Below are 425,050 nucleotides of genomic sequence, written 5' to 3'. Positions count from 1 at the left end.
CACAGTTAATTTATTAAAATTTGATTTTTATGATGCTATCTGGATGATGCTTATGGTGCTTACGTCTAAGAATCACCGTCCACGAAAATTCAAACCGTGTTTCGGAGCAGTGGCCGGCAATCCTCTGGACATTGGATTGCGTTGCGCCTAGCTTACGCGGTGATTTCACCCGCCCGTTAACACTATAGCGATATAGGTATAAAACACAGCGTCAGTAAGGGCGTAAGCTTCCTGTGAAAGTATTTGAATCGGATCTCTAAAAGACAGAAGATGATAATTCTCCCGCCCTCTCTGTCGCTATACCCATTGGGTGCGGGCCACGAGAGGGGAAGAACAGCTAATCAGTGGGGGTGCGCGGTATTTCGGTATACCGAATTTTTTTCGGTGTCTCCTTCCTCGAAATGTATCCATATGGAAACCTTCTGTCAATAACGACACCGAAATATCGAAATTTCCGTAAATACCGAAGTACCGAAATTTCTGATAATCTAAATACTCTTTAGATTATTGGTATTTACTACAGTTCAATACAGATTTTTCTTAGTCTTTTTCCGACGATATTTGTAGATTGAAGTCTACCGAAATTTCGGTAATTCGGTATTTACGGAAATTTCGATATTTCGGTTAACCAAAGGTACCGAATACGACACCTGTACCGAAAATTGGTATCTAATTTCCACTACCGCGCACTTCTACTAGCTAGTCGCGTGCAGCTACCCCCACTCTATGGGAAGAGCGACAGCGGGGGGGGGGGGGGGGTAATTATCTTCCGTCCTTCAGAGAACTGATTTTACTCTCTTCTGAACGCCGGGCGGCATTAGTCGATTCCGAACAATAAGAATGAAATCAAGTGTTTTCACGTTCTTGGTACCGGTTCAACGTTCAAACCGCTGTCTTAGCTAGTCGCAAGTAAACTTTCTACGTTGGGTACAGGAGCAGAATTGTTCTCGAAAAGTGTTCGTATCGAAAAAAATTCAGAGTAGCTGTAATACATCACGGATGCGCTAATTTTGATCGAGATGAAATGGATACTCCGTATATGAGACAGTATTTAACGTTGCGTAGTAATTTAAAGACCTAGAAAAGTGACAGGGAGAGAAAGAACGACGCTTCTTAACACATCGAGTGTATTTTAACACACATTTGAAAGATACGAGCGAAATTTTTCATCATCCAACTGTCGCAGAACGGCAGCGTTATTAGCCGACCCGTTCACTGAAGGATGTATCTTCAGTCAACGGCTGACCATCGAAGGGCCTGGCCGCTTGAGTCTGGATCGGCAGGAGAGATGAGGTGTGTATTTCTTGTATGAAATGTGAAAGCTAAAATCATTATACATCATATCATATCATCATACATTGGCGAGCAAAAAAGCACCTGCTGAAAAATGTCGAAAACTCAGGTTCTCGTTTTTTGGCTGTAACTTTTGATGCGTCGATCGCAGCGTATTGGGACTGCGCCCAATCGATTTCTCTCGCAAAATTACGTCGGAATAGTGCATGAAAGAATTTATTCCAGCACTTTTCGGAATCGCGAAAATTTTCGCCAAAAATGCAAAGGGGTTAGCCTTACTTTTTCTTCATTTTTCGAGCCGAAAATTTTTGGTCTCAGATTCGAATTAAACGACCCTTACCTGACTAATTGGACCCTCAGGAACTCAGAAAACGCAGCAAAAGAGCGTAGGACCAAGAGGAGAGAAATCGCGAGCAAAAAAGCACCTGCTGAAAAATGTCGAAAACTCAGGTCATCATACATCATACATCATACATCATACATCATACATCATACATCATACATCATACATCATACATCATACATCATACATCATACATCATACATCATACATCAAACATCATCATACATAGTATTAATTAAAGGTCGAAACCAAAGTTTGGATGTCGGATGTTCAGAAAGTGACGTCACCAATTCAAAATCAGCTAGCCGAATTCCTCAGTCGGGAAACAACCGCGCAGTAGAGCGGACGGGTGAGAGTCGCGCTCCGCAAATTTCGAGTACCGGGTTCTCAACCTCCCGGATACCGCGTTTCGGGTCCGCTGCGTATTTCGAGTACCGGGTTCTCAACCTCCCGGATCCCGCGCTTCGGGTCTGCTACGCGGTGAAACTCGACTTCCAGGATAAGCGCTCCGTGGCTCCTCGTTCATGTTTACAATAAATTATTTCAATTCGTTTTTCGCGCAAACCCATATTCAGTAGCTGTCAGTCCGCTAATAAAATATCTCGACTTCCAGGATAAGCGCTCCGTGGCTCCTCGTTCATGTTTACAATAAATTATTTCAATTCGTTTTTCGCGCAACCCCAAATTCGGTAGCTGTCAGTCCGCTAATAAAATTTCTCGACTTCCAGGATAAGCGCTCCGTGACTCCTGGTTCATGTTTACCATAAATTATTTCAATTCGTTTTTCGCGCAAGCCCAAATTCAGTAGCTGTCAGTACGCTAATAAAATATCTCGACTTCCAGGATAAGCGCTCCGTGGCTCCTCGTTCATGTTTACAATAAATTATTTCAATTCGTTTTTCGCGCAACCCCAAATTCGGTAGCTGTCAGTCCGCTAATAAAATTTCTCGACTTCCAGGATAAGCGCTCCGTGACTCCTGGTTCATGTTTACCATAAATTATTTCAATTCGTTTTTCGCGCAAACCCATATTCAGTAGCTGTCAGTCCGCTAATAAAATATCTCGACTTCCAGGATAAGCGCTCCGTGGCTCCTCGTTCATGTTTACAATAAATTATTTCAATTCGTTTTTCGCGCAAGCTCGAATTCAGTAGCTCAGTCCGCTAATAAAATATCTCGACTTCCAGGATAAGCGCTCCGTGGCTCCTCGTCCATGTTTACAATAAATTATTTCAATTCGTTTTTCGCGCAAGCTCGAATTCAGTAGCTCAGTCCGCTAATAAAATATCTCGACTTCCAGGATAAGCGCTCCGTGGCTCCTCGTTCATGTTTACAATAAATTATTTCAATTCGTTTTTCGCGCAAGCTCGAATTCAGTAGCTCAGTCCGCTAATAAAATATCTCGACTTCCAGGATAAGCGCTCCGTGGCTCCTCGTTCATGTTTACAATAAATTATTTCAATTCGTTTTTCGCGCAACCCCAAATTTGGTAGCTGTCAGTCCGCTAATAAAATTTCTCGACTTCGAGGATAAGCGCTCCGTGGTTCCTGGTTCATGTTTACAATAAATTATTTCAATTCGTTTTTCGCGCAACCCCGAATTCGGTAGCTGTCAGTCCGCTAATAAAATTTCTCGACTTCCAGGATAAGCGCTCCGTGGCTCCTCGTTCATGTTTACAATAAATTATTTCAATTCGTTTTTCGCGCAACCCCAAATTTGGTAGCTGTCAGTCCGCTAATAAAATTTCTCGACTTCGAGGATAAGCGCTCCGTGGTTCCTGGTTCATGTTTACAATAAATTATTTCAATTCGTTTTTCGCGCAACCCCGAATTCGGTAGCTGTCAGTCCGCTAATAAAATTTCTCGACTTCCAGGATAAGCGCTCCGTGGCTCCTCGTTCATGTTTACAATAAATTATTTCAATTCGTTTTTCGCGCAAGCTCGAATTCAGTAGCTCAGTCCGCTAATAAAATATCTCGACTTCCAGGATAAGCGCTCCGTGGCTCCTCGTCCATGTTTACAATAAATTATTTCAATTCGTTTTTCGCGTAAGCTCGAATTCAGTAGCTCAGTCCGCTAATAAAATATCTCGACTTCCAGGATAAGCGCTCCGTGGCTCCTCGTTCATGTTTACAATAAATTATTTCAATTCGTTTTTCGCGCAACCCCAAATTCGGTAGCTGTCAGTCCGCTAATAAAATATCTCGACTTCCAGGATAAGCGCTCCGTGGCTCCTCGTTCATGTTTACAATAAATTATTTCAATTCGTTTTTCGCGCAACCCCAAATTCGGTAGCTGTCAGTCCGCTAATAAAATTTCTCGACTTCCAGGATAAGCGCTCCGTGGCTCCTCGTTCATGTTTACAATAAATTATTTCAATTCGTTTTTCGCGCAAGCCCAAATTCAGTAGCTGTCAGTACGCTAATAAAATATCTCGACTTCCAGGATAAGCGCTCCGTGGCTCCTGGTTCATGTTTACAATAAATTATTTCAATTCGTTTTTCGCGCAAGCCCAAATTCAGTAGCTGTCAGTCCGCTAATAAAATTTCTATAACTTTATAATCTTCTCATAATCTTTCTGGTAGATTATATCGATAAAAAAATTATATCAAACCTTACACAATATTTTCGATGTGTTCTTATACTGAAAATATTTATTACTATTCAAGGTATAACCTGAGGTGGTTGAAGGTGGTCGGAGGTGGACGAGGAGGAGGACGAGGAGGACGAGGATTTGTGCTGGGTGAGTGAAACACTTTTATAATATTTGATGGCAATTGTATTTATATTTCATCTGAAATATTACAAACTTGTCACGTTTACAATAAATTATTTCAATTCATTCTTCGTGCAAGCACATATTCAGTAGCTATGAATAATCTTATACAATTCATCATATTATTAATTAATTAATTAATTACATTAATCCTTACACAATATTTTTGATGTGTTCCTATACTAAAAATATTCATTACTATTCCAGATATTACTCGAGGTGGTCGGCGGTGGACGAGGAGGAGGACAAGCTGGACGAGGAGGAGGACCAGGTGGACGAGGAGGAGGCGGGGTGGGTCGTGGGAGAGGACCTCTCCTCTCCTCAGAGGAGGGGAGGGGGAGGGGCAGGGAAGGGGGTGAGGTGGGCGGGGAGGGGGAAGGGAAGGGAAGGGAAGGGAAGGGAAGGGAAGGGAAGGGAAGGGAAGGGAAGGGAAGGGCCGGGGAGGGGAGGGGAGGGGTGGGGTGGCGGGCGGGCGGGTGGGCGGGAGGGTGGGAGGGAGGGAGGGCAGGCGGGCGGGCGCGGAAGAGGGGGGGGGTGTACTGCTCTATTAACTCTAACGGGCTCGCATCGACATACGTCCTCCACTCTCTCCCCCCCGCCCTCCCGCCCTCCCTCCCGACCTCCCTCCCTCCCGTCCTCCCTCCCTCCCGCCCTCCCACCCCTCCCTCGCGCCCCCCTCCCCGCGCCCCTTCCCTTCCCTTCCCCTTCCCTTCCCCTTCCCTTCCCTTCCCGTCCCTTCCCCCTCCCGGCCCACCTCTCCCCCTTCCCTGCCCCTCCCCCTCCCCTCCTCTGAGGAGAGGAGAGGTCCTCTCCCACGACCCACCCCGCCTCCTCCTCGTCCACCTGGTCCTCCTCCTCGTCCAGCTTGTCCTCCTCCTCGTCCACCTCCGACCACCTCGAGTAATATCTGGAATAGTAATGAATATTTTTAGTATAGGAACACATCAAAAATATTGTGTAAGGGTTAATGTAATTAATTAATTAATTAATAATATAATGAATTGTATAAGATTATTCATAGCTACTGAATATGTGCTTGCACGAAAACTGAATTGAAATAATTTATTGTAAACGTGACAAGTTTGTAATATTTCAGATGAAATATAATTACAATTGCCATCAAATATTATAAAAGTGTTTTACTCACCCAGCACAAATCCTCGTCCTCCTCGTCCTCCTCGTCCTCCTCCTCGTCCACCTCCGACCACCTTCAACCACCTCAGGTTATACCTTGAATAGTAATAAATATTTTCAGTATAAGAACACATCGAAAATATTGTGTAAGGTTTGATATAATTTTTTTATCGATATAATCTACCAGAAAGATTATGAGAAGATTATAAAGTTATAGAAATTTTATTAGCCGACTGACAGCTACTGATTATGGGCTTGCTCGAAAAACGAATTAAAATAATTTATTGTAAACATGAACCAGGAACCACGGAGCGCTTATCCTGGAAGTCGAGACATTTTATTAGCGGACTGACAGCTACTGAATTCGAGCTTGCGCGAAAAACGAATTGAAATAATTTATTGTAAACATGAACGAGGAGCCACGGAGCGCTTATCCTGGAAGTCGAGATATTTTATTAGCGGACTGACAGCTACCGAATTTGGGGTTGCGCGAAAAACGAATTGAAATAATTTATTGTAAACATGAACCAGGAACCACGGAGCGCTTATCCTGGAAGTCGAGAAATTTTATTAGCGGACTGACAGCTACCGAATTTGGGGTTGCGCGAAAAACGAATTTAAATAATTTATTGTAAACATAAACAAGGAGCCACGGAGCGCTTATCCTGGAAGTCGAGATATTTTATTAGCGGACTGACAGCTACCGAATTTGGGGTTGCGCGAAAAACGAATTGAAATAATTTATTGTAAACATGAACGAGGAGCCACGGAGCGCTTATCCTGGAAGTCGAGAAATTTTATTAGCGGACTGACAGCTACCGAATTTGGGGTTGCGCGAAAAACGAATTTAAATAATTTATTGTAAACATAAACGAGGAGCCACGGAGCGCTTATCCTGGAAGTCGAGATATTTTATTAGCGGACTGACAGCTACCGAATTTGGGGTTGCGCGAAAAACGAATTGAAATAATTTATTGTAAACATGAACCAGGAACCACGGAGCGCTTATCCTGGAAGTCAAGATATTTTATTAGCGGACTGACAGCTACTGAATTCGAGCTTGCGCGAAAAACGAATTGAAATAATTTATTGTAAACATGAACGAGGAGCCACGGAGCGCTTATCCTGGAAGTCGAGAAATTTTATTAGCGGACTGACAGCTACCGAATTTGGGGTTGCGCGAAAAACGAATTTAAATAATTTATTGTGAACATAAACGAGGAGCCACGGAGCGCTTATCCTGGAAGTCGAGATATTTTATTAGCGGACTGACAGCTACTGAATTCGAGCTTGCGCGAAAAACGAATTGAAATAATTTATTGTAAACATGAACGAGGAGCCACGGAGCGCTTATCCTGGAAGTCGAGAAATTTTATTAGCGGACTGACAGCTACCGAATTTGGGGTTGCGCGAAAAACGAATTTAAATAATTTATTGTAAACATAAACGAGGAGCCACGGAGCGCTTATCCTGGAAGTCGAGATATTTTATTAGCGGACTGACAGCTACCGAATTTGGGGTTGCGCGAAAAACGAATTGAAATAATTTATTGTAAACATGAACCAGGAACGACGGAGCGCTTATCCTGGAAGTCGAGATATTTTATTAGCGGACTGACAGCTACTGAATTCGAGCTTGCGCGAAAAACGAATTGAAATAATTTATTGTAAACATGAACGAGGAGCCACGGAGCGCTTATCCTGGAAGTCGAGAAATTTTATTAGCGGACTGACAGCTACCGAATTTGGGGTTGCGCGAAAAACGAATTTAAATAATTTATTGTAAACATAAACGAGGAGCCACGGAGCGCTTATCCTGGAAGTCGAGATATTTTATTAGCGGACTGACAGCTACCGAATTTGGGGTTGCGCGAAAAACGAATTTAAATAATTGATTGTAAACATGAACCAGGAACCACGGAGCGCTTATCCTGGAAGTCGAGATATTTTATTAGCGGACTGAGCTACTGAATTCGAGCTTGCGCGAAAAACGAATTGAAATAATTTATTGTAAACATGAACGAGGAACCACGGAGCGCTTATCCTGGAAGTCGAGAAATTTTATTAGCGGACTGACAGCTACCGAATTTGGGGTTGCGCGAAAAACGAATTGAAATAACTTATTGTAAACATGAACGAGGAACCACGGAGCGCTTATCCTGGAAGTCGAGAAATTTTATTAGCGGACTGACAGCCACCGAATTTGGGATTGCGCGAAAAACGAATTGAAATAATTTATTGTAAACATGAACGAGGAACCACGGAGCGCTTATCCTGGAAGTCGAGAAATTTTATTAGCGGACTGACAGCTACCGAATTTGGGGTTGCGCGAAAAACGAATTGAAATAACTTATTGTAAACATGAACGAGGAACCACGGAGCGCTTATCCTGGAAGTCGAGAAATTTTATTAGCGGACTGACAGCTACCGAATTTGGGATTGCGCGAAAAACGAATTGAAATAATTTATTGTAAACATGAACGAGGAACCACGGAGCGCTTATCCTGGAAGTCGAGTTTCACCGCGTAGCGGACCCGAAGCGCGGGATCCGGGAGGTTGAGAACCCGGTACTCGAAATTTGCGGAGCGCGACTCTCACCCGTCCGCTCTACTGCGCGGTTGTTTCCCGACTGAGGAATTCGGCTAGCTGATTTTGAATTGGTGACGTCACTTTCTGAACATCCGACATCCAAACTTTGGTTTCGACCTTTAATTAATACTATGTATGATGATGTTTGATGTATGATGTATCATGTATGATGTATGATGTATGATGTATGATGTATGATGTATGATGTATGATGTATGATGACCTGAGTTTTCGACATTTTTCAGCAGGTGCTTTTTTGCTCGCCTATTCTCTCCTCTTGGTCCTACGCTCTTTTGCTGCGTTTTCTGAGTTCCTGAGGGTCCACTTAGTCAGGTAAGGGTCGTTTAAATCGAATCTGAGATCAAAAATTTTCGGTTCGAAAAATGAAGAAAAAGTAAGGCTAACCCCTTTGCATTTCTTACGTGGGGGTGAGAATGTACTCAGCCGTGGTAGTTAATGATTAATTGAATAATCAAGCTTCCACGTAGCGACAATGAATAAAAATCAAATCCAAAAAAGACCTACCTTTCGATAAGCCGGTCATTGGTAGGATCGTGTTGCTATAGTCCTGTACAGGTCTGTGAGGTTTGTTCAAATGATTGAGGCTAATTTATAATAACCAAAGTGGGAAAAGGTTGTCGTTCAAAATAAATGGTTCGAACTGATTTAACTGGTAAAAGATAAAGTTTATTTGGTACGATATGGTAATTGAAATGTCTGGTAACAGTGATTGTTGATAATGACGTAACAATGTATAAAGTGTTTGAATTTATATAAAAATCCACGCCGACGGACGAATTTATATTCAAATGCAGGGAAGCTGCAGAGTCGCTAAATTTGACCGTTTGCGTGTTTGAGCAAATCGTGTGTTATTCTATTCTAATAATATTATTATTAGATACCAAGAACATCTATCCTGAACGATACTTATAACTAGCGGGTCCTGATTATTGTATTGTATCTCTCTTTTTAGATTATCTTAAATTAATTATATTTCCTGTTGTTATTTCTTGTTGGTTAAATCTTGGAAACAATACGTATGACTTAATTGGGGTAGTGAAGATAGCCACCAACTCACTTTCGACTAGATATTATGATAGTAAATTTTGATTAGACAGGTGAAAACATGAGAATTCGTTCAATGTTGAAGATTAGCACTCGGATTGACTTATCTTTAGATGTAATACGGCGAGATTGAGAGCCGTTGGATCGTGTCGGTCTGCGTCAGTAGAATTTCCGGATGAGGGCCTCACCTCGAGATCGGAAGGGTTGATGAGTCAGAATGTTGTTAACGTTGAGCACTTAGTCTTTGTAAATTTAGAATCATACTCTACTATCGAAAGCTATGGTTGAAAATGTCAATTCGATTCACTCGCGGTTTTGATATATATTGAAAGGTGATTCTAACGATTATTATTTCAAGATGATAATGTAACTGGTTATTATTATAAACACTTAACATTACCAGATCCGGATTGAATCTGGGCAGAATTTGGTTATTTTTGATTGAAACCGAATATCATAAAAATGTCTATTCTCGAAATAAATAGATTTAGTAAAGAACAGGAAAGATGGAACGTAGAAGATAGTGAGTCTCTTCAAATCACAGGATAATATGATTGCTCGAATTTGACGGATTAGCAAGAGGCTTTAGGCCGGTCACAACTAAGATTTTCGCGACCTAACAGACGAAAGACGCGGCTTCTTGGGCTTGAGGGTCCAAGGAGCTGCAGTTGTAATAAGTTACAACGGTAATTAGCCAATGAGGTGCGAGGGCGATCCCCTGGTTCCCGAATCCACATGGTCAGCGTTACTTCACGCTCTTCGACGGTGTTCCGACGATTCCCAATCTCGTCTGTGACATATTAAAAATATGAACAAGCGATATTTACATACAATGTTCACACATTCATTCATACATCCTGATAAGTAATCTGTTTTAATTTAGTTCACAATGGATGAATGGTTTATGCTAAATATCAATGATAACTTTGCCTTAAAAAGAGAGGTATTATTAGGCTGAGCTCCGCTGTTACTAGCTCAGAAGTCTCCTATCTCAATTCTTGGTACCAGTTATAAGAAACAATTTTGAACCTAATACTAGGGATCATTGTTGGTCTCTACGTGACTTTTGCCAGGAGGGGTGGAACTCTCCGTTATTAAAGTATGAGATTTTGATGAAATAATATTTGTGCATTGAAGAAATTAAAGAAATGAAATGAAATGGAATTTTGAAAAAGGTACGCCAAGGCGGTACCCTACCCTACCCTACCCTACTACTCCTATTCCTATTCCTATTCCTACTACTTCTATTCCTACTTCTACTCCTACTTATACTTCTTCTATTCCTATTTGTACACCTACTTCTTCTAATCTTACTTCTTCTACTCCTATTCCTACTCCAACTCCTACGGCTACTCCTATTTCTACACCTACTACTGGTCCTACTTCTATTTCAACACCTACTTCTGATTCCACTCCTGCTCCTGATTCTGCTCCTACTCCTGATCCTACACCTGATTCTACTCCTAATCCTACTTCTACTCCTACTCGTACTCTATTCAATACTTTAGAATGTTATACTCACAGTGCACAAATCCTCGTCATCCTCGTCCACCTTGTTCTCCTCGTCTTCCTCGTTCTCCTCCTCGTCCACCTCTTGCCCCTGAAGTCGAGTTTCACCAAGTAGTAGACCTTGAGCGCAGAAAGTCGAGTTGCACCAGGAAGCGGACCTGGAGCGCAGGATCCAGCAGGTAGAGAACCCGGCATTCGAAATCTGCGTGCCGCGATTTTCACACGTCCGCTCTACTACGCGGTGGTTTCCAAACTGAGGAACTCGGCTAGCTGATTACTATAGATCGATGACGTCAAGAGAGAAAAAATTCTGGGTGACGTCACTTTCTGAATATTTGAACATCCAAACATCCAAACTCTGGTTTCGAACTTTAATACTATGCATGATGCATGATGTATGATGTATGATGTATGATGTATCATGTATGATACGACAAGATGTATAATGATTCTAGTCTTTACATTACAGACGAGAAATACACAAGATGTTCGGAAATGGTAGGAGGTCGTAGGAGGTGTTCGGAGGTGGTAGGAGGTGTTTGAAGGCGGTAGAAGTTGGCGGGAGGTGTTTATCGGCGGCTGGAGGGGGTGGGAAGTCTTTGAAGGTGGTTGCTGGTGATCCGTGGTGGTCGAGGAGGACGATGATGACGAGATTTACGCGGGGCGGAAAGAGGTGGAGGACGGAGACGAAGTGGCCGCGTCTTCTCACGGGGATAATCCAGCTGATCGACATTTCTAAGTAGCAGTCGACAAGTAGTCATACGTACTCTCTTTGTACCGACTCAATCTCAAGTTTCCATACCGACACTGCTTTGGCTGCTACGAATGTCGGTGTGAGTCCGTTAGGTAGAGTCGACAGAGCAGAAACCTCCTACGCTCCCAAGCCCACCTGGGCCCACTTGCCCGCCGAAAACTGGTCACAAAAATCTGCCCAGAGTTGACCGTCTTTATATTTTATAGTCAACGCTGTAAACTAAACGCAGCTGCTGAAGTGAGAAAATGAGATGCATTATCACATAATTTGTATAGAATTGCACTCACATTTTATTTCGAACCGAAACAAGTTAGCCGGAAAACTGAGGCGTTTATACATACGTACAACCTAACCTAAATCCAACTTAATCTCATCTAACTTAACCTGAGCTATTTCAACACTTCGACGAACTGTGTTTATTACTTAGACTGTTATTTATGATAACTTGGAGGAAGGAAAAGATTGCGAATATCAAGGAATAGTGACTGGAATTGTTGTCAAATTACCCTGCTCAACTTGAAGATATCGTATGTCCAGATACCCAAAGTGAAGAGACCTCAAAAAATGAATCAATTTGAGGAACCAATGGATGTAGATACGAGCGTATCTTTGACTGAGATTGATAAATCTATTGACTCAAAATCATTTATAAGTGACTTGAGCTATACCAAACTCAGTACTGAAGATAATGTTTCAACTCAGGTAATCCGTATCATTTAGATTGGTGTGCTGTTACTTTTCACAGCACAGAGTAAACTTATATGGGTCACTCCAAGCATTACTACACTTCAAGTATTAGTGTCCTGAATTTTGTCTTAAGGTTATAACAAGTACAGTCTCTGCTGTACTGTTCCTAAAGCTTTTGTAAATTTTCATATTTTATTTGATTCAAAACCCGAACACATATAAGATAAGAACCATGCTGTTGGTACTCGACATCCTGAAGACATTCTTGCATGATCTGTATGTAACGCATGTACGGGCACTTTTATTTATCATCATAGGAATACATGTTCGGATTGACTGTTATGAGTTTACTATGTACTGCGAGCAAACGCAGCAAAACGTCTAGTTTACAATTCAGCTAATAAAAATTTATTCACGCATAGACCATGTAAACGTCACATAAACTATTGCCAGTAAATTGGAAAAAACTGTATCAAAAGTCAGCAAACCAGGCAAAATCTTTGCTGATGCTTGTACACACAAATGAAACAACCATATTACATAATAGAAATGAATCCAAGCAAATTCTAATAACAGAAGTTAAAATATGAATCATGCAAAAGGTTTTACAACCCAAAGTTCAACATGATTAAACTCAGGCATTTTGATCCAAATTGAATGGTCTCAAGCTCATTTTGCCTACTGTCCAGATGTCCACAAATTGTCTTATAAAACATTCTAAAAGTCTCGCGCAATAATATGTATGTATATATATGTATATAATAATAGTATGCTTCAATGAACATACGTAATTGTTGACGAACATCTGTTTTACTGTACTTATATAAATTAAGTTTTATTCATTCTGGAGTTGCTTATTTGTTAAATTTTTTCGCAAAAGAAACACCAGAATTTGATCATGTTGAAAATTCTAATTATCTTAGCTTGTGTTACTCGGATTTGCTCAGATTCATTTTTATAGCGCAGTAAGGACGTTTATTTCTATCCACTACCTTTGGTGCAAATAACATTGCTATAATTTTTTAATAATATATCAAGTTCTGAACCTACTGTGTTTACCTTTCTGTTTATGTTGGGCGATATCATTAACTTGAGCGATATGCAGAATTATTAATATAAGGATACTAAATTTTTATTCTAATTCGTCAGCAGAGTTTGTACGCTTTTTGGACTCTGAAATTCCTTGACTTTTCCAGGTATTCCAGCTTAAAAATAGAATTTTCCCAGTATCCTTTCAAGAAATATGCATATGAAATATAATTCAATATTACCTAGTAAATAACTTACTATCTGATTATCTATTGACAAACATCAGCCTTAGATTATCCGTAAAAAAATAAAAATGAAAGAAGGTTTGGTATTAACTAATATACATAGAATGTATGAAGTGGTGCGGTGAAAATAAATTTTAAGTGCATTTTTTTTTCTTAAAATTGATAGTATTTTGTATAAGAACAAATTTATTTCTTCGACAGACTCCAAATTCCAGCTTTATATTCAAAATTCCTTGACTTTTCCCTGCTTCAAGAAATACCCTGAGTTTTCCCAGTTTTCCAGGTTTTCCCTGTGCGTACGAACCCTGGTCGTTGACCACCGCAATGCATTTGAACACTTTGTATGCATCAACAGGAAATGCTACCATGCTGGAAAATCATAAAACAATCTCACTGTTATCAAATATAAAAAATGTTTAAAAAATGCCTATTTAGCCGTGTAATGAGTTACTTACGCCTTATAATAAATGCCGGATCCTTTTCACGAAAATTTATCTATCTTCTTCAAATAAACAAGTTGAAAAAAATCAGAAAAACATTAAATCTGCATACAAATCTCCTGCTTACTTGTTATTTCACCTAAAATATAACAAGGCTGAAGTTAGTAACGTTAACGTAAGGAAACATCAGGGAAAATATCATTATGGCTCCATTTTGCAATGACTTTCAAGGAGTTGGTTATTTTTTTAAATAAGAGTATATTTTGTTTTTCATGGTTTACTAAATTTCAGACATTCCTAATGGTGCGAAATATCGATTTTTCTTAAACCTGCAATGTCACAGTAATGTTACTAACTTCATCCTCACAAAATGTGAAATACCGACTTTGTTATTTCCACATTATTAAATTGATTGCCCTATCCATCTTACTTACAGCAAATTATTGCAATTGATTAATTGGCATGATTTTTATCGTACATCATCTTTTGGGAGTATATCATTATTAATATCTAATGTACTGGTACTGACTTTTCAAAGTGGTTACAACAATGTTCTTAAATGTACATAAATTTTATTTCAACCTAATGAAATTCAAAAAATATTTATGATCAAGTTCAGATTGAAAACGGTCATTTAATTTTGATGATCTAAACATCGATTAATAGTCAATTTTACGTTTACGGAAGAGTTGCTTGTTTTATTTTTTTTCCATACATTGCAAATAATTTTTGTTTTAGGCGGTATTGTCTTACATGAAAATTATGCATTAAACAAATCATATGATGGTACTATTGTAGGAAATACCGCCTGACGAACAAGACGGTGTGATCACAAGTGGAGATACATTCAGTACAGAGGAAAAAATAAAACTGGAGAAACGTGCTAAACGGTTTGGGCTTATTGAAGACATTAAAAACTCATCTGAATTTCAAGAACCAGAACTGTATAATAGGTAATACTTGAACCTTTGTCATGTTACTATCTGTTACTATTCTACTATCATTATTTAAGCTTCTTCAACAGTGCTGTATGTTATTTAAAAAGATATACGAGTAGACCGCTGAAAGATTGGGTAAACTTTGGTAATTTATATCTTGACAACCATTTATTTAACTCGATTTGAACTGTACTTATATTATTAGAATCAATTTACAGGAAGCATTGTTATTGATAATAACATCAGCCACTTTGCTCAGTTGAACGTCATGCATTACTCGGGATATCTTAAAAACAGCTAAACCAATTTACTACAAATTTGGAGACAATTCTTGGATAGTTCATCCTTAGTTCATATGTGCCACCTTGTGTTTTTTCTTTTCAATAATATGCCGACCGTTTTAAATTGATTGCTTTATTGTTTCAACAAAAAAAATATGATGATTTCATAAACAATGGTATTGCGGTAAAGCGAATGCACTACCCGAGACAACTCTCACCAAATTTGAAGTAAATAATCAGTTCAGCCATTTGGGAGATATCGTAGACAATGCACACCATGTAACCGAGCAAAATGGTAGCATTATTTTCACCAAGAATGCTACTTATTATTGATTGTAATAGAAAGAAGATGTAAATAAAGTTTGATATACTTACTTCTGATTAAAATATACTCCAATGGAATTGAATAACAGGTTGTTGAGTTGGAAATACCCAAATTTCACCCGCTTTTCTTAAAACCATCCATTCCATAGTCCTTGGAAATATTAATTGCTTGTAAAATGAGCGCGGTATTCAAATCAGTTGTTCAAATGGACACATTCTGAATTTCACAACATTCACTTACGTACACTGTGAGCATTTTTAACTGGCTGTACCCGGTGGTGCGCTCTGAGGTTGAAAACTAGGGAAATCGCATCCAGTGCATATGAAGTGGAGCCAGTTAAAAATGCTATCATGACATACAATTTGGTTTATGTTGTCAAGTGTATCATATTTTTGGAAAATTGGAACAAATAGTTAAAAACATGTGGGCCTAAATTCCCAGTCTTGGCTATTCCCTTTATTAAGGTCTCCATACCATGATTTCTAGCCTTGGTATAACAGAAGAAAATGATACTGTAAAAAATCTTAGACTAAATGTATTGCACATGCGGGGAACCGAAGAAATGAGCACTACAGATGTGTTCAAATACTTTGAAGATTTTGCTCCAGCGTCAATAGAATGGATCAATGATGTATCTTGTAAGTAGTATTGTTGCATTTTTCTTTTGTATTTCGCAATTATGAGAAACAAAAAAACGTTATGAGAAGTTTTGAAATGTGTTGGAGTTGATTCTCTTTCATTCGCGATTTCTATGATTTTTAGGCAATGTCGTATGGCTAGATAACTTGACTGCTGCGAGAGCGTTATTACGACTTTCGAAAAAAATCACAGGCCTGGGTGAAACGATTAAGGCTGAAAAAAATTCAGCTTCGAATACACCAAGTCGTGATGATGATACTAATGCTGCAAATGAAGAATGCGTCATAGAAATGTCTGAGGATGATATCGGTGATGGAATGGAAGGCAAAAAAACGGAAAATTCGATACACAGCAAAGATATAAATTGTCCACTACCGCCTGGACTTTGGAGAAAAGGTATCGACTGTCCGAAATCTAAATGTATTCTTTTACGTTTTGCCACACGAGCGGATAAAAAACAACCGAAAGCCGAAAAAATGAGTGACTATTACAAGAAGTATGGAAATCCTAACTTTGGAGGTAAGATTCAACATTTTTTTATTTATATGTCAATATCTACCATTCGAACACTTTTCACCATTAATTGAAATTTTTACCGTCAGATTGAATTTTTCTGTAATAAATTAAAAATCTCTAAATAAACCTTGATCCTCATAGTCTAGATGTTCACTTGTATTGTGTTATCCTGCGCCCAAATCTTTCTCATTTTCGCAGATTTGCGTTTGATTTTGCTTCGAAAACATTGATTCACATAATCTTAATCTGCGGTATCAAATCTATTGTTCGCCATTTTTAGTGTCTACTGTTTCCTGACTCTCCAGAACTATTCAATGCAATTTCTAGCATATGAGACACCACTCACCTCCATAAGTGAGCTAGAAAATTTTGTTCATTTGTGCGACCCCAACAAACTTCAACTAAAGATAGACGAATGTTTTAGCACAACATATAATAAGTTGTAATACATAGTTTTCGTCTCCATTATACCATAAATATAAGTATAAAACGGACCTATTCCACAAAGAACCTCAACATTATTTTCGACTCTTATAAAGTTGACCTACAGTGGTCACATCAATCACGTATTAAATTATTTATTTTTCGTGCTCTACATATATCTATTTATACTCTCGCGGTCAATTTTATAAAATGATTGATTATGTGTAAGACAGTGATTCAAATTGTTTCAGAAAAGATTTTAATAATTGGATGCTGAGTTTTTTTTCAGGTATTAAAGGAATTTTAACTGAATCGCGTAAACGTATGTATAAAGAACTAAAACATGGAAGAAAACTACCGAAACGGGAAAGCTCCGTCAGTAAAGAAGCAGATAAAAACAATTCGAAAAATCCTTGGGGATCTTTGTCTCAAACGTGGGGTATCAACGATTTTACCGAAGAAGATTGTATTGCTAAAAATATAACTAAAGATCAGAGCAACAACGTAAAAGAACGACTAGGGTTGAAACCAATATCGAAAGCGGTACATCATCATTCGGAAGAATCAGAAAGCAGTTCTCAGGGTGAGAGCGATGAGGAATGGTGTAAACGAAGTAAAGTAATGAGAATGCGAATGCATGCCGATGACGAAGAGGAAAAAGTTCAAAAACGTCGACTGCAGTTGAAACATCAGGTATAAATTATATTCTGCATCTCAACTATATAAAACCGTACTACTGAATAATGAGTTTGGTGCTAGTTTAACAAAGATAAGACATAGCTATATTTGGGGTTAATGTAATTATAAATTCTGTAGAATAGAGACCCTTAAATTCAACATCAGGGAAAAGTTTGCAAAAAATGCTTTATCTCGCAAACTATAAAAAATAAATGCTGAAGAGCATTCTCAACTTTCATGGCCTCTCACTACATAACATGTACATGTATTGCAGGCAGCAAGAATTTCGGCATCCAGAACTGATGACCTACGATCCAGATTGTGCAATTCTCGAAATCAACCTGATCTTTTCCGTGGTGCAATTCAGGTTGTAGTTACCAATAACCAAATTGTACCAGATTCTTTGAAGAAAAGTAGATCTGAGGTGAGGGAAGATGAATCTAGTGCAAGGTTTTAGTATTTAGTATTTAGATATTATTTAAAAGTGAATAAGTTGTGCCACATGCCGATCAGTCTGCAATGAATGCATATCTTCTATTTCCACAATCACTGATTGAAGATTGCTAAGAAGTTGTGATACAAAATATTTGTGCCAAAACCGATTCACCTTGCATTATAAATACAAATGGGAGTCGATACATGTAGGAGAATAATGTTACCTCTGCACCCTCTATAGCCTTTTATGTATTTCAAAATAATATCCTTTATCAGTGCGATAACATTACTTTAACACTTGTTGACGGAAGTGAGAATGTATGCAAGTAAAATATCCAAGACTGGTTTAAATATTTTGCAATAAGATTAATTGATTCATATTTATGGAGAGAAACATATACTTTGTTTTTCTTACGCACAAAATTGATCTATTTGAAGGATGAATGCATAGAAGAGGTACAGGAAGAGGAAGAGGAAGAAGGTGAAATTGTTGATACACCTGAGGAAGCAGTTGATGTACAAGATGAAAGTCTTAACGACACAGATGATGACCAAGAAAGTGACGAATCAGAAAGAAGCGAAAAGGAAGTCCAGGGTCCTCGTGGAAGTGTGATTAAAGTGGTTCAACACAAACCTCGTGTCGCCTCTACTGTTTGGGCAAGGCTAAATAATAAGAAAACTGAATGCGGTGACGAACCCAAGCAAAGGTTAGTTGACATCTGTAATTAATTCATAGTTAATAAGGGCGATGCATTTGAAGAAACATTTTTCTTAATTCTACAAAAGTACAACTCTGTATCTCGATTAGAAATTATATCTGTAAATACGGTTTTTCTCATTTCTATAACATTGTTTTTTGCGGCTTATCATTTTCTTTTCAAGTCTCGTAGACATTAACAAAATCTGAAAATTATATGTACCCAAGGTATGCTGTAAGTATTATTTGTAACAACTTTGAGAGGCCCTTATGCAACATTTCATAGCTGCAAAACAATGAACATCAAGGCTCTGGAAGTCGTAATTTATAGTGGACTATAACATATTTTGATGTTTTAAGAAAAATGGGACATGTCATGGTTTAATTTTGGCCTTTTAGTTGAATACCCGTGAAATAATCCAATGAAATGATTTTAGTAATGTTTATAAAAAATATGTATGCAAAACAGCAATTTATCACAGTAGTAATAAAAGTTTTTGAGCATTGTGGTATGAATTAATTTCCTCTGTTCAAGACGTCCAACAACAGGGGACTTGAGAGACACATTGCGAGGTGATTTACGCTCGCGGCTTGGAAAACAAACAAGGGGACGATCCCCTCTTAGAATAGAAGTGAAAAATGACAAATATGCCAGCGACACTGATTCTGAGTGACTGATTATCCCATGAATGGTAAAGTTGTGACTAGCTATTAGTTAGGTTTTATAAAATTGATAAAAAATTGGCGTCGTAGAGGGAATTATGATTAACATTAAGTACATGCATGCGTACAGGTTTATGGGCAAATCTATCATAGCTTTTAATTTTCACTATTTGAAACATATCGAAAAATAATGTAGGACAAAGTTTTATGCAGAGCTCAAAGTACTTCAGAAATATTCCAGTATACTGAAAACTGGCTACAAGACAACAAATATTGAAGTAGGTGTTTCAATTAGCACTGCGTGAGGTAACAAAATTTATGAAGCGGCTTGTACCTGCTAACAATCAAATTTATGAACACAGAAATGACAATCAGTTTATCAATGTTATTCTACTCATTGATCTTTATACAGATATAGAGTTCCCCTTCTTTCTCTATGTCTTTGTATGCATAAATTGACCTGTCAAGCATCGTTCCCAACTAGAAAGTGCATGCTCTTATGCGTCTTGTAGTCGAAAAGAAATTGCTCGACAATAAACATTTGTCATACTTACATAAATTCGGACTTGGATTTTGGGTGTTTGGTAAAATTTTGATCAATATAGCTCGATCAAGGACTCAATTTGTTACTAATACTGAGTTTTGATAAAAAGCTTACAGGTGTGAATGCATTTTGGCAATATCAATAGTTTTCTGGTATCCAGATTAACTATTGACTTGGTACTAGGTAATATTTTTCGGCTATGACATTGTTAATATGGCATAGTTAATATGGCATAGTAAGTAGTATTGTATCTGTAAAACTACTTGCGTACCTGTAGCCTCAGAGTTAGACAGGTTTGTAGATGATTTTCACAGTGTTATTGCTGATTCGAAATTATGAGACGCTATAAATTGAACTCCATCAATTTGAGTACCCTTGAAAGTTGAAAGTTTTGGAGATTTGCCGATATGCTGTTCGTGTAGTTAATAACTACAAAGAATAAGAAACAAACACGTTAGTATTCTGAACTGTAAAGTATATTTCCTTTATAATGGATCGTAACACTCCAGGATTTGTCAAACACTACCTGATACTCTTAGTCGACTTCCTGTATGTCATGATCATAAATAAAAAAAATAAAGTTATTCTAGAGTTAATCTTTCTACGTCGAATTTACTTTTTTCAGAACAAATGACTTGTTAAGGCGATGTTTGTTGGTTAGAGAGAGTTAACTATCGAAATAAAATGTTACTCATTTGTTTCAATTAAAAATACTTGAGCTGAAACAATTGTTCTAACTGAATATAATATACTTGGTAAATTCAACGAATCCTTTTTCTGTGTTTACTTACTTGTTGTCAACAGTTGACAATTTAATAAATATTTTCGTAAGGTTTCATTGCTATTAGTGATTAAAACAAACAGCCAGGCAGGTTCATTTATAGAAATATTTATTGAATGCTCGTCGACGGCTGTAATAGGCAAATTCATTTTATAAATCTTGTATGAAAATCACACAGTATACATAAACATCACAGTATATTATCGGGAAATTTGTAAGGAAAATAAAGATCTAACAACGTGTACACTTACAATTAATGAAGTTGAAATAATGTCACTCTACAATAACCGTGTTGCATCTAGAGCGGAATTTCGTCACTAGACTTTTACGAAACGAAACTTAAATTCGTTTTTTCAGCGGGCTGACGTACTCTATCTTGTATTGTTCGGTTAATGAATTCAGAAATAAACTTAACGCGAAACAAAGTGCCGTGAAATGAATATTTTAGTATGACAGGGGGCATTTTTGAAATTGCTATAGCATCACCAATGTAACAAACTTCGCTACATTATTTCACGAACATATTACAAATCTTATACTACAAGATAATGCGAAAAAAATAAAAAATGTTGAAAGTTACGGAGCGCGAAACTCCTTGAATTCCCCTTTTTACCGCATGCAGCAAAACTGGTGATCTTGCTGAGTGTAGATTGTGATGCATTTAGCGAATCTGACAAAGCCCCTTTAGTTATTAGGTATTATTATAATTATAGTATATAATACATTTAATTATCTCATATTTTATTAACAATTTTACATCGTAAACGAATGGATGTACATACGTTTGAAAATAATTTTCATAAAACGTATTCAAATAAATTGTAAATAATGTAACCAATTGATCACAGATTGAAAAAATAAATTAAATTTTTTCTAAGCTGAAATTAATCACGTGAATGAGATCCAACCCACGTTTCACTTGTAGAAAATTTTAAAAAATTTAAATCTCACTAAAAGCAATTGATTGATGTCTCAGCAACTAATTATAGTCGCTTTCACGATCTTCTTAATGGTTATTTCAATGCAAATTCACAAACCTTTGCACAGTTTGTGTGTTTAATTGTTTTAAGACAGCTGCTAATAAATATTGGTCTTTTGCGCTCTGATTTTCAGCATTCTATCACGTTTGTCGAACTGATTGTTGTATCACTGAGAAAAGAACGTTTACCGAGTCAAAATCATAAACTTCAACATTTCTAATTATTTCTTGCTATTTTCCGGAACGCCTAGTCATTTTTTTTTTTATTTTATACTTAACTTTATGCAGGTAATTGTTGAAAATAGATCATACAAATCGCAATGTTATAGATGTGTCATAAAGTTAATTCGATGATTTAAAATTTGATTGAAGGTTGTTTTCTGCATGGCAAAGAGTTTCGGAAACAGTGATTTAAAAAGAGGGACACACATGTTTCACTGTTACACACACATTTTCTAAAATTAATGACACAAAAAATTCAGCAAAATCAGTGTTCGTCCGCTTTTTAGAGTCTGAAATTCCCTCACTTTTTCAGGTATTTCAGGCTGAAAATAGGATTTTGCCAGTAAGCGTTCATGAAATATACCGCTGAATAATGACAATTTTGTGACACATTAATTCTAATATCTTCAATATTACCTAGTAACTAATTTACTGTCTGACTCTCAATTTATAAACAACAACCTGAGATTTCCGTAAAAAAAAAAAAAAAAGGTTTGGTATATATTATACATAGAATGTATGAAAAGTGTTGAGACGAAAAAAAATATTAACTTTAATTCTTTTTTTCTTAAAATCGACAGTACTTTGTACAAGAACGACGTTATTTCATCGACAGATTCAAAATCCCAATCTTATTTTCGAAATCGCATGACTTTTCCCTGAATTTTTCTTGCTGTAAGAATTCCCCGAGTTTTTCCTGTGTGTACAAACCGTCAAAATGCTACAAAAGGGCGAAAAGCAATTCGAATGTGACAATGCTGAAAGAGTGGCCAACTTGCACGGACAGCCTCACGCGTACAAATCTCGTTGTTGAAGTAAAATTCCTCCTTTTCCAATGATTTAAACTGGAAATATCTAAAGTAGAACAGATGTTTTGTTGATGTAGGACAGAAAAACAATTAATGACGTACGTTATTTGGAACAATTTTATTGGAAACCCTTGAAGGTAATTCCCATTAACCGCATCAAGTGAAGATTATGAAACTAATAGAGTGAATATACGAGGAACGTCTTCCGAAGACAAGACTAATTATTAATATTCAAGTAGTGAAATCTTTTCCTTTTAGATCTATTCTATTAATTTGAGGAAATATGATATGAAGAAATTATCATGTACAATCGATATTGTCAATCGTACAGATGTGCAAATTTAGATAAAAATTCAACACATAAACGTTATTCTTAAAATCTGTCTAGTTCAAATTATTCGAGAAATTAGTACCATAATCTAGACAAAGTCATGACTAATAATGTAATCTTTTCATTAGGTCATACAGTTTTTCAAATTCAGTACTTCATTAAATAATGTTAACATCAGAGTTTTCCAAGGGTTGCATATTATCAGTTTGAAATTTTGAAAAGCGACTTCAAGTAACCATAAAGAATTATTCTACAACGGTAACTGCAATTTCATACAGGGCTGTATATTATATAACTACACATCGAAAGCTTTGTTCCGAAAATATAACCATTCTGGTATTCCAAACATAATTTTCTGCCAATTTTATAAACATGGTTTTTTTTGCGGTATGATGATGAGAGTACATGATGGATGTAAGAAAATACTAAATCCCAAATAATTGGCCAATAAAGCCTGTTTATATTAGCACAATAATACTTTGAATGGTAATTCAAATACATGTATCTTACATTGATAACAATAATTTGAAAAAATGATTGTGTAATGAATCTAGAAGCCCTGTTATTGATTACAGGGAGTATGAATAATCAGACACTTAAAGCTACATTCATAGACTCGTGTTAAATTTCGTCCTCTGCAAGTTTAATACGAGTATCTGTCTGAATTTTTATTAGCCTTGATATGAGGCTTCGAAGATATGATCCATTATTTGATAAATCTTAGTGTACAGCAACATTGCCAACTCCTAGTGTTTTGCTCGTATAACCCAAGATATATTATACGGGTCATTCCGTGCGAACATTTTTAATTTTACCAATTTCATTTTATTTCACAGTAAGCGGTATTGTTTTCTATTTTTATCGTTGTCACAATATTATGTTATTACAGTCCAATTATACAGACAGAAGAAACATGAAAACCTGTATATACTGTCAGTTGCAACTGGAATATACTCTTGTTATATTTCTTTGAAATGTCACGTTTAACGTTGCATTAAACAGTCACTTCATTAGGTATCTTCAAATCTCATATGGTGATTAAAAACTTTACTGACAAATGAAATGCATTCATTTCAATAACGTACCTAATGAACAGTAACTGAGTTAATTGTAATTGATAGCACAAGTTTTTCACTTCGCTCCCACCTCCGACAATCAAATTTATTTGTATATCAGATAAATTTTCAGGTGTATTTTAAGTTCCGTGATTATACTGGATTCGAGATTTCGAGTTGCTGTTTCACTATTTTTTAAACAAACATCAGGGTTCTCACCTTACAGTTATTGCCAAATTCATAAAGCGAAATTAAGTATGAATAGAAATCTATAAAGATTCATGAATATTGTTTAAGATAGATAGGTTTTTTTAAGATAGGTGATTTGGCATGGAATATTTCATAGACTTTATACCTCATGTTTTAGCTTCAATTTCAAACTCTGGGAAGCGGTTTTCTTAACATCCAAGGGATTTATTTCAATGGATGGTCGTATGATAACAGGTTCACAAGTTTTTTTCGAGAAAATCTAACGAGTAATTCATTACTCTCCAAAACATTTTATTACAAGGTGGCCACGTATATGTTTGCAAAAAAATTTTTTGGTTTTGTCGGGATTAATTGTACCTAAAACGCTGTTGTTCTCTGACCTTTCTCCTAATAGACGAAAGCAAAAAAACTGTAATATTCTTCCATATATATTGAATTTTGTTCATGTAGTTTTTTGATTATTATACATAACTGTTCAAATAATGAATTAAATATACAGGATTGGAACTCTGAACACACAATTTTAATATTACAAAGTATTTTGATACGATGTGGAATTACTTGTATGCATTACTGATTTCCTTTGTTATATTAAAGACAACAAGCCGTTCGCGGTAAAATTTAAGAAATTAGTCTTTCATCATGTCTCTCTATAAACACTATATACATTTCCTAAATGTTCTAGGAGTTCCATGAAGTTTCCGAAATTTCTCGGCTTCAAGGTTTTCCCTGTTTTCCAGATCTGTGGCCACCATGCATTTTCGGCTTATCGCATTTGTTTCAACTATATTACCAATTGCAAATTCAGATACATGGTCACGTTAACACCGTGTTGTTTTTAAACGAATCAGGTATAATAGAAGCAATCGATCAAATGGAGAAAATATTCTTTTTACTGATTGGATGATTTCCTTAATGGGCCATTCGAAATCTAGGTGGTATAATCATGGGACAAGTCTGGCACGGCTGATGTTTTTGTACTCAACAGCAGAGTGATTCATCTAAGAATCTTAGATTGTATAGTATCTGCCTAGACTTTGATCTGATTAATAGTACTTTGTGAAAAGCATAGTACGGCTGAAGTGATGAATGATGTTATATTTTATGTAACCTCGAACTCGCATCCTTTAGTAAATTTTAGGTGAAATCAATTTACATGTAAGAATTAATCACGGAGAATGTTATGAGGCACTGGAACAATTTGATTGTGAACTGCCAAAACTTACTCTTAATAGACAGTAATCATACATACTTTAAATCTATGAATGCAGCCAAGGCGTACTACTTAATATCTTATATTAACAAACAAGATAGACGTAGAGACAATAATAGTGTTTTTGTTAGAAATTTTGATGAAATCCTACTTCAATTAAGTGATGTTCGTTAAAATCGAAAATATTTTGTAAAATACGTTGTAAAATAAATGAGATATTTTTTCAATGCACGAATGAAGTGGAGTTCAATAAAAATTGATAAAAGTTTGACAATATATTGATTACATTTTCTGTCTAAATAGAAAGCATCAATCCAAATGATGCATCTCAAAACGAAAATATCAGTGTTGTCTGTTAAAAATAATTTATCAAATTATACTATCCTATATTCATATATGTAAATCAACTAGAGTTAACTAGTTAATTGGAAGATAATTTGAAATTAGCAAGTTATCTACCAACTTGTTGTGTCATAAGATATTACAGCCTTTTCGAAATGACGTATGCATATAACATCGAAAATCCATAGAAGAAATTTTTTTTTTCAATATTGAATATAAGGAATTATGAATTAGCAACAACAACAAATACACATACATAACGTTAATAAGTATATTAGGCCTGACGATATTGATAATATATCAATGTTTATAATATTATGTATCATTGCATACATTCCACTTGCATGTATATATCAAGTTATTTCACAAGCGAGATGGTATACAAGAACACTTACTGCAGATACCTTTAACTTACGAGCAGCCTCATTGATCCTCACAAATTATACAATAAATATTTTATATAATTATATGTGTTTAAGATTTTCCAATTTCATCTAATTAAAAACTGAAAATTTTTGTAGTTTATCTTCAACGAATTATCATACTTAACGCTACAGAAGAAAATTCGATTGCATCAATTATTGAAACCTATGAAGAGAAAAAAATGATAATTGAGGAATTTCGGTGTATATAATATAACGCGAGCATGTTTTACGCGTTTTTCGATGCGTGTTTTCCATACACAAGTACCCGTTTCTACGACGATCCAGTAAGTCTGCGAATGAGCATGCACGGAGTACTGAAAAGACCACTTTTCACCCTTGGGACTTAAAAGTGATGTTTTCAGAACTCCGTTTATGCGCCGCCGCGACAAACACAGCAAACAAATCTAACATTACGTGACCCTAACCTCAATTTCCCGCTTAGTGAAAAGACGCGTAACATACTCTCGTTTTGTAAAGAATCGTGTAGAATACAGAGGTAACGGTCTTTTCGCTTAGCGTATTTGCAATATTCGTCTTCGACTCGCTCAAGCATAGTAGCATTCGGCTTGTATGCGTCCCAATTTGTGACTCATACTGCAAACTTTCGCTCGGCCTAAAAAACCGAGTTTACCTCCTTGTTGCACAATATACTATTGTACATACTATCAAACCTATGTATATGCTATAACAGGGGTGAGGAGGGGGAGGTTGTTAATATCAAAATACTTAAGTTGCTGGAAAAGCAGCAGAGTTTTATAGTTTTTTTAACAGATACTTCCATAGTCATAAGGATTCAGGAAATGAGATGCTGATACTAATGTTGGGGGCCAGACGTCTGTAATGTTAGCAGAACCGTGTTGGAAAAATCGGTCATTACAGATACTATAATTAGGTGCTCTTTAGGTGCTAACTAGGTGCCCTATTTAAAAATTAGGTGCTCGATTCCGTTACCGATAAAAAAAGAATTTTTACTCTGAGCTGCTGACGCAATGTCATGTTGGCAGCACTTAGCCTAAAAACGTACAATATTGGCCTGAAAATCTCAAACTTAGAAGCTGCTTGGATGACTGGTCTAAAACGCAATTTAATCTGTCAAAAAACGTTTCAAAAGTTGTGAAAATTGAGTTTGAGATTTTAAACTTTTTACCTAAGCTTCAAATGATACTCCAAAGAAATAAGAATATGGATATTGAGATACCTTCATTATTTCGAAATTAAATAATTCGAAACTGCCTCAAAATTGAATATTTTTCATTGCAGTTTTCTGTGTAAAAAGTCACCCCAAGAAAAAAAATCACCTGCCGGGTAATTCAAGCATGACGATACATTGCGATAGCAACCGTACGTAAAAATCAATTGCAGACGATACGAAATGGAGCACCTAATTTTTTAATATCGTACACAATCAGCACCTAATGAGCACCCAATTCCTGTATCAACGAATTTTTTTCTACCGTCATTATTTGACGGTTTTTCGAGGTGGAAATACATTTTTTAAGATAATGAATTCGAGCACTTTACTTTTAAATAAAGCGCACCTAAGAGCACCTAATTCTTGCGCAAAGTAATTTTTCCATAGCCATTATTGGACGTTTTTAGACTAAGCGCTGCCAACATGACATTGCGTCAGCAGCTCAGAGTGAAAATACTTTTTTATCGGTAACGGAATCGAGCACGTAATTATGGTATCTGCAATGATCGATTTTTCCAACATGGTTCTGCTAACATTGCAGACTTGGTGATCAGACCACAGTGATAAGGGCAACGCACTGTTAGATCGATTGTTTCAAATTGGTACAGTTTACCGAATCCTCACAGTGCATATACGTTTCATTATTGATTGATTATTGATCAAACCAATTAGCATGCTTGGATGGTGGGAAATGTGAAAAATGAAATTACAGAATCGGTCCCCAGATATACAGAGTACGCTCGCAGAAGTTTGTCTACCGACCCTTTCATTGCCAGATTGAGGAACACAATAATCTATCTCATAACTTGACGCTACCAAAACAATAACAGGTTATTATGCCGCAAAAGACCACAATGTTAGATGCCATTGATGAATTGCTTTCGATTTATCGAATTAATTTGAAAATATACTATTTATTTGGTGTCAGATTTACCAAAGTACATAATGAAAAATTTGATTCACCAAAATCTATCCTTTACCAACAATTATCGGTCACGCTGGATGAATTTCACTCCAAATATTTTTCAAACTCCTCGAAGTCTCTTATCCGTGGAAATGGGTCTCGTGGCGCTATTCTTCATGCGAAATAAAGTTCTTTTTGTTTAATATTTTTGGCACTTTAACTTTGCCCATGTTTTACAATATTTCAACCTGACAAATCAATTTTGGTTAGAAAAACTGAGAGAGCATTTTATACGATCCTTAAATAGATCATGGAAATTTATTTAAAATTTTTTAAACTCATTTTTGAAGGAAAAAAATTACTTGGGGTATATTTCACCCAGTGTGGCCGTTATGCGGTTTCACTGAGGTGTGACCGACTGGAGTTAAGAAAAAATTGAATTTTTTCAAAGGTGAAATCATATTTGAACAATTTTTTTGTCATTTGGCAATGAATAGTGTATAAAACTGGTATGTGGAATTGCAAGCGTTTCAACAGTAGCCACGTTGATTTGATACCAGCGTTTGAATTTACCTGTAAGATATTGAATAGTTTTTTTTCACTTCTTCAACTTCAGCCAAATATTTAACCGACTTACGTTATTTCACACCTAATTGTTACGTATCAAAATTATTTCTACAACCCAGAATTGAAGAACAACTTTTTCTAGCGGCAATTCTGTATACCTATGGCATCCAAAAAAAAATTGCAAAAAGAACAATTGCAAGGCGTTCAATATCTCATCACATGGACTTAACTACTTTTCACTGATCGACATTTTTGTTCTACTTGCCAAAATAACCTGACCTCTATCTTAAGGTTTCATACTTCGACCTCTCAGGATGAGTATACATTTTTTCTTTTCTTCTCTTAATTTTTTCTTACAATCACAAGTTGTTCACTCTTTAAAGATTCATTGATCTTGTACCTACTAGCACACTCTTATACATATAGTTATTATTTTCTGGTAATTAAAAAATATTTATATCCTCAAAGAAAGTGGTAAAAATGGGAAATTTTATACATAACAGGGGTCACCTTATTCTGATGAGGTTGAAGTTCGTAACGTCAATGTAACGATGTATTTTTCGGAAAACTTGTTATTTCGTGACTCTGAGATTGTCCGATTTCCAATAAACAATAACGAAGTAAAACATACTCGCATTCTGCAATATTAACTTTAAAGATATTCTACATTTCCGAAACAGTGATTTCTTCTCAATGTTTATTTTACTGACTTCAACATTGTCAAAAATTGTTAGTCCTCAATTTGAGAAAAAATATGACTGTTTTTAGGAGGTGGTTCAGTTCACATGAGTTAGGGCAAATATGTGTCAAAAGATTGTTTCAAGTTATTCTTGAGACAAATATTCATACTGAAGATGTCATGAACCGCAATCTTATTCAAGCTACAAATTATATATTGTTATATAGGGTATTTCACTATAACATGACGAGTCCAAAAAATCCATTAGGCCTAATGTTTACAAGAAACGCGTCAAGCAATTTTATCGCGTTTCCCAATTGAACCTAATTTATCTTAGAATTTTCTGAATATATCCTTTATCCCTGGAATATTTATATCACTTCAATTGTGATCTCATATACGTCCTACTTTATAAAAAAAAATTAAAGGAATTAATTTTTTACAAGTTTTTTGTTGACAATTCCTGAAGATGCATCGTGAAATGAATTTTATATTCGAACATATCAGACTTTTTTTTTATAAAAAAACAAACAAACAGGAAGTCCTTTTCTTTAGCAACGACAAAAAGTGTTAAAAATTCGAAGACAGAGGTTGAATTTTAATACGTGATAAAATTGACCGATGTGTTCTTTGTAAACGGTAAGGTCTGACGGCCAAAAGTTGGAGGAGAAAAGGTTGAATTTTAAAACGTGGTAAATTTGGTCGATATCTTCTTCGTAAACGGTAAAGTCTGAAAGCCAAAAATTGGAGGATCATCATATCTCAGTGTGCACTATAGTATATCCAAATTGCAATCAGATAATGATTGTGACCCTAAAAAAGTGGTCGAAAATTGGTTGATAAGTAAAAATAATTTCATGTTTTTATACATGTGCGATATGTAAAAATTTTTTTATAATACTTTTATAAATATATTTATATCATTAACATGTATGATATTTGTAACTTAGATAAAATTAGGGTTCATTACTTCTTCTGTAAGAATATTTGCAAAGAGAATAACTAAAAATAATACTTATTTATATTAGCATAATATAAAAAATTGAAACGTGAAATATTGAACTCACGGTTTCTCGAGGAAATTATTCTGTGCAACATATAAGTAAATTTCGAACTTCAATTTCTCTTCTTTCGCAGTCCAATTCAGTGGAATTGAATCAATTTATTTTCGGTTTTTATCTAGCTCTTTCTTCTCACCATCCTTTATCCCATCTCTTACAATGAGATTAAAAGCATTGAAAACAACGTATAACTTATGTTCAAAGATATATTATTTGGCTTCTGGTTATCTGGTGGCTAAGGTCTATAATTGTAGTTAAATTGATTTGAGTTTATAACCAAAATTGTTTAGCTTACAATATCACTAAACGTAACGGTAAGAATAACATTATTTCTGGATTTACAAATAACAGCTTCTGTCAAAATTCTCGAAATATTAAATTAACTCGACTCAATTAAAACACCAATATGCACCAAATAACTGGGTAGGAAATACTGCATAACAAGGCCAAAGAAACATCTTACAGAGAATATGCTACGGTTCTTGTGTCCGTCTTACCCATAAAAAATCTATCAACTTAAATCCCAACAACCCCCAACAACCCACAACACAATTGCTTCAATTGCAAGACTGGTTTTTTAATGAGATGATTATGTATATCATGTAAACCATATTTTTATCTTATGTTCTAAAGATACGTGACGATATTAATGGATTGAATTGTATTATATCTGAGTAAGAATTTGCAACACAAACAATGCCACATAATTAGCAATACGTAAATTTATCAGTTAAATACTGTCCTTTTGCTCCCAATGTCGATCCATCCAAGATACCCTACATATACAGATGAATGTGCCGAATTTTCAATAATTAAAGCTTCTGTTTGGCGACAAATTTTTTTTCTCGCATTATTTTTGATTTATCAAAACAAATTCATCATACACCTCTCAATCGCGCATAATATACGTTAGTACATGATGATAATTTTACCTGTTATGAGGGAAAATATCATAACATCGAAAGACAGATTGTCGCGATGGTTTCACAATGGTGATTTTCGCTTGAAGATCACCACGTCTTATTATTAATTATTTTACAGAACTTGCATCATTGAACAGAAATCTTTAGTACTTTTAATTTAACATCATTAATGATTCCAAGTCCAGAGGTAAATGTTTGTGTAATCACTGATCCAATTCCTAATTTTATTAGGTACTTATCATAGCTCGTAGCCAAAACGAGGAATCAAGTAAAGTATGGTCTGCTGGCTTTCAATTTTCCTGAAGAAATATTTGCATTACAATTTTGCACTCCATTACGTAAGAGGTACATACATACTTTGAGACCATATCGTTCCAACTAAGAAGTGAACCAAATCTTTCTTTATATGGTATCAGTGGTATCATCTTGTCTTGAAACGGACAGATTAAACCTTATGAGACGTGTCGTTTTTTGTCAGGAAATTAAAAAAATTTTTGATGGTTTATAGAATTTGATAAGTCCCCCGCAGATATTCTTGTAATTACTTTCTCGCACTGCCTGATATCATCAGGCTATCTGAATGATGGTGGATCATAGTTGGAACATCGCATAACATCGTGATAGGTTTGATTAAATTTTAATGTTTGATTATAAGTTTTTACATGAATAATTTCTTGAAAAAAGCAAACCAATATTTAACGCCAAAATGTGCGTGCCTATAGTTAGTTTTCGTTTTTCGAAAATTACGCAATTTAACAAATTTCAATTTAATTATGCACAAACACATGTCTGTCAATTTTTCGTTTTCAGTGTTGTATGTACCTAAAAGACTACAAAGTCAATTTTTCATGCCTATTGCTTGACATACACTAACGAACGAATAAAAAAGATTAATCCCGTTAAAAACTTTGGAACAAAATTCGTAATAATCTTGTAAATCTATATATATACAAAATTTGAACTGGGTTTATTATAAATAACAGAATCACCTCATTGCTCAGTAATTAAATCACAGATAGTGCACGAATGTAGTAATTACTGATTATTAATTATTAAAAAGTAGAATATGGCATATAAGCTATGATAACTCAGGATAGATAAATACGAATTAATATTATGCGTTTAGTGCGATAAAAATCACTATATTTCGGTAGAGAATGTGAATGTACAAGTGTATACGTGTGGCACCAGTGCCTTACCAACCAATGTCTTACTCGCGCCGAGTCACATAACGAACCTTAAACCCCAGTACGTATTCTCCATTCTTGATGGCACTCAACTTGTCAGGTATGCCACGTTCATTTACTTCCTGTAAGTCTGCAATTCTTGGAGTCAAGCTGAAAATATAACAAAATATTTATCAGTCGCAGATACTACTAGTTTAAAAATTACTAACACACAATCTCTTTTTCACTATTTTTTTATTTTTTATTTGCGATACAACTGTTTGTAAAAAGTACCCATAAACATTTCCAAATTTCTGACGCCAAGCACTCTGTAGACTCTACGAGACACAGTATCTGCAATGTCCACTAGTATAGTATGTACCAATCATAACGTGCTCAACATCATCCAGAGGGTTTAAACGAGAGGGCATAATTTCTACAGAATTCGTTTCAACGGATACTCATATCTACATTAGGTGAAACCTATTCCAGCTTTTGGTGTAATAGATTCCCTTTATTATTCCAACTTTTACGATGTTACAAATCACTGAAGAGGAAGCTATAGTCAGTTTTCTTCTTTGGTTAATATCCGTGGCTATGTATCGCACTGTAAAAAAGGACACACAACAGTATTCTACACGCAATTCTGAAGAAAAAAACACGAATACATTTTTGCATAAAATCAAAATTCAAAATTGCAAGTAGGATACGCGACTGTCATGTTCTCTTTTGCATTGCAATGCACAGCCTCTGATAATAGACAAAGTAGAAGACATTTAATGCAGTCGGTACGCACTGCAATGAGATTATAGCATCCACTTAGATGCAGTTTTCGGACGTATAATTATGAAATTATTTTTCTGTAGAAATTAACTCTGTAGGAAAAATTGTTGCATGCTACTGTAAAGCTGCATTCCATATTATTGCATTTTTTCGAATATTTCCAAAATTTGAAGTAATGCCGATGCTCAGGAGAAGAAAATAAAGAAAGACATGATTTTCTGACTTCGTCACTAGAACTTGAAGCCCTGACATCCCTTGAACTTACACATGAATTAAGGGAAGGTGGGGTAGCACAATCAGCACAGGCCCTCGAGGCAGAATGGGCTACCAAAAAAAAATTGGCAAACTGGCATTTCTGCGTTCAGGGGAGTGATACCAAAGGTAACATGATTTCACTGACATCGATCAACACTTACAACGGTGGGGCAAAATGGATCACTGAAAGAAAAAATGAATAAATCGCATTCCCACATTCAGGTGAGTAAGAAGAGACTGTATGCAATGTAACTTCACTAAAAATTATATAAACTGGGAGGGTGGGGCAAAACTGGCCACATAAAAAAGTTATGATCATAAAAATTAATATTTCCGCTAAGGATACAAACCACGATGTTATTATTGCATTGAACAAAGAGCTAATATATTTGTTTGGTGTTTCATCCAGAATGGTGTTTACCTATTTGTTTTCTCATCAGTGGTGGGTAGGCTTTGATATTAATGAGAATAAATGACACACCCAAACCTCGTGATGTTAAAAAGCTTCTCCCTATTTTTTGAAATTTTCTCATGCTTTTTTTCACAAATCATCGAAGAAACTCATTCTACATTTATTTTAGGCGATTTTGTTGATAAATACTGACTGGAGCATTGTCTTGAGGGGGGGGCCTTGATCGGTTTCGAATTTATTATAGAGATTTCATAGAATCCATGTTCCATCTTCATTTACGACTCAACTACGACCACATTACTGATTTGAAAAGAAAAAAAAAGAAAATCCTAGAAACGCATACAAGCAGTGCATGGATGTAAGGCGGAGGAGTGGATCCAAGGTTTGCGGCTGATGGGGGTGTAAGGGGGCAGGGCCTCCCGCTTGAAAAATAATACTTTTAGAAATTAAACGAGGTAAAAAAAATGTGTCATTGAATATTGCACATTCATCTAACATCGTCATTCCCTTTTATCAGTAAGTTTTTGTTCAATAAAATTTTAAAAAGCCTAATAAGTTTGAACGCGAAAACGTCGATTCAAAACTTCATTCATCAAAATTTTATGAATTTGTTGAGTACTTGAAAAAATTTAACAACCATCGTGGTTGTCGATCGCTATCAGCGGAGCTACGTTGCATACCATTTTGTATCACTGCCCTGGACGTGGAAATATCAGTCGGCTAATTTTTTTTAGGTAGCCTGTTTCAGTTTGAGGACCCGCGTTGCCACATCTTCCCCTGTATTCTTAAATTTGGTACCAAGGGAACGTAGTCCTACGGCATAATACCCTCTTTCACTTTCATTCTATCCGCTTTTTCTATGTCCCACACCTGTTTCGATATCCTTGTTCTCTCGCCTTCACGCTCACTAATACATACATGTGAAATGCGATTGGACATGAACTTTCTAAGATTGGATAGATTCCTTCTGTAATTTTGGTAATAGTTCGTGTATTCTGACTAATATTTTGCATAGTTCAAAATAAAAAAAGAGCTTCTGATTTGATTTATACATTTCTATTTTTCGTGATTATAGTTAATACATATTTATACGTTGTAGCTAGTAAATTTATACGTGATTATTATCTGATTTTATACTCATAAATTTTGCACAATTATCTTAAATTTTGAATACACGTAATCTTCATCAAATTTGTTTCAGTATTGTAATTACTTAGGAACCATAATTTTTTCATCAAAATATAATTGTCATTCATCTCATTTTTTTGTTCCAACAGACTTCAATAAATCACTTCAAGTGTCAATTCGTTGCATAGCGAAAAGGTTGCTCTGCCAGAAAAACAAATTTGCTCAGTCTAACTGGATGAAAACGAATTTTCACAGTTTACGAAGTGTCACGCATGAATTTTCTAAAAATCTGAAGTCCAATGACAAGGCTAGTATCCATATCGTTTTGTAAAACAAGAACAAGTAAAAAACCATCTCAGAGAGATAATATTAATTCTGTTTGGTCTCAAAGATCATAAAATAACTTCAATCTTGGCATAGCTGATATATTTGTACGTAAATGTAACCCATGCATTCAAGTACCATATTAATTTTAAATCACTATATCTAAAAATGCTGAATCACCTTGGAAAAAGTATCATTTGTACACTATACTTAGTCCGATGATGCAAGTATCCATGGGCAAATCCATTGCCGCTCAACTTTCACTACTATATGGAGTTTAAAAAATGTGGGTGATACACAAACACGAATATCTCAATGGAAACAATGAATTCAACATATCTAAAAGTCAAGTAAAGTAAAAAAAATTAGATCTCACCCCAGTGGACTATATGGTATTCTCTTGGTTATTCTGCTGAAAAAGCAAAGTTTCTTCAAATATATACTGCTTCAGAGTTTCTTTCGGGAGGTCATCTAATTCCATGGAAAATTTGAACGGTTCTTCCGCTACAGGCTATAAAAAGGAGTGAAGAAATATTCATTCGATACATTATAATTTACTAGTACTATTATAATTGAGACAGATTCAACTACTCACCTCGTCAGCTGGATCATAATACTGTTCTAAATATGGATGAGCTAAAGCATGTTCCACTATGATACGTTTGTTTGGATTGAATGTTAACATCTTATCCAAAAGATCCAAGGCTCTCGGATCAGCATTTGGAAACAAACTTGTCCATGGAACTTTGGGTTTGTACGGCAAAGATTGAAGGTAACCACGAGCCTGTTTCAACAAGTTTCAAATAACTGTAAGCAACATTTCAAACTCGAAAAATGTTTTCAGCTATATTTCTTAAACGAAGTGAGAAATAAAATAATTTTAGCTATCTCAATGGTAATTAAATTCCTGCGTGAAAACGTTCAAGTTATAGAACTTTTATTCACTAGAAAACCAGTTGTAGCTTTTCAAGAAGCATTACGATTTTTAGCGATTGCATGTTACGTTGACAGAATGTTACCACGGTTGACAAAATCCTAAAAATGATAAAGTAAATAAATATAATAAATTTTTTATACAAGATGGTTGAAAAAAAAAAAAAAAAAAAATACTAATAGTCATGCTCCTCAGTGCTATTTGTGATGGTGATAATTAATTAAGTGTTTTGAGATGATTCACAGGTATAGGCATTTGAAATGTCATACCTTGTCATTAATAATACATTCGAGATCATCAGCAGACGGAGAACCAAGTACACCCAGAATGTGGTTGAGCTGGTCCAAATAGTGTTTTCCAGGAAATATAGCTCGCCTAGACAGCATCTCTGCTAAAATACACCCAACTGACCAAATGTCGATTGATTTGGTGTAACCCTAAAAGCACATTGTAAAAATAAGTAGATTATTAGGCTCTATTATTAGATATACAAGTTCTTTCATGAGTAAGTTTTCCTACAACTATCATTCGGACGTGACTGGATTAAGTACCTTCGAGTTCAACATTATTTCCGGTGCCCGATACCATCTAGTGGCGACATATTCTGTAAGGAAGCCGGCGTGGTTATGATCAGGATCCGCAACTCGGGCGAGCCCAAAATCGCAGATTTTAAGGTCACAAGTGGTGTTCAGTAGCAGATTACTGGGCTTCAAATCTCTGTGCAATACATTTGCTGAATGAATGTATTTGAGCCCTCGCAATATTTGATACAGGAAGTAGCATATGTGATCGTTACTAATAGGCTGCAAACATAAATAAAAGTTCAATCAGTTATAGTGATTACAATTAGTAAAAGAAGTTACAGACACTCATGTGCTGGCTTGAAGTTCTGAACATTTATTATAATCAAGACCGTATATCATGCAAGTCGTTTTACGAAACTTTTCCGCTGCTTATGACAGTACGCTCCAAAATTAGCGAAAAGCGGTGAATGAATTTGTAATTTAATTTGTAATAGAAAATTTCAAATAAAGTTATATGGAAAAGTTGCTTAAATATTTGTTAAAATAAATGTTCGTAATTTCAGGCACATAAATACTCGTGTGCTTAATTCTTCAATGAAAATTTAAGACAGATAGAAGAAATATACGATGAAAAGAAAACGCTCGAATAATGAAAGTGTGATAACTTTTTGCATTTTTCTAATTTATCCAAAATGTCCAATAAATCCAAGATAGTTGAAAATCTGTACTAAGTGCAGATAAAGCTCGTAGTGAATTGTAAAATAAATTTACCTGAGTCTTGAGTAGCTTGTACAGGTCAGTTTCCATCAAACATTGTACAATGTATACATCTTTCATTTGTTCCATACTTGGTGCTCTTAGTATATCCCGTATATCTATAATCTGAAAAGGAATTATTATCAATTACTCTTGACATATACCTATGAGACAGATATGAATTCAGAATAATATTTTTTGGTATAATATTTGAAACCTGCATTACAAATACTGCTCGTTGCAAGCAAATACAGATTATGGTAAGTATTGCAAGTATTCTATTTCGGACTTCAAAATGTATCAAGGATATTGAGTTTTCGTTAATTTTATTTTTACTTTCAGTTTCTTTTTTTTCAAGTATGTGTTTTGTCAAAATTCTATGATTCATTGAGTAATATGAAATCGCATACTTGTAACTTCTTGAAAGTAATTAAGGATTTCATATGGGTGATACAAACCGCGTGTTGTCTCAATTTTTATACAGAATTATGCTGCGCTTTGAGTAAAATAAGTGATACTATACTTCTTGTCAAACTTGTTGCAAAAAACAGAGAGATATTCAAAAGTCTGTAAGGAATTGGTTATCAATTTGCTCTCACACAATAAATATTAGGTCTATATAAAAATTTCTTACATTCTCATGCTTGAACCTGGTGAGAATTTTTATTTCCCTCAAAGTCCTCTGGCTGTAAGTTTGATGCTCGAAGGGAGATATTTTCTTGATAGCTACTTTAGTTTTTGTTACATTGTCGTACGCAGATCTGCAAAAAATAAATTAAAAAAACAAATTAATACCAATATTTTTTTTTATAATTATAATAATGATCGATGTATGCATCACGCCATTCAACATTCATCTCATTGTTTGGTAAACATATGATGTTTCTGCTGTTCAAATTGAAACAGGGTGCCTAGTGTCAATGACATATCAAATTCCCTGAAATTCCCTGGTTTTTCCAGACGCATGCAAATTTCCTAATAGTTTCCGGTTTTCCAGATGTCCCTGACAGCTAGACACTTTGTGAAATCGGCATTGACTACTTAAGTGAAATGACACAAAAAATCCTCATATAATCGTTTCTATTCATTTACTACACCATATCTGGGTAGTTGATATCATTGAAAGTCTGTACACTGGAAATGTAACATAGATCATCAAGGATTGTCCATATATTACATCGTAATAGTCTTGCAGTTTCTTTATCTCAACCCACCCAACTCATTGACAACAAATAAATAAACTACCATGCCAACAAACGTACTACTCTTTGTCTAATTTTATGGACTCAACACAGAAAAGAATTCAGGCAACTTTTTGTATTAGAATACTTGAGGCCTCAAGTATTGCCATAGAACTGACAAGGTACCTTGTTCCAATTCGACCGGCTGGTATCTTATCACCGGTCGAGTTTAGGCAACAACTACGTAAGTCATTTTTTATGCAAAATTTGATGCCCAATCAGAGACCAATAAAAAAGATATACTATCCCATCTAAAAATAACTAAGTTGACCTTCATCTGACCTTGATGGTTTCAATTGCAAAAAATCTGATACCTTTCTTTTCTTACCCCTTCAAACCTTGAATATTTTCTATGAAACGATTTTTGATTTGTTGCTTAGTTTTGGGGTAATTGGCCTGAGGCAATTAAAAAGAAACACCCTTTAGTAAATTCTCCAAAGTATAAGTAAAGAAACTACAGTTAACGACCTAACAGGCTCAGCTTTTTTTTAAAATTATAATCTATCATTTAAATTTCGTACAGATATAATCTGATAAATGATACAGTAATAGAACTAATTTTCGATTATAAAACTCCCCGACTTTTACACGTTTAAAATAGTAATTATTTAGATAGCGATTGTGTAGTTTACGATTAATGCAATGAACGAAGAAATTTAATCAATCATTTTAAATTATATTTCATTTGGGTTCCATTTCTGTACTGCACTCGGATTTCAATTTTTCATCCGTTCTCGCTTACACAACTATGCCAAGCGTTAGACTACAACCGTAACGTTTGGAATAATATAAAAGTGTGATTTTGAAATTTCAGTTTTTCCATAAATCGTCAGGATTCTTTGGCTATATCTTGGTTTTTTTTAGGAAAACAAAAATCTCCGAATATTCCAGATTTTTCTGGTTTGCAGGTATAATGAAAACCCTGCATGACAATACATTGTAGTACCGCACGATAAGGGTAGTAGTCAATTTCATGTTTCGAATGTAAATGGATGAAACTTCTTTTATCTAGAACATCTCAAAATGAAGCTGAAGCTAGCAGCCAAACCTTAGTGAGTAGTTTTGGAATTAGAAAAATACAGTTCAATTTTATGCTCATAATTCTATAAAAGTACTGGGGGTTCAGGGTATTTCACAAAATTTTGATTTTCGGACTTCACCACTACCTTATTCGAATTAACATTAGCACATTTGGCTGCTAACTCTCGCTACTAGCTTCAGCCTTGTCATTTCAAATCATTGCACGCACAATGAATGTACAATCCACAGTCTTTAAAGGAAAACTGGTTGCTATTAGTCGTGTGGTTTTATGGTCACCTTATCTTCTAACATTATTTCTTAGTAATTACATAATAAATAATTCGAAGTGGATACGTCTCTTGAAATACTGAATTTCGCACACAAAATAATTCAAAATATGTTCTTGAGACACATCTGACAGGAAAAACTGGGGATTTTCCAACATTGAAATTATTAAAGATAACACAATGAACATTGAACAAAAAATTACAATTTCAAAACTTCAAAATAACTGTAACGGAGTTGAATTTGCAATATAGAAGTATAGTCTATTTTTGGATAATTCTTAAGTTGAAAATAACGACATTTTCTAAAATTACATTACGTTAATATTTTCCTCCACTTTGCAGATGAAATGTCAGGATTTCAATGAACAATACATATATAAATGCAAAATGAAACTAAAAAGAAACGTTTTCAATCTGTTTTCTACAACAGATGGAGTCTGATTAAAAACTTTCTCTCTCCATTGGAAACTGGTAAAACTGCTCACTACGATACATGACTAGTTGTTTAAATTAGTAACATTAAAGTAAAAAATTTGGAAGAACTACTATTTTATAATTTTAGAGTGAAAGAAGATTTTGGACGTTAGTAACTTTAAGCACGTTACATGACTGACAACTAACAAAATCGTTCTTTGCATACGAACAAGTGACGTATTAAAAATCGCTCTCCGTTAAAATGTGTAAAAATCCTTCATGTTTTTCACGAGTTTTCCACTTTTAAGAAAATTTCATGATACATTTACTGAATTTTACGAATAATGCAATAACGATTTCGGCCACTGCAAAAACTGTATCTGAAGTTTTGATCAGTAAAGCTTGATATTTTTTTCATATATATACGGTTATGAACAAAAATTTTTATATTAAGATTTGGTATTGAAATTCAAAAATCTATACACAAACTCGAATCGATAAACAAAATTTACAGATTGTGTCAAAATTTCCAGTCATTCAGATAAAAATTGACCGAGGAATCTACACCACCGTATTGAAAACGTGGTCGCTCGCTACTTATAGGCGCCATGCTACCATTTTGCTATTAATTTCAATGAAAAAATTCAACCATGTTCTTGAAACTACAAATAATAAAGTCCTGAAACTCAAGTTGCCCTGTTTTCATTTTCTTTAAACAGAAACTCCTAAAAATAGGTATGATTTTAGACCGTTCAAGCTGTACCACGATGTACCACCCTCTTAATGTAAGAATGTATTTTTGAAAATTGTTATTTCACAATGATAGGGTTGTCTGAAATTTAGAAAATCATGAAAACAAAACAGTATAATACTTTGAGAACCTAAACTTATTAATTTCATTAATCACATACAAAAATCTGTATGATTACTGCTTGACTGCCTAGAATGACGCAGCTTCTGCACTGTTATTGTACATCATGACCAAGTAACATAACCTCTAGTTTAATATTTAATGTCAAATATCTTTCCAAAATTTCTAACAACTCGATGTGTGTTCATTGTGTTTAGAATCATCGTCAATTGTATTATAATACCCATGTTTTTGAGGGGAAGTTCCTAAATATTTATGCATAGAAATTACCCAAAACTTCGAAGGTAAGTGTCATAACGCTCTGTGTTAAAAATTCGAATTTTCAAAACGTTTTTCATACTTATTTGCTAGACAATTGACCCCGAAATTTTGCATGTGTCAAGTTGGATCCTTCAACTTTTACATATTCAAAGATTATATATTTCTTGGAGAGCTGAATTGATAAAGGAGAGGCGGATTCGTAGTTAATATATCACTGACTACGCAAAACATCTGAAAAATGTAGACTTGGAAAAAGAAGTACGAGGCAGTCGAATCAAGGTCTCTCTAAACTTGAGCGTGGCGTAACCTGCAGAAATGAAGGAAAGGGGTGTGACAGGAATTTGAATGTGGCGCCAATTAAAGGCAATCAGCAGCTGGCGTAAAGGTGTGGTTCGTAAAACGTACATAGAATGAAAAAATTGCCGAGCATTCTCGTATGAGCTGACGTGTTATCATTATAATCGAATCGTTAACATGTCTCGGCTAGTAAGAGCTCGAATTGTTTATCTTATCGCCTGTCACAATGCTGGTCAATGCATATGATGAAATTGCCATTTTTGCCATGAAAATATTGCCTGTGAAACTTACACAACCATTCCGTAAGCTCCTTCTCCCATATACGACAAATTAGTATATCGCGGACCAACTTCGAACACTTGTCCCCGAATAATTTCTGCATTTGGATTTATGCAAGCCGAACCTTCGCCCGCCATTTTGACAACTACTTTGCGGCTCGTGAGCTCTTCAATGCTCGAGCCATAGATCAAGGCCATAGATACCCAGGCTAGAGAGAAGTGGGACAAACTTGGCATTCGAGTGAGATGCAGCGTCGTTATGAGCGTTTGCATAGGAACGCTCCAATCGGGGAATATTAAACTACATAAAAGATCATTGCTATTTTCTGTCTCTCTTGCTCTATAGCATTATTGCCAAGTTCTGTCTCGCTCCTAGGGAATTTTCAGTTTCAGCGCTGGGAGCTCCTTTTTCAACACTTCCAGGTGACTTCGGACACTTCGAGCAAAATAACCCCGAAGTTATCCAAGTGTATTTAGCGGTGCATGATTTTCTCACTTTGATACCTGGATAATATTCGTTATTAAAGAATATTTGAACTATTAACATGAACGCGCCACCGACCTTCGAATCGTTCCTCTTGTATGATGGAGAGAAAAAGTAAGCATTTTCTGAGACCATTTTCCTCAAGCTCAGGTTTTAGGTTAATATAAACAAACTATTCACCTGTCAGTGTCCTAAGTCAAGATCTAAATGTTTTACCGCACTTTAAGATAGTGTATTTTGCATTCCATTGGTTTCTTCCAGTTCACCAATGCTGTATTCGGAGGAATATCTTGCTTTAACCATTGGAATTAGACTTGGAAAAAGAGTAGCTTTATTAGAATTATGTTTGATTCATACATGAGTTTTGACAGTAAATTCAGTCTTTTTTACTGCATCGCTACAGACTTGAGCAATTTTCATATCTCGATGATGTTCAAAGAGCACAAACCATATACCCGTTGTTAATATTGCCATAAATTGCTGATACCCTCGGAAGGATGGTATAGCCATGATGTTTTGATGGTAGAGGTATACCTTATTGTCACTTGATATCTAACCCTCCGAATATTCCGAATAGCCTCAGTATTCTTTTCAGCCAAGAGAGTGAATTTTCTGGGGCGATAATGATTACTTCTAACAATTAGAATTCTTTTTGCAGAATCATCAAGGAACAAGATTCAAAAGTACCCAATGCAGCAATATTCACAGTCAATAAGGAAGATCATACCCTGGGAAACATGATTCGAAAGTATTTATCACATAGTTATGTCTTAAAAACTACACTTTGTCAGGACAACAATATGTTGTGCCAACATCACTTTGAGTGATAGCAATTGATTTTTTGAAATAGGAAACAGTTGACAGTGATATAATTAAGGAGTGTTCTCACTGTCTCTTTCAATTTAGTTGAAACTTGCGACCTTGTCATAACAAATAAGTTTATTAATGTCTATGCTTTTATTTTAGTCAATTGTTAAAGGATCCTCAAGTTTTGTTTGCTGGATACAAATTGCCGCACCCGTTGGAGCATAAATTTGTGATCCGTATTCAAACAACATCCGATTATACGCCTCATGAAGCATTTATGCATGCCATAACTGACCTCATTGCAGAGCTGTCACTGTTTGAAGAACGTTTCAAGGTAGGTTTAATTTTTTGAAGGATAACGATTAGTCACAATGAAAATATCTATCCCCTTTGTTGACAAACGCAAAAGTATGGGGTGGATAGAAAACAAAACATGAAACATATTCAGTGATGAGTAAATCCTATGCTATATACAAGAGTAGTTCAAGCAAATAAATTTTTTTTTCAGTTCTGCTTCCTCATAAAACTGTTGTTTTTGGTGAAAAACTAATTCCCTGCAAGTTTCAGCTCTATCGGATAAGATTTAGAGGTCTCGCTTGAAATAACACGTCAAAAAATTCTTACTTTAATTCACCGTCAATTTTTCGTACAAATCTAGACGAAAATGAAAAATAAAAAAATCTTATATCTTCTCTCAATTTAATAACATTATGTCGAATTTCGCAATTTTTTCGGATTCAAATCACAATAATTCGCAAAATATCTAAAATTGAATAAAATATCTGATGAATATTGAGTTTAATAAACAAATCACTGTTTACGGTAGATTGGAACTTTTTTGTGCCTTGTTTTTAGGTGGTGCAAAACCGCTAGCATTAGATAGTCTGAATCAGTCTGAAGTTGAAATCACTAACACCTAAAGCCGATTCACCTCGTATCTTTGCCACACGCTTTTAATATTTTTGTCTTCTGCAATTTGGGACTTTCATTACTGTCATCAAATTCTGGCTTATATAAAATAATCCCATTTCAAAATCACTTGCCCAAAAAACATCTGAATTACAAATTGTGTTAGAGGCAACTGTTCAAAAGTCAAATATTTAATTAGAGCACAATTGGTAGGCCTGAACCATATATTGAACATATTTGAAAAAAAATGACCAGCCTTCCCGAGACCAGGTTTACAAAATGAAAGCTTCATAAGAAAATTATTAATGCTTACTGAAGTTGAGGGTCAGTTGCATTCAACCATTTATTAAAAACACTTTGTATAATATGATATCAAATTGCCACTCGTCATTTTAATCTACTTGTATTTTTAGATTATACTAAAGAAAACTATGTTATACCGAATGAATATTCTCCATACATAACAGTACATAAATAATATTGTTTCAGGAAGCTATAAAGGAAAAGAAGGATGGCTTGGACTAAATAAATCTACAGAATTATCTTCATTCCCTTCTTTTTATAGAAATAATATGTATATTTTGTTTTGTTACTATATTTCGATAGGCGAATAATAAATGATAACAATTTTTGCTAAAAGAGTTAATGTTTCATCTCAAGCTAATATATATTGCGACTTTGTAAATGAAGTGTGCACTAAGATCTATTCGACATTACACCAAAAAGTACAATTTTTGCTATACTTTTACTAATTGATTTTATATTTTACACTGATTCTACGCTTGGGCATAGTGGCCTTACTAATTGAATTTAATATTGAACTGGCTCTCCGAGCTTGATTAAAATCCGTGTATATAGGACACCATCTCTTATGCTCCTGTACAATTTTGGTTGACAGATTTATTACATTGAGTCCACGGTTGAACTAATTAGTGTCTTGGTATTTACCTTATATGGTCTGCTTTGCGTATCCCAGCTAACAGCTAACTTGCTTCTAAAGCGTGCCTCACTAGGTTTATGATGTTTGATGTGAAATGTATTTTCGCTTGTGGCTCCATGTATGTTTAATATCATTTCTGTAATCGGAATATTTTTGTATTTAGGTAATTTTATGATTAAACAATTGAATAATGTAAAAATTTTGTGACAAAAGATGGCACAGGTGTGCAAAACTGAACACGTATTCAGGGTGTATTAAGTACAGTTATCTAAGGCAATGTTCTACGGGGCTGCTTCACCTTAGGAATTGATTCTTAAGATTCAATTATTCAAGGTAAAACAATATTAACTAATAAGCGTTTCATCTACGATCGAATATATCCCTCAAGACTTCGCAATGTCACCAGCGCTGTGCACCATTTCTGAGAACTTAGCGGCATAGCATCGTACTGATGGTGGTAAAGCACAGCTCGATCTGAATTACCCCTAGCAAAGTTTGTTATTGTATTGCATTGAATATATTCTACTTGGTTAAACAATTCTCAAGTTGTCTACCCGATTTTGAAATGAGTTATTAGATATAATAATAATAATAGTGCAATTAACAATGCTTAAAGGTATGAATATCTGAATATTAGTCGGATAGTTTGATTTGCAATGCAAGCAGATAGTAATTCAATGTAAGCAAACGGTATTCGTGTTATAAATACTTTGAGGTATTAAAATATGAGTGGACAATATCTGATTATTAAAATTCCAGCATTATAATATAGAGAAATAATATTCGTTGATACACGTGTGTGTGTGTGTGTGCGTGTGTTAGATTGGATATGAAGTAGATGTTCATAGAGATACATATAGGCTGCTAGCTTGATGCCGCTTTTCGTAATCGAAAATGGCAAGAGATATATTCATCGTCAACTGGCGATCTCTGCGTCCTGCCCTATACGCGCAACTCAATCCAGCAAGCGGTGAGTATTATAGAGGCGACACGAATTGATGTTACCATCCATCGCTCACCGCGTGAACTCAGAGAGGACACCGTATGCTTTTCAACTACGCAAATTCATTGGGGCTAAATTCAGCACTGTCAATATAATTCCATCGGATCGACAGAAATAATGTTATCTACATAGATGCATAATAAATATGAACCTGGTTTACTGTTAAAAGAGTTAGAAACCTTTTCTGAGGATGAAAATATACAGTTGTTCCTTCTGTAATTTGGGAACATATGTTTAATACTGAACTCATACCTTTAACTGAAGATGATAATATGTATCTTCAATCAGCACTGAAATCTTCGTTCCTAAAAAAGGTACAACTGACACAAAAAAATAATTTCTCAACTAATGTTAAATTTCTGTGGTTTTTTACGAATTCTCGTGATACAGAAAGTTCAAGAAAGAAATACTGAGAAAGCTGTGCCGGAAAGGCAATTGAAATTGAACTAATTTCTCCGAAAAGTCGAATTGTTCAATGAGTAGCGAATAAAACTTTTGAATTTAATTCAACGATTTTACTGTGTAGACTATGAAAGGTCAAGCGTGGGAGAATGATGTTGGAATTGACAAACTCTAAATTGCCAAAGGTATGTGCACCTTGTTGACTTTAATTAAGAAACGAAATTTATCAAACAGATAAATGTATTTGCGTGGAAATCACTGTCTAAACTAGAGAAATCTGAAGGTATTACGATTCCTCATTATCGAAGCATGAGTTTTATTGACAAGGATTTAAATTTACACAAGTATAAAATTGTCATTTGAGAAACTACAATATGTTAGTATTTGACCAGTGAAAATAAGTTTAGTTATGCTCGTTTCCACACCACCGCAAGCGGTAGAGCGCCTGGTACGTTTTCTTTTTACGTGGTATCCCCAGTAGGCCTAGTCCACGGCAAGTAGTTGCAAGATCGATCTTGCGTTCTTCGAAAAATTGCAAATGACTTTTTTCGTCATGTTAATTATGGTAAATTGTTTTTCCCAATCAATTTGAACTCGCGTACATTCGCAGTTTGTTTGAAATTTTTCAGTTCATATAACCCGCTGGCTGTTAATTATCGATGAAAGATGACTGTTTTAATTCTGGATGAAATATGGTTGTTTCCATTATGGATGAAGGGTGATGTTTTTATCTTTTACACTCCCCACGAAAGTGTAGAAAATGTAGCTAGCACGAACAAACCTACTGCCGAGTTTTTTGTTCCTGCGCGTTGAGCGCCGGTTTTCAAATGCCGCGCTTTCTCTCATAACTGAAAAGTATCAAGTCCACGCGCAAAAGGCGCAGTGGAACTTGAAAACTTTATTATTCGTCAAATAATTGACCAAATAGCTGAAAAATCAGCACATCGAGAGTGCGTAAGTCTTTTATATACTGTTTGCAAAACCGACGGGCAAAAAACCGTGTCCGACTCCTGTTATTAATTGGCGGGCATAAAGCTGCGAGCAATTCTCGTGATTAATCTACGCGCAATAAGGCGCGACAGATTGAACTGTCTAAAAATATGTATTATCTGAGATGTGTCCCAAAAGTTCTGTAGAAACCCAATCCACATCTGCATCTTTTAGATATCAGATACATTGCTATGCGGATTATTGTTCTCAGATTGCAAATTGAATTGAAATGAGGAGGGAGGTTGGAGGGCATGCATTATTGTGTGGCGTGACGGTCGGCGGTCCTCTTCGACGCGAAGTCTTCGAGCTCAGCATCTCTCCCCATGTAGCGTACCACGGAACGCGATAGATGGTCCAGAGATGCGTTTTGCCCATTCAGACGATCACAGAGATCAATTGAATGGAATAACGATCGGTGATGACTAAATAATCGAATTGCATAACGATTGAAAAATCGTTGCAAAGTGACAAGAAATGGGAAATTGAATCTCGTTAATACTCAAATGTTTACAAATGGTCGAGAGACTCGAACGTGGAGTCTTTTGGGAAAAAATGTCTGTGATCGTTTGACGCTGTGGATTATAAAAGTTAGTAACATCACGGTACATCGCGACCTTCCTACCCTCGCCTGTTTCCCAACGAAGCCACCCAACGGAAAAGAGAGATTCACACACTCATGCATAAACCCCGCGACGGATCCCAAAACGTCCACCTACCTACCCGGTTACCTATATTCGACGTAAACGATTCTCCATTCTCTCCAACACACATCATTCTTCATCATTTGCGCCGTGATCACTGACTTACATTTTCGTTGGTTAGCTGTTGGGAGCAAAATGTTTTTGTATCGTAGTCTGCCTTCTCAGAATACAGTATTGCGGTTGTATCTCGCCAACTCTAATATTGCATTTATTATTTTAGTAAATGTTGGCAGACTATCGGTACATTAACCTTTTGTAAAAGTGATTAAAACATCCGGTATGCCAATTAGCATTTTTCTAAGCGAGCTAAGCCTGCAGTTGATCAATACTTGTTGGATGTTAAAAGATTGAAAATGATATATAATGTAAGATGCAAGTTGATTACGTTACGTTATACCAGACTTTGGAATTTCATAAATTTAGCAATAACGTGAATACTTGAATATATTCAAACCTCAGGTGAACCCACCACTTAAACGGCATCATCGGTAAATTCAAACGTAGATTATTACATCAGTTACGAAACACAATTCGATCTCGCGAGTGCCGAGTAAGCCATGGTTGCCTGTCGCGATGCTCATTCCACTTTTAGCAAGGTGTAAAACGTCTGACTTTGAGTAAGGTATGGTAAATTACATTACGAAAAAAAATGGTTCGGCTGAAAGTCAAGCACGTTGCGATCGTGAATGAGCCTATCCATGCAGCTATGAAATCGAAGATTTGTGTAACAATTGTTACCGCCACGCCATGTGACAGAGGAATCCCAGGGAAATACCCATAACCTAACACATGCAAACTCACCAACGTTGCCGAGAAATGGAAAAGTTACTCGGAAGTCTCTGCTTAAATCTGTAATAAACACGACACTTGAATTAGTTTGGCAAATTGGCTTTTCAGTTTTCAAATGAATTATTACTGTTGCCTAGTTTCATATTTATACATTGCATGTTATTCAAGAACAAAAGTTCGGCTTTAAATGACCACCGTGAATTATCAATCAATAATTAAAGTATTATTACCTCAACTCTGGGCTGCTCCACACTTTTGTAGTAGTTGTAGCATCTCAGATGCATTGGTGAAGCGACGCACTTTTCACATAATTCAGATCTTTACTAATCTTTTACCCACAGATTCACAACGCAATAACACTCGATGCTACACTCACTTTTTGTGCTGTAGCTGTCTGTTGAACCGAAAGAACAAACTTGCTAACAATGCAATTGGGCATTCGCCGAAAATCAGCCAAAAAAAAGAATAAAGTTGACACTCGATGCAGAGAGACAAAAATACGTATCACTGAAATCTGAAGTTACAAAAAACAATGAAAACTCGGGACACGAAATTCACCTTCAACGTTCGCAGGATGTTTTCATTTCAGTAACTCGGTTTTTCTTCGGGTTACACGCTGTTCCCTGTGATTGTTCACAGATGAGTATGGTGTAAATACACTGATGGAAAAACGTGGCACGATCTGAATAACGCGGTTCGAACGTTGAACCGGTACCGAAAACACATAATCTCGCTCCAATTGCTCGGAAACGACTGAGTGGACTGAGGCGCTCAGAAGAGAGTAAAATCAGTTCTCCGAAGTACGGAAGATAATATCCCCCCCCTCCAGCCCCGCTCTATCACTTTTCCCATGGAGTGGGGGTAGCAGCACGCGCCTGCTTAGCAGTCCTCCCCCCCTCATGCTGTGCGTAGCGTGACTGAGAGGGCGGGAGAATTATTATCTCCTGTCCTTTAGAGAACCGATTCAAATCTGTTCACCGGACGCTTACGCCGTTGCTTACGCTCTATTGTATACATATATTGCTATGGTATCAACGGCCGGGTGAAAACCGTAAGGTACTTACGTACAACACGATCTAATGTTTACAGGATTACCGTAACGCGGCTTTGCTCATCTGAGCTCAATGGAGTTAAAATCTGTACCGTCAGGTGACTCCAGAAAATGCCTTACCCCAGCGCTGGCGCTGGCTCACGGTAGTTTCCGTGTGAGCCTTAGAAATCGGGCACCCTAACAAAAATTTTGGAATTACTCAAAATTGAAAATACAACTGCGAGATTTTTTGTTTACAAAATCTTAAATAATATTTAATTAATTGTCATTGCAGCTGAGTCATTCAACAGGTCTTGGCATGTAGTGGACCGCAAATAAGTTTCTATAAGCTTCAGTTTTGAAAATGAAAAATTGAATTTCCGATCATGTCATTGGATCGCTTGGTCGTTCATCTCATTGAGATTGATAATTGAAAACTCGTCTGGTTTATGGGGTACGTGATTTGGATAAAGTTTGCAAAATGTCCAACTGTTCAACGATGTCTTTAGCGGAATGCATCTTTCAAAACCGAATTCTCGGAAGCCTTGTAATTGAAAGAGAGCATCATCGATCATGATCATTGTGGTATGCAAATCAACTTTGGGGCATTGTAAGGTCTTACCGATTTTGTTGATCACTTGCAGTATGTCGTACCATACTACCAATCGAATGAGAAAAGACAGTGATTTAATAGCGATCCAAAGGCCTCTTGGTTCTGACGTCAACTTTGCATCTTTCACTTGCGAGGTTCTACAAATTTATCGCAGTGTCTCTCAGATTTCTAGTATTTGGAATTTCACTGCTTTCACAGCATTTATTTCCTTCCCAGCCAGTTTCAGGCAATGATTTGACACTGATATCAACGTGCTTTTTCAATATTTGCGACCGTTGAGTCGACGCAGCGAAGACAACTTTGTTGATAGAACAATAAATAGCTGAAACAATTTATTTAAAGAAGATCGTTTCCACTTTTGCAAAAACCAAGGCAAGGAAAATTAAATTTATGTGATTCTGATATATGCTTCATATATATGAAGTTTATAATCGCATATGTTTCATTTTCTCTTGGTTTATAATACCTGATTGTAAACTAAAAACTAAAACTTTTTAAAAGAGAGAATGTAAAACTGATGAAAAATTATTATTGTTCTAATATTTTTATTGTAAAAAAGTTTAAGACGTGTCTGATGTGGCCACAGATTTTTTTTAATGAATAAATAAATTTATACAGGAACTATGCTGTGATTACATATTTGAATAAAAATTAGATACTCTATTTATTTGACATTGGTGTTTTATATATAGTTGGATTATTTTTTTTTTTTAAATGGGGAACTGTCAAAGTTGCTTAGCTGTGGTATATATGTTGTAAGATCAATGCTGGTATGGGTCTGCGTCACTTTACACAGTTGGCACGAGAAAATCGCATGAGCGTCCTATGGGTGCCAGGACACAGTGGCATTCTGGCATATAACCTAGCTAGGAAGGCTACCTTACGGCAGGCAAGGAGCCGGAGACTCTCTTCTGGAAAAGAAATCGAGGAAATAGGGGTGGGCAGGTGGCTTTAATTTGCGAAGCTGGCTTGCCTCACATCGTTTCCTTTACTCTAAGTTGCCGTAACGAGCTCGGGCACAATGATCCAACAGGACTAAGCACCCAGTGGTCACCACTTTACAATAACAATAGCAATAAGATGTTAAAAAATATCTCTTTCGTCTCTTGCGCAATGTTTACGAGCTATCTCAACAGAAAAACTAAAAGCTTGAAAATATAGCTGGTACAAAACTATCAAGTGTCCAAATGAATAAAATCTTGAATGAAACTTGCATCTCAAATTTATTAGTGAGTCAATAAATATTATGATCATATAAATTAAATTATACAAATCGATACATGAATAAATATAAATATTTAACCCCTCTTAAGTATCTAGAAATATTGCTTACAATATTTAACTATAAAACGGTTTTAAACAAAATTTAAGCCAGAGGAAACAGCCAAGGAGAATCAGTAGATCAGCAGCTGTCCTCAGGATGAATAAAAATAGGTCTACATGAATAGAATGTATGTTTAGAATCTTCCAAATTTTAGATAATTACTTTGCAACACAGAAACACGACTTAGTCTTTCAGTTAGATCTACTATTCCAAATATACATTCTCTTCCATATTTTCCTAAAACAGTTTGATTAGGCCATCTAAATTTGAAAGGGTGCACCGAGATAGTTAGGAAATATGCAGGATGTATTGCCTGCTCAAAAAAGCAATTTTTTACTCTTTATTTGGGATACCCATTGTTGAATTGTTGATACGTTTTTCAATTTGATCACAAATTTCAGATTTCGAATTCCACGCTTGAAAATTACCAGATTTGATTTGCCCTATGCCATATCGGCCAGAGAGGTTGCACTGGCCTGATGGCTCAAATAAAATTCACTACAATTAGTTTGCAACTTCTTGAGAAGTTGACCATAAATGTGGCAAGTCTCCGAAAGCAAGTTATTGAAAAAACATCACATTTCAACAGACAATTAAACAACAACTACTTAAGTTATTCTTATGTATAGGATTATCGTTACAAAAATATAATCTGAAAACTCAACATATCCATCTTCTTGCAGGCAAGACAGTTGCATATCAAAAGTTGTTTTTGACCATTAAAAGGTTTCTTCGTCCTCACAGTTAGTCGTATCATGTCCAAACACTGAAAACCATAATCAAATGTTTGGTGTATTAATTAATGATTCTTTGTCTCATTATATTCTGACGTTAATTGTTTCAAAGTATTAAGCTAGTCTTAATTGAATTAAAGTATAACAGTGAAGCAATCGTCGTGCAATATGTGATTGAAGTATCAACCTTTGGATACAGTTCTATACAACATTCAATGAAAACAGTGAGGCAGATACAGTGCTTTCGTCAAAGTATCTAAGGATACTCGTAGTGAACTTTCTTTATCTATGTTATTCGAGGGGTCTCGAAAATACTGCTAGGAACTTCAGTTATCTATCTTTCATAATCAGATGATACATATTTTCATATGATGCTTGTCAATAGATATTTTATGTTTGTTCCGGATAAAACTATACTATTGTTCTCTAAATAAATTAATATCTGTTGCAAAATTTACTCCTTTCTGGTAGAGACAGAGAATATTTAAGCTAAGCTACCTAAGAGATTGACCTCGATCAAGATCAACATAAAAAGAGGACATGATAATGACTATTTTTTTCAATACAAAGTCCAGTCAACATTATATCAAAGCGATACATGAGTATTCAACCATTGACATGCCTAAGCAAATGAGATCACATCAATATTAACCCTAGAACACATGAATCTTTTTTGTACCTTCTAACTCTCGTGAGCGGGGTCGATAACGACCGCACGCGTTTCTTGTTCGTAAAAACGTTATAAAAGCAATAATGGGACTTATAATAACATAAATATTTCATTTTTTAATAAAGAAACGAATAGTAAAGAGCAAATTTAATTTCAATCAAGTTTAGTTGGTGAAAAATCCAATCAACTACCAAATCGTGCTAAAAAAAATGGCAAAAAACGTCAGTTTTCAAACAAAATCTCATATCTTTTTTTGTAATCAACAGTTTTCCAAATTTTAAACGCGATTTTGAAGAAAATATATCAGACTGTCAGGAAACAATTACTGTTCCTATACCCCATTGAAAAAGTACATTTATTACGGCATTTCAAAATGGGAAAAATACGGAAATACGAAAATATCAATACAATAGTAAAAAACGGCTTTTAGACTGGCTATGAACCAACCCTCAAACTGCCCGTTTTCACACTGCAGGATCCAAGTGTATAGAGAAAAAAAAAGGAACAATATCCAATTTGAATTTCAAACAACAAACTCAGATTCGTGATTAAGGCTTTTAAAGCCCTCGGATATATATTACATGAAAGTATGACGATTTTTTTTTATTTTGAGCCACTATAATGGATTCACTATTACAAATTTTGTAATACCACCCAACAATCCGACGAGTACCAATTTTCATCAAAATCCAAATCTTTGTAGTTTTTTTCTGCTTATTGAATATGCCAAATTTAAATTTTGCAAATCTGACATTATATTACATTATATTAGCGACGCGAGAAACCCCACGGTATTAATTTTCATTCAAATCCATTTGTCCATTCTCAAGATATCATCAGGTCTATTTGATTTTTTGGAATTTCGTCATTTAAATAATTGAAAAAGTACTGAACCGATCAAAGCGGAAGTCTAATCAGTTCTAAATTTGGAACAGCCGCGTCGATTGAGACTAAAACTATTCAAATTCGGTTACTCATTCTCGAGATATCGTCGGACAAAAAAAAAATTGATCCCATACATACACGAGTACATTCACAAGACACAAGACACAATACACGCACGCACACACGCACGCACACACGCACACGCACGTTGAGATCTGGAGAATACTCAACTCTTTATTTTCGGGGTGATTGCAATAACTTCCTTTTTTTCTCTGATAACAGAGAAACGGGAAGTTAAAAAGTGTTTGTAAGGGTTTTTCATATATTTTTAAGTTCTTTTATTTGAAAAATAGTATATAATTAATAATAATAAATTGAAGAAGGAATTGTATAACTAATTCGACTGCAGTAGCGCAAAGGCAAAAGCTAGGAGCGCAGTTTGAAAGTCGGCTGGGGTTGTTTACGAACCTGCACATGTGTTCTACGGTTAATGGCCTATCCGATAACACATCTGATTGTTGTCAAGGCTGAGTCATTGACCTACCTTACCAGTCCAAAAAGCGAATCACGTCACTTTTTTATTTGTTTTTACAAATACTTATCTGTGATGCAATTCAATTTCTTCAAAGATGAGTAAATTGCGGAGTGGATGCTACTTTGTTCTAGAACGAACATAAAACATTTACCGCGGCATTCACGAACATTCGTTATACGTAATTTTATAACGGCCAGTTATAATCTTGTGTTTTTATTGATGTTGACTGTCAAATTTACGCTCGTTATAAGTTTTATAAGATAACAACAATGAAAACAAATGATTATAACGGTCCGTTATACAATTAAGCCCGCTAAATATTTAACAGCTGTTCGTGAATACCGCGGTTACTCTTGTATGCTAAATTAAAAAAAAAAGACTTCCTGACTACTCCTTGTCATGCAGAATAGTTTGATTTTGTGCCGTATTATAGATGTGTACCAAACCTGTTCAATTATTTATTAGCGAATAGTTTGAAAGACTTAAAGACATGGAATCTTGTGCAATGCAAAAACACATGTCTGCATTTTTTCATGGTCCAACAACCTGAAGCGGCTATATTAGTTTCGGTTAGTTTAGATTAAATCATTATTGCCAAAGCATGATTTTCCACGTGGGCCAGTTAGGCACATCTGTGGTGGCCTAATAAGTATGTATTGATAAATTTTCTTGGCAAACACTAACCCTCACAAACATCGCAGTATGGTCTTTCACCCGGTTGCTTCTTTGGAGTTCTTTGTGACGTTTCTGGCTCAGGTGAGTCTTGTGCTTGACGAGGACAGTCCTCTGTGTCGTGTAAATCAAATTGATCACAGATATCACAGAACATACGAGGTGCCGCCATTCTCGAGTTGATGGAAATCCTACAAGAAAATAAAAATACTTTGCAAGCTTGGATGATTTTTAGTTAAGAAAAAAAAACATCATTTGGATTTGCGGTACAGTATAATCGGTGATTCGTACAGTACAATAGCTATAATTTAATACCATCTTAAAACAACAACAACGAAATAGTTTTCTTAAAATATAAGTCGACAAATGAAGATCAAAGTGCAATAATTTTTACCAGAAGGTTTAATCTGTATTACTAAATTTACAAAAATTCGTATCACGAAAAAAATGAACTCACAAATTGTAATCGTCTGCTTCGCTTGGAGGGATACCCATTTCTAGAACTTCCACTTTGCATGTCAGAGCATCATTTTTTTTCTTCATGTCTATGATAACTGAGTTTAGGAAATCTATTTGTCCTTGAGCCAATTCATGTTCCTCTAATAACTTGTCCATATCAACGTCATTACCTGATAGTAAAAATGAGTCATTACGGGTTTCAACTCATAGGAGATGGAATGGCGCAATGGAACCCTTGTATTCATGAAATATTTCCAGACTCTGTAAAAATTTTCTAGAAACAAACTGTGTGACAAAACAATTGGAAGTAAAGAAGGCAGCTGGGATAATAGCTGTTAGAAATTCATGAGGAGAGAATTTAGAAGCAATGTTAGTATGGAATGGGAAAATTTTTAAAATATGTCATTTCCTTGCAGCACTACACGGTTTTCCAATTTGATTTACTGAGAAGAGTAAGCTTGTCCCGGTTTGCAATTCTGCTTTTCATAATTGTGCTATTCCATCTAGCATAGGATTAATTATAGGCTGTGAATTGCTGTGCATTTGCTGAATGATTTCTATGCAAAGAGATGAAAAACATACCAATGATCTTTTTGTTCTTACTCACGTCGCCCCCTGCAGGATGAATAGACTGATTACTTGGGATGACTTCAACCTATTTAAGGAAGCAATGAGGAATTCAGTATAAATAAATGCCTGTAGTAATGGTGTCCATTGTGGGTTCAAATATGGTCATAGTTGAGTTTTGATCGGTTATAGTTATATTGCAATTCGGTTACTGCTGATCCGCAATTGAGTTGCTGTTGGATACTGATTGGGTTTGTGTTTGCTGAAATTATTGGGGTTTTGCCACTGATGTTCTATTATGCTCTGTAATATAGACTTAAGTCTTCTATGCAAACTTGGGATTAACTTTGATCAAATTCAAAAATGGAAACAGCAATGTGTGTATCCAGATCGCCAAACAAGACCCAATTGTACCCCAACAGTAACCCAACTGCACACCATAATTTTGGGAAAATAGTTTTCTGAATAAAATGAGCCATCTTAGAGTGCGATCGAATGAATTTACTACATGTTTTACCATAATTTTTAAGCGGTTTTGATTGATGCATTAATATCTAACAATAAGCTCCCGATTATAATTGTAGTATTCTTGTTTCTTATTATATATTCGTTATGCTTTATATGCGTTATATTCGATGAATACTTCATGTACAACTATTTGGTAACAAAATTGATGAAACATGTGCATTTTTGACGTAAAAACCTTCTTTATCTAGGCATTTACCAACCCATCTCAACCATACCCAAATTCAAATTACAGGGGAAAAGTGCTTAATGTACATATTTAGTGCTCCACATTTGATACTACTTACGTCTTTAAGATTTTTCTGATTTTGACCAGCTAGTTTGAGGGCTTCTTTGGCTTCAACCCATTTCTTATTGACCTCTGCTAATTCTTTTTTTCTGAAAATTACGTGAAATATGTCGGAAGAGGATACTAAAAGTTTACCAATAAAAAGAAATCTTGACCAAATTAATCCGTGCAGTGCAAATGTAGTTAAAAAATAATATTAATACAATTTTAATATATCATGTATAGTACATACAAATTAGATTCGGTTTCTTTCAACTGGTTCACCTCTGCATGTACGAGATTCAACTGGTGAGTAAGTTCTTTGGCGTTTGATTTGTCTTGGATATCTTTGTTCAAGGATTCTTTTATAGCACTTATGCTTTGCTCCTTTTCCTGCAATAGAGTTTCTAAGGACTCTTTAGTTTGTCGCAAGTTGAGATTCTGCTTGTTAGTATTATCCAGTTCCAATTGTTGAGTTGTGAGCTTCATTTGATATTCTTCAATGGTCTTTGTCTGCTCACATTCAGTTTTTTCAGCATGCTTGACTTGTGCGTTGAGCTCGTCAAGAGACTTTTTCATAATGCTGAATTCAGTATCTTTTTGAATTATTGTCGCTTTTAGAGAATTCATATTTTTTATCAACTCGGCATTTTGTAACGCCACTTTATCAAGATTACTCTTTAAATTCTTTATTTCGGTTTCCTTTGCAACTTCGATATCTTGGCAAGATTTTTCCTGTGCTTTGGTTGAATTCTCTAATTTGGCTATCAATTCTACCTCAGCAGATTTTTTAACAGATAAATCATTTTGCATAGCAAGTAACTGTTCTTGTAGTACCTTTACTGCATCTTGCAATACACGCTTCTCTTCTAACGCAGAATTCGAATTTTGTTGCTCAATTTTAAGCTCTTCATTGAGTTTGGCTAATTCCCTTACAGACTGTGCGCTTTTTTCTTCAAAGGCAATAATTTTATTATTTAATTCTGAAACAAGATCTTTTCCGGATTTCAATTGAGTTTCAGTATCGGTAACTTTGGTAGTAAGAATTTTGTTATTCTCTGTCGCATCTGCTAACTTAGTATTCAATTCACCATGGAGCTGAGTTATTTCGGCAAGAAATTTAGTTACAGTCTCATGTTCAGTTGTAATATTAGCTAATTGTTTTTCCATAGTCACCAGTTTCATTTGTGCTTCTGAAGCAGAATTATCGTTTGCAGATTTCAATAAAGCTATTTGTGTTAGACCATGGTTGTACTTGTCATTCATAGACTTCAAGTTATCGTCACGAATATCTATTTCTTCTTGCATCGCTTTCATTTTCTTTTCACTCAAGTTAAGCTGTGAAGTTGCTTCTAAAAATAGTTTATTCAAGTTTTCTTTAGAATTCACTTCAGAATTAAGTTTCTGGACTATTTCTTCAATAGACTGTTCTCTTCCATTTAGTTCATTTTCTAATTTTTGTTTCGACTGCTGCAAAGTTTTAAGTTCCTGTGAAAATTCTTCAACCCTCACTTTCAAGTCTTTTATAAGATTTTCACTAATAATTTTTTCTTTATTAGTATTTTCAATAGTTTCATCATGTAATTTTTGTAATTCTTGACATCTGTCCTTTAATTCTCCAATTTCTTGATCACGAAAACCAAGTTGAGTATTCAATTCAGTAACTTGATTTGTTTTTTTTTCTATTTCCAAACTCAGATCTTTACCTTTATCAACAGTTTCAACCAGTTCACGTTCTCGATTTTTCAAGGAACCAAGTTGCAGTGTGAGATCAGTGTTTATTTTTTTCTCCGACATAAGCAAACCTTGTACTTCATCAAGCTTCGAGTTAGATTCTTTATTCAATAGTTGTGACTTTTCTAAATCTTGCTCAGTTGACTTCAGAGTATTTTGAACAGATTCGAGAGAATTTTGAATTTGGCCGACTTTATCGCGCACTTCGTCCAACTCTTGTTCCTTTTTTCTGAGATCTTCGTTATATTTCATGAGTTGATCAGACGAGTTCGCCGTGGAACTTATTAAATTACATATGTCCAATTCCTGTAAAGAAAACGACAATCTTTGTTTTCCAAGGCGAATTTTCCAAGCTTGTCATTGAAAAAAAGTAATAATGTCATACAAACCAGTTTCTTTTTCTGTTCAACTAGTAAAGAATTTTTTTCCTCCAAAGTAATTAACTTTCTATTCAACTCAGCATTGGTAGATGTTAAAGATTGCAACTCAGTTTCAAGCAAAGTCTTACCATTCACTGATGCCGAAATTGAGTTCTCCAGTTCTGAAAAATTTGGTGAGTACATTGAACTGCCTTCTCTGTCGAAGCGGTGGGTTTCAACAGAAAGACTGTATGAATATTGGATAAATTCGAATATTGTATATTCTGACACAAGCAGTATTCCCTATATTATGTTGAAATAGTTTTTACCTGTACATTTTTTCGAAAATTGTTCAACTTCCGTTGTCTTCTGTAGAACAATAGCTTTGAGGTCTGTTATTTCCTGTTGAGCGTTTTCAATCTCTTTAGTTTTGTTTACAGTTTCTAGTTTCAATTGCTGGATAATTTCTTCCTTTGCTGATAATTTATTTTCAATATCTTTCGCCATTTGTTCAATTGTTTTTACGTTACTTTCACTAAGATTACTTATTTCTGTTTCTTTGTTACTCAACTCTTCCTTCAATTGTTTTAACTGTGCCAACGTATCAAGCGATGAGCTTTTAAAATCTGCGATGTCTATTTCCTGGATGGGATTTATTTAAATGATACTTAAATTATTGACATACAACTGAATTCAATAGTACTGCAACCAACACCGATTACTCCAATTTGACCAACCAAGAACAATGCGTGTTTTACAGACAGATTTGCGTAAAGTAAAGTAGCTATGTGAGTTTTGTTTAATTTTTCCTGTTTGTTACGAATATTTCACTTGACAGCATGAAAAGCCATGTAGTTTTTGCGTTATCTCTTTCTAAAAGTGTTTTTAAGGGTTCATTGCAATACTATAAAAATCAATTATTTTCGGTACTAACAAGTTTTTTTTTTTCATAATCAAATTTTTTATTATCATCCTCGATTTTTAACTCCAAGGTTTGAATTTGATTTTTCAGATAATTATTATTTTCATCCAATGACTTCAACTTTTGCTTCAAATCTGAAATGAATCAATACACAAAAATGAATTAAAATGATACCCACATTTTACCGATCAATATTGACATTTTTAAAATAGGTTTGGATTTCAAGATGTGGTAAAATCTGATAAAACTAGATTTGAGTATCTATATTGATATGACTTTCGATATGAATTTGATTAGATGCATAATAATTTTGTAGCAACGTAATCTTTGAATTACCTTCAATTTCTAAGAAGGCTTTTTGAAGTTCCGAATCTCTACTTTGATTACAGATTTTCATTTCAGTCATTAATTTCTCAATTTCTTTATTTTTCTCATCCAGCTGTGAGGTAATATTTACAATCTTCAACTCTTTTTCAGTCAACTGGCTTTTGAAGGTATCTGAGAGTTCTTCGAAGCGCTTTGTGTTATCACTTTTTAATTGTTCTAAATTCGTCTTTTGCATTTCTAAATTTCGTTTCACTTCCGTATCTAGCTCTTCAGTTTTTTGTTTGATTATATTATCCTTTTCAGATACGATATTCTCATACTTTGAAATCAAGCTTTCTTGTGACAATGTATTATTCCTGGTAATGTTATCCATATTAATTACAGATTGTTGTATATCTTCTTTTAACTTCGCTATGTCATTATCATATTTCTGACTCATTTGTGAAATTATCGTATTCCTACTTTCTAAACTTTGTTTAGCATGCTCCAATTCGTTTTTCAACGTTGATTCAGAATCTGTTAACGAAGCAGTACTTTTTTCGTGTTCAGTTAGCTGCGCCTGAAATGTTTTTATTTGTTCCTCATATCTTGCAATGAGGTCGCTCTTTTCGTTTTCCTTGAGCTGCAGAGTCTTTTGCATTTCTTCTAATTGCTGCCCAAGCTTTTGCAGTTCTAGAACAATGCAGTATAGAAAATATCAAAATAGTTATCAATCGGGTGGTAGATTATTAAAAGTGAAGTGCTTAAAACACATCTGTGCACAGAAAAATAAGCAAAGTGTAAAAGAAAAACCTGTTGAAAAATTTGCAGTCATTCTTCTAGTTTAATTATTAATGTCTCTCAATGAATCCACATCCCTAATATGCTTTAAAAATGAATTGGAAGAAATTCGATACGTAGACATTACCAAATCAAACCAAGAATTTGATATTCACCTTCTGAGGCACTCTGATCTTGTCCTACAGTAGAAGACAATTCACTGCGAAGTTTTGTCAATTCCTCTTCGGCTTCAAATAGTTTAATGCTGTCTTGTTCCAGTTGAACGACTCTTTCCCGTTCTTCCGAAAGTTTGAGCTCAAGTTCTTTGATTTTATTTTCGTTCAAAGAATTCGTAACCTAATGAACAATCATCTGGATTACATGAAAAATATTATGCCGATGCTAGGGTATACCTAATAGTGCAACAGATTCACAATTCAAATAAGGTAGTATTTTCTTGCTGATTTTTACGTACGTACAGATGATGGTAATTTTCAATGTAGAAGTCAAAAAATCATAGACGCTTGGTATCATTATGTGTTTGGGGTCAGTGAATCCAAATGTAAGGACAATATTTTCTAATTCTACAAGGCGGATACAATATGGCGATCGCGTATACCAAAAATTGTTTGATTTACATGAACATTGAATTCCCAAGCATTTTCTGATTTCTGTATTTGAATTTAGGGTGTATATGTTTAAATTTACATTTAAATTCAAATGCAATCATCAGTTTTGTAAAAAATAATGTAGATCTGCTAGTATTATACTAATTGGTAAAACTGCTGTGGTAATAATACGAATGTAAAACATTATAAATACTTGTAAAGAAAATGAAAAATATTCTTGGGATACTCACATTCTGTGTAGTTTTTTCTTGCTAAAAATAACAGGTAAATTATTTATAATAGTTTCATATTATGACACGAGGGTAATATAGCAACAATGTGGGGAAACAGCTGACTGTTAAACCAAAATTTTATAAACACGCGTATTGATGAGCAAAAACTATTTTGGACTTTTATTTTGTCACATTAAGTTAATAAACTATAAAATATACAAGAAAAATCGGTTTTTTAATTAAATTAAAGTTCAACTAGTCTGGTACGAAGACTAAGGAGATGGTAAATTAATAAAAAATACTGTGAAGTAATTGAGTCTCTTTATGTGTAATGTTGCTAATGATAGAAATTCTTACCTGAATAGCATCTTTGTCAACTGATTCCTCTTCAAACCGAAACAACAAATCTTCGCATTTCCTGCGCTCTTCGTCCAGTTGCGTTACTAGTATACTTTTTTCGTCTAATAATTGGGCTAGCGCTTGCTCCGCATCTTGAATTTTCTTTTCCATGTTTTCCCTATACTGAAATTTATAGAATTCCATTGAAGATATCCCGATAGATTGTTCATTCAGTTCGGTAATGTTGAATTAACTCCTTGAAGCCAACTTCAGTAGGTGTATCGTTAATTTTCAGACAATCGAGTATTAAAAAGTAACATTTGGTATCTTATGTAGGGCATATTTTTGTAATTATCACGACGATTGAATAAATTTTCAGTGATAAAAACGAACAAAACAGCTGACAAGTATGGCCAAAGATGGTGCAGTAACTACAAACTCTACCCTATGGTAGGGATCAAGTGACATGGTTCGGGATCATGTCTACGACTATTTGTCAAAGTTAATGATAAATCATCAAATTTGAGTAGCGACTGCATATTCGACAGCGAATCGCTCTACACTGCAAAAAATGAACAAACTACCCAATGCACTTGACAAAAATGTGTTGTTTTGAAATTGCGCAACATCACCAAACATACATGTAAATAACTATTTGAAAAAGCATATTGAAGCTTGAAGCATCAGTTCCAAGATGCTGTTGGCAGATTTGGCCTACAAACATTTTTTTCCAAAGTTAGACTGCTTTGAAGCGACACATGTCAAATTTGCATAGTGAACTTTGACTTGAAAGCGCTGCAATTGGCAGAGTAATTTTTTTTTTTGTCTATTTCTGACTTGCGGAATTTAAAGTTAAAGGTATTTTCAAACGTGAAAAAAAATTACTCTGACGGTTCATGCTTCGAAATACTTTTGTAAGCAGTTTTCTATGTGCATGTTTCGCGAAGTTACGCAATTTGAAAATTACGCATTTTTTACAGTGGAAATGGGTAGACTGTTAATTTTTGTAAACAATAAAATGATATACCCTTTCATATTCCTGTTTCATTAATAGAATTGTATGCTCTGCTTGGTCGGCTTGATTTGCAGCTCTGGTTACTCGTTGGCGTTCCAAATCTCTTTCCTTGTGAAGATGTTCGATCTCTATCTGTTTGTCTTTCAGCATTTCCTATAATTAGAAGTAATCGACTGTATAGAATGCTACAATTATTGCATTGGTGGCAAACAAAAATTACCAAATAGCTCTGCCTCATAGTCGTTATTACAATTCTCAGCACTAATTTTGTGTGCTTTATTTATTGAAAAATGTGTCATTATTGATGCCATAATTGAGCCGGTAGTCGCAAGTCGTGCTGCTAGTGAGACACATGGAACTCTTAATGTGCTCAATTTCACGATACCTCAGACCATCAGCACATTTTAATGTCGAATTGTAGAAAAGTACCTGGGAAATATGTGCAAATGTGCGTAGTACGAAGGCATTTCGTATTTTAAATTCCAGAAAAACTGAAAGTAAAGTTTCGGTATCTTATCGTTGATGTTTTTGAGACAGTGCACAGTGACTACAATGGGAATAAGCAATTATTTTCGTTTACTACATGTCTCAAGATCATTTTTATATTGTATTATTTTCCCGAAAAGTACAGCCTTGTACAAAAGTAATGAGCTCTGTATAGCGTTAACTGTATTCTTTTTTATTCATGTAGTTCGGGGAAACCTCTGTTTCTGAGTTTCTATTGAAGATGCGCATTTCATTGGCTCTATTACGAGTTTCATCGTATTTTTCACTACTCGTGTCGACAATTCCGTCTTTTCTCTGTGCTTTATGCATTTTGATTGCTCGTGCGTGTTGATCGAGTCTTACTAGCACCGATGTTGGATTGCACGAAGAAAAGTATCCCCAAGAATTGTTCACAAGAATATTTCTGCATATCCAGGATACAAAATATTCTCAATCATTTGATAAACGACTGATAACACGCGTTCAAACATTCCGTAACATTATGCATTCTTATGTGAATTATATCTGTGCCTTATGTGAGCACTGCCTTTACATACGGCTATTACATAAGGACTGATACTATGAATCCATCTCGGTATGTTACCTACTCGTATAGTTTGTGTCTCGAAATTTATCCGTTTATATTTCCCCATATTTCTGTGAATGGAACACGGTTCAATATCCCGAAGCGTGATCTGTATTTCATTCAGATTTTTGCCTAGATCGAAAATTACGAATCACCACCAGAATTATTTAATTTTTATCCACCGACAATACGAAAATCAGCTGGTGTTTGATGTAAATTCATTCGTTATAAGTTCGGAAAAATTAGTATCTTGCGTGTCGATTTCAGTATGACGAACAAAAGACATCTTGTGCTTCATCATGCTATTAGGCATCACTGTGTCAGACCATTTTTTGCCTTTTAGTCAAGATTCGTCACGTTAATATGTATATATTTCGATGGTTTTCTGGAGTTTCCGGAGATGTTCATTTCGTTTATCACACATGACACATGAAACTCTCGTTTGGATTTTCCGCAACATGTCGTGAATTCGCTAATCTTTGGAACTCGATGTTTGAAAATATTATTCGTTTACTCACCAGCTTTACGCTCTTTCTACATAATTCCACTTAGCTGAGCCTAATATATAATACAACGACATTTTACTACGAAGTCTCCGATGGAATTAGATTGGAACAGATTTTTATGGATCATATTTTTTTTTTCAATTTCGACACGCATGATAAAATTTGAAGGGGCTATTTTTCTTGCATTTTTTTCACAATCGCAATTCATCGACCATGTTTCATTTCCATCCGGTAACGATAGCTGTTGTACAGAAAATTCAGCAGGAGTGCACGACAAAGGCTCAACCTGTTTTCTGGCTGCACCTACCGGAAGTCAGTAAGGTAAAATAGCCTACGAAACAGCTATGTCTAATTACCACTGCAGATTTACATCGCAAAACACTATCTCAGGGATACCTAAATAAGTCGCACAACAATTCTTAACTAATCTTCTAATTACGGGACTTTAAACTTCCCCAATCTTATACATATAATTTACGAACTTCTACAATTTGAAGTCACTGTGAGACTCCTGGTTTTGGTTGCAACGCAACCATCGCAATTCCACGTGTTTATCTACTGAAGCTTCTTGTGGCTACAGACGCAACTGTGGAATCGGTAATGGCACATTTTTCTTAAAATTACGAGGGATAAGGGTTTGGTTAAGATTTTTAATATCAAGTCGAAAACATTGGTCGCATTACTCCTGATGTTGGGCCATCATTTTGGCTCCCGCTGTTTTCAGGTTGGAAAATATCAGGCTTGTGCCTAAACCTCCGCTGCATGTATCCGAGGAAACGAGTACACTCTTGAACATTAGAAAACTTTCAGAGTATCAATCATATAATAGTCCAGAAGTTACTTAAATATAAATAGCGGCCTATCAACTAATTGTAAGTAAACCATGAATCTGTGTATTTGCCGTATTACCGACAGCCGCTTATTGCACTTATCCAAACAATATAATTGTGACATTAGACTTCAAGAAGGCTATTGATGTGACTTGGAGTACGACTCTGAATGATGACGAAGACTCCTGAAGTAGAATAAAAAGCAGCAGCCAACCACGGCGAGCTCTGAAGAAATGCAAAAAATGGGTGCGGAGCTAAGGAAAAAGGATTTTTGCACAATGAAAATAAATTTACCACATATCAATCTTTTCCGTACTGATGGACTGAAAAATTTGTTTTATAAAACTAAAAGTAAAAATAGAAGAGACTGAACTCGTGAAAACCAGCTCACAAAAGAATCTTGTTTCTCTAATACACAATATAATCGTAGACGCTTGAAGAATAGAAACAGTTCAATTGATGGATAAGAAAAGGACTCGTAGTTTATCATTATTTGCACTATATGTAACAGTCTACGTGGTCTACAATTTTGAAACAGGGCATTGTCCGCAGTGTAAGACTCGTCTTCCTATGAAAGGTAAGAAATTATTGACCCTGTGTGTAATAGAATTACAACTTCGTTGAATTTACCCACATAACATGCATTTCCTAGAGAATCACAAAGAAACACACCAATAACGTTTTATTAAACATGTATAGTCAGTACATGCAAGAGTAACACGACACAATATTAATTCAGTGTACAGATGACAATAAGGCAGAGCACTAAATACTGGCAAACAAATTTAAAAAAAAGTATATCTGGCATTCGCCATTTACTTTTAAACACAGATAATTACAGTAAAAAGTGTCAAATATTTTTTACTTATATAAGTATTTCACCAAGTGCGATGCATTTCGATCAATTATATAACGGAACCTGATACATCAAAACACCAGTGACCAGGTACTTTAATTGAGATCTTGAGAGGACGGAAGACTTGTACTATTTATTGGTAATTAAGGCTGTGCGATATTTCGATACACCGAAATTTTTTCAATAACTTTGTTTCAAAATATTTTTGTATCAAGATCGGCTGTCAACTATTTGCTGTAATTAGGTGCAACAGTTTCTAATTTTCTACGCTCTCCGATTTTCAGTTTTTCGGTATTTCTGGATTCTACCGGTAATTTGTTACTTTATAGGTATTTCGATATTTATCGACAGAACAATATTTCGGTAATAGACAATATGTGCGGTATTTCGGTAAACTGGAAATACAAAATCGATACAGAAAATCCGTATCAAATTTTCGATACCGCACAGACCTACTGGCAGCTAGAAGTGCTGTTTTTCCATTTGCGAAAAATTGAGCATTACCAAAGACGAAAAAAAAATATTAATACCAATGAAGAAATAAAATAAATATGGATTGTGCTTTTTAAGAATTTAAACAGCTTCCACGAATCTCAATATTTCCCGAGAAGTTTTTTAATAGACGGTCAAAATTACGTATACCACAGAGCGTATATCTTTCTCACGTGCCTTTCTCTACGGTTGTTAGCGATTTTTGAAATGTGTCACAGATCATCAAAGTTTCTAACCGCAGAGAATATCTCAAGGCTGTGAAAAAAAAATAGAAGATATTCCTTTGAAATGGTCCCGCGAACTCAATCCTCGTTGATTTTACGTAGTAATCACCGTACCTTTTAGTGAATCGGTAAGATAGATGTTGGATTTGATTCTTATCACTACACAATTATCCGAATAAATATATTATTTGACGCTGCACTTGGAATGATGTTATAAAATTATGCCGAATCTCAATGATTCTGCCTCAAGGGCCTGATCAAGGTCTCACCTGCACTGAGCTTCTTGTAGGTGTTGAAGTACGTATGCCGGGTTTCTGTAAGTTCAGAAGTTGCAGAACAATTCATCATGCAGTATTAAATTGCCACCTTACTGCTACACATGCTACGTAACTACAGTCCCCCGAAGTAACAATAAGAATTTAAATAAAATTATTGATTCAGACGGACAAAAAACTAAGTGGTGTTCAGTTGTTAATTTATACAAAACAACCACACGAAATTTTTTCATCACCAAAAAGTTTAGCCAATACAAATATGGGACACTGCATTTTAATTTCACGAACGGCTAGCTCTCAACGTTCCTGATTTTTTCTATGATTGTTCAGTACACTAAGGTTAAATGGTATGCCCAAGTTTTTTGAGATTTTTTTCATCAACTGTCATTTTTTACTACGCTTAAGACATGAAAATTATCGTTACATAAATATTTCAAAAAAAAAAAAGTCTTGAAAATTTGCGAAAAGCAGAATTTTCATTTTTTAACCGCACGGAAAACGCAATTTATTACTTCTGCAAGACTTTTTAAGGTCCTTGGCTAAAGTTCCTCAATTTTTTTGGAATTCTTTGAAAGTGACCATCTCGAAAAGGTGTCCTAACTTAGAAAAAAAAAAAAAAACCATCCACTATGGGTCATTGCTTTAGACAATATGTAAGGAATCGTGGATTGTTGAGAATATCCTAAGAATTTTAAAAGGTAGGCGTTTTTCATGTTTTAAAAATACTAAAAAAGAAAAATCAGAGGACTGGTAGAATCATAGAAAAGATCGTAAACCCATTCCGAGTCAGGTTGAGAGGTTTGTGAATTTGGCTTGAAACGCCCGGCATAAATATATCTGTGGATACGTCAAACACTGAAATTTCGGATTGTACGGAAGGAATTAGTATACTCACGGACTGAGTAAATGAGTATATATACCTACGTAACGGATGAAGAGATATTAAAGTTACAAAAAAAGTGTAAAAAGCAAGCAGATCAACCCTTGCGTCACTCTCTATTCCGGGATCGAATTTCTTACCCTAGCTGAGGCTGCTGCACTTTTAGAAACGGTACTAGCTTGAGTACTGGAAATACTAGAGGTGGATAGCAAAGACTCTCTGGATCCCATCTTTCTCAACGCCATGTTCAATGCAGCTCCGGTTGGTTTATGCACGATGCATGTCGACGATCTCTTGCTTGACGGCGATCGACTTACTTTGTGAATTGGAGCGAAGAGGCCATGTTTCGGACGACATTCGAAATACCTATTAAAGTCATTAAAATTCATATTATCTGATTCCAAAGTAAAATGGTTTTCCCAATCTAATCTTTGAATATACTATTATTCGGTAAAAAATAATACATGTACAGGGGGTTTGAGAAATTTACCGAAGTATTTCATGTGCTCTAGCAATTGGCGATCTCAAAATCCTACGAGTAGCGTTTCAGGATCAAACGACGGTTGACCTAAGAGTACTTTGTTTGAATGATACTAGAAAAATTCTTCTTTTTTAAAAGTAATTACGTTGACAGTAAGCCATCTTATCGAATTGTAAACCGTTTCTGAGGATAATTTTAATTAGTATAAAGTCTCCGGAATGGCTTTTAATATAGCAGGCATCGCCATTTTTTTCGTCTAACCCTGTGCTTTTGTAATGACAAGTACGTTATTCAGTGCGTCACGAAAAATCCACTTCTCGCAATTTCTATCTCAGGCTAACAGGATGGTGTAATCCTTTTAATAAGACAATGAGTCCAATTGTAAGCCGTAAGAAATTGGCCACCTCTGACCCGTAAACAATTCATACACATCCAAGTCGTTAATGGATTGATCGGAAAAAGTTGAAGTTATACCATTTCAGCCAGTCCAATCATTAATTCCAGCATTTCTCTCCGCAGAACACACCAATATCGTAATATACCGTGATATTGGGTTATTTTCGGAAGACACGAGGCTGAAGATACCGGTTGAAGTCGGCAGTTGCAACTTCTTGTCAACAGAATAATCCGGTACAGTTTTACATGAATAATTTTATAAAAGTATTGCACTTCTACATTATTGACCAAAATTTAGAACGTTGGGCTTCAAAGCACTATTTTATTCAACGTTAAAATGTTTGATCAATGTAGCAACAATTCCGAATGCTGGCTTCGACTTGCTTCAAAGGATCGCGACGTCATTGATTCGCAAAATGGCTATACACTCAGGGATTTTTTAGCAGAGCATTTCTCGAATCTATGACAATTGACGAGTATGCCTGATGTGTTAAATCCAATTTGCCACAATAAGTAAAATATGATATGAAATTCCAGGAACTTTATGTCCTACGGTTACCAGTCTAGTCTAGAGTATTTTTTATACCGAAGAGTTTTTCACTTTACAAGAATACGAAATTCAAATACCAATATTGTCAACGCTCGTACATATATTAAATGTAACAATTCACGCAAGATTAGCGTGGGAGGCAAATGTGACAGCATATAATATGAGAATAATGGCCACAAACCAAAATCCGTTCCAACAGTATTGGTTTATTATTATTTATAACGTTAATGTGATTTCTTATAGTTTCAACGAATTTTATTAAATCTTGTATAATTAAAGATTATAATCTATCGTTAAGATCTTGAACGTCGACACTATTAGTCATTTCTTAATTGTTATCTTTTGTTCTAGCGTCCCTCTGTAGGACATGATAAATTTTTAGTAATGATTACATTTTTATGAATAAATGTTTGACTATTCTTAGGCTAGCTAGACATTCACAAAAACGTATCAAAACACTTTGAGATCGCCAACCAACTAATGAAAAAAGAAAACTTTCAAACGGACAGTATAATTTTGGAAGATAATAGAAAGAATATTTCAAAATGGCACCTTTTTTCACCAACTGATCCGTCATTTTTTCCAACCGGATCATCTAATTCAATACCGCACCATTCTCCGTTGGCGAATTCAGTGGTTCCCATAAATCTTAAAATACCAGCTTTGCTGCCTTGACTGGAAGACACAATTACCCGTTCTCCTAATCTTAATTCTCTATGTGACACCGACGACAGGCTTGTTGTGGAAGTGTCTGTATAATTACGTTATAACAATTATATCATAATATAATACCGCATTATACCGAACAGTAAAGAACTTAGATATAATGTTAAAAACATAGTGTATAAATAAATCTTGTGCATAAAGACTTGAAGAAAATTTACAGCTAGGCTTTCTCATTATATGTACAACTAATGTACTAAACAAATAACATTATATCAATTACAGGCAATAACTGCGTAAAAAAAATTTTCAATCATATTGTAAATATTCAGAGAGAAAGATTGTGCAATTGTTTCTATTTTTTCGAACCGAGAGTCTTACTCAATGACGGCGATATGGACTTGCTCAGGTTTCCTCTTGTACTTTCCGTAGGAGACGTTGGAGTTCTTTGTGTGGGAGATAGCGCAGAAGGCGGTAAATCCGATAAAGGTCGTCTTGTCAGCCTGGTGAGCCGAGAGAAGACACCTCTTTTGGGTTCACATTGAAAATATCGTGAACCAGCAACAGATCCATCGTTTTTTCCTAATTTCCAAATATTTGAGTAAGATAATTTGTGCAATAAAAAAAAAAAAAAAAATTTACTCTCATTCCATTAACTCTATTAATTATATTAATTGTATCATTTCGATTTCTGTTCATCCCAATTTTCTGTATTACTATTGCAAAAGAAATAGAAATTTTCTGGTCGCTTGGTGAATTCCATGAGTTGATAAATAAACGTTATTACAGTGGCAACAAAATAACTTCATCACTGATAAATGTTGAATTAAAAAATTCGTCCACCAAAATGTAGACTACTTATCGTTAGGTACATGTTAAACGGAAAATCAATTTTCTATCATGACAATACATGCGCAAGTTCTTTTCGACGTTGCTGCCTTCTAAAATTTCTCATACACGCGTTGTGAGTATAGAAAATTGATTTTTATTTTACACGCATACCGTACCTTGGGCTACATTTTCTCAGAGGTATTTCTTACACAAAATTCAACCAGTTCAAGTAATGAAATGGATATTTCACAAATTTGAGGAAAATTTCACCGACGATGAGGTATTAAAATAAGATCTAAATTAAGAATAGATTGTCCACTGATACGTAAAATTTATAGGATGATCAATTTTTTGCGGATCACTTTTCAGGAGCATAATATACATATTGTAAGAAACTCTATTTTGTTTTCCAGTTCCGTCTCCTTCCACTCCGCGGTGTTATTACTCACCAATTGGTTCATCGAGTACGATTCCAGCCCAGTCTCCCGGGGCAAATTGAGTTTCTCCAATATAAGCAATTAATCCAGGTTTCGTACCGCCGACCCAAACTCGATCGCCAATTATAAAGCTGTCCGTGTCCTCTGTCAAGACGACACTTGTATCTATTCAAATCAACGATAGCGTTACAACACCTTTACCATCGTTCGTTTCAAATTGCCGTGAATAAATTGTCAGGTGCATGGAAAGACTCATCCGATGCACCTCCTGATGGAATGAAAGATCTTTCGATCACATTCGAATCGTATTTTTATACAACGCATTATTTACTCAGTGTCGCAGCAATTTTATATTTTATGTAACGAATCCCCCCTGTTGAATTATCAAAATTTAGCCATTGCTAATCAGTGGGAAATAAACATGCGATCACTGATACGATTGTGCATGGCTATCTTCGGTGTAAAACAAGGAACCCTGACCTTAATTAAACAAGGAGTTCCAAACGTGGTAAAAACGTACAATTCCAATTGCGTTTCAAAAATCGATCGGTGCATGCATAATTCATTTGCGAAAAGGAAAATTTATGCAATATCGCACATTATACTATATGTATAACTGCAAGATTAATATGTACATTTGTGGACATTAATTCAGAGTCCACATGTGCGCAGCATAATAGTCTAAAAGATATTAAATAGAGTTTACCAACACCGACAAAAAAAAGATACCGTGCAGCTATCTACGTATACGAAGAATGAAACCCCATGTACTGTGAAATGTGATTTAAAACGATCATGCAACCTACCTGAGTCTCGACGTGATCCCGTCTCACTAAGACGGCGACCGTGCGTCTCCCATAGGTGCTCCATGGAGTTTTCTGTACCATGCAACATATACAACAGATCACACTAAAGGGCTTTCAAAAAATTAACTACAACACGTTAAAAAAACCGTGCAGAGGTATGAGGGGTTGGATTGTGTTCAAATTGGGCCGGTATTCTTTTTCGGGATCAAGATCTGAGCGTCAATATTTGCCGTTGAAAAAATCCTCCCGAGGTATTGGTGTCTGAACTGTATGGTGGCGAAAATTCGAATTCGCGTATTTAGAATAGAATTTGAAATTCTTCTAACCAGCTTCGAATTCCATCTTAAAGAGGGCTGTTTGGATTTTCAACACCATGCGGGCGCAACTATACAGTTCAACCAATGGGATTTTTATCTCAATTTCAAGAGGTGTCTTAGAGTGTGTGACCATTGCCCATTTAAGTGACGTGTAAAAAACATATTCATTCAAGTATTGCCTCTGAATTTTCGAAAATAATCGTAAGTATGTTGGCAAAATCAGAACTTGTGTACCCTTGGAGAAATGGCGAATCGGAGCCGACCTACCAAGGTCTACGAAAACAAATATGTTATTAATTTTATATTAAAACAAAGCTAGGAAAATTCCGCGAAGAAATTGATATCAATACACTTTTTTGCACACACGTTATTCAAAATCGAAGAGATAGTTACGTGGACGAGGTGCCTCTCATACACATAAGCAAAGAATCCTTCATTTCGTGAAGATTTTTAGATCGGCAAAAACTAAGATTTAGACCTCGTTCCAGAGAATAAAAACATTGCACCAATCTGAAACGGTCGAATGAGGTATATTCAGAAATTGGAAAAACTTTCAAGTTCAGGTGAATTGTTCTACGGTACAGCTAATTCGATACTACAAACATCGTGAGCTATCTCATGCGAGGCTTTTTGTACCAATCAAGCATTTTGTTTTGTTGTGTGAAATTTGATCCACACTCAAGAATCGTAGAATGAATTTTTCAATATTTATAGATCACAGATAAAGCTCTCAATAGTTTTCGTTTTAAAAATGTGTGGTCGAGAGCAAAACGTCACAAGTTCCATAAATTTATAAATATTGTTTCGCGACGTTTGTAAAATGAAATTCATTACCTTAACTCAAATTCGAGTTTTATATTCATTTTTTCAGAGTTACAATATTTGATTGGTGAAATTATTTTTTTTTGCTGAGACCGAAACTTTCATTCGATAATGATACTGTGCCTCGAATTACAGCTGCTGTGGTATTACCGTGATGCACGAACGATACGGCAATCTCATCGGTCGACGATGACGACGTTAGTTGAAAAAAGCCTCGGAAAAATATGCAACAACACCTACGCAGCCTTGAAATCTGGTTCAAGAAATGGCGTGTTCAAATAAGCGACGAAGATAATAGTAAAACCGTAACATTTACTCTAATTAGAGATTCAGCGATACCATTATATAATTATAAATAATAGCATCATACCCACAACGAATTATGTAAAATATACCTCGGTTCAGCCGTAAACAAAAAATTAAACTGTATTTCGCACTCACCATAAGAAAAAAACGACGGACGATTATGCAACACTTTAATACATTAATATATTCAGTCAATCCTGGGCAGATACTCTATTATAAGCTTCCGGATCTAACAGATAAAACTCATGTTTATAAATGAATTGGATTTCGATTTTAGGAAAACTTATCAAAACTGGAAAAAATTTTAACACACCTATACGTTATTCACGTGAATATGATGAATTTTTTCGCCGTAAATCAGCATTTTATTTTTCTTTAAGAAGATGCTATAAATAAGTATTTACCGACCGAGTAAAATATCACTCATTTCAATTATTATCTGCAGAGATTACACGCATCATTGACATGCGATAGAACACCATTTTTGTTTTGATATTGCATAAGCTTTCGTAAGAGTCAAAATAATAGATATCTTACTCGGTTGGTAAAGGCGGACTATGGCGTCCTGTTAATTTTCAAATCTACAATTATTTCGTGTTGCTGGTGGGGGGTAGTCGTGAAAAATCTTACTGATTTACGATTAGAATGGGAAATGTATTAAGGAAGGAATGAGTAGGATATAACGATTGGCGTGGGAGATATGAAATTCCTGAAATGGTATCAGCATCGAATCTACGTAATCCGCTCATCAAGATTTTATTAAATATTTATGATAATCGTAGGCGTTGGAATAGTAGGTCGACCTGTAGTTTGCTTGTTTATCTAAAGATGGCATCTACAAGACAAACGTTATATTCAACGTCATATAGTACGCATTATACGACGTAAATACTACGGATTATTGAAGCTCAAGCTGGTAGTTCAATAGAGTTACTAGTAACGAGCACTAAACTTCGTTAGAATCGAATGAATTTCTAACGCTCATACTTTTACATCAATGTAATCAGACATAATGACGGCATTGTTACTTTTCATCTTCACTGTCTTATTCTAATTTAGCAATCCTGCAACTCTATCTAAGATAATTAAAAAAGTTGTACTAACACTACGGCTACCTGAATATAAGTATAATAAAATTCGTTTATACGAAACCAAACATAAATAAGACATCGTAAAAATGTTTGTAGTTTATGTGAAAATAATTCTCAAGTTAATTTAATGGTTTTGTTAAAAACAGAAAGCGGGTAAAAAAAATTTGAGTTGGACGAATAACTTGAGATTAAACAAATTATATCTGAATATTTCAAGTCCGAAAATAGGTGACCTTTTCCGGCTAAATAGTATTTTAACAAATTGAAATTTCAAACAACATTTCAAATGAAATGTATTTTGGAAGGAGTCAAAATAATTAAATATGTCTGCAACATTCGGTAATGCGTCTATGATGTTAAGGGAACCATCGACATGAAATTCCCAGAGAAATCGCCGACTACGAATTTCGGGAACCAATGTAGAATCCATGAATGATGACGACGATAATGATAATGACGAAAGTAATATTGAATCTTTTTTCTGCTGTGATATTTGTAGGATTGTCATATATTCATTTACGATCACGAAGTTTGAATTGTTTTATAGTTTTTACACGGAGAAATGTTACATACTTTACAATGATACGATCAATGTACAAGAATGCTCGATTACAGATTGAAACGATATCAAGGGCTCAAGTAGCTGTAGAATTTCATCATTATTTGTTCCATGTTGCTACGACACATGATAAGTCGAAAATCCTTTTCGTTCGCCTGTGTAATTCAGACAAACAGACGGATACGTTATGAGCGAGTGACGTCAGAATGTAGGTCAACAAGTAAATAACCTACATTTAATAATCAGGTGTGTAAGTATGCACGAATTATGCAGACGTTAGAGTCACATCATCGCGCGCTCTAATCGAGGTTCTTTTTTCATATTTTACGTTATTACGAAACATTATTTATCGTTCATCGATAAATAATCTTTTGATTACTCATTGGCCGTGCATTGCCTCTCTCTCTCTCTCTACTAAGTTGTGAAAATCTGGTGTTGTGATTATTTGAACATTTTTTATCGACGTCATTATTATCGGATATAAATTGCATTTTTCTTCTACACATCTTAATGTACTTGTCTTAAATGTCGATATTTTCATTTCGAATACAGGTAAAAATTCCAGGTCACTGTCGTTAAAGAACTTATGTATGTTCATTGTCATTTCAACCTGTTGCACGCTTGTTTATGTTTCTATGTAATAAACGAAGTCGTTGGACATGCAATAAATTTACGATGAACGAATTACTTTTGGATAACAGCTTGGTTGTTCGTCAAATTTAAGAATCAGAGAGTAAAGGTTGTGTGTTCTTGTTATAAAATAGTTTCTAACAAAATTCGAATATCTTCAGAATTACATGAACAGAAAATTGCGCAAAGGTTTTAACATATCATTTTGAAACAGGTATTTCGCAATACACATTTAAATCAAAGGTGGTTAAGATATGTAACGAATAATATCCGTGCACAGCCCAAACGCCAGTGAGCTAAGCACTTCGCACGTATGCTTTTTACGTGTGAGAAACGAGGACTACAAGATGCAAAATATTTACAAGACAAATCGTTACTTCGGCATCAACGAAAGCCGATATTGTGTAACAATAATTAATAAGCAGATGTTAACTAACTCTGTCAAAAGGCACGAAGTCATTGCTGTGTGTAAATTGATCACGTGTAGATAAAAACAGATTAGATTAAATAAAAAACTAAAAGATGATGAGAATTCTTTAAAGCTTAAGACACATAGTATCGGTGTCGAAAGATAGTCGAGAAAACTAAGAGATCGTTATTTTTCCTGTGTGCAAGTCGTACGTTTGACTCTGAATAATAATTGAACGAAATTGAAAATGCGTCATCCGATTACAATCTGGATGACCATGGTTGTATTATTATAGCTGAAAGCATGCAGAGAGAATTATACCGTGTGCAAATAAGGCTGGAGAGGCGAGATGCGCGGATGCATCATGCATCTTGTGCTGCACCGATTCGACCAACACGAAACTAGCAAGGTAAAGCACAATTGTGACGTTTAACAAGCCAATGTCAGAACCTCGTCCATAAAGGGTACCGCCAATTATGAGTGCTTCGGTAAGAAAAAAACACTGTAGAAAATTCCGAACACAAATACAGATACGGATTTACAAAAAGTGCAGAAGAATTTTAGACTGATACAAAGTTATGAGATTGGAATTAGTAACATTTAAATTAGTTGAGAATGCGAAATAACAGCAATTGTTGTTTGTTGCTTTAGTATTTGTCTAAAAATATATCGATACACTGACGTTGCGAACTTCAACCTCATGCAATGTTAAATATTCGCGTTAATAACAGTTCACGACACGAATATATACAATATATATAAATAACACAAATATTAATATGAGGCAGCTAGAAAAAAATCTCTATTACAAATATTGTTTCGATGTAAGCCAATTTTAGAGGTATAATTGTATTAACCCGGTTTTTATATCCGTTCAAAGGAGACATTTTTTAACGTATACTGAGAATCGTTAAGACCGTAAAATTGTTAAATGACTGAAAACCCAGACGAGTGTTATTGTTATTTAAAAAAAATTCATTCCTGATATTATTTCTGTTTTTCCGTGTGTGAATGAAACGCGTAAAAGTTTTAACTTGTGTTAAGATAAGCTTAGGCCTTAAAGAAAAAGAATGTTTACCTGAGTTTCGATAACGACCCGCAGCGTTGAATCGAGAAAAGGTGACTAGTCCGTCTTAAAGCGCGAACAGCTATTAAAACCAGAGAGATTCAGGCGATTGTGGGAGAGTTCGAAGAATATCGGGACAGACTGTCTTTCTGTGTGGGAGGTGGTCGTTGCCGAGTTTAATTAATAAATAATTGACGTATGAAAAATACGTAATCGGAACCGTTAATTAGTGCGCAGCCATAAAATATCACTTCATTTTAAGGGGGTGTCTTAGTCGATTTCAACGTTGCCGAATATACCTCCGAATATCGAACTCCACGTATTTCAAACGCAACAACAGCTTAACAGCCCCGTTCTATACACAATTCTGAACAAAAACACTACAATGCATTTACATTTAATGCAGAAACAGAGAAATGACACGGATTTTACGAAATCCCAGTAGTGAAGCGATAATAGCAAACTATGAGGGTGAAAATTACGAGACTTGCGGATCAATTACGAACGGTCCAGGAGCAATTAGTAGACATCATCGATCAGATTTTCCATATCTCCATTCGTTTAGGTGACATATCAAATCGAATTCGACCATACTTCGCCTCGCGAAAAAACGCCTCTTCGGTTTTTCTTGATTCATTTGAAAACCATGCAGAAGAAATTTGCAAAAATAATAGAATAATTGGATGCAATTAAGGAGCAATATAAAGCAAATGTCATTTCGTTTGAATAATCATCGGTTTGTTCCAAACATCTGTTTCAATTTGGCGCCATTTTACTGGGACTCGAGTACCCAAAACGTTTTTTAGAATTTTCTTGAAAATCGTGTGGAAGCGACTATTAAAAGTCAGCGAGCACTAAGTACAATGAAGTTGAAATTATTTGGTACATGAATTCTTTGGAAATCCTACGACTTTTTAAAATCCGCGAAATACTTGGCGGCTTCTGGAATTGCATTTTTATTCATTTTCTCAAAAACCATGTGGGAGCAAATAATAAGAATTAGAGATCAATTAAGAGCAATTTGGGAGCAATTATTTGGCATAATATTCCCTAGAAATTCGAAGATCGCAGGCCAACTTCGCATAGGTTTAACGTACGTATGAAAGGAGGGTCGTTATCTAGGGGTATTCCATATTCATACATACCAAAAATTTGTCGGTGACTTTTTTAAAAAAATTGTAAACACAATCAATATTAATACTACTACCGAAATACAGGAATATCGAAGATAAGAAAGATTTGGGAAGATCAAAAAAAATCAAGCTTCGTATTTCTTGCATACTGCAAAATTTTTGTTTTACTTGAGCAGAATTTAATTGCTTAATGTTGTTAGCGTCGGTTTTGCCGATTTGTTAGGTTTCTGGGAATACCGGTTTTTTACCAGTATTTCGATTTGCATCGGTATCCCGAATTTCGCCGTCGTATTGATATTTCCAAAACATGAAAGCATCTACTGCATTCAATCGTAAAATTGGTGTCTACTATTTGAGGGTGTATGGGACGTACAGTTAGGTCAAACAAGTGGTCGAAACAAAATTGTAATATAATATAGATTTTACCGATCGATATGGTTTCGTTCTTCATGATTAGCCAAATTCCTCACTTTTTTCAACCATTTACCATGGAACAAAAATCGATCGGTGTAATGTACCCTGAATTGCTAAAACGCACAGTCTTACTGTAATTAAAATTTCCCATTATATATTTCGACAAAATCTTCCAGTATGTACCATAGAACTAAAAAATTCCCTGTAATGCAGAAAAAAATGTTGAAACCCTGGATTTCAAATGTGGTGACCTTATTATACGAGCAACTTCAGAAAATCGATATTATTCATTTATATGTGTTTTTATGAAGAAATTCCTTGGATTTTTGTCATCAACCGATTGGGTTAAAAAAGGAAATGAAATTTTTTTACTCAGACGATTCGTAGTATATTCATTTATCAATAGAATAAGTTTTTGTTCATCCAAATCAATAACAGGGCTTTTACAGTTGATTTCAACATTTGACTCTGTATCACAGGGAGGTTCTCAATGGCTTGGCGTCGCAATATTTATTTATACAAGTAAGTAATATTTTTGTTTACACAAAATTTTTAGAGCTGACTATACGTCTCATATCCGTAGATCCTTAAACCCGAACAAGCAAACTGTCTACAAGTGGTTTATCCTTTTAAAATAATCTACCTTTGTTTATGCAGCTCAAATCCTCTGGAATTAAGCTATGGCTCACAAACACATTCCATATGGACAAACTAGATTTTTGCAAACTATAATCACACACACTACTTTTAATTACTTCATCATATCCCAAGTGTATTTCATCGCAATGAATTGGTATTGAAGAAGTTTCTATAGATATGGTAACGGAGCAAAAAGTAATTGTGCAAGTTCAAGACTCACTGGTTGATGATCTAGAAGGAGATGGTGGAACACTTGGCTTAGGCCCGCTAGCACAACAAGGTCTACCAATCTTCGTTGGAGGGCGTAGCCCAGATAACTTTGCTTCCGTCATTTCACACGTTTGCGTCTTAATAACTGTAACAGATCATAAAGTATAATCAGAAATCATGAGATTGAAGTTCTTAAAATTAATTTTAAGATGCAATATTTGGAAATGCCATTATTTCGGCGCATAAAGATTATCTGGAATTCAGTAAACCCTAATGAAACAGAATATACTCATATTTTTTAAAAGTAGTGATTTTTTGTTCAATGCTTCGTTCTCGTTAACATCAATATCGTCAACCCCGTCAAAAATTTCATATCTATAAGAATTGACTGCAGGAATAGCTTTAGCCAGTATACTATTATTGTAATGGTTAGCTGGCTCTCACTTCTCTAGTCACCAACTCACATCACGGATACGATGATAAGCGACTAGAACTGGAGGCAACCGAAGACGCGGGAACATGATGATAAACGATTGGACCCGAGGGAAACCGAACACTATAAAAACCGATCGACCATGGACAGAGCAAAACGGACAGCATGGCCAGTGACGCACACAAATGCAACATACGACAATAAGGATTCGCGGTTCTGACAGCAGCGGTGCGATACCGGGACAGGATTAAATTTGGTATGAATAAAAGCTCGTCAAGAACATTGCGAGCAGACCCATGGCACAGCGCCCGACTTGCTCACCTCTTTGCAACAGAGCGGAGCTCACCTGGAGTCCGCGTCTTAACTTATGATTACAACGATAGGAATTCCACAAGCGCAGCACTTCGTAATTTTAAAAAAATTTGAATTCGAAGCATTATATTCGCTATAATATAATATATTCAGAGAATTATTGAATCAGTAGCGTCATTTAGTTATAAAACTTCACTTAGAAAAGATTTTCAAGAATAGAACCGCTGAATTTTATGATTTTTAGTCATCTTTGTGTGTATATCTTTGAGTTTTATGATATTTATTATGTATTATTTTTTTTTATAAATTCAGTTTTGTAAACTTTTATTTTGTATCATTTGATTGCTATTTTCTTCATTAAATATCTTTGTTAAATGCACCTGTTAGTTAGAGATCAGTATAATGATTGTTATACCATTCGACACGAGGATCAGTTACTATATTATTAAATCTGAATAATCATAAGTCTTTGCTTATATCCTGGAGTTATACTAAAATTAAGACGGAATGAGTCTCACAGTCCGATCCAAAAAGTTAGGGATATAGAAAAAACCGTTTGAAAAATCTCCAACAATGTTATGTACAGCAATAATAGCGAACACCGGTATGAATACCAATGAAACAGCTCTGATACATAATAGAAATGAATTTGAGACAATTCGAACAGAAGCAAAGATATTAATAATTCAACAATAGGTTAAAAATTGAAACATTCATAATAGTTAAACAAGTGCTTTTGATCCAGATCAACGTTTATTTGGATTCATTTTGTTCACCATAAGGATTTCCAAAGAAAACCGGAAAAAAATTACACAAACGATGTTCGACAACAATTAACTGTGTGCATTATAACAATACTATGATATAAGATTTATCTAATGTTTCAGGTAATCCATGAGGATCTATTCAGCGAGTAGAAAGAAGCAAATAGACATTGGGATTGGATTGTGAACACCAGTTTGATCATTTTTATTTATGTAACAATTTTTTGAACTGCTGTCATCTTAGCTTGTGTTATTTGAATTCCTTTACGTTCCTTGTTACATGATAGAAATGTTGTTTCATTCATGATTATTATCATTGGCATAAGAAACACTGTTGCAGATTTTTTAACGATTTTTTTTTCTTTCCCTGACTTCTGGCTCAGACAGAGGAGCTCACTCATCGTTAAGCTGAAGAGGTTAGAAAGAGTCCAACATGTATCATTGTGTAGCAGACTCCTAGAAATTCTAATTTTCTGTCACTGATAGGATAGCATTTGACTTGACAGATAGCAACTCTATCGGTATCTGTCATCCTGAATTGAAATTGTCGTAGACAATGCCACATTCAGTATTAACCTATTCTCGATAGATTCTTGTAAGACCAGTGTGAGTCAGTCTACTGTGAAAATAGACATGACACAAGTTATTACGTTTTGCAAAGGTATAAAAAAAATGTAACCTGATATCTATATGTTACTGCAACTGAAAATTAAGACAAACTGATAAAAAAGCGTAATAATAGTTAGAATAGGTAATTACACTAAAATCAGCACTCAATGTATTTAGTATAAGCAACTAATTTGTTAAAGTACTGTTGTTTAGATTATTTTTAACGTAACGGATAATGCTAGACTAAAGTAATGACCTGTAAAGACATTTGTTGAGGTTAAGTTTATGAAAACAATTTATTGTTGGTGGTCTAAGTATATTCGTAGGCAAAGATTAACGTACCTTATGAATTATATAAATGTTGCGACGTTCCTGTACTTCACTCACAAATCACAATAGGTATTGAAACGCTTGAAACATCTCGAATATGTTATTTCTTATATTACCTCATATTTTAATATAAATCCACTGCACTGCACACTCGGTAACACTGAGAATGTAAGGTAAGTTTGACTGTGATTTTGAATCAACTCTGAATAGCTCCAAGCCGTCCTGTTGCAGTTTTTAACCAATCACAATTGCTTTTTAACAAGAAAGTAACCTAAGCATTGTCTGCTGAATAGTCCAAAAGCCATATTCGAACGGGTCTATTGAGGTCGGGGCACGTAGAACGGTTTATAATGTTTGTTAACGTTTTAAAACTTACTAGATGTCACTAACATCTGTCTAGTGATCTGACGCAGCAGCATTGCAGTTCTGCTCATAAATCGTCTCGCGTTTGCTGCTCTGCTGCTCGGATGAATCTAGAGGATTTGGTGGAGCATAACTCTTGCCGTCAATCTCACGAAAATTGTGGCCATAGCGATGAGAGAGCGAGATATATATCCCCGGATTTCCCAAGATACTCCGTCTCTCTCACTCTGCATTTGATTGGCTGAGAAGAAACGCATCGGGCAGCCAGATTGTAGAGCGAGAGAGACAAGCCGTACATGGCATACGTGCTCTCTCACACTCTTCCACCTCCATGAGCATATGCTCTAATAAAGGGATGACTCTGAGGAACAATCCTAGCCTTACATGGGACGGCCCATGCAATTCAGTGGCAACGTGACAGCGGTGAGGACCACTTTCGGAACGCACCTGTGAAAAACATAGCCTAAATAAAAGCCAGGAAAAAGTTACAACAGAAATGTTTGGTGCTTTTACGTAGTCGGTGATATTTATTTATGCAATTAAGAAATGGTTGTTTCTCATACTTGTCATTGCACTCTGCATAACAAGATTTACTGTCAGTGAAATATGATGGAGCATCTCCTGAGCAACCTGTTAGGAAAACATATGGATTGGCGTAGCTGAATTTAATATAACCTACAAAATAATTATTGAATTGTCCTTTGAAATTACATGATAATAAAATATTCCATCACTCAAAATGAAACTACTATCCAAAAATGTTGACAAGAATGCTGACGGGTAAGTCGCTTTTATTACCTTGTAACTGACTTCTCTAGTGTAAGTAATGTTTTCCTGGACCAAGTATTTCTCGATTGATCTAAATGATTTTTGTCTTATTGCGTATCTTGCATTACAAACACGATTTGGATATTCACGTGGCAAAATAACTGCTTGTGCGTCGCACTAGAATCTTGCCAAAATCATGCTGTTAAGATTAGGATAATCTCGTCTTCTGCTACACTGTTACCATAGTTCTTTGAATTAATGTATTCCATTGATATCTTAAACCATAACACCCATATAAGATACGAATCAAGCTGCCAGAGTCTGTCACTTTCAAACGGTGAAGATCTGTCAAAATGTAAGTGAAATAAGATGCCGCAGAAATGGAGAGCAATTTTGTGTGAACGGTAGACGAGTTGCGTGATTCTAGTGTGGCTTGGATATAGTCTCTCTGCAGTATGAATATCTACAGCGTTACAAATATTAGAGTTCCAACATGTAATACCGCTAACCATTTCACCGTCTTTTTCTGATCCTATGATCTTGCTAGTATTTCAACTGCAATGATGTTATTTAGTGAAAACTACTTTTGTTTTGACAGCTGATTAAACTTTCACCTATTCAATGTTTATACAAATTATTTTTCCAAGTATAAAGAGTTGACTATGAAAAGTATATATGTCTAATTTTAATTGATCAAGTTTGTCTGGAAACTTAAATTTCACTTATTCTACGTTTTGATAATGAATGAATACTAATGGAAGCGCAATATTTAAGCTTGAGTTCGATTGCAATTATGCTTTAATACTAACAGAGTTTCTCAAAAGCTATTGTTTTATAAAATCCAACTCATTCATTTATTGTCAGCTTATTGAAAGAATGTTCTTAATTGATGATCGATTATTCAATCAACAGCGACATAACATTAATCCCAGAGGAGCCGGAAGACTTATGGCATGCCTATAATTTAATTAGTGAAGGGGATTCTGTGCGAGGATCTACCATTAGGTATGTATCATCAATTACCCACGAAAATTCAATACTTTTTTCCATCGATTGTAGAGTTTATAAATGTCCTTGAACTTTTGTGGAAATCTAAGTTTAATGTGTAATATGAACTCCAAGGAAAGTCCAAACCGAATCATCGACTGGAAGCTCATCGAGCAACAGAGTAAGAACTGTGTTGACGATCAAAGTGGAATCTATAGATTTTGATACCCAAGCCTGTAAACTGAGATTAAAAGGTCGAAATATTGAAGAAAATCAGTATGTCAAGGTATGACTATGATTAATTATTAGCTTGCTTTGAAAAAACTCTTTTCCTTGCAGAATTGTTTACGCAGCGATGGAACTCTACGTCAAATTTCTTATATTTTATGCACTTCCCGTAAAAAAAAATTTCTGTGTAACAAAAATAGCATATCTTATGAACAAGACACAGAAAAGTGTAATCAACTTGAACGGTACAGCCCAACTTTGATTGTAGTTAAATGAGATATGTAGTATTTCATGTTTTTTATGATGAAAACTCTATGGAATCCATTGTGGATTCCCAGAATGATTTCAGTGTGTATAATACCCAAGAAAGGTCTGAAAACGAGCAATTAATTGGAAATTTGATTTTTCTGTAAGGTTGAAAAATTCTGGAGCAAACTTTGTGTGGTTTCTAAAATTTAAAGATTTGCCTTGGTCTGCTGCAATCACTCCCAATTACTTTCTTAATTTTACATGAATCAAATGATGGAAAAAATTTTTATAATTTTCAGGTCGAAGTTTGGAACATTATTGTAATGATGAATTTTTATAAATACTTGAAATTCAGCAAAATTACGGTTGTGTAAAACCCATTAAATTATAGTACAGCATGATCATTTGCGAATTCATCAAATTCATGTTTTGAAGCTGCGAAATAGTGATTCTTATTTCAATGTTTCATTACACTAATGTTACAAAATTCAGTCTCATTGTTAAGTAGCAAAACTGACGAATGGTCCTCTTTTTCACCTTAGATTATACCTTAGTTTCATAAATGTGTACAAAAAATTATGTTTTGCGTAATATCTCTGATGCAAACATGTCATAAATCAAAGGCATGTAAATGGAGTAAAACAAATTTTTCTAACTTTTGGATGTAGATGGGTGCTTATCACACGCTGGATCTAGAGCAGAATAGAAAATTCACACTTTACAAGCCTGAGTGGGATTCCATTTCCTTGGAACGAGTAGACACGGCTTGCGACCCTACTCAGGTAACTTATGACAGAATCAATATAAAATATTGATTTTCATTAAAAGTCTGTTGATCGATATGGTATCCCCATTCTGAATATTATGAATGCATGATATTGTCATGAAATTTGTTTCAACTTGAACAGAACATAAAAATGAAATAAACTAGCTATAAATATGTTATGTTTGGAATTGTCAAAATTAGACGCACAACTGATATAGTTCATAATTAGCAACAAATTATAAAAATAAATTAAGTCAAGAAAATTACTTACCTCTGAATCTAAGAGTTCTTATTTTTTTCAAAGTAGCTTTAGTAGAGTTTCAATTCAACCCGTACAATGACGTTTAAAAATATACATTAACTTCAACAGAGGCTAAATCCTTTCTTAATACTTGAAAAAATAAAGCTTTTCTCTAAGGATGAGCTCTCAGATAAGCTGTTTGCTTTCTGAAAAATGAGTTACTGAATATTTTCAGAGTGCTGATTTAGCTGCTGTTATAATGCAAGATGGAATAGCTCATGTTTGCCTTATTACCTCTAACATGACTTTGGTTAGAGCTAAAATAGATCAAAATATACCAAGAAAAAGAAAAGGGAATGTATCACAGCATGAAAAGGTTTGTTATCACACTTTATGGACAGCAGTAGAGTACGTGTGAGTCTATGTATACAATGTATATGGGGCAGTCCATGCCATTTCGACCTGAGTCTGAACCTTGACTTCCCAGATTTGAAATGCACTCAGTTTTTTTATAGATTTTTTCGACACGGTTTGAATTTTCTACAATTTTTCAAAACCATGCCTTGATTGACACAATGTAAAAATCTGAAAAATCGTGTGTCAGATAACAAAATGTTTCAGCTCAGAGCAGATTTTTTTTTTCTTTATTTTGCTAATAACAAAATCTCAACTGGTAAAATGGTTCATAAAAACCTGCAAAATTTTTCAAAAATCTGATGTGACATATGAAAATGTTTCAGTAACCATCCATAATAAAATGATGTCTAATTTTTCCAACATTTTTTTTTCGAAAAAAGCTTGAAAACAGTAGGAAAAAAAAATCTCCCCACTAAGCTTAATTTTTAAGCTCTAAACTTAAAAATTTTGATTTCTAACACACACAAATTTTCCGAATTTTTTCAAATTTTCAAATTGTGTCGATCAATAACATGGTTTTGAAAAATTGTAGAAAATTAAAACCGTATCAAAATATCTAAAAAAAAAATATTGAGTGCATTCAAAATCTGAGAGGTCCAGGTTCAGACCTAGGTTGAAATGGTATGGACTGCCCCATATACTTTTAGTGGGAAAGGTGGTTGCGATTTTTGCCAGGCTGGTGTCTCTTATAGTTCTGATTACTATGGGTATGGTGATATCGGTAACGTAAAAGCATGGAGAAATGTATATTGAGAGAATAATATGTAAAATAAAACATGCTGACACAGGATATGGCATTTCATAGAGTAACATTACAGAACATTGTTTTCCGAAAGAGCAAAAAACAAGACCGGCAGGGATAACTATTATTTAATGAGAATACTTAAATTCGGTGATTTGCTCACAGCACAATATCCAGTGCTGATCTCTGTTGTAATCAAAGCTATAAAGATGTCCTTGACACTCTGCTTTTCGTGACGCCATCCTCATTGTATGCAAAATTTTGTATAAATAATTTAGAGTACCAAGAGTGACGGTTCATTGAAATCCAAAGTTTTAACTTTCTTTACCAAAAAAATGTCTAGTCCGCTTACAAAAAAATTGGAAAGTTATATGTTTTAAAAGATTTTTCAAAAGTGTGTCATTTTTTTGCTTGATATTACATTTAAAAAATTCTCAATTCAAAAATTGATCGACCAAAATAAATTTTTCGTCTAGCGTAAATGAGGTTGACGTTTTCATGAGTTGAAGAATCACTCATTGAAGTAGTGAGACATCAACTTTTGTTCAACAGTAGTAGCAATTATCCTTACTTTGCATTAAAATATGATATTTCGCTTAACTTTTTTCATCATTGGAATTCCAGGGTTTGGCTCGCTTTTATGAAAGCGTCATGCAGGCAATCCTACGACATATCAATTTCGATGTAGTCAAGTGTATTCTCTTGGCCAGTCCTGGTTTTGTTAAAAATCAATTCATGGAGTTTATGATTCAAGAAGCAGTGAGAACAGATAATAAAGTGATTCTAGACAATAAGGCCAAGTTCATGCTTGTCCATGCTAGTTCTGGCTTCAAGCACTCACTAAGAGGTACCACATGCCAAATCAAATTGTATTCAAGTGTATTTAACATTAAAACTGCCAAGATTGGCACACCTCCTTCAACGACTAAAACAATCTTTAGAATCGATCCCCACATAGTGGACTTCCTATTAATAGTATGCCTGGTACTGAAGATGGAATATTTCACAACCTCATTTAAATTGCTCACAGTACTCAAAAATTTTTGTTTCAAAACACGAAGAAAAAGAAAAGGAATTGTTCATTTATGATGTAAACAGTATATCTGTATTCAATTGATTATACAAAATGTAATATTCACGTATACATCGACTACAAAAGAAAGAAGTGCGTAAATATGAAACTTATGTGAAATATACAAATGGGAACTATCTTAAGAAGCGTCGTAAGTGAATACGTAAAGATGAATGTAATGATTGCTGAAAAACGCTACCACGGAACATATTATCGATGATTTTTCATTGTCATCTCCAACACAAGTTTGCAAACTTCGTATAGTAAAACGTCCTGTAGATCCTTTTCTGTATAATATTATTTTACATTTTTTTTGTGTTGTAACGTGTAACGGCAAGATTGTTTCTATTGCGCAAAAGTGATATTTCAAAAGTAAATCTAGGTGGAACTTTCAGGTTGTTCAAGAAATACTACTCACACTCTGTAACAATGAATTTACCAGAAAAATTAGTGAATCTGTTGTTATAATTAAAATAGTTGGAAGTATAAAAAAAAAATAAATACAATGAGCTAGTTTCCATAAATGTCCAGTGTTCTTGCAAAATATTTCGGACAGTTTAATATTGAAGATAAAGTCCGAAATAATTCACAGTTCAGTCAAAAAGTGTTAGCAATGAGATGTGTGACATAAAGAGGAAGTTTGGGACCTGAAAATATTAAGCATGATTGCCTTGGCAGTTTCAGTGTTAAACAAACTTTTCAGGCGGCACCCCAATGGAAATTGGCAAATTATTTTTTCGTGCAATACCCTAGTGTTTATATTAATATTAAACTGTTGACAGAGGTGCTGGCAGACCCAGCAGTCGTAAGTCGAGTAGCTGACACAAAAGCGGCTGGTGAAGTGAGAGCATTACAGGCTTTTTATACACTGTTACAAACAGAACCAGCCAGAGCATTTTATGGGAAGAGACATGTGGAAAAAGCTAACGAGGCTCAGGCTATTGAGACTTTACTAATTTCGGACAAATTGTTCAGGTAATTGCTGAAGCAGAATGAACTTTCGTTTCAAGAATAATAATTTCATCTTCTCCACAGATGTCAAGATATTGCGACGCGGAAACAATATGTCAACCTCGTGGACAGTGTCAGAGAGTTGGGTGGTGATGTCAAAATTTTTTCCAGCATGCATGTATCTGGTGAACGTGAGTATGATCCGTAAATACAATGTGTAATGAACGCCCAAATCAAATTACAGTACTACCTTGACATAAGAGTCCTTGTCATAAGAGAATTTCCCCGTCGTTACACTTGAGCAAGTCTTTGCTTCCCCCACTCTCCCTGTATACCTGACGTCTAATAACGCGGTGTGCTCCTTACAAGCGAACGAGCGATTGCGTTGAATCATATGTGTTTAGATATCAAATTCGTAAATATAACTGTGATTCACTTAGAACGAGGAGTGTGATGATCATCGACACGCTGACACATAAGTGATTCCCGAGGTCTCCTGGCAGTAATGGGGGAAAGTACCAACGCCGAATTTCGTGGAATCCCATTCCCTTAACCGCCCTAACACTCTTATAACAAGGCAGTACTGTATTTATTTCGTTAAGTTAGTATTATATTTGTTTATTAACCTATGGATACGAGAGCCACCATTTTATTTCATCAAAGACTTACATTTACATTTTATCATCACTCGTATCAGTAGTTTTATTTTTATTACACTAAGCCATTGACTATCGTTTAAGTTTTTTTCTCCCTTTTTTCAGTGAATATTTCACATTATGTTGAACTCATTCCAGAATTAGATCAACTGACAGGAGTGGCTGCTTTGTTGCGGTTTCCAATAACCGAATTAGAAGATGAAAGTGAAGACAGCGAATCAGAAAACGAAGACGAGAAATAATTATATTTAAATGTATGATTGACAAAACATATTCACATAGGTCATTAATTAAGAAATTGTAAACAATAAAAATTATTTAATAATTTTCATTCGTGAAGTACGCGAAATGACTAAATCAACGTTGTAGCGAATAAAAGATTTAATACATATTCCTTTAATTGATAAATAATTTATATAATATCGGTAACCACAATGGGAAATGTACATATCTGAAGACTTGATTGATCAAGCTCGATTAAAAGCTCAAATAGTCAATAATACCAAGGTCTTGTAAAAACGATTACAGGTCAGCGCACCCCTTGACTTTAGCTAATTTACTGAAATTAATTCACCTCTCAAGCATGGATATCGGAAATTATGTCCATGCTCTTACGATCTTATTATCAGAACTCAGTATAAGCGAGAACTTGTGTTTTCGATCATGCTCAGTCGATTAAAACTTTGGGTATTCATAATGAACATAATGATGGACCTGATCTGTTCAGATTCGGTAGTTTTTTTTTTACTTAAAAAAAAAATTACATATTCCAAGAGGATGTGGTGCAAATTGTAAGACGTGACAATAAAATTTGATAAAAATAATCCTGACAAATTCACGGGGGTAAAAACTGAACAAAATTGAGGGATGATTGAGATTGAAGAATCAGGAAAACAAACGTAAAGTGAATCAAAAATCGTGAGGTAAAATCATTGGTCGAGTTGACAATGGAAAGCTCTGTATGTATATGAATTTAAAAAAAAGTAATACAAATAGTACAGCACCTACAGCACTGATTTTCTGTCTAGAGGCTGGTAAAATGGCCTGACAGCAGGTAGGAGTTATTTAGGGATTTTTAGGGGGAACCAGAGAACGCCTAGGAGGAAGTCACACGGGCCATTTGCATGGAAAGTGTTTAGTTCCCATGTGTATGTACTTCCCACAAACGATTTTGAATGGAGGTAAGACACAAGCTTCAAGATATGAAATTTGTCCACAGAGTAACTTTACTACCCTCATGGCGTGTTCCTTGTCTATCGAATTGGTCGATTACTCTGACAGGCTTCATATCAGAAAGAGGAATTAGATTACTTTTTGTCACGTAATATCAACCAAGGTTGTTTGGAGAAATTCTTTGCTTTAGTCACAGTCATGGTTGCCACAACGTGAATCCAACTTGTTGACAATTTGTTGGCACATACAAGTCCCTCCTTGTCAGTAATTTCAATTCGCATCGTTCATTGAGTGCGAACTGTGTAGACGAAAAGGGAAGTATACTGCTCAATTTAGTCCACATGTTGGAGGATCATAGCGATAACAACCATGACGAAACGGTAGATTGCTTAGATGATGCGCTCCACCTGCCCGATGAAAGTAATATCCAACGATAGGTCCCACAGTCCATAGCGACAAAGACTGTGTGTGATTATATAGCAGGATATGTAGCATGCAGGCTTTTGAAATTTTTGCAAGTCTGTTCAGAGTGCAAATCGACCATCCTGGCAATGGAACCTTTGCCAGATTTGCATGGAGAATTAGAAAGTAAAGTGTTTGATGAAGAGATATATGTTTTGATGTACGTTAGCAACAATTGTTTAACTTCCTTCCAAAAATTTTATAAAATCATCCATAGTCTGCTTCTATCGATTAGTTTTAGAAGAAATTTGTTAAAAAACCTCAAAGCAAAAGTGGATGAAAAAAATGTCTCGAGTGGCTTGGTTGCTCTGCTCATGCCTTGAAAGTAAAGAATAATTTTAAACAATTTTCCATGTCCCTACACATCAATACATTCTGTACAGCTGTAAGTAAAATTTTAAATCACAAAGATGCAGTACTAATAAATTATTTAGACAAGCACGGATATATCGCGAAAAACACTTCAAATCAATTTTACAGTAAAGAATACGTGTCAGTTAACAAACATTGTAAAATCTTGATAAATTCACTATCCGACTTCTTTCTCTTTGTATATATTGTATATAATTTGTATTTCTGCATTATAATTTTATTTGTAATTTTGACCTAATTACCATTACCTGTATTTCGTTGATAACTATTGCGTTACTTGTATTTTACATTCACTTAACATTTTTATACTTGCACCACAAACTGACCAGAGTTTTTGCTTTCTGCTTTTAGTCCATCTTTTTAATTCAACTGTACTTTATTTGACAATAAATGAAATATTTTTAAATTCTAAGTAACTGATTAAATTTATTCAAAGCGATGATGAATACAAGTCGTTTACAAGTGGTGTCAGTTCGTCCTGAAAAAAGGATCAAACTGATCATACCACTTGTATTCTCAACCCCTATTTAAACACATTGATTCAGAGATTTGAAAACTCTGCCATTCGAAGTTTATCGTTAGTACATTGAAGCAGCGCGCAGCGTGACGCACGAATTCGGCAACAGTTTCGATACACGGGAGTCAAGCACGGGAGTAGCGAGAGATAAGAAGTTGCTCGTATTGGCACGTGTGAAGTGTGTCAATACAAGAATTGGATCTTTTTTATAAGGAAATATTAACCATTGAAAACAACAGATCGTTGAGAGAATGGTCGTAATAGGAAAGAAAAAGGTAGATATATAAATCACAAAAATTTTATCTCGAAAACGTACATCTTACCTCCTTTTCTAACGCTTAACATTTTTGAGGTTATTTCTCCATGCTTGTCTGATGCTTTTCACAGTACCAATCCGGTGAGGGTGCTCAGTTTTTATCACGGAGATCAGCTCTAAAGAAACTTCAGCTTTCATTGAAAGACTTTCGGAAACTATGCATATTGAAAGGAATTTATCCCCGGGAACCTCGTAACAGGAAGCGAGCCCAACATGGAGATACAAGTATTAAAACCTTATACCACAAAAAAGACATACAATTCCTCATGCACGAGCCTATAATATGGAAATTTCGAGAATTTAAGGTAAGTGAAATTATCACCCTATATAGCGAGTCGCTGCATTACATGGCAAATGTTTGAGTACTTTCTTATTTGTTTCATAATCTTGATTAATTCTTCTTACAGATATTCAACCGAAAAGTTGGCCGAGCTAAAGCAATGAAGGAATTCGGTGCTTTGAGACGGTATTTAAATAATCACCCGCAGCTGAAGCTAGATCACATTGTAAAAGAACGTTACCCAACATTCATAGATGCATTGAGAGATCTTGATGATTGTCTCACGCTATGTTTCTTGTTCAGCACATTTCCTTCTATAGCTCACGTGCCACGTGAGCACTCACTTTTATGCAGGAGATTAACCGTCGAGTTTTTGCATGCTGTTATAGCAGCTAAAGCACTTCGAAAGGTTTTCGTTTCGATCAAAGGCTTTTACTACCAAGCTGAAATCAAGGGGCAAACAATCACATGGATAGTGCCACACCACTTTTCTTTTGAACCACAGTCCAAAAATGAAGTCGACTTCAAAGTGATGTCAACGTTCGTTGAGTTTTACGTTGTTATGTTGGGTTTCGTCAACTTCAAGCTATATCATGATTTGAACATGTTTTATCCACCGAAATTCAACAGTCCAGGTAAGAATTGATAATGTAAACCAATATTTAAATAACACAAAGAAACGCATTATTTTTTATGACTGTCCTGTAACTAACAAGGAGAGGTTACTCATTAAGGAAAGTTTATTCCAATTAAACTTATCGTAACAGTGAATCAAAATTTAAGACATTAAAGTTAGTAACGTTAAAGTAATGGAATATTGCAAAATATTTTATTATTTTGCAGCCTTAGACTTGCTTTGAAGGTATTTATGTCTACAAAACATGAGTATGTTTTTCTTTCTTATGATTTAGTGAATCTCAGATACTCCTAAAATTGTGAAATACTGATTTATCATGGAAATGCATCGCCACATTAATGTTTCGAAGATCAAGCTTATTATAATGCTGGTTCCTGCGTGACAATTCTCATACTTCTATTGTACCAATGGCGTGTTTTGAGCAGTTAAACTTGTAGCACCTTTGGCCCTGTATAAAAACTATAACACTTTCCATTGCTGCAGTTACCTTCAAACCTTTGAAATTGTTGTAGAAAAGGCACAAGTAGATCAAAATGAAACATGAATTGTGCTATGTCCACGTGTAAAGCTTAAAATCCAAATGATGAACACCAATATAGCTTAACATTTATTGTCGTAGCACTTTCAGAATAAAAAACCATATAAACGGAATTCGAGTAAGATTCTGGGAATCGGTAAAACGAGGTAAAAGCAGTGAAAGTGGCATATTTGGTAATACAGTAAAACCTCGTTTATACGTTTTCGAAGGGATATGACAATTATGATGCTTCTATGTTTGTATTAACGCACGGACAAAAATTTACTGTAGAAAGTTTAGTAGAAATGTGATAGTTTGACTTATATTAACGTATCCGTACACCGAAAATTGTGCAAGAGTTACAATAGAAAATTGAGAAAATTTCAACAAGTATTATAACAGAAACACCAATTTTATTACACTCACTAATATGATTGCGATAGGTTTTGCTTTTATTGCTGTTTATCCTCAAACTATCGTATTTCGTTTGTAGCATCTATGTGATAAAATTTATTCCATGTTTTTTTATCGATTAGAAATTCCTATAATAGGCGCATAGAATATTAAAACGCTAGTTTGGAATGAGAGATTAGTTGTAATTAATGTTCGGGTGAAGGGAAAAGAGTGCTCTATACCGGAATAAATGATACATAGGTGTGAAAAATATCAAAATGAATTACTTATAAGTGAAATTTTACATATGGTCTGCAAGCAAAAACTACCGGGACTTAAGGAATTTAATGCACAAGTGAAATGACATACAAGTGAGAAACGTATAAACGAGGTTTCAAAGAAATGCAGGATGGGAGAATTCATAATCCTGGTGAATAAACTAACTATTATTATAAAAACAAGGTTCGTTCGGTTTCTCAGTATTTTTATGTGTCCCTTAAAAGTCATGAACAATTGCTTTTATCAAATTGTTCGGTTTCATCATCTTGAGGATACTATCCATGTTAAAAAAATTATCAATAAGCATTGCAGCCAATTTGCCTGAGGGTGCTTTTATAATGTTCTCGATCTTAAAAAGTAATGGAGAACTAATTTGAGATCTTTTGTTTGAAGTACATGATAGAAAATTATAGTTTTGCTTAGCATCATGCGCTCTTGAGCACTTCATTTGTTATGTTGACCCATAATCCTGGCATAAGTATTTGAATTCAACGATTAATGACTGATTTTTTCAAAGGAAGTACCGATACGAAATTAGTGGATGAAGAAGTATATGTGTCTGAAAGAATTGCTGCACTGAACTTGCCATTATCCAGTGTTAACAATGCGACTCCAGCACCAGAAGAAGAGCTGGATACGGATCAATTTCCGACAGTTCGTTTCTTTATTATACATCCGTGAAGTAAATGAATACGTACTTACACACGGACTGCAGTTATTAAATCATCTCCGATTCAAAACTTGTTTTAGGAAGCTGACACTTCTCAACTTGAATTATCAAGAATTGAAGTAGAAAAAGTAAAGAAACTAAAGACCCTATTCAAAGGTTTAAAATTCTTTGTGAACAGAGAAGTCCCCAGAGAACCCCTTGTATTTATATTGAGGTGTTTTGGCGGAGAAGTATCCTGGGATAAAATGCTATTCGTAGGTTCCACCTTTGATGAAAGTAATGAAAGTATTACGCATCAAATTGTGGACAGGCCAAGCATGACAAAGCAATATATCTCCAGGTAAAATTAAATAAAGTTCGTCAGAAAGATAACACGCTTATGAAAAAATAAAATCAATAAAAGTTGTATACATACATTTTACATCTCTTATTTGATTGAGTTATTTGCCATGCATTTTGTCTAGTAAATTGTAACACTCTTGATAATGATACTGAGAAAATCAATGTTTTACAAATCCACGTTGCAATTGTCAGAGCTTTCAAAAAAAAATATCCATACATGGCATCATAAATTTTTCGGTTGTTGATTATATGCTTGGGAAGATAGTTTAGAAATGTAGAAAGGTTTACATATGAATTTCAAGATATTGATAAGTTCTTTAAAAAATTAGTGAATAGGTTTGTGAATTTGAAAACTAATTTTTTTGTACTAACTGGTGTGCATCTTGACTGCTACTTACACTGTCGCACTCCGTCTGAGGTGTTAATCCGGCATTGAAAGTTTCGATATGCAGTGCAAATTACAGCTTAATAGGCGAAATTTACAGTAGAAATATATACAAAATAAAACATTTTATATACCAATGACAAAAAATTTTTAGGTACTACATTCAACCGCAATGGGTGTTTGATTCTGTAAATGCTAGAGAACTTTTACCCGTCGAGAATTATTTGATGGGTAGTGTGCTTCCTCCGCATCTTTCACCATTTACAGACATGCTGCGAGATCAAACATATATCCCGCCCGAACAACGCGCTTTACTCGACCCAGAATTTAAAGTGAAAACAGGTAAATAAAATGAAAAATCAGAATTCTTTCAAGGCTCAGCGCATATCACAGTCATATATGGTACTTACTTGTAAACTTTTATCGAAGCTAAAGATGACAGCGAAGAATCGGAAGCAGAAGAGGAAGGAGATGATCAACCAGAGATAGAACAAGCGGAAACGATTCTTGAAGGTGAAAGTGCAGAGGCCACAGAGAATGATATCTCAGAGGAGGAACCTGAAATCACAGTAACAAAAACGAATGATAGCGAATCAGAGCAAGAGAGATTGAAAAAGGTAATGTGCAAAGGAGCGTATTAAAACTATTCCCGCGAATTTCTTTTCGCATTAAAATTGCAGTGATGTTTGAATGTATATCTCAGATGATGGTACTAGAAAATTTTCTGGGAAATTTCCTACAATGATAGGAAGGTAATTCTAGTGCAATACGAATATTGATTCTTTCGCAGAAAAAGGGAATGGTGGTGCAACAGGGTCAATTGACCAGGGAAAATCCATGGGAGAAGAATCGTATTGAGAAACAGGAATACCGTCTCAGGGAGAAAATGATAAAAAAGAAACATAGGAATTTGTACAAGAGTATGATGCAAGGAAAAGAGGACAGAGCAAAAGAGATTTGGCTACTTAGGAAAAAACGACGCATCCACGATTCTACAGAAAAAGAGAAACGTAAACAGATGCGAAAAGAGGGGAAAATTAAAAATGCTGTATGAATTCGATCGGAAATATCCATACGTCTTATTGTAAAGAGAAAACGGCAATAACTACAATTATCCAAATTAGCTATTATAGTGTTACCGGAATTTAATTACATGTTCACACTTAAACTCGAACTGTATGCAGTTGTTTCATGTGTTTACATATACGTATGTGTATCGTGTGTTTAGTACATAACGATACGATATATGTATGTAATGCTTCATGATAGCTAAAATAAAGATTTTTATGAATTGCACTGTAATGATGAGAAGATTAGATCTGTCACGTGAAGCGAATCAGCCATCCCTCAAATACTTTTATGATGTTGCGTTTTGATTCTACTTGAGGAATTGGACTTTGCTGCGAAAGAATTGGTAAAATAATATGGATGTAATTCTATCGTAATAATAAAAGGTAAATTAAGAGAGTTGCAATTTATCAGGCGTTAGAAAATTGGTGCTCGATTTTTTTAAATACGTAAACGAAATAAAAACTTTGTTGCTAATATTGCTTTTGGGCGAATACTATTCTGTTTATTATACAGTAATTTTCATTAATGCCTTGGGCTTTCGGCTAACTTATTTTTCATCCGAAAAAAAAATGCAGGCTCGATTCTACACGAATTGTGTGACAATGATTCCCAATCTCTCACTTTGGCTGCATCGCCGGTCATTGTCACATAACCGAGCACGCATTTTGTTTTGGACCGAAAACAAATTAGCCGGCAGCCCAAGGCATTAATGAATATTACTGTACACAGATAATACAATAAATTTGCAAAATACGGACTGAATTCAAAATAGCGAGTTCTTCATTTGTTTGTTTAAGAATTCTTTTATAAAACATGGATTTAGACGCTTGAGAAATCTACACGTATTAGTTCGGTATTCGGAGTCTTACCAATTAATTTCAAAGACCCGTTTTGCTCCGCATTAAGAAGGGTCTATATTAATTACAGGATAACCCAAATTTCAGTGGCACCTTCGTTGCTTCTCAAATCAAACTTTCCTTTACAGGTATTGGAAAAATAGTGGGCGGATGCGGGATATTCGACTCGAGTGATCATCACACTAGTATTCGTACGATGCAACATTCGTATTCGCGTGAACGTAGCACTCGCCTTCGGCTCACGCTGCAAACTTCACACTTGTCAGAAATAGCACACTTTTCAATAAGTGTGAAGTTTGCAGCATGAGCCGTCAAGGCAGCCTGAGTAATGAATATATTCAAACAACTTTACAGTTCGCCCTTACTTATAATTCTCCAAAAATTCTATGAAATCGCATATTTTATTCCAATGAATTGCGTATTTACGATTCTCATACATTACATAAATTATGTAATTATATAGAAGCCCCGATTTTTTATATTCATTAGGAAGTTGAATATTTTCAGCGTGATTCGGAAAGAAATTCGGCTACATACTCCTGAATTGGAAAATACTGTAAGGGATATTCAGAGAAATTCGGAAACGCTAACAGTACGATTCAGCAGAATTTTATGAATTGCGAATATCGATAGCATTAGTCAATTCAAATTTCACGGGTTCACCCTTCAAGTCACACTAAGCGCAGAACTGAATCCAATTAGCATTGAAAGGTCCGAATTTGGGTCTTTACAATAAGTCGATCTTCACTGGTCTTTTCCTACTCTTACAAATTTAGAATTTTTTCATTTTATCATCTGGAAAATCATGTGATCGTTTCAATTCAATTTGATTTACAATATCCTATTTTATGATAACATTTCACTGGACATAAAAATTCCAGGACCACTATGAGAGTATTCGCTGTGAGAAGTATTAATATGTCACAAGTAAGACTTTAATTAATCCCTTGTAAATGAGTGCAATATTACTGATAACTTTTTTCCGCTCCTTTTTTGTGCGTTCAAGGATATCTTATTTTAGTTCTCCGAGAACCGTGCTTTGGAGACAAACGATATTCATCGGTTTTCACAATCCTACACAGAATATAGCATTTGATTCACATTCCAGGAATGTTGTGTAGGTATAATTGTTTCTTCCTCATAATATTTCAAACGTAATATCGCCCGAACGTTTGAGGAAAATAGTGAATGCGACATTCCTATTTGATTACTATAATTGAGTGGGCGATCAAAATGAGATAAACACACTTTTTCATTTAACCAAACGCTTTGCGTGGTTCAAATTTTTACTAGAAGTAGAGAATCTGGTCTCTATCGTATGGCCAAAGTTTCAAATTTTTCCCATTGCTGTATTTGAAATGATTTTCATAATCATATTAGATGTATCATATGAATTTATCTCTTTCTGATCATCCATTTATATTTCATTCGAAATTAAAATGCCAAACAGTAGCGGTATCAAAGAGTCGGGCATACCGAATTTTAGATCGTTCAATTAATATTCGTAATCGGCGACCTCGAAATCCCACCGGGTACCAAGTTTCGTCCAAACAAAATCACTAATTGCGAATTCTTCCGCTATGTGGATTCGCCATTTTGAACTCCGAAATTTTCAACCAGATTCGAGATCAGCGACCTTAACACCGTGATTTTTAAATTACAAAAAATGTGTTGGAACACCCTGTATTTTCTTATGTATTTAAAACTACAGTGTGAGCGGCTTTCCGCGGAGACTGCAATGATAATAACGTGCCAAAGCGGTGTACGGTCATACTTTCACGTGGGCCAGGCGCGTGGGACGTCTGACCTTCCAACTCCTTCGGGGGAAATGCTGGAAGCGTAAAAGCAAAAGCAAGATCGGGCAGAGACCCGGGGTCGTACGACTTTGGAGCGTGGGTTTCCGGTGGGAGAACTGGAAATATATCCACATCGAATATCACAAATAAGCGAAGAGCCGTTGCGCCATTTTTGCGCTGCTTCAGGATATTTGAAGTTGTAGTCATTTTTATGAAAGCTGTGGGAAAGAAAAGAGACAATTGTATGAGACGTACTAATTGAGCTACATCTTTCAAGATTTGTTGGTAGTGGCAAATGTATAAAATCTAATCCTTTGTCTCAATATTTCAAAAGTTTAAGTTGTCCCATTTTTACGATCAACGAATCGCGCAAGTTACAAGACCATTGCGTAGTTGTTTTGACATCCGATTTGATACGAACACTTTCCTTAAAAGTAATCACGAGCAAATCATACACGCAATGCGAATAGATAAGACAACTAATGTTTCAGAAATAATTAATTATTCACGCATTTACTCAAAATTGCGTATAATATTATTAAGAGGAAAAATGATAATGAAAATTATTGAATTAAATCTATAGATTATATGCATTTAGGTCATTTTCATGTACCAATGACATATCAATCACGTGTTTCTTTAATTGAGAAACCTCCTGTCTTGAGAGTATCTGACCCAGTTAAGAATGAAAAGTGGATGACGATTGCAACTGTATGTCAGAGCATCGATACTTTATTGATTTTTCATGTGAACTGTTTTTTGCTATTAGATTGAAAGCATCATTGAATGATTCATTCGAATCTCTGGCTTTATGACTCATATTCTTACGTTTGGTTATCCTGGTGAGTGGTTTAATATCTATACCTTATCAGCTATTTCAAACGCTTCTGAATGAAATATAACAGTGGATCTCTGATTCCCATTTCTTGTACATCCGTTTTGTAAACTGATACAAAAGCATTTCTATTTCAACAATAAACAAATTAATTATTTCGAATGTGAAGATTAACAAATTTATTCGAATCTATATGTTTTCTTAGATTCTTACAATGAGTTTTCAGAATATGTAAGCACACAATATTATTCTGAAAAACCTGTTTCACAATTTTTTATTACGCCTACGGGTAACATCAGACAGAAAGTACTTTCGACGAACTGTAATAAACCGGTACGACTTAGCTGTAGCTACAATTTCAGAATATTTTCTAATATTCTGGTGTTATTTTTGTTATTAAAAATAGTGTTTTTAATTAAAATCAAATAGTACAAACCGTTAGAGTTCAGCAGAAAACGAGATTATAGAACGTCTAAGATATTCAGAAAGTTCCATACACACTGCTGTTTATATCATTCAGGAAAAACTTTTCAAAAAATTTGTGACATCTTATTACATGAGACTTGAAATAATCCTTGGAGTTGATACAGTGAAAACATGGTTCGAAATTTGTTTTTCCTCAATATTTTCACAGTGATAATTTTAAGGGGTTAAATATACCTGGCTAGGTCAAACTAATCGATTTAAAAAGATGCTCAATTGAAATTACTGTCCTTTGAGTGTCTACCCTGGATATTTTACAAAGAAATTCGCAGTAGCGACGAAATTGGAGCGTTTTGTAATCGACTGGGTGAATGGCGACAAGGGTATCAAAAGAAGGAAGATTGAGGTTGACACAGCTTAGAAAAGATCTAATGAAAGTGTCGACATTTCAGGAAGATCCGTAATATGACTCAGAAATCGACGATTTCATGTAAATTTAAATTGAACCAGTTATTTGATTCTCAGTGTAAACTGTGGTCAAAAATTTAAAAGCATTTTTCTCGAAACAGTGTTTTCAAAATCGGTACCAGAAATATCTCCGCGACTACTGGACCGATCGGGATCTAGTTTTGCACAGTTTTGGGTCAAACAATAATGTAGTACTTGTCGAGCCGTTTTGTCGATACCTGGCATAATTTTTTGTTTCGTCGTAAGTACTGAACAATTTGTTTGGTTTTCTTAACCCGATTGACCACATTATGGGTGATTTGTAGTTCTTTCTTCTATGGCATCAACTCCAAATTTCTTCTTGTCTTTATCTCATTTTGCAATTTTCACATGGAATTATGAGTATGAATTTTCCTTTTATAAACGGAGCAATAGGTGACGATTTAAACAGACGGTTACATATTTTCGTAATTTTGGAGATCAAAGAAGACTTTTCATCCCCCTTGCCGGCAAACTTTTTTTAACCTGATTTATACTTTATACAGTCACTAAAAACAATTTGTAGCTCAGAATGAGTCGATTGACAAGGTCAAATGCATTACGCAGAAATACCAAGTATCCCGAACCGGTAGTCCTTCCGGTCAATCAGAGATATAGCAGGTGTACAGTCCAGCTAAATACTTGCCAAAATGGAAAAGTGGTAAACGAAAGTTTATAATCAATAAGTGAATTAAGGTCCGCCATGTTTGATCAAAAAACTATCGCCTTGGTATCGACAAAATTAAAGACTAGTCAATTTCGATCGAAATATTTCAGTAATTAACAATCTGAGTCGAGTGACATTATCGACCAGCATCTTTTGAGCAGAAATTCGTATAGTTTGTCCAATTTTGATAAATAATGGATAATTTTATTCACAAATGAAATCTACAGAAATAACCGGATATGGTTTGTGGATTATATGAAAATTAATTTGTTCTGTGAAACCTGAATTGATTGTACATAGGTAAAATGTTGTTCTGGTTAATTGAAGACCTAAATAAAAATTGACGTTCCGGTGATTTGTTAAGATAATCTGTTCGCAAATGAAATGGGCCAAGATTTATTTCAATTGCATGTAAGGTACAGTATTTCATTGAAAAAAAAGGCAGAATATAAATATGTTCCAAAGGTTGTTAATAACTGAACTGCTTCTGTAGCGATCGGTACGGTTTTCACTTGTGTTCGTACCGAGGGAATATTATTCCAACCTATTTCCATTACCTCGAATAATGTAAAGTGTAATTGTTCAGTCCTCATTTTGTAATTCTTCTGAGCCGACAGTGTTTTGGTTGGACTGTACACATGGTGCATCCCTAACATTGGCATTTGCGTTGCCTTGAGCAATCTCAAACTCATAACAAATCCTGATTAACCATGCAAGTTCGAGTTTATCTGTGTTTTCACAAAAATTGCATCTTTAACACTAATGTAAAAATGACAAGATGTTTCAAATTTTCAAATTTGGTATGAACAATTTGAGCAATTCCTTTGATTAAGAGTCGAGTAACTTTTGACTTAGAGGGTGAGGCCGATTAATCCTTTAAAGTACGAAAAAGTAGATTGCTTCGTTTTGCAAAAGACTCACTCACCTTTTACACGGTAAATTAATTGCATAAATTCTTGTTATACAAAATCGGACCCCTGCTACGATCGCATGCAGAAAAAAAAAACCCTGACTAGATCTAAAACATTCAAATTAGTAGAAAGATTCTTGAAAGAAGAGCCAAGGCAGACCTTGGGTTATGATTATTATTACCGGCGGGTACTAATTATCGAAGTAGATTCGCATATTCGCATTATTTCTGTTTTAGCGTGCAGGAATCACGAGCTCGTTCATCCTTTAGAACTCTGATATTTTGAGCAAGGATCGAGCATGGATTCTTGTTGTTGAACCGGCTATTTATAGTGATGACTAGACCAGTGGCCGCGATGCTGGTCCCAGGGAATATAATCGAAGCATGGTGGGAAGGAAGGTGATATTATACAGTCGTAGAAGTGAGAGGGAAGCGTGTGAGTTATCTGTACGTGAACACCGCGTCTTTAATGTGTCCGTACGGTACAGGTAGGTATAATACAGATGCGGGCAGTACGTACGATAAACTGCACACATGTGTACGGATGCTGCATCGTAACGGAGGTGGTCAGCTGCTTACGTCATCTTGGCTATTTCTACCAGCCCATCTCCAGAACTCATCCGTTGGCCTTAGTGGCGCCGCAACCAAGTTTCCGGTAATTGGCTGGTTGCAAACAGTAGAAAAAAGATGGCAATTTTTTATATGCCTTCATTTATTGTCTAATCGAAAAATGAAAAAACATGATCTAATTGTTTTTGGTTTCGCGGATCTATGCGCTGATAAAAGTATATTGTGTAACAAGATCGTTGGCTCCTTGTTGTACACGATTCTTTATATAACAAGAGTATGTTGAGTGTTTTTTCACGATGCCCGAAATTGAGGTTAGGGTCGCGTAATGTCGGATTTGTTCGCAACAGCGCATGCGCGGAGTATTGAGAAGACCCTAGGACTTGGAAAGTGGTCTTTTCAGAACTCCGCGCATGCGCATTCGCAGACTCACTCGAGCGTCATAGAAACAAGAAGGTACTTTGTGTAAGGAAAACACGCATGGAAAAAAGCGTAAAACATGCTCGTCTTGTATAAAATATTTTTCAAACAAATATCCAATTACAGCGTGGTCGTGGCTGCAATAGATTCGTTCAATACTTCGACGAATAAGAACAATTTAAAGACACCTCCAACTATCGTGAACTCATGATCGGGAGTCAAAATTTTGAATAGTCTGTAGTTTTGAGATTTGAACGTTTCATTCGCCCAATGTGAATCCTTAAAATATGCAATCACCGTTTATGAAAAACACCAGTATCAAATTTCTCACTCTGACCGATTGAGTATCCTTCGATTTCAATTTCTCTCGTGTTCATCGGGGTGTTTCGTTTGGACACAATATGTGTGGTTGCTCTCAACTGAAAAATTTGTGTACAGCAAAAAAAAGATCTCGTAAAAAGATATACTTCTTGAGCCGTATTTTGAGTTACGGCCTTAATCCTGCCAGCATTTGATGAAGGTTTGGTTCTTTGCGAAAGGGTCGTTTAAATTTTTGTTGTAAAGTCAATAGTTGAGCCGATTTAACCGTTTATAGATGAACTTTCATATAAAATTGTTCTTCAAGACTTACAACTTATGAAACTTTGGAACTACGGAATATCCTCTGCGAGCATTTTCATAAAAAATGGAATCACCTACAAAATTTGTTGTTTGAATTCTTGCCGTAGAGAATTTAAATCAAGATGACTTTTCAGACTTTTAACTTTTCAACCTTTTCAGGTACGGATGTCAATTGACGAACACTCATGTAGAGGATTTAATTCTTTGCAAAATCATTCGACTATCGGTATCATTGAATATGGCTTACAAGTGATGACAATTTCTTAAAAATTAAATTATTTTCACGTTATTTGAATAGGAAAACTACGAATCCTGAGGACTACCTTTTAAAATTGGATTTATATTTCTATTTTTGCTATCTATAACAGGTTTTTCATACAGATGCAAAACAAGGATGTATGAGCCTGCAAACGAAACACCCTAGTATTGATATGTCCGGATCAATAGTATGTTATGACCCTATAATATGTGTTTACGGTATTGAAAAAATGCAGTTTTTAAAAACAAACCAATTCATAGTAATCTTTTCGAAGGCTTCTAGCCGTGTGCCGTAAATCTTTTCTGCAACCTTGGTGCAATACAATAACTGCTAACGTAACAGTTATGAACGCATCGCTTAAGTCGTTCCCACAAAGTTCGTCGAAGACAAAGAAAATTAGGGAGTCCCACCGCACCCACGTTTGCAGTTCTCCGAAAATAAAATCCGTCAGTGGATCGCGATATTTTTTGCTCCTTCTCGACGATGTCTTGCTGCACATTCCAATAATATACCTATTTTTTTCAATCTTGCATTTCGATGTGTTTTGCGTAATTACTTTTTTGCGCTAAGCGGTTTTTTTGAACGATGAAAGTATTTGACATCGAGTTCTTAGCAATTGACTAAATTTACTCAAGTTATTTTTTTCACACTTTTTGTTATCTCACTAACACTGTCACAGCTACAATTTTTTTAAAACGTGGAAAAAGTCACCGATTTATAAAATAACGGAGAGTGCCATAAAAGTTCACAGGTTTTCAATTGTTTATTCACGATGATCAGCTTTTCTTGAGATTTTTAGTACATTTATCGGAACGCTTCGATATTATGAACAATATATATGCGACACATAATTCCAAAGTGTTCGGTACACTTTGTAAATCAAGTAAAAAGATGCGTAATGCCTTGTTTTTGTGAAAACCATGTTTCCAGTTTGTGGCACGTCCAAATCCGGCATTCAGGATCGGCGCAGGATGACGTCACTGCCCATAGCAGACAAGGAATTCGTTTAATTTACCAAATACGACACTGGAACAGTCTCTTGATTCACAGAAATGTCATTTGATTTGACAAAAAAGTGATGAGAACGATAACTTGTGCTATCGAGTGGAACTAACATTTATTTGATTCAGAAAATTATGTTCCCCAATTTGCATTCGCTCGTCGCGGTTTTTGAACGGTTAAAAACGATGTTTTGAAATTAAAACATGAAGATTGGCAGTTTATTAGTTCTGTGTTTAGTGATAGAATTGAAAAAAAAATTGAAAATTGCCGAATACTTATACCTATACATATATATATATATAAAAATTTGCTGATTTAGAAAAAAATCGTCATATTTACCCGGAAAAGAGCGTGCTTTTTTCATTGTTACTTGCGAACGGATTGCCGCAAAAAAGGACACTTCACAGGAAAGTTTATACTGTCGTTTCAAATATCAGTATCCAACGCAAGGTCAATAGGATAAATTATGCTGTACGCGATTTTAAAAAGATGTCATTTCGAGAATAATTCGATTAAAGTTTCTGCTTACTATTACTTGTTTACCATGACATCAAGAAAAGAGCATTATGCGTTTTACCGCCAGTTACTATTTCCGAGGCCATCAAATTGTCCAGTCGTCCACATATCGGCATAAAAAATATACGATGTGCAACCATTGTCAGTCTTTCCAATGGATATTAGTCTTAAATTATTCGTGAAAAATTAAGTTCCTGAAATATGCTGGTAAAAAGTACTTTTTGTTTTTTAAATATTTCCAGTATTCTCCATCCCCGTGTTCACTGCAATGCATAAATTCTAATCAGTGAAAAATTTCTCACTTTATTACACTGTGTCATTGCATAAAAAGCGCTTACGTGAGTTAAAGCTACAGTATCATGGCCATGAGATACTGTAAAAGGTCACTGACAAGGTTGTTTTGCAAGAAAGCAGATATTCCTGGTCGAGAACAATCCATGGCATTTGTAGGTAAGATTGGCTGAGTATTTTTTTCAGACTAACAATTAAAAATATCAGGCCTTCGGATCACTATCCACTCTTGTTATATCAGACAATGATACAGTACACCTAGTATTATATCAGTTCACACTTGAATCACATGAAATAGCCGAAATCCCATAAAATCTCTAGAAATCCGCTAAAATCCTGTGAATTCTGTACGTTCTTTTAAAATCATATGAGAAGTGTGAAATCTTGTGCAATGTTGTGCAATCTTGTGAAATAATGTGAAATCCTCGAAATCCTTTAATGGGGTGCCCTGGTCGATTTCGACGTTGACGCATGAATCTCTGAATATCGAAGTCCGCGTATCTCAAAATCGACAGGGGGCTTAATGATCCCATTCTGTACAAAATTCTGAACGAAAACACTCCAATACATTTATCATTCGACGTAGAATTAAAGAAATGGCACGGGTTCTACGAAATCGCAATAGTAAATTTATAGAATTCATGCCATATCTTTATTTCTACGTCAAATTCAGATGCGCGTAAGATCTACAACCCTTGCTATATAATTGAATAGCACGTATTACTGTCATCGAATAGCTGTAATATGTCACGAAGTTCCATATGTTTGACAAAATCTTGTATTGCGACATAATGTGCAACACCGATTTGCCTATTGCATAAAGAGCTCAAGGAAGAAGTAAGTGCCGGGTCGAAACTTTTTCGCAACTACCTTATACAGCACACATCATTATTCACATCACCTACGCAAATAAAAGGCTGACCTTTTTTTCGAACGCTTCATAGCTATACACATTATAGTCATTAATTGACAGTTAGGCAGCAGTTCAACAAGATAATAATGTACGAGCACTTCCCGAAACTTGTCATTCGAATTTCTATTTAAAAAGTACTTTTTAGAATGATGATGGATGCTAGTCATTAATTTTATGACGAGGTGAACGTATATTGAGTCACGAAGGACTATGCAGAATCGTTATGGGAATTGGCTCCCTGACGAATTAGCTGGATTTTCAGTATGTTGTAGTACAGATCCTCCCGATCAAAAGTTCTCATGGATACAAGTCCCAAAAATCAGTAATTTTCGAGATACAGGCTTAGGAAGAAAGGTGTCCAGATTTTTTCTTACGTCTATGAATTTCGTGATTATCATGAATTATAAAGCTTCAAGGGGGCTTGAAATCAAACAAATCACTCAAAAAACGGCACGGTTGATTGTCCAAGATAGGCAGGAAACTGTGATTTATTCTATCGATGAATTGATTCTATCCATGAACTCGATGGTTTCTGGAAGGAGGTGCAACGTCGGATTTCGCCTGAAGAATGAGACTCTCCGACTCTTGCAATAATTGACTTGTCCTGTTTTGCGCGCGTGTGCGAAGTCTCTGCGAATCGGCTGTGCAGTTTTTGATTGACATATTTGAAATTACACCATAACGACTTTCGGTTCAGAATTCACGAGAATTCCATTCCTCTTGGAATTTGAAGAAATACGTGAGATTAGCGCACATATTACATCATACGTACCTTATATGCTCGGGGAATTTTTCTTGAAGTGGACCACTCGACCACTCGAGATGACTTCGTGTCATGCGTTAACCGCCGTAGAATGGCTTCCTCCTTGAGTAAGAGCGCCCTGATGGATTTCGTTGTCTTTTTGGCAGTTTGTATTATACTTCAGCGGTTGCCATTGAAATTTGAGACCATACCGCAGAAGCCCTTCCGCTTGATGTTTACTAACAATTTAATCGCTACTAAACAGCGATAGGTGAGTTGAAAAGCCATTTCTTATGATGTGTATGAAAATAATCTATCCAATAAATCAGAAATGTGATCGAAAGTTTAGTTTAGAGATGAACAACAGCTTGGAAGGACAACGTGTGGCAATAATATTAGTGAATTTCATGAAACTTGACCATCTTGAACAGTACGGTTGTATCACGGAATATGGTAGAGAGCGAAATGTTATTATGAAGATTAATATTGTTTGATGAAAATAGAACGGCAAGTGTTAAATTGTATATTTAAAAATTAGTATAATAAGTTAGCTCTTTTTAACCGCGGCACAAGTTGTCCTTGTGGTACAGTTTTGGGTTTATTGTTTATATCGTTACTACAAGATAGCATGGTACTGTGATAGTTTTTGACCTTCAACAGCGTTGTTGGAAATAGACATAACGGGGGAACCGAACAGTCACAGTCATTGCATCATTGATGTGTACACATTATGAAATCTCAAGGAACGCACTCAATTCCAGTGGTAGGTTAATCATATTTTATGGCTATATATAATTGATATTTACCAGACTGATGCCCTTATATCCGTTTGTAGTTAATTTCCATCAGTTATAGTTGCGTTAGTGTATTCCCGTCGTAATAGAAACGTACCCGCAGATAAACATTACTCCACAGCCAACCTGGTAGTAAATGATGTCGACAATATTTTTTCTATGGAATAATAGGTATTTTTATGGCTATAGAATGCGAATGAGTTAGTCTTTGACGGCAGTGTTTGTTAAGCCTAAAGGATAATTGAACATCACATACCTGTATCTTCAACGGGTCTTTTTCCAATTTTTCTATGAAAATGCGTTGGACTCGAAAACTGCAGTAATAAAGACATGGCAGAAGACAAATCGTAATTTTTGAATCATTCTCCATTTACAAGCGTTGGTGTTACCGAAACCTGTAAGTGATTAAGGCCGATTGCTTATAGAAATGGGCTCCACCCTCGGTTATGGCATAAATTAATTTGTCACTTGTAATTGCTGTTGTTGAGTAGACATGAATCATAATTCGTGAGGTAAGACCGAAGTTCACTTGGTTTTGCCGGTTTCCAAATTAATCGCATACGATGATTTTACCAGTATTCAAAATATTATCTTATTCTAGATTCTTGCAATAATTATTGTGAAGCAAAAGTTTCACAAGTCTTTAACTACAATTGAGAGTAGTTTTTACGCTTCTGGAGTTTAGGACAAACTGTGGAATATTTTTGTTCATCAATTTCACATCAAGACGCAAAAATTGTACATTTAAAAATTTTCTACCGAATCACTCCACTTGGTTTCTGAATTAGAAAACATTGAAACTCGAAAGAAACGCAAGCATGAAGAATGCAATACTTGCAGGGCATGGATGCCTGGATAAATTTACAATAAATTACACAAAAACGAAAAAGAAAATGGTTATTAGTCGACAAGTCGATGGGTACATAGGTTGAGTTGAGCCGGAGTACACCGTAAGTAAAATTTAGTCAAAAGTTAAAATTACAAGTGGGTGGCCAATTAGCATTGGCTTTCACTGAGCTAGCTCATATTATGCGCTATGATTCAAAATCCTTGATATTTCGTTCCGCTAGGTATGGCCGTGGAGACGTGGGTCGTGTGGGTTGTGCGACCTATACTGCCCACACAGCAGGATGAATCTAGCGCTTTCAATAATTTTTTTCAATAATTATACACAAACCGCGCCTGACTGCAATCGCTGGGCAATGAGAGAAGCGATGTCGGTAACTCCACTATTCAAATGCATTAGAATGCATTTGACGATTCATATAATAGATTGAGATATAGCAAAATCGCAATGATTTTGTTAAAAGAGAAATGGTTGTTACCTAGTTGGCCAAACTATGTTGATTAATTATTACGAAATCTCATAAAACTTTCTAGTACGAACATGGGTGTTTCTATCGGATACTTTTCTCAGTGTACTAATCAGGTTCAAAGTATGTTTAGTTCAGACGATCCGTGATCTCGATTTGACGATGCAAAGTGAAGCTTACCGCTAGGTGTCGTAATGGTACTCGATACTCCTGTGATCAAAGTAATATGCGGGCTACAATAAAAAAAGCGACTAGGCGAACAAGGCTGCCAATGTCATTCGTGTTCGGCGCTTTCCAGGTAAGGAAATCGCCGATTGGAGGAGGAAGCAAAAAATAAAGAATTCATTCGTGATTGCATGCCATGTCGACGGAAATTCCATCTGACGTGTGGTAGGGAACAAGTCATTGCATATACGCGTACATCGATATGCGTGTACCTTCCTACATTCGTACTATACTGACAAGTACCTCGTCAGCTGTAATTCTGTACCACATGACTCAATGACTGAAACAAAGTTTTTCCTTTCACGCTCGCAAGCATCATTATAACATTTGTCTTGGCGGAAGAAATTATTGAAAATTTGCCTCGTCATGTAATTAAAATTTTAATATCATAATTGACATGCAAAGTATAAAACCCCAGTAACAAGTAACAAATACACTTTGGCTATATATAATGTTTTATCTTGTTATAGGTTATATTCTACTCGTTAATCGAGGATAGCAATTACGGATCATTAGTACCCACTATACAAATATGATATAATCGACAGTGATATACGAGAAACGAAACAATGCAGCTTTGGCTTTCTCAAGTTAAGAAAACCGAAATCTTGAGGTGCATATAATTCAGATATGCTTACTGCAAATTGAATAATTCAAGATTATTGCGTCAAATAAATGAACGCAGATAAAGCTCATTACGCTCATCATCGAAAATAGTTTCCAGTTTGTACATTTCGGTATTTCAGGCAGATAGAGAAACGTTACCGAAAAAGCGAAAAGCCTTGCTGTTCATATATTAATATGTACAAACTTACACGATCATACGCGACTATGCATAATGAAGATAATTTTTATTTCATGTGAAACTAGGATGTAGAAAGTTATTACACTATTGAAGAAAGCTGTTAACTACTGTTTGTCCACCCTGCGTTTTTCTGTAAGTTTCTCAATAATATAGGATGAACGAGAGTGACATGAATTTCAGTTCGTTACAGAATGTGCCAATTTAATGCAAAAAGGAGTGAACGCAATACGTGCACAAGTACGGAAAAAGCATGAGTTCTCGATTGATCGACAAAACCGCGATTTCGAAACTTTTTCCGCAGTTCAACATCTCAACTTTTGGGGTGCGGCAATGAATTTTCTGTACTCACTTGCGTATCCACAACTTTTCGTCACCCGCCAAAGTCGATTTTCCATTGTAAGTTTCCTAGTGTGAATGTATTGTCATGAACCTCTAGCCTCATGGGATTGCGAACAATTCTCATCCAGAAATGGCTTTGAAGTTGAATAAGAAAATCTTGAACATATTAACGCCGCGAAATATTAAATTCTTTTCGAAATGATCCGAGACTAAAAAAATTATAATCATTTCCCTCAACTTGATGATTCGATTTTTCCCTTTTCCGTCGATAAATATGAAACGAAAACTGGAATATTATACGTTAAATCACGACACGGTTCCGACATCATGCGAAAATCGCCCACGCCGTTAACTTAACGTATTTAACCGTGAGCGCGTGTGTGTGTGGTTCAACCGATTCAATGCTTTCAATTACGGAGGAGTAAAAAATATATTTATGATGATCGCAGATGATCGGCTGAGGAAATAAATAAAGAAATAACGGAGCGGATAACGGAACGGTGGAATATACTTATGACCGGGAATGGAATCGTGGACGAAACAGTGGAATGGACCACGGAATGACGGAATAAATGAGGGAACGATGGAATAACTGATTAAGTGGTAGAACCAGAGGTAGAACAATGGCATTAGGAACTAGTGAAGGAACCATTGAAATACACCGTACCTGTAGGCACACCGTTCATGACTTGCTCTAGTAGGCAAGACGTACCGAGAAAGATAGTATCCTGTAGATAATATACCAAGATTAGTACGGAAAGAGACGCAATGCCCGTTTCTATTGTCTCTCTCGGCATGGCTGGTGCGGACGGGTGCATGGAACGGAAGAATAGATGTGGGGTCGGTGGAATACGTCGGAGAACGATGGAATATGAAACGACTAATGGGAACGGTGAAACCGAAGGGTGAAACAATTGATAGAAAGGCTCCGTTTAGAATTACCTATTTTGCACGTGGGATATAGCGCTTTATTTAAAAAACTGACCATCTAAAAAATAATCGATTCAAGAATAATCAATATTCAAAACGATCACTCAATCCCGATTATTTGAAAAAATATGAAGATCAATGTTTTCCAGTTTTGCAATTTTTTTACGAATTTTATAATAGTGTGTGTACTTGAAGAAATGAAATAGTCTGAAGTTAGGCACGAACGGCTGATTTAGCGCGCTACAAGGACTGTTCGTGCCATACTTCGGACTGTTTCATTTCTTCAAGTACACACGGTATACAACAAATAATTGGGCTACTTAATATTTATGTTATCTAATGTAACAAACTTCTGCTGGTACCCCTTATACATCCTCGATCAACATTTATCTGTAGACGTATAGATCATATACTCTTTATATCCGTCGTTTTATCAAAATATCTATCAATCGATACGGTTGCTAGTCGTTAGAGGTAATTAGTTAACTAACTTGAGAAACTCAATATTCATTTACCAATCGGTATATCATCAATTGATCGAAATAAAGTATTAATTTTACTACATATGTAAAAAAAATCTGTTTATGTGAATTTCTGGTCATTAGTACTTTAAATATAATTTTCACATTTTTTGTGTGCTGAATAAATCTAGAAGCAGAACGTAAACAGTGGAGCATTTTTCCTTCGATGCAATGTTCGGTAAAATATATCGAAAATCCATTTCATCGGAATTGGAAAACATTGACTAAAAATAGTCGATAGGTACAAAAAAAAAAAAATAAAAAAATCGATCGATGCGATGGATCGAAAAGCATCGCCCATCCCTAATTTTTTGTTCATCCCAGCGCAACATAAAGCAAGATAAAAATCGCTCAAGTGTTAATTTTAAGTACAACTCGGGTGATGGAGGAAAGTTGGATAGAAAAGGAAATAACCAGTCAGTGACGCAATTCGGTGATGTAGGTAAAATTACAGAAATCTAGGTATGCCTACCTAGGATTTTTTTGAGTCTCTTGTTTTACTCAACGAGTGGAATCTTCCGCGACAGTAACTAATGTTCACCCTATTTAAATTTAGAAATTTGGGTGAAAGTCAATTTTGCCCAGCCATATATGGGGGTGATTCGTTGATCTCGGGCCGCGGAGAATCACCTGGCTAATAGGCGCCACATAATTTTTGAATACCTCACAATACATACAACGATTATAATCAAGATAAACCAATTTTTCCCTGAATGTAAAACGATATATCATCCTCTAATTGCTGAAGTGATCAACGTAATAGCTTGTATATATTTAATAACTTCTTTAATCTAATATTGATCGTAGCTGTAATTTATCAGCATCATTGGAAAATGTTGCAAATTCCGCGGCGCTAATTTTTTATTTGGTATTTTTCGGATCTGATAGAGCAATTTCTAAAGGTGGCGAAAATTTTCTACTTCCACGTATGCTCATTTATACTGTATCCGTACCTAATCATCAAAAAAGTCGACGTATCGAAATAATCACTTCAAAGTTTTAGTTTCACACTAAAAAGTACTGCAAAATGATTCCGATTAATGTCGACGTATCTATGTAACGAGGAGATTTTGAAAGTTGAATTTGAAGCGGCGCCTCTAAACACTTGTTTCCACGCATACCAGAAACGAAGATAAATTTCTAGCGTATGTCTACACGAACCTATCTAAAGTCATTATACATGCGTTTCAATGTGAACGGTAGGAACTGACGATGAGGACTCGGAATTCACCACATCGCAAGCAACGAGGCCCGCCCCGAGAAACCGTCAACGGCAACGTCTGTAGGTGTGAAAGGGAGAGAGAGAGCGTTGATCTAGAGAGGGAGAGAGAGCGAAAAAAAGACAGTGAAACTCGTCGTCCAATCGAAATCCAGGTCCGCGGTGACGTCGTCTTGTCTCTGGTGAAGGCTCTCTAAAAGTTCCTTTGAAGCAACAGTCCGTCCGCGGTCTTCCGACTGGACGAAGAGGATCGTTTTCGTGCTAGTGATACGAAACACGATCTTCAAACTTGGCTGGATAATCTTAAACAAAAACGTGCAGGAAAGAGGCTGCGCTCAGCCATGGGAACGGGTAAGTTTTTTATACTAATTCAAGGTAACGACTTTTGTGGGCACAATGCGACAATATCGAATCGTTACACGTATAACCGTGACTTGATTATCAATCTAAATGAAAACGTGCAACAAGTATTTGTCAGCACAGTCTTTTTCCTCACATCCGTCGCCTCTCGTTGACTTATATGTAGTATGGTTATAATGGAAACACCGTACGCAGGGTTTTGTAAAAAGGGGAACATAAGGTGGTCTCGCAATGCAGCGGGATTAGTGAGGGGAGAACGCAGGTGTTATTCTTTTTTTTTTCCCCCATTTCATAATCTTGTCATGTTTCGTCGAATACAAACAGCCGCCGGTAGCGGTATAGGTTCTTTTGAATATTACAAATTTTTTCCTACAATGAAAACTCTGTAATACCGAACGGTCTAGCATTGAAGTCACTTTCTTTCGGGTTCAGTCGGCTTGTGCCTACAAGTATTACTCCTTACGCAAACACGAGCAAACAAACAAAAAAAAAAAAAACATGTACACACACACACGCGCATTGTCATTTAATTTGTACATATAATTACCTCTTCGCAAAACACACACACACACACACACACATATATTTACGCAACATATATACGGATACACAGAGGACTATAAGTTACCGAAACTAAGCGAGTAAAAGTGAGTGTCAGTGCATCAGTGCGATAACATGGAGTTTAAAAATACTTACAACGTATACTATAAATTACAATCAAAAATCATCCCGGGCAGCTGATCAATTGATAAAGACGCAGTGATAAAGTTCGGTACTTTGAAACCGATGATGAATAATGAAACGCGTAGAATGGCGGTATGAGTTGAAGATGGAATGTGCGGACAATTCGTAAAGAAATGGATAATGACAACAACAACAAAAAAAAACGGAAGTAAAACAAACGAAGAAAGACAATTAAAAAAGAGGCGAAACTAACGATAAATGCTAACGAAGAAAATGGACGGATGTGTGTGGTGCAATTAGTGCGAGAGTGACCAAGTTCGATTGATGGATCTTCAAGGATATACGCGGTCTCCGGTCGCTGCAGATGAGAGCAAGATTAGCGAATTGCAATTAAATGTACAAGATAAAAGAAAAACCTACTGATTGCTTTTTCGGATAACCGCGACGCAGCACGAGGTAACGCAAGCAACTACTTTTTAACGCTCATCATTTTACCGCAGAAAAGTGTTTAGTTTTCAATTACGCTGAAGATGTAACGAGTCCGATGGATCAATTGCTTAATTAGGTGCGTAAATGAATCGCGTTCATTCGTTCAGCGTTCATGTAACAAGCGATTATTTACATGGAAACTGGATTGTTATTTATCGTGGCACATTATTAGTTATTATCAATTATAGTTTCACCTCTTGACAAGCATAAATTCACTACTCGTACAGTTATACGGTTGGATGCTTTCGAGATGATATTAGTAATGGAATTTTTACGTGAAATTGAAAACCTTAACATCACGAACCAGAACGAAATTTTACTCATTGTCAAGTATAACAAAATCCCACGGGGTTCAATTTATAGTAACATTAACGTAACGAAATATTATTAAAAAAAAAAAAAAAACTCACTGTATCGCACTGTATAATATACAATAATTCTGTTGAGTTTGTGCAGTATAAACATCTTTTGTTGCGTTGTATATACATATAGTTCGATGAATTTTGGACCCTTCTAAAGTTTTTACGTAAAAATTTTTCATGAAAACGCATCGTTGCACTTATAACGTCAGAAACTTCAAATCTCTTGGAAATTTGCGGTTCGATTCTAGCTAATATTCCTTTCCCTTTTTTTTTTCCTCAAGTCCGTGTATTTTGTCCAACGGTAATTTTACATAGAATGAAAATTCTGGAAGATAATAAAATTTATTCAAACTGAACGACTTTACGTGATGAGTTGTGTGAAGTAAATAACTCCGCGTATGTAAGATTCTTTTGTTCAGTTGCGTATAAATCAGAAGTTACGTATCGCTAGGCGTATAAAGTGTATAGGATACAGGTATAGTTGTGCGAGACTTTTGGCAAGGTTCCGATGACGTCACGCATCTCCTTTCGAATGATATGCGCGCGAAAAAACCCGTTTTGTATGCCGCGAGCTTCTCCGATCTTGCATTGCTCAACCATAGCCTGTACAATAATGCAGATAGTATGCCTGTCTGCACAAATGTGCAACGGAAGTGTCGGATCTCTGCATGGAAAACTTTATTATACTTTACACTTATGTTAGAGAAAAGATTATTATTATTAAAAGAGATTAGAGAAAAAACATCACTGTCTGTACCTAAACATCTTGAATAGCTAATGTTTTTTTTTTTTTTTTTTTACTTCAAAGCCACGATCAAATGTCAGAATGTTACCAACGATACAAGTCTATAGACGACACACGCTTATGCAAGCATTCAAGTTCTCAGCTATTGCATGAATTCCCTTTACGATTGGCGATGTTACGGAAGACGGAATTTATTCTAAAATGCAGCTTTTTCGCGTTTTTTTTTTATGTAAATACAATTATTTTTACTATATTAACGCTACGTTGGTTATACATCTTATACCGGAAGTCGGCGTTGAAAATATTCTTCTTCATTTTCGTTGTGATTTATTCGCTTGATGCCGATTTCGTCGGGCAGTTTATACGATGATTATAATATGCATCGTATACTTCTCCGAACATCCTTGATTTCTTCATTCCCATGGCATTAGTTGCATAACTTTCGATCGAACAATAATCTATAAACTTATCGTTTATCGTTTCGACTAGGATTCAGGCTTTATTGGATTGCGAAATAAAAAGTGAACACTGTCTCTGTCTTTAACAAACCGAGAACGCAATACATTTTTTTTTTTTTGTATAAAAATGATAATTCACACGTGGATTCAAGTTACCAAATTTATTTGGTAACAAATCATTTAAACCGTTCACCAGCAAAAATGTAACAACAAGCATTTTTTACTCTCCTAATTCTTAAAACTCCTTGGTTTTGTACGATTGCGATATTCCGAGCCATGCAAGCGTCTAAAAAACCAGTCGATTTTTGTAGGTTATTGAAATTTCGAAAATTCATACCTCGTTTATGGGGAATCAAAAGAATTCGATATTTCATATGGATGTGGTTTTTCCATGTATTTCTACTCGATAAAAAAATTGAGAACAAATTCGGAGGCGTTTCAGAAGTCTAAAGCCTGGAATGATCCATAAGCACGAGTAACAGGAAATCGCGGTACGAAGCGCGGGCAATGTAACCTTCATTTTTTACCATCCGGTTGATGAGCGGATCATCGAAAATAAATCTGAGGTGAAAAAAAGAGTCTTACGTAAGACCAAGACTTATACCTCACGATTAGCCATCGGTAACATCGTGAAATAATTTCTTTTTCACAGAAGCCACACGAATTGCATAACGCAGAAGCGTTAAGAACAAAATTATAAATCAAGTTACGGGGACGTCGGAATACTGTCCAAGTAATTAAATCATACATTAAACATTCTCTCCTTGAGTCGTGAAACAATTTTAAACTTTGGAAAATATGATACAGTTTGAAATTTTGCTTGCCCGGTAAAAATGATCAAACTCTGATCTTTTCTGCCGGATTTCAATGTATTCGGGCTCATTTTACTCGCCGATCAGATCCCCATAAATCGTTTGTAAAACAGTCAGGAAATCTTACTCCATAGTACAGTTATAACATCCAAATGTAATTGTACTGTACTTGCACATATCCGACTTTAACCACTCCGGAGATAATTATGTGTGAAATTTTTTTCCGCCGATCTCTCGATACCTTCAAAGTATGAAGAAAATAAGCCGCAAACCTTAGAATTATAAGTATAAAAACATTAGTTTCGTTATTTGGAACGTTTTAATCAGAAAACCTTTTATCAAACACGTGACATCTGCTCACATTAATTTCTATCACATATTAAACATCTTTTTTAATTTTTTAATTTAGGCTCGCCATCATTGGCTTAAATAACACCGGTACCGATTTTTATTGAACGGTTTTTTCTCTTCTCCTTACTTTTCATTTATCATTAGACGGTGTGACCGATTGATTCCTAATTTATACGTCACATCGGACATTGAATGAAAGAAAGTGAAAAAGAAAAAGAACCAGAGAGATCTCCTTCTCTCTGTAAAAGTCCAAAGCACTACGCCGTAAGGAAAAAACGCACAGTTTTAGCTTCGCCATACGTACCGATATACATGCTGCATGTATTCCGTTAACATTATCCCGGAAATCCACGGAGTATGCCCGTTATGGGTGCTCAGAGAGGAAGGAGCCGCGAGCTCAGAGTCGCGTGAAGCATTAAGGTGCGGTTAGTCCGGAGATCTCTTCACCTTACCCATTATAGGCATCCGCCGTGAGTTGGTCGAATGGCGTAAGGTATACGCCGTACGGTATATCTTTGATTTTGCTACAACCTAATGTGTGGTGTATTCGATACGTTGGACTTACGTACTCTATTTTTTTTCACTCCGCGGCACTTTCAACGCGAAATTTCAGACAGGATAGGTTGGATTTGAGAGATAAGTTTTTTCTTTGGACTTTTTTTATATTTTTTCTACCGTAATGAAAATCCAGTGAAACGAATTCCGATGAAGGTGAAATATTATTTTCTTCTGTTTGTTTTTCTGAATTGAATTACAAGAATGTAGCAATTGCTTTTCTTCGTTATTGATCGAATTAAATTTACGGAGAGAAACTTTTTCAGTTTAAATTACTTTCAAGGCTCGCTCAGTTTTGTTGGTTTGATTAAAGACATTCATGTAGCAATGATAAATATTAACCAATTTTACATTATCTTGAATACGCGGAATTTAATAACTTGAGGATAATTCTGTCTATGAGTTGTGATGACGTAATACATAGAGTACAAAACTTTTAGGATTATTTATGTTTTGGTAGAAACAAAAAAAGAATGCAAGGTGATACGAATTGGATGAAATTCATAGTTTTTAACGCATATAGGTGGTGTTCCATTTACTTTTTTTAACGTAAAAAGTACGGAAATATAATTAATTTCGAAATTGTACTCTTATATGGAAATATAGAGACTGTATTGTACCAGGTTTTGTTTTTTGTATATCAAAATTGTGTTTATGTTGTGTTATTTCAAACAGCTGTATTCGTGTTATGATAAAACGGGGTCGAATTTCGCAAGGTTAATGTAACGATGCGATTTTATGAAAAAAATCTTATTCTGCAGCTCTGGGATTGGGATTGAATGGATTTTGGTAGACTGGAATAAAGCACATTTTGAAAACTTGACCCCTTTAAAGTGAATTTAAACTAGAATTTCAAAAAAGTGATACATTTTGTCCAATATTTCGATCTATTAACGTTGCTTCAACTCAAACCTCGTAAAATACAAGGATCATCGGCTTATTGAGATTTCACAAAACTTTCTGTTATGCGTTACAACTACCCGAGCATATAAATTACCTTACCGCAATTGTAACGAGAGCTAATTTTCCTAACGTCGAAATATTCTGTTCCAGTAAATAAATATATCTGTTTGAACAACTTTAATTAAATCAATCATATGTTTCAACTAACATTTACTCATCATTTTTCACTCCTCTGACTAATCTTACAATTTTCTTTCTTACATTTTCATTACTCCCAGTAAGATCGATCGATCGTAGATCGATGTTCAAGAATTATTTTCTTTGCGCTGGCAATGAGTAAACGTTTTCAACTTTTCGTTCCGCGGTTCGGTTCAGTTTACCGAATATTCTGGATTGGTACGGTGTCATTAATCGATTAATTGGCAACGCCCATTAATCTAGTTTTTCGATTAACCGCTTTTCCGATTATTCGATCAATCGACGATTTTGGTTAATCGCGGTTCCGATCGATCGATTAATCGTTTCCTCACGATAATTCTGAAGGTCAATCGACGTATGAATCGAAACCGTCGATTAATCGATTGGTCGTAAAAAAAAAACGATTAATCGATCAACTGTAAAAACGATTAATAGAAAAACCGAAACCTCGCTACTCCGAATCCTATTTACTTTGAAATGATTCGTTACGCGTTTGCAAAAATTGAAATTTTTGTTAATTCGCCGTCACGATGTACCAAACTTTTTTCCGACATTATACACCCTTTTTTTTTTTCATCCATGCAGGTATAAGATCAGGATGTAAAATCATACAATACCGTGATTGTAACGTCAGCATCAACTGCCCGTAGGATAGTACACGAGCATAGTGCATGGTACATCACGTTATGCCTATACTAGAGGTAAATAAATGTCCGTGTGTCGGTGGGGTCTATTAATCTATACTCTGCGCAATCCTTGTACCACTCGACGAAGTACCGGGTTAACCTGAGGGTACTGCATTCGCGTTGCAGTGTATTCATTTACAGGTTAAGATGTGTATGGTGGAGGCATGTCCGCGTTCACGTAGATGCATGCGGGCGTTATGCGAGACGCACTATAGATATAGATGTGTATATAGATCTACGGTATATGCAGACTGTAGAGGATATCGGTACGGTTGGGTTGGCGTAGATGCCATTACTGCGCCTCCTCCTTAAACAAGTTGAACGAGTCAAGGACCGATCTCAAGGAGGTCGCTTATTTTCAGTCGTACTTATATATATATATATATACATATACATATATATATATATACTACCTGCACCTCTTCTCTCGGCCTCTTTGTTTCTGCAAAAGTTGTAAGATTCTTGCAGAGCTGAAATGAAACTGGATTTCCGGAGGTTGGCTGCAGGACAGAAATCGATACGTATACTTTTATAATTTTTTTTTTTACATATGGAATAATTTTACGTCCGGTATTTATAAAATTTATTATTTCGTTAGCTGCAAAGAACTGTTTGAAAATAAAATATTAATCGCAATGTTAGGTCTGTAGAAGCAAAAGCTTTGGTATCGATCGATTATAGTTTCAAATCGATGCAAAGTGGTTAAAAATCTAATAGATTTCTTGGATGACACTCTGCGATCGCTGATTTCATTCGAAGGACTGTTTATTGTTTACAGAATTAATCCGGACATTTTCATTTGCCATGTTGGCGTTGTTGAATATTTAATTTTGCAATATTGCATCGATATTGATGATGACTGGCTAGCGGGAATATTGAATTGAGGTCAAAACTTGGAAAGGTCAATATTTGGAGTGGCCGATGTATCGAAATTCCACACTTGCGGAAATAACATAGCGAAAGATGAATTGATCGAAATCTTGATTTTCGAAAGTGTCACTCATTAAAACGACTCATCCGATTTGTCGAAAACAGTTTATTGTATAAATTAAACGAATCATCGTAAAGTGAAATGAAAAGAATCTACTGGATTTCTCTGCTGTTTTATAGAAATTTAAAATGAAGCATTAATACATAAGGTTTTGCTTGTAATTTCGGTACCTTCTATGCTTTTTTTTTTTTAAGAGATCCTCGCAGCTGCTTACGAATATAACAATTTTATGAATATATACTAAATGTGTTACTATTTCGTAAAAAATGGATAAAAAGTATCTATTTTCTACGAACTGAACTCCTTAAAAGTACGTCGACGTTAAAAAAAAAAATTTTTCAATCGCAAAAGCTGTACGGTAAAATGTTGAAATAGATTTTCGATCACATAAAATATTATATTATCGCTCAATGCAATTGCGTTGCTTCTTGTCTTTTATTCTTGACTTCAATATTTTATCTAGATACATGAGAAAAAAAAATTTCACGTGGTCACATCTTATTTTACAGTCGCAGCTCGAGTTAAATCCGTTGGATTCAAGTCCACTTTCCCCTCCGTTCAGGTTTCCAGTTTCCCCACTTTTTCTTACCGAGATGGGCGTGACTCCACTTTGCTCCAAGATTCTCGATTCAGAGTCGAAGAAAAAATCGGTTGCAAAAAATCGATGCAAATATTTCCAATGATATTCGAGATGTTTTTCAACTTATTCGATTCCTTTCGGCGGTTTGCGTTGTGCGCGTCATGTATTGCAAAAAAATTCCATTAATCGACGTCTAAATAATTATTGCAACAAGAATCAAGCTAACAAAAGCTTTACAAGAATTAAAGTCCCTGCTATGTCTTTTCGCACTAACATTGAAACCAGAAGCAACTTGACGAGAGAATTTGCATATGTCGTTGGCAGTCCCAAAATACTGCAAAATATTTTCTCTCGAAGAAACTGTTTTTTACTAGCAGGTACCGTTAATCATCCGCCGCATTAAAAGGTATTTTATTACTTTGTTAGCTGCGGATATAACGTAGCGAGAGATGACTGTGAGTTCGGGCAAAAAATGATCTTAGACCGGTTCTCGCGTTGCTGGGTTCCGATGAACATTGACCACTTACATGCGTATGGTAATACCGGCGTGAATTATAATCTATAAATGGTAACCAACGTCGTGTGAACGTATAATCGAAAGCACATCTCTTCGGAGCTGCCAAAAATCCTGTATATAATGTTATAGATAGTCGATTTTAAAGCCAATCGCGAACCGAACACATTAATTTTTCGAGGCGATTTCAGTTTCCCACACATAACACGGTAACACGGCTCACTAATTAGCTCGGCGTCTAAGCTCGATCTCAATTATACACGATCACATTGGAATAACTCGTATCAAGCACTGATCTGTTGTATGGTAGGTATAGAGATCAGTGGTTACGAAGCGTGTGTTATAACAGAGTTGCGAGCTTCACGGTGAGTTCAATGCCTGCATTGGGCACGTTACGGACGTCTTGGACGTTCAATCCGCCTGGCCGTCTGAATCAAACGTTGGAAAAAGGGAGAAAACACTTAAGAAATTCATTTCGTTTGCGCTAATTATGGTGAATATGAATGAAATAACATCCGCGTACTGTTGTGTACTAGAAACGAATTTAAGCGAGTTTAATCATTTACACGCTATGTAATTCAAAAAACGCTTTTACAAATTGATGACGCTTGATATGCCGTACAAAAATGTAGACAAAATATTCAAAGATTTTTAGAAGTTCTCCTGGTTTTATTAATTGGCAACGGGAGGAATCTATATTTCATTTAAATAATCTGTCTTGCCAGATAACCCGGAATTCGTCGGTAAGATAGGGTAAACTTTTCAGAAATGGAAGTACAGACCTAAAATGCTAGCTTTGGTTGCCTGTTTAACGGCGTTGCGTTGGTGAGTTTCACAAAAAACTCCCACATTAACGTCTACGTTGAACCGCGTTCGATATAACAACAATACACAACCTTATGCAGCCCGTATAACTAGCGCAACTCGCTCACTATCAATATGGAAACGACGGGTGATTGGAACGACGAATGGATCGTGCACAAAAAAAAACCTCTGATATACTTTCGCTATTTTTTTCCATTTAGTTTTTTTTTCCCCCAATTTCTATCTGCAATGAAAACGGTTAAATTACAGTTGACACTGCAGCATTTCTGAGTTATCCAACTTCTATCGTAGGTTTCAAGGAGGCTGGTACAGTTTGATTCGTAATTACTTTATTCGTAGGAATAAAAGATCGTTATGAAAATTTAAGTTTTTTTTATTCACAGTCGAGTGCAAAGATTTGGATCAAAACAGAATATGAATCTGACGTTTCAGTCGATCAAATCTTGTTGAAAACTCAATCTTTCGATTAGTCTAAGCTTTGGGAAACGGACGAATGTTAATGTCAATAGAACATTCACCCTCAAGTTCGTCATATTGTGCTTTTCAATCGCTTTGTATAAAGATTCATTTACTTTTCAAAGTTTTTTATGGAGCTCGATTATTCGAAATTTTGGGTACGCGAATAAATCGATAACTTACCGGACCTGAATTTGCGATTTCTTTAACAACTAAGGCCCGGATAAATGTCTATTAAAAATAAAAAAATATTTACACATAATACAGACTTAAAAAACTGAAACATGGAACGAAATGTGGATAATAGAAACTGCATTTTCCGGTTCCAAACATCATACTTTATGTAGAAAACCAAATACGGAATGAAAATGATTTATATAAAAAAAATATGTATTTACATATTAATCCGGGCTCTATGTGTACACATTATAAGTCAAGCTGTATCGGTGATCTTGCGTGCACTGCTTGCACAGATCGAATAAGAAACACCTAGATAATTTTACGTTCACTTAACACATTTAAAGCCGCAATATCAAACGGAGAGTAATGATCGTTTGCACTGAGGCAAGCGTGTCTTGAATGTTTCGTTTTGTCCAGTATAGTTTACAGTCTAAGCATTGTGCAATTCAAGTATAAGGCTTAGTACAACCATAAATGGCAGAATGTGTGAAGAACTACGTGTATACACTGTACACGTATATATGGTGTATTCCACGTGAAGCGGACCCGTTTTGGCTAGGGTTCAGCAAGTTGAACTCTTAAAAAAAAAAAAATTTCCATACCGCTACGCGATGCGGAGAGCCCTTTACATTTGCAAAGCTGAATAACGTGTAGTTTAAAAGAAATATCGCTGTTAAAGATGTACCGAAAGATATACTTTTGTTTCACATTTAATTTGAAAAATAGATCATTTTATTTGCGTGCGGTATTCAAATTTTTTTCCCTCGTCATTATCTTCAAGGGTTTGTGAAAATTTTCGACAAATTTTCCATGAAGCCGAGGGTATGGGTTTAAAACGAGAAGAAAGCGAAGTGAAATTTTTCAACCTGCCGTTACTCATTCAAAGTATTATTTGCAATAACAGTGTAAGAGAATACGTCGAGTGTGGATATGAATTGTAATGTACATTATTTTGTTCCGGTTACATGTAGAGAATACAAAGACTGACGTCAAAAATTTCGAGGTGATGCAACATTAATCAGCATATTACGTACAGTTGGCCAGAATTTATTAGCCTCGTCTCTAATAAAGCGTATGTCTCTAATAAATGTCAGTTTAACCCAATATTTATAATAGTGCAGGTACCTATATAACTATGTACCTCCACATCACCCGGAAGCATTCGTATTTATTTATTCGCCAAGGTTATATTCTTGTAAAAATAGAGCGTGCGCGTTGATCACGAGTGTTATATTAGTTTGTTTGTAAATTAACTAATAATTCTTGAATGCAGTCACAGAGAACGGATTTGTTGAATTTATCAAACATAGCAAAAGAAATTTTTTTCCAACACAAAATGTCACCTGACACAGCAAAAAAGTGATTAGAATGATAATTTGGATTGTTGAGTGAAGTTAGATTTAGTTTAATTAACAAAACATTTATTTAGCCATATTTGACCGTCATATATATTTGGAAAATGTAATAATTTTTCTCGATCTGCCTAAGATGAGGAACCATTCATTAAAAAATAGCAAATTTAATGATTTCACTCTATAAATATAATTGAAGCAAAATAATTAACACCGTGGTATTAATTTGTAGAACCGCAGTCGTTTTGTACTTACTGGTTTTTTTACAATCTGTATCGAAGAAAACAATATACGAATATAACGCCAAGCTGAAAATATTTCTATATTTTCTAATTCGCACCTCAAAGTAGCCTGACTGAGAATTTGTAGAAAATTAATTAACCCTTTCGATACGGAATACGAAAATTTGATACTTTTACAGATGTACGTGATTGGAAATCTTGGCACAAATCGGAAAGCTGTATAAACGGAAAAAGCTCGTTTTTGTGTATCAAATTGAGTAGTCGATCTTAAGTTTTCGTTATTTTATAGACAAAATATTGTACGTATGTATGGATGTGCATTTTTCATTTGCTCGTACAATTATAGTTCCCGAACATTTATATTTTATATATTTATTTTATATATTATCTATTTTATATATTTTAAACTCTTAGTAAAATATCGATCGTGATATATCTTGAACCCAAATCACTACGTATTGCGCCGAATAACTGCAGGTGGCTCTGATCGTCAATTACATAATATCAAGCAACAAAATTGTAGTTGGGCGTCGAATTTGCTGACTCTCGGCCAAAAACCGGTCTGCACTTCGCAAGGAATACCCCTTATGATACGTGTACTAATATACCCATACATATATTCTCAACACACCGATATAGCTACGAATTGTTTTTTCGGTCACCGACCTTAGTACTGACCGTACGACTCGTTTGGGTATGACTTTACTGTGTAACATACTTCATTCGCCGTCTTGACGTTTACGTATATGAATTACCGTTGCTTCTCAAATTTATAGGAAACGACGTACGAGCATTGAATTTTGGCTGCGAGCAGGATGTCCGATTTTTTTTAACCCCTAGTTGTGAATGGAATGATGACGGAGGTGCAACTCGAGAGAAGTTTTTTTTATCGCGGTCTTTTTAACCGTCTCTATTCATTTTTTAGCCATATTCGAAAAATTTAGAGTTGGGTACGGAAAGAAAATTAGTTTTTTATCTGTAAGCAGAAAATCTAGTACCTAAGTTTTGCTGTTTTTTCCGATCGCAATCAGTCTTGCTACATTTTCTTGCGGATATCATGATAATTTTATGTCAGTGCGACAAGAAATTGATGTTGAGGTCTTGTTTAACTGAACAAAGTGTATAATTTAACCGAAGAAACAGATTTTGTATATCGTCTCTGATAAATTACTTGCCTCGCATGTTCTTGTAATTCGAACAATAATTTAAACCGCGTTAATTTTTGTACAGGCTGTAAAACATTTTGTTTTGTGGAGCTTTATTGATACTTAAAATTTCATGCAAATCGAGAGAGCTTCGAGTTCACTGTCTTGTCCCTTTAACTATCCATTTCAACCGTTCGTAGCAAAATCTCCCATTTTTTCGCCAATTTTTTCCCTTGTAGAGAGCCAGTTGAACCCACTTTGTCCAACGATAAATTATCGATTCTGCCAGGATCAAAAACAAGACGTTTTTATCAAATTTCGTTTCATGAAAGGATCGCCTCGATTAAAAGAGCATTCCTTTAATAAAGGAAAAATAACAAACACATCAATTTCAAGTTGAAAAAAAATCAATAATTAAGGATATAAGAGAGATCGTTATATCTCACAGTTTCTTAGCACCGAAAACATGTGTCATCGAATGTCTGCGATCTCAATGAATAATACCTCATTTTCTGCAGAAATGAATACTCTGCAAACCGCCGTCTTGGCTGACTTTGGATGACAATAATATTTTTTCTTGTTGAATCGTGGATTGATCCTTTTCAACTTACAACGATTCTTCGTGCCAGATTTCTTTATTATTCAGCTTTTAAGCTTGAAATAAAATCCGTTGAATTGTAAAGAATCCATTCAAAAAACAAGACAAGCAGCTATTACTCGTAAAAATCGGCACGATTGATATTCTTTTGGCTTTCAAACTGTATAAATGACAGAACAACGCGATCTCACTCAACGCGAAATGTATGATTTTAACTTTTTTCCTGCAACCAACAATAAGTGCACCGTTTCAATGGAATCGCAGCAAATGTACTTTCGGATCTTTGTTCTTGATTAGTGTTGGTCCTAGACCTCCGTGACAGCAAACCGAACGTTTCAATATATCTTTGATTTTGAATATAAAATCCATATATGAACATTGAACACCCATTCGGTTCAGGGAGTTGAGAATGGGTGTAAGATAAGAATAAAAAAAAAAAAAAAACTGCTACATCCGAGTGGCACTCCTATAGAAATGGCATTTCTTTATCGTGAGGTATTTTATGCCAACTCAATTAACGTCATTAGTTTTATACTTTTTCATATTGTAAGGATGTGTCGAGGTGGGCAGAGATCACACAGCTAATTTTTTAAAAGTTGTTTATTGAATCCAGCATGACGCACACGTTACACACCGAATGCCTGTCCACGGCCAACTGTTCCCTTTTCCTCCCTATTCTGCTTCACCGTTTTACAGAGGGCGCCAGAAATCACCTCGTCTCACAATATCACTGTACTTGCTTCGAGAACCCTAAAAATGTTCCTGATGTTGTTTAGGGATTGTCATTTTCACAGTTTTTTTTTTTCAAAGTAATTTTCAAGCCAAAAGCAAAACGCCTCAATTGAAAATTTTGAATGATTTCGATTTGATATGAAACAGAATTTTTAAGTTTTTTTTTTAGTGATCAGTACTCTTAATTTTTTGTTTCTAACGAGCACATGTAACGAGAATTTAATTATCCTCTAATCCGTCACTAGAATTTGCATACTAAAATCTACAGTTTAGTCACTAAAGGCGCTTAAAGGTGAATTTTTACACAAAATTTATTTTCAAGACTTGTAATAATTTGTGAACCTTTGAAGCTGCAGTCTTTGCTCCGCAGACATTCTTACACGGAATTCAATTGCCAACAAATTTGTCACATGGGTTTCTTTCTCAATTCAACAGGGTCTTAGAGACCCGCAGTGCGCTTCGTGATCGAAAAAATAGGTACGTGCGCCTAGGGTCAAGAGATATCCTTCCGCGTGCAGATTTCTTTTCACAACTCCGCGTAAAAATCGACGAAGATGCTATCTCTCAATGAATAATTGCTAGTTGGGATATGGCGAACCATTTTTCCACTAGTGGGCAAAAACAGTTTTCGCCACTAGTGGAAAAATGGTTCGCCATTTCCCAACTAGCACTGATTCATTGAGAAATAAGATCGTTTGTTTATTTTCAGTAAGCGGCCAATATCGCCTAATTCTAAATTTTCATTACGAAAAAGTATCGTGTGCAACGATGATTCCGAGTTCGTACGATATCCGCACTCGCCTTCGGCTCATGCGGCCAACTTCACACTCGATCAAAAATCGTCACCATTGCCCACTCGTTGCACGATATAGATACTATTTTCGCTCACGTACGTACACGCACCGCGTTTTTTAGGTGGAAGGAAAAAAAACGTAACTTAATTTCCAAACGAAGAAGGCCCAATACTTATACATTGCGTTGTTGTAGGTGTTGGAGAAAAAAGGTAGATACCGTTGTTCAGCACCGCAAATCTCGCGATCAGCCCACGCCGCCGAATTGAGACAGCTTCGACTTTCACCGAACAATAAATTGGGCTCTGGAGTAGGCGTGCATTAAGGTTGTTCGGCGCGACTCTCTTAAGCCGTTTTACTTTGTTGATTCATGCCGGATGTTGCCTCAGTCAGTCCGTAGGAATAACATCTGCGGCATACGAGTACATGGACATACGCTCTGAGGATGTACGTTTCGACGGTTTCGACGGTTTCGACGTTCCTCCTCTTTCACTCTCTTCTTATTCTTTTCCCTTCGTGTCGTGCCCGCTGCAGCGCATACGGACGGTTGTGCGTGCGTAGAAAACTGATGATGCGTACGTCCATAGATCACGAGGTGAATACAGATCCGATGAGAGTCGGACTTGCCGCACGAAACCCGCTTGAACTACGCGATGCTAATGTTGAATCGGCCGGTCGTAAATCGCTTAAAAGCGAACATTCTGCATGGATCGGTAAACGGAAGACTTGAGCCGCGGGTATAATGGAATTTCCGCAAGCACGGAAGGCGTGGAATGTTTAAAGAATAAACAAATCACGCGGGTTTCAGGGCCGCTGTTTTTTGACACAATTCACTCGTGGTCCGATAACTTTTTTACTTTCACGTCTTATGCGGCGATCTTACGAAACTCTCGTCATCGGATTGCGTTCCTGTCGCGTAGTTGAAAAAGGGTTTTAGCAAAGAGTCGAGGATGAATGGGCCGTGTATAGCGAAATTTAGGAAATGCGAAGGGACAACCGTTTAAATCGTCATCACCAATGCTGGTTCCACCAGTGACGGTGAACGCGAATGAAGCAACTTTCCTGCGATGCGATGAAAATGACCCAATAAAGTAAATTCGAACAACACAAGCTGAGATTTCAACAATTTTAGGAAAGGTTCTGTGATTAGAACGTTCAACGTGATTAAGCTGTCGAGTTTTTGATCAGATTCTATCGTTTTGTCACTCATTTTGTACATCATAGAGATCTCCAGAACAGCTTGAACAAAAATTCAATAAATATTTATCCCCGGTCTATATTCGACAAAAACAGATTAGGGTAGGTAATTATTCTGTAATTTAAGATATCTCGGTTGATTTTAGCACAATTCGTAAGGACCTGGTCACTCGGCGAAATGAGTCCGGAATCGTGAGAGAATCGGATTAAAATCATCAGAGTTTGATGATTTTGAACTTTCTAATTGTAAATCCTTTCCTCGGAGTGTTGGTATCTGTGTTTGTGTCATTGGAGTTCGTTCAGACTCATTTCCATGTCACAGTAGCGATGTTGTTTCGAACAACATCTTCCTAACTCTTGATTCAGACGGCGAAGGCGTTGTCTCTGCATCCTTGACTTATCCATACAACTTTTCTGGAAGTTGATTGGTTTATTGATTACGATGTGTTTTTTTTTCTCTCCTCGTCGATTGGGAAACATTTCATTTCAATGGCTTTGTTACGTTGGTATGAAAACGAAACAAAAGGCAGGAGCGTAATAATGTAGGACATTGTGCAGATACAGTGAGATAGCATGTCAATTGTCGAACTTCAAGTTTCACTTCTCCTTTTTGCCATTGTTGACTATTTTTGAAATCGCCGAATTGTCTGAAAGTCATTTTTATTAGCCAGAAAATAGTGAAAATCCGAAAATTCAAAAAAAAATGAGAATTATACATAGATAAGCAATATACATGGTATAGTCTTGAGTTTGTTATTTGTACGGGATCCCGTTACATGTTGCATCTTGTAATAGGCTATACGATAATTGTTCGACAAATTATTTTTACCGAAATGTTTTCGGGACATCTCCTCGGGACATGTATGACAAATATTCTGCTTCTCATCATTATCGTGCCCTAAAATAAGAACGGACGTATCATTGTAAGTGCTACGTCGGAATATGTTTGGCGAATACAATTTTGGGTAACGCTAGGCGAACATTATTTTCTCTTTTCATACATAAAATTCGGATTTAGTAAAACTACACTGATTTGAAGGTATCATCGATCACGTCGGACAAACATTACGATCACTCAAATATACTATCTGGTAATAACATTAATATTTCAACAAGCGTGGAATTATTGTTTCCAATCAATCTCTCAGCACTTTTGAACCGGTTAGTTGATTCAAGTGAAGTTGTCGTTCCGAAAGTTCTAGTTTAATTCTATGAAATAAATGTATATTTGTTTGAAATACATTTAACTTGAAAGCATGCAGCATTTAAATCAATACATCAGTATTTTTACTTCAACAAAAAAGTGGTTGGTCTGACAATGAGTGAGAAATCGTACGAATCAAATAAACTGGAAGTCAAATAACTTGGCTGTTTGGTTGAATAACTTTTTTTTCTCAGTGTGGACTCACAGCATCACCAAGCATATAACATGTTTACTGTAAATTCGGGATTCCGTAAATTCCTTTAGTTATTTCTTGAGGATTTTTTCTACACCGCATGCCATGGTTTCCCTTTCCTTTCATTATACTTTCAGATGTGTCTTGGTTTGTAAATCTGTGATAATAATAACATCTTTATACTCGTCCGAGGATAGCGCAGTTGGCCGTGAATCATGATATTTTTTTATTCATTTCATCACAAAATAGTCACGTATCGAGTATTTATCAAATTATCGTATTCGTGAACTGCGAAGATCTATTTAAAAATACTAAAATCGCAAATACTGAAATTCTAAACAAAAGCTAACAGATATCGACAGCTCATTTCACATCGCTTTAAAACGGTAAAAAATCTAGTAGTTTCGTTTAATTTCATTCAACAAGAGCTCGTTTTTAAGCGTCATCAATTTAGGGCCGTTCGATCAATCAATTAATCGTAGACTTAAATCAATTGAAATTAACCGGCCCTTTCATTAATTTTGTTCTCAATAAATCGATTAATCAGTCATTTCGATTAATCGATTATTGGCGATTTCGATTAATTTTTTTTCCACCAATCGACGAATTAAAAAAAAAAATATATACATTAATCGAAGTCTACGACGAATCGATTGATCGTACAGGCCAAATCGACATCTTAGTTTTTATTTATAATTCCAGTGTTTGCTATTTTTATACCTCAAAGTAATTTCGTTAGCTTACGAATCTAATAAATCCACAAATCCTACTCAAACGGACGACAATCGTGTGAAAAAATGAATAAAAAAGTGTCGGTTTTCGGTAAACCAATCTTCCTCACGCGGTTTTATCCAGAACGGCATTCGCCTCGCAACTGTTCCTAGATTTGATTTCCCAAATTCTATTCTGCAATGTACGAAACCCCGTCGAATTGCATAAGAGTACCTTCGTCCATTCCCTCTTTGCGGCATTGGGAAGGTTCGCTTCGAGCACCGCCCAGGGACGGATGAGCTGTTATTTGCATAAAGCTGCGGTTCCGCTAGCTCGGATCGCCACGTCAGCAACGCAACTAGCAAGGAGGTGGGATTCCGCAGCGAACGCGAAGCTGGCTGGCCGGGCGCCCTAGGCGAGAACAAGGCGAGTCGAGTCAAAGACGGGACCGAAACGATACGTATACAGTATACGTGCGTGCATGCGTACATACGCGAACACACACACACTCATGTATAAACCACACTTTCACGTAGGCTAGCCAAATACCGGTTATATTAACGCGCAACCTTCCATAAACGATGAATCGCGGTGGGCGACGTGACGTGCGATTTCGCCTTAATCGAAGACATACTCGGTCGTGCCCATTAACTTTGTTTGAAAAAAGAAGAAAAAAAAAGAAACAATTTACCCGAAAACCTTCGGAGCCGCTCCCGCGAAGAGTTCCATCCGGGTTTTGACTGCTTTACCGAGTCGTCGAAGAAGTTTCCAGAGGTTTTTTTTTTTTTTTTTCATCCATTGGGACTGCGCGATCAATCTGCTGTTCGAAAAAGCGAACAATCGAAGAGGGGCCGTTTGATCGATCGATGAATAAAAAGATAGAAAATTAAAAAAAAAACGATCAATTGCGAAGGACGAATAATCGATTAATCGAAGAAACTAACGATCGACAGGGCTGATTAACTGGTATTATTGGTTAATCGAATTTTCGATTAACCTATTAAATGAAAACCGTTTAATTGAGGCCTATTCGTGTTATACGATTAATCTAATCCCAGTTTCGAAGTTCTCAAGTTGTTTTTCTTTTCTTTTTTTTTTTTCCTCAAGTTTGTTCGTGTGTCGCATTTGGACCGACTGAACGTTTTATCTCGCGAAGAAAACACTTTTCCCATCAAAACGAAATGATTTTTCAAGAAATTTGTAAAGTGTGTCGATAGTTCGAAAACTAAAGAATCGCCTAAAAATAATGACGCAAGGCTGTCGTGTGTTCTCGTTGTATGTTAATTGCAAGCGTATTTATACGGCGTATACACATGTCATAGCCAAATAAAGATTCTGCGTACTGGGTCAGAAATTTCTCTCACCTCGTCATCCTTGAACCATAATAACTATCGGCTGGGAAGGGGGGGGGTGGGGGTGGGGGAGTATAACGTATATGTATATATTTCCGACACGGTCCCAAAATCCACATTATACGCAGATCTTCTCTATTCGTCATTCCATTCGTTTGTTTGCTCCTTTGCGCTTGTACACAGATTGAATAATTTGTACCCTACTCAAGTAGTTTACTTCAAAGAAAAGCACTCGCGAGCTTGCGGTTTATTTTAGTACGTTAAACGCGACTTTTGCTTGCCTGGATTTCATGTTTCGAACGAAACTTACGAAATCGGTGACGAGCAACAATTGCTACTCGATGGCTTGTGTGATGCCCTGTATACGCAACAATGTACAGTATAGGGAATGACCTAAGTTTGATTACATAGCTGTGCCATGACTGTACGCACGTGTTTCTGACGTCACCTCTACGGTTATTCAAGTAGTTACGTTTGTTGAAAACGTGGTAGGCGTTAACTTCGGATATCCATTAGCTTTCATTTAGTATCATGACATTCATCCCTCGATGCTGTCGTATTACACTGAAGGAAATTTCATGTCTTATAGCTACTGAAAAGTTCCTGTAAAATGCACTGAGAAAAAATTTCATTTGTTACAATAACTAGAATAATTCAGTAAAACAGGTATCGTGTTAAAAAAAAATGTTTGAATATTGTTGGAATTACGAAAAACGAGGTACGCGTAACCATTTTGCGCTATCGCCGATCCTTTTTTTGGTAATTGTAACGCAAAATCAGTTTCTGAGATTTACTCTACTTTTTTAATTAAATAAGGCTTTACCGTCAATTTATTGTTGCACAAGCATTAAATTTTCGCAACAGTTGCAAGAAAATATAGTAACAGTGATCGTAACGAGAAAGAATAGTAACGGATCCTAGACTTTCCGGTAACGGCTGCAAAACTAATTTCCATTTTGTACCTGGAAGTATATTTTTCGATTGTGGTAAAAAATGAAGATTGTTGAGGACTGAGCGGTAAACGGAACTAAAAATTTCTCTCAGTGTAGGTATCGCTACATCAACAGTCAAAATAGAATTACAAGAAAATACGTGTTACAAGTAACTACATATTCAGTCTAATTACAAGCTTATCGATACGACATTTGTCATTTAAATAGCGTCTTAACATCAATTCATTGTTGCACTAACATCAAATTATCACAATAGTTACAAGATAGCGTAGTACGCGTGACCATAAATGAAAAAGAATGGTAACACGTATTAGATTTTTTTGCGGTTACGGTTAGGGGTACGAAACTGACTTTCATTTTGTACCAGAAACTACATCTTTTGCTCACAGTAAAAAATAAAAATAGCTAAGGGCTGTATAGATAACCACAATTATGTACTTCTTTTGGTTTTACTTCGGCTCGAAATGATCGAGTTTGAGGTATACATTTTCTGCACAACTTGTGACACAGACTAGGTGACAATGGAAATGGGTACTACGACACTGCGTTTGTAGGTACGTGACATTATATCTTGTTTCTTCTCCCAATTTTTATTCCCGTTTATTTAATCAGATGCCATATCTACACGTGTGCTACTTCGTACCTATACGCACGAAATATACAAGCGTGATATTAACGTTGAGGAAAGAGTGAAAGAAAGAGGTATCTACCGGCGGAGGTAAGAAGTCGCAAATAATGCACACAAATTACTCCGTTACCGATCATTAGGAATCATAGATTGTGCAGTGTTAATTTACTTGACATAATGTCGTATTCGTATCGCGATGTCATTGTCGTGTTACTGTAGGTGGATTCTTTTTCGGTCGTATAATTCATCTTAGGTTAGTGTATACACAAATTGCATTCGGCATAGTATCATCTCTTGACGTGTAGTGATCAATGTATTTATACCCAAGGATTTATCCGGCGTAGAGTAGAGTAAAAAATCAGTAAATCATAAAAATAACAAAATCAGAGTTGAGAAAATGATAATAATATAATGAACGAAGCGTTTCTTAATGTGATAAAAAATGAAAACCCGCAAATTTAGGTCAGGAATGTTCGGTTATTGATGACTTTACGAAAAGATTACCTCAGTGCTTAATTTTTTACATGGATAATCCAGAGATAGTCTAAATTGAATTTTAAATATAAGATTGATATGTTTTTCAATCGGGTATAAATTTATTCATTATAACCGGTCAGTCTTATTTTATACAATGTTTCTGTGATGAAATGAAGATCTACGAAAAAAATTTCTCCCAGGTGCGATTTGTCGGGAATTGGTTTCTAAACGAAATCATTATATATCAATATTTCATTAGTACCGATTACATGTTACATGGATGACATGCATAAAAATAATGGACCAATGTAATCGATCTAAAATGATCCACAATTTCGCCTTTTTAGGTCAATCACAGACATCGTTTCAATGAAATTTTCACGACATCGAGTTTATTCATAACTTCAGAACCTTCTGTTTTGTTTGTGTCTATTCTTCTCTTTTTACGCTTACTTGTGCTTCATAACTGTGTATAAAAATGCTTGTGAGTTTTTATCTCTTTCTTCCTTCCGTTTTTCCGTGCTGTGCAGTTTGTGTTTCAAAGTCGAAGATCTGCTGGTTTTTGAAAAAGAATCTAGCGGTTTTTTTTTATCCTTCATCATGCTTCGGTCAAGTGGCTGCATATTATCCTGAGTCTTGTTGCACGATTAAATTTGTTACGTTTTATTTTGAACGGTTCCCAATATTCAGTAATTTGTTCCCCAAGCCGTTCGTAATTAATGCGCTCTTTTCTCTCTGGATGTCTTTTTGCACGTCATAATTTTTCAAATGTGCATTTCTCTGTCTTTATTTGCTAGTGCGTTACTGGGTACAATAATAATAAGAAAGCCTCCGATTTTTTATTCTACGTTGCATTTTATAACGATGAGCGTATTCACTATGTGTTTTTTTTTTCAACACCGAAGTACTTTGATGATATCTTCCATTAGATAGGTAATAATAAATAGGTAAATTTGGTTACGATGAAAAACACTCTGACGTGACGACCGAAAGTTAATACTTTTTATTAATTTTATTACGAGATAACGGTAAATTGTGTATCTATAAAATCTGGTAAATTCGTTCAATTTCAGTCTAGGATGACTCATTTTATTCAGAAGGCTACTTTCTCGGCAATTAATTCAATATGGACATTTGTTGATCAGCAGTGGATAAGGATTTGGATAGTCAATATCGTTACAATGGGATATAAAATAAGATATTTAACGATGTCAGCTTGATAAAAAAAAGTATTTTAGCGGCTTGTTCCTCCAGCACGCTATCTTTTCATAGGATGTAAAAATCTCATCCATTCCAGTGCTTTTACGAAAAATCCGCCCATAAGCTGATGGAAGTCTTGATTCAAATTCTTTCTTGAATCCGTTATGAATCGGTCAATCTTTTAGTATTTTTGAAATTTGATGTATTTTCTTTTTGTCCAGCGTATGATATGTTTTTGGTACATAATTTTATTTTTTACTTTTACTATAGTAGGTAGAAAAGAAAGATAAATCTTAAAAAATATGTTAAAATTTATCCTGTTACCGATACAGAAATGAGTATTTTTTGTTTTAAGTTCATTGTTGTATTCGGGAGTTGGATTTCAAAGAATTCACCTACTTGCGTATTTTACGTACCCTGTAGGTAACATTGGTTCATAAGCTCTCGTTTTATTGCACACCTTCGTTGCATAATTGTTGTTGGCAGTAAATTTAACATATATTGCTAAGGTTTCTATTCCACAATCAAATTGTCACACACTGACAATGGAAGTGGTTAGATGGTTAAAACATCAGATCGAATGTTTATTATTGAGGTTACTTATTACTTATTATTTGAGTGATCGACTCTGTTATTAACGTAATTCTTCTTGTTACTTTATCCACAAATGTAGACTTTCTTTCTTATTATTTAATTCTTAATTAGGCGAATGTTCAATGCTAGGTTCGTTAAACATCAGTGATCAGGTTCATTTTGTTTAATTCAATATTATCGTTGAGCCGGGTAGCTTGAAAATAGTTCGCGGTTGGGTTTCACCCGTATAGTCATTTTCTGCCAAGTTTTTCGATTTCGCGAGTTACGTGTGCATATGCATTCACGGAATAGCGAATACGCAGTGAAATAAATTTTTAGTGTGGTTACTGTACAGTCGTATTAAATAGTTTTCATTTTTACCAGAACTGAAAAATGTTGTTCTGGGTACAAAATGAATGTACGCTTTGCAGCTGTAATCATGATACATAACATGCGTCACTATTCTTATCGATTATTCTTGTAACTATTGTAGCTATAATAAGTTTTTTTTAATACATTAGTCAACTGAAAAATGTTCAATTAAACAAATAGGTTTTATGTTGCAATAAGCAGAAAGTTGAGCATTGGCTACTGTAATCATACTAAATCGTTACTTGTACACCATTTTCTTGTGATTCCAACCATATGTAAAACCCTTATGTAACGATATCCATATTACCAGAATTTTCTATTGTGGGTAGTACATGTGTACTTTTTTAGACATTCTCATTAAAACTAGTGAAATCTAGAATGGAATCTTATTAGTGCCAGTGCGAAAATGATGAATTATGCGCCATTGTCACGCTTACTCTTTTTCGGGATCATCTCTTCGGTATGACGAATCTACATTTTCATGGTACGCAGCGCCTCACGGCTGAGGACACAAAACGGTTCGACCATTCTCCAGAAATGGTACGGCATAGAAAAGTGCGGTCACAAGAGGACAAGGTGGATCGAATCTTAATTTTAAAGCGAATGATAATAAAAATAAGTGCTAAAAATTATAAATTTATATCCTTAAAATGCTTAGTACAGTGTTAATTAAATTTCAAACCGTAAAAGCACTCGTGTTGGATACAGTAAATATTTATTTACTAAACACGCGAAAACTCTACATTATACATTACACTCGACACCGATAATAATTGAATCACGTAATTAGTTTGATTTATTTGAATCTTTTTATTTTTACAGCAAAGATGAAACATCTTTTGCCGTTGGTGGTATGGATAATATTAAGCTCATGTCCAGTAAGTATTATGAATGGGTAACAATAAATGTAACACACCATGTCAATATGTAATATGTATACCATTTCTATTGTATGCATGCGCCAACGTTGTTTTACCAAAGTGTTCGGAAATTGAGCACTTTACGCACGATCCATACGCTTCGATAATCTATCTTTCCAAGCTTGTGTTGGAAAAAACGTTATTCCCTGACAGTAAATGGTATTCTTATTGGTTAATACTTATTTATTATTGAAAAGTATTAAATAGTCTTGACTTGGCAAAAAAAAAAAAATTTAGGAATCATCAAAAAATTAATCTTGTATCAACAAAAGTTAAAAACTAATTCCTTGTTGTACAATCAGCTAGGATACGCACAATCGACGCCGACATATCTTTGGCCTGAACTCTCTTTATAGTTGTTTACCTAAACAGTAATTGATTAATTTTCTCAAACAGGCTGAATCATTAAATAGAGGGAGACCAGGTGCTAGAAGAGAAGTATTCTTTTTAAATTTAGAGGACGGTTATTTTGGTTGCCAAGTCAACGAGTCAACAGATGTCTTACAACTATTAGAGCTGTCAAGGCTTTGCGATGGTCATACAGACTGTTATCAAGGCACTGATGAGCAGCACAGTAAACTCAAATGTACCGGTGCGTATATTGTAATACAAATAATCTCGTACAGTAACAAATGATTTCTTTGTATTATGTGCTAACTCCAAAATACACATACAGTTTTTTAGAACTTTCATCGCAACCAGTCTTATCCCTGTATAAAATGTTACCAATACTGTTGTAGATGACTGTACCAAAGAAGATGGAACAAAATGTGAAAATGGAGTCTGCCTCGACTCTGTATGTCATTGTAATGATGGCTTCGGAGGTTGTAACTGTCAGGTTTCAGGTAGGCAGTACTGTCGATATAAAATCAATGCCTTAAGACATTGAAACTTTGCTTAGCATTATTGACGTGAGTATAGAGTGGTGCTGATTTATTACCGAGAATCAGCGTTGTCAGCTTCATTGTCTATTCACGCCAATGATTATTGTAAAATTCACTCTGTGCATAATAACAGTTATCTACTTCTTAATTTCGTGATCTGTAACTATGATGTTCTAATCAGAAAGTATAAATCTGTCTTATTGCAGATGAAAATGAATGCAAATATCGGCCGTGTGATATTTTTGCTCACTGTACCAATACTCTTGGCAGTTTTCAATGCTCCTGCTTTCCTGGGTATCGGGGTGACGGATTTCAATGCGAAGGTACGTTACCTTTCACGGTTTAGTCTACTGAAAAGTATTTTGTAAAAAACAATATGCGTTTTATTATCCCATTCTTCTTTAAATTAATCCAACAATTCACGGAATTAAAATCATTTCAGACATTAATGAATGCGATGATCCAGTCCTGGCAGCACGGTGTGTAGAGAATGCTGAATGCTGTAACCTTCCTTCGAATTTCCTTTGTAAATGTAAACCTGGTTATATCGGTGATGGGGAAGAACACTGTGAGGATTTGGACGAATGTACCATTCCTGGTGCGTGTGCAGAGGATGCTATTTGTCAAAATATTCCCGGAAATTACACTTGTTCTTGCAAGCAAGGTTACACTGGAGATCCATACGACAATGTAAGTTCTAGTGCAAAAGTGTTGATGTCAATAAGAATTTCTTATTGCTGCGCAGAATTTTATCTCATCTCTTTGCTTCACCCAAATCATTGGGTTGACGAACCTTATTGTACTTTTTTAAATATGGATTCACATGTTATTTACAGTGTATCGATGTAAACGAATGTGAAGATGGAGATGCTTGCCACCAAGGAGCTTTATGCGTTAATTTACCAGGAAGTCATAAATGCGAATGTCCTGAGGGTTTCGAAGGCAATCCCGAAGATGGTTGTCAAGATATTGATGAATGTGCTCGAACCCCTTGCGGTCGCTCCGCTCTTTGTACAAACTTGGATGGAAGCTTCCGTTGCTCTTGCCCCGAAGGGATGGATGGTGATCCTTCATCAGGCTGTTACGGTAAGTGTTGCACATTTTCTTTTGTCTTCACGATTCTTTGAAACATTTATGTGACGTTAAGTAACACAGGTTATTGCAAATTTCTTTACTTTATGAGTATTCTTTCGATATATCCTGATTTTATGTCAATTCAGCAAAAGGTTTTCTTCTGTTAAGGACTATAAGTTATGGCAAAAGTGAAGTATAGAAAATTCAAGCTAGAAAACTGATCTGTTGTACACTAAAGTAATGTAAATCACTGGGCAACCGCTTTCATGTTTGCTATACCTGTGTTGCACTCTGCACCTAATTAATCATCATGATAGTATCCCCATTGAAAAATCAGTAAACAATTTCACGTCATCTTTGATAAGAAAATTTTGATCCATTGATTGAAAATCTATGAAATTTTTTTCAATAATAAACGAAAACTAGTTTTCAGAAGTTATTTAGTAAAGTTTCTCAGTTTTAAAGACTAATTTATTAATTCAAAAATAATTTTATCTAAAAAAGAGTAAATGTGCCAAAATAAATAATGTGATAATTAATTGGTTTAACTAACTGCTAACAGACATTAATGAGTGTGAGGATACCGGTCTGTGCGGACCGAATTCCAAATGCTTAAACACCGAAGGCAGTTACAAGTGCCAATGCTTAGCTGGATATCAAGAAGATTTGACTCACGGATGCGTCGACTCCAATGAATGTGCCCAGAGTAATATTTGCGCTACTAATGCCAAGTGCATTAATGTACCCGGATCGTTTAAATGCATATGTCCTCAAGGCTTTATCGGTCAAGGTCTCACATTGTGTGAAAGTTAGTTCTGCTTTTAATCAAACGTCATAAATGCTGAATTTCTAAATCGCATCTACTAACCAATTTGTATTAACTATTAACAGATGTTAATGAGTGTGAAAATAATCCGTGCGGAGAAAATACAGAATGTACCGATACAGTGGGAAGTTTTGTCTGCAGTTGCAAAGCAGATTACACTGGAGATCCATTTAAAGGCTGCAGCGGTTAGCAGAAATTCACTAACAGTTCTATACATTATTAATATATCTTCAATTATAGCTAAATAATCATTAGTCTAACAATTAACCGTTTTTTAATCCACACAGATATAAACGAGTGTACGGCATATGAAAAACCATGTGGTAGAAACGCTATTTGTAAAAATTCAAATCCGGGATACAACTGCATTTGTCCACCCGGATATAGTGCTAATCCCAGCCCAGCAATTGCTTGCGATCAGGTATGCATACATGATTTTTGTTTTTCAAATGACAAACAGAGCTAAAATTATATGTATACACTCATGTCTTTGATTTTAATAGACCGATGTGGCAATTGCGTGTAAATCGAACTTTGACTGTGTTAATAATGCTGAATGTATCGAAGAACAATGTCTCTGCAAAGATGGATTTAAGGCGGTCGGTGCCAAATGTATAGATGTGGATGAATGCACAGCAAATCCTTGCGGACCTGCTGCAGTATGCACAAATGTTAAAGGCAGTTACCATTGTGATTGTGAGACAGGCTTCGTTGGAAGTCCACCACATATTCCATGCAAAGGTGAGTTTCATTATTTCGCTAGGTATGTTCTAAAACTCATTGTCAAAAATGTAGAATGAAAAATTGATAGCGAAGATCTAAAAAAAAAAATCAAATAATTGGTGGAATTCAGATCACTTGATAGATAATTAATGGTAAAGAACGTATTTTACCAATACTGTATTTTATGTGATATTAAAATTATTTAATATGTGATCGAATCGTAAAACAATTATACAAATTGATGACGAAGTTTCGTAAGAATCATCATGAAATCCGGCTAAAACCCTTACAAATTTTTTATTCCATCGAGTAATACTGTATTAATCTAATTCATTGTGTCAACTAGCACCCTGTGATGAAGTTACATGCGGAGAGCATGCGTTCTGTAAGGCAGATAGACATGAAGCCTATTGTATTTGTGAAGAAGGCTGGACTTTTAATCCAAATGACATAGCAGCGGGATGCATCGGTGAGTGACTAGAATGTGAAATAGATTTTGGATATTATCACGATTTTGCCAATTTTCAAACAAAAATATTTTTTTACCCAATTAGATATAAACGAATGTGACGTTAGTAATGGTCCATGGGGACGATGCGGCAACAATGCAATATGTACAAATACTCCAGGAGGATTCAACTGTCAATGCGAAGCAGGGTATTCAGGGAATGCCTTTAAGCAGTGTATAGGTATATTTCGCAGCTTATTAATGTACTCCGTTATACGTGTTGATACATAAAAATTCTAATATTATTCGGAATGAAACATCAGCAATTATTATTACACAGATGTTGACGAATGCTTACGTTCTGGATCATGCGGCTACGGAGCTATCTGCAGTAACAACGAAGGCTCATACACATGTTCATGTCCGGAAGGAACCATACCAGACCCAGATCCTACTGTCAAATGTGTTGGTGTAGTTACTTGCAATACAGATGGTGATTGTCCTGGAAACGCAATCTGTGATCCTCAAAAACGGTGCTTGTGCCCAGAACCAAATATTGGAAATGATTGCAGACGTAAGTCTTAAACGCTGAATTTAAAAAAATAATTCGCCTTCTGATAGGAAGTTTCCCTCACATTTCTCTCAACGAATATATATTTACAGATCCGTGTGAAGATATGTTCTGCGGCCCTAACGCTCAATGCATGTTGCTGAGTGGTACCGCGACTTGCACATGTGGAAACGGATTCACTGGAAAACCAGGTGTAAAAGGAGGATGTAGCGACATAAACGAATGTGCGGTAAATCCTTGCCCGCCAGGAGCTATTTGCAATAATGAGCCAGGTTCATTCTCATGTCAATGTCCCAGCGGCACAACGGGAGACCCCTACAATGGAGGGTGCCAGGAATCTGAATTGCCCCATGTTTGCGGACCCAACACTCCATGCCCTGTGGGCGAACAGTGCATTCAAGACGAATTCATTGGAAGCAGTGTCTGTATTTGCCAGCGGGGATACATCCGTGATAAGGAAAGTGAAAAATGCAGAGATATTAACGAATGTTTGGAACCAAGGGATAAGACAGCATGTGGTGTTAATGCTATTTGCAAGAATTTACCGGGAAGCTACGAATGCCAGTGCCCACCGGGATTCAATGGAAATCCATTTTCCCTCTGCGAAGGTAAGACTATTTAGAATTTATTTATGGGTGCAACTGATGGAAAATATGAAATAGCAAATTAAGGCAATCATTACATGTATAAGTTAAACATTAATGGTTTTGCATTGGACATAATAGCCACACATTTAAAATTCAGCATACTGTTTTCCCCAACACGTAAAGATGTAAAATTTGTACGTGACTAAAACTCCACTACAAAGCCCATGATGTCCAGTGCTATGTGTTAATTAATGAATTCATTAGCAATATGTTATCATACGTGCTGGTTGAAGAATTTGAATCAAGTTTATCAAGTCGTTACGTGATTAGATTGAAACTCCAAACTTTCGTTCTCAACATTTTTTGTGTCATCATAGGTTTCGGAACACTTTTCAATAACATTTCAATAAAACGCCAAACCTTATATCTTGTTGAGATTGAAAGCTGATTGATTTGATTTGTACGGATAACACTTGCCTTATTTTACCACAGTGAGCACTGCCAGTCAAGAGTTTGATCTTTCAACTTCATTTGCTTATTTTCAGAATGCAACAGCATCGAATGTCAATGTCAGCCACCATACAAAATAGTGAACGGCAAGTGCATGTTGGCTGGGTGTTCAAAAGGTGAAAGCTGCCCTAGTGGAGCAGAATGTATAACCATTGCCGGAGGTGTCAGTTATTGCGCTTGCCCTAAGGGCTATCACGCAAGACCAGACGGATCATGTGAAGGTTCGTATCTTGTAATACATAAAGTTATCAGTAGTTATATTAATGTGTTTGAATTAGAAACATTTATATTTTAGTCAACAACAAAACTTGAAAAAATCCATTACTGGAAAGTATTGATATGTGAAAATTTTGAATAGAACTTGTTCAATGTCAATTTATCTAAAATTTTTGACATAAATATCTATTTCGTGCACTATATATACTTAGTGCATACTGGAAATTCAATACAATCGCCGATTATAATTATTTGTCATTCTTTCCATATCGTCATGAGGCGGAGATAATACTTTTAACTTCATTACAGATATAAATGAGTGCATCGAGGGTCAGCAGGTATGTGGATATGGAGCCGAATGCATAAATTTGCCTGGTTCACATCAATGCGTTTGCCCTCATGATTATGGCGGCGATCCATACAATGGCCTCTGTTCGCCAGCTCAAAAAAGATGTACGAATGACAATGAGTGCAAAGCAAATGAGAAGTGTGTTCAACCTGGAGAATGCGTTTGTCCACCTCCCTTTTATACTGATGTTCAAGATGGAAATCTGTGTAAAAGTAAGTTTTTGGTTAAAATCACAAATATAGCATAAATATTATATTTTGTTCCATATTCAAAGAATCCATATGTGAAACAATGTACGAATTGACGAAAACTTAATTCTGGTTAATTGTATATGAGTTTCCATCTCACAAGTTTTTCACTCACAGTGAGATGCACGACATTACATCAGTTTAGTACAATTATATGAGAGAAAACTATAGTCATATGCCAGAGTTGGAAAAACCCTCACAAGTGTATGTGTACAGCATCCTGCACAGCTTCACTGAAAAGTGCTGTAGCCTGGGGATTTCACACAAGTCCCAATTAACAATTTTACAATGATTTTGCGTATTTTTATGGGGCCAGTTGAAGCCCCATAAAATCACATGGGGATGCATATGGGTTTTTTAAGTAGACTCATTTGAATGTATATCATCAACACGTACTATTCTATAACATTCAACAGATCCATGCAACCGATTTCCATGTGGCATGCATGCAAAATGCACTCCAAGTGATCCTCCGAAATGTATGTGCGAAGCTGGATATGAAGGAGACCCTCAACACGGCTGTTCAGACATCAATGAATGTGCTAATAATCCCTGCGGTCAAGGGGCTTATTGTCTTAATACCAACGGTGCTCACATTTGTGAGTGTCCGAAAGGTACAGTTGGCGACGCTTATGGGGCCGGTTGTACAGGTGTTCCAACTGGAAAGCATGAGTGTACGTCTAATGAGGATTGCGAAAACTACTATGCATGTGATCACGGTAGATGTGTAAATCCGTGTAACTCATTACCTTGTGGACCAAATGCTTACTGTGAGCCGGACAAACACGCTGCATGGTGTCGATGTGTTGTGGGATTTACCGAAGGAAAGAATAATGAATGCGTTTCTCGTAAGTATATTGACTTACTTTTTATTTTTTTTTTAACTAAATACTAAACACTTAAAACCGTATTAATGTTCACAAAGGTATTTGTAGCAAAAATCATATTCCCTGATTAGCAACTATTGAAGCACCTATTTTTTGACATTGCTTGGAATGAAGTAACACAGATATTTATTTCAGAATGTGATGGATTTGTATGCGGAGGTGGTGCACAGTGTATAGTTAGTTACGATGGTCCGACTTGCAAGTGTATTGAAGGACTTATAGGAAATCCTTTCCCTGGTGGTCAATGTACTCCAGATGTATGTTCATCAGATGTACCGTGTGCTGAACCAAGTATTTGCATAAGCGGACGGTGCAAGCGCCGTTGTGAAGGTATAGTTTGTGGTGTTGGAGCAAGCTGTGATCCATCGACGAACAAATGTATATGTAATCCGTACTTTGTTGGGAATCCGGATCTGCTATGCATGCCACGTAAGTTTCATTTCCATCTGTTCATTCAGTGTGGTAAAAATATTTAGAATTATTTTTTAACATATTGAAAAAATGTCACCAATCACATGGATTGTTCAATCGATTTTGAGTTTCTGAATTCGCTTTTTATCAGTGAAAATCAAAACGAGGTGAAAAATATCACTAGAAACTCGAAATGCCAATGAATATTTGAATATCAATAAGTTCCAAAGTAATCAGTAAGGCACTCAAATTGTGATTTAGAAAATTGTTAAATTAAAGTGCCTATGCAAACTGTTGATTGAACAGCTTGTTTATTTTTTGGATCGAATCAGCGCAGAAAAGTTTTCTGATTTTTGTTCTGTGTATTAATATCGATATTGGACACCCAATGTCGATATTGTCAAATTTCACAAAGAAGTTACCACAAAATATCACAAAATATTGGTCTCATTTTATTTGCAGCTATACAGCCTCCAACATGTGATCCAAGTTGTGGCGACAATGCTCATTGTGAATACGGTTTAACCACTTCCAAATGCATGTGCAATCCTGGCACCAATGGAAATCCATATCATGGCTGTGGTATACAAGACAAATCTGATTGTTCTGTGGAACTATGCGGTAAGGATGCGCATTGCCGAGCTGGGCTGAATGCTGTGGAATGCTTATGCCCACCAGGCTATGCAGGAAATCCTTATATTCAATGCTATGGTGAGCATTGATAGCATTACTTTTATAATATAATACGTAATGGAGTAAACATTACTTATCTCTCATCTCTGTGGATGATACTTCAAAGAGTTTCAAATATTTGTTGTTATTGGTCAAACAAAAATTCTGTGGATTTTTTAATCTCACAGCTTTGAAAGTGAGACTCATTTAGAATGCAAATTCAATTGGTTTTATTTCATCTATTATGAAATTGCAAATGTATGTATGTAAAAAAATATCATAACTGAAAGTTTTAATGATAGAAAGACTTAAATGACAGCAGATATTAAAATCTTTGCAACATTCTTCCACAGTTATAACTTCAGTACTTAGACTCGTTAAATTTGACAAACCATAAACATTATTGTATTGGGCTTCCAGATATTAACGAATGCAATGGAAACGCCTGTGGAAATGAGGCAGTGTGCATTAATACTATCGGAAGTTATGACTGTCGTTGTAAGGAAGGATTTATAGGGAATCCATTTATTGGATGTCATAAAGTTCTTGTAAATCTGTGCGAAGACCCTACAATTTGCACGTGCAGTAATGAAGTGCCATGCCCATCAGGCTATTCTTGTATTCAAAGTAAATGCATTGATGCGTGCAGTGACATCAAATGTGGCCCAAGATCTGTCTGCGAAGAAGGAACATGTGTTTGTCCTTCAGGCTACAGTGGAAATGCAAACGATCTTAACAATGGCTGCCATCTCCAGGGTCATTGCTCTAAGGATCATGATTGCGAAGCTCAACAAATATGTTTCCAAGTTGGCAAGGGCTCTCGAAAATGCGTAGACGCCTGTAGCAAATTACAATGCGGACCGAACGCATTGTGCGTAACTCAAAACCATGTATCGTCCTGTATTTGTATTGACGGATACTTCGGAAATCCCAGCAATCTAGTAAATGGATGTCGACCCGAAAGAACCATTCCTACATCGACATGTTCCGACGACACAGAATGCACGATAGGCTCCTTTTGCACACTTTTGGATACTGGCATTCGGGAATGCGTGGATCCATGCAGCCAAATAATATGCGGTTCTCACGAAAAATGCCAACCAGATGCAACAAGACACGCCACATGCATATGTCAAGATGGATATGAATGGAATCCAGTTCTATCCTCTTGTGAAAAGCCCTCAGTGCCCGATTGCATAACAGACGACGACTGCGAAACGACTGCAGCATGTCAACCAGATGATTTGCGAGTTTTGAAGTGTACTTCTGTCTGTAAGGCATTTACGTGTCCTATAAATTCGCAGTGTACCGCGTTCAATCATCAGGGTCATTGTGAATGTCTACCCGGTTATACTGGAAATCCGAACGATCGTAGCGGCTGTCAAACTTCTCACAAAGATAAATGTAACACTGATACGCAATGTCCTGAAGACCAAACGTGCAGATCTTCAAGTGATGGCACCTTGACATGTCAACCTGTATGTAATTTCGTTACCTGTGGACCAAATGCACTCTGCATTGTAAATAATCATGTGGCAAGGTGTGAATGTCCACCAGGTCTTTACGCTGGTGATGCTAATGACCAGACTAAAGGATGTCAAACTGTTCCCTGTGTATATAATATCGATTGCCCACCAACGCAATTGTGCAATCGATTAACGCACACTTGTTACGACGCTTGTGACGAGAATTTATGTGGATTGAATGCTGTGTGCATAGCTGATGATCATAAAGCAACGTGTCAGTGCCCACCAGGCTTTAAAGCAAATCCTGTACCGGACATTGAATGTGTTAGTAGCGAAGCATGCTCGCCAAATTATTGTCATGCCACTGCAGTTTGCATTACGGGTGTTGCGAACACGCCAATATGCCAATGCCCGCCAAATCACGTTGGAGATCCTTACACAACTGGATGTCAACTGGAAGGATCGTGTTCCACGAACAATGATTGCCCTGTACAAGCAATTTGCCAAAATAATAAATGCATCAATCCATGTGAAAATGTCTGTGGCGCAAATGCAATATGTGAAATTAATAACGGAGAGCCTATCTGCAGGTGTCATGATAGATTCGTACCATCTAGCAAAGGCCCACAAGAAGGTTGTGTAAGGTCTACCAGTTCGTGCTTGACGAATGCAGATTGTGATGGAAACTTTTGTTTAGATGGCCGATGCAGAGGTAATGTTATTATTTGAAATTGATATTCTAGGATACTTAAGACAAAAATGTGTTTAAATTTAAAAAATTGTTTTTTATTCGGTATTAGCTGCATGCCGTTCCGGTTCCGATTGTTCTGAGGGTGAAAAGTGTATAAACAGCTTATGTGCTATCCCTTGCATATCCCACTCGCAATGTCAGTCAGATCAGGCCTGTATCAGAGGAACATGTACACTAGGGTGTCGTGGCAATAAAAATTGTCCATCATCGGAATCATGCATCAACAACAAATGTGAAGGTAAAGCAGAATTCAGTATTTCGGATTAGTGATTTACATTAAGAACACACGTTCTTTCTGACATTGTATCATTTTCTCTAATTTTAGATCCTTGCACAAAAGAAAATGTATGTGGCGCCAACGCGGAATGTAGCTGCCTAGACCATTCTACAGTATGCAGTTGTCCAGTTGGATTCCAAGGTAGTCCAACACCAGAAGAGGGTTGCGTGCGTGTTCCAACAACGTGTGAGACACCTCGAGATTGTCCTTCCAAACACACGTGCATTTCTGGCTTCTGCCAATGCCAATGTAATCAGCAGAATGATTGTGCTCACGGGGAACGTTGTAAAAATGGCATCTGTGTAAAGATATGTTATCGAGACAGCAATTGTTTACCTGGAGAACAGTGTATCGGTGGTCATTGTGAAATTGGGTGTACCTCGGATGCTGGTTGCAAGAGTGATGAAATATGTATTAATAACAAATGCAGGTGAGATCACTTACCAGCTGTGGTTGAGAATCATTAAGTTTTTACGTTTGATTGAAATGCTAGTGTAAAATGAAAGTCTATTGAAGTTTTATTTGAGAATGTCAATACCTTTCTTTTAGATGCGGTCACGGATTTATCGCTGGCCCTGAAAAGTGCTTAGATATTAATGAATGCGAAGAGCAGCCTTGTCATCAAAGTGCAGAGTGTAACAATCTTCATGGTTCATACCGTTGCATATGTCCTCAAGGGACAGCTGGTGATCCAGTGGGTACTGGGTGCTTGAAACCGCATCAATGTAGTCATGACACCGATTGTGCTGACTCGCAGGCTTGCCTGCAAAATAACTGCACAGATTCATGTGCGTTTGTAGATTGTGGATCCAACACAATATGTTCTGTAATTGACCATACTGCCACATGCCAGTGCCAGCCTGGTTATATAGGAGATGCGTCTGGATGTTTCAAAGTTGAATGTCTTTCCAACAGCGACTGTCCAGAAGAGAAATACTGTAATCAAGAAACGAACAAATGTGCAAGTAGGTGGTTTAAAACAATGAAATTTTGGTTTCTATAAGAGATAAATTTACTGTGATAAAGTTTATTCAAATTTCCTTAATCGGTAAAAATTGATCTATTATGGATTGTACGGTAGAACTCTTATATATTCGAAGCCACGAGGCCGAGAATTATAAGAATTATAATCTACGGGTTACCCGCTCTATCAAAATATTCATCCAATACATACTCTGTGGCTGTCTGCGCATGCTCTATGTATTGCGCAGTAAAGTAGGCGCATTGAAAAGAGGAAAGAATAGGAGAAGCAACAACAAGTGGTTCGAATTTATAGTAGTTCTACTGTATCAAACAATTATATAAACTAATTAAATATTGCAATTTAACATTATAGGCCCATGTAATCAAATGAATTGTGGATATGGAAACTGTGCTGTCATAAAACATACAGCCTCATGTAACTGTTACTCAGGCTTTGCTCTTGTTGGTGATACATGTGCTGATATCGATGAGTGTAAACAAAATCCTTGCCATTTGACAGCTACGTAAGTTCAATAATATTATGTACTACTTGCTGGTATTCACAAATGATCTGTGTAATTTTAAAAATTCTTTCGTTAAGTAATATTTGAGCATAGAACATTTTGAACTATTGTAGAACATGTTATTCCACAGCCATTTGGTTATTTTATTTCACATTTAACCATGTATAAAATATTGCAGGTGTCATAACACCGAAGGTTCTTTCGCATGCGTTTGTCCTCATGGTTTGATTGGAGACCCCATTAAACTTGGCTGCAGAGAACCTAGTGATTGCTTTACTGATTCTGATTGTCCAACATCAGCAACGTGCATAGAGAACAGTTGTCGCAATCCTTGTGAGAATCCATCTATCTGTGGCCAGAATGCTGAATGCAATGCCGTACGTCATGCACCAGTGTGCCGATGCCCTAGTCAAACTACCGGAGATCCTAAAGTGAGTAGTTATTTTAAGTGGGAGAAATATAGTCAGTGGCAATTTCTGTCAGAATAGTTCCATAATGCGGTAACGCCTTAATTATCTTTTAAACAATTTTAGACGGCATGTGTTCATTTGGAATGTAATTATCACAATGACTGTGGTTCATCCAAAGCATGCTTTGACAACAAATGCATCGATCCATGTTCTGTACCCAATGTATGTGGACAGCGAGCTGATTGTTCACCATTAAACCACAGTGCAGTTTGCACTTGTCAACCAGGATGTACAGGTGATCCAAACCTCGGTTGTGTTCCTGTGCAGTACTGCAAATCAGATACACAGTGTCCAACTAGTTCCACTTGTAATGGCGGAGTGTGCACCTGTAAGCAACATTTTATCTAATAGAAACTATTTATCAAATATTATATTAAAAATTTTAACAAGTAGAGAAAAAAGAAACAGATTTAAAAGCCATCATGGTTTTCACAGCTGTTTGTACAAGTACACGAGATTGCATTGGTGATCAATTGTGTATTAACCAAGTCTGTCAGCCGACGTGCAGAAGCAATTCTAGCTGTCCAGAGTATCAATTCTGCCAAAATAACATATGTGTCCAAGAATTACGTTGTATTTCGGATAACGACTGCGATGACAGTGAAAAGTGCATCAGAAACTCCATAGGACAAGTGAGTGCATCAAAATGTGCCAATTATTTTTATAAACGAAAGTTCCCTTTGCAAAAGTCTGAATTCCGAATTTTGCATAAATTTTGATGACAGTATTTCAGCTATTCCATTCGCTATATCCAATATCCAATATAACTTTATGTATTCTGTTGTCTAGGCTGAATGTAAAAAGTCATGTGAGCTCATTTTGTGCGGCCGCAATGCGGTTTGCAAAGGTCAAAACCATGAGGCTTCCTGCTCTTGTGATAGTGGATTCTTTGGAGATGCCTATGATGATAAAATGGGTTGTCAACCTGTGGAATGTGAATCTCATCAGGATTGTTCTGACGAAAAAATATGCGATTCTCATAAATGCAGAATTGCTTGCCTTGCAAACAATCCTTGTGGACCAAACGCTATATGTTCAACCGAAAAGCATTCACAAGTAAGATCACACTTGCTTTTTGCTGAATGTCTTTTGCTTCTACGCTACTAACCACACGTAGAAATAATTGTATGTAAGATAACATTGACCAATAAACTTCAATATTATTGAACATTTTAATAGGTTTGTACCTGTCAACCTGGGTATACAGGGGATCCAGCTCAAGGATGTGACCTTATCGATTTTTGCGCTTCAACACCTTGCGGTCCAGGTTCTTCTTGCGAAAATTCACGTGGTTCATTCAAATGTCTATGTAAACCAGGGACTGTCGGGGATCCATATAACAGTGGTTGTCATGAGCCTGGATACTGCCAGAATGATGAAGATTGTCCATTGACTGCTAAATGCATTACATTAAATGGAAAACCCAAATGCGTTGGTAAGAAGTTTAACTTTTTTTTAGCCAAGAACTGACGATAAAAATACTCGATTGTGTTAAACTTAATCTTCCTGCAGAATTTTTGTTTGTAACCGTTATAATTGTCAGTATTCGAAAATATTTAAAATTATTATTGCTATTTGAAATCATCGATTCTCAATACTCTTCAACTCATGCTGCACCAATGTAATCATTTTCATGCTTCGTCAGTTTTGTTTGAAAAATGGCAAAGATCGAATAGAATTGTCAAAGGCTGGAAAAGAGTTGCAGAGAGGAGAATCACTTCTGATATAATCTCTTGCTATCAGTTTACTGAGTAACCCAAATAGTTGAACTTTACCGAAAAATATTATCAATCCAAGAAAATTCTATTAAATAGATGAAGTCTTATTTACAAATGTAAGTAAAATAACAGTTTTGGTAAGCTTATGCAAAATCTATTGCAGATGTTTGCTCACAATTGGAATGTGGTCCAAATGCTGAATGTATCGCATCTGAACACACTGGCGTTTGTCGATGTCGCTCTGATTATGAAGGAGACCCGAGCAGCTCAAGTATCGGGTGTAGACCGAAACCCATACCGTGTTCATCAGCAGTTGATTGCTTGCCTAACACTTATTGCTATGAAAAGATCTGTCGTCGTGAGTTTTACACATCTGATTACATCACTTACGTAATAAGTTTTGCCTAAATCATTCTCATATAACATTGATTTCAATTGTGTAGCCTCTTGCCTATCTGATGAGGAGTGCAATTTATCAGACATATGTTTGAACGGCCAGTGTTTGAATCCGTGTGATATTAAAACAGCATGTGGAATAAATGCTGAGTGCGAAGTACGAGGTCATATAAAACAATGTAGCTGTCCACCCGGTTTCACAGGCAATTCCGAGGTTGAATGTGTGAGAGGTGGGTTTGCAATCTTAACGGCTAATTCCCCATATACTATGTTTGTTAATATAAATTTGTACTCATACTTGGTAATATATTTGTAGTACCTGTCTCTTGTAAGAGCAACAGCGATTGCAGTGAAGGAAACAGTTGTCGAGATAATATGTGCCTCCCAGTTTGCACAGCGGATACTAAATGTGCTTTCAATGAAAAGTGCATTCGTGAAAATTGTTTGTTAACTTGTAGACTTGACCATGATTGTTTCCTTGGGAACATTTGTTTGAACAATCTGTGCTCGTTTGGCTGTCGTGGAGACGAAGATTGTAGTGCAGATCAAGCCTGCTTCTCTAACAAGTGTATAAATCCATGCGAAGCAACACCATGTGGTCCTAATGCCAAATGCACAGTAGCCAACCAACGAGCTACATGTTCTTGTGGACCTGGTTTTATAGCTAATCCAACTGCTAAGGTAGCTTGCTTACGCTCCCCTGGACCAGGTTGTCAGGCGAACAGGGATTGTACACCTGGCACCGCCTGCATTGCAAATCTTTGCACATCTGTTTGTTCATCAAATGCAAACTGCTTAAGCAATGAGAGATGTGACAACTCCGGAGTATGTAAATCACTTTGCAGACGCGATGAGGACTGTCGTAGTGGTGAGATATGTGAAGGACTTGTTTGCTCTATTGGTTGTAGATCAGACAACGAATGCCAGGAAAGTCACGCCTGTGTAAACAACGAGTGTTCAGGTAAGACATTGTCTTAGAATATCAGTTAATATTTTTTAAATTTACAGTGAACAATTTTTAAAATAAAAAGAATAGTATAGTTTATTCTCTAATTATTTCACAATAGTTTTAATTTAGATTTTGACAAGTATGTATTCGAATATAAGTTTATATTTTAATATTTCACAGATATTTGTGCTGTTCCTGGTGCATGTGGTACAAATGCCAAATGTTTAGCTAATAATCATCAAAAACAATGCATTTGCCCATCTCCATTGGTGGGAAATCCGATAGTTGGATGTAGACAAGTATTCCTTCCTTGTACATCAAGTGCAGATTGCCCGTCAGGTCAATCATGTTATGGCAAATTGTGTTATACAACATGCAGAAGGTATTATTCATTTTACAGAAATAATCCTTGCTTCAAGAATCCGATTGGAAAATAAACGGATTAAGTTTTGATTGAATAACAATTGGATAGAAGCAATCAAAGTCATATGGGCTTTGATTGAAGATAAACAAAAGTGAAGCACCATTTTATGTTTAAATGCTTACAGACATCGGTGAGAAATTTATCATGCGAAAACACTTATTTTTTGCCAAGTCTCAAAATTAATAAGAATGATTGAAAAAATATTAATGCAAATTACTTGTCTGATTCATTTTGGTTCAGCTGGTTTTAATTGGGTTTTTGAAGCAGAGATTTGAGATGTGTAAACATTTGTATTACTGCAATTAACATCACTGAGCATTTTTGTATGTTTTAGCGATTCAAATTGTCTCAATGATGAGCGTTGTGATGGCGGACTATGCAAAACGATATGTAATAGTGATGACAAGTGTGTATCACAGCAAATTTGTAAAAATCGACTGTGTGACATTGGTTGTCGCAGTGATAATACATGTCCCAGTGATGAATCTTGTTTGAATAGTCAATGCCAAAGTACGTTTTTGATAATCTGTTGATATTCAACCTGCTTTCTTAGCGAAGTCTTATTGGATTTACAGATGGTTAAAATTGAATATTTGCATCTTTAGATCCATGTAAAGGAGGCAGCGCTTGTGGAGAATGTGCAGGTTGTCGTGTGGTAAATCATGCAGCTCAGTGTAGTTGCCCAGCAAACTACTTCGGTAATGCCCTGATCAGCTGTGCCAAATCTGCAATCCCATGTCATAGTTCCTGTGAATGTGACGAGGTTGGTTTTTGCACATCGAGCTGCACGACCCAGGATCAATGCTCTTGTGGAGAAGTTTGTAATTCTGGAAAGTGCAGAGTTAAATGTGACGTGAACGGTGGTTGCGCAAAGGTACGTAAATAATTTCTTTTCCCACACTTACGATTAACATACAACAGTGAAAATTATAAAATGGCCAATACTTCGAAGTAATACCTATCGCATTAAATTAAGAGTTTCAAACATCGGCTTCAGCTACTACTATGGAATAAATACAAATGATAATTATAATATACTAGGGGCTCTGTCCCTGCACGTTCCATACTATGCGAGGTACGGAGAAGCAATATATAAGACCTGTATTCCGAAAAGTATAAAAGATGAAATTTTTTACCACATATGCATTGAAAAATCGTGTTTTTGAACGTAAGAAAATAATGGAAGTCAGTTTCCTAACCAGGGAAATAAATAGGGAAAAAAATTCGCCACAACGTTTTTATCATATTTTTTTAAATCATTTTTTAAATAATTAGACCCATTTTGTATACCATATATCGTCTGTGTTACTTAGGCAGATCTAAGAAACAATTTGGTGCAAGTTTCATGTAACTCGGTCTACTGGCCTTGAGTTTATCGATATCAAACAAAAAAACAATATATCAGTATAGATTGGGCATATCATCATCAATTTTCAATGTTTTACGTTTTTTGAAAATTGTGGATACAAAAAATATACATTTTTGGCTGTGATCGAATTAGAATTCATCCACCCTTAGATGAGAGTCCACTAACTTTGTTTGTATAATGTTACGTAAAATTTGAAGAAATTCGAGAGTGATTGAGCTGGTGTGAAATGCTCAATATGTTCTGGAATATGATATCCATCGTTTTAGTCAAATAATACCTGCAAAGTAAATCGTAAACATTGCAGAAAAGGAAACAAAATATGGGAAGGAAATTTTCATTACTTTGTATTTACATGTAAAAGTAGTCAACTAATATAAGTCTCATGATTTAGGGTTATATGTGCGAAAAAGGCTTATGCCTTGTAGGATGTCGAGCTCACTCTGACTGTCCCTCGTCGCTTTCTTGCACAAACAATCAGTGCGTAGATCCATGTAATAGTGGAGAATCACCATGTGGAATAAATGCACTCTGTCGAGTGTCCAACCATCGAGCTGTATGCCTCTGCCCAGAAGGCTTTCAGGGGGAACCCAGTCAAGAATGTTACCAATCGGAATGTCAATTAGATGAGGATTGTGAGCCAAATAAGCATTGCAGCATAGGTCGCGTTTGTACGAATCCATGTCTGCAACAAGGCGTTTGTGGATTCAACGCGCAGTGTCGTGTGGTGAACAGACAAGCACAATGCTCTTGTCCGCCAGGACACTTTGGAAATCCGAAAGTTAATTGCAAAAAAGGTCAGTCGACTTTTTTCATATATATATTTAGAATAGGTCATCAAGAAGTGAATAACTAAAGATATCGAAATAGAAAGAAATTTTTTTATAAATCTTTATGCAAATATTGATGTTAGTTTCTATTTAATAGGAGGTGATGATTGCTTGCGGAGTCCATGCGGCGTCAATGCTAAATGCAGGGACACTACTGGGGGATTCGACTGCACATGCCATGCAGGATGTGTTGGAGATCCATACACAGGATGTGTCTGTGAAGGTGGAGATCTTTGCCAAAGTGCCCAATGTGGTGTTAATGCCGCATGTCGTATCAATAACAATGAGCCTCAGTGCTATTGTCCTCCAAACTTCTCAACTGGGGATCCGTCTTTAGAATGTAAGTTCTCGGCATTATTAATAATGCCTTGTCTGTGATAAATCTCATATAAACGAATTCTCTCAATGTCGTTAATCAGGTCGCGCAGAGCCTGCACTAGGAGACTGTCGGACAGTTGGATGTGGAAAAGGCGCAGAATGCTTACGAGATGGTACAATATTCGTGTGCCGATGCCCTCCTGGTACTAGCGGTTCTCCAGACATTGAATGCATAACAGGTAAGAGGCAACCTACTAACTATTTAACACAGTATACTAGTTAATTATATGTACAGCACTTGTGATTGAAAATAAAAATAGATTTGTGACTGACGAGAAAGGAACATGGTGTGTAGAATAACCATGTATCGTTCAGTAGGATTTGATAATATATATAGATGCATTAATCCAGTGGATCGTTAACACTGAGAGACAGATGTGATTGGGGCGAATCGATGAAGTTATTCGACGATGCATATCAATTGATTATTTTCAGAATATTGTGAATGCTCATGTAAATACACACATACATTCGTTAGGCATACTGTACATACTCTGATATACAACATGTTCACACATCTCACATTATAACCTCATATGTAGAATGTTTATCTCAGTCTCCAATCTGTCTTATCATTGTTTGACTGAAAGAACACATTTGATTTGAATACTTGCCGAGGTATACATAGTTACAGTTGACACGATATAGATTAGGCTAATACAGATTGGGAACTGCGAAAGAGACATTCTCATGTACCCATGCTTGATATTTGCCGATATTCACAGGTCATTTCCTCTTTCTTAAGTCTGTGGGGGCTTATGTGTAAATATTGCTGCTTGTCATTATTATTCTGTACGAGATGTCTAAAATTTATAAAAATTGTAAATTCTTTCCACCTTTTTACAAAGCTACCCTATTTTCATTATAAATACAAAGCATGTGGTTAATGTTATTTGTGAGAAAGTTTCTTTTCACAGTTCTTATAAATGCTTTTTTTCTTTTTTTTCCTGTCCCACCTGCAACCCACCAATGAACTTTTGCGACAATAGAAAGAGAATGCAGCAGTGACTTAGAGTGTCCGAACGAGAAATCCTGCATAAATCTACAATGTCTGGACCCATGCGCACTTCGCGGTGCCTGCGGAATAAATGCCTTATGCCGTGTCGTGTTACACAAGCCACACTGCTCGTGTCCACAATGTTACATCGGCATTCCCCAAACTGCTTGCCAACCAGATCCAAAATGTGAAAAACTCGATCCCCGACCTAACTTCCCAAGTACAGGTTGCGCTTCTAACTACGATTGCCCGGAAAGTCTTTCCTGCAATATTCAGACTGGAGAGTGCCGCGACCCATGCTTGAACTCCAAGTTTAACTGCGATGTAAATAAGAAGTGTCAGGTGCGAAATCACAGCCCAATGTGTGTCTGTAAATATGGATTCGTTGTCAACGATATTGGGGAACTAACTTGTGCTCCTGACACATTGTCGTGCTTGAGAGATTTTGATTGCCCATCAAATGCTGCTTGCATTAACGGAAAATGTCAAAACCCTTGTAATGTGCGAAACAAACCACCATGCCCGGTTGACAAAACTTGTGACGTACTGGATCATCGCCCTGTGTGCATATGCACTCGAAACTGCAATCCTTCCTTATCCATCTGCCTGCGAAACAGTGGCTGCTCCGCAGACCTGGCGTGCCGCAACTATCGCTGTGTGGATCCTTGCAGTAACTCCACCTGTCCGGCTGATGCTCCATGTTACGTGGAGGAGCACAAGCCTATCTGCAAGTTCTGTCCCTCAGGCTTTGTGCCAGATACTAAATATGGATGCATGAAAGGTAAACACCATTTCTCAGTTGCTATCTGAGTAGGTCATATCATATGCGGAGAACTTGAAATGTTCAATGTGCTTTGCCTTTTATCGAAAAGTTTCTACGAAATTTTTTCAGATTACAATCACTTTTATATGCAACATTGAACGTGTCATTTAACAGTTAATTAGTACAAGAATACATATATAATGCCCCCTTATCCTGACCTCCTGCACTTTTCTGCCAGTCCTATACTACTGGAAGGTACTTTCCGTTACATCTGTCTCAGTAAAGTCCTAATCAATATTTCTGAATTAGCTTATCTATTATGCAGCATGCTAACTTTTAATCTGTAGTACTTATTAAAACATTTTATTAGTAGTGTAGTGTAATACAAAATGCTTGATATTTATCTAATTTAACCTCAAGTATATTGTGTGTATGTATCTATTGTATCCACAGCCATTGACAACTTCAACCCAACGATTGTCTGCGAGTCCGATGATGACTGCAATCATACAAATGCCTGCGTAAAAGGGTTTTGCGTTGATCCTTGCACCACCAACTGCCTACTGGCAGCTCAATGTCGAGTTGAAGCACACAGGCCTATTTGCGATTGCGATTTAAACAACCCTCAATGTCTAAAAAGCGTATCCAATTCTACAGTTTCTGTGGGTAATTTAGATGCCACAGCTGCCTCATCATCACCAAGCACACGTTTTAAATTAGACAATAGCACTACAAAAATAATCACTTCTACGGAAACAGCTGTAAGGTCAACATTAACATCCAATACTAGAAACTCATCAGTAGAATTTACCACGTTGAGTGGAAATCAGATCACTGATACATCAAACTTGAGTGATGTGGGCGATCACCTGGCTATAGAGTCTACACCAAGCATTGATAGTGATAGCTCACTAACTACTCAGCATATTCCAACCACACAACATGTACTGAACAGCGGAACTGAAGATATATCAATGAAATTTACAACACTAACTCCAGAGCTTGCAACATATACCAATACGAAATATACACCGATTACTAAAACCACATCCAGAACGAATATTGCTTTAACTACCAATATTAAGGACGAAACAAGTATTTTAACGACTCCTAAAACCGGTACTGAAGACACAATAATTTCTTCAACCACAGTTATGGATCCAACATCATTTGTTGTTAGCAAAATTTTAGTTAATTCTATAGCACTAAATGCAGACCCTGAAGCGAGTAGTAAAAGCAGGGATACAACAAGTCAGTCGCCTAAGTACATTGAATCCCGAATACCTGAATCAACAACAGATAGTAAGCAGTATACATTGGATCAAATAAGTACTTCACCTCATCCTTACAGAGAGTCTGGCGAAACTACTTTAAGTACGAGTACAGAAGAAATTGTGACCCCGACAGTAAATTCAACGACACATTCATTTGAAAATTATGTCAAATCACTTACAACTGAAAATGCTAATAAGTGGAGCTATTCAATCATGGTACCAAGCCAAGAAACACAACATACAAGTACAGGACAAACTACAATAATAAAGAAAGCAACACAATCAACAACACTACAAATGGATAGTGTTAGCTCAACACCTTCCAATAAGGATGATGAAATTATTATTAGTAGGAGCACTGTTAACTCAAATCATATTCATACAACGCAATCGAACACAGAGAAACTGGAAAATATCTTGTCTGAAACATTGCCATCTAAAGATTACTCTTCAGTAACTGAGAGTCTTACGAATGATGATACTTCTACACTGAAATCAGGATTGACTAATAATAATCTAGGAATATCTGTTGATAATTTAACTTTGACGGAATCAATTTCAATTACAACAAATAAAATAACACAGACTGACTATGTATACATACCTACTGAAAATCCTGTAGAAGTTAATATGGGATTCAAGGACTCGACCGATAAAATACTACTGGAAAAAACTGGATCACGACCCAGTGGATTAAATGGGAATAATGAAATTTTTCAGATTATAGATCAAGTTGAACACAATATCCCAGATCTCGAAACTACCACTTCCTCAAATGCGAGCTCTCCAATTACATCACCTAATAACCTTGGAGATGTCACACAAGAATCTATCACTAGATATCAGGATCAACCAGTGTATCAATTTAGTGAAGATACGGAACTACCAGTAACTCATTCTGAGTCATTTGAATCCAGTACTACAAGTACAACACTAAACAATACAAATAATCCCACTAAAACTATTCAAGTTACCAGCATAACTGAAAAATTAGTTCCAACGAATGAATATGATACCACTATTCAAGGTTCATATACTTTTATTCATCACCCTACCGAAAAAGTCGTCAATCAATTTGAGAACGATGCAGCAGCAACAAGCACATATGAAACAAATACTGATGGTGAAAAATCGTCAATACATCAGTTCATATCTTCAAGTCCTAATATAGATGGAAATTACAAAATGACCGATAAGGTTGACCGGAAATCACAAAGCCTTCCAACATTGCTTCCGTTCCTAGAAACAAGTAACGATCTAAAAGATTCTCACGAAAAATATTCAACTTCAACAATAGTAGATTCTACAGCTGAGGCAGATTTTCTGAGCACGACATCAGCAATGAGTCAATCAGACCAAATACAATCAATATCTGATGCTTCGGAAGTACCAAGTGTGACATACCCAACAGATTCCACAACCAAAAAATATTCACATGATTATTCGGATGCGACAATTTCTACACAAAACGGTGTGAATGTACATTCATTTGATACTTTAGTCGTTCACAGTCATATTTCACCCATGAATACAGAATCAACCCAATCATTTCTGAATGAAAATCATGAAATCACGGAATCATCGACGATACTCGAACTGCCCAGTTTTGCAACTGTATATACTACTCCATTCAATAATGATGGAGTTGAAGATTCTACAAATCTACCTATTATAAATGATTATCAAACAAAAGTTGCTTCTGATCTTACAGGATCTTTTACAATGCCCGCAGCAGTTACAGAACAGATAATGATTCATGAAAATAGAGATAGTGCAACTTTAAAAACTGCTGACGGAATCTCGGAAAGTACTTCATTTTTTTTGGGTTCACATACAATACATGGTAAGGACGAAGTCCATGAATCGATAACGATAGATGAATATACCACTTTGGATTATTTTCATCCGTCGCAGAATAACAAAATTGATACACCAGCGACAGAAAAGCTGTCGCATAATGTCAATCCAATAATATCAATCAATCCATTATTACTTGATGATGTTATGGAACCAATATCATCGACAACAGAGCCAATGCCAACAAGTAAAATTCAATCAACCTACAAAAACATAAATACTGATCTAGTAACTCAACAAATTTCTCAGTCACACAATTTCATCACATCACCTAAGCCATATGAAGTGACACAAGTTTTTTCGAACCCTAATCCTGGGTTAAATTCTGATAATAGTAGTCCATCAACGAGAAATGTTTTTCAATTGATTACTGAGGCCACCGCCCACAGAGCTAACGGAGATAAATCGACAGAATCAATCAGTGAAAATTCCGAATTGGATCGTACAACGTATAATTCTATTTCCACTGCTCCATTAACTACAAGAGTAACTACAGAAGGCCTCACTGTATTAACAGAATCTCAAGCAGCACAAGAATTCACTATACTACCCCAAAGTGACCCAACACGCACCACTATTATTGTCGATGACAACCTGCCTACTGGGGTTCCTCAGTCACATGTTCACAACAATAAGTATCCAAATGATCTGGTTACAGAGCATGGAACAAAACTAGTTCATGAAAATGCAGGAATTGTCTCTACTGAGCACACCACTAAAAACATACCTAAAAGTGATAACATTATACTGAACCAGCACCAAACAAGTACAAAATGGTTCAACTTAGATGGCATCAAGACGACACCTGCAAACATTAACGATAACAATCCAACAAGTCAATATGCTTCTTCAGAGATCATTTTCAAAGATCAAAATAGCCAGCCTCCGCAACAAATAATACCAGCAAAAGAAGAAAGCTCAGGCATTGACTTTGTTACACAAAAGTCGTCATCTACTTTTCAGCCAGCTACACAAGTATCAGGGCCAGATGTTACTACAGTCAACAAACCTGAAGCAATATCTAATAACCCCATCGACGCCGATGAATTTGAAACAACACATATGAACTCATATGGCGATAACTTGTCAACTAAAATGGAATCTACCCATAAAATCAATGAAGCTGTGGAGCATACGACGATACACTTTATTCAGAAAAATTCGCCTACTGTTAGTTTAACTCCGCAATCAAAGGAAGCAACTCCTGCTGTTAGTCTGGAATCCTCAACATCACTGAAATCCGGAAACATCAATGATGATAGTCTGACGACTGAAAGTATTATACGGATGAATATTCCAGTTGCCACGGACAAGAACATCCAATTCAACACTACTGTCGGTTGGTCAACCAAGTCATCTGAAGCAGCTCTCACTGTAGTTTCGAAATATTCAACAACGCAAAAATTCATGTCTATGGATGAGATTCAAATGACAGAAGCTAGTATTGATGATGCTACTGATACAATTGAAAATGTTCGTCCGTCAAATCTTCCAAGTACTACACAAAAAACTATCGAAGTTGCAGAGCACACAACTCTACTAAATCCCGAATTTATGAACACTGATCAAACCACGCAAGAATTTGTCCCCAATTTGGATTTTACCATGCAACCACATGAAGTGGTATCCACTTTGCCTCTGAAACCGGTAACAACGCAAAAAGTCATGAATGGAAATCCAATCACACGAACAACTGTTAATATTGATAGTCATAATACTGAATATGCTTATGAGTTCAACAGTCAGCCAACTACACAACATAATATCATAGTCACAGAGCAAGTAACTACACTCATCCCGGAGGATTTAGATATTGTTTTAACTACAGAAAAATCTGTAGATTTAAATGCGTCTCAAGCAATACAAGACAATGTTAATGATAGTAGTCTAACTACGGACGATGTTTTTCAATCCACTATTTTAACCACTACAATCCCTGTTACTAGTTTAACTACTCAATCATCTAAATTAGTTACGATTGGGAGTGCGGAATTATTCACAACGCAAAGAGTTACGACTGTAGATCAGATTCAAACAACACAAGCAAATAATAATGATAAAGGTTCAATGACTGAAATTGTTTTTCCGACAGCTATTCCAAGCACAACGTTCGAAAATACCGAAGTTACAGAGAAAACCATTGAAAAAAAAGAAGAGGATTCAGAAGCCACTCTAACTACACAGACAACTGTAATTCCAGAATCCTCAACTACAACAAAACAAATGAGAAATACGATTAATATTCCTCAAGCGAACCATGCATCAACAATACTAACAGCAGTAGAACCAGACGTTGACTTCACAACCGTCGAAGTCCCTGATGATCGCCAACCTGTAATGACCGAAGAGCCACATATTCCATTGCTAACAACACCCAACTTATTACAAGAAAGTGATGTAGATACTGCAAACGCAGATGATTTTATTAAATCTATTACGACTGAAAGTCTAACTTCATCTAAGGAGTACTATTCGACGACAGCACAAGAAGTACTTTCAGCAAATAATACCAGAACCACACCTAAACTTGAAGGTCTTGAGTCAGTGACATATACGACACAACAAGCAGCTGATGGGCTGCTACAAGAAACAAGTGATCCAGTATCCGAAACAGAACTTGAACATCCTTCATCCACAGAACATGTGACTACAAAAATGATAACCATTGCACCACCAGACTTTGGTATACTCGATCAATCCACAACAAAACCTGATAAAAGTATTCAACAGGTTACATTATCAACAGTAATTGGTACTGTGAATAATGAACAGGATGTCTACACAAGTGATGAGAAAGGAGCATCTAATACACAGGATAAAAGTGGAAGTAATGTACCCAGCACGATAAAAATGACTAATTTCGATAATACCGCTCAAACAGTAAGCATTCCGAGTACAGTGGCACCAACGAACATACCTATTTCAATAGGAAATACTGCTACACCGCGTGTTATAGGAATTTTCGATACATTGTTTGAAAATAAAATAACCAATGTACCTAGCATGGAAACAGCTACCAGAAATCCAAGTACGATGGATACAAGTTACAGATTTGATACAATGGAAATAACGACTTCTTACGATACACTGAAAGCTGATACTCTAACACAATCTACTGAATTACGTAGATTCACAAATATGGTCACAACCACAGACACTTACACGTCAGCTGCGATTTCCACTAAAAGTTCTGATCATGTTATGAACGATTATATAACAACTTCCGTGGACGACCTATTATCTTTCCCGGTTTTATCAACCACCTCTAATGCTGAAGGAATAGATTGTAGCAGTGATAGTGATTGTATTGAAACTCACTCCTGTATTAATGAAGCTTGTAAAAATCCATGTGAAGTTAGTAGACCTTGTTTAGGTGACACAAAGTGTGAAGTCATCAAACATTGGCCTGTGTGCTTGTGCTCAACTGACCAGCAGAATTCGTCTAATTGTAGCATACTCTCAGGTAAAAGAATCTCTCTAGACTGGAGTTTAGTCATTTTTGTTACATCATTTTTTTCTTTGCCGCCGATGCGTCTTTGGAAGCTTCTTCAGTGCATATGCATCATATCCAGATAAAAATTGGAGGCAACCAATTCTGGATGGTTTCGATGTTGTGCTGCTTCCCAATGATTTGTCTTCTACTGTCATGGAATGGCTGTTATGAATATATTAGGTGGAATATGCTATGTATACTTCAAGAACAGGATTCAGTCAACTGATATGAATACTTTCTTTCATGATATGAATAAGAAAATGTTTATGGAATATTGTGTTATGTGGCTTCACGACCTATGCGATTTATTTACTTCCTACATTACAGCATGAGTGCATGATAAATATCACTCAATCGCACGTTTGTTTGTATTACGGTCTCTGCATGTGTACTAATGATTGGTGATTGGATGAATTACTTTATACACGAAATTATACTACAATATTAGACTACCACAATTGTTGGGTGTGGATTTAACATGTTATGTATAAATGTGATGGCGTAGGAAAATACGGGTCACTACTTTTTACCATGCATTCTCATTGCACTTGTATGTCACATACACATTTCATTTATTCATCACGATTTTAATTAAGAAGCAATGTTTTACTGTTCGTCTTGTAAATATATAATATAGATATATTGTATAAATATATATATATTGAAAGCACTATCCAAAAAAATTCATGTAGTCATAGTATACCCCAGTGTAATCTAACTGCAAATGATGTATAATGATATCAGTTTTAGTATACTGTAATATGTTCATTATTCGATGCTTTTGTGATTTAAAAAATCGTTTGGACAACCATCAACCTTTTTTTGCATAATCATCTGACCAAATTTTACACCGCATATTCTAATGACTAACGTTTTGAATAGATGTGAAATGTACGTCACATACCGATTGCACAGAGCAGTTGGCCTGCATCAATCAACAGTGCCTAAATCCATGTACACTTGGCAACCCCTGCGATTACATTGAAGATTGCCACGTCCAGGAGCACAGACCAGTCTGCTTCAAACGAGGTATATTGTAGAGATAATTTCAGTTATGTTAAAGATAAGTTGATATGAATAAGATTCGACGACAATATTATAAAGTTCTACTTACGTTTTGAGTAAACACGGTCCAATAAAACCCAAATTTGCTGGCTCTATTTGATATTAGTTGAGGAGGCATACAAGTCTATTTGGTTGTAATTTCACATACCGTAAACTATTATGTTGAAATGAAATTTCGTTTCCGATTTCAGAATCTGACCCAATTCCTGATGGCTGCCCAGAATACTGTCCTCCAGGAATGGAGTGTGATCCCTCGTCAAGGACTTGCGTGCAAGGTTTGTATCGACATAATCAGAACTCCCAAACAACGAATTAATGATTCATGTTCTTTTTGGTCAGAACAAGTGAAAATGTAAATATGTAATTAATGTATATAACGAGTATGTGTAAATAATTTTTTTTCTGAAATTTGATTAGAGTTTGCAATTCTTCTGAGTTAATAACAACATTTACATGAGGCTTGCATATTCCGATTATGCTTTTTGCACAATGCACGTATCTTATTAGAATCCCCAAATTTGAAACATATAATTATATTTCAAAAAAGATTTATCTGTTACATCAATCCGTCGATAAGAGGCACCATTTGTTGAGTCTCAGATGTAGGTACCCAACAATATCCGAGTATACCCAATATAATGTGGTTCACTTGTTATGAAGTATTGTTCAGGTGTACATAAGAATATATACTTGACACTCGTCAAAGAAAATGAGTTAACACAACACTCTTTCGAAACTAATTCACAACAATGAAGTATCGTGTAATCATATGAATGAATAGTCAATACATTAGTTGCCTCTTCGTTTTACAACTCAATATGCACCTTTCTTTGGGCTATATGGGCTTTCTCACTCTTCCATTAGCGGGTTGCACTAGCAACAGGGATTGCTTGCTGACGCAGGCGTGCATCCAAAACATATGTCAAGAGCCATGCGCTGTTCAAAATCCTTGCGTTAAAAATGCAGTTTGCATCAATACCAACCATGAAACTGACTGTAGCTGCGAAGAAGGCTATCACGGAAATGGATTCGTCTTTTGCGATACAGGTAAGATTTACTCCACTTTGTAGATAAAAAAAAGTACAGCCCTGCAAAAACGAAGATGACATATGGCAAAATCGTGATTTAATATGCTCACTTCATTGATCCTAGTTTGACCTCTAACGATTTTGGACGTAATCTTCATGATTATGGTCTTCAAAATTAGTATCACTGTTACACACACTACCTCACTAGTGTGAACTGTCTTTTCGCCGTCAAAGTGTCATTAAGATGACTTGTGTAACAGCCCCATCAAATTTAAATCATACATTCCTCGTTGGTTCAAATTATGTGCATGCTCATATTGACAAACCTTTTGATTCTTTCAGTTGAAGAAGGTAGAAATATTTGCCAATACAATGAGGATTGTCCACCGAACAAGCTTTGCGACCGGTTGAATAGGTTCTGCATTAATCCCTGTTCTAAGGATATCTGTGGGGAAAATGCTGAATGTGTGGCTGATAATCATGAAGCTCAGTGCAAATGTCAACTCGGGTATCAAGGAAATGCATTCATTCAATGTACTAAAGGTGATATTACACAAAGAATAATTTTTTAAAGATGATTTACACATGGTTATAGCGATACACCCTCCTTTCATAAAATTATCAGTACAAACACAAAATTCTACATATAGTTGCAGGATGCTCAAGGGATAACGAATGTACAAGTAATGAGGCATGCATAAATGGTAAATGTGGAAATCCATGTGTTTGTGGGAAAAATGCAGTCTGTGACGTGAGAAATCACAAAGGATCCTGCAAATGTTTACCTGGTTATTCTGGCAACCCCAATGTTGGTTGCCAACAAACATCATCAAACCCTTGTATTCCAAACCCTTGTGGACTTCTAGCAATGTGTGAAATAGATAATGGAAATCCAATTTGTTTCTGTCCGAAAGGCTTGACTGGAAATCCATTTAAACAGTGTAGTACGTATTATGCCTAATTCATGATATTATAAGTGTACAAGGATAATCTACAGGAGATGCTCAATGATCGCCATTTTTGCTTCTAGTTCCTGAAGGAGACAACTGTAAGGATAATCCATGCGGACCAAATTCTGGTTGTCGAGTAGTTGATGGACGTGTGAAATGTTTCTGCTTACCTGGCTACGAGGGTAATCCACCTTCAACCACTTGTGGTGTTCCTGAAAATGCATGTGATCCATCTCCTTGCGGTCCGAACACTCAATGCTCTGTCTTAGAAAACGGATTTTCAAAATGCTCGTGCCTTCTTGGCTATATAGAAAGTCCAAACACTGTCAGAGGTTGCATACCCAAGGCTAATCCTTGTCAACCAAACCCATGTGGAACAGGAGCTTTGTGTGATATTAACAGAGATCCACCCTGTTATTGTCCTGATTCTACAACTGGAAACCCCTACAGAAGTTGTACAAGTACGAATAATTTGACAGTATTTCAATTAAGATGTCATGATTAAATTATTTATAACCATTGTTGCGCCTTGTCGTCTATCGTAACAAAATAGATAATTGTACATGTATTTAGTATGAATGTTTGCGTTGTATGACAGAGTATTCATTGTGATCATTTGTTTAACTATTTGTAGCCGCAACAACACTAGATTTATGTCAACCTGGGCCATGCGGAGGAAATGCGGATTGCTATGTATCCAATAACCAAGAACAATGTTTCTGCAAGGCTGGCTATGTTGGTGATCCTTATTCGGCCTGTCAGATTCCAATTGCTGGACCATGTCAGCCGAGCCCATGTGGGCCAAATGCGGAGTGTAGAGTTACTTCACAAAATCAAGCTTTATGTGAATGTACAACAGGAACATCTGGGGATCCAACGAGTTCACTAGGCTGCAACAAACCTGAATGTATAAACGATGATGAATGTTCGCTGACCGAAGCTTGCATAGGGTACAAATGTCACAATCCCTGTTTGGGAGCTTGTGGAATTGGAGCCAATTGCCGCGTGGAATTACATCACCCAGTTTGCTCCTGCGATGAAGGATTATTTGGTAATCCCATGATCAAATGTTCGCCAGCATTCGAAGGACAAGCACCAAACCCTTGTCAGCCAAGTCCATGTGGCAGTAATACATTGTGTCAAGTGATTCAAGATCGAGCAGTTTGTTCGTGCGCACCAGATTTCTTAGGTGATCCCCAAACTGGTTGTCACCCTGAGTGCACCATAAGTTCGGATTGTCCACTGGACAAGGCTTGCCTAAACATGAAATGTGTCAATCCGTGTTCATTGGGAAGGATTTGTGGGTCTAACGCTGAGTGCAGCGTTTCTTATCATATGGCAACTTGTAGTTGCATTGACAATTACTTCGGCAATCCGTTCATACGCTGCATTCAACGCCGTAAGTAATAATTCTTGAGCATCAGTAGTTTCATTATTTTATTAATATTGATGCACTGTAATCTAAGATTTCTGTACTGGTTCCTGATAAACATTTATTAAAAGATAAAACATTTTTTTAGCAACCATTACGTTTGATCAACAAAGAAACACTACTCGTCCGTGCGTAGCCTCGCCTTGTGGGGCAAATAAAATATGTGATGAATACACTGATAAAGTAGCTGTGTGTGGAGGCTGTGATTCTGTGTATAATGGGAATGATGTGCTTTGTCGGCCAGAGTGCTTGAGTAATTCTGACTGCCAATTCAACCAGGCGTGTATTGGTTGGAAATGCTTGGATCCTTGCCTGGGATCTTGTGGAGCTAATGCAAATTGTCAAGTAATATTACACGAACCCATTTGTAGCTGTCCAACTGGTTTATACGGCAATCCGTATGACAGCTGTTCGCCACAAGTCCTTGGTAATTAAATCTATCTCGGAATCATTACCACGTTTCGTGAATAAATATGTCAAGTTGTAGAATGCTGATTGTTTACTAATACCTATTTGCAGCGGATCCAGATCCATGTAGCACAACACAATGCGGCGCAAATGCAGTATGTGAAGAGAGAAATGGTGCTATTACGTGCAAATGTTTGACAAATTACTTTGGAAATCCATTCATGGCTTGCCATCTTGAGTGTGTCCAAAATTCTGACTGCAGCTTAATTCAAGCCTGCTCAAACAACAAGTGTGTGAATCCTTGCAATGGAACATGCGGTAATGGAGCATCATGCGATGTTGTTAATCATTCTCCGGTATGCTTCTGTGATCGCGGGCTCAAAGGAGATCCATTTGTTTCCTGCCAACCGCAAAAAGACAGTGAGTTGAAAATTCGAACTTTTTCTGCAGTGTGAAACCTCAATTGTCAAATTGAATAATTTATCATGTATGGATGAAGCACAAGTACTAAATTATCTGAATCTGATGATTTACAATTAACAAATAACTTATTCTTTTACAGCTGAGATCACTCCAATTCCTGGACCTTCAAATCCGTGTAACCCATCACCATGTGGACCAAACAGCAGATGTATAGTTTCGCAGAATGGTTATCCGACATGTTCATGTATACCAGGTTATAGGGGAACCCCACCTTTGTGCAATCCAGAATGTGTAGTGAGCTCAGACTGTTTACAAATACAAACTTGCATCAATCAGAAATGTGTGAATCCATGCAAAGGCACCTGTGGACTTGGAGCGTTGTGTTTGGTGATTAATCACAACCCTACGTGCAGCTGTCCTGGTGGCCAAGAAGGGAACCCATTTGTTAGATGCTACGAATCAACTGGTAAGGATTCACACGTCAGGTATCATCTTAATTGTACCAGAATCATGATGACTTGACATTAAACAGTAGTTTTCAAGGAAAATATTTACGGCATGAAACAGTACGTTTTAGTTATCATCATTTACAATTTACAGATCTAAAAATACCTAGTTCGCCATGCAGCCCATCTCCATGTGGCCCTAATTCTATTTGCCAAGTGAAAATGGGAAGACCGGTATGTTCCTGTTCAAGCACCTTTGTAGGAAGTCCGCCAAACTGTCGACCAGAATGTTTGATTAGCCAAGAATGCAACGTCGATCAGGCTTGTGTGGCACACAAATGTATTAATCCATGCCCAGATAGTTGCGGGCCTAACTCTGATTGTACAGTCATTAGCCACACTCCGTATTGTTCCTGTAAATCAGGCTTTGCGGGAGATGCGTTTGTTGGATGTACTGCAATTCCTTGTGAGTAATTGGATTTCACAGTATGCTTATTTAGTACATTTAGAGTAGGTTCACATATTGACATCCATATTTCCATGTGTTATACTAATTACTTTTTTTTTAGTACATCTACCTGACGAACGTGATCCTTGTTCACCAAATCCTTGTGGAAATAATGCATTATGCACTGTTCTGGATGGAGCAGCCAGATGCAGCTGCATACCACCTTATGTCGGGGATGCTTATGTAGGTGGTTGTAAGCCTGAATGTATAATGAATCCAGACTGTCCGAGCCATTTAACTTGTTTAAATCAACATTGTCGAGATCCATGCCCAGGCGTTTGTGGCAGAAATGCACAATGTAGCGTGGCTAATCACATACCAGTTTGTTCCTGTTTGACGGGATATACTGGTGACCCATTCCAAGGTTGTAAAGTTGAAAGGCCTGGTAAGTTACAAAGTATGATTTCATTCTGAAATGCCAATTTCTTAATACGATATGTGAATTTCATTCTTTACTCAATTTCAAATTTCAGCTGTACTTATACCGTCTCAAAATCCGTGCACTCCATCACCATGCGGACCATACAGTATTTGTCGTGTGATGAATGATCGAGCAGTTTGTTCTTGTAGTCCAGGATACCAAGGCACGCCACCATCTTGTCGACCTGAGTGTCTCGTCAGTTCAGAATGTTTGCAGCATCTTGCTTGCATCGGTCAAAAGTGTACCAATCCATGCCCTGGAGTATGTGGCCTCAATGCTCATTGCCAAGTGGCTAATCATAACCCAATATGCAGTTGTCCATCTCAGTATACCGGAGATCCATTTGTACAGTGCATCAAAGAAGGTATGGATCACATACGCATTCGTCGAGACAATGCTTCTAATAATTAATTGTGTTTGATATACGATATCTCGATGCTTTCGGAAATGAATAATATGAAATTACTTTAAGCTATTCATTTCATATAAATATCAACAACTACAAGGTCATTATTGTCACATGCTACAGTTTCTAACAGAAATTTCTATATGTGCTAAAAGATGTATTTCTGATGGTAGTTTATGCAGTATGAACATACCTCCAATTTCACTTCATTTACAGTGCCAAAAAACGTAGTGCCAACAAATCCATGTTTGCCATCACCATGTGGAGCAAATGCGCAATGTCGTGTTGAAGGCAATCGTCCTGTTTGTATGTGCCTAAGCGGAATGTTTGGTGCTCCTCCAAACTGTAGACCAGAATGTCTCATTCATCAGGATTGTCCAAATCACCTTGCTTGTGTTCGAAGGAAATGTCTGGATCCTTGTATAGGATCCTGCGGATTTAATGCTGGATGTAGCGTGCAGAATCATCGTCCCATGTGCCAATGTTATGAAGGTTTTGAAGGAGATCCGTTCTCTGGATGTAATCAGAAAGGTTTGTGCTTATCCATTGTATGCGAATTAATTTTATGCTGATAAAGCTGAATCATCCAAATTTATTAATGGGGAGCACCACATGTACTACCTGGTTATAATATCACTGGTGAACATGATGAATTTTTGTATATACATGATTCCTTTTCTTACTATCTGTTTTCTCATTTTCACCAGTCGCAAACCATAATGACATGTCAGGTTAGAAAAAGTCATTTCACGCCCAAAGCGAATAAATACCTTTGTTTTCACTGAAGCGATGAAAGATAAAAAAATATGTTTAAAAACATAGGAGAGCCAACCGTTTTCATGTAAGACTCACACATAAACGCAACATTTCTACATTGGAATCCTAGTTTTCAATGTATAATCCACATTTATACAGTATAGGATTTGTCGATCACATCAATAATAAGTTAGAATTCGTTTTCATACAGACTCACTTTAAAAAAACCTTTTTCTGTAATTGTAAAAATTAAATAAATATCGTGTTATTTAGCTGTCCCAGTTGAACAACCACCTGCTGAACCTTGCAACCCATCACCGTGTGGGTCAAACGCTGTATGTAAAGAACGTAATGGAGCAGGTTCATGTACCTGTCTTCCTGATTACCAAGGAGATCCATACTTGGGATGCAGGCCGGAATGCGTGCAAAATTCCGACTGTCTTCATACCAAAGCATGCATCAACAATAAATGTCAGGATCCATGCAGTGGGGCTTGTGGGCTGAATGCTGAATGCCAAGTTTATAATCATCAACCGTCATGCACTTGTTTGTCCGGTTACACTGGAAATCCTTTGACATCTTGTCATGTTCCACAGCAAGGTATGTAATGATGAAAATCTTCTCTCAACTAATACAGTAGTAACCTTGACAGGATAGTTTTTGTTCTTCACATAACAAATACAAGGTCAGTTATTCGTTGCTGAACATGAGTGCAACTGATGCAGCTGTTCTACCTGGCACCGGCAGAAGCTGCTCTCTCTTACCCAGATCTCGCGATCGGCAATGAATAAATGACCCTGTAGACTGAATTATTAACAGAAAACTGGACAAAAACCTTAATACAATAATGTGAATTTGGTCTGGTATTTTAAACATCAGATTCAACGCTATTTCTCAAACTTAAACTCACCATCTAATAGACAGCTCCCCCGGAATGATACGTATAACAGAATATGACAAAATCATTCAATTTGGTTGAAACACAAGTTCTACAAGACTGATTCAGGGTAATCTATTTTTTTTCCCATCAAAGTTCAGTATCCGGAATAACATACAATTTGATTTGTACAAACATTGTTCATTGTAAAGTCTAATAATTTTGAAATCTTCCTCAATCTAAAAGAGTAGTTGGTACGGGATATGTACTTGCTTATCCTTATTTTACTCTGTTATCAGAGAATGAAAAAAATCTCAAATTTGTAATATAGATCAATAAAACCTCATAATTAATTATTGCAGTTAATCCACCAGCACCAATAAGACCATGCGAGCCTTCGCCCTGTGGTCCGTACAGTAACTGTCGAGCAGTCAATGGACACGCAGTATGCACTTGTCAATCTAATTACATCGGTAGTCCACCAAATTGTCATCCTGAATGTGTAGTAAGCGCAGACTGTGCGCAGGACAAAGCTTGTGTTGGTCAGACATGCAAAGATCTGTGTCCAGGAACCTGTGGGGAAAACACTAATTGCCAAGTCGTTAATCATAATCCTATCTGCAGCTGTGTTCCAGGATACTCTGGCGATCCATTCTTCCGATGCTTGAAGAACGAAAGTATGATATTTTCACAGATATTATTTATAGTATCAATACACGCACATGTGTTACATACATTTTTCACGTATTTTCATAACACTGCGTGCCCTAGTTTTAGTATTTACAACATATACCAGTACAAATTCTGGGAGCCAACTATCATATATTCGCTAAAAGACATAGTTTTAATGCAAAAATTCCTAAGCCAGTTTTAATAGTTTCAACTGAGTATCTCAGTCGGAATATTGAACGTGTAAGAATATTCTATACGCACTTCATCTCCTGCAGTAATGTCCTTAGAACCCCAAAAAATGAAATTATGAAAGCAAACAGTACGAAAACTAAAATATTGCGATTGTGGGTTGGAAACTTTGCTGACGACTCAATTTTTTCATGTTTCCCAAATGATGTACGTATAATTGGCGGAATTCAGAAATACATTTTCTTATAATTTTTCTACAGTTAGGATACCTTCGACGCCAAGTGGAAATCCATGTGTACCATCACCGTGTGGTCCCAACTCACAATGTCGAGTAATTGATGGTTTCCCTGCTTGTTCATGTTTACCAAACTATGTCGGTCGTGCGCCTACTTGTCGCCCAGAATGTGTCATCAATGAAGAGTGTCCAGGAAATCTGGCTTGCCAAGGTATACAGTGCAAAGATCCATGTCCAGGATCGTGCGGTGTAAATACTTTCTGCAACGTGGTCAAACACAATCCTGTATGTGTTTGTAGTCCAGGTTATACCGGTGATCCATTTACCGAATGCTCTCCGATAATAGAAGGTAATTCTATTGCACAGCAAAAGCACCACTAATACAAATTTTTTAATCTTGAAAGATAAAAAAAAAAAAAAAATTATCCAGAATCGCAGTAAGTGAAATATTTTCAATTCTTGCAGTTCCTATAACAACCGAAAATCCTCGCACCCCATGCAATCCATCGCCTTGTGGTGCCAATGCAAGATGCAATGAGAGAAATGGAGCAGGCTCTTGTACTTGCCTTCCTGAATATTTCGGCGATCCATACACAGGCTGTAGACCTGAATGTGTAACCAATTCCGATTGTGAACGCACCAAAGCTTGCTTGAACAACAAATGTATTGATCCTTGCACAAGTGCTTGCGGCCAAAGCGCAACTTGTCAAGTATTCAATCACGCACCTTCTTGCGTTTGCTTGCCGGGCTACATTGGCGACCCATTAGTATCCTGCGTGCAGGAACCAGGTAAAATGCAACTCAAATCTGATACCTAAAAATTTGACTTAAGTTACAATCGAAATAACCTGATGATTCTGTTTGATCAGTAATCAGCGACACACCTATTGAGCCATGCGAGCCATCTCCCTGTGGACCAAACAGCAACTGCCGCGTGTTGAACGAACATGCTGTCTGTTCTTGTCAGACAGGATTTATTGGCACTCCACCCTCCTGTCGTCCAGAATGTACAGGCAGCTCTGAATGCCAACAAAACAAAGCATGCATCAACAACAAATGTGTCGATCCTTGTCCAGGAACTTGTGGGCTAAATACGAAGTGTCTTGTTGTAAATCACAACCCCATTTGTACTTGTTCAAACGGCTACACCGGTGATCCTTTAGCAAGTTGCACAAAGATTGAAAGTAAGTACAAGCTTAACATTTGTATGAGCTCAATGCTGAATCATATAGTAAACAGGCAAATGTAATTTTCTGAATTCTCAGATCTTGGGCTTTCAAATATTGTCAATTTATAATTCCTCTATTCTGATTACTATGCATAACTCTGTTCATTGTTCAGTGTAAAATAGCGCCCAGTAATAGTGCGATACTGGAATCAGTTTTATAGCTGTTATGCGTGTAACTGAATAAACTTCATTTTCCTGACTTACGAAAATTTAATCATTTGGCCATGGTAATCACAGTTATTTCTTGAAAGATAGCGGCAGAATACGTTCAAAAATCTTGTGTCACATTAGTTAGTTTATGCAAAATTAGTATTCGACGTCTATTAATTATTCAAAACTTCATGAGTTTTGCTAAGATATATAATTCATGTTGATTTTTCACCTACTGACCTCGTTATTGTAAAAGTTATCATCAGAAAAGTTTTATCTAAAAAGATGAAGTTCAAGCTCACTTTTCTAATGATAACTTCTACAATAACGAGTTCAGGAAGCTGGAATTTAGTATGAGTGAAGTTATTTGATCAGTATAAAATTTTGGGTAAGCTACAAGTCGATTTTTGGTTGGAAATACATCAGTGTTCAATAGCAAACTGATTTTGTGTAAGCGTGTAAACTTGTGCGTCAGATATTTCACAACCAAATTTTTTTTCTCGTCCTAATCTTGTCTAAATTTTTGGCTGAACTATTCTGTTATATGCATAACAATCAAAACAAATTAGACATGTTGATTGCATTACAGGTTCAAAGAATACATGAATATTTTCGAGAATTAATACACATGAATTTAGTTGCATATACGTGTATAATTGTGTTTATCACGGTATGGGTATGATTTATTCCAAGCATAATAATCGGATTAAAAAAAAAAGAACGGTTGAGATAACAAAAGACTAAATTTTATATATTTATTCTAGTAGTCACACCGCCTAGTAGAGAAGCAGAAAATCCGTGTGAACCAAATCCATGTGGACCAAACTCCCAGTGCAGAGTTATAGGTTTCCAACCTGCATGTTCTTGCGCCCTAAACTTTATCGGACGTCCACCCAACTGCAAACCAGAGTGTGTTGATAACTCAGAATGTCCCACTACTGCAACTTGTGTAAATCAGCTCTGTAAAGATCCGTGTCCCGGAACATGTGGAAGTTTTGCAATATGCTCTGTCCAGAATCATCAACCGCTCTGTACATGCCCAGAAGGTTTCGTTGGAGATGCATCCGTGGGATGTAGCTTAGCTCTACCATCTTGTAAGTAACCTAAAAAGGATAGAAAACAATTCACTCCTATGACGAAACAAGAATATTTTCTAATGGAATACACTACACATAAATTCTCTTACTTAGCTACTGAATACACTCCAACCAATCCTTGTATCCCAACTCCATGTGGACCAAATGCACAATGCCGGGAGAGGAATGGAGCTGCTGCGTGTGCCTGCCCTTCAGATTATATTGGAGATCCCTATGATAAGCAGACTGGATGCAAACGAGAATGTGAAGCAAATAATGACTGTGCATCTCACTTGGCTTGCGTTGGATTCAAGTGTATCGATCCGTGTCCAGGTACCTGCGGTACTTTGTCCATTTGTAATGTGAAAGCACATGTTCCTGCTTGCACTTGTCCAGTTGGTTACACCGGGGATCCGTACTTTGCTTGTAACATGGAAGATATAAGGGGTAAGTTATATCGTAATCTAATATTCAGAGGATTAGCCATAATTCTATGAAGTGATCATAGAATTATAGGGATCCATGCTTTGCTTGCAACATGGAAGCTACAACCGATAAGATATCTTAATTCAATAGTCAGAGAATTAATTTTCATTTTACGAAGTAATCATAGAGTATATTGCTTATTTTGTCATTCAACAACTCACAAACAACGGAGTTCATTTTTTTGCAATAGATGAAAAACCATATTTGATTGGTGCACAATTTTCTTTATGTACTTCTTGAGACTAGTTTAAAACATAAGTATTTTTCTCGAGTAATTATCATTATTTTGAGTTCTGCTGTAACATTAAAAGCTTATATTAATGGAATGGACAACATTCAGTGAAGTATTTTTTCTCATTGTCAGACGACTCAAAATTTACATTGCGTGGCTTAAAAACATAGTTTGTCACCATTCATTAATATATAATTATATATTAAAGTAATCCACAAATATAATCAACAATCAATAATTAATCCTGCTCTTAGATATGTCTCCAACCTTTTATAATGTCTCTTTTATTTTGTTTCGAAACAAATAACATATTTTGAAATCCTCTCATAGTTGAATATAAAGATAACATTATGATTTGTATATATCGACTCTGATAGAACCAGCCCGAGATCCATGTGCACCATCTCCTTGTGGACCAAATAGTAAATGTCGCACAGTGAATGAACAGGCTGTATGCACGTGCTTACCAGAATATATCGGTACACCTCCATCGTGTCGTCCAGAATGCATTGTCAATGCAGAATGCCCAGTTCACTTGGCTTGTGTCAATAAGAAATGCTCTGATCCTTGTCCAAATACATGTGGATTAAGAGCGATATGCACAACGAAAAATCATAATCCAATTTGTACCTGTCCATCTGGATTTACAGGAGATCCTTTCACTCAATGTTCTCAAGGTAAGATTTTCGGTTTAATATATTATTCTTGAAACTCTATGTCAATGGTGTGATTTTCATTTAATTCTTTGAAAATTAGATAAATGCTTACACCTTTATTTTTAGTATTAATGGATATTCCACAAACTGAAAGACCACCGTCTTGTACACCATCGCCTTGTGGCCCGAATTCACAGTGTCAGATGATATCTGGTAGCCCTGCGTGCTCTTGTCTTCCAAATTACATCGGCTTCCCACCGGAATGCAGACCAGAATGTGTTCTTAGCTCTGAATGCAAGAGTCATCTTGCTTGTATCAATCAAAGATGCCAAGATCCATGTCTAGGATCATGCGGAGTCAGTGCTGAATGTCATGTCTTAAATCACATACCAGTATGCACGTGTACTGCAGGATTTACCGGAGATCCGTTCTCACAATGCTCTCCAATTCCGACAAGTAAATTCATCATTGCTTTTTCCCAAAAGAATTTAAAACCAGAATGCCTAGACTGCCTTATTGAGAAAGATGATCTGATCAATCATTAAATGTTTTGTAAGAATTTGTTTCTATTGAACATCTTAAGACTGTTGCAGCTGCATAATGATGGTCACTAACCCATCCCTTCCCTTGCCCCGCACAAGTCTTCTGTAGACTTATGGGAACATACTCTACCGGGTATGGCGGGAAACGGTAGCGATTATTATTATAATTATTATTGTTATAATTCAGCGTGTAATTTATACATGATTTATCTTGTAAATTCGATAAAACTTGACTCTAGAGTAATCCATTTTTCATGTACAGCAGGTTTAGAAAACTAAAATCTGTTTTCCTTTACACTTAACCGAGTTAAAATGTGATTATACCTAATCAATCACTATGGGAGGATTTTAAAACTTACAAGTCCAGGCATTCTAATGCTAATTGTAAAAAGGTACATTACTTGCATTAGTAACAGATTAGATAACGAACCGATTTCATTTTTAGGTACAGAACCTATTGTTCACGATCCTTGCAATCCATCGCCATGCGGTCCAAATGCTCTGTGCAAAGATGGAGACTGTGAATGTTTACCTGAGTTCGTTGGTAATCCATTTGAAGCTTGCAGACCTGAATGTATTCTCAATTCTGAATGTCCGAGAGATAAATCTTGTTTGCGAAATAAGTGTACAGACCCTTGTCCGGGTATTTGCGGACAGAACGCTCAATGTGATATTGTAAACCATATTCCGGTATGTTCCTGTCTAACTGGATATGTCGGGGACCCTTTTGTTAGCTGTCGTCAACAAGAACCAGGTAAAGAGTTCAAGCTATTGATTGGAAAATGTTTGGTCTCAAACTTTGACTTGTATGTTTACTCGTCTTTATAGTAAAAATAGATGGTGTTTGGTAGCAAAGTTAGTTGTAGTAAGGAGAGTGATCAAAACAATAGTTACAATGCTTTATTCGTGTATTTTCAGCATTATGACAATATATTTAATTCCCTTGTTGAGATTGAATTTCCTTGCGGAATATAGAAGCTAAACAACTAGTACAGGTTTTGAAATTTTTACTCTTATTTTCCTTTCCAGCCTTTATATTAAATTATTCATGTTTAGAGGCCAATTTTGTGCACATTAGAAACTCAAATATTTTTTTTTTTTTTGTTTAAGTATATATATATATATATATCTGCTTGAAGATTTGTTAGGCTAAATTGCAATTCCGTTTAGGATTGCATTCCAATGTCTATTATATTTTTGTCCGCTTGTACACTTTTCAACATGCCAAAATGAATTGTGAGAATTTATTGTAACGTTTTTCATTCTGCATTTATCAATATTTTGGATTGACCGATATGAAATTGAATTTTTTAAAGATGTGGCATAAAATGTAAAATTAAAGGTTCGTGTAACTGCAGTTCAGTAGGTTTCCAATATTATGAGTGCTATACAATTGATCAATCATTTTACTATCTCAGCTTCAGTCACCAACAACCCCTATAGCAGTGCTTTATTTGGAAATTTACTTGGAATTTTTGTGGAAAGAAAAAAATTTTGCCAAAATAACTCATAACTAACTTGACGAAATCTGAAGAATTTGTTAAACTGCTTTTATAATTTTGCTCACGCAAAAATCATGGCCAATAAAATATTTTTCTTCTAAAATCAATTCCTGATACTGATATAAATTGTATTTGGTCGATAATGAATTAGTGTGTGCGTATAAAGTTGAGTTCATAATTTTTTTTACATATTCTAGAACTGGATGATCAACGTGACCCTTGTGTACCGTCCCCGTGTGGACCTAACAGCCAATGCCGCAACTCGGATAACCATGCTGTATGCTCTTGTCTCCAAGGATATTTAGGCTCACCACCATCATGTCGACCGGAGTGCATTGTTAGTTCCGAATGCTCATCGACAAGAGCGTGTGTGAACAAGAAATGTACAAATCCATGCTTGGGCTCTTGTGGACTGAATGCTCGTTGCGAAGTAATAAACCACAGTCCGATATGTAGCTGTCTTCCAGGACAAACTGGAGATCCTTTCAGGAGTTGTTATGACATCCCAGGTATGTGATTCAAGAATTTCCTATCACATTTTTATTCACAAAAATTTGTCTGTTCAATTTTGAATATAAGTTATTATAATTTCTACTGAACAATTACAGTTTCCATATCATGTATCAATGTATAATATGCTTTCGCAGTGCCACCAGAGAAGCCAAAGGGACCTGAAGATCCTTGCATTCCCTCACCTTGCGGACCAAATGCACTTTGTCAAAACAATGGCGGTAATCCGTCATGCTCATGTCTTCCAAATTACGTTGGGTCTCCACCTTCATGTCGTCCAGAATGTGTTATAAATCCGGATTGCTCTAGCAATAAAGCATGTATCAATGCCAAGTGTACAGATCCCTGCCCAGGCTCTTGTGGCGACAATGCCGAGTGCAACATTGTTAATCATGCTGTTACCTGCACGTGTTTAACAGGATATACGGGAAATCCATTCGTTCAATGTGTAATAAAACAAGGTCAGTCACATGCTAAGATATCAGAAAATCATGAACGAAAATCCATTTGACCGTTATTTTATGAGTATCAGTATAATACATTAATATTTTTATGTACGTGAATTCGATATTTTGCATGTAATTACAGAAGAAGCTCTGAATCCCTGTGAGCCATCTCCATGTGGCCCTAACGCAGTTTGCCAACAACGTGATAATGCAGGCGCATGCAGTTGTATTGAAGACTATTACGGAAATCCGTATGAAGGCTGCCAACCTGAGTGCATTCTTAGTGCAGATTGTCCGACAAACAAAGCTTGCATTCGAAACAAGTGTGAAGATCCTTGCCCAGGTATTTGTGGCACCCGTGCAGAATGTTCCGTTGTGAATCACATCCCCACATGTATTTGTATGCCTGGATATATTGGTGATCCATTCATCGGTTGCACACTTCGGCCAGTTACAGGTAAATTTCACTGAATACTCAAATAACATGATAAAGAGAATGAAATATTCTGCAATCGCTATATGTTTAAAGTTGGTAAAAGTAAGATGGAAATACGGGTACATGCAATTTAATTGAATTCTAGAAAAGAAAACAAATGATTTCACAAATTTAGTGAAATTTTCTAGATCAAGAATCTAGTCAAATCTAGTCGAGTTCCAGTTTTGTTTTTCACAGCTTTTATGACCGGTTTGGGCTGTTGCATTAACGTGGATGAACGAGATGCTTGATGTTCCATGTCTTTTCTGTTTGCACAATCTGTTGGTAACATTTAATGGAAATAGTTACAACATATTGTGAAAACGTAACAGATATATGAACTGAGTCACGGTGAAATGTGAACAGAATTCAAATTTCCGAGTGAAATTTATTCTTATTTAAAAATTTTTCGACAATGAATCCAGTTTGTTTTTACCTAGATTTCTACCTATGCAATATATATCGAAAGAACTTTTCAAAAGATTAGAGATGGAAATATTTGCCCTTGAGCGTAGATTGAATCCTGAGACCAACGATGAATTTTGATAAGATTCAAATGAATTTTACCTTTTAATGTTGTAGAACCGACTGTGTCTGAACCATGTTCACCCTCCCCTTGTGGACCAAGCAGCGTATGCAGGGTGGTTAACAATCAACCTGTGTGTACTTGTGAAAAATCATACATTGGCACACCACCTAATTGTAGACCTGAATGTGTTGTCAATTCTGAGTGCCCTCAAGATCGAGCTTGTTATAAGTTCAAGTGTAATGATCCTTGTCCGGGAACCTGTGGGATCGGAGCTAAATGTCAAGTTGTGAACCATCATCCTCTATGCAGCTGTCCTCAAGGGATGACTGGTGATCCATTCTCAAGATGTTATCGAGAAATAGGTAATGTACACAATCTTTTAAAAAATAATTCAATGAATTTGACAGAAGACACTATATGAACTATACGAATATTGAGTTCACTTAATGAAGTAATTATTTATGTTTAGTTCCACCTTTGGAAGTCCCAAAACAAAGAGATCCTTGCATGCCTAGTCCATGTGGCCTCTATGCAGAATGCAGGAATATCGCTGACCAAGCAGCGTGTTCATGTCTAAAGAATTACATAGGATCTCCGCCAAACTGTCGCCCAGAGTGTGTCGTAAACACAGATTGTTCGTCTAATCATGCTTGTATCTCCGAAAAATGCAGAGATCCCTGTATGGGATCTTGTGGACAAAACGCTGACTGTCGTGTTCAAAACCATATTCCAATATGTAACTGCAAAGAAGGATATACTGGCGATCCTTTCACACTTTGTGCACCAGTCCAAGGTTTGATTTAAGACTTGCATACTTGAATGATTTCGATTTAGAGTGATATACTTACTTTGAGAAAATGTCATTACCTTAATTTTTATGATGAAAATTTTAACACAGAGCGGCCACGAGTTCCTGATGACCCATGCGATCCATCTCCATGTGGACCGAATGCTCAATGCAACGGCGGCTCTTGTACATGCCTGCCAGGTTACTTTGGAGATCCGACCTCATTTTGTCGTCCAGAGTGTACAATGAATTCTGAATGCTCACGAGTAAAATCGTGCGCTAATCAGCATTGTATCGACCCATGCCCTGGTACTTGCGGATCCAATGCTCGCTGCGATGTTGTCAATCATATTCCCATGTGCAGTTGTCCACCGGGCACAACGGGCGATCCATTCTCTCTCTGTAGGCCACCCAAAAATGATGGTAGGCTCGAATGCTTTAAACGTTTCATTTCAAAAATGAATATTGCATTTCAATAATAATGACTTCAAAAGTAGCCAACTATGCAAAAGTTTTTTCAATCAATACTCTTGTTCATTATTATAATTATTACATTTGTACCTTATTATTATTTATTATTATAATCTTTTTAGAAGTACCAGCGCAACCTTGCACACCATCACCATGTGGTCCACACAGTATATGCAAAGTCGTCAACAATCATGCAGTGTGCTCTTGCCAGTCAAACTTTATAGGTAATCCACCGTCCTGCAGACCAGAGTGTATAGTTAGCGCAGAGTGTCCACTAACACAAGCGTGCCTGAGAAGCAAGTGCTCAGATCCTTGTCCAGGCACTTGCGGACAGAATGCCAGATGCCAAGTGGTGAATCATAATCCGATATGTAGCTGCAGTGAGGGTTATACTGGTGATCCATTCACCAGATGCGACCAAATCCAAGGTAATGGAATTTCTGCCACACTTCAAAGCTTTTGGTTTACAGAGATTCCAATTAGTGATACTAGATATTTCGTTTTTATTTGTAGTTACTCCAGTGCCAATAAATCCGTGCGACCCATCACCATGTGGGCCTAACTCAGAATGTCACGTCCGTGGGGAAAGTCCTGCATGTTCATGTTCCCAGAATTACGTGGGAGTTCCGCCAAATTGCAGGCCAGAATGTACGATCAACCCAGAATGTGCGCCGCAACTTGCTTGTGTTCAACAAAAGTGTCGTGATCCGTGCATTGGTGTTTGTGGTGTGAATTCACAGTGTTCTGTAATCAACCATCAACCTGTTTGTTCCTGTCATCAAGACTACACTGGCGATCCATTCAGCAGCTGTCATCTTGTCGAGAGAGGTGAGTCTCAATTTATCAATATGTACTGCATGTTGCATGAATTTATGTATACACAAGTATTTTATTAATTATAACACACCGGAGATATTGTGTACCCAAAATTCCCAGCAATGAATTGTTGCTTTTATTTTATCAAGTAAGGCTTTAATGAAATAGCCTTCTTGAATTATTTTCTGGAGGTAATTCCTTAATAGCAAATTAACAAGCATTGATTTGCTGGCAAAATATGATTCTTGTTAACAGAAGATGCTGAAGTTAATTGTTATTGTGAGAAGGTATGTTGAAGTTGTTTCAGTCAGTGAACTGAGTTTATCAATTACCTATACACACGTTGGTTGACAACACAACTAACTGATTATGTACCAGGTGAAAACAGTTTCTCGTCAATATCGAAATGATATTGAACATTTGTCTTTACTTCTAAGTTATATCGTGTCGTTTCTGCAGAAAGTAGCAATTTTAGTGTGAAGGGCGTAAAGTGTTATACCCGTGATGCGAACATTATTTTTTTTTTTACGTAGGCATAAAACGGGATTTTGAGATCCAGGTGTGAGCGTACAACTCCGATTTTGGCCTACTATGACGAAAAAGCTAATATTATACATGAACATCGTGACTTTGTTTAGAGATTGTTCGAAATACGTTTAGAGAAAAGCTTGTTTCTCCATTATTATCATTGCTTGAAAACTCAGGTGTAAAAATTATTGTTTAAAATGTAACTTTGTGCACTTATTTTCACTGCAGAGAAACTATACCATAATTCTTTTTTGAAATAAGTAAAACATTTCCGATTACTATAATTGTACGTGAGATCATAATCACACGCAAAATCCGCGTTCTTTTTTCCAAGTTAATTTATAACTGTCGAAATAATCTTCTCCTTAGTGATTAAAACTCAATGCAACTTTTCCATTGCGATAAAGAAGACATTAATTTCGTGTCAAGTTTAAAAAATTTATTACCAGCACTGCAGTATTTGAAATCACCTTCTGAACTAGAAAAGCCTTTACGTTAATCGACCTGTGAATACTTTTATCTGTGTGAAATCTAGGTGGAAAATTTTCATCTGGTCAAGAAATTTCAATCTTTCTTTATAAAGAAACTAACTTGTTTGCATTTTTAATTAAAAATGTACCCGTTTTTTTTTTTTTGTCAGTAACTTTTTTTACATTCACAGAAATTAGGATTCCTTGTGCGATAACGAGATTTTTTCATATTTTCAACTGCATACAAATATTCATAGATAAATTTTCCAAAAGAGGTTTCTTAACTCGAAAAACTGCTGCCATTTTATTCGACTCCCTTCTCGCTTTTTCATTTTCTCCGTTTGTTCACACTTCCAATTGACAATCCTAGATGCTTTAATTCTTACTATAAAAAAGCAATTGAGAATCACTGACTCAACCACGTAGTTTTGATACTAGGTCCATGGTTTTGACGCGCGGCGTTTTGCCATTGCGTTGGAATCCATGTTCAATTTGATACCCGCGAAAATCCAGGCTAAGCATCACAGAACCCAACAATACAAAATTCAAATTAGCTTGCGGCCGGCCACTGATGGTACTGCGGGCGGACTCCATCGCCAACATGATCAACTAGAGAAAGAATTAGCGGTTTTAGAATCGGTGTCCACATGTCTACACTCATAGCAAGCCTAGCGATATTTTCAAAATTTCAAACGAAGTTATGGTTTAGTCTTTCTTCAATCAAAATGTTTCCATAGGGGGATACTTTCATACTTAGAAAATTGAGAAAATTGAATTACGAGAATGAGTTTACCAGGGACTTTTACCTACCTTTGAATGTTTTTTTTTTCACGAATTTGACAATACAAAATCCTCTGAAAATACTGTCTTCTATACCAAATTCGACATTCAGAAAAAGCTTGTAGTAGACAAGCTTATTAGTTTGCAACCACTTTTTGTATTCCTAGTCAGATTGTAACTTACTTTAGAGAAAACACGGGAATGAAAATAGCGTTAGGGTAATATTCAGTGCGTGAATAAATAATAATTAATTGACAAAATACAAATTTAGTTTACAGACTGAAACATGAACATGTCTCACAAGAGTTGTAACTTTGATTACAGTGTTACATGGCACAAACGTACAGGTGTTTGTGCTGTGTCATAAAATACGATTTCATGATTGAAAGTTATTAATAATCTGGTGAAAAGAAATTTTCAACCATATCTTTAAAGCCCCCCCCTCTCCCCCCCCCCCCCCCGACCCATATTTACCCATTTGCCCACCATTGCAGTAATCTTATTGTAATTAAGGAGTCCTATGTATAAATATATGTAGTCCGCTGAATTTTGCCCATTAAAAAACCAATTAATGAACGGGTCTATACACAAAGTGCACACATGCTTTAAACCCTAATGAACTAATAAAACGATCATTTTCATGATCTGCGATGTCCCAATACCCGAACAAACTGATGTTTCCAGATGAAGCAGTCTAGTACAGTTCCCCAATATTTTTCGTATTGATACATGTTTGTAATCCCCTACATTGGCCTTGGTCACCTTGGGTGAACAAGAAATTGATCGTTGGAATGAGCTCACGAGTTTGCTTACCCTGCACTGAAAATGAAAGCTGCCCTAACCCCGACACGTGATTAAACCCAACCCCTAGCAAACCTGCGCAAATTGACACAAAAATTGACCTTACATAGATGTAGAGCTAACTAGTACTTTACACGAAGCTTGTAAAGTAATTAATGCCTATTTGAAACGCCGTTATTAATGAACGATAACACAATTACATGCGAAGCTGGTCAGAAAAAAGTCTGTTTGGCCTAAGCAATTGAAATATATTATAAGGATAAGCAATATAGCTGAAAACTTCGAATACATTGAAAGCACTCTCAGCGTGATTCCCTGCCTATGCAGCACTTTATTAACTTGATATATTATAATAACAATATATTGATCTGACCAACTGCAATGTATCCAACGCCTCACATATGAATAAGAACATGTCCTCTGGATTTATAATAATAATAATAGCAATAGCAATAATAATAGTAATAATAATAATAATAATAATATGCGAAAAATAAAATTCGGTTCTGGTGAACTGATGATGGGCTTTTAACTGCGGCACCATTTGGTTTGCACTAAAACCTAAACATATCGGTGGTTAACCTGATTAGACATAGTTTGTTATTCAAGTTATAAATTCTTGAGTACGTTTCTTTTTCCAGTAGAACCCCAAACAGAAATTAGGAAACCATGTGACCCATCTCCCTGTGGCCCGAATGCTATTTGCCGTGAATATAATGGCGCTGGATCATGCTCGTGTCGCTCAGACTATATAGGAAACCCTTACGAAGGCTGTCACCCCGAGTGCATATCAAACTCAGATTGCATGCCAAATTTGGCTTGCATCAACCTGAAATGCAGAAACCCTTGTCCCGGAACCTGTGGCTTGAACGCACAGTGTAATGTTGTTAACCACATGCCAACTTGTAATTGCAATTCAGGTTATACAGGAGACCCCTTCAGATACTGCGTCCCGCACCAACACCTGCGTAAGACCTTTTTTGACCTATTTCCTTGCTACGATATAATGTAATGATATACACTAATCGTTTGAACATATTTTACGCTATAGATGTGGAGGTTGAAGTAGACCCATGTTTCCCTTCGCCTTGCGGACCAAATAGTAAATGCCGCAATACGAATGGCCAAGCTGTTTGCTCATGTTTACCAACTTATATTGGATCCCCGCCGAGTTGTAAGCCAGAATGTGTAGTAAATAGCGAATGTTCACCAACACTGGCATGCATCAACCAGAAATGCATCTCTCCTTGTCCGAACCCTTGTGGATTAAATACAGAATGCAAAGTGATCCACCATAGCCCCATTTGTAGTTGCATTGCTCGATATACAGGAGATCCCTTCACCAGATGTTTCCCGCTGCCACGTAAGATTATTTCCCAGAAAAAAAATTGTACAATGTATTCATTTAACACATTTATTCTACACATAGTAATCTTGAATTGCAGAGATAGTACTCCCACAACGAGATGAGATAGATCCATGCGTTCCATCTCCTTGTGGATTATATTCCGAGTGTCGAAATATTAGAGGGTCTCCATCTTGCTCCTGCTTACCATCTTATATGGGAGCACCGCCTAATTGCAGACCCGAATGTAGCGTGAATTCTGAATGTTCCATGAACTTGGCTTGTATCAATGAGAAATGTAAAAACCCATGTTTAGGATCATGTAGTAGTACAGCTCTGTGCAATGTACGTAATCATGTACCAATGTGCACTTGTCCTGATGGATATACAGGAGATCCTTTCAGCAATTGTTATCCAAAACCACCACCTCCAAGTAAGAGTTCTATACAACGGACTTGTCAATCAAAAACTCAAATATCACCAGTACCCAGAACAATTTATTCTTTCTTCTAGCTGAAGTTGCAATTCATGATTCATGCGATCCATCTCCATGCGGTCCCAATGCCCTGTGTAATGACGGAATTTGTACATGCTTACCCGACTATCGGGGTGATCCTTATTATGAATGTCGCCCAGAATGTGTTCTCAACTCGGATTGTTCCCGAGAAAAGGCATGCATTCGCAATAAGTGCATAGATCCATGTCCAGGAACTTGCGGACGAATGGCCCAATGTGTTGTATTAAACCACGTCCCTATGTGTAGCTGTCCTGCAAGAATGACAGGAAACGCCTTTGTACTTTGCTTACCATTCCAAGGTACGTCATTGGTTTTGAAAGAAATTAATAAGTGTTTCGCCGGTCAAAAAACTCATGTCAACTTTATAATATCATTGTTTTTCTCGAAGTTTTATACTTTTAAAAATTGTATTTATGAGCATCTGAATAATTTCGTATATTCACTGTGAACCGCAAGGAAACATTTTTGACTCATATCCATACGAATTCTACCTACAATAACCTAAGCCTTTGTATGCTGTGCCGTCAAAAAACTGCTAAAAACAAATAGGAAATCAGAGCACTGCATTATCTTGAAGAATTGTTCGATGCACTATCAAATCAAATGCGATGCATTATAAAGACTTCATATAAAAGCAAGAATTAGGTTGTTCTGAAACATAGAACCGTGAAATTCGTATAAAACATGTTTTCAAATATTGGGTAACCATAATTTCAAGAGGCATTCATCAACTGTCTGACTGTTTTATTTCACGAGCATGTATTTTCAAATGTAGAGCCTGTAGACAGGAACCCATGTCAGCCCAGCCCGTGTGGTCCGAACAGTGTATGTCGAAAAATTAATGAACAAGCAGTCTGTTCGTGTGTGCCGGGCTATATCGGTTCCCCACCCTCTTGTAGACCTGAGTGTACGGTGAGCTCGGACTGTTCACTAAACGAAGCATGCAGTAACCAGAAATGCAGAGATCCATGCCTTGGCTCTTGTGGCATCAATTCCAAATGTCAAGTCATTAATCACAATCCAATCTGTACTTGCCCTCAACTTCACACTGGTGATCCATTTGTGAGATGCATTCCAATACGTAAGCATATTATTTCCTGACTAATAATTCAGTGATTTGTTTCTCAAAGTGTAACTAACTATGAGTTATCTTCTCTTTCACAGTTGAAACTAGTCCTATTATTCAAGCAAATCCCTGTCAACCCTCTCCGTGTGGACCAAATGCTATTTGTAAAGTTATCAATGATTCACCGTCTTGCTCGTGTCTCCAAGAGTACATTGGCATTCCGCCAAATTGTAAACCAGAATGCATCAGTAATAGTGAATGCAGTAGTCACTTTGCATGCATTAATCAAAAATGTAAAGACCCGTGTCCAGGTTCATGTGGTAGCAATGCGGAGTGTCGAGTTGTTAGTCATACACCAATGTGTGCATGTCTTCTCGGTTTTAATGGAGATCCATTCACACAATGTTTAAAACAACGTAAGAATGCACATACCCAATATCGTATTTCTGATCTTCTAATGACAATCATTCAAACAACTTTATTCGCTCCATAGCCGCTGTGGTTGCTGAATATCTTAGCCCATGTACTCCTTCTCCGTGTGGCGCAAATGCTATTTGTAAAGAGCAAAGTAGAGCTGGATCTTGTACGTGCGTACCTGGATATATTGGAAATCCGTATGAAGGTTGCCGTCCGGAATGTGTCATCAATTCTGATTGTGCATCTACTCTTGCTTGTATTCGATCCAAGTGCCAAAACCCTTGCCCGGGTACATGTGGTCAGAATGCAGAGTGCCAAGTTGTAAATCATTTGCCGTCATGTATATGTATTCCCGGTTTCACTGGAGATCCATTCCGTTACTGTAATGTCATGAGGCAACCCGGTAATTAGATATGATGTCATTGATCACAGTTTATAGATGGCTATACCAAACTTTTTCATCTTCAAAATCTCATATTATCCTATAGTTATAGCGGCAGATCCGGGAGATCCATGTAATCCATCACCTTGTGGGCCAAACAGTCAATGTCGCGAAATCAATGGTCAAGCTGTATGTTCTTGCAAGTCAGAATATATAGGAAGTCCACCAGGGTGTCGACCAGAATGTGTAGTCAGCTCGGAATGTCCTTTGAATAGAGCATGCATCCAACAGAAATGTGTTAATCCATGTCCCGAGCCATGTGGAGTAAATACTAATTGTGAAGTCTTGAATCATAGTCCAATTTGTGCCTGCAAAGATGGTTTTACTGGCGATCCATTCACACGATGTTTCTCAATCCCGCGTAAGCAAACATTTTCATTTAAAATCCCTCGTTTTCCTATACTGCCATATGATTGAAAATAAAACTATTTCAAACTACTTTTAGAACCACTTCCGGAGAAGGCTCCAACAATAAATCCATGTGTGCCTTCACCTTGTGGCCCAAATGCTGAATGTCATAACAATAACGGGCTACCTTCATGTTCTTGCGCATTGAATTATGTTGGCAGTCCACCGAATTGTAGACCTGAATGTACAATAAATCCCGATTGTCCAAGTAATAAGGCTTGTATCAGAGAAAAATGCAAAGATCCTTGTCTTGGATCTTGTGGAATAGGAGCTCAATGCAACGTTATAAATCATACACCCATGTGCACTTGTCCCGGCGGTTATACCGGAGATCCATTTAATAACTGCTACCGTGAACCACGTAAGAAGAATTTGGGTTTTATATTCTCAGGCATTGTTTTCGTAAAAAATCCGACACTTTGTCTTTACATTACAGCCACAGAAATAATTGAAAGAAATCCTTGCAATCCGTCACCTTGTGGACCAAATGCAGAGTGTAACGATGGCAGTTGCTCATGTTTACCTGAATATCGAGGTGATCCGTACTCAGGCTGTCGCCCCGAATGTGTTCTCAATACAGATTGTCCCTTGAACAGAGCTTGTGGCAGTAATAAGTGCTTTGATCCTTGTCCTGGTACCTGTGGGCAGAATGCACAATGCAGCGTTTATAATCATGTTCCCATGTGTAGCTGTCCAATAGGAATGTCAGGAAATGCGTTTGTTCTCTGTTCACCTATAAAAGGTACGAGGAATATAAATCTGATTTTAATCGTTCCGCATGTAGCTTTTAACCACTCTTCTTCATCACAGAAATGGATTTACCGAATCCATGCAGTCCTTCGCCCTGCGGTCCCAATAGCTTGTGTCGTACTGTAAACGGACAAGGCGTCTGCTCATGTGTTCCTGGTTATATTGGAAGCCCTCCATCATGTAGACCCGAATGTGTGGTTAGCTCGGACTGTGGAAGAAACGAAGCTTGTAGCAATCAAAAATGCAACGACCCATGCCCTGGAACGTGTGGTCTCAGAGCTCAGTGTCAAGTCGTTAACCACAACCCAATATGTACTTGTCCCTCAGGTTACACTGGTGACCCGTTCCTACGATGCGAATTCATCTGTAAGATCTCGCTTTATTTTTTATCTTCACAAATTTACGATGAATTTGCTTTCACAAAACTGTCTTTCACAGTGCCCACCGAGGTTAAACCAGTGAATCCATGTCAACCATCACCTTGCGGCCCAAATGCTCAGTGTCAAATAATTAATGAAAATCCTTCATGCTCTTGCCTCTCACAATTCATTGGATCTCCGCCAAACTGCAGACCTGAATGTGTTAGTAATAGCGAATGCTCCAGTCACTTGGCATGTATAAACCAAAAATGCGCAGATCCTTGTCCAGGATCGTGTGGTTTCAATGCTGAATGTCGTGTGGTTAGTCATACGCCAATGTGCGTTTGTACTACAGGTTTTGTTGGCGATCCCTTCACTCAATGCAACATCCAACTATGTAAGAATAATTCGACGGGTATTGAAATCTGCAACCGGATTCTAATCGAATATAATAGTTCAGCTGAACAAGTAACGACTGATGTAATTTTTAACGATTTTAGCTGAACCAGTTATTGCCGAGAAACTTTCTCCGTGTACTCCATCACCTTGTGGCTCAAATGCTATTTGTAAAGAACAAAATGGCGTCGGATCGTGTACTTGTGTATCCGAGTATATCGGTAATCCTTATGAAGGCTGTCGCCCAGAGTGTACTGTCAATTCAGATTGTATATCCAGCTTAGCATGTATACGATCTAAATGCCAAAACCCATGCCCTGGAACATGTGGCCAAAACGCAGAGTGCCAAGTAATTAGCCACTTACCAACTTGCACATGCATATCTGGATATATAGGAGATCCATTCAGTTACTGTCACCTGTCACCGCCAATAAGTAAGTTTTATACCGATGTAGTTAGTGCCTACGCATGCACTACGAGGAGCTTAGCAGCGTGTAGCACCACATTTAATAAATTGGCAATAATAATTAGTTCACTTAAACATACTCACTATAGTCTATGAATAATCGCCATTAATTAAACTAAAAATTTCCTCTCATCACGAGTATCGTATTATAACATAACAAAAGCCAGCTAGACAGTTTTAGATTTTCAAACTTTCGCTGAGATACCTATAGTGTAATCAATTTTCTGGCCTTATCAAGAATAAATTTTAATATCAGATATTTACTTTTAAAGGTGATAAAGATGAGTATTGGTTTCGGTTGAAAACCACTTTTTCTAATTTCGACGAATCATTACCTTTTTAGACCTGTAGAATCCGAAAAACAAATTCTTATTGTTAAAGAAATAAAGGTCTATGTGTCGGTCTGTCCTATAAACTCCTACCAGGATCGCGGAACGTACAGGATTTTACAACCAAATAATGGGCACAAAAAATTGTCATGTCCCATTTAATTTGAACTTCCGAATTGAAATGAATCGACTTTCAATGTTTTAATGACAAACCTTTAGTTTCTCCTCTTTATTACTTTTTCATAACAAACGATTATGTTTTTCCGAGTATATCTATTTATTTGAAGAAAACAGTTACAAATCTTTTGTTTTTCATCGAAAAAATTTGTTTTACTTTTTTCATTCTCTTCACTGATAAACCTATACTATTGTCGTTTCGATGAAAAAGTATTGCTAAAAAAATAATTTTTGCCTGCTTGTTTGTTATTACTTTGATACCTTTAACACTTTCAGTCACGCAATTCAGTTTCTGTTTGCACGAAAATACAATTATACGTTTCCTATGAATTTTTTGACGCTGAATTCGAATCTAATGTCAGATATTTAACAGAACTAAAAATAATCTCGAAAATGGAGTGAAAACGGTATGAATTATCAACATTGTTTCAGACAGTGTTCTTGAATGAGATTTATATGAATATTTATTTTGAGACACTAGGCTTAGTCTTAGGCTGAGTAGAAGTGCGACCCCCAATACTATCTATATGCACCCCTAAAGAGGGTAACAATTATTCCAATGCATTGAATTTTGTATGTCCAACGACCATTCTGAGATCTCTGTTTGTCAACCAATAAATTCCTAGCGGTTTTACTATATACGTTTATTATCAAATTTCTCCGGTCACGAATTACACTCATGAAAATAGTTTTGTAGTTGCATATTTTTATCTATAACAATTATAAACAATCATGGATTCACAAAAATCCTAACCATTCTAAAGTTCAATTATTTTTTTACCAAAAAATGCCAAAAAATTTAGGACTGTGCGTGGAATATAAAACAAATGTCTAAAAAAAAATGGGCGCCATTATAGTGGCTTATGCGAATGAAAGGGTTAGGTAAAAAACGTGTATTTCCCATGCCATGGTCACATACCACGTGCTTCACACATAATTACTAAAAACCATATATTCCATTTGCGAGATACATGGATGTATTAGAAAAGGTCTGTAAATTTAAAAATCAAAAACCACGTATTATTTTGCAGAGAGAAGTATACCTAGTTTCTTGTGAGTACATTACTACTATACATATCTGTTTAACCGTTGCGTATGAGATATCTGTTTTTCCTACGAGTAACCATCGACATGCCATACAATTTCTCACATAGATGTTTCGTGTGGACAAAAATATGACATTACTCGTGAACAGAATGCTTTGGAAAGTTTCCTGAAAATTCACATTACGAATAAGTCCAGAAAAGTGGGATGCGTTTGTCTAGAAATTTGTTAAAAACTTGAGACTTTGTAGAATATCCAAGACAGAAAGCTTAAATGAAATTTCATCCAAATTCGGTTTATTAATTCCGCGTCGCTTAACTCAGATATTAGTTCAGAGTGAGACCAGAATAGGGAAATCGCCAATAGTTTAAAAATTCTGTCAGACACGGAGAATCAGGAAATGTTAGTAAAGTTTGCTCCTTCCGAAGAATAAAAACTTCTTCTTAATCAGGACATTTAACAGTATTAACTACATTTAAAAAATAGTGCCTCATATTTCCAGAACAAATAATCAAATACTATTTACGGGTAAGACAGTAATGGGAATTAACAGAATGTAACTCTGAAATTTGTTTACGAAAATCCTCTCAACATTCTTTACAGTTTGTCAAAAAGCATGTTATATCGAATTTTAACGTCATGAAAGTACAGGAATTCCATTTCTGATAATTTTTCCCCATTTCGCTTCATTTTAATCCAGCATTAAATTCACTTGAAACAGACATTAAGTATTCATTTCAGTATTGATAATTTCTGATTTTTGTGAAACTTGCAATAGTTGTAGATGACACATTGGACCCATGTAACCCTACACCCTGCGGGCCAAATAGCCAATGCCGTGTAAGTAACGGGCAAGCAGTTTGCTCGTGTCTGCCTGAGTACAAAGGATCTCCACCTGGATGCCGGCCAGAGTGTGTCGTAAGCTCAGAATGTCAAACAAACAAAGCGTGTATAAATCAAAAATGCGTCAATCCATGCCCAAGTCCGTGCGGTTTGAATACCGATTGTAAGGTTTCGATGCATAGTCCAATTTGTATTTGCAAACTTGGATACACTGGAGATCCATTCACAAGATGCTTCCCAACTCCAAGTAAGTTCACTTATTCACCCTCGTACCTACAATACACATGAAAATTCAGATAAAATAACAGCCTCATCGGAAATTCCTAATACCTTACAGAGCCTGAGCCAACGATTGTTCGGCCAACAAACCCTTGTGTACCATCCCCATGTGGGTCTTACGCTGAATGTCGTGACATTGGTGGATCTCCATCATGTTCATGTCATCCAAACTACATTGGTAGTCCACCTAATTGCAGACCTGAATGTACTATAAACGCAGACTGTGCAAGCAATAAAGCATGCATAAAAGAAAAATGCAGAGATCCATGTCCTGGTTCTTGCGGAATCAATGCTCAGTGCAATGTGATAAATCATAGTCCAGCGTGCACATGTCCCCTAGGCTATACTGGCGACCCATTCACTAATTGTTACCCCAAGTTGCCTGAACGTAAGAATCAACAATTGAATTCCTGATGCTGCTTTACCGTAGTGGCTGAATATTAACAACATATGTTTCTAGCTGTCGAGGTACTTCAAACAGATCCTTGCAACCCTTCTCCATGCGGACCAAATGCCGTATGCAATGAAGGAATTTGCACATGTTTGCCAGAATACCATGGAGACCCATATTCGGGCTGTCGCCCTGAATGTGTTCTTAACACAGATTGTCCCTTGAACAGAGCATGTGGCAGTAATAAGTGTTTTGACCCGTGCCCAGGTACTTGTGGTCAAAATGCTCTATGCAATGTGTATAATCACGTTCCGATGTGCAGTTGTCCAACAGGAATGAGTGGAAATGCATTTGTTGTGTGTTCTCCGTTTAGAGGTATGAACTTTTTCTGTGAACCGTTGATCTATCACACAATTCTATGCTCTGATTTCACTTCATGATAAACTTCATCTACAGAACCAGTAGTGGAAAATTCATGCTATCCATCACCATGTGGGCCCAATAGCCAGTGCCGAATAATAAATCAGCAAACAGTATGCTCATGTGTACCTGGATATATAGGCAGCCCACCATCTTGTAGACCAGAATGTGTCGTTAGTTCTGAATGCCTCAGAAATTTGGCCTGCAGTAATCAAAAATGTATTGACCCATGCCCCGGAACATGTGGCATTAAAGCCCAATGTCAAGTCAGCAATCACAACCCCATATGCAGCTGCCCAATCAGATATACTGGTGACCCGTTCGTTAGGTGTACACCTATTTGTAAGGATCATTCAACTAAAATTTTAATAGTTTATTTAATCGAAGTTATTCGAAGGATCTTGTCTTCAAGAAATTACGTATTTCTTTAATTACGCATTCAAGACAAAGTCCATGCCATTGTCAACAAAATTGAATACAAAATTAGTCAATTGATGTATGAACAATTTTATAATATGTACTATTTACATGATGTCAGTTTACTTTTGTGAATCAGATGGTACTATAAATTTCTTCTCTACTTAGGAATGGCCATTGTAAGCTAGCATCATAATATAAAATTTCAATTACTTTCAATATAGCGGACACTCCAGTGATAAAAGTGAACCCTTGTCAACCATCACCTTGCGGTCCTAATGCTCAATGCCAAGTGATCAATGATTTTCCATCTTGCTCCTGCCTACCAGAGTTCACAGGGTCACCACCAAACTGTCGACCCGAGTGCGTAAGCAATAGTGAATGTTCCAGTCATTTTGCATGCATAAATCAGAAGTGCAAAGATCCATGTCCTGGTTCATGTGGTGCGAATGCAGAGTGCCGTGTTGTCAGTCATACTCCTATGTGCGTCTGCGCAATTGGCTATACCGGTGATCCTTTCATACAATGCAACATTCAACAATGTAAGACCTATCACAACAAAATCAAATTCAACGCAAACGTGATTTTCATGATCATAGAAATCATTAATTTTTTTCTACAGCTGAGCCAATATATGAAACATTGTCCCCGTGCTCACCGTCTCCATGCGGTTCCAATGCTATTTGCAAAGAGCAAAATGGTGTTGGATCTTGTACATGTCTGCCAGAATATATTGGTAATCCATATGAAGGATGTCGCCCTGAATGTGTCGTCAATTCCGATTGTGTATCAAGTCTTGCTTGCATCCGATCCAAATGTCAGAATCCTTGCCCTGGAACTTGTGGTCAAAATGCACAGTGCCAGGTTGTGAATCACTTGCCTTCGTGCACATGTATATCTGAGTTTACCGGGGATCCATTCCGCTACTGTCATCCAATACCACAACCTGGTAAAATTTTCTCTATCTTAGACAATTCATAATTTAATTGAATATGAAAATATTGAGTTCCAAATATTGCCCAACTCTAGTTGACGCAGAACCAGAAGATCCGTGCAATCCTTCACCATGTGGGCCAAATAGTCAATGTCGGGTTGTTAATGGTCAAGCAGTTTGTTCATGTTTACCTGAATACATTGGAAGTCCGCCAGGCTGTCGCCCAGAATGTGTTGTGAGCTCGGAATGCCCAACTAACAGAGCTTGTATCAATCAAAAATGTGCCAACCCTTGTCCAGCCCCATGTGGGTTGAGTACCAACTGTGAGGTTTCAAACCATAGTCCGATATGCTCTTGCAAACAGGGCTACACTGGAGATCCATTCAGTAGATGCTTCCCTATTCCAAGTAAGAATAAAATGTTGAATAATGTCTATTTTATCTTTTAATTATTCGTAGGACGTAACCAGCGATTCGAGAGAGTCCTGGAGTTGTCTGATATGGCTTCAAGTTAAGATAAGTTTACTTCAAAAGTTCAATCATCAAATTTTCGGGACAACGTGGTTTTATTTTAATTTCCACCAGGTAGAAGGCGGACGCCTGCACTGTACTATCTGTCGCACTCTTACACTTTTGATTCGACATACTTGTGATTTTACTTGGGTTACAATTACTACTTATGCATTCAAATTCGAATCCTGGCTAATGAAAGTCAACTTTGTCAGTAATCGTTTTTTTTTTATCGAAAACTACTTGTTTCATTCGCCTTCATTCAGTACTTGATAGCCGACGGTTCAATAGTCTCGCAAGTAGTCGTGAATAAAAAAAAATTCAACTAACAAAATATGAATAAAAACACTTTTTCTCTTTAGAACCACTTCCAAATATAGAACCAATACGAAACCCATGTGTCCCATCTCCGTGTGGAGCTTACGCAGAATGCCGTGACGTAGGAGGCTCTCCCTCTTGTTCTTGTTTATCCAATTATATTGGTAGCCCGCCCAATTGTAGACCAGAATGTACCATAAATCCTGACTGTCCCAGCAATAAAGCATGTATGCGCGAAAAGTGTCGCGATCCATGTGCTGGTGCGTGTGGTACAGGAGCCGAATGCAGTGTAATCAATCACACCCCAATGTGTACTTGTCCGGATGAATATACAGGAGATCCATTTAACAATTGTTATCCAAAACCACCAAGTAAGGGCACCCCGATTCTTAATCAATGAATCATTTTCTTTCCAATATGTAATTGTCGATGAATATATTAGATATTAAATTACATCTTCACATTTATAGTAGCTGACGTAGTGGAAACTGATCCATGTCACCCATCCCCCTGTGGTCCAAATGCTGAATGCAATCAGGGAATATGTACCTGTTTGTCTGAATACCAAGGCGATCCTTATGCGGGTTGCAGGCCCGAATGCGTCCTCAACACAGATTGTCAAGTGAATAAAGCTTGTATACGTAACAAATGCATAGACCCCTGTTCTGGAACTTGTGCACAAAATGCACAATGTAATGTGTACAATCACGTGCCTATGTGCAGTTGCCCGTCCGGAACAAACGGAAATGCATTTGTATTGTGTTCGCCCATCAGAGGTAATTTGAACAAATTCACTTCATCGCTTCCTCCATGGAATATTCTGGATAACATTTATAATTTTATCGTAGATCCTATTGTGTCAAGTCCATGCAATCCATCGCCATGTGGACCGAATAGTCAATGTCGCGTGATAAACGGGCAAGCAGTATGTACATGCGCCCCTAGTTTCTTGGGAAGCCCGCCATCCTGCAGACCCGAATGTGTGATAAGCTCAGACTGTAGCAGGAACGAGGCATGCAGTAACCAGAAATGTATTGACCCCTGTCCTGGTACTTGTGGTCTTCGAGCCCAGTGCCAAGTTCATAACCACAATCCTATATGCAGCTGCCCTCCAAGACACACTGGTGATCCATTCGTGCGCTGCGAATTAATACGTAAGGCCAATAGTCAAATACATACTTTGATAACAACTAACATATTTTCAACCATTCGTCCTCATAAAATATGTCATTTCGTTACAATTGTATAATCCATACCGATGCTGCATACAAGTCCTTAGTTGCAACTTGGCAACTCATCGAATATATTCTGCTGCGCAGCCTTGCATTTATTGTTAGTAAATATAAATTCTGAAGTCGTTGTCACTAATATCTTATGAATCTTTTACATGTAGTTGAAACACCAGTTGTACATGTCAATCCATGTCAACCATCACCTTGTGGTCCAAATGCTCAATGTCAAGTGATTAATGATTCGCCATCATGCTCGTGTCTACCAGAGTTCACGGGTTCACCGCCAAATTGCCGACCAGAATGTGTCAGCAATAGTGAATGCTCTAGTCATTTGGCATGCATTAATCAGAAATGTAAAGATCCGTGCCCAGGTTCATGTGGTGCCTCCGCTGAATGCCGCACAGTTAGTCATACCCCAATGTGTGTTTGCACGATCGGTTATACCGGTGATCCCTTTACTCAATGTGTTCTCAAACAACGTAAGAACAATACTTTCATAACTTGATTAGTTGGTTAATTAATGAATAAAATCGTCACTAATATGTAAATGCTTCAATAGCTGATCCAATATATGAACAATCATCTCCTTGTACGCCATCACCATGTGGTTCGAATGCAATTTGCAATGAGCAAAATGGCGCTGGATCGTGTACATGCCTACCAGAACACATCGGTAACCCGTACGAAGGATGCCGTCCAGAGTGTGTTGTTAATTCAGATTGTGTATCAAATCTTGCTTGTATTCGTTCTAAATGCCAAAATCCTTGTCCTGGAACTTGTGGCACGAATGCACAATGTCAAGTTATTAATCATCTGCCTTCATGCACATGTATGCCCGGTTTCACTGGAGATCCGTTCCGTTACTGTCATCTAGCACCAGAACCAGGTGAAATATTATTTTGTTTGCCATCAGTAAACATAATTCGAACTACAGTGAAATAATCATAAAACATCATTCAACAGTAATTGAAGCAGATCCGCAAGATCCATGTAATCCGTCACCGTGTGGACCAAATAGTCAGTGCCGCAATATTAATGAACAGGCTGTATGCTCGTGTCTACCAGAATATGTCGGAAGTCCACCTGCCTGTCGACCCGAATGTGTTGTAAGCTCAGAATGTGCCGCAAACAAAGCTTGTATCAATCAGAAATGCGTTAACCCATGCCCCAATCCATGCGGCTTGAATACCAATTGCGAAGTGTTGAGTCACAGTCCTATATGTGCTTGCAAACCTGGCTATACAGGAGATCCATTCACCCGATGCTTCTCTATTCCAAGTAAGAAAAAAATACTAGTTCGATGAAATGGATGTGAAGAATCCTTATGATGTTTTTTTAATTCATTAACTCAGAGACTTGTAAAAGTAAATTGATATTTGAAGTCAAGTCCAATTCAGCTTCATTTATAACCATTTGAAAATTTATCATTTTGCCATCATTTATTTCATAGAACCATCTCCGGAAATAATACCAGTGCAGAATCCATGTGTACCCTCACCATGTGGACCTTACGCAGAATGTCGTAATATAGGAGGCTCACCCTCCTGTTCTTGTCTATCCAATTACATTGGCAGCCCACCCAATTGCAGACCAGAGTGCACCATAAATCCGGACTGCCCAAGTAATAGAGCATGCATGCGAGAAAAGTGCCGCGACCCATGTTCTGGCGCATGTGGTATAAGTGCTCAGTGTAACGTCATCAATCACACTCCAACCTGCATTTGCCCCGATGGATATACTGGAGATCCATTTAGTAATTGCTATCCTAAACCACCAAGTAAGGATAGATTAATTCACATGGTATAAAATTGTAGTTTGACCCAGAAACTAAGTATTGTAATACTTACAGTAGCGGACGTTGTGGAAATAGACCCATGTAATCCTTCCCCTTGTGGATCAAATGCTGAATGCAACCAGGGTGCGTGTACTTGTTTGCCAGAATATCAAGGTGACCCATACGTGGGTTGTAGACCGGAATGCATTCTTAATATAGAGTGTCCACTGAATAGAGCTTGCATACGGAACAAGTGTATTGATCCGTGTCCTGGAACTTGTGCACCGAATGCGGAATGTAACGTGTATAATCACGTGCCTATGTGCAGTTGTCCTCCAGGAATGGATGGAAATGCGTTCGTACTGTGTGCACCTGCTAAAGGTAACTTTATCATTCATGAGATATATATTAGTTCGAGTTCTTCGGTTAAGACCTTTATCAATTTCGTCATAGATCCTGTTGTGTCAAATCCATGCAACCCATCGCCTTGTGGACCTAATAGCCAGTGTCGTACGATAAATGGGCAAGCAGTATGTTCATGTGTTCCGGGTTTTATGGGCAGCCCGCCATCCTGTAGACCCGAATGTGTTGTAAGCTCCGACTGTGAGCGAAATGAAGCATGCAGCAATCAAAAATGCATCGACCCATGTCCTGGTACGTGCGGTCTTCGAGCCCAGTGCCAAGTTAATAACCATAATCCCATATGCAGCTGCCCTCCAAGATACACTGGTGATCCATTCGTGCGATGCGAATTAATACGTAAGGCCAATAGTTAAATACATACTTTGATAACAACTAGCATATTTTAACCATTCAGCCTCATAAAATAGAGCATGTCATTACAATTGTATATTCCATACCGATGCTGCATGGAAGTCCTTAGTTACAAATGATCAACCTCTCAGATATATTCTGCTACGCAGCTTTGCATTTATTGTTAGTAAAATGTAAATTCTGAAGACGTTGTCATTAATATCTTATGAATCTTTTACATGTAGTTGAAACACCAGTTGTACATGTCAATCCATGTCAACCATCACCTTGCGGTCCAAATGCTCAGTGTCAGGTGATTAATGAATCACCTTCCTGCTCGTGTATGCAAGAATTTACAGGGTCCCCACCAAACTGTAGGCCTGAATGCGTTAGCAATAGTGAATGCTCTAGCCATTTGGCATGTATCAACCAAAAGTGTAAAGACCCATGCCCAGGTTCTTGTGGAGCAAATGCAGAGTGTCGTGTTGTGAGCCACACACCAATGTGCGTTTGTAGCACTGGATATGTTGGTGATCCATTCACCTTGTGCAGCACTAAACAACGTAAGACTGATGATCTATTCACTCGAGAACTTTGTGCACTTATATTTCGCCTGCGTAAACAAACATATTTTCACACAGCTGACCCAGTGTATGATGACATATCTCCATGCACACCTTCTCCATGTGGATCTAATGCTGTATGTAGAGAACAGAACAATGTGGGATCATGTTCGTGTTTACCAGAATATATTGGAAACCCTTACGAAGGCTGTCGCCCAGAATGTGTAGTCAATTCAGACTGTCTCTCAAGTTTAGCGTGCATTCGGTCGAAATGTCAAAACCCTTGTCCTGGAACCTGCGGTCAGAATGCTGAGTGTCAAGTCATAAACCATTTACCTTCATGTACTTGTGTACCTCGATTTACCGGAGATCCGTTCCGTTATTGTAGTCCAACACCACAACCTGGTAAGGTTTTGTTAATTCGGTATCACAATGCGAATTTTGTTTTCATAGAATAATCACAATTCCATACTGACGTATTATAGTAGATGCAGATCCAGGCGACCCATGTCATCCATCTCCTTGTGGCCCGAATAGTCAATGTCGCACTTCCAATGGACAAGCAGTATGCTCATGTCTCCCTGAATATACAGGAAGTCCTCCAGGATGTAGACCCGAATGTGTTGTAAGCTCTGAATGCCCGACAAACAAAGCATGTATTAATCAGAAATGCCTTAACCCGTGCCCAAGCCCATGTGGTCTAAATACAAATTGTGAGGTCTTAAATCACAGTCCAATATGTGCATGTAAAGAAGGATTCAGTGGTGATCCATTTACACGATGCTCTCATATTCCACGTAAGGATCCGAAGTTTTATTTATATTATTTGCCACGCCACGCAAACCATTGAAACACAACCATTTAATTCATAAAATTTCAGCACCACCACCAAGTCCTGTTCCAATTCAAAACCCATGTGCATCCTCACCGTGTGGACCACATTCAGAATGTCGCGACATTAGAGGCTCACCTTCGTGTTCTTGCCTACCAAGTTACATTGGTAGTCCACCAAACTGTAAACCCGAATGCACTATCAACTCTGATTGCACAAGTAGTACAGCTTGTATCAGGGAAAAGTGTAGGGATCCTTGTCCAGGTTCTTGCGGCTTTGACGCTCAGTGCACAGTCATCAACCATACCCCAATGTGTACATGTCACGAGGGTTATACTGGAGATCCATTCAGTAACTGTTATCCTAAACCACCGACACGTAAGAACAAAAAATTTGAATTTATTGATATTGATTATGATCACGGATTCAAGCAGCACTTGTAGATACGTTTTAGGAAAAGCATCTGTAACATCGATTCATTTAGCAGTTTATTTTTTCAAATCAGCAAATGGTAATGACCACTTTGTTTTAAAAAAGTAAAAGGTATAAAATAATTCGGTCCAGCTTTATACTGTATGCATCAAATACAGTTAAGAAAACGATCAAAATGTAATCATAGTCACTTAATTATAAAATTGAACGTATTGAATAACTTAACGTCTTTTAATTTCTTTGAAACGTATCTTTTATAGTTTTGTTATGGATTTATAGATGTCTTCTGATGTATGCATTCGTCAAAACTATATGTTTACAGAAGCTGTAGCCGATGAATCAGACCCTTGCAATCCATCTCCGTGTGGTCCAAATGCTCAATGTAATAGAGGAGTGTGTACATGTTCACCAGAATATCAAGGAGATCCTTATGTCGGCTGTCGTCCCGAATGTGTTTTGAATACAGACTGCTCCCTAGAAAAGGCTTGCAGAAATAATAAATGCATAGATCCTTGTCCTGGTACTTGTGGCCAAAATGCCCAATGCACAGTCTTCTCCCATGTTCCCATGTGCAGCTGTCCAGTGCGAATGACAGGAAATGCATTCGTGTTATGCACGCCAGTTATAGGTATAATATCTTTCTGTTGCGTTTACGTTATCCCCTGGAAACATTGGATTTTAATTATAAACATTGAATTTCTCAATAGAACCGGTAACTGTACAGCCTTGCAATCCATCACCATGCGGGCCTAATAGTCAATGTAGAGTAGTCAATAACTTGGCTGTATGTACGTGTGTCATTGGATTTATTGGCAGCCCTCCAACATGCAGACCTGAGTGTATCGTTAGCACAGATTGTGCTCAGAATGAAGCTTGTATAAACCAAAAATGCAGAGACCCATGCCCAGGCACTTGTGGAATGGGAGCTACGTGTCAAGTCATAAACCACAATCCTATCTGCAGTTGTGCTGGACAACTAACGGGGGATCCGTTTATCAGATGTTCCCCGATACGTAAGATATCGAGCCCTTATCTTCAGTATTGGTCTTACTTAGTTTACGGTGTTTAGCAATAATTATACAATATTTTAGAGCAAACCCCCATTACCGAGACAAATCCATGCCAACCATCACCTTGCGGACTCAACGCACAATGTCAAGTCATCAATGGTTCCCCATCGTGTTCTTGCTTACCCGAATTTATTGGATCTCCTCCAAATTGCAAACCCGAGTGTATTAGTAACAGTGAATGTTCTAGTCGACTTGCGTGTATCAATAAAAAATGTCAGAATCCCTGTCTCGGATCCTGTGGTGCCAACACTGAATGTCAGGTGGTTAGTCATACACCGATGTGCGTTTGCAGTATTGGGTACACAGGCGATCCATTTACTCAGTGCAACATTCAACCAAGTGAGTAGTCACAATGAAACGTCATAGTGCATTAGATCATTCGGTTACTTAAAATCTTCAACTCTTATTTTAGTTCAAACTGTTACAACTCAGTCACCATGCACGCCATCCCCATGTGGTGCCAATGCTAAATGCGTAGAAAGAAATGGTGCAGGAGCATGTTCTTGCTTGACGGACTATATTGGAAATCCCTATGAGGGTTGCCGTCCTGAATGTGTAATCAATTCAGACTGCGCACCAAGCTTGGCGTGTATTCGTTCCAAGTGTCAAGACCCATGTCCAGGAACATGTGGTCAAAATGCACAGTGTCGTGTAATCAATCATTTACCATCTTGCACTTGTAATGACGGATTCACAGGAGATCCATTCCGTTACTGTAACAGAGAACCAGATAAAAGTACGCATGGGAAAATATATCATCATAAATAAGCGTGTGAAATCAAAATGAAATTATCTAAAAATGCCATTTTTTTTTTAATCCCAGTTGTGGAAGCCGACCGAACCGACGTATGCAATCCATCACCTTGCGGGCCGAATAGTATTTGTCGAGAAATCAATGGGCAAGCAGTTTGTTCTTGTTTACCAACATATAGCGGTTCGCCGCCAGCTTGTAGGCCCGAATGTGTCGTAAGCTCTGAATGTTCAACGAACAAAGCCTGCATTAATCAGAAATGCACCGATCCATGCCCAGATCCTTGCGGAAGAAATGCGAACTGCAAAGTTATAAACCACAGTCCTATATGCACATGTCGACCAGGCTATACTGGGGATGCGTTTTCATCATGCTTCTCAATACCACGTAAGGATGTTAATGATTCCGATGAGTGGAATTTGACGTAACTCTTCACAATTATTTCAGGTCCGCCAGTTGAAAATCAGCCACAAGTGCAAAAAGATCCATGCTTACCTTCTCCCTGTGGTCCATATTCTCAATGCCGAGATATCGGCGGAACAGGATCTTGTTCCTGTTTACCGACTTACATAGGAACACCTCCAAACTGTAGACCAGAATGTACAATAAATTCGGAATGTACTAGCAACATGGCATGTATCCGAGAAAAATGTAGAGATCCCTGTCCTGGATCTTGTGGGTTAGGAGCGAGATGTGATGTTATAAATCATACCCCAGTTTGTACATGCTTGGATGGGTACACAGGAGATCCATTTACAAACTGTGTTCCCAAAAGACCACCATGTAAGCCTAATTATGAGTCATGTTTTCTTTTATTTTTGTTCGTTTATCCAATCCTAACTGCTCACAGTAATTTCTTCAGATCTAAACCATGACTTTATTTAATGGAAATTCTTACAGATTTCTGTTCAAATTTTATTTTGTATCAATTGCGGACAAGATTAAGTTGACGCAATTTTTTAATTTAAAATAGCATCCTCTAGTTTCAACTTGTACATTTTTTAATAGTGTTTAGAAAAGTTTGAGTACATCCCTTGTGAAAATTCTGGTAGGCGCGAATAGAAACGTACAGAGAATATATCAAAAACCGTAAATAAACAGTCAGAAAACTGATTCTGTGTCTGTTTCTGTACGGTTTTTGCTGCAGTTTCTGTACGGCTCCATCTGCGTCTAACGGAGTTTTTATCATACACTTTTTTGTATTTCACATTTTATGTTGTTACCAAGGCCAAATGTAAAGCACAGAAAATTTTTTTGAATTACTTTATTTATGAATTACAAGAAAGAAACTTTGTCCATTATATCCGACCTTTCTGAAAATGAAAAATATTAAATGTTAAAAAGTATAGTTACAAAAGGTTTCTGACGTATGCCAGAAGTATTTACATACAAGTTAAAACTAGATTACAGTACTTAAAATTTGTCACTACATAACTTACCGTCAAAGGTCGAAAATAAATATCGCGCTGACGAGTAAATTTCACGTGCCAAAAAACTTGACCTAAATAGCTGTGATTTTTACAAAGTAAAATTTGCGTACGGCCTTTATCTTGTGTTCAAATATCGCAAAGAAAATACAATACTAACTTTACTCGAAAAATATCTTTCAATTCTCAGATTCTCGTATAATCTTTTTTCCATTTCATTACATTTAGTCTACTCGATTGTAGCTAATACAATAAAATGGCTTACCTCTTCTAGCCGATGAGCCTGTAGTAGTGGACTTGTGCAATCCATCACCGTGTGGGTCAAATGCTATATGTCAAGAAGGCATATGCTTTTGTATACCGGAATACCATGGCGATCCTTATAGCGGGTGCCGTCCCGAGTGTGTCATAAATGATGATTGCTCTCGTGACAAAGCTTGCCTACGTAATAAATGTATAGATCCATGTGTCGGTACTTGTGCTCTGAACGCTCAATGCATAACCACAAATCATATACCCATGTGCAGCTGTCCACAAGGAATGAATGGAAATGCTTTCATTCAATGTGTACCATTGCAAGGTATTTACTTAAAGACGATTCCGCTACTGTTCCAAAGAACACGTATCATTTTAGGAAAAAATATTTGATGGTTCACGAAAAAACTTTGTAAACAATGAGCTTTTAAATTCATGTGTCACATGGAATAAAAAGGTCATAAAAAAGCATAAAAGTATCTGCAAAGTTACATAAATAACACTACTTTGATTCTGTAGCTGACGTTATAACAAACCCATGCTTGCCATCACCATGTGGACCCAATAGTCACTGTCAGGAAGTGAACGGACTAGCAATATGCAAATGTGTGCAAGGGTACATTGGAAGCCCTCCCACCTGTCGACCTGAATGTACAATAAGTTCTGATTGTGCGCAAACTGAAGCCTGCATTAATCAGAAATGTAAAGATCCATGCCCTGGAACCTGCGGCCTTAAAGCTCAATGCTCAGTTATTAGTCATAATCCAATATGTGCTTGTCCTCAAGGTCTAACAGGAGATCCCTTCTTATCATGCACTCGAATTCGTAAGATTACATTATACTCAATAATATATCCCCACAAACTGTCGAAAGCTTGTATATATGATTTATTCCTTCTGAAACCAGCTGAAATTCAACAAGAGCCGGTAAACCTATGCCAGCCGTCACCCTGTGGACCAAATGCTCAGTGCCAAATCATAAACCAAACACCTTCTTGCTCTTGTTTGCCCGAATTCACCGGTTCTCCACCCAATTGCCGACCCGAATGTATCAGTAACAGTGAATGTCCCAGTGCCGAGGCATGTATTCATCAGAAATGCAAGGATCCATGTCCAGGGTCATGTGGAGCAAATGCCGAATGTCATGTCTTCAGTCACACGCCAATGTGTACTTGTAACTCAGGTTACACAGGAGATCCATTTACGCAGTGTTCTGTGGTTCAACGTAAGCAGTCTTATTTCATTTAAAGTATCCAGTAATGTATCTCTAACAATCTCACAATGTTTGATTTAAGTGCGTTTGATATTGCTTACGTACATACTTTGCATTTTATAATCGAAAGCCTTGTGTATTCGAAATGCACCAATATTTCGTACACAGATAACCTGGAACACATCCCTGTTAACTGTTTTCCCTAAAAACTATTGATAAATTGAGATGATTGATTTTTCTATAGTTGCTATTGAGGAGAGACCAGCGCCATGCAGGCCTACGCCCTGTGGTGCTAATGCAATATGCAAGGAACTCGGTGGGGCTGGATCATGTTCATGCCTACCTGAGTATATTGGTAACCCGTACGAAGGATGTAGGCCTGAGTGTGTCACGAATTCCGATTGCCCATCTAATCTTGCTTGCATTAGATCCAAATGTCAAGATCCTTGCCCAGGTTCTTGCGGTCAAAATGCACTTTGCCAAGTTATAAGTCACGCGCCAACTTGCACCTGTATCGAAGGTTACACTGGTGATCCGTTCCGTTATTGCAATGTTTTAACGCCGATAGGTGAGATTTCTCGTGCGATATTTCTGGAATAATGCTTGAAATTAAATAATATTAAAACAAAATTTTCACAGTATTTGAAGAAGGTATCCGAGATCCATGTAGTCCATCCCCTTGTGGACCAAACAGCGAGTGTCGTGTAAATAACGATCAAGCAGTATGTTCGTGTCTTGCAAATTATAAAGGCAGTCCTCCACTGTGTCGTCCTGAATGTGTAGTTAGCTCAGAATGTTCTTCAACACGCACTTGTGTCAACCAGCGATGCATAGATCCGTGTCCAGATCCTTGTGGCAGGAATACTCAATGCAAAGTTGTAAACCACAGTCCAATTTGCTTCTGCAAAAATGGATATTCAGGGGATCCATTTTCACAATGTTATCCTATAACCGAAGGTACGGTACGAGATCGCTGTATGCAAATTCAATTGAGGGGTCCAGAGGAAAAACCGTTTTAATCCACTCGGTTTGATTTCAAGAAAAATGTACATCAATGTTTGCTTTCTCGTAAAAGTACATTCGAAAGCAATTCTTCTGGCAGGTTTCTCCTGGGCTGATACTGATTTTCTCATTCAATAGTGGTATTTTCGGAAAGTACTCTCTAATACCACAACAATGGTATCGCTCACTCGTTTTCAATGTAAAATGGAGTACAATGGTTTTTTTTTGGACCCCACAATTTATTTGCAGACAATTAAAAGCAACGCACGCTACGCCGAAGCGAAACGAAGTGAAATGAAGCGAAGCGGACGGTACAAGATAGAAGCCGTTGAAAGATATCGGAAACGAAACGAAGCAATTGGAAGGTATCGGAAACGGAACAAAGTTACCGGCATTTGTCGCAAATGGAATGGCGGCCTTATAAATGATCGAGATTATTGAAATACTACAATTCCGATCGTTTATAAAACCTTCATTACATTTACGATAAATTCCGGTAACTTCGTTTTGCATCCGATACCTTCTGATTGCTTCGTTTCGGTTCCAGTATCTTCCGACGACTTCGTTCTTCTTCCATCCGCTTCGCTTCGCTTCGGCATAGTGCGCGTTGACCTTTACACTGTTGAACATTTACTACACGGAAATTACATCTGTAGCGGATCAGTCAAGGCAGGGATTTATATCTTTTTAAGTTTTGTTGTTCTGTTTTCGAACATTTATTTCATTAGGAGGTAGCTCTCAACTCTGGTACGAGTAAGAACTTAACGATGTGTTATTGAGACTGCAGATGAAAGAAAACTATATTTAGTTACAATTTTGATGCATTTGTGCGTGCTATTCGCTTCAAAAATATTTAGGTGTATGTGTCTTCAAAATTTCACGTCAAAAGGCCATTAAATTTCCAGATTTGTATCTGGTGGTTGGTAACATCAGGTAAATATTTTTTATCCAGTAACGTTACTCACTTTTCAAATATCTCAAGAACATGTACGGACTTGATGCTTTTTCGATTAAAAACAGTACAGTATGAACTTTCTATTCAAGTGTGTATTTCTTAAATAATATTCGGACAACGTTCTGCAAGTTACTCAATTTAAAAACCTATTATCAGGCAAAGTCAGGGCAATGTGCATTATGAAATAGCAAAATCCCTCTCCTTGCTGATCCGGTTCACATGGAATCAACTTGAAGACAGTACGACATACTTTACTGATAGTCAGTTTACATGTTAGGTCACATGTTCTATAAAACTATAACTCTTACAGTCAATCCACCCCAACCACCTGTAATGAGGGACCCTTGTATTCCATCACCATGTGGCGCAAATGCTGAGTGTCGTGCTGTTGGTGACGCTCCTGCATGTACTTGTTTGGCAAACTATGTTGGCAGTCCACCAAATTGTAGACCTGAATGTACAATAAATGCAGAATGCCCCAGTAATTTGGCTTGCATCCGAGAAAAATGTAGAGATCCATGTCCAGGATCATGCGGTTTCAATGCACAATGCATGGTTGTCAATCATACACCAATGTGCCAATGTTTAGAAGGTTTTACTGGAGATCCATTCACTCAGTGTAATTTAAAACCAGTTCAGCGTAAGTGAACTTCATACATTACAAATAAATTAAGATGGAAAAAAACTTGACCTAAAAGATTTTTTATACTTATGTCAAGACGAACATTTCTTTTCAGAAACCGAACCACAAGAATCGGATCCATGTAATCCATCTCCTTGCGGCCCCAATGCTCAATGTGACAACGGCATTTGTTCTTGCTTACCCGAATATCAAGGAGATCCATATGCGGGGTGTCGTCCAGAATGTGTTCTTAATATTGACTGCCCTCGCAATAGAGCTTGTTCTAGGAACAAATGCTACGATCCTTGTCCAGGCACCTGTGCAAATAATGCTCTGTGTAGTGTAATAAATCACATTCCTATGTGTAGCTGTCCACAAGGATTTGAAGGCAACGCTTTCGTTCTATGTACACCAATCCGAGGTAGTGTCATTAATAGCTCCAAACTTTCATGTTTCAATGAAATAGGCTGTTTATTTATACATTCATAACTTTCTGTAGCTCCTGCAGTTTCATCGCCATGTAATCCTTCACCCTGCGGTCCTAATAGTCAATGTCGAAGTAACAATGGTCAATCAGTGTGCACCTGCGTCCCTGGTTACATAGGAAGCCCGCCGTCATGCCGACCGGAATGTCTTGTTAGTTCTGACTGTCCACAAAATGAAGCCTGCAATAATCAAAAATGTAGAAACCCTTGCATTGGTACATGCGGTTATGGAGCTCTATGCGAAGTTGTCAACCATAATCCAATATGTCACTGTCCTGTGAGATATACCGGTGATCCATTTGTGCGATGTGCACCGATCCGTAAGACCCGTTGTATTACTGAAATAATATTCACGCCAAACTATAAACCTTACCAATTCTAAATGACATTATTACTTCCAGCTGAAATTCCAGCTGTATTTGTAAACCCATGCCAGCCGTCTCCTTGTGGCCCAAATGCGGTATGCCAAGTTTCGAATGATTCACCATCGTGTTCTTGTTTACCCGAATTTATTGGCTCCCCACCAAACTGTAGACCCGAATGTATTAGTAACAGCGAGTGCCCCAGTCATGAAGCATGTAATAACCAGAAATGCAAAGATCCATGCCCAGGTTCATGTGGCAATAACGCAGAATGTCGTACAGTCAGCCATACACCAATGTGCTTCTGTAGCATTGGGCATACGGGAGATCCATTTACACAATGCTTTATCAAACCAAGTAAGATATGTCAATCAATATAGAAAAAATCTTGCATTATAGAAAAAAGTTGTGAGGTGAAATGAGTTTTTGATACGTAACTAAATCGTATGAATTTAACAAAATATATCAGTTCAGTAATACACTCAATTTCAGTTATATAATAACTGGAAGACCACATTCTGACTATCTGAAACTTCCAAAATGAACTATAAACGTTGATCACATACAAAATAATTTTTACAGTCGATGACGTCGTCGATCAAAGACCAACACCTTGTTTACCGTCTCCATGTGGATCTAACGCTATTTGTACTGAACGTAACCAAGCAGGATCATGTTCCTGTTTGCCAGAATATATTGGAAATCCGTATGAAGGTTGTAGGCCGGAATGCGTTCGAAATTCAGATTGCCCGTCGAATCTGGCTTGTATCAGGTCTAAATGCATCGACCCATGTCCGGGAACTTGTGGTACAAACGCAGAGTGTCGTGTAGTTACCCATGTACCGACATGCTCTTGTTACACATCTTATACGGGAGATCCTTATCAATACTGTACATTACAACAACCAGTCAGTAAGTTGCCATCATCATATATCTCATATTGGAATTACTACAAAGGGGCTTCTTGTATACAGTCCCTCATTTTGTCCATTTTTGATTCGGCTTATTTTTTCATCTTTCACTATTCACAAGATATTTCATGATTTTAGTAAATTTTTGAACTCAATTTGTCTCGAAGATTACAATTCTCGAAAAATCTTATTAGATTTCTTTCCAGTTTTTATTTTCGATTTCATAGCAAAAATCTGACTGTCAAATCCTTTACGTTAAAAATACAGAAGAAATCATGGAGGTGTATTGCAACACGTACTGAAAGATCAAATAAAACAGCCAAGTAAAAAACGAACGCAGTCAAAAGTGTGGTGACTCGTCATGTCACGCCCTAAATGTGAAGCATAGTGATTTTAAACGGGTGAAATATCAATGGGCTTGGATTCTATTTCATTATTCACGACACTTTCGTTACAGATATTCCAGTAGACAAAATTGATCCGTGCAGTGAAGCTCGCTGTGGTCCAAATAGTCAGTGTAGGATAATAAACGATCAAGCTGTTTGTTCCTGTCTTCCGACGTACACTGGTAGCCCACCGACATGCAGACCAGAATGTGTTGTTAGTTCTGAGTGCACTTTTGACAAAGCATGTATAGAACAGAAATGCAAAAATCCATGCCCGACGCCATGTGGTGTGAATTCTGAATGCAGAGTAATAAACCATGCTCCATTATGCAGCTGTAGACAAGGATTCACCGGTGATCCATTCACCATGTGCTTCTCAGTACCATGTGAGAATCAGGCTCATTATTAACAACCAGACACGCACTATTAACCGAAGTTCATATCCAGCGGGAAAATAATGCTTTGGTTAAATTACAGTGACGTCTCCAGGTCAAGACGAAATAATTCAAAGAGATCCATGTATTCCATCACCCTGCGGCCAGTATGCAGAATGTCGAAACATAGGAGGACTCCCTTCGTGTTCTTGTGTTACTGGTTACATGGGAATCCCTCCAAACTGTAGGCCCGAATGCTCGATCAATCAGGAATGTCCCAGTAACCGAGCATGTATGCGGGAAAAATGTAGAGATCCTTGCCCTGGATCTTGCGGTGTACTTTCACAATGCCACGTAACTAATCACGTCCCGATATGCACCTGTCTTGAAGGATACACTGGCGATCCATTCAGTAACTGTTTCCTGAAACCGTCACGTAAGATTGCATATTATTTGTCCCCGATGCGACCTATATATCTTCTTCGCCGAGTTTATAATCAAACGTGATTACAGAACCTGAGCCTGATGTCTCTGATCCATGTAATCCTTCTCCGTGTGGGCCAAATGCTCAGTGTAATGATGGAATTTGTACATGTTTACCTGAATATCGAGGTGACCCATACTCAGGTTGCCGACCAGAATGTGTTCTCAACACAGACTGTCCACCGAACAGAGCATGTACTCGCAATAAATGCGTAGACCCTTGTCCAGGAACTTGTGGATACAATGCCATATGCAACGTATATAACCACGTTCCGATGTGCAGTTGTCCTTCAGGAATGACCGGAAATGCATTTATTTCATGCAATATTCAACAGGGTATGCATATAGCACGTAATAAAGGATTACGTGGCTTGTCATAAATTGACTGTGTCTATAAAAATGTTGCATTACAATATCGTAATAATTACAGCACCTGCCTTTACCGATCCATGCAATCCATCCCCGTGTGGACCAAACAGTCAGTGCCGACAGAGTAATGGACATGCAATATGCTCTTGTATCATTGGGTATATAGGTTCCCCACCAACTTGTAGGCCCGAATGCGTTGTCAACTCAGATTGTGCTCAAAGCGAGGCATGTAGCAATCAGAAATGCAGTGATCCTTGTCTAGGAACTTGCGGAATACGCGCAGGCTGCAAAGTTGTCAACCATAACCCAATTTGCAGCTGCCCAAGCACTTTGACGGGAGACCCGTTCGTTCAATGTTCACCAATACGTAAGGATACTTTCTGAACTTTTCCGAACATAAAACCATATGTTTCAATTACCGTTCATATTTTGCCACAATATGTTTTTCAAGTATTACAAAATCTACCATATATTACGAAAGGTATGGTTTCAAGTGTATGAAACATGAACCTATCGACATTACTTGTAAAAATGTTTTTACATTTTCAAGCTGTGGAACCAGTGGCGTATGTAGATCCATGTCAACCATCACCTTGCGGCCTCAATGCGCAGTGCCAAGTCCTCAATGATTCGCCATCTTGTTCGTGCTTACCAGAATTTATTGGTATACCACCTCAATGCAGACCAGAATGTATTAGTAATAGCGAATGTCCAAGTCAAAAGGCATGCATAAATCAAAAGTGCCAAGATCCATGTCCTGGTTCTTGCGGATATAATGCCGATTGTCATGTCGTCAGTCATACGCCAATGTGCGTTTGCTCCATTGGACACACCGGGGATCCATTCACACAATGTGTACAACAAAGTAAGATGTTTTCTCATACCTTGGTCAACTAATTCGTAATCGAGTTTATAAACGTCAGCTTTTATTCACATCAAGTTTACTCCTTTTTAGTTGATATACCATTTAATGAATCCCCAACTCCTTGTACACCATCCCCTTGCGGAGCAAATGCAGAATGCAGAGTAAGAGAAAATGCTGGCTCCTGCACGTGCGTGGCAGAATACATTGGAAATCCTTACGAAGGATGCAGGCCAGAATGCGTCGTAAATTCGGATTGCTCATCAAACTTAGCCTGCACTGGGCTAAAATGCAAAGATCCTTGCCCAGGAACCTGCGGCCAAAATTCTGAATGCCATGTCATAAATCATATGCCAACATGTACTTGTTTCGAAAGATATACTGGCGATCCGTTCCGTTACTGCCACCCAATTTTAGAACCAAGTAAGAAATCAGTTATGCCTGTAGAGTTGATTTTTAAACATAAATAATAAATGCAAAATTTGTTTATTAGCAGTTGTAGCCGATGCGAGCAACCCGTGCGAACCTTCACCTTGTGGTTCTAATAGTCAGTGTCGGGAAATTAACGGTCAAGCAGTGTGCACTTGTCTACCAACTTATATAGGCAGTCCACCCAATTGTAGACCGGAGTGTGTCGTAAGCTCAGACTGTTCCCCAACTCTATCGTGTATTGGCCAAAAATGCACCAACCCCTGCCCCACTCCATGTGGAGTGAACACAATCTGTAATGTTATAAATCACAGCCCCATATGCATTTGCAAACATGGATTGACTGGTGATCCATTCACACGATGTTTCGGGATTCCACGTAAGAATAACTATGTCATAATTTAAGTAACATACAATATCATGTTCAGCTATCCATCCTATCTATTACTAGATATGGGAAGATATTTGTTTAGAGCACCTGCTTGAAAAGTTCGATTTCCGAAACTTGCGGACGATATGTAAAGTGCCCGATTTCCGATTATTGCGGAAAAAGAACTCGTCTTTATGCACTGTGTCATTAAACATAAATTACCTAACCGTAATTTCACGCTTCGTCAGTGACACCTTCAGTGCTTCTAAAATTAAACTTTCCTTTACAAGTATTACAAAAAATACCGTCCGTTACACATGCGGATTGGCGTTATACTCGTCTGATTGCAGCACTTGCCTTGGCTCATGCTGCATCCCGAGTGATAAGTATGTAATTTCCAAAGAGTGCAAAGTTCTTAGCGTGAACTGTAGGCGAGTGCAATGTTCAAACGGGTACTTGTGCAATTGCTACACTCGCTTTCGGCTTGTGTCGCCGACTTTGCAGTTGTATTCGTGACAACGCGGCACTCGTCTATGGCTCATGGTGCAAACTTTATACTCGATGAAAATTGCCCACTTTCTGCACGTGTAACACAATATACTATTTTTACCGTTTAGCTTCCAGTAGTTGAGGTAATCGAAAATCTTAAAACTTGGCTTTCAGCTCCAATTCAGCCCGTTGTTGAAGATTATAAAGACCCATGCTTCCCTTCACCATGTGGACCACACTCGCAATGCCAAAATATTGGTGGAACACCATCATGCTCTTGTTTGGCTGAATATCTTGGTAGTCCCCCCAATTGTAGACCTGAATGCACAATTCACCCTGATTGCTCAAGTAACAGAGCTTGTATAAATGAGAAATGCCGTGACCCATGTGCAGGGTCATGTGGATTGAACGCCATTTGTAGTGTGTTCAATCACATACCAGTATGTACTTGTAATGAAGGTTACACCGGGGATCCATTCAGCAGTTGTCATTTCACACCAAGTATAAAAATATTTCTACCACATAGTACTGAGTACAAAACCTGTAATTCCGTATTGAATTCATATTTGAATAACGTATGTTATACAGTTACAGAAAATGTCGACATAGACCAATGTAATCCATCACCATGCGGTTCTAATGCCATATGTAACAATGGAATTTGTACTTGCGAACCTGAATTCAAAGGTGACCCATACACTGGGTGTCGACCAGAGTGTGTCCTAAATACAGACTGCCCCTTCAACAAAGCATGTGTGCGCAATAAGTGTATAGACCCGTGCCCTGGTACCTGTGGACAAAATGCCCTATGTAATGTCATCAACCATACCCCAATGTGTAGTTGTCCAGTAGGCACAAGTGGAAATGCATTAATCTTATGCCAAACAGTAAAAGGTATATAACCATCAAAAGTTAAACATACGCGAAAACCAAGAAACGTTACAACGAAAGAATAATCCTTATTATTATCTAAATATGTAGCTCCTGTTAACCCAAGACCATGCAATCCATCCCCATGTGGCCCTAACAGCATTTGTCGTGAAGTGAATGGACAAGCTGTATGTTCATGCGCGCCCGAATACATAGGCAGCCCACCATCTTGTCGACCTGAATGCATAGTTAGTTCTGACTGTACACGAAATGAAGCTTGTACAAACCAAAAATGTAGAGATCCATGTCCTGGAACTTGTGGCCTACAAGCGATATGTGCAGTAATCAATCACAACCCAATTTGCTCATGTCCCGAACGTTTCACTGGTGATCCGTTTATCAGATGCACTGTCATACGTAAGAAATTAGTATAGTAGTATTCCTGGAGTATACATAGATTGATTAAATAGTTTCAATCATATTCGTCAATATTTTCCTCAGAAATGACGGAACCTGTGCCGATAAATCCGTGCCAACCTTCGCCATGTGGCCCCTATTCACAATGCCAAGTCAACAACGAATCACCTTCATGCTCTTGTCTACCGCAGTATACAGGCGCCCCTCCAAATTGTAAACCCGAATGTGTTAGCAATAATGAATGCCCCAGTCATCAAGCATGTTTCAATCAAAAATGTAAAGACCCATGCCCTGGAATGTGCGGTGCAAATGCGGAATGTTACGTCGTTAGTCACACACCAAATTGCGTATGCTCTAATTACTACACGGGAAATCCATTTGTTCAATGTTTCCCAGCTCAAAGTAAGAGAAAATTTCAGAGAATTATTCAGTAAATCATTATATTACTAAATATTATAAAATTGTTGTTTTGTTTTCCCATGTTTTAGTTAGTCCAATTCCTGACGATGTACACTCCCCCTGTTCACCTTCACCGTGTGGCTCAAACGCGATTTGCAAAGAATCTAATGGTGCTGGATCTTGCTCCTGCTTACCCGACTACCAAGGAAACCCTTACGAAGGATGTAGACCCGAATGTGTAATCAATTCTGACTGTCCATCTTATCAAGCTTGTATTCAATCCAAATGCAAGGATCCATGTCCAGGCACTTGTGGTCAAAACGCAGAATGTTCAGCTGTTAACCACTTGCCGTCGTGCAACTGTCGCTCAGGATACACTGGCAATCCCTTTGCATTTTGTACCCTCGTCCAATTTTGTAAGTTCAGATTTTCCTCGCTTCGATTATTTTTTTAGCCGATATTACTACCATGAGTATTACCTCCATGAACATATTTCTTACTTAGCTGAAGAGCCAGAGAAACGAAACCCTTGCAACCCATCACCATGTGGACCTAACAGCCAGTGCAAAGAGCTTAATGATCAAGCAATATGCTCTTGTCTTCCTACATATGTTGGCAGCCCGCCAGGTTGTCGGCCAGAGTGTGTTTCCAGCTCAGAATGTTCCTCCCAACTAGCATGCATAAATCAGAAATGTGTAAACCCATGCCCTGCTCCGTGTGGTCTGAAAACCAACTGTGTGGTAGTAAATCACAGTCCAATTTGTAGTTGTTTGCCAGGACATAGCGGAGATCCTTTCACCAGATGCACACCAATTCCACGTAAGGGATATTTTGTACAAAAATAATTTACGTATGTACAATTCAAGCTTTCAATGCATCCACAATGTGAAAATAATGTATAAAATAATATGATTGGTATGTACCTAAAAATTAGCCAATCTAATGATGCTATCATTTATTTCACTTTTTGGAAACATCAAAAGCTGGGAATTGAATGGCAACCCGTTACCTATGTAAATTATTCACGGTCATACTATTCCACAGCTCGTGAACCGGCAACATCTATAGAGTCAGATCCGTGTGTTCCATCACCGTGTGGCGGCTTCGCTCAATGTCGGAATGTCGGGGGAACACCAGCTTGCACTTGTTTGAATGATTACATAGGACAGCCACCAAACTGTAGACCCGAATGCACTATAAATCCCGAGTGCCAGAGTAACGAAGCCTGTATAAATGAAAAATGTAGAGACCCTTGTCCTGGATCGTGTGGTTTTGGAGCTCAATGTGCCGTTATCATGCATACTCCGATGTGCACGTGCCCTGAAGGTTACACTGGAGATCCATTTACAAACTGCAACCTCCTTCCCCCAACTCGTAAGCATCCTAATCTCGCAGAATATAAATTCACCATCATGAGACATCTAATATTCTGGTCATTATACCAAAGACTATCTAATAAATCACAAGGACATAATACAACTTAGTTATTACATTTTTGCAAAATCAATTATAAAATGCAATTAGTGATTTCAGAGTAAATTATAAACATAATTTCTCTTGTAATTATTAACTTGCATGAAATGTTTTTACTGTTAAACTTGATTTAGCTGTATCCTATGACCATTACATTCACATGCATTTTATTACATAAATAATATTCAATCTATATTATACCATGAACAATTTTAGTCAAACTCATATCTAACATTACAGCTTCTGATCCAGTACCAGTAGACAAGTGTAATCCATCTCCTTGTGGTCCAAATGCTCAATGTGATGATGGTGTTTGTACATGCTCATTAGAATATCAAGGAAACCCATATTCCGGTTGTAGACCTGAATGTGTGCTTAATCCAGATTGTCCCCGTGAAAAAGCTTGTCTACGAAACAAGTGCAAAGATCCGTGCCCTGGCGCATGTGCTGCAAACGCTTTGTGCACTGTTATCAATCATGTCCCCATGTGTAGTTGCCCCGAGAACACCAGTGGCAATGCCTTCAGCTTCTGTGCTCCATTGGAAGGTGCGTAATAAATTACACCTATTGATTACGTTAATAGAACCGATTGTGGCAGTTTTATAAAGTTTATTCTGACAACATTTTTCATGAATAGAACCTATCCTGTCGAACCCATGCAACCCCACGCCATGTGGACCCAATAGCGAATGCCGTGTTGTAAATGGACAAGCTGTTTGTTCATGTGTGAGCGGATTCATTGGTAGCCCTCCCACTTGTCGACCAGAATGTATAGTCAGCACCGATTGCCTCCAAAACGAAGCATGCAGTAATCAGAAATGTAAAGACCCATGTCCAGGTACATGCGGTTTGAAAGCCAAATGCCAGGTTGTGAATCATAATCCAATCTGCAGCTGTCCTACGCGATTCACAGGCGATCCATTCATCAGATGCACACCGATGTGTAAGAATATTTCGACTCTTATTCCTAGCGTCTGTGACATGAATAAGTATCTGATTATTTAATCATATAAATTCAATTGCAGTAGATGAAGTACCACCATCCATCAACCCATGCCAACCATCTCCATGCGGCCCTAACGCCCTGTGCCAGATTACAAACGATTCTCCATCTTGCTCGTGTCTACCAGAGTTTATAGGAAACCCACCAAACTGTAGACCAGAATGTAGTAGCAATAGTGAATGCTCCAGCAACTTAGCTTGTATCAATCAAAAGTGCAAAGACCCTTGTCCTGGTTCTTGTGGATCCAATGCAGAGTGTCACGTATTCAGTCATACCCCAATGTGCGTGTGTAAGAATTCCTACACTGGGGATCCTTTCACACAATGTACTTACCGAGAACGTAAGTATGATATATACATATAATCATATGAATTGAAATCAAAATTATCGCATTGATGTTCCTGCAAAATGTTCTGAAGAAATAAACTTTTAAAAATCGCATTGAAATAGCTGAAAATGTTCGCATATCCGTCGCGCAATATATGCTGATAACTAATTGGTGTAAATATCATTTTACAGCATCACTGCCCATACAACCTCAACGACCCTGTCAGCCTTCTCCTTGCGGAGCAAATGCTGTGTGCAAAGAGCTCAATGAAGCCGGCTCATGCTCGTGTCTTCCAAATTATTTCGGAAATCCGTACGAAGGTTGCAGACCAGAGTGTGTTATTAATTCTGATTGTCCGTCGAATACTGCGTGCATTAATTTCAAATGCAAAGATCCTTGTCCCGGAACATGTGGACAGAATGCAGAATGTCAAGTTGTTAACCACTTGCCCATGTGTACTTGTTACGCAAGATATACTGGTGATCCTTTCACTTACTGCATCATGGCTGTAGAAGGTATGAAACAGTCTTAGTTAGTCGGGAAACCGAACTGACCTCGTTCACATTTTCCATGTACCAGATTATCATAATTCTAATACACTTGCAAACAGTTCAAAAGTACCTCAATTACGAAATCAACGGCTTATTTAATTAGATGCTAATATTAAAAATTCTTCTGAACCTTAGTTATCGAAAAAATTTCCTCACCTCTGATTGCATGTATATTAAAACAGTGGCCTTAAGAAAACAGTTTAGATTTACCTTGACAATGAATTAATCGGATTACTTATTTTACTACCCATTGTTTTGGCTCTTTTGTTTATTGTATAATCTAATTGCGGCAATTTTTTTTCTCTTCTACCAGATACACCTGTCAAACAAGACCCATGTAATCCATCGCAATGTGGACCAAACAGCCAATGTCGAATAATAAATGAACAAGCTGTTTGCTCATGTTTGCCCGAATATGTCGGAACTCCTCCAGCGTGTCGCCCAGAATGTGTTGTTAGTTCGGAATGCCCATCAAACCGAGCATGTATTAACAAAAAATGTATTGATCCATGCCCTGGAAGATGTGGCTCAAATTCAAGATGTGAAACCATAAACCATAGTCCAATTTGTAGTTGCCAGCAGGGTTACACAGGAGATCCATTTGTTACGTGTTTCAGAGTACCGGGTAAGTGTGAAATTAGGAACATAAAAAAATTTCAAAACTCTTTAATAAATTCAAAATACACACAATCTGATAATCGATGATATAATAATAATAATAATAATCAAAAAACCATTCGGATTCACAGTTACGCTACCAGATGAACCACAAACATATGTCAATCCTTGTCTTCCTTCGCCATGTGGACAAAACTCTGAATGTCGTGACATTAATGGACAAGCATCGTGTGCATGTCTAGCCAGTTTCATAGGAACACCGCCCAATTGTAGACCAGAGTGTACAATCAACCCCGACTGTCCCAGTAATCAGGCATGTCTACAATCAAAATGCAGAGATCCTTGTCCAGGATCTTGCGGAATAGGAGCAGAATGTACAGTGGTTGGTCATACACCTATGTGTCATTGCCTTGAAGGTTATACCGGGGATCCATTTACCAGGTGTACACCACAATTGGAATCACGTAAGCCATGTTCTGTAGTATTGAATCAAATAAGTGTCTCCTATATTCTGCACTATGTTTCGTTAATAATAATATCATTACTATGAAGTATACCATTGCATTGCCATATAACTTATATTTTAGCACAAGAACCAGAACCTACTGATCCGTGTTATTTGTGTCGTGCAAACACACAATGTCTCGATGGTACATGTACGTGTTTGCCAAACTTCCAAGGAGACCCATTCATAGGTTGTCGACCAGAATGTGTACTTAATCAAGATTGTGCAATTAATCAAGCATGTATTCAAAGTAAATGCAAGGATCCTTGCATAGGAACATGTGGAAACAATGCTGTATGCAGTGTCATAAATCATATCCCAATTTGCACTTGCCCATCCGGTACATCTGGCAACGCGTTCGTTGCTTGCTACACAGTGCAAGGTAAAGTTCACAATCCTTCGTCACAAGTCACAGTAACAACACAACAGTTAGCTGTAGTTTTAGTGGATATACATAATTGTTAATGGACTTTTCCACTGGTCATTGATGTATATACCTATGATTTTAAATAGTGCCAGTACTGTCGGATCCTTGCAATCCATCGCCGTGTGGTTCAAACAGTCAGTGTCGTCGTATCAATGAACAAGCAGTTTGTTCTTGTATTGCTGGTTACATGGGCAGTCCACCAAGCTGCAGACCAGAATGTACAATTAGCTCTGACTGTGCTCCAAACAAAGCATGCAGTAATCAAAAGTGTATAGATCCTTGCCCAGGGACATGTGGGCTCCGAGCTATTTGTAATGTTGTAAATCATAATCCCATATGTAGCTGTCCGGCAGATCTTACCGGAGATCCATTTGTTAGATGCACTCTAATTGGTGAGTTGCGAAAATTTATGCTTTCTGCAGCTGATGAGCTTGTCACTGGACCAAACTATAATATACCGTATTTGAAATCCAACAGAAAAACAACCGGATACTTCTATGCCTTGTCAACCATCACCGTGTGGTCCTAATGCTCAATGTCAAGTAGTAAATGACTCTCCTTCATGCTCTTGTCTACCTGAATTCACCGGATCACCACCACAATGTAGACCTGAATGTGTTAGTAACAGCGAATGTCCCTCCAACTTGGCCTGTATTAACCAAAAATGCAGAGATCCTTGTCCAGGCTCATGTGCAGCAAATGCTGACTGTAGAGTAATAAGTCACACTCCAATGTGTGTTTGTGCAGCTGGTTTCATCGGGGATCCATTCACCCAGTGTGTTCCAAAGCAAAGTAAGTATTTGTCGGTTTATCATTTCCGAGTATGTTTTCATTGATGTGCTTTGCAGCTGAAAAATTACCGGAAGAAAAGCCAACACCTTGTATACCATCGCCATGTGGATCTAATTCAGTGTGCCGAGAATTGAATGGAGTTGGATCTTGCACATGTTTACCAGATTATATTGGGAACCCCTATGAGGGTTGTCGCCCAGAATGTGTAATTAATTCCGACTGTACATCCGACAGAGCTTGTATCAATTCAAAGTGTCAAAATCCATGCCCAGGAACGTGTGGTCAAAACGCTGTATGTCAAGTCATTAATCATCTACCATCGTGCACATGTCAATTTGGATATACCGGTGATCCATTCCGATACTGTAATGTTGTAATTAAAGAAGGCAAGTTTTTAAAATGTAGTAATTATATTTACACATATCAGTAATAATTATTCGACAGTTATAAATACTTAAATTAAACTGTGTAGATGAAGTGCCTGCTGACCCATGTAACCCTTCACCTTGTGGGCCAAATAGTAAATGTCGTGAAGTCAATGGTCAGGGAATCTGTTCTTGCTTGCCAAATTACATGGGAAGTCCACCATCGTGTAGACCAGAATGTGTGATTAGCGCGGAATGTCCAACAAACCGTGCCTGCATCAATCAGAAGTGTGCAGATCCATGCCCAGGCATTTGCGGTCTAAATGCAAAATGTGATACTATCAATCATAGCCCTATTTGCAGTTGTATTCAAAGATTCACCGGAGATCCGTTTGTAAAATGCTTCAATATCCCTGGTAAGCATTGAAGAGATTGATTATATTTTGTGCATGGATTACTGAATTATTAATATTAAAATCGATGAATTTCAGTTGAAACCCCAGCACCTATCGAGAATGAAAATCCATGTCTACCATCTCCATGTGGACCATTTTCTATCTGTCAAGCTGTTGGTAATTTACCATCATGCACATGCACGCAGAACTCGATTGGATCGCCTCCGAATTGTAGGCCTGAATGTACAATTAACTCTGAATGCGTCAGTAACCGCGCTTGTATCAGAGAACAGTGTAGAGATCCATGCCCAGGATCCTGCGGAATTGGAGCACAATGTAACGTTGTTAATCACGTTCCATCTTGCACTTGCCCAGACGGATATACCGGAGATCCATTCACCAGTTGTTCCCCGAAACAACCGCTCTGTAAGTGAATTGTTTGTCCTCAACATTTATTGGTGCAAACTAGTGTTATCTGTATTGCGAAAATTCTTTATTTTTAATTCCGAAAATCTAAATATAGCTGAGCCAGTAGTACCAGACCCCTGCAGTCTCTCGCCGTGTGGACCAAATGCAGAATGCGTAAATGGTGCGTGCATCTGCTTACCAGAATACCATGGGGATCCGTATTTCGGATGTCGTCCTGAATGTGTACAAAATACAGAGTGTATCTTTGACAAAGCATGTATACGTAACAAGTGTGCTGACCCTTGTCCTGGAGTGTGTGGTCAAAATGCAGAATGCACGGTCATCAATCATGTCCCAATGTGTAGTTGCCCCAGTGGAACAACTGGAAATGCGTTCAGTTTCTGTTCACCAGCTAAAGGTATGTATGTTATTTAATATGAAATTTCCTATCTCTTATTGTGAACGTTTATCATTGCAGAACCAGATGTGATTAATCCTTGCAATCCATCGCCATGTGGTCCGAATAGTCGGTGTCAAGAAATCAACAACCAGGCTGTATGCACTTGCATAACAGGATTCATTGGAAATCCACCATCATGTCGACCAGAATGTGTGATCAATTCTGAATGTGCTCAGAATGAAGCCTGCATTAACCAAAAGTGTAAAGACCCTTGCCCTGGAACATGTGGAGTATCAGCTCGTTGTCAAGTCGTTTATCACAATCCGATTTGTAGTTGTCCACAGACATTTACTGGAGATCCGTTTATAAGATGCATACCAATCAGTATGTATCAAATTTTACATACCGAACCAATTCAGATCAAATGAACAGACAATTGAACCAATAATCTTCTTTTTTTGCAGCGGAAAGATTTGATGAGCCGAAAAATCCGTGTCAGCCATCTCCTTGTGGCCCTAATGCGTTATGTCAAGTCAACAATAATGCGCCATCATGCTCCTGTCTTTCGAGCTTTATAGGGACTCCTCCTAATTGTAGACCAGAATGCATTAGCAATAATGATTGTTCAAATAATTTAGCCTGCATTAACCAGAAATGTAAAGACCCATGTCCAGGATCTTGTGGTGCTAATGCTGAATGTCGTGTGGTTGGTCATACGCCAATGTGTATTTGCATTATCGGATACACAGGTGATCCGTTCACCCAATGCATCACAAAACAAAGTAAGCTAAAGTCATAATCTTTCTACCAAGGATTAGTTTACTTTTCATAATCACGTACGAACTGCTATGCTTTTTCCACATAGATGAACCTGTCGTCCCAGAAAATCCATGTATACCATCACCTTGCGGTACAAATGCAGTGTGCAAGGAACAAAACGGAGCTGGTTCTTGTGTGTGTATATCAGAATACATTGGAAATCCATACGAGGGTTGTCGACCTGAGTGTACGATCAATTCAGATTGTAGTGCTAGCCGTGCATGTATTAGATCTAAGTGTCAAGACCCATGTCCGGGAACTTGTGGTAGAAATGCACAATGCCAAGTGGTGGCGCATTTACCGTCGTGCACATGCATCCCAGGATATACTGGAAATCCATTCAGCTATTGTAACGCAATACCGCCTGAAACAGGTAAATAGTTTTTTTATCACGATAATGTTAATGTTCTACCATTATGAATCGAGTATTGTCAACTTTTTAAACCATCGGATGTAACGCACAAAACCTTAAACCTTTAATTAACATTTCATACATTTTTGCAAACAGAGCCACCGGTTGAACGCAATGCATGTAATCCGTCACCATGTGGACCGAACAGTCAATGTCAGGACAATAATGGGCAAGTTAGGTGTTCATGCTTACCATTATTTATTGGAAGTCCTCCAAATTGTCGACCTGAGTGTGTTGTTAGTTCTGAGTGTCAGACGAACCTTGCTTGTATCAATCAAAAATGCCAAGATCCATGCCCTGGTACTTGCGGAAGCAATGCAGAATGCAGGGTCTTGAATCACAGTCCCGTATGTAGTTGCAGAATTGGATCAACTGGAGATCCATTCAGCTATTGCTACTCCATTCAGGGTGAGTATTTTGATAATTCAGCGAATCGAAGGTTCTATTGGTTTTATCATTGACATATATCTTGTATTTTTGTGCTCTCAATAGAACCACTACCAAACAAGGAATATCCAAAGAATCCATGCGTTCCATCTCCATGCGGACCCAATGCTGTCTGTCAGGCTATTGGTGATAATCCGTCGTGTACTTGCATGCACAATTATATCGGAGTACCTCCCAATTGTCGACCAGAATGTTCTATCAATTCTGATTGCCTTAGCAATAGGGCTTGCATAAGAGAAAAATGCAGAGACCCGTGTCCAGGATCTTGTGGTGTCGGTGCTCGTTGTACCGTTGTTAATCATATTCCAGTTTGCACATGTCTCGAAGGTTATAGCGGTGATCCTTTCAGCAGCTGTAGCCCGAAACCACCAGCAATGGGTAAGAAGTCGATACTGCGTATTTAGTACGGAAATTAGTTATTATGTAGCTTTTAGTGTTGAGTACTTCTCAGAACCAACCTGAAGTCAGTGGTATAGCAGTCTATGCTTATACAATTAGGGATTTCATATTTCTAAGTTTGGACATTTTACACATGTTTTTTTATTAGATGAGCCAATCGATCCTTGTAATCCATCGCCATGTGGTTCAAATGCACGGTGCAGCGGAGGCGAATGTTCATGTTTGCCTGAATTCTACGGCGATCCTTATCAAGGCTGTCGCCCAGAATGTGTATTAAATTCGGATTGTTCTCGTGACAAAGCATGTATTCGCAACAAATGCAAAGATCCGTGTCTCGGTACTTGTGGCTCCAATGCCGAATGTTTTGTTGTCAATCATTTGCCCATGTGTAGCTGTCCTCGTAACATGACTGGAAATGCGTTTGTTTTATGCTCACCTAAGCAAGGTTTGTTTTCTTATATGAGTCAACATTGATTAATCATTACTGATAGTGGCAATAGTATTTTATCGATTCGGAAAAAGGATAATATGAAAATGGTCATTATTGCAGATCGAATTCCATCGAATCCCTGCCAGCCTTCACCTTGTGGGCCGAACAGTCACTGTCAAATAGTAAATGGACAGGCTGTGTGTTCTTGTATTCCTGGTGTTATAGGATCACCACCTACTTGCAAGCCAGAATGTGTAATCAGTTCCGATTGTGTTCAAAACAAAGCATGTAATAATCAGAAGTGTATAAACCCATGTCCTGGTACATGTGGTTTGTCAGCTCAATGTGTTGTTGTGAACCATAATCCTATATGCAGTTGTCCTTCGCAACTTACGGGAGATCCATTTGTACGATGCTATCCAGCAGGTGAGAGCAAATGTTATTTTTTCATTTGTTCACAATATAATTACAGACAGATATTCTCGTTATATATAATTATGAATTGTTTGCTTCCAGTAAGAGAACCTGACGTACCGAAAGATCCTTGTCAACCATCTCCATGTGGCCCCAATGCCAAATGTTTAATCGTAAATGACAGTCCATCGTGTTCTTGCCTAAGCGAATTCACCGGGGTTCCGCCCAATTGTAGACCAGAGTGTATCAGCAACACTGATTGTTCTAGTCACTTAGCATGTATTAATCAAAAATGTAAGGACCCTTGTCCTGGTTCATGTGGCATAAACACTGAATGTCGAGCAATCAGCCACACCCCTATGTGTATTTGTGCTAGCGGATTTACTGGAAATCCATTTGTACAATGTACTCCGCACCAGAGTAAGCAAAACATACTTTATCACGTCATTATGATTCCATACCTCCCTTTCTACACGGTTCCACGAAAATTCATACAGGTTCATACATGAGATCCCTAGATTTTGACAACACTTTTATCATGGTATCTTTATACCAAAGCATATATAATTATTCGAAATTTCAGGCCTGGATTAACTTGCTTGAGGTTTTATTGTACATACTCTCTATCTTGAGACCTTCATCAAAAAAAAATGTGTTGTAAATCGCCTGTGAAATAGCCATTTTTACGTAAAATCTTGTTGAATTAACTTTCAACTTGCACAGAAATGAACACCAAGTAGAACAGGTGTTAGTTTATCGATTTTTGATATCCTTTGAAATTATGCCGTAATATCGCACCTAGTTTGGCTTGTAGTATTTTTTCAATCTTCTCATCCTATGCAGTATTGCCATTGTTGTCGGAAGCCTGAAAATAGAATGTGGTGTTAAGGTCGTGAAAAGCTCATATTCCTAAGCGTAAAATTATAATTTGGCATGCTATTATGTTCAAATGTAGCGAAGCTACGAAAGAATGCCATCCAAATCGAAAAATCTCATGTGCCCTGTATGAATAGATATAATAATTAATTTTTTTGGTTTATGAAAAATTTTTTTACAGTTCAACAACCAATTGAAGTTGATGTGTGCTCACCATCACCGTGTGGTTCAAATGCTATATGCCGTGAATTGAATGGTGCAGGCTCTTGCGTATGTTTGCCAGAATATGTTGGAAACCCATATGAAGGCTGCCGACCAGAATGTGTAATTAATTCGGATTGCGCAGCAGACAAAGCTTGCATCCGGTCTAAATGTCAGAATCCCTGCCCAGGGACCTGTGGAGCAAATGCTTATTGCCAAGTAATCAATCACTACCCAACATGTACTTGCCAAACAGGCTACAGTGGTGATCCATTCCGTTATTGTAGTGTGATAAGTGAGTTATATTCCGAAAGCGCTTTTTTCAACTGTCCGAAATTGCTATTGGAGAAATCAATTGATTGAACTTTTGTTTACCCAGCATTTGACCAACCTACACTTACGGATCCTTGCAAACCGTCACCTTGTGGACCGAACAGTCAATGTCGTGCTGTGAATCAGAAAGCTGAATGTACATGTCTACCAAACTATTTCGGAAGTCCACCATTCTGTAAACCGGAATGTAGAGTAAATTCTGAATGCCCGTCTAATCGTGCCTGTATGAATTTGAAATGCGTTGATCCATGCCCAGGCATTTGTGGTACTAATGCGAGATGCGAAACTATGAACCACAGTCCAATTTGCAGTTGCAATGCTGGTCATACTGGCGATCCGTTTATAAGATGTTTCGAAATTCGTAAGTGTATATATAATATTCTTTATTAAATTCAACGCAAACCGAGCAACTTCTTTCTTCCCTGACTCTTTTAGATTTTATTGCCTTTGTGCTCAATTCTAACAGATATTAAAAGGATTATCCATAAATTATTTTATATTTTCCCAAGTTGTTTAAGATGACTCCAACACAGACATGCTCTAATTAAATTAACTGAGATTGTTACAATGCATGCATTTTCTTTATATCAAAGAAAAATAGAGCTTTTTTCAATCATTTTTTGATATTTCATTAAAACATTTTAAGCTTTGAAACAATCCCTGGTTAATACCGTCAACACTTACTTTTAATTCTCCACAAGGACAAATGAATTGAAAAGAATCAGAGAAATCCATCGTTCTATTGCACATGAAATATCCGATATATATTCATTAGCTTACAACACAACCATTTTGTAATACTGATATGAAATTTTTATATTTTAGAATTACCTGAGCCTCCACGAGTTGATCCTTGTCTACCGTCACCGTGTGGTCCATTTTCTATATGTAAAGCTATAGGGGACAGTCCATCATGCTCTTGCACACAAAACTATATTGGCTCGCCTCCTAATTGCCGCCCTGAATGTGTAATTAATGAAGATTGTCCAAGCAACAGAGCTTGTATAAGAGAAAAATGTAAAGACCCATGCCCAGGATCTTGTGGATTAGGAGCACAGTGTAACGTAGTTTATCACACCCCAATGTGTACATGTCCAGAAGGGTTCACAGGAGATCCGTTCAATAGATGCAATCTAACACCACGTAAGCCTTACCGTTTTCAGCTATCTCTTACAGGTTCATCAACAATTTTTTACAGGCTAATGTAATATGATATACTTGTATAATTACTGTAGCAATAAAACCAGTACTGACGGATCCATGCAACCCATCTCCCTGCGGATCGAATGCCAGATGCGATAATGGTTCATGCACTTGTTTGCCCGAATATCACGGAGATCCGTACTACATGTGCCGACCAGAATGCGTCTTAAACACCGATTGTCCTTACAACAAAGCTTGTATTCGTAATAAGTGTGTCGACCCTTGCCCCGGCGTTTGTGGTCAAAATGCCGAATGCAACGCTATAAATCATGTACCCATGTGCAACTGTTTACCGAACTATGAAGGAGATCCGTTCAGTTTCTGTCGGATCGTTCAAAGTAAGACTACATACCATGTCCCCATTGCATCGTCCACTGAGCACATATCTGAGCAATCGTAACTCCTTTTCCGTTAAATTTCTCGCAGAAACACCGGAAGTGAATCCTTGCAATCCATCACCCTGTGGGCCAAACAGTATTTGCCGTGAACTATCCAATCAAGCTTCATGCTTGTGCCTTCCTGAATATAATGGAGTGCCACCCAACTGCAGACCTGAGTGTTCGGTCAGTTCTGACTGTGAGCAAAACAGAGCATGTATAAATCAGAAATGTCAAAACCCGTGCATCAATACTTGTGGTCAATATGCTCTATGTACCGTGCGCAATCACAATCCCATCTGCAGTTGTCCAGAAAAGTACACTGGCGATCCGTTCGTTTATTGTACACCTATAAGTGAGTTTTATGAGGTTAAATTTGTGTATCAAGATCTATGAAATGAGAGAAACTAATTACAAGCTTCTTCGAAAACAGAGCCCTTATATACTCCTGAACCAACGGACCCTTGTAACCCGTCGCCCTGTGGACCAAATTCTCAGTGCACGCCAACTACTGCCAATACGCCCTCATGCTCCTGTGTACCGCCCTACTTGGGGCTCCCACCAAATTGTAGACCCGAGTGCGTTGTTAACGACGAGTGCCCTGCCCATGAAGCCTGTATTAATTTGAAATGTGGCGACCCTTGCATAGGCTTATGCGGAGCCAATGCATTATGCGATGTTACTTTACATCAGCCACGATGTTCATGTTCCGAAGGATATACAGGAGACCCATTTACAATATGTGCAATTGTACCATGTAAGATTTTACAAATGAATTATAATTGCCAATCACAAAGCTTAGAACAATATACGAAGCTTTTATCAGGTGCTTGGTTTTGAACATTCAAATAATATTGCCTCAGATGAAGTATAGCTTACATCCCTGCCACAAAATTACTCTATTGCGTTAATTAGGCGTCTTTCCGTAATCGGTTTACAGTACAATACTGCGTACCTACGATAAACGTTAATCCACCTCTTTGCGCTTCTATTTACCCAAATTATCGCATATATTATTACCCGCTTTTAAATCAACTATAGTGATTATTTTTTTTACTTTCTGCTGAACTAAAAATGTAATGTAAGACCGCTAGCATTGAATATTCAACTGCTTTTAAGCTTCAACTACTATTTAACAAGTTTGCAAATACACTAATTATTGCCATATCAGATGCTTTGCGTATTAATATTTACATATCATGCTAATTAGAAATGCTAATTCGTGTGTTCTTTTTCATTTCAGTTGAGCCGGAAAAACCAATAGCTCTGTTAACACCGTGTAACCCATCGCCATGTGGAGTCAATGCGTACTGTAGAGAAAGTTATAACGCAGCTATATGCGAATGCCAACCAGAGTACAGAGGCAACCCTTACGAAGCATGTAGACCAGAGTGTTCTATTAACAGTGATTGTCCAATGTCACAGGCTTGCATACGAAATAAATGCCAAGATCCTTGCCCCGGCACGTGCGGCGTTGGTGCAATCTGTAGAGTCTCGAATCATGTTCCTGTGTGTTCTTGTCCTCCAACTACTGTTGGTGATGCATTTAGAATATGTCAAGCTGTTGTTGAAGGTGAGTCTTATTGTATATAATTACATATGTATATCGGAGATTCCATTTAAAGTCGATTACTTTATTTCGTCACTTCTGTCATACATGAGGTTGAATGGTCAGACAAAATCTGAATATTGACTGTCTGAATCAAAAGTTAGGAGAAGAGAAAAAAAAACTGTTGAAAAAATCTGCAACATTTTTATTGGCGCCAATTACAATGAATATGAAAGAAAGAATATCCATACTATAATAATAGACATGAATCTGAGCAAATTCAAATAACACTAGCTAAGATATTGTTTTGCTCGCTGATCTTGCTGTATAATTATTGTGGTGGGTATTTCTGTACGCACTTGCAAGGTATTAAATTCACATATTCTGCTGGCACAAAAATATCGTAAATACTACGTAAAAGTAAGAGAGTAAATAGCATTGCTTGAGTAGGCGAAACATACTTTTTCCAACTATCAGCATAGTGGCAATTCTTTTCCATCTGACTTCGAGTCATATTAGCTGACATTCAAAACGTTCGCAACATATATTCAACACTCCTCCGTACGGAGACCGTTATTATAGAGCAATTGAAGTCTACAAAATCAAATAATTTTTAAATATCTGTTCTTTTTTTAAATTTCAATCTTATCGACAGTCACATTTGCATACACAATTCTATTCATCTTGTTTATGAAATCAGTCAATCATAGACAGGTTTGCTGAATTATTTTATGATTTATCATATTTATAGAAGGTCTCTTCCTCAACCTTCTTTCTCCGAAAGTTTGGATAATTTTTGATTTTTAGTAATACTGAACCCTGTCTTTTAAATGTATCATATGAAACTTGTCATGAATTGAGTTTTACTCACTTCTTTAAGCATCATTCATACATGTGCTGCATAAAACTTACAGATTCCAGAGAAAAAGATCCATGCAATCCTTCACCATGTGGACCAAATGCCATCTGCCAGAGGCAAGGAATCACAGTTTCGTGCGTATGCCCACCAAGTTTGTTGGGTGATCCGTTTAGTGTCAGTGGCTGTAAGCCTGAATGCGTATTGAGCTCTGATTGCCCTGGAGATAAAGCTTGTATTAGCACAAAATGTGTTAATCCTTGTTTACAAGGTATTTGCGGATTTGGAGCCGAGTGCAAGGTCATCAATCACAGTCCACTGTGCAGTTGTCCCCAACCAAAAGTTGGCAATCCATTTGTTGAATGTTACGAAATCAAAGGTGAGTTTCAAGCGAGATTAGGAATGAGACCACTAAATTGATGCATCCAAGATCTACCTTGGATCAGTGCTAAAATAATGAAAACTATTGCCTGCTTGATGACAGTTTCACTGAAATTTCAATACTCTTTTTTATCTCAGAATAAGAAAGTATGTTGTTTCTTCAATTTCCATTAGAAACCGATCCGTGTAATCCATCTCCATGCAATGCCAACGGAGAATGCCGTGTAAGAAACGGAGCTGCCGTGTGCATATATCCAGAATGTGTTATCAATCAAGATTGTCCACGAAACAGAGCTTGTTACTCTCAGAAATGTAGAGATCCATGCATAGGAAGTTGCGGTATTAATTCGTTCTGCCAGACCGTAAATCATGCAGCTATCTGTTCATGCCCAAGTGGTTATATAGGAGACCCTCAAATACAATGTAGACCTCTCATGATTACTGAAGGTAATATCGTTTTAAATATGATTACATTATTGCTTATCAATTTGGTCGGCTAATGAAACGTTTTTACCACCTTGATTATCTTGCTCAGATGTTCCAAAACCCGAATGTACCAACAACGAAGATTGTGCAAATGACAAAGCCTGCATAGAACAGCGATGTATCAATCCTTGCAGCTTGAATTCGTGTGGCCAGAATAGCGTTTGCCATGTTCAATTGCACAGAGCAATTTGTGTGTGCAATGATGGTTTCACTGGCAATCCGCAACAGAATTGTTATGAACGTGAGTAAAAAATAGCTTATTTCTCACCATCTAATTAATTGTAATAACTGAATTTTAGTATTTATGAATGTTTAAATTTTGACAAAATAATTGTTTCTCATATAGTTGGATGCCGTAACGATGACGAGTGTTCACTTAGTCAAACGTGTTACAACAAAGAATGTATCGACGCATGTCTGATCACACAGTGCGGCTCAAATGCCATGTGTCGTTCGAATGGTTATCATAAAGCTCATTGCTATTGCCCTGATGGATACATCGGTGATGCTTATCAAATATGTGAGAGACCTGAATGTACAGTGGACAGCGACTGTGCGTTATTCTTAGCTTGCCGCAATACGAAATGTGTAGATCCATGCGATTGCTCGTCGTCAGCTCAATGCTCTGTCTTCAACCATCAACCAACATGTAGATGTCCACCCGGATACATTGGTGATCCCTACAAATCCTGCACACTAGGTAATATAAATATCGATTTTATTTATGGTGACAATAGTTTACAACGATAAAGACGGAGATTGTATAAACTCTGTTTTGCAGAACCAATATTCCCAGCACCAGAATGTACCATGGATGCAAATTGTGCCAGTAGACTGGCGTGCTTCAGTGGAACGTGTAAAAATCCATGTGACCAATCGCATCACTGTGGCACCAACGCTAAGTGCACTGTCATCGACACATTACCTATGAGGACAATGGTTTGCGAATGTTTACCAAACTTCATCGGCGATGCACATGTTGCCTGTACACCAGGTATTTACTGCATCCACAAATGGAGAATTTTTTATCAGTATCATTTCATACTAAATATTGCAATTATATTGTTTCAGATTACTAACATCAGCATGCTTGTAATATATCCTGTAAATTTTGTAGTATATGTATAATACAACCAATTCTGTTTCACTTGCTTTCTTTTCGGTGCAGCATCATTTTTCATTTGCATCTGTTGTCGAATTATTTAAAATACGTGTTTATAATTTTATTTCAAATTTCAATTTTTAGTTGACAAAGCTATCGAACTTGGCTGTAAATCTGATTCGGATTGTAGTCCAAATACAGCATGTTTGAATCGTCAATGTATTGATCCATGCACTACGAGACCCTGTGCAGCCTCAGCTGAATGTCACGTGGATAATCATAGGCACACGTGCCAGTGTCCAACGGACTTTACAGGCAACCCACTATCATACTGTTACAGAGGTAAGTAATCCAAATATATTGATAATTCGTAATCATGTACTTATTATCACAAATCTTGCTAATTAAGTTTTATCACGTTTCGACACAATTTTCATCCCACAATTAATAATATCCTTGATTATAGAAAACGAAGCTTTACCAGAGTGCATATCAGACCTAGAATGTTCTATAAGCCAGGCATGTCTGAACAAGCGTTGTCAAGATCCATGCTTGGGTAATTCTTGTGGTTTGAATGCAAAATGTGTCACCATAAATCATCACCCAACATGTAATTGTGAGCAAGGATTTGCTGGAGACCCGCAAGTTCAATGCTTTAGGCGTAAGTTTTGATGCAGTGAGAAATGAATTTTGATGAGTTTGATAATATTTTGCATCCACAAATATACTTCTTGTATTCACAGCGGAGTGTAGAACGGATAATGATTGCCCAGTGGATAAGGCCTGCAGAAATGCGAATTGTGTTAATCCTTGCTCAAACGAAGAAATACTGTGCGGTCGTGGAGCACAATGCACTGTTTTCTCTCACAGAGCTCAGTGCAGCTGCCCGTCAGGAACTCAAGGAAATCCACAAGTAGCCTGTGTTACAGGAATTTGCCAGTATAATGAAGATTGTGGGGATCACGAAGCGTGCGACAGATTAAACAGAGTTTGCAGACCCGTTTGTGATTCTGAAACTTGCGCAGAAACTGCAACGTGTCTTGCAAGAGATCATCAACCAAAGTGCGTCTGTGCACCCGGAACAGTAGGAAACCCATATATAGAATGCACAGGTCAGTTGTAGGCATGTTTTGTAGAATGACGCAGATGTTATCATGAATGAATAGTGTAGCTACCGAGGCTCTTCAGATTCATTTTAACTTTGCTACAGCCAATCATTAGCATTTATAAAAAAAACTTATATTTAAAAATATGCTACAAATTTTAGGAGAACCTAAAGAGCCGAACGGAATTCGTCCACAATGTACAGAAGACGCTGAATGTCGTTCAGGGTTGGCATGTATCAATGCAAGATGTCAAGACCCATGCGCTTCTAGTAATATGTGCAGTAATGATCAACAATGCAGAGTATTAGACACATTACCACTGCGCACGATGATATGTCAATGCCCAACAGATACAGTCACTGATGATAATGGCAATTGCAAGAAGATTCGTAAGTATTCAACATATTGGTCTTTGTAAAAATAATTATAGAAGTTTGCCCATCGTCTGTGGATTATATTCGTTTGAAAAGTTTATTAACATAAGTAGAAACCAAACAAGTGAAAGATTTATTGAATTTATTTAAGTTGATTTCATGTGTGAATAATGCGGGAAAATATTATTATTCATTTAGCAGTGAACGACGTTCAATGTCGTTCCGACCGAGAATGTAGTGATCCGGAAAAATGCGACAGCGGAAGATGCGTCGAAGCTTGCCGCTTGAATCAATGTGGAATCAATGCTCTATGCAAATCGGTATCGCACAATGCACTCTGCTCATGTGCTCCAGGATACACTGGAAATGCGCACTTCGAGTGTACGAATGGTGAGTAATATTTGAATCTCGTTTCAAATTCATAACTAATTGATCATGTAAGAAATAAAAATACAATTAATTCAAATGGTCACACACAATAAACTGAAAAAAATTCAACTCCTCAGAAGGTAGAGAACCAATGCCAGGAATACAACCAGAGTGTTATGCCAATGACGAATGTGCGACTGACAAACAGTGCATTAATTATCTTTGCGTAAATCCGTGCGTTGCTGGTGACCCTTGTGGAAGAAACTCTTTGTGCCATGTAGACAAGCATAATCCAGTATGCAGATGTCCAAATAATTACATGGGCGATCCTAAAACGGAGTGTATACCACGTAAGAAAATATTTCATTTAATCATGTACAAATAATCAGATAAGCAATTTGCAAACTATTTTACTATATTTATTTATTTATTTATTTAATATTTCCACGAGTCGAGCCTTTTTACATAAAAATGACAATAAGTAAAAAAAAAAAAAATCCTGGATTGGCCAGAATACATTATTCTTTTTCGTAGTTTTTTTTTTATTTTATTTTTTTTATATATATATTACTTTCATTATTTGTATTCTGTCCTCAGCTTCACTTGTCGTTGGCTGTGTATCGAACAGCGAGTGTGCTGGTACTGAAGCATGTGTCAATGGCTTGTGCACCAGCCCTTGTAACTGTGGACCAAATGCTAAGTGTACCGTCAGCAATCATTACCCATCTTGTGTTTGTGCTCCTGGATATTCTGGAAACCCACAGCTCAGATGTACTAAAGGTAAGATATTGACCTATGCAATTATCACTCAATTTAGTATACACGACTTATATGCAAGTGACAGTTTGAAAAGTGGCCGAAGATTGATTCAAGTTATGAGAACTTTAGAAAAGTAAACTTTATAGAGTTCGATGAGCATAATAGGAACTAGACTCAAAGCTGCACAATGAAAAAATTTATTAGTGCTTGCATAAGCTTCTAAACAAAACTGTTTATCACGAAACACTGAATTTGGTCCTCAAAGATATGTGCCAGACTCCATAAAATTTTATTCTGAAAAGACATAATTTCAATTCTCCTTCATCCACTTTTTTATCTTGTAATAGATAAGTGAACACAGTTAATCAATTTTTAAAGAGAAGCAATGGTGATTTACTATACGTATAACCGATTTGTTTGTAGAGTAGGTCAATTCATAATGACAATGACATTTTTTCGTGTTTAGTGGAATGCGAAACGAACAATGACTGCAGTTATACAGACACCTGCTACAACGGTCAATGCGTGAGCCCATGTATAATTGAAAACAATTGCGCTATTAACGCTGAGTGCTACGGTCAGAATCATCAAGCGTCATGCCGATGCGGTGTTGGATTTTATGGAAATCCCGAAGTACTGTGCGAGAGACCAGAGTGCCACAGTGATTTTGACTGTCCTCATAATCTCGCTTGTCAAAATATGCGTTGCATAAATCCTTGCCTCGATCGGTCACCTTGTGCACAAAACGCCATATGCTATGTACAGAATCATGCAGCTGCATGTCGATGTCCCGAATATGCACCTAGTGGAAATCCATTCTCGTATTGTGAAAAACGGACCGTGATTGCTAACAACACTCTAGAGTGCGAGAAGGATATTGATTGTCCCAGCAAGTTAGCTTGTATCAAAAATAGCTGTCAGAATCCGTGCGCAATTATTAGACCATGCATGGAAAATGCCCGTTGTGATGTCTTGGATACCACTCCAGTAAGAACTATGACCTGCACTTGCCCTGAAGGATGGATCACAGATTCAGATGGAATATGCAGACCTGGCAAGTTCTTTTACAACTCATTTTTCAAATTCCGTGTTACTAATCAAATTCACATCACGAAATTAATAAACCTGGTTTCATATTGCAGTATTGTTGGTTTCGACTGCCAGCTGCACATCGGACGATGAGTGTCGACAAAGTGAGTCATGCATCAACAGACTATGCCGGGATCCATGTAATTGTGGCGCAAACGCAGTCTGCTACGTTAAAGACCACAAGCCTGTATGTTCCTGTGAACAGGGTTATCAAGGAAATCCAAATCTGGCTTGTCACTCAGTTGATTGCCAAGCAGATTCCGATTGCACAGATGACAAGTCTTGCGTAAACAACAATTGCGTGAATCCGTGCTTACTTTCGAATCCTTGTGCTATAAACGCTGAATGTTATGCTACCAACCATGTGACCAACTGTCGCTGTCGCAGCGGATATTATGGTAATCCGTTGGAGAGGTGCTTGGTGATTGGGTGTTACACCAACAGTGATTGCTCTGACGATCACGCGTGTATCAACATGCAATGTATTGACCCATGTCTTCGTGATAGACCTTGTTCGCCACGCGCAGAGTGCAGATCTCAAAACCATATACCAGTGTGCAGATGCCCGCCACAGTATAATGGAAACCCATACATCAATTGTCAGCCAATAGAAGAGCCCGAATGCCGACAAGACGGCGACTGTCCGACACAACTTGCATGCCTTAATCAAAAATGTCAAGATCCATGTCCCGTCATACACCCTTGTCAAGATCCATCCAAATGTGAAGTACTGTCCACTTTCCCTGTTCGCACAATGATATGCGTATGCCCAAGCGGATATGTCAGTAGTGGCAGTGGCACGTGTCAACCAACGGCACCTATCATAGCGATTGGAGAGTGTACGAGAGATACAGACTGTGCCACGGACAAGGCCTGCATTAACGCTGTATGTAGAGATCCTTGCAACTGCGGGGCATTTGCTATATGCCAAGTTGTTAATAATAAACCAATCTGCTCTTGCGAGGATGGATATGATGGGAATCCAGAAATACAGTGTGCACGAGGTAAAGAATTTTAGTACATAATTGTTCTTGCTTAATTTTTATAAATACGTTTATTTCTACATTCATCTTATGCAACGCAATATTGTCAAATTCTGAATTACTTTGTACCAAAGCTAGAAGCAACAGACCAAGTTGCTTTTTCTTCACCAAATGAAAGTTGTTATGATTTTATGTGTGGTTATGAATCACAACACACCGTTTATGATCACAATTTCGAGCAAATCAAGTATCACGTATGGCAACTCCATAAGCATAGTGTAGTAACGGAGCAGAACATGATTTTATTCATACTACGGCATATCAACTGTCATAAATAATTATCAGGAAATTTGATGACAAATAATAATCTTCTTCCAGTGCTTGGTTGTCAATCCGATGACGAGTGTATTGGAACTCACACCTGTATCCAGCATAACTGCATACCGGCATGTTCACCGGCATTGATTGATTGCGGAGAAGGAGCAGAGTGTCATGGTATAAACCATAAGGGTATTTGCGAGTGTCCGCCTGGCTTCGGTGGTAATCCAAGAGTCAGTTGTGGGCTGCTGGGCTGCAGAAGTAGTACTGACTGTCCAACCAACAAGGCGTGCATTAACAACAAGTGCGAAAATCCCTGCAACTTTGATGTGTGTAATAACCAGACTGACTGTAATGTTTACAACCATGCCATTGAATGTACCTGTCCGCCGGGTTACAGAGGAAACCCCAAATCTGGTTGCACCAAAGGTAATTTTTTTAACGAAAGTTGCAGATCATCTAATTATGTATTATAGGCTACCCCTAGATTCAAGCCTCAAGTATGTGACAAAGTAAATTAAAAGTTTGATGATTATTTTAGTTTATAATCAATATCTGAACGTTTACTTATAATGTTGAATTTTGTGACTTGCAGTCGTCGAAACATGTCTATCCGATTCCGACTGCCCATCACAGACAGCATGCTTTAGTGGAGAGTGCGTTAATCCTTGCATTAGGATCGAGCCATGTGGTATCAATGCCCAATGTACAGTACTCGATTCTAATCCAGTAAGGACAATGATTTGCGAATGCCTACCAGGATATCGGGGTAACGCTGTTGTTCACTGTGAAAAAGGTATTGTTTCCTGATTTGTAATGTTTATTGTTCATAAAGCTAAAATATTTGAGATTATGGCATACAGATTGTCTTAACAACAATGCACCGAACTCTGTGGCTTGTAATTATAGCACATCGCCAATGCTTGCAAACTAAGGATTCTTCACCGACACTTTATTTATTATACAAAGAGCATAAGAATGAATATATTTAGTGTGATCAAAATTTACAGCACCACGTGAAGTAACTGTTTCTCTTATTTCCAGAAAATATTTGTCCAATTGAACGTGGTCAAATTCGTAACAACAAAGGCGAATGCGTCTGTCAGCCAGACTTTGCCAAGAATGAAAACGAACTTTGCGTACCCTGCCGCGTCGAAGCTGGTATGAAAATCAACGAACAAGGTTATTGCGAGTGCGCTCTAGATAGAGGAATGGTGATAGATCAGTACGGGCATTGCATATGTGATACTAACCACGGATATTATCTAGATAGGAATGGAAACTGCATTGCAAGTATGTAAACTTACACCGGCATTACAATTATAGTTAATAACTATTCAGTGAGCATTTTCCCAAAGAATCTACCCATAATCCGATTGAATATATCGCTTTCAGGAGGAATATCAAAATGTATGCAGGACAATGATTGCGACGACGATAAATATTGTGAACAAATTACACATACGTGTCAAAACCCATGCAACAACAAAAACTGTGGCATCTATGCTCGTTGTAATGTGACGAAACATGAAGCTGAATGCGTCTGCATTAATGGCTACGTCAGAGACGCAAATGGGGACTGCAGTATGTTCATATTTGTTTCTTGCGTACTACCCAGAGAAAATGAGACAGGAGGCACAATTTGAACACGATTTCTGATAAAATATGCCAGCTTTTTTTTCATCACACATGTTAATACCAATTACCTCTGTAGCTTAGATCACTAAACCAATATTCAATAATTATTAGCGAACTCCATAAATAAGGTGTGCAAATTTCGGGAAGTCTTTATTGAAATTGGAAGTACTTTTGCTCTACGATCTTCGGTCTCTTTATTCTTTATATTAGCCTTGAAACGGTAAGATAGATAAATTCAGATGAGGTATATTTTTATTGTTGCATTTTTCGCAGTATATAACAGGACTACCAACTTCCGCACCGATTTCCCAGCATCAACAATAGTCAGGTGTCTCTCTGATGGAGTAGAAGTTCAAGTTCGAATGAATGATCGAGGCTTCAATGGAGTAATTTATGTCAAGGGATACAGTAAAGACGAACAGTGTCATCGTGTCATCTCTACACCACGAGATACTTTACCTCAATTAGAAGTATTCAAGGTTTCATTCGGTAATTGTGGACTGGTACACATCAACGTAAGTACATTCTGTTTGTTACTGTATAATTTGTGATTATAAAAAGAAATTTTACGCGCAATGCTCATTAAAAAATGTATTCGTTATAGGGCCAAGCTAGTTTTGTACTGGTTATTCAGAAGCATCCCAAACTTATGACTTCAATGGCACAAGCATACTATATCAAGTGCCTGTACCAAACCGGAGAACAAATTGTAACTCTTGGATTCAATGTTTCAATGCTGACCACCGCAGGCACAATTGCTAACACTGGACCTCCACCTATGTGTGTAATGAAAATCGTTTCTCAAAATGGCAATGAAATTAGCTCAGCTGAGATCGGAGATAATCTTATACTGCAAGTTGATGTAGAACCCCAAAGTAAGCACAAAAAACTGGCATACAGTTAATTTATTAAATTACAACTCTATATCACTCACAAATTAAAAACAAATTTCTTTACAAGGTATCCAGTAAACAGTTTATTAATTACGATTAATAACCCTTATCGTTTTATCAAATGATTAGCATTTCGTGTTAATTCATATTTGTGTATAAATAATTTAACAACCATATTTCTTAATCTGTATCGGACTAATTTTCAATCCTACAAAGACGAACTATACATGCACTACGTACACAAATGTATTAATTTTGCACTAATAGACAACTCTTCTGACCGAAAGATGAATTTATTTCGTGATCTGGTAGACGAAAACAAAAACGATATGCGAAACTTCACTAATCCATTGACTGGCAAAATAGGCCTTGAGTGAAATCACGTATTAGAAACAATAAATTATGCATGTATTTCAGCAATTTATGGTGGATTCGCTCGCAATTGCGTAGCTAAAACTAAGGAGGACAACATGGAAAATGAATACGTGGTAACAGATGAAAATGGTTGCGCAACCGATCCAACAATATTTGGCGAGTGGGTGCATGGCCCAGACGGTCGATCTTTATGGGCTAGTTTTAACGCCTTCAAATTCCCTAGTAGCGACAATATAAGATTCCAGTGTAATATTCGCGTATGCTTTGGAAAATGTCAACCGGTAATTTTCGAACCCTTATTTTGATTCTGTTCTTATACCCTTTTTAACAATGTATCGTTTTGTCAATTATCGCTTGTTATCGATAGGTGAATTGCCGAGGCTATAATGCATTTGGCAGACGACGCAGAGATGTGGAACCTGATCCAAACGACACTGCACTAAGTTTAGATGACGACTACGGACAACTTCGAGAAGAAATAATAATTCAATCAAATCTTATATTTACCGCTGAAAGAAAAGAAGAACGATTTACAGCAGATCCTGCCGAGGGTAAATTTACGAAGTTATAATTTATCGATTCTTCCGAAGTATTGTTCAAAATCGATTTCAGTAAGTCAATATTCACGAATTGATATATTTTTCATCATTTCCAGCTCCCTCAGCTCAGCGTGTAGAAGATATTTGCGTGTCTATGGTTGGATTCATCATTTCATTAGTGATTACTGCACTTTTGGCACTAGTCGCGGTAGCTATTGCTGTCTCCTGTTGGTTAATGGCGTATCGTCGTCAGCCAAAGACTGCAGGACCGTTGCCGCATCCCCCAGAATTTCCAAATCCGTTGTTCACTACAGATTCTGTAGCTGAACCATCTCCGGACTATCATTTGTCATAAGTCTGTAGAGATGAATAATTGTGTTAATATAGTTTAAATAGGGGTTGATAGAAAAAAATTACGACATTTCACGGAATACGTTACTGACCATTCGCGTCTTGGCCAGTGCTGCATTTCTCAATACATCTCCTCCAATGGCTAATTTTTCTTTTTTTTTTCTATGGGTTCAGTAATCAACGAAAATGTAAGATCGTAAAAAAAAAAAAAAAAAAATACAACCTAATTCTCTCATATTGTTCGAATAATGGGAGATTTAATTGGTATCTATGGTGATGGCCTATTCCATTAACTAGACTTACGTAAAACGACGTCATGTCTACCATTGAACTTTTCTACGCATTTCTTTCCTTCTTTTACCTTCAGCCATTGGAGGATTTGATTTATATAAATATCTATTTTTTAAATAAATATGAATAGTTTATTATTATAATAACTTTAATTAACTGTGAAGTCAAATGAATTAGTCTAATATAGATTTCTTACTTGTAATAGAAACGACTGTACATTTTATCTAATAAAATGCTAATAAAAATACTACTAATCTTGTAAATCATTACTTTCACAGCTTTCCATATAATTTGTGGAGTTCTGCTTATAATGTTTCGCATAAGCATATGTCTCACAAACTCAACATGTGCGCTATGGACTGGATTTTCGCAGGCGTGAAATTGACGCGATGGCAACTTTACGCACCAGCGCTTCGTCGTCGGCGGGAAAAGTCGCTCATGAAAATGGGTACCGGTGCAATGGCAAAATACCGCGCGTTGAAACCCAAGTGGTTAGATCAATGGATCTCAATTATATGTTTATTCGAAGAATTTAAAAATGTAGGATCTGTAATTGGAAGTGTGAAGAAATGGAGAAATTAAAAAAGTGAGACGAAGTCTAGCTGATGGCGTATTCGGACTGCGCGCAATCGATTCTCCTTGCAAAATTACGTCGATATCATGCATCAAAGAATTGATTTAAGTATTTTTCAAAATCGGCCAAGTTTCGACTAAAAAAATCCAAAACAGCTGATCTTGCTTTTTTGCGATTTTCAAAGCTCAGAAACTTTTCGTCTCAGAATCGTTTTGCAGGATTCTTGTTTTATTGATTGGATTTTCCGGAATGCGAAAAAGACATTAAAAAGAGCATGAGACCAACAGTAGAGGAATGACGAAGAAAATCTTTCGTTTTTCGGCAGTAACTGATACGTTGCGTGCAGCGTATTTCATAGAGCTTGTCTATGAGTTATATGAGTAGCTCTGTTCAAGATATACAGGTAAGAAAATAATCACATTCATTCTCATTATTCTAAAATCGTAATACGTGTAATGCCTTGAAATCAATCGAGTATTGAAATCTTTTTTATTATTGTTTATTGTTCAGAAGAAAGGCCTTGGCCACATCACAATATTATCAGTATGGACTATGTGGCAGTCCATTGTTGAAAATGCAACCGTCGGAAATGTATGCCCCTAAGACCGGATTACATTTATCGATGCCTTATTCCACGAGGAAATTAGCATCCTTGACGTTCTTGAAATAGATATTACAGCGATTAATACCCGAGACCTTGATGTTAGAGATGTCTTTAACCCTTTCCCGTGCTTTAACGAGTCTGACTCGGGATGAAGATTTTGACCCAAACATGAATACGACCAGCCAGGCTCGTGAACAGATAATCGGGCCAAACATAAACATCACGAGCCAGGCTCGTGGGCATAAACATGGTAATATAACGGTCGTAATGTCAGTTCCTATCGGTACGTCGCGAGAGTTAGTCACGAGTTACCATTGGGCCCGAGTTTTGTCGAATTAAATGGCACGGAAAGGGGTTAAGACCATTACTTTTGAGCGTTTTTGCGAAGCTCATTGCATGAATTTTTCCCGCGTTACCTCCCATTTTGTTACATATCTGCACCAGATATGGGGCACGATCACCTTGTTTATAACCATTGTTCCGGACCTTGTCTGACGGAACTCGGAGGGTGATTTGATCAATGCCTCTTAATTTACTCGGAGGAGAGTCGGAAGAATCCAAATTGTTTATAGTGAGGTGTGGTGTATAGTGTGTTCGTCGCGTCAGTTCGGATTGAAGAAGCGAAGACTGCTGATCTGGATCTGGCTATTGACTGGCGGCCACGTGGTCCGGTGAGATAATCGATGTTTAAAATCGTAAGTAGTATAGGCGTAGTTTTCAAATTTCATATTGTTAAGGTTTTGAATATTTTATGATTACTGTAATCACAATGGCTATGATATGAGTAAAAATGATTACAATTAAAAAAATTAGTGTTAGATTGACGACGATTTTACGGTTAGAACGTGATAACAGTGATTGCAAAATGACTACAGTAAGGGGTGACACAATTACTGCTTTAGTGACTAACCCCTTGACAAATTACGAATCTTGCGGAGACATTACGAGTGGTTCCAGATCAATTAATAGCACTTATCAGATTTTTCATATCTCCATTCGTTTGTTTAGCCGATGTATCAAATCGAATTCGGCCAGAGGTTGCATCGCGGAAAGTCCTTTATCGGGTTTTCTCGATTTATTCTAAAGCCACGCTGATGTAGTTAACAAAAATAATAGAACAATTGGGAGCAATTAAGGAGGAATCAAAGGCAAATGTCAATTCGTTTGAATAACCATCAGCTTGTTCCAAACACTTACTTGATCTTGGCACCATTTTACTGGGGCTCAAGTGCCCGAAACGCTTGTTTTTTTTGCGGGGAATTTTTTTGAAAATTATGTGAGAGCAAATAATAAAAGTTAGACTTAATAAAATAATAATAACAAAGTTAGTTAATAAAAGTTAGTAAATGAGTTTTGTTGGACACCAGATTAGATATAATTAGATTATGATTCTCAAGTTTACATTTTTTTTATGTGATAATGTATGGCATTCAGGTAAAAGGATAGGAATTCATTGGACATAATAGGTAATAAGCATTGAAAGCATCAATTTCACATCTTTTTTCAACGTGCATGGCACAAAAATTTGGGATAAAGTTCCGATCAATTTGCAATTACGTAATAAATTGGAAATTGGAATGCATCAATTATAAAACCATGTATCGCAAACTAAGTCCCCCCCCCTTTCAAACTACATATGTGGTTTATGGTAACTCCTTATTATAATACATCTGGAACTTGAATACAGCGAAAAAAGTGAAACAGAAAAGATTAACGATGATGCTGCGTGTAAAAATGCTAGAAAGGTTTTAGGCGGGAGATATAAAAATGCACTTAGCTAACGAGTACAGTATCACCCTGGTCTATACGCATGGATGAATTGGGTGCTGGTGGAAGAAGCGGGGAAATATTCGTTTAAATCCGGTCTCGATTGTATGCGTTTAGGAAGATTCTACTGTACTCAAGGACCGTTATTGGATAGTAACCACAACTAAAATTTTCTTTCGGCGTGATGTCAATATGCAATTGGTAGCATAAATTCAAGTGACATACCGTGTGCGCTCAATTACAAGAATTTTGGGATAGGCACACTTATAAATGTTATAAAAGGATTCATGATGAAATTCGTATAGGTGTACAATTTATTGAAATGGCAAAGTTATCTGCAGTACACGCATATGATATCTTTTGCGACACAGCGATATGTGATTATATCTATCGAACACAAACGCTGCGGCACGCAACAGTGGAATTATTTGCGGTGACGATCGAGTATACTTTACTCCGAGAGTTAACAAATAATAATCCCACCACATGGCTGAATTCCTTTTGGATTTAAGTCGATATTTCACGGCTAGTATACACGGAATCCCAAAGATGGTAAAGTGATCAAAACTTATCAAAAAAAAAACAGAAAAACATTTTAAAAATCAGTTCTTGTGAGTTTTGAACTTGAAAATCAAATTTTCGGGTATTTTAACTATTGTATTTGTGATCAGCAAGTCAAAATAAATGGTTATACTAAATTACAAATTGATCGGAGGTATGAGCTTTCCGGAACTTTATCAGAGTTTTCTTTGAAAATGCAAAATAAAGGAAATACTGGAATTTCAAATCAAAGTACAAATATCGATATTTCGTTCAATTCGGTTCAAAATTTTTAAAAATCTAGTAGATTCGCTCGACTGCACCGTACGATGGTTCGTTTTATTTAGAATACAATTTCCTACAAAGTTACTGAAATTGATCGTGTTTATTTTCAGTTGTCAATTCAATATTGCTACTTATTAAACACAATCAATATCGGTGCAATGTTGTGAAATGAATAATTCAACGATGGCGACACGATAAAAAAAAACCATTTCCGTAACTGTGTAGATAATAGTCTTCTGAATTAAACGAGTTATCGTAGAGTAAAATCGATATGATTTGCTAAATTTCTTCGCCGTAATGAAGCGATTTGAAACGGAGCATCAATCAACAGATTTTCGTTCGCAGTTTCAGTACTTTCAAAAACTTCTATCTCGATACAAGCGTGCTAGTATAAAAATTTAAAATATTCTCAAAATAACAACACCGACGTCTCGCCAACCGAACGAAATTTCCGTACACACCCAGTAGATACGAAGTTGATACGAAGCACATGTGCATATGCGTAGAATCATACAAGTGTTTCCGAGCGAGCTGCGAGTACCTGTTGCTTGGTGGCGTTAACCGGGAGGCAATGTGAGTAAGGTGACGCGGAGGGTACGAGGAGGCGGCAGCCAGCGACTTCGGAGAAGTCGAAGAAGACGAGGTGTTCAACCGCTACTCGTAGAGCTGGCGCGGAGTGAGGTAAGGAAGAAGCGTTGGGGCCCGTCGATCGCACGCAGATATGCATGCATGCCCGCTTCTGTAACATGTAGGAAAGGGAACTACGCAACTGGTGAATATTGTATTTATTAGTTAGGCGCGGTTGGCGCACGGCGGCGGCCTCGTCGCCTCTGCTGATTGCTACGATCGCGTCCGTCTCTTCGCCGGGACGAGGAAACGGTGCCGCAGGCGCGCTTTATAATATCATTATCTTGCTCCGGATTGCACGGGAAACGGAGGGAGAAGAACGCGACGCTCTCCTCCGTCATTCATTGTCTGCCAGTCAGTCAGTCAGTCAGTCAGTCAGTCAGTCAGTTGGACGGACGACTACCGGGTGGTTGGTTGACGGTCCGTTGGTGATTCCCATCAGGTCGACAGGTGTAGGCGGGCATACACGTGAGTGTTGGTGAGTGCTGTAACGGGCGTAATGATGTCTTTTACACCATTGAGAGCCATGACTCAAGCGATCGACGCTCCGCATCGCCGCGTATTGTGACGACGAGCCTGCTTCATTCGGCACTAGATCGACAGCGGCAATCTCGATATCGAGAAAAAATATACGATCTTTCACTTGTATGGAATATTATTGCCATGTGTTCGAATATTCGATAGTGTCGAGAGATTGGTCAAACGCAGGCTACTGCGAGACGTCGTATACGTAACACCGCGCTGATACTTCTGATAAACGAGATTGTAGTTTTTTGTTTTTTTTTCCGTTTACTCGTCGAGATAAATATATCGTCTTACACCGGAACCGACATAGATTGCTAATTTCGTGTTGAAATGAAAGACTGAGAAATGGAGTCCTCGAATTCGAACGGTAACGGGGCAACGATGATCAGCGACAACAAAGCCAGTCTTCTCAAGCAACACGCCAACAACAACCGGCTGAATGTGATCGGTAAACAAAACAACATGCGAAAGATGAGCACTATGCCGGAAGAGGACGGTTCAGACGCTGACCCAGACGCCGTGAGTCTGCAGCCGATCCACCAGCATCAGCAAGATCCGGACTCGGACTCGCCGAGCGAAGGAAGAGAAAGAGGTCGCCTCCTCAGCTCTGGAAGTCGCAAAATAATGGTCACACCGGCGAGCATGTCGAGCATAGCTTCGACGAACAACGGCATAAAGCGATCGAGCAGTGGGAACAGCTCGATTGACAGCGTTCACGACGCCAAGCAACCCGCGAGAATTCCGCAATCGCGTCTTGCCGCCTTGGAGGCTGAGCCCCGTTTGTATCGGGACGGTTCAACGCACGGCGCCGGGGGTCGAATAACCCGAGGAATCGAACTCCATGGCAGCCGGCATCGCTATCCGAGCATGCGATCCCTCAAATCCACGGCCGCCGATGACCATCATCAGCACAATCATCACCCGGCTACCAGCTGGGCCTCGATAATTTTCTCCGACGCCGCGAGTCAGTCGGGAAAACCATTCCCAGACTCCGTTTCCATACGATCCCTTGCTTCCATAGGTATGGGATCTTCCGACGGTCGTAAGCTAACTATCCGCAGGGTACCTACTTCCCCGTCTGAACTACTCAACATGGTACATCCTCCAACGTAAGTGAAAACATGTTCGCCTATGATACATTTTTTTAATTTACCTCATATTGATGTGTACCGAAAATTAGGTTTACCGGCATCCCGTGTTTGAAAAAAGCTGTTTGTCTGATCGTCTATTAATCTCGGTTTTCACCGTTTTCGCACTCGCTGAATTCTAATATGACATCAGAACTTCAACATTCAAAGTAACGGATCTGAATTGGCGGACTGAACTTCAGAAAACGTCGCCGCGGATTCTTGAGACAATTGATGTGTGATGTTTTTAAGGCCACTGAGTTCAAATATTATATCGAAATTTCTGCAACGTCCACAACTCGTAGGAGGTACCCTTTTCGATAAGAATTCTACTGTTCTTATAAATCTCCCTGAATTTATTCTCCCTGGACAAAAATTTTGATCCGATATATTGATCCATCATTTTGCATTTTGAAATTCTCATGTCATATTCGGATTCAGCGACCTCGAGAACCCAGGTGTACGAATTTCTGCGAAGATCGTTATTCGATGATTATTGCGGTTGCTAAATTCGAATGTGATCGCAGAATTTAAAAATTCTTGTATTATATTTGAATTCATCGACTTCGAAAACTGCAGGCAGGATTTTTTTTTTTAAGAATATGGCAAGAGCACAAATTGTTTTATCTAAATGCGTAGATACGCGCGGTAAATACTGGTGACACGGCTCTGTTTTTTTGCGTGCATATGCGTCACAGACGGCGAAGGGGTTAAGGAAAAAATACATCCAGGATAAGTAAAAGATAACTGGTCCACCGACTCTTAATCTTGAAATAAATATAAAAACATCGGATCAACATATTCTTGACATATGAATAAAGCTAACTTACTGGAGAAGATCGTTGTATCGTGTGTGCAAATCAAGGGCTGAAACAATTTGATTCGTTTAACCCGTTCAATTAGCATTAATAATTAAATGGAATTAACGTAAATACCTACTTATTTGTATGCACAATGCGTACCGCTGCACTGCATAACCGTACTATTATCTTAGCGGTGTTAATTGTCGAGCAAACTAGCGAAAGCCTCCGTCTAAAGTCGAAACATGCTATTTTGCGGCCTGATTCTAAAGCTGAGGGGAATCCGACATTCGACAGCTTAAGCATACGCAGCATATCAAAGTTTATCTCTGAATTCCATACGCTGTATAGTTCTACGTTACAGGTATTACGGTGAATAAAATTCAGAACAAATAAATTCCAATAGGCTTTTTAAAGAGCTGATCAATGTTGGCTCGCCCCAAACTCTTGACATCAATTGCAAAAATGCAAACGTTATTCCATAGGTACCTTATTATTCTTTGCATCATCTATGGCTTGCTAATTCTCACAATCAGAGACGTCGTCACGTGTATGACCGAGTTTTCGGGGATCCATAGACGTCGGTGTTGCCAAGTAATTTAATAGTTTGTGCAGACATAATATACGAATGCATTTAATTTCACAAAAATACCGACTGAAATTGTGCAACCAATTTTCTTATAAATTTTTCCGCTCTTCAGCCAAGCATCCATTTTTTGGGAACGTGGAAAACTCAGATCTACTACAAATTTCTACTGAGATGATGATAAAAGTTTTACATGCATTCTAAGGTCCTCAAATTTCAATTTCATATCTTTTTTCTCAGACGAACAATGTTACGATAGTCCATCTTATTGTTAGTCAACGGCATTAGCGTAAGTGGGGATTCTTATTTTGATTTTATCAAGATTTTGAGTGGGAACGTATAAAACTACATTTTCGTAAACCAATTCTCTTACTTGTATTGATTCTCGACGACGAAGATTCTTACTTACTGATTCTTTCTCGTTTTTCTTTTTGAGCATCTAATGAACTTTATTCTTACATCGGTCATGCGGTATTATACATAATGCGAGCATAAGTTCGACTATAGATCACATCAGTTGCTAACTTTTTGTCAGAATCCTTCGCTTTGTCATGGTAATTCATGCTTATTTCGTACAACTTGCTGCTGTCTTTCTGACTCGTGTCAAATTAGCAAGACTAGCTCGTGAGCTCGCACGTGAGCAATGTTTAAAACAGCCAAACATTTAATCGTCTCTCTTCAAACTGTAGATCAAAACAAATAAAAAATTTGATTCTTAATTGACATTTATTTTTGATCATCCTTTTGGAATTCCGTGAGTGAACATATTTTCAATCCAAATTAATATCTCGCAAATCGAACATCGCATTCGATTTCACAAAATAGAGCATGGTATAAAAATGTGCGGCAATTGTTCGGTACTCGGTGGAGTTTAAATAGTTGACGTATAAACTTCTTTCCCGCATTGCAAGACCAAATAATGATTGGTTAATTTTTCGAATGTTGATTATATATTGTGATACGTATTAGTGATTCGGCGTATTGCCATTACAAATTGAGTGTTCATTATATTGGAATTAAGAGTTTTAAACTTCTTTGCATGTGATAATTTTAGAATCAATACCCTCGTGTTGACTCGTGTATATAATTATACTTTGTATTTGTACAGTCTGGTGGATTATTTGAAGTAATTTTCTCTGGTTACCTTCGTACTTCTGCAATAGTTATATGAGAGAGCAAGAATAGGTTAGTTATAATAACTTTCAGTATCGGGAAAAATCATTATTTTCATTGACAAGGTATCTAGTGAAATTTAGAGTGAGTAAAGCATTTGAAAATAAGTGAAATTGAAACAAACAATAAAAATTTAATAAAAAAGAGTACGTTCGCCAATTAGACTGGCGGTAATAATAGCCATTAGTGGAGAAGAAAGCAAGTATCACAGAAGCATTACAGTTTTTGAAACTGCTGAGGCCAGTCAGAAGTACCTAAACTTAGAGTACCTTGGCACATCGTCTTCGGGATATAGTCATACGGAAGAAGAAGAATTGATCCTCTCGGTACATCGAATACGCAGTTTGCCAAAGTATTTTTATGCCAATCAAGCTATACTTCAGTAAATAGTTCAATTATGACAGCTGTATACAGATGAATCAACATCTTAGTCGTGACACTCTGTTCATCATGTGACGCGGCATTTACTTGTGTCCATGTTTTGTCAGTAACCAAATATTCTGACGATTCTATTAAAAATCCAACCAACTTTTGATTTCAGCACCGATGGTGATGAGATTATCTATTAGAACTCAAATACTTGAATAATGCTAAAACTGACTTGAGAGTATAAAATACTTGTTACCTTGTTGTAGACCCAACGGTGTAGAAAACTTCTTGAACCTGCATCTTTCTCATCTCCCGTCTGTCGGAACAGATACGGTTGAACTTACTACCTGTTTGGAACGGTAGCAAATGTACAAAATATTGTAGTTCTTCTTTGATTGAAACATTTGATATATACTTCATTAATTTTTCCATCGAACAACAGTGTTCATTTCATAATTGCTAGGCAGTTAAACAAAGTTACTGCAATCCTATCGAGGGTATTCACTCCCTGCAGAATCATGTTTGCGAACTTGAACCGACGCAAAAAGAATAAGTTTTAACTCTTGTTTTAACCTCTCTGTTCCTGAGCAAATATGATTTCACTGAGCCAAGCTGCACGATGACTATAACGGGTTTTGGTAATCAATTCAGTTGATTTGAGGTATGTGTTTCTGCTAAATAACCACACCAGCAATCGTGTACCTGAAATTCCGAACGATCGTTTAGACGAAAATTTAAACAGCCCATTCCCTCCAAAGTCTTTCAGTAAAAATTATTCACAAATTGAATTACAAAATTGTCAATCTGTGCTACTTGTAGAGAAAGTTGTACACAGTGTAAAAATATTGCAATATCATCAGTGCGGTACAAGCTGCAGGTTTAAATACTTTGGTGCAAATGAATGTTCACGAATTTCAAGCATATCAGGAATTTGTTTAACCTATGGAGTAGGTTAACGTACACCCAAGAATACTCTGTGCATTTTATGAGTTGTGAGTATACATAACTTTATTTATCTGAAATGCTTGCGTTTTCGCTAAAAGTTCTGCAAGGATTTGACATTTGCAAATCGCGCACCGATAAGTGGGATTCGTTACGATAAACTTCACTCAATGCGCGTTGATATAACTGAGTGTACAACCATGACAGTGTCAATCCCTTGTATTACAATTCGTCAAATCTAGGAGATTACACGCGTTTACTGTACTGACCAATCAGAGAAGTCGACGGCGAGTGTGTCGTCTTGTTAGCAATCGGGCTGAAGCTCAGTGATATGTTGAAAGGTTGAGTGTTTCTAATGAAATTCGAGTACTTCTGATACGCGAATGAATCAACATTAACAAATCAACAAATTTGAACGACACAAGATAAGATATCCACAATTTGGAAAAAGGTTTTACAATTAAAAAGTTCGAACTTATCGAATTCTTGTGCATTTGGTCCAAGTCTAATTTTTTTGCCTTATTTTATTGTCCATGCAGATTTTCCGAGGTCGTCTGAAAAAAAAAATCATATAGGAATCTCCATTGTAGAGCGAATAAGAACAAATTTTTTGTAAGTATGGTGAACAGATCAGCGCGTTGTAACTGTACTGTAATGTAAAACATCTCAAATAGTTTGAAAACAATTTGTGGGGATCTGGTGAGCGAGAAGAATGAATCCGGAAACACGAGAATCGGATGGAAAACACCAGACTCTTATAAAATTGTATGAAACTCTTCAAATCCCGTGAAATCCCTTGAAGTCCTGTGGCACTCCGTAAGGTACAAATGACGAATCGCATCACTCGGCCATTTACCTAAGGCACAAGTCCGTACAGAGTGAAAGATTTATTAATAAGGAGAACCCTTCTCTGCGATGTTTACTCGCGCATATTTTCTCCTGCCACATGTAAGCACTTCCGGAGCCGATGACGAGAACGTAGAGGACCATTACGGCTCCATTTCTCAAAATTTAACCTTGACAGAACCCCTAGAGGTCACGTTGACTCATAACACTGATACTCATTTGAACGTAAATTACGTTCACGACGGTTGGTCGCCCTGGCGAACGCGCGTTAAACGATAGTACCAGAGGACGGATCATCCTGTCGTCAGGAATCCACATTGTATATATATATCAAAGTACAGATTACAGATTATTTATTCCGAAATATCGATTTGCGCGGATGTTCGAAAAGTTTCGAGCGTGCTTTTCATTTGCACCTTCTTACACACACACACATGATGTGCGTGGTTAAACAAAGGGAAGGACAACAGGATACGGCCGTTATGCATTACTCGGACTTTCACCGACGCGTCGCGGCGTCGCATTGGCCGAAGGCAGAAACTCTGCCCAGGTCCTCTCTGTGGCACAACGGATTATGTTCATCCAACTCTAGTTCCTCGAAACCAGAACTTATTTCGCTTAAACCGTTGCTGCTGATTTTCCGATACAACATTTTTCCATCCTTTGAAGGAGGCGCTTGACTCTTGACACGCGGAAAACTTTGATTCGACTAACGAAAATTATATTACTTATATTTTTATTACTTATATATGTCGCGACCACGCGACTATTTGTTTATTCATACTATACCCAAAAATGTGTTTTCGGATCTTCCATTCGCAAAGAAAAAGAATTAATAATTGTGACAACTATATCTCAAGGACATATGGACTTTGCGTATATTGAGATGAAGGACTTGTAATATTTGTTAGAGAAGCTTGACTAACTAAAACACAATACAAATATCTCATGGAAAATTTTTTATGCAACACATGGAAGGCTAATGACGAAGTTTGAATCGACTGACTACGATCAAACGTTCATGAATCGTACTTTTTTTAAGTTCCGTATATTATTGATGTATGAGGAAATCAAGCATGAAAAACCTCTTGTCCTGATAACGAACTCTGATAGATTTTCGTGATAATGGCTGATTAAATAAGTTAACGCATGCAGTGTTTCGATTTACCAAAAATATCGTCAGACACTTTGTGTTACTCACAATTCTTCGACTGCGAGAAATACGTACAGCGATTATCATACGAAGAAGTTACTGTGACGAATTGCCGATAATGCATGATCGAACGGGTTCCACGATCTATTCAACTATTTTCTAATTCTTCAGATCAATCATTCATGATAGATATCTATATTATTCCGTATTTATTATTTCCAAATGGCGTGAACCACGTGTATAATATCGAATTTGCAGATATTCTGTTATTGACCTAATTTTAAAAATACTATGAAACATATTTGTCGTGATTACTAAATTTTATATCAGTAGTGAGCACTTTACGCTCCTTACTACAGTGACACACGACATTGCGGTTTGATTTACTATTTGTCGTGATTGTTAGCGAGATATTCCGAAGTTGCCTCAGCATATAAATATAATTATATATCTGCATAGTTAAGTGCGCCATAATTCTATACAGACCGTAAAATCGACTGGTAAAACTAGATCCATATTATATTTCATAGTTAAAGAAGGGACGGTGAAAAGTAGTGCCAGCGTTAACTATATGTTGAATATGAAAATATTTGTCACAATTATAAAATATACGTAAATTATCTTTTAAGACTGTTATACACATACGTTATATTCTGTAGCTAGAAAGATCAACTATCAGGAGCAGTGCAAACGTGGTTTCAATTCGGATATGAATCCAATTCAAGTCACTTGGAAAATAGTGAATTCGTTCTCGTGTAAAGTTTAAAATTGGCAGTCTAGTGTACTGTAGATCACATGAAGTCACGGCTATATATGACATGTGACTAGTTATCCAAGCTCACACAGTAAAATATTTCGTGGTTCAATTAAAGAATTATTGCTGCTCGAAAAATAAATATTTTTGCCCGAAGCACAAGCGCCATTTGGATTGAGTAAATTAAGTAATTGGTTCTACTCATACTTTTTACAGCAAATGGGTTGCGCCAACAACGTTTTATAGTCAAACGGTACCTAATCCAACTAACTACGTGATTATCTTTGGCAATGCGATACCACTAACAATAAGCATAAAAAAAAAATAGTCGCTGTAACAATATTTTATCAAGTTACTGTTATACAACGAAAATTTATTTCAGGGCCCTGAAAGAATTATCTTATACAGTCGTTTTATAGTAGACTCGACTGTAAGTTTTTTCAGCATATTGTCAATTGTTCGACGCTAATGTATTGTCTTTTTTGCTTGAACATGTATATTTACAGCTTTGACTATCCAGCCGAGCTGCAGCTCGCATGCGATTTGAAATTTTTTAGTTGATCGAATTGACAAAGAGCGATAAATATTTGCAAATCAGTGTGCGGAGCACTGGTGAGTTTATCGTACGCGTTAGGCCCGTTTCATTTCGTCATCGTTCCGTTGCGTATGCTTCGCAGCGTAATTCGAATGCTAATATTGAGTATAATATTATATCAGCACCATTTGAACAGCACGGTAAAACGGATAGACGAACTTCGACGGTGACAAATTAAATCCATGTGTCACGAAAATTATTTTGTCGCTGTCGTCTCTCAATACTACAAGGAAGAAAATTATTTCAGAAGTGATATAATTTATCTATCGTTTATAGTTGTATTATTTGGTTAATTTAGGTGATTTTGTGCTCGTAAACATTTTTAGTCAACATTTTTTATTGATCATAACAAGTTAGGCAATGTATGATTTTGGTGTTCTGTTGATTTTTATACTATTTTCGAAGACGTTAATACATTTTCGGAATAGAACGTTCAGTTTAGGATACATTGGTTGGGCCGTCTGAATGAAAGGTTAGCAGAAGAGAAAAAATAATTAAAAATATCTCTAGCGATGTTATTTGTGCCAATAATAATTCACCGTCATTGGGACGAATATCGTTGTTGGAGATTGTTCAATGATTTCTTCTTTCTTTCCAACTTTTGATCTGAATGGTCCCTGTCAGAAAATTCAGTATTCGAAGTACAGAATTGAGCCCGAAAACAGATTCAAACACCTATTGACAATTATCCATATGTATTGGAGGGTTTTCTTTAAAGTGATATAGTCGTCACAGCAGCTCTGCAGAATACAAGAGCCGGCTTTAGAATAGCTTTCGTGGGATCTATTCGGTTTAGAGACTTTTGTCACATGCAAACTTGAATGAAATATATTAAAAGACGTTGAGACGTTGAGACGTTGAAGTATTACTTGAAAACTTGAACACAATTTCGGATTTCAAAGATTACGCATTGGTTATCAGATGTACATTTTTATACAAACATTAGTTTTATGCTGTCTGGCCGCATCCGTCTAACAGTCTAATTCGTATTTCAGGCACTTTAAAGAAACTTTCATTAATTACAATTACCGAAAAATCATAGTAAATTGGATGTCGTTACAATAACGGTTTGAATATTGTTATTATTATCCAGAAATTTGCTACGAGCAACTATTTATCGTGATTATAGTTGTCAATACTATTTTCCTGGCTACTGCAACGTTAAAACTGTTTTTTATAGTTCGCTGCGTTTTTTAGTTTATTACAATAAAGCCTTAACATAAATTTATCACGGCACCGAAATCAAATTATCACAATATAGTACAGAATAGTAACATATATTAGATTTTCTGGTTACAGCTAAAAAACACATTTTCATTATTTACCCAGAACTGTATTTTTCGATTAAGGTAAAAAGCCCAAATATTTCAAGAACTGTACAGTAACCACAGTGGAAAATTGTCTTGATGTAAAGTTAAAGTTACTTCAGTTTCATAAATACTTTTTCTAAATATGATCCAGATATAATGTGTCCGCTAATTCCGGGTCTTAGCCAGCTACTCTGTGCTCTAAGACGAGACGTTTGCCAAACCAATTGAGACCATTAGCACGGCTTAGAGCAAAACAAACTTGAAACGAAGGATATTTACTTCGCTGAAAAGGGGCGGCGGATGCTAATCGAAAAAGTAAATCACACCTGACATATCCGTCTGTTCATATGTATGTACAGCAGATGGCTCATTGGTCAGCGTTCTTATATAATATCTGTGAGCTCCCGAGAGGAGAGTTCAGTTGGTGACCGATTTCGATAATCTAACGTTCGTGTGAAAAAACTGGCGAAACGTTTCCTTGAATTTAGTTACTAGCATAAAAGTTAATTTTTTGCCGTGCTTTCGTCAATTTTTTCGAAATAAGTAGTCCATTCCAATCGATTTAATTGCCATGCAGTCACTGTTTCTACCAACACAGTGCGAATCGAGCGGTATTTAAAAATGCAGCGAGGCTCTAGCTTCCGAGCGACCAAGAGAGGCCTGATCATCCAGGACTTACAATTCAAGCGTATCGTTCCAGACACGTAAGTGGGTAATTGGCATTTTAGAACGAGCCGTTTAAACCTAAAACAACCTGCTTGTCCGCACCGAAGAATCGAGTCCTCGCGTGCGTCAATCCTGAGTCGGACAATGTTTACAGCTGGACAGAGTTTTATTGAAAAAACACAACCGTGATTTTAGAATTTTTATTCGGTCTACAATTCGTACCTGCAAAAATTCTCTCCTCGTCTATAAAAGGATCAAGGTGACTATATGAAAAAATGTTTGATTTATCGACAAAAACCATTCAAATCCATTAACGTGTTGTCTAACACATTGTATAATATTTACTCGCAATTGTAAGATTCATAATCAAGGAATATATTGATACGTGTTTGAAAAATTTGATGTAAGAATTGCAAAATAAGAAAAGAAACCTCCTCTTTTACCGACTATTCAGTTAATCAGATTTTACAATTTTTATAATACAACCTTGTTGAACTGTGTAGTGCTCTGATGGTCAAACTGATTGTAAATGAGTATGACGTATAAAGTCACATACGCGTCATTTTTATGGAACAGTAAAAGCGAAATATATAACAAGGCTTTGGAGTTTACTGTGGCATTTGACCAAGCTTGTGATATAATTTGCGATAAGGTGTCCAAATTAGAAGACATTACACACTGACATCTCTTCAGTTGATTTTAGTCTGCGAATCAGGGAGGAAGACAGGTTTAAAAAAATGTGTGAGACAGTTTCAGTTAACTATCGGTCAAAAAATTTCATCCTCATATTAAGCGCGTGAGTTTGTTTTATTGTTATTAAATCTCTTCTTTTTCATCTCAGCGTTTCATAAAGCAAACACTTGTGATTTTGTACAATGTGAACCGCTGCACGGAAGAGCAAATTCAATAGCGTTTATCCTTTCGAGATTCCAGTCATTGGATTCTCGCTTAGGAAAGAAAGTGTGACAATAAAACAATGTGAGTCCATCATTCGGCGAGGCAAGTGTCCAATAAATAACCCGACAAATGAAAAATACAAGTCAAAGAATACGTGATCCACATTTCAGAGGAAATATCAAGTTACGTGAATCTTCAAACATAAATGCTGCAGAATTAAGCGGGTAACCGCAGATTTGCGAGACCCCCCCACAAGGGATCGTGTTTCATGCGGTAACGCAGGAGTAAGAAGAAATAGGAAGAATGAAAGAATAAACACCGTATATACAATTACCACGATGGAAAAGAGTAATAAAATATAATTTCCGGCAATTTTCATTATATACTTCGCTAACTAGTGCTGATGTACTGCTTTGCGCATGCACGCTTGAACGTGGATACGTGAGAGGACCTTCTGTATGTATAATACATACGTGCATACACGGAGCATTTCAACTTAACTTAACAACCTATTAACGTTCTCTCCGCCAATATGACCCAGGAAATAAGTACATCGTCGGGGTTATAGTAAAAGACAAAAGCACCGTTTTTTATTGCACATTTTTCAAAATGTCGATATTTTTATACCGAATTATTCGCCTGCACACTGAGAGAAATTTTTAGTTCCGGTTACCGCTCAGTGCTTGACTATTTTCATTTTTTACCACAATCGAAAAATATAGTCCCAGGTACAAAATGAAAATTAGACTTGTAGCTATTACCAGAAAGTCTAGTATCCGTTACTATTCTTTCTCATTACGATCACTGTTACTATATTTTTTTCCAACTGTTGCGAATATTTAATGCTTGTGCGATAATAAATTGACGTTAAAGCCATATTTAACTAAAAAAGTAGAGTAAACCGAACGAAATGATTTTGCGTTGCAATTACCAGAAAAGGATCGACGATAGCGCAAAATGATTAGGCGTACCTCGTTTTTCGTAATTCCAACAATATCCAAGCAGTTTTTTTAACGATACCTGTTTTACTGAATTATTCTAGCTACTATAAAAAATGAAATTTTTCTCAGCGTACATATCCGTTCCAAAAATTTCAATTTTTGTTTCGATAGTATCGTCGCGCTACAAACCAGGTTTGCATAGAATATCTACAATAAACATAACGGAAGACGACGTTTTCCGTCGCACGACAAATGTGCATAAATTCGCATGTGCGAATGGACAAACAAACGGTGGACATTCTACCGAGTGATACAGTTGGTTTGGAAATGAAAATAATATTAGCTATACGTTACGTGTATGATACAACGATTACATATTACGGAATGCTGCATATTATATCACGCGTCTCTGTGAATGTCACTTCAACTAACGTATATATATATATCGTATGGATGAGACAGGGAGGCCTTGGCGAAGACAAATAGTGCAACAAGCGAGAACCGCGCGTGTTGTTCTTACTTGCTCTGTACTTTGTATACCTAACACCGTACCCTATATTTTCCTACGGGCTGCTCGCAGTCTCCGTAAATGATTCTGTGGTAAAAATATCGCGCATAAGATACGACACAGTCGGTCCCAACATTGCAAATAAATTGTCAAAGTTTGACATTTTTGAGAAGATGCTGTATTACTCATTGTCAGTACTTACCGACCGAGTAAAAAGTTAATCAATCGAACGACTATATCATCAGCCCGTAATGTGAAAATGCCACACAACCGTATAAAAAAGCATCTGTCTAACGTAATAACAATGGACAGACAATGTATTTCTGTAATTGAATTACCACTATTTGTAGCAATAAGTTTACTGGCATTATTCTGGCATAAAACAAAGAAATATTTGGATATGTTTGTTTAGTATCGCTTGTAAAATTGTGCTATATCCGGTATTTTCGCCTCAGTGATAGGTTGTACTACAGCATACTCTTCACGAATCCAAAATTTTCTCTCGCCAATTCCACCTTAGATATATTACATGTGTTTCGATCAATATATCTTGTCGTTCTTTTGGGTGAAACGAACTATTGGCATTAGTACAAATGCCATCGGAAACTATCTCGAGCAAAAAAGTTGGAACGGTATTTGAATAATTCCCAGCTTTGGGATTGATAATATAGTTTATTGTTCATTCAAGGATATTCAACCTCTAATACTAATTCATATTGAAATCCTCGGATATGCTGTGCAATTACATAAATAATAACATGATTTCTTGGATGAAAAATGTCAAGGTTGTGTTCTTTCACGTTGAAATAAGAATTACGTAAAAGTTATGAACTCGTATAACCCAGCAGAAAGTTTTCCCTTGTCCTAATTCGAGACCTCAACTTGATTCTTCTGCTGACGAGTGCAAGGTACATAAATCACAAGTCACGCTCTTTTCTGTAACAAGAGGCGCGATGTAACTGTATATCTACAACTATGGTGTACGAGGATCGATTTCTGATCTATCCGTCGATCAAGTTTGGAGGAAGAACAAATGAATAAAAATTCATGATGAAGCAATTCAGGTAGTTGATTTCAAACTAAATATAATCTCAAAATATTATTTGAGACAGAACATTCAGTTTCAACGGGAATATGTTGTAGCTACTCATTTTTAACTACGGATTGGATATCCTGGTGCGAGTTTTTGAATTCTGCACAAACAGACTAGTAAAATAGATTTTTCCTGTTTGCATTGAACAATTCACAACTAGTCAAAGGTCGCGCATACTACAGAATTCATCGAAGTGTGACAAGAACTTACTTACTCTGTCGGTATGACGGTAAAACAAGAAATTGTTTTCAGATTTTACAAGTATTCAATACAATAATCGGGATCTTACAATTTTTTAATTGATGAAATGAAATTCCATTTTACTCCTCCGTTCAAGAGTAATTCCAAATATTTGCAATCATATTAATTTACTCGAGTATCTCGAGAGAAATCTGTAAACAGTCTTTACCAACAGAGTAATAGATCACTTATTTCGTTTATTACCAGTGTGCATAGTTGACTTGAAGAAATCGCGAATAAAGTAATTCTACATGCAAGTCGAGGTAAAATATCCAAAAAAATTTTAGTTTCACCCAACAATAATGATTAAAACACATATTCCTATAATTAAATTACCTGCACTTGTTGTAGGAATACATTTTCTGTGGAATCGCGCTACCTGTGGCATTTTCACGCCAGTGACGCGTAGTCTCTGATCATAGTTGAAATAAGTGACATTTTGCTTACTGTCAGTCGTCAAAGACCAAGTATAACATCGTCTTAATACAATCAACGTCAGTGTTGGTTCGCAAAAAAAAAAAAAAAAATGTAAAAGAAATCATTGAATATGGAAAATGTTGAAAAATTTGATTGTATCTATTTCCTCTTATCTTTCAGACCCATTGAAGATGACCTCTCGACGTGCAGTAGTTACGACGACGTGGATGCGGAAGATCCTGGGGATTACAGGCAACCAAAGAGGCCTCATTGGGCCAACAAGGTGCAATTTGTTCTAGCTTGCATCGGTTACTCTGTCGGCCTTGGCAACGTCTGGAGATTTCCCTATTTATGTTACAAGAGTGGCGGCGGTAAGCATTCGTTTCTCGTCCAACAATTACTAGGACAATAACAATGTTTCGTTCGTCGCTTAGCGTCTGCCTCGCGAAAAGATTCTGTGAAACTCCCCGATTTCATTTTTTTTATGGTTGCCATCAAGTTCTAGTAAAATAGCTATCGTTGCAATAACCGCTTACATATTGTTCGAACTACCAGGGAATATGGTGCAACTAACTAATCAGTGTTATTGTACCTGCCAATGCTACACTTTCTAGTTATTGCTACTATTGAATTTGTTTATTTAATTTACTGTATTTTTTAGTTAAATCAGGCCTTAACGTCAATTGAATTTTGCGCCAACATGAAATTATCGGAATAGTTTTTGGTTGCAGTTAAAAAACTCACATTCATTTCGTACCCAAATATATGTTTCTCGATTACAGTAAAAAATTAAGTAGCTAAGGACTCTACGGTAGCCATAATTAAAAATTTCTATCAGTGCACCGAATCCGCATGGAAGGCTATAAATTTGTAATATAACATGTCTAACGGAAGTCTTCGTACTGATTGTTTTTTTTTTTTGCCAAAGTTTAAAACTGTCGATGTCAATATTTTTCCCATGAATGCAAATAAATTTCTGTTCAAGAATGAATGAATATTTATGATTATTCATGAGGAAAATTGGTTGTATGATCACATGAATTAAGTTGAATGAGGATAAATATTTTTAATTCAGCACTGTAAATAGATCGTTCTTTAGTCAAAGCAATCTTTTCTTCTCATCGGAATATACATATTTAGAACGGTAAACTGTGTAAACGTTCGCACGGAACTATAATTGAGGGAAAAAAGTGAAGTAGGTTGGTATATATTCCAGTGTTAATTGTAAAGTAAAAACGTTTCTTTTGTTGATATTGTATAATCAACTAATTAATCTATTGTAATAAGGTTTAGAGCAATTTTGCTGCGTTACAGCTGAACAAAGCACGGTCTATTCCTCCTTCAAGGTCTACTTATCATTGAATGACGCATGTCTATTACCTACAAATAGCACCGGAAACCCAATATTCTTAGAGTTTGACTTGCGATTATTGATTGTACAATGTAGTAAAATGTGTGGGAATTTTTTTTCTATGTCATAGTCATCCGATAAGGTAACCACTGCATACTTTGGTCCGTGAAATGCGATTGTGTCATCCGTAATACTCACTATTAAGTTTCAAACACGACAACGCGTGATTCACGGTAAAAAATCCCCTTTCGTATCGCGATTTGCTTTTATCTTTTTCCGCACTAACAGTGCGAAATTATCGATGACTCGACTTAAGGTAACAAATGTCTGCCAAATGTGTATCGCCGTTTTTTGACTCGTTCTTAATCAGCGTTCAACATCGCGAGGGTGATACTCAACCAGTTGAGAATGAATCGGCTCACAATCAGCTGTTAAGTAAAGTAAAGAAACCGTTAAAAAAAAAAAAAAAAGAAAAAAACAATTAACCAATTGAAAAAAGTTCCACAAAGATGAATCATAATTTTTGTTTTTTGTATTACCTCAAAAATACTTTGAGCTGAGAATTGGTTATATTGCAAAATCAGCTATTTAAAAAACAAAATACGCTAATAATATTATTCCAATGATTCTGTAACAGTTTGATCAGCTTTCGGATATTCGGAAGGTATTTGGACGCGAGCCCTGTACGAGGTTAATAACACAACAGTTTTTGATTTCTATCGAACTAACCGAATTATTCCATATTAGTATTATCACGTGACAACACATTCAAAGCAGTTTATGATTGATGATGACAATTATTCGTGTCTGAATATACATGGATTATGTACGTTTGTAATCGATTAATATGACAGAAGAAGCTGGTAAAATATGGAAGATGTTATAATTTTTAAAATATCTGCGTTACGCGCACACGATATGAGCTTGCCGCGACGTTTGTCGTTACAACGTATTGCGCTATGTAAACGAACAATTCTTGCACGCTGCTTGATTGATTTACAGTACAAGGTAAGCAAACAAGACCTTTATTCGCTATCAACGTTTACTTTGTCACAAGTTCTGTTCACGAATATAGCTATTCATGGCTAATTGAACGTAACAACTATCAGCACGGTTAATATAACAACTATACAAGTAGGTTACAACTACGCGAAATGATCAGATATTACGTCGTTAAATTTGGCATTGCAAGCGTGATAATAACTGGTCATTGAATCCTAATCATGATGGATTTCACATGCTGTTTCATTTTATCTAATCAAAAATTTTCACCTGGTAGACTAAGGAGGTTATCACTTATCGCACTTGTATTACTTATATGATCTGTTATACGTCTTTATGGAATTATTACACAATTCAACAGATAGTAACGTAAAAATATTACCCTACATTTCGTCGATTGATCAGTTACTTATACGTACTAACAATAATTTGGTAGTTTTTTTCGATTTTAATATAGCTGATATATAAGTATATTTTTTTTCATTCATTTTGCGTTTTGTTCTCCGTACTTGCCTTCTGATTTTGTACTTGATCCACAGTATAATCTTAAAATCTGTAAGACATAATTTCTATATAACGTAGAATGCAGAATTTTGTACAAAATACCATTTATACGCTGAAAAATACTATTTTACCGTTACTCATAAATAAAACATTTTAGTCTTTTCATTTATTTATTTTTTTTTTTTTTTTTTTTGAGTGCGTGTTTCGAAAATTTATATTTTTTGGAATCACACTGCAAAGAATTCCTTCAAAAATATCAGCCGTTCAAAACATTTCGTTCCAAGTGTCTGGAAATTTAGAGAATTTTCCGCGTATGGATACATAATTTAAAAAAAATACTCTCCAGGGTTCAAAATTCAAAGAGAAATTCGAAAGAATTTTTTAAATTGACACTCAGAGAATTGTGTAATGAAAAATATCTGTATTTTTTCAAAAGCAATCACTGTTTGTTGAAGCTATTCTCTTACTGACCATTGCCGAACTTGACAGAAAATTTTGTACAAAGTTTTTCAACGAATTATTCATCGTTTTTCATATCAGAAACGTTCTCACCAGAGCTATTTCGAAAAGTTCTGTGTTCAGAAAAACGAATTGACAAAGCGACAAGACATCGCATGACACGAAATACAAGAGTCTTAACAATCTAGTGAAATTTGTTTAAAACTCTGAAACGCATGATAAATTTTAGGGAAGCACCTTCATTTTTATCGTAGCTACGTCATAAGATTATTTTATCACTTACCTCTTTGTTCTAAAGTTACACCGAATGAGAAATTGACACAGCGGTAAAAAAGCCCATTTCTTTTTTTTCATTCCAAAAGTTTTTCACGATGAAAATTGGGACCGTTTCGGAATTTTTTACTCCAACTGTTGTTGTTTTGGTGTACCTAACTACTTGGGGCAAAAATTTACTATCTCTCTTAATAATTTGACGTATTACAATGCATTCAATGATGACTCAGTCAACATTGTAATTAGTACCTGTTAAAGATTTCTGTATACCTAATAAGTATTTAATCATATTTGCTATCCAATTAGCCGTGAATAACTTGTACAGTTATCTATTCATGAATTATATAACCACTAATTAGTGTCATCGGTTATCATCATCTTACTTTTTATAATTTTATTACGAGATAGTCATGGATTGAGTGTGTTCATCGAATTATTAACGCTGTTCGCAAGCTACGATGATCTCTTTAAAAATACAGAAATATAAAATACTGGAATCAAAAACAAAAGCATAGATTATAATTGTACTTCACTTTCAGCCGTTTCAAAACTGTCAAAAACTCAGTAGATTCGCTTGGTTTCATTCCTACGATGTCTCATTTCATTCAAAAGACTATTTTCTACCAAGGCACTGAAACGGATTGTCCTTTTTTTCAGTAGTTAATTGAGTGTTGCCGTTTGTTGATCATAATCAATATCGGTGCGATGTGTTGTAATGTGAACCATTCAATGATGCCATTATAATAAAATGAAGTGTTTCGTTCAATTTTTTGAAAACAGTCTTCTAAGTAAGAACAGTAATTCTATAGTAAAATCGAACGAATCCCGCTAAACCTTTAACCTGCATTGTGAAACGACTTGATTTGAAGCAACGATATCGAAGCTTATGTTTATAAGTTTTGCATAAGTTTCTATTTTTGAATTTTCGCAGAGAATCCTTGTAGTTTCATACGAACATAAAAATTCGCTAAATAATCAACATCCAACGACTATTATATCTTGTAATAAGGTTAAGTAGTAGAAAGTAGGGATTTTTGATCAACCGATCTCCAGTAACGATTGTTGCACAATAAACGGAATTCGATTGCATATTAATAAGTCAATTAGCCATGCGACGGAGGCTCTGGTATAATACAATATAATTTAATAACAACTATTAATCCGTTCTTTTCTGTAAACGACGGTGAAACTGGTGACGCGAAATTATCGCCGCCTTGTTTCTGTGGGAAGAAGCAAGGTCAGTGGATGTAACTCTTTAGGACGATTTATAAATTGCAGCAGTGTCCGACAGTTTAGCGAGAGCTTCGCTGATCGTCGCAGTCGTTTAATGTAGTTCAATCACGTGCCAAGCGGGGAGAATGAGCAGCTATATTCTCAGGCTGTGCACTCGAAACATTTCCTGCAAGTCAAACTCACGTTTCTGCTCATGTTTTGCATTAAACGTTTAACCCTTTGAGTCATAGCGCTACGCGTTCTTACCACCTATTTTAATATCCAGTTTCTGTGTTTTTAGAGAACTTTCCAACATATTTTTTTTGCTATTTATGATAGTATACTAACAAATGTTGTATACTCGAGAGAAATTCTTACGATATAATGTCAATTATTATTGTTAGAAACAAATTAATTGAACAAAATTGTGAAAATTGACGGAATAATTTATTTTCGATACAGTTACTCCTCTACACTTGTACATGTTTTACATAAATCACGAGCTTTTGGGGTCGCTGATTACGAATGTGAAATCAGATTTAAGAAATTCAAGATGGTGGATCCAATATGGCGAGCAAGAATTTCAAATTCGATTGAAAGCGGAGAAAAAATCCTATCCAGGGGTTTTTGATATCGCTGATTACGAATCTAAAATCCGATTTTGAAAATTCAGTATAGCGAATCCAATCAGCGACTATGAAAATCGCTGCATCGAGTTTTTTGACCGAATTTGCAAATTCTGTCCACCATATTGGATCAACCATATTGAATTTTCAAGATCTGATTTCAGATTCGTAATCAGTGACCCTGAAAACCATCGAATACTACTTTTTTTTTACAAAAACTGACTTAGGGTTAAAGGCCATCATGCGCTATGAAATTACTTTCTATTTCTTTATCCCTTTCTTTTTAAATACACATATTTTTTCAAATTGAATCGTTTTTTCTTAAGCTGGAATCGCTTCAATTATTTACTTCATTGTTACAAACACAATTGTTCGTTTCAACTTTGCATTGTTTTTTTTTTTTTTTTGACCAATCGATTTTCTCAATTGCACCGAATAACGACTGAACAAACAGTCGAATAATATTCAAAAAAAAATTCATTTAACGCACTTCTGTCAAGTGCGTTAGTTTTGAACTAAACGTATAGCGTTCGATTCAACAAGGAATAGAGGTGACCTAAAGCAAATTGGTTTAAAGGGTATACCGATTACGGTTATAAATCACCGGGAACAGTAGTATATATTGCTCCTGAAATTACAAACCATAAATTATTTCTACCGGTGTAATTGAAATTGGTAAAGAGGGGGAATCTGCACGATGATCCGGGATGTAGAACCGTAATGTGCATCGCAGTACGGACAAGGTCATGTATCAAGTTCAGAGTTGTAAATTCCCGCCATTTCCGTTCCGACGTCACTTACTTAATACTTTCAGATTTTTTTTAATTAACTGGAATCTCGAATCCGCTCGTATTACCACTCTTGCGTATTGAGATACTGTTTCTGAAGTTATGTACAAAGGTGTATACTTATTTGAGAATCGGATGTTGTACATCAAGAGGGAGGGGGGGGAGGGACACAACTTGAGCGGTCTAAAATCATAATTGTTTTTAGGAGCTTTTTTTTTTTTAAAAGAAAATGAAAACACTTAGGAATTTGAGGTTGAATTAGTTTACTAGATGTACACAAAAAATAGTTTTTTGAGACGCTTTACACCCTTCAAAGTCCACCAAATTTTCAAAAATAGAAACACGTCCGTTGGATGGTCGCTTCAATCCTTTCCGTAGAAAAATAAATCGAACTTTTGGAGTTAATTAGTGTTCTTTATGGTCAATTAGCTGTTATATTATCGGAATAGCTTGAACTAAAGTCGACATTCCGTGATGTAATGCTTTCATTGGAAATGTATTCGAAAGATGTTTGGATAATCTCGATTTGATCTTCACTGACGGATCGCCATTCCATATTTGCATGAGGTGTGAAAAAGCGACAAAGGAGGATTACATCCTGAAACCACTCGTGCCTGACAATCGCCACTACTAACTTTGTACTTTCTCCGCGTAACCCCAATTTTAACAAGTATCTAGGTAGGTATTTCTGTGACTGCAGAGTTGTAAAATGATTGTAAGTGAAGTATTCGCTATGCTTCCAACCTCAGGCAATTACCTGCAGGTATAATTATTGAAGCGCGTTTAATATTTATTCGTGTATTTTAACCGCATATTCTGAAAATTCTTTGCATACTCGATCTAGGCCGAAGCAAATATAGTGCGCTGTTTTGCACCACTATCGCCTTTCTACCGCGTATATTGTACGAATGCCAAAAAAAAGTTTTGAAATTGTCCCGTCACGATCGAGCGAATTCTGCGGATCTCTTGCAGCAGAGCTTAAATATTGTGTAGAGAAGTGAATTCACATAAATATAATTTTAAAAAAGAAGCTGCACGGAGAGACTTTTCGTCTTTTTTGCTCTATTGCTCACCTGTAATTAGAGACTGTGAAAATGCAGCGTTAATATCTTTTTTTTTTGGCTGACTCGTAAGAATATTAGACTCTCGCCTTGAAAGAATTACAAATATTCGTATAATATTATAATTAAATGCTTATAAAATTCGCAGTTTGTTTCCTGGAATTATAGTTTAGAGAAAAAAATTTGAAACTATAAGTAAGTGTTTTAGAAAAATTGGAAAATATTGCAGGGGGGGGGGGGGTAGGGTCACCAGTTCGCGCACAAAATGAATCAGGGTGTCTAGCGTCAATAACGTATCAAATTTCCTCACATTTCCCGGTTTTGCCAGACGAAAATAGACATTCGTCCAGGACTCATGTCAACCTATTTTTACTAACAGATTCGCTTTTTTTTCATGTAAATTAGTTATAAAAATTAGACGTCAGATGTTTCCGTCGTGAGTTAAAATAGTCAAATTTTTCTTGCAATACAGTTTTGCTTAAGCTCAATTACCAAATATGTGCATATCAATAAACGCTCCAATTTGAATAAAATAACCCGTGATTAGGATTAGCCATTCTTTCGGAACGTGAAGGTAGAAACATCGACCTGAGAATATCGACTGTTTTTAGTACTTGTTCGTATTTTTCATAAATTTTACAAGGAGGTGAACATAAATTTAGCAATTCTTACAATTCCTTCAAAAACCATATTTTTCGTCACTCGTACCCCTTTTCCGCTAACCTCTTCAATCTCACGGAGAGTGATTTTCTACATTTCAAAAAATCGGACACTACTGAGGATGAAAATACAAAAATCTTCCAGTATTTCCAGACGCATGCAAATTCCATAACAATTTCCGGTTTTCCAGATTTCCTAATAAGAAGACATCCTGTGAATGAATAGTCGTTAAGAAATGAGTATATTTAAAATATGAATGGGTATAATATTACACAAGTACGCAGAGTAAAACAAACTGAACTTTGATACATAAAGAGGCTGTGTACAATAAGTACCGAGTAAAGATATTTGGAACCAGTCTTTCTTTATGACCTAATCTTCATTCTGCTCATTCTTCTGTAACCTTGCTTGGCTTAACTTTTATGCTTAAGGCAATTTAGCAACAAAATTTCGAATTATTCGACTCTTGAGGTATCCTCTGGGTATATTCGCTTTAGCTAAGTTGGTTGAAAGAAAAAACTTTTATAGAATACCACAGCGCGCGTTTTTCGATTGTTAGAGTCAAGTATCCGAAAAATTCCGTAATCTTATCATCGGATAACACGTAATAACGCGACGACAGATTTATCTTACCCAAAACTTGAAAAAAAAATAAATAAATAAAATGTAGGTATCTACGTACGAAATATATCAAATCGGTAAATCTATCAGAAAGTCAAGATTATGTCAAATTGCTTGAATTTGCGTTCACGTATGAGGTGTCGCAGAGCGTTGAAAGTATAACATCCCATGGGTTAGATAAAACTTCCTTCCGACCATATTTTTTACTCGAGCATTTGATTGGATTTATTATTATATTCGCATTTATTACAGACTCCATGGAATACACGTATTAAACAGTTACTCATTTTCTTTATTTATTCATCCATTCAAAGTTGCTTTTTTCTTTACAATGATAGATTTTACATTTTTTTCCGAAAGTACCAAGTGCACTTACCGTGAATTGATTTAGTCACACCTGGTAAGAAGCGTAACTGGAAGTTTTCAAGCAGGTTTTGGAGAAAAGTTGTTACATAAACAACCCTCTAATACTATTGTGACAAATTTTCTCCCATATTTGACTTGAAATACAGTAAGAGGAAAATACATGTACGTACCATACAATTTTAAGAGACATGTTAATTGATGGTTAAATCCATAGTGCTGCATTTAGTTTTATAAAAATCTATGATTATGTTTCGTTTTATTTGTTCCAGGAGTATTTCTCGTACCTTACTTTCTGATATTAATAGTATGCGGTGTCCCGTTGCTATACATGGAACTTGCTATCGGGCAATTCACACGTCGAGGTCCAATCGGCGCCCTGGGACAAATTTGCCCTCTATTTAAAGGTTCGTTAAAGCACACAGTTTAACCAACATACCTGCATTCCATCCCATTACGGAGTTCAAATTCACATAAAATGTAACACTGATATTGGTTGAAGGAAGACGGTTGGTGGCTGTAGGATCGAGATAAATTACCGGTGTTGAAAAAATCTTGCATGGAATATTGCCACTTTACATGCCATTGGGTACGTGACTATTAACGTACAGCAATTTTGTATTTTAAGTATTCTTTTATTGCGAAACAAACTTGACATGCGACCAACTGCTTCCGTACAGAACGGACCGTTTCGATTCCTGTGCGATGTTGCACTCTTCCTTGTATTCCATTTACCGTACATATCATTCATGCATATGATAACATTTGACGATAACGTGAATCTTAATTATTTGTTTCAATTTTTTCTGCTTACAGGGGCCGGTTTGTCGTCCGTAGTTATTTCATTTCTAATGTCCACTTACCATAATGTGATAATAGCATATGCCATTTACTATTTTTTTACTGCGTTCAAAGATGTCCAACCATGGTCGGAGTGTAACGATACATGGCATACGAATGCCTGTTGGACACCTGCTATGCTAAATACAGACAATCGCACACGACCAAACACTTCCAAAACACCGTCAGAAGATTTCTTTGAGTAAGGCAAACACAGAGAAACATTTCATTTTTGTATTACGTGCCAGCCCAGGCAGAAAATTAAACGTAGTTGAAGCTTTTATCGATCAAGCATGATTCCAAACTCAACTTGTCGCTGATACTGAGTTCTAATAATCAGTTCCCGAGGGCTAATCGAATCATGCCAAGTTGGTTATAGGCTAAATGCTTACCGCCCTATATTTGTGTTTATAGTAACTCGGTATGGTTGACTATTTGAGCTTTTGATCGAAACAAAGCGCCATTCAAATCGAGGCGCCTAGAAAGTTTAGTTTACAGTGCCCCGAATCGTGATTTTATAGTATGTGCTGCCCGAATAATCCTGAAAATCGATATAAATCCCTGAAAAATGGTGTGTTTACTGAAAACTGAATTTTGCAATCTGTGGTAGCAACCGTGCGATGATTTGTCGTCACAAATAACTGTGCTATGCGGGAATGTCTTGTACGTTGGACTAACCACTGATTCAATTTTTTCAGAAACAAGGTACTTCAGATCAGCAGTGGCATCGAAGAGCCTGGAGCGCTGCGGTGGGAATTAGTTGCTTGCTTGGTAACTGCCTGGGTAATGGTTTACTTTTCCATTTGGAAATCTATCAGGTCGTCGGCACAAGTAAGATACCTTACGGCCACACTACCGTTTCTGCTCATCATCGTATTTCTCACACGCTCTCTAACCCTCGAAGGCGCGGATAAGGGTCTTCAGTATTTTTTCAGACCGCGATGGGCTCTGCTGGCAGATGCTAAGGTAACGAAATATAATTTAAAAAAAAAAAGTTGCTTTTTATTGTTTCGGTACTGTTTATTGACGTTTTATTCAAAGTAAAGTACGTATGCGAAATTAGCTGTAATTCGTTTTATTATAAAACATTTCTTAGTTACCAGATGCTACAGTGAACGTAATTATAGTCGTAACATATTTAGCCATTATTCAGCGAACCTTTATAACATGACTCGAATTATGTAGGGATGTAGTTTACGTCATAAATAATATTGTTCTGGGTTTGCATTGGTACCTAGGAGGCGTTTCGAATCGAGTGGTACCTTTAAAACATACGACGTCTTTGAAAAGCCTCGTAACTGTCGTATCAAGTTTCCAATATTTCACAATTCGGGCGCTTTTATTACTCCATGTAATTCCAAGACGAATGCATGTTTCAAAAGTTTGAAACAAACAAAGAGTATTCGTTGATTCATTTTCTATAAAACTTTGAAGGCACGATACAGAACGCCGACGGAAACATCGGACAATAACATTTCCCAAGTATCCTGCGCTTTACCTGAGATAAATTTTGAGAAACTTTTTCAATTCATGTGCAATTTTTGTGACACTTCAGTGAGTTTGGCGCAGTAGAATATCTGTTGTCTGTTACACAAAGTCAGAAGCCTCAGTATTCGTTCGAAACATTGGTTTTTCACTGGAAAATCACATGCATAAGCAATCAATGAATAAGCATAGTTTTTTCTCTCCAATTGCTGGACGCTAACTTGTAATTGCTGCATTCAGGACAATCTAAGGGTACAATTTTCATGGAATGACATCATTCTCGAAAGAAACTTGACCGACTAAAAATTGATACCACTATATCGGCTAATCGGAATCAAGAAATAAATTTTGTTTTAAAGCACGATTAGTCTTCCGTAGTGAATACTCCTCATTTTCAATACTCCAGTGGTGGCAAAAATACTATTGCACTTTAACTTAAAGTTCAACTTCAATTGGAAAGAAATCATCTTTTGTAGCAGATCAATGTGCTACAACATGATTTCACCAATACACACAATTCCTAGAAAGTTCCAATTCTCATTGAAGTCTGCAAGTAGTCTCACTGTATGTTGGTACAGGCCTGTTTCTAAACTGGTAGTAATTCCTCGTCCTGATTCCAATGCACAATGAAAATCAGATTCTTCGGTTGCTTTCCAAAGTGATATTCAACAAAATACATGGTTCAAGTGTTATATAGAGTACGATAATTCATACTCTTGAAACCAAAAGTGTTGACTCGTTACTCTAATGGGCTCAAAAAGTGCACACCGGTGGATGACTGCCAATACTCCATATCACTGTAGAGAGTGGAGGTCAGTAGTTTATTTGTGACTGGGAGGAAATAGCCATACTTTGTAATAGACTTGTGGACGGTGGTTAATCACGAACATGGCGTAACTTTGACATTCTGGTAATTTTCAAGTAGCAAAACCAACTGGCATATCGGTAATGATTTTTCGTTTCATTCCATCTTACAAGAAAAAGGACAGAGAGCGTTATCAGCGAAGCAAGCCAAATTTTCCAAAGAGCCCTGAAAAGATGTTGTCACACTTTGACAATAAACCGACCGATAAAACTGTCTTAAAAATTCCGACTTCTCCAAATATTTACTGAATTTGTCTAAAATTTATTGAGCTTGTCAGCTTTCCAAGAACACTTTTCAGAATTATTCCGAAAAATTCTCTTCATCGTGAATTTCTTATAGGATTTCACTCGGTCCTTGATAAATAATTGCGTTTTTTTATATCTGTTGAAGGTCTGGGTGAATGCAGCTGCCCAAATCTTTAACTCAGTGGGAATCGCGTTCGGGTCGATGATCTGTTTTGCAAGCTACAACAAATTCCACAACAATATCTTGATAGATACGGTTGCTGTATCCCTAATCAATGCGTTCAGCAGTCTACTTGTTGGAATTTTTGCCTTTGCCACAATAGGCAACATCGCACGCGAGCAGAATATGTCCGTCGAAGATGTCCTCAGTGACGGTATGTGATGTTGTTCACGGGTCGTCACTGACATACTAATCGCGTTACTGAAAGAACGTGGAACTCGACTGGACATGCTTTTTGTATTCCGCGTTATATTTATTGTATATTTATTATTACAGGTCCTGGATTAGTCTTTGTCGTTTATCCCCAAGCTTTAGCAAAAATGCCAGCATCTCAACTATGGGCCGTATTATTTTTCTTCATGCTCGTCTGCCTCTCACTCAATAGTCAGGTGAGTAGCGGTTTGCCCAACCTAGTAAGATATTGCATTTTATGACTCTGAAATTTTGCTAATCTGAAATAAACCGTGAGTCACACATAATGCCAATAATCCCAAGTACGTAGGTATATGACAGCTGATAATCTGTTGTTGGAAAATTACAATAAATCTTTGAACGTTTTACTGAAATTACAGTTTGCAATCGTGGAAGTCGTCGTAACATCGATACAAGACGGATTTCCAAATTGGATAAAGCGCCTGTTACTTTGCCACGAAATCCTGGTTCTCATAATATGCGTTGTGTCATTTTTGTTCGGATTACCAAATCTAACACGGGTAAATATAACATAAAGGTCTTCAACGGTGAGGTACATGTCTTCCTTTCTTAGAGTTCACAAAATTTAAAAATGTCCTTTTATCCTCAGGGTGGTATATTCTTCTTTCAACTGATAGATCACTACGCTGCATCGATTTCGATAATGTTCTTGGCATTCTTCGAAGTTATAGCCATATCTTGGTTTTATGGTGTGCAGAGGCTGTGCAGTAATGTCAAAGAAATGACCGGACGTATGCCGTCTATTTACTTTCGGTTTTGCTGGCTCGTAGCTGCTCCTCTTTTAATAATGGTACGAGGCTTCAATGTTTATTATTTCATTGACGTTTCAGACTGTGTCAAGTTTGTCTATACAATTATTGAAATGTATCTTTTTCATCCTCTTGTTATTATACTTACAGGCTGTGTGGGTGTTTAGTTTAATTGATTACGAGCCTCCCACTTATCACAATGGCGCATACATTTACCCCTGGTGGGCGGAAGCCATTGGGTGGGGCATTGCATCGCTTTCTCTTGTATGCATTCCTGCGGTTGCCATTTATGTGTTGATTCGGGCCGAAGGCGACACTTTTCTCCAAGTGAGTTAGTCATCCTTTATGTTGAAGGTCGTTGCAGCGAGATCCCACAGAGTCTGTACAGATCATCTGACGCATCAATTATTTCATTACAGAGATTAAGAAAGTCGATAAAACCGGACTTTGAAGCATGCAGGATTTGCGGACAGGAATATTGCACCGAGCCATTGCACACGATGGACGAGGACTCAGGAAAAGAACCTCTACATGAATTGAACAGTTTGATACAGCAAAATTCCACTTATATTCCCCCGAAATCGGAAGTATAAGATCAAAATTGAATATAATATAGCTTTTCACAGACATTGGCATGTTGGAAAAAAATGTAGTGCCCTTTTCTCGACTTATCTTGTAAATCTGTTGCGATTACTCTAAACTGCTCGTCTCAAGATCTGGACTGCGGAAAACAAAGTTTAAGAGATGCGCTTTACTTTTCGATTTTGTATTAATAAAAAATAAATATCGGCAGTAGTTGAAGTGAGTATCAGAAAGTTTGAAATACTCGGGCAAAATGCATTTTCAACGATGGTTTTGACCACACGAAAATTAGGCGAGAGGAAATGGAAATTATGCTGCGCCAAATCTTGTGAAAAAAACAGAAAATCGGAAGAATAAAAGCGAGTCGTTTCACGTAGTTGAGACACAGAATAATAAGACGATTAAAATACCACGGATAAATTTTTGATATGACTTATAATTTGGGATGGTAGAATAAGAATAAGGGATACTAAGGTTTGAGAATGAAGAAAATGGTACCGATTCTTTATTTGAACAGCCTTCTTCAATGTGTCGAGTAACATTATTCTTAACGGAGATAAAAGCAATAGGAGGAAACATAGTGATTGGGTAGCGTATATTGGCACAACATAATTTATTGATAATGATATTAATATAATTTCATTCTTTTTATTGTAATTTCTATACCAGCGAAGACATAGTTTTCAAATTAGTTTCACAATATACATAATTTCTAGTAGAGTATAATCGGAGTATTATAGCAAGTTGCAAACGAACAACTGAACTTTGGGTATTTAATATCTTGTGTAATGAATTACACAGGTTTACAAAAAAGGTTTTTCAGTGTTGCCCTGATTTTTCCGATGAATTTTGGTGTATCGGAAAGTAGAATCAACGAATAAAATCATGATTATAATAGACTGACGCTAGTTTTTATGTTGTTGCAGTATTGTAAGGAGGGAGATAGTTTCTGGTATAATTGTGATTTTATTCGTAAATTTTGCGTTCTCAAATATCAAAATTTACGGAAAAAATCAGGACTACAAAAAAAAATTTTTTTTCGTTAATCTTTGAAGCATTTTTTTTTTTTTTTTTTTATTGGTAAACTTTAAATAATGAAACAAAATCGAATTTTTCACCTAAATATTGATTTTTTTCAGTCCAATATGAAAATATCGATAAAATAAATAACTAGAGCCAGTTTCGAAAAATTGCGCTTACTCCTAGGTCGTTGATATCGAATCTTACTAAGACAACTCAAATATCGAGAATAACAAAACCACTGTTGATCAGTGTTATTCTAGTGTGAAGAAGTCAAGCAATCAGCTTTCTAAATGTAGATGTAACTGTAACAGTCTGAAGTAAGTAATTCTCAGCATAGCCAAAAATGCGATTACCAAAAATATCTGATTTTTTTTGTGCACAGATATATATAAAAATTTTAAATAATATTTTCACCCATATTGGGGATTGCATATTTCGAACAAATTCAGGTTATCTAATAAAATATCTGCTATTGGTATACTAAACGTACATTAAAATGTATGTCGCGATAAAAGAACAACATAAGCTTTGATGTAGAAAATACGGAGTGCGTTATGAATTGAAACAATGTTCGACTTAATTCCATTACATGATTTCAACTATGTTGCATTCATAATGGGTAAATTAGCCTATCTAGCTGCACTAACAGCCGGAGAATTCTATTCGAGGTTTTCACTCTTATATAAATTATATTACATAATATCTGCAAATTGGTTTGTTATGCGGTAGATGATTTGAATGTGAAGTAATCGAAAGTACCTAATATCACAAGTATAACCTTACATGTTTTGTGTAATTTGAATTTATTTATAATAATTTAAAGTCAATGTATCGTAAGCTGCATCTTTTCCACATTATGACATATAGTTTTAACATAGTACAACATATGATTGTGAAATGCACAAGTAGTGTTGCCAGACATCGAATCTATGAACGTTGTATGGCAATTGTGAGACTGCCGTGCGAGATCATACGTTCCTAGAACGTACGAATTTTCATAAATTTTTATCATCAAAGTGATAATACTTCTGCACATTTTAGCTTTTCACTTTTCACTTCAAAGTACATTCCATAACGTAATAATTTCAATTACTCGATACGAAAATTTATTTCGGTAATTCTATTGTTACTAACAATGAGAGTATCAGACTTCCGGATCACGGATTCAGCTGAAACTGCTAGGAATACTTTTACACCCCAAAAGTATGGAGCGTTTGATGTGTAGTTTTATCCATTCGGCAGTTCTTTACTATGGTTAAAATTGATTATATTCGCTATTCCATACTTGTTTAATAATTTTCAAACGCGTGGAATGTTTCTGAAAACTGAAAGAATAACCTTTCAAATATATGAGATCACTTATCAAATTTTAATATTTTTATTAATTTTTTTCTCAAATACAGAATTTCAAAAATTGTTTGCAACTCAATATTTTAGTAAATTTTTTCTTCTTTTAATACGAACAAAATAAAAGCTCATAAAACTGTTCTCAACTATGGATTTCTTGACTAAGTGTCTAAGATTTCGATGGTGTTGAACGACTCGAAAAATATTGAATAAATACAAAACTTTGTGAATTGATTCGAAATAAATTTTTTTGCGTGTTAAATAAATGGAAAACAAAACTTTTTTTTGATAAGACATAGTGACTTAAAAAGCAGCACCATGAAAATAAAATTAAAAAATCAAAGTGACACATTGGATTATGGTCATCGTTCAAGCGATCCTGCACCATTGTTCATATTCAAGTCATTAGAACAAAATTTATATTTTTGAAACTGCAAATATCTGATGTGTGGAATTCCACACCTGCTAAATTTTGAGGTGTGAAGTGTTCCACACCTACCACAGTGGTTTTGCCACTCCTACTTGGAAGTTTCCTCAGCATCTATGATCCGGGGGTTTAATACTCTTCTTGTGAGGGAGAATGTGACACGGAATTTTCCAAACCAGCCTCGTGTATCTTTGTTTTTCTTAAGCCAATCCAAAATCCGAAGCCTTCGGAACTTGCGATTTAAAAGGGTAATACACTACCATAAGTTAACGTACTTTTCGATGCGTTGCCGTATTATCGTAATATGTGACGCTTCGCGGGCGTAAAATCCCGTTTTACGCCTACTACGACGAAAATCTACTTTACGTTTTCTTGTACACGTTCCGCAAATTTTGATAGTCGGGAAGGGCTCTTTCATGCCACGTATAAATTAGGTCTGCGATTGAGTTTGAACGAGGCTCATTATCCACTCAGAGCTAGTCAAGCTGAGGGAACCGGTAAAACACCAAGTAGAATATTTAAAAGTGTGTTTAGACATGGAGTGTAAACATAGCACTAGACTTCATGTTAATCCGACAACATATTCATCCAATCACAGATTTAGCTGACTGGATAAAACTTATGGAATATTAAATGCACTGTCTCAGAGTGCGCTGGAACATTCTATCAAGTAGTACGAACAAGTGCAATTTTTACCATATCGGGGGCTAAAAACCAAAATGACCTAACACATGGGATTTTCGATTTGATGGATAAGTCCGCTTTTCTTCATTTTTCTTGCATACATCTTTGTAGAATCATGGAATGCTGAAAAAGTGTTGTTATGCCCTTTTGATTCTTCGCACTGGATATGTATGGAAATAGTATATTGTGTAACGAGGATGCAAACTCGGTCTTTTCGGGTTGAACGTAAGTTTGTTATATGAGTCGCAGGTAAGCTGAAGACGAATATTGCAAATACGCGAGGCAGAAAGACCGTCTGTGAGGCATTGTATACTTTAATCAATGACATGTATGACATTAATTCTCGGGAAAATACCTGAAGACGTTGAAACATGAAAAATTATTTAAAAGTTCCGATACCACGTTCAAAATCCTTTAATCTATAATTAAACTAAGATAATATGAATAGATGCATATCTTTCATATTTCGATGAAATTTTTTGTGACAAAAAAATATTATGTAACAGTGACGCGTATTAGTTAGATCATTCCAGTCGACAACAGTCCTTATGCAAGGTACAGCAAAACAATGTTTCAGTATAACAAATTGAACGAACAATTCATGCGTTAAAAGTAAAGATAAATAAAGTTGATGACATTGCTTAAAATATAGAAAATACTCATTATATATTCGGTGTTTCATTTAATTTTCGCTCGACGCACGTTTCCTCGCTGTAGCACCACCTCACGTCAGCTATGATTAATGTATCTTATCATTAATTAACTACGGCGCCCATTTACCGCTTCTATAATTTACGTCTCACGTGTACGTCTATATAAGTTGTGATATGACGCTTCGTTGGATGAAACAAAAGAATTACGAAAACAAATTGCATATCTAATCTCATTAAAAGAGAGTTCCATTCCAGTTAGCATCAACGATAAACATCATTTTTTGTTGCTAGATTAAGATTTTTTCGTAAGTCTATGATTGTATGTACATATACTGTTGAAATTATACGTAATTTTGTTATCGAATTTTCAATGTAGATTTTCCTCGCTTCCTACTTTAAACTGAAAATTATGCTTAGTTATTTGCTAATTTTGAATATTTTTGTTCAGATTCCTGCTGCGTATAGTTTGTTTTAGTATAAATAGTGAATAACTTGTACAAATTTTGATAATATTGTCTATACGATATAGGCTCAGGGCTAGGTTATGCAGAGTGAAGAATCACAAATAAATTCCCATAGATGAAAATATTACTAGCCAAGATTATTGACTTATAACAACAAGTGTGATGCGACCAGTGTATTTAACCTGTAATATTGAAAACCTTTACAAGTACCCGTAAGCCTGGGCATTTTAATTTGACTTGACGAAGGCCGATTGGGATTCCTCAGGGATAAAAAAATCGCCTTAGAAGTCGGGAATTCAAAAATATTTCCTGGGCCATTGAATATCCTGTTCACATATCCCGGTGTATCCCCGTCTTCCATCAAGAATGTTTTCTGACACTTTTGAAATACAGATTTCGTGACCAACCAATCAATAATTTTTATTCTTAATTAGACATTAAATCAATGGTAACAGTGTACATTAGGGTGAGTTGTCATTTTAGTTTGAAGAAATTTTTGTTGTGACGCTCCCCAAATCTGTCTATAAACAGTAGGAATCATTATGCACGGAAAACAGTGTTATTGAGTTGCTGTATAAAATATTTATTACAACTATTTGAAACATAGGCTACATGATCCACAATTGGTGATGCATATTTCCTTTGATCAGAATTTCAGGAGTCAACATAAATTTTATTTCGATATCCTCTCGATGAATTTGCATGAACAGATGAATTATAAATTAATTATTGATGTTATAAAATGTTGCGAGTCGGCAAAATCATAATAAGTATGGAACAAAAGTCAGTGACCACATCGATCACATCATGAAAATGCAGATTCAGAATACCAATTACATACTATTAAATGTAAAAGATTTGAAAGCTTTTCTTTATACTTTAAGACCTTTTTCATTCGAGACATTTATATCGTTGATGTATCAAAATAATTGTACAAGAGTTTTATTCAAATTTCGTAGTAATTTTCTGGCCCAAGGTTTGATGGATATTTTGATATGAATCTCAACTTCCAGTGCTAAACTTTTGTAAAAATACTAATTGAGAAAAATTCACAACCCAGGCATCAAAATTCAATTAAAATTAAAGTTGGAGTACCTCTTTATTTCGAACGTGAGTTTTGATTTCAACTGCAGAACTTTGTCCAAATAATTCTGGCTGTTGGAGCTAAATGAAGATTGTTAGTTTAAATTCACGCGATTTTTAAACAATAAACACTTTTTGATGAATCATTTTGAAAAGGCCCAGCCATTTAAAACATATGAATGAAAATGAATAATCATGAATGAAAGTTTGACTCCTTAATCAAAACATTAGCATCTATCGTTGATATTTTAACGGGGTTTGGAGTTACAGTGTGTTTACTCGTTCAAATGGATGGATATAAATAATTCAGTAAAATATGAAAAAATTATGAACTTCAATCTTAGATGGATGGGGAAGACAAAACTTATCACCTTGCAGTACTTTAAGTGTAATTTGACATAAAGATGGCTAGAGACAAATATGTTATACAAAAGGCAACTTACATATAATTTTGAACCTGCTTCAAGTGATCAGGCTCATAACTACGCATTGCCTTCCCTTGTTTCATCAGTAATACGGACAGTAAATACCAACAATATACGTGGTGAAATATGGACAATTGAATAGGTCAAAAAATATAAGAACACTTATCATATCAGTAAAAATTAATATCATCTAAAGAAATAGTTACCAACTTTGCCTTTTTGAATTGAAATTATATAATTTATTTTCACATTATTAAATAGGTACTTGTTGAGGCTTAAGGTAATCCATAGAGCTTTAATGTTCGATCCATACTGGTAGAAGCGATATACTGTGCATGCTTCCCAAATCGAACGCCTGTAGCTGTTGCCGTATGATCGTTGAGTACCTTTAATTCTTGCCATTGCTTACACAAATAAATTCTAGAAGAATGAAACAAAATCGTAAATATTCATACATACTCAAATAAGTTTTTCAAAAATACATTTTTGATGTGTGCAGTCAAGCTTACCTGATGTCGGATCCAGCCACAGCAAGGTATGTACCACTTTGATCAAAACAAATATCTTTCACTTCATAAGAGTCATCTAATTGAAGTGTCTTGAAATTTTTAAGCTTTCGCAAATCCCATAGTTTGACACAAGAGTCTTCTGCGGCTGTTGCTAAGTAATATCCGTTTTCTGAGAAGCTAATAGCGGTAATTGGACCTGAATGACCGGGGAAATTAGCCACGTTTGACTGCTCTTTCAAATCCCAAATCTTGACTTGAGAATCAGCTGTTCCTGTACCAAAGATAAGCCCATCTGGATGGAATTGGGCTGTTGTCAAAGGCTGTCCAGATTGCCCAGCTACCTATGATGGAGAAGGGACCATAACGAAGTGATGGTAGAAGTCATTTTTCCATAAAATGGATTAATCATAAATTGTTAACTAAGAAACTAGCGAATGAATTTTCATTTATTGACCTTTGTCAGTAGTCTGCCAGTACGTATGTCCGAAAAAGCCCAGTGCTGGTCCAGAGATGAGCTCAACAAATAATCTCCTGTAGGGTGAAGTGAGAGGCCAGTTACAGGTGCATCATGAGCCCTCAATAAAAGTGTCGTTTGGCTTGTTCCCACATTCCAAACACGAATTGTCGTATCAGGTGATGCTGTCATAACCACATCTTCTTCCGGATGATAAATAACTCGTGTGACCTTAAAATTTTTCAAAATACTTGAAATCAAAAGCTTAATACCATAACTGCTGAGTGCTATTGAAATGTTATACTTTCTAAATTGATACATTTCAAGTTTCAATTAATATTGATTTTTACTACATATGTTAAACCGAAGATATAGGACAAAAACTGCTGATGTTACGTTTCAGACACTGATTTTACCTAATAAACAATATTAACAATCGTAAGAAATGTAAATCATGGAAACATGTAGGTTTTCAACAAAAAAATGTAACTGGTAAGATCTATAATTTAACTTCACAAATATAAATATACAATTAAGACGATTTTTGTAATGAAAGAATAGTGTGAAATCGGTTACTTAATAATTGTACGTTGCAAAAGGTGATAGAAAATTAGACATATTAGCAGAATTCCTAATGCAGAGATTATTAAAATGATGAGCATCATTTTTATTGTTTCTAGTTAAGAAAACTCTCTTCTCTCACTAAAAAATTACACGCTGCAGGAACATGACATTCAACAATCATGAATAGAAACTCATAAACAAATTGTTAATATAACATCTGGAATTTAATTGAATTTAATTTAATTCGATTCAATTTAATGTTTGTCGTTAGTCTATTTTCAACAAAATATTCAAACAGATAACAAACAATACATATTTTTCTTGATCGGCTTATTTTTGCCCTAGATTATATTTGTCTTGGGTTATTTTTGTCACAGGTTATTTTATTTTTGGGTTATTCTTCATCGGGTTGATTATTTTTGGCCTGGGTTGTATTTGTTGCAGATTATTTTTGACATGGGTAATTTTGTTGGGATACACGCTTTTGGTCATAAATAAGTGACGGAAGACTAAGAGTGTCACCTTTGTAAGAATTAATACTTGAGGGGCCTTTGGTGTATTGTATTGAAGTGTTGGTAAGTTTGAAATGCTTTCTCATAAAATATTAACTAGCTTCATGGTTTCAGAAATATAAGTAACTAAATTTACATTATTGACTAATAGCTTTGATACATTAACTAATTTAATTCGCAGATAGAAAAACAGGTTCAAATTCAATACCAAACTTCTCCTAAATGGCCAAGAAGTGCATGCTTTCCAATCGCCATTTGTTTTTCTTCTCAAAGTATTACATTCGTGCCAAACTTCAGCTAAATTGGTAATTTTGAGCGAACGTACTTCCTTTGCAATTGTCTCAAAAACAAAAAAATCAAAACTCAAACTAACTTCCATTTGATCTATAGAGTAAAAGTCACTTAAAGATGTCGAGTTTCTTCCCATACAAAGGGTACGAAATTGTGATCGTGAATAGTAGTAGACAAATTTTCGACCTTACATAATAATTCATATTACAGTGCGAGATTAGTTGTGAAAAACACGGCTTATTTCTGGTGTTACTTACCTTTTTGGTGTGTCCTTTAAGAATAGCAACTACTTGTTCAGTGTCCTTATTAAAAACTGTTGCATTTTTGTCTGCGCCTCCAGTTAGAATTTTGCTGGTATCTGCCCCATGTATATCAAGTGCCAGAATTCCTGGTACACTTGCGGAATGCAATCCCTGTCAGTGAAAACATTTTCCGTAATTATATTTTGTCACAAATTACATTTCTGCTCAAAATTAAAATTAATGGGACTTCTAACCGGGTGTGAAGCAAGTGTCTGGAATGCCCTAATGCTTTCTTGTGGTAAGAGATCTTCCGGTATAGAACGTCCACGTCTTTTTCGTTCTTGAGTTAAAACAGTAGCTCGTTCTTGTAATTTTTGAATAACATCCTCAGTGATGCCAGCTTGTTCAGTTGGTTGAGCTGCCGCACCACCAGCTTCCACTGCAACAGACTGTATGCGACACAGTAAGCATGATGAGTAATGAAACTTATATGTAAACTGATGGATAAGGTCGAAGTTCATAAGGTTATTGTAATGATGCAATTTTTTGTAAACTCGCTATTTTACCATATAACAATAACAACTGTCTGGCATTACGCGAATGTTACCAACTTCAGCCTTACCCTGGGTAAACCCTCTCGATACAGATATCAAGTAAAACTAGGCAGAAACAGATACACAGATATGTTATCGATGCTGAGAATTTCTGTAGGCAGAATCTCATTGGGTTAATTGCAAACCAATTTGTACAAATTTTTTTACAACTTTTATCATGAACTTTATAAATCATAATGAAATCTGAGCTATGTAGGATGAAAATATGCCAGAACTTTGTTAACGACAAATAGAAATAAGGATGAAAGCAACAGACAACAGCAAAACGTTTTACCGGTTGTGGAATAACAGTTGCTTGAGTAATGCCTGCTTGTGGCTTAAGAGTGGCCAGTGCTTCTCTGGCTGCGGTAACTTCCTTGGTCAATCTAGCAATAACTCGGCAGGCTGCATCGTGCTGGTATAAAGCATGAGACAACTCCTGTCTGGCTGTCTGAAGCTGTTGTCTCTGAGTAAACGAATGTAACATTACTGCATCCCACTCATCTTGTAGAATCTTTAGAATTGCAGGAATAGATGTTGCGCTCGGTGGTTTTGGCTTTACAAGAGGCGTAGCTGAACAGAAAATTTAGAATTAATACACCTTGCAGAATAAACATTTTTCAAAATGATGTGGACATGATTATTACTCTGCATTTTCTTTGCAGCCATGATCTTACCCTTTACATCAATCAGCTGCTCAACTGCAAGATCTTTTCCATTTATAGGATCCACTCCATTTTCTGCAACATACTTTTCGATAAGCCGTTTTTCGAAAATAGAACCGGAAACCGGAGAGATTACCGGGTGCTCTGGGACCTCGTTGGAAACTGGAAATAAATTAATGGTTTTGAGTTCGGTATCATGTTGAAGAAACGCGCGAACTTTCAGGTTAGGGTTCACGAGCCGGTATAAAACAGTTACGTTTAATTTGAAAGAATGGAGGGTGAAATAAATTCAAGAAATAAGGCTGAAGCCGGGCCATTGCTACAGATTGTCTATTGGACGGAAATAATTTATAATCGTCGAGAAATAAACAAATACGTACTTGCACAAGACAGTGCCATATTTACGACATATAAATACAACGATCAGCAGTGAACAGAGTCCCCCAAGTCCTCTTCAGTTTTGTTCTTATTGTTAGCTGTACTGAATCTTTATAAAGTGAAAATATACGTGAACACCTGCACGTAAGTCCCAGAAACCAAAATCACAAACGAAATCAAATCTGTATAGAGTCTAGTGCCCACGACCCTCAACCATTGAATGTGTTTCACCGAGGTGTAACCACTCGAATATAATTTTATGTTACTAAAGTCCCTGTCGAAATGCTAGTCGGTCGCTTTCCTTCATGCTCCCAACAAACCCAACTTTAAGTGTAAGAATTTTGTAAGCAGATCATTCAAAGAACCGCCTAACTATTGAAAATATCCTTAGATGTGAGATAACAACGAGAATCATTAATCCGAGTCTAAAGCCATATTATGGCATCCTCACGCTACCCAGAACTACAATATTATTATTTAAGTGCTGTAAATAACTATGACTATTATAACCTATAATTATATAATACTTCATAAGCTGAAACGTTAACACTATAAAAAAGTGTTTTGAGTTGTGACCTTCATATCCAAGAATAACATTAATCAACAAGTCATCAAGGTGAAGATAAATCGTCTTCAATACTTCATAAGGTTATCAGCATATAGAACATAACTTGCCTATTCTAATTATATTCTCTAGTAATTTAACAGAAGTTACGCCATTCCTATAGAATCGCCATGCATAGGGGCGTATTTGATTGAATTACGCGTAATACGTAACTGATACAACAAATTGCAGATCAGACGTTCTACTGTACTTTCAAACTATAATGCTGAACAGATTTGCAATTGGTTTCTGTAATCTACGCCTCTTGGTATTCTACATACGAGTACGTGTAATGCGTAATATATTGAGACCATAGAGGCGTATACACTGATCTCTATGATGTATGAAATAGAGCGTAAGCAACGGCGTAAGCGTCTTGTGAACGGATTTGAATCGCTTCTCTAAAGGACAGAAGATAATAATTCTCCAGCTATCTCTGTCGCTGCACCCATAATACGAGGGGCGGGAGGAGGGGGGGGGGGGGGGGGGGCAGGCAGGCCGGTGCGTGCAGCTACCCCCACTCCACGGGAAGAGGGTAGAGAGGGCACGAGCGCCGTGCGACATCAGTCGTTTCCGAGAAATCAGAGTGAAATTATTGGTTTTCGGCATCGGTTCCACGCTCAGACCACGTTCTTCGGATTGTGTCACGTTGTTCGATAAGCGTATTTCCACCATACTCATCTGTTAATAATACAGACGAGCCGCGTGTAGCCTGAAGAAAAACCGAGTTACTGACGTAAAAACATTCTGCGGACGTTGAAGGTGAATTTCGTGTTTCGCGGTTTCATTGTTTTGTGTACCTTCAGATTTCAGTAAAGTGTATTTTTGCCTCTGTACATCCAGTGTCAATTTTATTATTTTTTTTAGCTGATTTTCGGCGAATGCACAGTTGCATTGTCAGCCAGTTTATTCAGTCGGTTCAAATAGATAGCTACAGCACAAAAAGTGAATGTAGAATCGAGTGCTAGTGTTATTGCGGTGCGGATTTTTGGAATATAAGAGATTAGCGAAGATGTGAATTATGTGAAAAGTGCGTCGCTTCACCAATGAACCTGAGATGCTACAAGAACTACTACGTTAAATTGCGGAGCAACCCAGATAAGAGGTAACAATACTTATTTTAATTATTGATTGATAATTCAAGGTGGCACACTTAATACTCAAATTTTGTTCTTGCCTAACATGCAATGCATGGATATAAATCTCGACAACAGTAATAATTGATTTGAAAACTGAAAAGCCAATTTACCAAATTAATTCAAGTGTCTTGCTTTGTTTTTCACAGATTTGAGCAGAGACTTCCGAGTAACTTCTCCATTTCTCGGCAACGCTGGTGAGTTTGCATGTGTTAGGTTATGGGTATTTCCCTGGGATTCCTCTGTCACGTGGCGTGGCGGTAACAATTGTTACACAAATCTTCGATTTCTTAGCTGCATGGTTAGGCTCATTCACGATCGCAACGTGCTTAACTTTCGGTTGAATATTTTTTTTCGCAATGCAATTTAGCGTAGCTTACTTCCAGTTCGAGATTTTACACGTTGCTAAAAGTGGAATGAGCATCGCGACAGGTAATCATCGCTTACTCGGCACTCGCGAGATCGAATTGTGTTTCGTAACTGATGTAATAATCTACGTTTGAATTTACCGATGATGCCGTTTAAGTGGTGGGTTCACCTGAGGTTTGAACATATTCAATTAATTACGTTATTGTTAAATTTATGAAATTCCAAAGTCTGGTATAACGTAACGTAATCAACTTGCATCTTATATATCATTTTCAATCTTTTAACAACCAACAAGTATTGATCAGCTGCAGGCTTAGCTCGCTTAGAAAAATGCTAATTGGCATACAGGATGTTTTTAAGCACTTTTACAAAAGGTTAATGTACCGATAGTCTGCCAACATTCACTAAAATAACAAATGCAATATTAGAGTTGGCGGGATACTACCGCTATACTGTATTCTGAGAAGGCAGACTACGATACAAAAACATTTTGCTCCCAACAGGTGAGCAACGAAAATGTAAGTCAGTGACCACGGCGCAAATGATGAAGAATGATGTGTGTTGGAGAGAATGGAGAATCGTTTAGGTCGAATATAGGTAACCGGGTAGGTAGGTGGACGTTTTGGGATCCGTCGCGGGGTTTATGCATGAGTGTGTGAATCTCTCTTTTCCGTTGGGTGGCTTCGTTGGGAAACAGACGAGGGTAGGAAGGTCGCGACGTACCGTGATGTTACTAACTTTTGTAATCCACAGCGTCAAACGATCACAGACATTTTTTCCGAACAGATTCCGTATTCGAGTCTCTCGACCATTTGTAAACATTTGAGTATTAACGAGATTCAATTTCCCATTTCTTGTCACTTTGCAACGATTTTTCAATCGTTATGCAATTCGATTATTTAGTCATTACCGATCATTATTCCATTCAATTGATCTCTGTGATCGTCTGAATGGGCAAAACGCATCTCTGGACCATCTATCGCGTTCCGTGGTACGCTAGATGGGGAGAGATGCTGAGCTCGAAGACTTCGCTTCGAAGAGGATCGCCGACCGTCACGCCACACAATAATGCATGCCCTCCAACCTCCCCCCCCGATTTCGATTCGATTTGTAATTTGAGAACAACAATCCTCATAGCAATGTATCTAATTCAGAAAGATGCAGATGCGGATTGGGTTTCTACAGAATTTTTGGGACACGTCCCAGATAATACAAATTTTTTGACAGTTGTCGCGCCATATTGCGCGTAGAATAATCACGAAAATTGGACGCAGCTTCATGCGCGTAAATTAATAACGGGAAACGGACACGCTTTTTACGCGTCGATTTTACAAACAGTATATAAAAGAGTTACGCACTCTCGATGTGCTGATCTTTCAGCTTTTCGGTCAATTTTTTGTCAAACAATGAGGTTTTCAAGTTCCACGCCGCCTTTTGCGCGTGGACTTCATACCTTTCATTTATGAGAGAAAGCGCGGCATTTGAAAACCGGTGCTCAACGCGCAAAAACAAAAATCTCGGTAGTGTATAGTGATAGTGGAGAATCTTGGCGTAAGTATTTATGGAATATACCTGAAATGCACAGAAATACTCGTTTAACTGATCATATTATTTTCAGTTTCAGGAAAATAACACCAATTGTTTAACAAATGCACTGAGGACTGTAGAATTTTCAGTCGAGAGATATTCACTTTAATGGTTCATGGCAAAAAAAGATGTCGATTTTTATTCATCAATACAATTAATAATCAAAGCTACGAATAGTAAAGTAAATATCATGTTCGAGTCGACCCATTTTTCGTCAGTGTAAGAACTTATGTGTGCTAACCATACCTTCGTCTGTTTCAGCTAATAAAATTTTTGTTGGTTTCAGCTAATCAAATCTTCTGTCTGGTTCAACTAATTACTATGTTTCTTTTTTCGATAATTATATTTTTTACCTATCTAAGCTAAGTATATCTTTGTCTGTACCGACATATTTCACTAATAATATTTTCATCTGTTCCACGTAACTGAATTTTATTGACCACACTTAAAAATTAATGTTTAATTTTTGGGGATTAGGTCTGGTTTAGGTCTGGTTCAGAGTTAGTTATCTTGTTTTCACCGATACATAGATTTAGCGATGTAGTTCAGAATCACCATGATCAAATAGTGCAGTAAAATTTATTCAGCTATAGTTTTTTTTTAAATGATTTCAGTCTGTTATAGCGATCGTTTCAGTGTCACAGCTTTTTTTTCTCGAGTTGCTCATAGGTCATGTTCGATTTTGATTTCACTGTAGAATTATACAGCTCTGTCGTATTTTGGTGGTTGTGCTTATTCGATTTTACTTGTGTCCATTTCTTCCAAGATTTCTGCATCGTCATCGATAGGTAAATGCCAACGTCTTACAGTGATACATGTTTTCGATTTTGGTTTAGTTGTGATTGTTCTGCGTATTCACCAGGTTCTCCATTTTACTGATTATCTCATACCTCATAAGATGAAAAACAACCACCCTTCATCCATAATTAAAACAATCCTCTTTTATCAATAATTAAAACATTCATCTTTCGTCGATAATAAATAGTCCACGGGTTATCTGAATTGAAAAATTCCGACAAGCTACCAACATACGCGAGTATAAATTAATTGGGAAAAGTAATTTATCATAATTTACATGTGAACAAAGTCATTAGCAATTTTTCGAACAACGTAAGATTGATCTTGCAAGTATTCTCCGTGGAGTAGGCCTACTGGGGATAGGATGTAAAAAAAAACCGCGCCGGATGCTCTATCGTTTGCGGTGGTGTGGAAACGAGTATAAGTGAACTTATTTTCACATGTCAGATACTAACATATTGTAGTTTTTCGAATGACAATTTTAATCTTGCGTAAATTTAACTCGTTGCCAATAAAATTCATGCTCCGATAATGTTTAACGCATGTAGAGTCGTAATACCTTCGGATTGCTGTAGTTTAGTCAGAGTGAATACACGCGTAAATACATTCTGTTTGTTAAATTTCGTTTCTCAATTAAAGTCAACAAGGTGCTCATCCATTCGGCAATTCAGAGTTTGGCGATTCCACTTTCACAGTCAACGCAGTAAAATCTGTGAATTGTAAAATTCGAAAGTTTTACTCGCTACTAATTGAATAACTCGTCTTTTCGGAAAAATTAGTTCAATTGCAAATGCCTATCCGGCAAAACATTCCTAGTAACTCTATTTTCAATATTTTGTATTACAAGAATTTGTAAAATGTATAGAAATTACATAAGGTACATGAGTCAATCCACGTCAAACTGGACACCTTTTTTTCATCGATCTTTTCGATTGTTGTGAATTTTTTTCAACGGATTTCATGGGTGTAATAAATTTATCAAACAATTTTTTTTTCATCTTGAATATTTCAAAAGTTATTGCAGGTTGAAAATTGCACAAAATCCCGAAAACCGTCACACACGCCTTCCTTCAAATCTTCATATCTCAGGTTCTATTTGTCTGATCAATCTATCCATGGACTTATTCAAAAGAGCTGGAATTGGGCTTTCATTTCATGCTGCTACAAATTTTATAATATCAATAATTAAAGATTATTATAAACAATTAATTTTCAAACACGATTTTCATCATCGAAACCGCGCTCTCAAATTCCAAAAAAAAAAAAAAATACAAGCGTATTCCTTGATCAATTTCCTATGAGATAGGTGAGTTTCAAATTGGAAAATTAATGGAGAGTATTTTTTAAATATCAATAATCGAGCGGAGCAGAGCAGTTCGTGCGCCGACAATCCAGCTATCCGGCAAGCGGCGTGGATCAATCTTATATTAAGCACACAAAATGGGAAGAATGTTTATTGAAAACCAACATATTTCATCACCTAACAGATTCCGTTGAATGAAATTGTTTATTGTACTCTTTGTATACATAATAATTGCTTATAATACTCTTCAACTGTTGCTATTATAAAATTTGTAGCAGCATGACATGAAAGTCCAATTGCAGTTCTTTCGAATGAGCTCATGGACAAATTGATTAGACAAGTAGAACCTAAAATATGAAGATTTGAAGGAGGGCGTGTGTGGTGGTTTTTTGGCATTTCGGGCAATTTTCAACCGGGAATAACTTTTGAAATATTGAATGTAAAAATAAAATAAAAAAATGTATGGTAAATTTATTTCACCCATAAAACTGTTAAAAAAATTCACACAATCGAAAAGATCGATGAAAAATTTTGATTGATTTTGTTCGGTTTCACGTGGATTGACTCTCATATAGGAACAACTATATCTCCATCCTTTGATTAATTTCTTCGACTATTTCTCCCGTCCTTTGCATTAAGAAAAGGTTTCTAACTCTGTTAACAGTAATCCAGGTGCATGTTTATTGTGCATCTATTTAGATAATATTAGTTTTGTCGATCCGATGGAGTTAGATCGACATTGCTGAAGTTGGCCCAAATGAATTTGCGTAGTTGAAAAGTATACGGCGTCCATACGGGGTTATATAAAAATTTCAGTCTATTCCCGTTCGTCATTCCATAGGCATAACAATATTCGACTGCATTATCTAGGTACACGCGGCTAGCGATCGTAACGTCAGTTCGTGTCGCCTCTACTGATCAACCGCTTGGAGGATTAAGTTGCGAGTGTAGGGGAGGACGTATAGAGCGCTGCTTGACGATGAATTTATGTCGGCTATTTTCGATTACAAAAAGCCCCATAAAGCTAGCATTCTTTATGTATCTCTAGTCAACGCCCGGTATAATGCGCTATTTACACGCATTTTTGAATCTAGATTTACTACTTCGGCCATAGTAAAATCGAAATAGCCATCGCCGCGTAAATGTACTAACATATATGAAGACGCAGTTTGGAGCTGCTTCACAGACAACCTATGCTACATCATATAGCTTTGGAGATAGATAACGGTGACGTCCCATGTACATACGGAACACGGATCGCGGAAAAAAGGAACGGTAAACTGCGCTCGAGAATGGTAAATTTCCTTTTAATTGCGCTCCGTGTGTTCCGGTCCGTCAACCTAAGGTTGGGATTTCATGGTCAGCAAAAAGTAGCAGCAGTAGCAATTCACTGAAAGTTACTAACACTTCCGGTGCAAATTTTTGCTGTTTAAAGTTCATTCATCTGAATAGCAGAGCAGCAAACGCAAAACATTTACAAATCACTAGACAGATGTTATAAGTAACATTTAGTAAGTTACTAAACTGCCGCTGCTCTTTGCTGCCCATGAAATTCTACCTTAACACGGCTGGCATAGGGGAGTTACCAGTCCTCAATTACCATGGGAATGTGAAGTGAAGGGCACCTGGCAACACTGTAATGCTCGAAGCACTGACAGAAGTTAGGGAATATCAATTTTGGCCATAAAAAACTAAAAGATGACACTTACCGGTACCACAGCTGCGTTCTTCGCTCTGATTGTTTTACTCACTTTATCGTTTGGATATGCTTCAACGAATGAATATACCGCAGCACGAGTTGAGGTACCATTCAGTTGTCTTCCGCTACACTTTTGATATGGAATTCACCGGTCTCGAATCACTGACTTCTTGTCTGTTGTCATTTTACAGAGTTGCAGAGGCTGCAGTCTTAACCGGCTACCCGAGGTGAAAAAATTCATCTTCGAAGATCTTCCTCTCTAGTATCCTTTCCAATAATTATATAATCAAAGGTCAGCTAACATATTCACCGTTTGTAGGGCTCCAACCAGTTAAATACCTATGATTACATGGCGCGCTTATTCAGGTGTCACTCTGAACGATGTATGCAAAGCGGGTGCTAAAGAGCGTACTGTTTTAACTTATTGGCCTACAGGTTTAGAAAAAATATGCTGGAATAAAAATACGTCTTAAGGGTAGAGGTATTCAACTAATTCTAAAAATTATGATCCTATGGAATAAAGCAGCATGTTATGTTGATATAGAATGTGCAGATTTGACTGTAGCGAAATCAGTTTAAAACAGCGTTATACAGTGAATTAAATTATTATACACCTTCGTCAACATAATCTATCTGTGCACTATGTAGTTGATTATTCCCAGACATGTAAACAAACACAAGTAATTCGGTTTACGTGCATCAGCTGTAGTAAAACTGAAATAAGAGCGCTGTCTAAACATGGTCAATGTTTTATGAGTTATTTGTGTAAAAACGAGCACATCCACATACACTCGATTTTGATACTTGTGGGCTCAGCATGTCAAAAGTAAAGTTTCCAGCGACTAACCCGAATGGGTATTTACTCATAGATCAGGTGATACATAATTTCAGGCAATTTCAAATTGACTGCCTTCCAAAGTGGTCTCTAATTTCAATCAGTGAATACCTCCTCGCTTTAAGCATCACTAACATCTCATTGCAAAGAAAAATATCTATAAACTGTAGCGTGTAATATACCTAACTACAAGCCTGGTAGTGAGTTGTACATCAAGTTTGTCAATTTTTGGATAATCTAGGAAACATGAATGAATAGCTGCAGCAAAATCAAATTTTAGCGAAATATTCTTTTGTCCTTTCACAATAGCAAATAGTTTTAACAATGTGCATACCCTATGTGCCGAAACCTAAGATTGATCCATTAATCTAGATCTCAAAGTCCAGGTTTTACTAAATTGTATTCCGATAAAAATAGATGTAGGTCGTAGCAATATTCAGCAAGTCACTTTAACAAGATTCATTTAGCTTCAAAAACTTTTTATCAGAACTCAGTATTAGTCGTGACTTGAGTTTATCGATTGAACTTGATCGATCAAAACGTCAGGTATATCATGCCGTGAGTAATTGTCAGGTTTTCATTTTACAGATCTTAATTTTACAACATTTTTCTTTCTTTTTGGCACTTGTCAGGTTTTGAACAAAACTTAAAAATTTTGCGGACTTGGTATTTCCTTAACTCAATCGGCTTTCAGTGAGAATGTTGAATTCAAGCCAATACCTGGGGCTGTACCAGAACTTGTTCTGCTGAATAAGAATGATGAGGTAAAAGCATAGTATATATGATTTTTATTATTATGCAGGATATTTCATTTTTACGCAGCCATTTTAGTCCAGGATCATTAGATATAAATTGGTAAACATGAAGCAATGGATAGTATTAGGCGATAATCATGTTACATCATATTGAAATCAAAAAGTCACGAGAATTTCAAAAGAAAAATGCTGGCCCTCTACAGGTTAACGTAATGAAATATCTCATGATCACATTACTATTTCGCAACTTTGATGTATGCATTTTTATGAATTCAAAATTTGCAATGAATAAACACTCTGGATAGAGGACACGAGAACAATTACATGGTTGGGATAAGCAGAATATGTATCTATAAATCCTATTTATGGACCAAGAGAACTGAAGCCATACTTGAATTTCCAACTAGGTATACACAGGATTAAAAATCCATTAAGACGGGATGAATCTGTTTTAACGTGAAAAATACTCAGTATAGTTCGTTTCTGATATATACGTGTGTTAATTGAATCTATTTAATCAAATAATTAAGTTCATGCAATATAGAACTGGAATTTCATAACTGCAAGTGACTTACATTGTCACCCAAGTTTAATTAATTATTTCAACTTGACGATCACCCATAAAATAAGAATCAAGTACTGCATTTTTTAACAGTGTGAGGCATATGTATACATGTATACGTTTGATCAATGAAATAAAATTTTGCAGGAAGTGGAGAGGCTGCAACTTTCTCGATTAAATCGTGAGGAATGCAACGAATTGTTAGTTAATAAGGGTTTTAAAATATCAAGACCCATTAAAGATGAAATATAACTGTCTGAAGTAATCGATGTATCATACATTCTGTAATTATTCATACGTCTGAAGAAAAATACAGTATGATTTTTAATTTCGAAAAATTCCACCTTACAACTATTTTTCCTAGAGTTTTGTACATTATAGATAGTACCAACTTCTAATGAACATGTTTTTGTGTTCCACCTGTGATATGATCACGATTTTCCATTACAAACCAATTACTCTCTTATAGAAAAAAAAAGCTTCGAAAATTGGCGATGAACTATTTCAGGTAAATCAGTTTTCTCGTTCCAGTAAATTTGAAAAAAAAATTTTGTCAAGAGGGAATTCTACATATAGTCTAACCTCAATTATCTGAACACCGACTCAAAAAATACATTTATCGTGCAAAATATACATTGTTGCTTCCAAAATAATGTGAAGCAGCTGTTCGTCCATTGACAATAGATGACTCTGTAAAACCAAAGTAATGAAATAATCGTTCGGTGTTTGAAACAGGTTCAATATGTATTTGGATATTTAATATGGGCTGTTGGTCGATTTAAATTTGTGTAGTATATATTATTATACCTTATAAAAATTGCGTCTCGGTTTTCCGAACTTGTGATCATCCAAACCACGCTCGGTCCCAACTAGTTCGCATAATCTAGGTTCAACTGTACTTTGATATCATGGATCAATTAAACTAAACTTTATGGCTAACTGGAAAATGCCAAAATTTGATATTGCCATTATCCTTTGTATAGCAAAAAATTTTCATGTGATACTTGACAAAATTTCAGACCAGTTTTCTAAATTTATTGAATGGAATTATCTTCTCGATTGAAGTCAAGGAATTTCACAACTTTTCTAAAAAAAAATACATTTTCCAATATTCTGCTTACGTTTGCATCAACGTTGCGTCAGTATTTCTAATAAGATTTTATGTCCACTAAAGTTTTGAAAGTTTAGTAATATGTAAAAGTATGGAATACGTGAAACAGTACACATAAATTTATGTCTTTTTTTTTAGATATTGCCTTATTAATACGAGCGTTGCACTAATTGGGACGCTTCATTTAATAAAAAAAAAAATGCCACTTTCCATGTGTGTACAACACAAGAAACCAAAAAAGGTTGAATCATATTTTCTTTTTCTTAAATAAAAATATTTAAAAAGAACTGCACATGTTACACGCAATTGAATTTCATTGATTTTCTAAAATAATGTTTCAAAAATTTCAACTCCCTACATCAATAGGAACCTGTGCACAACCAAGATCAGATTATTTCCATTCAAAGTTGATTCTCAGATTGAAAAAAACTTTTTCATGAGAAACTTAAGTTTTTCTCATTACGAAATTCAAATTATTCATTTTGAAGTATGAACAATCTGCATGGGTTTTGGTGGATATTAAGATGAATACAATGAATGAACTAATCGAGGGGTACCCACTCCTGAAATAATTGTAACAGTTGACTTCGATATAGTATAAAATACTTGTGGAATGCTTTTGATGAAATAGCATGAAATGTATATGAAATACCTAGTATGAAAAGGTATAAAATGGTTGTGAAATCAATCAGAAATAGTTTATATCTTTCAATAGATTGAATTTTGCGATAATAATTTTTGTTAGCATGTCGGACGTCATCGGATCGTTATAGTTCCCAATCAACTGTATAAGCGACGATTTTTTTATAATTGAAAAAAGAAAAAATACGACACAATTATTTCAGATTTCTTTACTTTATATGCGAATCAAATTGACTCCATTGAAAGAACTCAATTACATTGCCTACATTTTCTGGTATGCTGTTGTATTAAAGAAATAAACTTGTGGTACTCCCGCTTGTTACTATTCAAGTTTATTATATATTAGTCAAAATTATATATCATGCTGTATGGTGTAATTTTCATGTGAACGTAAATCCTACGACTGGTGTACCCGAAAAAGTCGGGGAATTTTGTGTTGAAAAAATAGCAGCAACTCCGCATCTTTCTGAGAGTTTCTACAATCGATATTCTTCATTAAATTGATATAACATGCATGCATGTCTTTTTTACTCTAAAAATGACGAGATCATCGTTTTCTTCATCATCTTAGGAATATCTTCGGGGACGTGAGCAGCCATGACAATGGTTATTGTTGTACGATTTTTTTTTCCATTATAGTAATATGCAATATGAGCGTCATATGTATCTATGTAGTATATATATTATATCATATTATATTACAGTGTTACATTAACGTTAGTCCGCATATATACATTTACTTATCCGAACGTCTTTTATTTTCAATACCTTTGCTTTTTTTTAAATCTAACTTAAAAATTAAATTATATACAAACTTGAAACGTACGTTACACTTATACAGCATTAAACGGAAACACAATTTCAATTTCTCTGTTACAGTTACATATTCTGAATTTGTGTAAGATAGATATTTCTTAACAAATCTACCTATTATATATACATTTAATTGGTAAAATTTCCAAAACCAAATAAAATTATCTCCTGCTTGGATACATATTCGCTATTGTAGCTCATTTTTTCAAGATGAAATAATGATGTTTCACCTTGATGCTGATATTATTATGATACAAGCTACTTCTATTATATGACATTTTAAATTTCTATTCCAATTTCTTATATTCGGTTTATAATCATTATCCAGTGTATTAAAATATATTACATATACGTATGTATCATATTTTCTTTTGGTTTGATATTTTGATTTGTCAATTTCACTTAACTTACCGAGTACCAATTAAATCATGAAAGTGGATGTATGTATTAATAACTTTGAAATTTCTAGTATCATTAGCTTTTCGTTTCATCCAGACACAAGAATTTCTTTAAACAGTTTGTCTCTCTGACATAAGAAAAAAAAGAAAAAAATCAACTACCACCATCATATTCACACAGGCTTTAGTACAATAAGACTGACAGAAATCAGTTTTTAAAAAGAGATGGCAGAGGCCGATATATTGATACAAAAAAACTCGTTAATTAGGTATTAAGAGTTCAGTTTCAAATCGGGTACCAAGATTCACGAATAATGTTATGCCATGACTAACCAACAGATGAACACCAGTGCCACCCACAGAAAAACTTTGGATAAGAACTGCTCTTCTAGGAATTGAGGGCTGCCACGAGGAGCTGCAGAGTACAAAAACGTTTTCAAAAATTATATAACCAGTACCAAAGACCCTAAATTATTGAGTTTTACCCTTTTTTATTAATTAATATTGCACGAGTATTGATCCTCAACTCTGCAGCACTGTTCTGAACCAGTCGCTCCAATCACACATTTACAGTCACATATTTCTACAAAACTCTTTACGACTTTTAAAGAATTTCCGAATGTAATAGTCGTTTTTGAATTAACTTTTTCCAAAAATTTCGGGGTCCTACTTATTCAGTTGTAAAATGGCTTGCTTTTTCACGATCAGTTTTCTTAAATCAATCATTGAAATGGATATCATTTTTTGTGGAAAAAGTACTTGACTAGTCTTCAATAAGTTCTTCTTGTAAGACAGACGCAACATCTAACATTCGTTCAAGAATAAAATTTCATATTTTTTTTATAACAAGATTTATGTCTTGTACTTTACAAGAAATTCGTCCTCCCGTGAAGAAGTTTTAAAAAAAGGCGATTTAAAAAATTGGCTCTGCCGTCCTTATTTTTCATTAAAATGATGATAAAAATACATTTTTTTTTCATACTTCAATATGTGTTAAATAAATCCTCTGAAAAAATCCTATTTCTTTCTCCATACTCCCAAAATAAGTCGTCAAAGTTAGGCTTTTATTTTATTCCCCTTAAACCCTTAGAATGACCGAACCTAATCAGCCTCAGAATCATAAAATCAAAATAAAAACAAGTACCTGCACTCATCGAATTTATGAATACTGTGTAACAAATTACCTGCACCAGGTCTTGTCTCTCCAAAATTGAAGGTAGATGTGAAGAAACCAAATGGAAATGCCCCGATGCCAAAAGACATGTGAAAGCCGCCTTCACCAAATCCAAATCCTGAGAATCCTGCATTAGCTTCAGGTTCTGATCTTTGCCCAGCTGGTCGAGGTGGAACGTTATTTCTGTAATGAGAAAGATTATAGATATAAATACATAAAACAGTTGGAATAATATACCGTCGAATAAACTAATTCATTAGTGGAATTATTATTTTTACTATTATTATTATTATTAGATTGGACGGCAACTATGACTTACTCTCAGAAACTATGTGTTAACTATACATGGAGATTGTATCACTGAAAGAAATGCTTTTTTTCAAATTTAAATTGTAGTAAAAAGAATAGTAGCTAATGCCATGTGATAAACAAGTAATCACTGAAACAGTTTTTGCTAACCAGTGGAAACAAATTTATTAAAATTCACAAAACAGATGGTACACCAGATTTGATCGTCATATGTGGAGAATTGGAAAAAAATTTGTATATCTTTTATTGTACAATATAAGAAATTTGCAACTATGAAATTCAACTATAGAAGCCGGATTTGTGATAATTTAAAAGAAATTCTTCCGTTGCAAAGCTTTAGCTTATGGCATAAATAGTAAACTACTTCAATAGGTTGTGTCATTCTTAAAAAGTCGTATTCAAATTGTAAAAATCAAGCAATCTTAATCGGCACCCATTCATGTTACATCTGGCGTAGGACAAGGTACTCATCTTGGTTGACTGTTTTTTACTATTTTTATAAACAACATTCACTATGTTATGTAACTTTGTTAGCTTCCTATGTTAGCTGAAGATGCCAAAATGTTTTGAGGTAATAAGGAATCCTAATGACAAAACACTATTCCAGAATGATTTAGACGCTATCCATGGATGATTTATGAATAATGGCTTAATATCCAACATAAATAAATGTTTCTGTATTACTTTCGACAGTCGTGTTTTGCTATCAAAGCTTAGTCCATATGAATTGGGAAATTTCAATCTCAAAAAAGTTTCCAAAGCTAAGGATCTCGGCATCTACTTTGATTGTAAATTAAACTTTAACAAAAATGTTAAATATAAAAAGCTACAAAACAAATCAACTTCATTAAGCGCTATTCAAAAAACTCTAGTAATGTACAAACTTTCAGAACATTTTATAATTCATTCACTTATCCAAAAATTACCTTGTGTTTTGTTATTTGGAAATTTCACATAAATACAAATATGTACAAATTTGAAAAAGTAAATCACCTATTCTTATGCTTTGCAACTTCTAAGACTGGTAATCTGATGTACTTTACTGACCACAATTACTCTAACATTTCTCAAATTCTTCAAATACCGTTAGTTTGGCAATGTGTACACTCGATCTAATTTTTTGCTTATAAAATTCTTAATAACATGATCGATTGTCCTAAAATACTGTCCTGGTTTCAATTCTCTGCTCCAGGCAGAACCTTGCAGCACAATAATTATTATTTTTACGTTAACATGAAAAATATTATATAACAAGACGTCTATTAGCTCTGGGAAATGAGAATGTAGGTTGGTTCTATCCGTACAACACCAGCTTATATACTATTAGTAGCCTTTCCAGATCTTTATTCATGTATGAATAGTTATTATCGAGAGTCATCATACTATGACCAACGGACCACCTAATGCCAACTATATCTGTGTTATTGTTTCTCTCTTTATGTACAAGGGTAGAGGTACACCATTGATTATTCAACAGATAAATAAATAAAGAATTACATTGCTGAATCTGTAAAGGCCTTGATTTGAATGACAACATTCACTTAATACACAATAAAGGTAGTTTAAATCAGACCAAAAAATCGGTCATAATTTAACAATGCAAATTCACTTACCTTGGGTCTTCTTGTTTGGTAATTCCGCGTCCATATAATGGAATAACTTTTTCTTTACTAATCGCAGCCTTACAGACAGGACAAAGTTGCCTTGCGGGTCGAGTTTCTAGCCATTGATAAAGGCATGGCCAGCTGGAATTTGTTTTTCTTACTTCAGATTATATTCTATTTGAGCAGTAAATGAAAATTATTAATAACCATTGTGTCTTTCCAACGAAATCTAACCATAGGTTTAGAGCCGACCTTTGTTTTCAATGTTTATTTTATAACACCATTTAAACTCACGATTTCAACATCAAAATAGTAATACTTACAATAAGATTTTGTTTTTAGGATTTGAACCGTGGATGAAGAAGTGATAAAAGCAGCAATTTTCATTAATATTGTCGAAAAAAAAAAAATGATTCCGTATGTGCCTACTACAAAGATGTGATTTGAAAGAAATTGGTTTTATCAAATATTTGGCACGAATTTTCAAAATATCATAGCACAAAAGAGCTATATTGTGGTATTTGGTAAGACCATAGGATTGCCTTTATTTTTTTAATCACAAATTTTAGCCGTAGGATTTCAATTTTTCCGTTACATGCATACTATTTTTTTCAGAAGATTCTAACGAAGGAAGTCATTACCAAGAACGTGATTCTACATGTCATGTCATCTTAATACCGGTGAGTTTTGCACTGTATCATGTGCATTTGTTGAGTTTCGACTTCTTAGTATCATGTTGACTATCCTCTGTTCAAAGCCCAACAACAGATTTTGTTATCATGAATCTTCATGTTTACCAAAATAAATGTCCGCACATGCTGACCACAGCATCTTTAGCTGTATCCAGACATATATTGCACTCGAACATGCGTTCATCCCTTTCTTTTTCCTCCTGCGCTGAACCCGAAGGCTTCGACGGCCCGGGCTGTTCTTTCGCGGTGCTCATCTCAGCTAGCTCCTTTTCGAAAAAGCGAATAACGAATTATATTAGTAAACTGCTTCACAAAGAAATCTAAAAACATACTTTGGCATAAACTCTGCTTTTACTTGTTTCATTGAATAGTATCAACTGTATTTTTGTGAAGTTAATATATTGAACAACAAAATTAATTCAAATTTTCACCATCACTTAGTAATATGACAGTAATTTTCAAAAGTATTTGCAATTCATAAGAAATTCTTTTCAAAAGTAAAAGACATCTGGTGAGAAACGAAGAACATAAAATTCGATGATAATATCAAACGATAATATTGTTCAATTTTATTACGTCGATCGCATGTATATCATGTTACACTGTGCAGCTTGACATGACTGCTGGAGCGGCATATAGGCCAGAATGATATTTATCGTTAAAAATATGGGAACGGTAAGGTTCACGGCATCTAGCACATTGAGTTTAGAAAGTATAAATAATTGAGTATGTTGATGTTCTATCACGATTTCCTGAATTCGGAAAATTCTAAAGCCTGAAATATGATAAGTTTTTCAAAAAATACATTGTTACACCGATATTAACTTTCACCTCATCAACTGCACTGCAAGCTGATTGAAATTGGCGTTCAAAATACAAATTCATCATGAGACTGCAGTTTTAACCGTGTGGGCAACTACGTGACAATGTTGCATCCTGACCATTTTACAACCATTTCATAGCATACAGGTATAGCATTGAGTTTCCATAGGATTTCACACCATTTGACAGTATTTCATATATTTCACGACCATTATACAATATTTCACGAATATTTCATGGTAGCTCTTAGCCACACTATAGTATTTCATGTTACTTTATACTGTTTTATCATGATATGCCTTTTACGTCAAATAAATTTTTTTGGTATGATGTTAATTTCAATGCAAACCACAATTATTGATATAAATCTTTTTCGGAAATTGCAAACGAAATGTTGTGGTTATTCAATCAAAAATGTATTATGTTAACTTTTCCAGAATAAATTATAACAAAAGTATTCCAGACTTTTCCATACCTAAGAAGCAATATTTATGTCCCAAAATAATTCCAGGATTTAGGTAGGTAAATTTAAGAAGCAGAAGATACCCTGAGAATTATAATTGCTTTTTTACTGTTCATCACCTCTAATGATATGAGAGAAATATTGGTTTTGATCGAGAACGACCTATCTTAATTTCAATGAATCTATGTTTTCAGACCTCTAGTGTCCAAAAAATACATTTTTTAAGAAATTCCGGTCTTTCTGTTTGTCCTGACAAACGTCCGCGATGATCTCGAAAAGAGATCGATTGAAAAGTTTGAAATTTAAACAATTTCACATTCAAATGATGTGCATTGCAAATGATTTTAACGTATTTACTAAGCGCTTTACACAATGACTTGGATTTTAAGTAAGAAATTATTTTTCAAAGAAAATGTTAATAATTCCCAAGCTTTTACCGCTTTTCCTGATATTCCCATGTATTTAACATTTTGAGATATATACACAAAGCGAGGTGAGTTTTGATCTGTTCAAGGCCACCAATGTTGTCTGCCACCAACTATTCAACATAAATAGCAGACGACACCGGCAGCCTTGAATTGGTCAGAATCCACCTCGATTTGTGTGCACCATGTACTTCGTTGAAGAACTTTGAAATTTTATAGTCTATCTTCCAAAATATTTGATAAATAATTTATTTACCATCTTGGGTAGAACTGATGATAAATAATAATTTGCAAATATGTGTATAAAAAACAATGTTGACAATATACTTATTGCAAATATCAAATGACCTGTAAAAAAAATATCGGTATTATCATAAATTTATCGACTATAACTATCAATTTTGATCAGTTGTACATACAATGAGATTATTTTCAAACTTGGTAGAAGTTGGTAATGTCATTGTGATAAAAAGAGCTTGCAGTTACATGCATGCACTTTCAGAATAAACTTGTACTATCAAAACTAAATTCAAGGCAGCAATCGTAATAATTTGTGCAACTAGACTGCTATTCTTTTTAATTTTGGTTTGCCTTGATAAAAAAGCCTTACTTTATTACTCTGACTATGTTTCTTATTCAATCTGATATTCTTTATTAAAATAGATAAGGATCAGCAGTTATTCAATCTACAACGGTGCTCTAAATTATCTCTTGATTTGGTAAATATTATAGGTGACGAATGGATGTTACATATTTATGCATCAAAATAATGATTAGAAAAGTGGTTTCAAAGGTGGGAATGTTACACTACTGCAATGATTACTGAGTGAGTGTAGAGTTAATTATATTTACAGTATAATAGCTAAAATGAAAGAGAAGAGACTCTACATATGACAGATATTACAATGAATTCGCAACGTTGGGATTAGTAAAACGTCGAAATCTGATAAGATTTACTGAAAACGAGTAGGTGATGATCTTGAAAATAAGACTGACAGAATTTAATTAAATCTATAAATTACCCATATAAAAAGCGACGAAAAATTATCTATCAGCAGAGGTTATGTTTTAGCGAATTAGGTTTAGTAAATATTCAATGATACGAAGAGTTAAAAATTACGACAAGTAGTAACCTTACGGACAGTGAATGGAAATCCAACTGTTTAAAAACACTGATATTTACACCGCAGACACTTCAAAGTTCTTGGCAGACTGCCTGATACGAAATCTTGAATTGCGCAAGTTCTGTAATCTGGCAGATAATTTTCGTTATTTAACGAGAAACGGATGTTCGGAATAACACGTAAACGATGTGCTTGTTCGTCAAATCCTGTAAACACTGGTTAGACCGGTCCTAATTTATTCGGTAATAGTGATGACACATAATTGGATGTTGAATATTAACACGTACGCATTTTGACATTTCGAAAAGTGAATTTCACTGTAAGTGATCGATCCAATTAGCAGTAGGTTTTTTGACTAGCACAGTAAAGTACCGAGCATGGAGTAGAAGGAGAAGAAACTAGAATGAAAGTTGATCCTAGTATAGGTGGCATCGCGGTCTTGTATCAGGTCTAAAAACAAAACCTCATTTCAATGTCGCAAAGTGACTCCGTTACGACGAAGGTTCCTAGATTAGATCTAGGGACCTTGTTACGAGCATCTCTATTCTCCTCGTTCGCCCCCAGATGCCTCGCTGCGGTCTAGTAGTATCTCCATTCTCCGACTCTAGTATCTTCCTAGTTGTTTTATGATGACGAAAAAACCACCAGAATTGATGAGCAATCAGAGCATTCTTGCTGCGGTTGCATTCAGCTGTTTGCAGCACGGGAAAAATCAGCCTTAAGGCCGAAGCACACAAAACTTACTGCATTCTGCTTATGGCTTCTGGAATTTTATGTGCTTCCACGCTTACAGTTCGGTGGTTTATTCGCTCTGTCCGCCTCACTCGGCTCATGTAAAAGTTCTCCATGTGTTGATGATGGCGCTGGCGGTGCTGTAGCGTGTAGCTCACAATAAGGGGAGGCCGCCAATTGTGAAATTCAGATTCGATTCATACTGCGCGTAATAAAAGCTCAAGGCCAGAGGTGTAATGTGGCAAAGCATTAACATGCGCTTCTTTGTCGTTGTCGAGAAAATCGACACTGAAATATTCCATTACGTTCAAATACTTTACTACGATAATCATACTTCAATGGCCGCGTGGCGCAGTGGTGGTCGCGGGATCGAATCTCGCTGCTCGCAACTTTTTTTTTTCCATTTCATTTTTTTTGTAATCCAATTGTGTGTATATACGTAATCCCCGGCAATCAGTTTCAATAATCATGTATATAATAATTTTTTTAAATGCCCTTTGTCGCGGAAAAACCGACGACTTCGAACATCATTATGTTGTTCGCAAACAAAGTTATATTTCAAAAATATTATCAATTGTTTTCATAATGTTTACCAAGTATAGTTAACGGAAGAAGTATGAACGATGTTTCAAAACGAATACGTGTAGTGGGAATCAAACGCTCAAAACATAACAGTGACTCCTCGAACAAACATTTGCTTCCTGAAATAGAATATAATATGGATTCGTGTTGTTTCATGCAAATAACACTAGAATGTTTGTTCGAGGAGTCACTGTTATGCTTCGAGCGTTAATTCTATTGACTGAGAACCAAAGTGAAAAAAAATCAAACAATTGGTCAAAAATCGTATAAAAATTATTCAGTTCGCTATATGATTTTTGATTTATTATATCTGACGATTCGTGCTTTCGTAATTTATTATGAGATTTTTTATTTATTTTAACGAATTTACAAAACAAATCATGTATCAAATTACACGTGAATTTCAGTCATTATGTTTTATAATTTAATACTTGACCATTTTCAGTAGGGAAAACGTTTCTTGAATAATCGTTGACTAAAGCTAGTATGTAACGTGCTTCGTTCCAGGAAGGTGTTTCAATTAGTCTGCAAATAGCAATATGCAGCAGTTTTAATTTTTCCTTGGCTGACGTCCCTGATAATTTCAATTACTTGCTCGTCGTCTAGTTTTTTTCTGACTCTTGTGCTTGATCCCTTGTGTACTTAGCAATTCATCGGTATTTGAATTTGCACCGCTTTTTTTTTTTTTTTTATCTCTTTGGCACTGCCGAGTTCGTGAATACCTCTACTTCTGTCCAAGAAAGATTTTATGGCGAATAACTTCTAATATTTGACCGTGCAGCTATCCCTGAAAATATTACAATGAAATGTGGACTGTCCCCCATCCATAATACATACATCAATTAAGGGGGTATTCTAGTCTAAAGGTCTAGTTTTCGGGCATTTTATTGGGCTTGGTGTAAAAAAGAATGAAAATTATTTTAGCACCCATTTTTTTCCCGCTCTTTTTATTGGTGATTGAAGAACTTACAGTTGAGTGTTTGTGAAAAAAAAATTCAAAAAGTTATGGGCCTCTAAATAGAGCCGTGACAAAAAAAATAGATGGGCCGGTTGACACTATTCCATAGTCGTAATTCACATAAAACAGTAAAACCACTTGATCAGTAAGAATGTCGCTATAGCCTCTACCGAAAGGAAAAAAAAACAGAAAATACAAAAATGGCATCTATTTAAAGGTAAAATTAATTTTTTCTTGCCCCAGAACTAAAAACAACACCACAACAAGGAAATTTAATTTAGGATGTTGGCAATACCGATAGTTGTTGACGATGATCGATATCACCCCTCGTTACAGCCGGTGAATACGAATACAATACATTTTAATTCAACAAAAATGCATCACAAGCTGCAGTGTTACGTAATGCGTGGATTTATTTTGACATCTCAGCAAAAAAATAATCGCAGTAATTAATAACAATTCAGATAATAAAAGTGTTGGGACTAGTTTGTTATTTAAAGGTTCGAATAATAACGGGCAAACGAGTGTTGTCAAATTACTGTACTTTTAAAGTGGAGTCTGCATTTTTTTATTTAAGAAATATTTTTGATTCAAGTACATCATTTCAAAGTTTCATCGTACGAAAAGAACCATGCCGAATAAAATGCGCAGTAGAAGCATATCGCTAAGGAAACTGGTCAGTTCTGATGGGGGTGGTAACAAAAACCAGAGTATCACGTCAGCGAAAACATCAATGCCACCGAAAAACCGTCGACTTGCACAGAAAACGTTAACCTCGATACTAAATCGGAGACGAAATTTCCGCGTGATACATGACGATGTCGACTTAACGCCGAAAAATTTAACTCACGCCGTTTATCACGAGATCGAAGAAAATCACCTAACAGCCTTTGACACAATCGGTTTGGGCCAGGGCTCAAGTAACACCCAACTCTTTTCTCAATCTTCGGGATCTCAGTATGGAAATTTGAAAGCCACTTCCTCCCTCATGATCAAGTCCAGCTCGATTCATATGCAGCAGACTCAACTGATGGATGATTTTACTATAGATGGCAGTCTCATGTCCGGTACTCTGTTGTCTATCACGGATGAGGACAGGGCTCCATCCCAGTTTTACCTGCCCAGGTGAATATTCGTGATGGTTACGTATGAATTGGCTTAATCAAAAGTTAGAGAAAGAGAAAAAACCATTAAAAAATGTCCGATTTATACTCAATAAAATTTTGAAACGCCCGTAATATCAATTTTGTCTTCAGGTACGATTTGGGTCTTATTCGTGTCCACCCAGAAAAAGTGAATATAATTCTGCAAGAGACAGATATATTTTTCTTATTCGAGCTACCACAGTTAACTGTTAACGTATCGTCAGAGGAGGGCTTGGCCGTAAAGCAGATGAACGAACAGTATGAGTACATCACAGTAGGTCCGGGGTCGAATAGAAAATTGGCTAATGCTGAAGCCCAAACGCCGTGTGTCTACCGTAAGAATAGATCGACATATCTAGCTAGAACAAAGCGAAGGAATCAAGGCAATATGGTCAATAATTGGATCATGTATGACACCTTCGAAAAATTGAAAACCTCGAAATCTCAGGGTCCAATCTTCGTACAGTTGGAAGAGGCAAGACAAAAGGCTTTAGAAAAAAAGGTACGTCTTCAAAATCTGTCCATGTGAAATTATTGGAAGTGATACGTATTAACGAATTACGTAAAGATATTATTTAAATCGAAAAAAATCATGTAACATCCACTGCTTTTGCAAATGTATAGAAATGCAAGTGACAAGGAAATACTTTTAATTCGTACTGCCTTTGTACCATTTTTGAATCTCATGACAAACTTTAAAAAAAAAATTCAAAATCTAAACGCACATTGAAAACGGTGAAAAAATGTTTCGAAAATTAATAATTTTTTGAATTCTCAGCTACCTCGTTGTATCAAGCATTGTTAATTTAAAATTTCTCTTCCTACCTTCGATGGTCGTTCGACAACAAATCAAGTTAAGGGCTTTTGAATTCTAACAAATTCATACAGTGTTTTCAAAGTTTATAAGGCTTGACGTGCATATGCTTATTAAATCGGTAGACTCAATGTCAAATTAGCGTAGCATAAAAACGTATATACAAAGCAATTTATTTTAAACGTAGCATTGGAAATATGTTGTCCTGAAATTTCTAACAAATTAGGGCATGGGCGCCTGTCGCAATTACTTTTTACGACTGACGCATGATCCCGATCAACAGTCAATTTTCGATTTCGTAGCTAATCAAGCAGCCGTTACCGAATAGTCTTGATAGATAAACTATACTAGTCGGAAAAATTGAGGAGCCAAACATTTTTACTTGATAAACCAGCAGTTTGAAAGTTGCATAACTCTGTGAAAAAATTCATTTAAAAAAACTCGTGAAAAAACCATTTCGAAGCTCGAAACATAAGCTTCAAGACACTTTTTTCAGATTAGGTGTAACTCCGTTATTTTTTTTCAAGTTATTCCACTTTGAAGCTACATGTGTCAAATTTTCAAATGAGACTTCGAGTTCAGAGTGACGCACGGAGCACAGAATTTGTTTAATCGATTTCTGAGATTACTGTTTTGAAGTGAGAAGTATCCAGTTGAGAAGAAACGATGACTAGGGAAAACAGGGAACCTTAGCAGATTGAGCGTCCGATTTCGCATTTGTGAGTTTTATCGGATTTTTATGCAAGTTGGTTAACTTGAGCTTCAGCGAACAAACCCGGCTTATAGAAGTTGTGTAAATGGTGCATTTTAGTTTAAGTAGATCTCAAATAGTTGATTTAATGATTTGGAAGCCAGACAGCACAAAACTTAAAGTCGTCAAAATGACGTCGACAGGATGTCTTATGCGCCATTTCCTCACGACTGTAAGGCCCCAAGGATACCTTTCAGACACGAAGATGTTTTATGTACATGAAGAAATCTTTTAGGCGTCAAAAAATCACGCGTAAGACATCCTCTGGATGTTTTTTTGACGACTTTCAATTCTGTGCTGTTTGAGAAAGGCTTGACTAACTTCTGATGTTAACTAACTGATGATTAACGATTCCTACAAATCGTCATAACCACGTAATTTGCATCTACTATTTTACCTGACGCGGGAGAGTTTAACGTATATTATCTCATGCCGTGTTTCCAAAAGTTGGCGTCTCTGCCTTGCTGGTAAAAATATCATGGAGCTTGTGAAATGAATATTACGATATTACGACTTTGTCGACGAACAGGGTTTTTAAGTCTTACGCATACGGAGCATGCCACTCAGCCTGCTAAGTTTTACCTCTTGTTTCCAATACTGTAATGAAACTGTACAACCGTTTTACAGATTAGTCCAACGAAATTACCTCAGATCGAGGAAAGCAGTGAACAATGGACGCTAGAGATGCAATTGGCGCAGCTGGCCGAACAGACTGACTTTTTAGATTCTGCAACAATCGTGGAGCGTATGGTAGCCAGCAGCCTCTACATAGTAGCTCAAAAACGATTCAAAGGAATAATAAAACAAGACCCGTACAGTCCTAGACTGCAATTCACGTACAGTCTAGATTTCCTGTGGTCCTTTGTATCGGAACACAGCGCAGGATACAACGTGGCTTGTTTTTGTTGGAACTATGTTAACAAAGATGTTCTGGCTGTAGGCTACGGGCCAATTGAAAACCAGGAAAACCGTCAAGGACTTGTGATGATATGGACAGCGAAGAACCCGCATAGGGCTGGCCGATGGCATTATTTCAATAGTCCGGTTTCCGCTCTTGACTGGAGTCGAAACCGGCCAAATCTCTTGGCGATTGGATTTTACGACGGTGTGGTGCAGGTCATCGATGTCAGCAATAAGAATTTGGTCATAATGCGATGCAGCAGCAGAACGAGTTCGCCTTCGTACGCACCGCACTGGCAAGTGCAATGGTGGCCGGGTGAAGACGAAGTTATGTTTGAGGAGCAGCTCTACACATGCAATCAGGACGGGCGTATTCTTTCTTATAGAGCAGACACAGACTTCAGCTGCAATCAGATAATGCGGATCAGTAGGAACGAGAGGAAAATCAAGGGTGTAGAACAGCAGCCCGAACAGTGCGTCGTTCACGATATTTCCATCACCAGAAACCCAGGAGCACTCGTATTGTGCAAGCATCCGGGACTTCCAATGATCTACTTCGTCGGATCTGACGAGGGTTGTATTCATCGATGTTCGACTACTTATTTGCAGCAACACATCGACAGTTTTCGTGCACACAACGGACCGATTTATGCTATAGAATTTTCGCCATTTTGTTCAAAGATTTTTCTGACTTGTGGGGCAGATTGGTGCACGAGAATATGGGCTGATGGGATAAACGAGCCTTTGATTACCTTATCGACGCAAATGGCTTGCGTTCAGAAGGCCGCTTGGAGTCCGAAAATTTCTACGGTCGTAGCGACCATCGTTAATAATCAAATAGACGTCTGGGATATCAGAAGGAAATCTTATACCGCAGCCTCGAGCACAACTTGCGATACTCAAGGAAGACTCTTGCTTCTAGAGTTCACTGCCAACGGAAATCAGCTCGTTGCCGGTGATAGTCTAGGTACCATATTCATCTATAACCTCGAAGGAATGCCCTTTCCACCATATAATCAAACCGGTGTTCTTGTCACGTTTATACTTAAAGCACTTGAAACGAAGCCCAACTTAATCAGAAAACTCAAAAAACTGGGAAAACCGTTCTAGCACGATGGATCGGATTTGTATACATTAGTACATTATTGTCCGATTGGAACAATTACACTGATTCAATGAGATTACATGGCACTGTATACGTTGTAATCTTAGGAGCTATATACATAGTTTATTGTTCTAACGAACGGTAGTAAAGGGATTGTTGAGGTCGTTGAAGTAAATTGTTGAAACTTTACGTATAAGTTATAACTTCTTTGATGTTATTGTAACTTTTCTTCAATAAATATTTAAGCTCTAAGGTGGCCCTGCCCCTATTGTTTGGCCTATTGTTTTATTTGTTTTCTAGCAATTTATATGTATAGTTTTCTATGAACGTCGTATGGACTGTGTCGCATGAATTTTTTTTTGATAGAAGCATACTGTGAACAAAAAAAAAAAAAAAAAAAAAAAAAAACGGCAATTTTTCAAGCTCATCATTTAAATGTGAAGTCATGTGAATTTCAGATTTTTCCATCTAGCCGTTTCCGAGATCGTTGCAGGAGTTCATAGAAAATGGTGCTTTTCAATTTTTTTTAGATAGAAGCATGTATTAGAAAAAAAATAGGACGTGGTGATTTTTCAGGGTGTCTTATAACACTAAAAAAAAAAGTTATCGGAATAGCATTATCAATTATGCTACAAAGCTTGTCACAAAAAAAAGCTTCGGAGTATTCTCAAAATAAACCAAAACAAATCTTGGCTTTCAAACAATGTTGAAATATTGAAGGTTGGATGCTTTTTAACGATATTTTCTCGCTTTAAAGCAAAGCCTCGCGGTTCTGACAAGCAGAGCAAGAGGAAGCATTATTTCGAATGAAACGATTTGTGGTCATTGTTATATTTATCGTAACGACGTTCAGTCTTTTGAACCTAACCGTTCCACACGTCCCCCTACATATAGTGTATACTTATTTTATCTTTGCCTTTCGTTGAGAATTCTCACTTCTCTTCCTATATTCTGTGCTGCATACCGATCCATTTCCATCATCACTTAGCTACCAAATGTGATTACTTTTATGTTCTTGGCACACCTAAGTCTCATCACCAGTCTACAGAGGTTTGTTGTGGAAACAAAACACTTGTGGGATGTTTATCCAATTTTTTATACGTTGATAGCCATCGGGACCTAGATTTTTGTGCCGACTGATTTTTTAAATACTGCGTAAAAACGTCAAGATTATATTTATAAATCGAAAATTCGTCCCAACGTCAAATAACTCTGAGTCACCGTGAAACAAGAATAATACTTCAGAACCTTGTATATCTACTATATATAGAGAGAAGAAAGAGGTGATTGTAATACAAATATCGTATCCTGTAAATCTGTGAATCGTTATAGAATTTGGAATATGTAACTGGGACTTGCTGTAAATTTTACGTTATGTCGTTGCTCATACGAGAAATAACTACACCCATGATAGTTCGCGTAACGCCCTAAATACTTTCCGGAAAAGTTGGCCGTAAAGCGAAAAGCCGTATATCGAATCAATTATTTCGATACAAATCCATACAAATTCAATCAGATCTGTTCCACTTTTTTTTATAAAATAATATAGTTTTTAGTTCATAAAGCATTTAGTTCTTTTTATTTCCTTTAAGAATACTTACATAAAAATAATTTTTCGGGCCGTATAACGAAACATTGTGGGCCGTAAATCGAGAAAGTGCCGTAGGTAATTAAAAAAAGCCATTATAGCGAAATGCCGTAAAAAGAGTGACCATATAGCGAGTTATAGGTGTATCTACCTGATTTTATACTGTGGTGGAAAAAAAATATGGGCACTTTCCTCAAAAGCATGCCATTCTCATCTCTGCTGAAGCATTGCGAATTACGTTTGTGGATTCAAATTGTACCTATTTGGATAATTATTAATTAATTAGCCGCTAATAACCAGACGTGATTTTCATTAAGTTGGAGCTCAAATATTCGAAAAAAACTTGATATTCTAACTGTTGATCATATAGAATTGTAATCGATCAACCGTTAGTAGTTATTAATTGTGCGGCCATGTTATCTAAATGTGAAGTGGGCATAATCCTCAAGTTTCGAAAATTTGGGGTCCAACAGAATGAAAACCACAACTGATCATTAGCAGCAAATTGCAGTCTCATTTAAAATTTCCAATCATCAATCCTTTGCAGTTATTTCACTATAGCGGTTGTGATGTTTTAATGTGAAATTTCCCGACCATTGATAATTTTGAAAATTTAAGGTGCGTGAATGTATGTGAGTTTGTACCCTAGGTGGGATATTTGGCTCGCACCAAGTATCGAAGGAGTAGAGAAAAAGACGAACTGAAATATTCCGCATCTGTTATATGTTTGCGGGGTTTTGATGTTGTAGTATTTTTTTCACCATGCCCCCCTCAATGCAATTGAAATGTTCTATATTCGACAGATTTGCTCCGACATCTTCCTTGGATATTCGGACGTTTCTGAAACACTTGAATATTTGAACTGATTAGTTTTTGCGACATCGAAAAGTTTAAACGTATTCGGCCATTGCAGCAGGCAGCGCAAACTTGACGCACAACAGGGTAAACTTTGCAAAGTGGAATAGTTATCATGTAGTTTTCGGACATTTATGGTAAATGAACTTTAGGAACGCCAACAACTTGAACCCGTGGCGCAAAATGATCAGGTATCAAGTTAGACTTGAAATTGACTACTTAACCTGATCGTCTCAATTGCCGTTCATTAAAATGTGACGTTACAAACTCACAATGGTTAACGCGTGCTATAAGACCTGTTATACTGTGCTACTGTCGACTAATTCGAAATGTGAGCTACTTACGGACAATTGTTTGATATCGCCTTGAATTTAAAGTTGACGGACTTTGCTATTCCAAAGAGAGAGAGAGAGAGAGAGAGAGAAAAAAAAAAATCTGCGTGACAAATATTCGCTGTTGCTTTTAAATATTTTTACTACTACTACGTGATTAACAAGAATTATTTTCCGGAAATGGTCGATCTGTATAGGAGAAATTAACTTCAATTCGAAAAGAATTTCAGTAATTGTTCCCAGAAAACCATTCTTTTTTTTCTGATTTTTTCCCTGCAAAGTTTTTTTTATTTCCGATATTTTCTAAGCCATTCCGCGATTGAAAAATAACTCTTATTTCCTATTACTCTGAATATTTTTTTGCGATTTTGTAAGAGGCCCGAGAGGAATACGCGCTATTATTTTTCTTTACTTCTTTGGCTATCCGCATGCGATCAACTTATTCAAGTTTGCCACTCGCAACAAGTGTATAGTCTCTTTTCTATTATTCGCGGGTCTGCCACAGCTAGCCGATGGGGCGTTCGATGGGATTCGGAAGTTGTCGGCAAGGTTCGTAGCCTTTCGCAGCGTTGCTCGCTTCTCGTTCGTCACTTGTTTTGAGTACGGCAAGCACCGCGGAATTACCAACAAATGTGTTGTGTCGGGTAATGGTGGCGTAGGCTAAAATACGCACTGTGATTAACACCGTGATTACACAAACAATTGACCTTAATTGTGCGTATCAAGTTATGACTTGAAGGTACGGTGGACACTCTTCTCTGACAATGGTAATATTATTTCATTTGCGTTTCAACCGTAGCTGACAAACTAACTTACAATTAACGCATCTTATTTTCCCAATGCATATACGTATTGTTCTTTTATTACCAGAAATAATTTCGCTTATATCTATAATTACGATCAGCTGCTCCACTTTATTCAACATTCACGCGATATTCTTAGCCATATTTACACTATAGCATAATCTTTTCGCACTACAACCTTGTTCATTTTTTTTTTTTATTTTGTTCTACTTATGTTAACACAGTCCGGAGTTGTGAGTGCAGCTAATATAATAATAAATACGTCATAAAAAATAACTGCAGATAACCCTTCTGTTACTCAAGTGAAAAAAATATTTGATAATCCACAATCTCTGTGCTACAGTCTTAATTCATGATTCCCAGATTCTTGTCTGACTTTGGAAACATATAGTAATTCATTCTTATTGTATGACCCGTTTATAGTGTTTTCAAAATTTTCTCACAATACGGTACTGAATACACCTATTACACGTATAATTAGAGACGTCATTAAATTAACGCAAATGTTATTCATAAGCAAACTACTCACTGCTCTCATATATTTGTATGATAAATATTTTTCATTCTTGTATTGCATTGAATTATTTTATACTTTACGTTATAACAACGTTCCAAACTTCAAGCTCATGGAAGTTTAACCACATAATCTTGATTACTAACCCGTATACACATTTAGACTAAGGATATGTTGCAATTTATTCCACATATTACAAGCATGAATATTTACACTCAACTAATATTTGTAGAGGTAATATTTCTTTATCCCATACAGTTTTAACTTTAATTCCATTGTCTTAAGGTTAATATTCACAAGTAAACATTATATTTGATAAGCACTCAGTTTATTTACTCAGCTCAGTGATTCATAAATCGTCAAGCCTAAAAGGCTGGAAATGCAGGTTTTGAAGCTGAGGTTCCACTGATTCGAAAATAAACTCAAATCAAATAAGGAGTACTTATGGGTTCAGTCTATAGTCATAATACAATTTGGATCCGGTAAATTTTGAGGTCCCATTAAAAACTGTCAATTCCTAATAATTCTCTATCGACAATCCAAACCTTTGCATTATTTTTTCATTAGCTTTATTACAACTGTTTCAATTTTGATTAGGTTTTTTCCCAGTTGGGCAATTGAAAATTTATTGTTTCGTAAATGAAGTTCGTGATTTTGAATTTATATGTCACTATATTTAAGTGTGAAACACGTTTTTGAAATGTTGTAAAGAAGTCTAAGGTTATCCAGTTCGAACACTCTAGATTAATTACACGACGGATCCAAAATTAGAGAACTGAAAATTTAGAGATATTATCAATGTCACCCAACAACAAAACGCTAACTTACATTTAGTTGATACACCAAGAAGGCACATAATTGACGAAAATAATGGTAACCCCGCGAATACATATCAGTTTTCTAATAATATATCAGACAATAAATATCTGAATAGGTAATAAGTATAATTACTGGCAAACTTATCCAATCGTTTTGATAAATTCGAGCACGAATATTTTCTTAAAAAATTGTTGTACATCTTGTAGTTCAAAAAAGTTTGTGTAGAAAAAAAAAAAAGTATTATTCATTGCCATTGATTTCCGAAGAACTGGATTTTTATGTTCAATTTTTAAGATCCTACCATTGCACTTTACGATTGTAGATAGTAATGTTACATTACACATTGTCACCCTGACCTATAAACATAGTAGCAATCAGTGTCGCCGGTTCCGTTACTTTCTCTTTGATACATTATTTGTTACTTGTTTGAGAGATTGGCTAAATTGTTTACATGTGTCATAACATTCGGCTAGTCACCCATGAATGTAGATTGGTAATTCCTTTGAAAAACGTTGCCATCCGAAAGAAATATAAAAATTAAATTGAAAATGGAAAGTTTAGGCCAATAGCCTAAGAATTTTAAATATGTCGTGTCATTTTGAAAATATTTAACACATTAAATAAATATGTGTATTATTCAGGTAATTTATGCTAGACCTTTTTCAAATTGTAGGTGAAGTTGTGATGAAATGAGAATCATGGGAATCTGAGAAACCAAACATTTTAATTAGAACGTTTTGATCCAGAAAATTACACTCATTAAAATAACATAAAAACTTTTAAAAATTAAATTTGGTAAGTTTTGACCTTAAAAATCAAATTTGCGGGAATTTTCACTATAATATTCGTAATGAGTCAAAATATATGAGTATACAAAGTTTCAAATTGATTGGAGGTATGGGCTTTTGGAAACTTTGTCCTAAGGCTTATTCGAAAATGAGTCAAGAAAACTATCCAGAATTAGGTGTTTTTTTACACCTAGTACCACTTCAATTTAAAATAGTGTACAAAATATATTTTATACCAGTTCTACTGTGACTACAAAAATAGTTTAACAATCGTGTCTTACCTAGAGACAAGAATCTACTTAGAAAACTGTTGAGAGTCGTAACATCCTTTACATTTTTATAACATACTTTTCTTCTTACAGCTTTATCGATCAAGCTGTTTTCAGTGAAAAATTAATTTGCCCACATTTTTTTTTTGTTCAAAACTCTAAATTCCTTTATTTGAATGAGGTTGAAGTTAATAAAGTTAATGCAAGGAAATGTTTATCAGGAAATCGCGGTTTTCCAACTTTAGAATGATTTTAAAACGAGCTGAAGTTGCGAAATATAAATATAAGCTGCTTTATTATGGTTTAGCATATTCCAAATAATCCTAAAGTTGCGAAATAACGCTGATTTCTCACAGTGCATGGATAAATTAATGTCAGGAACTCCATCCTGATTAATATTGGAAATTCAAGATATTTCATAAAAATTAGATTCTCGAACTTCACTACCTTATTCGAGTGAACATTAGAACGTTTGGCTGCCAATTCCGACTGCTAACTTCAGCCTCGTACTGATATACGAATATAAGTTTCCAAGATTTGAACTCATACCAATGCAAATCTAATTTCTCTCAATGCCACTAACAAAAATATTCCTTTTCGCTAATTTATTGGATTACTTGTGTCTAAACTCGGAAGATCATGGTTAAATTTGATTTATTAACAATGAATTTTATTTCAGTTTTGGTCGTGATTGCTCAACATCATTTTGGCCTAATGTCTGTATGGTCAACAAGCACTGGGCGCAACTCAGTGTTTGCTGCAGAGGGTGCACCATCTCTCCTCTCTCACATACCTGTTCACGCACATGCACATACTGAACAGCGCAATAATAACGGCCATTGCTTTCATAGTCGTTCCCACAGTTGCCAGGTATGTTATGAATTGTAGTTAAGTGTGTGAATCATTTAACTAGCCATCTTTGGTTGGTATCTGCACTTACCAAAATTCCTACAGATAACAAAGTTATAATTAATTTAGGCATATTAATCTTAGCTTTTGCTTATTTCGCCTATATCAAAGATCAAAACACTGTCCATGATATTTATGTAAAGTTTATCCCGAGTATCGAATCAAAATTTTTAGAAATGTATTAAAGCTGAATGTATCCGGTGGTCTAATATAAGTCATTTTGTGCCATGATCAGCACCTTGAATATAAAAGGCACCGTGGACTTGCCGTAGAATTACTACTGCCAACAGTCACGATTCTTGGTTCCACGAGTTGTCACGATAAAGTCCTTCCCTTTTTATGCTATAGTCCAATACTTTATGGAATCGTTGCATGAAATGAATGATAAGTTTGATATTTTAATTTGCTGCCAGATTTGTTGCTTATTCAGTTTTTAGTTGCCAAACTTCATATTATCTATATATCCCCTCTCAAAAAGTAATCCGTTATCACGACTTGTCTTACATTTCGGTCATCGCTTTTTTGAGATGTAATTCGAGTTTAGCTTGCCCGAGCCATGGCTTTTTGCGGTCCAATCCACAATACGGTCTCCATATGTTTGCTGGATGTCTTGCGGTGTTGAAAAATCTCAGTAGAATCCGATTAACAGCTTTTGCAAAACTAAGAATGGATAACTCTGTCTATATTAATTAAATTTCAACTCTTGATACTTTGCAGTATTACAATTCACGTTAATTTCTTCAAAGTTCTGATCTTTTTTTGAATCTCCATAAACAATTTGGAGGTTGGCGCACATGTTGCAATGCATTGTGTCTTGGCACTTTAAGAAGCTACACAGGATTGTGGTCCTAGATTCTGTAACTAGTTTTAATTTTTATTCGTCCAGTCCAGCAGCCTAGGTTACTTGGAAAATATTTTTCAAATTTGAATTAAAAATAAATATATTTCAGTAAAAAATAGTAAAATTAAAATAATTCTGAAACATTCAATGCAAAATGAATTATTTTTCTACTTCAGAATAAATTGAAGCAGATGAGCTTGCAAAATATAAATATATTAACACTGTATCAAGGTTCACCGAATTTCAAACAATCCTAGAGTTGCGAATTAACGATTTGAAAAAAAGAGCCTCGTTATACAAACATAATGAATTTCAATCCCGTCAGCCCTAAGCTATTTGCAGAATAAGTTTCTTTTGTTATGACGGAAAATATATATATTACTTTAAATGTGACCCGCTGTAATTCAGGTAATTAACGATCTTTTGACTTCACATTTTGGAAAAATACTTGTGAATTGTGTTCAGAAATAGTCTGTGTGTCAAAAAATTATAAACTTTGATACTCAATGGTAACTTATTTCACTCGTATACCTATAAATTGTTGTCTCAATCACACTTCGATGCACTATAATACTCTGGAAGATTAGCAATATGTAATTAGGCTGAAACTTTTAATGAACAAAATGTTTGCAAGGTATCGAGAGATTTGGTTTTGAAACTTTCGTTTTCATTGATCCCGCCTTTAAAAAAAATCCATATAATCCATTCCACACAAATTGAACTGCTTAACATTTTGAAAACTGTTGTATTTGGATTTGCTTCATGCAATGATAATTTCATATATAATATGCAAGATATCTTAGAGGCTATTTTACTTTAAATCAGTAACGATGTATTCGATAAAATCTATATCGCACAGCTGAAACTAGTTTATTAACTTTGATGCCTAATTTTAAATTCGACGCTCTCAAGTTACTAACAAACTTATTTAGATTTTTTGTGGTATTATATGCACAATTAACACTGTTCAATTAACCACAATAGCTATGTAATACTAACAGTGCTGAAAACAAAACTGGATGAGACTGCCGAGTCTTGTCTCGGTTACAAAAAAACTTCAATTTTTACCTGGTCTCGGGCTTAATGGAAAAAACTCAATTCTCATTTCTAGTCTTTCTCCTGCCTTGGTATGGTCTTGGTCATGCTTGGTGATTCCTCGGCATTCAACTATATAAATTTCGAATTTTTTATATAAGTGCATCGGTTGGTTCTATGAAAATTTTGGTTTTGATGGATGAGAAAAAACCTGGTATATTTATATAAAATTAAAAGTATTTTAATAGAAAATATCTGTAACTTGGAGAAATTTATGCAATTTTAGGAATATGGAGTGATATTATGCATTACAGTTTTCCTTTGAACACTGACTAATATTGACGAGACTTCAGGACAATCTTGACAATCTTGGTATCGTCCCGAATTTTTCCACTGTGATCTTATTTTGGTCTCGTTCTGAAAGTCAAGACAAAACTGAGACGAGACCAAGTTTAAGGTTGTTCTTGTGTCCAACACTAAATATTAATAATATCATTTGAATTTTTGCATGTATTATATTATTTGCTGTTTCAGTACTCGATAATTCAGTCACACACTTATGTAACAGTCATTTTATAACACTGTTCTTCTCAAAACAGTGAATTAGGGATTTTGTTTTATTTTACCGGACAACGAGATCTTGTATTATTTCCTAGGTAATGAAATTTGAGTTCACGGTGGCTACATTGTTCGAAAAATTACTGCATCACAAAGTAGACATGTTAACTTCGTGAAGTACAAAATGTACTAGAATTTACAAGGAATGTAATTTGTAAAATCCTTTGACACTTGTGAGTAATTTTTACTTACGTAATGGTACTCGACCCACTCTGGAGTATAAATGTAGAAACATTTTTAGTTTTCTTATTAATCTTGGTTCGTATTTTCTTTGGTTCAGCACCCATTGGTTATTTTACCTTCCGTGGGACTTGCTACACACACTTCTATTGGCAACATCATATGGTACGTTTTCACTGACGTTTTCACAACCATCCTTTCAAAAAATTTATACAATAACAATTTATCAGTGACTGATTGTTGCTTTTTCTTTCGTGATGGTGTCGTTTTTTTAATCCATCTTCTCCACTTTTATGAAAAACTGTATCTTCTATTAACATTGTTTATTGTTACTTGAATGCATGCACTTAACCGAATTTATTGGCAAAGAGAAATTTTGATGCTGAAATTTATTCTTCTCTAAAATAATCATTATATCATAGTAATTAGTTTTAAACCTCAGTTCTCTGCATTGTTTAGGAAAAATAGTTAATCTTTTGTAATTATAGACGCAGTTAACCACCTTATTATGTAAATCTAGTCGTAGATGCGGGCCCAATTTCTTTGTCCCTTCTATTTTCGATTGATTGCTTTACAGTATCGCAAATTTCTTTTTTAAGACAATATTTTGTAATACAGACTAGGAAAAGTAATCACACTTGACTGTGTGAACAGCAAGAACTGCTAGTTATTTTTGGGTAGGATATGAATTAAAGTTTTACCTTCGGTTTAGCTCTCAGTTTTTTTGAATCTGTATCCACAAAAATCAGTAATTGTTTTTTGTCGTTAGTCAAAGATGTCACAATCAGGAGATGGGCTACATACTCCGGGCTATTTGTCTTGGAGGAAATTGCAACTAAGCAGAGCCAAACTCAAAGCTTCCAGTAAGACTTCAGCTTTGCTTTCTGGTTTTGCCATGGTAAGATTTAATTAATCATCGTTGAACTGATGTAGCGAAACTGATAATGAGACATTCGATGCATAATTTTGAAAAAATCTCAGGTTATGTAGTTATAGCTTATATACTTTTCTGAAAAAATGAACAGTTCATGCTATACAACTTCACTCGATCATAAAGAAAATGCACGATGTGGATAATTTCTCGATTCTTCGTTTTTTTTTTTTTTTTTTTCTCAAGTCAAATTTTTTACTGATAGGACTTTAAAGATATTTTTGTACTTGTAAAATTCTATCAATGACTGTGCCGATATATAATAAGGAGATGAAAATGAAAAAATGCATCTTCAATTGTAGCATTACATAACAGGCTTATTAATAATTTATGACTGACACACGTCATTAATTGGGATAACAGGTTCTGATGATTAACATGTACATTTTGAATTCAATGTATCCATATAATTACAGGAAATCAGTAATGTAGATAAATCATATTATACATATAGTACATTCTTATTGGATGTAAGCCATTGAAGAGAATTCATGATTGAAATGTGTTTACACAAACTGAAAATATGTACCTTCCATTTGTGTACCGATCTTGCAGTTTCAAATAGGTAGTTTCAAAGGTACATGTAATAATGTCAACAATTCTATTGGCGTGTATAAATATAATGGAGAATTGAAAGTAAAATAGGCAAACACACCACGTAAATAGAAAATTTGATGGACAGGTGGCCATGGTTGAAGTACAGCTGGATAAGGATACAACAGTGCCGAAATCAATGCTGATTGGATTCGCAATTTGCACAACATTACTGGTGTCTGTTCACATGCTGGCACTCATGATATCCACTTGCATCCTTCCAAACATCGAAGCAATATGCAATCTTCACAGTATTAGTCTCGTCCACGAATCGCCACACGAACGACTTCACTGGTACATTGAAATTGCCTGGGCATTTTCAACACTGCTAGGATTATTGTTATTTTTGTTAGAGATTGCAATTTTGTGTTGGGTCAAATTCTACGAAGTTGAGAAGGCTGCGTCGTGGGCAGCGTGTGTAGTTTTAATCCCGGTGTTGATTGTATTTCTGGCATTTGCAATACACTTTTACAGAAGCTTAGTGGCACACAAATACGAAGTCACTGCAAGTGGCATTAGAGAACTGGAATTGCTCAAAGAACAAATAGAATCCGCAGACCTTGAAGGCCGAAATGGAATGAACCCATTGCAAAGTACCATTCATATTGTATGAGGCATTCTTTGAGGTTACTTTCTGAGATTTTATGGCGTTGTTGTACTGTCCTCAGAAACATAGAATAAAATGAAAAAAAAACTTAAAAGACGGAAGGGGAAGATATAATTTTCTCAAACTAAATATTGGGCAACACAGAAGTTGAGTTACATTTCTGAAACTGTAATTGTGTGTTGAATACATTTTGCTGCGTAAGGTGGCGTTATCAATTTAAGACACTTGGGTATTTGCATTCGAAGCAAAAAATTATTTTTATATACGTATAGTCCAGAAAAACACGAAATCATTGGATCGCATTATTTCTTTTTTTTTAAGAAAGATTATTGCGGGTATTACAAGCAATTTAAGTTCACCGGTTTTGTAATAATTATAGATATACCTAACCTGATCTACTTCAGCGTGGATGACGTCATATTATTATAGTTTTAAGACTGCTGTATTTTCGACAATTTTTATTTAATGAGACCAAAAAAAAAAGAACGAATACGACCTAGCTATTTTTAGTTTCTTTGCTAAATACGTACGTACAATTTTTCCATGCAAAGACCTTATTCTACGATTCATATAGTTTATTTCTGATAGTTAAAGATTATTCTAAATAGGTAAGAAAAGTCATAAAAGTACGCAAACCCCGGCCTATTACAGTAAAAATAATGATAATATATTGTAACAGTGTAGGAAATATTTTTTTCACTCATACAAAAACGTCGCGATTGACATTTCAAGCTTTCTTTGAATAATATAAAGTGCACGGAATTCTTCAATTGATTAAGAAGTGAAACTGGTTATAACGACAGTAAAAATGTATCCAGAATTGTGAAACATTTGAACATAATGAATAATTCGTCAGTGACACTTCCATAGTGATTGTTTGTAGAATTAATTGGCTAACTTCGTTTCAGTTTCTTCTTTGTAGGGAGCAATTTGAGGCACATGTGTTCCCTTTGTTGGTGAATTTTGCAAGTTCCGCAGTGAAGAATAACTAGAATTAAACCTGAAGAGCATTAAAATCTATTCTTAATTAACGTCAGAATCATGAAAAACTATTAGAAAAATTCCAAATGTCATTATTATCGCCATTTTCTCATGTGCGTTTCGTTGGGCCACCGAATTCTTGGATTATTGCCACATCAGCCTGTAGTCCTCATGTTGGGGCTTGAATATTACCAGAGTTGTTTTGAAATGCTTCTTTCAACGGTCGAACGGTCTTTATTTACTGTTACCGTGGACTGTAATTTCTCATAAACTTCAAAAACAAAAGATCCAGTAACACAAAAGCTATAAAAAAACATCAACTTAATTTTTCTTACCGTGGCTAAAAATCTGGCTTCTTTCTTCGCTTTTCATTGAGCATGAATCAACTGCGTAGATCTGTGTAAAGGTTTCTTAAAATAGGCTCTGAGATGTGATATTATTATATATATATTTTTTTTTCCTTGTAAATTACCTTGAATGGCCGTTTGTAGATCAACTTTTTTTTAGGAAATTTAAGATCAGAAGTGCAATTCTATAATTCCAGTAGTTGGCTGAAGTCATAAGTGAACGTCGTGCCACTTGTTACCTGGCTGCGACTCGCTAGTGTAAAGTTAAAGACTATTAATAACTTATACGGAATTACACGGCAGGGGGATATATTAAACAGGTTTCGAATTACCGTCAAATACGTCTGCTTAAAATGGTCAAATTGTTTCTAGTATTAGTTGGAATATGTTAGTCTAAAAACATGTTTACTTTTGCACAGTATTGGTTGCCAGTCTATTACAACGTAATTTGTTATATATTTTGACTCTAAAATATACATTTCATTGAATCTCAAACCAATTACAAAATACACTTGTAAATTGTAATGGAAACAAAAGCAATACACGTGCAAACTATTGATCATCAAAATGTTACAAATTTAAAATCAACTAACTAATAATATTTAAGTGCGGATATTTTACATGATAATTAACTTTATATCGTTATTGACACTTTATAAAATATTTACATTAATGATAGTCGTCATATAGTTAATATTTTCCGTTACATAGTTAATATTTTTAACGCTAAGAAATTAATTGGACAGAAAAGAGGAATTCCGATGATCTTAGCAGTATGTTTTGTTAAGGATGTTGAGGTTTTACAGTCCTGTAAAAAAATAAGTCGAAAAAAAGTTTAGCAGTAGGTACGAGATTGAACTCAAGTTAATTAAGCTGAATTTATACAGGAAATGTCTTCCCAGTAGTAATATAAAATAAATAAATAAAACCGCAAATTCGGATAAAGAAAGTGTAGTTATTAATAATTCAAAATAAGTCACGTTTTTTATTTCGTTTTCGCAGTAGTAAAATCGTATCATTTGTCCAACATCAATGGATCAGAGCTTATTTTGTTCGTGTTTGGATATTTTGCAAATCACCTGAAATAATGTTCGAGTAGTGTTACCATTATTTGAATCAAGCATAAGTTTAGTAATTATCACCTTTAATGATATGGTGCACAACATTTTGGTGATAAACTGAGATCCAACCCTAGAAATACATCTCAGGCAATATGTGAGGTATTCATTCGCGGAAATAATCGGCCGTGATTCATCGAAATTTGATAAATAATACGGTTTTAATACAAACAAACGAAACGACAATATGATCTTTTCAAAATTATTAATAACCAAACTTTGTTAATTTGAGTTTACAGACTCTGGCATGCATATATACGGATCATTTTTACGGTTTTACATACGTAAGTCTGTGTACGAATAATTTTCTTATGTAACACGAGCAGAGATTATGCGTTTTTTTTTTGCTTGTGTTCTGTACATAAAGTAATCGTTTCTACAGCAGTAGAAAAAAAGAGCATTGGAGTAGAGAAAATTTTACTTTTACATTACAGTACTAAACAGTGCTCTTTTTTCTACTCCGCTATGACAAAAAATTAGTGAACCACACTTTTGTTACATAAAGTATGGTGCGCACCATGGGAGGCAAAGTCTTTTTTATCACATGTGCTCGTATTGCCTTTGGATCGCGCATTCCATAAAATACAAATGAAGTAACTTTGCTTGAATTGTTAAACGCTCAATTTTATTTTACTAATTTTTATACTACAGGCCTGTACTTTCTAAACATCCTTAAGCACCGTTTCATAAGTTTACGGGCCATAGAGTATTTGATGGCAATAGTTTATAATCCTTTTGGTATATAATACATTTCCCCATTGGACTGAAAAAGTCTTCCACTTTTAATATTTGTTTTTACGCAAGGGAGAGTCTCTGCCGTAATAAGCTTTACGAAAGACTTCACACGTAGTGTAGTGGAAGCTCTGATTCGGCGATTTTCAATATCTTATTTGCTCAGTTGCATCTTATGAAAAAAACATCGTGATATATGGATAGTTGACAATCTTAATTTCGCTTGCGTAGTGATTCAACAAGCGATTTAATTATTGAAATGCATTTGAATCACTGTAAAATATTAATGTTATTAAAACATTCCCATTTGTGCATAGTGACTTATCTTTAAGACGAGAAAAATATTGGCCAACACAGAACCCATTGAACGTATGCCTCACATGTTATAATTGAATCTTAAATTCATTATGTATAAACTATTTTGCATAGTTTGTGAGAAAAATTGCTTCTCTTTTGGTATGGAATTAAAATGTAAAAATACTTTTGCAACAATGACATTGTCGATGAATGATTTGCTCTGAAAGCAAGTTATCTCTAAAACTTGTTGTTAATCATTTTTTATACTGACAAATTAGTCCGTCACACGAAATGCCTATCTTCGTGATTATAGAAGAAATCACTAATTTTAATGCATGTACATTTGTCTTTTGAAGACTTTGAAATTACAGAAAAATTATAAGCAAGATATAAAGTTACATTCACAATTCATCTTAGACGCAGTAAACCTATTTAAATTTAATTATGTTTATTGAAAGATCATGCCACATTATTGCGCTACTTACCCAAACACAATTAATTCTTACGTGCTGTTTAGTATATTTTATGTTCGTGGTTTAGCCATTTTTACTAGTGACTTATCAAACATGTACACTCTATTTGAAGAAATATCAGAATCAAAAACTTGATAAAACAGAATGTGCGTCTGTAAACGAATTTGAATTAAATTTGATAAGAGTAAATTCATTCAAAACCGTATCTTTGAACAAAGTAAAATATGTTAAAACCTGCGAACGTCTACTAAAAAGTCAATGAGTTACTAACATTACCTTTGGAATATTTATATTAGTGTAACGTGGTTGGATACCGAACGCATATTATCTATATTATTGTAATGAATCATAATATTACTCGCCCTAAAATAAATTCCTTGCATTTCATCTGCAATGATTCCTTTTACTTTCCTTATGCAAAGTCTCACCAGATCTTTGTGTCGTTGCCGAGTGTTTTCAACATCATATAGTATGTACATTGTTTTTGGTTGCTTGAAAAGAAATTCGGTTTGTCAGAAAGCTTATAGAATCCTGAGCGAATTTGTTTTATTTATTCTCTACCTCAGTGATTGTAGCGCCTTGCGATTTCGGTACAGAATTCACAAAATATCAACGGGATTACAAAAGGAGATACATTTTTAATGAATTCTCAGGCTTGCAAGTTTTAATGTTTGTAACTTGAAGCGTTCCAAAGTAAGTGTAGATTGAAAAAAATAATTTTACACAGTGTTCAATTCTCTCTGAAAAATATACCGTGAGATCCTCGTGTCGGAGAATAAGTTTGAAGACAAAGCAAATTGCGTTAAACGAAGCGATTTTGGCATCATTTGCGATAAAATGACCGTTGATGTGTCTTCCCAATTCGCGTCATAGCGTCATAGAAGTAGCATTCAATTAAATAGTTATTTTCGCGATTTTGAACAGTCATTATGGACAGTCAAAGTGTAAACAGTGATGCCTTTATCACTCCAAAATTACTTACGGGAGCGAATAAAAATTTGAATTTTATCCAATAAAACTTTACACCCAAGGTACGAAAACTACCGCAGTAGAACTCCTGTATATTCGAACCACCTAAATTCGACTTCCCCTACTTTGGAAGCGTTAATACGTAAAACTGCTTGCTTCCGCTTGCTTCCATGCATGAAGTGACGCGTTTCAAACGGGGCTCGCTTTCCTCGTGCCGCTAACTTTACATTGGGCAAAATCGCCACCTTTCCGCCCTTGATACACAATGTAATATTTTAGGTCGAAGACAAAAAAATTGCCTTGTCGAAATTAGTATAACGTTATTTCTCTCTTAAATGGCCCATTTTGCCCGCCTCTTTCCTATTTTTGTTCGGATTTCATGCCGAAATGCATTTTGGTGTGAAATATAACAGATGATATTATAAAACTGAAATTTAAAAAATTTTTTTGCGATGTTTCTGTATCAGCATTTCTCTGGAATGCGCTTTAGACGGTCTTTTTAGGCCATTATGTATTTTTTTTTTGTACAACATAAAAGAGATAATACGCGTTAATTGAAGGGGTGCTAATATACATTTGTCACTTTTTTTTTTTTTTTTTTTTTCAGAAAAGTGGCTTTTGCATATCCTAAAACTGGTGGTACAGTAATCGGTTTTTGAGGCTTCTTTTTAGATCACAAGTAAGCATTTTTGCGTGGTCTAATGGTCCGAATGAACGAGTCCGTAAGTGCAGGGCACTGCCATTAACCTCACGCCTTTCGTGCACTTTTGATTGCTTTCGAAGAATATCGATACACACTGTCTTTAGCACTCTTCAGTCGACGCTCAATGGCAAAAGTGACAAAATCGGCAATTCGCTACGTCGTGCCTGCTTTACATGCTTGAAATGACGAGTCAAAGGGGTCGCAGAAAAATACATTTCAAGCGTTATTGACATTTTTTGAAATTCCATTTAAATGTACAGGGAGCCTATTATACCTACCTCTCCTCTATATAAAAAAAAACGTGTTTAATTAAATGCCCTATCTTCGAATTTAATGCTCGACGAAAAAAAAAAGTGGAGCATCAAATTCGAAGATAAGGCATTTAATTCACTCTGAATTATTACATGGAAACATTTCAACTATATTCAAGTCCGGTTCGAATTATAACTATTTCATACGTGATAATGCCACGATCTTCAAGTAAAAACCAAAAAGAACTCCTTATATCGGAGTGCTTTGTTTTTTCATAATGTTATTCGTGCGTGAGAAAGCCACATCTTTTTTGTACGTTAATTATCGTGTTTGAGGTGTTGTTTTCTCTTCATTAACGATGAGAAAACATTACAAACGGAGTAGTCATGGTCGGATCGACGATTTATGTAAAGTGGTTGAGAAATTGAAACATTGCCGTCGCAGTTCTATTAGTTCTTTCAGTTTATCTTCTTAACGAAGCGTGGCCGTTGTTAGAGGTAGAAGCCGTCGTTTCTATTACCACGACGGAAGCTTCGATATGCTTGAGTAAATTGAAATTATTTTGTCCTCTGAATATTTTGTGTTGTAAGCACAAGTTTGTTGGTGATAAGGTGTGTGACCTTAAAAAAAAAATTTTCCCGTGTTATTTAAATGGAAAAATAATTAAGAGCTCATATTGGCGCCAAAATTTTTGTTCTTAGGTATACTATCAATTTTTGGACACCATAAGAAAGAAAAATTCGTCTTTTTTTTGAAACACCCTAGTATGTATGGGTATATAAATTTATGTCTTGATAACCTTTGTGATAATTGTTTATGCATAAGACTGTCAAGATTGTTTCGGTATTGAGGGTTTACTTAAACTTATCAATTTGTTTCGACAACATCAGAGGAAGTGAAAGCTACGCGTGGGTTAACCTTGTTTTGACAAATACTTGAGGTTTCGAAATTCGTGTCTGGAAGCAAATATGCTAATTATCCAAGGGCCGATTCGAGAGAAAGATTTATATAAATGTGAATTCTACGCCGCCGGTTCCAAATCAAATGTCTGCTTCCTACCAGGATTGCCTAGACTTCGATTAGGAAGTGTTACCGATTAATCGATTGATCGATAGAGTGAAAAAAGAATCGACCCAAATCTAATATGAAAAATATAATATATCAGGAATAGATTATAAGTTCCTACTCACAGTGCTTCCACCGTTTTCATCTATTATTAATTAACTGAAGACAAACAATGTATTCAACTTTTAATAATCAATACATTTTTTTAGACGCTATAAGAAAGAAATCGCGCTTGATTGAATTAATTGCCCTCTCCGACAAATCAAGTTTACAATATGGAGCAGTAGATATAATCATTTCGTCAAATCGCGTGTAGTTTTTAATCGTGCCAAATAGATTTAATAGAAACGGATTCAATTATAATTAATAAATTTGTTCCCCTAATGATGGTTTCTTACTTCATAATTTCAATGTATTTGTATTTACTCATATCTCATATCGTCGTACCGTCGACACGATATATTATTAGCATGAAGTTAGGAACGTCACTGTCACGATTCATGTTTAGGAAAAACCGTCACTTCGCACCTTTAGGAATGTGTGAAAATTAGTAGACCACGATAAACAAGATATAATTTTATTTTGAAATAACCAACTCTTTGAAAGTCATTCTAATATTGCGCATTTGTGATTTTTTTACCTGATGCTTCGTTACGTTAACGTAACTAACTTCAGCCTCGCGAGATGTTAGCTTTGTAATAGAAATGTTATACGTGTATATACCTATAATTTGAAATAACGTAACATCGGAAAAATCCAGCTCCAAGTGCTCAGTTTCGAATTAGTAATCTAATCAATTATTGCGGTATGACAAATCCATAACGACGATGAAGATTTTCTCAACCGAACCTCAATATGTCGAATGTACGGAACCTGTTACTCGAATGATCTCCCGCGTTTAGAAACTCATCGCGTTAGTTTTATGTTGTGAATAAAATTATCCGCGGATGTACGAAGAATAAAGAAAAATAAAAAACTTTGCCGAACGTTGATCCTTTCACATATTATTTTCATCCGCACTCATCGGCGACAAGCGATGCCGAGTTATACTATACGGCTGGTGCAGTGGGGCTCTCGATTCCAAACGAAACGGCAACGCGTTCGGTTCTCCTCGATAGTTGCGGATGAAAAGTAGTCTAAGATTGACCGTCAACGATACCAATCGTTGAGTGGAGCGGTAGTAAATCGGTGCTCGGAACTCCGGGTAAACGTTGGTGTATAAATACGGCGAAATTGTATTTTTATTTTTTTTTTTCATTTTTTTTTTTTTTTTTTTTTATCGAATACCTACATACTGCTAGGAACGGTATATTATAATGCCCAGTTAATTACTATTCGCGGTAGAGAATTTTAGGGAATATAAATCAATTTTAAACAGTGAATGATTATTGCATAGTACAAATCTGTGAGGATGGCGTCGAAGCTTGGATTACCCGACGATCAAGTCTTCGCTCTGATGAAGGTGAGTCGGTAATTTTTGTACACACAACGTTTCGCATCGATGATAAATAATGTCTCTTCGTTTTATTTTAACACCATGCAGCTACGCGTTTGTGGGACGCAGACATGCGAGGTGTTGTACGCGTGTTACGAATCGATGTAATAATAATACGTATAGTTGTGTTATAAGTGATAGTATGAGTAGTAATTGTGGTAGTAGTGTGAAAGGTAACGCAAAACGGACTTGGTTTGCATACTTTCAACTCTACTTATCCATCCGTCGGCCTCCTTTAGCGAATTTTAACGTACCTTCTGCTCGTTTCTTTTATATCTCGCTTGTTTTATATCTGGACATTATCTGCTTTTGTAAGTTCCTTTACCTATACTTCGATAACTATTTTTTGACACGTTGCCTTCTCTTTCCGCAATATCAGCGCTGAAATAATGAACAACAGATATTATCTCGTATCAAATTCGAAGTTGATACGATAGCTGTATATTTTATGCCTGGATAATTGGTCTCTTCTTGTTTTTTTTACTTTGATTATTTCGAAAAATGATCACCGACACTGAGATACAAGTGTCTATAGCTAAACACTCAACTTCTAATTTACTCACGCTCAAGTGCCGATAGTACAAGCTTCAATTTTTACACGTCTTATGGATGATTTTTGTGCAATTTTACGTTTGTTTAACCTACATCTGATGAAATTGTAGAATACCGCAAGTATAATATTGACAACACTGTTGGATGGGCCTGCACAAGTTGCGTAACGTAATTTTTTTCTTTCTACAGCAATAGGAAAACCCGATTCTTTTTAATCGATATAGATGTGTTATAGATGGATATATATATACATATACATACACGTGTATCGAACCTGAAGGACGAAGCAAATTATAAATTCAAGAAAAAGTAAAAGAGACGCGTGGAAAAATGTGCCATAAAAAAATTCCATCAAGGATTTACACAACATGTTTCTATGTAATATATAAACACGTCGAGAGTGTCTACATATATTATACATAGGTATATAAATCTATTGCGGCTTTGACCGACAGTCTTATTATACTAATTGCCCAGACCCATGAATACACAAAGGTATGCAAACAACGGTGTACGCACGCAAATACATACTTTACATGGAATTGTAGGGTATTTAAATAAACTAAGTAAGGTGACGGTACAATTAATTGTTCGTTGCAACCGAATACAACTTTACATACAGATTTGCGTTAATGATAAATAGATGGGATTAACACAGTAATCAAGGTCACAAAACTTGTTTATTATATCCTATTACTGCGGTTTGAATTTTTTCTGTTCGTTATTCGCGTTTTTCGTGAACCTTGATTTCAAGTAATTCTCTTGTAATTGCTGATGGGAATTAACGGAAAAAAGTATTAGGTACGTAACCAGCGCTGTGCAGTTATTCGATTAAACGTAGACTTCGGTTGATCGATTTGGCGAAAAAAGGGTCGATTAAAAAGGCTGATTAATCGGATGAATAACTAATCTGTTAATCGAAGAGGCCGATTAATCGAATAAACGAACAAGACGATTAGTTGAAAGGTCCAGTTAATCAATTAATTAATAAGGCTGTTTATTTTTCAATTAATCACGTAATCGCAATATTCTGCATTATTATAGTGACGACGAATATCTGGAACTTAAAACTCTGTCAATGATCGTGGCAGAGCCTATCTCTTACGTTACTTAAACGCGATAGAAAGATTAGCAAAATTTTTGGATGTCAAGAACGAAGTGCATAATTTTTGGCTGTACGACTCGAGTCGAATGGCCGATAAATTTAATCAAAAAGTTCCAAGATTTATTGAGAAACTTTCAAATAAATTTTACAGAGTATATAATTTGTGAGAAAAAAAAAATTTGTAAGAAATGAATTTACACCGGCAAACCTAGACCTTGTGAAAATGTCCAGTCGCTGTACCAACTGTACGATGAGTGATATTAAAAAAAATGTGAAACAATTCTCATTTTGCAAGGACGATAGAAAAATATAGCCATGGGAAAAAAATCTAAAATAAAAATTAAATAAATTTTGCGAGATTTTTCATGTCTTGCATTTTAATTGCGAAACACATACGTTGCCGAAATATTTCACAAAGTATATTTAATGCCACGGGATATGACTCAATTGCGACACGACTTGTGGTTAGCCGAGCGTGTATAGGGAGTCTCCCGTATTCACGTATCTGCAACATTTATGTTGTAATATTATGTAATCCTTTCGACTACGCGACGTCTATTCGAACGAATATTTGCTGTGTAATTCTTATACGCAGACTACGAATATGGATATGGATGTTGCGTACACCTCAGTATCTTTGTTCTTATTTACGTTTATGGAGGTTACTCGGCGCAAGATTAACAAATTGATTTTATTACATTACGAGGTAGTTGTGTACTTGTCCGCAGTGATTTTGAGACGGCTAATTTTTTGGACAAATTGATTACGTTCGTAACGCAGAATCAATCCTCAGCTCTAGCTCCACCGCCACAGCATAACGCAACTGGCATTTGTTCGTATTTTTAGGTTAGATTCGACGATTATGAGATACGTTATGTTTGACTGATTCTGCAATGCCAACGTAACCGTCTCGTCGAAAAAATTAGCCATCTTAGAATCGATGCAGCCAAGTGTACGTTAAGTATTCATCAGATTATTGCATTCATAAACTCCGGAGATCTCATCAAAAATAAAAAGACAGAAAATACTAAAATTGTAAACAAATGCTTTATGTAACGGGAACATGTTTTACACATTTTTTCACACGTGTTTCCCGTACATAAAGTACCCGTTTCTATGAAAGTTCAGCGAGTCTGTGAATGCGCATGCGCGGAGTACTGAAAATACCACTTTTAAGCCCTAGGAGTTAAAAGTGGTCCTTTCAGTACTGCGCTCATGCGCAGTCGCCAACAAATCTGACATTGCGCGATCCTAACCTCAATTTTATGCTCCGCGAAAGAACGCATATCATACTCTTGTACAAAGAATCATGTGCAATAAGGAGGCAACGGTCTTTTCGCCTCGTGTATATGTAATATTCGTCTTCGGCTTGCACAAGCATATAATATTCGCCTTCGACTCGTATGCGTGCTCACCCGCGACTCATATTGCAATCTTACGCTCGGCCCGGAAAGACCGAGTTTGCCACCTTGTTACAACACAATATACTATCGAATCTTAGTAGCTTGCAATCTTGCAAGAAATAGTCTGAATAAAACGAGCTATCGTAGAGCAAAATTAAACGAATTAAACGAAGTTGGAGTTTTAATCGCTTCGAAGCGATCTAAAATGAAGCATCGATGTCTAAGTTTTTGTTTAAAATTTCAGCATTTTATATACATTTGTCGTATTCTTGAAGAGGTCTTCGTACCTTACGAATATAATAAGATACCCAATCTTCGACTATATCGTAATGAAATTAATAAAGAGCATCAATTTTTGGTCAACAATCTCTATAATCGAGAGAATATCGCAGATAAACACGTTGTACGAACATATTCATTAGGATTTTTTAGTTACATGTACAAACTTGGAGTTCCCGAGATTTTGTCGGCAGATTCAACTTCTTCCTTTCGAATCTATGTATAATAGCACTAAAAGAACATACTGCAATAATTGCCCCAAAGCGTAAAAGTTCCGCTTATCTTTTTTCAATTACCGTTACTTTCAAGCGTTCTCGCAAATTTGCATAATAACGCTGCGATGAATTTACACTTGCAAACCTTGATTCGCGGTAAATACTCGGAGGATTTTACGAGTGCAATGCTATCAGCGTCTGGCCGTTACTCTTATTGCTAGTATCAAATCGAACGACTTATCTTTACAGGCTTGTCGTTCATCAGTTACACCGCGATATCTATAGCGATAAGAAAGTTTACGAAATATTTAAATTCGCGAATAATTAATATTTAGATCTCATTATTACTGAACGTATGATTTCAATTCTGTATACCATCGATCTTTAGTAATATACACACGTTTTGGTGTGATATTGAGGCAATATCCCGCTAGTATAAAGTAATTGCAGTAACCATGCAGACTTTCACTTGGCTTTCTGTTTGAGAGTTCTTACACACCTGTCAAGGTGCAACCGGGACAGATTCTTCGGGCAATTATTCGCTGTGTACCGCGAACCTTACAGTTTACAGACTCAGATATATGTACCTCGGGTGAATTGGAAAAAAAAAAAAAATCGCGGCGACGGCGGATTCCACCGTTCATCGTCGACCTCGATGGTTCTTTCTACACGCGTTACGAGGCTTTTACGTAATCTAGGTATAGGTCAGTTCAACTCGTCCACCGATTCAAATGTCAAGAGTCAACAATAATGTAGACAGGTTTTGATGAAAATGATTTCTTGATCTCGGTAATTGTTACGTAAATATTATTCTTGGATATGAAGGTGAGAACAAAAACAGTTTTTTCAGGTTTGACGGGTTTTTCCTTGGATTGGTACACTAGTGACAAACCATAGATACAAAAATCAGTTTTAAGTAAATGCCGTAAAAATGGTGATGACAGTATGTTGATCAATTCAAATTTCATGTACGGCAAAAAAACTAATAATTACAGCCCATGATTTATTTACGTATACTAAAGTGGCGAATTTATCTTTACCGATGAAACGTAATATCGGGAGATGGTTTCCAACGGATTCCATTTCCATTAATTAAACATTTGACTTGATGTACTATCTCAAAAACAAACACGAAAAGCGGCATATCTCAACTTCAATCATGAACGACTTGACGGTTTATAATTCTCTTTTGGATTATTTTCCGTCAAATCCTGCATGATATTCGTACGCTATGACTAGAAGAATGTCATCGGCCAAAGCCCGGAGTCGATTCCATTAATGTATTAATTACGATGATGAAAAATTTACAATTGTTAAATTTTGTTCTCACAATCAGCCAACTTACGCGACACTTGATCATTTTTACTTTGAAAGCTGCAAAACATAAAAATCTATAATTGTAACTTCGTATGTTCTGATAAAAACTTGACGACTTAAGACGGGTCTCATCAAATAATGTACAAAGAGTGTAAGAAGTGTTGGTTCATAGACACGTTATAGTTCGATGACTAGCAATAATCTTTAAGGGGGCCTCGTGTACCTGACGACTCGAAGAGACAGTCAAACTTTGTAAGTTTTTTTTCTCATGATATATGTAATATATCTAAAGTTGATTTGCGCAGTTGCTCTTAAATTTTAAACCGTTAAATTTAGCTTGGTCATTCGGAGTTCGTTAAAGTTTACCTATAAAAATTATAAAAATGTATTGTAATCATATGATTATTAGCAGGTAGTCATATTTGAAAGGCAACTGGTAATATGATATCACCATAATAACTTTATGGAATCAATTCATTGACCGACAATTCCAATCGTATCTGTACAAGCTGCTGTAGCTCAACCGTCAACTTGAACTTCACTTGTAAATTGTATTATTCAATGAGTAACTTGATTCGTATCTAAAATCGGCATAATGACAATCGATCAGCCGAACTTGACGCAAAATTAATTAATATACGCTTCGGTTAAATTGTTAGCCATGTTTTGTCATGGGCAATTAGTTGTTTTACCGTACACTTGTTATACCATTTTTAATTTTTATTTTTCCAAATAAATCATTTTAATTTAAGTATGCTTATTCTTTATACGCTATTTATTTTCAAGATCTTTCAATTATCGTCAAACTCATAGCCCGTTGCGGCTCCGCCCGCAAATATTTTCAAATGCTTCTTGTGTCAAAATTATTCCATAAAACCATATGCTTATGAAAACTTTATATAGAACTTATCGGGACCTTGGAAACTCTTGCACATAACTTTCTATATCTGTAAGATTTCAGTCAGCGTTCGCATTATAAGTGTGTGATCCCGTTCCGACTTGGCTTACAAATATCGTTATACCCCCTATAATATAGCCAATTACTATAAATATTAATATAGCTTATAACTTTGCCAGACGATCCAACTATCTACAGAGACAAAAATTTTTTCCTGCACAAGCATTAAATTTTCGCAACAGTTACAAGAAAACATAGTAACGGTGATCATAATGGGAAAGAATAATAACGGATACTAGACTTTCCGGTAACGCTTACAAAATTAATTCTCATTTTTTACCTAGAACTATATTTTTCGATTGTGATAAAAAAAGAAAATAGTTAAGAACTGAGCGGTAACCGGAACTAAAAATTCCTTCAGTGTACAATTTCCTGTCGGTGCGCCGTTCAGGAGTTGACAGCAAAAAAATGTTTTGTTCTTTTCTGTCATTTTTTCCATGCCATATCTTCTCCCGGAGAGAAAATTCCGGAGTGAAAATTCGTTATGGTATATTTTCTAAATCACTATTTTGTTCCGAGAGTTTCATTTGTAGTATTGTGGGTAAAATCTGATCTCCTAGAATAAACTGCATTCTTTACTGCAGTGCTTAGTACTCAGACATGTTGCAGGATACGATTTAGAAAGAACTGCTGTATAATTTGTTTTGACCGCGAGGCACGTTTTGCGAGGGATATTATCGGAAGTAATTCTGGTACAGCTCTGCTTTCTCAGCACCGAGAAATGAATTACACTGCAAAGATCAGTAGCGGAAAGGTATGCCACTGCAGGAGAGAGTCGAATGCGTTGGTTTTTGCAAAGTGTAGCTTGAAGAAACAGAGGTGTTAAAAGTCTCCGCTGAACAATTAAATATCTCGACACTCATTGTTAAATAAAACACGATTTGAATACAATGAGACAACTCCACAAGTTCACAGTAGTGTACGAAGAGATTTATTATTTACGACCCTATTCGTTCCATGCTTCTAAAACTTCTTCAATGTAATGTACAACCATTTGCGAAAACCGATCCAGAAGTTCAAAGTTTTTAAAATTCCTAAAAAATTCGTAGGCATAAAGAAAAATCAATGAATGCATTTTATATGATGTGAAACAAATTTCACTGGAGATTTGTTACACAAATTTTTGTTTCAACAATTCTTATAAAAAATTTTTGGCATTATTATTATTCAAAACTAATTATCTTATCAACTTGGTTATGATTTTTTTCATACTTTCATCTCATCGCGAAGTGTTCAATATTCTCATCGAGACTCAATTTTGGTTGGGAATATACGTCCCATAAAACCTTACCACGATCACTTCACGATTTAGAGTAAAGTGAAAGCGGAGCATTTTCGAAATAAAGAAGTTTGAAAAAAAAAAAAAAAACTCATTGATTGAGAAGAGGATCGCAAAGTCATTTTGTTTAACTAGTTAAAGATTGTACGAAAAAGTAGCGTTGAAAGGCTATGTACACTAATCAGATGGTAGGCATACAAATAAAGTGACTGTACAGCAGGATGCGTCAGATGAAAGGGAAAAAGTCTGGGTAAAAGTATATCTGAGCAGAAAGTATGTGGGTACCTGATATAGAAAGGGAAGCTATAGATAAGAGAAAGAGTCGTCTTGGGGAGAAAGTCCGAAGGGAAAAGAAAAAGAAGCACTTGAAAGTATGTATTTCAAACAACAAAATTGAACCATTTTCTTTTATTTTACCCAAGCCGAACAAGAAGGGTTGCGAAAGTCTAAGTGAGAATAGTTCAGAAAAAAAATGGACAAAGAAGTTTCAGAGCTATAGAAATATCTACAGGTATTAATAGTGTACAGAAAAACGTACGTGTCAGATTTAACTTTAATAGTAATAATAAGAGTTCAAACAAAAAAAAAAAAAAAAAAAAAATGATCTGTAATCGAAAAGTTTGTCAAGAAGATGAAGGTTATAAGAGTCTAATTAGATTTACAAAGAAAGGATCCATACATTCGGTTTCTGCTCCATTTGCAGTAGGGATTGTTTACGGAAGATTATTGACAATATTTTTCTGTTCTATTCAGACTATTTATTTTGAAAAATGTACCAGGTGTTCCGCATACAATTAAAATCAAGAAATCTATAAGAAATGTCTAGTACCGGATTTTTGAATAAACTATGATTTTCGATAATTGAAAGTTTTCAGAACTCAAATTTATGTTGATAATTGAACCTTCCATAGTTAGTAAATATAATCATGGGAATTCGACATTTCGATCAATTCTTTGCCCGCTCTTTCAAAAGGCTTCGAAATATTCAATTCTGTCTAGGATCTTTGTCTAATTTCTTGATTTTTTGTTTTTATTTTACAGTTCAGGCGAAACGTTCGCGATGTTCTGCAACCGCATCATGACGACCATTTTCTGTTACGATGGCTCAGAGGTATGTTCACGCAGAATGATGAAAAAATTTCCGAATCTACTGATCCGTACAAGTTCGTTTTTTCTTATCTCCCCGTAACTGTACACAGAATTTGCCAGGAAAGACATAAATTATCGGTTGCTACAATCTCGCGAAAAATTTCACACAGTTTTATTCACATTTTTTTACACCATTGAATTAATTAAAATATTTATGAGTCATTTCATGATACCTCGATCAAAATTCTACGTCGATGTCTCATATTGGATTTATAATTTTTTGTATGAAAGTACATGACCAAAAACGCAATAGCATTTTTTTCAGAATTTTTCAACCCAGCGTATCTAAAGTCTTTATAAGATGTCATGAAATTCCGAAGAATCTTATAAAATATGACAACATTTTTGACACCCATTAGAAGATGGAGATTTCGTAACGTCAAAAGATGAATAAGAAAAAAGAAAAATGAATTATTATTATTGGATTGCCTTTTTTACACAAGACTGAAAGAATGAAAAAATTGATGAAGAAACGTCCTTCAAAATATCCGCGCATCCAATTTTCTTTAATAGTTGACGCGGTTATACTATAATATTAAACTTACAGTTAGGGTTTTATTGGTTTAGTTGTAGGAGTCGCCACAAGCAAATTTTGTCAAATTTTGCTATTATTGAGATAACAGTGCCATTTCTTTACAATTTCCAAAGTTCGGCCATACAATTTAAAACTTTGCCGATTTTCCACCTTAATTTTTCCTCCGTTTCGAGAGATCGTAACTTTGGTCTTGTCAGTATTAACAGTGAGCCGGTTCAGGTTGCAGTAGTGATTTCTCTTTGTAGGTCGACTTTTGAGTGATTAAGTATAATTAAGTCATCCGCGTGTAAAAGCATAATGATGTCCGTGTACCCGTCTGTATTTACTCCCGTTAGTTCTCCGTTTCGCATAAACTCTTGAATATTGGAAAAGCATAAACGGTAAGGGGCTTAGGCTTTTCCCCTGGAGCACTTCTTCGGTACCTCGATCTTCCGAGAAAGCTTTCCTTCCACTTTCACCTGGACAATCGCACTGTCATACACGTTTTTCATCATCCCAATCAATTTCGAGCTCACTCCTAAGTGAAAAAGTTTGTTCCACGGAGGACTGTGCGGTACTGAGTGAAAAGGCTCGTTCGAAATCTACAAAAATCTCGTGTACCGAACGTCCACCAAGTCACGGTTGGATTTGAACAGCACCAATGAGTGCAAAAATCTTATCCACGCAACTTTGCCCCGCCCTAAACCCTGTCTGACATTCTGGAATGAATCTCAGCTCCGTTTGCTGAATTTTTTAGAGTCTATCTTTCAACATTTGCGTAAATAATTTTGTAATATTGTTAACGAGCGTGGTGCCTCGGTAGTTTAACGCGTCTCTTTTGTCCCCTTTTTTGTGTATCGTAGTTAGTCCGACTTCCCTCCAGGACGGTGAGGTCCTTTCCCATGTATGGTAAAACTTTGTTGAAATGCATCAGCACTCAAGACAGACCTGCGGGGGGATTCTTTACGAAATTTGTTGCCTAACATGTCGAAACCAGGAGCTTTTGCGTTCTTTAACTTCGCGGTGTTTCTCGCTTGCTCATTGCTTGTGAAAGGCGCAACGAGGAAAGGTTGACACGCGTCAAAAAATGACGAGTCGTCGCACAATTTTTCCGGAGAGATACGTTCGTAAAAATTGTTTAACTCGGCAGCCGTTAAAAGTACGCTGGCAAGTTTAGGACTCTTGGACTTATTTACATTCTGCCACAAGGTCTGAAAATTTATCCATAATATTTTTATCTCAGGCCACTCCCTTTGCTTTTCTTAAATTTCTATAATATTTCTTCCTCGCTTTGTCATACGCCCATTTTTCTACATCATTGAAACGCGAGTCAGGATATACGTTCAAAAGTTCTTGCATTTCTTTTTATACTCGCAAATAGTCACCGTCAAATCGTGTATTTTGCTTTCGCATTTGGCTATTTATGATTTTTTAATTATTTCATAAGCCCTGCAGCGATGCCCGCCTTCCGTATAATATCGTGACACTTGAGATTTCGATTAGATTTGTGACATTTTTTTCTTATCAGTTTACTTCGCGATTGAAAGCGATTGAAAGCTCTCTTTAAAAATGTTTCCATTACTATCAGTGACCAAACCGTTTGGTAATAATTTTAGTCCAGTTCTGGTGACTGTCAAGGTTCTCCGTTATCTTGTTTGCCAAGTCAAGCATGACCGCAAATCGATGCGAGCCAGTTTTCGTCAAATTCACGGCAAGAACTTCGATGTAACTTGGTCCGTTTATTTTGGTCCAAATCAAATCGATCACGCTTTTACCAACCTCGCACGAAAATGTGTGCTTAGCTGATCTGTCGCTAATTGTTTTCCCGTTTAGACAGATGTACCCGTTTGACGTCATAAAATTAAAGAACCGTTCCTCTTTCAGTCATTATATTTTTATCCAAGGTTTCTCCATTTGTATATAAACTTGTCTTTTATGTTAACTCTACGGGCACCTCGGCACCAATTCGAGCATCGAAATCACCTCCAATAATCATATTTGAATTGTCAAGCGTGATTTGAAATGATTCTAGGATTACCTCTAACTCAAGTTTAGGTTTAAACTAAACAATCCCGATGATGATCTTGATTACTTCACGAAACATGCATAAAAAATGTCACTAGATTATTTTTAAGGTTTATTCGTAAGTTTTTTTTTCAATAGATTCTCTCTTATTTTTACAAAATAAAAAAACCAGTGAGCCATATTGGGCCAGGGAACAATTGTGCCCACTCTGATTCAGATAGTAAATACATTCATGTTTTGAATGCAATTGAACCTCCTCTGGTTTTGCAACCGATAAACTAATCAGGAAATCTCGGCAGCATCCTTTTGTTTTTATATAATGGGTCATCTCAATCTGTAAATTTGTGCAAGGAAGAAATTTCACCAAGCCATAAGCTAAGTAATTGAATACGTAGGTCTAAAATTTAAATGTACCGACATTTCTTCCTGGTTATAAATTTTCTGCAAATTTGCGGTTTTACCGAGGAATGTTAATAGAGATTTGAATATTTATTACTCAGGATTTTACTTCCTAGATATTGATAATCATCCCACATTGTCTAGAGAAAATAAACGAGTGGGGTTTAATCTTCTCTGGGAAATTTATCGTGCATTTTAATATAAGCGGTTTACCACCTTTCTCTTAATGTATAAAATGGTTTGCATTTCCGCGGTCTGTTTGATACGTGTGCATAAAACAATTCCGTCTTATTATATACAGTATAGCATTTACGTTTCAGCACGAAAATGGGACGCTACAGCCGCTGAAAAGATGCTACGAGACGTGAGTTTAAGAATATTTATTAAAACATTTGTGGATAAACTGGGAAAAATTATCCTATATACCTATAAGTGCAAGTGAAAATGTCAAGAATCTGATACGGTATTTTGAAAAGAAGCTCAGCTTCATTCCATCAGTCACTATAAATGATCAACGCCCGCTTCCCTTTACCAATTTCTCCTTAAGGAAAATTATTGGACATACTAGAAGGATGCTTCGGCAAAAAACTTAAAATTGAAAATGAAAATTCACTACCTTCAAGATCATCTATGCGTCTGTCAAGACTCGATATCTGCCGTAAATTAATCTTCTAATGTGAGACTACTTCGGGCCAATTCTTAACTGACATGAATTCAAATCGAAGGCCAATCTATCTTACATAAATTGCATGTACGTTCTGCTTGCCATTGTATTGTAAAAAAAAAAAAATAATTGAATTGAAAATAATTGAGAATGATTTCCTGATTTCCAGTCACTGGAGTGGAGAAAAATATGGCAGGTGGATAAAATACACGAATGGGTGGCTCCTCCGATATTTGACGATTATTTACCCCGGGGATTGAGCGGGTTCGACAAAGATGGCGCGCCGAGTAAGTAACAAGTATATTAATAAGTGTAGTTTCACTATTTGTAAATTCTGTAATGAGTACAAAAGGTGGGTTTGCCTCTAGAGCTCATTGTCAGCTGTTTCTCGAATCTCTGACAGGATTCTCAATGTCTCAACAGAGATTTGAATGAAATATTCTTCGACTATTCGCTTGTCAATTCGAATTTTACAAAGTTATGAAAGAGCCCAATGAATCCAAACATAATTATCAATTTTCTAATTCGCAAAGGGAAAGAATTGCAAATATTGCTAATCATCCGATAGCATGTTTAATTATTAAAAGTCTTCGTGAAAATCGTTTTAACGTGTTTTTGATGAAAAAAAACTAAACAAGATTTTTTTTTTTTTTATCTACATCAAAAAAAAAGAAGATATTTTATACTGCACAAGTTTGCGTTGAAATGATACTTTTTTTATTTTACAGAAGTTTAAATTTTTGGTTCTGGAAAAACAAGATAAAAATTTTTATATTTGAATGTGTCATGGAAGAATTGGGCAAGGAAATCCAAATGATGATTGTATAGGCTGAATGAGGGGAAAATTGACAACCGATTGAGCCGAAAGTTTTATGGCAAAATTCTGTTAACTTTCTTTGGACCGTCCTTTGTATAAATTTCTCATGCCAATACATATATAATTAAGTACATAATAGCGTTATTTACAGCTGTGATAGCACCTTTCGCTGGGCTGGATATGTACGGACTTTTACACGTGATATCAAAGAACGACATGATCAAAGTAACGATAAAGTATTTAGAGCAGTACCTAAAAATCGCTCAAGAGCAAAGCAAAAAGCACGGACAAATCGCCAACCAGATAACAGTGATTTTTGACATGGAAGACTTCAATTTGAGGCAATACGCATGGAGGCCAGGTTTGTCTTAGCAGCTTCCACAATTCCGTACACTGTGCAGAATTGAAAGATATCGAATATATTCCGCATCTAAATTCCGCACCATAATCAAAATATGTTTACAGCCGGAGAACTCGTTATTGCGTTAATCCAAATGTACGAGGCAAACTACCCGGAAATTCTAAAGATGTGTTACATCATAAATGGTACGTAAATCATATATGCAGAAACAAAAACTTCTATTTTCAATTTCAATTTTATTTTCAATTTTTACGGTCCAGGTTTCGGTTCGAAAACATTATTTAATTAAACATTATAGTTAGTTACAGTTACAGTTATATGTAAACATTCCAAATTGAAAAAAACACACATTTGTTTTTCAATCTCGAAATATCCCCGTGGAAATGTCGTGTGGGCAATTTACTATAGATGTCCGCCTACGTTTAGGCAACTGAAAATATACTTGCACTTCGAATTATGTAAATGCAGGTTTACCCTGTGTCAAATTACCCCATGCACGCCAATAACGAACACCATTGTTTGCAAAACGGGAAATCTTTCAATATTACGATGATGACGCTAACTGTAATTTTATACCGATTTTTACAGCGCCGAAAGTTTTTGCTCTCGCTTTTTCGATAGTTAAGAATTTTCTCAACGAGTACACCCTGTCAAAAATACAAATTTACAAAGCGGATCCGGCAAAATGGAAACCTGCGGTGCTGCGCACCATTTCAGCCGATCAATTGCCCAAACACTTTGGGGGAACTCTGACTGACCCGGATGGCAATCCAAGACTGACTACCAAGGCAAATCTTTTTTATTACTTCTTTTCATAACTGGGGAGGTGTTATACTGGAAAGTTGTCGAAAAAATATTAGCATGTTTATTACACAAAAAACCAAGGTAGTGTTCGATTGTTGAAGTCGCAAATCACCTTGGAAAGCAGACGCTTTAAAATTGCTTGAAATCGGTTGAAACTGTTGCAAATCGCTTGTCACCTGGTCTATGAGTGCATATCTCCTAGCAAAAAACTGTTCCGGTCCAAGATATGCATCGTGAAATTCTAGTATACGACACAAAAAATGAATAACAATCCAGACATCATCCTTTTTAAAGAATTATTTTAGCTCCAAGGACAATCGATATCTGCACATTTTTTTGTTATAAATTTCGAATAAACGGTATATCGAAAATAGTATTCGTATAAACGTTGCGTAGGATTTTTTCCACGAAAATTCAACACCCAGTGAGATTTCGTTAGGATAATTAAAGCCAAATTAAATTAAATATGGCTAAACTATTATTAATGTCACAGTAGAGCTTACCATACTTTGAACAGGTGTACTTATCAGAAGAAACTGTAATAGGTAAGGTCGGCGTGACAGTCACGAGCAATCGAAAAATAGATAAATTATTTATTATGGTCATTAGGTACTATCCTAAACCCAATTAGCAGTTCTTACGTAAATTTTTTCGGATTTTGAATAATCATATTTTTTATACTTCTGTTAGGTATATCATTTGAATTTGTTTATGTACGAACTATAATTTTGCGATTCTACATCACACTGAATATGAAAATTAAAAGAACAAAACTTTTAATTTGTAACCAAGCAGAGTTCTTGAATTTTATTACTGCATGAAGTTTACAAATTTCTTCATGAAAATTTTTTGTTCTTCACAGGTAATACTCTCTTTTTTTTATAAAAATGGTTTCTTCATTTATCATAAAATAGTTTACTATTGCATTATTTCATCCATTTTCTGGTCGAATCAGAAAAAATCACTGGTCCATGGAAAAAAATGAAATTCTGATGTATGAAGTATGAGAAGATGTGTGAGAATGTAACATCGTATATCACTACAGCTAATAATAAGTTGGAATTGTAACAGATCTGTCAAGGTGGTAAAATTCCTAAGCACATGTACAGTAGCAAAGCAGATAAGGAAAAACTCAACGCAGATCTGGAAACGGCAACAATTAAAAAAGGAGACAAACTTACTTTAAACTTTTTAACAGCGGAAGAAGGAAGCTTTTTACGGTATGAAACATGAAATACTATCAGAAATACTTGTATACAATAACACTGAAAAACGTTATACCACATATTTGACGGCTTTTACAACAGAAAGATCAACACTAATACCTATTTCTGTGTTTAATATACGAGTTATTTGAAATTGACATGATAATTTCAAACTGATATTTTCCTAGGATTTATTTTCAATTTGTTTTTAGATTTTTAAACTGTAAATTCAAATCTGCTAGCTACAAACTTGTTCTGAAATTCTTTTCTCGAATTATCGCATTTCGAAAACTGCAACATACACGATAATTAATAACAACGTTTGTTTGTCAGATGGGAGTTTAGATCCGAAAGTCACGATATAAAATTTGGAATTATTGAGAAAAATGAAGAGGGAGCACAGTCTGAAGTTATTCCGCTCCATCGAGTTCCTGCTCATGAAATGGATGAAGTTGGTGTAATTACTTGCAAAGCCCCAGCCACTTGTGAGTTATAAATTGAGTAAAACTTAAAAATTTATAATTGCGATTCTGTATAATTATGCTAAAGGAACTGACATTTTGTTTTTTCTCTTTTTTGCCATTCCAGATTCAGTTATATTTGACAACAGTTACAGCATATTGAGAAACAAAAAGATCCACTATCTGGTGCAAGTTACACCTCCATTGCCAACGGTTACCGAGGCACTGACTTTGTCCGACAATTGAACCATGTATTATAAGTTGACGATGTTAGTGAATGTCATATAGCTGTCATGTAACGCAACATGAATTCGTGACTGTAGGAGTAACTGACAAACGTTGTAAATAATAATTTTTATATACCTATATATATATATATTCTCATTTATTAGTGTTAAAAATCTTACGATTGTTATCAATTTTCGGAAACCTTTATAAATATTTTTACTTATTTCGGTGAATTGTGATTAAGTTTGAATTTTACACTGTAAGAACGTTTGTGTTATCAATAAATGATTATATTAAGTTACTCAAATTAAAAAGGCAGAATCAGTACGGCAAGTGGCTGACGAGTGAAGTATGCCCAGTTCAAATTTGGGTCTAGAATCAGCTGTTTACGTTCATTTCTAATGGCTAAGGTACCGTTTACATCATAAAAATATTATTCTCATACTACAAAGGCAATGCAAAAGCCAATAATATCAATTGCTTAAGTTTTCCTCAGATAAGAATCATTCATGACCACTTTGCCTTGAGCTGATAAGTGTTCGATGAATAATATCGGTTTTCACGTATATGAGGAAAATGATGAGCTGACGAATCAAGATCACATATAACACTGTTCAGTATACTTTAGAGTATGTTACTTAATTATCTAGTCATCTTCGTCCGTAATCAACATCTCCACAAGGCCAACATCCAAACACTGATCACCTTCTAACCGTTTCTGAGTTCCCCATCTTGCCAAAGTGGGTAAAACTTTCAAGTTGGTTTTATTATCCGTTCGGAACGGACATTTTAGATCCTTCCAACTATAAGGAGAAATGCATTAGAAATTCAAGTTAATTGGATAATAGTAATTACAAATATCTTGCTATTCAAGTAGTTTTTCTGAAAACAGTTTTCAGAATAAAAATTTGAAACAATCGCTTTTCCATCACTCAAAAATTTTATCTACATTTCATCGATAGTAGTAACTATCCAATGACAGTGCGATGCACTGTTTCTATCAAGATTTGAAATAGAATGGTTTTTTCTCTTAGGCTATAGCCGTGTGGCCTGTCCCTTCTAAAAAAAAGATACTATTACAATTTGATGATTCAATTGCGATAATCCGCAATAGTCTGGATCAGTCAATTCATATCATCGATAATATTTAGGATACCGAGAGAACAAAAAAAAAACAGAGCTTCAAACAAAAAAGATAAGGGTGAAATGTTGGTCAAGTTGACACGAAATACTTCGTATACTTAATAAGTATTGAGTAAAAAAGAATTAAACAACTTACAAGGATCTATCTCCAACCTCGACGTAAATGAAATGAGATTCTGCTGGTGCTACTTGTAAGCCTTTTTGAATAAATGGTTCAGCTGAAATGAGAATATTAATTCCATATGAAGATTCTTGGATTATGAAAAATGTGCCGTACTGTTCCGAATATAAGCTAAGGTTTTTTGTCGCTGACAGTGCCCGTCAAATTCATCCTCGTCTTACATGTGGACCTGTCGTATGTGCAGGTAACTAAGCAAAAACATCCTGAAACACTGTCTCAGAATTAGGGGTCGTCTTATACTTGGAACAATACAGTACTTCGAATATACCATGAAAATTGTGTGTGGGGAAACCATGGATGCTTGCTTTAATAAAAATGAAAAGAAACTTCAAAGCAGCATTTTAATAGCGTAGCAATAATAGAACAGAACTTTAGGAATTTGATATGCTGATGTTATGAACATTAAGTATCGGAGAGGCAATCGATGAAAAATGTTTTTAGATACCACATTCAAAAACCAATAAAAGCTTCTACTGTAGAAATAGTTTTCTGATTACAGGCGTTCGAAAATTTCTTGTAAAGGACATTGCGGAATTCAGAATACTGAAATTTTAGGAGTCGGTTTACCTTCAACGCAGTCAGGACACCAGCTGCTACCATTGGGTAATTTACTACCACTGAATAAGATGTAAGCGACTTCATCTTTGGGAAAGGTTTCAGTAAATTTTTGAAAATTTTCGTAACCTTCAATGTGATGGCGAACGACCATTATTACCGGTTTTCGTAACGTTGATGAATCTCTCGTGATAGTTGTTATTGTAGCGGATAACGTATGAGATTGGACGATCTTCGACCTATTGAGCTGTAACAAAAAGATAATTAATTGCCTTATCACGATAATAACCGAAGATAACGTCCTAGTTATACATTTAAACACAAACAACGTCGTAAGATATACCTGTAGGTAACTCCCGCTGAAATATACGGTGCATTTCCAAATTAGCTCGTAGTGCAGTCATTTTTATCTCTCTTGCACAGCTGATTTGGTGACTAGCTCTGCCTCTGTCCTAGGTAGTTTTTTGCGCTTTTTAGATAGTTAGAACGCCCCCAAAATATTCAGTCGCGAGGTCGCTGAAAACAAGCAGTAGTGGAACGCTCGCTGCAAAGGTGTGATTTCATAGGCAGAAAAAAACAGCAGCAGTTTAATAACCTACTAGATGTTACTAATATCTTAGAGCATATGCCAACTAATATCTGTCTTTATAGTTTGACGCAGCACCAGCGCTGCTCATGGAATGTCTTTCATATGTTGCTCCGCGGTTCGGATGAATGAACTGGACAGAAAAAACTTGCGTCGGAAGTGCTAGTAACTTTCAGTGAATTGCTGCTGCTGCTGCTGCTAGTTTTTGCTGACCACGAAATCTCAGCCTAAGGCTAGGTTCACACCACTGAAATAACATCTCTATTTCAGTGGTTCACACAAGCGCGGAGCGTGGTCGAACGGTGACCAATCAAAATGTAATGTATAACCTCTTCTTTCGTATTTGTATTTGCTACTCCTGCATACATCGTAAAAAAAAATATTATAATATGCGGATACCGGACGGATCTACTCCATTCCATAAAAAGCGTACGCGTCCTGTCAACAGATTTAAATTGGTTTTCTAAAGAACAGAAGATGATAATTCTTCCGCCTTCCTTGTCGCTCAAACCGTGGAGTGGGGGCCGCGAGAGGGGAAGAACAGACGCGTTCACCTACCCCCACTCCATTAGAAAATGGACCGGGGGGGGGGAGTGTTATATTCCGGGCTGTAGAGATTTAATCGCTTCTGAGCGCTGAGCGGGTTCAATCGTTTCCAAGCAATCGGAGCAAAATCACGTGTTCGCGGTGTCGGTTCAACATTCAGACCACATTGTCAAGGTTACGTGAAGTTGTTCGATCAGTGTATTTCCACATACTCATCTTTGATGATTATACGAGGACCAGCGTATAGCCTGTGGGAAAAACCGAGTTATTGAAATAAAAACATCCTGCGAACATTGAAGGTGAATTTCATGTTTATTTCATGTCTCAAGTTTTCATTGTTTTGTGTAACTTCAGATTTCAGTGATGTGTGATTTTGTCTCTGTGCGTCAAGTGTCAATTTTATTATATTTTTTGACTAATTTTCGGCGAATGTGCGCAGTTGCATTGTCAGCCAGTTTATTCAGTCGGTTCAAATAGATAGCTACAGCACAAAAGTGAATGTAGAATCGAGTGCTAGTGTTATTGCGGTGCGGATTTTTGGATTATAAGAGATTAGCGAAGATGTGAATTATGTGAAAAGTGCGTCGCTTCACCAATAAACCTGAGATGCTACAAGAACTACTACGTTGAATTGCGGAGCAACCCAGATAAGAGGTAACAATACTTATTTTAATTATTGATTGATAATTCACGGTTTGGTACATTTGGAGCCGAACTTTTGTTTTTGCATAACATGCAATGCATAAATATGAAATTAGACAACAGTAATAATTAATCTGAAAACTGAAAAGCCAATTTGCCAAATTAATTCAAGTGTCTTGCTTTGTTTTTCACAGATTTAAGCAGAGACTTCCGAGTGACTTTTCCAGTTCTCGGCAACGTTGGTGAGTTTGCATGTGTTAGGTTATGGGTATTTCCCTGGGATTCCTCTGTCACGTGGCGTGGCGGTAACAATTGTTACACAAATCTTCGATTTCTTAGCTGCATGGATAGGCTCATTCACGATCGCAACGTGCTTGACTTTCACTCGAATCATTTTTTTTTTTCGCAATGCAATTTAACGTAGCGTACTTAATGTTAGACGTTTTACACGTTGCTAAAAGTGGAATGAACATCGCGACAGGTAACCATCGCTTACTCGGCACTCGCGAGATGGAATTATGTTTCGTAACTGATGTAATAATCTACGTTTGAATTTACCGATGATGCCGTTTAAGTGGTGGGTTCACCTGAGGTTTGAACATATTCAATTATTCACGTTATTGTTAAATTTATGAAATTCCAAAGTCTGGTATAACGTAACGTAATCAATTTGGATCTTATACATCATTTTCAATCTTTCAACAGCCCACAAGTATTGATCAACTGCAGGCTTAGCTCGCTTAGAAAAATGCTAATTGGCATTCAGGATGTTTTAATCACTTTTACAAAAGGTTAATGTACCGATAGTCTGCCAACATTCACTAAAATAACGAATGCAATATTAGAGTTGGCGGGATACAACCGCGATACTGTATTCTGAGAAGGCAGACTACGATACAAAAACATTTTGCTCCCAACAGGTAACCAACGAAAATGTAAGTCAGTGGCCACGGCGCAAATGATGAAGAATGATGTGTGTTGGAGAGAATGGAGAATCGTTTAGGTCGAATATAGGTAACCGGGTAGGTAGGTGGACGTTTTGGGATCCGTCGCGGGGTTTATGAATGAATGTGTGAATCTCTCTTTTCCGTTGGATGGCTTCGTTGGGAAACAGACGAGGGTAGGAAGGTCGCGATGGACCGTGATGTTACTAACTTTTGTAATCCACAGCGTCAAACGATCACAGACATTTTTTCCGAACAGATTCCGTATTCGAGTCTCTCGACCGTTTGTAAACATTTGAGTATTAACGAGATTCGATTTCCCATTTCTTGTCACTTTGCAACGATTTTTCAATCGTTATGCAATTCGATTATTTCGTCATTACCGATCGTTATTCCATTCAATTGATCTCTGTGATCGTCTGAATGGGCAAAACGCATCTCTGGACCATCTATCGCGTTCCGTGGTACGCTAGATGGGGAGAGATGCTGAGCTCGAAGACTTCGCGTCGAAGAGGACCGCCGACCGTCACGCCACACAATAATGCATGCCCTCCAACCTCCCTCCTCATTTCGATTCGATTTGTAATTTGAGAACAACAATCCGCATAGTAATGTATCTAATTCAGAAAGATGCAGATGCGGATTGGGTTTCTATAGAATTTTTGGGACACATCCCAGATAATACAAATTTTTTGACAGTTTAAGTTGTCGCGCCATATTGCGCGTAGAATAATCACGAAAATTGGACGCAGCTTCACGCACGTAAATTAATAACGGGAAACGGACACGCTTTTTACGCGTTGATTTTACAAACAGTATATAAAAGAGTTACGCACTCTCGATGTGCTGATCTTTCAGCTCTTCGGTCAATTTTTTGTCAAACAATGAAGTTTTCAAGTTCCACTCCGCCTTTTGCGCGTGGACTTCATACCTTTCATTTAAGAGAGAAAGCGCGGCATTTCAAAACCGGTGCTCAACGCGCAAGAACAAAAATTTCGGTAGTGTATAGTGATATTGAAGAATCTAGGTGTCAGTATTTATGGAATATACCTGAAATGCACAGAAATACTCGCTTAACTGATCATATTATTTTTAGTTTCAGGATAATAAAACCAATTTTTTAACAAATGCACTGAGGACTGTAAAATATTCAGTCGAGAGATATTCACTTTAATGATTCATGGCAAAAAAAGATGTCTATTTTTATTCATCAATACAATTAATAATCAAAGCTACGAATAGTAAAGTAAATATCATGTTCGAGTCGACCCATTTTTCGTCAGTGTAAGAACTTACGTGTGTTAACCATACCTTCGTCTGTTTCAGCTAATAAAATTTTTGTTGGTTTCAGCTAATCAAATCTTCTGTCTGGTTCAACTAATTACTATGTTTCTTTTTTCGATAATTATATTTTTTTACCTACCTAAGCTAAGTATATCTTTGTCTGTACCGACATATGTCACTAATAATATTTTCATCTGTTCTGCGTAACTGAATTTTATTGACCATACTTAAAAATTAATGCTTAATTTTTGGGGATTAGGTCTGGTTTAGGTCTGGTTCAGAGTTAGTTATCTTGTTTTCACCGATACATAGATTTAGCGATGTAGTTCAGAATCACCATGATCAAATAGTGCAGTAAAATTTATTCAGCTGTAGTTTTTTTTTAAATGGTTTTAGTCTGTTATAGCGATCGTTTCAGTGTCACAGCTTTTTTTTCTCGAGTTGCTCATAGGTCATGTTCGATTTTTATTTCACTGTAGAATTATACAGCTCTGTCGTATTTTGATGGTTGTGCTTATTCGACTCTACTTGTGTCCATTTCTTCCAAGATTTCTGCATCGTCATCGATAGGTAAATGCCAACGTCTTACAGTGATACATGCTTTCGATTTTGGTTTAGTTGTGATTGTTCTGCATATTCACCAGGTTCTCCATTTTATTGATTATCTCATACCTCATAAGATGAAAAACAACCACCCTTCATCCATAATTAAAACAACCATCTTTCATCAATACTTAAAACATTGGACTTTCGTCGATAATAAATAGTCCGCGGGTTATATGAACTGAAAAATTTCGACAAGCTGTCAATGTACGCGAGTACAAATTAATTGGGAAAACAATTTATCATAATTAACATGTGAACAAAGTTATAAGCAATTTTTCAAAAAGCGTAAGATCGACCCTGCAACTATTCTCGGTGGAGTAGGCCTACTGGGGATACCACGTAAAAAAAAAACGCGCCGGGTTCTCTACCCCTTGCGGTGGTGTGGAAACGAGCATAAGTGGACTTATTTTCACTGGTCAAATACTACCATATTGTAGTTTATCGAATGAAAATTTTATTCTCGCGTAAATTCAACTTATAGTTAATAAAACTCATGCTTCGATAATGTGTAACTCATGCGGAATCGTAATACCTTCGGATTTCTCTAGTCAGAGTTAATTCCACGTAAATACATTTTTCTTTTGGATAAATTTCGTTTCTTAATAGAAGTTAACAAAGTGCACATACATACCTCTGGCAATTTGGAGATCAGCAATATCAACATTTTTTTCCCCCGCTCAACCTTTTGCAGTCGACACAGTAAAATCGTTGGATTGTAAAATTCGAAAGTTTTACTCGCTAATCATTTAATAACTCGACTTTTCGGAGAAATTAGTTGAAGTTCAATTGCCTATCCGGCACAGCGTTCCCATTATTTCACTCGTGAACTTTTTGTATTACGAGAATTAATAACAAACCACGGAAATCTAACGTCAGTTAAAAAATTATTTTTATAAAATCAGTTGCACCTTCTTTCGTAATGAAGATTTGAGCGTCGAATGAAGATACATATTGTTATCTCCAATTAACGATACGAGTTGAGTAATCAACATAAGTACTGAAATGACAGAACAACTATACATCTCCATTATTTAATTAACTTCTTCGACTATCTCTTCGATCCCTTGCATCAAGCAAATGTTTCTGAGTCTGTTAACAGTAATCCAGGTGCATGTTTATTGTGCATCTATTTAGATAATATTAGTTTCGTCGATCCGATGGAGTTAGATTGACATTACTGAAGTTGGCCCAAATGAATTTGCGTAGTTGAAAAGTATACGGCGTCCATACGGGGTTGTATGAAAATTTCAGTCTGTTCCCGTTCGTCATTCCATAAGCATAATAATATTTGACTCTGCATTATCTGGGCACACGCGGCGAGCGATGGTAACGTCAGTTCCTGTCGTCTGTACGTACCGACGGCTTGCTGGATTGAGTTACGCGTGCGGGGTAGGACGCAGACGGCGCTGCTTGAGTATAGTGTTCACCAAGGTCCCTAGAATAATCTAGGGATCTTGGTGTTCACTACATTTCATGCATTTTGATTGGCCACTGCGCCTACGTGAATTAGCAAAGGTGAAAACCTGGAGAAAACGTACACAGTGCGTCATCTAAGAGTGGCCATTTTTTATTATTGCACGTCTACCGATTAATCATGGCGGCGTCGGGCCAGAAGGGTAGGTATTGAGATTCGACCTGCTAGGAATGAACGATATTTACTATTGCTTTACTATACTGTCGTCTTTAGACCATTTTTTTTCCACTTCTACAGTGAGCCTGCTTCTGAGGGGTTGGAATGAAATTCCCGAAATTGTTGCATCGTCGTTTATTGCAGTACTTGGACTAGGTTTCGGGTTTGCAGGACTGTATGCCTACAATAAGAACGATGGTAGCAAACGAAAATACAAGTTTCACTACACTGGTAATGGCTCCAAGTTATTCAACATATACTTCGGAAGTTTTAATTACAGTTTCTTAACTCACTTGCTTTAGTATCATTCATCGAAATGAGGCTGGACTTACATAACATAACCTCTTATTGATTACGTTTGTTTCTCGTTTATTTGGAAATGTTAGTGATCAGATATGTCAATGGTTAACGTCGTTGAGCATTTATTAGCATTTATGATCATATCGGGAACAGAAATGTTTTCTATTAATCTTGAGATCAACAGCTTTTAATTTATGGATTGTGACTTGTTTGACTTTTTTACTTATTGTGGCGTAGCTGTTGGTTTAGTAGCTGGACAAATATCTTCTGACTTCTTCATCCTGTGATTCAATGTTACTCTTTTTGTTACATAGCTGGTTAGGGGCAAAAAAGAAATTTAAACTGTAATTACGGTTCATAGTCATGTACGCAATGTGACAGTCAAGGCTAAAACTATTAATTTTTATGCAGAGGCTTATTGCAAGTCTCGATCTTTGACGATGAATGCCTTGAAAGACATTTATAATGAACATTGTAAAATTTGCTCATGCTATCTTTGAGAATTTAAACTTTTAAACCTTGCCGTTGAAACTAGCTGTTATAACCGTACCTAACCTGTCATCAACAGAACGTGGTTTGATGTTCCGTGTTGTCATTTTTTGCAGCACCAGTAAAGTGCGATATTTAGATCAAATTTTGGCAGATTTAATACCACTTATCTCTTGAAAGACATGGGCTACCTATAATTTTTTCTATCCATTCGAAATCTACATAAAGTAAATGCATTTATCGATTTTTGGTCAACATACGCTCTATTTAAGTAATAAAATTTCGGCATCGTACAACCACACGCAACTGTGTCATAAGCCCACATGCCAAAAAGTCATATTTTAAAATCAATATTTGTTTATATTCCATTGACAAGTGACCCCTAAATTTGGTGAATCGGTTTTTGAAAGTATTCTTACTTTATTGATGCTTCTAAAAAGAATTTACATAACTGTCTTTTCTCTCTCCAAATCAAACCAAAAATATCTCAACCGCTGACAATAATCCAAAGTTAACGATTACAAAAATCATTCATTGTGTTGTGACTGATATCTCATGTGTTTTGTTTCAGTCTACAGACCCGATGATCCACGAGTTGCGAATATAAAAACACATTGTGGATTGGATGATTGAAATGTGAAGTATCCGATAACTGGTATTGCTTTAGCAACTCAGTAACTGTATAATATCTTGTAGCAATTCACTTGAAATATATGTAATTTACTTGTACCTCAAATTCGATTTTTTTTTTAAATCAATTTTACCGTCATCAAATGTGTATATCCGTTATTGATAACCCCATAACTTAACCAGGGGCCTGTTGTTCGCATGTGATGAAGCAATGAAGCTGAAACTAGCGTCCATGTTCAGCACGTGACTGAGCAGAGCTGATGCTCGTACCGCCGGACGCAAGAAGAACCAAGATGTGTGTGTGTAGAGATGCACTATGAGTGCTTTGGGAAATCGGTGCATGCGAATTTTGACTTGTAGATTTGGGAATGCATTCAGACCTGAACCCCGAAAAACAGCCATCTCCGGAATTTTTGGAAATAATTCACTAATTCGGGGAATGGCTGTTGCGAAATTGTTAAAAATTGGTTATCGCTATCAATTCGTGTTTCAAGACTTACCTGATATTTGGAAAAGTTATTTGCATACGAATTTGGTCTTGTAAATCTAGAAACATATTCAGTACTGACTGCGAATTACGAGCGATTTTTTAGCGCTTTAGCAATTAACAATTATTAACTTAACAAGGTTTCTCAAGTCGAAAGGTTTCCAAATCGTCGAGCTTGCCTTGCGGGGGGATCTGAACTCACTCTTTTGGGTATTAACATTCATTCTTTTAAATAAAATCAGAGTGTAATACCGGCAACAGGGAAGTCAGGTTTAAGTTACGAGAGGATATCTCGTGAGTCACAGTTTAGAATGAACACATAATAGGGGGAGGGCTTAGGTAATTATATGTAAAGAAAAAAAGAAAAACATTCCTTTTTTTTCTTCGCCAATCATAATGCCAGAAGATGTATTCCTATAATTTCGTCAATATGTTTGTTCGGTATTAATTAAATGCATGTCATGGACTTGCGTAATTTGCTGTATTGCCGTAGAAGATTTTGCCGTCAGTATCGGCAATTTAGCGAAGACCGGCGAAGTATTCACGTTATCAGCATTGTGCGCTAGTGTGGCCTAATAGAAATATAAACAGAGATCAAATATTTGGAGATAATATTCCGCGCACAGTGTGCGCATTGAATATTGCGATAGGAAGCTGCGATTTCGTTGAGTTGCAAATTTCGATTTCCGAATTATTATTTACATAAATGTAAGCTTTGAATACTTAATCCCGATAATAATTCGAGAGCATTTTCCAGAGATTTGGATCGGACACTCTGTGCCACAATATTTTGTTTTGAAGTAAAAATATATTCAAAACCACGCAGAATTCTTGTGCCGATTTTTGAGGCTCCTGGCCGTGGCCTTGCAAATTGTTTTGGTTTGGCTTTAACATTGTGTTGCGTTGTAACTGTTGATTAAAGCGATCAGTTTCGCGTAGAAACATTGCAGTGAAATTTCGTTTTTGTCGTATTCTCTAACGATTAGAGTAGTTTCGTTGATTGACATTATAGCGTCTACGTAGACTCACTGCAGGCATCGATTTATTATACTCGCGGCTATTCATTACTTGTGCAATCAGAGGTTTCGGGGATATTCGGGAGGAAATTTCACGGGTACGCGAAGGCTTCATAAATAAATTACAAAGTCCAAGGAGCAATTTTGTATCAAAGATCTAGAGAAATTTGCTTGATCCAGTTGCTTTGGCGAATACACATACGATTATAAATGCTGAATATTTTATATTACAAATTCTTAAACCATGATGACATCCAATATTGCGGATTTAGAATTTCAAAGCCAGCGGCTTTCTCGTGGTTTTTTATATTGGCTAAAAAATGTTCGTACACGTTTTAATATCTAGATGGGAATCAGTGCACTGCAAAATATATTAACCTAATTCGTGATAAATCATTCCATACAATTCTGCTTTCTGTAAACGACATTCAAAATTCCAAGTGCCATACTGCACGGGACATCATTCTACATACCGTCATTAGCTGTGATTCCTTGTCTGAATGATTTTCAGTTGCACTAGGAACATGACAGTCGAAAATAATACACAAGTAGCGAAAAATAGGTAGTCCAACTATTTCGTTTAATGCAAAGTAAAAATTCTACTATCTCGCTGAAATAGTTTTGGAAAGGATAACTTAGGACAAAAGTATGTTGATTCCATTTATTTATTTATTTATTTGTTTGTTTTTTCATTCTGACCAGATAAGTTTATTTCGTGGAGAAAAACGGCGCTCTGTTCAATAAGTGGTGCAAAAGTCAATATATATTATACATGGGAACTAAATATTTATAAAATTTGACAGTTTTCAAAATATATAAACCGCTTGTAGTTTACACGCACAGTGAACTCATCGATTTCGAGAAAAATTCGATTGCACGGCTTGTAACGCAATGTTATCCGTGAGTTGTCCTGTCCAACTGTACTTAGAAATTTGTAGGATTGATACATCGGTTTAAATACTTATATTTGATCTGATTCCCAGTTAATTTCTATTACTATAAGGATTATTATCATTATTATAATTTTTGTTGTTGTTGTTATTGTTATTGTTATTATTATTATTATTATTATTATTGCTACTTTTGCGAATACCTAACTAAAGTAAGGTAAATACACAGTCCAATTTGCTGTTTCACTGAGTGTTGATTTCAATGGATGTATTTTGAAACTCTATTTTTGGTATCAACCAGAAATTAGTTGAGGTATAACCGACGACTACACTTCTTTGACAGGATAGCGACTATGACCACAGCCGGTATTTTGTACTCGTGATTTGAAACCCTCAAATTATTGGTGAACGTAGCGAGTTTGTTGAAATATTTCTCAGTCCACTATGCAAACTTATTTCAAATCACTGTACTTCACAGACGAAGAACGTCTCAAAGCTGCACGGGCTGTCGTTCCACTTAAGTCCCTTTCCATCTCTATTCCAAAGTTCCAGGCAATGTTCTTCCTCTCCGTTCTCGTACCTGTTTGAAAATAAGAATGAGGTGCGTTTTAAAAAAATGTAACGATGAGCAGAACATAGTTTTGGAATCGTACGAAGATTCACGATTCTGAAAATGAGGTAGAATTATTCGGAATTTGTTCTGGATATCTAGTTTTATTAATTCTTATTATTTGTTTCTAATTTTAATCTTTCAAAAAAAAAAAAAAAAAGAAAAAAATCCGAGTAACGCTTTGTTTACCGAAAAAATATTTCGGTGTAAATAGTGAAATCATAATCAATTGGAATTTTCTTCGTCAAACATTCACCGACCATAGACAAAAATTTCTTCATCAGGGAAATTGATCGTGAAAAATGATTGACCTAAGGTGTCTAACTAGTCTATCGTTACAGCATTTCTGTTGAAAGAAAAACTAGTTTTGTTATTTGAATTTTCTTTTACTTGGCGATAAATTGTATTTTGTGGTTCTCGGAGGATTGCGAAACAGTACTGACGTTTTCATTGCTAATCTTTTAAAACAAGTGTTGTTAAAACACAGCAATTTGCGGAAGCTTCTAGTTAAAACTCTGAAAAATTTCGGTGACCAAACGGTTGAATGGCTGAAAGTACTGGAAGAAAATGTTCAATGAGAACTTACAGGATTTAATCGTTTAGAATCATTCTTTATCAAATTATTTCTTGTCATTTACTAGCCCGTGAAGCAAGACACAAACTTGAGAGGAATAGCTGTAGAATGTTTAAAGGGAATAAAAAAAGTTCCAAAAAATAAATCAACAAATAGCGTGTTTAATTATTGGTGGAACTTTTAGAATCACGAGTTGGCAAAAATCTGTGAACGGCAAAACCATTCACCTACTATTTCACGGCTCGGCCTTAATATAGTCGTAAAGATTGACTATAGCATCCTCTAATTGGGAAGACAAAAAGTTCTTCAGATATTTATATTCGACCTTTCAAATAGAATGGCACAATCTGCAGCGTAATGATGTCATGCGGTGATGCATGCGTGGCTTTTGGTAATGGCAAAAATAAGTGAAACGACCACACTTTACGATGCACAAGATGTAAATTTTTCTGGCTCTCCGTGAATTTTACATGCCATTTCGATTTTGTTAATGGTCAAAATAAATGAGACGTCAACAATTAAAATTTTTGTTACTTCCAGTAAATTTCGCATTCCATCTCGAACCTTATATTCTTCTAACGTATTTTAATTTTATATCACGATTTTATGGCGATTCCCAAAATGACATAACAGCAGTTGAATACATCAGTCACCTTTACTTATATCAGAGCTACCGCTTTTTCAGGTATCCGGACTGTTTTTCAAATTTCTTAAACTTGTCGTGTGACCATTATTTATTTACAAATTTTGTACAAATTGTTCTGTATATACTAACTTATTTGGATACTCAAACTATGCGGGTTTGAAGTTTTTTAACTGAGTAATTTGGATATCCGAATATCCGAATAGCTCGGCTCCACGTGTAAGCACTAATTCAAATATGACAATTTAGTAAAGCTGTTTGCCCATAGAGTCGTATAAAAGTATTGCTTACCCCTAATTCTAAGGTTTGATAAAATCTCGTTGTTAGAATTGGCTGCCTTATTCCAATCAACTAATAGTTTATAGATTTAAAATTAGTGCGTTTCGTGAGTTCAAGCCGTGAATTTCAACAATGGCAAAGTTGAGTCAGATACAAAAGCAATGGTACTTGCATTTCAACGCATCATAAATTCCATAAATTAATGTTAATTGACCTGTTTGAACTTTCATCACTCGGCTAGATATGTTCACGTGCACTTTTATGTTGCTAAATACAAGACGAGGTGATGACATTTTTCTGATTTTCCCTTCCTGTATTCGATCTAGGTAAATGTGATTGAATTATACTCTCTAAATTTCCTTGGAGTGAAAACAACGCAACTCGCACGATGGAGTTGAATATTCACTCGATATGGAGTTTCGCAGTTTTCATTCTTGCTTAGTGATTTCTTACTCCATTGGTATTAATTCTCACTCCAAGATATTAAGAGAGTACGATAAAACGAAAATTATTTTCATCGATATTAATTCCGACCCCGTTTTACTTCGAACAAAAACTTTTTCTATTATTGCATCATGAATTAAGCGACGAATGTTAAGATATCCTGAAAATGGAGGAATTTTTACCGGAAATTATTTGGCTCCCCGATGTTCCAGTTTTCGAAAGTAACCGGGCGGCCGTTCGCCATCCAGAAAAAGACTCCTTCCTCAGCCTGGTCGGTGCCGGAAGTCCAAAAGTGTTCGTGGCCCAGACCATAGTCCTTTATGTGTTTTTCCAATCGGTCATTTTCTTCCTGCGACGAGATGCTCGAGAGGTGCATTCCGTGATATCGACAGTATTGCGACGCCCTGTACCAATTTGCCTTGAAGATAAAAAAAAAAAAAAATTGAAGTTATTCGTGCTCGTTGTTCAAATAAAATCAAACAGTTCAGTTGAGTCGTTGTAGTCCAATTTCGTCAGTGTTACGACAAAAGTGGCACTGTTTATAAGACCGAAGTATATTGGCTGATCCAAGAACTTTCGACCAAGTTTTTAAGTCCCAAAGTTTTTTTTCTCGTTAATAGAGCTTGATTTATAAACTATCTAAGTACAGATATTTGTAGGAAATTTCACGCTCTATAAAAGAGTAGGTACTGAGAAAAAAATGTCCTAACTCTAATTGATCAAGAGATATACGCCTATGACTCAATGTTTATATGTCAAAAATATTAACTATTCTTTTCAAAACTAAAGTCCCGATTATTGTTCCAAACGACGTAAAAACGATGCTGTCCAAATTTCGGCTCTTAATATTAATATTTAGAGGTGCCTTATTGCGATCTTCTATTTTCCATTTAAATAATGTGGGAAAAATGTTTCTCAACTTTAGAATTTTATAACTCGTCAACACGTTAGTGTACTGATAAGACCGGAACGTATTTTTGCAGGAAATTTAATGCTCTAGAAAAAAGGCCCGTTATCATTTTACGACAAATCCACTTTTTGAAAAGTTATTTAAGGTCCTTTGTTATATATATGTTATACATATATATTACCTTGAAGAAAATACCCAAGTAGTACCTCTTTTCTCCAAGCTTCAGAAGAGGCATGGTCCATTTGGATGCTGCCGCGCTTGCGTTGTGCTCGTCAACGCAATTCGGGCAATCATCTGGAAAATTTTAATTTTTCAAAATCATTCTATACTAGCTGTCATATGATCTAAGCATACACTTGCACAAAGTATGTTTTCAAATCATCTCAGTACAAAAGCTTTTGTCTGTTCGTGAAGTCGCGTTTTCATGATTTCAGTAAAGGAGACTTGTAGAAACCGTAGAAACCGTAGAAACAGTAGAAACAGTGCGTCGATTTCACCTCTTCCATCATCTAGTAATAATGGAAAAATATCTTAGATATTGACACGGTTTTTTTTTTATTTCGAATTCGAATGGTACAGTTTTTTTTAGGTTGTTGCGAAACAGTACCTCATTGTCCGTATATCTAAAATTTGCATTTTCTTTTTTTTTTTGTTTGTCAAGAAAATTATTCCTCCTTATTCTCGTGATAACAGAGACTTCAAGTTCTTAAAACACTGTTATTGCAAAAAGAAATTCGAAACGAACTGTATCAGTGGTTCTTCAACCGTCGTGGGAGCTTGACAATGTTTGTATTTGCAGATGCAAACATTTCACAAGTGAATAATGAGTTTTTAATTTTTTTAGTAAGAATTTCAGTAACAATAATATTATGAAAGAACTTTGAAGAAACTCAAGCATACGGTTTTTATTTGTCGAACTATGGCGAGAATCGAAGTTCAGAGATATTGCTGGGAGAACTTCGTCAAAGTTATTCGCTAGCTGTGGCTGGAGAAACGAGATTTCAATATCGAGCTACAAAGTGATAATATGCAAATTGATTTCCGCAGAAGAAATTGGCACACACAGAGGCATCGAACTTACATGCTTCGCGCGTAGTGTAGCGTATATTGGACACATCCTACTAGAGACACGCGTATCAAGCAGGATTAGGTCCACTTCTTTCGTTACACGGCTATTCCTTGTGCCAAATTGAATTAGCATTGCTAACTTATGTAGATAAAAATTGTCGAATCGTAGCATGTCTGATACAAATATTATTAGAAACTCATCATTAACAACCTGCCGCCACACCGGTTTGTTCGGTACATGAATTCCCCTTGTTAAAATACGCGAGAGAAAGTCTGCAGAGCTACTCTGAGTCGGTATGTGACGTTGGCCGAAATAATCTTGAATAAATAAAAATTCCTCGATCAGACCTTCGCATAAGATAGTTGAAAAAATTGAAACTCAATAATAATTTCGTAACCTTATAGCGTGACCAATCACAATTTCATAGGTGAAGATGAAAAGGATACAACAAATTGACTCTGCAAGTTGTAATCAACTATGAATTAGTGCTACATAATAGCTGATCAATTACGAAACGGCCATGAAAATGAAAGTTTAAACAGGATCAAAAGTCTTGTGAAAACACATTGATCGGTACTGCGGACTGTTGGCTTGATTACATACCGATGCAAAAGACAAATAGTTGATACGGCAATTCTTGCCTCACTACATGTCGTTATTTCTATAGATGCGTAATTATTTTAGCTGAAAGAAATTCCTTCGCGATGATATCAGATATTTGGGAATCGATCGCAGGTTGAGAATTCGAAGGATTTATCGAAATGATGATATGGAATTGTCCCAGAAAATAGATTTCATATGTTGAATGGCACGGAGCTAAATAAAAAAAGCGCGAGCTTTAAGGGTGTGCAATTTGTGTAGATCGCCTGGTATGATAATGTAAATTTTTTATCACATAGTAGCACCAATGCCTACTAAAATCTCACAGTGAGAGATTTTTTTGAAAATTATTAAAATTACAACAAAATTTATAGTGAGATTATGGCCGAAACACATGTATTTTAAGTGGAGAAATTCACCCTCTTACAGGGTTAGAGTTTGAGATAAAACTCGGAAAAAAATAAGAACCTGTTTTTGAATAATTTGTAACTAATTTGGGGGGGTTGACATATTCGTTCGAGCTCTAAATACGAACCACTCTAACAAACATGTTAAAAATTGTTTATCAAATACTTTCATTCGAAGCAATTAACGTTAATAAAAGTTTTATCCAAAATATCGTATCCATACTTTGAATGTCCTCATTTCATGTGGTATTTCGAATATCTACACGAATAAAAGAGAATTGTCACGGAAATTCAAAGTCTGATAATTGCTATTTCTACGATATTACATGATGTGGTAAATTACGAAGTACCTTATAAAAGTTATTATACTTTCACCAATTATGTCTATGTGAATTGAGTGGTGTAGAGCCGACGCCGTTTTGGTTGTAATTTTACAATGAACTGATGTAACAGCAACATAAAAAGAACTTGCTGCTTCGCGACATTTTGAAGTGAATTATATCCGGTTGAATATGCTGTTTATTGTTTATACTGTAATTTCAGTAATATTAGAGTATTTTCAGTACAAACATCGGTATCATCGATATAACGTTAGCATGACTGTAATAGTTTTCGTAACTGCTTGTACAAAAAAAAAAATTTATGCAATACCGACGAAACTTCAGCAATATTTTTTTCCGTATGACATTTCACAGATGTGCAAGGTTTTGTTGCAAATTTTGTATAAAGAATTTTTCACACTAATAATCCCACATTCTGGAATTGTAACGATTTTTTTCATATAACTTACAATTAGCTGCGAGGTACCAGTTGTACGTACTACAATCAAACTTGTCGTTTAATTTAATTTACTTCGTCTTATATAATCGAAAGCAACTTTCTTTTCAATGAAATGATTATCCTGGAAACAACTGTTGCGTGACACAATGCTCTCGGATGACATACATGAGTTAACATGACAATTAGTAGAGGCAATTCAAGGTAATTTACCAACGAGATGTGATTTCTCACCTGAAAACGGTCTCAAAGTTTGTGAAACTGTCGAGAACCAAGAGCTACTTCTTTTATCGTTCATAGTTTTCTGAAATTCTAAGAATCTCCATCACTGGATAAGTGACCTCTGATAAAATTTACATTTGAAAAAAAGTTGGTAAGAAACCGTGACAAAAAAATTTGCCGAAAAATTTATGTCTAAAATGTCTTTTATCAGAAATTTTTGATATCTTGTTACTTTTTAAAATATTCTCCCGACGGCGGCAAGTAAATATATACGTTTTGAGATTCCTCGAACAAAGTTTTTTATTTTACGTTCTAATTCTACGAAGAAAATATCTCCGTAACGTTTTCACGCCTTGCTCTGTAACTCTGAGATACTTGTTTCAGTTGCCCAAGAATCAAACCGTATTTATTAAAAAAGTATCAGTTAATAAACACAATTTAAAAATACCGTCAAGCCTATAAACTGGACAGAATTCTCGTAATACGATGCAGATGCGTTGACACTTTCCTTTCCCATAAAATTTCACGAAAAATAAGTCAACCGCTTGCTGTCCATTGATGATACTTTCAACCGCGTCTCATAAACCGTATAATACTGTCAACTTTACAAATGTTACGAGCCAAAAGAACTTGACCTTGTCTGCAATTCTTGATATTATACACGAGGGCACACTAGTTGACTTTGGTGTACGAAAATGTTAAGTGTTTTTTTTTTTTTTTCTCGTGGTCGAGCTACCTGAACCATTCAACGACACGTAAGACTCAGTGGAATGGCCACAAGCGCCCATTGACTCTCGCTCTCTCTCTCTTTTTCTCATTTTCTAGTACTAGAACGGATTAAATATCTGAGCGTTCATTCTTCTCCCGTGATTCTCAAGGCAGACTTGTCTCCTCGGTCACCAAGGTCTGTGTCCCTCCAGGACTCACCTTATTCGTGATTTTTATCGCGATAAGAGCCTCCGTTTCCGTGATACATATTTTTTCGATTATACCTGGATGGAAGTTGTCTCTCACTTCCGCTTGCAATCGCAAGGCCACGATCAACTTTCTCTAAAGAGCAGTTATGACGGCGCTCCCGGCATTATTTCTCTATACGATCTCTCGTAAATGCGGACAGACGCGCAAACATTTGGGTGCCTGTTATTCCGGAGCGAATTGGCAAGGTCAGATGAGCTTTGTAATCAATGAACAAGGGTCGGATGGCTGCTCACTATTTGTTACTTTTCAAAAAATTTTGACCACCGTGCCTTGAATCAGCCGAGTTTGACTGCCGTAATCAGTAAACGTGTATGGGGAATTTCACGCAGTTTTACCCAGCATCAGATCTCAGTTACGTTTGTAAACGAGTAACGGTTACTTGGTTTTTGGGAAAATTTCAGATGTTGGTTTTTGAAGACGCGATTACATACCGCTCGAGGGATTCATTTTTTGTTGAAGTTTTTGAAATTATTGAATAATTAATTGAGAATGGCAACCGTGCGATGCCAGGTGAAACCACATCCATAGATTACTGAATTCGGGGGACACCGGTTTTTGGAAAAGCAATAGTTCACACTGCTTGGCAGATAACACTCATCGTCAGATATTGATCGACAACCGACACGACGGCTCGCAATACTTATTGATTTCAGTTGGGCAATGAGGCTTTTGACGTGGTCAGTTATAAATTATTACTCATCAAAGTTTGTTCTTTTGCCTACAGATGTGTGCCTTTTATTCTAGTCAAAGATTGATGATCCATTAACTTATGCGGATCCTTGAAATGTGAGTTTTAAATAAGTATAAAGTCGAAACTCACAGAAGAGATTTCAAACTATAATCCTGAATTTTTTTCAATTTTTCGAGCAGTGAATATAACGAAATATGCATCGGACTTGAACGACTCCGGCATAATGCAGTTTGTGTTGTGGAAAACATATTATGCAGGTTTCGGGTAAAGTCGCTCTACGTCAAACTTAAGTTGTTGACGTAAGGGATGAATCCGCAATAAATGACCGATAAAACGTAATTGCGGTTCTTTTGGTAACGAGAGAATTCTGACATGTTTGAAGCGATGATTGCATGCAGTGACATATTCAGTATTGTTATTAATATTCATGATATTTCAAGTACTGCATGAGCACAGCTGACTCGGCTTTCATCCGTCATATTTTGCACTCGCCAAATTTTAATGCATAATGTTGATTGATTCTTTTTTCACAACGTGATGCACTCGTCCTTTCACGGCAGTAAAGAGAGGAGGAGAAATCTTGCACGCGATCATTCCGCACGATGTATTCCGTAGTCGGTGTTTACCGAGCGAACAAAACGTCACTTGTTCTATTATTCGAGCCTACACATCACTGACGTGAAAATGCCGCGGATAGCGCAGCCATGCCGAACAAAAATATTATTTTATAATAATAAAAATAATATAAATATAAAATAATAGCGACAGAAAATTTCTGCAATTGTTATTGCATAGAATACAATATTTTGGTCGATATTTTTCGGATCTAAGATATCTTGGCTTTGCCAATAGCCAAAGCAAGTGAAATTGTAACTGAAAGCTTCGATGTGAGTTTAAAAATTATACCTGAACGGAGTTACGAAGTAAATTTCTTTTCCGGCATTCAATAATTCGTAATTTATGAAGCATGGCATTAATTCCTATGGAATGTGCATCAAAATTTGAAAAAAAAAAAAAAAATTTGCTTGCTCCAGCAGTAAAATGGTAAAAGAAGCAACTATTTGCAGACTACAATCAATATATTACTTGTAAACAGCAATTAGCGAAATTTCACATGTAATTGTGGAACGAGAAAAAGAAACTATATTCCATTGCCCGCATCGAGAGTAGTCTGGAAACCTGCGATCATGGTAATTTGTTTAAGCATAGCATCGCCTCATCTGGATTCGTTCTCCAAGTATCACGTTTCACATACGAATAAAGTGGATACTCTGGACTTTGCGAGGACTTTCTCAACCACGTGCAGCGCTTGAGGAACGCATGTTTGGGCACGTGAGTGAGAGAGGTTATAGTTTACGGCGCGTTTTTCCCCTCCAACTCAAGAGTGGCGAAGCATATCCTCAGTCAACGAAGGAAATTCCACTCTACCATTACTGCATGTCGTTGAATGTCAGCTTCTTTAAGAGTAAACCACACCTTTTTCTTTCTGCAATACGTGTATAGACGAACAAATTATTTTTGGGGGCTGAATTCTTGGAATTGATTAAATATTTGCAGTACTACCTCGTTACGAGAGACTGTCGGGGCGGTTAGAGGAATAGGTTTCTAAAAAATTCGTCGCCGAAGCGTTGCTCCACTACTGTCTGTGTCAATGATCATTACCGCAGATACCTCGGCAGATACACTGATTTCCGTTAATCATTATGGATCATGTGATTCGTGGACGACTATTAAAATAAACGCGGTTTTTAAAATAAATGCGGTGTCACTCCATAATCCAAATTAATTGTCTAATCGTTTTTTTTTTTTTTTGTTGAATCGACAGAGCATTACTCTCGTTTATTTGATCGCCATATTTCGCAAATTCAAGAAATCCTTCCTCTGTGTGCATAGAATATGAAAATATCGGATGTAGAATATGATGTAAGAAGTCAACAGTACTTTCAGTCGAGTAAAATAAATAAGGAAGCTCTCGTCGTGTGTTTGGGAGTTAGAAAGTTCTGTTGAACTCAAATTAAAGTTTTCTTTTTAAACGCAGAAAATATTATTATACAGAACTTCCTTGAACTTGTTACGAAATGTAACATTAATAATGTCTCAAAAGCATGAAGAAAATAGCGACAGAAACCTAAATCATGAGATATGTTATAATATTGTTAGATGTACCAATACCGTGAACCGAAGGCTTGACAATAACAATTTGAGTGAAATATTATACATTTAGTATTCGTGACTAAACAACAAAGTATATATTGAGCTCTTGCGAGTAACGTAATTTACAAAATCGTACAAATCCATAAAATTATATCTCGATCCTGTAGTTGCGATATTGCACCGAAATCTGCCTGCGCGTGGATTAATTAACGCGTTTCCCTTTTTGGCGGGAAGTTTGATTTGAAATGAATTGAACTGTTCTGTTGATATCTCTACAAATATTCTATGAAACGCCTCCCAAGAATCCGAATAAATGTCAAACGACATTCTAAGTTGGAACCAAGAAATAATCGTGCCGGTAAATTTAGGCCTAAATTTATCATTCAAATTCATATTCGCAGGAGATCCAGGCCATTAAATAGTATGATTATCTACAGTAACCACTTCCGAGATTCGTGGAAACCGATACGTGTTTCATTTCATTATTATAGATCTGTACTCAAAGCGCGTTGATGCCTTATTTGTTCGCAAATAAACTTTCTCGTACACTGCGCTCGTAGACAAATAAGACCTCATTATGGACAGGTGTCTCATATTCTGCTTTGACATCATTTTGGACAATATTTCCTGAGGTAAACCAGAAGTAACTTTGGAAACAATGTTGTCCTAGAAACGCTGTATTGAATCTTTTGTTTCCATTGAAGCAGTGTTTTTTTTTTTTTTTTTTGGAAAAAAAAATAAAATAAAATCTGTGACAGGTGGTTGACTGTATTTCGTTCAATATAATGCTGAATTTTTTGACCGTGTCGTAAGTAGGAAAAATTAGCCGTTCTCGAATCACTGTCCCCATGTGTTTGTTACTGCATGTAAATGGTATCCAAGTTTTGTAAATGGCTTACGTTATGTGGCCAATAAAGTAAGCTTGGTCGAATTTTAACTGGACCATACTCTAGATCGTAACTAAGTCATTTTTTTTTCTAAATGTCATCGTTGAATCACAGGTGCAGTGAGAGATGAACTATGTTGTAATAGAAAAAATACGCTGGAATTTCCTGAGAGCTATCTAGCATAGGTGAATTAACTAAAGTTGACTCTATCGTAATAATGCCTCTCGCAATGGATTCGCTTTCCCTCAACAGCGCAGAACATACTATGGAAAACAGTTAACTTGACGAATAATTAAGTGAATACTATGTGAATACAGTCAAACGAACTATTTTTGAATTAAAAATTTCTGCTTTATTTGAATCGTGGAATTTCTGACATATAGTTATTACGGCTCGCGGACATTTATAATTAGAGAAAATTTCATTTCTCTTTGTTACCTGTTAGAAATTTCTCCTGGTATTGTTGGAATTATAAAAAAATGTGGAAATACTCACTTACTCTAACTATAGTTGCCAATACTAGATTTTCTCGTTATTGCGACGTTAAATCTGTTCGTTTAGTCCGCTATATTTATCAGTTAAATAAGACCTTAACATCAATTTATTGTTTCACCAAATCAAATTATCGCAAATGTTAGCAGAAAACATAATAGAAAACACCATAATAGAAAAGAATGGTAACACATACTAGATTTTCTGGTTACAGTTACAAAACTCGCGTTCATTTTGCATCCAGAGGTGTATTTTTCGATTACAGTAAAAGATTAAAACAGTTGAGAACTGCATAATAACCACAACTAGATAACAACGTGCGAAAACGTATTTCACGTCTAGAAATCACGATATGAGCAAAATCGTTGTACTTGTGGAAGTAAAATTTTTAAGTCTGATAAGTCTTGCTGAGACATTAATTCATTATTTGCACAATTTTGATAATTTTACGCAAATGCGTCGCTATGATACCGTGCCGCGAAAATCTGATGTATAATTTTTATGTTTTTGTTTTGTATTTATAATTTCTTGGCGATGAGAAAACTAATCGGAATTTTTCAGCGTCAAAAAAGTCCAATGCGTTTTCAAAACTTGTCAGTTAATGATACTGGGAAGAACGTTTACTGCCTGAAATATTGATAACGTTAAATTTCAAGGTGAATATTTCTGCACATTGGAAATTTTACGTTGTTTTAGAATAAAGTTAATTCATTTCCGCCAGAGGAAATTGATCTGATTGAAGTTTACTACTTATTGACATTGAAATTTTTCAAATATAAGAATATTTGTAATGGACATTTTGTAGGCAAGTAAGGAAATTGTCAATTCACTTGGATATCTCTATTTCATTCATGCACATATCCGCACGTCTTAACTGGAGCATATCTAATAATAATTGTAACAGACTGTCTACATATCCGCGATATAAATACTGCAATTCACGAGTTATTCCATTAATGACACAATTTAATTATTTATATATGTACTAGAATTTCTTTATTACGTACACTCGGGCAGTGTATGGATAGTTTTTATTACATAAAGTAGAATTCGTCACGAGGTTAGAAAATGCTAATAGAAAGTTCGTAAAACAATATTTCACAAATCTTTGACGAATTGGAATAAACGTTTGGGATATTTCCTCCTCTTGGATTAATATTTTTTTACCATTAATATGTGGCATTTTCTTCATCTCATTACTTACACCTGTATAAATATTGTAAAATAACGGTGAAACTGTGACATCGTTGGAAGTGAAATTAAGTATTAACCGCACGTTGAATAAAAACATTCTTTTCAAGGTATACCACAAAAGAATGTCTAAAAAAAAAATGTTCACGATGACTCAGGCATGTATACATGTTTTACATTTTCGCAATGGGTTGAACACGACATTGGTGATTATAGAAGCAAATACATCTTCTTGCATTTCGTTCGGTTCAAATGTACGTAACTGGTAAAATTAACGCGTGTCCAATAACTGAGGTGAGGTGCAAAGATTATTATAGAAAGTTCCGCGGTCGGTTCGGCGAAGGTTACCGAGGACCGGTCACCAATTTACCGGTACTTCGAAACAAATTGTAGGTCAGGGACACTCAAAATACCTAGCATGATATATTCGAGATGTAGAATATGCGATTAATTACCGATAGTTGATTTCAAGCTGGTTCTCTCGTTTTCATTTCTGGTTTTTTTTTTTTTTTTTTTTTTTTTTTTTCATCCGAAAGTTTGGTGACCACTGACATGCCATCAAAAGCATGTAGAAAAAAAAAGATCATGATATCGGAGGATTTTTTTTTCAATGAAAAACTGTCGAAAAGATGAAATTCCAACGTATTACACAATTAGGAATATACTGAAATTCTTTAAACTTGTGTAATTGGATCAGTTTAGTGATCGTGCATATAATACAAAATGTAGGTCTTTTCGTTGGTAATCACTGGTAGTTTTTTTTTTCTTCTTTTTTTTTTTAACATTTAAATGAAAACCCGATTGATATACCGCTTCACGATCTTTGGTTAACGAAGTATAAAGTGATCTGATATATTTCATGTTGAGACGAGGATTCATGAATTCGTATTACAGAAGAACGGAGGTAAACAAACTTTACATAATCTCAATTTAAACAAAGAAGAAATTATATAAGTGAGAAATAAATTACATTAATACAAACTCATATAGTATCTCATATCAGACAAAAAACGTTCAAACCTAAACAGTATGATGAATTTTCCTCGCCAATTTTCTGGATCATTGAGAGAATCCTGGACTTGGATTATTCGTGACACTAATTTTCGGATTATGCAATGTACTTGAATCGAATGAAAGTGTTTTAGTCGTACAAGAATTTCGATAGTAGTGTTATAAATTAAAGCACAGCTACATTGAAAATTGTAAGAAGCGACATGCGATAAATTTTATTGTTTTTAACCGTAAATTCATCTAGTCGATAAATCTGTGTACATTTTGGTTCAAATCAAATGGGGATGAAGATTTTCGTTTCAAGTTTGCCTATCTTTAACACTAGTAAACTTCTAAGCTTACGAAAAAAGTATGTATAATCGCGAGTTATTTTTTCAAAACGACTGTATTATAAGTTGAGGATGGCAAAAAGTTCGGTCGAACAAAACGTATTGATATCGGGATCTGAGAGTGAAACTCGAGATGACTGAATTGAATTTTATCTAGACAATCTCAACTTGAGACAAAAGAAATCGAAAACCGCAAATTCAAATAAAGAAAGTTCCGCTAATGTTGACCTACAAGACGTCACATATTATTAACTTCATTGATTTTGGTCATAGCTTTTGAACTTTAGTTGTCCAATTTTTCTTAGTTCGATGAGAAATTTTTTTTACTTTTCGGTAAAGAAATCAGCTCATCGATTGTACTGAAACAGTGAGACCTTATCTAAGTTCCGTATACTAGGATAATGAATTCTGAACTTAATACTATTCATTGGGATCTGCCATTCATTCTTATTATTGACCCACATAACCAGTCGGCTGTTTAACGGGTGCTTGCAAATAATCAACTACAACTTTTCACTTCACCTCATCGAAAAAGAAAGTTACCCTTCAACTTAACTGATATTTAAAACGCCCTCTTGTCTACGGATTTTTAAGAACGTTCGCTGGTCGATAATCGATACTTTTTGTTAATTTTATTCGGAGATAGTCGTACATCGAGTATTTATAAAATTATTGTATTTGTAACCTACGAAAGTCGTTTTCGATCATAGAGTAAAATCGAACAGTTTTGCTACATTCTTAACAACTCTCAGGCGATTCTTGTATTTTTAAAGAGCTCTTCGTACCTTTCGAATATAAATATTTGATAGATCCTCACTCTACGACTATCTCGTAATAAAATTGATAAATGTTATCTATTGTTGACCAACCAACTTTCTTGGGAGAATGTTTTTTTTTTTTTTTTTTTCAAACTAGTGCCGAGACGAAGTCAATACCAAACCTGAAATTTGCACATCGAAAGTATAAAGCAGCTCCTGCACTGAATGCGCGAGATACGATCGTGAACCTGTTATCAGGATTGAAATTTCGTTTAATTAACGCAACCTTTCTCTAAGCACAATTTAATTACGAACGCTCTGTGTTTCTAATGTTGCACATCTTACGTACAAACACACATGTACATATTGTATAATACATCTTTCGTTGGTTCCATGCACCATTACCGTTGTACCTCTGAAACGTTCGAGAGTGGAATCACTGAGACGTGACTCAGTACAAGTCGCGAGAAGGAAAAGCGCGACTGTGAGTATAATTAGTAGACAAGAGTGGGGTAAAAAAAAAAGAAAAAAACGAGCAAAAAATTGCATAGAATCTGCAAACAAGAAAGTCCCACGTCTTTGTACCACTTGTAATTTCATCCCGAGGTTCCTTTACCCAGCTTCAGCTTGCGTGACACAATTATGCACCGACTCTTGGAAAAAAATTACAATCCCGCGTTTCACTACCGTAAACGACGTGTTTCTTGTACGCAACGCGATGATTTTATTCGCATAACATTTATCACTAAAAATTTTTCACATGCGCATGGATAAATACAAGTAATCAACGTACCGTCGAGTCGTCCGGCTATTGCTTCAAGTACGCCCATGAAAGCAGCAACGAAAACAATCACCGTCATACATATCCGTGCCATGATTGCCTCGTATGTAATATCCTCCTAAGTTACGTGCCGATTAATTTATGTAGTTATTCGTCCATTGATTTATTCACTCGTTTATCGATAATTCTTTCCGAACAAACCTCGGACACATGAGTATTAATCAAGAAAACTTTCCTTTACTCGGGTATGTCCGGTTACTTAAAAATTTCAAACAAAGACTCGCTCGCGACGCCGACTTGTACATTTACGATAAAAAGAATAAGGTAAAAAATAAAAATCGAGAATGCTGCGGCAACTTTTCACGCGCGACGCGATCCGAATCGGGGAACGTCGACTTGCGATTAACCCGTTTTACGTGGAGGAGCCTCCCGATGTTGGGCCTCGGACGGACGGCAGGAGAATGTCTTCTCTCAAGGTGTAACCTGCACCCAAGACTGTCTCTCGACCGACTAGCGATAGGTATGTACGTAACTACTTTCCGCAAGCTGAGATAATGGTACGAGTAGGATTCGCGTAGAACGATCAGAAACTAGTATCTGCGCATGGATGCCAGAGATATTTCACCAGACTTTCGCATGCTGGATGTCGACGCGATTCCCCTCGATATCTCGCACAACTACCCGACGGAGATGCCGAGAATTCTTCCATAACTCCAGAGACATCTCCTTCGGAATCGGTCACGCGCGGTCGACCTTGAACGTTTTACTCCTTCAAGGATACCGTGAAAGTACGGCTGGGCCGATATTTTTAACACGTACTCGTACGCGTGTATTTTATGTGTGTATGTTACTTGGCCGGCAGAGTGATCAGATCAGGAATAGATGAACGGATATGAAGTAATAACGCTAGTGGAACAGACGCATATTTTTCCCTTTCGCTGTGCATAATGTCTACGGTCTGGTAGCCCCTTTTCGCATTTTAAATTTTCAATCGCGTGTCTAACAACTTTACTTTACAACCTCCTTTTTACGGACTGTAACAGGAATTACATCATTCTGCAGGATACCTTTTCTTCTATACTTTTATCGGACAGCATCTCATGCTCGGAACATTTCGGTTGAAAGCCAAATTTCCCCGTTAACTCGCATCCCTGGTGAAGAAAATTCCTGTGGTTTTGTAACAAAAGTTTTTAAGATTTTAGAAGAGTTTGCGAAACTCGATGGTATGTTTTTAATATAACTTTTCCTAGTTTTTCATGAATAATGGGAATAAGAATGGCTTTATGGATATCGTTGTTTTTTGAAAATCAATCGTCTAAATGAATAACATTTTTTTTTAAATACCGTAAACTTCCGGATTTAGGTGATCAACTAATGTTTGGTTGTTTTCACAAGACTCACCTGTTCAGGCATGCCGAATTCGAAAATGTACCACAGATTCTCTAAATCCGCCGTGAACATGTAAGAAAGATATAAAGAGTTTTTGAACGCGGACCAATTGCCATCTGCTACAGATTTTAAACCAGTTTTCACTGAGATGTCCTTGTTAAAGAGATGACACATCGAGGAATAGTTCAAGAATCTCGGACTCTCCCCGTAAATGTTCATCCATCTTATTATAGATTCTTAAAAAATGATATTTTTTGTACGGAATTCGATGGAAAATGATGTTTTTGTTTTCAAGTGGTAGCTTTCATCAATACTTGTAGACTCGGAGTCTTCTACAATTATTTAAATGAATTTCCAAATGCTTCTGTTCGATTGTAGATTTTCGTAAAAAGTCTTGCGAGTTTTCGAAACGTCACGGAATTTCAATTTAATTATTACCATCGCTAGATTCTGTATTCTAGTCGTAGAAAAACTGGCATTTTTAATGATATTTCGTCGAAATTCGCATTCTTTTGACGAAAATTCACAGAATTAATTTCATATTTTCAGCGTAGTTGATGTTTTGTTGTGTTAAGCTATTAGGCTGTGTTTTTGTAGAACAACGTAGAATCTGTTTTCGTCAGAAATAGCCGACCTCGCAACTATCTCGTTCTCAATTGCAGTTGAAATATTTCGTAGTATCGTGACATAATTTGACAGGTTTTATAACCGGAAGAAATTGCTTAATAATTTTACATTTACAAATACGGGCATATTAATTAATGATGTTTAGCCACTGTGCGATCATTTACATCACATACATGATAATATATATTTAATCACGTATTCTTGTATACAACCATTATGTATATACACCTATAATACAAAGTCGAAGTTAGTAACGTTACTGAAACGATGCATGTTTAGGAAAAATCATTACTTACCACCTTTAGGATTGTCTAAAATTTAGTAAACCATGATAAAAAAAATCATACTCATACTTTGAAAAGCAAAATCCTTAAAAATTATTGCAATAATTCTACAATAATCATTGTCTTCTTGATGTTGCGTTACGTTAACGTTACTTCTCAGCAATCGTTTCGTAATTTCGTTGGTTCTATTCTCGAATACTCAATTACAGTAAAAACCAACTCAATTGGAAGAGTGGTTGATAATGGAAAGATACATTTGGGAATGTTAAATAACCAGTTTTTGGCACGGTTGAGCTATTCGACAGTATAATTAACTTTCCTGCCGAGGTCGATCCTTGTGTATCGTCAACGTACCTTTGAATGAAAATGTCAGAGATCATTTGACACGAAGCTCAGAATTACCGCTCGGCAACTTTTTCAATTTTACTTTTCGACAATTCCTGAGGAGTGAGATTTTACAATTGTAGCCAAATGATTTTTCTCGTTCTATCAAAATCGACGACAGCTAGAATACGAAAATTTGATTTTCACTGTAAGGAAGGTTGCAGATTTTCCACAATTTCTACTTTTATTTCACATAAAAAAAAAAAATGTATCGTGCTTTCACTAGAAAATGGGGTTTTATGTTGTGAAATGAAATTTTTCCGACATTTCACAAATATACAGATACGCAACTCACAACTTACTGATTATTAATATTATTATTGAATTTCTCAACAAGCACTTAAAATTATCTTCCTTTCAAATTATGGGAAGAAAGGTGCACGTGCCGCACGTTTAATAGCTGATGCTATGGCATCGATCACTGTGTTAATATACAGCAAAATCTATTACATCGTTGAAGTTGACTGATTTCATGAAACGATCCAAGATGTTTTGTCAGTTTCAGATCAAGCGAAGAAACGTAAAAATGTAATTACTGTTATTTGACGCGGTGAATTCAAGTTTTATAATTCGAGGATGCGATAAAAATTCAAAGTAGAGTTCCGAGAAAGGTGAAAATTTGTCAAGTTAGCACAGCGCGCGATTTGACGTCAGCGGAAAATAAAACACGTCCGTTTTCAAAAACGATAGTCTACTGTAAGAAGCTCACCTGTCAAATTTGGTGCAGTTCATGATCAGTTGTCAATTTTTCGAAAGAAATGTTTCAAATTAATAATGATTCGTGATTTAAACTCGTGAAAGGTTGTTCCTCGTTGTTAACGCTTTACCGAGATGGACAGCTTGAGAAACACGTATTACCTGTTCCGGCATATCATTGAGAAATTTTTTCTTTACCTTCACGTAATGCATACCTCACTTAACCTTGAATTTATTATTTTTTTATTTTTTTTTATTTTTCCTACACTTGCATCAGCTGCGCGCAAACTGCAATACTGATTCAAGAAATAACGGCAGCACTCGCAGTGGAATTTTGATTCACTCTGTTGGTATAGAAATCTGTGGAAAAGATCGAAGTCTTGTTGTAGTTGACGTCAAAGTTCGGGTTATTCGTCTTAGTCGAAGTCTTATGGAACGTCTAGCAATGTACGCACAATTTTTTTGAGAGTTTCCCTCCAGCCACTGTCAAAAATAACGAAAAAAGTAAAGAAAACCGACCAAGAACGTACACAAAACGAAGACATGATTTTCATTGTCTCTTTTTATTCTCATTCGATCATTGCATAGAATTATAGAGCTGTTTTTGTAATCCTTGCGAGTGCTGTAATAGGTGATTAATTGTCGGTAATACCTAACAAATCGGTTTAGTCGATGGTTTGGATCTCTTAACTCAGTGCTCGCAATAACTAACAATCTTATACTCGTGGATTTCCATTTTTCAGGACACAATACTCCACGAAATCGAGTGGATCAGCAGCGGTTTTGAAAATTCTGAAAGCCAAGGAACCAGGAGCCAGCAGACGATCTTCACACATCCGGTGGCAGATTTCGCGGCTTCCTTTGTGATATGTATTTTTCTCGGAATCTGCGTTCTACTTTTCAGCAAGCCCACCAAGGATGAGGATGAACTTTTACTTGTCGATGCGTCGTAAGTCCTTGATGATATTATTGTAGGAATCAGATCAAAAAATACGGATATAAGGTACTTGAGAAATTTTCAACGCATCGAAAACTTTCGCACCCTCCGATTTTCAAATATCTTTTGATCCGATAAACTGCATGTGCGATGTCTGATCAATCTCATTTCAACCATCACCGAAGCTACTTCATCTGTAGGAAATTAAAAATCGTCTATTAGATTCTAAAAATGACGTATTTATACATTGTCGTACATATCTCCAGACATAAACGCGAAAAAGGGCTTTACAGCCCCATTCGAAATCGACCAGCGCATCCCTTTAAAAGCCAAGCGTCATTTGTACCAAAGAAGAAGTTAGCAAATCCTTTTCCTAACCGGTTCTCAGAATGTTGCAGATTGCAGACAAAATTATGGTGGCGAAAGTGTGACCTATGATGTAATAAATATTGCCTTAAAATTCCACTCGAACTTCCAAGGATAATTGGTCTCTTTTCTTTTTTTTATTAATTTGTGAAGTGATGGACTATTCGGTGTGAATGCTTCTCTTTTTTTTTTTTGTTTTTTTTTATTAGTTTGTAAAATGATAGACTATTCGGTGTGAATGCTCATCGAAAATAGCAACAAACCTATGTTACGTTAGAAATGTGTCAGGTGACTTATTAATTGCTAGTTTTTCCTAATTGCAAAAAAATATTACGATATCCACTTTTAAGCAGTCACTTGATACTTGCGAAATATACAAGAACGAGTGCCTCACGAAATTGCCAACGGCAAAACATTTCTTCTCACGTTTTGATGCGTGGTAAAAGAACCTCTAAAGTGAATTTCTTGAACACTTTCACCGAAGACTCCCGATAGCTTAGGGCACAGATCCTGAACTTTTGCACTCTGGGTTGAGAGTCACATTTCAGTCGAAAAATCACCGTATCGTTTATCTCGCCTTCTGCGAAAAAACTTATCAAACTCTAATCCATTCCTATAGTTTCCAATGAGATTCCATTATTCAGTTATGAGAACTAACAAGCGATAAAAATTACAACAATTTCAACCATTGCCTTTCAAAATGTGAGAACGGAAGTCTAATAACACGTCGATTATCTGTGGACACATTTCGCTAATCCTTAAAAATTGGTGCCTGCGCCACCTCGTTACAATATATGATCAATTACATTTTGATGAAAATTATGCATTTGATTTAAGGGGACTAGAGCGTCGATACAGCCGAAAATGCACTCTCTTCCAGGAATTAATTAGGAACAAATGGATGGCAGTAAAAAAATAATATATTTCGTCATAGTAGGTGTAAAGTACGCTCTAATATGCAACATTTGAGGGCGTACAATTAAGAGTTGTCAAAATGCGTGATTTAACGCGAAACAAATGATTTTAAATTCAAATGAACACAACGCCATCGGCTGGAAATAAAAATCCGAATTATATCCAATAAATCTTACTCTCGTTGAATAATACATAGTTTTTTCTCTCTGTACTTTTTTTTCAATCTTTCAGAGAGTATTTTTGCCCAAGTGGTTCCCTCCCTTGCCCTCACCTCGTAGCTTTGCTTCTTTTATTAGTTTGAATTTACCTTCCACCAAATGCTCCTTCCTCCGACCTTGGTTGTTGCTGTTAGCACAATGTTTGTCAATGGTTTGAATAGTACGAAACAAATTATTTCAATCACATAAAGTTAACGTTATTGACGAAATGTGGGTAATATTTTTACATTTTGCAGCCATATCTCGAGTTCTATCGAACCAATTTCAGTCAAGTTTCACTGGAATGATACTAGGATTTGTAGTTTTCGGGCCATGCTCGGAGAGAAAAAAAAAGAAAGAAAAGTTGATAAAATTCGACAATTATCGTAAAAATATCGATTTTTCATCAGAGTTCGAAACTTTGTCAATTAATGATTAAGAAACTAAAGTTTTCCTGCCAACTTCCGAGCACTGACCGAAAATAAGGCACGCAATGAAGATGCTGTTAAGATTTCGAGTCGATCGGAAGTTCTGTTTTTGAGAAATCGTGCAAAAAAGCTACAATAAAATGAAATGGGAGAAAAAAATAATTGAAAAGTTCGACCCTGGATTTATTCATATCGATGTCTGTGTCACGTACCAGACGCGGAATGGCACGCGGATTCCGCGGAAGTCAAGTTAGCGGAACGCACAATGATTCGCGTTTTCGGCTACCAAATCCGTAGTTTGACGAATTTTTTAAAACTCGAAACGTCAAAATACTCTGAAAGGATATCACTTTGAAACAAACAAACTATTTTTCGATGATCCAGTCCCCTTAAAAAAAAATTGAAAATTACATACGTCTTTTGTAATTGAACAAAATTAAATACCATTTACATTATCATCTTGTAATTACGATGAAAGAAAATTCGTATCACTCTTTTATCTTGCGATTCGTGGAAAATAAAATAAAAATGATCCGTGTACTCTGTAATGACAGCGAAATCAAATACAAGTGGCATTTTTAATTGGTAATTAATATTGCTTCGATTACAATTCTCAAATTAAATTAATACTCAACAACAAATCTCTGTATTAAATCTAAAATTTCATACACACACAGGTATAATTTACATTTCACTATCGTTTCAGTTAAAAATTATACTTGTAATTTTTAATTTTTATTACAATTTTCCCCGACACTGATCCTTAGCCTTGATCGTCGTATACATCTACTGTCTAGAAACCGTGTGAATATGCCGGAAGATCAAACGTATAAACTCCCACCGACGTTAAATGCCATCGGTCTTCGCGCAGCCAGCGGTGATGCCAGCAGCGATCTTAATTGCCCGTTTATTCCAAATCAAACCGACGAACCTGAGTATCTATCGCGCAGTTCCAGCCCCAGTGGGTCGCAATATTGCGAATTGCATATCGCGCACTCTCACGGTACGCAAACGACGAATCGCGGATTCCGAAGAGCAGCGGGATTGCATCAATGGTTGATTCGACGCACGCGGAGCGGCCAAGTTTACGGAAAGTATCCAATGTAACTCGATCTTGCAACAGTCAGTAATATCGGTGATGTATCGGTTAAAAATCGCACATATATAGGTATAACGTCGTGCGAGTGCGAGCGCTCTGAAGTGAATCGTCGGAGACGGTATTTAACGACTTCTTTTTCGAGAACACAATTTACGAGACAGCTTTTGCAGTGATTTACATAAATCGAGAATCACGCGAAATTGCAAAGTTTTTTTTTTTTCTTTCAAGATATAATTGGCTACTTTGTAATTTTCAAACATTCGATGCTGATCGTTAGTTTTCATGTGAAATTCTTGAATATCGGGTACAAATGGTTGGTGGGAAAAAGGATGAGCTCAGAATTTAAGTTTCATTCCTGAAGTATTCGTGACTTTTCGGAATTTCTTTTAGTTTCGTCTGTTGAGTCAAGGAATTTCGAAGACATGCAAGCTTCAACGTTGATTCTGATTCCATGTATAAGAAATACTAGTTGAAAACAATAGTTTTGGGATTACTTTCTGAAACAATCAGTAATCATAAAAATTACGAGTTAACGAATAAAAGGCTAATGTTCCAATAATTCGATCATCCGGAACTCATTCTGTGAATTAAGAATATTGTCAATCAATTGCCAGAAGTTTTCGGAGTGAAAGTTTCGGAGAGTATTGGAAAAGTTGTCCCGCAGAATTTGGATGAAATGCATATTGAAGAAAAAGGTTGTTGTAATTCGTCTCGAGGCGATTAAGAGCGCTGGCATTCCCTTTAATGGTGGACTGCACGTAACTGAAATTCCAATTTTTTGAGTGACTTCTTCTCTTTCAAGTGTAAAGAAAGTTAGATACGATTGAAAAGATTCTGCAATACTGGATGTGATTTTTAAAATGGAACTTTCACCTATTTTACATGTTTGATTTACATTCATGATTTTTATACCTAGATTTACGAAGATGTAAAAATATGGAATACCGAATTCAATGTCATGGCATGTCTGACGGGTCCAATCGAAATATGATTTTTACGTTTGATAATCTGCAGTAGTGTAGCTAGTCCATCAGACAACTAATGTTCTTTGCTAACGAAAGTTGCAGAACGTTCTGCTTTTTTCATTGTGTTTTGTTGAAATACTCAATCTATGATTTCATGACACACCTTGTATTATATTTTAGATAATCGGGTTTATATGCGTACGTTTGGTACGGTTTCGATATTTACGTACACGTATTTTATACATAGTGTCTTTTTAGTAGGTGAACATGTACTAATTTTGTAGTAAAGTTTTTTAGAATTAAAATATACTTAACCATCTTCCGTTAAACTAATCTTACCATTGGCAAAGCGGCATTAATCTAATCGATAAGTAATCGTAAACCGTTGAGTTATTCTCTCATTTATTTTCTATGAATGATTTGTCATCACCCTTACTTAACACTTTGGCGATGCATAGTGAAAAAAAATCACTACAAAATGGTTTTTATCACGGGTAATTAAGCAAAAGAAAAAATAACAAAAATCGCTCTGAGGGTTCCGCACAAATTTAGTTTTTATTTTTTTTTATATAATATAACTACAAATTAAATATTTTTGGACTTTTTCCTTTACTTATGCTGTCAGACCTTGCTTCTCTCCAAATTTCATGATTCTAGGTCAATGGGAAGTATCCTATAGATTTTGATGAGTGAATTTGCGAGTATCAAATTATGTGACATAAATGCCCGTATCTTTTGATTGCATTGATTTAGAAGCTTGAATTTCTTACACCTCAAAGTATTTGGGTATTAATTTCAACTTGATACCTCTATCCGTCCCTGTGACAAAGGATCTTGACAGACGGACGGACGACGAAGTGATCCTGTAAGGGTTCCGTTTTTTCCATTTGAGGTACGAAATCCTAAAAAGGACTAACAAAAACTACTTTTGAAATTCACATACCAATATTTGTGTTATTATAACAAAATGTACTGTAACGATATGTAGACAAAACTCAATTAAATGTTGGTCCTGTTGTTAGATTTAATGAATATTATGAAAATAGGAATATAACGAAAAAAATGTATGAAATTATGCTAATTCATAAACGCTACAATAAATCAGAACAGCAAATTGTCTCTGAAATTTGTTTTGAATCTTATAAACGAAACGTACGTACGTACAAGATAAAAAAAAATTACAGCAACAATTTTTTAAACGAAGCCAAGACGACCTATTACGCAATTTAGCATAAAGCAACTCCACGGCGCGCGGGTCTTTGATCACTATATTTCTAATGACCAGAGCAATCACTGACGCTACTTGGAGCGTACTCTGAGGTTACAAGGGTTTGTTTAAGGTCGACTACTACTACAATGCGGCGCTCTGACTTCAGTGGCCAATTTGTAAAACTTTGAGCCTCGAGAACCAATATAGCCCTGGAGCAGTAAAATATAATGAAAATGGGGATATCAGGGAAGCGAAGGAAAATAGACTAATTTGTGTAATTTTTTTTTCCTGAAATTATTGCATCAAATGTGGATTAGGCCTACTGGGGATACCACGAAGAAAAATACACGCCATTTACTCTACCTCACGGTGGTGTGAAAATGAGATTGTCAGCCAGTACACGTGTTGGAGTGGACTTTGCTTCGCTTGTACGCTGAAACTATTGATTTTCCAAAAAAAAAAAAAAGGTTAGTACATAAAATGTAGGAAATTTTCTCGAATTTAATTCATTAAACGACTATTTTCATCGTAGAGTGAGTCGGAAAGCAGATATTGTCAAAAAACTGGCTTTGTGCGCCATCTTTCCAATACGGCAGCGCAAGCGGCAAAGATACGAAGTGGCAAAGTAAAAACTCGGTAAGAGCACGTCGAAATCTGTAAGAATACTAATTTGCAACAGACCCGAAAAACTTTCCAGCTAACCCCCTTCTTCAGTCCCAAATGACTGTACTACATGAAATTTCAGCCTTATACTCCCGCCACTGTCTTCGATGCATACGAAACACCAATGCCATCTTATTTCAAGCAGTTAGTTATTTGCACGGTCTCACATACAGGTCTGGAAACTGTTGGTGGGGTTATGTCCTCTTATTGAAGCACCGGCCGTTTCGCCTAGTGACCACGAGTGTCGCTGCTATCGAGGGATTCGGGCTGTGCGAGAGAGATGAAAAGAGGTTGTCGACTGTCCGTAGTTTTTAAATCTGTTTCATTCCAATTCTTGTGTAGAACGCTCTGGCTTACCCGCCCGTTTTATACGCGGCACGCAAAAGGAAATAACGTCTTCCACGCAGGCGTAGAAAAAGTTTATCCTCACGTGTTCAAGAAATTAGTCCCGCTGTTGGCCGAATGCGTAATATCTCGGTTGCGTCATCAGCCAACTATCCGTTTCACTTAGAAATTGCTTGCTTACTTTTATTTGTAACTGACAATTTGTATCGTCGGTTACACGATGATGATATTCCTTGACATCATTATACGGTACGTTATCCTCTACCTGTCTCAAATTTACTACGAACAGTCTGAATCTGTTCAGAAAGTCTGTTGTCGAACTTGTTAATTCAAATGGCTTGATGCTGCTATAATATACCAAGTTATTTCGGGGAAATGTTACGTGGGCAGTTCGACGTAGGATAAAACATCCGCCTGCATTTATGCAATTCAGGGTACATTTTACCGATCTGTATCGTCTCACGGGCCATGATTAGAGAAAGTCGGCTAATCGTGAAAGATGAGACAAATCTCGATCGGTAAAATTTATTATCATCGTTAGTTATCAAAATTCAGGGGAACTTCGCTGAATCTGTGACTTTCCTCCAGTATTTCATACGAAATATTTCGTCGTAGGACATTCCAAAAAAACATCCGGTTATGCAGGAATTACCTCCCTGAAATTTTACTAATCCGTTTGTCAATATGTGATAATGACGCTGTCGGGAATAAAATGAGATATCTATGATTGATTTTTAAAATGTAGCGAAATATCACGGAAATTACCTTACTCAAAAAAAGGGCGTGCGGAAAACTTGCAGCTATTAGAATTGAAATCAGCCAAAGCTGGCGTAAATTGCGAATGACACGATGTAAAACTTGGCGCAGGCAGTACAACATTTTAATTCACAAGTTATTTGTGAAATTATCTTATTTTGTCGCGCAATCTTAATTGGTTTGGCAGAGAACGTCTATACGACTCATATCTTAAGACCTTTACGCGATATGTTTTGCAAATACTGCTCAAATGCATGCAAGCGACGTCATATGTTCGGATAACAGATTTCAGTAACATTTTCTGACCTCTTAAAATTCTCTTTCTCCGTTTCTAGGACTTGGTAAATTTCGGTAGAGCACCAAATTTATTAAATCTTAACTTCAAGCTGTAACTCTATGCGTAACGCTTAAAACAATCGAATAGGAACAGTACCTGAAAATACTGCAATATTTTATGTTGGTTTTGTAATAGTTTATTTTGCATCATTTTTATTTATTTTTTTTGTGTTTATATCGAGTTGTTTCAATTCAGTTTTTATATGTTCGTTTCTGACTTGCTTTATTAATTAAAACCTTAATTCGAACGAATTTTATTCCTTGACCGAGAGTGTCATCGTTATCCTGAACTCCTCGATTAGAATAGCTACAGATAATTGAGATTCATTTGGCGTAAACGGCTCTGGCTTTAAACCCCTGAGTCTGCGAAACGCACAGCTTATATTAGCGTAGGGTGTTTTCAGGTCGGCGAGATCGGTCCTACTTTCCACCAACTAAGAGGAGGCCGCATTTCTTTGATTATAATTAATTTCAATCTTTATCTTGCACGGTAAAGCAACTCACAATAAAGCTTGATTTAAAATATACGATAAAATAAACTCTGAATAATCGTACACGTTACAGTATAGAATAAATATTTATTGAAAAATACTGCACTATTTTACGTACCGTGTAACAACTCGCGGGAATCTTCATTGAAAAAAAAAAAAACACTGTCCAATATAAAAATTCAACTAGGTTAAAACAACCGATGTGCAAATTTCGAAATGTATTTGACGATAAGACTTATTGTTAACCGATTCTCTTCTCATAATAAATCGCCGATATGCATATAACGTTCGAAATGCAACGCAATTGTCTACTGATATCAGCGAATTTGTGAATATAGCAGAGAAAGACAATCGGTGCTATTGCTGACGTGTGGGAAATACTTTGGAATTTTCGTAGGTCCGAAACATGTTGGCAAAAACTGCACACCTAAGCCGTTCACTAAAAGATATCTATCCACTAGGATTGATTTTCGATCAGCAATTCGTTAAGTTTTAGCAGAGACAAAGAAATTGACAGATTGTAAGAACAACTGTTATCTCTTATCTTATCCGTGTAATAGTATTCTTTGCACTGTTTTCAATGTCGTAGCGTGTAGTAGATTCTTAGCGAGAGCCTGAAACTTCTGGCTCATCGTCAGTCCAATTACCTTACCGGCCCGTTCACCATCAACACCGAAAAACAAACGGCCGCAATTAGGATCAAAGGCATGGAGACAACAAAGGTGCACCTACTAATTCTTAATAATTTTTTTCACTCTTTTATACCACCTAAAATTCATCTTCGTAGCCGCATTAAATAATTGACTTTTTTCGAAATTTCCAGACGGTTTTTGTCTGCAGGTATAACATTTTACTCATATCTATTTTGCATCTATTGACTTGAGCCTTTTCGGTGCCAGAGCTTCAAGGCTTCAGTCTGTTTCTCGACATTGGACGTTATTCGTCGCTGCATTGATTATCCTAGTTCCTTCAGCACCTTTTAAGCCGTGAAACCTTTTTTTAGGAGTTTTTTTTGATAACCTTGCCGAGAGTAATTTTAAATTTTGGGCTTAACCCTCAACATTGGCGGCAAACATTGGCGGCGAAAAAATTTCACATCATTTTTGTTTTTCGATTCGCTACCAAAACGCCTTAACAGTTCCTCTACATATCGCTATTTTGTGCAACTACTAGTTTTCAGCTACTATATGAAACCATTTTTTGATTTAGAACAAATATGGTTGGAAGAAATAGCGTAAACCGGAAATAGTGTAACATTGGACTGGAAGTACTGCTTTTGGGATGTGGGAAACTTTCGGATATTTGCTTGGAAATTCGAAATCCGAAAATTTCTCGCTTCCCAAAGTATTACTTCCAGTCCAAAGTTACTTCAGAAATAAAATATACCATTTTCACTGTTTTTTCATCAACATAAGCTATGAATCACAACGGATAAGTAATTTCAATAAATGTTAGGATTCATTTCTTTCTTTTTTTTTTTTTTCATCTATTTCAAAATATATGCAGTAGCTTAATAATCACGCTCTTATAGAAACACTCAAGACTTGACAACTCTTTCAAAGCAGCAAATTCAATTGCAATTGGTTCGTAACTGGATTTTGAAACTTCAATATCATTAATAACTTTAATTCAGTGCAAAAAACTTTCTCATAACTCAATAGATCAGAAACGTCAGCTCTTTAACACCTGTGCAGTAAATATTTTGGTCTCATTCAATATTTTAATCAGCAGTTCGACGGTTCTCAGTGACACCTCAACTGATAATTTACGATCGACGGTTATTAATGCGTTATTATTGATTCGATATTAGGATATCTTTTGCTATGTAAGACAGTCAACTAAGTCTGGTCAGATAATCTATTTCACGGCCACTTTTACGAATCTTGATGTATAATTGCAGGCTCATAAAATCTTTCGGTTCATAATTAAATATGTACATGCTTTTCATGATTTCACCTCCAATATCAGTACATAACTAATTAATACAGCTAGCATAAATTTCTCGACGGCAAATATTATGAGAATTTTCTTCGTCAAAAGTATATTCAGTTATTCGGCTTACTTAGACATTGAATATCAGAGGCTCAGGTCACGGAAAATTTCAATCACGTTTATTCAGATTTATCATAATGCCGGATCTCTTCATTTACCAAAGATTACAAATCCCTATAATAGTTTAACATTTCAAGATGCCAAACTTCCGAATATGGTCAACAGTTGGAATGGTCGAAAGTTTAAATGGTCGAATTTTGAAAGGTTAAAGTCATCCTCCTAACGCCTTACACATGCAAATTCTTCATAATTATATGCAGTGATTCAGAACTTTGACATCAGCAATTTATTAGATTTAATCATTCAGAATTCACGGTTCTCAGTAATAACCAATGTCAAGGTATCAAACCATTCAACAAAGGTTTGGGCCACAAAAAATGCTGACAAAAATTTACAGTTCAGCGTCTTTTCAAAGAAACCTTTCGAAACTTGGCACCACCGAATTCTTTGGCCAGCTCACTAATTCTGAAGATTCCGAATAACGCAAATTATCATAGGGCAGATCCGATATGGTATCCTGTTAAATCAAAATTACAACAGCATCTACAGGGATTTTTGCTAACTACAAGGAACAATAAGAAAGAAAAAATGAAATCATGACGAATCGGCAATATCGCGTATCTGTAGGGGTTGTTCATAAAATTGCGTAATAACATTATGATAATCAGTTCTTCAGTGTGATAATCTGCAAGCTTTAATTTCACTTAACTTTAATTAGTAGGGGCCGTTACTTCATTTCCACTTCTCCGCGGGAGTCATACCGGCGTCGTTAATAGATCAAGATAGATCCAGACGATTCGACTATCCATCAAAAGTCTAGACTCCCAGCATTCTTCGAACCATTTCAGTCATCGACTCAGCAAAAAAAAGCTTCGATCGATCATATGGTCTGACGTCCGTATCAAACATACTCCAGATAATTGTAGCGCGAACACGTGTCGAATGTTTGTAAATTTCGATTTATAATCAATTACGATCAAGGAGATCGGCTGAATGAAAGATTTGATATTTTTTAGTAATTTTATTACGATACAGTCGTACATTGAGTATATTTATCAAATGATTATATTATCGTGCTACAAAAATTTATTTAAAAATGTTAATATCGAAAATACTGGAGCTTATTATAAACGAAAGCTCAGAACTCTCGATTCTTCATTTGAAATCGCTCAGAAATAGTACAAAATTTAGTAGCTTCATTCGTTCTCACTCTACGATGGTTCATCTTGTTGGAAGATTAGTTTCTACAAATTCACTGGAACCAATTGGAATATTTCGTGTAGAAACGATCATTGCATATTTTTCACGTTGTAGATAATAATGTTCGATGTAAAATACATAATATTTCACATTCAATGTATATTTTGTAAGTCAGAGTGGAATAAACCTTGACTACTCAGTTATGTCGGGTTTGCGATTCAATCGAATATTCCGCACTTTCCAATATCTATGGTCAAGAAATCTGATGAAAACTGATCGATTCCCAATTCAATTAAAGTAGGATTAAATAAAAGTACCGTCGAATGGTTCACTCTCGATGTGTTTTGATGAGCGTTTTTTGATGTTCTATGTCATAGAAACACGAGGACTATGATAATGCAGGATACGAAGAGGACACAGGCGCGAAAACTGAGAATCCACCACCATTTCAATTCGACCATCCGGTAAGATTTTTGACGAGAGTACAACTGCACTCCATTATTTTGAATTGGATATTTTTGCATGGAAATATTTCACATGCACACGAAACAAAGAAACCCGAAAACAATTAGGCCATATTTTGTCTCTTTCCAACGGAAGAAAATGTGAAGGGAGTATAATACGCCAGGTTAAAAACTACGACAACAATGACGACATACGACACGAATGATCCACGTGTTACAAACCAGTTGAAATTCAATTGCTTGTAACATCTGTCATTATCTTTTTTGGCGAAAGAGAAAAAATACGACCTGTTGATTTGATATTTCTCTGCTTTATACATTATACATAAGAATTGCGTTCTTAATTTTTTTTTTATGCAAATATCAAATTCCGAATGCTTTTCGGAAAATGCCAATGATGCAATTATTTCAGCCACCCGGCCCGAAAGCACCGGAAAGAATTCAATGGGGATCAAGCTGGGAATTCTTGATGTCATGTATCGCGACCTCCGTGGGTCTGGGAAACATTTGGAGGTTTCCTTACACCGCATACCAGAATGGCGGCGGAGCATTTCTGATCCCTTACGTTATAGTTCTTTTCGTAGTCGGAAAGCCCTTTTATTATCTTGAGGCTACCCTTGGACAGTTCACCAGTCAATCGTGTGTAAATGTCTGGTCCGTATCGCCAGCGATGAAAGGTTAGCATTTTTAGATTTAATCAATTTATACACGTTATGCACCTCAGCGCGTTGTGAGACAGTGGATAACATAAGAGCACTGTTGGACACCAAGGAATTGAGATATCGTAATACCGTGTATTTTTTTTTTTTTTAGGAGTTGGATATGGCCACGCGCTTGCAGCATTTTGGGTCGTTACTTATTACTGTTCTTTGATGGCGCTGACAATATACTATCTATTCGTGAGTTTTCAGTCAACACTTCCATGGTCCTATTGCCGAGAGGAATGGGCTGGGACTTGCGTCGATGCAAGCGGATCGAGTAATGTTACTTTGGACAATACAACACTATCGAGCTCTTCTGAATTATACTTCAGGTCAGTGATTTTCAAGACAAATGAACCGGATATCTGGTTTAGATTACGAGACGTGGCACAAATACAGATATGCCTACACGCAAATACACGCGACAACAATTACATAACATCGACGTGGGCGAATGATTTTTAGGTACTTGTGATATTACTGATTCGTTACGTGTACAACATTAATCCTTAGATCCTATTTCCCAGTTGTATGCGTCTGACTGTTTTGAACGACATTTATAATTGCATTTCTGCTACTTTTTTTACATGATGTCAAACGCATTATTGTTAAATTACGTACTCCTTCCCAAGGACTGTTGACGTTCGCTTTGGATATGCGTAAAAACCTAATTATAACCCGAAAGACGTGGTAGTATTAGAGCGTGTATAAAAATATGAAATGGTAGAGTTAATGCGAGTAGGTAAAAAAAAAGACAAAAAATAGTTACTAAATCCTGCTGATGCTTATGTCCGCCACTTTGAATGTTATAAAAAATGTGTTTTTCAATAACTCAGACATTTTAAATTTTAACGATACATCGTAAATACCAAACTTGTAGGAAATTCAATTTTGCCACAACTTTGGACTTTGCATTTTTTTCTAAGATCGATATTTTTCAAAGTAAATCTGAGTAAATCTCTTGCATTATCTTGTTTGCTTTCAAGTTTAGGGCATATGCAAATTAGGCCGTAATTGCTACATGGTTGCGATCTTTGTTTGTTAACAATGCACTAATTTCTGTCACACGCCTCGTGAAAAACTCGAAAATTCTTGATCGAACTGACGATTTCGATGATGTTGGAAATATTAGAATTGATATACTTCGGCTCTCCGGGCTTTCTTTCCGTTTCTTGGATTAGCCACTGGAGTCGGGCGCTACAATCACGCAGAAACGAGGCGATTTGGAGGTAACGCGCTAGTTTTCAAATTTTGAATCGAGCTCTAGACACGGTGACGGCCAAAAGTGCTCGAAAAAATTAAGTGGATATCGGTTTCGAAGCAATAGCGATACGAGGGGGAAGTCCGTCAATTTGAAATTGAATACGAGTATATGAGATGCGTGGTTCAGTTTTGGTAGCTATAACTTGATCAATTCTTCGAGATTTTAAATCCAACTAATCGTGAAATCGTTTCGAAGTTTGAATCCACGATAAGATGTGGTGGAAAATCAATTTTTTGCAAGCGAGCGTAACTCGAAATGCCTCAAATATTTTTTCACACAAACTGATGTCATTTTTGTTTGATTTTCAGGAAGATCGTTCTCAAAGAAATAGACAGTATCGAAGATGGGATAGGAGTTCCTTCGTGGGAGTTAACTCTCTGCCTTGCAGTCAGTTGGGTGTGTGTTTTCTTTGTTCAATTCCGGGGTGTTAAGAGTGCTGGCAAGGCAGCATATTTTCTAGCCCTCTTTCCGTACGTGATGATGATCACACTACTGATCAGAGCACTGACATTGGAAGGCGCCGCGAATGGCATACTCTTCTTTGTCACACCGGATTGGCATAAGCTTTATCAACCAGGGGTGTGGTATGCTGCCATAACACAGTGTTTCTTCTCCCTCAGCGTGTGCATGGGTGCGATCATTATGTTTTCATCGTACAACAACTTCCGTCACAATCTCTACAGGTAAAATACAATGAATACTTATTAAACGCATATTCCTAATTCGAATCGACAATCAAGTCCATCATTTGAAAGGTTCATGCCAGAAGCTAATAAAAAATTTGCGATATTATGTGGTGAAAAGTAAGTGCAGAAAACTTTTCTTGCAAAGAACCTTTTACAGTCCTGCGACATTTTTGAAGTAACGAAGGTGCAGACAATCAGTCAAAATTATTACCTAAACAGTACCATAAAATTGGATTTTTGTATAATGAAGAAGGAAAACAAAAATTGATGCGATTGTTGCGTTTATTGGAGAAATCGCTCAAAATAAACACACGTGGTACGTAAAACATTATCAGACTATGATTTCAGGGCTGTAATGATCGTTACCACATTGGACACGTTCACGAGCTTCATGGCTGGTTGCACGATATTCGGGATACTCGGAAATTTAGCACATGAGATGGGAACAGACGATATCGGCACCGTTGTTCGCAGTGGCACCGGACTGGCTTTCATATCGTATCCTGAGGCATTAGCGCGATTTCCGGCAGTTCCTCAACTCTTTGCTGTTCTGTTCTTCATAATGATGTTCGTGTTGGGAATTGGCAGCGCGCAATCCCTCGTCGGCGTAATTGCCAGTGTGATTACGGATCGCTTCACATCGTTCAAACAGATGTACGTTGTCGGTGTCATCAGTATCATCGGCTTTCTCCTGGGTCTCACATACGTCACTCCGGTAAGCACAGAAACAATGACCATTCGAGTCATTAAACAGCATGTGGGGCATTTCGTTACAGTAACTCGACCACCTCCGACACTGGTGGAAAAAATGTCTATGATTTCCTATGAAAATAATTCTGATTTTTAGGGAACCTCGAACGCGATCGTAGTTTTTGAATAGAATTATTCGTGAAAATTTCACGGTTTTTCGTAGATAGCTGTAGAATGGATTACTCTTTCGCGATCATTTTGCGTAAATCGATCGTTATGAAGTGGATATAATGCAAATTCTGTTTTTGATTTAAAGAAATCCTGTTCGAAATATGTTACTTGAAACTTTCATAAAGCACTGATGAATGTAACGGAAGAACTCACACCCTTTTAAAATTTCAGGGTGGGCAATGGATCTTGACTCTGGTTGACTATTACGGCGGAACTTTTACAGCGATCATTGTTGGAGTGACCGAAGTTACAACTATATTTTGGATTTACGGACTCAACAACTTTCTCAACGACGTTGAATTCATGTTAGGATACCGACCGGGTCTTTACTGGCGTTTGTGCTGGCTGTTGATTACACCCCTACTTATGATCATTGTTCTCGTCTACACGTTTGCCGTTTACGAGGATGTTACATACAATGACGAATACTTTCCGAGTGCTGCTTACGGTGTGTATTAAATTCTACTGAATTCGCAGCGATATAAAAAAAAGTGCAAAGTGTACCCTTTTTTTTATATTACTGTTTTTTTTTCTCGTAAAATAGGTTAAAAACTTATTTCAGTACTGAATTCGCTATTATCACGATAGATAGTATAAGGAATCCCAGGTAGCGGAGTTGTTGAAATGACGACTAACATTTGACTAATTAAAGCCGGCACAATGTTAACAAATGAAAAATTTGATCAAGTGTTGACGGAAAGTCAGGCAGACGATGACCGTTCGCGTAAGATGTAGTAATGACTGTCAATAAGCCAAAAGTGTAAATTAAAAAAACTTCCAAGATCGAGACAACGCCAGAACTAAAATTGAATATCGTATAGATCTTGCCTTAGCGAATGTAATGGGATCAAAAAAATCTAGTAGTTCTACAAATTTCAAAGTTTCGCCTGATTATTTTTTGATGGGGTCAAATCAATTTACAGTCGACTTCACACTGTTGACTGTCGATTTACGTTCTAATGGATAATCTTGAGCGCATGGTTGACAATGTAGTCAACTACTGACTTCAAAGACACCCTCTTCATCTGTCTCCGACTTTATTTTCTGCCCACGATAAGTCAAATGTAAGTCGAACTTGCGCTACTTTGGATACTATGTAATTATCAACATCAAATTGAGAGTGGTATAACTTAAGGTTATAGACTTGGGGTATTTATGTGTCCTAATCTGATTCCATTATCATTTTACAGCTTTCGGCTGGGTTATCTTCAGTTTCGGAATCATTCAACTGATATTCTGGATCTGCCTAGCTCTGATTAAGAACAGGTCATCATCAATTAAATTGGTAAGTTACACTTCAAAGTCGTATATTTTTTCAAACATGTTGAAGGTGACAGATCTGTAGAGCTAGCAGAGCCATGTCAGCAGTCCATCACAAAGACGATTCACTTATTTGTTGCTTTGTAATTGCGAATTAATTATTCTAAAATCGATTTCGTTGCCGCAGTCGATTTCCGGAAAATCGGGGTCAGCTAGCGTGACGTGAAGCTGGCAGACCCGTAGGTAAAGAAAAAATTTAATGAATTTTTGAAAAATATCAGAATTTATTGCTATTTAATTGCTATTAAACCACTGACACCGCAGTTGCTTATTGTTTGAGAATAACTAATTATTTGGTGAAGAATTAATTTTTTCCACACCATCCGAGCTCATTCCCAGAAGATCGGAGCCGGCTAGCCTCACATGACGCCGGCACATTCGCAAAAATGTGTGGAACAATAAAATAACGTAATTTATTGAAAACAAATGGCTATTGATTATTAGGCATTAAAATTATTTATTTCCTATTCATTGCGAATCACTTACTTACTGGCTCCCATGGTCAATACAAATTTGAATACAAAACTTGCAAAATGACGACTGAAACACTCAGCCGCGAGCAAAATCGCGTACGAACAACTCGATGCAGTTCCGGTTCACTTCGCGAAGCTCCTCGAATTTATTTACAAATTTATTCAAACTGCAACGGTAGAATTTCAGTATTAGAAAAAAGTTCATCTCTCACAGATTTTATCGCTCGAGCAGAAACGCGTGAGAACAACGCAATATAATGCCTTTCCGGTTTATTTCACGGAGCTCCTTGAATTTATTTATGATTTTATTCACAGCTGAATAGTATAATTCTGTAGATGCCCAGGTCACGATTCAATCGTATGGTTAAGCAAGTATTGAGTATTTCGAAAATCCAAATCTCACCTCGAATATATGGAGATTAATGTATGCGCTACCCGGTCAGTCGAGCGCTCCAACAATGAGACACTGCAGTCAGTACGCGCATTATTTAAATCGGGTAATTGGACTTGAGTAAAGTGAAGTTGTACAATGATTCATAAGAAACTTTCTTTATATTGAATAATGTACGAGTAACCTCACAAGCTACTTGAAACACTAAAATACGATGATATTCTTGGCATCATTGCTCTACAGTAAATGAAATTACATGGTTAGTCAATTCCGCCACTGTTATAATAATTAATTCAACGATATACTGTTTTGGAGTATTTTCTGCCACTAAAGAGTGTTACGATTGTCCAACTATTTGTTGTACAATATGAATGTTATATTCTACACCTTTTAAAAACTATGTGCTTGTGCAATAATAATCAATTAGTTCTACACCGAAAAAGACGTGTATTTCATATGCTTATTCATTGCCATATTTAATTTTCAATTTCAGACTTTCCGGAGGGCGTTTACTCCAAATAGGCATTGGGGACCCACGGATCCGAAGGAAAATCAAGACTGGAAAGCATTTTGTGCAGAACGGCGGCAAAAGTCAACCGGTGGACTCCGTAACCTCTTCTTAGGATAAAATTATATACGTAAATTATAGATTCATGTCGATTGATAAGCTTTGCCTGTCTACATTTACATTACACGTCTGTTAACTGTTACTTCCTATAGAAATAATTCAGGAACCGTTTGACTAAGTTTAATCCCTGCAGTGCCTACTATGAAATACAGTATTGAATACAGGTTTGACCGAACTATATTGTGCTATTGTATAGAGAGGAAAACAGCACACCTTATTCTAAGCACATTGAGTGTTCGAATCGACTGCGCATGCGCGAACTTTGTCGGATCTTCGCGCAGGCTGGTTAACTCAAACTTGAGCTATCAGTCTTGGCTGACGGAGGTTATGCATGTAACTGATGAGAATTTTTTTTAAGCTATAACAGAGCTTTAATAGTTGATGTAGTGATTTGAGAAGGCTAGGCAAACTTTCATTGTTCACTGACTGATGACTGATAACTGCTACGAGTCATCGAACATAATTTCAATTGGCGAATTGACGCCTCGTTTCGAGTAAGTTGGCTCCCCTGTCTTACAGCCGAAAATATTACCGTGGTATAGACAAATAGAATCCAATTGTTTTGCGCATGCGTAGTCAGTTACTTACCCTGGTAAGTGTCATTGTCTTGTCTTAATATACTATTATAAAATAATATGCAGATTGTGTTGTGAGTCTGCGTTGGCACATTTGGTCTACAATTTATGTAAACGTATTGTTAAATATAAACCTTTATATTAACATTAATAACCTGTCTATTAAATTTGATTCGTACACAACAAGATGTATACAAAACCCAGATGAAATAAATCCCGGGGTTTTCTCGGATTTCTTAACTGAAATTTATTTGACCGTTACTTTGATATCGATAACTGGCATTACTAGACATATTATCGAACGAATAACAAACATTGAATTTATTTAATTTTTCAAGTCTTTCAGCATAATATTTCAATAAAGTATTATTATTTTTCTACTTATTTGAGAATATAGCCAACCACGCGCTCCCGGCTGCTGTTTTCGAGATCATTACAGGAATTGGTCGGGACAGACTGACAAACCGACAGAAGGACCGATATTTTTCTAGAGATTTGTTTTCCGGATACTGGGGATGAGACGAGGGTTCATGATTGAGGCATTTAAAGTAAATATGGGTTTCCAAGTTAAAATAATACTTGGTAATTTATTGATTACAACATGTACTTGGTGCCGAGAGGTAAAGTCGGGAAGGTAGATGGAAGGTGAAGTTGAATGAGCAAAGCGAAGCGTGAGTGAGTGCAGAAAGCGAAGTGCAAGTTCAGTGTTCTGGGTATCAAAGGAGATGATAGTCAGGTGTGGACAGGGTGTCTGGCGGAATAAAGAGACTTCCAGATAAGAGAGACAAAGAATGAATTGTCAGTGCGACAGGGTGATGAGCATGTAACATGATAAAGAATAAAAATTAATTATTTTGGAATTAATTTTATCGAAATAGGATCACAGACTATCTTATCATTGATTTTTTCAAATTTCACAAGATGTGAGAAGTTTTAATTTAGTTACAGGCTATCTATATCAGCTTCATTCATTCCATTAGAAATGTGCTTGTGTTTCTGTTTTTCCATTTTTTGAATTTTTAATAGTCCATTACGGAACAAAGCAAACATAAAGCTTCTATGAGATGTGAGTCTGATTTGATCTTTTCAAATGACAAATATTTCTTGAGAAAAATGAAAGCCATAGGACGATAAGCATAGTGAATCCGTCCTAGAAGAATATCTGGATCATCATTTGAGCGTAAGTCGGTAATAATAAGATACGTTGATCCTACAAGTTTCAGAGCTTTATCTACTTTGGTTATCGAAAACCGAAAATTTTCGGCTCGGAATATGAAGAAAAAGTAAGGCAAACCCCTTTGCATTTTTGGCAAAAATTTTCGCGGTTTTGAAGAGTGCTGGAATAAATTATTTCATGCACTATTCCAACGTAATTTTGCGAGAGAAATCGATTGGGCGCAGTCCCAATACGCTGCGATCGACGCATCAAAAGTTACAGCCAAAAAACGAGAACCTGGAATTTCTACATTTTTCAGCAGGTGCTTTTTTGCTCGCCGTTTCTCTCCTCTTGGTCCCACGCTCTTTTTGCTGCGTTTTCTGAGTTCCTGAGGGTCTAATTAGTCAGATAAGGGTCATTTGAATCGAATCTGAGACCAAAAATTTTCGGCTCGAAAAATGAAGAAAAAGTAAGGCTAACCGACGACCGACGATTGTACCTCCTCCTCTTGATTGCAGTGTTCAATATCTTGCGCACGGGGCAACCCGCATACTTGTCCGCATTATTCTCGCTTCGTGCACCTGCAGCTTCCACCTCCACGTTGCGAAATCCGGGTGAACTTGTGCTGCCCCTTCCGCATTCTGAGGCTTTTCGTCACTCCCTGACGGTCAGAGGCGCTCGACACTGGAACTCTCCACCTACCGAGCTCAGGTCTGTCTCGACGCTCGCGGTTTTAAAGCACGATCTGTATCAGCATCTCTTCCGGACAGAGGAGACCCGCTCTTGATGGCGGCTCGTCATCCAGTCTTCTCCACCTCCTGTTTCCCACGTTTCTATGTTTCTATGTTGCTGCTTTCTTAGCTTTATTCTGCTTTCTTGACTTTTCTTTTCTTTTTCGCTTTTTTTCTGACATTGTCTTCGCCGTCTTTCTCTGTTCTATTCTCCATTCTAGTTTTTATCCCTAGATCTTAAATAGTAATATAGAACTAGGCTAAGGTTTTGAAATTAAGGCTCTGTTTCTTTTTAATTTTGCAATGATGTTTTCAAATATTGTTATGGAAAAGATGAAAAATAAACCATTAAACCATTGAACCCTTTTGCATTTTTTGCGAAAATTTTCGCGATTTTGAAAAGTGCTGGAATTAACTCTTCCGTGCACTATTCCGACTTAATTTTGCGAGAAAAATCGATTGGGGGCAGTTCCCATACGCTGCGATCAACGCATCGAAAGTTACAGCCAAAAAACAAAACCTGTGATTATATGAATCCTTACGTAATGTTTTCGATGTTTTCTTATACTGAAAATATTGATTGCTGGTCCAGGTACAACCCGAGGTGGTTATCGGTGGTTGTTCGAGGTGGTTGGCGATTGTTGGAGGTGGTCGGAGGTGGACGAGGAGGAGGACGAACGGAACTGAGTCTCAAAGCCCTGTTGACATAAAAGCAGCTATTCGATAGAAATTATAGTTTATAGTTTACACAGCCCATTGCATGATATTTCATTATAAATACGTATGTTTCAATGTATTGATGAATAATTTATCAAATATCCAGAGGTCATGTGAAAATAATAAATGGATTGATTCGACCGCAGTTTGATGTATTCATTAGAGCTTTAACAATAAATTTAAGCTTTGTTACTTCTTTTATTTTATTATGGATAATCAAAAACATTTCCGACTACAAACAGTGTATGTAGAGTACGGGTGTTTTTCTAATCATGCTAATAGAATAGAACACCACGCCTTGCGAATTAGCTTTCCAGACAGAGATGAATGATGAATTTTAAGGACTGCCTTATCGTTGTTGAATACTCTATGCCTCATGGGAAAAGAAAATCCGTAACGATAAAATTGATGCACCGGATCATCGTCGACTTTAACTTTTGAAATGTCCTACCATTTTCGAACACCTCCAACCATCCTATTTACCTATATTACTAGATTAGCTATGATATGAAAAGAGAAGAATTATTCATTTCGAAATGGGATTCTATTCGACGCGCGCTTGATGTATTCCATAACATTAGTATTCACAATTATTCCAACAACTTTTCATTTGCTCTCTCGATCTTGAATTTTCATAGGCATAGAATCGAAACGCTGTTTCAGCTGGTCGCAAGTGAAGCATCTGCGTTGGGTGGAGGAGCGGAATTGTTTTTCGAAAAGTATTCGGATGGAAAAAAATTCAGAGTAACTGCAATACATAACGGATGCGCTAATTCTGAACGAGATGAAATGGATGCTTCGTATATGAGACAGTATTTAACGCTGCGTAGTGATTTAAGGCGGTCCTCTAGTTTCTCGGCTGTTTTTTTATGGCTTTTTCAACAATTTTTTACGGGCAAAGCATCGAAATAATCAATCTCATTGTTTTTGCATAATCTTTATCAACATTTAAATGAGCTTTACAAATTTTTTGAAGTCAAAATATATAATAGAATAGCAGCTATAGTGGCCGACAGGAAGACATCAAGTAGAAGAGGTGCTTGACGGTAACCAAGATTGCGGCTGTTCTGCTTATCTGAAATCAAAAAACCAAACGGCATTTTAATCTTCATATTCAAGACTAGCGATTGAACTAGAGTGAATTTTAAATTACAAAAATTGACATTTTTATACACTTTTGAAAATTACATTCTATTTTTTACTCATTTTTTCTTAGGTTTTTCGCTCGTACGAAAAAAACTATCGAAGCAATCATGATAATTCTAGTTCAATCGCTGGCTTATAACATATTAAAGATGCTGTATAAATTTGAACAAGATCGGTGCAATAGTTTCTGAAATATCGTGGTTACCGTTTCGAAAAATGGTGTTTCGAGAAAAACGCGTTTGAAAGTTCGCGCATGTGATTTATACTAAAAATTCCATCTCACCGTCAATCTGCTATGCCTGGACCATACAATAGGCCTTCCTCTTCTTCTTGGAGGTCACGCAGAGCTGCTCTGTCTTCTCTTTTCGCGATTCGGGCCTGTTCTACAACATCGCTCGTGCGCCTTTCTGAACGGTCGATCCGAGAGCTATCACGCTGTTGAACATATCCTTTAGCTTGTGGGCCGATTTTCACTCCCATGGTTTCCAAGGTCTTCAGGATAGCTTCGAATCCTTCGTTGAAGATTATGACAGCGAGAAACGTGGCGATTTCAACCACTTTTGGCCCAGAATGGAGGTGCTTCGGAGCAAAAGTCCAGATTTTTGGGCATGAATCTATTTCTTTTTCTTTCTCACACTTGCACGCCATAGAAATTTTAAAGCCCAGTCCTCGTATATCACGTTGATGGAAAGTCACCGTACTTTTGCACTCTTTACAAATAACAGCCGAAGAAATGGTTGAAAATACACTTACAAAATTCAAAATACAATACAAAACAGTCTGTTCAACGTTCACTTCAAAATTTTTATTTTGACGAAGTTTCGTCGCTGACGCCGATGTAAACGACTTGTCTTGTTCAAAAGTGTGTCGGTTGCCTGCGAATTTTCGCTTTTTAGGTCGATCGAAAAAATCAGCTACGTGCGACTCGCAAGAGAAAATATAGTACGCTTCGCAACTGCCACAGCAAGACTGAACTAAAACTTCACGGCGTCTTAGTCAATATTCAAAAGCGTCTGTCAACGGTCTCGGCTCCCCTTTACTCGGGCCTAATTCACAAAAGGTTCAGGTAGCAGTTAGATTTGGGGATATCAATCCAATGGTCAGCGCCGCTCGGCTTTCGGAGCAGCCCGGCGCGCGCTCCTGCTCCGTTCCAGGGCCATAACTTGTGAACCACTTCGAATATCGAAAAATCCTTTGGCACACATTTTCTACACATGTTGTAGATGTGATTTATGAAAAAAAAAAAATCGATTTTTTCGACCCGAGAAACTAGAGGACCGCCTTAAAGACCTAGAAAGGTGACAGGGAGAGAAAGAACGACGCTTCTTAACACTTCGAGTGTATTTTAACACACATTTGAAAGATACGAACGAAATTTTTCATCATCCAACTGTCGCAGAACGGCAGCGTTATTAGCCAACCCGTTCACTGAAGAATACATCTTCACTCAACGGCTGACCATTGAAGGGCCTGGCCGCTTGAGTCTGGATCGGCAGGAGAGATAAAGTGTGTATTTCTTGTATGGAATGTGAAACCTAAAATCATTATACATCATATCATATCATCATACATCATACATCGTACATCATACATCGTACATCATACATCATCATACATAGTATCAAAGTTCGAAACCAAAGTTTGGATGTCGGATGTTCAGAAAGTGACGTCACCAATTCAAAATCAGCTAGCCGAATTCCTCAGTCGGGAAACAACCGCGCAGTAGAGCGGACGGGTGAGAGTCGCGCTCCGCAAATTTCGAGTACCGGGTTCTCAACCTCCCGGATCTCGCGCTTCGGGTCCGCTATGTATTTCGAGTAACGGGTTCTCAACCTCCCGGATCCCGCGCTTCGGGTCCGCTACGCGGTGAAACTCGACTTCCAGGATAAGCGCTCCGTGGCTCCTCGTTCATGTTTACAATAAATTATTTCAATTCGTTTTTCGCGCAAGCCCAAATTCGGTAGCTGTCAGTCCGCTAATAAAATATCTCGACTTCCAGGATAAGCGCTCCCTGGCTCCTCGTTCATGTTTACAATAAATTATTTCAATTCGTTTTTCGCGCAAGCCCAAATTCGGTAGCTGTCAGTCCGCTAATAAAATATCTCGACTTCCAGGATAAGCGCTCCGTGGCTCCTCGTTCATGTTTACAATAAATTATTTCAATTCGTTTTTCGCGCAAGCCCAAATTCGGTAGCTGTCAGTCCGCTAATAAAATATCTCGACTTCCAGGATAAGCGCTCCGTGGCTCCTCGTTCATGTTTGCAATAAATTATTTCAATTCGTTTTTCGCGCAAGCCCATGTTCAGTAGCTGTCAGTCCGCTAATAAAATATCTCGACTTCCAGGATAAGCGCTCCGTGGCTCCTCGTTCATGTTTACAATAAATTATTTCAATTCGTTTTTCGCGCAAGCCCAAATTCGGTAGCTGTCAGTCCGCTAATAAAATATCTCGACTTCCAGGATAAGCGCTCCGTGGCTCCTCGTTCATGTTTACAATAAATTATTTCAATTCGTTTTTCGCGCAAGCCCAAATTCGGTAGCTGTCAGTCCGCTAATAAAATATCTCGACTTCCAGGATAAGCGCTCCGTGGCTCCTCGTTCATGTTTACAATAAATTATTTCAATTCGTTTTTCGCGCAAGCCCAAATTCGGTAGCTGTCAGTCCGCTAATAAAATATCTCGACTTCCAGGATAAGCGCTCCGTGGCTCCTCGTTCATGTTTACAATAAATTATTTCAATTCGTTTTTCGCGCAAGCCCATATTCAGCAGCTGTCAGTCCGCTAATAAAATATCTCGACTTCCAGGATAAGCGGTCCGTGGCTCCTCGTTCATGTTTGCAATAAATTATTTCAATTCGTTTTTCGCGCAAGCCCATGTTCAGTAGCTGTCAGTCCGCTAATAAAATATCTCGACTTCCAGGATAAGCGCTCCGTGGCTCCTCGTTCATGTTTACAATAAATTATTTCAATTCGTTTTTCGCGCAAGCCCATATTCAGCAGCTGTCAGTCCGCTAATAAAATATCTCGACTTCCAGGATAAGCGGTCCGTGGCTCCTCGTTCATGTTTACAATAAATTATTTCAATTCGTTTTTCGCGCAAGCCCATGTTCAGTAGCTGTCAGTCCGCTAATAAAATATCTCGACTTCCAGGATAAGCGCTCCGTGGCTCCTCGTTCATGTTTACAATAAATTATTTCAATTCGTTTTTCGCGCAAGCCCATATTCAGCAGCTGTCAGTCCGCTAATAAAATATCTCGACTTCCAGGATAAGCGGTCCGTGGCTCCTCGTTCATGTTTGCAATAAATTATTTCAATTCGTTTTTCGCGCAAGCCCATGTTCAGTAGCTGTCAGTCCGCTAATAAAATATCTCGACTTCCAGGATAAGCGCTCCGTGGCTCCTCGTTCATGTTTACAATAAATTATTTCAATTCGTTTTTCGCGCAAGCCCATATTCAGCAGCTGTCAGTCCGCTAATAAAATATCTCGACTTCCAGGATAAGCGGTCCGTGGCTCCTCGTTCATGTTTACAATAAATTATTTCAATTCGTTTTTCGCGCAAGCCCATGTTCAGTAGCTGTCAGTCCGCTAATAAAATATCTCGACTTCCAGGATAAGCGCTCCGTGGCTCCTCGTTCATGTTTACAATAAATTATTTCAATTCGTTTTTCGCGCAAGCCCATATTCAGCAGCTGTCAGTCCGCTAATAAAATTTCTATAACTTAATAATCTTCTAATAATCTTTCTGGTAGATTATATCGATAAAAAAATTATATCAAACCTTACACAATATTTTCGGTGTGTTCTTATACTGAAAATATTTATTACTATTCAAGGTATAACCTGAGGTGGTTGAAGGTGGTCGGAGGTGGACGAGGAGGAGGACGAGGAGGACGAGGATTTGTGCTGGGTGAGTAAAACACTTTTATAATATTTGATGGCAATTGTAATTATATTTCATCTGAAATATTACAAACTTGTCACGTTTACAATCATGTATTTCAATTCATTCTTCGTGCAAGCACATATTCAGTAGCTATGAATAATCTTATACAATTCATTATATTATTAATTAATTAATTAATTACATTAATCCTTACACAATATTTTTGATGTGTTCCTATACTAAAAATATTCATTACTATTCCAGATATTACTCGAGGTGGTCGGCGGTGGACGAGGAGGAGGACAAGCTGGACGAGGAGGAGGACCAGGTGGACGAGGAGGAGGCGGGGTGGGTCGTGGGAGAGGACCTCTCCTCTCCTCAGAGGAGGGGAGGGGGAGGGGCAGGGAAGGGGGAGAGGTGGGAGGGGTGGGGGAAGGGACGGGAAGGGAAGGGAAGGGACGGGGCGGGGAGGGGGGCGGGGAGGGGGGGCGGGAGGGAGGGAGGGAGGGCGCGAGGGAGGGAGGGAGGGCGGGAGGGAGGGAGGGCGGGAGGGCGGGAGGGAGGGTGGGAGGGAGGGCGGGCGGGGGGTAGAGAGTGGAGGACGGATGTCGATGCAAGCCCGTTAGAGTTAATAGAGCAGTACACCCCCCCCTCTCCCGCGCCCGCCCGCCCTCCCTCCCTCCCTCCCTCCCGCCCGCCCCCCTCCCTCGCGCCCTCCCTCCCGCCCTCCCACCCTCCCTCCCGCCCCCCTCCCTCGCGCCCTCCCTCCCGCCCTCCCACCCTCCCTCCCGCCCCCCTCCCCGCCCCTTCCCTTCCCGTCCCTTCCCCCTCCCCGCCCACCTCTCCCCCTTCCCTGCCCCTCCCCCTCCCCTCCTCTGAGGAGAGGAGAGGTCCTCTCCCACGACCCACCCCGCCTCCTCCTCGTCCAGCTGGTCCTCCTCCTCGTCCAGCTTGTCCTCCTCCTCGTCCACCTCCGACCACCTCGAGTAATATCTGGAATAGTAATGAATATTTTTAGTATAGGAACACATCAAAAATATTGTGTAAGGATTAATGTAATTAATTAATTAATTAATAATATAATGAATTGTATAAGATTATTCATAGCTACTGAATATGTGCTTGCACGAAGAATGAATTGAAATAATTTATTGTAAACGTGACAAGTTTGTAATATTTCAGATGAAATATAATTACAATTGCCATTAAATATGATGAGAATATTAATTAATTAATTGATAATTTAATAAATTGTATAAGATTATTCATAGCTACTGAATATGTGCTTGCACGAAGAATGAATTGAAATAATTTATTGTAAACGTGACAAGTTTGTAATATTTCAGATGTAATATAATAACAATTGCCATCAAATATTATAAAAGTGTTTTACTCACCCAGCACAAATCCTCGTCCTCCTCGTCCTCCTCCTAGTCCACCTCCGACCACCTTCAACCACCTCAGGTTATACCTTGAATAGTAATAAATATTTTTAGTATAAGAACACATCGAAAATATTGTGTAAGGTTTAATATAATTTTTTTATCGATATAATCTACCAGAAAGATTATGAGAAGATTATAAAGTTATAGATATTTTATTAGCGGACTGACAGCTACCGAATTTGGGCTTGCGCGAAAAACGAATTGAAATAATTTATTGTAAACATGAACGAGGAGCCACGGAGCGCTTATCCTGGAAGTCGAGATATTTTATTAGCGGACTGACAGCTACTGAACATGGGCTTGCGCGAAAAACGAATTGAAATAATTTATTGTAAACATGAACGAGGAGCCACGGAGCGCTTATCCTGGAAGTCGAGATATTTTATTAGCGGACTGACAGCTACTGAATATGGGCTTGCGCGAAAAACGAATTGAAATAATTTATTGTAAACATGAACGAGGAGCCACGGAGCGCTTATCCTGGAAGTCGAGATATTTTATTAGCGGACTGACAGCTACCGAATTTGGGCTTGCGCGAAAAACGAATTGAAATAATTTATTGTAAACATGAACGAGGAGCCACGGAGCGCTTATCCTGGAAGTCGAGATATTTTATTAGCGGACTGACAGCTACTGAACATGGGCTTGCGCGAAAAACGAATTGAAATAATTTATTGTAAACATGAACGAGGAGCCACGGACCGCTTATCCTGGAAGTCGAGATATTTTATTAGCGGACTGACAGCTACTGAATATGGGCTTGCGCGAAAAACGAATTGAAATAATTTATTGTAAACATGAACGAGGAGCCACGGAGCGCTTATCCTGGAAGTCGAGATATTTTATTAGCGGACTGACAGCTACCGAATTTGGGCTTGCGCGAAAAACGAATTGAAATAATTTATTGTAAACATGAACGAGGAGCCACGGAGCGCTTATCCTGGAAGTCGAGATATTTTATTAGCGGACTGACAGCTACTGAACATGGGCTTGCGCGAAAAACGAATTGAAATAATTTATTGTAAACATGAACGAGGAGCCACGGAGCGCTTATCCTGGAAGTCGAGATATTTTATTAGCGGACTGACAGCTGCTGAATATGGGCTTGCGCGAAAAACGAATTGAAATAATTTATTGTAAACATGAACGAGGAGCCACGGAGCGCTTATCCTGGAAGTCGAGATATTTTATTAGCGGACTGACAGCTGCCGAATATGGGCTTGCGCGAAAAACGAATTGAAATAATTTATTGCAAACATGAACGAGGAGCCACGGAGCGCTTATCCTGGAAGTCGAGAAATTTTATTAGCGGACTGACAGCTACCGAATTTGGGCTTGCGCGAAAAACGAATTGAAATAATTTATTGTAAACATGAACGAGGAGCCACGGAGCGCTTATCCTGGAAGTCGAGATATTTTATTAGCGGACTGACAGCTACTGAACATGGGCTTGCGCGAAAAACGAATTGAAATAATTTATTGTAAACATGAACGAGGAGCCACGGAGCGCTTATCCTGGAAGTCGAGATATTTTATTAGCGGACTGACAGCTACTGAACATGGGCTTGCGCGAAAAACGAATTGAAATAATTTATTGTAAACATGAACGAGGAGCCACGGACCGCTTATCCTGGAAGTCGAGATATTTTATTAGCGGACTGACAGCTACCGAATTTGGGCTTGCGCGAAAAACGAATTGAAATAATTTATTGTAAACATGAACGAGGAGCCACGGAGCGCTTATCCTGGAAGTCGAGATATTTTATTAGCGGACTGACAGCTACTGAACATGGGCTTGCGCGAAAAACGAATTGAAATAATTTATTGTAAACATGAACGAGGAGCCACGGAGCGCTTATCCTGGAAGTCGAGATATTTTATTAGCGGACTGACAGCTACCGAATTTGGGCTTGCGCGAAAAACGAATTGAAATAATTTATTGTAAACATGAACGAGGAGCCACGGAGCGCTTATCCTGGAAGTCGAGATATTTTATTAGCGGACTGACAGCTACTGAACATGGGCTTGCGCGAAAAACGAATTGAAATAATTTATTGTAAACATGAACGAGGAGCCACGGACCGCTTATCCTGGAAGTCGAGATATTTTATTAGCGGACTGACAGCTACCGAATTTGGGCTTGCGCGAAAAACGAATTGAAATAATTTATTGTAAACATGAACGAGGAGCCACGGAGCGCTTATCCTGGAAGTCGAGATATTTTATTAGCGGACTGACAGCTACCGAATTTGGGCTTGCGCGAAAAACGAATTGAAATAATTTATTGTAAACATGAACGAGGAGCCACGGAGTGCTTATCCTGGAAGTCGAGATATTTTATTAGCGGACTGACAGCTACTGAACATGGGCTTGCGCGAAAAACGAATTGAAATAATTTATTGTAAACATGAACGAGGAGCCACGGACCGCTTATCCTGGAAGTCGAGATATTTTATTAGCGGACTGACAGCTGCTGAATATGGGCTTGCGCGAAAAACGAATTGAAATAATTTATTGTAAACATGAACGAGGAGCCACGGAGCGCTTATCCTGGAAGTCGAGATATTTTATTAGCGGACTGACAGCTACCGAATTTGGGCTTGCGCGAAAAACGAATTGAAATAATTTATTGTAAACATGAACGAGGAGCCACGGAGCGCTTATCCTGGAAGTCGAGATATTTTATTAGCGGACTGACAGCTACCGAATTTGGGCTTGCGCGAAAAACGAATTGAAATAATTTATTGTAAACATGAACGAGGAGCCACGGAGCGCTTATCCTGGAAGTCGAGATATTTTATTAGCGGACTGACAGCTACCGAATTTGGGCTTGCGCGAAAAACGAATTGAAATAATTTATTGTAAACATGAACGAGGAGCCACGGAGCGCTTATCCTGGAAGTCGAGATATTTTATTAGCGGACTGACAGCTACTGAACATGGGCTTGCGCGAAAAACGAATTGAAATAATTTATTGCAAACATGAACGAGGAGCCACGGAGCGCTTATCCTGGAAGTCGAGATATTTTATTAGCGGACTGACAGCTACCGAATTTGGGCTTGCGCGAAAAACGAATTGAAATAATTTATTGTAAACATGAACGAGGAGCCACGGAGCGCTTATCCTGGAAGTCGAGATATTTTATTAGCGGACTGACAGCTACCGAATTTGGGCTTGCGCGAAAAACGAATTGAAATAATTTATTGTAAACATGAACGAGGAGCCACGGAGCGCTTATCCTGGAAGTCGAGATATTTTATTAGCGGACTGACAGCTACCGAATTTGGGCTTGCGCGAAAAACGAATTGAAATAATTTATTGTAAACATGAACGAGGAGCCACGGAGCGCTTATCCTGGAAGTCGAGATATTTTATTAGCGGACTGACAGCTACTGAACATGGGCTTGCGCGAAAAACGAATTGAAATAATTTATTGTAAACATGAACGAGGAGCCACGGACCGCTTATCCTGGAAGTCGAGATATTTTATTAGCGGACTGACAGCTGCTGAATATGGGCTTGCGCGAAAAACGAATTGAAATAATTTATTGTAAACATGAACGAGGAGCCACGGAGCGCTTATCCTGGAAGTCGAGATATTTTATTAGCGGACTGACAGCTACCGAATTTGGGCTTGCGCGAAAAACGAATTGAAATAATTTATTGTAAACATGAACGAGGAGCCACGGAGCGCTTATCCTGGAAGTCGAGATATTTTATTAGCGGACTGACAGCTACCGAATTTGGGCTTGCGCGAAAAACGAATTGAAATAATTTATTGTAAACATGAACGAGGAGCCACGGAGCGCTTATCCTGGAAGTCGAGATATTTTATTAGCGGACTGACAGCTACTGAACATGGGCTTGCGCGAAAAACGAATTGAAATAATTTATTGTAAACATGAACGAGGAGCCACGGACCGCTTATCCTGGAAGTCGAGATATTTTATTAGCGGACTGACAGCTGCTGAATATGGGCTTGCGCGAAAAACGAATTGAAATAATTTATTGTAAACATGAACGAGGAGCCACGGAGCGCTTATCCTGGAAGTCGAGATATTTTATTAGCGGACTGACAGCTACCGAATTTGGGCTTGCGCGAAAAACGAATTGAAATAATTTATTGTAAACATGAACGAGGAGCCACGGAGCGCTTATCCTGGAAGTCGAGATATTTTATTAGCGGACTGACAGCTACCGAATTTGGGCTTGCGCGAAAAACGAATTGAAATAATTTATTGTAAACATGAACGAGGAGCCACGGAGCGCTTATCCTGGAAGTCGAGATATTTTATTAGCGGACTGACAGCTACTGAACATGGGCTTGCGCGAAAAACGAATTGAAATAATTTATTGTAAACATGAACGAGGAGCCACGGACCGCTTATCCTGGAAGTCGAGATATTTTATTAGCGGACTGACAGCTGCTGAATATGGGCTTGCGCGAAAAACGAATTGAAATAATTTATTGTAAACATGAACGAGGAGCCACGGAGCGCTTATCCTGGAAGTCGAGATATTTTATTAGCGGACTGACAGCTACCGAATTTGGGCTTGCGCGAAAAACGAATTGAAATAATTTATTGTAAACATGAACGAGGAGCCACGGAGCGCTTATCCTGGAAGTCGAGATATTTTATTAGCGGACTGACAGCTACCGAATTTGGGCTTGCGCGAAAAACGAATTGAAATAATTTATTGTAAACATGAACGAGGAGCCACGGAGCGCTTATCCTGGAAGTCGAGATATTTTATTAGCGGACTGACAGCTACCGAATTTGGGCTTGCGCGAAAAACGAATTGAAATAATTTATTGTAAACATGAACGAGGAGCCACGGAGCGCTTATCCTGGAAGTCGAGATATTTTATTAGCGGACTGACAGCTACTGAACATGGGCTTGCGCGAAAAACGAATTGAAATAATTTATTGCAAACATGAACGAGGAGCCACGGAGCGCTTATCCTGGAAGTCGAGATATTTTATTAGCGGACTGACAGCTACCGAATTTGGGCTTGCGCGAAAAACGAATTGAAATAATTTATTGTAAACATGAACGAGGAGCCACGGAGCGCTTATCCTGGAAGTCGAGTTTCACCGCGTAGCGGACCCGAAGCGCGGGATCCGGGAGGTTGAGAACCCGTTACTCGAAATACATAGCGGACCCGAAGCGCGAGATCCGGGAGGTTGAGAACCCGGTACTCGAAATTTGCGGAGCGCGACTCTCACCCGTCCGCTCTACTGCGCGGTTGTTTCCCGACTGAGGAATTCGGCTAGCTGATTTTGAATTGGTGACGTCACTTTCTGAACATCCGACATCCAAACTTTGGTTTCGAACTTTGATACTATGTATGATGATGTATGATGTACGATGTATGATGTACGATGTATGATGTATGATGATATGATATGATGTATAATGATTTTAGGTTTCACATTCCATACAAGAAATACACACTTTATCTCTCCTGCCGATCCAGACTCAAGCGGCCAGGCCCTTCAATGGTCAGCCGTTGAGTGAAGATGTATTCTTCAGTGAACGGGTTGGCTAATAACGCTGCCGTTCTGCGACAGTTGGATGATGAAAAATTTCGTTCGTATCTTTCAAATGTGTGTTAAAATACACTCGAAGTGTTAAGAAGCGTCGTTCTTTCTCTCCCTATCACCTTTCTAGGTCTTTAAATCACTACGCTGTTTTCGCTGCGTTTTCTGAGTTCCTGAGGGTCCAACAAGTCAGGTACGGGTCATTTGAATCGAATCCGAGACCAAAAATTTTCGGCTTCAAAAATGAAGAAAAAGTAAGGTTAACCCCTTTGCATTTTTGGCGAAAATTTTCGCGATTTTGAAAAGTGCCGGAATGGCCTCTTTCGTGCACTATTCCGACGTAATTTTGCGAGAGAAATCGATTGGGCACAGTCCCAATACACTGCGATCGACGCATCAAAAGTTACAGCCAAAAAACGAGAACCTGAAATTTCGACCTTTTTCAGCAGGTGCTTTTTTGCTCGCCGTTTCTCTCCTCTTGGTCCTACGCTCGTTCTGCTGCGTTTTCTGAGTTCCTGGGGGTCTAATTAGTCGGGTCAGGGTCATTCAAATCGAATCTGAGACCAAAAATTTTGGGCTCGAAAAATGAAGAAAAAGTAAGTCCAACCCCTTACCATTTGTTACGTGGGGGTGAGAATGTACTCAGCGATGGTAGTTAATGATTATTTGAATAATCAAGCTTCCACGTAGCCACAATGAACAGAAATCAAATATAAGAAAGACCTACCTTTCGATAAGCCGGTCATTTGTAGGATCTTGTTGCTATAGTCCTGTACAGGTCTGTGAGGTTTGTTCAAATGATTGAGGCTAATTTATAATAACAAAAGTGGGAAAAGGTTGTCGTTCAAAATAAATGGTTCGAATTGATTCAACTGGTAAAAGATAAAGTTTATTTGGTACGATATGGTAATTAAAATGTGTGGTAACAATGAGTATTGATAATGACGTAACAATTTATAAAGTGTTTAAATTTATATAACAATCCACACCGACGGACGAATTCATATTCAAATGCAGAGAAGCTGCAGAATCGCTAAATTTGACCGTTTGCGTATTTGAGCAAATCGTGTGTTATTCTATTCTAATGTTATTATTATTAGATACCAAGAACATCTATCCTGAACGATACTTATAACTAGCTGGTCGTGATTATTGTATTGTATCTCTCTTTGTAGATTATCTTAAATTAATTATATTTCCAGTTGTTATTTCTTGTTGGTTAAATCTTGGAAACAATACGTATGACTTAATTGGGGTAGTGAAGCTAGCCACCAACTCTAGTCTTACCTTTGACTAGATATTATGATAGTAAATTTTGATTAGACAGGTGAAGACATTAGAATTCGTTCAATGTTGATGATTAGCACTCGGATTGACTTATCTTTAGATGTAATACGACGAGATTGAGAGCCGTCGGATCGTGTCGGTCTGCGTCAGTAGAATTCCCGGATCAGGGCCTCACCTCGAGATCGGAAGGGTTGATGAGTCCGAACGTTGTTAACGTTGAGCACTTAGTCTTTGTAAATTTAGAATCATACTCTACTATCGAAAGCTATGGTTGAAAATGTCAATTTGATTCACTCGCGGTTTTGATATATATTGAAAGGTGATTCTAACGATTATTATTTCAAGATGATAATGTAACTGGTTATTATTATAAACACTTAACATTACCAGATCCGGATTAAATCTGGGCAGAACTTGGTTATTTTTGATGAAAACCGAATATCATAAAAATGTCTATTTTCGAAATAAATAGATTTAGTAAAGAACAGGAAAGATGGAACGTAGAAGATAGTGAGTCTTCAAATCACAGGATAATATAATTGCTCGAATTTGTCGGATTAGCAAGAGGCTTTAGACCGGTCAAAACTAAGATTTTCCGAACGCTACTATTGCTCAAGATGGGCTAATACGGGTTAACGTCCACGCACCTCGCGACTTAACAGAAGAAAGACGCGGCTTCTTGGGCCTGGGGATACAAGGAGCTGCAGTTGTAATAAGTTACAACGGTAATTAGCCAATGAGGTGCGAAGGCGACCCCCTGGTGCCCGAATCTATATGGTCAGCGCTACTCCACGCTCTTTGACGGTGTTCCGACGATTCTCAATCTCGTCGGTGACATATTAAAAATATGAACAAGAGATATTTACATACAATATTCACACATTCATTCATACATCCTGATAAGTAATCTATTTTAATTTAGTTTACAATGGATGAATAGTTTATGCTAAATATCAATGATAATTTTGCCTTAAAAAGAGAGGTATTATTAGGCTGAGCTCCGCTGTTACTAGCTCAGCAGTCTCCTATCTCAGTTCTTGGTACCAGTCATAAGAAACAATTTGGAACCTAATACTAGGGATCATTGTCGGTCTCTACGTGACTTTTGCCACGTGGAACTCGCCGTTATTAGAATAAGAGATTTTAATGAAATAATATCTGTGCATTGAAGAAATTAAAGAAATGAAATGAGATGGATTTTGAAAAAGGTACGCCAAGGCGGTACCCTCCCCTACCTTACCCCTCCCCTCTCCTCGTCCCGCCCATCCGCCGCCCCTTCCCGTCCCGCCCTCTTCTTCAGCCTACTCCTACTCCTACTTCTGATCCTACTCCTATTACTACTCCTATTCCAGATTCTACTTCTACTTCTACTCCTGATTCAGCTCCTACTCCTACTCCTACTCCTACTCTATTCAATACTTTAGAATGATGTACTCAGAGTGCACGAATCCTCGTCATCCTCGTCCACCTTGTTCTCCTTGTCTTCCTGGTCCTCCTCCTCGTCCACCTCCGACCACCTCCAACCACCGCCAATCACCTCCAACAACCACCGATAACCACTTCGGGTTATACCTGGAATAGTAATGAATATTCTCAGTATAAGAACACATCAAAAATATTGTGTAAGGATTATTATAATTAATTAAATCATCAATTATATAATAAATTTTATCAGCGCATTTATAGCTACTGATTTGTGCTTGCGCGAAAAATGAATTGGAATAATTTATTGTTAACATGACAAGTTTGAAAAATTTTAAATACAATATAATTACAATTGCCATTAAATATAATCAAAAAGTTAAACTCACCGAGCACAAATCGTTGTCTTTCTCGTCCACCTTGTTCTACTCGTCTTCCTCGTCCTCCTCCTCGTCCACATCCGACTACCTCCAACGACCACCGCTAACCCGAGATGGTTACCGGTGGTAACTAATAAATATTTTCAGCATTAGAACACATCAAAAATATTGTGTAAGGATTAATATTATTTTTTTACTGACACATTTTACCAAGAAGATTATGAGAAAATTATACAAAATTATATAAAATTTATTAGCACAATGATAGCTACTGAATTTGGGCTTGCGCGAAAAATTATTTGAAATAATTCATTGTAAACATGACAAGTTTAAAAGATTTTAGATACAATATAATTACAATAGCCTTTAAATATTATAAAAATGTTATACTCACTGTGCAGAAATCCTTGTCTTCCTCGTCCTCCTCCTTCTCTTCCTCGTCCACCTCTTGTCCCTGAAGTTGAGTTTCACTAGGTAGCGGAGCTTGAGCGCAGGAACCACGAGCGCTTGTCCTGGAAGTCGAGTTTCACCAGGTAGCGGACCCGGAGCGCAGGATCCAGGAGATTGAGAACCCGGTACTCGAAATCTGCGGAGCGCGACTCTCATCCGTCCGCTCTACTGCGCGGTTGTTTCCAGACTGAGAAATTCGGCTAACTGATTACTACAGATCGATGACGTCAAAATAGAAAAAATTTTGGGTGACGTCACTTTCTGAACATCCGAAGATCTAAGCTTTGGTTTCGAAGTTTAATACTATGTATGATGTATGATGATGTATGATGTATGATGATATGATATGACGTATAATGAATTTAGTTTTCACATTTCGGACAAGAAATACACACTTCATCTTTCCTGCCGATTCCAGACTCAAGCGACTATATGTATAGACCCTTCGATGGTCAGCCGTTGACTAAAGATATATTCTTCAGTTAACAGGTCAGCTAATAACGCTGCCGTTCTACGACAGTTGGATGATAAAAATTTTTGCTCGTACCTTTCAAATGCGTGTTAGAATACACTCGAAGTTTTAAGAAGCTTCGTTCTATCTCTCCCTATAACAAAAAAATCGCCGACAATCACCTTTTTACCTTTTCACCGGGATGTATTACAGTTACTCTGAATTTTTTTCCATACGGACACTTTTCGAAAAACAATTCTGCTCCTCTACCCAACGTAGATATTTCACCTGCGACTAATGAAAACAGCGTTTCGATTCTATGCCTACGAAAATTCAAGATCGAGAGAGCAAATGAAACGTTGTTGGAATAATTATGAATATTAATGTCATGGCATACATCGAGCGCGTGTCGTATGGTATCCCATTTCGAAATGAATAATTCTTCTATTTTCATATCATAGCCGATTATTGTAGATAATCTAGTTCCTCTCTTGGAAAATTATAAAATTTATAGTATGCATCACGTATTAATCGTAAATGGATCATATACTTTTTGTTCTCTGCATCACTATTACATCTGAACTATTATTATTTATGATCCATGTATACATTCTTCTCTCGGGTATCTATACTTTAATGAAATCACTGTTTTGCTACGAATTTTGGAAGAAATTTATTCTTGTTATTAATTTCTTGTATCACCGACAAGTCGGTAATTACACACAGGCTAAGTACTTGCTTGGGCTTTCAATTGCGAAGACTCTGTTACTCGAAAGGTGAATGCAGCCAGCATCATGTCGAAATCGGTAACTCTGATGTTCTGCAATAAGTTCTCAATTCTGTCATTGGACCATCTCTGGGAGCGCAAGTGCACAACGATTTTCGGTTATCACACCAAAGCCCAATTACGGCAACTGTCTTTATATTCTTCAGTCAACGTAGGAGGACCAGGATGTCGGGGATGACGGGGGGGAGGGCGGGGGAGGTGGTCGGAGGTGGTTGGAGGTGTTCGGAAATGGTAGGACGTGGTCGGCACTGGTAGGAGGCGATAGGGGGTGGTAGAAGGTGATCGGAGAAGGTAGGAGATGGCAGGGGGTGGTAGAGGGTATTGGGAAATGGTAGAAGTTGGTAGGTGTTCGGAGGTGATCGGAGGTTGTTGGAGGTGTTAGGGGGTGGTAGGTATTTATTATCCATGTAGTGTTAATTTTTCTAAACTTGTGCCTATGCAATAACAGATGGTTTGGTGAAATCAGTTTTGCGATGAAACAAC

The 425,050-nt window shown here is 36.7% G+C and overlaps 17 protein-coding genes and 1 long non-coding RNA gene across 44 annotated transcripts; 11 read left to right on the top strand and 7 right to left on the bottom strand.

Moving 5' to 3' along the window:
- Positions 1-10,980: 10,980 nt before the first annotated feature.
- Positions 10,981-20,596, top strand: LOC124178743 (nuclear cap-binding protein subunit 3-like). Of its 2 annotated transcripts, none has more exons than XM_046562335.1 (8): positions 10,981-11,539; positions 14,660-14,814; positions 15,892-16,043; positions 16,168-16,563; positions 17,273-17,676; positions 17,936-18,085; positions 18,535-18,803; positions 19,329-20,596. In XM_046562335.1, exons 3-8 carry the CDS (start codon positions 15,950-15,952, stop codon positions 19,465-19,467), a joined length of 1,452 nt encoding a protein of 483 aa, XP_046418291.1. In that variant the 5' UTR covers positions 10,981-11,539; positions 14,660-14,814; positions 15,892-15,949; the 3' UTR covers positions 19,468-20,596. The 2 variants fall into 2 exon arrangements, with proteins under 2 accessions (XP_046418291.1, XP_046418290.1); XM_046562334.1 differs by lacking the exon at positions 10,981-11,539 and adding an exon at positions 11,751-12,162.
- Positions 20,597-21,177: 581 nt separating this feature from the next.
- LOC124178761 (mitogen-activated protein kinase 1) lies at positions 21,178-42,871 on the bottom strand. Of its 2 annotated transcripts, none has more exons than XM_046562362.1 (8): positions 42,658-42,871; positions 38,610-38,736; positions 37,991-38,101; positions 37,247-37,498; positions 36,965-37,132; positions 36,357-36,545; positions 36,138-36,272; positions 21,178-33,030 (listed from the first exon to the last, which is right to left on the bottom strand). In XM_046562362.1, the coding sequence occupies exons 1-7, from the start codon at positions 42,840-42,842 to the stop codon at positions 36,147-36,149; spliced, it is 1,158 nt and encodes a 385-aa protein (XP_046418318.1). In that variant the 5' UTR covers positions 42,843-42,871; the 3' UTR covers positions 21,178-33,030; positions 36,138-36,146. The 2 variants fall into 2 exon arrangements, with proteins under 2 accessions (XP_046418318.1, XP_046418319.1); XM_046562363.1 differs by lacking the exon at positions 42,658-42,871 and adding an exon at positions 42,149-42,167.
- Positions 42,872-43,049: 178 nt separating this feature from the next.
- On the top strand, positions 43,050-46,322 carry LOC124177151 (DNA-directed RNA polymerase II subunit RPB11). Its single transcript, XM_046559218.1, has 4 exons — positions 43,050-43,242; positions 43,787-43,876; positions 44,095-44,269; positions 45,334-46,322. Exons 1-4 carry the CDS (start codon positions 43,190-43,192, stop codon positions 45,367-45,369), a joined length of 354 nt encoding a protein of 117 aa, XP_046415174.1. The 5' UTR covers positions 43,050-43,189; the 3' UTR covers positions 45,370-46,322.
- A 6,194-nt stretch (positions 46,323-52,516) lies between these two features.
- LOC124178734 (restin homolog) lies at positions 52,517-97,887 on the bottom strand. 8 transcript variants are annotated; one of them, XM_046562314.1, is made up of 22 exons: positions 97,784-97,887; positions 81,153-81,287; positions 73,547-73,618; positions 72,753-72,905; positions 71,854-72,054; positions 71,362-71,560; positions 69,523-69,748; positions 68,497-68,541; positions 64,260-64,400; positions 63,251-63,415; positions 62,912-62,932; positions 62,229-62,409; positions 61,303-61,965; positions 60,979-61,100; positions 60,374-60,686; positions 60,075-60,226; positions 58,205-59,991; positions 57,971-58,061; positions 57,174-57,246; positions 56,590-56,761; positions 56,145-56,323; positions 52,517-53,402 (listed from the first exon to the last, which is right to left on the bottom strand). In XM_046562314.1, the coding sequence occupies exons 2-22, from the start codon at positions 81,262-81,264 to the stop codon at positions 53,356-53,358; spliced, it is 5,115 nt and encodes a 1,704-aa protein (XP_046418270.1). In that variant the 5' UTR covers positions 81,265-81,287; positions 97,784-97,887; the 3' UTR covers positions 52,517-53,355. The 8 variants fall into 8 exon arrangements, with proteins under 8 accessions (XP_046418270.1, XP_046418266.1, XP_046418269.1 ...); XM_046562310.1 differs by lacking the exon at positions 97,784-97,887 and adding an exon at positions 83,967-84,024; XM_046562313.1 differs by lacking the exon at positions 97,784-97,887 and adding an exon at positions 83,603-83,901.
- Positions 84,271-91,424, top strand: LOC124178759 (protein pelota). Of its 2 annotated transcripts, XR_006869887.1 has the most exons (10): positions 84,271-84,733; positions 85,634-85,726; positions 85,844-85,994; positions 86,854-86,967; positions 87,428-87,568; positions 88,976-89,198; positions 90,206-90,398; positions 90,459-90,565; positions 90,815-90,975; positions 91,169-91,424. XR_006869887.1 is itself a non-coding variant. In XM_046562361.1 (9 exons), exons 1-9 carry the CDS (start codon positions 84,693-84,695, stop codon positions 91,270-91,272), a joined length of 1,167 nt encoding a protein of 388 aa, XP_046418317.1. In that variant the 5' UTR covers positions 84,279-84,692; the 3' UTR covers positions 91,273-91,424. The 2 variants fall into 2 exon arrangements, 1 of the variants encoding a protein (XP_046418317.1); XM_046562361.1 differs by lacking the exon at positions 90,815-90,975 and having other exon boundaries at positions 84,279-84,733.
- On the top strand, positions 93,669-98,903 carry LOC124178742 (pescadillo homolog). Its single transcript, XM_046562333.1, has 8 exons — positions 93,669-93,829; positions 93,942-94,175; positions 94,278-94,785; positions 96,494-96,630; positions 96,727-96,986; positions 97,528-97,715; positions 97,803-97,990; positions 98,164-98,903. Exons 1-8 carry the CDS (start codon positions 93,806-93,808, stop codon positions 98,425-98,427), a joined length of 1,803 nt encoding a protein of 600 aa, XP_046418289.1. The 5' UTR covers positions 93,669-93,805; the 3' UTR covers positions 98,428-98,903.
- A 17,215-nt stretch (positions 98,904-116,118) lies between these two features.
- LOC124178732 lies at positions 116,119-249,082 on the top strand. Of its 3 annotated transcripts, none has more exons than XM_046562302.1 (187): positions 116,119-116,246; positions 140,587-140,642; positions 141,081-141,276; positions 141,425-141,529; positions 141,775-141,891; positions 142,011-142,258; positions 142,405-142,654; positions 143,205-143,450; positions 143,534-143,653; positions 143,756-143,889; positions 143,972-144,209; positions 144,538-144,660; positions 144,746-144,880; positions 144,980-145,213; positions 145,303-145,818; positions 146,343-146,528; positions 146,833-147,084; positions 147,537-147,968; positions 148,143-148,436; positions 148,881-149,129; positions 149,511-151,268; positions 151,357-151,545; positions 151,633-152,014; positions 152,134-152,549; positions 152,921-153,071; positions 153,250-153,502; positions 153,605-153,869; positions 153,977-154,173; positions 154,331-154,597; positions 154,721-154,976; positions 155,423-155,617; positions 155,703-155,885; positions 155,972-156,616; positions 156,785-156,986; positions 157,363-157,538; positions 157,634-157,902; positions 158,789-159,191; positions 159,322-159,564; positions 159,644-159,781; positions 160,592-161,380; positions 161,816-167,956; positions 168,869-169,015; positions 169,243-169,326; positions 169,916-170,098; positions 170,422-170,622; positions 170,730-171,023; positions 171,110-171,490; positions 171,664-172,428; positions 172,550-172,888; positions 172,981-173,289; positions 173,432-173,758; positions 173,893-174,204; positions 174,308-174,631; positions 174,720-175,031; positions 175,290-175,604; positions 176,103-176,429; positions 177,069-177,383; positions 177,828-178,151; positions 178,268-178,591; positions 178,672-178,986; positions 179,945-180,274; positions 180,371-180,703; positions 181,352-181,651; positions 181,757-182,086; positions 182,618-182,926; positions 183,872-184,183; positions 184,322-184,645; positions 184,773-185,087; positions 185,688-185,996; positions 186,104-186,427; positions 186,533-186,844; positions 187,015-187,320; positions 187,406-187,720; positions 190,929-191,255; positions 191,339-191,650; positions 191,733-192,065; positions 192,146-192,448; positions 192,925-193,230; positions 193,314-193,631; positions 193,709-194,035; positions 194,121-194,435; positions 194,520-194,843; positions 194,919-195,224; positions 195,293-195,598; positions 195,671-195,988; positions 196,092-196,421; positions 198,782-199,093; positions 199,184-199,513; positions 199,586-199,891; positions 199,973-200,278; positions 200,578-200,895; positions 200,976-201,302; positions 201,383-201,694; positions 202,159-202,485; positions 202,585-202,890; positions 202,963-203,268; positions 203,508-203,825; positions 203,906-204,232; positions 204,310-204,624; positions 204,797-205,123; positions 205,196-205,501; positions 205,574-205,879; positions 206,119-206,436; positions 206,515-206,841; positions 206,925-207,233; positions 207,317-207,646; positions 208,023-208,328; positions 208,408-208,713; positions 208,792-209,109; positions 209,183-209,506; positions 209,594-209,908; positions 209,969-210,304; positions 211,223-211,528; positions 211,723-212,028; positions 212,110-212,427; positions 212,660-212,983; positions 213,055-213,372; positions 214,683-215,012; positions 215,110-215,415; positions 215,494-215,799; positions 215,881-216,198; positions 216,424-216,753; positions 217,210-217,524; positions 217,616-217,948; positions 218,026-218,331; positions 218,426-218,731; positions 218,915-219,229; positions 219,320-219,649; positions 219,720-220,034; positions 220,689-221,015; positions 221,103-221,408; positions 221,496-221,801; positions 221,886-222,203; positions 222,290-222,616; positions 222,705-223,019; positions 223,245-223,574; positions 223,914-224,219; positions 224,311-224,616; positions 224,699-225,016; positions 225,196-225,519; positions 225,869-226,180; positions 226,305-226,637; positions 226,761-227,060; positions 227,192-227,497; positions 227,583-227,897; positions 227,954-228,283; positions 228,370-228,678; positions 228,754-229,083; positions 229,181-229,483; positions 229,544-229,849; positions 229,930-230,247; positions 230,331-230,657; positions 230,793-231,104; positions 231,189-231,521; positions 231,691-231,987; positions 232,093-232,398; positions 232,489-232,806; positions 233,444-233,758; positions 233,843-234,157; positions 234,622-234,939; positions 235,032-235,337; positions 235,426-235,731; positions 235,810-236,133; positions 236,620-236,949; positions 237,840-238,160; positions 238,337-238,609; positions 238,698-238,889; positions 238,995-239,348; positions 239,430-239,642; positions 239,895-240,092; positions 240,217-240,411; positions 240,494-240,862; positions 241,018-241,245; positions 241,429-241,620; positions 241,737-241,949; positions 242,197-242,379; positions 242,825-243,412; positions 243,501-244,451; positions 244,809-245,177; positions 245,344-245,544; positions 245,793-246,041; positions 246,144-246,332; positions 246,660-246,901; positions 246,991-247,261; positions 247,697-247,935; positions 248,022-248,205; positions 248,310-249,082. In XM_046562302.1, exons 1-187 carry the CDS (start codon positions 116,237-116,239, stop codon positions 248,546-248,548), a joined length of 63,126 nt encoding a protein of 21,041 aa, XP_046418258.1. In that variant the 5' UTR covers positions 116,119-116,236; the 3' UTR covers positions 248,549-249,082. The 3 variants fall into 3 exon arrangements, with proteins under 3 accessions (XP_046418258.1, XP_046418257.1, XP_046418259.1); XM_046562301.1 differs by having other exon boundaries at positions 206,922-207,233; positions 241,432-241,620; XM_046562303.1 differs by having other exon boundaries at positions 206,922-207,233.
- Positions 249,083-253,445: 4,363 nt separating this feature from the next.
- LOC124178737 (sodium- and chloride-dependent GABA transporter ine-like) lies at positions 253,446-286,791 on the top strand. Of its 3 annotated transcripts, none has more exons than XM_046562320.1 (11): positions 253,447-254,866; positions 268,355-268,545; positions 277,367-277,501; positions 277,911-278,136; positions 278,633-278,900; positions 280,675-280,903; positions 281,026-281,138; positions 281,322-281,462; positions 281,552-281,752; positions 281,862-282,038; positions 282,131-286,791. In XM_046562320.1, the coding sequence occupies exons 1-11, from the start codon at positions 254,103-254,105 to the stop codon at positions 282,302-282,304; spliced, it is 2,619 nt and encodes an 872-aa protein (XP_046418276.1). In that variant the 5' UTR covers positions 253,447-254,102; the 3' UTR covers positions 282,305-286,791. The 3 variants fall into 3 exon arrangements, with proteins under 3 accessions (XP_046418277.1, XP_046418276.1, XP_046418279.1); XM_046562323.1 differs by lacking the exon at positions 253,447-254,866 and adding an exon at positions 263,842-264,116; XM_046562321.1 differs by lacking the exon at positions 277,367-277,501 and having other exon boundaries at positions 253,446-254,866; positions 278,010-278,136.
- Positions 286,792-287,453: 662 nt separating this feature from the next.
- On the bottom strand, positions 287,454-292,815 carry LOC124178745 (pre-mRNA-processing factor 19). The gene is made up of 8 exons (XM_046562337.1): positions 292,610-292,815; positions 292,242-292,391; positions 291,860-292,137; positions 291,226-291,420; positions 290,987-291,142; positions 289,363-289,593; positions 288,909-289,249; positions 287,454-288,819 (listed from the first exon to the last, which is right to left on the bottom strand). Exons 1-8 carry the CDS (start codon positions 292,626-292,628, stop codon positions 288,675-288,677), a joined length of 1,515 nt encoding a protein of 504 aa, XP_046418293.1. The 5' UTR covers positions 292,629-292,815; the 3' UTR covers positions 287,454-288,674.
- Positions 292,816-299,936: 7,121 nt separating this feature from the next.
- On the top strand, positions 299,937-305,427 carry LOC124177154 (selenoprotein M-like). The gene is made up of 4 exons (XM_046559221.1): positions 299,937-300,207; positions 300,295-300,365; positions 301,633-301,702; positions 302,403-305,427. Exons 1-4 carry the CDS (start codon positions 300,103-300,105, stop codon positions 302,505-302,507), a joined length of 351 nt encoding a protein of 116 aa, XP_046415177.1. The 5' UTR covers positions 299,937-300,102; the 3' UTR covers positions 302,508-305,427.
- LOC124177147 (E3 ubiquitin-protein ligase RNF185-like) lies at positions 304,740-312,213 on the bottom strand. 4 transcript variants are annotated; one of them, XM_046559194.1, is made up of 5 exons: positions 312,120-312,213; positions 309,104-309,264; positions 308,316-308,447; positions 306,404-306,576; positions 304,740-305,634 (listed from the first exon to the last, which is right to left on the bottom strand). In XM_046559194.1, exons 1-5 carry the CDS (start codon positions 312,129-312,131, stop codon positions 305,537-305,539), a joined length of 576 nt encoding a protein of 191 aa, XP_046415150.1. In that variant the 5' UTR covers positions 312,132-312,213; the 3' UTR covers positions 304,740-305,536. The 4 variants fall into 4 exon arrangements, with proteins under 4 accessions (XP_046415150.1, XP_046415154.1, XP_046415153.1 ...); XM_046559198.1 differs by having other exon boundaries at positions 311,731-312,187; XM_046559197.1 differs by having other exon boundaries at positions 311,842-312,186.
- Positions 312,214-314,337: 2,124 nt separating this feature from the next.
- On the top strand, positions 314,338-319,082 carry LOC124178738 (dynein axonemal intermediate chain 4-like). Its single transcript, XM_046562324.1, has 4 exons — positions 314,338-314,443; positions 314,700-315,229; positions 315,361-315,751; positions 317,442-319,082. The coding sequence occupies exons 1-4, from the start codon at positions 314,387-314,389 to the stop codon at positions 318,822-318,824; spliced, it is 2,361 nt and encodes a 786-aa protein (XP_046418280.1). The 5' UTR covers positions 314,338-314,386; the 3' UTR covers positions 318,825-319,082.
- Positions 319,083-322,189: 3,107 nt separating this feature from the next.
- On the top strand, positions 322,190-354,983 carry LOC124178748 (SEC14-like protein 2). 5 transcript variants are annotated; one of them, XM_046562341.1, is made up of 12 exons: positions 322,190-322,361; positions 325,467-325,657; positions 329,140-329,268; positions 347,084-347,153; positions 350,450-350,493; positions 350,963-351,080; positions 351,762-351,971; positions 352,076-352,156; positions 352,560-352,759; positions 353,847-353,995; positions 354,314-354,465; positions 354,569-354,983. In XM_046562341.1, exons 2-12 carry the CDS (start codon positions 325,502-325,504, stop codon positions 354,685-354,687), a joined length of 1,428 nt encoding a protein of 475 aa, XP_046418297.1. In that variant the 5' UTR covers positions 322,190-322,361; positions 325,467-325,501; the 3' UTR covers positions 354,688-354,983. The 5 variants fall into 5 exon arrangements, with proteins under 5 accessions (XP_046418297.1, XP_046418298.1, XP_046418299.1 ...); XM_046562342.1 differs by having other exon boundaries at positions 322,193-322,333; XM_046562343.1 differs by lacking the exon at positions 322,190-322,361 and adding an exon at positions 328,471-328,535 and having other exon boundaries at positions 325,518-325,657.
- LOC124177159 lies at positions 336,540-339,639 on the bottom strand. Of its 2 annotated transcripts, none has more exons than XR_006869542.1 (3): positions 339,580-339,639; positions 339,189-339,315; positions 336,540-336,994 (listed from the first exon to the last, which is right to left on the bottom strand). It is a non-coding gene; the product is annotated as an uncharacterized LOC124177159 (long non-coding RNA). The 2 variants fall into 2 exon arrangements; XR_006869541.1 differs by having other exon boundaries at positions 339,498-339,609.
- On the bottom strand, positions 352,582-357,261 carry LOC124177150 (thioredoxin domain-containing protein 17-like). 3 transcript variants are annotated; one of them, XM_046559216.1, is made up of 5 exons: positions 357,148-357,261; positions 356,892-357,064; positions 356,561-356,795; positions 355,949-356,030; positions 352,582-355,472 (listed from the first exon to the last, which is right to left on the bottom strand). In XM_046559216.1, the coding sequence occupies exons 3-5, from the start codon at positions 356,700-356,702 to the stop codon at positions 355,316-355,318; spliced, it is 381 nt and encodes a 126-aa protein (XP_046415172.1). In that variant the 5' UTR covers positions 356,703-356,795; positions 356,892-357,064; positions 357,148-357,261; the 3' UTR covers positions 352,582-355,315. The 3 variants fall into 3 exon arrangements, with proteins under 3 accessions (XP_046415172.1, XP_046415173.1, XP_046415170.1); XM_046559217.1 differs by lacking the exon at positions 357,148-357,261 and having other exon boundaries at positions 356,892-357,077; XM_046559214.1 differs by lacking the exons at positions 356,892-357,064; positions 357,148-357,261 and having other exon boundaries at positions 356,561-356,883.
- A 5,354-nt stretch (positions 357,262-362,615) lies between these two features.
- On the top strand, positions 362,616-364,311 carry LOC124177155. Of its 2 annotated transcripts, none has more exons than XM_046559223.1 (3): positions 362,616-362,772; positions 362,868-363,017; positions 364,147-364,311. In XM_046559223.1, the coding sequence occupies exons 1-3, from the start codon at positions 362,751-362,753 to the stop codon at positions 364,206-364,208; spliced, it is 234 nt and encodes a 77-aa protein (XP_046415179.1). In that variant the 5' UTR covers positions 362,616-362,750; the 3' UTR covers positions 364,209-364,311. The 2 variants fall into 2 exon arrangements, with proteins under 2 accessions (XP_046415179.1, XP_046415178.1); XM_046559222.1 differs by having other exon boundaries at positions 362,691-362,772; positions 362,844-363,017.
- Positions 364,312-366,025: 1,714 nt separating this feature from the next.
- On the bottom strand, positions 366,026-382,933 carry LOC124177148 (C-type lectin 37Db-like). Its single transcript, XM_046559199.1, has 4 exons — positions 382,418-382,933; positions 370,240-370,352; positions 369,331-369,566; positions 366,026-367,178 (listed from the first exon to the last, which is right to left on the bottom strand). Exons 1-4 carry the CDS (start codon positions 382,497-382,499, stop codon positions 367,061-367,063), a joined length of 549 nt encoding a protein of 182 aa, XP_046415155.1. The 5' UTR covers positions 382,500-382,933; the 3' UTR covers positions 366,026-367,060.
- Positions 382,934-392,432: 9,499 nt separating this feature from the next.
- On the top strand, positions 392,433-405,382 carry LOC124178741 (sodium-dependent nutrient amino acid transporter 1-like). Of its 2 annotated transcripts, none has more exons than XM_046562332.1 (9): positions 392,433-392,538; positions 398,123-398,209; positions 398,622-398,886; positions 399,023-399,242; positions 400,483-400,857; positions 401,209-401,575; positions 401,953-402,229; positions 402,972-403,066; positions 404,459-405,382. In XM_046562332.1, the coding sequence occupies exons 3-9, from the start codon at positions 398,679-398,681 to the stop codon at positions 404,591-404,593; spliced, it is 1,677 nt and encodes a 558-aa protein (XP_046418288.1). In that variant the 5' UTR covers positions 392,433-392,538; positions 398,123-398,209; positions 398,622-398,678; the 3' UTR covers positions 404,594-405,382. The 2 variants fall into 2 exon arrangements, with proteins under 2 accessions (XP_046418288.1, XP_046418286.1); XM_046562330.1 differs by lacking the exon at positions 392,433-392,538 and adding an exon at positions 395,118-395,215.
- The last annotated feature ends 19,668 nt before the right edge of the window (positions 405,383-425,050 follow it).

Source organism: Neodiprion fabricii, chromosome 3, assembly GCF_021155785.1.
Source record: "Neodiprion fabricii isolate iyNeoFabr1 chromosome 3, iyNeoFabr1.1, whole genome shotgun sequence".
Taxonomy (NCBI): Eukaryota; Metazoa; Arthropoda; class Insecta; order Hymenoptera; family Diprionidae; genus Neodiprion; species Neodiprion fabricii.
This window is presented reverse-complemented; position numbering and strand designations above follow the sequence as displayed.

Excerpts from the sequence above, each read along its gene's own strand:
- LOC124178743 (XM_046562334.1), top strand. The coding sequence starts at position 12,025 with ATGAATCAATTTGAGGAACCAATGGATGTAGATACGAGCGTATCTTTG. Across the intron at positions 12,163-14,659 it reads AAGATAATGTTTCAACTCAG|GAAATACCGCCTGACGAACA; the intron begins GTAATCCGTATC and ends GTACTATTGTAG. Across the intron at positions 17,677-17,935 it reads GACTGCAGTTGAAACATCAG|GCAGCAAGAATTTCGGCATC; the intron begins GTATAAATTATA and ends CATGTATTGCAG.
- LOC124178761 (XM_046562362.1), bottom strand. The coding sequence starts at position 42,842 with ATGGCCTTGATCTATGGCTCGAGCATTGAAGAGCTCACGAGCCGCAAA. Across the intron at positions 36,546-36,964 it reads AATGTATTATTAATGACAAG|GCTCGTGGTTACCTTCAATC; the intron begins GTATGACATTTC and ends TTGTTGAAACAG. Across the intron at positions 36,273-36,356 it reads ATTATGATCCAGCTGACGAG|CCTGTAGCGGAAGAACCGTT; the intron begins GTGAGTAGTTGA and ends TCCTTTTTATAG.
- LOC124177151 (XM_046559218.1), top strand. The coding sequence starts at position 43,190 with ATGAACGCGCCACCGACCTTCGAATCGTTCCTCTTGTATGATGGAGAG. Across the intron at positions 43,243-43,786 it reads TTGTATGATGGAGAGAAAAA|AATCATCAAGGAACAAGATT; the intron begins GTAAGCATTTTC and ends TTCTTTTTGCAG. Across the intron at positions 44,270-45,333 it reads TGTTTGAAGAACGTTTCAAG|GAAGCTATAAAGGAAAAGAA; the intron begins GTAGGTTTAATT and ends ATATTGTTTCAG.
- LOC124178734 (XM_046562310.1), bottom strand. The coding sequence starts at position 84,024 with ATGAGCAGAACTGCAATGCTGCTGCGTCAGATCACTAGACAGATGTTA. Across the intron at positions 81,288-83,966 it reads ACAGATGTTAGTGACATCTA|TTATTAAGACGCAAACGTGT; the intron begins GTAAGTTTTAAA and ends GATCTGTTACAG. Across the intron at positions 73,619-81,152 it reads TCCTTCTAGATCATCAACCA|AAAACTCCATGGAGCACCTA; the intron begins GTGAGTCTTGAA and ends TGCATGGTACAG.
- LOC124178759 (XM_046562361.1), top strand. The coding sequence starts at position 84,693 with ATGAAACTACTATCCAAAAATGTTGACAAGAATGCTGACGG. Across the intron at positions 87,569-88,975 it reads ATGTATCACAGCATGAAAAG|GGTTTGGCTCGCTTTTATGA; the intron begins GTTTGTTATCAC and ends TTGGAATTCCAG. Across the intron at positions 90,566-91,168 it reads CATGCATGTATCTGGTGAAC|AATTAGATCAACTGACAGGA; the intron begins GTGAGTATGATC and ends AACTCATTCCAG.
- LOC124178742 (XM_046562333.1), top strand. The coding sequence starts at position 93,806 with ATGGTCGTAATAGGAAAGAAAAAG. Across the intron at positions 94,786-96,493 it reads ACCGAAATTCAACAGTCCAG|GAAGTACCGATACGAAATTA; the intron begins GTAAGAATTGAT and ends ATTTTTTCAAAG. Across the intron at positions 97,716-97,802 it reads AGAATTTAAAGTGAAAACAG|CTAAAGATGACAGCGAAGAA; the intron begins GTAAATAAAATG and ends CTTTTATCGAAG.
- LOC124178732 (XM_046562303.1), top strand. Across the intron at positions 178,987-179,944 it reads AAGTTGCACAAAGATTGAAA|TAGTCACACCGCCTAGTAGA; the intron begins GTAAGTACAAGC and ends TATTTATTCTAG. Across the intron at positions 243,413-243,500 it reads AGATGGAATATGCAGACCTG|TATTGTTGGTTTCGACTGCC; the intron begins GCAAGTTCTTTT and ends TTCATATTGCAG.
- LOC124178737 (XM_046562320.1), top strand. The coding sequence starts at position 254,103 with ATGGAGTCCTCGAATTCGAACGGTAACGGGGCAACGATGATCAGCGAC. Across the intron at positions 254,867-268,354 it reads AACATGGTACATCCTCCAAC|ACCCATTGAAGATGACCTCT; the intron begins GTAAGTGAAAAC and ends CTTATCTTTCAG. Across the intron at positions 280,904-281,025 it reads CGAAGATGTCCTCAGTGACG|GTCCTGGATTAGTCTTTGTC; the intron begins GTATGTGATGTT and ends TTATTATTACAG.
- LOC124178745 (XM_046562337.1), bottom strand. Across the intron at positions 291,421-291,859 it reads CAACTGTTATTCCACAACCG|TCTGTTGCAGTGGAAGCTGG; the intron begins GTAAAACGTTTT and ends TGTCGCATACAG. Across the intron at positions 289,250-289,362 it reads CTGGCAGACTACTGACAAAG|GTAGCTGGGCAATCTGGACA; the intron begins GTCAATAAATGA and ends TCTCCATCATAG.
- LOC124177154 (XM_046559221.1), top strand. The coding sequence starts at position 300,103 with ATGACACTTACCGGTACCACAGCTGCGTTCTTCGCTCTGATTGTTTTA. Across the intron at positions 300,208-300,294 it reads ATACCGCAGCACGAGTTGAG|AGTTGCAGAGGCTGCAGTCT; the intron begins GTACCATTCAGT and ends GTCATTTTACAG. Across the intron at positions 301,703-302,402 it reads TGCTGAATAAGAATGATGAG|GAAGTGGAGAGGCTGCAACT; the intron begins GTAAAAGCATAG and ends AAAATTTTGCAG.
- LOC124177147 (XM_046559194.1), bottom strand. Across the intron at positions 306,577-308,315 it reads ACCAAACAAGAAGACCCAAG|AAATAACGTTCCACCTCGAC; the intron begins GTAAGTGAATTT and ends TTCTCATTACAG. Across the intron at positions 305,635-306,403 it reads AGAGACAAGACCTGGTGCAG|CTCCTCGTGGCAGCCCTCAA; the intron begins GTAATTTGTTAC and ends TGTACTCTGCAG.
- LOC124178738 (XM_046562324.1), top strand. The coding sequence starts at position 314,387 with ATGTTGGCAATACCGATAGTTGTTGACGATGATCGATATCACCCCTCG. Across the intron at positions 314,444-314,699 it reads ATCACCCCTCGTTACAGCCG|TACATCATTTCAAAGTTTCA; the intron begins GTGAATACGAAT and ends TTTTGATTCAAG. Across the intron at positions 315,230-315,360 it reads TCCCAGTTTTACCTGCCCAG|GTACGATTTGGGTCTTATTC; the intron begins GTGAATATTCGT and ends TTTTGTCTTCAG.
- LOC124178748 (XM_046562341.1), top strand. The coding sequence starts at position 325,502 with ATGTCTGTATGGTCAACAAGCACTGGGCGCAACTCAGTGTTTGCTGCA. Across the intron at positions 329,269-347,083 it reads TGCTTTCTGGTTTTGCCATG|TTCAGGCGAAACGTTCGCGA; the intron begins GTAAGATTTAAT and ends TTTATTTTACAG. Across the intron at positions 354,466-354,568 it reads TTGCAAAGCCCCAGCCACTT|ATTCAGTTATATTTGACAAC; the intron begins GTGAGTTATAAA and ends TTGCCATTCCAG.
- LOC124177150 (XM_046559216.1), bottom strand. The coding sequence starts at position 356,702 with ATGGTCGTTCGCCATCACATTGAAGGTTACGAAAATTTTCAAAAATTT. Across the intron at positions 356,031-356,560 it reads GTGTCCTGACTGCGTTGAAG|CTGAACCATTTATTCAAAAA; the intron begins GTAAACCGACTC and ends TTCTCATTTCAG. Across the intron at positions 355,473-355,948 it reads GAGGTTGGAGATAGATCCTT|TTGGAAGGATCTAAAATGTC; the intron begins GTAAGTTGTTTA and ends TTCTCCTTATAG.
- LOC124177155 (XM_046559222.1), top strand. The coding sequence starts at position 362,751 with ATGGCGGCGTCGGGCCAGAAGG. Across the intron at positions 362,773-362,843 it reads GGCGGCGTCGGGCCAGAAGG|ACCATTTTTTTTCCACTTCT; the intron begins GTAGGTATTGAG and ends TGTCGTCTTTAG. Across the intron at positions 363,018-364,146 it reads ATACAAGTTTCACTACACTG|TCTACAGACCCGATGATCCA; the intron begins GTAATGGCTCCA and ends GTTTTGTTTCAG.
- LOC124177148 (XM_046559199.1), bottom strand. The coding sequence starts at position 382,499 with ATGGCACGGATATGTATGACGGTGATTGTTTTCGTTGCTGCTTTCATG. Across the intron at positions 370,353-382,417 it reads AATAGCCGGACGACTCGACG|ATGATTGCCCGAATTGCGTT; the intron begins GTACGTTGATTA and ends AAAATTTTCCAG. Across the intron at positions 369,567-370,239 it reads ACTTGGGTATTTTCTTCAAG|GCAAATTGGTACAGGGCGTC; the intron begins GTAATATATATG and ends TTTATCTTCAAG.
- LOC124178741 (XM_046562330.1), top strand. Across the intron at positions 398,210-398,621 it reads CATTTCAATTCGACCATCCG|CCACCCGGCCCGAAAGCACC; the intron begins GTAAGATTTTTG and ends CAATTATTTCAG. Across the intron at positions 402,230-402,971 it reads CTTTCCGAGTGCTGCTTACG|CTTTCGGCTGGGTTATCTTC; the intron begins GTGTGTATTAAA and ends ATCATTTTACAG.